Source organism: Tachysurus fulvidraco, chromosome 11 (genome assembly GCF_022655615.1).
Source record: "Tachysurus fulvidraco isolate hzauxx_2018 chromosome 11, HZAU_PFXX_2.0, whole genome shotgun sequence".
Lineage (NCBI taxonomy): Eukaryota > Metazoa > Chordata > Actinopteri > Siluriformes > Bagridae > Tachysurus > Tachysurus fulvidraco.
Window position 1 is genome coordinate 7,236,234 of NC_062528.1, and position 576,716 is coordinate 7,812,949.

General features: G+C 38.3%; 13 protein-coding genes across 36 annotated transcripts in view; 9 read left to right on the forward strand and 4 right to left on the reverse strand.

Annotated features, from left to right (window-relative positions):
• Positions 1–81,167, reverse strand: part of cadm1b (cell adhesion molecule 1b) — a 198,031-nt gene extending 116,864 nt beyond the window's left edge. Inside the window, exon 1 of one of the 3 annotated variants that reach the window (XM_027174068.2) lies at positions 80,720–81,167. In XM_027174068.2, the coding sequence (XP_027029869.2) occupies positions 80,720–80,795 (76 nt within the window). In that variant the 5' untranslated portion in view covers positions 80,796–81,167. The remainder of the gene's footprint in view (positions 1–80,719) is intronic. The other 2 variants (XM_047820925.1, XM_027174069.2) reach the window with 2 other exon arrangements.
• A 44,144-nt stretch (positions 81,168–125,311) lies between these two features.
• On the forward strand, positions 125,312–219,502 carry ncam1b (neural cell adhesion molecule 1b). 16 transcript variants are annotated; one of them, XM_027173979.2, is made up of 23 exons: positions 125,314–125,629; positions 168,277–168,351; positions 169,110–169,319; positions 169,882–170,025; positions 170,262–170,399; positions 172,449–172,566; positions 173,140–173,309; positions 173,390–173,532; positions 173,682–173,705; positions 180,927–180,956; positions 181,256–181,318; positions 185,910–186,060; positions 192,262–192,449; positions 192,666–192,762; positions 192,982–193,152; positions 196,768–196,893; positions 198,222–198,224; positions 205,502–205,626; positions 206,448–206,628; positions 212,989–213,184; positions 216,699–216,803; positions 217,338–217,871; positions 217,995–219,502. In XM_027173979.2, the coding sequence occupies exons 1-23, from the start codon at positions 125,572–125,574 to the stop codon at positions 218,113–218,115; spliced, it is 3,171 nt and encodes a 1,056-aa protein (XP_027029780.2). In that variant the 5' UTR covers positions 125,314–125,571; the 3' UTR covers positions 218,116–219,502. The 16 variants fall into 16 exon arrangements, with proteins under 16 accessions (XP_027029790.1, XP_047676750.1, XP_027029791.1 ...); XM_027173980.2 differs by lacking the exon at positions 198,222–198,224; XM_027173981.2 differs by lacking the exon at positions 173,682–173,705.
• Positions 219,503–221,583: 2,081 nt separating this feature from the next.
• zbtb16b (zinc finger and BTB domain containing 16b) lies at positions 221,584–262,798 on the forward strand. The gene is made up of 7 exons (XM_027174030.2): positions 221,584–221,720; positions 222,800–224,063; positions 234,665–234,762; positions 241,451–241,537; positions 255,387–255,557; positions 257,531–257,698; positions 258,550–262,798. Exons 2-7 carry the CDS (start codon positions 222,853–222,855, stop codon positions 258,777–258,779), a joined length of 1,965 nt encoding a protein of 654 aa, XP_027029831.1. The 5' UTR covers positions 221,584–221,720; positions 222,800–222,852; the 3' UTR covers positions 258,780–262,798.
• A 9,902-nt stretch (positions 262,799–272,700) lies between these two features.
• LOC113660500 (odorant receptor 131-2-like) lies at positions 272,701–274,277 on the forward strand. The gene has a single exon (XM_027174049.2). It carries the CDS (start codon positions 272,762–272,764, stop codon positions 273,734–273,736), a length of 975 nt encoding a protein of 324 aa, XP_027029850.2. The 5' UTR covers positions 272,701–272,761; the 3' UTR covers positions 273,737–274,277.
• Positions 274,278–277,184: 2,907 nt separating this feature from the next.
• tmprss5 (transmembrane serine protease 5) lies at positions 277,185–283,575 on the forward strand. Its single transcript, XM_047820299.1, has 12 exons — positions 277,185–277,294; positions 277,819–277,980; positions 279,292–279,363; positions 279,476–279,586; positions 280,019–280,154; positions 281,408–281,521; positions 281,614–281,657; positions 281,748–281,910; positions 282,030–282,208; positions 282,829–282,927; positions 283,111–283,253; positions 283,344–283,575. The coding sequence occupies exons 2-12, from the start codon at positions 277,833–277,835 to the stop codon at positions 283,512–283,514; spliced, it is 1,380 nt and encodes a 459-aa protein (XP_047676255.1). The 5' UTR covers positions 277,185–277,294; positions 277,819–277,832; the 3' UTR covers positions 283,515–283,575.
• Positions 283,576–286,350: 2,775 nt separating this feature from the next.
• Positions 286,351–290,237, forward strand: pih1d2 (PIH1 domain containing 2). The gene is made up of 6 exons (XM_027174041.2): positions 286,351–286,467; positions 286,684–286,850; positions 288,015–288,135; positions 289,061–289,327; positions 289,483–289,754; positions 289,941–290,237. Exons 1-6 carry the CDS (start codon positions 286,416–286,418, stop codon positions 290,073–290,075), a joined length of 1,014 nt encoding a protein of 337 aa, XP_027029842.2. The 5' UTR covers positions 286,351–286,415; the 3' UTR covers positions 290,076–290,237.
• Positions 290,238–290,278: 41 nt separating this feature from the next.
• dixdc1a (DIX domain containing 1a) lies at positions 290,279–298,039 on the reverse strand. Of its 2 annotated transcripts, none has more exons than XM_047820959.1 (15): positions 297,430–298,039; positions 295,925–296,037; positions 295,684–295,838; positions 294,324–294,410; positions 294,164–294,217; positions 294,010–294,060; positions 293,198–293,302; positions 293,027–293,080; positions 292,866–292,925; positions 292,598–292,669; positions 292,325–292,489; positions 292,165–292,231; positions 291,661–291,769; positions 291,470–291,578; positions 290,279–291,377 (listed from the first exon to the last, which is right to left on the reverse strand). In XM_047820959.1, exons 1-15 carry the CDS (start codon positions 297,474–297,476, stop codon positions 291,282–291,284), a joined length of 1,344 nt encoding a protein of 447 aa, XP_047676915.1. In that variant the 5' UTR covers positions 297,477–298,039; the 3' UTR covers positions 290,279–291,281. The 2 variants fall into 2 exon arrangements, with proteins under 2 accessions (XP_047676915.1, XP_027029841.1); XM_027174040.2 differs by having other exon boundaries at positions 292,833–292,925; positions 297,430–298,037.
• Positions 298,040–302,714: 4,675 nt separating this feature from the next.
• On the forward strand, positions 302,715–309,153 carry arcn1b (archain 1b). The gene is made up of 10 exons (XM_027174010.2): positions 302,715–302,905; positions 304,398–304,661; positions 304,777–304,956; positions 305,545–305,744; positions 305,854–306,018; positions 306,105–306,270; positions 307,660–307,807; positions 307,925–308,033; positions 308,589–308,793; positions 308,878–309,153. The coding sequence occupies exons 1-10, from the start codon at positions 302,903–302,905 to the stop codon at positions 308,965–308,967; spliced, it is 1,530 nt and encodes a 509-aa protein (XP_027029811.1). The 5' UTR covers positions 302,715–302,902; the 3' UTR covers positions 308,968–309,153.
• A 3,067-nt stretch (positions 309,154–312,220) lies between these two features.
• On the forward strand, positions 312,221–323,855 carry LOC113660480 (glucuronokinase with putative uridyl pyrophosphorylase). Its single transcript, XM_027174013.2, has 23 exons — positions 312,221–312,373; positions 313,825–313,931; positions 314,012–314,056; positions 314,163–314,316; positions 314,420–314,491; positions 314,717–314,805; positions 315,088–315,244; positions 315,412–315,489; positions 315,653–315,744; positions 315,908–316,013; positions 316,100–316,179; positions 316,294–316,362; positions 318,880–318,940; positions 319,051–319,067; positions 319,248–319,305; positions 319,816–319,908; positions 319,988–320,048; positions 320,755–320,868; positions 320,952–321,009; positions 322,265–322,333; positions 322,435–322,498; positions 323,372–323,443; positions 323,680–323,855. The coding sequence occupies exons 1-23, from the start codon at positions 312,317–312,319 to the stop codon at positions 323,749–323,751; spliced, it is 1,845 nt and encodes a 614-aa protein (XP_027029814.1). The 5' UTR covers positions 312,221–312,316; the 3' UTR covers positions 323,752–323,855.
• A 1,468-nt stretch (positions 323,856–325,323) lies between these two features.
• Positions 325,324–351,170, forward strand: ubash3bb (ubiquitin associated and SH3 domain containing Bb). Of its 2 annotated transcripts, none has more exons than XM_027174043.2 (14): positions 325,324–325,755; positions 338,501–338,554; positions 339,299–339,485; positions 344,653–344,851; positions 345,375–345,544; positions 345,641–345,849; positions 346,420–346,564; positions 347,520–347,640; positions 347,723–347,842; positions 347,929–348,021; positions 349,189–349,333; positions 349,451–349,557; positions 349,654–349,760; positions 350,543–351,170. In XM_027174043.2, exons 1-14 carry the CDS (start codon positions 325,601–325,603, stop codon positions 350,675–350,677), a joined length of 1,947 nt encoding a protein of 648 aa, XP_027029844.2. In that variant the 5' UTR covers positions 325,324–325,600; the 3' UTR covers positions 350,678–351,170. The 2 variants fall into 2 exon arrangements, with proteins under 2 accessions (XP_027029844.2, XP_047676601.1); XM_047820645.1 differs by lacking the exon at positions 325,324–325,755 and adding an exon at positions 337,592–337,614.
• A 128,537-nt stretch (positions 351,171–479,707) lies between these two features.
• Positions 479,708–555,579, reverse strand: sorl1 (sortilin-related receptor, L(DLR class) A repeats containing). 2 transcript variants are annotated; one of them, XM_047820460.1, is made up of 48 exons: positions 555,268–555,579; positions 540,752–540,868; positions 535,541–535,669; positions 531,476–531,637; positions 531,021–531,088; positions 524,395–524,575; positions 517,472–517,573; positions 517,165–517,334; positions 514,996–515,188; positions 512,797–512,914; positions 510,665–510,738; positions 510,489–510,577; positions 509,015–509,193; positions 507,044–507,230; positions 504,701–504,829; positions 504,451–504,536; positions 503,686–503,858; positions 503,423–503,554; positions 503,246–503,337; positions 502,670–502,916; positions 502,088–502,226; positions 501,814–501,990; positions 500,958–501,071; positions 500,688–500,810; positions 500,307–500,426; positions 500,060–500,185; positions 499,174–499,284; positions 498,952–499,083; positions 498,660–498,791; positions 498,406–498,543; positions 498,105–498,257; positions 497,814–497,990; positions 496,525–496,653; positions 495,271–495,397; positions 492,668–492,837; positions 492,432–492,544; positions 491,647–491,751; positions 490,557–490,623; positions 490,281–490,357; positions 490,090–490,177; positions 488,549–488,733; positions 486,756–486,875; positions 486,491–486,655; positions 486,204–486,378; positions 484,360–484,466; positions 484,045–484,246; positions 482,080–482,292; positions 479,708–481,990 (listed from the first exon to the last, which is right to left on the reverse strand). In XM_047820460.1, the coding sequence occupies exons 1-48, from the start codon at positions 555,532–555,534 to the stop codon at positions 481,923–481,925; spliced, it is 6,648 nt and encodes a 2,215-aa protein (XP_047676416.1). In that variant the 5' UTR covers positions 555,535–555,579; the 3' UTR covers positions 479,708–481,922. The 2 variants fall into 2 exon arrangements, with proteins under 2 accessions (XP_047676416.1, XP_027029871.2); XM_027174070.2 differs by having other exon boundaries at positions 498,406–498,540; positions 555,268–555,578.
• Positions 555,580–571,103: 15,524 nt separating this feature from the next.
• On the forward strand, positions 571,104–575,666 carry LOC113660454 (testis-expressed protein 12). 4 transcript variants are annotated; one of them, XM_027173962.2, is made up of 5 exons: positions 571,104–571,259; positions 571,680–571,755; positions 574,223–574,343; positions 574,500–574,551; positions 575,187–575,666. In XM_027173962.2, the coding sequence occupies exons 2-5, from the start codon at positions 571,684–571,686 to the stop codon at positions 575,329–575,331; spliced, it is 390 nt and encodes a 129-aa protein (XP_027029763.1). In that variant the 5' UTR covers positions 571,104–571,259; positions 571,680–571,683; the 3' UTR covers positions 575,332–575,666. The 4 variants fall into 4 exon arrangements, with proteins under 4 accessions (XP_027029763.1, XP_027029766.1, XP_027029764.1 ...); XM_027173965.2 differs by having other exon boundaries at positions 571,106–571,259; positions 574,223–574,334; XM_027173963.2 differs by having other exon boundaries at positions 571,111–571,259; positions 571,662–571,755.
• A 514-nt stretch (positions 575,667–576,180) lies between these two features.
• Positions 576,181–576,716, reverse strand: part of sdhdb (succinate dehydrogenase complex, subunit D, integral membrane protein b) — a 4,380-nt gene continuing 3,844 nt past the window's right edge. Inside the window, exon 5 of the mRNA XM_027173961.2 lies at positions 576,181–576,716. This exon is cut by the window's right edge and continues 556 nt beyond it. The gene's annotated coding sequence lies outside the window, so the exon portion shown is untranslated.

Sequence of the window (576,716 nt, forward strand, 5' to 3'; positions counted from 1 at the left end):
TATGATAATGCCATAATGCAGAAGCTTTGATTATTCATTTAGCGCCTTTCCAAAAATTCCTCACACTCCGGTGCTACAAAGCAATGTTGTCGTGATCGCACGGGAAGAAACTGAGCGCTGACGGAAGCCATCCGAATCAACAAAGACTCAATAATCTCATAAACACAATCCTGTGTGATCCTCAGCAAATACTGCTGTTGATTTAGTCTTTTATATAGATTCCAAGTGGAAGGATATCAACACGGTGTCGACGTGCTACTGTTTTCCTTGTTTCACGCTGCGTCGATGTTGTTTACCCTAATTATAATCCGCTGGCCCAAACTTGGCCTATAATAGAAGAATTCCATGAAATCACAGAAAATGAATGATTTTGTGCTACGAAGCTCCAAAACTACCCCACTGAGCTCCATGTGTTATGCCGCCTGGCATGGCAGCCCTTCATTAGACAGCTCCTGCGACATAGCCGACGATCAGCACGATAGATTGCGCTTCCTCTTTCTGCTCCAGCCTTTTGAAATGGCTATGCAACAGCTGCGAGATAAGCCTGTTTGTCGCATGCCATTATTTCGAGCTACCTTTGAGACTGCATTGTGAACTGTAATTGCTTAAACGAGGAATGATCGCTGTGTAATTGGCTGGGCGGACAAGTGTTCGGATCGGATGTCTGGAATATATGGAAAGAAAAGAACGAGTGCTTTCCGCATCACCCGGGACATTGTCCTGTTTTACATATCTAACAGACTGTACAGAGTATACACGGGTCATTTATCTGAAAGATGAATGCAAATGTATGGTGATGACATGGAGAGCAATTTAAAAATTGGAAAATGAAACTCTTCACAGGTGGCGACGTTTACCTGCTGCGGTAGCCTGACGGCTCACACCACCAGGGTCTGCCATTCGATCCTGGGCTCGGGTTCTTGTGGAAAAAGGATAAAGTGCTGTCTGAAGATGAATAAATTTAGGTCTTCACAGTGGATTTGAACTATTTGCCTAAATAAATATTCACTGCTTTTTTTTTCAAGCTAAATAAATAAAATACATCATGGCCTCAGTACCTAAATGTCAAAATCCCTTGTCACATTTTAAAGGAAAAACAGTACAGTGAATAGGATCATTTTATAAACAACAATATAATAGCACGGCCTTTTCCGGTTAATCGATACTGAACTTTTTCCAAAAATGTAAATATATCGATGCAGATCTATAGTAACTGTCTAATTAAATACACTTGAACCATCTAGGTTTATAAAGTTGTCTGAAACAAAATATTTACTTCACTATACTTTAGGTCGCTTTCTTATAGATGTCTTTTAATCAATAAAGCGTTTTTTTTTTTTGTTTTGTTTTGTTTTTTTAATGTACAGCATTTTCTGTAATTTAATTAAAAATTTTGTAAAGGACTACCTGATTAAAATTGCAGGTCATGAAGAGAGATTTTGCTTAAAATATATTTAAAATATTTACGATAAAATAATTTTAAAATGTACAATGTGATTCCATGTGTATCTACTGTAGTTAGTATGGTTTATATTAATGACTCATAAACAACTATATGGAGCAGGAAACTAGCAGAGTGGGCGTGGCTTAAACCTCCATTAAACATGCTGTTTCAGATGATTCAGTGCTTGTCGGTGTAATTTAAAAATAAATAAACAAACAAAAATAAAAAAAAATAATAAATAAAATGATGTATTCTGTTATTTTTATGGTTACAAATTGACACTTTATAGACTCGGTTCATGTAAAAATCTGGAAAATGATTGACGTTTCCAAAACAACCTGTCGTGTCTTGCCTTAATCAGGTAACAGCTACAAACAGGGCCAGAGACAGCAGGCACCGTTAGTTTATTGAAACAGACTTCTGACAAAAAGCATTCATATTTCATCAGAGATTCACTGAATTCTAGTCGAGGCATAGAAATCAGAGAACGTGCTTTCTCTCGAAACAAAACAAAAGGTTCCACAGTCATCAGAGCGAGCATCTACAGCCGTGTCCATCATTCGTGATTAGTCGAAGCTTCTATAAAAAGCCGCCACGGAGTATCATTTATCTCATGTGACCCTTGTTTGCTGACCTCACCGTGATGGATGCCCACTACACACATTTCTTGGTACGATTTTGCCAGAAGAGAAAGCTCCTAATTAACGTCTCAATTTTGTTATCTCTCATTTATTTCAATAGCACAGAGGTGACTCTCGCTGCGAACGGAGAACAATAGACATCGGTGTAGACTCGCTTTTGGCAGAGGTGTGCGTTTGGAGAAATGCTGAATAACAATGCCGTAATCCATCATGGCACGCTGAGAGGCAGAGGACGATTTTCAGCCAACGGATGACGTCCTGGGAGGAACCAGTCCAGTCCTGAAAACTTAACTTTCTGAAGAACTTGGGGCAAGAAACAGAATAGCTCACTATGACCTTTAAACATGGCAAACCTTTTTGTCTTATGTAGTCTTCATCTGGGTCCCACTGGATTTAGTTATACATAATCTAGACATTAACTATCTACAACGAGCGTCTCCACCGTTACACACGTTTGTCTCTCTCACTTGTAAAACGAGCCGGACGGTTATTATTTCTTTTTTATGACTTACCGGTTTTCCGACACTTTCTGACTGTGACTGAATACACGGGAACTTCTAGCATATTCTCTACACTTCTATGAACGGGTTCTTTCATATCAAAATAAGACAAATACCATCTTAATTTGAATCACATTGAATAAATGTTAGACTTTAAAATATCAACATATGCTTGTGTACTTACATAACCCTTCTTTTGCAGTTATACATCATAGTTATGTAAGAATATTATATATTACAGTTATGTAAGGTGCATTATGGATGCTATAAACAGGCTGGTCTTGACCAGCCTCTTTGTTTTGCTCTCTCTTGAAGCAAAAAAAAAAAAACCTGTCCTGAACACGTTCGCTTGGTGACATTTCCAAAGTGCTAACACACACGAAGCTCCACCCACAGATGTTAAACAAACATCGTTGTATAGAAAGCTTCACCGTACAAATGATAAATTTGAATTTTTTTATTAAGCTTGTATTGTGTGTTGGATCTGCTGTACAATTCCGAGCGAATTAGGTGTTTGTGACAAACTCGGTATGGTCAAGTGTCGGCTGTGGATGGGGAAAGAAGGAGCAGGTAATGAGTGGCTGTTCTCACTCGTGTGCTTTTACCAGCCTTCTTTATATGGAAGTTTTTACTTGCAGCTGTGAATTAGAGAGAGCTGGAGCTAGTGGAGCTGAGACTAACACACACGTGCACACACACACACACACACACACACACACACACACACACACACACACACACACACACACACACACACACACACACACACACACACACACACACACAGAGAGAGAGAGAGAAACTTGAACTTGAATTTGGGTTTGAATTTAAATGTGAGACAAGCATTGAACTGTTTGGTCTGTTGGTTTTTAGACATTAGATAAAAAAAAAGGAAGAAAAATAAATCAAACACATAGCTCAGTTAAAATTGCCTTAGGAGTTCTCCTTCACACACACACACACACACACACACACACACACACACACACACACACACACACACACACACACACACACACACACACACACACACACACACACACAGGGGGTTCTACTATAGAAATGATAATGCATTAGAAGGGGCACATTAATATTAACCTATCATTTGAATTACAGCTGGAGCTACTGTCAGACGCATGCAGGCAGAAAATTAATCTACACATTCCAACCAATCAGATGTGAGTATTCAACAGCCTTGTATAAATTATAGCTAGACTGCAGGTGAACTTAAAGAGAGACCAAACCAGACCATTCAGGTTTTCTGTAATATCTGGTAATGTTATTCCTATATGAGTTGACATCATACAGTAGAGAGTCTTTGTCCGGGTCTGTGGCTGGCACTATGCATATGCTCTAATGGGAATCAGAAGGAGTCTAGTGGTTCGATGGAAATGAAATGTACAGTACAGTATCTAATGGATCTTCTGTTTCTTTTTGTATCAAGCAGTATTCCTACCTGTAATGTTAAATATCGAGCAAGATAATATAGAAAATGTAAAACCTTAGATAGATAGATAGATAGATAGATAGATAGATAGATAGATAGATAGATAGATAGATAGATAGATAGATAGAACGATCGATCGATCGATAGACAGACAGACAGACAGACAGACAGACAGACAGACAGACAGACAGATAGATAGATAGACAGATAGATAGATCAGTAGATAGAAATGAAATGTATAGATAGATAGATAGATAGATAGATAGATAGATAGATAGATAGATAGATAGATAGATAGATAGATAGATAGATAGATAGATAGATAGATAGATAGATAGATTTTGTTTACATGCTGCAAGATTCCACAAAGGAAAAATCATTTCATTCAAGAAAAAGTGGTCACTCAAACACTGTAGCACAGGAAAATGAATATAATTTATGAAAATTGCCTTATTTTTCATTTTTCTGCTTGTTTGATTGTCTTCCCACGTTTCATACAGCACGAAGAAAAAAATCTTCTGTCTTATTCATAGTCACTCTGAATTTGTTATTCATTCATGCTTCTTATGAGATCTGTATTAGAGCGTTCCATTGTGTGGGTCCCTCAAAGAAGTGCATAAATCCTGCCAGGGCACTCAGAAACTAGCATTACCCTGGTCTCAGGTTGTAGTTCAACATACAAAAAAAAAGCTTGTTTACTCTAGAGTTCACACTATACAGGTGTCTATTTTGATTAATAATAAAGTCCAGCTAGCCGGGTACGATATAATTATGCAGAGGAAACAGTGGTTGGGAAAGTGATAGCTAAACGTAGTTATGAGCTGAGGTGTAGTACAACAGCGAATCTGCCAGAAATGATCAGCCCTGGTGGTGTGGGGTGCTGAGATAGAGATCAATGAGAATCTTAAATTACAAGGGTGCTGCAATCATTTCTAACATCTTAACATACTTCAGAACCAAAAAAAGATGGGGGAATTGTGTGTATAGTGCTACTCGTCCCTCAAAGTGCAAACCTCTTTGAGTTATGCGATAATATTGTTTGAATGCCCAGATCCATTTATTCTGTACTCGATAGATACAGAACTTGATAATAAAGCATGACAGAACGTGCCGATATACTATGATTATAATCGATGACGATTGGCGAAAAACCTGCTGTTACAAAGTTCTGAAACTTTAGTCTCGATCCATAAACAGCTCGCTGACTATTCATTTGTGTTTCTTCCAAATATTCATCTGCTACAGTATTAGTCTTAGATTACCGACAGAATCCAACAGACTAATAGAATATAAAGCTTTGTTTATTATCCGATCTACAGTCGATGCCACTATGGTCTAAGCTACTGTTATATAAAATGAATCCACACCTTGTTATCAGTCAGATTTGAGAATTCAACATCTTTGTTGTATCGTATATAATATTTCATGTTTATAATATTTACATTTACATCTACAGCATTTGGCAGATGCCCTTATCCAGAGTGACTTACATTATCTCTATCTTTTATTTTTTTAATACAGCTGAGCAATTGAGTTTTAAGGGCCTTACTCAGGGGCCCAACAGTGGCAGCTTGGTGGACCTGGGATCGAACACACAGCCTTCCGATTGGTAGCCCAACACCTTAAACACTAGGCTACCATGTGCCCACGTACATAATATGTAGTTCATGAGTAAAGTGGCTGTCTCAATAACTGAATATTATGGCAAGGTGGCTTTGAATAGCAGTCATCACATATATGAGCATTTGACAACATCAAAGTATTTGGAATTCTTAAGGTCCAGCCCTATTAATGCAGTTCCAACCATGATCAAGCGCTGTAAACTCAATCAGTATAATGATGCTGGTCCCTGGCATTATTCTACTTTTTTTTTGGCAGTATGAAGCAAACTCTAGCCCCAATTCATCAGCAGATTGATTGAGCAATACCATAAAGATGAAAGCCTTCGGTTTGCGCTGCGACAATCAGGGAGATTATTACACTGCAGGGTTGGCTCCTCCTGTTGGTTTAACCTTTCTCCAGCATTCATTAACTCCCAGGCCCATCTGAGTGCCGGCTTGTCACAAGAAAGTGAAATTAACAAGATGAACGTTGCAGAGACTCGTTGCCTTGAGCGAGGATCATGCTGGGACTGCGTTGCCTTCTCCAGTATGCTTAGCATAATTACTTCAGAGAGGGGGAGAAACTAAGGGTCAGTTAGAGTATATATTTTCTATTAGCCTTGTGAATTTCTAGTGTTTGTTCGAAACAATGCAAACCACAAGCATTTACTCAGCCCCCCACCCCCCCACCCCCCAAAAAACTGTAGGTTTGTTTAGTTTCTTAAAATATATCCATGATGCAATGTCTACATCTTCATGGCCAAGCTGCCACTGTTGGGCCCCTGAGAAATACCCTTTCTGCTCCAGGGGTGCTCAATCATGGCTGACCCTGCATTCTGACCTCAACCTCTGAAGCTAGGATATGCGAAGAAAGAATTTCACTGTGCTGTACTGTATATGTGACAAAAATAATGGCTTCTTCCACTTATATAATAATGAAGAATCAAATTTATCACAGATATCACTTCCACTGTCAGTATTTGATGTACAATTTATGTCAACCGAGATGCCTATTTCAAAATCTAGCTAGCTAGTTATAAGACTAGCTGACCAGACATGTCAGACAGGATGTGGCAGCATGTCTTCTCCTTTTAAAAAATTTATTAGAAACTGGGTCTGGGTGCAGAGTGGACTAATATATATGCAGTATCATTGATTTCCCTATTGATAAAAGTTGTTGAATAGAGCTACAGTAGATACCATGTTGTGTGTAATTTTAAATAATTCATTATATAAATCATTATATGTATAATGTGCTAGCTATTTTAGTTTTGAAAAATGTTTTATAGTTTAAGTAGAATTGTGATGATTGTGATGGTGTTAGGAAGCATGGGAATGGAGTGAGGATGGTTTTAGGGAGCTCTGGAATAGGGTAGGGATGATGTTAGGTTACATGGAAACGAGTGAGGTCAGGATTAGGGAGCATTAGTGGAAATGGTGTTAGGGAGCACTAGTGGAGTTACATGGAAATGATTGTGATCAGTGTGAGGAATAACTACTAGGGATAGTGAAAGGTTACATGGAAATGATTGTGATCAGTGTGAGGGAACACTAGTAGGGATAGTGTTAGGTTTCATGGAAAAGGTTCAATGATGGGGTTGAGGAGCAATGGGAAAGGGTGAGGATGGTGATGGGGAACACTGAATAGGGTGGGGATGGTGTTCAGTTACAAAGGAATGGAGCAAAGACAGTGTTGGGAAACACTGGAAATAGGGTGGAGATGATGTTGGATTAGTAGAAATGATGTGAGGATTGTGTTTGGGAACACTGGAATAGGGCGGAGATGGTACATTACATGTAAATAGAGTTAGGCCAGTGTTGTGATACACTGGAGTAGGGTGGAGTTGGTGTTGGGTTAAATGTAAATGAGGCGATGATTTAGCTAGGGCAGGGTGGGGAATTTTGTTAGGTCAGTGTTGGAGAAGACTGGAATTGAGTACAGATCTTGTTAGTAATTCCTGGAAGGTCAGGAATGGAGACCTCGAATAAAAAAAAAACTGTCCTATTATAACTGTTTTGTGTTATATTAGAATTGATGAATACGTCCGTGACTGAGATAAGTAAATGTACTAATTATATATTACGTCTAAGCCTTTAGTGATATATTAGCCCCCATTAGTAAGTACATTAATTAAACCATTCGAAAAACAAAAACAATTGGAAAGGTCAGCAGGAATGCTCAGCTCCAATCAAGTTTTCCTTTGCATCCAACACACTGGATCCAGCTCATGAAGCGCTGCTCAGCTCATTATCAAGATGTTGTAGAGTGCTGGGATCAGAATAAGCTTGCAACTGTGCAGAGCTGTAGGGCTCTAGCACTGGATGTGAAGCGCTTGGTGTAAGAAGTCATTTAACAAGAAGTTAAGGAAGCTGTTGTAAAGTTTTAAAATGCATACCGAAAAAAAAAGAGAGCAGCTGTTGGTTTCAGAGCTATGTACAAAGCTACAGTTTCCTAGCATCTCTGGAGGATTGTGTTTTGTTTTGCTGAACGCATTTAGTTTTTGCTCAGTGGTTTCTAGTTTTTTGAAAGTGTCATGCTAAGGAGAAAAGCTGGCACTGATTTGTGGCGGTGACCTGTGTGGATTTTTTTTTGGACTGAATAATGGTTTAGAATTAAAAAAAATTCACTCAGCTTTCACTCAGCAATTTTTTTTTAAATCCAGTGATGACACCTTACACATAAAAAAGCTTACTATGTTACAGTATTCACATTTTCCATGTACGTATGGAAAACCAGCCAATCAGAAAAAAAACTAAGTGTGTTCCTGATACTATTCATTTGCATGTAGTGACGTTCCTAAAACACCATTAGATGTGCAGGGACAGCTGGGAGAAATAAATAACCTGAGCCTGAAAAACAGTAGTGGAAGTTATTTTGACTATTATTTTAATTTCAAGATCTATGCCAATACGGATATGTAATAATATCTGACATTATTGTTAATAATAATAATAAGAAGAAGAAGAATAAGAATAATAAGAATAATAAGAATAAGAATAATAATAAGCTAAATGCTAAATCTTTTGTCAGAGGAAACATTTGTTTAGGGGCAGACCAACTCCATTTATACAGAGGCATTACTTGTCATAAATTAATTTTCATTTTGTTTTGCCCACTTTATTTTTGTCACGTTCTTAATTAATAATACAAAATGACTAGTAAGATTTATTGACAAGCATGAGTACAGATTTTTGATAAAGACTACAAAGCACTTCTTTAAATCACTTGGGATAAGGCCTAATGCTAAAGGATGTACTGTAATTGTAGAGAAATAAGCAATTTAACTCCTTTTTTTTACCAAAAGTAAATGCAGACATAAAATAAACACATGAGCCAATAAAATAATAAAATAATACCAGAGACTAAAAATTGAATTTGCACCTGATTTGGTTGTTTTTGGTGTTTTCTTTGGTGTCCATGTGCACCAAGTGATTGTTCATAAATCTAAAACTTTAACACGATTTCTTGACTAAAGAAGAATCTAGAATTTTGTTCACTAAAATTCTGTGTAAGGTTTCACCAATATAGGGGAAAAAATCTCACACTGAAAACTATCAGAGTCCTGACTCATTTTATATCAGACTTTGTGGTGATAAAATAATTGATTTGTTAATACTGATTCACCAAAACAAACACCCCTAACCCAAATGGGTCCCACCCCTGTATTGATAGCTCTGCCCACACATACGTAACCCAGGCAACTAACGCCATTACGCACATACTATACAATATTTCAGTCATTTGCTGTTTTTTGCACAACTCTATATATTATCCAAAGGACCTGCTGCTAAGAAACTGTGTTCATTCTAATGTTACTGCACGAAATATTGTTTGAACATTCAGTATTTACACTGGTCGGTCGGCGCGGTTTCTGTTACTGTTTATTGTACTTTTTGTATTGTCTTGTAACTTTATGTCTGCACTGTTTTTTGTCCTGCACTGTCTTTTGTCCTGCACTGTTTGCACCAGGTTGCACAGTTGCACTTTATGTGGCTAAGACAACTTACATGTCCTTAGCCCTGTCTTTGTTTTATGTAGCACCTTGATCCTGGAGAAACGTTGTCTCATTTCACTGTGTACTGCAACAGCTATATATGGTTGAAATGATAACAAAAGCTTCTTGACTTGACTTGAACAGAAAGAAATGTGTCTTTATCATAGCTGAAGGGAAGAACAATACAATTGCAGATAAACAAACAAGGACAGCATATATTAGTTCTGTGAAACAAAGCAAAACCAACGTTACTATCGAGAAGGGAAAAAGCGCCTCGGTGTCTTAAGTAAAGTCGGCCACATATTCACAGATTGGAGTTTCCCGAGTCAATAACTCCTGAGCTAAACGCTGTTACTACACAAAACGTGGTTGTAGCTGCCTCTCTACATTACTACTATAGAAAAGAGGTGTTATTTGTGTAGTAACAGCGTTTAGCTCAGGAGTTATTGACTCGGGAAACACGAATCTGTGAATATGCGGCCAACTTTACTTCCTGCTCCTTCAGTTCTCTCCAGCGCTGGAAAGCTGATCCTACATTAACACGTCCTACTTCTTGCCTTATCGTAAGCCTTTCTTCGCTTTCTTTCTTTGTTTTTATCCTCCATGTCAATGTTAAAACCACTTTCTGCTAATGTCACACATGCGCACTGAACACTCTCTCTGCTGCATATTGACAAGACCCGCCCCTTTCTGCTCATTGGCTACACGTTTGCTTTGATTTTTGTTTAGTTTGTCGGCCCAACCCAGTTTTCTGAAACATTTGTCAAATATCGGAGACCCCACCTTTAAATTCAAACACTATATTCCAATAAAAGTGCATTTGACTGAGTGAAGTCAAACAATGTAGTGAAAATTTACATTAATTAGTTTTGTGCAAATTAAGACACTCGGGGGAAAGAGTAGGATGCGAACGTTTTTTTTCCTGAATTGTCAGGATTTTAATAAATACCATATCTCTTGTCTAAACACTCCGACTAATAATTTCTGAATAAATCCATCTTAATCAATGAGACCCGTTGTTAGCACTGGCAACCTGTTCTGATATGAAAGGAACAGAGCACTTTGAATAATATCAGCTTCACTTCATGTCTGTCCTCAGTCTCCATGTCATTTATATTCAGCGCACCTCTTTGTCTTTTATCCCTGGCGTAATGAATTAAGATGAGACGGACTCTGCACGAGAGAGTAGACGACTGATTCCCACCATACACCGGAAGAAGTCCGGAGAACTTTATATCATATCTGTGGGATCCTAATATCAAAGAAAATAATTCACAACTTGGTACGATCCATGATCGTCTCTTCATAGCGAGTCTGATCAAAGTCAGGTGAATGTGACAGTATGTGGAGGGAAGAGTTTGAATGGAAATTCTTAGCGCTCAGAGGGAACCTGCTTCTCTCTTCGCTTAATGCAATCTCATTACGGGCAGAAGTAATGTGCAGTGAACAGTAATGAATCGTTACACAGCTGTCACAGTGCTATGAATGCTGTTTTAGGAGAGGATGGCACTGCCAGGGAATTACCTAGCGTTCTTAAAGGAGTGAATTTTGGACACAGTGGGCGGGAAAGAGACGGATTAATTAGCTGGTAGAGTCAGTGGGTCAAATCTGTTGGCAAGCACGTTCCAAGTTCTGTTGAAGACTATTAATTAAATCGCTTTAAGCTTTGTGAGTTTCCAGTATAAATCAAGTCGAATTTCACTAAAACAACAATATACATCGTCAGTAGACATCAACATACATCAATCAACTGCTTTTCACTGCTAATAATCCAAAGTGCTGCGTTTCTATCCATATAAATGGCTCCAATGGAATAAATCTATTGTATTGAACTCTTTTTCAATTCAAACAACTGCACAAGGGAACGTCGTGATCCATAACAAAGACGTGTCCAATATCTGAGATTGTCAGACAGGTTTCAGAAAGAAAAAAAAGATTGCGTATCAAGGGTCCTACCTATGAAAAATTGTCACTCTCAAGATCCTCACCACAATCAGAAACCTACTTCTATCAAAAAAGCAAAAAAGATTTGTAGGCTATGTGCTGGGCTCATGTTTGAATGGGATCCCTGATCAAACTGCTGTCTCCTTTACATTGAAAATGACAAGGTATGTAGACATCCATATGCCATCTGCTCCTAAAACACATGGCATGTAATGTCAGGGTTTCTCCCTCATTTCAACCCATCCTATTACCCCTTCGCTTGTTTGTTTTAACACCATGTAAAGGTCACGACTGCCATTTGGAAATCAGCAAAGGTCCGGAACATTCACGTGCCCTTTCTCTGACACGCAACAGGGTTCTCCTTCTCACTCAGCCTGAGCAGACTCTCAATACATTTTGTTAGCAGCTGCCTGCGTTTTTTTTTTTTCGTCACACGACAACATCCTTGAGGGTATTTCGCACGCTGTCTTTCAAGCGTGCCGTTTATGATTGACGTGATTTTTTTTTAAAAAAACTTCTTCCTTTTGCCTGTGCCTTTTAACGAAGGACAAATACGGAAGACTTGTAGTTACAAAACACTCTTCATTAAAAGCATCGCAGATGGAAGAAAAACTATTGACTGTTGACTGACAGGTGCTTTAACTTAATTGATGCAGCTTCGAGCTTCTCAGTCTGACAAGCTTAAGGAACATCCATTTATATCAGATACTCTGATCTGATGTTCCATGCTTGTTTTGTAAGTTTAGAGAGGTTAAAAAATAGGAAAAATGGCATGCTGGGAGCTTTATCGTACAGTTCCAATGCCTAAGAATGAAAGGCCCATTACATCACACGGTAGTGTAATGTACACGTCTCCTTTTGGAGTTCTTTATTTAAAGTTTACATCTTAGAAAAGCTCTAACAGAAAATGGCAGTGTCCGAAATCGCTATAAAGTCAGAGAACATCGAATAGTTAAAGCTTGACCCGTATTTTAACAGTAGTTACTGCTGCATTACACTGAGGAACCACTGTCTTCTTTTATGACTGTTTTACCGCTGCGTTCATTTGGAGCCGAGAGGGCTCGAGGGTACAGTACGATCACGCTCATCGGGTATTACACATTTTATTGCTCCTTAAACATGTTAGAAGTTTTCTACAGTCCACAATGTTGTTTATCGTAGGGGATTGTTGTAAGACCATGCAGCCTGTATACGTACTCTATGCAATTCACTCAAATGCTGCGTTTTACTTTCAACACGTTCATGGTTGTTACTTCAAATACTTGACCTGTATACAAAGCAGAGGTTGGAGTGGGGCTGAAGTAAGGAATAAAACACAGCGGGACACGTTGTTATTGGAAATCGATAAAGGGCTGGTGCGACTGAAGCAAATATACTGTTACCAGCTCTCATGCTACTCTTGAATATTTTTTTCAGCAAAGACATTGTGATTTCGACACATTAGTAATTACATTTACTCTTGAGCTGTGCTGCTTTTGAGACACCTTCTAAGTGATAGTTTTAGCAAGTTGGATCTATGTATTTCCCACATGAAATCTTTGGACATTCAAATAAAAAAATGCCTCATTAATGTGTCATAAACCTTATAATAAACTGCTTTAACTGCACTTTAAACGTATAGGCCTGAGTGAATACTTCTTCTGTTCTACTATTGTGAACTTCAAACTTCAATAGCAAACAGCTTAGCAACAAGGTAGCCAATTAAAATTTGGTATAAAAATTGGTATAAAAATGGTAACTTTTAAGGTGATTAAGGTGGTTGTAGGTGATGAAGTTATTTGGTTGTGGGTGGGAAAGTTACCTGGTTGTGAGAGGAGAATTTACCTGGTTGTAGGTGGGGAAGTTACTTGGTTGTGTGTGGGGAATTTACCTGGTTGTAGGCTGGGAAGTTACTTGGTTGTGGGTGGGGAATTTACCTGGTTGTAGGCTGGGAAGTTACTTGGATGTGGGTGGATAATTTACCTGGTTGTAGGCTGGGAAGTTACTTGGATGTGGGTGGGGAATTTACCTGGTTGTAGGCTGGGAAGTTACTTGGTTGTGGGTGGATAATTTACCTGGTTGTAGGCTGGGTAGTTACTTGGATGTGGGTGGATAATTTACCTGGTTGTAGGCGGGGAAGTTACCTGGTTGTGGGTGAAGAATTTACTTTCTCGTTGGTTGGGAGGTTACTTGGTTGTGAGCAGAGAATTTACCTGGTTGTGGGCAGGGTATTTACCTGGTCGTGGGCAGGGTATTTACAGTATTTTCCACACCATAAGGCACAGTCTCAATTACTGGGTCTATTTCTGTATTTAACCCATATATAAGGCGCACCGTATTATAAGGTGCATGCTAAAACATACGGTCTACAAAAAAAGGTAATGGAAGCCAAACAGTGAGTTTAGTTGAACTTTATTCTACTATTTAACAATACACACACATTATTTTTTAATCAATCTTCTCCCACAAATCCATCAAAGTCCTCACCTACTGTGTCTTCTTAACTTGGCGCAGTACATTTTCTTGCTTCCTCCACTTCCGAACCATAGCTACATTGATGTTGAATACTTTCAGCTGCTCTATTCCCATTTACAACCGCATAACTGTAGCCTGTAGTTTGTATTGTGCCTCGTAAGCATCTGATTTTTATTGGTGGATGGCAAACCAACTTAAGGTGCATTTACCGCCACCTACTGGACTGGAGTGTGGAGCGCATAATTGTTAGGAAGTAACAAATGTTGTTTTGTAACAAACCGGTAGTATACCTACCGGAGGCGTGGTGGAGGTAATTTACCTGGTTGTGCGTGGGGAATTTAGTTGGTTGTCGACGGAGAATTTACTTGTTTGTAGCAGGAAATTTACCTGGGTTTGGGGCAAAAATTACACATTGTAACTTCTCTATGAACACAGCATTAGATACTTTTTAAAATAGTTCCTCTTATCTCTTGATTTGTAACCGTTTTTCTTCTCTTAGACAAAAAATCCAGAAATCCTAGCTGTTGACATACTGATTGTATTACTAACGTCCTTCATTCTTAAATATTAGTATATTTTTATCTGTTCATTGTTAAGCTTATGTCATGTGCCAAGTCCCTGTCATTTATTGATAAGGAAAACATTAAAATGAGTATATTAATATAAACGTGAGTGAAATTACAGCTAACACTGCCATCAAAGGCTGTTCTAGAAAATTTATCAACACCACCTAACCTATTAGAACAACCATTCTGCTGCGCGGTGGTATGAAAAGAGACAAACCCGAGGAAAACCCAACAGATGCTAACAGAAATGATCGGGACGTGTGATTGATGTGACGGTGGCAATGAGATACGGAAGAGATTCCCGTTCTAACCTAAAGCCTGTTCTGCTCCACTGTATCATTCACCCAGATGAAGCTTGCGCTGTCCTACATAATTCATGCACCTTTTTCTCCCCTCCAATTATAGTCCACTTCATCTTCCAGAAAATCCATAAAGGGAAAATAACTATGCATTAATGAGAAAGGAGCATGTTCAACGTCTAAATGGACATCATCTGTTCGTTCATTTTAACCATGAGAGACTTTTCACTGTTGTAAATCCACTTGAATTTAATACATGTCTAATTCCTGTGTATTGTTCTGCGGTCGTTACCTCTTTGAAACAGAATGTTTGCTCGCTGTGCTTGTGGCTCATGTGAATTGGTAACATGGAACATTACAAGACCTTCTATAAGACAGTGTTACTGTTTCATATTCGACAAGAAACCGATCGATACCACTTACGTACTTTTTTGATACTCTCTGTTGATTTATTTATTTTTTTTTAATTAAATAAATTAAAGAACAATTCATAAACATTCGATTTTACCTGGGATATTGTTAATCTTCATCACTGAAGGTTATTTGTTGAAGAAATATTAACTGTGGGTTATACTATTGTTCTACTAGCATGTTTTATAAAATAATAAAGGCATTTCAATTTCTAAGGGTTACAGCCTGTCAAAAATTGCTAGGAATTGGTAGGCTTGTTTTGATTGACTTCAGCACACTTGTGGCTGCAGGACATCGCAAGTTTTTTGTCCACGCTTCTTCCAGTCTCTTCCACGGTTCGGGGACTGTAGTGGGTTTCTTAGCAATAACTTTATTGCCAAGGATTTTCCAGAGATTTTCCATTGGGTTAGATCAAGACTCTGGGCTGGCTCTTTTTTATGTTCTAAGCTTTACCTGTTTTGAGAAAGGAAGTGCATGTTGCTGAAGGAGGTTCTGATAAACTTTTGCATTCACCCTGTCATGTAGCTGTATAAGAGCCCCAACTCCTGCTGCAAAAAACACCCTCCAAACCATGACCCTACCTCCTCTACTGACTTCTTTATGCACTTTTAAATTGGTGCATAAAAGCCTTTATTATCACCACATATACATTAAAAGACAGTGGAAATCTATTCTTTGCAACATCACAACCAAGGAGGTTGGGGTCAGAGCGCAGGGGCAGCCATGATACAGAGCCCCTGGAGCAGGGCATGTCAACCTTGCCTAACAGTGGCAGCTTCTCAGTGATGGGATTTGAACCCTAACCTTCCAAGCAACAACCCAGAGCCTTAACCCATTGCACTTACGCTGCCCCACTTTGGTTCAGTCTAGCCCCAGTTTGACGATGAATATATATCTGAAACAGGTTTTGAACATAAACATGTTTCCCAACAGACCAATAACTCCATATTCAAATAAAACTGAACTGAACTGAGGTTGTGAATTATTTGCATTAATATAGGAGCTGCAGCCAGACACAAAGGCGATGAAAACCACTTAATAAAAGAAGTTCATTGCATAAACAAAATACACATATATCCTTTGTCTAACTGTAAAACCACACACACACACACGCACACACACACACACACACATAAAAGATGCGTAGAATTGAAACAAAGAATTAAAAACAAATTAAGAAAGAAATAGGTTTTCTTTCACTGACAAATATTTAAAACAGGAAATGCAGAAGTGTGGAAAATGTTTTGCGAGTCACAATGGAAATGTGCAAGTTGTGCAGAAAGCGAACTTCTTGTTTGTTTTCAAAAAAAAAAAGTGGCTCCCAGACAACTGCACCTCCTGCATCCTGTGCCATCTGTTTGCGCAGCAACTCTGGACAAGTTACAAAACGGATAATGATGTGGATATCACGCGGCAGCATGCAGCAGAAAAATTGTACTGCTAGGACATAAACACAGATGGGAATTAAAAACGAGGTGGGATTCATTTCAACTGTGTCATATCTCTACTACTCGCCTGATAACAAATCGAAGCTAAGATGTGAGCATTTGTTTGTTTTTTCTTCACAGTTCCTGCCATTTGCTAAGGTTTTCCTGTGCTTTCTAATTCGTTTTCCTTGTTCTTGTGCTGCAAAAGTCAGTTTGGACAAAAGTAGCATCACATTTCTCGCCTCGTCACGGAAAACTCTGCCAGTGAAAAGCCGCAATGCTGAAGGACAATAGTCGGTTTTTGTGATAAGGAAGCGCTCGTCTAAAAAGGAAAGACGTAGCTTTCAGAAGTGAAGCGCGATGCGATTGTGGTCAGCTCTTCATGACTAGCTCATAAATAAAAGCTTCCAAGTCAGCAGTCCTGGTAGGTGTACACATCTATCCTATCCGCATTAAGCCTTCAGCGCTGCTATACGTCACCTTAATCAGACTTGCCTACCTTCATTGGCACCGGTCGAGATCAGAATCTACTACCCGCTGTTAGTGAAAAGTGCTTACCTAGAAGAAAAGAGAGAGAGAGAAAGTAGCGTTAAGATGGGGCAATATTCTTTGGCTCGCAGCTGCGGTTTATTCAACCACTGTTCTGCTCGAGTGGATCCTTTTCATGACTTCAAATAAGTAGGGTTGATTAGTCACTGCGCTTTGTAGTGGAATTGAGATCCGCAGGCATCAGAAGCAGAGGTTTGCTCATTCCCTTAATGCAATCATTTCGTGAGCTCGGTTGTTCCACTTTAGAAAAGCCACAGGAAATGGGTATGATTTCACAAACACATACAATCGCAGCGAGAAAGCTAGAAAAGAGCTTCTCACCTGTTCTGGGAGCATTTGTGAAATTTGCTCTTAGTGCATTAAGAGTACAATTAAGCTCTGATATCTAAACAGACCCTGGGGATTTATTATTATGTCTGTCTGCATGTCTCAGAAATCGTAAATGAAATAAAGTCAAGGAAAAAAAAAACACAAGTATTTTAAAATAAGTTAATAAATACCCATACCTGTCAGTGTGTTTTCGATATTTTTTTAAGTATGGCATTAAGACATAACTGCATTAGTGAAGCAAATCCCAGTAAAGAAAGCATCGAACATGATGTCAACGGTCCTAGCTTCGACAGAAAATTACAACCCGCTGTTTTACTGAGCATCATAAAGAGGCTTAGCACCAGATAAACCCTGTTATACCAGCCAATAAAGTCTTAGCCCTGGGAAACACATCGCTTATTTGGATGAACAACCTCTCTTGTTGTCCAGACGTAAAAAAAAATGCAGAAAAAAATCTCAATAAAATTTGCATTTCATTATTGTTAGTGAAAAAAAACCAAAATGCCATTCTATAACACCTGAAGGGTTTTGGTCTAGGTCTACAGCCTGGTAGTCATCCTGTTAATTAAAAAAAGTAAAGAATGAGACAAGACACAATTCTTCAGCAGCATTTGTCATTCGAAGTAAAACACTAAACACAACAATGCGAACACTATCATGATTGCTTTTATTGATCTGAGGCCATGATAACGTTGTCCTCCGATGCATGTGCCGTTATTAGATACGAAGCCATGTCCAATCAGGCAGATTTATTAAACTGCCTGGCTCTTTACAAATCAAGTTCATTATGCATATTGATATATCTCACAGATCTCCCATGAGAAAAAAAAAGCCCTGAGAGAACTTCTAGCACCTGATTACTTTTTGTATAGAACATTCGCTGGATCTGTCTCGAAGGCCATGAAAGCAGAACAGGTTTAACAAAGCACAGGACTGAATATGTAGTGAGGAGTTAATCCAGAAATGATTAAAAGTATTCACATACACTATACAGTAAAAAGTGTGTTGCACACATGATAGTATGTTGCTACATGCTAAGGCTAACTTTTTTCTGTGTTAACGATAAAATAACGTTATGTACTTTCTCGATTACAACCTCCGTTTATACAGATCACAAGGAGCTGCACGAACACGTTGGATTCGCCGCGTTTGGATGCCAATGTAGGTTCGCAAAGCCATGAGCATTAACAGTAAAGCAACATCCGCCATTGTTGTTGTGTTTGCCGCTGCTGTGCTAACGTTGCTGTGTAACGTGACACGTATACAAGGACATCAGACTCGGCCCTATGATGGCTCTCTAGCTGATGGAAAGGCAAACTGGTTCTATGAAGGTTCGCCAGTGGAACCAACTTTGAACCATCCCCAGCATTGGTCTGAACCAGCACCCGGTTCTTTCTGGTGGAAAAGAGGTATAAGAGGTTTAAATATGTTCCAGTATGACAGTGCCCCTGTGCACAAAACACAGCTCCAGGAAGACATGATTTGCCAAGATTGAAGTGGAAGTGGCCTGACCTCAACCCCATTAAAACCATTTGTAATGAACTGGAACACTGACTGCACCCTGGACCTCTATCAGATCTTATTAATAGTCTCTACAATAACCAGTGGAAAGCCTTTTCAGAATAGAGAATCAAGTGTCCACATACTTTTGGCCAGACTGCTGCATGTGCCTTACACAAATTGTCTAAAAAAAATAATAAAAGCATTACACACGATTCTGACCTCAAATTTGGTTGATTATTCATGTTCAACATTGACCCGAGAGGGTTGCAGTATTATGTCCAGTCCCACTATCTGACAGTTATTTAGTTGATTATTAAAAACACCATAATAATTTCCATAATTTGCGGCATTTTAAATACACTCATCAAATCATGGAACGTCATTTATTACACACTGATTGCGAGCGAGTGATTCAAGTGATCTCTGCTCGCCCGATCTGTGCCTTGTTGAGTTATTTTGCTCCGTCATGTGGGGTGCAGGAAATGTGACAGTCACATATGTAATGTGTGCAAAAAAACAAATAATTTTCTTCTCATAACATTTCAGTGATACTGTAATATTTCAGTAGTGAAATAAGGTTTATTGGATTAACTGAAAATGCGCAATATGCATCACAACCAAATTAGACAGGTGCATAAATTTGGGCGCCTTTGCCATTTTGTTGATTTGAATACCTGTAACTATTATAACAATTGGTTTGGTGAGCTCATTAAGCCTTGAACTTCATAGACAGGTGCATTCAATCATGAGAAAAGGTATTTAAGGTGTACGATTGCAAGTTGTTGTTCTCTTTTACCACTTCACGGGTGGTTCAGAGCTAGTGCTGGTGCTGGTTCAACGTTGGTTACACTGGCGAAGCTTCTAAGAACCGGTTTGCCTTTCCATCGGTTAGAGAGCCATCACCGAGCCGAGTTTGACGTCACTGTATATGTGTCACGTTTCCCAGCAACTTTAGCGCAGCAGCGGCAAACTCAAACACATCAACAATGGTGGATGTTGCTTTACTGTTAATGCTCATGGCTTTGCGAACCTACATTGGCATCCAAACGCGGCGAATCCAACGTGTACGTGCAGCTCCAGGTAATCTGTATAAATGGAGGTTGTAATCGAGAAAGTACATAACATTATTTTATCATTAACACAGAAAAAAATTAGCCTTAGCATGTAGCTACCTACTATCATGCGTGCTGATAATTGATCATATTGCGGTAAAGTAAAAGTGTAATAAACATTAGTATACTTAAGATACATTATCAAATGCGCTAACAGTAGCTCCGCCCCCAGCTCCTGACACAAGCGGTTCTTAAGTCTAGACCATCAACGTTTTGTGCTACTTAAGAACCACTTTTCGAAAAAGAAAGAACTGGTTCTAAATTAGGCTTTGGCTCCGAACCAGCACACAAACTGCCTTGGTGGAAGAGGGGCATTTGACTCTTCTCTGAAGAGTGGCAACATGGAGGCCTCAAAACAACTCTTAAATAACCTGAAAACAAAGATTGTTCAACATTATGGTTTAGGGGAAGGCTACAAAACGTTGTCGCAGAGATATAAGCTGTCAGTGTCCACTGTGAGGAACATAGTGAGGAAATAGAAGACCACAGGCAGTTCTTGTTAAGGCCAGAAGTGGCAGGCCACGTAAAATATTGGAGAGGCGAAAGCGAAAGATGGTGAGAACGGTCAAAAACAGCCCACGGACCACCTCCAAAGACCTACAACATCAACTTGCTGCAGATGGTGTCACTGTGAATCGTTCAACAATTCAGCGCACTTTGCACAAGGTGAAGCGAACGAAGGTTTTTCTGCACACACACCACAAACGGAGTCGCTTGAGGTATGCAAACGCACATTTGGACAAGCCAGCTTCATTTGGGAATAAGGCGCTGGGCAGTGATGAAACAAAGATTGAATTATTTGGTCATAACAAGGAGCTTTATTCATGGCGGCAAAAGAACACAGCATTCCAAGAAAAACACTTGCTACCCACAGTAAAATTTGGTGGAGGTTCCATTGTGCTGTGGGGCTGTGTGGCCAGTGCCGGTACTGGGAATCTGGCTAAAGTTGAGGGTCGCATGGATTCCACACAAAATCAGCAGATTCTTAAGAATAATATCGAGGAATCAGTCCCAAAGACAATTTCAACAAGACAACGACCCAAAACATTGCTCAAAATCTACTCAGGCATTTATGCAGAGGAACAAGTACAATGTTCTGGAATGGCCATCCCAGTCCCCAGACCTGAATATCATTGAACATCTGTGGGGTGATTTGAAGCGGGCTGTTTACGCTTGGCAACCAAACTATCAAACCTAACTGAATGTGAGATGTTTTGTAAGGAGGAATGGTCCAAAATACATTCATCCAGAATCCAGACACTCATTACAGGCTATAGGAAGCGTGTAGAGGCTGTTATTTATGCTAAGGGTGTCATTTCTGCTGGGGAGCCCAAATTTATGCACCTGTCCAATTTTTTTTTTTTTTTTTTTTTTTAACAAATCTTACCTAATGCACCTTATTATTCTCCAGCTCTAAATGATCTCTGAACATCTTTAACTATCGAAAAGAAACAACAGCCCATAATAATCCCAACAAATGAACTGACTGCGATCTTTGAATTGGGATGTTATGTGTATAATTGTGATTTACAGTAAGATTATACTTTAAAAGTGGCGAATTACAATATGGGCAAAAGTCTCTTTGGTTCTCCGACGTCAAACACCCACAAGGCCATGCTGAGGCTAATGAACGAAGGCAAGAAAATGAGGTGGCTTTGGTGTGGTGGAGAAGGAGGAGGAGAAGAGAAAAAGAGCCCAGCCACGCCGCCCTCCATTCACATTGACACTCTGCCGCTACCACGAGCCATTTAATTAAAAGCAGCTGAGCTGTGACAGACAGGAGAGAGGCGAAATCTCCCCCCCTACGCCATCGATCCGTAGCGCCGCGCCGCTCGGCTCCTCCGCTGTAAGCGTATCAATCTCAGCCCACTCTCTGCATCAGCCACCGACCAATTCAGGGTGGAAAAAAAAAAAGAAAGAAGAAGAAGAAGGAGCAAAACATTTCACTTGCAGCTCCTTGGGGATCTCGCTAGCCTGGAAAACAGATGGTTTTAAATATGCTTGCGTCGTACCCACTAATTTTCGGGCCTATTATTTGATGCATGTCTTGTCTAAATCGCTGCTGATTACATGGTGAAGGGAAATACGTCGAGGAAACAAGGTTAGGGATCTGGATAGCAGAGCTGTGTGGGAGTTTCGGAGACCGCTAAAGAAGTTAAGGGAGGATCATGTATTGATATCCAAAGTGTATTATCTGTACACTACGTCTAAATCTGGCATGAAAAATGAAAAACATAAGACATGGGTTGCAATGAATTGTTTCGCGGTGTGTGTGGTAAACAGTCGTCCGATAGCTGTTGCTGTTTGGTAAACTCCATTAACTCCCGTGTGTAGGGGAAAGCCGGCTCGATTGAAACAAAGTGCAAATGTCACACGCTTGTTTTCTTTAAACATATGCATGCAAGCGTGACTTCATTACATGCGCATACAAGTTCATCACTTCTCCTTCTACAGTATATGTGTGTGTGTGTGTGTGTGTGTGTGTGTGTGTGTGTGTGTGTGTGTGTGTGTGTGTGTGTGTGTGTGTGTGTGTGTGTGTGTGTTTGAAATGCACAGTGGGATTTGTCCAGTCTTGCTTGAGATATTTCTAGAAAAACCCATTTAGTGGTCATTTTTTTTCTTATTTACTCCTCAGTTTTCCTCTATCATGCAAGACCTGCACCTTATTGTTGAACTGCTGTTCATGCTGTGTAACACACTCAGTCAAGGTGTAATCCAACCTCTTCCTCTTACAGGAGTTCACAGACACACATGGTTTGCGAGCGTCATTTTGATCGACAGGGAAAGAGTGATGAACGCAAACCAGGGAGCTTCCAATCATGGATGTATGTTACATCACTGGACTTCTGGAATGTTCTATGTTTCTTTTTTAATTCAAATTCAATTTTTATGTCGGGGGGGTGGTGGTTAGCATGTTTGCCTCACACCTCCAGGGTTGCGGGTTCGATTCCCACCTCCGCCTTGTGTGTGTGGAGTTTGCATGTTCTCCCCGTGCCTCGGGGGTTTCCTCCGGGTACTCCGGTTTCCTCCCCGGTCCAAAGACATGCATGGTAGGTTGATTGGCATCTCTGGAAAATTGTCCATTGTGTGTGATTGCGTGAGTGAATGAGAGTGTGTGTGTGTGTGCCCTGCGATGGGTTGGCACGCCGTCCAGGGTGTATCCTGCTTTGATGCCCGATGACGCCTGAGATGGGCACAGCCTCCTCGTGACCCGAGGTAGTTCGGATAAGCGGTAAAAAATGAACGACTGAATAAATTTTTATGTCACACAGTCATACAAAGTATGTAGTGAAATGCTTTTTCACTGTCTGTCAGAAAAGTAGAGTTATGTATCTAAGGGGAAAAAGAAATCTGTATAAAATATAAAAATCTATGCTAGTTACGCTTATTGCTACACTATTTAGAAAAACAAAGACAAAAAAAATAATAATAATAATTTCTGCCTGTATATTAATGAATCTATGAAATTAATGAAACACAGAGTTATGGTTTAATGATAATAACCATATGCTCAAAAGTTTGCATACCTTGGGGAAAACATGAGTGAGAAGGTAAAACAAATTTATTTGATTTCTTATCGGACTCAAGTTAATATGTAATTCATAACAGAATGGCACAATCATTAAACATAACAAAAAAGAAATAAGAAAATAATCCCTGTTCAAAAGTTTGCATAACTTTCCTTCTTCATATGGTGTATGACCCCCTTTAGCATCAATGAATACATGCAGTCTTTTGTAATATTTGTGCATGAGGTGCTTAATTCTCTCAGGTGGTATAACTGTCCATTCTTCTTGTCAAAATGCCTTCAGTTCCTGTACGTTTGTTGGTTGTCTTGCACAAACTGCACGTTTGAGATCTCCCCAAAGTGGCTCAATGATATTGAGGTCAGGAGACTAAGATGGTCACTATAGAACCTTCACCTTTTTCTGCTGTAGCCATTGGAGGGTCAAATTTGCCTTGTGCTTTGGATCATTGTCATGTTTGAACATCCGCGAGCATCCCATGCTCAGCTTTCGTGCTGTAGAATGCAAATTGTCTGCAAGTGTTTTCTTATAACATGCCGCATTCATCTTGCAATCAATTTTTACTAACTTCCTGTGCCACTGGAGCTCACACAGCCCCAAAACATAAGAGATCCACCACCATGCTTTACAGTGGGGATGGTGTACGTTTCACCATGGACCTAGTTGACTCCTCTCCAAACATACTGTTTATGGTTGTAACTATAAGGTTCAATTTTGGTCTTATCACTCCACATGACTGCTCCAGAAGCTGTGAGGCTTGTCTAGGTGTCTGGCGTACTGAAGGCAGACCTTTTTGTGGCACGGGTGCAGTAACGGCTTTCTCCAGGCAACTCGACCATGCAAGTTTGTGTTCAAGTACCTTCTTATTGTGCTCCTTGAAACAACACCACCACTTTTTTCATGACCAGCCTGGATTTCTCTCAAAGTTTTCTTTGCGTACCCAACAATTCTTCTTGCAGTATTGGGTGAAATCTTACTTGGTCTACCTGACTGTGGCTTAGTATCAACAAAACCTCTTATTTTTCACTTCTTTATCATAGTTTGTACTGACTGGTGTTTTCAAGTGTTGAGATATCTTTTTTATACCTTTTTCCTGCTTTATAAAGTTTAACTACCTTATCACGCAGGTCCATTGGCAGTTCTTTTATCTTCCCCATGGTGCCATATCCAGCCAAGTCAGTGCATCACCTCATGAGCTGATAAACCGGCTATTTATGCACAGACACTTAATTACAAGTACAATGAGTCACAGGTGTAAAAACTTGTCTTTAATAGTCATTTAAACCTGAGTGATTATAATGTGGCATTCAAGCACATTCAAGGATATGTACACTTTTGATCAGGGTTGTTGAGGTGATTTCAATTATAATACGGTTTTAAAAATTAGTCTGTGTGATAATTAATGACTTTATGTGACCACTATCCTTAAATAATAAAAGAATATTTTGCATTATTAGTCACATTTGAGCACAACTGTACCATACTGTACCTTACATATCATAGTTCCTACTGTATGTATAACTAACGGTAAATACACAAGTTTTAATGAGCTCTGCAGCATCAATTGATTACAAAATATCTTTAAATATGGATGATGTGAGTACAGACATTTGATATTGTTGTCCTTTGTTTGCTCCCAGTTCGAGGTCGCCACAGAGGATCATCCGATCCGAATATTTGATCCGAAAGTTTTTTACCGGATGCCCCTCTGATGTAATCATCCCTTCTTTATTCTGGCTTGGGACCGGGACTGAGAGTTATTCCGTCAGTGGCTGTTCTCTGGCTGGGAATCGAACCCGGGCCACAGCAGGGAGTGGTGCTGGACCACAATGAACTGCTGTATTTATTTTACCAGCTACTCTCTGGGTTGATTCCCATCCTGCATGTGTGGATTTTGCATGTTCTACCCCATGCTTCCCCATGGGAATCAGTTCAATCTAATTCAATCTGATTCTGTCACAAATGGGAAAATTTTAAATTTTTCCAAACTGGAAATGTTTTTCTCCGGTCCCCCCCCCCCCCCACCCCCCCCCGGTCCAAAGACATGCATGGTAGGTTGATTGGCATCTCTGGAAAATTGTCCGAAGTGTGTGAGTGAATGAGAGTGTGTGTGCCCTGCGATGGGTTGGCACTCCGTCCAGGGTGTATCCTGCCTTGATGCCTGATGACGCCTGAGATAGGCACAGGATCCCCGTGACCCGAGAAGTTCAGATAAGTTGTAGAAAATGAATGAATGAATGGAAATAATTTAACTTTTAGCACCTCCAGTTGGGTGTGTGTGTATGTTCTTCCCAGGGGAAATAGAGGGTTTGAGGGTTCTAGGTTTTCTCCTGTTTCCTCCCCCAATCCTTTCTCTAACTTGTCTGTAGTATGTGAATGGGTGTGTGTATATGTGTGTATGAGTGGTATTTGCCTTGTGCCCCAGGATCATGAAATATTAAAAAAAAAAAAATCTAGATCTAGAGCGTCTGTGGCAACGCTGGCGTAATAATCCAAATGTTTATAATTCTATGGTTGTGACTCTGAAGTAAATAAATGCAGGCATTAACACCACAGAATCACAGCTCTCCCCTGTGCTTAATGTCTGGAGCTGGTCTGCCTCGTCTGATGGAGCAAGAAGAGACAAGACGTATTTGTAAAGGATATTGCCGACAGGCCTATTACGCAGTGCGCTATTCTATCAATCCATCTATCACATGCATAAAAAGAGCAGTGACAGGCTTTTTACAATGGTAAATGGATGAAACGTTATACAGTAGCTTCGTATCAGAATGTAATGAATGGAGACCTGAGGCAACTAAAAAGAAATTAAAATGTGACAGAAGAATAGTCAAGAGGCCGGGGCTTTCATGGTCTCAGTGTGAGCTTGACACTAATTATTCAAGTCCAGACGTGTGAACTAGGACGCTGCCAAATATTGCGTCGCATGTCCAGTCGGTTCAGGACCAAGGCTCGTAATGTATGAACACAAAACACACACTAGCAGATGGCCTGTGAAGTCAGGGATAGTCAGATTGGCAGCAATCTTCAACAGCTAGGAGAAAGCAGCATGTCTGATGCCAAGCACAAGATCTCTGACACGTCGCTTCAAGAAAGCAAGGCAAAAAAAAATAAAAATAAAAACATGTTAGAAGTAGAAACGGAGCGTGGAGATGAGGTAGGATATCCATGTGCAGTATCGTAGAGAGTTCATTTAAAATTTAATTATGTCTAGGTGAGGCAGTTGTACTGACTAATTATACCTCATTATAACACATATAACACGTTGGCAAATGTGGAAATGCAAACGTACCAGATGAAGCAGTTTGTGAGGGAAAAAACAAGGGCCAGATGTCTGGATGTGAGCTAAACGTGACTTATGATGATAAGGCTTGGTTAAAAAGGTGTTATACTATACCCTGAGGACAAAAAAAAGGAGCCAGAGTAAAAGTTTTTGGATACTAAATGCAAGTTTTATAGAAAAATTAAAGACTGCTTATAAAGTAAACAAAAACAAGTTGTGTGTTTTCTCAGGTTTGGATATTTCTCGATCTCGCTCGTAGACACCTTTCAGCATTAGCAACACAACCGATCAACTCACCGGCTATTTAACGAAACTAAACAAGCTTGAAATGTGTGTTAAACCGAAAACACTCAAGTTTGGTGTCAAGTGAGGGTTTAAATATGCAAAGAAATAAATAATAAACAACGGCACGGAGGTGTGAAGCGATGCTCGAACGTGCTGCAGTGTTACATTCCATTTACACCAGAGCAGATTACAACACTAATGATATTCAGAAGTAATCGTGATTTTTCAATAGTTACATTTTAATGTTGTGGAAGGTACAGTGCAGTAGTATTATTATATTAACTATTATGCTGGAGCGGCCCTAATTTTTCAGTCCCTTCAGCTCCCGAGCAAACTCAGAGATATTCGGAGGAGTTTGCGTTTTTTCTAAATGTTCCACAGCACATTGTGTCAGGTCATAACATTATTTGATCTCAGAGCAGCACGTTAACAGAGAAGCTAATTATATCCTAATTACTGATATATTTCTATATTCTAAATAGAGGTTTCATTCTGTCAAATGATCAATGAGATGCAAAGCTGAATGTGTGCATCAACACAATTTCAAGATAAGATGAGATAAGATGAGATAAGATAAGATAAGATAAGATAAGATTTGTTAGTCCCAAAGGGAATTCTTTTGCCAGAGACTGCTTCAGATTACAAGAGAAATAAATATAATGAAATATAAATGAAAAATTGTATATATACAAAATGTATACAAAAGTACAAAAAAGTACTAAAAGGTGCTAGGGAACTAAGACCATACTGCACATACTAAAATACTGCACATGATGTAATATTTCACGTAATATTATGTTATAAACTATATATACTGAGATTATATTATTATAACGTACTTATTGAAATTGGGGCACGGTGGCTTAGTGGTTAGCACGTTCGCCTCACACCTCCAGGGTTGGGGGTTCGATTCCCGCCTCCACCTTGTGTGTGTGGAGTTTGCATGTTCTCCCCGTGCCTCGGGGGTTTCCTCCGGGTACTCCGGTTTCCTCCCCCGGTCCAAAGACATGCATGGTAGGTTGATTGGCATCTCTGGAAAATTGTCCGAAGTGTGTGAGTGTGTTAGTGAATGAGAGTGTGTGTGTGTGTGTGTGTGTGTGCCCTGCGATGGGTTGGCACTCCGTCCAGGGTGTATCCTGCCTCGATGCCCGATGACGCCTGAGATAGGCACAGGCTCCTCGTGACCCGAGGTAGTTCGGATAAGCGGTAGAAAATGAATGAATGAATGAATGAATGAATATTGAAATTATTGGGAAATGACAATATTGTATAGATACAATTTTGTGTGTGTGTGTGTGTGTGTGTGTGTGTGTGTGTGTGTGTGTGTGTGTGTGTGTGTGTGTGTGTTACAACATTTCAAAACATGCCAAAACCCTGTTCCATTCACGTGTGTCGAACATGAAGGCAGCAGGATTAAATATGTGTGGTAAAAGTTTAAAAGAAACTTACTGTGCTGGAAATTTCACCAACTTAGTTAAAAAAACAAATAAATAAGTAAAACCACAAAAAAACCTCAAGTATGCATTTTTTTCAGCATGAAGCTAAAAAAAAGCTTGGTGAAATTCCAAAGCAAAAAAAAAAAAAAAAATGCAGCTTGTCATTTTAGTAAAGAACAAATTCAACGTATAAATGCTTTGGTGTCTGAAAAAATGGAACGCCAGAGAATCTGTCCATAAATGTTGAATAAACGACTTCTCACAAAAAACAACAACAACAACAACAACAACAACAAAACTATATAAAATCTGTCTTAATTGTTCCAAAAGCTCCTAAAGGGTGAAAGTGGTTACTATGGAAACGATAATGCATTAGAGGGAGGGTTTTAATGTAAACCAGTGATTTGTCTTGTAGCCGGATTTGTCAGTGTAGAGCCTCTGAGCCAATCAGGTTTAAGAATTCAATAGTGCTTTTGGTATAAATTGATTGAATAAATCGTATAATACGTATGCAAAATCTTAAACTCCGGTTTGCCGATAAAAAAAAAAATCAAAGTTCTTCTGGAAAACTGAGTTTCATCAATATTTGAGATTATGTCTATGATTCCCTGACGCGAGTTGGGAAAGGCTAATCGATCTAAGAGAAAACCTCGTGGGTCGTATCTCCTCCTCTTAATTTGATATCGTTTACCTTTTTCCTCCATCTTCTTTCATCAGCACGGGTTTGTGTGTCTCCATGTACGCAGCACACGAACTGTGCATGGTCAGGCGGAACAATCAAAATCAGCTCGAGATGGAAGCAGAAAAGGCTTCGTACATCTGGTCATCAGACTGTATTAGACATTTTGATTGAGTGTGTCTAGACAGCTCAAAAGGGTTTGAAGTTCGTTCCTGGAATATTTCTAGTCGGTACAGCACGGATAGTGTGGTATCGGTAATGGCCTGATAGCGAGAAACAACAACAGCGACACCTTTTTCATTGCAGCCATTCTGTTTTCATACCACCATATACTGTTTTTCAGTAGTACCTGTGTGCTATATATATATATATATATATATATATATATATATATATATATATATATATATATATATATATATATATATATTCCCCCAAAACAGTTAATGCCACTTTATTACATTTGCTTCTCATTTGTTATCACAGCTATTCTCACTTTATCTTATATTATCTCATCTTTTCTTATTCAATTTCATTTCATTTCAGTGTATTGGATTCTATTTTAATTTTTCTAAAATCAACCATTTGCCCTTATTCTATTTCAACTATGTTTTTTTTTAGAACATGGACGTTTAAAAAAAAAAAAAAAAAAAAAAAAAAAAGGCCAATTTACTGCATACTTGTGTAATTCAAATGAGATTTGAATTTTAAATTGAATTTTAAATTTGAATTTGAAATTTGAATTTCAGAAATCAGTCTGGTTGTATTTGTTGCTACAGCCTTCAAAAAGCACTTCTGTAACTCTCCGGTTCAGATAATCTGCCTAATGGCATGATTAGAAATGGAAATGAATCTGATATCTGAGAAAATAATTTGGATGTAACGGATTCTGTAACAAATGAAAAGACTGAAATTGGATTTGGAAGATTGGACTGATTTTAGTATAATGATACTAAAATTGTTGTTATATTTATACTTTTTAATTGATTTAATTGCTTTAATGGGAATGTAGTAGCCTACCGGTTAAGGTGAGTTAGAATCCCAGGTCCACCAAGTTGCCACTGCTGGGCACATGAGCAAGGCCCTTAATACTTAACTGCTCATTTATATAAAATGAGATAATATGTAAGTCGGTGTGGATAACAGCATCTGCCAAATGCTGTAAATGTAATGAAGGTTTAATTGTGAAGAAAACCATCTTCTGTAGCAGTAATCCAGCGGTCCCATGAAGCCTGGAGTCTGTCCCATGATGCAGGGGGCACAATGCTTGGATGGGGTACCAAACCATCAGAAGACACACTCACACAACCTTGCCTACAATGCATGTGTTTAGACTGAAGAAACCCCTGAAGCATGGTGAGAACATGCAAACTCCAGAGGCTGGAATCAAACCCTCACCCCCCCCAGAGGTCCAAGGCAACCGTGCTAACCACTAAGCCAACACCACCACCACCACGACCCCTCCCACCACAAAACATACAGCATTTTGAAAGTCAAGACATATGAAATCACCCGAGTATCTGTATCAGCTCATACTTGAGATTTCTGCACCAACGGTGTCATCGTTTTCATGTCTAATTTCTAGAAACTGTCTAATAGTTAACATCATAGCTGACTTAATCATCTCCTAAGCCCTGAATCTGGATGAGGAGTAACACCGAACTGTATGGAGCAAGTAATTAACTTTAAATCTTCCTGCTTTAGCTGGATTACAGGATGCATCTCATTACATGGCGGACTTAGCTTAGTTTAGGACTGCTTCCAGCGAATAGACTGAATCACAGACATCTGAGAAATGTGATAGGAACCTAGCTGTGTCCCTTAGGGCATCGACTCACGCTATTCCAGCTCTACTTTAAAACAAGCAAAAAAGAAAAAGAAAGTGGTGTAACCTGGATGACTGACTTGATTTATTTCTAACATTTAACGCATGTGTGCTTAACCTGCTAAAAGAAAGTTTGAAAAAACAAAACAAATTCACCTCACGGATGCAGGTTAAAAATGGAACGTGTCATGAATATTTGTCCCACCCTAACCCTGAACATCAGGTTTCATTTTACGCTAAGTCCAAGACCCAGGAAGTAAATGAAAATGACTACAAATACTATCTCTTACCTGTAGTCATAAACCGTCTGCGACAACAATTACTAAAACAGACGATAAACGCTACTTTGCTAATCACTTCTCCAGTAAACTCCTCTCCGCTGACGTGACGAGCGTCTTTCACCGAGTCTCTCTGTCGAAATGATTCATCCACGGCTCTGATAATCACCGAAACAGATTTGGCACAGCGTTTGTGCAGTTATACCCAGGCTAATTTGGGCCACAGCAGAGAATTCTTAAGATTTAATTGAAGCCCATTATGATGATGTTTAGCCAAGGCGAGTAATCCATCTTCCTTAACTATCCTGATCATCACAAAGACTCTGGACCTTGGGTAGTGTCTTTGATGGATAAAACCTTCTTTTCTGTCTCGTTCTGCACCGCCCGTGGGAGAAAGCCATTAGAAGAGAGAAAAATCCCAAGTAAAGAGGACTTTTGTAGACACACATAGAAATGCCTGGTTTTGCTTAACCTTGATAGTTTAAGAGAGAGAGAGTGTGTGTGTGTGTGTGTGTGTGTGTGTGTGTGTGTGTGTGTGTGTGTGTGTGTGTGTGTGTGTGTGTGTGTGTGTTTAATATAACTTAATGGGGTATGGAACTAAAGAGATGAAACAATATATAATTACAGAAAAAACTGACAATATGAATAACTTTTTTGTTTTTAATTCAAAGATTCTTAGAAATCAATACATGAGACCATTTTTTTAGGTCTTACTCCTTTCAGATTGCATATTTCCTTCCATCAATCCATCTATTTACCCATTCACCCTTTCATCCATCTATCCATCCATCCATCCATGAATCCATTCATCCATCTATCCATTTATACACCCATTCATCCATCCATTGACCTTTAATTCATTCATCCATCCATCCATCCATCCATCCATCCACTTATCCATTCACCATCAGTTCAGTCATGCATTCATTCATCCATCCATGCATTCATCTATTCATTTAGCTATCCTACCACCCATCCATCCATTCACCATCCATCCATCCATCCATCCATTCATTCATCCATCCATCCATCCATCCATCCATCCATCCATCCATCCATTCATACATCCATTTTCTATAATGCTTACCCTACACAGGATCATGTGGAACCAGGTAAAACCAGGGCACAATCACACACACACACACACACACACACACACACACACACACACACACACACACACACACACACACACACACACACACACATTCGTACAGTACAGACAATTCAGAGATGCCAATCAGCCTTCAACGAATGCCAGAAAACCAGAGAATGCTGAGGAAAGCCCTAAAGCAAAGGGTCAAGCATGCAAACCTTCAACCACTTGTCATTAACCACTTGTTGAGTTACTGCAATAACATACATATATAAACACACGTGCATATAGACTGATGGCTAAAACCTTAGAGAAAAAAGGGGCCTTGAGTTTCTCAACATAATTATATAAACAGCATCTCTGTGTGCCAAACAGAAAGGAAGCTATTGACTAAAAATTATACAGCTATTTTGGCCTTGCTGTGACCTTAAATCTGCTTGGATTAGTTCCATATGTATTCTAATCACTTCACATGCTGGTTACTCTGATAAATCTAAAGAGATCTTCCATTCAACCAGTCGTTTCTGCGCTAAAGTGAGTCTTTGTGGATAAGCAGTAAACATAATTAATTAAAAAAAAAAAACATAGCACAAAAAAAGAAGGCAAAAAAAAATCTCAAGCTAGAATATGTTATCTTTTATCTTTTTAACAACTTAACAGCTTTGTGCTTTACCCAAATCAAACAGAAATGCTTCTGGCAAAGAGAAACCACTTCAATACATTGTTCCTTTTTCTAAACCCATTAAAACATCACTGTTTCACACTTCTAAACCGACAGCCATGCAGCCTGTATTAAGATCATCACGCTCTCCGTATCAAACAAACATGGACGATAAAACTTTGGCAGGAAAAAAAAAGAAATAGTCAAAAATTAAAAAGCAGGATTTGTGCTACTATGAAAATAAACCCTAGCTCGTACATCCTCACATTCAAGCACTGTAACCATAGCAACACTACTTTCTTACTAGTTTTAACTAGTATTAACTAACAATCCTAGATTGGAAGCTTTGATTTTACTGTAGTAGAAATTAGAATCGGTAATAAGGATCGAAGGTTTAGCTTTGGTAAAGAATAGGTCTAGAGACATAGAGTAACTTGTGCGAGTTGACCGTACAGGTGAGTATCCAGAAATTAGAAACTGTTGGTTTTGGTTATGTTGCATTTGTGTAGAATTTTGATTCATTGTCATAAATATCCTTTTATCTCTCACTAACAAAACTCATTGGCACTTGTTTGTTTTTGTTTTTCTCACCTTATGCAGAATTTGTCACCTGATTGCTCAGGGAGGAACTTGACATAAGAAGAGAAGAGAGAGACAGAGTGTGTGTGTGTGTGTGTGTGTGTGTGTGTGTGTGTGTGTGTGTGTGTGTGTGTGTGTGTGTGTGTGTGTGTGTGTGTGTGTGTGTGTGAAAAGAAGAGCTTGGCATAACTTAGTTTTTTTTTTTTTTCACCAAAACGAATGACGGCAGCAGCACCTTTTGATACGGTCTGCCTTGCATCTGCTTACCTTAGGTTTACATGTAAAACACGTGTGAGAAAACAATAAAAGGCGTTACGTGAATCCAGCCTTACGTTTGTAGCAAACGTCAGCGCACGCATTGCGCCAGACAGGCAGCAGGACAGACTCATTTTTCTCTGTAAATTTACATGGCAGTTTGTTGACAGAAACAAACGTTCCATGCTGGCTAGCTAGTCCAATGTCTCTCTTTTTTTTTCCAGAAAAAAATACATCTCCCTGGCTCAAAGAACTTATGATATGAAAACAGCAGCCTTGTTCTGTTCGGGAATAACCACAGAAAGGGGGTTTAACCCTTTACAAAGATAAACATTTTGAAATGTATTGATGAAGAAGCCACACGATATGAGTGCTAAGTCCAAAATATACTAATCATTTAAATGTAGCTTAACATAAAATGAATGTTCTGTGAATGTGTCAACAAGATGTTTCTTTTAAAATAGACACGACCCTCCCTCGTGCTGCATGTCACACGTCTCCATGGATATGAAGAGTTCGCCCACTGACACATCATCAGCATGACATAATCGTTGCATCACCTCAAAGCTTCCTCAGGGGAACGGAGTACGAACGGAGACATATTTACATGCCCATGAGCAAATACACCTCATATAGAGCCTTCTTGCTCCTGGAATTCCTCAGCTCTGCTCCGGTGACTCATGCCATCCAGCCATGTTGTTTTCTTTATGCAAATATTTTGTTCCAGGCTGAGATGCAATAAAACATTTCAGCACAAAAAGAAAAAAAACACACAAAATGTCTGCATTCTGCCCGCAATACCATCCAATCCAATCAAATCCAATGCAAAGTTAATGTCCCAACTGACCAGTCTTATGTTTTCCTCGGTTACGCTTTAGTCTTTGGTTGTTTCGTGGCTGACAGCATGAAGTAATTAACTACCCAGTAGAGGTAGACTTTCAACTCCTTTTGTTTAAACTTCTGGTGAACACAAACAACTTTAAATTATATTATATTTATAATTATTAAAATCTTAGTCTTATAAATAAACAATGAAAAGTCAATGAAAACAATGAAAAGTCAGCACTCTTTACACACACACACACACACACACACACACACACACACACACACACACACACACACACACACACATATATATATAACATATAGAAGTATTATTTATTCTTAGTCCAATTACTTTATTCCTGTTATTAGATCAGCATTATGGTCAGCTTGTGTTTGTCTTCGTTGCACTGCACTATAGACACATGGACTGTAACCGAATAAGAAACCATACAATCAGCCGGATCAATCATGCTAATGGATGCCTGGCCAAAGGTCTTCAACAGGTCACATTCTTTCCCGCCGGGGGTTTATGTGTGGTGGTGAAGGGGGCCGGGGCTCTGGTTACAGGGGTGGGTGGGTTAATGCTTTATAAAAACGATGCCTTTGAGACATCATTTTGTTTACTGTATATATTATGTCTGTTTTTCCAGGATGATTATTTTAAGCTTCTTACATCCCCAGTTTTAATTAATAATTGATTTTTTTTGACAAAACATTATGTCATATATATATATATATATATATATATATATATATATATATATATATATATATATATATATAAGGCCGTGGAGTGGTTAAGGGAGTGGTTAAAGACCTGAAGCATCTGGCAGTGTCCCTAATCACACACACGCACACACACACACACTCACGCACACACACTCATGTACTCACACTCTCTTTCTCTCTCTCTCTCTCTCTCTCTCTCTCTCTCTCTCTCTCTCTCTCTCTCTCTCTGTCCCGCTCTCTCTCTCTTTTGAACATGCATCTGTCATCCCATTGCTACAGTCGGCTAAGCAAACACTGAGTAGAATCCACTGGCTCACTAGCACGAGTATAATGGAGTTGCTGCTGCTAAGCTAAGTCATGAGTGAACATGTTATTAGAAATGGACTGTAATTAATTTGCCCTGTTTTACCACATATTTAATCAGAAAGCTTGACTAAAACGTTTTCAGGTTTCGTCAAAAAGCTAGCACTCAGGGTAATAAACTTTGCACTTTGCAAGCAATAACTAACTGATTCTACTAATGTTACTTTGCTAAATGTTTTCAAGGAAAGTGTAAATGATGTTGGGTTCAAGACAATCCGTCTGTATGCTAGCATATTAACTTCATCATGTTTTAAGAACATGTCAATCAGGAATTTTAAGGTGCAAATAAACCATAGGTTCTGTAGAGAACAAGCAATGGAATCATTTATAGCAATAGCAAATAAACAATTAATTAATTAATTAAACAAACAAACAAATAAATAAAAAAATAACTGAAAATAAGAGTAGAAAAGCACTTACTGAGTTACTAATCTCAGTTGAACAACATAGCACACTCCACACTGTGAGAATAGTGGAATTAGCACAGTGCTAACAACAGCTACTGTATCTCATATAGCTAATTGGAAATACTTAAATGGGTATAAATGACAATATATTTAAAAGGGCGGTAGCTGTTACTGTGCTAAAGTTCATCGTGTTTTTAGAAACATTTTACTCAAGAATTTTAAAGTTGTAAACTGATTTGTATTTACTGTATGTAGCACTCTGTGTTATAAAATTTGAACGTTGTTAATAATACCTTGCTCATTTGGCTAAGGATAGCTACTGTAGCTAATTGTGTTCAAGAAGATATTATTTATATAAAAAATATATATTCATATTTTTAGAACCAGATCATTCAAGAACTTAAGGCAAACAGTACAAACACTTTAGGACAAATGTTCAGAGACAGTTACCGCACTGTTCAGAATACGTAGCTACATAGCTGATTTAGCTAATTGAAATTAGCTCAATGCATGCAAATGTTTAACCATGTTTAAGTATTTAAGAGTATCTATCTCTGTGCTAACATGTTGACATTTCTTCATATGTTAAGAGCATTACACTCACAATTTAAACCGACGTTGTGATAAATGTTCAGTGTAACAATGTATCTCTCTGATATTTATGTAGCTCTCCAGATGCTAACAACAACTAGCAGATTTAGCTAATGCATATCTGTGCAAGTACATCTGAGACTAAATAATGCTCTGCTAAAAACGTTAACAAAGTAGCAGTAACAATAAAAATAGCTAATTGGTTACTGATAGTAAAATGAAAAAAAAAAATGTCAGTGAATAGTTTTGTGAGATGAAAAAAGCCAATGTTTCTGGGTAACACTGCTAACACAGTTCACATTTAAGTTCACAGGTGCGAAATCGCTTAATATATACTCAATAGCTGAATATTTTATGCAGAAAAAGTGTTGATAGGTGATATGCTGTTAGATCTGACTGGCAACAAAAGCACATATGCAGAGTTCTCCCAAGGTACCAATTAACTTGCATTTCCTGGTTAGAGAAAAAAAACACTGTTTGCTCATATATTAGCACTGCTCAGCTGCAGCGTGAGCCACTAAAAAATGACACAATAGCTGTTTTTCAAAAAATAAACAAATGAAGAAAGCAATTAGCACAGGCTGTAAACGCACAATGAAGCCACTCGCATGGGCAGAGCTGGATAAAGAACAACACAGATGAGTTCCACTGGAGAAAAGCCCTCTTTATCGTACAGATTAAACTCACTGCAAATCTGCTTTAGATGCAACAATATTACTGTCAGGAGGCTTTAATGCACAACTTTCTGAAGAGAAAACAATGCGAGCTCCCGCTGCAAAGCCATTGTTTTTCAAGAGCATGTGCTATTACCCTCTTCATGGAAGTTATACAGTCATTCATTTCGTGTCCAAGAATCTCACAGGCAGATGTAGCAGAAAACCTCTCACTGGACAACAGAACGGGATGCACAATGAAGCGGATGCAAATGGTGCCGTTCCTTTTGTGTTTGACTGTCTCATTTAAGGAATCACAACACGGAACTGCGTGTGCCGTGCACAATGGAGCAAGACAAAAGGACCAAAGCTGGAGGTAGAGATTCAGTTTCCTCGCCGACTCTATGAAAGAGGGAAAAAAGGGCCATCTGTCTTCCCCACTCAAGTATAACTTTTCAGAACAAAATGACTTTGGTGTCCAATTTAACAGCTGCACAAATTTAGTATACGCTACAACAGGTGGACGTAAGAAGACGGACCTTAATCTTGCTAATTAGGTGGAATTTGTTGGTGGAAATGTAATAGCTGCATTAAAAGTACTGGCAAAGTTTTAATGATGTAAAACACACTATATGAATCTATTTGGACAGTTGACCATCTCACCATATGCGGTTCTTTCCCAAATGGATACCACAAACTTGTAAGCACACAATTGAATAGAATGTCATTGTGTGGTCTATCCTTGATATTTTGCCTATCTGGATCTAAAGTACTCCAGCATGACAATATGCCTGTGCACGGTGAAATCCATTAAAGACATGAGCTGCATCCCTAATGACGCATTACACCCTAATGTAAGTCTAGTGTATGACTTTTTGAAGAGTAGTATTGTCTCAAATGTAACACTAACTTTTTTTTTAACAATTGTACTTTAAGTACATGTCCCGGTGCATGAAATGCCCATAATTCCACACTTTATTTTTATTTTATTTATTCGGTTAAATAAATGACTTATCCAATCATCACACAAAGTGTATTTCTTTTTGTTGTAATTTCCATTGTGAGCAAACTACTTACACTATTCATACTAGTGTAGAACAGTGCTTAAGTATGCTATTTTGGACATGCCTATGGTCTGTCAAGGTCGTTGTCTACGAACTCCTGCAAAGAGCCCTGACCTCAACTCCACTGATCACCTTCAGGATGAAGTGAAGCTCCCTGAACCTTTTCATGTGACATCAGCACCTGATCACACTAATGCACTTGTGGATGAATGAGCAAATCCCCAGATCTGCACTCAGGATAGTCTTCCTAGAAGTGTGGAGGTTATTAAACCTGAAAAAAGGGTGTTAAAGCCCATGGTTTTGAAATAGACACATATAGCTGTGAAAGTAAGATGTCCACATACTTATGTGTAACTCCATCATTGGCTGGGTGATTGTCATCTCCTACACAGTATATAGACCTGCTACACCGATGTTCTAAAAACCTCTAGGAGCTTAAACAGCATGAAGTTAAACAGCAGACCCATGAACTGTTTGTGCCACAGACCAGGTTTATTGTGCGGAAAGTCCATCTGGTAGTGCCCTATAAAAATGCCCGTTTAGCTGGTTGCGTAACAACGGTTTGAACTCGGATCAGCATTTTGTCAGTGTGTAGGAGTGCCGCACACCGACAAGTTTCCATGCGCTTGTTTTGAATAGACACAAAAACTTGGTGGTGGACACTTTTCAGTTTTGTACATATACACAATTCTAAGTTTAATTAAAGTGAGCAGTAAGGTAACAAATACATGTAAGTTGTGCTCTCTCCAGACTTCATCGTGTATCTTTGTCGCACCATTTTGCTGAGTCATCGTAATGCATCATAAGCATTTCATGTGCATACTCAGTGATGTGTATTTTACATTTCATTGTCTAACTGATATGTGTTTGGGTTACAACTGCATGATGAACAGCATGTAAATGCTTTCAAGGGAGGTCTAAGTTCACCTAGTACTCTTGTAACTTTAGTATTAACATGTTTAACTTTATTGACATTGACTTCATTTGATTTCCTTCATTTGGCAGATTACCAAATATCGTGAATCAATCACCTATTAATCATTTTGTGATGCAATTCAATTTTATCTTTATAACACACTCAAGAAAACAAAAAACAGTAGAGCTGCTGCTCGCTGGATGTGTTTCTGTGCCCAAAGCATTGTAGCACTTCTTTTCTCCCATTTTGCTGTTTGATGCTACCATAAACCGAAGCTCTCAACCAGCCACATGAATGAATGACTGAATAATTAAATAAATTAATGAATTAGCACGAGTACAGCCATTACAATAAGGTGATACCAACAGGATAAATGCACCAGGGCTCATTTCAAATCTATATAAAAAGCTCCATAGGTGTCCATGTAACAGCTAAGCTGAAGCTCAGCACTCACAGAGCCAGCATGGGCTGGGTGACTCTCCAAATCCAGAGGCAATACAATATAAGTTAAAACCAATTCATAATCATTTCCTGGCTTATCTTAAAATATCCCCTGCACCTGTGCCTTCCACAAAACATTAATCCTCGGCACACTGTGGTATATTTTATTCACACCTTGGAAAACACGTTTACACAATATTGAGAAAATAGCAAATTCTATTGCAATTTTTTATGAATAGCTAAACCCCAATGAGGAAATTGGACATATTCGTTTCAAAATAAGTTCCATTTAAAAACATCTAAGCGTTGGATTTGAACCCCCTAAAAGCGTGTTTGAACACAAACTTAAACCTATATCAACCATGATGCGTATGAGGTCCTATATCTGACAGACGCACACAAACAAACAACCATTCCACACACACACGCCGGCAAACAACAAAGGCCTTTTCTGTTCCCTCCGAATGAGACCAATCATGCTTGAGTGGGGGCAGCAGATGTATCTCCCTTTGTACCCCTGCGTTTTAGACAGCTCTCCAGAGGAGCGCGGGACAAAAGAAGTCAAATGTATTTTCTGCTTGCAGAGGTGAGACAGGCCTGCCATCAGACAGCCATCTCCCTTCCAATGACGGAAAGAGCTGCAATCATCCACAGCAGGCTGATGGATGGCGTTTGAGGCCCCGAGCCACGCACTCTGACTGCTGTGCTCATTCACCGCATGCTGCTCAGAGACAAAATGGAGCACAGCTCAATTATAAACAGATTGACAGCCACGTTGTACCATTATCAACCGCCTGGTCACCCTGGGCGAGGATGGATAGCAAAGCAGATCGGCTGCACTTTTTGACACTAAATAACTTCACCAATGCTCCTGTAACATACATGAATGCAGCTGCAGCTGAATAAATATCTTATCTTATCTTATCTCATCTTATCTTATCTTATTATTTGTTATCTATACCTGGATAATATTATGATAACAGTGTGCACCTTTACCTCTTCGGATATGATAAACCTAGTATAAAAATACAATGACTGTTATAAAACCATGATATTAATCACCGCTTTATTAACGATGTTTATTAACAAAAAAAATTCTCTTTGTATATTTAACAGGAACCAAAAAAGCACCAAAATGATCAAATCCCCTAACTCTCTTTCTTTTGGGATATTTGGTTTTACATGGTTTCTTTATTTTACCATTCTGTATTTTTTTTTCCACAGGAAAGAGCACTTCTAGAAACCGAAGGAAAAGCCTGAAAGCTCATTTTTCCCACAGCATACGACAGAATCTTTACCAAAAATACATTTTTGAGAGCGACATTTCCGTCTCTTACATCAGCGGTATTTATCAGTCAGTCATTATAAGATGAAATAGAGAGTGGCTGTGAGGAAAAGCGGCGGCGCCGAGCCAAAAAAAAAGGGAGGAAATCTATTTTTATCGATATTTTGAAAAGTCAACCATCCAGTCATACACTGTGACTAACTGTGAAACCGTGACACCATAACAACCCTAGTGATAATGTTTTTAGAATTGTAGTGAGGGGAATAGGCAGACCCATGAGCTACTGGTGCAATGGACCAGTCTGAGTGCTTATTGGTACTAAGTGGTATTGGATAGTGGAAAATCTCTGTAAGTTGCGCAGCAATATTTCGATTTTGAATTTGTCCTCTTACATTAAATTCCTTTCTTAGCAGAGTCTGAATCAGTAAGTAAGTGAAAAAAGGAATATGCCATAGACTCTAGTAAAGATACCTACATGTTTGTCCATTGTAAAATCCCCTCTCCCTTTCCAGGTTTAATGTTTCTAGCCATGCAGCTAATCTCTGGTCTGATAAGCTGCTTTCAGGTAAATAAAGTCAGTAAAATATGAGCCATTTATAAATACCTATCTTCTAGTTATTTTCTCTTTTTCAAGTGCTACTTGCTTCTCTCTTCTGTAATACTTAGCCGAGTCAAAAGAGTATCTGGACACCGTTCTTCCAGTTGCCGAAGCCTGGTCTAGATCTTACTTTCAAAAGTAATCCCACATGGATCACAGCCAGCGTCACTAAACACCTATGATAAAACTTTTTTGTATTACATGTTAATATGTAATTTAACTTAACATTGTTTGCAGTTGCATGGACCCTCTCAAGGGGTGGGGTTTATTAGGATTTAACAGCCAGTTCTCAGCATTGGTTTTTTTTTGGTAGCATTAATAATGGGTAAGTTTGAGGATCTGAGCTACTTTGATAAGGGCGAAATTGTGATATCTTGTGTAGTGTTCATGGTGTGCAGTTGCTGGTATCTACCAAAAGTGGTCCATGGAAGGACAACCTGTGAACAAGGGTTATCATAAATGACTGTTGATAAGCTCGTCCGACTCGGGCCAAAAACACAAGCTATGATGGCAAGCATTTCACCATGTTCATGATATTTTGTCATAGCCACTTTAGCTTCCAATGGTATAGTATCATGCTTAGGAGCACTGGCACTAGCACCAGGAACTTTCTTTGTAGCCATGCGAACAAATATTAAAGTGACAAATTCAATATTCATTGAACATCAAGTTTGAATAAACTTTGACACCAAATTTCAAGTAAAAACGCAGTGTTTTAAATCCTTTTTTGCTGACTGAAGGTCAACTTTTAAGAGAAGTTGAATTTTATTTTACTCTATTATTATCAACAAAAACCGCCGTGACGTCGAAAATGACGAAAAGTCCAAACAAAACGGAAACGGAAGTATATCTGTACTTTAGACAAACCTGGCATTTTGAGCTTTGAGCTTTTCTAAATAACTAATCAGCATTTTTATTACTACATACACTGTCTTTTTCAACAGCTTGTATCCCTGAAGTCTTGTGATGGCATTGCACTTCATCAAACTCATCCAGTACTTCTTCCACAGCTGGGTGGATGTGAGTCTGTGGGGATGTCCTGAATTAACATCCAGCCTCCCACAATCTTTGTCCAATGTCTTTCTAAAGTGCTACTGGTGCATATTGATGTGATTGGAATATAATGGAGGAAAGGCTGTCCTTTTCTCCCAGTCTGCACTAGAATCTGATTCTCCACCAATCTGAATCAAGTCCAAAAATCAGACGCATCTTCTACTAGAAATGATGAGCAGCTGGTGTGCATACACTGTGCCTCAATCAATAAGACCGTGGGATGCTGGATGTTAATTTAAAGAATACGCTGGGCCTCATTTTCTCCCAGTTGATGAAAAAGGCCTGGGCGAACGTGGCTGATGAGAACCAAGCTGTCGAGGCAGGAACTAATAATAAATAATGAAAATATGTGATTTATTCATGATTAGTTCATTATGAGTTAAAGAAAGACCTTTCATGGCTAGTTAATAATGAAGAAAGAATGTCATGGATACCTGATACGCTATCACTATATAATTATCAGTCATAACATTAAAATCACAGGTGAACTGAACATTGATCACGTCTTTACAATGGCATCTGCCAAGCGATGGGATATATTAGGAAGCAAGTGAACCGTTCTCAAAGTCTATGTGTTAGAAGCAAGAAAAATGGGCAAGTGTAAGAATCTGAGTAACTCTGACAAGAGCCAGAATATGATGGCTAGAAGATTGGGTCAGACCATCTCCAAAACAGCAGGCCTTCTGGTGTGTTCCCTGTATGCAATGGTTAGTAGCTACAAAAAGTTATCTACTGTAAGAAAGAACAACCAGTGAACCAGTGACAGGCACATGGGCATAAAAGACTCATCGGTCCATATAGGAAGTGAAGGGTAGCTTTTCTGTTCTGATCCCTGAGTAGAGCTTCTGTAGCACAAACTGCTGAAAATGTTTAATGGTGGATATGATAGAAAGGTTTCAGAACACTCAGTGGATCACAGCTTATGGCAACAGTATACGCAAATGACAGTGTCCTCTTTCAGAGGTATAATGTGCCCTGCTAAACTGCAAAAATACTTCAGGAATGGTTTGAGGAACATGATGAAGAGTTCAGGGTGTTCACCTCCAAATTGTCCTGACCTCAATCTAAGTGAGCATCTGTGGGACATGAAGTCCAATCGTGAAGGCCCCACTTCCCGGCTTAACGAACTTAAAGGATCTGCCGCTGATGTGTTGCTGCCAGATACAGTACCACAGCACAAATTCTCAGGTCTTGAGCAGCTGGTTTTACTGCTGTGGCTGATCGGTGTACTCTATATAGCATTTTACTATATAATGAAAGATGAGGTCCAGGACTAATGAGGTGCACTGGGTAGCATTGCCGCCTCCCAGCTCCGGGGTCCCCGGTTTGATCCTGAACTCAGATTAGTGTCTGTCTGGAGTTGGTGTGGGTGTCCTTTGGGTCTTCCTATACTCCTGCCTTCACTAAAACATGCCAGAAGGTGGATTGGCTATTCTAAATTTCTCCTAGGTGTGCCCTTGCTGCCCTGTGCTGTAAAAAACGGTTACTGAAGATGAATGAATGAATGAATGAATGAATGAATGAATGAATGAATGAATGAATGAATGAATGAATGAATGCATAATTACACATCACCTTGTAAATTGTGACAATCAATTTGAATAATCAGATCGCTCAATCAGACCTCTAAGCCTTGACGATTAGTTGTTGTCATCGAGTAAAGAGTGCATGTTTACTGGCTTTATTAAACCAATGCTCAGAAATGATACACAGAAATGTAAGGTCAGAGTTTGGAAAGACAAAATCAGGAAACCTGAAGAAGGCTACAGCCAAAACACTATTCAATTATAAATGGCATTATTCTTTAATCCTTAGTCAGTCTTCGCTGTTAAGTTTAGTGGAAAATGGTACAGCATCCGGCCAGAAGGATGTGAAAACCTGACACATAGTTCTTCCCCAAATTGCAGCCCCAAAGTTGGAAGCACATAATTGTACAGTAAGTCTTTATATGCTGTAGCGTTTTAATTTCCCTAGGAAGAACTAAGAGGAACAAGCGTGTTCCAGCATGACAAAGCCGCTCTGGATAAAGCGAGCTCCATGAAGAAATAGTTTTCCAAGTTTGCCGTGGAAGAACTTGAGTGACCCTCACATTGCCCCGACCTCATCCCCATTGGGATGAATGGTAACGCTGACTGCACCCCGGGCCTTCTCACCCGACATCAGTGCCTGATCTCACTAATAATCTTATGGCTGAATGAGCAAAAATCCCCACAGCTACGCTCTGGAATCTAAAGAAAAGCCTTCCCAGAAGAATGGCAGTTAATAAAACCAGCAAAGGGAGTCTAAATCTAGAAGGGGATATTCAACAAGCACAAGAACTTCTTCTAAAATGTTTGACATCTTCAAAGATCAAAACTAATGTGCCTTTAATAAGCTGCACTTAGATAATATTATTAGTGATTAGCAATAATATATACAGTGCATATGTTTATAAGCACAAATGTGTGCTTTCAGGTACAGTAGTAGACGGACATTCTAGAGAAGCTTGCAGGATAATCTCCGAGGCTGAGCCATCTGAAAACCTGCAACATGAACTGGAATGAAATTGCCATTGTTTTCCAGAAAAATCCAGACGCTTGATAAGCACCGAATCTCATGCGCTGAATGAAATGGAGATCATGTAGAAAAAATGATTAGAAACAAATCAAACTCTTGCTTCATATTTACAGAAATGACTAATAAATTGAAAATAGTATTTTATTCTAAAGTAACTGACTCATTCACTGTAAGCAAAAAAAACATCTTTTTTTATTTAGACTATTGATTAAAGGAACATTGGAGTAAATACTTATTAACTAGATCTTTCAAAGATTATCTGTAATATTCAAAGCCTGTAATATTCTTCTGGTGCTGAAGGCACCGAGGATGACGGGTTTCATGGCTCCCCGGTGACCGGAGCTGAGGAATGAACTCAGTCTCTGTTTACTCTATGTTCTCCTTACTAAAGCTCCATCAATGTGGAATAAAGCAGTGAGGACGGCACCTAAAGCACAACCCGGCGTGCTCTAATACACTCACTGAGAGATTACTGAGTTCTTCTTAGCTGCCTTCTAGCTTATCTACTGAGCTCATACAACCATCACGAAGAAAACAACTTAAACATCTTTCTGGGAGCAAAGGCACAAAGGGGCAATAATATTGTCCCCATACTGTATTCCTTTGCCTGATCTAAAATTTGTTATGCAAACTGCCGAGTGCATTTTCCAGCTGATATGCTTTAATGATGATAATCGTTCTCAGGGGGACATGACGGTAGACGTTTTATGATCAGCCGGTAAATGTCTTATTTATAACCTGAAGCCAGTAATGGACAAATCTGAGGGCCTGAATGAAGATATGCTTGTATAAAAAATGGCACAGGGGATTATCACCATCATCATCATCAGTAGCAGCAGCAGCAGCAGCAGCAGCATCAAAACGTCAGTTTATCTTGCTCTCAGATGAGAATTACAGTAAAGCTCAGACCATTCCACAACTCTATCAACCTTCCCAACGTATTTCAACAAACGGCTTCATTCTGGTTTGTGCAAAAATAAATAATATCTAGAAGCTGAAATGATAGATGAAACTATAAACAAAACCATCATAATAAAGGATCACAGACATTTCTTTGATACACCATATAGGTTTGCTAAGACATTTTCTGAAAAACTGCAGTTTTTATTTAAAAACTATGTGATCTTAACGATACATTTTTCTAATATCTACCAAGCAGTTTGTTTTCATTCAGTATGGCCAAAAGAACGTGAACACCTGATTAACACTTGTAGCATATGGCATATACCCTCATACAGAGCAACTTACCTTTACCTCATTTATACAGCTGAGCAATTGAGGATTAATGGCTTTGATCGTGGCCCATGATTGGCATCTTGGTGGCCCTGGGATTCAAACTCACAACCTTCTAATCAGTAATCCAACACCATATGTGTCTATCGATCATCCCATTCCAGATTTAGTCTCTCCTTTGCTGATATATAAACCTCCACTCTTTTAGGAAGACTTTCTACTATATGTTGCAATGTGGCTGTGAGGATTTGGGGTACAGTCGATATTCCAGGTCTATTTCCAAACTATGTTTTCATGGGTTTGGGTTTCACTGTGTTTTATGTCTGTTTGTTCCAGTGATGGGAATTTATAATGCTACCGCACACAAATATGTCAAATACAATTCTGTTCTTTCACAATTGTATAAAGGACCACGTACAGGTGTGATGGATGGGGTGCACAAACTTTTGCCCATAGAGAGTCTTAAGAATTGTATTATAAGGATGTTTTGATCCTACAGCGAGTATCAATATCAGGACAAATAGTTTCAGCTACCAGATCGATGCCAAATCAGCAAACATGTTTATTAAACGATTAGCATGGTCTCCGATGGCTATTCCTAGACTTATAGCTATAGCTTAATTTAGCATTTTTCTACCAGTGGTACATCTTAAGATGCCATAAAAGTAAAGCACACACCGCTGCGGGATCAGCTCCCTGATTTATTTCACTACAGATTATAGTGTGGCCATAAACCAGTTGTACAATGACCAGAGTTTTACTATCCCTGTGTGTAGAGCCCTAGCTTGATTAAGAGACTTCCTGGCTTACTGTTGCTTACCAGCAGCCTCATGCATTTGGTTTTATCATGTTAGTTGACTAATATTATTCTTTAACTCCTATCCTATCGCAGGTAAGCATGTCACATTAGCTGCCAAAAGAGAAAATAATGAATTTCTGGCATTCATTTCTATTAACCCTTGTATCGTGGCACTGCTTGATTTTGATTGGGCAGAAGGTGTCGATTCACCAAACTCCAGGTTTATATTATATTGGTTTCACAAAATAGTCACAGCATTTCCTTTATCTATTATTATTATTTTATTCTACCAGATGTCTGGAAGACATGTGTGTCACGTTTTTAACGGTCCACCTGGAAACAAAGCCTTCGTGATGCTCTACTTCCTCCATAGAAGAAGGAAGCAGCTGTGTTTACAACTGTGACAATGAGCGCTTATGAGCATCAGCTAAAGACTGGATTTTCCTAATTACTCCATGTGAAGTTCACGGTACGGATTCATTCATTTGCACGACTTTCTTAAAGCTAATCATAACATCTTAGCTTCATGTCTTTATGTAACACCAGGGTCCTGGAGAAACTGTGTACTGAACCAGCTATAAATGCTTGAAATGACAATAAAAAAACATGACTTGTCTAAATCTATATTGAGCTATCTATGATCTATTTTTGTAGCGACTTTACATTTTTATGCCCTTAAACATGATGTCGAACAAAAACTGTGACTGGTTGCTTTATATGTCAGTCAGATGCCCTATTGGGTGGTCCTTTAAAATAAAGGCTGCTATAGAGACCAGACCTTTTGCTGGCAGTCTGAAGCTCTGGCTAGAAGAAAAAGAAGCTATTATTATTGCTACACATACATTAGAGCACAGTAGAATTCTTCTCTTCCCATATCCTAGCTTTAAATGTTAGGGTCAGAGTGCTGGGGCAGCTATGATAGAAGAAGAAGAAGAAGAAGAAGAAGAAGAAGAAGAAGAAGAAGAAGAAGAAGAAGAAGAAGCCTTGATTTGATCACATATACATTACAGCACAGTGAAATTCTTTCTTCGCATATCCCAGTTTTGGAGGTTGGGGTCAGATCGCAGTGATGCAGCACCCCTGGAGCAGAGAAGATTAAGAGCCTTGCTCACGGACCCAACAGTGGCAGCTTGGTGGTGCTGATGCTTGAACGTCGACCGCGTGATTAACAACCCAGAGCCTTAAAGGCAGGGTCTCCAATTTTTGAGAAATGCTTCAGAATGGGGCCGATAATAAACAAAAATCAAAACAAATGTGTAGCCAATGAGCAGAAAGGGTCGGGGCTTGTCAATATGCGGCGGAGAGAGTGTTCAGTGCGCATGTGTGACATTAGCAGAAAGCGGTTTTAACATTGACATGGAGGATAAAAACAAAGAAAGAAAGCGAAGAAAGGCTTACGATAAGACAAGAAGTAGGACGTGTTAATATAGGATCAGCTTTCCAGTGCTGGAGAGCCTGGGTTGAGTATGTATGTGTGGGTGGAGCTATCAATACAAGGGTGGGACCCATTTTGGTTAGGGATGTGTTTGTTTTGGTGATTTCAAATGTCAGCATTGGCTTTCAAAAATCGGAGACCCTGCCTTTAACTGCTTGAGCCACCACTACACAAGACTGCAGCAACTTCGGACAATTCCCCGCCAGACCACCAGAGGGCAAGCCTCCACATATGCATGAATACTTAATCTGTTGTGTTTCCTATTTCCCGTTAGTTGTGCTGACCTGTTTCATACTCATTTGTTTCTGCATGCCTTGGTGTAGCTTCTGTTGTTATCACTTGCTGTTTGTTCGAGTATAACGTTTAAGCTTTGTGATTTTGCCATAGTCTTGTTTGCTAATGTTTCGCTGCTGCAGTTTCACGTTGTAAACAAACTCTGCACTTGCATCCAGTGTCGCTTTCCTAAGTGTGTGCTTTGTAGACAACATTAAATGTAACTATATGTAATTAAGTACATAGTATGTGTCGTTTTGTTGATGAGTAATAAATGTAACTGCTGGTTAATTGCTGTGATATAAGAGGAATAAAACCCTTCTCGACAATTGAAGTCAAGCCACTTCACTCAAATCCGATATTGATTGTTCCTCTATAACAGCATGTGCTTTCCTGCTTTAGTCCTTAAACAAAGGAAGTAAAAATAATACTTTTAATAATAATATAGTGTTGACTAAGCCATATGAGCAGTGGAGGCTCAGCAGTTAATGCTCTGGGTCACTGATCTGAATAACCCTTTCTGACCCCATCTTCCTAACAAGCTGAGGCGTGAAGAAGAAAAAAATCAATGTGCTCTAATGTATACGTGACAAATAAAGGCTTCATCGTTATTCGGTGACAGAGATGTTTATCCAGGCTGGCTCACTTCCTGCAGTCATTTTTTTTGCTTAAGTGGAATTACAAATGCAAACTAAATCTCGGCAAACCCGAGTAAAAGAGAGACAAAAGCTTTAACTTACATCAATACAATAGGATGTGTTAAAAATGCAAGGACAATACACACACACACACACACACACACACACGCTACAGGCTAATTGGTAGTCTACACATTACCTGATTGATGTTTTACTCAACACAGGAAATGTAATAAGGCTGGCTGGATCATGTCCTGCGCATTTTCCTAGCAGTTTTCTTTTTCACTTTGACCTACTTCACAGCAACCCATTTGGTAGTGAGGTGTTAGACCATCGAGAACAGAGTTACGGGCAAGAGAAATCGTGTCGCCGTCCAGACTTGGAAATATATTGCAGGTGGCGGAGACAGTGGGGGTCTTTCCAATCTCTACATTCCACTTGGTGCCATGGACTGTGGGAGACACTGAAGGGCTTGATGCAATATGGTGTGTTTTTTCCCCTGGCCTAACAGTTTGACCTCATTGTATGAGTCAAGTACCAAGAGAGCTTGAAAATAATTAAGGATCAAAGTGAGTCACATGTGTTGACATCTTTATAACGGGTTCCTTGTTAGAGACATATTTTGCCCATCCAGAACTTGCCCAATGCTTTTCATCAGAATATCTCTCAAAAGCATGCTGACAAAAAGCTGCTCGAAATCTGAAAGGACACTAAGGTTTTATTTCACTTCTCTAACTCGACTCTTCGGTTTCTGCAACTGAACGACAGGAAACCTACGTAATAAAGCACAATGAGGCATGCTCTTATAGGAAAAAAATCAACCACACGATGGTGTGATGCTTTTCTGATGGCTTACTTTCCTGTAACATTGAGTCTGTGTTTAATTCCTCTCATGTAGCAGCAGTACATTTTTCTATTTATTATTCTACTACTTTTTTCATATCAGCTGATAAAATATATAATGTATTATATATATATAATATATGTAATATATTTATATATTTATTTAACAAGCTCTGAGATTGAAAATGATTTTTTATTTTTTGGTGTATGAAAACTACGTAAATGCATAACTAAGGAAAAACTGCAAGTTTTCCACAAAACCTTTTACATTGCAAATAAAATGAATGTAATTGTGTGTAAAGTAGAAATATAATAAAAATTTTGCCTTGCGAAAGAGTCATTTCCAGTTTGGGAATAATTAAATAAACACAAACAAACAAACAAACAAACAAACAAACAAACAAATAAATAGATTAATAGTTTCTAAATATGAATCATATATACTATCATATATATAAATATATTTTATATATTTATATTTTATATTTATATTTTATTGCATTATATTGTTATACTCTTTTACTATTTAATGTTACTATAAATATAATATATAATAAGAACTGCTTTACTTAGAAACAGATCCTATACAGGGATTTGTAATCATGTCTTTTTTTTTCTTTCCTGAAGACAATGACCTTTTTATGTTGACTAGAATCCCGAGAGCACAAAGTCCAAAGACTTCTTCCAGATGTTTCATAAGCCTCAGCATATCTACTACCACTGCACGACTACTACACGTTTGTCCTTGCTAATTAAGTAACTGTTTATCTTTATCTTAAATTAATTAAAGCGTCCTCTGCACAGGTCCACGTGGGTGAACAGTTACTATTTGCGTACTAGTTACCGTATTTCTTATTCTTATTCATTCTTATTCAAGTTTATTTGTATAGCGCTTTTTACAATGGACATTGTCTCAAAGCAGCTTTACAGAACATAAACATAGAACAGAAGGTAAACATAAGGAGAAATATAGAGAATTAATAGAATAGAAATTCAAGATATATATAGTTCACAGTGTGTATGTATGTATGTATGTATGTATGTATGTATGTATGTATGTATGTATGTACAGTATGTATGTATGTATGTATGTATGTATGTATGTATGTATGTATGTATGTATGTATGTATGTGTATTTATCCCCAATGAGCAAGTCTGAGGTGACTCAGGCAGCAGCAGCAAGGAAAAAACCTTGAGGTAAGGAAGAAACCTTGCGCTAAGGAAGAAACCTTGAGAGGAACCAGACTCAAAGGGGAACCCATCCTCATATGGGTGACACTAGAGGGTGTGATTACAAATATACAGTCAAACAAATGTTGAATTGGTGTAAAGATCACATGGAGTTCACATCTCCTCTTAGTAACCCCTTATATTTGAAACGAGCACGATCCTAGAAATCGTTCTTTGTAACCGGGACTTGAGTAAAAGTTTTAAAATAATATAAAAACAATCAAATGAATGAATTAACACCTTCTGACCAAATGAAAGTATACGATACCCTGTGGCACTGCTCTAAATAAACCGGGCTTTGATGAAGTTTTACACTTCAGACATTCAGCTAGAGTTAGGTGCAGCGATTTAGAAGACAGGGTCTGTGTATGTAAAGTCTGTTATTGTAGGAGATAAGCTCCTGAACCATGACTAATACGAGTTCTCCAGCTCACTTTTTCTCCTCCGGTCATTCTCCAGACAGGAGCCAGGAGCGTGGAGGTGCTCCATCTGCTGACCCTTCTCGTCATCCCTATAGAAGAGTGCTCCACCTTCGCACATGGTTTCCTCCTCCCTTCCACCTGGACATGAAGCGCTCGAGAACCGCAAGGTGCTTCTTAAACAGCCTTTCTCCAAAAAATAAAATAGAAAATCACACAGAATCGGTGCTAAATAAATCTTTTTGAATTCCTTCACTCTTTCTTTTCCGCTTTCGGTCACAGACAAAGCATCAGTCATTGACCGTGTGAAAAAGATCAAATCATGAGTCGAGCTCGACACTTAATGATTTCCCAGTGATTTCAAAAATCAAATATTAAACAGGATTCTGCTGGAAGTTGGACGTGACCACCGCTCAGCGTTATATTTTTGTGCATATTTTAACAAAGAGCGAGTTACAACAATGAAAGCGGGAACATTTGGCTGAGTGACGTGAACGGCAAAGTTCAAAGGGATGCTGAATTACAGCGAGTTGCATCATTTCAGGCACTGGGGAATCAGTTGCTGAGGAAAATGAGTTTTCAGATTTGAATAGAGCTCAGAGAGAGAGAGAGAGAGAGAGAGAGAGAGAGAGAGAGAGAGAGAGAGAGAGAGAGAGAGAGAGAGAGAGAGTGCTCGAAATTACATCTTGATCACAGCCTTTTTAATATATTCTGAGTTGAGATGACAAGGCTGCATTTTTATCGGAGAAAAAAAGAAACAAAATAAAGACAAAAAAAGGGATAAATAAATAGGTTTTTCATAAACCGCATCATCTCAAATTGTATCATTTTTTTCCATTGTTATTTATCATTTTTGTCTTTCTGTCAAAGCTACACTTCGGTACAATTCATGATAACACTATTGGACTCGTGTACTATTTAAACGACGCGTGTCTGAGAAGTCGACGTAGCAGAAGTCTTTACTAGGTTTTCCATGATGTTCTAATTGGAGCATGACTTCAGACCACAAAGCCACATGCGAACACACCCTCTGATCACCACACGACCTCCACACTGGGCTAAACACAGGGTGTTTCCCTTCAGCGGGGACATAATAACACCCTTCTATTTCGGTGTAAGCAGATGGGAGCTCGCTGTATGTTACGCCCCAGTTTTCGATCCATTATTTCCAAGCCAACTGTCAGATACGATTTTTTGCATTGCAGCTCAGCTCAGGTGTCATCACAAGGTCTTTAAAAATGAACCATGTAGGAAGCCGGTAATAAGCGTGCAGAAGAAGACGAAGACGTAGACGACGAAGAAGAAGACGAAGCATGAAGCGTGGCAAAGCGCCAGACGACAATTCACATTAGAAGCTAAAAAAAAAAAGAATCATTTGTTGACCTGATCCTGTCAAAATCCTGAGAAATTCTTAAGAGAATGAAATTAATCCAGTCGCTGCCTTAAACGTTGAGCCGGTTATACATTGTTTTTTGAGTTTGGCTGGCTTTTAGGATTACAGCTTGTCAAAATCGAATCTTGGCTCGATATCTCGTAACACGTTGTGTGGTAGCGTGCACGGATTAAACGATAAAGTATGAAGTTTCTTGTCATGCCAATAAAGAGTGCTTAAATGTCTATAGACAATTCTTCTGCTGTGCTCTTACTTAGAAACCATCCAAAAAAAAAAAAAAAACGATACTGGACATATTCAGTAGCATAAATTATTGACATGTAAATACAGTAAAAGGATTTTCCGAGTGTGATATCAGCACAGAGGAAGTGATGCGATAAAATTGATGATAATGATAACGACAGACTCATGAGTAAAGAAGTTCAGAAAATTCTAAGCAATGTTATTGTTACACCAAGTGAAAAGACGTTTGTAGTAATAAATGTGAAGGAATATGACGTGAATTTGTTGTTGTTGTTGTTGTTGTTGTTGTTTTCCAGCTACTTCCTGTTCAGGGTCATTACAGCAGATCGTTAGACCCAGATATTTAATTCAGTGCAGGCTTTACCCCAGGATTATGATCAGCACTGAGATTTAACCCCTTATTGGCTGGGTGGGTTCCCTGCCTGTGAATCCAACCTGGGCTATGATGATGAGAGCAGCAAAATTATATACTATAAGCATTCAGCCCACAGTGCCTTGATCATGTCGGTGGCTTTTAGTCAAGAGTTGTAGCAGCGATGACAGTCTGAGATTGTGGTCAATAAGATGAATGTCTAGTCACCGTGGCACTACACTGGCACAAAAAAAAAAATCTTTTAGAATATGAGATTTATGACTGCACCAGTCATCATCTTATCCAGTGGAAAGCCAGATTGTCCTATACATGGTTGCTGAGTGCCTGGAGTCTATCCCAGGGGACCTGCGGAACACAAGGTGGGGGACAAACTCAAAAAATAGACTATTAAGAGATGCCAATCAGCCTTCGGGACTTGGCTTTGGATTGGGGAAGGAAATGGTAGATACTGGCGGAAACCCCCAAAGCGCAAGGAGAACATCTAAAGTCATTCCTTCTAACATCCACACATTCAGGGACACCTGAATGCTAACGTGAGACAGGGAGCCTCCTAATATCTACATCTTTTATGCAGAAAGTATCGTTATATAGGCATCACTGCCCAAAAAAAAAAAAAACACCAAAAAAAAAAAACATTGGTGATTCATAAAAACCTAAGGGCTATCTATTAAAACAGCAAAAATGAGCAAATTTGCAGTATACTGTACTCAACGTGGAGAATTTCACAGCCAAACCTGTTCACACTTAATTAATTCTCTTCAACAGCTCAGAGTCACCAGTGTGTTGAGACTCAAGACAAGCTTCTCTTCTAATTTATTCCAGGAAGATGGAGTGCTACGTCTAAAAGTGACCTTACTCAGAGATCTGTCATGAGAAATTGATTAGATTTTCGGTCGGGGTGGAAAAAAAAATTGCTAGCTTTCCTGATGTTCATTCCTCACATTGTAGAGGAGACGTTTTGGAAAAGAGCTACAGAAACCAAAACTGGATAGCTGAAAAAACAACAACAACAACAACAACAACAACAACAACAACAAAAATCTAGCAGCACTATAAAGGTAAGAAGCATGATTAAAGACATATTGGTCAGGTTTGATTGGGAAGATTGTGACTAATGTTATGCCTCGGATTGAAAATTTAGTGCCTTTTCTTAATATCGTTGCGAATCGAGGAAGCAGGAGATGAGAACAATCGATATTCCTCAATATTCAGCTACACAGAATTTCCACGCTCGACTCTTTAGCGCTGTTCCAGTGCTAGGAAGGAAAAGTGCTTCTGGTGAGAAGCTAATAAATGTCTTTCTAAATGAGAATCAGATATCAGCTGGGCCCACAGGCATACCAGTTAGGACAGAAAAAGAAGTACACTGATGAAGACAACCGCATGCTGTTCATCTGTTTTAGCCCTTTGATTGAGTTTGTTTGACAAGCTGGGAAAGCATTCCTAAGCGAAACCTAATAAAGTTTAAAAGCTTATTTCTACCGCATACTTTTGCCAGCAGAATTTACCAGGTAGATTGTAATAATAATAAAACACTCTCCTAAAAGGATTTCCAGCCAAAATGAATGTCTGATATACTGTAGCGGTGCACATCTACTGACAAGATAAAGCTGTCTGAAGTTAGAAAAGAAGACCTAAAAGCATGCTCTAGACAGACCAAATAACGTTGTAGCAGGAAATGTAACATATCCTAAATGTAATATTTATCAGTATACAAAAAAATGTATAAGGTATCAAACATGAAGTCATAACTAAAGTATGGAGCATGCTGTTTGAGGAAAATGATCTATAACCCGATGTATGTATTGACAGGACATAAAGTATTGTCAGTGATTATTATGCTTTTCAGGTTTTGAGTTTGGCATCTTGACAGGAAGTAGTTTGGCAATATAGTTTGGCAACCTTTAGGAATTATCACTGAAAGGAACTTTAAAAGGATGTACATTCAGAAGTAGGTCAGACTTGATGTCAGGTTGGGGTATCTTTTTAATAAAACACATCAATTTGTGGGGCAAGTCGTGGCCTAATGGTTAGAGAGTCTGACTCCTCACCCTAAGGTTGTGGGTTCAAGTCAGCCACGACTGAGGTGCCCTTGAGCAAGGCACCGAACCCCCCCAACTGCTCCCTGGGCGCCGCAGCATAAATGGCTGCCCACTGCTCCAGGTGTGTGTTCACAGTGTGTGTGTGTGTGTGTGTGTGTGTGTGTTCACTGCTGTGTGTGCAGAGAACAAATTCTGAGTATAGGTCACCATACTTAGCCGTACATCACCTCACTTACAGTAATTATTTCCTTTTTAATATTTCCCGCCCTGATTTAGCCATGGCCGATTTCCACCTGACAGGAAGCTTCTACCCTAATGACACCCATGACACCTATGATTGGTGAGATATAAAATATGCCATCTCTACATTTCACATACTGTACCTCATGATTTACTGTACGTGCGGTTATACAGTATATGGATGTAGCCACGGGTGTAGCTAAGCACTGTATCTGCAAGTTTCTTTCATGCAACAGGTCTATAAACAAGAACTTAATAGCAAATAACATTTGGGACACAGTTTGGCTGAATATTTGGTTTAGGTTTCCTCTGCTACAGGAAAGATCTCAAAGAACCTACGCTCACTTTTGGCATGTCGACTTGCTACTCTCATCACTGTTAAGAGTGATTTATAGAAAATCGTGTCCGTTCTTGGCACGATTGCTTAGAGGTTGACACGTTCGCCTCGCACCTCCAGGGTTGGGGGTTCGATTTCCCCCTCCGCCTTGTGTGTGTGGAGTTTGCATGTCCTCCCCGTGCGTCGGGGGTTTCCTCCGAGTACTCCGGTTTTCTCCCCCGGTCCAAAGACATGCATGGTAGGTTGATTGGCATCTCTGGAAAATTGTCCGTAGTGTGTGATTGCGTGAGTGAATGAGAGTGTGTGTGTGCCCTGTGATGGGTTGGCACTCCGTCCAGGGTGTATCCTGCCTTGATACACCCTGTATCCTTGCCCGATGACGCCTGAGATAGGCACAGGCTCCCCGAGGTAGTTTGGATAAGCGATATAAAATGAATGAATGAATGAATGTCCCTTCTTCCATCATCATTATCTGACAAAAACTATTATTATGATGTCTGGTGTCACTTACTCTACTGTAGGAACCTTTACAAACCAGGAAGTGGAACTTTCAGCCAATACAGGCACCCTTGGAATGCAGTTCAACCAATCAGATGAAAGAACTATAAGTCACTATTGTATAATTGTCATTATTGATTTTTCAGCTTTTCCCTATTAAGGGATCACAGCAGATTATCTCGTTCACATATTAGATTTGGCGCAGGTTTTATGCCGCATGCCCTTCCTGACACAACCCTCCCATTTTATTCAGGCTTGGGACTGGCACTGAGAGTTAACTCCTCGTTGGTTGTGTTGGATCCCTGCCAAGGAATCAAACCCAGGCTGCAGCAATGAGAGCGTGAGATCTTGCCACCGGACCACTGGGGGGGGGCCATTATTGTATAATTATGTTTGTAAAATATCCGTGGAACACGTTTTAGAAATGGACATCCCACCAATTGTCGAGAAAAGTTTAACTTTATATGTAAACTTGATACAGCGACTACTCAGACTGCTTCTCCTTCATCGTGTATGATATGATGCAAATAAACATAGCTGAGTTATATACACAAACACCAAATGTCTCTCCTGGAGGTTTCATTTTAGTGGCAACATAATTTGGAATTAGGCTGGGAAATGAAAATAGTTTCAACACCCGATGCTAAACGTTATTACTATGGCAACCAGTAGTAGGAACGCTTCCTGGTCATTTTATGTTCTGTATATGGATACTTGGAATTCTGTATAATAATGATGTCTGTCAAAAAGCTTGACGCAGGACTGTTACAAAGCGCTGACGCTGGAGACTCCTTCCAAAAAATGTGAACTAAATCTCTGCTTATTAATCTCTGCTTATCTCTGCTTAACTATTGAAACTTGTTAATATAAATCTGTAAATCTGTTTGTGAAAAATTGAGTTAACACTTTCTGACCAATCAGATTTGAGACTTCAACAGCTCCATCAAAGAATGCAGTCCCATTTGTACAAACTGTTTTTTATGAGTGAACTCACCTTTAGCAGATGTCTGGCTGTTCGTTTTAGCCACAAAAACACAATTTAAAAAAAGAGAGAGAGAGAGAGAGATTGAGACAGAAGCAAATTCCAATGGCATGACATGCTATTTGTGCTAATTAAAAATAAAGCATGGTGCTGTAGAGTCAGATACGTCTGCTGCAACTTTTAGCTCTGTTTATACCTGTCTATAGCCCTACTTATGTGTCTCGCCCTATCTAAGCCTCGGCTCATTCTCCAGACTCGGCTGTTAGTCTGATCCTGAAGCCTCTGGATTAATGTGCAACTCTAATGTGTAATAAGGAGGAATCTACAGAGAAATGTCTTCTTTAGAATTAGATGCCTCTAAATAACACTAACACAGCAAATGTCTTTTGCATATGAGCGTGCCACCAGGTCAGGGTTGTTCATGGTACATGCAACAAGTACTGAATACTAGGCAAAAAACAAATAATTGTGTAATAATGATATAAGCAACAGACTTTTAATGGCTTGTGCAACTTTGGCCAATAAAGAGAGAGAGAGAGAGAGAGAGAGAGAGAGAGAGAGAGAGAGAGAGAGAGAGAGAGAGAGAGAGAGAGAGAGAGAGAGAAGCATGCAGACGAGGATAATAAAAACAAGCCCATAATCCCAAAATTATATACCTATAACACTATAAACATAGACTAGATAACAGAAACCACAGGGTTGGGCTGATTAAAAGGGGGGTTGGGCAAGATTGAAAAAAATATATATTTAGAGTAGTAAACTTTATTAAAGTCTTAGGAAAAATGTCACAACACAAGAGCTACCCAGAGGACTAAGACTTAACACAAGAGCTACATGGAAGACTAAGACTTAACACAAGAGCAGCATGGAGGACTAAGACTTAACACAAGAGCTACATGGAAGACTAAGACTTAACACAAAAGCTACATTGAGGACTAAGACTTAACACAAGAGCTGCATGGAGGACTAGGACTTAACACAAAAGCTAAAGAGAGGACTAGGACTTAACACAAGAGCTACAGAGAGGACTAAGACTTAACACAAGAGCAGCATGGAGGACTAAGACTTAATACAAGAGCTACATGGAGGACTAAGACTTAACACAAGAGCTACAGAGAGGACTAGGACTTAACACAAGAGCTAAAGAGAGGACTAGGACTTAACACAAGAGCTACAGAGAGGACTAAGACTTAACACAAGAGCAGCATGGAGGACTAAGACTTAATACAAGAGCTACATGGAGGACTAAGACTTAACACAAGAGCTACAGAGAGGACTAAGACTTAACACAAGAGCTACAGAGAGGACTAAGACTTAACACAAGAGCTACAGAGAGGACTAGGACTTAACACAAGAGCTACAGAGAGGACTAAGGCTTAACACAAGAGCTACAGAGAGGACTAAGGCTTAACACAAGAGCTACAGAGAGGACTAGAACTTAACATAAGAGCTAGAGAGAGGACTAAGGCTTAACACAAAAGCTACAGAGAGGACTAGGACTTAACACAAAAGCTAAAGAGAGGACTAGGACTTAACACAAAAGCTAAAGAGAGGACTAGGACTTAACACAAAAGCTAAAGAGAGGACTAGGACTTAACACAAAAGCTAAAGAGAGGACTAAGACTTAACACAAGAGCTACAGAGAGGACTAAGGCTTAACACAAAAGCTACCGAGAGGACTAGGACTTAACACAAAAGCTAAAGAGAGGACTAGGACTTAACACAAGAGCTACAGAGAGGACTAAGACTTAACAAAAGTGCTATATAAAGGACTAAGACTTAGCTCTAGTGTTAAGTCTTAGTCCTTTATATAGCACTGTTGTTAAGTGACTAGACTAAGACTTAACATATAGAAATGACTTTTTAGAAGTATTACATTAATATTAAGACATTCTTCATGTTACAGCCACAATGTCATACAAAAACTCTACTGTACCTTCTGATTCGAGCCATAACCCATGCTACGGTATAAAAATGTCTATCCATTATCATTGTTATGTTAGGACTGGAGCTGTAATACAAAATGAATGCCCGTTTTCTGACCAATCAGGTTTGTGAACTGATCTGCGCTGTGGTTTAAATGAGTCCACTGCCCAACCTTTGTGTCTTAACACACAATACAGTGCAAGAAGCAGAGATTCCTATTGCTTCCACTGTGATTACTAAAGAGTCTGTTTTAAGATGAATCACTGAATAATAAGATGGGGTTTTCAGATATCTATCTATTTAATTAAAATTATGTAGGATGTGTCTCAAATCACCTCTCTTGCTACCTAGGTAGTGAATCATGTACACGGGTTTGGGACAATGGTAAAGGCTCTTGTAAAGATGAGACACTAATTTCCGGTGACGTTCTAATTTCCTCCAATATAACAGAAAATATGACACTATTTCCAGTAAGAGAACATAGCGAGCATTGATGCTCCCCGGTTTTGTGGTCCGTTATGAACGTTCCGTTGCCACGGAGACAGCCTTTAAAATGGCCGACTCCCTGATCAGCGCCCTGTTTAGTGAACTGTGTTTGAAATCCTCGCGTGCTAATTAATCTGACTAGCAACATTTGCCTGATTTGTCCAGACATAATATATGGATAATTGAAAAAAGAAATAGTCAGTCTCATAAGATTTCTGGCTTTTCAGACACAATGTGACAGTGTGATAGAAACAATTACAGTACAGTGTGTCAGACTAAACAAGAACAGAACATCGGTGGGTCATAAATCTCTCCCCAAAACCAAGCAATAACTAAATAAATCAATCAGTAAATAAATAGTACATGACGTTTCATTGAGTGCATCACAACTCTAAGCCAGAAGCGGTGATATTTCTCCGAGAGCACTGTGCTTCATCACCACGGTCTTCCTCCTTCACTCATAATGAATTACTTCCTCTCTTTCCATATCACTTTAAACTCATTCCCAAGTCTTCTACTCAAAGCTCAATCTATGGCAATCAGAACAGTATTTTTAACAGAGAGAAGTAACCGAGTGCAAGTGTGAGTGCAGAGCAGGATCAGGGTGTGCAGTTATTCAAATTTGGGCAAGTGTGCACTTTAATTAAAGTCAAAAAAGGCATGGCCTAAAAACCGTCCCTCCAAGGATTTGCCGCAAAACTCCAGAACAGTCGATGGAGTTTGCAAATTTTTTAAAGTGGCTGCAGATTTTCACCAGATTTGTCACACACACACACACACACACACACACACACACACACACACACACACACACACACACACACACAAACACTCACACACACACACACACACACACACACACACACACACACACATACACACACACACGCACACACACACACACATACACACACACACATGCACACACACACACACACACACACACACACACACCCACACACACACACATACACACACAGATACACATACACATACACACACAGACACACAAGTCATGTCTTGTGACATCATCGCCTCGTGCATTCAGCTAATAACGGGTGGAACGTAAGTGCAGCTATCATAGCAAGTGATTACATGTGTCTTCAACTGGTAGCAGTGGAAAAAAAAAATCCTGTGCTTACAATTTTGGCAATTCAAGTAAGTAAATAAATAAATAAATAAATAAATAAATAAGAAATTTTAAAAATACTGATGCAAGCTGTATTGCAAATTTTGGAAAAAGAAGCTGCAGAAAAATCAAGCATTTGGCAAACAGGAGGGCAAATAACAGATGATTTATCACCAACCCCTTACACTGAACATGTCTTCCTCCTTCACTCCTAACGAACTACTTCCTTTCTTGCCAGATCAAATGAAACTCACCTTCAAGTCTTTAGCTAACTTTTTCTTTTCTTTTTTTTAATCTTTTGTTTGCATTTAAAAAAAAAAGAAAAGAAAATCCTGGGACTGTAAAAAGAAAGATAAGAAAAAGTGTTCTGATTTGTAAATATGCATTTAACTTAACAAAAAAATAATACAAGAATAATTTACAATGCATGTTTCTGTGAGGCTTCACTCTCGCTAAAAATCTTAGCTGCAAATATCCAAATGGCTTCTTCGTCACTGTGTTATTATTCTGTTTTCCTATTTAAGCTTAGTCAAAAATTTATCAAGAGTAACTCCTCCTAGGGCTTTTGAGCCACATGCACCAAATTCGGATATGTTGTAGACCCTGGTCTGAGGTTTGTTACTATTACTTTTCTAAGCGATCAGAGTACTGGTGCTTCCGGTACCGGGTCTCAAAATGGCCTTTTTTCCCATAGACTCCCATTATAAACTTTGGAGGTTTATACTGTAACTCGGAAGCTTTTGAACTATCTACACCAAACTTGGCCAGCTCCGTTAGGGTGATACAAAGTTTTAAATTGGTGTACCGACTGGCCTTTCGGTTGTCCCGCAGCCCCGCCCCCAAAATATGCAAAATCAAAAAACTTTTGACAACATTGACATGTCATATATCAAAACACTCAGAACAATGAGGGGAAATTCCTCATGGGTATTTTGATGACGTCACATGCTCGTCTCCACTTACCTCCAAATGATTTGGCACCCTAGCTTTCTGTCTACTTGCTTCCAAAAGTAACACTGACCCTTATGTCCACTCGCCTCAAAAAAGCACCGGCCTTTGCGAATACTTGCATCGTCAAAGCCAACGTCAAAGTCTGTCGCGACGAACTTTACAAATCTAGTTGAGTTGTTGAAATCTAGAAGCATCTGCTTGTAACTGAACTACTTCCATGTAGTATAATTTTTAAAGATGCGTCCTTGGAAAGAATACTAGAGATATACAGTAACTACATTTTAAACTTAAAACTTTCAAAATTTTATTCTGTTTCTATACTTATGTAAAGCTGCTTGGAGACAATGTGAATTGTTGAAAGTGCTATAAATATAAATTCAATTGAATTGAATTGAATCCTAAAAGAGTAATATATCCTCAAGAACGTGAGGCTGAAAGCATCGGTATGGCTCTCCAGCTCTCTTTTACAGTGGAACCGTCGAAAACACACTGTCTACTGGACCAAAACAGATTGCTGCAGTTAACCACAAATGCTGACAGATGGCTTCTGAACCTTTTCACTGGCAGCCTTTGTGGTTACAAACGGAGCTCGGCAAGAAAACCACCCATTTGGAAGTATTTTTGGGGAGGTTTTTTTTTCTGGTTTGTGAGGACACAGAGCTTGAAATATCTCTTAAAGTTTCTGCAGACCAAAAGCAAAAAACTTATAAAAAAAAAAAAAAAAAGGTTTTAATAATATAAGTAATCCAGAGTCATTAGATGACTGTAATATTTACTGGAAGCCGCAGGCGTCCAAACAGAGCACAGCTGTCATCTACGAATGATTTCACTTTCTGCTGCTTAAGTATTCCATTAGAATTAAACATGCGGTATTTTTCATCTGTGAAATTTCTGAAGGGCAAAATAATCTTAGCACTACTAAGTAAAATTTAAGGGTTTGACTGAAGCATGTTCGTGGTGGAACACAAGCCTAATGAAACACGCATAATGTAAGTGAAACTACAAAGTGTCACATCTAGGATGCAAAACTTCACCCATCTAATTAGCACAGGCAGGCAATTACTGTAAGGAAACTGCTCGGAAAGAGGATGGAAGTGTGTCTTCGAGACATCTCGCTCACCTTGAGGTTGCAAACAGCGTTCAGTGTTAGGTAAATGAAACACTCAAGCAGACATAAGTCTCATTAAAGCCTATGAAGGGCACCCCTAATAAACTCCTCAACCTGACATTTAGAAGATCTGTGCTGATGGCTGACAAATTGGTGGTGCTTAAGTTGGGAGAAAGAATTTAGATCCTGTGGAAGATATTTATCCCAAAGGTTCCTGGCTTGTAGACAGGACGAATCTGCTTCACTTACAAAGATGCAGGCCATCATTTCAGCCCTCCCTTTTCTCACCACCATGACAGCAAGGCCAGGGAACAGGCTATTTTTCCAAACTATGGACCATGAAGGCAAACAATCCTCCTATGACAACTTAGTGGTGGAGCCAGACAGGAAATAAGATGTCTGGGAAATGCCAAGCGTGCTTCTTGTGACTTTAAACAATATCATGCCACTTCCATTAGAGTCTCTCAAACGGTATTTAATAGGACTGCTCGAACACAACATCATTTAATGATAACACATCAAAGTAAAGCGAGCAAGGAAAAAATCGCTTTCAAACCGGAAAAAAAAAAGGTTTACGACAGTAGATGAGCAATGCGTTTTAGAAAAGGTCAACATGAAATGTAAAGTATGCAAGAGTTTAGCCACTTAAGGATCATTAAGTTGTCTCGAAACTGATGCTGTCCACTGTGAAAAACAAAGCAGTGCATCGCAACAATAACAAGAAAAGCTCGCTGACGTGCTTTTTTTTTTTTGCTTCAGCGGAAAATGCAGCACCTTGATGGATTTAAAATTCATATTATTTGTATAGTAACTGCTGTATATCGAGACATATCATTACAGCGGTGCTTTAGTGGGATATATAAAAGATAAGTGTGAACCTGTGAGCCATGGACTTTATTTACTCTAAAGGAAAACTTTACTTTCAAACAAATCTAAAATACACTGCAACATCATTTTACCTCACTGGCAAAAGTGTAATGTAATGTGTAACTAGTGTAATTATAGTGTAATTTAACAACATAAGTGGCCTGTAACAGCACTAGTGTACTGTAGTGTATTGTAACAACACTAGTGTACTATAGGGTAATATAACAACCCTAATGTTCTGTAGTGTACTATGACAAGTGTGATATTGTGTAACTTAACAACACTAGTGAACTGCACTGTACTGTCACAACAGAAGTGTAAAAAGTGGTCTTTAACTCAACTAGTTTACTGTAATGTGCTTTAACAACACTAGTGTACTGTAGTGTAAAAACACTAAAATTCTTTATTGTTCTGTAGTTTACTGTAAGACCACTAGTGCACCGCAGTGTACTGTAACAACACTAGTGTACTGTAGTGTATTGTAACAACACTAATATCCATTAGTGTACTGTAACAACTTATATTCTGCCGTGTTTTGTAGTTTACTGTAATAACACAGGTGTACTGTGGTGTACTGTAACAAGTCTGAAATTCACTAATGTTCTGTAGTTTACTGTAACAACACTAGTGTACTCTAGTGTACTGCAACACTAGTGTACTGTGGTGTACTGTAACACTAACATTTTCTAGTATTCTGTAGTTTACTATAACTGTACTGAAACAACAACTGTACAAACAATACTGTACTGTAACTTTAGTGAACTGTAGTGTACTGTATCAGCACTAGTGTACTGTAGTGTACTGTAACATTAGTGTACTGTAGTGTACTGTAACATTAGTGTACTGTAGTGTACTGTAACATTAGTGTACTGTAGTGTACTGTAACAACAGTAGGGTACTGTAGTGTACTGTAACATTAGTGTACTGTAGTGTACTGTAACAACAGTAGGGTACTGTAGTGTACTGTAACATTAGTGTACTGTAGTGTACTGTAACATTAGTGTACTGTAGTGTACTGTAACATTAGTGTACTGTAGTGTACTGTAACAGCACTAGTGTACTGTAGTGTACTGTAACATTAGTGTACTGTAGTGTACCATGACAACACTAGTGTACTTTAGTGTACTGTAACAGCACTAGTGTACTGTAGTGTACTGTAGTGTACTGTAACATTAGTGTACTGTAGTGTACTGTAACATTAGTGTACTGTAGTGTACTGTAACAGCACTAGTGTACTGTAGTGTACTGTAACAACACTAGTGTACTGTAGTGTACTGTAACATTAGTGTACTGTAGTGTACCATGACAACACTAGTGTACTTTAGTGTACTGTAACAGCACTAGTGTACTGTAGTGTACTGTAACAACACTAGTGTACTGTAGTGTACCATGACAACACTAGTGTACTGTAGTGTACTGTAACAACACTAGTGTACTGTAGTGTACCATGACAACACTAGTGTACTTTAACAACAGTAGTGTACTGTTACAACAGTAGGGTACTGTAGTGTACTGTAACAACAGTAATGTGCTGTAGTGTACCGTGATAACACTAGTGTACTGTAACAACAGTAGTGTACTGTAACAACAGTAGGGTACTGTAGTGTACTGTAACAACACTAGGGTACTGTAGTGTACTGTAACAACACTAGGGTACTGTAGTGTACTGTAACAACACTAGTGTACTGTAGTGTACCATGACAACACTAGTGTACTTTAACAACAGTAGTGTACTGTACAGTAACAGCAATAGTGTACTGTGGTGAACTGTAACAACAGTAGGGTACTGTAGTGTACTGTAACAACACTAGGGTACTGTAGTGTACTGTAACAACACTAGGGTACTGTAGTGTACTGTAACAACACTAGTGTACTGTAGTGTACCATGACAACACTAGTGTACTTTAACAACAGTAGTGTACTGTACAGTAACAGCAATAGTGTACTGTGGTGAACTGTAACAACACTAGTGTACTGTAGTGTACTGTAACAACACTAGTGTACTGTAGTGTACCGTGAGAGCACTAGTGTACTTTAACAGCAGTAGTGTACTGTAACAACACTAGTGTACTGTAGTGTACCATGACAACACTAGTGTACTTTAACAACAGTAGTGTACTGTATAGTAACAACACTAGTGTACTGTAGTGTACCATGACAACACTAGTGTACTTTAACAACAGTAGTGTACTGTACAGTAACAACACTAGTGTACTGTAGTGTACCATGACAACACAAGTGTACTTTAACAACAGTAGTGTACTGTACAGTAACAACACTAGTGTACTGTAGTGTACTGTAACAACACTAGTGTACTGTAGTGTACCATGATAACACTAGTGTACTGTAACAACAGCAGTGTACTGTAACAACACTAGTCTATTGTAGGGTACTGTAACAACATTAGTGTACTATAGCGTACTGTTATAATATTAGTGAACTGTAGTGTACTGTAACAATTCCCCTCACTAGTCATCTCTCCCCATGATACCACAGCTACCAACCAGTATGAAATAACACATGCTTTCTTTCTGAGACATTTGAAGCCAACCAACCACATCTATGCCAAAGCCAGTGCTCAATCTGCATAACACACTCAGAGGAAAACTCTGCCTGGCTGTTCTCCTGCGTACATGAGCTCACAGATGCACATGATTGGCTATTGTCACTGTGATTGACAAGGGAGAGATAGCTAGGATTCCAGCTTGTCTATAACACCTGAATAGTGGTTTGGTCTGGAGATTCATTCGATGTCTGAAGACCGATGTGTGCAATTTCTTTAATAAATCCTTACTGACTGTGATTAGTAAAGACTTCCAATGAGGATGTGGTAGCCTAGTGGTTAAGGTATTGGGCTACCAATCAAAAGGTTGTGGGTTTGATTCCTACTTCCATCAAGCTGCCACTGTTGGGCCCCTGAGCAAGGCCCTTAACCCTCAATTGTTGTATAAAAATGTATATTGCTCTGAATAAGGGTGTCTGCTAAATGATTCTGATAAGGCATCCAATTTCTCCAAATGAATTGAATTTTCCCAAATTCTTTTACAAGTCATGATAACACTGCCCTCTGAAAGGGTTCTGACAGCTTGTCTGCAGTGTCAGGTTTTCAACAGGACGTCAGCATGACAGAACAATACGTCCTGATGTCACCTCTAAACAGGCTGTGCTTGACTGAAAGCCTGATTGTTCCCATAAATTCTGCTTCTAATTACACCAGCAAAACACATGCCCTCTCGGCAAGCCTTTCAGATGAAAGATTCTGTTGAAAGAAACAATATGCATGGCTGTCATAGCACTTTGTATATTGTGATCTCCTGTGTCACTCTGATGACTTAATATGCCGTAATTACGCCATTGTACGTGTCTGTTAGCGGGACAAAAGTTATGCGTTGAGCCATCAGAAATGGGAGAGATGTTTTACCTACAAACATTGTATTCTTACTAGTGGAAAAGGGAGACGATGAAAAAAGTAACTTGCTGAAAAGAACAGCTAATGGTTGTGAACCAAAATAGGCATGCGATATGTAGTGACTGTAGTCCTGAACGACTGGAATCATTATGAATAATTATGAACTGGCCAGGGAATACCTTTTACGCAAGCAAGAGAAGAAAAGAAAAAAAAATTCTGTTTCTCATTACCAGGCAATTAAAACTCATTTATGGCTGTAAACACACAGGAGGAAAAATCCATCATTTAAATTCATATTTTGTTAAAAACAAACTACATCATAAAAGAGCATTTGCTTGAAAAATGAAATAAGCAGACCATCTAACGGTACCATCAACACTGCGTTCAATTCCCGCAACCAAAGATTCAACCGTTTAACAGCTCGTTTTCGCTAATCTGTTTGAAAAGCACACATTTTAAGTATTCTCCTTTGTTTTATGATGACATAAACTTTTAAAGACCTACTGTGAAAATCAAGCACTTATCCTTCAAAAAAACAAACAAACAAACAAACAAACTCAAACTTCAGCAACTAGCCATTTAGTAAAGAGTACTAAAAATACCACTTAACTACAAACTGCTCTTGAAAGTAGTAATCACATTTTCCTTTAAAAATAATCAAAGTGAATCAGGTGGAACAAAAAAAAAAAACAACACATTTAACCTCGAATACAATCTCTTCATGCCTTCAGATTCTTTAAATTGGTATGCCAGCCTTCCTCTTCTTAGCAATAGCGTTTTTGCCTTGTCCTGAGTCACTGATAAAATGTGAGGGGCCAAATGAGGTTTCACAAATAGTCTAACTTCCACGACAGCAACCCAATTACCATAGCTAAGATAACCTCTTCCCTGTCAGAGAGGATTAGCTACTGGTCCGGGCAACGCCGTTCTCAGGGTCGCTCGAGAGCTGCCACTATGCTCGCTATGCAAAAACTGCTTGTTTACTGAGCAGCTTATTTACATTTGTGTCTTGAAACCCATAAATTGACAGATGTCATCCCTATCCTCTGTGGGCAAACCTCATGCGGTGATCAAATAGTGAAGCGTTCTGCTTTGTCCTTTCATTTTGAACGCCCTGTTTATTCGTCTCGCACAGCTATCTTCCATATCTTCTACAACGCACGCCGGCTACAATCGTGCGTCATCTGAAGCCTACGGCAAGAATCCTCGGATCATGCGGTATATTGGGTTTAGTTATTAACTCAGTCGGTGGTATATCAAGAAATATCCTAAAGAGCACAGCAATGGAAATTGTTGTATTTTGTTCCTGCTGAACCGGGAGCGGAACACAACGCTGCTCTTCCACCTTTGTGGCGTTAATCAGCTGGCAAAAATATTTGATTCAATTCAATTTTATTTGTATAGCGCTTTTAACGTCGGACATTGTCTCAAAGCAGCTTTACAAAACATAAGAAATATAGTACAAAAAGTTTATTATACAAAGATTAATATTAGACAAAAGATCAAGATTAATATTAGACTTATATTTGAATGTGATTGTATTTATATATGGGGGGGCACGGTGGGTTGGGGGTTCGATTCCCGCGTCCGCCTTGTGTGTGCGGAGTTTGAATGTTCTCCCCGTGCCTTGGGGGTTTCCTCCGGGTACTCCGGTTTCCTCCCCTGGTCTAAAGACATGCATGGTAGGTTAATTGGCATCTCTGGAAAATTGTTCGTAGTGTGTGAGTGTGTGAGTGAATGAGAGTGTGTGTGCCCTGCGATGGGTTGGCACTCCGTCCAGGGTGGTTCCTGCCTTGATGCCCGATGACGCCTGAGATAGGCACAGGCTTCCCGTGACCCGAGAAGTTCGGAGAACGGTAGAAAATGAATGAATGAATGAACGAATGAATGAATTGTATTTATCTCCAATAAGGAGGTCTGAGGTGAATGTGGCAAGGAACAACTCCCTTAGATGAAAGAGGAAAAAATCTTGAGAGGAACCAGTCTCAAAATAGAATCTCATCCTCATTTGGGTGGCACTGGAAAAATATATAGACGATAAAGAAAAAATAATCGATCGATACACATTTTTCTCTCATCCTATTACTATACCTTCTTCCTGCTAGTTAGGTCTAGTTAGGTTTAAGAGTAGCATGCTACTCATCTTCTTTTTAAAATTTCAAGAAATCTCATCAGTATTCAACCTAGCAACATATTTAAATGATGTCAGCACAGTCAGATCCTCGTGTTTGTTGACACGGTCCTGATGTAACCCAATTAGGATGCTGGCAATTGGTCCTTTCATATGTCTTAAGTATCAGGGAAAAAACGAGATAGAGATTACAGACGTACAGTATCGATGTACGTGAAACAAGAAACGCTCTAAAGCTTCTCTCTTCAAGCCACAACCCAAACCTCTAACAAGACATGATGTAAACGCCCCTTGAACAAAGTAACTACAGTAAAAAAAACAGCTGATTGAATTGATTCCCTCAGAACTGATCAACATTCAGACGGATTCGCTCGACATCGTCAATATAATACATGTCATCCTTAAGAAACATATTTAAATTAAGTGAACTATACGTAATAATTTCCTTAAATCCAACTGACCACATGTTCATTTTTTTTAGAGAGAGAAAAATACTGAAACTTTTTTTGAGGCATCAACCATCAACTGGGAGACATATACACTCAGCATTCGAGGAAGTCCGTCGCACATGAGTGTCTTTAACCGAGTGTTCCATAAAACGGTTTGACTTTACATCAGCTCTGGAAGTGTATGCCGTCATTTCCTGCCGCAGTCCTCGATTTTACGTTGAAGTGATTCATAAACGCAGGATGCACCGCTTCAGTGCTCTTAAAGGAAGACGGCTACGTAGAGTTCCCCTAATGACGGTGCATTTACTCATTAGTTAAATATTAGAGAAGACGTCTTCCTCGTACCACCGAGGAAATAATGATGTTATTGCAGCACAGCCAGTTGTGACTGTGCAAACAGATGCTGCTGTCACATCGCCTCCTCTTGCGTTAGGTAATGAGATTAACCGCTGAGAGTATTCAATGTCCTGACAATCTTAAGTATTTAGCAGCTCTCCTGAAAAGCGCCTCCCCCCCCGAGCCACCATCTGTATATCCTATTGATTGGTCATTCGCTCTTGCTTAGACAGCTGGAGTCCACTTTCTGTCTCCGCTGATCAATAATTCTCCGACCCGAGGTCCAGACTGCATTCAACTTCACGCCCTGACCTGCGATCTGCGAGCCAGACGTTTACAGGTTCAACTTTTTTTTACTTCACATTTTATGCCAAGACACTGCTTCAATATCCGGTGACATTTACTCCCATTCTATATTTTATCAACAGTTAACCTTTGTCTTTTTTTTTTTTTTTTGTACGAGTGCCACAAATTAACACCAAAAATCCGTACTGTGAGTTATCGCTCGATAATACGTCAAACTATGTAATTTTTTCATTGGCCTATAAATCAGGAAATGGCATATTAATCTGGAATGATCTGCGCCAGGGTTTTAAGCTCTCTGATATTTATAACAGAAGCCAAAAAAATAAAATTTGCGCCTGCTTTGTGGGGCTCATGTTCAATGTCGCGTCGCACTCCACTCTGGTGGTTAATATCAACCTATGAAAGTAGAAACTTAGGGTTTTAAAGAATTTGAAGTTTTTTATACGCATTTCTGTTTTTATCTGACTTAGCTTAGTAGCAATATCTTCTTAGAAAAGGCCCAAAATAACAAAATGAATTTCTTTCACACAAATGTTTCAATCTTTGAAGTAAATGTTGATATGAAACTCGTTTCTGCTCCCTGAGATGCAATAAGTGCTTTTTAAGAAAATGGGAAGGTGTTATATTTATCCACTAAAATTCTGTGTAAGGTTACACAAGCAGAGGGAAAAACATATCACACTGAAAGCCAACAAATGAGTCCTGGCTCATTTTATATCAGATTTGCGGCAGTAAAATAATTCATTTGTTTAGACTGATGCCCTGCGATGGGTTGGCACTCCATCCAGGGTGTATCCTGCCTTGATGCCCGATGACGCCTGAGGCTCCCCGTGACCCGAGAAGTTCGGATAAGCGGTAGAAAATGAATGAATGAATGAATGAATGAATGAATGAATGAATGAATGAATGTTTAGACTGATTGAAAATGTCTGAAGTTGATTTCGGCACAAAGGAACACTGTGTACTGGTAAAAAAAAGGGTTAAAAGAACCCTTAGTTAGTTTCCTAGAAGCCCTGCCACCTCACCCCAGCTCTCATGCTCATAGCTCACATGCCCTCGCTTTGTCAATGTTTTGAGTTCATTAATGTGAAACTGTCAGGAGGACCATTTTCACCCTAGAAGATTAAATAGTCCTGAAACAAAGTGTCAAATCCAACATTTCACAAATAATGTTAATGGTGATGTTCATTAAAAAGTAATTAAGTTCACAGGGTTGTTTTGTTATTATTATTATTATTATTATTATTATTATTATTATGACCAGCATTCCCCTGCTCTCTACTCTACTGCAAGCCCACTGCACATATAGAAACGAACCGAGAAAAAAAAAAAAGTAAAAATTGTAGAGCTGAAAATGTTCTCAATAAAAAAACAATTTGATTCATTGGTCAGAAAAAGTAAACAAATCCTGCCTCTGCCACTGAATGAGTCGTAAGACAAAACCTGTATGCAGAACAGAAGCCTTTAATTTGTCACATATACATTACAGCACAGTAAAATTATTTCGTCAGAGAGCAGGGTGAGCCATAATACAGGCCACTGGAGCAGAGAGGGTTAGGGGCCTTGCTCAAGGGCCCAACATATAAAAAAAATGTTGATGTAGTTTTGATGCAGCCTTTGAGTTGAGATTTTTTCTGTTAATAATTTCTGGATTCATTTATTTGTCATGTATACATCACAGCCTTTAGCATAGTTTGTGAGGAGATTAAAGACAGAGCACAGGGTCAGCTATGATACAGCACCCTATAGCATAGAGGGTCAAGGGCCATGCTCAAGAGCCCCAAAGTGGCATCACTGGGCCTTGAAACACGGTCCTCCAACCTTAACTGCTTGAGCAACCACTGTAATTTCTGGAACACGTGGTGTTATAGCACCTCAGCTTAAGTTACAAAAAACTATGCGCAGAATGCATGGCATGTTTGGTTAGCTTCATGCGCTTGGGTCGATTCTGGGTCGACCTGCTCTCTCTCTGTAAATCAACCGTGTTTGTCTTTGCTCGATGCTCTAAGTAGTCTCCCTCAGTCGGTCGGTCTCGGACCACTCGTTTGGAGTGAAAGTGCCGTATTCTCACCTGTGCAAACGAACCTCAACAGGCGGGGGGATTGGGGGGGAGGGGTTTCAGCAGGGTTCAGTGCAAGCGAAACACAATCTGTGTACTTATGTAGATCATTTCTCATGTAAACTTTAAGACAGAAATTAAACAGAGATGTTTCAGGAAGGGAGTGTGTTAATACAAACCACATTAAAGATTCGAAGAAGACTGACGCAATGCTGGGACAAGACCTCGTACTATTCCTGGAGGGCTCATGTGTGACCAAAAGCCAATGGATTTCTTTTTTTTTTTTTTTTTTTTTAATACTGTATGTGCTCATCCGTTTTGAGACAGCTGACTTAAAACAGCAGTGAAGTGGCAACAGGAGGAAATATTTTATTTCCACTAGGAAGAACAGGAGGAATGTCTGGAAATGAAGTGGTTCCAAAACCTACAGAGCTCAGAGCTGCCCGTATGTGCCCAGGTCCAAATAACAAATCAAACACTGTAGAGATGTATTTAATTCTACACAGTTAGGTGTTCACTGGGTGCTGTTTGATTTGATGTTTGAGTGCTTGTAGTGGAACGGTGGTAGATCTCCAGCTGGATCTCGCTACGGTTATTAAAGTGACATGTTGCAAAAATCACAGCTCTTTTTTAGCCCGTGGGCATAGGAGCAGCGCAAAAAAAAGTCATCAACGTGGATTTTTAGAAACGCATTCAAAGTTAGAGTCGGATACGACGCTTAGGAGACACGACTTTGTTTTCACAGGGCAAAGGACTTTGTGTTCAGACCTGTCTCACACGCATATAAATCCATTTGGACTATTGAAATTACTGTGGAGTGAAGTTCACTCGTCTGAGGTTGCCAGGTTTACAAAAAACCCTCAAAGACAAAACTTTAAACACCTTTCTTTACACTAGAATAAATTAGAACAAAAGCCAACGGATTATTACAGCACAACAGCTGGGAAGTTGAAGCTCAGTGGTTAAGATGTCAGATTATTGATTGGAAGTTTGTGAGTTCAAACCCCAAGGCCAATCCTGGGCCCCTGAGCAAGACCCTTAACCCTCAATTGCTCGGCTGTATAAATGAGATAAACGTCGGTCTTGATAAAGATGTCTGCCGAATGATGTAAATGTAAAGTGACTAAATAACAATTTAGGTTAACGTGATAAAAAAATAAGTAGGAAGCAAATATTTTCAATATTTTTTCAATTGTTCAATATGTTGCAGTATGGCTGATTGTGAGAATAGCACTTGATGCAACACAACACAAGATTTAGAAACAGTCTTGTTTTGTAGCAACGACAGCACAGTGAGTAAAGCTTGAACACGGATAAAAACGTGGGACTGATGATGAGACTGAACCAACGATTCAATCTGAGTGAGGTCATAAAATTGTAATTGTGGTATTGATGATATGAACAATACTGCTATTTAGTGTAAGTCGACAATGAATTTCAATGTCTTTAAAAAAAATTGAGCAAGTATTGAGCAACAAAATTAAGTCTGAGTTCAGAATTGCACGAAACTGTCAAACCTCTGTTTTTGGCCAATTGTCTTATCACACTGGAGTAAAATGTGAGGCTTGGACACTGAAAGCACAAATGCAGTAACTCCTCAGCAGCAAGTCAATAGCTTCAGTTAACGTTCACATCAGACATCAGAAGACGTTTTGTGTATTTTGGTTTAAGTGCTAGAAAGACACACAGCACAGAATGGTGCTAGCAAAAGACAGTGACCAATTTTGATGAAAGAGGTCACAGGAGAAAAGTCTGATCTGAGCTGACAGGAAGTCCAAAGTAACCTAAATAAGAACCCTTTACAGCCGTGCTAAGCAGAAAAGCATCAACCACGAGATGGATGAGCTACAACAGCAGAAGACCACACTGAGATCCTTTCCTGTCAGCCAGAAACTAGAAAATGAGACTTTACAGGCTGACAGACAGCAGACAGCTGAAGATTGAAACCCATCACCTGATCTTTTCCCCAATCTTGAACTGTCTAGTTTCAGTGAATTTATTCCCACTGTGGCCTCAGATTCCAGTTCCTCTGTTCCTCATTGAAGTCAACGTTAAGTGAACCTCTCGAGCTGTCCTGATAAGCGTGCGAATTGATCTGTTGTGCTGCTGCTCCGTGATTGGCTGATTGGATAATTGCCTGAATGAGCAGAGGCACAGTGGTTCCTATAAACAGGGTGTGTACATTTCTCTGTAAACTCATATTGAAACAAAAATAATAAATATGCATTTAAACGTTTGTGCGAGTGATCTGAGGCGTCTTTTAAAAAACGGTTGGTTTATGCAGAAATTGAAGAAATTCATGAAAGAAATGCTTTCCGAATTTTTCAAATTTCAGATATCCGTGTATTTATTTTTGAAATAAACATCTTTTTTTTTTTTTAAATTGAGCTGTAGAATGATCGAGACAACAAATCGTCTAGCAAACAGACAAACAAACAAACAGACAGACAAACAAACAAACAAACAAAACTAATAAATTAATAAAAATGCACAAGGTAGGCTCGTAGATTTTTAGAAAATAAAACCGTTAGTACATCCACAGCATCGGTGCTTTAGACTTTTTCTACTGAGTTGTTCCAAACAAAACCTCCTCAGATATTGTTCTGGCCATCATAGAGAAAAGAAGAGCTTGTGCATTTTCCCACAGGCTTAAAAGTGTTTTCTTTTGAACTGATGTGCAAAAAAAAAAAAAAAAAAAACAATCCAGGGAAACAAGAAGAGTACAAAAGCAGGCTTTTTAAAGAGGACTACTGAGGTTGTGTCACCAGTTACTAAGTGGGTCACATCACGCTGAGCTTCCCGCAGTTCATGCCGTCCTTCAGAGCGTTTAATGATGTGTGCTGATATGAGATAGAGATAAAGTGCATGTGAATCTCGATTAAAAAGAAAAATGGTGAAACAAAGTGTTAAAGCCAGTGCACTGAACATGAAAGTCAGTCAACGCGCATTAAAAATAAAACATCTGATTTCATTAATGTATTCCTTTTTGAATGCCATCTACAGGCAACAAGCTGGTAAGAAACTTGAAAGTAAACAAGACGTGAACATTTCTTGCACATGAAGGTTACGTCGGTGGCACGGCTGTTAGTGCGACACTACATCGGTGCTATTTGTTTTCTGTGGTTAGATGAAATAACCTATTATCCACTGGATGCCCTGAAAAACAACATAATTTGATCTCTGTTTTTTTTTTTTTTTCCTTTCTTGGTCGCTGCCAAAATTTAATCAGTGACTAACGAGAACAGACAATGGGCTCTTTCCGTGAAAGACGGGGCTGAGAGAAACAATGACATATTTATCGTTAGCAGACATGAACTCTTGTCCTCTCATCATATTCGCCTCTCGTTATCCGAGCGCTGTCGTGAATGAAGCATTCTCTGTCCCTTCAGCCCGCATCTCATCTGCTGCCTCTCATCTAATTCACTCGGCTCTGTCCTGATGACCGGGACGAGAACGGCCGGGTCGCTGACGCCGATCCTTCTGAAGAATCGATCCTCGAGATGCTCTTGTGCTCGTAGGAAGTGCTGAGAAGTGAGCTTACTCTCTAAAACTAGAAGAACGTGGATTTTTTTTTTTTTCTATTTAAAAAAGGTCTTTGTGTGTGCTTGAGCGAGACGGAAAAATTTTATTCGACAACATTTATTCGACAGCATTCCTTTCATACTTAACCATTTTAACGGATACCTTCATGTGAGGCTTGTGTTAAAATTCTTGATTTGAAATGAAACATAGTCCACTTGACAGAATCTAATATTCCCTTAATATTTCTACATGATGGAGTCTGACACGCTGCTCAATTTCGCCACTACACAAGGTTATATACAGTATGTTCAACAACTCTTTCAATAACCCATTATATTCTGAAAACTGAACGCCGAATGCACGAATCTGATTAGATAGTTTTTTGTTTATTTGATTTGAACAGAACACAAAAAAATAATGTGTTTAAAATAACACAAATTGTGTATATGTGGAGTCCGTGTGCGTTATTTCTGCACAACGTTTTCACGATAGGTTTCATTCCTTACGTAATTTACGATACGAAACTGAATATTGCACGTCTGCAAAATAATTCGAAGAAATTTCAAGCAAATCTTAATTCTTCTGTAACATACTGCGCGTGTCGTGTAATCACCAGAGACTTCGGAGTTAACTCATTTTTCCAGTGAGTTAACAGTGAAAACCCCTCACCTCAGCCGCATTAGCGTCTGCTTTGACCGCAATTTAGTACACTTAATGTCCATTATTTAGCGATTACGGAGTGTGTTATATGTCAGCGGATAATGAAAACCTAATGAGCTCAAAATCGTGCCGCCTTTAATAGAAAAATACTTCTTCTAATGATGTTCGTCTAAAGAGCAGGTAAACGATTTTGTCACAAATAAAACGCGGGTGTAATATCTAACAGTTTTTGTAACCTAGCATAAAAACTGGACTTTCTTCGGTTTCTTTAATGCAGTGTGCTAATGGAGTCTTTTTTTATTTTATTTTCACTTCTGTCCTAATGCTGTTAATAAAACCGAGGCCCGATGCAGGGTGATGGAAGACCTTCACAGTTACAAGTCTCATTCAGCGCTGCTCAGACGTATGACCTGGAACTAATAAAAATGAATGTTTGCCTGGTTTACAACTAATGATAGAGATCACACATTAATGTTTAATGTGAAGCCGTGCGCTATATTTGATTACACTGATTTGTGCTGGATGATGAACAAAAGGAATTACCAGGTTAGAAAGTGTCAGCTATAAACACTGCAGGTCTGTTTAAAACATTTCTAAGTCAGAGAATAGAATATTATTATTCAGCCTGTCGGAATCCATGTACATTTTAGAGCATGTTTGCTCTGTTGGCTCCCTTCAGAAACAAATAATACAGTAATAACAGTTTAGAATGAAACCAACAGCGCAGTGGAGTTGAAGCTGTCATTTCATCAGTGTAGGTTTCTCGAACACGAGCCAGCTGGAATTTCGCCAATGGAAATAGCATATGGAATCTTTTAGGTTTTCCATATTCCCAGCTTTAATGGGTTGAACATGAGATTTTTATTTGTTTAAGGAAGCAAAGAAAATTGAAAGCACGTTCAGGAAAAGCATATTTTCTGGTGTCAGCTTTCTAATTTCAAGAACTCAAATTTAATGTGTTTTCTTACCGGCGGCACTTTGTGAAACAGATAAAAAGTTTACACACCCCCTTCATTTTCCATTGAGCATGTTGAACTTTATGCAAATAAGGAGCGACTTGATGGAGCGACTTCCAACGGGTGTGAAGACGGTAGATGCGCGTGAGCACACACTGATATACACTGGTGAATATTATACGCAAACTATCCTTTTACAAAACAAAAGTCTGTGTGAATGCACATTGGAAGGCCACCCAATGATAAATGTTGTTACTATGGCAGCCAGTATTAGAAACACCTGCTGACGACTTCGCGGTACAGTGACAGGCGACTTGAGGCAGTAAAATATCTGCATGTGTGAACGTAGCTTATACTATAGAACAATTCATTTTGATTTTAGAGCCATTTTTCACAGGCTAATTAGTCTAATTGGGTAAGAGTGTGATATTTGTTATGATTATAGGATATGATATGATTATATAATAATAGGATGATTTCGAGTTCAATTTACAAATTCAAATTACTATTAGTAATTATTAGGTGACATTTCGAGCACAACATGACCAAATGTTCGGTTTGTTTTTGCTCTGCTAGAGAAAATAGACCCTCAGGAAGCTACACTCACTTTATAAGACACTGGCTAGCTCACTGCTTTTTTTAATCACTGATATTTTTGCTTCAGCTACAACTGGCTCCCTGTCTTCGTTTTTATCTTCATCTGACAGTCTCAAGTCAAAAGTTATATGCCATATCTGCTGATGATGTCAAGAACGATATTGTAGTAACAGTTTTGAACTAGGTAAGTGAATTTTATGTGGTAAATACAGACAAGCAGAGTAACACACACACACACACACACACACACACACACACACACACACACACATTGAACAGTCCCAGTGCGGTTATAGGAAATATAGGACCACAGCTCGGCCAATCAGATTAGAGAATTAATGCATAAACATCTAACTGTGGTATAATGTTCTTTATTCTATTTTATACATATATTTCCTCAGGGTCACTGTAAGTAATATTTTACACTGTTATTACAACTGGGATGTTGTCCAGTCCAAGACGCACAGACAGAGGTAAAGCTGCTAGTGCTTAGTGAATCAGGTTTCCTCCTCACTCTGCTCTCAGCTGAAGTCTCACACTAAACCTGTTGATGGATTACATGCCAAACAGGAGCAATCCCACAAGTCCACTTATACTGATGCTGTGTGTGAATCGTGCACTACAATAAAGAAAGAAGGGGTGTTCTGGTGTCTGTCGGATCCACAAGGGTCAGAAAACACATTCGTGAAAGCCACGTATCATTTTACACACGCGCAGGCGTTTGCGGGTTTGATCCGCACACGCTGAAGTAGAGGGAAGCAAAATAACGCACAGATGCGTGAATAATGATGGAAAACAAGACAGCAAACGCTTTCGTGACTGTGGATGTGGATGTGACTGAATCTTTCTGCTAACAAGAACAGAAAGAAACAAAAGAAATCGGTCCGTAATGTTACATTGTCAGTATAAAAGAAGATTATTTTACGCACGACTTTAGCACCAGTGCACCTTCATAGCGCACGACTTTGCGTTACTCTTATTCTCTTCCCAGCTTTACCCTAAAAACACTGCTCATTCTATGACTATAAAGCACTAAGGCTTGAGAGTCACTAAAGCGAAAAACAAACCAAAGCAAACATTTAACACAGAGAAATACTTTACACGAGTAAAGACCGCAATTAAACATCCGTGCGCAGCTTCTTTAATTCTGCGCCGGAACATCGCTTTATTAGCGCTTTGTTATTCACTGTTGCACATAAACCCTTTAGGGCAAGTGGTGTAAACTTTCAAGTCTTACCTTCACGCAGAAAAGCTGTTAAAACGAGACAGGTGAAGAGTGTGAGAGAGAGAGATCCGCTCGCCAAGCTCGCCATGTTGAACACCTGCTCCAGACTGGCGGCGCTAAATCACCTAGAGACGCTCTGGAGGATAATGAGATGCGGAGAAGGAGGAGGAGGAGGAGGAGGAGGATGAGAAACAGGGAAACCATACACCACACCGTACACCAACTAAAGTGGATTTCCGAACTGTGTCACATTTATGTGTTCAATTGCAGAAAAAAAAGACAGATACTGTGTAAAAGGATTGCGTCCAAATGATTCCCATTCGTTGGCTTTTTCTTTGCGTCCACCACGCAGAGTGAAAATAGCAGCAAATGGCTTTTATTTTCAGGCGCAACAATATGTATATTTTACCTGCGTTTTACTTGACATCTCTCTTTATTTGCCCGCGCATTAACATATTGAGATCACGAATTGATATGATTAAGCAAAATGTGACGTTTTATGTGGTCATGAATGAATATATTAAGTTCAAGAGTCAAGTGTCGAAAGATATATATTTGTAACAGGGAAGCAGGGCAGACGCGTGGGGTTACTGAGGGTGCTGTATCACACCTAACAACAACAACAACAACAACAACAACAACAACAACAACAATAATAATAATAATAATAATAATAAAAATAAGTATTATTATTATTATTATTATTACACACACACACACACACACACACACACACATATATATATATATATATATATATATATATATATATATAGAGAGAGAGAGAGAGAGAGAGAGAGAGAGAGATTTGTTGTTGTTGTTTGTTTGTTTGTTTGTTTTTCCCCCACGGCATGTTTGAATGCTTGAATCTGATTGGTCGGAAGGTCAGAAAGTAGTTCTGTCTGTAATATTTATGAAAGCTTATTAATGGCTTGTACTAATAAGTTGTTATTTCTATAGTACCAGCGCAGGAGCCTGTACGGTGAACACATCACATAATTTAGGACTAATAATAAACAGATTTTAAAATTGTCTTCTTCAACAACAATGTGTTCTTTGTTGTTGTTGTTGTTGTTAGAAGACATTATTTAACATTTAATGGAAAGAGTCTCAGTTGGAAGTGACAAAGCATTGTGAAATCTTGCAGCATAGTAATGTCTTCAGGACAGAAGAGAGAGAGAGAGAGAGAGAGAGAGAGAGAGAGAGAGAGAGAGAGAGAGAGAGAGAGAGAGAGAGAGAGAGAGAGAGAGAGAGAGAGAGAGAGAGAGAAATACAAGGCTGGTGAGGGAATAAAATAGTTATTGTGCAATCTTAAAATAACACATTGTGCAAATAGAACATAAGTCTAAATAACACAAGAACTAGCTCACTTGTTTCCACAACATTAAATTTATGTATAAACTGTACAACAATAAATGTAATGACAAACATTGTTATGATTGCTTGCTAATCACTGTAGTATAAGCAGAATAATGTACATGCAAGTATGCTGAATAAAATTCCAGCATCCCAATTTAAAATGCCTTCTCGGGCCCCTAGAAATAAAACGTTCTAAAGTTTAACAGGGTTTTACCTGGAGTAGAAGAGAAAATGAAGTGTCTTTTATTATTTTAGATGCAGTACTGAAAGATATCCACCTGGTTCAAGTTTTAATAAGAAATCATGTCTATCTGTCTTGAAGTATGTGTGTGCGTGTGTGCGTGTGTGTGCGTGTGTGTGTGTGTGTGTGTGTGTGTGTGTGTGTGTGTGTGTGTGTGTGTGTGTGTGTGTGTGTGTGTGTGTGTGTGTGTGTGTGTGTGTGTGTGTGTGTGTGTGTGTGCTTTTTCCTCAATTATCTAACCAAGACTGCTTTCATGTCTTATACCCTTGACACATAACTGTATAATCTGAGTATGTATGCTTAGTGAGACATAAATATTATTTTACTGCACGAATCACATTCTTCATAGTTTCCTGTGTGCATTGCAACATGAGCCGTTAATAATAACCAGCTATTATACTTTGCTTAAACATGTCATATATATATATATATATATATATATATATATATATATATATATATATATATATATATATATATATATATATCTGCATATTATAACTGTGGTTACAGGATAAATACAGTATACACAGTATACTGATATATACTGTCATTTATTTATTTTATTTTTTAAGTATGAACTTTTGAAAGTGCATGATGCCTTTTTATAAGCCAACATGACAAGACTTTTTGGTATTACTGTCTCTAAGATGAAGTTTGTAATCAAAGTCAATAACGAGATGGGATGCTGCCTGCGTCACGCGTTAGTTTTCTGGTAGTGATCTTTATTCAGTCTACCATCTGTCACCTAACCCTTCTTTTATATGGGATGTGGCAGCTCAGTGGTTAAGGTGTTGGGCTACTGATCGAAAGGTCATGGTTCCAACCCCAGGTCCACCAAGCTGCCACTGCTGGGCCCCTGAGCAAGGCCCTTATCTTAACCCTCAGTTGCTCAGTTGTAAGTCACTCTGGTTAAGGGTGTTAATGCTAAATGCTGTAAATGTTATAAAACTCAGAAACAAATATTCCTGATAATAAAGATGCCATGTACAGGGTTATTATAACGTAATTAGAAACATGATTAATTAGTTACTTCATATTGGTAGATAGTTAGATAGTTAGACAGAATTGCAGAAGTTTAATTATTTTGTTTCACTCAACTGGACTTTTTGTACAGCACAATTTGTAAAACTGTACACATATGCACTTTATTCATAAACTATTTTCAAATCCCCATACTAACATTCATATCATTACTCATTATTGTACCTTTTTATGATTGGCATTTTTTTTAGATTTTGTTTATTTACTTTTTTCCTCTGTCCTATACATCTAATTCCATATTTTTTTTATTTTAAGATAGCTTTTATTTAAATTTAAAATGTTATATTTATTACATTTTCTTTACATTTGGGTATGTACCTAATGAAATTTAAATTTGAATAGAAAAAAGCCTATTTTTAGTTAAATGTCAGAAAAATAGTCATTTCCTTCATCACTCCCATGATGTCATGAGGTCAAGATTAAAATTTTCATGAATTAAACTTACATGTTTTAAAATAATTTTAATGTTTTTTTTTTTAGCATTTATAGAACCATTACTGTAGTTACAGTAATGAGTAATAATGGATTAATAAATGGAGACGGTAGCAGGTTAAAATCTAATCATAAAAGATTTAATAAATAAATATTAATAAATATTTTGATCCTGATGTTCTACCTCACAAGCAGCTTCACTGCAGCCTAAATATTGTATACCGCCTGTCTCAGCTAACAAAAAGGTATAGGCCATATTGGATTTAGCTTTGTGTGATATCCATCCTTATTATATATAGCTGTGAAAACATCACCATTGCTTATAGGGCTGCACACAGAGAGGCACATTGTAAGCGAGTGGCACTTATTTCTGATGGTTCTGAGCAGGCAGAATCCCATCTAATTGCACAATTTATTTGCTGCTCTATTCAGGGTGTTCACGTCAATCCTCATTCAGCAATGTACACAGATAGCATTTAGAAGCTCGTTTCAATCTCCCACACAGGTTTTCTTTCCACAGGATTTAATTTCACACATCAAGTTCACTTCTGATATCATTATCCATGGCAGCTTGCCTGCTCTAACTTAGTTAGAGATGGTGAACGCTACACGGTGATATTGTACAGCAGTGATATCAGTCTGTGTGTGTTAGCTCTCCATACATATGCGTTTGCTTTTATTTGCTATCAAAAGTGATTTATATTTAAGGTTGGGAGACCCGATCCAGCCATGGCTCTTTTACATGAATGCAAATGGATTAAACAACAAGCTGTGCAGTAGACAATAAAACAACAAATGCTACGGTGTAAGTTTGTGATATACACTTTATTGCCAAGAGTTTTGTGACCCCTGCCTTTACGTGCACATGAATTTATTGACATAAAATTCTTAATCCATAGAGTTTAATATGGAGTTGGCCCACCCTTTGCAGCTATATCAGCTTCAACTGTTCTGGAAAGGTTTTCCACAAGGTTAAGGAGTGTGATTATGGAAATTTTTGACCATTCCTCCAGAAGTGCCTTTGTGAGGTCGGGCACTGATGTTGGACGAGAAGGCCTGGCTCACACTTTAAATCATCCCAGAGGTGTTCTATCAGGTTGAGGTCAGGACTCCATACCAAACTTGGTCATCCATATCTTTAAGGACCTCTTTTTGCACTGTTGAGCAGTCATGTTAGAACAGGAAGGTTCCATCCTCAAACTGATCCAACAGAGTTGGGAGCATGAAATTATTAAAAATATCTTGGAATGCTGAAGTGGGGGGCACGGTGGCTTAGTGGTTAGCACGTTTCCCTCACACCTCTAGAGTTGGGGGTTCGATTCCTGCCTCCGCCTTGTTTATGTGTGTGGAGTTTGCATGTTCTGCCCGTGCCTCTGGGGTTTCCTCCGTGTACTCTGGTTTCCTCCCCCGGTCCAACGACATGCATGGTAGGTTGATTGGCATCTCTGGAAAATTGTCTGTAGTGTGTGTGTGCATGAGTGAATGAGAGTGTGTGTGTGCCCTGCGATGGGTTGGCACTCTGTCCAGGGTGTATCCTGCCTTGATGCCCGATGATGCCTGAGATAGGCACAGGCTCCCCGTGACCCGAGAGTTCGGATCAGCGGTAGAAAATGAGTGAGTGAGTGAGTGAATGGTATGCTGAAGCATCAAGGGTTCCTTTCACTGGACCTAAGGGGCCAATCCCAAATCCTGAAAAACCACCAATTCCTTAAAAAAATGGTTTTAAAGACAGACTGCATGCATAGGTGCTTGATTTTATACACCCGTGGCCATGGAAGTGAATGGAACACCTCAATCCAAATGATTTGGAGAAGTGTCCCAAAACTTTTGTCCCAAAACTTTTATACAAGTTTACTGACACATAACAGTGATCGTAGTGATTACAATTTGCGTATCGTCTAAACAACAGATCGTACGTAGTGTATGCATTTAATGTTATTGAATGTTGAAACAAATTCATTTCTGTTATTATGTCTGTTGTGAAAGCTATACGCAGTTCTCTCTGACCGTCTTTTTCTTCACTCTCTTGAAGCTTATAATTAGAAGTAAATGAAGCTTTGAATCATAAACTGATTTACGAATTTGATTGAAATGGCATAAAGAAGGGTGAATATCCAAATGTACAATAATAATAATACTATTTTAAAAAAAAGTAATAAATCTAATTCCATGAACAGACAGAAATGAAAAGATAAGAGCATGCAAAAAGAGAGCACAAGTAGATAGACATAAATAATAAAACTGCTTAAGTACTCTCAGGAGAGATGAGTCTTCTTGTTGTACCATTTGAGCACAAGGACAAATTGAGCTTTGGGGTATGATGTACGTTTCTGACCATTTATCATCTGCAAACTACAGTAATAGATCTACCATATCCAGTATTTGGAGAGTGAGATTTATTTAATTATTTATTTTTTGTAATTTTGCCTCTGGACACCATCACAATGGATTTAATGTGATTGAAATGTAGACATTCAGCTTTAATTCAAGGGTTTTAAAAATATTGCATTAACTGTTTGGGAATTACAGTTATTTTTTTTTACACAGTTTCTCCATTTTCACAGGCAAAAAAAAAGTAATTGGACAAACCTATTTTGAATATTTTAGTGTGCTTAATGCAAGTCTTTTCAGACTCAGACTCAAATCCTAGATTCGGTCAACGAGTCATCATTTACTACATCCTATAGTAGTCGCTGATTGTTTGTAGGTTTTCCTGCCTTCATGTGTCGTCAGTTTTGTCCTCAACTGAAAAGCATGTGGGGGGCATGGTGGCTTAGTGGCTTAGTGGTCAGCACGTTCACCTCACACCTCCAGGGTCGGGGTTTGATTCCCGTCTCCGCCTTGTGTGTGTGCGGAGTTTGCATGTTCCCCCCATGCATCGGGGGTTTCCTGTGGGTACTCCGGTTTCCTTCCCCGGTCCAAAAACATGCATGGTAGGTTGATTGCCATCTCTGTCTGTAGTGTGTGAATGAGAGTGTGTGTGCCCTGCGATGGGTTGGCACTCCATCCAGGGTGTATCCTGCCTTGATGCCCGATGACGCCTGAGATAGGCACAGGCTCCCCGTGACCCGAGTAGTTTGGATAAGCGATAGAAAATGAGTGAGTGAGAGAGTGAGTGAAAAGCACGTTGATTTTAGGTGATTGACTCAGCCATTTAAGGACATTCCATGACTTTGACTTAAAAAGTTCTTGGGTTGTTCTTGTGGTTTTATAGCAGCTCTCTCCACTCTAGAATTCACCATGCTTCTTCTATCAGCAGTCACATCATCAATAAACACCAGTGACCCAGTTCCAGTGGCAGCTATACATACACATGCCATAACGCCGCCTCCACCGTGTTTGACAGACGACGTTGTATGATTTAGATCATGAGACCTTCCTTTCCTTATCCCTACTATTCTCTTCTCGTCATTCTGGTACAGGTTAATTTTGGTTTCTTCTGTTGAAACGATCTTCGTCCAGAACTGAGCTGACTTTTTTTTTTTTTTTGGATGTTTTCTAGCAAAGGCTAATCTGGTCTTGTTTATTTGAGTGCTAGCAGTGGTTAGCATCTTGCGATAAACCCTATGTAATTACATTCATGAAGGTGTTTCTTGATTGTAGACTTTGACAATGATACTGTCTACGTCCTCAAGAGTGTTCCTGACTTGATTAGATGTTGTGAAGGGTTTTTTTCTTCCTGGGGAATGATTGCTGAGATCACCCAGTTTAGTTGTCTTCTTAGTCTTCCAGGTCTTTTGGTTCTGCTTTATTTTAAAAATGTGCCAAACAGTTGATGTAGCCATTCTTAGAATAAGTCTATTTAGTTTTTTCAGCCTAGTGATAAAAAAAAAAAAAAACCTGTATCAACACATCATCGCATATTGTGAGTTTGGAAAATTTGGACATTTCGAATCACCTCCAGATCTTTTATCCCTTTATTATAAAATAATACTATACTAGCCACACCTGGTCATGAAGCAGCTTATCAGTCAATTGTATAATTATTTATAAGCCTGTGAAAATGGAAGGTCTATGTAAAAATGGTTGTAATTCCTAAACCGTTAATGCAATGCTTTATTTAAATTGTTAAACCTCTTGAATTAAAGCTGAGAGGCTACACTTCACATATTGATTGCTTTATTTTAAATCCATTGTGAGGGTGTGTAAAAGCAAACCTACTGTATGAAAACTGTGGAACTGTATGGTGGTTATGCTGGCTAAGTTGTTAGCATGATTGCCTTGCACCTCCTGGATTGGAGGTTTGGCTTGCATCACCTGCCCTGTTTGCCTAGTGTTTGCTTGTTGTTCTGTGTTTCAGGGGTTTCCTTTGGGCACTTTGGTCTCCTCCATCAGTGCATTGACAGGAACTGTAGGCTGACTGGCATCTCTAAATTGTATGGGTTGGCACTCCATCCAGCTTGTCTCATGTCTTGTGTCCTGAGACTCTGGGAATAGGCTCCCCATGACCCTGTGTAGGACAAGCGACACAGACAATGGATGGATGGGTGGGTGGTGTCGTGCAAATACTTCATTCTTCATGCCAAATCATTCCGTTTAGTCTTTGCTGACGACTGTATGCATTTTACATTCTTTTGACATACTTATTACATCATTTATGTAAAAAAAAAAAAGAAAGAAAACTATATGGCAGATTTATGCCGTTGTTCAACTGAGTTGCTTTCTAAATGATGCACAATAATTGGCCATTGTGCTCCCTGCCCCATTCAGCTACAGTACATAAGGTTATTGTTACAGCTAGTGGTCAAAAATGTGAATGCAGCAGACATTAATAGATGTCCACTGGGGCAGTAATCACTCTGCCCCATTCTTCCTCTTTGTACATTTTAGTGGAGGAGGAGAAGTGGACAGGGCAGTTAATGATTGGGTTGTCAGGGTCATAGATTTTTATTCCAAATTGGGCTTGTTTAAAAATATTCCACAGCTGCCAAGATTTTGTTCCATAGGAAAAAAAAAGTTTAAATCTATTTCCACAAAAGAGACAAAGTCTAAGTACGGACACTGTGTCTATAATTTTAGGTATATTGCAAAGACAAGGAGGGATTATGGACTGAATAATGTCCCCCAATCAGAAATGCGTGTGCACTATGGTGACCTTATTTCCCAGGCTGAGAATAAACAGAAAAAATATGCCTGGATTGTGTGGAGTATTTTATGTGCTTTTTGAGATTGAGCCGAGCTGGAGATTTAGCATAAACCTGGAAAACACACTTGTTGTATCTGTCATGATTCCCCGCCTCGCACTCCGGTGTGGAGCGCTCAACAAACAGTGTGAACTCAAGTCCACTTATATTTTCCGATTTATGTTATACTGTGCTTTCTATGCATTTACTGTGCCATGTGCGCTTGCTTTGATTCATGACCTGTCCCTTCCCAACGTCTTGTTATTGGTGGCTCCCAAATCGTGTCCTGATTGTTCTCACCTGGTTATAGTTTTGTCGTTACTTAGACTATTTGTATCCTCATGTGCCTCATGTGCCATGGGGTCATGAATCTGAGTTGTAACTTTAAAACCCTTCATTCATTAAAACCCTTCTACACCTCCACCTGCATCCGCTTCCATGCTTCACGCCGTTACGTGACCTCAACACGTATGACGTGTCACAGTATTGAACACACAGGACCCTGCTCAAAAAAACGAGCTGCTACATATGGATGGATATGTCAGCTGCCTATTGTTGGGTTTCTTTAAAAAAAAAAAAAATCACTGGATTATTCCCAAATGCCTAAGTTTTATTTGTTAGCTAGTTGAGCGTGTGATTATTAATGTCATCCTTCCCCACCAAAATCTATGTACTGTACATGTCCTGCTTCGACTCACAGAGCCAGTTTCTACAGCTGTGATAATTATGTTATTCCATTTCTGACTTCATGACTCTCCAGGATGTCTTAAATAACCGCAAATAAATCTCATTTACAGTACAGTACATTGGGTGAGTGTTCTTCACTATTCACTCTGTTATCTAGACAGCCCACAACTCATCCTGATCCAAGTACTGCTTCAAAGCGGTGAACTGCAAGCCTTCATCTCTCTCTCACTGTGTGTGTGTTTGTGTGTGTGTGTGTGTGTGTGTGTGTGTGTGTGTGTGTGTGTGTGTGTGTGTGTGTGTGTGTGTGTGTGTGTGTGCAGGTGACCGCTGTGCCATTGACCCCTCAGGGAACCATAAGAAGGACAGAGAGCCAAGACACTCTCTTTGTTTTGCCTGCAGGCTATGCCAGTAATGAATGCTGACAAAACTCATAAATTCCTAATAGTCAGGCACGGCCAGTTCCCTTTTTCCATAGATCAGCACAGTGTCCGTGCCAAATGCAAAGGGTGTTAACCAGTTTTTGGGCTACAACTGAGAGATGCACAAACATGCCTCAGCAATACAAAGAGCAGAACGGTTTTAAATCATTGTTTCATCCTCAAGGACAAAACCTGGAAGGAAAAAGAAAACTCGGTTAAGAATTTATGCAACAGGTTCATAGAATTTTCAGATTTACGCAAGATTCTAAAATATAATGCTATCTTCCAGATAGGTAATTATAGTATACTGTATGTATGGCTTCAGGTTGTTCTAAGAACTTTACCAAAGGTATTTGCAGTTAAACCATAAATCAAAAAAATGAACATTATAATCAGCAGTTGTTTGTGACCTTCGGGCAGGATGACAGTAACGTGATATACAGTAGATGAAATGAAGTGGTACTGTACGATAGTGAAACTCATGCTATAGGCTATTAATATAATATAATAGGCACCTAAGCATCAACAACACACAATCATCCAGCCAAACAAATCGCTCAAAAGCCCTGAAACTTGTACGAAAAATGTTGTCTCAGGCAACAGGTATTTCTGCTGATGTACAGTACAGTTTTACAAAATATTTTAGAATAGAAATAAACCTGAACATTATAGATATGCCTCTTTTGAAATATTTTAAACAAGGCCAATTTGGCAACCTTGTCCTACTCCTTGTCAAATTCCTTGCCCTGTGGACTTATAGTGACAAAGTGGCCGGAGCAATGAGAGCATCTTGGGGGGTCTTAGTGGTTAGCACGTTTGCCTCACACCTCGGGGTTCGATTCCCGCCTCTGCCTTGTGTGTGTGTGGAGTTTGCATGTTCTCCCCGTGCCACGGGGGTTTCCTCCGGGTACTCCGGTTACCTCCCCCGGTCCAAAGACCTGCATGGTAGGTTGATTGGCATCTCTGGAAAATTGTCCGTAGTGTGTGAGTGTGTGAGTGAATGAGAGTGTGTGTGTGTCCTGCGATGGGTTGGCACTCTGTCCAGGGTGTATCCTGCCTTGATGCCCAATGACGCCTGAGATAGGCACAGGCTCCCCGTGACCCGAGAAGTTTGGATAAGCGGTAGAAAATGAGTGAGTGTGAGAGCGACTTCCAGTGACATGAGTGACAGCGTTTGTTGATGATTAGATGTAGTGAGATGTCCAGTGACGTAAAAAATTTGAGAAAGCAGCGACAACCAAATGAAGACAGTATAGCTCACGTAATCTGTGTTGCATCATCTTCATCTCGTATGATATGATGCATATATACGCTGCTGAATTTACTGTATATACAAACACAAATCTCCCTCAGATATCTTTCATTTTAGCAGATGTTATTACTATGTCAATCAGTAGCAAGAATTGGATTGGAAATTGTATGTGTGAACATAGCATAATAGTTTAGCTTATTGCAATTCCCATTTTTGACCACTAAGCCCAATAACAACTGGAACATGAACACATTGTTAGGAACGACAAACGAAAACGTTCTTCTAACACCAAACGGTTAACTGCGATGGTACTTTAAGATCTCAATTAATATGTCTGACAATAAGCAAGATTTGTAGTTAGTGCATTTTTTGTAATGTTAAATTCTTTCGTCATGAAAAATCTCTCATTAAACTGTCAACTCTGGATTATGAAAGTCTGCCATAAACGTTTATATTCATTTATTACCACTGTGCTGTTGGTTTCTCAAATCTGATCCATCGGTATTACTTACACTGATTACTTTGCTATAATTCCTTTTATGATAAAGAATTTTTTTTCTAATGTTTCTATTAATACTGGGACTAATGTGGTTAAGTTTCATGTTAGGAGGAATAAGAAGAATAAAACACTAGCTGTTACAGGAAAATAATCTGATTCAGGGTGGTACGGTAGTGATGTGTTTCTGGCCACATCGCAACACCACACAGTTGAATGTTTTCCACTAACAGCATGACGGTCGTGTTTTACTGCCTACATTAAAGCCTGTTTAAATGCTCAAAAATATTATGATGTTGTACTCATGTTTCCTAACATGTACTGTGGTTTCCCACAAGAATCCAAGCCTCTTGCTCCACCATACCTACGCTTCCGCTAACTGGTATAATTAAGAAATAAAAATGTTTTATCTTTTCATCCAGACACAGATGGCATATGCTTTTCCTGTGTGACGCTCAAACCGCTTGAGTGCTTAGATGACGGTGTGGGTGTGTCATCGTTTTCCTGCAGTTAATCCAAAGTATGACAGACGTCCTTATTATAGGAAATGAAGGACAAAGGAAAGGCTTATGGTGTTATTTTTGACTCCTTGCCTCTAAAAGCCAAAAACTGCATCAAGAAAATAGAAATAATTTATGAGTGCAACCTTAGCTTCATAACTCACATTAGTTAGAACTACTAGAAACCTTGTAATATCTCTAAATTCTGATAACGTTCTCTTATACAGCTTCAACATATTTTGGTCATCTAGACCGCTTGCCGTCTTATCTGGTCAGCTACTGTAATTTATGAGTTCAGAACACTGCAGCCAGAATGCAGATGCGAATGAGGATAATAAAAAAAAGTGTCTTGTTCTTAGCCTCTTAACACTCTCATTCACTCATACACTCACACACTATGGACAATTTTCCAGAGATGCCAATCAACCTACCATGCATGTCTTTGGACCGGAGGAGGAAACCGGAGTACCCGGAGGAAACCCCAGAGGCACGGGGAGAATATGCAAACTCCACACACACACAAGGCGGAGGCGGGAACTGAACCCCCAACCCTGGAGGTGTGAGGCAAACGTGCTAACCTCTAAGCCACCGTGCCCACCTATTATATATTTATTATGAAAAAATTTAACAAAATTAGTCTGACTGTCTTAATGTTAGGGCTCAAATATCAACATTCTGATAACTTATTTGCCATAAAATATTTGCCATAATTGATATTATGGTATTAAATATATTTACATTTCTTTTGTTGTTTGCTAACTGACTGGAAGCAGCCAAACTGATAATTAAAATAAAATAATTCATTTTCATTTAAATCTAAATTTTAATTTTAAAACTAAATTTTGTACAACATTTTTAGATTAAATGATATTATTTTATTGGCTTTGTTTTGTTTTTTATTAAAAATTTAGTGAATCATTGTACAGGTTTTCTGTTGTAACACTACTGGCAGTTGAGCAATATCCCAAAATATTGTCTGTATTGTAGAAATGCTTTCGAGAAAAACCTTCAATGCTTTATTAATGCTTTACTATATTAATGCTTCGAATTTTAGTTATTAAATTAGCCACCTACTTAAATTTCAGTTTTGTTCTGGTATCCAATTTTTTAAAACTTTTATCCACTTTTTTGAAATAATCAAAAGTTTTCGAACTCCGTTTAAAAGAAAGTTAAGTGCATGGCCTAATGGGTAGAGAGTCTGACTCCTAACCCTAAGGTTGTGGGTTCGAGTCTTGGGTCGGCCACGACTGAGGTGCCCTTGAGCAAGACCCCGAACCCCCCAACTGCTCCCTGTGCGCCGCAGCATAAATGGCTGCCCACTGCTCCGTGTGTGTGTTCACTGCTGTGTGTGTGTTCACTGCTGTGTGTGTGCACTTTGGATGGGTTAAATGCAGAGAACAAATTCTGAGTATGGGTCACCGTACTTAGCCGTATGTCACGTCACTTAGTCACTCACTTATAACTCAGAATCAGAACAAATTCTGACTGCACACTAAAATGTTAACTGTAGCAAATAAAATCATTTACAAACTGTTTACAGATCAGCAGTATTTCCAGTATGGAAATATTGTGTACTTTAACTGCCTGGCTTAACTTTTTGGAATAATTTTCTTTTTCTTTTTGTGTAACTGAGTTCGAATTACATGACACTTCCAGTATTTCTTCATTGTCGTACAAAAACAAAGTGATAAGAACGTAAGAACATACCAACCTACTGGTTTGCAAATGTTTAGGATGTGGGTGGTGGCTTAGCGTCGTTAAAATGTGTTCCATCATTATTGGTCAGAAATCCATCAAAAGGAAATGATCCATGTCATTGTAAACCATCTACAGAACAGGAGAGTAATTCTGCAGTGCTGTTAATGTGCACCAGAACTGAAGTTACTTGTGCTTCCAAATTGATTTGAGTTTCATTTGTGCAGAACTAATAGGAAAATGCAGCCAGACAATACTATTGACTAGAGCAGGCTGGTCTCTGCCATTCAACTAATCAAATATCAAATACTTGTTTGTATGGGTCTAATTGGTGACCTGAGCCCATGTGAACGGCAATCAATCAGTGCTGAGTACTCTAATGGAAATGTAGATTCCTATGCTACTACTACTACTACTACTACTACTACTACTACTATTACTACTATTACTATTACTACTAGTACTACTACTACTACTATTACTATTACTACTACTACTACTACTACTATTACTACTACTATTACTACTATTACTATTACTACTAGTACTAGTACTACTACTACTACTACTACTACTACTACTACTACTACTACTACTACTACTACTACTACTATTACTATTACTACTAGTACTACTACTACTACTACTATTAATACTACTACTATTACTACTACTACTACTACTACTACTACTACTACTACTAATAATAATAATAATAATAATAATAATAATAATAATAATAATAATAATAATAATAATGATGAGACTTGCTCATAGGGGGATAAATAAATACATTATATATATCTAATAATAATCTTGATTTTTTATTGTAATTCTTTTTCTTTTATTATTTGTTATTTCTTGTATTATTCCTTATGTTTACCTTCTGCTCTATGTTTATGTTCTGTAAAGCTGCTTTGAGACAATGTCTATTGTAAAAAGCGCTATACAAATAAATTTGAATTGAATTGAATTGAATTGAATTGAATTGAATTGAATTGATGATGATGATGATGATGATGATGATGATGATGATGATGATGATGATGCAGGACAGTTTCAGTAAAATGTCTGCATTCAGTCAAAGCAGTTCAGTGCTCAATTTGTTACTGGCCACCCAGCAAGTTACAGTAAGTAAAGCCCATAAAGTAAAGTAAAGTAGCAGATATCCAAACAAACACGTCCCGGTTCTGTAGATTGTATGTGTGGGTGCATGTGGTGTTCAACAAGAAGGCTACTTGAGTAACAGCTCCCCCTTGTGAGTGAGCGTATATAAAATATAAACCCTTGCAATGTCTGCCACTTGTGAGCATTAGCCACATGTTACTGTGCTCAGGGGGGATGTGCATGAGATTAGTTGAGATTAGTAAGATTAGTTGGATGGTTTAATTAGTTCATTTATGTTCTTTCGTTCCACCTAAGTGGAAACTAAGAAGAACGAAATGCTGCTCAGTGCCAGGATAACAATGATGAAAGACACTGTAAGACCCCATGTGATGTGAATAATCAATATTTAATAGCAGTTTTAGGATTGTCTCTGAGTGTGTGTGTGTGTGTGTGTGTGTGTGTGTGTGTGTGTGTGTGTGTGTGTGTGTGTGTGTGTGTGTGTGTGTGTGTGTGTGTGTGTGTGTGTGTGTACTTTTTAGGCACGCCTGGTGCACCCAACTCCAGGTGATTATTTGTGACAGTCAAAAATTTAGAGTCCTAAATATCACCAGTGAATTTTTTTTTAAGTCAAGAAACCTTTATTGTCATTTCGACCATATATAGCAGATGCAGTACATAGTGAAATGAAACAACGTTCCTCCAGGACCCTAAAGACCATGATGTAAAAACTAACCTGTCGCATAAACTTATTCAATTCAATCCAATTCTATTCAATTTATCTGTATAGCACATTTAACAATTCACATTGCCTCAACAAAGCTTTACAGAAGTGTAGAAACAGAAAAAATAAGAATAACAATAAATACACACAGTACATTTAAAGTTTCAAATTAAATTACTATACACAGTATCTCTAACATCTATCCCTAATGATCAAGCAGAATTTGCGAAGCAAGCCGAAGCGACGGTGGCAAGGAAACTCTCCCTGAGATGATATGAGGAAGAAACCTTGAGAGGAACCAGACTCAGAAAGGAAACCCATTCTCATTTGGGTGACACTGAACAGGAAATAATGTAAATGTAGATAATGTCCTTTCTACAACAGTTTATAATTGTGTAACCAAGAGGTTCACCACAGACAGAACACTAATTCCTTCCTGCCAATATCTTCAAATGATCGCTGATGAAGACCAGGCCATACAGCTAACTGAGGCAACGGTTCAAAGAAGGCATGACAGTCTCCGGGCAGCCCCATCCACAGCAATCCCATGAGTCACTGGCTGATCATGTAGATCAATCCTTGGCCAGGTGACCACCGGGTGACGAGACTCCAACCACTGGGAGAACGTTAGGATATACAAAGTAGGTCCGTAAGAAAAGACGAAGCAAACAGAGACTTATGCAAACAGTGAAAGAAAGAGATAGTTGAAACAGAAAGTTTAAAGTCTGTGTGGTTTTTACTGCAAATAATGATGCTGTGCATAGCTTTTTTTTTACTTTCCCTCCTGGTTTTATAAAAGTTTAGCTATTTTTGACACCAAAACAACAAAGGATCACACCAATAAACCCAATGGTGAAATAATTTCTTGATATGCCGTAGCCTACATTATGTAGAATACTTTACATACAGTATTTTTAGTATCTACTATGATACCACTTTACTATGACATCCACCATGCTACATTAATCAATCATAATCATCATCATAATCATTCTATAAGTGTTGAACTGAATATAGCCCTGTATTAAATCGGGTGTTAAAGCCACATGCCACCTACTAGCGTAATATGGTGACATATTTTTCAGCATGTGGTTTGGAATGCAGCCACAGAATTTGTTGTTGTGGCAAAACACTTCTAGCTTTAACAGTCTTCAATATGTGCCAGAGATAGCCTTCTACAGTATGTTAACACACTAATAAAAATACAGCATGTTATGATGCCGATGACCGTATTATTATTACACGTTATGTGTCCAGATTTCAAGGATATGATTTATCTTGCAGCAAGATGTCAAGAGAGCTTCAATATCATCAGGATCACTGTGATAAACAAAAAGGTGTCAGGCAATGTGACATTACAGTACATGAGTCATAGACACAGGTGTAACACACACACACACACACAGGCTGTTGTGTTCAACTCCCTCATGAACCTCACACATGCTGTGTCACATGACAAACCCATATGTTTGTGACATTTGGAGTCTGGAGAATTTCTTCAACTTCTGCACTGATATTAAGACAAGAAGCTACATGTGTACATACACAAATGCATATAAATACTCACAGACCTCCGGACTCAGAGCTTTGAGTAGGCCAACAAGAACAAAGAAATGTCAAGTGCACCATTTAAGTCTATTACTTTTTATTGTAAAATCACAATACGTTTTCTTTGACACGGCTAAATAATTGCTAAATGCTTCTATTATTTTATTTCATTCATTCATTCATTCGTTTTCTACCGCTTGTCTGAACTTCTCGGGTCACGGGGAGCCTGTGCCTATCTCAGGCGTCATCGGGCATCGAGGCATGATACACCCTGGACGGAGTGCCAACCCATCGCAGGGCACACACACTCTCATTCTCTCACACACTACGGACAATTTTCCAGAGATGCCAATCAACCTACCATGCATGTCTTTGGACCGGGGGAGGAAACCCCGGAGGAACCCCCCGAGGCATGAGGAGAACATGTAAACTCCACACACACAATGCGGAGGCGGGAATCGAACCCCCAACCCTGGAGGTGTGAGGCGAACGTGCTAACCACTAAGCCACCGTGCTCCCCACTATTTTATTTCTAGCATACTAAATATCTAATAATTTTATGTTGATAGTTGTGTGGATAGTGATGATGATAGTTATGGTGAATTGACACTTTATAGACTTCATGTCAGTATTTTGAACCAATATGAAAATTTCAATGGTGCATTTCATAGTTTCATTCCATGGGTTGTAGAGAGCCTGGATTTTGGGCCATCTCTGGCCAGAGTGCCAACCCATCACAGGGCACAATCACACACCCACACACTCTGAGGACAATATAGAGATGCCAATCAGCCTACAACGCATGTATTTGGACAAAGAGGAAACCAGAATACCCAGAGGAAACCCCATAACACAGGAAGAACGTACACAGATACAGGGTGTTAGGAATCAAACCCCCAAACATGAAGGTGCAATTCAAACATGCTAACCACTTAACCAATGTGCCTCCCTCAAAAGATTTATTTTATGATTCAATCCTAAGTTGAGTCATTTGGTTTCATCTTATACATTCTGGTTTATTTTTACGAAATTTCTCTATATAACCCCCAATTTGACTACCTGCTGGTAATAGCACCAGTGAGAATTCAGCGCTACCTACAGAGAGCAATGCAAGAGCGCTTCAGTCCATTAGTCCGTCCAGCTGTTACTCCATTCTCAGCTGTACTCTCTGCTCAAACAGAACAGGTTCCAAAGCTTCAACATTCCAGCTGATACCGTCGTCAGCGGCATCACACTATCGTCTCATCTCAGAGACGGCTCACTGGCCAAGCCGAATATCTGCCGCAACTCAGATCGGCTTTACGTCACACACATTACCTCTAAATTCGGATTTCTCATTGAAATGTTGCTGAAAAATGGTGAGCGAGAAAAGAAGCATTTTTGCTTCTAGGTGCTGTCCTTGTTTACTTCAATTTGAGATGCTAACTTTTTTTCCCTCTTAAACAGCATTGTACTGTAACTGCACTAACTATGTCCTTATGTGACATCAGAGTGACAGATAAACACTAACCTCTTATTTTAATAGCGGAAATTTAGCACCAGCCAACAAATTACCAAACATTTCCGTATAAATATACAGTATGTGATGTATTTCAGCGTGGGTTTTTTTTTAACCCTCGGCCACCTGACTGTATGTTATTATTATCCTGTACTATACTTGCAAGTTAGAAGCATCTCCAAAATGGTGGTGGTGGTGGTGGTGGTGGTGGTGGGGGGGGTGTTGTTGAGAGAATACTATGGAATGTAATGATTGCACTTTACATGACTCTTGTTCTGAGTTTCTTGCTTCCTGTCCAACTGTCCAACCCACTAACAGAACTCTAAGAATAGATGAGGAATGTGTCTTCTTTCTCAGTTTAGCGTTGGATGTATTGTTTATACAGTAGCTCACCCACACGTACAATAACTAACAGTTTCTCAGCATAGAATATATTGACAAATACATTTTAGTAGCCAATGATTTGGGATGTAAGCCAGCGACCGATTTAGAGATCTTCAGTATATAGATTTTGCTGAAAGGAATGTGAAGAAAGTGAAGGAAGGAATTTCAGCAATGTCCAATTTTGCAGTATAAAAGCATCAATCATTTTGATGAAATGTTTATCTTGAGTACAATAGCTCTACTAGAAGGTCTTGCAAAAGGTATTGACATAAATGATGTCCAAGGAAAGCAAGTAAAGCTGCACACGTAGGCTATATGCCACTTCTTACGGCTCGAGGCAACATTATAATGAGACATGACTGCCAAGTAAATTAACAGCCCTGCTTTTAACTACTCAAGGTGATGGCTCTGGAATATCCATTTGTGCATTCGATTTCACTTCTTCCTGATACCTTCTCTTCCATTTAAAATGTCTTTATTATCTAAGAATGATGAAATAATGACATTGAAATAATAAAAAAAAAGGATATAGCAATAGGCTGCATGTTTTTTTAATTGGAATCATTTGCATTTGAAAATTAATTCTTTGTATCTTCATCCATTATAATCCATAATTGGTCTTTTTTCCCCACCCTGTGCAATATTTCTGTGCAAAATTATTTGCATAATATTAATTAGCAAAATATTCTGTCATAAAAGCTGAGTTCAAGTGAACATCTGTGCTCTTTTTTTCATTTGAAAAGTACAATAATTGCCTGGGGGTCAACCTCATGTCTGTGACTACAGAGATGGCTAAACTTTCAAGAGATGTTTGCTTTAGGTCTCTTTTTTTATCTTAATTAACCTGCAAATACATAACTTTGCTTTCACTGCATTTAAATCACAGAAGTTTAACAATGTACTATAGGTCAGTAACTTCTTTACTTAGCATGATAAGTAAGAGTTTGGTTTCTTTCTCTGTTTGGAGAGCTAAGCTATAGGACATCCAGCTGTAGGCTCTGGTTTTGGATCCAGGGAGAGTTGCCAAAAGGGACACAAAACCCTCTTAAAGCGTCTCAGAATTATGAGCATATACTGTATACACAACATTGCTCGCCAGGGGTTGTCCAGTTGTGGAAGGAATAACTCCTCTCACTCTCACTCATTTTCTACCGCTTATCTGAACTACCTCGGGTCACGGGGAGCTTGTGTCTATCTCATGCGTCATGCGCCAGGATACACCCTGGACGGATTGCCAACCCATCGCAGGGCACACACACAATCTCATTCACTCACGCAATCACACACTACGGACAATTTTCCAGAGATGCCAATCAACCTACCATGCATGTCTTTGGATCTGGGGAGGAAACCGTTGTACCCGGAGGAAACCCCCGTCGAACGGGGAGAACATGCAAATTCCACACACACAAGCCAGAGGCAGAGGCGGGAATCGAACCCCGGATGAGCAAGAGCATGTGGCTAACACGTAGTTGCATAAAATACCCTGCATAAAATACCATGCATAAAATACCCCATCCTTAAGGAATAAAACAGCCATGACAGCCAAAAGTTGATTATTATCCAATAACTATATGCCTTTAAATGTTTTTTCATTTTTAACAAAGCAATTCACCAATTCAAACAATTTTGTATTATTAATTAAAGCACACCTTATACTTCTATCGATTTTTACATAAAATGTTGTGGAACATTGTTGCAAGAAATGACTTGTTATCACTAATGATATAGAGTGCTGCAGGAATGAGTTCCAGAAATGAGTCAGCATTTTTGCACTTCTTGCTCTGTCATTGTAAATTCAGTGGCTTTTCTAAATGGGTTTTTAGTTAAATGTCTGAAATAAAGTCTGTGGGAAATACAAGCACAAGAGAATTACATGTTTTATTCTGCGATATAAAATACACCAGTAATACTCCGCTAGTGATTTTTTAAAGCTTGTACGTCTTGAAAAAGGCAGTTACTTACAAGTGACTAAACGGAACTATGAAGGTTGTCTGGGATGTTAAACGTCATCACGCTAATAAGGAAAACTCATCTACTACAGACTTGTGTTTATACTGCTAATAACCCACTGTTGTTAGAAACTTAGTGGTGATATTGAAGTCATGTGACTTCAGGTGTAGTTCATGTAGCTTTTTTTTGTCTTCTGGTGGTTGATTTAAGGCTTAAAAATGTATAATAATCGTGTTCCATTTGTGAAAACGTGTAAGAATGATAAACCTTTGTTGGACGAAGAGCTTATTTTCTGCAAAAATCCAAAAGCCAGTGGAAAAAATGACCCAAGGTGATGCTGACTTCCAGGTTGGCCTACAAAAACACATTGTCTGTCATCTCTGCAGACCTCTATCACAGTTATAGACAGTCATCCCCAAGCAAGTTTCTCATAAAGTTAATAAAACAACAAAATGCAACTTTTACAGAGGAACAGCAAAGCCATTCCATTCTGAAGACTTTATGCTGGAAAATTTACAGCTTATACTCAGATTATGACAAAGTGCTGCCAAAGGAAACTCCTTCCATAAATGTTAAATAAAGTCTTCATCATAAAATTTCACATATTTTAAAAATACTTTAGGGCATGTGACTTACAATTCCATGTTTTAACTGTTACTGTATAAATTATATAGCAAGCCTTACTGCCGGCGCTACTTACTGTCAAGACACATAAATAAAACCTGGACAAATGCTCAGTTCATCCAAAACAAGAGTTTTTAAAAATAAAAAAATTTAAAAATTCAGATACGGTTTCTGAAATGCATACAACATAGCTATTAGTTTGTTAAACTGCATTGCTGTTTTTTTTTTTAGAAAGAAAACATAAATCTTTATTTTTTTTTCCTGATGTACCTTCATTGGCCTTAATAAGCATTAAATGACTGGTTTAGGTTTCATATTTTTTTGAAATAAAAAACTTTCTGTCCAAACCTGCACGATGATGAAAGATTTATGAAACTGCTTGTGTTGTCATGTGAAAGAATGAAGACAGAAGTAGCCTCGTTTCATTATTATTTTATCTTTACTAATTAATAATTTATTGAGAAATCTTCTATATGGTATCCATACATCATCCACTCCTTTAAATAACAGTGATTATAAGAAGCAGACTTATTGATTGTTTAAGACACAAACTATGTTTAGTCTTACCATATTAATAACGCTGCAAGAAAATACCAAGATTACTATTTTATATTCCTTTTATATTTTATATACGTGTGGTTAAAGTAATAATCTAGTTATAGGGGACGATCCTTCCTTTCCCCTAAATGCTCAGTTCTTCAGACACAGTCTTCTTGAGCAACCTTATTGCTGCAGTCTGGCTTTTAAACATTAATTCATTCATTTTCTACCGCTTATCCGAACTACTATACCTCTGGTCACGGGGAGCCTGTGCCTATCTCAGGCATCTTTGGGCATCAAGGCAGGATACACCCTGGACGGAGTGCCAACCCATCACAGGGCACACACACACTCTCATTCTCTCACACACTACGGACAATTTTCCAAAGATGCCAATCAACCTACCATGCATGTCTTTGGACCGGGGGAGGAAACCGGAGTACCCGGAGGAAACCCTCGAGGCATGAGGAGAACATGCAAACTCCACACACACAAGGCGGAGGCGGGAATCGAACCCCCAACCCTGGAGGTGTGAGGTGAACGTGCTAACCACTAAGCCTCCATGTCCCTCTGGCTTTTAAACAGAAACAGGAAAATGCATAATGCTGAATATTTATTCCTGTTAAACAACAGCCAATAAAAATGTGAACTTTTTTATTACCATCATTAAAGCACTATTACTTTGCAAAACATTATTTTACATTTCATTTATTAAGAAATCCAGCATCTTTACAAACAAACTAAGCATAACCGGTAATCCATATATATAAATAAGAATTGTTCAAGGGTTTATAAGTTCTTTATCATCCTATACCATAAACATATTTGATAGAAGATACTGTATGTGCAGTATATAATCTTTAACACAGAGGTTTTGTTATAAACTCACTAGCAATGTTTTAGAAAGGATCTGTGTAGTTCTTTAGCTTTAGATTTCCTCCAAATGTCTAATATTAAACAGTTACTTTATTCAAACGGTATGTATATATGATTATATTTTTATATTCGTATACATAGCAGTCTCTTCAGGATTCTGCAGTTTTTTAGTGATTTTTGTAGCCAACAAAATGCTTGATTTGTGGAGTTTTCTTTGCTTTTTCTTCAGAAAATTGCTTGAATTAGTAAAATTGCAATCACAGGATTCTTCTTTTAAAATCCTACTAGTGAAAACACATATGTAATTACTTTCTGTGATAGCTGTACTCATATCTGATGCATGTGAATGGGAGAGGGGTTTGGCTGAATGTGTGTTGTGGTGTGTGAGTGTGTGTGTGTGTGTGTGTGTGTGTGTGTGTGTGTGTGTGTGTGTGTGTGTGTGTGTGTGTGTGTGTGTGTGTGTGTGTCACACAATGTATCTTGGCTCAGATCTACAGAAAATCCGCTGTAATTCTTAAAAAATCGCAAGCTCCTCTAAATATCACAGAGTTTGCTTGATTTTGTATTCATTTCAGTGATCATAAAATTTTGGAGAAACGGGCATACAATTATTCTAAGTGGACCTTGAAAGCATTTCACTCTTAAATCATATCCACTAATAATATCCTGTCTGAAATGCTTTACTGTTGTGTGGTTTATTGTCACACTGTGTTCACTGTGTATGAGGCAGAGATAAACATTAGCTTCATGGCTCACAAAGTGGAGCCGCATTCCTCTGTCAATTTGGAGGTAACAAGTTCTTCCTCATTTCCCCTTGAGACCATTTTCTCTTTTTTTTCCCCCTTCACTAAGCTGCCAGTCATATACTGCAAGGTTTAGTGGAGAAAGGGTCAGTATTAATCTATTTGTGGGAAAATATTGCCAATAAACCTGCTTAAATTGTCATGGATTAACCCACCTCTGCTCATTATATCGAGGTCTTCTCATGGGAGCGGAAAATCTGACCTAAGACAGGGATAATTTGAGGTGCTGAAGGAGTCCAAGTGAGTTATATTCTTATCTAATTGGCACTGGGCAGCCTACACCATCCCTCAAGGTTCAGCTTGGAGGCACTGCAGCAACTTCAGAGAACTGCATGAATCTTGAACAAAATAACAGCATGCAGAGCATGTGATACTGGTACTGCATTTATCTCCATCTTATTCTTATGGTAGTGGATTTAAAAGAAAAAAATAACTTTTACAGGGTTACAAATTGGATACACGGGACACTAGGCTTTTTTGTATCAGCTCTTCGTGTCTATCATACACAGTATTTCTTTCACTCCCTGTCCTCTGTATTAATTAACTGAGCTGAGCTTATCTTACGTGATTCTTAAAGGCCCTGAGATCATATTTTCCCATATTTTGAAGTTTCTGAACATTTATTGAAGCGTGTGTGTGTGTGTGTGTGTGTGTGTGTGTGTGTGTGTGTGTGTGTGTGTGTGTGTGTGTGTGTGTGTGTGTGTGTGTGTGTGTGTGTGTGGCTTGTTAGAAATCCAGAGAAAGGAAGATGTTCAAGAATGGTCATTATAGTGCATGCAGGTGATCCCCAATGTCAGGAGTTGAGTTGGTGATGGTGTCTCAGTGGGTGATGTCTCATCTAATGGACCGGAGACTGTGGGTTTCTCAGAGAAAGAGAGACATTGAAACAAGTTGATAGGTGATTCTGACAGGGTAATTGCAGCACCTCATTTATGTGATGAAACATTCTGAAAGAGATACTGAATGTTAGACTGGCTTAGAATGCTCAAGACGAATGATTTTAATACAGCTTTTAACAGTGATAAGATCGATATGAGTGATTTTACATAAATCCCATCAGGATTTATTTGTCAGTTCTTTCCTTAACCACTAGTATAATTGCAGTCGTGGCTCTGGGTTACTGAAGGTTGGGGGTTCGACCTTCAGCGCTGCTAATGCTGATCCCTTGAACAATGCCTTTAACCTTCTCTGCTCCAAGGCTACCGTATCATGACTGACCCTGCGCTCTGACCGCAACTTCCTAATAAGCAGGAATATGCAAATAAAGAATTTCATTGTGTTGTAATATTGTTTTTTCTGTCTACTCCCTAATCAGGTCAACACAACAGATAATCTGATATGCACATTTTTGATTTTGGCACAGGTTTTATGCCAGATGTCCTTCATGATGAAAATCTCCCATTTTATCTGGGTTTGAGACCAGCGCTGAAAGTTAACCCCTGGAACTGTGCTGTAGTGTATAACTGACAAATAAATGCTGCTTCTAAGTGTGTAGTGTAAGCTACAAAACTTCCATAATCCTTTTTAAGGATGAGAAAGCCAACAATATGTCCTGGTCCACTAGACTAGTTTGGAAGGCCACACCATGTCAATCAATTTCCTTTTAATCCTGTAAAGTGCTTGCAATTTGAAAATTAAAACAGGAACTAGAAAACAGATCATAGAAAAAAGAGAAAACCCGATGTCTACAACCGGTAGTAACTGACTTTGTAATGATATTTTGAATCTAATGCTAATATTCCCTTGTTAACTGTTGTTTTTATTTATTTTACTAAGGAGGTATAAAAATGTATGCTTCTTTTGCAGGATTCTGACTCGGGGATCAAGAAGGCATTCATTCTGGCTGGGACATACAATCATTTCTTTTAACAGCTGAAAAATGTGGAATGGAAGTCCTATAGAGCAGGTGAATGCGTACTTACCATGCAGTGTGTCAAGATGGAAAATCTGTTCTGGATGCTTCAAAGTATTTCACATGCAGTTAAATATCAGTGATGTGACGAAATGTTTTTAAGGTTAGTTAGTTAGGATGGTGATAACCTAATTATATATATTTTCTCTAATGGTTGAATTGAACCTAGCAATTATACTGTAAGAGAACGAATGTCTTCATGAATAAAAAGTCCCAAATGCAAAAGGGCTAAATAAAAATAGTTTTATTAAACATAATAAACAAAACACAACCAAAACCGGGAAACACCGGGGGGAAAAGAAAACCGACACTCAGAAAAACAAGACAGACCACGGAGACGTTACAGACACAAAACAAAGACGAGGATTCCGAATAAATACGGAAGACAATAAGACACATAAGGGACAGGTTTTCTGCGGCAGGATGGAATAGACAAGGGCAGGGCAGACACGTGAACACAAAACGTAAACCAAAGGCACATGGCAAAAGACCCTGCTAGATCTTGACAGCAAGGTTTGCTCCCACAGTCCAAAGGCATGTGTTATAAGGTGTTTTGCATTTCTGCAAATTGTCTGTAGTGTGTGCGGATGTCGGTGCTATCCCTGTGGTCCATGCACATGAATTTCAAAACTGGCAATGTAGAAAATGAAGAAAATATCTGCAACATTTTAGCATACTGATTTCAAGATACGTACAGTAGATAACTTGAAATGCTGACTTCAATAACCCATTGCATGTATTCTTATTAAACCATGGGATGTCACTGCCAGCTAATCTGACAGCACAAACCCCAGTCCCTAAGATCCTTACCAAGCTAAAAAAAAAAAAAACCCTACACCTTGTATCCCTGTTCACGGTCTAGTGATTACTAATACACACCTGTTCCCAATTACAGTACACTAATCCCTTCAAATAATCCAAGCATTCTCCTGGTCTTTGCAGTGCTTCTCTCCTGATTTCTGACCGGATAACATTGTAATTTTGACTCAGTTATAGTTGTATAATTTGAGATTGCCCCAGACTAGTGTACTCTGTCTGTAGCTCGCCTGACCCTGCCTGCTTTCAGTTGCTCTCAGTTTGCATCACCCTTTGATTGTCTGCTTTGATCTTTTTAATAAACCAGCATCTGCATTCAAACCCTGGGAGATCTCTTGACAGTGCTGAATCTGTGGCAATATGTTGGTTTTTTTTTTGGTATACAATCCGCAAACTAAACGCAAAAATTTCTTACAGCAGAAAAATACACCAAAAGAACCATAAAATTAAAACCACCTGCCTAATATATATCGTAGGTCTCTATGTGCTGCCAAAACAGCTCTGAGTCATTAAGGCATGGACTCTACAAAGACATCTGAAGGTGTGCTGTGGCATCTGGTACCAAGACCCATGCAAGAGATTTTTTTAAGCTCTGTAAGTTGTGAGTTGGAGCTTTTATGGAACAGACTTAAATCTGGAGGCAAGTCAACACCTTGAACCCTTTGTCATGCTCCTCAAACCGTTCCTGAACACGTTTTGCAGTGTGGCAGTAAGCATTACCCTGGAAAGAAAGACCAATAGCATTAGGGAATACTGTTGACATAATGGGGTATACTTGCTCTGCAACAATGGTTAGTTAGGTGGTATATGTCAAAGTTGCATTTACCCAAGATTTCCCAGCAGAACATTACAGAGAACATCACACTGCATCTGTTGACTTGTCTGTTTCCCATAGTGCATCTGGGTGCCATTCCCCTGTCACTGGTTCCCTGGTTATCCTTCCTTGGACCACATTTGGCAAGTACTAACCATTGCATACTGAACTTCCCATAAATCCTGTTTTGAAGATTCTCTGGTGCATCATCTGAACATCAAAATTTGGGTTTTGTCAATTCCTCTCAAATCCTTATGCTTGAATTTTTTTTTTCTGCTTTCAACACCTCAACTTTGAGAACCAGCTGTTCATTTGGCCATACAGTGATTCATTTCATATTATGGCTGATCAGAGTAGCTCTAAAATGTAACACTTAGATTGGGAGACAGGCAGAAGGTTGAAAAATGAAATAGCAAATTAGTCATGATGCATATGAAATCCATTTTGAAATCCAACAATCAATGGTGGCAAGAGTATATAATGGTACGATCCTGAGCTCAGGTCCATGTCTGTGTGTCTGTCTGTCTAAACTGGCTACACCAACTTGCCCCGAACAACACCTTGTTTTCAGGATAAACTCTGGATTCATAGCGGATCCATCCTGATTGAACGGTTACTGTAGATGAACGGATAAAGCTCCTTAAATGTACATAGTTAAGATGAAATTTGGGTAATAATACGCTTTCAGAATGTCTGCACACATTGTACATTAGAATATTTTCAGTTTTTCCAAAAGGTAAACTGAAAGCACTAAAAAGCTCATGAGCTTGCGAATTGCGAATTTAGAGGATGGCCACCTTTTCATCCAGATGAAAGCCACTTGAGTACCTTCAAATAGGAGCTGAGGTAAATAATTCCCTTTGATATCCATGTCTCAGTGGCTCTTTGTTATGGATTTTACCTCATAGCATTTTGGATGTTGTCCACAGTTTTAAAATGTCCTTGTTCAAATACACAGGTTCAGTATTAAAGCAAAACATGACCCTGAGGAACAGGAGCTCTTTGGGATTCTGGTAGTATAATTGGATTCGGTTTTGAACACTGTTGTAATGCTACAGTACAGTAGCTTGCTTCACATCCATGAACATTAAAAAATACAGTTTTGAAACCCTTGATTTGCAAATGAAAGGGCAAACATCACAATCCAACATTAGGTAATATTGAAAAAAAAATATTTTGCTTAGATGACACACTTTATAGTGGTGACACAGAAGAAAACATTTTCTCTTCTCTATGAAGTGATAAACACAGTGAAACAACTTATTGAGGTTTTATTCTATAAGCACTCTTGGTGCATTACTTGGTCAATCAGGTTAAAGGGCTGGAAGTAGCTTGTGTTAAATTGTCGACATGTCTCAAAATATAAGTAAAGCGTATTGTAATCATTCATAATGTAATCATTCTATAACTTTATTTACACGGATACACATCTTTGGATTGTCATATATTTATTTCTTTTTCATTGCTGGTTCTTTTCTGTAATGTATTCTTTAAATAAGTGAATTTTAAATATTAAGTTCATTTACTGATTTTGTCAGAGCAATCCTTATCTATACACAATACACAATATTACACACCCTATATATGGATATATACAGTATATACTATATACTCTATATACACACCCATATCCCTATGAACCAATAAAACTAAAAAGGATCAGTACTGACATTGGAATATTTATCCAAGTCACCCTACAAATGAGGCAAAATTCAAACCAGTCTTCGAGTATGCATGAGGAGTTGACATGTTGAGGGTTTATGGGACATGAATAAATGCCCTTTCTGGTGTAAACTAGTCACAACATGTTTAATCCATTAAAATTTATATAAGAATTCACATCACGTAATCAACAATATAAAGGTGTCAGCGACGCAGGGATAAAAACAGACCCAAATGCAGGATACCTTAAAAAATAAACTGAATTTATTGACTAAAACACATGAAGCAGGGACAAGGACTCATGACATAGGACGGCAGATGACAAGGATTCAGTGCTGCCATAGGCAACGTGGCACGGTTAAATACACAAAACAATTAACACATGAAGAACAGGTGTGCAGAGGCAGGGCGGAAGAGACGGGGTGGAAGGGGGTTGAGGTACACGGCGAGGCAGGTGGGTAGAGCAAGGCACACGGCGAGGCAGGTGGGGGGAGCTAGGCACACGGCGAGGCAGCCAAGAGGAGCAAGGCGCACAGCGAGGCAGTAGAGGGGACGAGCAGAAGGGCAGAGCGACGTCCACAGTCGAGCTCAAGGGCCGAGCGACGTCCACAGCCGAGCTAAAATGCCGAGCGACGTCCACAGCCGAGCTAAAGGGCCGAGCACAACCCCCGACACACCGCGGCCAGACCCAAGTCCAGAAAACCAGAAAGGGGGGGAGGGTGGGAAAAGTCCACCACAGGCAAAAAATATCCCTAGGGCCAAAACATACAGGCTTGCAACACCGAGGTCACAGGATTCCGAGAAAAACAAAACAAACTGGGCTGTGACATCGCCCGCAAGCAGGAAGTGAGGTAGCGTCCCACATGGGAAACTGGAAGTGGAGCGGTATCCCTCACCGGAACAAGCGCAAACCGATGTCACACACAAGAAAAAAAAATAATAAAAATGCTCCCACAGAGCCGGTCCAGGCTAATGCTATCATTCTGGGTCTTGGTCTGGCGGAATCCGTTTGTCAGCGACGCGGGATTAAAAACAGACCCAAATGCAGGATAGTGTAAAAAAAAAACTAAATGTATTGACAAAAAAACACGGGGCACGGTTGAATACGCAAGTCAATTAACACATGAGAAACAGATGTGCAGAGGCGGAGAGGAAGAGACAAGGGCAGGGCAGACACGTGACACAGAACATAAACAGAAGCATGTGGCCAAAGGTTTCAATTCTTAGGTTGATACAAGGTGCGAAGAGCAATAGTGGGATTCAGGACACAAGTTTGTGTGCTCTGCATTGCACATATTCAAGGTGATCCACGAACTGTCATCAGAATATATAGCTGCTTCCAAAATACAGGCAGACAGCAACAAACTAAGATATTCTATTCAAAGATTGAGAAATGTGAACACCAAGAACTACAGAGAAAACAGAAATTGGAAAATAAGGCTTTACAATCAGAAAAAAGGAGAAGGGTGTAAACATTTAAACTAATTAGTGGCTAAACACAGAACAGGTGCACACGTTTGGGAAACAATCCAATGACAGAGCTGGGCTAGAGACAAGACTAGAACCAAAACAAAGGCACATGGCAAGACAAACAAAACCAGATGGATGACAAAGAACAAGCACAGACAGCACTTGCCAGGTTGGGAACCCAGAAGGGGAAGTTTGTGACACCAGGAACATGTTTTGGCTCGAATCTTACTGTATGTTATCCAGAAAAAAATGTTCACTCACTATGACTGCTGGTTGAATTCTAACCTCAGTCACATAACCATGATTGTTACTTCTTTCTTTAATGCCAGGTTTTAATTCCTACACAATGAGTTAGCAACTTATCAAAAGATTTTTGTTATAAAAGAGTGTAGCTATCGTTCATGATGTGATTGAGGAAAGGATGCGTAAGCACATGGTGGGCAACTGCTGTTCCTGTTTCCCTCAGCAGAGGATGTCAACCCTTAAATGAGATTCTGCATTTCTAGCTGACCTTGGTATCTTTTCTTTTTCCAGTAAATACCAGCTGGCATAGTGCACATGCTGCACTGCATCCATCTGTTATACACTTCTTCTACTGTAAAGGTTTGATTATGAAGGAAGATCAAAAGTTTATAAACGTACCAATCCGTCCATGTGTCAATTAGCTACGCATGGATAGTTTCATTGCATTCAGGTGTGAAGGTAAATGGTCTTATTAATCATTTAAATTATTCATAGAAATGGTCTAACAGTTTGGTTTTTGTTCCTAAATCATTCCTTTAGTCACCCATTATCCTGGGAAAGAAATGAAGAACACAATAGAGACAGATGGTTGTGTACCCAAATGGATATTAAAAAAAAGTATAAAGTATAAAGCATGAGTAAGTAAAGTTTCGTCAGGAATTGGACCCATGAGCATGTTCACCCACATCATGAGGAAGATGATGTAGGAGAAATAAAAGTCTCAAAGATCACAGATTTAGAATTGCACAGATTAATTACTTATAGAGATTGTTGAGTTTTGAACTGAACCATCACATTTCACCAATTTTTTTTTAACAAGCTGTTTGGAAACATCGCAAGAAAGACCTTTAGCCTTCTACTAAAATTTTACAAGCCCTTAAAACTACATCATCATTTGCATCTGTTGTGGTCAGATGAGCCCGAATTGAAATTTTGTGCCCTGCACAAAGTCAGCAAGAAGACAACAAAGAAGAAAAAGCACCCAATTCCCAATGTGTGTTATGAGTGTGGATCATTGATGCTTTGGGGATGTTTTATGTCCGGTGATTCAGGGGCTTTTATGAAGATTGATGGCATCATGAATTCCGCTAAGCACCATGATATTGCAACTCAAAACCTGATTGAATTTCGACCTTGGTCATAGCTAGAGCTTTTAACAGATGATGAACAAAGCATACTTCTAAATCAACATAGAAATGAATAGAGAAAAAAAATATCTATGTTTTGAAATGATAAAATCAGTCTCTGGATTTGAACTCTACAGAGCATTTGGTCTGAATTAAAGAAGTACGTCAATCTTGACAAACCTACCAATATAAAGGAGCTTAAAAATATTCTGCATAATGAATTAAAGCAGAATCCCTCTACATGTGTCTCTAAGCTGGTTAGGCTTTACTGGAAGAACTGTTTCACTTGGATGAGAAATTCATGCGTGTGTATGTGTGTGTAAGTTTCGTATGAGTATGTGCAAGAAAAGGCTGAAATAAGGACCCTCATAAAAGATATTTTGTCTTCTTCGGGATCATTAAATTACTGGATTCTGATGTAATAAAATAGCTTTAGTTTTAACCCAGTACAATAGCATTCCATCAGCTAGAAAATTAATCAGGACACTGTTGGCTCTCAGTGTGAGATATTTTTTGTCTATTGATGTCACCTTGGACAACATTTTAGTGGCCGAAGAACACCTTCAAGTTTAAGATGCTTATAAACAAGTACTTGAGACATCTCAGAGTAAAAATGGGTTTGCTGTCTACATTTACTTTGAAGATAAATCTGTGAACATTTGTGTGAACTATTTATTTATTTATCTTTAAACTTATCCATGTATGATATTTGCTTATACTATGTATTTGTACAAAAAAATTGCACATGACGATCCAGAAACATTGTGTACAGATATAACCTACATGTTGCAAATTTAATTGACTAATTAATCTGCTCACATACATGCTTTGTGGTTGTCCACTATATACTGTACATAACCTGCACAAGGACCTTAATTCAGCCTCAACAGTGTGTGTTATGTAAGTTCTGAGATTTTATTTATTTAATTTTGATTTTACATATTATTGCCTTAATTGCATAGGACCCCATGCTTTGATTCATGATCTTGCTGTCTTTTGCTTTGACTACGATGATATTTTGACCATTGTTTACTGATATTTGGTTTATTGTTAATAAAACTTCTGCACATGGATCCTCATGCTGCATCAGAGTCTCTTTGTTTCAGAAGAATCAAGTCTACCATTAAATCTTGTTGATATTTGGGATATTTGTACCACATTAGCTTCCTAGGGCCAGTTACTAGGAGCCCATCCTATTCACTATAGAGGTATAGATCCGAATCTGCCCGGGCAGCATCATTTCCATACTGAGTGCAGAGTAATAACCTGGAAGCATGCTCACACAATCCTTGCTTAGCCCTACTGGAAAGCTTCTGGGTAAATGCAATTTTTTTTTTTTTTTTTGTAAACTGCTCCCTAACTTTTCAAGATCTCCATATCCTTATCCTTGTGACATCAATAAAATCATGTTAATACTCTTTCTGCTGACCAGAAAAATGAGAGGCAATTTGAACTGCACATTTGAACTGAATATTAAATATTATCCATCACTTTCCATCACCGTAGCAGCAGAAAATTTTCCTGATAACAAACAAGCTGAATCTTAAATGATGTAGATGGCGTATCCCCATTGGGGATTGTTAAGATCCACACCACTACTATCCCTCTCATACTGTTACATCATACTGACTTATCCATCTGTAATCGCTCACTTGCTTAGTAACAAGATCTCAAATGCTTAATATGATTGGGTATCTCTGGCTATCCACCCTTACCTTAACTAATGGGGAATTAATATCCGGGTGTGTTCAGTGTCACAAAGTGCCATGAAAGAATATGTCCATAGGCCTTAACACTGCTGTGTATTTGTTCTTCCTCTTCTTCTGCAGCTAGTGAGTTTTTCTTTTGGGAAAAAAACGTGAACATTGTGTCAATGTCTAGGGCCGTCGGCTTTAGCTCAGGTCCAAAAGCAAACATTAGACTTTACTTAGACAGTGTATACAGTATAATCTCACCAGGATAGATATGAAAAGCAGAAGAGTGGAAGATCTCCTTCATTATTACTTCTGCATACATACAGTACAAATAATTAGTAGTTGTCTAGCTAATGCCCGTTCTGACTTTTAGGCCTTCATTAATAAGGTACTGCATGAGATACTGAAAAGATATTTAATAGTATGCATTGGCAACATTCTTGTTCTTCTGAATCCGAGCATGCAAATCACATGCACCATGCAACAAATCTGGCAAGTTCTATGCAAACACCTACTTACTATCCCCTCTTCTTTCACTTTTTGCCTTGTCTACTGCAAGTATTTTAACCATAGACCATATTGGGATTGTGGACTGGTTGTGGTTATGCATGTGTATTGCCATTAAAGCGTACGCATATACTGTAGATTCTTTACACTGCCTCTGAGTTTCCAATCTTACATTAGCCAAAGGGTATTACTGTACATTCAAGGAGTCGTCCATGTTGAAATATGAATGTTTACACTTGCTCCTAAAGTAAGCTATCAGCATGCACAATGTTTGTGTGTGAAAAGAAGCCAAGCAGAGAATTGAAAATGGACGCAAAGCTAATGACAATAGAAAACATGCATGATAAAAGGCTAGTGAATACAAATGAACCGTTTTTTACTAAAACTCTTTTCCAGTGGAATCAGTAATCACATTGTGAAATGGATGTGAATGTCTTTTAGCAACAGGTACCGAACGGTTCTGTATTCAATGTTCCCAAATATCTGCATTTGGTCAATAGGCACAGCAGGAGAAAATGTGGCCATCATAAGCAAAATCAAAAACATAACAAGAATTTCAAGGACACAGATTGTAAAGCAAAATCAATCTAAGCATAATAATCTGCCTTTGCAATGGATTGCTAATGGATTGCTATAGAAATGACTATAGTTATAGGACGGTTCAGTGCCAGAACTAGAAGAGAAACTGAGATAATGGAAGTAAACAGGAGGGTTCTTTGTCATTGTGCAGTAATGGGTGATTGTTTTCATTCTACTGAGTGAGGTAGATTGATTTGTATGTGATATTATAGTGGGGCTCAGTCAGGATGGATTGAAAGTCAACTACTCCATCTCTCTTTGATTTCTTTGGTTCCTTCTGCTGATCATAGATTATAAAGAGAACGAAACAGAAAACATCCACTGCACGCCTGTCCAGGATAAATTAGTTGCTGAAGAGAACTGAATCTATGAATTAATTAACTTTTAGTTCTAACGAGTACTGTGCATGCCTAATTTTATAGATAACCATACCTTATTTTAATCATATTGAGCACACCTTAATTGAAAAGGCATAAGCTCTTCTTCAAAATTAATCACCAGCTCCATAACCATGAGGAATACAGACATGAAATGAATTTGCTATAGACCCTAGAGACATTTGTTCAATTAGGTTAATGACTTTTGAGTGATTGCTAGTATTACATGCCACTTTATAAAAGGTTGACCGATTGTTTTTCTTCACAATTATAAAATGCTGCATTTACAGCAACATGCATTTGGAAACCTGCCAAGCTAAACATCAATATAATTGTGTTATTACCTCGGAGCTATACGGTAGACTGCACACCAACCTAAATTTATGACTGGTTCTTTTAGTCATAAAAGCAATTAGAATATTTCATGCCTGTTCTAATAAAAATGCACCCACGTAACTTATAGAGGTAAAAAAAAATCAATTCTATGATAAAGACATGCCAACTAATATAATGTTTGGTTAGTGAATATTTATTTATTTGTTTGTTTGCTTGTTTACGTATGTATCTATTTGCTTGTTTGTTTATTTGTTTATTAACTAATTTGTTTGTTTGTTTGTTTACCTGGACTGATACATGCCTGGGGCACAAAACATTATAATACTAAATAAATAATGTGTGAACAAACATCAGGATAAGTGTGATCAGTGACTGTTCATATAAACCTATGATAAGCTAATAAGCTAATAGAAATTGCAGTCTTCAATGCTTATGCTAACAAAATGCACTTACATGAGCTAAGGAGTTTAATAATAGGGTAGATAATACTTTATTAATCCCCAAGCAGAAATTTGGTCACACACCATCCCCAACAACACAAGACCCACTTAGGACTAATACTTAACACAAGATAACAACAAATGTACAGTGGTCATAATAAAAGTTATAGATCCATGTCTGTGATAAACTAGATTATCCGTTCATTACTGCACACACTTTAGGACCACAATTAAACATATCACATATTTCCACTCATGTATTAAAAGCTAATAGAAATTGATCTAGGAAAAACAGAGAGAGAGAGCGAGAGAGAGAGAGAGAGAGAGAGAGAGAGAAAGAAATGTTTACTAGCACAGCAAATGACCATCAATTTTGTTAAATGCAGCAATTGTGTAAAGTACAATAAGTGGACCATTTTATACTTGTAAAGAGAACAAACATTTTCTGTGGGTACTAATAGAAGTGGTTCTTCCTTTGCATGTCAAGTAGATTTTCTACCATTATAATACGTATTGAATTAAAACAGTTACCTATGAATTGATAAACTGACCATTTTTAATTTCGGGCAATAGTAATGTCACAGTTAGACAAAGGCGAGTGAGGATCCAAATGCAGTTTGAACATATTTAATCAAAAATCAAGAAAGAGGCAGGCAACACAAGGCAGAACACGAAGCAAAACAAGGACCAGGACCAGAGACATAAACATACAACGTACTGTACCACAACGACTAACACCAGGGAAGTGGACAGACAGAGTAGATATAGCAAACAAGAACCATTCACAAAGCGGAGACAATCAGTGACAAAGACAACACACCTGAAGGAAAGCCTGAGTTGAATTAGTGTACATAGTAACAAATGAGTGGGCGGAGCAAACAATTAACAGCAGGGGCAACAACAGTGAAAAGACACTAGGTTCTATTGCTATCAACCACGAAAAAGACCAGGCGATGTAGAACATTTTTTCTAAAATCTTATGCTTTTTTTTTTTTTTTTTTGCTCATGTAGTCTTAGATTCCTGTTCTTGCCTGACAGAAATAAAACCCCATGTGTTCTGGTTATGGAGAGAGAGAGAGAGAGAGAGAGAGAGAGAGAGAGAGAGAGAGAGAGAGAGAGAGAGAATTAAGTGACAATAATATAAGTGATGGTCACTTCTTGTAATTTCGTACATTATTTAATGTGTCTAAACACACATTCGTCATAGATCCATTGATGCAGGACAATTTGAGACAACGCAACAATTTATACTTGTCAGAGGAAACAAAAGGTTTTGGTTTGATTGAGGAAGACTGAGGAACAATTCTTGGGTTCTCATAGACGTGATTTTTACCTCTTCAGGTTAGATGTTTGCTGTTAATTATAATCACTCACAGTTCGAAACTGATGTCTGTAGTGGTTGTGGAGACTAAATAAAAAAACAAATCATGCGACTGATTGTAATTGTTAGTTATCAGGTAGTGCCACTTTGCCAATTAAAGAGGTTAGCAATATTTCTAATAGCTCATGGGCAGAGGCACATTTAATCTAATGTCTCTACACATAATGGATATGGAAATATTTACTGATTTCTTTGCCAGACCTATTGCAATAATTGCAACATTTCATACCTGCGGGGAAAAAGTCAGAATATTTTAAGACTGTAGGATGTGCACTGAAGGACGTTTTTTTATGGGCTCTCAGAGAGGTAATTTTACATTTAAAGGATAGGCATGTGCACAGTTATTAGTCTTACCTACCATTTAATATGGTATCATTTCTAAAAATGTATTTAGTATGCAATACTCCACATACCGTAGCTCAAAGTAAATAAAAAGCTCATATAATGTTTCTACACCCAGTGCTTACAGAGATTTATTTTTTCCAATACATATTTCCAGGTTTGGACAATGCTTGAATAGCTGTGAATTTATAGTATATTTAATTATCATATACTTTTATAGTATAAAAATGTATTACATTTTAATTCTAGTAGGCGTAATTAATTACGTACATTTACATTACAACAGATTTACAAGAAAAAAAAGTATTACCTAAAAAAATATTACCTTCACCGTTTTTTAGAGAGGATAGTCTCTCATCCAGCCAGCGAATTTGATCAATTACATCGATAGAATTGTGACATTTTAGTTTAATATCCGAACAAGCTCATCAGAACCAGTTTCACCTGCAGTGACCTTCTGATGCTACATAGTGGAGTTAGCATGATAAATATCCATATGCTTTTGATTATGGATAAGACTGCAGTGTGAAACTTAAGCCCTAACTGGGAAAAAAAATGTTCCAGTATGTTTCATTTAGCAAAGATTTAAAATGAGCCATCTCCTTTCTCTATCTAAATTGAGAAAGCAGGTCGATGTAAAGTCCTGTGTATCCTGATTTCTTTGCTAATTCCAGGTTAGATTAGCATCAGTTTAGGTAGACAATATAAACCGGCTAAGCTGCAAGTCGTTAATAATTTAATAGTTTTAGAATTTAACAATAGCATTTTTACCTTTAAATACTCGAATAATCGAAATTATTTTTTAACTGAGTTAGACCGGAACTCAGTTTTCTGTGAACTGTATCAGCTTTTACTCCGTTCAGCACAAAATATCCCATAATCTGGTGACTCAGCCTCATACATTAAATATACTTGGTTGTTTTCCACTCATGTGGCTAAATTTAAAGTATAACCAATTACATTAGTTTTCCTGTGCACCATAACTTCAGCTTACAGTTCCTGGAAAAAAAAATTGAAAAGAAACAAAAGATGCTGAAAGCTGCAGGATATAAAAAGTTAAGTGGCATCACAGGATGATAAATTTTCTGAAAAGAGAGCACCTAGCAATCTTCGAGATTCTTTCACGCAGTTCTTCAACACAGCCTACAGTATATAAGGCATTATGACCGGCATTGCTCTTCAAGTGCTCAATTTTGTTTGAAGATTTTCATTTATAAATCTGTTTATTGACACTGTGATCACTGTATGATGAATAATTATTATAGAGATGCTTTGAAACTAGCACGGTGTCTTAACTGCTGACTTTCCTCCAAACTATGACAAATGAGTCTAATGCCGTTTTGACTAAAATTGCATAACTTGCAAGACTACACAAATTTTTGCACTCAGCAAGTTCAAACTTTGAACAAGCAAAACTCTTAAAGCATTAATACTGAGAATATCAGAATATTTCCCTACATGATGTCTCACTAGTGATAAGCACTATTATTAACACTTTGTATACTATTGTTGACCTGGATGTGAAGCTAGTGAGCAGGTGTAGCAGTGTGTTTGGGAGCAAAATCAGTGTTTTCTATAACTGTTTCCATTACTGCTCATTTATAATACACCTATGAGTGAAATTGCTTATTCCTTATGTGCCCTGTATGATGACATTGGATATTGAATAAAACAAATAGCTGTTGATTGGAAGGTCGGTGGTTCGAGGCCTAGCACTGCCAAGCTGCCAGGAGTGCTGTATCATTCCTGACCGTGTGCTCTGACCCCAACTTCCTAACAAGCTGGGATACTAAACATATAATAAAGCATTTCACTGTGCAATGATAACAACGTAACAAATAAAGGCTTCGTTATTTCTAAGTCTGAAATGAACCGGATCATTTTTCTGCTCACTTTCTTCTGATGTCTTATTGATTTGACACGACCTTTGTGCTGATAGACAGAACTTGCTTTAACATCTTATGAAATAAGAAAAAAAAAGAGGGAAAAACAAAAACATGACTTTTCTGCCCCCTACAGAAAGGAAGACCAAATTTCAGAAACCACAAGTACATGCATCCAACTCACACATTATAGTTATCCATATACAGTACATGCATACAGTACTTACTCTACATCACTGTGAATTAATTAAATGGTCATTCAGAACTAATTATTGGGTAATTAAAATTGTATTTTTCTTGTAAAATTGTGTATCATTCATGTAGCATTCATGTTTGGTCAAGCTGTGCTGTACTTATTCATGATTTCAGTACATTTATTGCAGCACCTTATTATTCATTTTAGTTATTGATCATACAGGTCTTAAACTAATAAACTAATAAAAACTGCAACAAAAATATTTGTAGAAATCTGAATATATTCTATTTATAATACTGTAATTTAAATATAGAATATTGACCTGCATGAATAAATATTGCACCGGTGTTCAATACTGGTGATAGACAGTAGAACTTATTTACTGTATGTTTTCCATAATTATTGCTTGGACATGGAGCAAGGTATCTATAAAGCATAAGTGGTTTAAAAAAAATAAAAAGAAAGAAAGAAATCTGAATCCTTTTTTTACAGAGCATGGTTTGTCAGTGTTGGTGTTTGTGTGGCCCTGCACTACAAAATTTTCCCAGCTCCTGAACAGATGACTGAGGAAAAAGCTGACTGGAACAGATTGCATTAATCATAGAACACAGCTTGTCTTAACCCTGATGCTATTGTGCTTCTGATATTACACATAAACATGGCTGTTAAAGTCAATAGCACCTATATATAGTATTGTGTTGAAAAATGGAAAAGATCCCCCACTAACACCAGACACTGGGTTGAAATGATGAAATCTCACCACTAGGTGGCAGCAAACACTTGCAAGTAAAACAATGAACAGAGGACATCTATTTATTTATTTATTTATTTATTTATTTTTATAAAATCTTTTTTGTTGCTTTTCCCAGATGCAGGGTAATATATTCAAAATATAATCATGTAAATGTGATTAATGTAACAAAATTACCCATCTGCCTCAACCAAGCATTTGGGTAAAACCTTATACATATTCTATAAAATGTTTTAAAATGATGTTAAATAATCGAATTCATTAATAGCCATTTTTGGTTTATTTTGTAAGGTTTATACTCTGGTCCATTTTTATGGAAAAAGATTTGTGCCACAGAGAAAAGCAATCTGAGCAGTGATAGAACATGACTGAAAGTGGTTACACCATATGTTGTCACCGGCTCAAAAGCAAAACCTTCCGTCATTGAAAAAAAGCAAGAAAATGATTATAAATCTTTGTTTATTCGTTTCAGTGACATCAGTGTGCTGCAATTGTGGCATACTGAAATGCAATCCATCTATTCACTAGATACTAAGGTGCATGGGTGTAATCAGAGAAGAGCCTTAAAGTATTATTCTCCATGTTAAAGAATATGCTTTATAGTTTAGTTTTTTTTTTGCCAACAGCAATCACTCTTGAAACCATCCCAACCCAAATATAATAAATATATATAAATATACAAAAAAGTGTTAATATGACTGTACTAGTTAATTTCAGGATGTAGTATGTACAGTATTTTCATCAGCTTTCTCAGACTCACTATGAAAGCTGGCAGCTTCCCCAAAGAATAATGTTGTATTTGGGAGAAGCAAGGAAGAGCTCAGTTTAATAAACAGTTTTGGGCAAGTCGTGGCCTAATGGTGAGAGAGTCTGACTCGTAATCCTAAGGTTGTGGGTTCGAGTCTCTGGCCGGCCACGACTGAGGTGCCCTTGAGCAAGGCACCGAACCCCCAACTGCTCCCCAGGTGCCGCAGCATTAATGGCTGCCCACTGCTCCGGGTGTGTGTTCACGGTGTGTGTGTTCACTGCTGTGTGTGTGTGTGTGTGTGTGTGTGTGCACTTCGGATGGGTCAAATGCAGAGAACGAATTCTGAGTATGGTTCACCATACTTAGCCGTATGTCACGTCACTTTCACTTAAACATGTCCTGTGTTGCATTCTCTCAGGAAATATGAGAAGATGAGAGTGTGCAAACCTTCAAAAGAAACACAGACAATAATTAAAATATTAAAGAATTTAAAGAAAAATTAAATAAAATATTAAAGAATTTTCACTTTATTTGATTACTTTACATTATCATATGGTTTCTTTACAAAATAATAGTGTCCGTGTCCACATTATTAAGTTACTAATGAACTGCATTAATAATAATGTCAGTGGACAGCGGTTCTGTATAGAGGCCAGCAAATGGATGCCTCGTACGCGTGTGTGTGTTACGCTGCTGAGTGTAATGCTTGGCTATAAAACAAGATAAAACATACAGCTCAAAACATACAGTGCATCCAAATCACCGAAATGGGAACAGTTGTGTGAACAGAAAATCACTATTTTGCACTAGACATCTCAGTGTTTGGATATGAACTTTACTGAAAACCAGTTGTCTGAATTATAGAGAGCAGTCTGTGCAAGAGCTCAGAGCTAAGAATATAAAGCAGCACTTCAACCAGGGGATGCTTGAGCACAATATCCAACTGCATAAATGTTGATCATGAAGCCCCAAGTGCTTTTTGACCTTGGTAAGCTTTGGTACAAGAAGACAAGATGACATAAACCAGATCTAATATTTGTGATCGTTCCAAATTCAGCTTTTTAGTTGCATGTGACAACGTGGAGTAAATGGAGTAGCTGGATTGGTTTGTCTGGAGTAGTTGGATTGGTTTGTGTTTCTGCTTCAGCAAATGCTTACAACAAAACAAAATAGAGCTGTGGCTTACATTTTATACCTATGTACTATTCAAGACATTAAGGCTGGTTATGTTACAGTATATATATATATATGTTTTTTTTTTAGAAACCTGTAGGCTTCAAACACGCCCGCCCCGTTTTCTATCTAACGCCGACTAATCAACCATCTCTTCCCTATCATACAACAGCTACCAAACAGGAAGGGTGAAGGCCAATAAACGCTTTCTCAAATACTTGTGAAGCCAGGAAAAATGCACTTTTCAAACTGCTACACGTTTTGTCACAAGAGCAAATAATACACTCTGGAGAAAGCACTACAGTATCTACAGTACCCTCTTTCACCTAGATCATGCTAACAGATGTGCATGATTGAATAGTGTCACTGTGATTGACAGAGGACAGAGTGTGATTTTGCTTCCTGTAGTAAAGATTCAAAATCATTCCCTAAAAGTCTGTACAGTATTTGTAGACCTCCTGCTTTCGCAGCCAAGAGTAAAATAATGATTTGTTCAATCGATTAGCTTATTTCTGTCAAGCTCCTCACATCACACACAGTTTTGCTGGATTGTCTAAGATGTTTGTCATTGAAATTCTGGAGCTGTGAGGCAGGATCACAACACGATGTGCCACTGTTATGCTGCAGGTATCCTTGCTGACCTGTAAAATGTATAGTGATTTCATATGTGCTGTTCTGAAGCACATATTTTGTCTGTTTACAGCAACCTGGACTTGCTGATCACACAAATAAGCTTTTGCTTAGGATTCTTTAAAACTTCTTGTCATCGGATGAATCTCTAGTCTAGATGATTCAGAATATGAGTACACAAAACTTATAAGCTAAGAATCAGGGAATCTTTCAAGACTTGGCAGAGGATTTTGGCAGTTTCATAGTGAACCCGTTGTAACTTCCGATCACATCATTATTACATCTGTTTTAATGCCTTGCTCATGAAAGAAGGAAGTGGCTAGTACATGTTTGCTTCCTTTACAAGAGACACTTCTAAATGTGTGACATAATCCTGTTTATGTTCAACAGGCCACTGCAGTAGTGAACAAGCTATTTTGTGATGGAAACAAGTTTAACGAGAGCTTTTGAATAACAAATGTACATGGATTACTGGATCGTATTGAAGATGATTTGACATAATCCTGTATTTGTCTGGCCTTTTTGAAGCTGTCAAACTTGTTAGGCTACTTATTTACCAGAAATTAGATTATACAGTAGTGCACATTTAAAAACATTATACTGTATATGCATTTTTTTTTGTCTTAAACAAAATTGTCCATTATTTGAGAAGTCAGTCTACAAATTAGGTGGAATTCTATAGATACACTATTATAATAATTAAAGTTTTATCATTGGGAAATGAGACATAAACTATTTCGGTATTATATAACCATATTATGAACAGCATCTTGCATCAGGAGGTAGTGTTTCAGCCTTGCATCTTCATATGGGTTCCAGGTTCTCCGGTTTCCTATGTTGTTTGGTGACTCTATATTGTGCTTTTGTGTTCGAGCATGACTCCCTGTGATGGATTGTTGTCTCATTCAAGGGTGTATTCCCAACTCCCACCCAGGGTTCCTCGGATAGGTTCGTGACCCCGACCTGGATAAATCCTAAAGCTAAAGGACCCATGTATCTGTTAAATCATTCATTTGTTCATTCATTCATTTTCTACCGCTTACCCGAACTACTCGGGTCACGGGGAGCCTGTGCCTATCTCAGGTGTCATCGGGCATCAAGGCAGGAAAAGCAATCACACACTAAGGACAGTTTTCTAGAGATGCCAATCAACCTACTGTACCATGCATGTCTTTGGACCGGGGGAGGAAACCGGAGTACCCGGAGGAAACCCCCGAGGCACGGGGAGAACATGCAAACTCCACACACACAAGGCGGAGGTGGGAATCGAACTCCCAACCCTGGCAAACGTGCTAACCACTAAGCCACCGTGCAGCCCCCGTTAAACCAAAGAACTCAAATGTGTACAAATAAAATAGCCATAACCTAGCACAGCAGTACAACTGGATACACATTTCTGATCTGAGATGAAGGCTGATACATTTTGAAAGATTTATAAAAAACTCATAAGAAACAGGTTGTGGTGCTTGGCCTATTTTGAGACTCTTGCTCTGAGGGCAGCATTGTTCTTTACTGGTCAGGCCACATGGAGGTTTTCTAAGGCCAGGGCCTTCTCAGGCTTCAGCTGAAGACAAAAGAGAGTATCAGGTCATTCATCCGTGAGTGACATCATTATTTAGAGACTGAGAGATGAGATGAAAAAAATCCTTCAGCACAACCATTTGACTTTCTAGTTCTTTGTCTAATGTACCCCTGATAAAGTAACAGTTTAGTCCAGCAGGAATTCGACTCAGGTTCACACTGGGAAGTGCTGATTTAACTAATCAGCCAACATGGCGCTCCTGGTTGACTAGCAGAACCTTCCTGGTGAAGCTCTTGGTGTTTTCACAAGCAGGTTACTTGAATATGCGTCGTTTAGATTTACGGTGAAGATAAAAAACAAACCGATAAGCTGATATTAAACTCTTAAAGTCACACTAGCCTTTTAAACCGTGTAGTAGCCTATTGAACTCAAAACACAAAGCACGAACATCCATCTTCTTCTCTAAACCGAGTCACACGCAGCCTGTTTGGGATGGATAGTCTTCTCCAAGCTTCCCTCAAATCCAACAACATGTGAATGGACATGTAGTGCACTATGCAGTGTGCAGCAGCCATTATTTCTTACTCTGTGTAGTGTAGTAGTGTAGGGAACATGGGCTTGTTTGGGAAAGGAGCCCTTCTGAAGGGGGGGGCTCGCGCACAGTTTCCCAAGCTTCCCAACGGATGAATGATTGGGCGGATGGATCCTGTGTGTGTGTGTGCTTGCGTGTGTGTGTGTGTGTGCGTGTGTGCGCGCGCTACGAAAGCAGCCTGTATGCACGCGCGCTTACTTCTCCATCGTTGACACACGGGCGTGTTATTTTAAACCGCAACACTGCCATAAAGAAAAGAAAAAACCTCGCTATTTAGCATCCATTTCATCCAGCAATTAAAAACTCAGAGTCCACGTTGAATTCATACGGATTACTTAGTTATAGGTGCATAAGGGAAAACCGAGTGATGGCAATGTTTCTAACCAAGGAGATCATCTTCGTGTTTCTTTTCCTTGGCAGCGCAGGTAAGATTTTTAAAAGCAATGCGCATTTTTCACTTCTTCACTTCGTGCAAAGAAAATATGGTGCGCAGCGTCGTTCTGCGTTTGATTAAAGAAAAAGAAAAAAAGATGTAACCTTGCATGATGGATGGAGAGTCGAGTGCAAGGTGCACGAGCGGACCTGTTTGAACGGTGCGTTTATTTGTCACACACACACACACACACACACACACACACACACACACACACACACACACACACACACACACACACACACACACACACACACACACACACACAGGCTGCATTCATATCCCACTGGCTAAGTCCATAGAGCTAAGCTAGGTCGCTTAAATTCATACTGGGGTGTTGAAGTGATTTATGAAAGTCTATGAAAGAAAAAAAACAACAACAATAAAACAAATTCCACGTCGAGTTTATTTTTAACGGTGTTTATATTTATATGTTCAACATAAAAAAACACGTTTTCTCTGTAGTTTTTAGAGCGTTTTCGGTCCATTTCTCGGAATAATCCCTTTAAATTGACATTTTAAAAACTAGACCACAGCTTTATTTATTTATCTAATGTTTTTTTTTCTTTTTAAATAAATGGAAGTATAATACTTAAGTTCAGCTTGTTAGAACCAAAGAGCGTCTGTAGTTCTATTAAAAAGGCGTTCCTGACAGGTTATTTAACATGTGTGTGTGTGTGTGTGTGTGTGTGTGTGTGTGTGTGTGTGTGTGTGTGTGTGTGTGTTTGTTTACGTTTAAATAGCTACCAGGCTAATGCTTCTCTGATGTCGCGTGCACACGATGATTTAGGTGACAGTTGAGCTTGGTGTCAACTCGCTGCACGCGCGGTCAGCAGCCAATCACAGTCCAGGGAATTTGGGCGGGAACAGTCCGTTGCTAATCACGTAGCTACGTGGGGTTTCTAACACGACTCTATGTTGCAGCTGTTAATAATAGAAATGTAGTCGTGACCATGTGGAGGATTTCCAGTCCTGCTGAATAATAAAACCCTGTTTAAGTTTGTAATTGAGGACATTAAAAATGAATTATTGTTGTCCTGATCTGACAGGATGCTGAATGCTGATGCTATATGATAGCTTTTGGATAGGTGATTCATTAAATGGTAGCTTAATGTTAGCTTAATTGAAAAATCCACCTTTAGTGACTTGCATATTAATCAATGACTAGTTAAACTATTAACATGCAAGCTTTAATAACTGTTAACACTCTGATACTTTCTTTCTTATCTCCAAGATCACTGACTTGCTGAACAGAGTCTCTGTCATAGATCAATGTAACTGTGCTGTATTGCCAGGGGTGTAGTTTCCAGAAGGATGTGGGGTGGATGGTAACGTCTCAGATAATCAAAACTAGGAATTACAACTCCTTAATATTTTAAGCATACACTAAACCATCTGTTGGTGTATTTTCTTTTCTAACATTACATGATTCATTGTTCAAATTGACTGTGAGTTTTCCATAATACATGAAATAAAAATAAAACCCCCTTTCATTGGATGAGTTGGTAACGCCCGACTATTGCCTCGCAACACAATGCTTGGTTACTGCTGTTTGACTGGAGAACGCAGGTAGCTTTGAAGATGAAGCGAAATGCTGCACAGCAGATTATTTTGCATCGCTGTGAGTCTGAAAGGGAGAGTAAAAAAAATAAAATAAAATAAATAAAACATGCTCAGAAGGAGGTAGAATAATATAGTGTAATCTAAACGACACTCCAGCTAGCCAGCTAATTCATTGCAATTTAGCCATCAATCAGTTTAACAAGTTGGGAAAAAAATTGCCTTGTGTTACTGTATGTAAGAAGGGGAAAAACTGAGTATATGTTTCTCTTGTAAAAAAAACAACAAAAAGTTTTCTGATGTTCTCTCTCTTTATGACCTGCACTAAATTGTCATGTTAAAATCTGACAATAAATAATAATATAAACAGTAATAAACAACAATAATAATAATAATAATAACAGTTACCGCGTGCATTCATCACGCATTATGTCGTTGTCTTAACGAAACATCATAAGATCGTAAAAAGCTTGTATGTGATATATAGATCAGAATGGAGGGATGGTTGGGAAGACAGACAGAAAGCTAGATAAGCAGACAGAAATTATGTAATGGCACAGCAGATATCATGAAGCTGATTTTTCCCCAATTTAATTAAATAATATAGCTTCATTTCATTCTGTAACTTCGAGTCCAGTGTTTGTTTTCTCCACTACACCTTTCTCTCGCTCTCTCTTTCTTTCTCCTATCAAAGCCATCGTATTTGTGCTTGCAAACTATCATCAAACTATTATCAGATTTGTCATTAGGATTATAAAAGCAGTTAGCTTTACAGTGCACAAATATTTGCAGTGAATTTGCTCATGATTATTTTTAACCAGCATCAGATAATTTAATTTAATAGCATGGGAGGTGCTAAGTATTTATGTGCTCTCTTGCCCCAGAGCTTTAGGGATGAGTCAGCTTGGTGATGTAATTCTCTAAGTTCCATTAAGCTCCTTGTTGGGCTTTTAATTAGCTCTGATAAAAGTGCCTCTGCCTGACCATGGGCTTTTCCAGATGCGAAACACCAACCATCATCTAGATCCTTCATCTCTGAAATGGAAACTAACAAGGCTGAGTCAAAAATATGGTACAGTGAGCATTATATTGAACTCTGTCTCTTCCTGTGAAGATGAATTTATCTTTACGGCACATTTGGGATGGAGCAGATGGACAGATGTGCTCTGTTTTGTTAGATTGCACAGACTCTCTGGTGTCTCAGACTCCACAGCCAGAAAGGGACACAAGTTACACCCAGACTGACGTCCGAACAGACCTGGATCTTAATAACGAAATTGTTTAACGACTGTAATTTACAGTAAGTGTGAACGACGAATCAGCTTCAGCTTTGTGGACGCAAACTTCAACCCACCATTGGGAATTTATGTCGTACACATACCAGATGCTGTATAGTATCTAATTTAAATGAATCACGCCCCAATTTAATCAGCCTCTGTGTTAGTGAGCCAATAAACTACAGTTATTTAAGGTCTGACAAATAAATTAAATGAAGAGGAGGAAAATGTGTTACAGTGAAGCTTGTGTGAACAGTTGGCAAAAAAAAACTTTTTGGTAAAAAATAACATAGATGTCAAGCACAACATGAAAAATTTATAATAATAGCAAGGATGCTGCAGTGTTTTTTCTTCACTCCTTTAGTTTTACAGAAATGGGTTTGCATAGTTCTGGCAGTGTATTCTTTGTTAAACACTTAACATCTTAATCATGACACAAATCGATTAAATAAATTTTGGAAAAATGGCGTTTGGGGGGCACGGTGGCTTAGTGGTTAGCACGTTTGCCTCGCACCTCCAGGGTTGGGGGTACTCCGGTTTCCTCCTGGGTCCAAAGACATGCATGGTAGGTTGATTGGCATTTCAGGAAAATTGTCCGTAGTGTGTGATTGCGTGAGTGAATGAGAGAGTGTGTGTTCCCTGCGATGGGTTGGGACTCCGTCCAGGGTGGTTCCTGCCTTGATGCCCAATGACGCCTGAGATAGGCACAGGCTCTCCGAGAAGTTTGGATAAGCGGTAGAAAATGAATGAATGAATGAATGAATGAATGAAAATGGCGTCTCATTGTTGTAGTTCCAGAGATGTTTACATCCAGTGACACAGTGCATTGAAGTCATTTGGTGGCTTGTGTTGGCTCAACATCTTAATTAGTTACTTAGTGTTGATTTTTATTTCTTTCTGTATAATGCACTGGGTGGGGAAATAAGTAGCTTCTTCAACGTCTCCACATTGTTTGACAACGTTCCAAAGCTGATGACATTGAGCTAGTCAACTATTCTTAGCTATCTAGCTAAACACTGTAGAGAAAACTTTCATAGGGATTTGGTAGGCTAAATACACTTGATTCTTTTAAAAATGAACCATTCTTGTGTAGATTATATACATTTTCCTGCTACAGAATCCAAACACATCTCTGTTGTTCCTTTCAGGCTAGAACAAATATTCACATTTACTATTATAAGGCATTTATGACCACTAAATTGTATACATTGTTGTTAAAATAGCATTAAATACATGCAGTTTTGGTTTAAAACACTTAAAGAAGTGTTTTAATCACTTGTTAGTGATTTATTGGCATGGTTTCCACTGAAATTAATTTAGTGGAACCTTTATATCATCTCAATAACCACTGATCTGTAATATAGGCGAGGGTTTCGAAAAACCTGTCAAATTAGACTGTGGCTGAATTCTGGACAGATACAGTATGACAGAAAAAGGGAAAAGTCTTATTCTGACAGCTTAATTTAAGAACAAATATATTTCACCAAAATGTTTTTTTATATGACTGTGTAAATATGGTAGTAAAAACAGTCAGTCTGTCTAAAGATGTCAAAAACATAGCTACAGTAGATACATAAGATTTCCTCACACAGCGAATGAACAAGTCTCATTTGTTACGAGAGAAAAATGAGTTTGAATTTTTATTTCACTTTATCTTTTAGAAGCAACAAGAGGGAGGTGTAGACGACAGGGTTTTTTTTTTTATCTACAACAATTCAGGAATCATCACCACTGTTACAGAGATCAAGTAGGCAAGGTCATCTATATCTGTAGAGAAAAAAGGCATATCTGTAATCAAAAGACTCGTCGTGAAAGACTCCGTGCCACTGATAAGGATGTACTGTATACGTTGTTCAACGAACAAGAGAGATGAAAATATTTTGGGGAAGTAATTTCCCTTTTCCCAAAGTCAGCGAGTCTTTCTGTGAAGTAAAACACACTGTGCCTGTCTTAGACATTACATCAATCGTGGAGTTTAAGAATTCACCCAGCTAGGATTAATGTATCTCATTATTATCCTTATCACATGCAATTTACACACCGAACACATCTCCAGTGCGTCGATAAAATCAGTTAAATAAATAAAGTCACTGGAGTTGACAAGAAGAAGAGAGCAGCGGTTTAAACTCACAATTTTGTCTCCCTGTCATTGATCCCTACGTGTAGGTGACATCATAAGCGTAAGATTAGCAGCAGGACTCATTTGCATACGGTAGATATCTATAGATTTAATTCTCAAACAGACTGCACTTCAGTTTTCTTTGAGCTACAATAATCCCTCTCGCTGATATACACTCCGAGCGCCGTGGACTGCAGGTAATCTCACTCTGAGGAACTACACGAGCAGTACAGAGAGAAGGCTTCCTCGTTCAAGTAAGCACTTGTGTTTAGCAAGCAGACTAGCATTTGATTGCTAACTCGGTACAAGCGTGTATTCTGATCTTGCACACTGAAAACAATCGAGTGGGTGATTTTTGCATGTTAATCTCTGATTTATTGTGTCACACATTATCACTGGGTTTTTCCTGGGTCAAAATTGGTCTTCGGTGGTGTCTGACCGACATGGTCATCCACACACAGCGTAATTTTAGTGTAATTTTAAAAATAATAGTGTAATTTTTTTACCATATCAAATTTAATAAAATTAGCAGCTAGCTAGCAACAACTTGCTTTGTGCTTTGATCTAGTTTCATCTCACTCCAGTCTAACTTTAAACTAAATGGTTTTATAGGTAATTTACTACACATTGTCATAGGCCTATACATACTGTGGATTATTAAGGCTAAATTTTACTAAACACTCTTGCTAAATGGGGTAAGCACACTTACTTTCTCATTTCAGATGTGTATTCTCTTCTAAGAAGTAATGATTTGTCATACACCGATTCAGACACTGACGGGCAGACCGATTGCTTTAACCATTCATTATAATGAATCGGCTCAAAGGAGTCATTAGGTCACGAATCAGACTTTAGCGGACGTGTTGTGGGGGAATCCTGGCTGTTAAGACATCGCGAAAGCTGTGCTTGTTCTCTCCGTCACTCCGTCACTAGCCTGCTTCACTCACAAAACCCAATTACAGATCAAATAAGGCTTTGGCGGGACAAAAAATTGTTTTGGCGGCCGCCAAATAATTGTCAATGTAGGAAAAACCCTGTATCAGCACATCATCCTACAAGTGTATCGTGGATCACATTCAGATTGCAACGAATAAAACGAGACACACCTACCATAAGGAGGAAAAAAGCAGCATGATATTAATATATTAATATAACATATGAATGATTGCTACTGTCTGCTGGAACATAGCCAAACCATAATGCACTTTAAACACTCCGAGTACATTAATAATTAGTTCATGGGTAGATTGTTTTTGTACTTACAGGTGAATCACATGCATCTTCTATATTTTTTTAATAACAGCTTCGACATTAGTTTCAAACCTGAAAATATCTGTGCATTAACAACTGAAAATCTGCAACAGCAATAATGGGTTACTAAGTACTGCCTATAAACTACAATTGCTAACTGGTTTAGTGAAAGTGAAGGAAAGTGTGAGTGGATTTTAATGGATATGGATGCACTTTACAGTGTTCTTGGACACAAGGGGAAAAAGAGACAGCACATAAAAGGGTGTGTAAGAAGCTTTCTCACCTTCTTAGCTACAGTATATGTACCGGACTGGGAAACAGGCTTAAAAACAGGCTTGTGTCGTCCACAAGTTCTAGCATTTTTGAAAAATCTGGTTAGCCCAAATACGAGAAGGGAGGAAATTGTATTTCAATATTCGATTCCAAGTGTGGCGCAGGAGGACCAGATTCAATATCAGATAACAAACTATATCGATTATGCTAACGTCCATTTCACTACGGAATAAAGTTAATAGCTCTGTTAGGGAGAAGATATTGCGACTCTTGTTTTATAGCTGGGGTTAAAAGAGGTGAAACATGACACGACACTATTGGTTATATTTATTTTTAGTCTTGTCCACGAGTCAAAAATCAAAAGACGTTTAGAGGTTGCACGTTGGGTTATAACGTATACGTTTAATTGTCTTTTTTATGTTAGTACACGATCGATATTAATTATGAACAAGGATTTTAAACAAAGGTTTAAAAGGTCAGATTTGATTTTTTTTTTAGTCTTTAAGAATGCACTGAACATGCTCAGGACAGAGCTGGAACAACTGCAGGATGATCTTGCCCAGTGTAGGGACACATTAATCAAGGTTAGTAGACAGCTATGGCAGCCACGGCTGACTCCCTGCAGGTTGCCAGCAAGCTTCCCAGCACCAGGCTGCTCCATAGCTGCTTGTTCCAGAAAATATTACTAATGTCTTCATGGATGCAGGTGGTATCTCCTACACTGCTTATTGTAGCTCATCCTCCTGGGAGAAACCTTGCAGAAGAAATCCAAACGTAGGTATAAAGTAAACAAGAGAGTTACATCTATGCTCAGGTCAAATAGAAATGAAATAAAGGCCACAGGTTTTACAGCCTTTCATATGGCTGTGGTTGATAAAGTAGATAAACAGAAATCAAGGTCTCCGTAGTGGCTGATGTTCCAAGTGGTGGCAATGATTGGGTTGAGTTTAGTTTCTTGGAGTTAGTTTCAGGAAACTTTTAAGTTCTCTTGTCAGAATAGCTGAGTGAGGGAGTGTTGGAGTGGAAAATAGGCAAAACCAAAAGGAATGAGCTTCATTATCAAATCCAATTGTGAAACAAGTCACATATCCAGAGCAGTAAATTACAAACAATCCAGATGAAAATTGCAAAAAAACCTTCTAAAGATGAGAGGGGACTACTTGGTTTGAATATATAGGAAGTCGGGGGTGGAAAGGTTCCAGATTTGGTGGAAACATCTGAATGGCTTCTGAATAATGTCTGATGAACCAGTCTCAGCGATGGTTCTTGTTATATCTCGGACAACATCGAAAGTGCTACGGAAATTTCTGGCATGCCACACATCTGTAGTCTCAACTTTGCTTCGGTTTAAGGTTTTAGGTTTAAGGAGGTCACTTTGACAAAAATGGAGCCTTGTATTTAGCCGGCATCTCCCTGTTAGTGTTATTGAAACGAATGCAATTTTTCAACAATATTTCACCTTTCTAGTTAGTTATCTTTTGTTTTCTTATCACATAGTAGTCTTGCTGTGAGTAGCCCATTTGCAAGTTGTTGTCTGAGGTAGGTTGAGCGTGAACCCACAGAGTGCGTAGGAATTTTCCTGGCTTGACTGACTGTCCAGTCCGGCCCAGCCAAGCCTTGGCTGAAACTGTAATGATGCTGCGAATTCTATTTTTTCATCTAAGTACTGACTACTGACAGGTTTGTTGGAGGACCTACGTGCCATAGAGAGACTGCTTTTGCCTTTGAGTAGGCAAAATATGTATGTGCTGACAGTAAGAGTGAAAGTGCAGGATAGTCATTGTTGTACTGTCCTTACCTAAATCAGTAGCCTAAATTTATAACTGTCAGTAAGACTACATGCTGTCATTGAGGAGCATACACGTGTACAGAAGAACAAAATGTTATTTAGTGAAGCTCTGCAGAATAACAGATAGAAATATTATTAATATTAAGACTGCAGGATGACCGGTGATGAGTTGGTTGGATGGGTGGGGACTTCAAGGTACTCTTGGCATTTTTTTGACATATTTATTTGCAAATGGCCTTCATGGTTTGAAGGCTGGCGTCAGTGATGTTGCAAACAGTTTGTACTACCCATTGATGAGCTTGTGTTTGTGACGTCGCAGCTGTTGTAGCCCAGCGTGTTGCGGCATGTCACGATGATCTCCACTGCGCATCTGATGGAGGAGGAGTGGATTACTGCACTCTCTAAATAAAGTACATAAACACAGTGATGATGACACTGTCCAGAATTCTCATGTCGAATCATCATAGCTACATGATGTAAAAAGCAGATACTGGGGAAAAAAGTTTTGGATTTGGATATGCAAGGTTTTTTTTTTCAGAAGCCTTTGCGATATGAATAGTGGGGGTTAAATGGGATTAAATCCAAGACTGTCTGATTTTTGGTATGTTCCAAGATGTTTTTCGTGAATTTCCAACACCTTTATAGGCAGGGTCTCCGATTTTTGAAAGCCAATGTTGACATATAAAATCACCAAAACAAACACGCCCCTAACCCAAATGGATCCCACCCCTGCATTGATAGCTCCGCCGACACATACATACGTAACCCATGCAACTAACGGAAAGAAATTTGTCTATATCATAGCTGAAGGGAAAAACAATACAATTGCAGATAAACAAACAAGCAAAAATGACACACAAGCATAATCATGCAAAGGACGGCATATATTAGTTCTGTGAAACAAAGCAAAACCAACGTTACTCACCTATCAAGAAGGAAAAAAAGCGCCTCGGCGTCTTAAGTAAAGTTGGCCACATATTCACAGATTGGAGTTTCTTGAGTCAATAACTCCTGAGCTAAACGCTGTTACTAGCAAAACACAATTGTAGCTGCTTCTCTACATTACTATGATAGAAAAGAGGTGTTATTTGTGTAGTAACAGCGTTTAGCTCAGGAGTTATTGACTTGGGAAACTCCAATCTGTGAATATGCGGCCAACTTCCTGCTCCTTCAATTCTCTCCAGCACTGGAAAGCTGATCCTATATTAACACGTCCTACTTCTTGCCTTATCGTAAGCCTTTCTTCGCTTTCTTTCTTTGTTTTTATCCTCCATGTCAATGTTAAAACCGCTTTCTGCTAATGTCACACATGCGCACTGAACACTCTCTTCGCACATATTGACAAGCCCCGCCCCTTTCTGCTCATTGGCTACACGTTTGTTTTGATTTTTGTTTATTATTCGGCCCGACTCAGTTTTCTGAAGCATTTCTCAAAAATCGGAGACCCTACCTTTAAGGTCTATAATGTATGATGCAGCGTCTCTACAATCTAAATTCAGGTTCATTATTTAAAAATAATTAACATTTGGACATATAGGTCTAATAAAGTAGTTTCAATAGCACATGTTTTTCTAAACATTATCCTAAGCAGTCCTGGGGAGCCTGTTTGATTTTTCTTGGTTTGGCATTGCTGTGCAACTATCTTTGAGACCATTATTCAGATCAATGAAAGTGTCTTTAGATGCTACAGACCTGCAGTGGATGAAGAGCTCTATCATTAATTTAACCAAAGGATGCAACCATATACAAATACATAATCTGGGTTGAACAGATAATGTGACCCTAAATGAATATGAATATAGATAGGGATAATAGCTGGAGGTTTCAGTGGTTGTTGTTTTGTTTTGTGGGTAACACTTCTGATTTGATGACAACATCAAATACTAAGACAAACGAAACTTTGCAAATGCGTTAAAAGTAAAGTAGTGTATAAGATACGAATGTTTTGAGTACGTAACAGATACAGATAATGGCTTTTCATTACACCTGTGATACATTTTTATATTCACTGGAAATATATTAGCATATGTATTACTGTAAGGGTTATCATTATTTTCATGTTTCAAACAACATTCTATGTCCTGCACATCTTCTGCAAACTTATACCTCGGTGAATTTGTCCTGTTGTTGATCTGTGAATCCTCATCCGTCCTCAGAACTATAGATAGATTAGATATAACCTAACTATCACAGTAGCTGTCAAGTCAGATGATTGAACTGTCTTTCGGATGACGTATCGTCTGAAGCTTTAAGGTAGACAAAAAGAAAGTGTGGCATTTCGTAAAATGCGTTACCTTCTCACCTGTTTAGTATCCTAAATAACCTGCCACAACTTAATAACTCGCTGTCTGACTGCAGAGCCAAACAACAAAACATAATTGTCTGACTTAACTTCGCTTGCCTGTACTGCCGACAAAGATAAAGCAATTATTGTCTTTACACTCAAAATATGAACAGGGTTTAAATTAAGAACAATGAAGAGCGTGGTTTTGAAAAATTAGTATCTCCTCTGCAGTTCACCACAGATATTTTCTAATGAACTTAATTGCCACTAATAACTCAAGTATAATTAAGTTTGTATAGTCGTTACATTTTGGTATATATAACCGCAGCGTTCCTGACCTTATTAACAGTTAACTAAGCCAATAAAAAAAAAAATCTGAAAAAGTCTTTTACATTAGCTCGCCTTTAAATGATACTGACTGAAAAGTCATGAACTCCAAGCATTACTCATTTTCATGCTAGTGAGCATGTGTCGCAATGGCCACGTTCACATTGGAAGTCTTAATGCTCAATTCGAATATTTTGCTCAGATCTGATTATTTTGTTTGGCTGTTCACAATACCTTTTATAATGTGGCCTATATCAGATACCAGTGTGAACTGTTTGCTGTTTCGAACTGACCCGCATGCGCAAACGAACAGTAACAATGACGTCACACGGAGCATGCCGTTGCGCTAAAAAGTTGGCAAGGTTATGGAGGAAGTATTGTATCATCTGGTGCAAGCAAACACATCATGTAATGCTATAATGTGATGTATTCAATGCAAACATTATGAGCTAGTTCACGTAACCACTTTATATAACACTCTTAACACACACAAGTTACCAGACCTGCATAATTGTGACGAACGTCGATGTAGATCGATGTAAAAGTCACATCAAATCCGCCTTGGTTGTTCACACTGCGGCCACATTGGAAAAAATCAGATTTAGGTCTGATACAGGACCACATATGGAATTGGCCCAGATCTGACTTGAAAAAAATCAGATCTGGGCCAAAATTGAGTGTTCACACTGCTCCTGAAGAAGTCTGACCTGGTCACTTGACCCATAGAAAAATCAGATTTGGGCCACTTTTACCTGCAGTGTGAACGTGGCCAATGTCTAATTAACCTTCATCTTTAGCTATGTTCTATTCCCAATAAAGTTTGCAGTCATTTTGTCTGTCCCATCGACAGAAACGGAAACTGCAAACGATCATGCAGACCAAAGCCATACATATATTGATTTTCCTTCCTCGTAAAATGTAGCCCTAATGTTACTCAATGACAAGTTCAATTAGTAAAGACTCTACATTTCTATCTATTTTTTTTCTTCCTCATTGGCTTTAATGTTATTAATGAACTTCCATTATTTTCTAGCCTGTAACACAACAACTAATAACAACTTGCGGTCTGAATTATAAAACAAGAAGGACGACCAGGGAAACTTTTTGCCAAGCACTTGATAAATTATAGAAAATGCCAGAGTTAACTTGGATTACAATAACGCATATAATAAGAATGGAATAAACGATCTATTTAGAGAGCATAGACAATTTTTGAGATACGCCTTTTTTACCGGAGCTCGTCTGTAATAATTATGATCGATGTACGTACACAGGATAAGTTATCGCCGCATAAATCAAGTTCTGTATTATATTAACACGAGCCTTTATTATAACAAGATAGAACATTAACACAAGTGTATTATTATCAGCTTGACCATAACATGTATGTTAGCTATATCTGTGTTTTATTGCAATAACGTACTGTACCTAAAACCCCCAGGAAGTGTTCTCACAAGTGTTCTGTGTGTTTTCACAGAGTATCATCTATTTTATTGTTCTGTCTCCCTTCCAGTTAATGGTTTTGTTTTGTTTTTTGGCAGAAGGCAATAGAAGACGATAATGAGTGCTTCATGGAGTGCCTCCATGCTGAAAAAAAAAAGTCCCAGAGTAAACCTTCCATTATAGTGGGTTAAAACAGAATATTTACCAACATGGCACTTCAGACAGGATTTATATTACCTAGGCTATTTATACAGGTCCATTTACACCAACCAGCCATAACATTAACTCTCTGACAGGTGACGTGAATAACATTAAGAATCTCTTTAGTTCTCAATGTTGATGTGTTGGAAGCAAGAAAGTGAAAGTGGAAACATAAGGACCAGAGCCAATTTGACAAAGGCCACATTGTGATGGCTTGATGACTGGGTCAGAGCATCTCCAAAACAGCAGGTCTCATGGCGTGTTCCTTGTATGCAGTGGTTAGTACCTAAAATACGTGAAGGACATCCAGTGAACCAGAGACCCAGTCATGTGCACAGACGGTTTAATGATACGCACGGGGATACTGTAGCACAGATTGCTTCAAGACGTAATGCTGGCTATGATACACAGCTTGGTGTGTATGGTGCTGTGTAGCTTCAGAGCAGTCATAGTGCCGTAGCTGACCCCTGTACCCCATCAAATTGCATACAGTGGGCATGTGAGAATCAGAACTGGACCATGGTGCTATAGAAGAACGTTACCTGGTTTGATGAATCGTGTTTTTTTTTTTTAAATCGTGTGGACAGCCGGGTAAATGCGCATCAACTACTTGGAGACAGCACCAGGATGCATTGTGGAAGAATTGGGTCCTGGCATTCATGTGGATGTTAATTTGACACGTACCACCTACCTTACAGACCAAGTACACACCTTCCTGACAACAATATTTCCTAATCGCAGTGATTGCTTTCAGCAGAATAATGCTCTCTGACACACTGCAAAAATTGGTAATGTTTTGAGGAATATGACAAATGAGAGTTCAGGGTGTTGACTTGGCCTCCAATTTCCCCAGATCTCAATTCAATCTATGGGATGAGCCGCACAAACAAGTCTGATCCTTTGGGGCCCACTTCACAACTGTCAGAAGATAAAGGAACTGCTGGTAAGGTCTTAGCGCCAGACCCACAGCACATCATCAGAGGTCTTGTGGAGTCCATGCCTCAAAGGTTCATCATGTTTTGGCAGCACAAGGATTTATATATTAGGCAGGTAGTTTTAGTGTTATGGCTGATCAGTGGGCATATTCATTTCAGACATGGGTAGGAAGAGTCTATAAATAATGACTGACATGAAACATTAGGATGGGACAAAGAATCCCAGAGATTCCTAGATAATACTTATATTACCTCAGCACATGATGGAAAAATAATCCATCCAGAACAGGGGTTTAGCTGTTTTTTATTTTTTCAGACACTGCAGTAAAGTGAAGGCGAATTATAGGTTTCAAAATTTGTTATACTAATGCTATAAATATAGTTTTATATACTTTGACACAGAGCTTGCTGTCTTGTGTCCAAGTGTTGCGGAACACACAAAACGCTTCAGAGTAATGTAAAATTGTGATAAAATTGTCTACTTCCATCTGAACTAATGAATAGGGCCTTGACTATAAACAATCACCTAGCAGCAAATATCATATTATTCCTTTAGCGATGCAATTTTTAGCACTAATGCATTGGCACGCTTGACATTTTGTCATCCAAAAGTGTTTAATTAGACAATAATACAGTTTGTTCTCTTTTTTAGAGTATTAGAGGGAGAGCATAGTTATCTCAGTCGTAGTGCCACCACAATTCTCAGTCCTTTCATGTAGAAGTCATTATCACACAAACGACTATGCTAAAAGGATATATATTAAATGATAAAAATGCTGTTAAGCGCACTTTCACTTACAGTCAGGCGAAAGGCTGAGCGAGCAGGAAAGAAGTCACGTTATTTCTTGTGGTTGGGGTAAAGGGGGAGCTGACTTGAGCAGATGGTTAATTCTGATTAGTATTGGCTCTAAAAAAAAAAAAAAAGAAATTCCGAAATCTCCCAAATGAATAAAAACAACGTAGTTTTTCCTTCTTTTACAATCGATGCCAAATTAACCACAGTAGGCACAGCGAACGTTGCTGCAATCGCCTTGTTACTCCCAGCTCTCCAATCCACTCTGATTGTTCAGAGCTAATAATCTCTAGGGCTTTGGGTTAGAGAGCGCAGTCAAGTCCGCATTGATGTGGGGTTCTCCATTAATGCATATAGAGGGCACTTATGAGAACCCTTCATGTAAATGAGGACGGCAAGGCTGTAAGCACATCACGTAGGCTGGTGAATTAACTCCATACATTGCATGGCGGTTTTGCTGTGCTGATACATTTTCGTACTCTCCAAGTTACAATAGTTTTGATTTACGAATAACAATCGGACAAAATTAAACGTTTTTTTTTTTTAGATCTCTTGCCTCAGTCTCTCTAGCGGTCGACCGAATTCAGTTGTCTCAACGTTAGAGTGTACCATTTTTCAGTTTTTCCAACAAAAAATCACTATCCTTATCTTCCAACAACTAAGATAATGTAGCCATCAACAATCTAACATTGTTCAAGTATGCATACATCAGACAGAATCTTGGTGAGTACAATACGATACAATACTTCAGTGTACGTTTGATACGTAGCTTTAGCAAAGTTTTTATAAGCAGGTAGGATTTTTTACTAAACAAACTTTCTGTTAGACAGCATTAGCCAAATGTACGTAAATGATTAACAAATTACAGTATACTAACCCCTTACTGGTTATTCTTTAAGACTCCTGGGTCGGCTAGGTCATGGCTCAACTTGCAGTATTTTCTACATACGATCAGGTCATCAGAAAACGTCTCCTTTGTAACTCAGGTACTAGCTATATATTTATTATTAAGAGTATTTATGTTTTTTTCTTACATTTACTTTAAACAAAATTGACTTTAATTCCGGGTTAGATTTCTTTCGTATTTTCAGAGTGAAATGCAAATAATTAATTCCAGCTTCAAATGAATGTGGAGTTAAATATACAGAAGTTTGTTTATTAATGATAAGAATAAATTGTTATAAATTATTCGTTTTTGTACCGATTTAATGTCACTTGGTCTGCCCATATATCATTACAATGAAAATGGATAATGTCCAGCTCGATCCTCTTTTCCTCTTCTCATCGGGTGCAAAGTCCAATATGACTCAGTGACCTCCAGTGTCTGAAAGGCGTCACGCTTGCTTGGCCAACAGAAGCCCGGATGTGTCACGAACCCCACTGTGTTATCTTTGTACTTGCTCGGATGTTACATACGGAGAACGAGGCAGACGGCTTCAGACAGCCAGGCCATTTCAGACATTTTAGATGATGTGTTCATTAGACAACCGGTCGTTAACTTTTTCAACACAAAAAAGGCGAAGAAGTATTGATGGGATTTTTTTCGGAACAACATACATTTAAGAAAGACACATCACCCTTTTAGCTAAATTGGTGGTTAGAGATGACAGCATGACATAAATGTTTAATTGCTGTGATTCACTGAACCACATAGGATCATTAAACCTTACAGACAGGGTAAGCTGTGAAGGCGCAGTAAAACTTCAGTAGCAGGGTTTGTTCTGTTCAAAATAGTAACAGTTAAATCTAAACTAAGACTCGATGAGGAACATTTATTTATACGGTACGAGTGTCTGATTATCCGTTAGTTTTGGTTTAAAAAGAAGGGATTGTTCGACAGCCAGAAAAAACAACAACAACAACCCAGAACTCATTCTGGTTCTGAAAACATGGAAACACTAAGCACAATAAAACTCAGCGTCATATAAATAATATAACAAATTCAGTATTTGGAGAGAAAATAATTACGCTAGCCAGTTTTGATTGATATTTTCTGTGTGAGCTGAAGAAAAAAAACACCACAGATCATAAACAAACTGTCAATGTCTTGCTGAATCCATCCCCACCCTCACCCCCCTCCAGTTTTCCTCAGATTGCCAGTTCTGCCAGTTCCCACCCACCAGTCAGCTTTCTCCTATCACATGACAGTCGACAACCCTGCTAACACATGCTTTCTCTGAAACACATGAAGTCGGTTTACCTCATCTTTTTAGCTGCTAATGCTCTGTCACGGTGGAGTGTATCATACTCTGAGAAAAGCGCTATCTGCCCTTTTCCTCATACATGAGCTCACAGACTCCCACGATTGTTTACTGTCACTAGCTCTCCAGCTTTTTTGTTTAGTCACTTAAGGCTTTTTTTTCTAATTCTACCAAAATGTGGGACTGTTCTTAACTTGCTTAAAATGATCTGTCTCAGCCAGCATGCAAAAAGGTTGCTCACTTCCTTAACTCTTGTTTTATGTTCATCTTTTGGACCCTTTTGTACTGTACATTGGTAAATGTTATCTATATTGTTGGTTCCCAAACAATATAGATAACATTTCTGATTCATTCGAACACATTTAACAATGAAAGTGTAATTGTTTTTGTGACAAAGTTATAATTTGTGTAGCAAATGTATACTATAATAAAGATCTTGGTTGCACAAATCTAGCAAAATAAAATGGAATGAAGCAATATATTTTAATTTCATGTTTAGTATGTTCAAACTGTTTTATCAAATAGAATTGATGAACAAAAAGCACAAGAAATAAAAGATTAACGTAGTCACTGGTGATGAAATACAGATACAAAAAAGTAGTTTTTTTTCTCCATAGTAAAGTGTTGAAAGTACTTTACATCATGTACTGTACTGAAACACTTCTTGATAGTATACACTTTAGCCATGACTGATTTCTCATTTCTTCTTCTACTTTCGGCTTTTCCTGTTAAGGGTCGTCACAGCGAATCCTATCCATGGCATTTTCTATTTAACACATCCATATATCTCCTCTTTGGCCTTCCTCTTGACCTCTTACCTGGCCGCTCCATCTACAACATCCTTCTACCAAGACGACTCGCATGTTTAAATTTGGCACTTTTTACCCCGGATTCCCTTCCTGACGCAACCCTCTCTATTTTATCTGGGCTTGGGACCGGCACAGAAATCACCAGCTTGCAAACCCTGTGGCTAGATTATGACTGATTTCTCATTTGCTTTCTGAAAAGACTAGATATTGCACAGGATTAGTCTATTTGTGAATAAGAAAAAAATTCAGCTTCAACTTGATTTAAAATCCATTGCATTGTTTCAAGCCTGAAGACGAAACTGAATCATTTGGAGCGAGTGAGTAATTTGAAGTTCCCTCATAATGAGCTCCATCAGGGTCCTGTCATAACAAAAATCTCTCTTTCCAACACACCATTCAGCGAGTACAGTGTTGCAAAGGGATATTGTAGGCTTATTATATTTCCTTGAAGGAATCTAATCTGAAACACCATTTATGAATAAGGCGAAAGTGAATACCTTCATTATGATTATATTAACCAGCCACTGAAATATCACTGGCAAATTTGCTATTTAATTTCTATGTTTAATGGGTGAACCCGTTGTAATCATTGTGGTTTTTTTTTGTTGTTTTGTTGTTGTTTTAATTGTGAACCAGTACTGTATTAGTCTACATTCTGTCAGGAAAGTTGCTACGTCATTCTGTAGTAAGTGCAAAGAGCACAGCTTGCGTTTCTCTATATGCTCGACTGCCCTCAGGCTGCCGCTCTGTAAATACTCGGTGACGGAACAGGGTCACTTTGTTACTTTTTTCATCCTCCGCGACATGATTGCGTGTGGCTACGAAGCCCATCCACTGCTTTGCTCATATTAATAGAGGGAAGGGAAAAGTTATTCTGTATTACTCTGACTAAAATTGTGTGTTTTGAGGAGCTTAACACATTTCACTGTGGAATAGAAACTGATTTATCAGACATTTTCATTCAGTATAATTGAGTACAAATTAAATATATATTTTTTTTTTAGCAGAAATAGGTTTGTTATCATCATTTACTTTAAGGATATAAACATCTGTGTGGGGGAAAAAAAGGAATTGTTTTAGGTTTTTGGGAACTTTTCTTTGAATTAATTGCCCTATTAGTCTAGGTAAAAATATAAATATTTAAAAGAAACTACAGAATCACTGAGTGTCTACTTTCATATGAGCCATTAATTACCTAGACCTAGAAAATCAACGCTGAACCTAGACATTACAAAACAAGTACAAATTCCATTTTTTTTGGCCTCTGGTTATTAAAAAAAAAAAAATTGGTAAATACGAGCAAGAGCCTTAGTGCAGACTTGGATTTTATGACCTCTATCATTTTATTAAAATACCTGCATGAGTGTGCATTCAAGTAGTATAAAGGGACTTACTATAACTGATGAGTAATTCCAAACTCCCAAAACCCCAAGTATTGTTTTCTGTGAAATATCTGTACAAACATTTGAGCAGGGGTGTTTTTGTGTTTTTTTTTTTTTTTTAATTCTGCCTCAAGAATAAAAACGATGTCTGTAGAAGGTAGTACCGCTGCCTTACGGTTGGATTCTGAATTCAGGTCACTGTGTGAAGTTTCTGTGCATGTTCTCCCCATGTCCGTGTGGGTTTCCTGCACATTCTCCACTTTCCTCCCACCTCTTCCAAACACTTTGGTACTGTAGGTGGATTGGATCAGAGAAATTGCCCCTAGGTGTGTATAAAGTGGTTACTGAAAGTGAGTGAGCGACTGAGCGAGTCTTGTTGTAGCCCGTGTATTTGGTCCTCTGTTATGTGCAAGTGGACTGCAAGCCAGTAGTTGTTGACATTAGTAGTGCCATCCCAGTGCCAAGTATAGAAAGAGATTCATTTATTATTTAGCCATTTTTACCACATTTGACCAGGGTTCCCTTCTTTGCAAACCACTCAAATACTTAATCTTTTAAATTCATAGAGTTGTATACAATATATTCCATGATATATTTAAGTTTAACAAAACAATGAACAAATGAGGGTTGTAATCCAGTCTCAAGACGTTTTCCTTATTGCCTTGGACAGGGCTTAGAATTACTGACTTCTATATTTACCTGACCCTTTATTAATGATTTTAAACTATATTTCTCTGTTTTGCATCATTCTCAAAATATCATATTCATTGTATGAGGAAATTACACTAAAACCAGACGCATTTAGTGAGCTTAATTAACTAAATATGATTTTGCCAGCATGTTTTGTCCTGCAAGAAGTTAAATGTTTAGCCAACATGATATTTGTAGAAAGCCAAGTCAAGATTAAAGTTTTGTATATACTGTCAACTATATTATGTCTCTATTCTTTTTATATATTTGCATTTTTTTATTCTTTGCTGCTGAAACAGAGAAATTTCCCCATTGTGGGACGAATAAAGGTATCTCTTAACTTATCTTATCTTATCTTGTCTTATCTTAAATACATTTAACGATGGTTTCGTTAAGTTCATGTTGGCCAAAAACTGATATATTTCCTTTTTTATTGGCTGTGAAAATTCAACCACTGCAACATGACAGACTTTTTCAGATTGACAGATTTTTCCAGATCTAGAAGCTAAGTTATAAATTTATACTTGATTTATAAAGTTGATTTTAAGACTTTAAATGATTTTTTTTTTAAATGTAAAATGTTTAATTTTTCCATTAAGTAGGCTCAGTAACATGACAGAACAAACCTGAACAGAACAGAATTTGAGTGAATCCACAATGGCAAATAAATTATTTCTATGGGCTAACTATTTTGCATTTATATTTTCCATTGGGATATTTGTTAGACGCCCTTATCCAGAGCGACGTACGGTACCGTTTGTACAATAGTGTACTCGTTGAAAGGCTCTATCGTTGAATACATCGATACTGGTTGCTATGTTACAGACTAAGTATGAGTCTAAGACAATGTTGAGAGGAAATATACAAACAAACAAGAATAAAAATAGTGCTAAGTGACTATATTAGGAAGGACTAGGTCTGCACCCGTTGTTATAAGACAGACAGTGACTCAGCAAATCTGACATCAATTGGACATTCATGCTGTCACTGCGGTGCCAAAACAGAGAAGAATGTTCATGCATACATACCTAGTATTATTATCAGGTATCTGTATTTTCATATCACTACCCGAATGGATAGCATTTTTGCAGATGGCAGGTGCCTGCCCCATGCAGCACATGATTACTTGCTCGCCTGGTTAGTAGTTCAGGTTAAATTGGCTGGAAAGTGAAAAGCTGTAGTTACAGCATGAACCACACACGTATAAAGGAACAACCTCCAATCTATAATATGATAGGCTAAATAGATGCCATTTATATTTTAACACCTGAAATTTACCCACTAACATCTGAGGTAATTTTAAGATATCTACTCAGCTAACAATTTTCATTGCCTTCGATACCACTTAAAGCACCATCTGAAATTTTGATTATAACTATTTCTATTATAATGGAAAATGTCCAACATTGAAAGTGCTAAAAAAAATATACTGTACAAATCCAATTGGTGAGTTTATCCAAATTGTTTTATTCAGATTGATTTATGTTTTTCTGAAATTAGCTCAGCTAGATAATCACCTCAAAATAATTTGGCTGTTCTGTGAAGAACCTCGTACCTCTTGCATTTTCTCACGGATCCACATGACAGCGGTTTATGATATCAGCAAAAGTGGAAAGGCATCGACGGTGCCAACATGAACAATTCTGCCAACACTTGTTTCCAAGCATCATGGTGGTGCATTAAGTCTTGACTGCCACCTAATAATAATAAAAATGCTAGCTGTTATTTACAGACACATTGATGAAACTTGAAACGTACGCTTCATTGCCAACATTCAGAGAAAAAGCGTGCAGCACAAATCAAACATTTTTATGCATTGTAAGAGGCTTTATCAATATTGGGACTACAGCTGGCTTTTTGTCAGTGAACTGAATCCTAATATGTGCACATTGGACGTTTAGACTGCTAATCATATAGATGAGGTTGGTGTATAGGCAGCTCAGCAGTTATTCCACAGATGTAATGGGTATGGTATTCTTTCAGTTATAAAGGGCTCTGATTATATATGAAAGATTGGGATGGCTTTCCTCACAGCACCTTTTGAATGAGCAGCCAAAATTTGGCAGGACTATTAATAATTAGCTGCCTGTAGCTGGCGTACTGAGGAGAAGCGTCTCTCCACCATCTGTTGTCCTGTCAGATATGACACAAGCCTCTCTTGGAAGCTTTTCCCTGAACAGTCAATATTTTGCCAGCTTTGCTGCATTCTGCTATATGCTGGTGTTCAAGACTACATTTTCTGACTGGAAGTATTTCAGGAAACAAGTCGAGCTATCATTTCTGACCATGTGTATTTAAACAGTATACAGTACCTTGCTGCAAGGCCTGATCGTACGGTTCTTTTAGAGTAGGTTGGTAACTGCCGTGAATAGGTTCAGGTTCATGATAATCTATGCAGAGATGAAGCCCACTTTGCATCTTCTCCAGATATGGGAGAGGTTTGATGTACTGTAGCATTTCTGTAGTGTCAGATATGGCCATAACCAGTTTCTAGTTCTTCCATGGCTTTGTTTTAGGGTGAGAAGGTGGCTGTGAGTAGGTCGATGCTCTGTGTCAAGGTTAAAGTACAGTGATTTACAAAAGACCTTTTTGAACTCAGCATACAGGGATCATATTTTCTAGCACATTGGGTTATTAGGTATCGCTGTAGTAGCTAACCTTGGCTCTTGGAAGGCTCTGTATCATACTTGTCAGGTTGGATGATGTGAAGCCGGTTATGTGACGGGGGTTGTGATGTGACAGTACTAGAATTGTATTTGCTGTAGCTTCCTATATTCCAATTCTGCTTGAATTGCTGTTCAATTTTTAGTAGAGATGGCTTGAAACCTGCTACAGTACGTAACATTTTCTCCCTAATTTGATCTTCCCATCCGGCCATTTTATCCCTTATCATATGACTTCCTAGCAAAGAGGCGGAAAAAAGACAAAAAATAAAAACAAATGTTATTCTGGTGGTTATGGCTGTGACTGTGATGTCATGATTGTTGTATGGATTTGATCGCTATCTAACTATAATTGGAATTATTCAATAAAGAGGACCAAGAAAATCCAGTAAAACACCATCTAGGATACTCTTCCAACAAAGCAACCCCACACCACCCCAGTGCTTCTGTTAAAGTGTGCCTACGTGCCAGTATTAAGCACACCATGCAGCCATATATATATTGTCTTGACAGCATGATTCAGACTTTCTTTTCCATGAAGATAAACATGTCTCACCGAGTCTTTATTTTCTTTCCTTCTTTATTACTAAGATATCTTTCCGCTGATCTTGGTGCTCCACCCTTAGGTTCTGTGTTTCTCAGCGTTTTATGAGTTTGATCGCAGGTGTCTGTAGACTGTCCAGTATTTCACAGTGTGGGTGGAGATGCAGGTCTTACTCATCATGTTAGGGAAACATCGAAATGCTGTCCACCTTCGGATAAGGAGATATAATGCAGCTTTATGAAAATAGGAAATACTGATGGAGCTGCCAGATTGGATTTCTTTTCTAGAGGTCCGACGTCAATCCTTATGACCTTTATCATGCTGCTTAGTATATGATTTAAAAGAAATCCCTTTCTTTGATGTCCTACAAATAAAGGATCTTGGTGGATCCAAAGTTTATATCAGGAGTATTAAAGGGGAAGTGGAAATACACCCTGGATGGGATGCCAGTCCATCGCAGAGCATTAAGCGTACAGATGTTCACACTCTCATTCACAACTAGGGTCAATGTAGCAGTGGCAATCTGCCATGAAAAGGCATGAGAGAGAGCTGAACATAGAGACAATGAAATAAGAACTTTGGGAGAACATCACATTGTCAGTAACCCAAACATTACCCACTGCACCACGGTGACCGCATAGTAACTCATTCATTCATTCATTCATTTTCTACCACTTGTCCGAACTACCTCGGGTCACGGGGAGCCTGTGCCTATCCCAGGCGTCATCGGGCATCCCAACCCATCGCAGGGCACACACACACACTCTCATTCGCTCACGCAATCACACACTACGGACAATTTTCCAGAGATGCCAAATGCATGTCTTTGGACCAGGGGAGGAAACCCCCGAGGCACGGGGAGAACATGCAAACTCCACACACATAAGGCGAAGGCGGGAATCGAACCCCCAACCCTGAAGGTGTGAGGCAAATGTACTAACCACTAAGCCACCGTGCCCCCTGCATAGTAACTACTAAGCTAAATTATAAACTTATACTCTGCCTATAAATTCTTGGTCAAATCCTAACGTTCCTTTAAAAGCATACACGGTTAATCAGCATCTAATCAGTTATTCTGGTATAAATTACTTTAACATGCAACTAAGGAACATGCTCATCATTCAAATAGAGAACAATCAAACACTTCAGACACTGATTAGACATGGAGTCCTGAGGGGATGCTCCAGCACTTTCAGCAGTTCCAGATCATTTAGCTTCATTTCCTCAATCATCTGTAGAGACAAACACTTTTTACTGCTCTTATTACAATGCTCTTATTAGTGCTATTGGTTTAACTTTAGCAGTTTGTTTAAATCATATTAACATATTAAGACTATTCCTGTTTCAGCCACATGTATAGAAAAATTATACTGAATGTTTTATGACACTGTAGCTGAACACACACAGTGGAAAGTCTTTCATTGTGGGATGTGGTAGCATAGTGGTTAAGGTGTCGGACCCCCTAGTGGAAGGTTGTGAGCTTGAGTCCCAGGTCCACCAAGATGACATTGCTGGGCCCATGGCAATGCCTGTCACCCACTTGTTTATTAAAACAAAAACAAACAAGGACATATGCTGTAAATGTAATGTGCGTACTGCCTTCCTCCACACATATGAGTTAAGAAAGGTCAGAAATTGATTAGTGAATCATGGATGGCTTCAGCATCATCAACATTCATGTTTGAAATACACCAGTGATTAAAGGCAGGGTTTCGGATTTTTGAAAGCCAACGTCGACATTTGAAATCACCAAAACAATCATGCCCCTAACCCAAATGGGTCCCACCCCTGTATTGTATTGATAGCTCCGCCCACACATACATACGTAACCCAGGCAACTAATGGAAAGAAATGTGTCTTTATCATAGCTGAAGGGAAGAACAATACGATTGCAGATAAACAAACAAGCAAAAATGACACACAAGCATAATCATGCGAAGGACGGCATATATTAGTTCTGTGTAACAAAGCAAAACCAACGTTACTCACCTATCGAGAAGGAAAAAAGCGCCTCGGTGTCTTAAGTAAAGTTGAATTTCCCGAGTCAATAACTCCTGAGCTAAACGCTGTTACTACACAAAACGCGGTTGTAGCTGTTTTACTGCGATAGAAAAGAGGTGTTATTTGTGTAGTAACAGCGTTTAGCTCAGGAGTTATTGACTCGGGAAACTCCAATCTGTGAATATGCGCCAACTTCCTGCTCCTTCAGTTCTCTTCAGCGCCGGAAAGGTGATCCTATATTAACACGTCCTACTTCTTGCCTTATCGTAAGCCTTTCTTCGCTTTCTTTCTTTGTTTTTATCCTCCATGTCAATGTTAAAACCGCTTTCTGTTAATGTCACACATGCGCACTGAACACTATCTCTGCCAAATATTGATAAGCCACGCCCCCTTCTGCTCATTGGCTACACGTTTGTTTTGATTTTTGTTTATTATCGGCCCGACTCAGTTTTCTGAAGCATTTCTCAAAAAATCGGAGACCCTGCCTTTAACGATTAGTTTTCTGTTGCCCCGGGCAAATACAGATATTTTTGAGTTTTGACATTTTTATTACCATAATGAAATTTCTAAATACCAAGTCTGCACTGACCCTAACAATTAAACTGTATGGAACAAATTGGATAAAAGGAGGTATAAAGTCCTAGGCCTTTTGGGCCTTGTGGTTTTATTATGCCTATTGATTCCTAAGTAGCTGCTAAGTTAAACCTAATCCTCTCCCCGCCATGCATCTTTATGGATTTGGTTTGGTAGTTTATCTACAGTTGATCTTTTTGCCTTCTCATGTGTTTACTCCCTCTCTTTACACAGCTGAATGACTGCACTCACAAACTGCATTCATGTGTTAAAGCTTAATCGCCTAAAAGCTTGGACTTCACTGGTTTGTTATTACTATTTTCTTTTTTGTATATTTAAGCTTCATTATACACTTGTGTCTAGAAACTGTTTTTTTTTTGGGTTTTTTTCTTTTCTTCAATTGCTAGATTTTTTTTCCAATAACGACCCTCGGTGTTAATTTCAGCCGACACAGAATTTTCTATTTATTTGAACCATGTGCCTCATAACACAGAAATATTCAGAATTTTCAGAATGCAAATGCCGTGACATAAAAATTACATGGCCAAAGGTTAGCGCTTCAGTACAGAACAAAAAAAAATTAATTTGGCTCAGTGGTATAAGTAGGAAAGAAAGGAAGCGTGAACTGAGTTAGTTGACAGCGGTGGTAGCGATATGTGCAAATAATGAGGCGCTAATGGTCGTCTCTTTGACCACAGAGAGCGGGGAAGCTCCTGTAGTGCAAAAAAAATCTGATAAAAAAAAGCAGGTAGTTTATATAAGTAGGACATTCTTAATCTTGATTCATTAATTTAAGTCTTTGAAAAAAAAAGAAGACAAAAAGTTATGTGGTCTTTGCACTTTGCACATTCATTTTCTCACTTTATCTCTCGCTCTCACTCTCTCGCGTCCTCGATTGCTAACAGAACACCTACACACTCACACATGGCACAGACCATTATGAGTAAAAAACAACATCATGACTAGGCTGATATTAACCGAAGAAAAGTCGTATTAAATGGTGCTGTGAATAGATTTTTCGAATTTAAGTGTTTGTGGCCCAGCAGGTAGCATCGCCACATCACAGCTCCAAGATTTTTGTTTCAATCCTTAACTTGGTATAAAGTTCTGGAGTTTCTTTTTACCTCCTAAAAAAGATTTACGCTGAATTACTCCAAGGTCCGTGTGTGAAAGGTGTGTGTACTGTATGTGCGGTGCCCTATGATAGACTGGTGTCACATCCAGAGTATATTCCCTATTCCTATAGGAAACAGCATCTTTAATAACTGTCAGGTCAGGATTTAAATGCATATTTTTGGAAACTAAGTCAGTTACAAAATATCACAGGCAAGTACCAACAACAATTAAAATGAGTAATGCATTTTTTTTTAGACCAGTGAAGTCAACAGCCAGAGCCACAAACCATTTGGACAGGTCTGGCATTTATACCAGTGTTTTTTTTCCAGCATTTTCCAGCATTTATGAGGGCATGGTGGTTGAGATCCTGTATAATTAAAAACAAGGAAACGAATACATTCTGGTTTAAGCCAGACCGACTTTCGGTTTAAATGTGAATACAGATAGACATTTGAAAACTGAAAACAGTATTTAACCTAACCCTAACACTATATGGCCTACGGTTTGTGGACATCTGTCCATAATCTTCCTCTGCACTTTCTGCAATACAGTTATAATCGCCAGATAACCACCTTCTGGGAAGGTTTTCCAGTAGATTCTGGAGTGGGTCTATGAAGATTTGTGCCAATTCAAACACAAAAGCATCAGTGAGATCAGACACCGATGTCAGGTGAGGAGGTCTGGAGTGCAGCTGGTGGTCCATTTCATCTCAAAAGGGTTCAGTGGGGTTGAGGTCAGGGCTCTGTTCAGGACACTCTCAGGCATTCTTTTACTACAACCTATTTTCCTATTTTCATAGAACTCATTTTGAGCACAGAGAAATGGCTGAAACAGGGAAGGGAAGGAAATTGGAAATGCTATAGCATACACAGTCAGGGATATCTCCCATTTGTGTCATGATCAGTTGTTCATATATGTGTGGCCATGTAATGTACAAATATAAGATCACTGGATTAATTTCTTGATCACCATTATGTAGTAAAAGCTAAGGGAACATATTATTTTTATTAATAATAGTAGTGGTGGTATCTAGACATCTATCCATCCATTCATTTTCTGTAGGTTTTATTCTACACATAGTTGGGGATCCTGAAGTATCACCCAGGGGACACGGGGCACAAGGTGAGGAACACCCAATTTAGAGACGCCAGTTAGCTTAAAGACGTCTTTGTACTGGCAGAGGAAACCAGAATACCCAGAAGAAACCCCCAAAGCATGGAGTAAACATGCAAACTCCATTTCTTTGCCTCATAGGGGAAATGCAAACATAAGACAGCTAAGACAGCAGGCGATAGATGTAAGCAAATTTGAGATCTGATATAAGATACTTTCTGTTTTTTTTTATTGGTTTAGAGCACAGGTTTGATTGATACCTCTGTTCTCTGGAACATTTGAGAGAATAGTTTCCTCACTGAGGAGAATAGCATTATTATACCCAGGATGAGTCATAAAATGGCACAGATCTATTAGACAAAGAGGACCGCCATAAAAGACGTTAGAACAGAAAGAAGATATCCAGAAGATGGAATGCTTTCACTAATGCTTCCTGTGAGTTTCTTCAGCACTTCAAAGTTTCATTGTTCATGCACATCTTCTTTCCTAGAAGTGGTCTGATATTGTCAGTTATCAGCAGCAGTACCCAGTTCTTCAGTTCTTGGCAAAAAAGGGAAGTCTTTTCAGATTAGTTCTTATCGTTCTATTAATGATGGATTCAGTTTTTACATTTTTTGTTAGAGCACAGTCAAGGGGACATAATTAATGCCTTATTGCCTCCAGAGCGACTTTCATCTCAGTTGGAGATACCACAGAGCCAGACTTTTGTTCAGTTTAATTGAAGAAAATGTAATGTTTTGTAATGTTCGACTTCCACTTCTATAAAACAAATAGCGGATGCAGTTAGTTATATTTTGAAACACTGCACTTGCTTGGATGATGCATATGCATAATATATGTTGAAGTCTTTTCTGGGGACTGGAAGATCATTAAATCTTTCTATAATGTTTAACAATGTTGGAGACAGTAGTAGGTGGATCTTGGGAATGCTCCACGAGGAACATTTTAAGCTTATTCTGTTTGCACATGTAAATGGTCCAATCCAATTGAATTTGTGTGGAGTTTCTTGTATGATTTGGGTGCCAAGTTGTTTGCCAAGTCTTAACCTCCTGGCAGAGGCAAGCAGATTTTTTGGTATTTAGCAGAATTCATCAGAATTATCAGTATTCCAGAAGCTAAGCAGCTTTAAAGCCCCAATGATCCACCACCATATTTTACAAAGTGTACACATGGTTCTTCTTGTACGGTGGTGCGCATGGGCAAATATATTTAGTTTTGGTCTCATCTGGCATGAGTCCCTGAAGACTTAGATCATTTCAGAGTAATTAGATTTCTTTTTGAAGGACGATAATTTGTTTTAAATTGGTTTTTGGGGGCGTCATTGTAGCACAGTGGGTACTATTGCTTTCTCATAGCTCCAGGGGTCCCCAGTTTGGTCCTGAGCTCAGGTTTCTGTCTGCATACTTCCCATGTGTCCGTTTGGGTTTCATCCAGATTCTTCCACTACCTCCCACAAAAACATGCAGCTAAGCGTATCGTTTATGCTAAATTACCCCTGTTTGTTAATCTGTGTGTACATTGTGCCATGTGATGGACCGATGTCCCGTCCTTCCTGGCACACAGTGTTCATGGGATCGGCCCTGAATCTGCAGCAACGCTATAATCTTATGATTTTAGAATCTGAGCGCATACGTTAGATTGTTGTGTATGGTTTACTTTAGATAATGACTATTGTCTGTTTTTTTTATGGGTGCCAGTAATTCTGGTGTTAACTGTACATGCACTTATCAAACTGAAGATGATCTAAATTTTATTATATATAAAAACGCAACCCGAGCTCCATTAAACTAGTGCGCAGACATTTTTCTTGAGTGCAGATAAAGCGTAACTAGCGAAAAGTAGGATTGGGTTCACTTATTGAATCTCTCTAAGTGCTTTGTTCTATCTGCCTATGCTCTTCTCTGCTACCTGCTCCTTAAATAGTCCCATTAGAGTGAGGAAAGCGAATTACTTTCTGAAGACTTCAGCCCAGAGAGCGTTTTCTCAGCTATGTGTAATACAGGCAGATGTTGATGAGCTCTCTGTGTAAATTGCCTGTATATGGTCAGATGTGGCCGCTGTCAGAGCTCTGCAGCTTACTGAGGAGCCGAGCAGCGTGTTAGAGGAGCATATCTGCAGTCGTAGCTTCTCAGTGTGGTGTTATTTTGCACATCTGTGGAAAAACCAGTAGCTCGAGTATCCAGGATCGGAGCTATTTAAATTTTAACTTGTACTGTATTTGGGGGAAAAAAACAAAAACGTTTTGTCTAACGTTTCGTCTAGTGTGTTTTGTTTCGTGTCTCCCAAATGTTTTGTCTAATGTTTATATTTATGCTCAGTGCGCTTGACAATGACGTGAAGCACCTCAATGTCGAACAGCGTCCGAATCCCAAATCCTGTTTCATGCAGCGGAATCAAAATCTTCGAAAACACTGACAAAACCAAGCAAACTGAAGTGTAGCACAAACCTGTTATATAACTCTCTTGCCTATTACTTATGGTGGGGTCTTCATCAGCGATCATTTGAAGATTTCAGCAGGAAGGAATTAGTGTCGGGTCTGTGGTGAACTTGGAAATGACGCTGACCCATTAGCTCCTCAGGAGCTCTTAGTTGCTCAGTTCCACTCACCTACAAACTGTTGTACAAAGGACGTTATTTACAATTACATTATTTACTGTTCAGTGTCATGAGGATGAGGTTCCCTTTTGAGTCTGCTTCCTCATCTCAGGGAGGTTTGCTTTGTGACCGTCACCTCATGCTTGCTCATTAGGGAATATTGTTAGAGATGAAAGTGAAAAAGTGAAAGTGACGTGACATAGAGCTAAGTATGGTGACCCATACTCAAAATTCGTTCTCTGTATTAACCCATCCAAAGTACACACACACAGCAGTGAACACACACACACAACATGAACACACACTGGGAGCAGCGGGCAGCCATTTATGCTGCAGCGCCCGGGGAGCAGTTTGGGGGTTCGGTGCCTTGCTCAAGGGCACTTCAATCGTGGTATTGCCGGCCCGAGACTCGAACCCACAACCTTAGGGTTAGGAGTCAAACTCTAACCATTAGGCCATGACTTCCCCCTTTTTAGATATTTAGTAACTTCTGTCTATAGTATAAATATATATATACTATAATATATATGTATATATATATACTATAATATATATATATATATATATATATATATATATATATATATATATATATATATATATATATATATATATACTATATATATTATAGTATATATATATAGATCTGGCTATACAATATATATATATATATACTGTATAGCCAGATCTTTCCGGAGCTTTTACTTGCAGTCCGAGGACCAGGTTTGAGCGTAATTAATTGAATTTGCCATGCTTACTTGATTCACCCATAAAAAACGATTAACTATTTAATTATCCAGAACCAACTGCTTAATACATGATAAGAACCAATCAGGTTTTAGAGGCTATGGGAAGGTGTAACAGTAAGCTGTGGAGTCAGGAACTGCTTGCTGGTAGCGGCAGTGCAAAAACATAGTAAACAGTGTGTTTTTATATTACAAACACAACCTTAAATCCTAAACTGGTGGAAATTAGGTCTGTGTTGATCTATTGATTCTCTAGTCCAGGCCATGCAGATTTAGAGTCTTAGCTATTGAGCTTTTAGTTTAAAAACCCTATTGAGGTTTGCTAAACAGAATGTGTTGTTCGGTGTCTATATTAGTGCTTAACGTACTTCACGGTGATGTGATGCACTTCAATGATCTAACTACAGTTTTCCTTTAATCCTTTATTAATTCTAGTTTATTACTATCCCATGTATATAGCATTTGCCTAATGTTAGCTAAGATGAACGGAGATAGATTTGATTTTGATTTCATAGAACTTACTCGGTTTTATAATTACCATGGCGGAAAGCAAGGGCTTTCTCTGAGCCCCAAGAGCTTTAAAAGCACATTAGATGGGGAAATCGGACGAAGCTGCCAGTCGGTCGGTTAATATCTGAGAGTTCAAAACACCGCACAGATCATTCAAGACATTCATTTTACATTTATATTGGAGAGAAAAATATTATCGGGTAACTCAAGTCAAAATGTTCCTAGCATATAAAGGTTGGCAGGTAAAATAATTGGAGCAAATGTCTAAATAGCTTATATCATGTGGGACGACAAAATGGTTATTAATCGCTAGAGGAAATAGCGCATCTCATAGCTTAAATGTTCACCATCAAGTTGCTGGCTTTGTGCCGAAGTGGCAAAACATTAGAAACTATATCACGAGAGGATAAAGACTGTCGCAAGACCGTCATCTTCTTCCTAAGAAGTCATACGGCTTTGTTTTTTTTGTTTTTTTTTTTGGTTTTCCTACGGGTGTCACACTTAGACCCTTTGCCTACGCTCTCTGCTCTTGTCTACGGTGGGGTCTTCTAGCCTTATTTCCTATTCACACTCACTTTTACGAGCGGAGAGGGACCAAGGGAAAAGGGAGAGAGGTCTCCATGGCAACGGGCAGCAGGCCTCGTCACTGTGGTCTGCAGCACGTGATCTGCAAACAAATGCAAGCCCGAGTTAAGAACCGCTGGCAGATTAACCACACGCATCATTCTCACACGCAGCTGTCCTGCTCGGTTATATAACAACATGCTGTTCGCTTTTACTCGCTGTGAAAAAAACAGAGGATGAGAAGTCTTAAGTGTGACATTTTCATCTCATTCAAATCAGTTGAAAGGAGAGAAGCAGTTAAACATGAAGTTTGGGTTTAAGTGCTAGTACTGAAAAGTGCAACAAACTCTAGTCTCAAATCACGCACTACTACTACGCCAGTCATGATGAAAGATTTAAAGATTGAGTTTATACTATATGCATGTAAAGCTTCTGAAAAACAGCTTTGGTCAGCAAAAGCTCAGCGGAACTGGTTTTAATTATCTTTTTGAGAAGCAGACTACACTCTCCCCAGGCTTCTGTTAAGCTGCTCATTATATCCTTTATGCAGTGGCACCACTTCTGGAGCAGTGCAGCCTGTAAACACACAGAGAGAGAGAGAGAGAGAGATAGATTGAGAGAGAGAGAGAGATAATCAGCTTAGGCAAGCCCAGGAGCTAGCGTAATGTGACAGGTGTCTTACACGTTCAGCAACAACAACAAAAAACACCCAGGTTCGATAGCTGGTGCTGAAGGAAGACACACGATGTCAAAATTCATTCAAACGGAGTGCAGGGAAACCTCTATTAATCTCGTACATTAACTCTCTGAGCCTCAGAGACAACAGACCAAAATACAATGAGATGAGGAGCAACAATTGTGCTAGAAATGATCTCAAGAAGGAAGGATTCTGAATTAGTAGAACTGCCAGTGTACGTCGATTTGATTAAATCTCACGTACGTGAGTCCGGGTACAGTATGTTTTCCAAACAGATACAGTATGATTCCTGCTGAAATGCTATCTGTAGCTATAAGATGTAGATCTCAACTTTTCTTAAAGATGTAGCTACAGTAGTGGATGGCTTGGACAAATAATGATGAAATTCAATCAAAAAAAAAAAATACAGAGGATTTTATAGCTGACTTAGTTTGCTTAGAAATCAATCTAAGATTAAGAGTTCTGCTGTCTGAGCTCATCATAGTTTGAACAAAAGATTAGACCTTATTAGCATTGCAAAGTGAACATCAAACGACAGGGAGGAAGCGACATTGTCTGAGGGAAACATAATGAAATTACTAGGATGGTGCAGCCAAAACCATGTTGTCCTCTGTATGAACTATGAACCTTTTTTCATATTCCAGACGCAGGCTAAAATGAGTCAGCGTGTACCCTTTGCTCATGTAAAATATAATTGGAGCACATTTGCCCTGTTATTTTAGTAGGTTTTTAAAAAAAACACCACTATGCAATTGCTTGGAAACCGGAGGGGGGGGTGGGGGGCAACAGAGAAAGCTCTGTTTGGAAAATGTGCCCTCTATGAACAGCTTTGGAAGCTTCGTGACCTTTGACCCGTCACTGGGGGAGTGCTGGAAACGTCATCCAGAGCATTAACATACACTGCACACCATTGAGACCGCAACACTCGATTTCATGTTGCCAAGCAACAGGGCCGTCGTAGCGGGAATGTGGCGAATTGGGTTTTAAGGAAGCCTTTGCTTTCACAGAAAGGTAATGTACCTACATGAGCACGAGGAACATCTCGTTGTCAAGGAGGAAACGTGGCTAATTGGTCGACTTATCCTGTTTAACAACCTCACACGTTCTGGCCGTTCAGACGAACACGTCTCGTATTTATCTCCGTTCTACAAGGAATGTTATGAAGGTTTACATCTTAGGACACAATCCAGTAAAACACAAGAGTGTTGAGATCTCAGCATATTATTTACCTTTCAGCTGTTTTTCAGCTCAGAATCCTGGACTCTGGGTTTCCTATTGAACTCCCTTGACACACTTTAATCACCTCCATCTTTTCACTACCTTGTAATTGATTTCCTATTGACCTAAGACACTTTTTTTTTCTATTTCATTTAAAATACTGGTCAAAAAAACAGGTCAGAACGATCATTGTCAAACATTTCATCGGAGATATCGCGTCAGATATATATTTACTGGAACAATTTGTAGTCTTGCTCCACTTTTAACATATTTCACGGTAGCCTACATTTTCTGCTGCACAATGTGTCCTAAGCCATTTGCAGAATGAAAAGAAAAACACGTAACAAAAAATACTTGATATTTAAATGGGAATTAGCTTTGACATTTACGCAGGACTGAGGAAGGGATAAAAACATTGAATGTGTTTGAAAGTGAATGTTGTTATTGAAAAATAAGCACACATATGATTTATTCCGCTGGTCTAACAGCTATTTGGGAACAATTTGGGACTTTTACAGATTAGATGTTGGTGTGAGCAGATATCAACAAACATTTAGCAAATAATTATCAACTTGATGCAGGGACTACTGATTATATTGAAGACATACTGTATGATGCAGATAAACACTGCTGCATTTCATTTAAAATGGAATAGAAGCCTTTATTTTGGCACATATACATTACAGCAGAGGAGTTTGAGCACAGGGTCAGCCATGATACAGCACCCTTAAAGCAAGGACGGTTACAATGGCAGAGTGGCAGTGCTGGTGCTTGAACCCTGATCTTCCAGTCAACATCCCAGAGTCTTAACCACTTGATCTATCACTGCCCCAAACACCGCTAACAAATTACAAACTATAAAAACCAAATCTCCCTCAAGAACGTTTCATTTTAGCAGCAAAAAAAAACAACTGATTTGTCGTCAAGTGGAATTCTAGTTTTGCCACCCACTGAGAAACCGTTATTACCATGGCAACCAGTAGAAGGCAATAGTGACAACTTTATAAAGGTAAAATCACCGTTGAGCGTGATCCGTGCCAGCATACAATTAAAGCGCAAGTTGTTATTATAGAAATAACTTATAATCTGTGATCTGAATTATTTCCAGTGCTCTTGTCAGAGCTGTGCTGTTATAGCTAATGAACACCTTCTGACCAATCACCTTTAGGAGTTCCACCATTTAAACACAAACCATTCAATTTTTGGTTCAATTGTCTAGTGGTAACGTATAGCTAGCATTATATAGACCGATCGTCTCAGACAATCATATAACACGGCTTTTATCACATTAGACACGTTAATTGTATCAAATAAAGAGTAACTGAGCTAGCGCTAACATTTTCCTTTCTTTCTTTTTATCAGTTTTTTTAAAGAGATTTCTATAATATATACATTGTGCATCTTCCAAATGCACTTTTATGATCTATAAACTGATCTGTTATGTTTTCACATTACATTTCTGCCATTTAGCAGACATCCTTATCCAGAGTGACTTACATTTTTTATTTCAATTTATACAGCTGAAAAATTGAGGGTTAAGGGTCTTGCTCAGGGTCCCAGAGGTGGCAGCTTGGTGGACCTGGGTTTCAAACTCATGACCTTCTGATCAGTGGTCCAACACCTTAACCACTAAGCTACCACATCCCACATGTCTTTCTTCTTTCAGAACCAACGAGAACCATATTTTAATTCTTTAATACAAATAGATGATATTGTAATCTATGCATTATGTCTTTTATGTTTTTAATGGATTAGCTGAACTGTGACTGAAGACTTAAGGGCTTGGTATTTAATAGACACAAAATTTGCACTATACAGTATGTTTATTATAAAGCACTAATCATCGCGGAAATGCAGCGAGTAAGTGCTGATTAATTCTCTAAAGTCCTTCAGTCACCTGTGGCTAGACGGTCTGATGAGCCGATGCCGTGTTTTGTAATCTCTAAAGCCTTCTCGGATGAGCCCAGAATTGGAATGAATACTGTATACATAATTAATGTTTTTTAAGTATTCTGGGATTTTGACATGGTCTGGCAAACATTGTATGGATAATACGTGTTCATTCCGTTTCTTGTTTGAAAGGTTTGCACTAAAGGACGGTAAGAGACGTGAAATAAACTTTACTTAAATTTCATCCTAACTGCACAAATGAAACGGTCTTCGGTTTCCGTCCTGGTTTTAAACACACGAAGTTGAACATACTTTGTTAACTAATATAATAAATGTAACTCTTGGTACATGCTTGCAGCAGATGTTGAATAACAAGGACACAGTGCTGTTGATGCAAAGCACCACTCATCTCTAGGTCTGAGTTGCATACTGGGGAGGCTGAGTATGTCTGGATGATATAAATGAGGCCAGGTTTTGCTCAAATTTGCAACAAAAACCTTGTAATAAGAGCGAAGCAATTAAACTCCCTGAAACTGGTACATATTTCTGCTTCTCAAATCTGATTGGGCAGAAAGTTTCTATGGCAAAAAATGTCTATAGCAGCAGCTCAGGCAGTCTTTTTTAAAAAGATAATGTTGCTGGTGCTTTGTAATTTACAAATAAAGAGATTTCTTCCACAGACATTCCACAACATTGTAATTGTAAATTATAAATGGGTAAAAAGTGTCCCTTTTATTTCCGGGCAAAATCGTATGATTTTTGGAATATTACCGTGTTATAAGTGGAATAATATACACCAGTATGTGCTTTTAGAAAATAGTCATCTCCGGTGTGGTAATTCAAATCGATTAATATAATTGGCAGCTCGATTACCTGCTGCTTGATGTCCATACTCCTGGTTTGGTCTTGTGTTGTTAATGAGAGTCAATAACTGAAATAACTTACATCTGAAACTCTGTTATATATATATTTTTTTTGCAGAAGCAAAATTGAGTCAGCGAGTGGGGCAGCGTGTGAGTGGGTGAGCAAGTGAGTGACTCAGTGATTTATTAAGTGTGTGAGTTGGGTAGGTGAGTGGGTGAGTGAGGAAGTCACTGTGTGAGAGATTGAGTCAGTTACTGGGTGAGTCACTGATCCAGTGAGTGAGTGATTAGGTCAGTGAGTTGGTGAGTCATTGATACATTGAGTCAGTGAGTGGGTGAATCACTGATCCAGTGAGTGAGTGAAAGGTTCTGTTAGTGGGTGAGTCACTAATCCATTGAGTCAGCGAATGGGTGTGTCACTGATCCTTTAAGTCAGTGAATGGGTGTGTCACTGATACATTAAATCAGTGAGTGGATGAGTCACTGATCTATTGAATCAATGTGTGTATAAGTCAATGATCCAGTGAGTGAGTGACTGAGTCAGTCAGTGGTTGAGTCATCGATCCAGTGAGTGAGTGATTGAGTCAGTTACTGGGTGTCATTGATCCAGTGAGTGAGTGATAAAGTCAGTTGAGTCAACAGTTAGTTAGTGGGTAAGTGACTGATCCAGTGAGTGAGATCCGTCAGTGAGTGAGACATTTATCCTCTGAGTTAGTGAACGGGTGAGTCGCTGAACTGTTGAGTGAGTTGGCGAGTCATTGATCTAGTGAGTGAGTGAGCCAGTGATCATTGGGTGAATCAGTGAGTAGGTGAGTGAGATATTTGACACACAATATCAGTCTGTGAAACAGTTATGAATTGTTACATATGTGATTGAACCTGCTGAACCAACTCATAATAGACCTTCATTTTGTTGCAAATGAAAGCACTTGCATAACAATTCTTCCTACCATTTTTATTCACGTATATGCTTCGAAATTAAGTGCCTTTTTTTAAATATTCCTCAACAGTTGATATCATCATTTCACCATCACTGTCAGCTTTATTGACATATTTCTCCCTGTCATGTTGTGGCATTTACTGCAAAATTGAAAATAGATTTGTTTAGTTTATGAGGGTCTGACTTGGCAGTAACTTAGAGTCAGCGCTCCAGACCAGTTCTGTCATTTCCATATCCAGTATCCAATAAAATATCCAGCTTTAAATGAAGAAACCCACAAAAATAATTAATGACAATCTAAGATGACTGCGTCTTTTTTTTTTTTTTTTTCCCCCAATGCCTTCGTATTTTCGCTTAGTGCGAGCAGTACTATGTGTCTGACTAATAGCTGTGTCAAGGCACAATAAATAGCTTTTCCACAAAAACAACACATTAGAGGCAGTATTGACTGAATGTGCTGATTTAATTGTACTTGGCCCAACTTCCCTTTCACATTTTTATTATATTACTCTGAAAGTCTGAAAGCCACTGAGCACCCACCTGGGCACAGATCATGTTCTCCCACTGTTCCCCTTTACTTTTTATTTTAACAAATGTCTCTTTGGGTCAAACAAAGAAATGAAAAATGTAACGCTGTCTGCACAGGTTTAAGCTAAGCCAGACTGGATTTTATTTAGCTTTGATTGAAATATTGATCTGCATGGCTTTATGTTTCTCTGCAGTCTGTCTTTCACCGGATAACCTGCAGGCATTTACTAAAAGTCAGTGCATATCATTCATCATTTTCACACAAACGCTGCTTTTCTTCAGATTTATTTTGCCAATTTGGAGTTTGTAATGAAATAGTCATATATTTTGGACTTTTGTAAATGCAGCAGAGGGGCACAGCAGGCAGTCTCAAAGTTCCAAAATTCTTAGTTCAATCTTGATCTCAGCTTATTATTTGTGTTTCCATGTGTGTGGGTTTCATACGTGTTTCCTCCCGACTCCTGAAAGCACGCCTATGCTGAATTGCACCTATGTGCTATTGAGTGTCTGAATGTATGTGCGTGTGCGTGTGTGTGTGTGTGTGTGTGTGTGTGTGTGTGTGTGTGTGACGTGCCTTCAAATGGGCAATCTAGGGCGGGTCCCTTCCTCATGCAAAACGTTCCTAGAATAGACTCGACAGATCGACCTTGACCTGGATAAAGGGCCTACTGATGATAAACGAATGAGGTAATCTTCCATAAATGTATAAACGTTAAAAGATTTTTAATAGTGCTTCGAGAAACACTGACATTTTTTTCCTACTGGTTGGTATTCTACAATACCAAAAAATTGTGCCAGATTAGAGGATCAGTGTGAAGCGTACAGCTTAAACTTCAGTGAACATTACACTACAGGTGTTACACTACAAAACATAGTTACACTGCTTTCATTATTCAAAAATCTTGACTGGGAAAAGAGATTAAAAATGAATGACACACTGAGTTAATTATATCAACAAACACCTGTCATGGTTGCTGGTGTGTCGCGCATGACCGACTTCGTTCCTTTGACATGGACGCGAGGACTTCTAATTGAATCTAAGTGAAGATTTCACTCAGGTCTAATAAGCACAATTAGGCAATTGTGTGGTGGCCTGTGTAAAAAAAAATACAAATAAAAAAAAAAAACAGCGACACAGTGTCACTGCGTAAACTTCTCAAGTCTGGGAAACAAACAAACAATTTTTTTTAAGAAAATAAGCATTTTATCTATTCGAATTTCTAAAATTGTGCACCATTTATCAGTGGATTATTTTCTGTTTCTGGACAGTGGCGGATCAGTACGTTAAGGTTGCGGGTTACTGACCAGAAGGTCAAAAGTTCACTCACAGCCTATTTTGCTTCAAGGTGCTACGTTATGTCTGACCCTGTGCTCTGACCCAAGAATTTGTTTTGTCTATGAGACAAAAATGAAAGTATTTTGTTTAATTTATCAGGCTGTGTGTATATATTTGCATGAGCCGAACTGAACTGAACATTACCGATGTATGTTCGCTAATAGATACCATTCACCCAATAATATATGGACACAGCTGATTTGCATTTGGTGACTTACACACAACTTCATAAAAGGCAAAACTCACACAGCTGAAATGAGACCTACTGTAAATGGCATCACAGATGGATTACAGAAAAGGTGACTTGTGAATTAAGTGAGGTGAAAAGAAAATGAAATTCATAAAAACATGAAATTTAACGCATACAGTAAGGAGTATTGTGGACTCCATACACATCACACACAGGAGGAATTTGAACGCTAGCACACTAGGGAGGATATAAAACCTTCAGCTGGAGATATGCATGATTTATCACTAATCAGCCTGTTAGCACTGCCTCCTTTAAAAAAAGAAGATCCACGGATATATGTTTAATGGATATACTGTATGTTTTCTTTAGTTTACGGCTTGAAAGAGAAACAGCCGGGTTTCCGAAAAGTCTGTGTGTGATTGACGGACGTAAGCGATTTTGTAAGCGAATCCTTATATAAAGGTGCAGTAACTCGTTGTGTTTCATATGATTTGAAGCTGAATATTCAAGGTAAACTGACACACACTCAGGAGAATGAGTAGGAATACAATTAATCTGTTTGTATCCAGCTTGATTAAAGAGGCCCGGTGCCTTGGCTGTCTGCCTATAAAGGTTATATTTGCTTAAAAGCCGGTTTAAAGAATGCAGCCTGTCTGCTTAACGATGTCCATACCAGTGTTTTGTGTAGTTTTTGCCTTATCGAAATGGACTTGTTTTGTAACCAGTTCAATTTGTAATCAGATCCTGACTGTGAAAGTGTGTGTGATGCATCAGACCATCGTCCAAACAGAAAAATATCACCTAAACGTCCTGTAATAAAGACATTCATTCTAAGAAATGTATTGAGTTTAACACTGAATGGTTTTGATCAGGGGCGATTCTAGGGTCAGAGCTTTAGGGGTGCTGAGCTCCTTTTTAGGGGTGCTGAAGCTAAGGATATGATCAAAAGGCACACAGAGGCATGTCATTTTAAATGTCTTTATTATTATAATCATTGGGCTTTTAAATTTTATTAAATGACAAATTCCTTTCACAAGATCCTTATGGACTGTCCCTAGTCTCTCACCTGAATCTGTATTTTTTCTTTTAAAGAACTGTCGTATGTCACTGGCAGGCCACACACACACACACACACACAGAGAGAGAGAGAGAGAGAGAGAGAGAGAGAGAGAGAGAGAGAGAGAGAGTAATGCTACGAGTTCAGGAGTTAAGCCTGGTTCAGGCTAAATCCTCTGTGTGTGAGGAATGAATAAATACAGCAAAAGAAAAACATTAAACTTTATTTTATTGTCTAGTTTTATAGTCAGCCACAACTGAAAAATAACAGATCTAAATCTAGGAATGAATAACAATTCATTTAATGTATGTGTTTTCACACATACTGGTGGTATACAGTGATATGTCGTTTATTTTCACTCTGGTCCAAACGCCAGGGATTCATGTTTCCATGACGACTGACCAGAAAAGACGCACGTGACGTCATGTTTACACGACTTCCGATTGTTAAAATGAGTATCAAATTAACGATCAATTTTAACAACAGAGACACATGTACGCACTACACAGGTACGCAGATATTTGTCACGCTGCTGTTTTTGTTTCACGCTCTAGCAGTTAATAAACAGAACTGCATGCTTCTTACGGAAGAACATTGTAACCGGCGCTACTTCTCTTCGTTTATGACAGTGGTGGCGACCTGCTGAACTAAAATATTAATAAAAATTTTAGGGGTGCTGAGCTCCTTTTTGGGGTGCTGAAGCACCCCTAAAAAGGGGGTTGCCTCGCCCATGATTTTGATAACCTGTCAAATGTAAACTTATAGTTATTTTCAATTTAGCTTCTTTTCTCTACATACCGTATATTAGGCTTTAATGTAGAATCAGTTGGAATTGGGGTGAAATATTTAAAGGTGGGGTCTCCATTGTTTGAAAGCCAATGTTGACATTTGAAATCACCAAAACGAACACGCCCCTAACCCAAATGGGTCCCACCCCTGTATTGATAGCTCCGCCCCACACACACACCAGACAAGTATAACCCAAGTATAACCCAGACAAGTATTATGGAGGAACCTGTTGGGGCAGCTGACCGAGGGGATATTTTTATCAATAAATGAACTCGATGAGTAATACTATGGTAATACAAATGTGTTTTTGTAGTACTGTGTGTTGTAACATGAAAGGTTTAGCTCCGTTTCACGCGGAAGATGTTCAGTTCTCTCCAGCGCTGGAAAGCTGATTCTATATTAACACGGGTCCTGCTTCTTGTAACGCAAGCCTTTCTTCGCTTTCTTTCTTTGTTTTTATCCGCCATGTTAATGTTAAACCGCTTTTTGCTAATGTCACACACGTGCACTGAACTCTCTCTCCACCCATATTGATGAGACACGCCCCTTTCTGCTCATTGGCTACACTGTAGTTTTGTTTTTGTTTTGTTTGGTGGCCCAACGCAGTTTTCTGAAGCATTTCTCAAACAGCAGAGACCCCACCTTTAAAGGGCATTCTCTCTATTTTCTTTTTTGGAAGTAATTGCTAGAACTTTCTTGTAAACAGATTCCTGGATTATTTAATTTCATGGTTCAAGCCGCTCATGCTCATTACCCGGGTTAATCAGTTAATCCTGGTGATTTAAAATCTGACTTTTGTACACTCTTGAACCCTGGATATTTGCATCATCAATAGCCATGAGCGGTTAAATACTGTGTTAAGCACTTGAGCATGAATTGTTTTTATTTTTCATTGTTTTTATTTTACAGCTTGAGTTTGGTGTGTTGTTGACCAAATACTCACTTATTTCTGATCGTTGGAGTTTGGAGTTTGTGGTATAGTTTGGAGTTTGTGGTATAGGAGATTTCTTGTCATAAATGTTCAAATAAAACTATGATTCCTTAAACTCTCCTATTAGCTCCGTCACCATTTAACAAACACCAACACATTGGCTTCCTGTGATATGAGGCGTACGCTGTTCAATTTATGATTGAAATCGATTCAGTTCTGGTGTCTGTTTCTAACATCCTTTTATAACTCTACATGTTTGGCACCACAATACCAGGTTAACTGCAAAAGTTAACCCATGGTATAAAGCAGTTCTAACCTTGCTTTGTGAAATGTTCCTCTACTTGGGGTTAAAGGCCAAGTATAGTCTGATTTTCCCAGACCTCCAAACATTTAAGTAAAAATACCAACTTGCGCAAAATCTGCTCCTTTTCTTTTTTCAGCCTCTCTCCAAGTGAACATAATACCTGCACAAGGAGAAGCCAGTGTCGGAGAGTCCAAGTTCTTTTTGTGTCAAGGTATGTTGATTTATTTTTCTCCCATCAAGAGCTTCTTTACTTTGTTCCTCTTTTTGATACCTTGTGTGTTTGTAGGTTAAGTAGCTGATGTTGTCATGGATGTATCCAGTAGGTGTGAACAATTTGCTCATGATAAACGATAAATCAGTGTTTTCACGACGTACAGTACACATAGTCATGCTAAAAACTCCACACAAAGCTGTAGACTCACTATAAACTATGTCGCGCATGTTATTTCTGTGAGTTTATTATCAGGTCAGATGACCATAGCATATCTATAGATGTTATAAACTAGTGAATTCCTCCTAAAGGGTCTTTATAATGAAGATATGTCTATTTTAATTGGGATATACAATATATATTACCTGAGGTTATTGTTCCTGGTCAGTTTGTAGCTTGTTTAAAGTGGCTTTAAAATGACGGATTTGACTAGAAAGTTCAGAGTTGTTTTGAAATCCGTAGCAGCAGCAGCAGCAGCTCTGCTAATTGCTTGCCTTTACTGAACCATTATCAAAGCTTGTGTCTTCTGGTTCAGTGATTTGATGCTGTGCTAACAGCAGATTTCAAATCTTCTTGTACCATCAGGCTTGGTTTACTCCTATTTCATGCTTTTTGGACATATGGACATTCCGGCAGCATTTGTTTTAGAGCAATGATGTCTATCACAGTTCATTGAGTTAAATATTGGATGAATTAGTTCGCACATGTTGTGTTAATTGGCCTCGATTTTAACATGGTGCCTTTTTGCTCTGGTGTAGTTGTCGGCACAGTGAAAGGAATCGACTGGTTCTCACCAAGCGGAGAGAAGATTGAATCCAGCAGGCAGGACATTACAGTGACCCGCAACGACGAGATATCCTCTACGCTAACTATCTACAATGCTAACGCTGATAATGCCGGCACTTATAAGTGTGTAGCCACCAGCGGAGACCAGCAAGCTGAGGCTACAGTGAACGTGAAGATATTCCGTACGGCCAGATCCATTTTTTACTTCAGCTTTCATACATCCAAGATTTCCTCTTTTTTCTCTACCCACTATATTGTAAAACGTATTCAATCATCTCGTTAATAAATCATCCTCATTGACATTTATCTGTGACGTCAAACAATATTAACGGAAATAGACACAATCTGTGTACATTTGGACGTTCAAATCAGTGATAACTGGAAGGAAAACTTTTTATTTTTATATATATATTTTTTTTCTTTTACGCCTCTGCGTTTATACAGTAACCTTTTAATCATTATGTCTCTAATACAATAGCGGTTTTTAAAACAAAATGTTTTTAAAACAAAATGTTTTCTTTCTGAAAAATATATTTTAATATAATTGAATTTATTTCTATTTAAATTTCTAATTTGAACTATTTGAACTAGTCAAACCTACTGTGGGTTTTTTTTCCCCCATAGAGCACAAGATGTATTTAGAGAAGTGCAAACCTTTTTTTTGTTCTGAAATGATCTGAATTGAAATTTTTTATAGCATCAGAGCGTTTAGGGTTTTTTAAAAAGCATTTTTTCCTCCTGCAGAAAAAATTTCCTTCAAAAACGCCACATCACCACAGGAGTTTACAGAGGGCGACGACGCCGTCATCGCGTGTGACGTGATCAGCTCTCCGCCACCCACAATCACATGGAAACACAAAAGGGAAAAAATCCAGTACGAAAAAGACGGTAGGAACCCGTACGGATGCAATAATTACTTTTAATTGCTTTTTTCTCCATCCTGTTTGTTCTATTGTTTTCAAGTATTGAATAGACGCTGTTTTATTCGAAACCACTGAACCTAAAAAGATAACAAAGCAAGCAACGAATTATTGACTGGTATTCTCCTAAAATAAGTTGTCACTACAATTAATTTTAATGACCTGAAAACTGAATATCGTGACTCAGATTGGTCTCTTTCACAGTTCGATTTAAGACTTTGAACAACAACCACCTGCAGATCAGAGGGATAAGAAAGGCAGATGAAGGAGTGTACACCTGCGAGGCACGCATTATGGCTCGAGGCGAGATTGACTTCCGTGATATCAGAGTTGTAGTGAACGGTGAGCTTTCAGTGCTTTTATTTGCGCTTTAAAATGTTTGCTAGTTTTGGGCTAAATTGCTGTTTGTCACATTCGGGTGCTACGCTGTTCAAGCCAAACACCCATTATAACGATTTTGGTCTGAATGGAGTAATTTACTGCTGAGTCTTCTATAAAAAATCTACAATAAACATTGACCTGGCATGACAGAAGACCCAAACAAAGTAAAAGCTGTCTTTAAATGCTCTGTGCTCCATATATTAAATGTTTGCAGAGGCTTTTTGCTTCAGTTTGATCCTCTGTTTCATAAGAGTACAGAAGGAAAGCTTTTCATCTCTTATGTTTCTTTTCCCTCACATAATAGATCAACAGCGGAAGACTTTTTATCCTTACTCCCGTATCCATTCGAAGTGTTCAGTACAAAATATACACAATAATATTTATGGGCTGCATCACAACGAAAGCATTTTATATGCACAGCATTTTAAAGTGTTGTCACAAAACACACATCAGACAAAAAGACATTTACTGTATAGTGGAAGCTCATATCAGGACACACTATGCTCTGCAGATTTACATCGTAGCTCTGTCGCTGCGAATTGCTCTAGAAAATCTGATATAGTAAAATAAGCACGTTTTATTTTTTCTTAAACCTCCTATAAGCTTTTGCTTAAGCGGTTTTATTTATATATATTTTTTGAAAGCACTTACAAGCGTTACATGCTACAGTATTTTCCGAATGTGAGATGTGCAAAAGACACAAATGGAACAGAAACAATATAATGGTTAATCATTACAAAACACTTATAAGGACTTTTTTGTTTATTGTATTTACTCTATGGACCATATTCAGAGTTGGTGAGTTCATTCCAAAGGCTAGCAGCAACATTTACAAAGGGAAATATATTATATTCATTATTTATATCTTTCACAAGTTGATTTTTTTGTGTGCTTTTCTTAATAAAGCACATTTCCTGCAGGTTCTGGAGAAAAGCCTGGGTTTTTTCAATAAAGTATAGACCAATGCTAGTTGCCTTTAAGCCTGAAAAAAATGAGGGATAAAAAATATTCCTGGTGCATTGGTTGATATCGCCATGGTCCATGGAAGGACAACTGTTCCCCTTTTCCACCAAGGCAGTTTGAGTGCTGGTTCGGAGCCAGAGCCTAATTTAAAATCAGTTCTTTCTTTTTCGATAGCCAAAGCACCGGCTCTGAACCAGGAAAAGTGGTTCATAAGCAGCACCAACACATTGCTGGTCTAGACTTAAGAACCGCTTGTGTCCGGGGCTGTGGGCGGGGCTACTGTTAGCGCATTTGAAAACGTACCTTAAGTTTACTAATGTTTAATACACTTTTACTTTACCGCAATATGATCAGTTATCAGCACACACGATAGTAGGTAGCTACGAAAAGCAACATCCGCCATTGTTGATGTGTTTGTGTTTGCCGCTGCTGCACTAACGTTGCTGTAAAGTTGGATACAGTGACATAAGACGTGGCCCTGTGATGGCTCTCTAGCCCATGGAAAGGCAAACCGGTTCTTTGAAGGCTCGCCAGCGGAACCAGCTTTGAACCAGCACCAGCACTAGCTCTGAACCAGTACCCGGTTCTTTCTGGTAGAAAAGTGGCACTGGTGAACCAGTGGCAGGGTCATGGGCTTCTCAGGCTCAATGATGCGCGTGGGGAGTATGGGCTAACCTGTCTGGTCCGACTGATCCCACAGAAGCGCTACCTTAGCACAAATTGCTGAAAAAGTGAATGCTGGCTCTGATAGAAAGCTGTCAGAACACACATTTTTGATTGTTTTTGAATATTTGTACAGCCCAAAACATAGATTTGTATGTAGCATGTTGCAGTTACATCAAAACAAAATCCGTGATCAGAAGTCCCACCCTTTTTTAAAGTATGTAACTCGTATACAGCTTCCAATTTGTTTCGTTATGGCTGATGTCTGAACAGAGACATGAGCAAATTGGTATTTAATCCTTACTGTGCATGCACAGCTCAGACTCTGAAAGAACGCAGTAATAAGTACACTACATTTATTGTTTGTTTTTTTCTTTCCCTCAGTTGTTCCCACTATCAGAGTACGACAAGTCCAAGTAAATGCCACCGCCGACATAAGCCACTCTGCCATGCTGGCTTGCGATGCAGACGGCTTCCCCGAACCCACAATCACATGGACGCGGTAAGCTCGTCTTCACCATCTCTCAGAATCCCCCTGATGAAAGGGGGCTATTCATAAACTCCCCATCCAGCTTCCAGCCACTTCTCGCCACAGCGGCATGTGTTTTGATTAAGGGATCAAAGGCAAGCAGAGAAATCCTCTGAATAAATGTAAAGAACGTTTGTGCACAACACGGTAGAGGGCAAGCAGGAGCACATCATTAGTAGTTTTGAAGCATGCTTATTCTCTTGGCAGCTTTCGTCTCTTGAGTGGAGCTCCCCGGGTAGGTTGTAAGGGAAATGTAAAAAAAAAATGTGATCCACACTTTTCCGATGGAGGTTGTGTTGAGTTTATTGCTTATTTGATGATGGGTAACGGCTAGGTTTCTATTGCCAAAAGTGCTGCCCAATCCCAAAGCCCTCATTTTCTTCCTTTCCATTATCAAAAAAAGAATACTGTTATTTCAAGTGACTTGGAAGCAAATGTAATTTTTTTTTTTTATAAAAGCACATGCTGAAAATTCTCAGAGGATACTCTTAAGTCTTTTCAGCAGGTTTTGCTTTTGGCTGTGTATTGAGTTATTATATTCAATAGTTCTCCCAGGAGCGAGGTTCTTCTAGAGAGCGGGAACAAGTACAGCTTCAATGACGACGGCTCAGAGATCACAATAATGGATGTGAAGAAGTTGGATGAAGGAGATTACACCTGCATCGCCAGGAACAAAGCCGGGACGAGCGAAGAAGAAGTCAGCCTCCAAGTTTTCGGTAACTATTTGCGCTTCGTGACGAGAAACTTTATCTCCTTTTGGAAATTTCTGATCGAACCTTTAAATTGTGTTGTTTAGTGAAACCCAAAATCACATTCTTGGAAAACCAGACCACTACGGAAATGGAGGAGCAGATCAGGCTGACGTGCGAAGCCACAGGAGACCCGACACCCAGCATCACCTGGAGCTTCGGGGAGCACATCTTTCCCGAAGGAGAACAGGTATTCATCCTTTCTTCTCCTGATCTTTGATGAATTCTCAGTAAGACCCAGAGCTAGCATAGTCATCTTTCTATTTAAAATGCATGCTGTGTACTGAGGTTGGAGCTGCCTTTGGCTGTTTTACACATAAGATTTGTTTCTGTCTACAGGAGCATCTAAAGAGGATTTATCAGGTATGAGATCAAAGCAGCAGGTACAGTAACTCGAATCTCTAGAAAGCTTCCCCAAATCTTCCGAGCTGTTTCAATTAATCCCAGATTTTTGAACAGAACACTGATAACTATCAGTTAAGGCATCTGCTAAAGTTGCTGCCTGCTGCTGAACATTCATTTTCTTCCACTGTCCTAAAGCCACGATCTTATCAAGGATCATGGTATGAAAATGAAAATGATATATAAGTAAAGGTCTCGCCATCGCAACAGCTTCCACAACGGAACAGTGGCGAATAAAATCCTTACTAAACCCAGACTCAGATTTAAATACAAAGCGATTCAATTGCATAGCACTTGAAAGTCCTTTTGTGCTGCCATTATTACAGGGGCAGTATGACTTACTGAGTGCATTTCTTTTTTTTTTTTTTTTTTTTACAACTCTGTCCTCATTTCCCACCCTGTCATCATTCCCATCATGCAATCATGTGTTTTTAGGATGCACACGAGTGGCGTACAAAAAACTGTGCACCATTTTTATCAGCCTGTGTGGACATCCAGCGCATGTAGTGCTTGTAGTGAAGTGAAAAATAATTAGCATCTATCTATCTATCTATCTATCTATCTATCTATCTATCTATCTATCTATCTATCTATCTATCTATCTATCTATCTGTTTATTTATTCATTTATTCGGGCTTTTTGTTTCCTGCCTGTGTTCTTGCAATGAGCCTAGAATAATAATAATAATTAAAAAAAAAGTTAACTGCAAAAGGCAAGTGGCCATCTCGCCACTAATTATTTTGCTGAACGTGTCACTCCTCTGTGGTCTCTTAAGCTCGCCATCCAAACTACGAACAACACCTACACAGTTGGTTAAAGTGGTGCTGCTCGCTGAAGCACTCATCAGCCCTGGTTTGGTGGAAAATGAAGCATTATTCTCTCAGTGTGATTTCAGCGGTTCGGCTTATGTCAATCCCTGTGCACGGTAACACGGCTTCCTTTCCGAGCCTCTCCTAAGTAATATGACGTGCATATGAAATGGATTTTTATGGTGGTCTTTTCAAACTGCCTGAAAGCTCTGCATGATGCATACGATTGCCTGTTCACTCAGCTTTTTTTTATCTTTAAAAATTACACGCCTGTGTGCACAAAAATGACCTGTCAGATGTCTGCCTATTTTTTTTTTCTTCTTCTTCCCCAGCTTTTTAAAAAACAGATATTCTTCTCTCCCGCTAGGAGACCTCAAGCTCATATCTCATCAGCTGTATTTGTGCTATTTGGTGCAATAAATGAGATGGTTTATAACTGTGTCGTATTTCTTCAGCCCTAGCCTGGTTAACAAGGGTCCCTGACAAATGAGAGGGTTGTAAAGGCACTAGGCTTGAAGAATTCTGGGGTAATAAAGCCTTGAGTATATGCATCAAGAGCTAGAGAAAACGGGATTTCTGTGTGTGAACAAGAACTAATACATGAGCCACTTTCTTCTGAGTATTTTTTCCCTCCTCCTATCTCTGCCATGCTCATCTGAGTCAACTTTTCCATGACTCACCTGTAAAACAGATTAGCGCCCGAAGTCAGACACATGGCATTAAATATTAAATCTAGCCAGAGATGGGGATAGCTCTGAAATGAGAGAGACATGTTCAGATTCTGCCTTTGAAAAGAGCAAGACACATAGAAATGATATTTCAGTAGCTCCAAGGAACCGTATTTCCTGTTGGTTCATAGGGCGCTCATAGAGCAGCTCATGTTTGCAGCAGATACGATGAACGTACAGATTATTCCTGTCTGCCGTCGTAGATCTTTCGGTCTGTCCGCTCACACCAGCGATGTAACACTAAGAACAATCCAGAATGGAGAAGGAATCCTCTTACTCTTGCCTGTCTGATGAAATAAAGTTATTGATCCAGTTCTTTCTCTGCTTCTGACATCCAATCTGCAGTGTGCAATATTTCCTGCGTCTCAGAAGCAACCTCCACATCACTGGGAATGCATGAACGCATCTCTTCCCAGGGTGATTGATGACGGTATCCGCATCAGCATGCAAGTTTCCCGAACGTTCTCCTGAACATTTTCCTTCTCAGCTTGTTAATTCTCCCATAGATTGTCTTTTTCGCTGTGCGCTTGCACTGATTTCATATTTCATGCTTGTTTACAGATGTCTTTGTGATGCCCAGACGGTGCTGTCTGTTCCTTTAATTAATTCACTTTTTCTGTACATTATTGAACAGCCTCCAACCCATTTCCAAGCCGTTTGCCAAATACCCTCATATGGAGTGCATTAGGGTCATTTTACATGACAAAGGCCTTATGCAGATATTATGCGGATATTTATTCATTCAGCTTTAAGAGCTTTATCCTGGTCACGTTTAAACTGGTCAGATATAAAGGGAAAAATGAATCCTGGATGGGATCCCATACCCCTTCACACACTCAATCACACTAAGGGGCAATTTATCATACCCAATGCACCTTGTTGCATATTTTTAGGAGGTAAAGTAGAAGGAAACCAAAGTATCTACAGGAAACCCACTCAGACATGGAAGAAGTAGTGAAACTCCAAACAGACAGGCAACACTACCCTCTGCACCACTGTGCCATGATTAATTAAAAACTTAGAGAAATGTAGCATACTGATGCTGGCTTTAGGTGCCATCTGAATTAGCTTAAGTGCCAGTTTCCCACTATAAAGTTGCTTAGGACTGATCACTTAAGTCATAATTACAGCAGGGAAACTCTGAGTTAATTTCGATTTTGAGTTTCTGAGATGGGAGGAGTTCTAACCTGGTAGAGGAGAGTACATTTTCTGTACTGAATGATGGACTTTGTTCAATCGCAGCTACTTGTGAATTGCTTCTGATCAAGCGCTTGCTGCTTTTGTTCATTTATGTACTGTATATCTGTCACGGATTGACACAGGCGAATGCGGATCCATTTGCAGTTAATCCTTTTATTAAACAAAAAACAAGTAACAAATAAGCAGGCAAAACAGGTCAGAACACTAAACAGGACAGGAAACAGGACCAGACATAACCCAACAGCACGGCACATACCAACAACGACTCACAACAGGGAAATGAACAAACAGAGTAGATATAGGGAACAAGAACCAATCACAAGACGGAGGCAATCACAGACTGAGACAAGACACCTGGGGAAGAGAGTGAGTGCAGTTAATGTCCATGGTAACAAATAGGTGGGCGGGGTCAACAATTAACAGCAGGAAATGACATGAGACAGAAACAGGGGAAAACACAGACAGACTCGTTACAATATCAGCAACATGTCGTATACTTTGACCCTGTAAAAATTGGTCGACCAAAAATTCCACTATCGTCAGCAAGCTAGCTAAATGAGAAAAGTGTTAAAATAAAAGAAAACAAAAGAAGAAAAAAAACAACGTACCGTCCATAAGTTTCAATATGAATCCATCGGCGAAGTTTTATATGATTCTGACAACAAGCACGTGAACACAACAAACTCATAATTACCACTACAGGAGTGGGGAGTAGGATCATTCTGACAGCACATAAAGGGAGCATTAGTATATCGAGTAAATATTCTAGTGTAGTGAATGTACCACATGCTTAGGATGTACCACATTATATTGCACACTCTCCATCTGCACCATAATGCTTCGGACTAAAGTTGGGTTTATGCTGTGTGATTTCATCTTGTCATATTTGACGGGATAATGGCAATAGGAATTTTGTAACAAACTGTTTGATAACATATTCGACATGTCAGAATGTAGGAATTATCTTTCTTCTAGAATTATTCCATCATATTAGGTGTGCAGCGATGCAGCACAGGTTTGAAATACTGTATGTATCTTTTTTTCTTTGCCATAATTTTGGTCACAGCTGCACTAATTATGTGTGATTGTGATCTTGACAGCAAAATAGGCCCAAATAACATACAGCGTAAAGCCGGCCAAAATTGGGCTAGCAGTTATACTTGCATTATATTTATGGCATTTGGCAGACAAACTTATCCAGAGTGACGTAAAAAAGTGCTTTGAAGGCTCCATCAATGAATACAGTACATCAACACCGGTTCACTAGGTCGCAGACTTATTATAACCATCAGCCTAAAAACTCTGTTGGGAGGAATTATAGCACTTTTTTTTTTAATCCATGAAACAAACAGGAAAAAAAAAATAGTTTATGTGTTTCAGGAAGAGGTAGGTCTTCATCTGTTATTTTAAGATGGTGGGACCAAATTGGGCAGTGCTAGTAGATTAGAGGGAGTGTGGTGCAGTGTGAGGAGGTAAGAGGGAGCTGGCCCATTTTTTGCCTTTGTAGGCAGGCATCAGTGTTTATTGTCTGATGTGTGCAGCTACCGGAAGCCAACGGAGGGAGCGCAGTAGTGTGGTGGTGTGTGAGAACTTGAAAACAAGTAGGTTGAAAACAAGTTGTGCAAGTAGACCTGCCAGCAGAAAGCTGCAGTAGTCTAGTCTCTAAATGACATGAGACTGAAGAAGCACCTAAGCCAAATCCTTCTGATGTTGTAGAGAAGAAACAAACATGTGTGTCACATTAGCAACCTGTGAGAAAAAGGACAGCTCATTGTCCACGGTTACCTAAATGTTGCGATCTGTGAAAGTGAGATCTTAGAGTTGTGTAGGAATATCGCAACATCCTGGAGTGGGGATGAATCACCTGGAATTACCAGCAGTTCAGTTTTGCTGGTATTGAGTTTCAGCTGATGAGCCGTCATCATGATGACACACTGAGATCCGAGCAGAGGCTGTGGTATTGGAGGGAGTGGAGCATACCATAAGTTAAGTGTCATCAGCATAGAATTCGTGTGAGGATTTACAGTAAAGTCTTGTGAGACAAGAGTCTGCATGGAGCAGATGTTGGGATGACTGGTTTGGCCAGCGAGTTGATTACAAGAAAGAAAAGAGAGAAGTGATACCGGTCTGTAGTTGCTCATGTCTGGGGAACATGAGCAGGGTGGGAATAACCCGTGCTCGCTTGAAAGTAGTTGGTACATGAGAATTCTAGGGATCCATTGATGATTATGGTTATGAGGTGCAGGAGGTCTTGGAAGATGGTCTGGAACATAGTAAATAGGATTGGATCTAGCGGGCAAGGGGGTTGAGTAGTGAAGAGAAGATGTTGTGGAGCTTAAGAGGATCATGTGCAGAAGACATAAGCTTTTTTAACAGGGAGATTTAGTGCCTTGCTCAAGGGCCCCTCAGTTGTGGTATTGCCGTCCCGAGACTCAAACCCACAACCTTAGGGATAGGAGTCAAGCTCTCTAACCATTAGGCCACAACTTTCCCATATACAGTATATATAGCATTAGAAATTTTAACTGTCCACTTAGTGTGAAGTGAAAACATTTTACCCAGTTCCTAAACCCATGTCACGCTACATAAAATTGCATCACATACTGACCTAACTAAATCACATTCAACAACATATATCTGTTTCTAGGTGACTAATCAGAAAGTCTGCATAACATATTGTCTTTATTCATTTAACTAAGTATATGAAGCATTGGGAAACTAGGAAAAAGTAAAAGGGTAACGTATTCTCTAGCAAATGGAAGTATTTGCATTGAAACTAGTGGAAGAATCAGGTTAATGATTCGATGTAGCGATGTTGAATTCTCAAATCTGATTGGTCTGAGTTAGCACATTCGCCTCACACCTCCAGGGTTGGGGGTTCGATTCCTGCCTCCGCCTTGTGTGTATGTAGTTTGCATGTTCTCCCCGTGCCTCGGGGGTTTCCTCCGGGTACTCCGGTTTCCTCCCCCGGTCCAAAGACATGCATGGTAGGTTGATTGGCATCTCTGGAAAATTGTCCGTAGTGTGTGATTGCGTGAGTGAATGAGAGTGTGTGGGTGCCCTGCGATGGGTTGGCACTCCGTCCAGGGTGTATCCTGCCTTGATGCCCGATGACACCTGAGATAGGCACAGGCTCCCCGTGACACGAGAAGTTCGGATAAGCGGTAGAAAATGAATGAATGAATGATTGGTCTGTTTGGTGTTGATGACTTAATGAAAGAGAAAAAACTATTGCTGGGTGATTTCGTGTTAACCCTTAGAGGTCTGGTGCTTTTTAAGACCCCGGCGATGTTCGACATGCCATGAACATTGTTACCTATAGCATCTTAATTGCGAAACTCTCATTAGACCATATTCAACACCAGTTCTGCTACAGTAATATGTAAGCAACATGCATGTTGATGTTTGTATTTGTGAGAATGTCCTTTTACATTGTATATAAGGACACAAACAACGTTTTATTTATTTACTTTTTAATATAGAAGTTACCGTTGGCAAATTGCTGTAGTACGAGAGAAATTTGAGTGGTGACATATTGCATCATCCCTTCAAGTGTGTTGTTCCTTCTTTAATATAAGTGTAGCACAAATTCACCCACTATGCTGTTTTTACCCTTTGTTTCCATGTCTTTATACAGTATGATGAGAAATTTTTTTATTTTTTTTTTTGTCTGTAGGCTTCAGTATTTATCCTGTCTGCATTATGTTCAGACTTATTGGACTTTATTTTTTTTTTAATCTATTCCTCAAAGACTTATGTAGCAAACAGGTTAAAAGAGAGGATGTAAAAGTTTTACCTGTTATATAATAAAAGTGGCTCCTGGAACATGAAAGATCACCATTAACACCATGACAAGCTTGCTTATTTGCTGCACATGTCATTGTTTTTGCGAACGTGACTCAGATTGAGTAGATCTGCATCCTCACACATGAAACATGAACCATTTGCAATGGCCAGTAACCAGAATGCAGCTTTGCTTGGTTATTGATTTTCATCACACTTGCTTGTAACCTTTGCTGTTCATTACATTCATTTATTTTAACCCGTATTATAACATTATCATACATTATATATTACAATATTTTTTTTTCTTTTATATTTGTCTGAAGTGAAAAATGTGCCTTGACTTAAATGAGAAAAACATAGAATCCTTTTTCCTCACGGTTCATTAAACCCTTTCTACAGACTTAATTGTTTATGCTTTTTGTGCCAAATATAAAAAAAAAAGGCAAAGTAGACCTCAGAATGATCTAATTTGCCTTGCTTAATATTTTCTTTTTTCTTGCCCATTGGATTTTGAGCATATCTTTCTGGAGTAATGTAGTGAAATATTCTATTCCAGTGCACTTTTTTTTCCTGGACTGCATGCTGTAATGATGACTAAGGATCCATTTTAAAAGACTGCCTGTTTTTCTTGTCATTTTGTCTGTCTCTGTTCTCTGCAGGCATCTTGGACTCGACCTGAACAGCACAAGGTATAGATCCTATGCCCTGAACTCCAAAAAACATAAAAAAATAAAACAGGAAGAAATTTCCATTTGCTTTCTTTACATTGTAGATATTCGGAACAAATTGAGTTTTACTACTAATTTTTTCTACTGGCTTCGGTTTGTAAGGAAAAAAATTGTTTGTGACAGTGTTTGGTAGTGTTTTCCAACACAATGAATTGATATATATCTTCAGGAATTTGACGAGTGCCGTTTTATCTGAATGTTTTATGTGGGTTTTTTTTTGTGTGTGTGATTTCCCTTGCAAACTATATTCCATTTTCTAGAACATTTCTTCCAGTAAAGCAAGGCAATTGTGGAACAACCAACAGCATGTGCAACGGCTAATGGTCAGTCTGCATTATTAACAAGGCTTCTCGGCTAAAAACTATGGCCATGAAACATTAATATGCCACTGTTCTCACATTGCAAATGAATAACTAGTGCTTTATGTCTGAGAAGAATGGGAGATACAGTGCAGTGAATACAGAGAATGGCTTACCATGCTGTTTGTGTGGTCCAGCAACACAATAGACAAGTGGATTGAAGGTCAGAGGTTATGGTCCGGCCACTTCTGGAAACAACAGGAAGCAGACTGGGCAGTGCTCAGCTTTCCCATTAGGAGCTAGATTGAATTATGTTGCGCATAGCAGATGGGGAAGCTGCTGATCAGTGGCTAAAAAGAGACTGTGCATTATGTAAGTGTGACTGACTCTAGAGACAGCAGTGGCATAATGAAAGTCCCAGACACACCTCTTCGACTGGAATCGTTCACAAATAGAGCTGTCACTGTGGACTGCTGCAGCAAACAGCCCAGTAATAGAAGGAGAAAGCTGGCTTAGGTGCATATACACTCACTGTCCAATTTTATAGGATCACCTACTCACCTGCAGAGTTTATGTATTTGGGGTCAACCGTCCAGTGTGACGGGGAGTGTGGAACAGAAGTGAAGAGCCGGGTGCAGGCGGGTTGGTATTGGTGGAGAAAAGTGACAGGAGTGTTGTGTGACTGAAGAGAGTCAGCAAGAATCAAAGGAAAGGTGTACAAGACAGTAGTGAGATCAGCTATGGTTTATGGGTTAGAGACTGTAGCAGTGAGGAAAAGACATGAGGCAGAGATGGAGGTAGCAGAGACCAGAATTTTGAGGTTCTCTTTAGGAGTGACGAGGATGGACAGGATTAGGAACGAGCACATCAGAGGGACAGCTCAGGTTGGCTGTTTTGGGGACAAGGTCAGAGAGGCTAGATTAAGATGGCTTGGACATGTACAGAGGAGGGAGATGGTTATATTGGTAAAAGGATGTTGGAGATGGAGCTGCCAGGTAAGAGGTCATGAGGAAGGCAAAAGAGGAGATTATATGGATGTGTTGAAAGAGTGTGGCGACCCCTAACAGGAAAAAAACGAAACTAAAAGAAGACCTACTCACATCAGGACAGTTACAGTAACTCAAATAAACAATCTTACAACAGTGGTGAGCAGAAAAACATCTCAGAACACCATGAGGGGTTTGAGCTTCAACAGCAGAATACTGTATCAGGTTCCAGTCCATCAACCAAGAACAGGAATCTGATGTAAACCCTAGAGACTGTTGTGTGTGAAAATCCCAGGAGATCAGCAGCTCCTGAAATAGTCAAACCAGCCCATCTGGCATCGACTTTTATGCCACAGATAAAGTCACAGAGATCACATTTTCCTTAACACAGAACACGTCCTGAAGCTCTTCACCTCTATCTGCATGATTGCATGTATTGTTATGATTGAATGCTAAATGAACAGGAGCATAGCTTTTCTTATTACAGATCAATTAAGATTCAGCAAAATATCATTTTAGAGCTCCAATATATCTAAATTTTATTTTAGTGCAATAACTGCAGTATCACACGACAGCTGCTGTGACACACATGATGATTTTCTAAAATACAGTATGCTTCTTTTTTTAAATGACATTGACCATTTTAGCCCAGGACAAGAATCCATGAAATGGTTTTCTATATTTAGTGGTTAATGAGAGAAGTCAAATTGACGTAAACGGAGGTGTTTTTAGGCAAGATATTGGAGGCTCACTGGATAAGGCGTTGGATGGTTGTGAGTTCGAGTCCCAGGATCAAGCTGCCACTACTGGACCATTGAGCAAAGCCCTAAACACTTAACTGCTCAGTTGTATAAAATGATATAAATGTAAGTTGTCTTCTAAAATGCCCTAATTTTAAAATAGAAATGAATTACTTCACCTTGAATAAAGTACAGATTAAAATCCATTTTTGTGTATTATCATCTACCTGTTAATTTTTTTTTGCACAGTTAATCTTCAAACGCCGGTAATTCTATAACTGTCCAAAGATTTTTGCAGCCTTCTTGCTGGACTCCTAAATAATACTACACCAGCCTTTGTTTCTTGCTGCAGGGGATGTGGATTGCACTGAAATCCCTTTTTGCAGTGTAATCTGCTATCGTCGTAAACATATTACGTTATTGCATCTGCTGGTGCTCTTAGCTGTTGTGAACGATCAAGCTACAAACATGCTATCAAACACACAGAAGAGAAAGACAGTGCTGACTACAATAAAACAAAACAACTATCTATTTGTGCTACTGTACAGTATACTATTGTGCACTATTTTTACTTTGGTTCGTTTTGTCCGTAGAGCCACTCTCTGTTTTAGCTTATAATGTGATAATAAATACTTATAATATAAGAGATTATATGGAAAAGTTCTCATAAACTCTTTCTAAGAAGGAACTATTAGGGGAACTATGAACTGTTTTTTGTATTAGTTCTTTATACACAAGCTACAAAAAAGCCTTTGTACATAGGATTCATAATAATGTTTCCACCTTTAAATTTCATCCTCAGCTAGTGTGTTTTCAAAAGATTTAATAACACTGTGAAACTGTGGTATTTTTATGCTAGGTTATTAAGATTGCAAACTGTAATACCCCTAGTCTTAATGCCTGCATAGTTTTTGGAGGCCAGTTTACTTTCCAAGCGAGTCAGGAATTTAAACGCTGACTGCATCTCATTGAGATTCATAAAAAAAAAAATATATATATATATATATATATATATATATCCATGCTATAAGAAATCACAAGTGTGGGATGTTGGGTTGTGTGTGCACGCGTGTCGTGACACACCACAGCGAGCCCTGAGTGGAATGGGTCTGCTGAATTTGCACGACTCCAAGACGGTTCCCTAAGTCACACTTTGCATTATTAATGGGTCCTGCTTGCTACCTACTGTACCCATTTTATTTATATCTGCCTCTTGCACCCTGTCACTCCTTATGTCTTTTCACAGTGCCTTTACCCTAACACTTACTGTAGCAAGCAATAACTAAACAACTCAACAAACGTTTCTGTCATGTCACCTACTTTATAAAATTGTTCAAAAGAATTCTTGGGCAGAAAAACAGACGTTTGGTGTTTAGTTGCTGAGAAGCTACTGGGTACACTCACCGGACATATTAATAGGAACACCTGTATCAGTGACATTCAGATCTCACCACTGATACTCCTGCACCTTTGGGGAAAGCCCTTAAACCTCAACTGATCTGTGAGATAAATGTAAGTCACTCTGGATAAGAGCATCTGCCAAATTGCTGTAAATTCCTTGGTGGAACAATCTGTTGGGATAGATCTGCATGGACAGGCCGTGACACATGGGACTGCTCTGGACAGAAGCACTTGGAGACTGTCACACCATGTTTAAACTACTCTTGCATCGGTCAGCTTTGTATTCGGGTCTTCATTAGCATTTCGTCTGTAATACTCAGAAATTATGCCGATTTATTAGTTCTTCATGAACTCTTTGTTGCAAAATTCTATTTGACTGCCAACTATTGTAGGTTTAAAAATTTTTACTGTCCATTATCACCCAAATGAGAATGAGTTTCCCTTCTGAGTCTGGTTAGTCTCAAGGTTTCTTTCTTATATCGTTTCAGGGAGTTTTTCTTGCCACCGTCACCTCAGGTTTGCTCATTAGGGATAAATGTTAGAGATAAGTACTAATTGAATTTTAAAATTTACAATCTTTATTGTTTCCATGCTTCTGTGACAATGTCAATTGTTAAAAGCGCTATTCAAATAAATTTGAATTTAATTTAATTAAATGTAAATGTACCTGTATCTCTGCTCATTCATGTAATCAGCAAATATATGCAGATATAGGTCAAGAGATTCATAGGCTCATTTCACATCAACAATCAGAATCAGTGATTTTTACCATGGCATATGATTGTTGGTGTCACGGACACGGGATAAAACAGACCCAAATGCAGGATGGCAAAAATAAACGGGGTTTAATAACAAAAGAACACGAAACATGACACGGACTAGAGACAGGACAAGACAACAGTAGATTCCGCGCTGCACAAGGCAACATGGCACAGTTAAGTAAACAAGGTAATGACAATGGGAAACAGGTGTGTGGAGATGGGAGGAGCAGACAAAGGCGGGGCAGACACGTGACGAAGAACATAAGCAAATGCACGTGGCCAAAGCCGGGACTGAGTCCTGACAGTTGGTGTCATATGGGCTGTTATTTTTTAGCCAAAATCGCTGATGTCTTGGGACTTTCATGCAGTATCTAGAGGTTTGTGCAAAAAACAAAAACATCTGCAATTCTGAGGTTGGAAATATCTGGTTACATGAACTAATCAAAGGAGAATAGCAAGACTAGGAATTTCATGGTAACTAAAATAACCAACACAGGAAGTAAACATTAGAATCCGTTCCTCGCAGCCAAGAAAAGGAAGCTGAGATAAAAATTGGGTACATGTTGAATTTAACTAGACAGTTTGGAAAAGAAGATGGAAAAATGCATTTTGCTGATTGAACAATTGCATTAACAAGATGAAATCATTCAGTAAGTGTAGGGAATATGATTGCGTTCGTTTGTTCGTTTGTGCATTTCACCCTGTGCTTGTATGTGTGTCTCTGTAGAGTGAAGATGGAAGTGTGGTGGTGCGCAGTGACTTCCGTGTCTCCTCTCTGACACTTAAGTATGTCGAGTACACCGACGCTGGACAGTATCTCTGCACAGCCAGCAACCCAGTAGGCCAGAGCTCCCAGTCTACGTTCCTAGAAGTGAAATGTAAGATCTCATTTTATTTATATTTTCCTTTCTTCGCTGATAGGTTGCTTCAGCGATATCCCACAGTGCAGTCTAAGGTTTTTATAACAGCTCTCTTTTATTCTCATGCACCACCACCACCAGTGTACTTATACAAGCATTCTGTTGAGCTATTGGGCAATAACTTTAATAAATAAATTTTACTACTCATTACTTATCATGGAAATTCTGTAGACATGGACACACTGGTATAGTGCTAGTTATTATGCGCTGCACTTTTATGCTGTTTTCTATTTTTTTAGTAGTCCTTTTACTATAAAATACCCTGTCAGTGCTGATTTCTGTCCTGACAATAGTTTAAATATGTATAACAATATGTTGTCTATTTATTGTAACCAATCCTGAATTTTCCACAGACAAAACAAATAAGGCTCAATTTGACATTATTTATTGCCTGACTTGTTTTTGAGTTGTTGAGGTTTTGTATCAAAACCAATTAAGTAGCTGCCTAGTCAAATACACTAATAACTATATGACTTTTCTAATAAGCGTCACTTTAACAAGAGTGGGTTATGATCTATACAGCTGCAACTAAATTACACTATCATAGACACCCTGGCTATGCTTCACAGACCGCACTGTTCCTGATTTTTTCAGTGTATGTAAAGGATAGGGTAAAAAGAGACCAATTTTCCTTTGTTTCACTGTCTGACTGGATTTATTTTATTTTATTTCTGATTTTGTCTCTAATATGTTATGGCAGGCAATTCACTTTTTAATATTACTTAAAAAAAATTTTCCAGAAAATAATACTTTAATCAGGCACTTTAAATGCATTCATCATGCCGAGAAAGAAATCTACAGAGCTAGAAGAACTCCAGACACCTCATAAACCCCTTAGCAACCTCATAACGTTGCCAATACAACATTCAGTATTTTTACCGTTATAGTCAATCTATACATTTTAATTGATGCTAATGCGAAGAAAAAACAAAAACAAAAATGATGTTATGCTATTGAGGAAACCTTTTCACCTAGCATTTTATTATAGCCACCTTATTTTCCAATAGTATAGCATGATGCTTAGTAGCACCAGCACTAGCACTATCAGTAGAAGGAGGAACTTTCTGCATAACCATTGTTTGAATAAACAGCCCATAATTAATACTGGGACTATGGGTACAGAACATCATGAAAAGAACACATTTTTAAAATTTAGTATATTTTAACATGTATTTTTATGTGATTTTGCACGCATTTATTATTTTTTAGGTGATTTTTTTAATGGGTTTTTTGACCAACACAAATTTGCATAAACTGATGTAATTATTATTAATTAGTAAAAAAAAATGACAGAAGTCAAAACGGTTTAAGAGGTGGTATATCTGTATTTAGGCTAGGTCTCAAATTTAGTCTTGGTATAGAATATGTGAAAGCTTTTGGAGTATTTTTGAAGTATCTTTAAAAACTAATGCTCACTAAAAATTAACCGAAATAAAAAACAAGTCAAACGTCTGGGATTTTTTTCTGAGTTACCACACTGTACGAATTTCACAGTAAGTATTATTCTTTGGCTCTTCCTGAACACGTTACTATCACATTTGTTTTATGTGTATCTGCCAAGACATTTCCAAAAATATCTTCATTTCAACACTTACAGTTATAAAACACTAAGATGGTATTAACTAAAAAAAATGGTTCCAGTTCACAGAGATATCATTTATAATTCATCATCTATAATTTTCATCATACTCATAACAGACACACCTGTACACCTGCTCATTCAAGCATTTGTTATTATTTGTATAGAACTTTGAACGATAAACATAGTCACAAATATATACATGTAAGATATAATTCTACATTAAATGTCGAAATTGATCTCAAAACTAGTTTTTAAATGCCAGTATTTATGTAGCTAACTAACATTGACTCCTTAACAACCTTTCTCCATGTCTAAGGCAAATTTAGCTACTTAGTAACTAGACAGAAATTGGACACAACCGTAAGAATGTTTAAAGACAATTTGAAGCTAGCAAGCTAAGGCTATTAGGTAGCTAGTTAATGTTGAAATTTACTAAATAACTTAAAACGTTGTTAGTGACAAAATTACTTAAAGGCCATATAAACATTGTATTTATGAAGTTTGAATGCATTTCTAATATTTTTAATGTTTAACTTTCTCGTGTATGGTACAGCATATGCGCTGGCAGTGGTGGTGTACACCACGTCACTAAAAGTAACACTATGCATTTCACACCATCACTTTAAAGATTTTCACACCAGGATTTCAACAGATTTTCATTCGCTGTGTGGGTAGTCAATGGCTCCTTTGACCCAAATGTTTTGTAGTACATTTACCCAAACGGCAAAACACTCATCATCATAAACCCCTGTATTGTTTTTTATGTGGCTACATGATCTCTAACAGAGGTAAACAATTTGCATTTGTGAGCAAATATGAGTCGCATTGTGGTTTAGGAGCACAATGTGAGAGAACAGATTTTGACCCGTAGAGCCTACCACACTGAATTCATGTTAATTATTTGATAAACAAATGTCTCTTTTGTTAAAAAATCTTTTCACATGGCAGATGCCTTTCTACTATTCACAGATACAAGGTCTGAATTCCTGCTTTTCATACATCGGTAAATAAACTCTTAAGTACAGCTATGCCTTTGTACATATGTTAAAGATTCCTAACTATAAATGACTTCCACTATCTTTCAAATCATATGCATTATGGTCAGAAATATAATCATATCTGTGGAGTGAAGCAATATGGGCAGATTTATTATCCTTGTAATCCTGCATCTTGGACATCTTTGCTAGCTAGCAGACTTTCTTAAGAGCATGTTAGTTATCTACCTACTGTATGCTCAATTCTAAAGGTTTCTATTAATAACTATTTGTGAAAATTGCTCGTCTTCTCGCAGACGTTTTTTGCTGTGGAGCCAGATCCGATCATATTTCTGTGCATTTGTTGAACTGTATAAACAAAAGAGTGCCATGTGAAAATCCTTTAACTTTGGAGCATACTCCAAGTGGCACCTTTCAGCTGTCAGCTCTACTTAAACTATTTTGGGAAGCATACTACAGTATCAGCTTCTAGCCAAACAACCAAGCTAACAGCTAAGCTTAAAATGAAAATAACTTCTGCTGAGATGGAAACCTCATAGACTATATACTGTAAAGTTCTTCGAACATTTTAGTTGTAGACATTTGACATTAGTTTAATTCACTGACTATATTTCTTAACAGATTGATGCTTTTCCTATGTACAGTAAAATCCAGATTGGTACTTGCTAGTAATGGGAAATAATTTCAGGATTCCAACTAGTAATGCAATATTGTAGACAATAATGACATTAACACAACAATAAGTAATTCGTTCACATCGCAGGTAAAAGTGGCCCAAATGCAATTTTTTATGGGTCAAGTGACCAGGTCAGACTTCTTCAGGAGCAGTGTGAACACTCAAGTCTGGCCCAGATCTGATTTTTTCAAATCAGATCTGGGCCACTTCCATATGTGGTCCTGAATCAGACCCAAATCTGATTTTTTCCAATGTGGCCGCAGTGTGAACAGCCAAGGCAGATTTGATGCGACTTTTACGTCAATCTACAACGACATTCGTTTTTTTTTTTTTTTGCTTAACACACACGTTACCAGTCACGTTTGTGTCACGTGTGTGTTAAGAGTGTTATATAAAGTGGTTACGTGAACCAGCTCATAATGTTTGCATTGAATACATCACATTACTTCCTCCATAACCTCGCCAACTTTTGAGCGCAACGGTGTGCTGCGTGTGACGTCATTGTTATTGTTAGTTTGCGCATGCGGGTCAGTTCGAAACAGCAAAGAGTTCACACTGGTATCTGATATAGGCCACATTTTAAAAGGTAATGTGAACAGCCAAACAAAAAATTCAGATCTGAGCGAAATATCCGAATTGAGCATTAAGACTTGTAGTGTGAACGTGGCCTAAGTGATCCGTTCAGTAAAAAGAAGCTAGGAAATATCAGCTCACTAGCTTAACAAACCCACCTCTAATTTGGCAGCAGATCAAGCTTTCAAGGTTGAGCGTTGAAAAAAGTTTAGGCAAAAAAATAAATGCTGTTATTGTTTGATTTGTAGTTGTGAAAGCGTTCTTTCTGTCACTAATGATCAATCCTGTGCTCCTGCTTTCAGCTTACACATATTCGTATATCTTAAACACATATTTTGTTACGCTGTAAATAGACATGTTAACAGCAAAAGCTACCAACGGCTTACATATTGACAAATTCCATCCTTATCAACACGGGATATTGAGTCACATGCCAGGTTGAAGGCTTTGGATAAATAGATAAGCTGATCAAACGACAAATCAAAATACGGAGGTCTAGACGGGGATAAAAATGTGTTGCTCTTGTACAATGTGTGTAAAGAGATTTCACACATGAATGCTTAATGTAAACCTTATTCATATTTAAAATGAGATATAATCTTGTCTGAATTGTAATGAACTAAGCAGTAGGGTTCAGCTTGTTTGTCATGGTGTGTATAAACATAAACTGTTTTGATTCGAATCGTTAATTTAACAAGATTTTAGACCAAACAAAACAAGCAGCACCGTTGATACCCCTTAAAGAGTGTTGCAACAAATGTGCAAACACACGTCGATTCTCCCACTGAGCATATTGTTATCTTTGTGTTTTATGCTAATCGGTGTGCGTTCTGTACAAATAATTGACAGTGTAATTGTTTGCAGATTTTTCTTGACATCCCATTGTGCGTTAATGTAGTGCAGCTGAGATGATCGCAGGACTTCCGGATGCTGACACACACTGACATCTTTAAGGGACAGAGGGAGGAATGTTGTATTTGCCAATAACGTAGCTGCATTTGTTTGTATTCTCACCAGCCTCTACATGCTCCTCTTAAAAGGATGAGGAGGTGGAGGAGGAGGAGAGAGTGCAATCTTATCTTAAGTGCTATCCAAGTGTGATCTGCTTTTATGTATATGAATGACCAGATGTGTTCAGCCGCATGATCTCTAAGCTTTCCCGCCTACCACTGACATCAGTCTGCCTTGATAGTCATCTGCTGTTTATTTCATCGACGTTTCACTCACTGACCATCTCTTTTGCTGGATGGACCTTTTTTTCCAAAGGTCTTATATGTCCTATAGCAACTTTAACAAATTATATGTGTAACGGTCTGGGAAAATTGTTTGTGAGCGAATTCTGGCAAATTGTTTGTGAGCGAATTCTGTTTTGTTTTGTTTTGTTTGTCCAACATCTATCATCTCTTACTGATGATATGCTTGGCACCTTAAATTTAAGATGTCATAAATATGTTTGATGAAAATGACATGGAAATGTTTCAAAATGAGTGTTTTTATCTTGCTTTCTGCAAAGATCATGACTTGCAAAAACATTCCTTCTGCCAAAACACATCTAAAACTTCGCTAGATGGATAAATACCGAGGCAATTCTTTAAAAGCCATATTAACATTCACATGTATTTATAAAGTTTGAATATGCTTCTAACATTAGAGATGTATTTAGAGTTTACTCATATAGGTAATCTTCAGTAATGGCAGATTCTGATCAACGGCTACAGATATAAGTTTGATCAGTTCAGTTTGAGATCAGATACCAGCTGTCAGAATGTCGGAGTTGAAATGTAATTTTAAAATGTCATTTTCTGGGTTTTTTCTTTTCCTTCTACTTCTAAAGGTAACCAGTGTAGAACTTTACTTGTGGTTAAGATAAATAAAATGGAAACATTTCAGTTCAGGAAAAGGTTTTATAGTTTTCTATTAAATAAAAACAACAACTATATGTAATAGCATGTTCCCAGGCCACCAAAGACATCTAATAGATTGTATTATTACTTTCATCACTCAGAATCCCTTCACAAGTTTTCCTGATGGCAGGCATTTTCAGTTGTCATCCAAAAAAAGAATACGATATTTATTATATTTGTCCTATTTGCAAAACCTAGTCAACATACGATATTTAATCATTACTTCTTAGGTTCTTTGCTGCGTTCTCATTTTTGAAAACGGTTCATCTGAATATGATAAATAACAAGAACACGTGGGTTAAATTTTTAAACACTCACAAAGAATGAATATTTCAAAAGATTTGCTATGGTTCTCTTCCCATCAGTTTGATGTAAATGGATCTTTTCTCCAGCTTCGTTATTTTCACTGTCTTCTTCCTCTTCTGCCAGACGCGCCAAAAATCCTGGGCTCAGTGACAGTCTACACGTGGGAGGGGAATCCTGCCAACATCAGCTGCGAGATCCTGGCTCACCCCAGTGATGTGTCTATCATGTGGCTGCGAGATGGCCTCCAGCTGCCCAACGCTAACTCCACCAACGTCAAAATCTATACCACCCCCAATGCCAGCTACCTGCAGGTGAAAAAGCCCATCACTACTTCAGCTGACTGTTAGCTGACTCTGTGCATAAACATTTAATAAAGGCAATAACCAGTGGCTGTATTGTGTTATCTCTGAGATGCTTTGCAGATTAATTATTGAACAGAGAAATCACATAGTGAGCGGTAAATATAGGTAATGAATCGGCTGATTGAGATCCCTAAGGTTAATGCATGCGCTCTTAATCCACCGCAGGTTAACCCGGACTCCCAGAACGACTTTGGCAGCTACAACTGCACGGCTTCTAATGAGATCGGGACTGAATCCAAAGAGTTCATCCTGATTCAGGCTGGTCTGTCTGTTCTCTGTGACATGACCTTTACATACAATTTCTGTGTCATCCCTAAGGCTTACAAATTGTTCCATCAACTGTTTTTACTTCACCGATTGTTTGCAGTTTTGTTCGTGCATCTCTTGACAAGTTTTCTATCAGTTCGGTAATGAGTAATACACAGATCTCAATTAGGATGTGCTTGATTGTAGGCTGCTCTGTTTTGCTTTCGGCATGTAGAAGTTCCCTCGGCTCCGAGCCTCACTATGGTGAAACCCTACTCAAGCACGGCTGAGGTACTGTTCGATGTTCCTGAAGCTCTTGGAGGAGTTCCTGTGCTCAAGTACCGTGCCGAGTGGAGAGCAGCAGGGAAAAACAAATGGGTCCAGCGCGTCTATGAAGTCCGAGAAGGTACGGCGCACATTGAATTAACACTACTTTATACTTTCTGAATCATCATTAGTAAAAAAACATTAGGGCTCAAGTCAATTGTTCTGTGATGCATTCTTCAGCTGGGATTGTGTTACCGTATTACCACACGTATTACCACACAGTTGTTGAATTCCTTAATCTTTTATTTTCTATAACAAAAGCTCTGACAGTTTAAACAACAGGTTTCATTTTATTGAATGCACTGTTTTTAATGCATTATCATTAACAAGTTACGTTGGCGCTCCACACAACAACCGCAAATGGTTTGTTTTCGCTTTGGCTTATAGCATGACGTGTTGCTTGTTTTAGCAGTGGCGCTGGGCAATAAAACAATCTTGATTTTTGTATTGAGATAAAGTTTTCCTGTGGCAAGTTCAGTGTATTTGTCACGAATCTCTCCATCACGCCAAGCATTGCAGCACCAAGCACATAACTCAGTAGCACTGTGGTTTCTTTTATGATCCATTGGTTCTTTATTTATTTTGCCACATGTTTGTTTGACAAGACTTGTGATGTTTTCATGTTTTGTCTCCTCCCCTTGTTTTTTCCGTGATTGTGTCCTGATCAATCTCACCTGTTCTGTGTTTGATTTTTCCACGTATTTAAACCCTTCTGTGTCACGTCTTCGGGGAAAAGTATTACTGTTGTATCATTGTGCACTCAGTGTACTTAGTCTTTTCACGGTCCTTGTTAAGCCCTTGTCTCAATCCTTGACCGTAGATTCTATTTTCTGTTTCCGTGTTAGCAGATCACTAACTTTGCTTTGTGTTTTGGAATGTTTGCTATAGTGGTTTTTTTTTAACCTAAACCCATTGGACTAACATTTGAAGATGTGTAATCCTATGTTAAATGCTAAAGTAGCCAACAGCTGCACCCTGAGTATGCTATGCAGCAAACAGTGTTGGTGTAAATCATGTTTAAACAAAAACAGCAGCAATGTGTTCAGGCCAGAGCATGAACATATCAGTGAGGGTCTTTATGCCATTGTTTCCAAGAAAGGCCACACTACTTCCACCACATGGAAGTGGTTCAGATCTTTAAGGTCTGTCCAAATTCAGTTAAGGCCAACTGTGCTGCCGTCCAGTGCCGACAAAGTCTGTAAACACTGGCAGTTTGTCCAAGCATTTAAAAAAATACCACTCAGCTGAATACACACAGAGTCTGAAAGTACATTCAAGTGTTTTTAGCCAGCCATCAAGAATTGGAGCTTCTCTTAAGCAAGTCAGCTGAGTCGATTTTTGTGATCATGATATGATGCAACTAAGTACACTTTAGAAAGAAGGGTTCAAAAACCTCAGGAAAACTCTTACCTCAGGTATCAGATACCAGGCAGGAAATATACTGCTGCTTTAAATACTGCACTGCTGCTTTTTTATTAGGAATGATGAGCAAAGCTGGAAGCTATGTTCAATCATCTTTTGGTAATCCTGTTAGGTTTTGTGCTTCTTTTAAATGTTTTTAATGTTTATGCCATAAAAATGTTCATATGACACAGGACACGGGTCCATAACTGTTTTACAGACCAGTTTTCTAATCAAAATGTAGATCCACAGAGGTGCAGTGAAATCCTGCCTTCTTATAGATTTCTATAACATTTTGTATACTGTGTGAATGCAGGCTATAGTGTATATCTCAATATTATTAGCTTATTAAGTCTGAATTTAAAAAAGTTTGTGTTTTATGATTATTCATTTTGAGTTTATAGAAAAATCTTGAATTTGTTAGCTATCATATATAGATGAAACACATTAGATGTAATGAATACAAAACTTAATATTTATAAAAAAAAAAATATCAGTATATCTATGCTCTGACAAATTAGATCCATGTAAATGTTTTCATTTTTTGAATATTATTTAATATATTTTTATAGAATTGTTTTCATTTTTAAAACATTTATTATGAATTTTATAAAAATAGAGCTACTTTGGCCCACAAAATCAGATGAAAATCAAATTTAAGCTACCGTATATACAGTAGGTGCTACCGGTGAGTATTATTGGTCTCCAAACTAGAAAGCAGTTTATTACATTAGCATCGATTTATTGTTTGTCCAGACAGCCTCAGATGTTTTTAAATGAATCTTATATTAGTGATGTGACGTTGTGCTGTTATGGTAGAATAGCTGTTTTTCACTGTGTGCAGGCAACTACTTTCTTCTTTACTGCTGGCCTAATATTAGATTGAAACGTTCTTTTCTAAACCTTCTATCCTTTTCTCCTTTTTTTTTCAAAACATTGTGGACTTCCATATTCTTATAGAAAAAAAATCCTGTCAGGAGTTGCGGCTGGTGGTAATAAAGGGGAAGGGAAAGCACAGGTGTCTATCATTGAAATATTTACTGTATTGTTGTTTTGTCTGTTATTTTGTTTCGTCTGTTTCATATATATAAGCCTTCTTTTAAATCAGCTCAACAGAATTACTATTGTTTACCAGCAAAGATGCTAACTATCTAGTTCAGTTGCACTGAAGAAGGACATGACGTATGTAAAAATCTAAATCTATACATAAACAAATGTAAAAAAAAAAAAAAGACAAACAGATAATCAAACATAACTTTATATTAGAGCTGTCGTTATGTAAAATAAAATTAAAAAAAAAATTCTAGTTTTTAATCTTGTTGTTTATCGTCTTGTTATCGTCTGATCCAGCTGTGGGAGCCCTAAAAGTTTTGAATGATATGAAACTAGAAGATAACAGCAAGCGGTTTATCTGGCTTGAGTGGACAATAATGACACCCAATCATCTAAAAAGTAGCATGTGGAAGTATTTAAGAAGTATATACCATAGATGACAATGTTCCAGTCAAAAATAAGGCTGTTTGTTGAGTTTGTAAAAAAAAAAAAAGTATAAAAGGCGAACCTTCAAGCTCACCTATTGAATTACGACCGTAACGAGGCGGCAGAAAGTCAAACAGAGACACTGATTAGCGGAGCAGCACCAAGCCTACAACCTACTTATTTTGATATTGTATGTGGTAATAAAGTACTGAATCAAATGTTTGTGATGCAGTAGCTTTTTTTTGTTTGTTTGCTTAAGAGGGGGTATTTGAATATATGCAAGCAAATTATATGACATTTGAGATTTTCTAGAACTTCAATTTTTCAAAAAGTGACAGCCTTACTTCATTCTTAGAATTTATTTACAATGCAGTATGAACCAATGACAGTTCTAACTGAATAAGCTACAGTATACTAGTTGTGGATTCGGTTACTGACCGTCTGCTGCATCTACTCACATAAATATGTCTATGTTTGAGATGTTAGTTATGACTATTAGAGTTGAAATGATTGGCAATTGATTACGAGGTACAGCCTGTTTGAGAGGTCTCTCGGCCGTCATGTAAGAAAACCATCGAGAAACTCAGCAAATGATTTTCACGTCATGATAGATGGAAAAAGGTATGGGAAGCTGATTATTGATTGTTGAGGCTGTATTTGCATTCTAATATCTCTGTTTCAAGCAGGTGTAATAGTATGTGCTATAACCTCTTAAAGTTGATGGTTATACTCTAAAGCGACTCTTATCTGAACACTCAATTACTTCATCTGTGCTTGATGTTTTGTTAACTCAAAATCCAATTTGATCCTGCAGTGCTGAGTGCAATCACAATCACGGGCTTAAAACCAGACACGAAGTATGAAGTCAAGATGTCTGCTATCAACGGCAAGGGAGAAGGCGAGAGCAGCTCTATAGTCGCCTTCAAGACAGAGCCTGTTCGTGAGTAGTACTGCTTTCTATGCTATTTTCTGATTTCTATTACACTCAAGATTTTCCATCAACACTTTAAAATGCACCCTGGCAGTGTGAAGCAGCAACCAACGTTAAGGCTCAGTGGGACAGCTTTCAGTGCAGCAAGTTTCTCACACTAATTAGAATACTTGAGCATGAGATCTATATTACACCTTTCGTCTGTGCTTTAGAGGTAGAATCGCCCGACTTAATGATACGGACTAGTTCTTTATGGTTCACATGGGAAATTCGTCTTGCAGCATTGTTCAAAAGCAAACATATCAGATAATCGACATTGGGCCAAACACCAATCCCAGTTTAAATAACAATACAGAGTCTAAAATACTACATGTTCATTCATTCTTTTTAGTAATCTCAGAGCCTTGGGAGATCTGGAGTTTATAACCTGAATACACTAGACAATTTAAATTTAAAGCATCGCCATTTCATCCACTGCATTTCGGGAGGTTGGAGGAAACCAGAAAACCCACAGGAAATAAAACAAATAATCAAGTAAATAAACACAATCGAGCAAATAATCAAATAAAAAAACAAACAAACGTATAAGTTCTTTGTGTAAAAATAAGAGCATGTGCCTACTTAAGCAAGTTTATTGCTCTTATTACTGAATAGCATTTATATCTATTAGACCTGACTCTGGTGAATATCTCTATCTTAGGGAAGAAATGTTTTTTTAATAGATTTTTTCTTTGCCTTGTAATAGACTCTAGTTTCATACTCTAGTCTGACTTTTTGTTCACTAATAATGGGCCTCGTTTATGAATCTTTTAGTAAATTTGATTGTAAATGAACAACAAAAACAACCAAAAAAATTATTTGGAAAACTACACACCCACACAAATATAGGTGATATATATATATATATATATATATATATATATATATATATATATATATATATATATATATATATATATATATATTCCCCTTTATTCTAAGCATCTCAGTGACAGCCACCTAATGCACCCTCTCTGATGCCCTGTAGCTGTTATAGGACGCTGACAATAACATGCAGCACAACAGTCAAGTCAAGCCAAGCCCACTGATTTTTATTATCATTATATAACCTAGATATATTGCCATATACATTATATAACTGTATAATGCACTGGAGCAAACTCGTTTCTCCAAGAATGCGGTCCGCAGGATGTGTAGACAGGACCGCATAAAGTACAAATATTCAATGGTGTAAGATCCAGGCACATTATAAGACACAGTGCAGCTTAGGATATACAAGATCAATCACATCACTTTCTTATCGTTAGCTCTAGTGATGTGTAGTAAAGCATAAATAGAAGGTGCCATAGCAAATATCTGCATTTCTACTTAATTGAATAACACGACTGGGCTTTCTTTTTTTTTTCCTTTTTTTTTCCATATTTCTTTAGTTAAATATGTATAAAATTATTTATTTATTTATTTATTTATTTATTTATTTATTTATTTATTACAAAAGTTTCATTAAATAATCTGTGTAACTGCTGACTACATATTCTGTATGTATACAATAAGTGCAGTAAAAATGAGTATTTTTCGCATTGAAAATGAGGATGTGCAACTGATCAATCAAAGGTTATATAACTTCTAGGATTTTCATGAATATAAAATGACCCTGTATCCAGATTGATAAATGAGGCCCAATGTTTATATAAACTATGTTTCTTACCTTGCCTAGTTTATGTTTTTATACATTTTTATTAAGGTTCAAGGAGGAAGTCCCAGTTGGAAAGTTGTGAGTTTGAACCCTAGGACCAACAAACTGCCACTACTGGGAATCCTGTAAATTCATCTTAGGTGGTCAGGGTGGAGGTGGATCACTGGGTGTAAAGGGACACATCTCGTATGAGAAGACAGATCATAAATGCTTTTACAAACACTTCCACTCCTACGGACACATTAGAATACCCATTCCAGCAACAGGCACGTTTTTGGGGAGCAGGAAGAAACCGGAGAACCTGAAAGAAACTTGTGGAGACACGAGAGAACATGTAAAACTCTGCACAGACAGAAACCAGAGCTCAGGTTTGATCGAAAAATTCTCAGACCTGTGAGGCTTTAAAATTCACAGTACTATACCAAGCAGTAAGACCGCTGATTAAAGCAATTAACAGAAGATCAATAAAAAAGTGTTTTGCCAGATCTTTACTTTTAAAAACATTTACTTGACCTTGATGGAATCTTTTACAGTTCTGCATCTGTTTCGAAGTAACAAAACTTAAATCTATCAATTATTATTTCAAAATATTTCTACTTTTCAGAATAACGTAATAAATTCAAGCCACTTCAGCTCTATGTAGCTTTCGCTGTTTCCAGTGTGTCTGCAAAAAGTATAGCAGTCATGAATAATATTTTTCCAGCAAATCTAAATGTCTGCATTGGATATTAGGGCTAAATGAATTCACGGATGAATAATACATCAATGTTCATGCAAGTGCAAATGTGCAGCTGTTCTCCACATGAGTTTCTCACATTTTGTTGATGAACCCATCACAACAAAAGATCATGATGTCCCGTTTTTGACAAATAGGCACGTGATATGTTGTTGGTAATATCTGCCCTGAAGGTTATAGTATGCTTGTGCCCCCTGGTGGCTGTGTGAATGGTATGTGGTTTCATTACAAATAATTACAGCACGTCATTAAATGCAACGAGCTGTGCAAAGACGTTTCTGTTAATTCACACTATTCTTGATGGCCTGGTATTATATATATATATTATAAATATATTACAGAATATACTGGAGTAAACCCCTGCAGTTTGTATTTGTTTTTTTATGATAGATGGCTACAGCGTACTGTCCCAGTGTCTCAGTGTAGGCGGTACATGAAAGGTCCATGGTCAATAAAAGCATTTTATGTTTTTAAGCTTTTTAGTCCTTTCATCATCGTTTAATCATCCGTTTTATTTGTTCCTCGTCCACTTTCCATTCTCACTGGATCGTTCAGGTTACTCTTACACAAGTAAGTGACTCACAGCCCTGTGAATCTGAGCCTTCTTTTTTGATTAAACTGACTGCATTGATGTATTCAAATAAAATGTTTCATATCTTTCACTTAAACTTGCCATCCACTCCAGTAGGTTACTTTTATTTATTTATTTATTTTTGTTCTGCTTTGTTCTTGTGTTTATACCTTTTTTAAAAAACTTTTCAGAATCTTTTCAAGTGTTTCCACATTAACCAGATTTATGAAACGTGTCATGTTTATGCGCCCAGATGGTTTTAGTTTTTTTTTGTTGTTTTTTTTTACATATTTTTGCCCTGAAAAAACAGGTTTGTTTAATCATCATGTATTATATATACAAATCAAATCTGAATACATTATTTACTGGAAAATGAACAATCATCTATGGAATAAATAGTTTTAAAAATGAGAAGCGAAATAGCCTTAATTTATGAATTAATGCTGTGCTCTTATTATTTCTGCACTCAGGATACAGACAGCTGTTGTATATGTAACATGGCAGAGGAAAAAGTGTATTGTAGTGTATATGAATTATTCACAGTGTAGGTCTTTGGCAGTTCAGATCCCTTGTTGTGACAAGCTACTCGTATGTGCAGTAAACTCATGCATGTGTCTTCCCTGTGCTAAGTTTTATGCAAATACATGCTAAGTATAACATAAAGCTTCCTCTGTTCTTTGCATTAATCTTAGAAAACAGTGACTCAAATTATGCATGTATTTCTTGGTTGTTCTGTTTTTTCTGTTTGTTTGGGGTTTTTTTTAATGAAATTTATTTTTCAGGTATTCAATTCGGTCTGATGAAATACTTTGTATTTATAAATACTAAGTTTGTACCTAGGTTCCAGTGTTGTAATGTTACGAAGTAAAAATACTTCGTTACTGTACATAAGTAGAAATGTCACGCATCTGTACTTTACTTCGCTATTTAAATTTATGTCAACTTTCACTTTTACTCCACTACATTTCCTAGATATGAGCGTTCCTAGAAATGTATACTTTTACTCCGTTATATTTCCACTAAGCATCTTCGTTACTCGTTACTACAAAATAAAATCAGAAGAAATGTGTGTGACTGCAATAAGGGAGGTTTGGAGTGTCACTGCTCCTAGATTGTATTACGCAGCTCCGCACGCTCTACAGAGAAGCACAGGCACGCGCAGTCAGAGCTGGGGGCGTTTATCTATAACGTTAATCGGCGGAAAACCGCAAATACGGCAACCAAAAGCAGTGAAATGTCACTATTCTTATTACCAGAGTTGTAGCACAAACAAAATATTAATGCAAACAATCCATTCAATACTAAATAAAAATAACATTTATTGATTTGGTCTTTGTCTTGTGAATATTTGTTTATTAATGACTGCATTGATAGGACAAACTGTTTGTAGAGAATGCACAAATACATGAACTGATTTGATTCAAGACTGGCATTATTACATCATGCATAACATTTTGGTGTCCACTTTTGCCATTTAATAATACCACAACTTTTGGCTTACTATGTAGTCATATAATATATAATATAAAACTCTTCTTGTTTTAAATTCTCACTGAGGGCTAAAACCCCCTAAAGATGAAATCCTAGAACCGCCCCTGCTCTTATGCCTACCGAAAATCACTGAAATTTTACTTTTTACTTTTACTTCAAATACTTAGGTACATTTAATATCAGAAAATGACTTTTGATACTTAAGTACAGTAAATATCAGATACTTTAAGACTTTTACTTGAGTAATATTCTAAAAGGTGACTTTCACTTCTACCAAAGTCTTTTTCTAGTACGATACTTGTACTTTTACTCAAGTATTGCTTTCTTGTACTTGATACAACACTGCTAGGTTCAGACTTGCGTACGAAATTTTTTTACCCTGTAATATTGCATCTTGGTTCAATCAGAGGAAGCTCTGCTTGCTTTCAGTGTTTTGATTGATTTTCCCTTAGAATTCCTTTGTTCATGTGATTCATGTCTTTGTGTAATTGTGTTAACTGGCTTTAACACCCTTGACTGTATTTCTTGTCCATAATCACATCATCTGTTGTTTTTTTTTTTCATGTGACTTCTTCCAATTTCCTTTCAACCAATCATGTGCGTGCGTACGGTCTGCCTTTTGTCATGTGGCTTGCATGGTGCCACGGATGTCGTCCACTCTGATGAACAGAAGGTAAATGCTCTACTCTCGCTCTGCAGCTCTCACGAGTAGGATTAGTCAAGGCTGGATCGTTGAATTCTCCCCCAGTCGTTGCCTCACAGTCGAACTAAAACTCCTCAGTCAACTTCAGAAAATCCATCCATCCACCTTTTTTTTTTTTTTCGACACACTTCCCTTGAGCGAGCACTGTGTTCTGACTGCTTTGAATATTATCTGAAAAGAATATGGGAGCTGAGATAAAAAGATTTATCGTTTCCTTCCAACCATGAAAATCTACTTCAAAAGCTCTGGAGCTGAAAACAATTCCCCACAGGCAGTGCCGGGTAGATGACCCAGGAACATCCTCTCTCCTTTTGACTGCCGCTATAAACATTTTGGCAGCCCAGGGTTCGAGGGATGTTACATATTGGTATCTATTCATCCTGCTCTGCTTTGGCGACTTGCAGAATATATCACTTGTTAATCGTTATTTCATTTTGCTCTTTGATATCTCACAAGACTTCAACATGCAAATGAACCCTCTTGCAAATCAATAATATATTCTGTTGTCGTCGTCTGTATATAGGAAAAGACCAGTAGGTTTTAATATTTTGCAAGACATCTTATTTCAAACTCAGCTCAGGTATAAATAATTCGCAATTAACCCAAATATTCCAGTCTTGCTCCTTTACGTCTTGATTTATTAAAAGTTGACATCTGTGACTTAATAATTAAAAGCAGGTGCGAGCTCGATAACAAGTAATTAAAAAAATATATATGCTATTGTGTCTTTACCGTCAATAAAAAGTCACGTCTTATCTGTATATTCAGTCTATCTACCTAATGCTAAATAAGTGTTAAATACTTGTCACTGTAAATTTAAGTATTAAACCCACTGTATGATTCATCGCTACCGGTTTGATCTTTTTTTTTGTAAATAATATACATTATATTTACGGATTATATTTTTTTACTATTACAATGAATTAAAATAAAGTGTATTACAGCTTAAAACAAAAAAAAAGTTCTTTTTTTTTTAAAGCATTTTTTTTTTACCACAGTAAAGATGTTTTCATGTTAGATTTTCCTTTGCACCTTTGATACTATCAGAATTTAAACAGGTTTGAAAATGTTAACTTTATTAACATATTACATGCTACATCTCCTCACTTTAAGTTAGCACTATGCTTAAATTGTAGTATTGGTTTAAATTTTCAAAATTTTTGCAAAATTCATGCAAAATACCAAGGTTAATTCCAGCCCCTACTTTGGACGTGATGTCATTCGTTTAAATCTTCTTTGTAAATCTCATACAATACGTCTACCAACTGCATGATCCATTCGATCAGCTGCACGTTCATTAGTACTGAATTCTTCATAAATCAGGGCAAAGAAAAAAAAATCATTTCATTAAAGCGTAATTTAATCTTAAATGTTGGTTCATTTACCTCCCAGCTACAGAATTAACAGGGTCCATTTCATTATACTGTATTTTTCAACATAGGTTTTTTTTTATCTTTATACCTCTGATAAATGTGCGTTATGAACCTCAGAGCTATGTTTCTTCATTGGTTCTTAATTGGTTTTCTACTGTACCTTTATAGGTAGAGAAGAGATGCAAATGTGGCATAATTTGTGCTTTGATTGTTATATATTTAGTGTGCATCAACACAGAAAATGAGCTTTACTGAAGGACAGAACAGCTACTGTATATCTAGGTCACAAATGGATAGAATCTTATCTATCTATCTATCTATCTATCTATCTATCTATCTATCTATCTATCTATCTATCTATCTATCTATCTATCTATCTATCATCTCAACAATCATGCCTTTGCTTCATCCGTGTTACTTCAGCATAAACACCAAAGCCTCGAACAAACACACACTTCATGTTCAGACGTCTTTCATTTGCACCGAAAAATCCCAAGTGTTAATTTAACAGCCATGGCATTTAACTAACACGCACAGTGTTTATGTAATTCTGGCCAGAGTCATATAAATAGTGTAGGCGTTCATTCACACTGGGAGTGTTAATGCTGTAATAATTAATTCAGCACTGCAGGTATTTACTCAACACCAGGGATTATCTTGTAAACAGGAAACACTTCTAGAAGTGCACAAGTCATCAGAAAAGCTTCACCTTAAGCAGTTTGATTTAACTGCACTAAATGAGACGTTCTGTTCTTTTCTTTTCTTTTTTCTTTTTTTTTATCAAGCGTAGCTAATCATTGTACTAATGTGGCCTAAAGGCCTTCATTTTTCAACACTGTCTGTTCAAGCATAGTCTTTACACACGAAGCCCCTGCTAATGTTGTTGAATGTCATTCTGTAGTGTCCAAACCATGTAGGGAATCAAATTAGCATCCAGGGGTCATTAATCTCTAATGGGTTACGAATGATGGTCCATGAAGGAGAGGTTACGCTGCTTTTACAATATTACACACAATGCAACATGTCTCCTTGTGCTCTACACAAGTACAGCTGAAATAAGTGGTTAAGTGGAGGTGTATTTTATCCCGCAGAAGTGCTTTACTGTTAACTGGTCAATGTGTTCAGCTTCAGAAAATGACACATTTGTACTTGTGTGTTGTGTTTTTTTGTATTCAGTTCTCCTTTATAACAGAAATAATATGTGTGGCTGTTTGGGAAAACCTCTTGCATGGTGCAATTGCTAAATTATGGCACTCAAAATTGCTGAAGTTTTGCACTGTAAAAACAGTTCCTTTGTAAAAAATAAAATAAAATAAAATACATTTTCTAAATCTTGCTAGTTAAGTGGGATTGTGTTAATTGTGATGTTGCGATATCTAAGTGCCATAGTAAATCAGATAATTAACCTAATCAGTTCAGCTTGTAATCATTTCCTGTCTGTCAAAAATTATATGTGATTTTATTTTATTTTTTTTACTTTCCGGTGTAATCAGACTTTATGGTGGTTACATGCGAAAGAAAGCAAGTTTTACTTCAAGAAAGTTTTCATTTTTTCTTACCTGAGTGCAGTGCTGTCCAAAAGTCTGAGAATATATTGGAAATCTTTTTATTTATTTGTTTGTTTGTTTGTTTGTTTGTTTGTTCAATTGTTTGTTTATATAAAGGCCTTTTTTTTTTTTGGATGAGTCTTTCCCAGACTGCCACACATATAGACTACAGGTCTCTAGATGCTTGTAAACAGTAGTTCGTTCATTATTTCTATTTCTTACGCCATTGTGCTCAGCTAATGCGCTTAATAGCTTTGCTTCTATTGAGCACAATAAAAGTTTAGTATCCTGAAGTACACATCAGTGATTTAACAATAAAGATCATCTCCACATCATCGTAAGAAATAAATATGTAGAAATTAATAGCAGTGTCGATCATTTAGTTCACTACTTTGTGTGAAATAATAGATAATAATGTACATATAAATACAATTATAAAAATTGTGGTTATGTTCTTGGCAGTGCGTGTGCTCACTGCTATTATTGGTGTTTGTCTTCAGGGGAACCAAGTCCCCCAAAATTGGAAGGAACCCCACAGTCTAAAGGCAATGCACTCAAGGTGCAGTGGATCAAGCAGGATGACGGTGGCTCACCCATCACACACTACCTCATCCGGTACAAAGCTGTAAGTATTTAAAGGTAGTTAAGTGTGAAAGGCTGATCAGATCAGCTGAGATGAGTAGCTGATGAGAGACTGCATTTAGAATTGAATTTAAATAAGGAATAATTTAGGTGAATTTTAAATGTAGAGGTGTTAACAGACATTGACTTGTGATGAAGCTAAATGATGTCCCAAATGATTATTATCCAATAACATTTGTGTTGTTTTTTTACTCCTAAACCACAGAAATTTTTGTGATTGGATTGCATACTTAAAGTTGGGGTGCACGATGTTTGAAAGCCAATGTTGACATTTGAAATCACCTAAACAAACAAGCTCCTAACCCAAATGGGTGTCACCCCTGTTTTGATAGCTCCGCCCCACACACACATACATACGTAACCCACTATTATGGCGGAACCTGCTGGGGCAGCTGGCCGAGGGGATATTTTTATCACTGAACACTCTTTCCGCTGCATATTGGTAAGACACTCCCATTTCTGCTCATTGGCTACACATCTATTTTGTTTTTGCGCTCGACTCAGTTATCTGAAGCATTTCTCAAACAACGTGCACCCCACCCTTTAATATTTATTGAAAGTGTAAATTTATTGGTTCCTTTGGCAAGAGTTGCACTTAAGACTTCTTCCAAAAATTTTGAAGATTAATTAATGATACTATATAAACCTTACAGCTGGTGAAAGTTGCTGATAGCTTAGCTAATACAGAAATTCTAATATCAGGAATTCAAGTTATCAAATTTCTTGTGGTTCAAGCAAATGTTAGTAAATTATCCCAAAGACTTTTGAGCCTGTAAGTTCTCCCATTGATTGTGATTAACGTAGAAAGGGGATTTGGAATGGAAAGATGAGCTCCGTGTCTCAAGCTCAAGTGGACACGTGCTCCTCAGCGGCCTGGACTGGAACACAGAGTATGACGTGACGGTGGTGGCCGAGAACCAGCAGGGCAAGTCGAAGCCTGGCTCACTGAACTTCCGCACATCCTCTGAGCCCTCCGCCACACCAGGTGAGTTCCTTCTCCGCTTGCACTTCCATTCCTCCCCCATCCGTCCATCCATCCCTCGCACCGACGCATACTGACGCACAACATTAACGGCTGACTCAGAGCTGTTATAGCACCAAGTACATGAATGCAGTGAGAAGTCGCCTTTTTTCTCACTCATTCTTTGGCCACTTGCATTATGATGCATACTGAGTCATGGCAAGCAACTGTTCATCTGTTAGTTTGGTATTTGGACATATACTTTTAAGTGAACGTCTGCAGAGAAAGAAATTTTTCTTTCTGTTATGAGAGTTCATCAAACTCAAGAGGGACATCAAGCCATTTTTATAGTTTCACAGTGGTTTTCCTCCATTACTGACCCTACTCATGATGTCCAGTAGCTCTGGCACTATTATGGCTGTCTGAGTCACGGTCTCTGTTCATTTTTCACCAGCCACCTTACTAAAGTAGATCAGTGAATCTCTGCTCTGCTTTGAGACCAGGTCATTGCAAAAATGTCATTTTTGGGTCAAATCGGAGCTTCAAAGCACCATAAAGTGAGCCGTGATCAGCGGGTTCAGTCTGGTCTGATGAGCGAAGGTCACAGTTGGACTCGCTTGACTCATTTCAACCTAATGAGCATCTGGTGCAGCACAGTCCTGAGAGCTTTTCTTATTAACACTCTGGGATAGCTCTGTAGATAGAGGAAACTTGGATGCACACATTCTGTGGCCCAGCAGGAAGAAAGTGGATGGGATCCAAAGCCTGTTTGTTTCGCTCTTATACCCCTAATTCTTTTTGCTACTGCTTCTTGAGCAGCATGCCAATAAGAAACTCTTACAGCACACATATCTGTAAGGTGCTTTCACAGGAGTGTCTAAACAAATGAGATTTCCGAGGCTTAACTGAAACTGTTGTCTGGTCCAATTGGTAATGTATTTCTTTAAGATGAAGTATAAGGTTTTTCGCTACGAGGTGTTTTGAGTAAGGTTTATAGTACTTGTCTAATGTACTAATGTACTAAGACATTTTCATTTAACACCAGATCACACTATGTTCTGCTATCCTCCTGCACTATTGTACAGGATATGTGTGTGTGGCAGCCTGGGAAAACCCTTCACAAAATAAAATATTGACTTTTTTATCTATATATGTAAAGTTTTAAATGCTATGGATTTTCCTGGACAGATGTCTTTCTTTCTAGCATTTCTTTCTCTCTGTTCTTAAAAAAAAATTACGCGAAAAGGAAGAAAAGAACGTTTCAGACTAGAGTAAATAAAAGATTGTATTTCTTTTAGTTTTCTTTGCCGCTGTCACCTCTGACATGCTCAAACGAGATCTAAAGCTACATGCTTTATTTCTTTGACGCTGTTATGTCTGTTCAAAACGCTACACAAATGCAACCGAATGAAGTTTAGAAATAAATCGATTTCATTTGCATTTCATTTACCATGTAATAAATAAAATATTATAGGAAGAAATACGACCATGGAAACAATGTTTTTGTTTCTTTTTGCCTTTATTCACAGCCTACAGCTATTTATTTCACATTTGTATTTGTTTAATTAGCTTCTTATTTACTTAATGCATTCTTAGCAAAAAAGGCCAAAAGTTTGTGGACACTTGACCATCACATCTCTATATGTGGTTCTTCGCCAAACTGTTTGTCACACAATTGTGTAGGATGTCTTTATGTTGTAGCATTTCCCTTTACTGGAGGTAAGGATCCCTAAAATGTTCCAATATCACTATGCCTTTGTGCACAAAGTGAGGTATATAAAGCCATGGTTTGCCAAGGTTGAAGTGGGCCTTAACCCCACTGAACGTCTGGGATGAACTGGAACACCGACTGCACCCCAGGCCTCCTTACCTGATATCTGTGTCTGTCCTCTTGTGGCTGAATGAACACAAATCCCCACAGTGATGCTCCAAAATCTAGCGGATATCCTTCTAAAAACAGTGGAGGTTATTTTAACACTAAATCTGGAATGAGAATCTGGAAAATTTTCCATTACAGATGTTTCTAATGCATGTATGAATGTTATGGTCAGGTCCACAAATGTTTGGCTGTGGAGCTTATGATGGTTTCTTAAAGTTTAGAAGAAAAACGTTAGGTTCCATTGTAATCATATTCCATGATCTCGACGCCCCAATGGTATTGACAGCTATAATTGGCCGCTAGCAGATATGAGGGGTGAAGTAGAACCCAATTAGTTTTGTGAATTATAGCTGATTTTAGTCAGAATTTAGCCCAACTACCTCCAGTGGGATTTTCCAGTCCACCACACTTACAGTACATGCTTAACAGAAAGGCTTTGCAAGCACATTAACACAAACCTCTAGCCATTTCATATATTTCCATTACTTCCTAAAGTTAGCTTATTTCAACTGCTATAGCAATAAAGGTCTATAAAAACTGGTCACAGCATACCTGCAAAAACCCTGAGTACCTTATTATAATGTTTATACATTACTACTTATGTATACTGTACATATCACACATAATTCATCCAGTGTCCAAAAAAGGGTAAATAAATAGCTGCGTCTTCATTTCTGCCTGTAGTCTAAACCCTATTTTACACAGGAAGTAGAGAACAATCCCACATTGGATTAACTCAAACCAAATTTAACATATCACTTTGGATTTAACACAAACGGGTTTTAAATGTCGACGTGTTATGAATTTTGTATCGACATAAATTGGATAAAGCAGCAGCTCTGTTAAATTTATTTTATATTTTAGAGGATTATTAAAGTGAATAAAGAGACTTCGAAAATACAAGATGAAAATGTAATTTAGAAATGCAATTGGCTTCAAACTATCACAGAATAACTGTATTGAGCAAATATTACCATTATGGAGTGATGAGTAAGCGATGGGTTTGCTCTGGGTGAAAAATGTACTAAAATGCTTTACAAAACAAGATTAACCCAGAATTTTACTGTTTCAAATCACAAACGAGGTGATTTTAGGTACATTTAATCTTAAATCCATTGAGTTATTCTGAGTTTTATGAGCAGCACTTCATTTAGGGTCCAGGTGCCGCAGTCATCTGTCATGTCCAGCCCTTTGCTTCCTCTATGGAGCTCTGTTCCACACTCACAGGCCTGGATGAGTTCAGCACTGCTGACTTCACTGTTTTTTCCTTTTCTAACCCAGATTTAGCTTTCTTGATTCTCGTGTTTGGTGTCTTTGCGATTTGCCTTTTTCCCTTTTCTGTGTTATGTCTAGTCTTGCATCAGTATAAGTATATTAGGATATTTATTTATTTATTTGTTTTTACATAATTTTCATAAATTTCACATATTTTTTTTTTTCAGTTTCAGGTTGAATTCAATTAATAACAGACCAGTATTTATGAAAATTCTTAGTATGTAGAGTTGCTCCTAGTGATTTTTGTATACAAAAATGTATTGTATACAATATTTAATAATGATAATGAGCAAATAAGGTGCTACAGATTAGATTATGTTGGAATATATATATATATATATATATATATATATATATATATATATATATATATATATATATATATATATGTAATCGGTCACAAATTTAATCCCTACATGATATAGCCTTAAATATCTTAACATAGAGAAAAAGTAAAGGCTTATAATAGACCAGATTTAAATGCGCTCCTATTTATCCATTGTTTTTATTGGACAACCAATCACAGTCTTCAAAAGCATGCGTCATACCTAGTAACGGGTTAAGCCCCGCCTCCTCTCTAAGATAAAATATTTTCCTTGCTCAGAGTTACAGAGATTGGTCCTGAATAACTCTTAATATTCCTAGTTAGAAATTCTTAAGCTAAATTCGAAGTGCTCTGAGATCATTCATAGACTCTTTATGAACACAAGTGTCCCATATTCTTATTATTAGTTTTGTTTTGTTAATGTTTGACTTTTTCTCATCATCCCACTTTTTGTTTCCTCGTTTTTCACCAGACTTTTAGGTTCTCTTTCAGATATAATTAGCTTTAGTAATGATTTTGCCTGTACTTTAGATGATGATTTGAAAAACTTAAATATCCTTTAATATCCAGGTCTGTATGTGATGAACATTGCTCCAAATGCAGCCTAATATCAGAGCCGCTTTATTCACCACCCTCACATGCATCAGCTTTGAACACGGATGCTTTTTTTTTTTTCATTCTGCTTTCCACTGTGACATCAGTTCACTTTTTGGTTAATTTCCAAACTTTATTTCTGTGGTTTTGACTGTTATTTCTCTTTTTTCTTCTCTCTTTTCCCTCCCATTTCCCTCTTCCTTTCTCTGTTTGTCGTGTGTCATTGTGCCTGGTCTTGGATATGGATGGATCATCACATTCCCACACATGCAATATATTTTTCTACAATATCCTCCTACCTTTGCTGTTTTTTTTTCCTTTCATGAAATTTCAATATATATGCATTTCTGTATCTCTGACTTGTTTTGTGTGTGTGTGTGTGTGTGTGTGTGTGTGTGTGTGTGTGTGTGTGTGTGTGTGTGTGTGTGTGTGTGTGTGTGCGCGTGTGTTTATCAGTCACACTCGGCAGCTCTTCAGTGATGTGCACCTTGTTGCCGATGGTGCTCTCGCTGTTCCTGCTGTCATTGCTTTGATAGTTTTATGAACGAGAGCTGTTTTTATGTTCAGGGCATCCTGACTGAAATTTCTGCTAATTATTTGATCTTTTTGCTGATACAACTGAGCCCGAAGTGTGGATTAACATAATTAACAAAAGAGACGGTCTCAGTTTCCGTTGGTCATATCTATATTATAGAGCACATTTGTTTCTTTTTGGCCGAATGCACTGTACAGGGACGACGGAAAGCACTAAACTAGGTTTATATGTGACAAATCTGGTTCTGCTTATCTGTACATATTTAACTAATTTTCTAACTGCTGAAATACTGTATAAAACTGTACATTATATGATCTTCAAGGAAAGACTTTGTAACGTCATCGAAATATTTTCTGAGATCTTGCAACTCTGTTTTTCTGTAAATCTACAGGAGTAACGGCTAAAACCATCGGCATGTACTCTCTAGGCATGTGCATATCAGGATTTATTAAATACCTTTTTTTTTATATATAAACTGGTTGCCTGCATTATCATTTCCTAATGTTTTAATATGGTCTGGATCATCTCAGTGCAACAGCTTGTTCATTTTGACAGACTTTTTATTGCTGTTGTTTTTATTGAAACCTGCAAATGTATTTATGACAGCTGAAATCATCGTCATATTAGTTGTTGCTGATATTTGCTGGTGAGTATACTGTTTTGTGCTACTAAACTTATATGTGCAATATATGTGACATTTTTGTTTTTATTTTGTATCATCAAAAGGTCTTTTTGCTGCTTCTCTCTTTCAGAATCCTTTTTTTTTGTTGTTGTTGTTGTTTTTGGTACCTTGATTGCAAATGGGTTTGTACAGAAAGGGGTCTAAGCATTAGTCCAAATGAACTTTTCTATATTCTGTTTTACAGAGAGTCATATTACTTGAAAATCAAAATTAGAGATAAAGAACAGATGAACCTACACTGACATTTGTTTTTATGTGGGAAGTAAACTAACATAGCCATCTGCCTCAGGGCAAAATTAAACTCAGCTTTGATGAGTGTTCAAATTTAGCAAAGATGAGTCTATGAGTCAGGAGACTAGATTGATCTTCAGATACGGGTTTGATTTGTGCGATTGAAGAATTTTCAGAACCGCTTGTTCAACAAACAGAGGTATCATTTCAGAAAGGTTATACCAGCTCAAACTTTGTAAGTATAAGGGCCAGCTGAGTCTCTCAGCAGACTCTCACCTCTGACCTTGGCACGTTCTCTCAGCAACACACTGTACCAAAACGTAATGAACAAGAAATATCATCATCAAACATCATCAGAGGCAACCTAGACATAAAACTGCATCGAATACTATGAAATCTAACAAAAAATGGAAAAATGGAGCAAACGGTTACAGAAGCAGATTTTTAATATTTGTCATGAGTCACACCTCAAGTGTCATTTTGTGTATTGATTATTAGACAAGTTAAATAAATCTGTTATGATATAAATGTTTTAATTCACTATGGAGTGTAGATTTTGTGTGTATATATATATATATATATATATATATATATATATATATATATATATATATATATATATATAGATAGATAGATAGATAGATAGATAGATAGATAGATAGATAGATAGATAGTCATTAGTCATTCCTAATAATTGCTTTCTTTTGCTTATAGAAGATAAAAGTTAACCTTGAGCCAGTTTTCTTAGTCCACACTTTCTCTCTCTCTCTCTCTCTCTCTCTCTCTCTCTCTCTCTCTCTCTCTCTCTCTCTCTATTTTTCTCTTTCTCTATCTCTCTCTCTCTGGCGCTCTGTTTCCCCCAGACTACATTGAAGACAGTTCAGGCCTGAGTACAGGGCTGATTGTTGGGATCCTCATCCTGGCGTGTGTGGTCCTGTTGTTAGCCATCGACGCCACCTGCTGCTTTGTCAACAAGTGCGGCTTGCTAATGTGTCTCTGTGGCAAACCTGGGACCAGTCCAAAGAGTAAAGACGTAGAGACAGGAAAGGCTGCATTTGTGTAAGTAGACCGAGTGTTCGTTAATTTCTTTGATTCGCTCGAGACTGTTTATCTGTAACAGAAAATGATATAATACAAACATCAGAGTTGACTAACTAAACGATCTGGTAAAAAATTCTGACGTAAATTTGTAAGCATTTAAGCATTTTATTAGGAACACCTTGTTTGTTTGCTTGTATTTTTGTTTGTTTGTTTCATAATCCATGATTTGGTGCAGCGTAATGTATAAAATGCAGATACAAGTCAAGAGCTTCAGTTAATGATATCGTTAAACATCACAATGAGGAATAATGTGTTCTCTGTGAGTTTGATCATAGTGTGTGTTGGTAACACGGGTAACACTAAAGTATTTAAGGAAACCGTTGATCTCCTCCAGAGATGTTAGAGAATCTAGAGTGGACACACAATGCTGTGAAAAAGTAAAAACACCCGGTTTATGAGAGTGGCCAGAAGACAGTGGGTGTATTGGTTCAAGTTGACAGGAAGGCTAAAGTACTTCAAATAATAACTATTTCCAGCTGAGCAGCGAAAGACCTTCCAATCCACAACAGGCTGAACATTTAAAAGAAACTGGCAAAAGATTTCTCAGTAACCATTACAGCGAATAAATACTTTAGAAACTTAAAAATAATTACATATCTTATGATGAGTCATGGAGTTAAAAAGCAGAGCTAATTATTATTAAAAATGTGATATGCTCAGTGAGAGCTGTCATGATTTCAAGCAGCTTTACAACGAACACATAAAAGGACAGCAGTCGATATCCTGTAGCAAATGAAATGCTAGCTCACGAACGCTAAGTACTCTTTTGGGTAAGTGGTTAATAACAGAGGAAGAAAAGGCTGATAAAGAGACAGATTTTAACATTTGAAAATGTTTCTTTTCTGAGGAAAAAAATATATAATTTGCAATATTTACATGGAAAGGTTTTTTTGTTGCAGATGGGCTGTTTGGGCATTGGGGCCATTTTGTGTTTTTGTTTTTTATTTCCTTCTGTCTCACAGGCACTTATGTTCTCTCTCTCTCTCTCTCTCTCTCTCTCTCTCTCTCTCTCTCTCTCTCTCTCTCTCTCACACACACACACACACACACAAAATCACACACACAAAAACATGTAGCATGCTAACATTAGAATTGTGTTTCTGTTTTGTTTTTTTATCTTTTGAAAATTTTTAATTAAAATTTTTAGAATATCGTAGTGAAGCTGTATTAAATTTTATACCACCTCATTCCAATATCTTTGGCACCCATATCACAGATAACTCACAGACACTGTATATTATTACCCCAAACACAAACTTCTATATTTGTATTTATTTATTTATTTATTTATTTATTTATTTATTTATTTATTTATTTATTTATGAATGGCAGCCCCAGTGGTACCTATGCAATCTGACTAAGCTCTTGCATTAATACCGTTTACCTACAGGAAATGACCTATCAGTCAAGCCAGCACTTTATTAAAGAACTTATTATGTATATTGTCTTTTAAATATAATTAAAGCACTGTTTATGCGTACAAATTCCTATTTGGGTAAAAATGAAATAGGCATGTCAGTGATAAATTGTATAGCAGATTCAGAGCAGAGAAAAAAGACACAAGTTGGATACAGAGTGTGACATAAAGACAGCTGAGGGAAAAAGAGGAGCGAGGAGATATGAGACATTGACAGGCTGTGAAGAGAAGACAGAGCGTGCATTCAATTTCAAATATTTTCCGCCCACAGTCTAAAGAGCTTGACATGTTTTTTTTTTTCTATTACCAATAAATTATTTTCATCTTCAAAAACCATTTTGTTGTTTACGTTTTTATTTTTCATATGTGGTTTTATATATTGGCCCTAATGTAGCCCTGTTCTGTAATATTAGTAGATGCACTTTCATTTAAGCTACAGTATTTCAGGCAAATCCATTGGCCACTATACAACAAATTTACAGGCTGATGCATTTCTGCTGCTGACCACCTTGGCTAAATTACAGTACAGATCAGCTTGGGTTTTTATTAATCATATTATTATAATTACATATTAGTATTTACTACATAAAGTCAATTAGCATCACATTATTCTAACTCTAACTTAAAATTCAGCATTAAGTTAACGTTAATTAATTAGATAGTTGGCTACAGCATTGGTGCCATGACTGATATTGAAATTCTCCTCAATGTCATGCTAGTTTTTTGTTTTTTTTTGTTGTTTTTGTGGTACAAAATGAAGCTATTGAAATTCTCTGCTACTTTGCTACAGGAAAGATGGAAATATCTCTCTATTGTGAGTCATGTTCATGTAACAGTAATAGCCCTGTCTGACCACTCACTGTCTGACGGCCGTGATCCTGGCCACATCAGGTTGTCTGCCTCAACATCTTTCAATTAGATCCCTTTATTCCACTATAGCACTGTTGGTTTCTTGATTCCGGTTGGTCCGATGGCTTTGAATAATTTAGCGGCAACAGTAGGTTCGAGTCTCGGGCCGGCCATGACTGAGGTGCCCTTGAGCAAGGCCCCGAACTCCCCAACTGCTCCCCTGGTACCGCAGCATAAATGGCTGATCACTGCTCCGGGTGTGTGTTCATGGTGTGTGTGTGTGTGTGTGTGTGTGTGTGTGTGTGTGTGTGTGTGTGTGTGTGTGTGTGTGTGTGTGTGTGTGTGTGTGTGTGTGTGTGTGTGTGTGTGTGTGTGTGCACTTTGGATGGGTTAAATGCAGAGAACAAATTCTGAGTATGGTCACTGTACTTAGCTGTATGTCACTTCACTTTTTCACTTTTTTTTTTGTGTATTTCTTTGAATATGTTATTTCTATTACTTCTTACTCCAGTGTTAGTGTACTGTATGTACAAACAAATGAGGAACTCACATAATCACTATCTGCAACACCGCATCCCTAAAATTCATTAAGTTTTCTTTAGCTGTTGACTGCATTAAAGGGCATTTATATTAATCTTGGGTTTAGTTTGTTTATATAAAAGGCTGTTCCAGTTACACCTTAATGAAATACTATACTATATGTATTGGCATGGGAAACTTTTTCACATGTCGGATTTAGTCTTTGTTTAATTTTTTTTTTTTTTTTTTTTGTCTATGAGCGACAATCAAAACTACTACATTTATCAGCCAGTCACTGCTGAAATTTAGTCATCAATCATGCTGTCACCCATAGCAGACAGGTCGACTCTAAGAGGTTCTTCCTCTCACAGATTTCTCTCACGTTCCGTTAATTGAGTTTTAGAACTTTTAGTGTGCGGTTAATTGAAACACCGTTTTTGTTTGAACATGCGTGTCTAAGGGTTAGAAGATTCATCTCTCCATATTCCAGCTAATTAATACACATTCACAATGTAGTGTAGACCTTCATCTAGGAGCCACTAAAGAGATGGAATATGTGACACAAAAGAAAAAGAATTTAAAGAATAAATACTGCACCAACAAAAATTCCTGTTACTTCCTAATTGTGTTGATTAGGTTGTAAAATGATCTGCTGCTGTAAATGATCCCAAGTCTCTCTCCTTTCAGGAAGGAGGACACCAAAGAGACTAGGACTGAGGATGGGCTCACAGCCAATCATGATGTAGGGGGACACGCTGAGCCAAATGAGACGACACCCCTAACTGAGCCAGAGTAAGTTTGTCCTGTGTGGTGTGATGCACTCCACAGGGATGTGGGGGTTATAACTTGTCCTAAGCAAATATAAATACAGATACTAAAAATAAGTAGTGTATTTTTATCTATTTACTTGTTTATCTATTTAAGATTGCTAAAGCTTTTTGGGATGGGTTGCCAGGTTTCATCTAAATTCTCACTCCTATTACAAGTCTTTTTGTGGGAAACAAGTAGATTGCTGTGCATTTGTATATTTGTTTATTTATGCAATTCATCATACACATCATTATACACTGAACCTGGCAACCCCAATCTTATGGTTCTTCAACAGCCTCTATAATCTTTGTTTTTGCTTTTTTGTCTTTAGTTTATTCTTCATCCTGCTTCACATACTTTCTTTTAGTTGGGTTTGGCATGGGTTTATTACAATTACTTCATCATGCTTGAAGTAACTAGTGTCCCTCCTTTCTCTCTCTCTCTCTCTCTCTCTCTCTCTCTCTCTCTCTCTCTCTCTCTCTCTCTCTCTCTCTCCTTCTCTCCGTGCTCTATTAGGCGACAGCCAGAAGTCACATCTACCGTGGTGGACCTCCCCCTGTCCTTGGCCACCAACTCAGACACAATCACTGACACGTTTGACTTGAGTCAGTGCAGCCCTGTTAGTGAGAGCACCACTCTCACCTCCAGCCTCACAGCTCCTCCCTCTGATCCCAAATCTGCCCCTAAAACCTGCTCCCAGCCCTTAGACACTTCACTGATCTCATCTGATCCTCCTTTAGTCGATCTGGCTGATTCCCAGACCATTAATCAATCAGCTGGTCAGATTAAATCTACAGAACTTGACACCCAGGCTTCACCTTCTCTTGCTCTTAGCACAGAGAAAGAAGCCAGAGATCTGGAGGCAGAGCCAATGCTTTTAGAAAGTCCATGTGAGCCCAGAATGCCTGTCACTAATACACAGACCAACGGTGCTCCTCCTTCCTCAGAGGACCTTGTGCTCCAAATAGATGGAGATGCACCACTGGCACATTTCCCACAGGATGGCTTACACTCTCTGGCTACAGCTGATCCGTCGGCTCCGCAAAATGAGTATGGCTCTATCTAAATATTCACTAGATCTCTATCTCTGTTGGTCTGTGTTTTATTTGTCATTTTCTATAACCACAATGCTTGTTCTTATGCGCTTTTGTAACGAGTTATTCTCTACAACAGAAAAATCCTAGAGGATGGAGAGATTAAAGCTGAGGAAGATGAGCTGAAGAAGGTCCAGCCAGAAGCACTGGCAGAACCAAATGCGATATCGCAAACAAACGCCTCTGAGACTAAGGCATGATCCGGCAAGCCCAAAGACGAAAGCGACAACGTCACAACGAACACGCAAATGTTCTTTCTACAGTGCCCTTAATGATCTTTTTTCTTTCTTTCTGAAGCAACAAAGTATATCAGAAGCTTGTACATTTTTAAGACTGAAATCTGGTGTACATAATATATGTATGCCTTTTTCCATTTTGTGTTCGTTTCTGTTTAATGAAGCAAAACCTCAACGCGTTTCTGTTGCTCTTTTTCTTGAGTTTGCTGCAAATTACAAGTTCAGTAGATTTAAAGAGGCTGTTTATTAAAACCAGTCATCCTGCATTCAGGTGAATCACGGCATATATCCGACGACGGTCTAGATTTTATTTTATTTTATTTACATATTTGTTGCAATGGAAATGATTACTCCTATTTTATATCGAAGTCTTCTGAGGGCTACTCTTGTTTGATTGCAAATTTTGTTTACAGTCTGTTTTTCTCTTGTTTGTTAACCAGTGTGTTTGTAAATGTAATGTAAAAGCCACTATATTACATAATGCAGTAAAACACAGCGAATGAGTGGTCTTCTAATCGCCATTAAAGATTCATTTATATTCTTTTATTTCACATTTACATGTATTATTGTTGTTATTCTTAATGCTTCGCTGAAGCTGGGAGTTTAATTTATTTCGTTTTTTGTTTTTTTTTCCCCCCAAACATGCTAGTGCAACTTCTGACTTCTGATATATCCTACCGTTTTTATACCATGTACCTCCAGGTGAAACGTTTGTATTACACAGCTGACTGCAAGCTTGTGCACTGTGTTTGTGTATTCTGTACGTTTTTTTGAGAATATCTGCCTAACTTAATGGTAAAAGGTAGCTGAATTTACTTTGATATTACATTATGTAAATGGATAGCTGACATATGTCTGTGTAAACGAGGATCAGTACCAAACTCCTTTCATTCAAAGTGTTCTTTATTCTCCACCGTCAATTGCATGAGTGTTCTTTGCCCATCACTGATGTTCCAGGAAAAAGTGTAGGGCACAGATGGCAGATTTGATCTACTGTATATGTGCATGCCCAGAGCTGTGTGTAGGTTGATTTTTGGTGTTCAGCGTGCTATATATATTTCCATCTAACAGCAAATTTCCAGCCTCTGGGGTACAAATAAGAACAGTGTAACTATCTGTGCTCAAGGTATCATTAATCATTATTATTTTTATTATTATTTTTCCCACTTTCAATATATTCAAAAGGCAGTCTAACCAAACAGTGTACCTTGTATTTTTGAGATGGATTCTTTTGAAGAAGTAATGTAAGACAGTGAGTAAAACTGTGCTTTTACCTGTTAAGCATCAAAAACATGTTATAACTTGTGTTGTTCTAACACATTTTGATTAAACTAATCAAAACGCAAGTCTACTTTCTTTGACTTGTCTGTATATTTTATTTATTTATTTCATCATTATTTGTTTTGTTTCTTATATTTTGTGATGCAAAAGCTTCAGATGTCTAGTGCTGGAAGGAAAGCTTGTCTGTAAATCTGTTCAGTTTGTAGTCTTGACCCTGATTCTTCAATTTCATGGAAATTTCTCAGTCAAGCTGCAGGGGACAGTTTGGGAACTGTTCCAGTGATGACCAGCAGATGTCGCTGGTGTGCTTTGTGAAACAAAAATTGGAAAGTCTTGTAGGACTTTTGGATAAACTACACATGATGTGTAAGCAAGGGTTCTCACATTTTTTTTCACCACATTAACTAAAAAAAAAAAGAAAGAAAGAAAGAAAGAAAGAAAGTTACAGGCTTCCAGTCAGTACAGATTTATTTTGGCACAGTCTTATATTTAACTATTCAAATATTAGGTATATTAATACATATGGGTGTGATCCATAAACCATGTAAACATTTTATTTTTAGTAAAGACTTGGAGCTTTTAAATCCTTAATCATTTACTTACAGAACGCGTTAACTCCATGACATTATTTTATAGGTCTACTTGTTTTTGCTTTATAGAGCTTTTGATTCAAACTCATGTTATTCAACTAACCAGGCAGTTAATTGGAACACCATACACAGATCCCAATCCAGTGGTGTTAAGAAACAATTAACACTACCAGAACTCTACATGCCAAATGAATTTACACAATTCTTTAATTCTACTCTAAACCGTGACTGGCAAACTGATCTTCTGTAGCCAATACAAAAAAAAAGGACTTTTGAGGTTAGAATATTCACTCTTTATGCATGTCATAGATCTTCTAACATAGTCTATTTCTCATGAGCTATGTAGCATGATGTGCTGTTTGAGATCAGTGAACTGAGGCGTAGGATTATCTTCTCCAAAATGAACAAAAAGAAAATAGGTCTGCTGGGTGTTTTCTTCTGCATCAGAGATTTTGGTCTGAGAGGGTTGAAGAGGCCATTGCTATATGCCGATTAGGGTACACATACACTCACACACACACATACACACGGGCTCTCACACAAACTCTACTGCTTCTCTGACCTTAAAGAACCACCAAATACACTGCAGCATGTAAGATATTTCCAAAAGCTAGAAAGCATTTTATCAAGTTTCATCAACTATGCAGTCATGCAACCAACAGAAAGGCATTAATCTCTTTGCTCTTGTAAGCAGATCTTAAAGTAACACTTACTGTATTAGAGAGAGTCTGAAAATATATGTCAAGCTATATGTGTACTCGTGGTGCCAGAACCTGGACCTGACACACATCTACTCCTGTGACTTGTCTACTTCTTCTGTTTGAAGCTTCTGTACAAGTGACTCAGTGTCTGCTTCTGTAGATGCTCCTACATGGATGCTCTAAAAATTGCCCTTTCCAAACACAGTTTATGCCCAAGACCCAATCTCAGCCTTTATTTATTGGATATTTTCACCTGGATACCACAGACTTGTACATATTAACCAATACACATACAAAACATATATTGTCACCTGTTCCTATCCTGTAGCTGGGTTCACTATTGAATCTGATTCATCACAAGTTTTCTTCTGAAGTCATTTTTTCACCACCGGTTTGCTCATTAGGAATCTAAATGTAATGTCTAATTGCTACTTTGGGACATTTTTTTTAAGTTCCATACAAATAAAAAAACATTAATAAAAGGTTTTAAGGAATAATGAGCAAGCCACCGATGCACACACTTATGAAGTTATATACTTTTAAATCCAACTTTTAAAATACAAGATATTATAAAATGATGATATGCATGCATTATAAAAAAATATATATAATTTGTATTGTATAATTAATTATAAAACAATACTATTTGTATTGCTGCTTCATCCCAAGGTGTTGTGAGTGACCACAAACTTCTATAACTAAAAATAAAGATCATGCATTAGAAATGTATAATGAATGCATATCCTATTTTATTCAGTATGGGTATACAAATATGTCCAAATGTCAATGTTAATGACCCATGAGTCCCCTTAAACATCTCAGACCCACGTTTTTAAACCCATAGTGACTCAATGTTGTGACGTCACACAGCGCCGCTGGTTGGCTGGCCGAGAACTGACTCTGTGCGCGTGAAGCGGGTTCTGTGAATCTAGCTCGCTCGCGCGCTGCGCTCATAACGCCTTAATAAACAGCTGTTGAATCACGCGCGGACAACGGGGTAAGCAAGAGTTATCTCTATTGTCTACTTTTATATATTTCTATGTTTGTTTACCACGACCAAGTGTTAGAGATTATGATAACATTGCATGATCAAATGAAAGTCATGAAACATTTGGAGACATTTCTGAACACATGCATCTAGTGGAATTAAATACTTTTACAAAATGCCTACTATAAACAAGCATTAAATGTAATCAGATAAAGTAGACCGTGTTTCAAAAAGCATGCCTTCGTTGATTTTTTTGCAACTTGTCAGGCAGGTGCCATCACTGGGCTCGCGCGTGCTCGCGCAGACAGGTGTTGATTCAGTGCTACTGCTGATATAATCTGGTGTCGTTTATCAGATTAAGACCTTCATTGTGATGTCTGATCTCTTGGTGTTCCGTGCTTGATAAATGAGGAATAAGACCCAATGCATTAGGAGGCAGCATGAATGGCACGTTTCTGCCTGTGGCATGGCATGCAAAGTGTTGCTTCTAAAAAAATCATATCTCTGGAAACAAGATGTTATTTCAGATCTGAGATCGGATACTTTTACAGTGTTCTGATCGACCCAGAGAGCTGGTTTTAAAATTTGTTTACGGTTCCAATTTGCACGTGCACTGCAAGATCAATTTGAGCCTTAAGCTATAATGGTTAATGTCTCGTGGACGTGTGTGCTTCTATTGTGAAAATCAATTATGAGACGTGCTTTAGGAAATTATAGCACTTTAGGTGCACATAATGAAGCCGGTCAGTGTGTCTGACATCTGTTGATTTATAGCTTTTAGAGTAACGCTTGAATGTTCTTTTTTATTTGCATCATAATATAATGACTCAACGGGCTGCAATCATATGCGTCCCTTTTAAGCTCGTGTATGTCCTTTGATTTAGTGTGTAATTGCTTAAAAACGTTGAAATTATTTGCCTTGAAAACAAGGGTGCTATTAAATACTTTACAAGGTGTCTTTGTGCCATTGATATGTTTACATTAGCACTACAGGTTGCTAAAATAAATTTCCAAAATATTTGTTTTGTCATTTTCACCTTGGGTGAGAACCTTTCGCTTGGTTAACACATCTATCCTTTTGCTCTCAGATTGAAGAAGAAGCGAGAGATCAAAATTGTGACATGGTTTGGTTAATGTTGCTATGATGGATTTGACTAAAATGGGTGTGATCCATCTCCAAAACCCTGGGCACCCCACAACTCTCCTGCAGAAGGCTAACCAGATGCGTTTGTCAGGGACGTTGTGCGATGTGGTGATTATGGTGGACAGCCAGGAGTTCCATGCCCATAGAACCGTGCTGGCCTGCGTCAGCAAGATGTTTGAGATCCTGTTCCATCGAAATAGCCAACATTACACTCTGGATTTCCTCTCACCAAAGACCTTCCAGCAAATCCTGGAATATGCCTACACTGCCACACTCCAGGCTAAACTTGAAGATTTAGATGACTTGCTATATGCTGCAGAGATTCTGGAAATCGAATACTTAGAGGAGCAGTGTCTGAAGATCTTGGAGACCATTCAGTCTTCAGAAGAGAATGACATGGACATAAACATGAATGAGAATGGCACAGTGGATGATGATGAGGGTCGGATGAAGTATTTAAAGAGCACTTTGATCTCCAAAAAACATTCCATACAGGAGGGCAACTACAGTTCTGCTGGCCGCCATCGACTGGCCCTGGGCAACATGGTTGACAAGAAGCCTTTAGTGTCAGCGCCATTGGGCCTTAGTACCATTAGCCCCACAAGGGCTGCTGTAGAGAGTCTGATGAGCATTGGCCAGTCTCTCCTGGCAGGGACTGTGCAACAAGGCTTCACTTTTCCCCAAGAAAACTCTTCCCCATTGCTAGAAAAGATTAAGACTGAAATGATGCAAGTGGATGAGGAGAATACCCATGAGGGTAGCTCTTCCAGAAATGGAGATGGGGTCAGCGAGTCTAAGCAACATAGAGGCACTCCGGGAACCCCCACCAGAGGCACCGTCATCACTAGTGCTCGGGAACTCCATTCCACTGATGGTGTTCCTGAATCACATGGAGATGCCAGCCAAGTGGGACCAGCACACATTGCCAGTCTGGCTGAGAGACATCTTGCAGCATTGTACAACCAAAAGAATGAGAGTATGCTGCCCATATCTGTATCTATGGCTTCATCGTTGCACATGCCACCCACCCTTGCTATGTCTGCAGACTTTGGCACCTATGGTGGGCTTTTCCACCAGAGCTTCATTCAGCGGGAGTTCTTCAGTAAACTGAGCAATTGCACAACAGATTCAAAGCATGAGGGCCAGAGGGAACGCTGCAGTGTGTGTGATATGGAGCTGCTGGACAGTGAGACTGCAGAGCAACACAGGTGGGTCAAAAACTGTATCAGCTCTATTGATCTGTCTGTCTGTCTGTCTGTCTGTCTGTTGGATTCACCGCCACCAACCTCAGGAACATATTGCTTGCATAACTGATAAAAGGTATTTTCTGAAACATTTTTTTCACTGGAAACTTTATGTATTAGACCTAACAGTTACTACATCCAGTATCTATAGTCAAGTACCTATTTAATATATACCTATTCATATACCTATTCAACCGTCCACCTACGCATTTGTTGTTCCATCCATCAATCCATCCATCCATTTACCATATACACTGATGAATGACTTCCAGAACTGGTTGTTTTATACCAACATTATAAACTCACTGAGTACCCATAAAATCCATCATAATGTATTTATTTTATGAGAAGGCTGAGATCTTGACAGCTTTTGGGTCTAAAAAAAACTTTTTTAGACCCAAATATATAAATATTGCTCTCTTTAGGACTGGGTGAATGTGTTTATTCTTAGCTGAATTAATCCAAAGTGATGTCATTAAAAATATGTACGATAACATTATGTGACAAAGCTAAATTTGGTAACCTGACTCACAACCAGCAACAGCTCAATAAAATTTAAAAATGGCAGTTGAGCATGGCAAGGTGTTTACAGTAATAAATAACAGCACAGGAAGACAAAGAAGATTTTACTATTTAAGACGCAATAGCTTGACACATTATTTTTCATAATTTCTATTTATTTATTAAATGTTCTTTTGAAAGTGTCTACATAGCCATATGTGTGTGTGTGTGTGTGTGTGTGTGTGTGTGTGTGTGTGTGTGTGTGTGTGTGTGTGTGTGTGTGTGTGTGTGTGTGTGTGTGTGTGTGTGTGTGTGTGTGTGTGTGTGTGTGTGTTAAAAATGAGACTAGTTAAAGGGACCAGCTCTGTGTGTTAAACCTGTAATGTCTCTCATTAAATATTGTTTATTTTGGGTGATTATAAAAAATAAACTGCATTAATCACTTTAAGAAATTGTTTCACTTAGTTGTGCATCTAGTTGAGCCAAGCTTGACATACCTGTTGCATTTCTAATAACAATCAGAAGAAATGGATTAGCCCTAATGTTTATGGAACGCACTAGTTAATGACAATGTGGCCAAGGGCAGAAAATTACTTTGACACCACTGGTTAGAATAACACTGGTATAGCCGTTAAATCTTCATTTGAAAAACAAAACCTTAATTGAATTAAAATTTTAATCCAAAATGTCTTTAACAATTGTTAATATACTCTTAATAATACTTTTGGTATTTGTTAAACTACTTGCTTTGTTTCTTCTTTGGTACTCATTACACCAAAAAATGGATACTATTCAAAGGCATTTGTGCTACTTCTATTGTGTTCATCATTTTGGATTTGGGAGAAAGTCAATGCAATCTAGTCTCTATTCATCAGCAAGCCTGATAAGTCTAAATAGCTTTGTGATACAGATGTGTGTTGATTGTAGCACAACTGATACTCCCGTTTATTTATTATTACAGCCAAACTGAACCAAGTGACAGCTGGCTAAATTTCTGGACTCTCACACAAAGGCCAAAGATTATGTCAAAAATATAATTTTTATGTATTTACCATTTTGAAAATATTCATCCGGGACAAATTAAAAGTAGGAACTCTTATGGACCATCTGTAAAAGTTGTAACCCTTTTGTTTAAAACAAATAAAAACGATAAAAGGTTCAGGTGGCTTCCTTTTGTGAAGTCTAATTTGATTGTACAATATATGCTTAGTCTGTTTTCTTTCAGCTTTGCCAATGGGGCATTTTTTTAAATAAATAAAAAAAAAGATGGTGTAGTAAATGATCCACCTTATTTCTGTTTATTACACACATGACTGTATTTCAGATGCAACTTCTCAGTCACTGTCAATGACGTGGCAGTATGTGACTTTCAGTGATTTCACTGACTACAGGAATCAACAGTCTGGCCTAGAAAGAAATCAGCCTTCTTCATTATTAAAAGAAAATTGAAATATCACATGTACATAAGCATTCAGAACCTTCACCCAGTATAAACACCTTCGGCAGCAATTACAGCCTTGAGTCTTTGTGGGTATGACGCAACAAGCTTTGCACACCTGGACTGGGGGATTTAATGCCATTCTTCTTTGGAAATCCTGTCAAGCTCGTTCAGGTTGGATGGGGGCCATAGGTGGACAGCCATTTTCAGGTGTCTTCAGTTCAGTAGGGTTCAAGTCATGAAAGGGATGTGGTGGCTCAATGGTTAAGGTGTTGGACTACTGACCAGAAGGTTGTGAGCTCAAATCCCAGGGCCACCAAGCTACCACTGCCAGGCCGCTTTAACCCCCGATTGCTCAGCTATAAGATAAGGGTGTCAGCCAAGTGCTATAAATGTGAAAGTCATGACTCTAGGACAGTGGTCCCCAACCCCTGGGCTGTGGACCAAATGGTACCGGGCTGCCGAAGGAACATTAAATTATTTCCATTTTATTTACTGTGGTGTATTTCTCTCGGGTTTGTGCAACTTTCCATGGACGAGAGGTTAACCGGGAGCTGAGAGACGTCACCTAAAGCAGCACCAATACCGTGCAATGCGCAAAATATCATGATATTGGGCCGGGTTTCGGTGACCTCTGGAGCTGAGCGGCTGCAAGCGGCAGTGGTGTTATAGCTTTGGTGGAGAGAAGGTGTGTATCGCTCTTCTTCTCTGTTCACCGGTACTTTATCATGTTTAACAGTGCTTGGTGTACGTGTATATTGTGTTTGCTCAAATTTAACCCACAAATTAGCAAAAATGAGTACGAAACAGATGTCGTTAGAAAATTAGAAACTCTGCCGGTGTTCTGGATTAAAGTCATGGTGGAATACCCTGAGATTGTCACCACAGCACTTAAATCCCTATTGCCATTTCCGACATGCTATATGTGTGAAGCGGGGTTTTCTGCAACCAAAACAAAACAACGGAATAAACTGGACATAAGCAACACACTTCGGGTGTCATTGTTTCCTATTACCCCATCTTGTTGCAAAGAAACAAGCTCAGGGTTCTCATTGATTTTGTAGTGAATTAAAAGGGCATGTTTAAATACAATTAATTTTAATTTAATTGTATAGCCGCCACCCCCAGCGGGCCGCGGTAAAATTATTAAACATTGACCGGTCCAGGGCGAAAAAAAGGTTGGGGACCACTGCTCTAGGACATTTACAGAGTTGTCCCGAAGCCACTCCTACTGTATGTTGTCTTGGCTGTTTGCTTAGGGTCGTTGTCATGTTGGAAGGTGAAGCTTTGGCCCAGTCTGAGGTCTTGCGTACTGTGAAGCAGATTTTTATTACGGATATCTCTGTACTTTTCAGCTTTCCCTCCACCCTGCACTGTATATATCAAGCAGTCTCAGCGTTCTCTCTATTCACTCCTTCATTCTTTCATTGTATCTGATGAAGAAAAAGGCTTTGCAGACAGCATACTGTATGGTGCATAAGACACAAATTGGTTATAGCCATTTACACAAAGATTTTATGAAGAAAGTAAATTTTTCTTTCAAGTCCAGTATTCAGAATCATTATGATGTCAGTGTTTAAAAAGTCTTAAACAATAATCCTAGTGAAAAGCATAATGCTGTAGTTAGTGCTTTTATTCTAGATGTATAAGTCATTTGAGTCTTGTAGTAGATCTTCCATTTGCACTGAGTGTGTTCAATGTGGTTGAGATGTGTACTCACAATACACTCCAGGCAGCAAAACAGATGAGTAAAATGTGTGTAGAGAATTCAGGGACCACAACTCAAGAGCTGTGGAATCTCTTTTGTCTTGCAGATGACTGGTGATTGGCAGAAAGAGAGAGCAGCGAATGATTAGTGCACATATTTACTATAGTCATTTGCGTATTTACAGTAGACCGGATTTCAGCGAAGATTGGCCAGTTTTGTTAATCAGCAATCATGTAAAGTACATAACCAAAGTGCTTTTTTGTTCTCGTTCCTGGTTTTTGTTAATGCTGGGAAACCTACTGGTGTTCTCGAACCCCCTCAGGGCTTCAGAGATGCTCTATTGTCCTCTTAACTGCGGCTTTTCTTTTCATTCTTTTGTTTACTCGAGTTATCCATCTGTGCTCCAGAATAACAACTCTAAACCCAAGACATGGAGACTATTTTAAATCTGTAGATAGAAGAATAGAAAATAGTTTTAATTTTTGCACAGTGTAGAAAAGAGGATGCACCGAGGATGCGTTGAGGATACACTGCCTGACTCACTCAGAACATACAGTAATTACTCAGGTATGAATATAAGTAGACAGTCTTAATGCACATAGAGAGCTCGACAATAGCCTTTAAGTCATTAGTGGATGGTCTTTCAAACCTGTAAGAGATGTACCTAAAAAAAACAAACCTGTACTGGGGGAGGGCTAGCTTTGTCATGCTTCATTAGTATCCCAACCCCTGCCTGTCCAGAGACTATGGCCATTGAATGATCTTTAAATCTCTGTCATCTATAAGAACCTCCGGAATCCTGTTGTTCAAGACTTTAAGTCCTCCTGTATCGCATTGTCCCCTCGGAGCATATTATCAGTCACACACAGGATGCTTTCAGGCTTATCTCAACTGAAAAGCATTACAGGTCAACTCCTTTGGGGTCAGGTCAAACCACTGACCTCTGGCCCTCCTATGGTGGTTTTTATCCCTTTTCTAGAATTGTTTCTTGTATGCAACCTTCTTTTGTGTGACTCTGTGTGTGTGTGTGTGATGTGATGTGTGTGCATGTGTGTATGTGTGTGTCGGATACAGATTTTTATTTTTCGGACAAAACGATCATTTAAAATATGTTCATTCTTGTCAGGGATTGCTTTCCAGAAGATCATAAATAAAAGCAAACATTTTAATTCGTCCATTTAATTTAAAAGGCATTTTTTTATAGGAACAAATATCGGTGTATGCAGTTAGAAGGCAATTGTTTTAAATACTTAATAGTCAAAATAAAAGAAAGGTTGCAATAATGCAGGAAAAAAAAAACCAGGAAAGCAATTTCTATTAGTCTTAGATGAAAATAAAACTGTTACTATAGAAACATATACTTGGAGTATTGTAAGAGCTGCTGTTATTGAAAATTAGTCCACATTTTCTGAGCAGTTCAAAGAATTCATCAGTGTTATTAAAATTCTATAAAGGAAGCTATCAAACATATGCACCTTATATAATAAAACCGATAGTGTATTAAATGGTGATCAAACATCAAAGATTTCATGGTGATTTGGTGGCAGTGTTAAAGTTTGTAACTGGTTCGTTCAGATATTTTATTTGCTATTTGTTTGTTTCTAGTACTCCATCTTTCTAACTGAGCTTCATTGCAGCTGCTGTATGTCTATTGTGTTTCAGTGCATTTACTGTTTGTTAATGACTTTTCTCTGTATCTTACTTCTTACAGCCTGGAAAAATTATGAAATTGCTAGTTTTATACAGACCTATGCTAAACGTCGTATCATGCAGCAGAACATAAAAATGCCATCATGACACAGGCACTGAGATTTTTTCTCAATCAATCAGTGATTGTTGGGTCTGTTTTTTGATTCAACACCTCTCTCAAAGGACCTTGTATTTGTGGGGCTTAATATCTACTTTGATGAACTGGGGGCACGGAAGCCTTTATTATCACCACATACACATTTCAGCACAGTGGAATTCTTTCCTTCGCATATCCCAAGTGAGGATCCCAATGGCCATTGTGATGTGTGGCCATCGTGGCATATGTTAGCCTAGTGGTTAAAGTGTTTGTCTGCCGATCGGAAGGTTGTGAGTTTGATCCCAGGTCCATCAAGCTGCCATCGCTGGGCCACTGTGCAAAGCTCTTAACCCCCAATTGCTCAGTTGTATAAAAATGAGATAATGCATGCAAGTCGCTCTGGATATGGGCATATGCCAAATGCTGGAAATTAGTGTGCAGTTATCTTATTTTTATAACTTAGTGCAGAAAGTTTCTTTGTTCAGTTTGGTCAGTGTTTCTACATACCTACATGTAAAAACACTGGTGGAAAAAACACAAACTTACATGTACTTAAAATACTTGTCTGACAGGCATCTAAGAATAAAAACTAATAGCCTGCACATGTAGTGTTTTTTCCTGGGGTGACTGGGTTAGTGGTTTGTCCACCCCTGAACAGTATTTCCACATGTAGGCTATACATGAATTTTGTAAACATCTTATAACCTTCCTTAGTATTTCTCACCAAGACCAATAGCTTTATATGACTCACAACACATTACAGTCACCAGTTCTTTCATCCAAACCACCTGTTGTTCCATCTTAACCTAGTATTTGTGGTTCTGTTTTTGGATCGATTTTTAAAAGGTCTATGGATAACACAAAGCCACTGTTTTGGAGCATTTAAAAAACATGCATTCACCAACATACTGATGGTGAGGGAAAAATAAAAGAATTATACACACTTGTGAGACACGAACATGGCATTTAAGGCCTCGGGAAGGTTCTCAGAAATCACAAATAAACTCTTAGAATCGAACATGAAAACTACTCTGAGGCTTTGTATTCCCATTCCTCTATGGGGAAGTTATTCTGAAACTTTTACACTCACAATACCTTCAGATCACTGTGCTTCTAGAAAAAAAACCTAAACTGCAGTTCAGTTGTATTGGTTATCAGGTCTCTCTCACTGAAGAAATCCATTTGTAAATGTCCTAATGTATGCACAGGGCAAAGGAGTTTAACCAGACAACGTTATCAGTCAATGTATTATACAATAAGACCCTAACTATACAAAATATTAGGCAGGTAGATTTAACGTGATGGCTGATTGGTGTATTGGAATTTATTTGCACTGCAGGCACAGTGACATTTAATGTCATTATTTGTTATTTTGAGCAATGAATTGATACCATGGTTTTCCACAAGTGGGCAAAAACATGTCAAAATCTAACCACGTGAAAGGTTATTTTTCTAGGCCACCCCATATGGACAATAGTCCAGTGTGGGGGAAGTGTTGATTTTATATCTGCTTTAGGCAAATGGCATGAGTGGTCAGTGGTAGCTTTATTTTGAGTTTTCTGAGGTACTTTTTGGAAATGCCTCTCTTACACCTCTCTCATTGGTAATTCAGCAGAGCTGTAGTATCCCTCAGCAGACATCACTTCTGGAATTGCTCTCTCAGTGGGAAAGGTGCTCCAGCAGGGCCCGGCCTGCCATTAATCAAAGCCACTTCTGGTGGCCCACTTCAGAAGCACAAGCTCTCGGCCCTGTCTCGAACAGACACTTCAACGATTTGTCTCCTTAGAGAAAGTAGACATTTTAATGTCTGAATTTTAATGGGAATGTGTAACAACGGCCTGTAGAGACTAATGGACCATTATCTTTTCACATTTGTTTTTCTCAGTCCAGCTGGAATTGTTTTTCCACCGAGTGATTGAACAAACAGTCAGCGCCATGTGTATTCATAAGCTTTGTCCTCTCCCGTTTACATTTATCCTTGAATTGTTTTTATCTAAATAATATTTTAGCAATGTTTGTGGCTCTCCATTCCAAGTAACCTAACCTTCATTGTAGTTTTTTTTTTTCAATGGCCAGTGCTGGATAAGAAAAAATATATAGAAATAATATTGGTTGCTGCTCAGGATGTTGTTGATGATTTTGAGCATTGATTTTCTGGCATTAGATGCCTTTTGCTTAAACGGACCCTTGCAGAGTTTTTTTTAAAGCTTTTAAACTGCTGTGCTCTCTGTGGCTGAATAAAAAAAAACATTTATAAGTGCAAGTGACAGACACTTTTATTTTCTGGCACAATCAGTACCAGTCAGATTTTGATGAACATACACTGTATTCGAGTATTTTTAATAAATGAGCTCAATTTTTATCAAATCATAAATGGCCAAATAGTCAAGTAGTAGATGCTTCTTATTCACACCACATAGCCACATTTTACAGTTAATATGAGTCTTTTATTTTTATGCTTAATGGGTTTGACCTCAGAGTAGGTTTTCCTTTAGTGAGTCCCATTAGGATCTGAGATTAAAAAAAAATGAAAGGATTAAAAAAAAAAAAACATTTTATAATTTTGCTTGGTCTATGGCAATAACAGTGGTTAAAGTATAGTAAAAAAACACACACACAAACACAAACACACAAACAGGTATACAGTACAAAACTCTGACTAGCAGTGTACATATGCAACATGATTATTACAGACCAAGTAATAATGGCGACATTTCAAAACTAAATATTACTTTTGAGTGCCCCTGCACTCTGACCCCAACCTCCTCAGTTGGGGTATGTAAAGAAAAGAATTCCATTGTGCTGTAATGTATATGTGGCGATAATAAAGGCTTCTGACACCACCCCCCACCCCCCTTAATACTGTAGATGCGATTGTTATTTACAAATTGCTGTACGTGACTGTCTGCCTGAGGTACAGCCCATAAGTTTTTTTTTTGTATTTTTTTTTCAGACATAGAGGAATTTCTGTCACATTATTGCATGCTGTGCATGTCTGTCAGTAGTCTGAGGATACTGATTATATGGTGCTAATAATCTAGCAAGAATAAAGGTTACGGCCACAGACTGCTGCTCGGATATGTGGCGCACGCGCCTGCAGTGTGTCTGGGTGTGTGGCTGGAATTCATATGAAAGGGCTGCAGTAGGGGGGTGGCAAGTCATTGATATGTATAGCATGACTCAGATAAACAGACCATTCTACCAAGGATTTCAGCAGCATTAAACACATTCAATTTTAAACAAATATTAGTAAGAAATGAGCCAGATTCGACATGGATAGCGACCTGATGTTGTTTTTTTAACAAGCTTTCCAGACCTGTAGCCACTCTATTAAAATGGACCGTCCGTATTTGTCTAGGCTCACTCTAAACCGTGTGTTTAATTTTTGATAAATCTTGCCATTTCTTTCAAACCATCAAGTCACTCTGTTTGGATGGTTAATACTTTATTAGGCAGCTACAAAGATATTCTGGAAGGACTCTATGTCTGCATGGGTTCTGTTGCAGCTCCATCAAGTCACATTTTAAATTCTGTTTTTAAATGAAATAGTCATAATTCATAGGAACGCTATACATCATTTATAGGCTTTTGGTAATGTTTCATGTTAGTGAATTAGTGAATTATTGTCCTTGCTATGTGTTTTATCATTTAGCTGTTGATATTTGTATTCTGATTGGGCAGAAGGTGTTGATTAATTTCGTATAACAGCAAATCTTATGACTGAGCTGGCCGCAAGGTAAATCGCATATGTTTATTTATTATTAGATATTAATATTAATATACATATGTGCAATCACATTAAAATATGCTCATATTATTGTGCTTGTTGAAATATGTTAGCGTTTCTATGGTAACATCTAATCCACAGGGACTTCCACAGATGCTCCACATAATCTAATCGTAATAATAAACTATTTCAAAATGAATCGTTTTTATTATATTTTTTTTCCACTTTTTTTAATTTGGTCATTTTCCAATTCCCATCCACCAGTCATCTCTCTCCCATCACATGACATTTAACAAGCAGGTAAAAAAAAATAACACAAACTTCTTTCGAGAAATATAAAGGCATCCAAACACATCTTTTCCAAACCTACAGGGCACAGGGTAACATGACACACCCAAATGAACACACTAACTGCCCTCTTCTGCATAAATGAGCTCACAGATGCCCACGATTGGCTAGTGTTGCTGTTATAGACAGGGAAGAAAGTTACCCCGTTACACCCATCTGACATCTCGAAATCTATAGTCAAACAGTTCTAATAGCGAAAAATGGATGTTAATGTATGAGAAATTATTTATTAATTAACAAATTATAATTTAATAATGCACAACATTTTTGATGGTATCCTAAGCCTGTGACCTACAGTAGTGAACCAGTGCTGATGTATTAATAAAGACTTCAAAGCACTTTTACACGTCGCTCTGGATAAGGGCGTCTGCCAAATGCCGTAAATGTAAATGTAAATTCAGACATGTAGTTACAGCCATACTTTACAAATGAATGTTGTATTTAGTTTCTCATATTTTGAAGGTGCTTTGTATTCGCTAGCTAATACGTGTGATCATTGTATATTACAGTACATGGAATATACACAATTTCTTATAATATAACAACGTTATGTAAATCTATGTAATTATGTTGTTAAGCATAACTGTCTATGGCAGGGCTACTGTCTTAGAACATTCTTAATTTGCCTACCAGGCTTTTTTTCTCCCTTGAGACATATATTTGGTCTGCAGCTCTCCATCTGTAAGAAGACAATTACCAAAAGAACTACTGTAAACATGCTAAATTGCTTGGACATTTCAGACTCAATTTGCTGTTCCACTGATTATGGCGAACCTTGACGCTCCATTTCCTACAGTTTAAAAAGCTCTAGCATCATTCTGAATGTGCTTCACAGACAAGTCATTTGTAAGTGATGACTTTTCGAATACAATGACTGGCTGTAATGAACTTCTTACTTGTTACATTTCTTTTACCGAGTCTCAGTGTGTTCATGTACATACAAGTAAATGGTATCCTTCTGAGCAGGATCGGTACTAAAGGTTTTAATAAACCAGCCAACACTCCCAGTAATATACGACACTGTAATACAGTATGTCTTGTTTTGTTCTCTCCTCAGGAAACTGCATAGTGATATGAAAACCTTTGGCTGTGAGTTCTGTGGAAAACACTTTTTGGATAGCTTACGGCTGAGGATGCACATGCTGTCACACTCAGGTACCTTGCACTATCACGCACCACCGCTCTACAGATGATTGGGACTCCTGTCAGTATAATAGATGTGCAGTAAATCATTATGAGACTGATAAGACTAAATCAACTGAATTCTTCAGTATAAGATAAACAGTTTTGGACTGCTTTCAGGTTTCTGTGGTACTCGGTACTGTAAAGTATTTACACAAGTTAGAACATTGCACTTTGTGTAAGTTGGTTGCATGAACCACCTTCATTTCTGGTAAACAGCCACTGGGTTGTACATTAGGAAATTGGCAGAAATCCAGGTATGGCAATGGAGATGCTTCTACAGTATATACAGTGTACATAGTGAAAGTGTTATGTCATGAGAGAGTTGCACAAATCCTAACAAATAAGGATGACATGTTGGAGTTTAAAAAATAATAATTAGAATTTATTAAGAAAATAAAAACTTCAAACAAAATGAAAAATACTTGTAAGCAATCTTTGCAAGCATGAATCCATATTCGTTTGGCAGTGAAATCCATTAACATGGAACTTAATGGAGGTTTTCATGTTAATCGGTTCATTTGTGCTTTCAAATGCAGCTTCATTATGCAGAAGTCAGTCAGGTGAGAGATGAATGAGGACACTAGTAATACTGTAATACAGAGTTCCAAAGGGGCAACAGAAGATATTGCCACAGCACTAAAGAGAAGCCTTATGATTTTTTTAACAATGCTATGCTGTGTGTAATATGAATTCTGTCAGTAGGTCAGATTCTTTCTGTCCTATTCTCATCCCAATGATGTATTATTCAAGCCCTGGCCATGTATTCGTATCCAACTAAAATAATGATATACATCATATTTTTCTCCAGAACAAGCTAAATTCATAATTCATATAAATTCATAGTTAAAACTGAAGCACTTCTAACACTGTGTAAAATGCTTATTCTTATCTGAGACGTTTTTCAAAGAAAGGATAGAAAAATAGATCACCAAGGCGTTTATTGAAGTTGAAGGAATGAATGCAGGATGTGTAGTACATCCATGTAAAGTGTTTTCCTCTTATACCTGTCCATGTACACCATGAGTGCATAAGAAAGAAGAATCAGAAATATGTGAAGAATTTGTTGTCAAAATTCCAGATTAAGCTCTCTCTGTGAGTTTTCACATTCCACCCTTTCTCTCTCTCTCTCTCTCTCTCTCTCTCTCTCTCTCTCTCTCTCTCTCTCTCTCTCTCTCTCTCTCGCTATCTGTCTGGCTGTCTGAGAGAGCACTGTTGCTTTGAGATCGTTGGCGGTGTGCCAGATCTTCCCTCGCTCTGATGACATCATCAGCTGCCTGCGGGTCTGGATGTTCTGCCAGCATTCCGCCGCGTTTATGATTGCTCGCAGATGTGTGTCCAGGAACATACTGTACCCAAATCCCTAAATTAATCAAACTTGAGTGCTCTCCAAGCCACTGCTCTATGAAACGGCATAAGCACTGAAGCGGGAGGAAGGTGGAAGAGGGTGGACAAGGGTGGAGGAGGAGGCCTAAGTACACAAAAACAAAACAGGGAGGGAAAACAGAAAGACAGAAAAGGGGACAGCAGGCCTTCTGAGAATTGGTTCACTAGATAACAGTGGGATGGGTTGAGTGCTGTTACAGCATGATGCAATTTATCAGTGCATGTGATGCGTCTAGAATATTAAATGGATATGTTAGAAGATGCGTCACCGTGTGTTCCCATGCCAGGCTCCATCTGTGTAAAGTTTTAATTAATTGACCATCGGTGCTTTGTCACAAAACTAGTACCACAATGATAAAATCCTATAAATGATAGATATGGATCTGTGATATTTTTACAATATTTTTACAATGAGTCTATAAAGGTCACTAAGGAGCAAAAAAAACCTCAGACGCAGAAGGTGAAATAAAACGCTCAGCAACAGAGCAATAGTTAGTTGACTCTCAAACATAACTGATTGCTTATAAATATATATTTATATTATGAAATACAATCCTGGCTCAATATACAGGTTTACGTATACAAAAGGTTATGTTAGTGATTAGATTTATTTTAAGTAAGAAATTTTCAAACCTGTTCATTTTCCATTGCAGCTGCAGGCCTCAGGCTACTCACAAGTTCTTTATTAAATTACTTGCTCCTGATTACGTTATTAGGTGGGCTGCTAATCTTTTCCTCATCAAAACAATATTGCTTGAGAGAAAACAGGAGTGTTCTGTCATTTAAAATAACTCTGTAAATGAATAGTGTTGCCTAAAGACAGAGGGTTGTGTTGAGGTTACTGTGATTCTCTTAATGTTCAAACTGTAACTTACTTGACTCACTCATTTGCAACCTGGTAACTCATTGCTGTGTGTGTGTGTGTGTGTGTGTGTGTGTGTGTGTGTGTGTGTGTGTGTGTGTGTGTGTGTGTGTGTGTGAAAATAAAAACAGGATACAAGTTTGTGGATAATGAGGCGTTGTGGTGAACACATGAGTATTTCGGAGCCATCAGTTATTCGTGCTATTTTAGCAAAATGCAATCATTAACCACTAAAGTATTCTGCAGCAATACAAATATAGAATGCATACAAAAGAAACATATTTAAATGATATATAATCCTTTTTATCTGTACAAATGTTCATTATGCTTCAGTGTGCTTCGGTGATTAGGAGCGTACCTCATCTTGTTATGGTTTCTTTCTAACTTAAGTCAATATTTGTAAATCTTATAAATCCCCCAAATTATTTTGCTCTCGATCCACTCTTCAGATTTGCCATCTATAAATCATGACGAATTTAAAAGTAGCAGAAACAGCTTCATTCCGTGGCCCGGTTTGGTATTCAACACGTCAGGCTGCTATTTTTTTCACACCAGACAAAGTGTTTTGATGGAAGGTGATTGCAACCAAGTCTGGAGGCTGCTGTGGGACATTTTTGTGTTTTTTATGGACAGTATAGTGCACTGTGTGTTGTTTACAGAAGGCCATTTCATTTTGAAATTGCTTCATTACTTCAGGGAACAAGGAGGGGTTAGCATGAACAAGCATGTGAGAACGTGTACGAGTCCAACAGACTTATCGCGCGACACATGCTTGCAGATACGTGCGTCCTTATGTTGTCGATCTTACACAGCTGCATTTGCACTGAGGCCATTTAAGTTATTAACAAGATGGTGAAAAAGGAACGTGCCGAGAATGTTACGTTGTTCGAGTCGTAACGAGTTGAAAAGCACACATGCAGCTGTGTGTTTTGAGTTTTTAGAGGCGGCAGTACAAGAATGAAATGTAAAAGGGAATGTGAAGGAGAGGCTAAATTTAGGCTCTCGCTGGATGGCTTCCTCGAGTTTGTGGGCGTTTTAATGACTCATAATAAAGCTATTTAGAAGCAGCTCACTGAAATTAGATACTTGACAAGCTTTGGGTCATTATAGATTTAGATTTCATTGACTTTTTTTTTTGCTGAAAGTTAGTGATCCTGGGTGGGACCGTAGATGGTGAAAGTCTCCGTTTGAATTCCTGTGTTCTGTGAATCGCCGAAGAAGGCATACAGTAGGCGTGTTTATCCAAGTACCGAATAGAGAAAATGTTTTCTAAACCCTGAAGATTTCACATTAAGCTATGATAATCAGAAGTAATTAGTATCGATTAACAAGCTAAAGCAGAAGCAAATCCCCTTCTGCGATTTACAGTTTTATGTTGTTGGTTTTTTTTTTTTTGGAATACTAGAATTAAAATGGTTTTGTTTTTTCTCTTTTTTTTTTTCTTTTTGTGGTTCGCCATGTGAGTCTTGCCAAGTTCTGACACTGTCACCAAAACCCTGGTTGAATAAGCATTCATTTGGGAGACAAAAAAAGGTAATATGGTCTTTTTGTGCTTAAATAGATTTTATACGGAACCACACATCTGATAAAGAACACTTTTTATAAGAGTGCGGTGTGCTGGATTCAGTGGAACACACCACATTTTCAAAATTAGGGATATTTCATGGCCTACTTCACCGTTTTTGTGTGGTAGACTAGGCCAACCCTACAGGTGTCTGGGACATCTTTTAATAGACCCCTTTACAGCACACGCAGGTTTGAGGGAATGAGACACATCATTATTAGATTGCACCAGATTTCTTCCACCTCATATAAATCCAATCCTCACATGGCTTTGACTCAAATGAGTTGCAGACTACGTGGCACTAGTATGTGGAACGGCGCATTATATTAAGTGCATACAGTAGTGACTATATGTTATGATTTGATGCATCAGCTGTGAAAGCTTTTACAGATGCCCTTATACATGATGCGGTCGACAGAAAGCCCCTGAAGACGCTCGAATGGAATTCTGGAAAACAATAGAAAGAAATCAGTAATTACTCAATATGCTATTATACATCAGGGATTTATGAAATCCTGAATATATTTGGCAAAAATGATGTGGAAATGATTTTATTTAGTCAGATTTATTTCTATCCTTGTCTTTTTGGCTTCCTGCAAACTCAGTGGTGCTCAAAGTCCCAACTTGGTGGTCCTGTGATGGATGGATGGATGGATAGATAGATAGACAGACAGACAGACAGACAGATACAGTAGATAGATAGATAGATAGATAGATAGATAGATAGATAGATAGATAGATAGATAGATAGATAGATAGATAGATAGATAGATAGATAGATAGATAGATAGATAGATAGATAGAAACTCCAGCAGTATCCACAAACTAGATCTGAGTGTTAAGATGCATTGGTGTAGTCCAATGAGCTATCACATCCCAATGAATGCCTTCAGTAATGCTAGTAAAATCGTATTTTTTTAATTTATTTTTTTGGGATGCTAATACGACACTACAATATGAATCAATTTAACATAGAATCAGATGTTGGTTTTCAAAATGACCAGTGGACCCGCTCCATCATATCATCATCATCATCATCATCATCATCATCATCATCATCATCATCAGAACAGAGAAAAACACTCAGTGGCAAGTTGAAAGTGTTTAGATAACCTAATAAAAAGACAGTAATAACAATACGTGTGTAGTCAAACAAAACACTGAATAAAATAATCAACTATTATTTCCTCACTGATGTGAAACATTATGGCGAGACAAAACAAGGAGACAGGGACGGATGATAACGCTAATCAAATGCTAATCAGCATTCCCTATTCTAAATGTACCATTCTTAACATTCTTTCATTAGGTTAGGTTATAGAGCTAGACGTAAGCATGACATCTTTCACTTTTGTGCGTTCATTTCAGGAAAACTTTACAGAACTTTTTAAAGCACAAGCGTGACTCAGGCTGCCACAGAGCAGAAGTGCTTTGTAGTCTCCTGCCAACACACATTCGCATGCTAAGACAAATAGACACACCATGTTAGAGAGGAGTTAGTACAATGACTTAATAGAAATAGAAGGGTTTTTTTGGTGAATTGTGGAAATTCTTGTATAGGAAATCCTTCTTATCCAAAGATTCACTGCAGATCAGTTGTGACTTTTTTTTTTTTTAGAAACCTTTGCACAGAAATGGTTTAAAGATGAGAACTTGCGGCTGTTATAAATCAGAGCAGAGATACAAGCAGATGTAGCTTCATACTCCTGAGGACGTACATCTGTCTGATCATCTTCAGCTAGTTTTAGCTGTTTGTTGGCTTTAATCTTATGTAAAGTAAAAGACAGATGACAACTTCTCTGCTTCCCTCAAGAGGCTTTGTATTATTTCTGTTTCGTGTGAGTGTGTGGCTAAGAAAAGACATCGCAAACGATTTCCTCTGTAATAAATGAACATAAAATGTTAAAAATAAAATTCTGACATCTTGGTGAATCTCATTTTTCAATTGTTTGATGTGCAGTAAACAAAAGCAGCCCGATTTATAGTAAGCTGTTGTTTTAGGTGGCTGAGAAAATGTAAATCTTCCTTACAGGTAATAGAGCGTTAGAAGTTTATGGAGCGTATATGTACATACATTCATTCATCTTTAGTAGGTGCCTTTTTCTGGTTCGAGTCACAGTTGGTCTGGAACCCTAGTTAACGCCAACAATGAGAGTGAGGCAGGACCACGACATTGATGGGGTTTCTACAAAAACACCATGAAATGTCTAGTGAATATACTGTATCCACATCTTAATCCTGTAGATTGAACCGAAGTCTACACTATTGTCAAAGATTTCACCTAGGAAATAAACAGTACCTAATGGATTGTACAGTTTAGCTTTGATTTCTATCAAATGAAATCTTTTGACAATTTTACTCATTCATTCATTTTCTACCGCTTATCTGAACTACCTCGGGTCTCAGGGAGCCTGTGCTTATCTCAGGCATCATCGAGCACCAAGGCAGGATACACCCTGGATGGAGTGCCAACCCATCGCAGGGCACACACACTCTCATTCACTCACACACTACGGACAATTTTCCAGAGATGCCAATCAACCTACCATGCATGTCTTTGGACTTGGGGAGGAAACCGGAGTACCTGGAGGAAACCCCCGAGGCATGGGGAGAACATGCAAACTCCACACACACAAGGCGGAGGCGGGAATCGAACCCCCAACCCTGGAGGTGTGAGGCGAACGTGCTAACCACTAAGCCACCGTGCCCCCCCTTGCTAATAATTGTATTTATAAATAGATATTAAAGTGTACATACATATAAAATGGTCACACAATGAAAGAAGTCCACAGCTATATCCAAGCATTTCTAAATCTTACTAATGTCCTTGTCCTGTGCCTGTGTTATAGATGGACCAAAAGCACTGGTGTGTGATCAGTGTGGAGCTCAATTCTCTAAAGAGGATGACTTGGAGTCCCATCGGCACAGACACACAGGTAATAATTTTCCTTCTGGTCCCACACCCAAACGTTTACCATTCTGCCTATGCATGTTAAATATTGTCCGAACTAAGGCAGGGGCAATACATCAGGGCTTTAGAAGGCTGTATTTCATCACTCTATCAGGGGACTAAACAGGAACAAAATAGTAGCATGGTCCATATTGCAGAAATGTGACCCACTTCTTATTTATTATAACACTATGTCCACTACTGATTTCTAATCTTTGTTATGTTATACTTAGATTCTTCTACAAACTGCTCTGACTCAAAGCAGGCTGTTTAATTTAAGTGAATTTAGTGAACTTGGTGTGTATTAGCTAATATTATTATAACTAGCAAGTCGATTTGGTTAGCAACATCCTGTGTAGTGAGCAGTCGACCTTACGCACCTTTATATCGTCTGTTCGCAATTAAACGAAAACAATTGTATCGTAGTAATGTCAGTTAGTGATAGTCTTTAACGTGGACATCGCTCAATACTTTACAAGACGTTTAGTGTGTTTAAAGGTTTAAACAAAACATGTTCAAAACAAAAAGCACAAGAATCATTGAAACACAGGAACCTCAGTGGGTTGTCTATGAGGATGAAACAAGACACAGGTGAGTGATAATGTGACGTGTGGGTGATGAGGGATGATGGGTAGTGCAGTCAGGTTTTTTTTTTTATTATAATGGATTACATTATAAAATGATCAGGATAGCAGTTTGCATATTGAATCTGACAAATGAATATGTTAAGTGGAAGTTTTTTTTTTTTTAAACTTCCAAAACTATTGAGGTCTGGACCTTTGTGCCATTATAGTTGGTTATGGCCATGCGCTCTATCACTTCTCACCATCGTTATCTTCACTAATCACAGCAGACGGCAACATGCTCCTGTTTGAATGTGAATAAATCTTTCTTTTTCTTTTTTTTTTTTTTGCACATTCAGATTCTGTTTGTGCTCGGTTGTTGTGTTTTAAGTGAATAGATCCCACGTCATTTTAGGTCATGCTTGTGTGAGGAGCAGTGACATGCTGTTCTTCTTATGTAAATAGGTTATCAGCTTTGTCAGCTTTGTGAACACACACATCAGAATACACACACACACACACACACACACACACACACACACACACACGACACACACACGACACACACACACACAAGAGACATGCACAATGCACTACAACAGTCCTTGAACCTAAAGGTCTGACCTCTAGTTATCTGTGTTATATGAGAAGCATCACTCACTCACTCACTATGCTGCGACTGAGAGACAGACAGTAGAGTCTGTGAAGTTACAGGTGCTCCAGACTGCACTAATTAATATGCTCTCTGGGCATAAAAGTGCTCAATCGGGATAATGATCCACAAGTTGAGGCTATATAAAGGGTGAGTCCTAATTAAAGCAAGCTGCCATCATTTTTATGAGCATGAAGTTTGAAGAGCTAATCATCGTTACGATTCACTTATTAGAGCGGGTTCGTTTGTAATAAGCTCACTTTTAAGTTGGAAATGTTTGCCCAAACACGATTTATCCTTCCCTGTGCGTGTGTACAGTGAGATCGGGGTGCAATATCTATCACCTGTGCTCCAAGGGGAGAAACACGATAACCCTTTTAAAAACTTTGGCGTGTAACTGTAACTCTTGTGACACAAACTGTATCAATAGTTAATGCCTGTGGGCATAGGGAGGTGCCCAGACGTTTCTACAGTACCTGCTGTCCCAAACATGGAAACCTCAAGCACGCTGCTTCACCTTGGCTTTAGATTCACTAAAATTTACAACAGGCCAAAATAAATTTCGCTTTAGTGTTGGCTAAACAAACATGTCTATATTACCGGATGGGGTTTTGGCTTCTGCATATGTTCAATGATATTTTTATTTCTGCTTCAAAATGTTGCTAAAATGTGGCATTGAACTTGGAGACAAGCCACGGATCCACTTTTTTTTATTATATTCTTTCTTTCTTTCTTTCTTTATTTCCTTCTTTTTTCTGAAGAGCCTGCAGAGCTCTCTAAATAAAACACTTGTCTATCCACCTCCATCAGGAATGATGCAAGAAAGCTGGAGGTGAACATCGCACTAAAGCTTTGAAAATATTGTCTCTAAATCCGAGAGCAAGGGAGTGGAAAATAATGGCAGGAGAGCTGATTTTGGTAGCACAGACAGAGAGAAATAACATCATGTGCCGGTGTTTACACTCTGCCAGAGCACTGTCACAAACTCAGAGCTGACCTACTTACAGGCTGTCTTAAAATAAAACAACAGCTAACGTCTCAGGACCGGGCACTCTTGAAAGCAGGCCAGGACATCACTGTCTCTCATTTTACTTTATCGAACACACCGTGTTCTGTATCACATCACCCACAGAGAACAACATTCGGGGCAGCATGACTTGACTTCATTGAATTGGGCCACCGAATAAACAGTGTTTAAACATGAGCAATGTATCTTGTTGTGTTAATTATTAAACAAGCTGTTCCTCACTCGGGTAGATTAGCCCAACAGCTTCTCTCATTCACAGAGATGAGGGGTCAAATGAGGTATCTGTCAGTGCCAATATCAAAGCATAGAGTCTTACTAGATGCCATGCAAATAACAAAGTCTGAACATGTACAAAGGTTTAAAGAATCTCTGAATATTTATCTAACACTTCAGTGATTTTAGAATATTGAGCTATATCTGTGTCATACTGTATATATTCATCCTGAAGCTACTTTGTAGTATCTTTAATTATAATGTTGTCAACTTTATTTATAGTCTTTTAAGCTTTTTCTTTCTTTCTTTCTTTCTTTCTTTCTTTCTTTCTTTCTTTCTTTCTTTCTTTCTTTCTTTCTTTCTTTCTTTCTTTCTTTCTTCCTTTCTTCCTTTACTCCTTCTGTCATTCTTTCCTTTTAGTAACCATGCTCTTCTTGTCAGTATTATGTCTAGCCCAGGAACACTGAGCAATGCATCCTGGATGAGACATCAGTCCATTTCTCCACACACACACACACACACACACACATACACACACACACACACACACACACACACACACACACACACACACACACACACACACACACACACACACACTCAGACACACACACACACACACACACGCGCAAACACACACACACACACACACACACACACACACACGCAGACACACACACACACACACGCACACAAACACACACACACACTCTCACACACACACAAACACGCACACACACACAGACACACACACACACACACACACACACGCATACACACACACACACACACACACACACACACACACACCCATGCACATTAATACACGAGGACCAATTAATTGTAGTCTATCCACCTGTGTGTTTGGGTGTGGGTGTGGGTGTGAGTCTACAGTACGTGTAAAGAACACAAAGAAACAAATAGGCAAAATAGGTCACTCATTCCACACCTAGGTGTTTCTGTACTCCTGTGTTTCTAGCAAGCACATTTCTAACGTAAATCAATCATCCATAAGATTAAAAGCACGTTCTGAAAGACGCTGTTGACACGATTAGATGTTCTTGGTCTTGGGTGGTACAGTACAGTATGTGTCAAAGTAACAACCACCTGAATGCCAGCACTCTGCTTGTGCTAGCATTTGGGTGTGGATAGGTTTTGGGATGGTTTTCACCCCCAGAGTTTTCCTTCATCCTATGCTGAATCGTTTATCTCCTGAGAAGAGGATGACTCCCCGCTCATTCAGAGGGCGCTATGGCTACTAAATGATTGGATAAGGATTCAAAAGAACCTTTGTAGCCTTTACTAAGATGAACAGTGATGTGACAGACACTGCCGTCCACCAGCATTGTCAAACACCGGCTGAGTAGATTAGTGTTCATGAGTACAGTACAGTTCTAACAAATCTATCTGAGAAGCATTGATGCTGTTAGTCTACATTTTGGTATTTCTTCTAATTTGACAATCTTGAGCGATTTATGCAAAAACTATACATCCGGACATATTCTGCTCATCAAATCCTACTTTTCGCACCACTTTGATATCCATGACACTCGGGATCTGTCCCTCCTTCTGTAGCTAAGCAAAGCAGTGTGTAATTAAATTCCGGAGTTGTTGAAAAACAGCCTGTTATAAGGTCTTTATCGAATAAATATTGATGGCCTTTGTTTATTTCACAATGTAAATACGGCACAAATTGGCAGGATGGGAATAATTCTGTTTATACTGGGAAATAGACAAGACTAACTTGCTGGTGAATACACAGATTAATTATCACACTTAAACTGCAAACAGAGACATGAATACACCCAGCTGCTTATCTGAACAGCGTGATCATTTTGGAGAAACATTTTTGAAGGAAAAAAAGTGTCAGGATATTTTTGGTGCTGTTGCTTTTATTGTTCTTCTGGGAAGATGTTAAAGCTTTTTTTCCCTTAACCTGTAATATTTAACCTTAATCCAGTCTATTAGGCTATAATAAGGAGGAGTTTTGAATTTCACAATTTTGTCCTGTGTATTGGAGTTTACTTTCTGCACGTGTGTAACACCTATAATGCCCCAGCTGAAACAGCCATGAGCAGGCGAGGCACCTCCAGCTACTGTGTGTCTCGGCTGTGTGTCTGTTGACATTCAGTAGAGTGTCTTCATGCAAACTTTATATCTGCTTTGGCCAATTTATTCATTCATTCATTCATTTTCTACCACTTATCCGAACTTCTCGGGTCACGGGGAGCCTGTGCTTATCTCAGGCGTCATCGGGCATCAAGGCAGGATACACCCTGGACGGAGTACCAACCCATCACAGGGCACACACACTCTCATTCACTCACGCAATCACACACTACAGACAATTTTCCAGAGATGCCAGTCAACCTACCATGCATGTCTTTGGACCGAGGGAGGAAACCGGAGCACCCGGAGGAAACCCCTGAGGCACGGGGAGAACATGCAAACTCCACACACACAAGGCAGAGGCGGGAATCGAACCCCCAACCCTGGAGGTGTGAGGCAAACGTGCTAACTAAGCCACCGTGCTCGGCCAATTTATTGATTGATTTATTTATTTTTTGTTAAACATCAGCACGTCAAACTTTTTTTGCTTCTTCGATCCAGCATGCCCGATGGACCAATAGATTACTTTCTGCCATATTTACACATTTATATGGCGGACGTTCCGGTACTGTAGACTCCCATTCAAAAAGGATAGCACCTGATTTTAGATATAATATAATATTTTACAATTTATCTCAAGTTTTTATACATTTATCCCTTAGTCTAGCAAACGTGTGGGAACAGGATTAGGTCTGTAACTTCTGCACAGTCCAGGCCTTTTGTGTCCCTGCTCTCCAGGGGTCATGGGTCATCTGACCGGTGTGAAAAGCAAATTCTATCCCTTTTGTACAGCAAGACAGGGAGTGAGAATGTCTTGCTACAGCTGCTTTATCAGCTTAGAAAATAGAAAAAAGGAGTTTGGTTAAGAATTACCTTCAGTTCCTTGGCATTTTTCCCACTTTAAATAAAGCCTGATCAAATCGAAGCAAGTAACAAACTAACATCTAAATGATGCCCCTTTGTGTATTTGAATAAAACCACTTAATAGGATTGATGTTTTGGCATTTGATGGATTTTTATTAGAATGCCTCTAGCATGTGTAAGGATAGATTAAACTTAGATCAGTTTTGGTCTGTCCCACTGCTTATGCTGTCCTTTAGATTACATAAACTTAATTCAATCGAATTCAGTTCAATTCAGTTTTATTTGTATGGTGCTTTTAACAGTATTTATGTTCACAGAGCAGCTTTTAAGCTGATTAGACCCTTAATGATGAAGTGAAAGGCGGTGAGAAATGAAGAAAAACTGCCTGAGACGCCGAAATATCTGTGTCCGTTTTATAAGGCTGTAGGATGGTAAGATCGGTGTGTGCTGGCATTATGAGTGTTTACAATGTATTAAAAAAGAAAACCATTAATATTCATAATAAATACAAACTCAGACTGGATTTAATACATAGTTATTTTTATTCCTTTATTTTATATATAATACATATTTCAGATATTGTGCTGAAACAAACATGGCACAGAAATAATCTCATGGTTACTTTAAATAATCACAGAATGACTCAGTATGTTTGTACTGTGTGTGTGTGTGTGTGTGTGTGTGTGTGTGTGTGTGTGTGTGTGTGTGTGTGTGTGTGTGTGTGTGTGTGTGTGTGAGATAGAGAGAGGTATTTGTTACTGATGCTGTGTGATAGGGTCATGTGAGGTCTGCCTGTGATTTCACACAACACACAACACTCCCCCTGCTGGCCTACATGAAATATTTCTTTGTTTTCTAGAACCAGTTCATGACCAAAATAGTATACAAATATTTATTAATAATTCATATTAGCATACATGCCTTGAGTACTCACTGAATTTAGCACATGTGGCATTTAAGTGTCAGTGGCGAAGTATTTCAGGTCTTTTTCCGATTGACTCTTTTTGTGCAGTGAAAAAGCGTTTTGTTCGATTTTTGCACTCAGGCTTTGATTCCAAGAAATAATTATTCACACAGAATATAATGAATACATAAAAGGCGAAGGCTCTCTCTGACGTGCTTGTGTGTTTTTGATAATCTACCAAGCACCTGTTTCCTGTGACCTGGGGCTCATTACGAGCTGTGAAAGGCAGCTTGTTATGCTGGAATACTGATGTCCTGCAGAGAAACTCTCTCTCTCTCTCTCTCTCTCTCTCTCTCTCTCTCTCTCTCTCTCTCTCTCTCTCTCTCTCTCTCATTTTCTCTCTGCCTCTCTCCTTTTATTTATGTCTCGTTTCTTCCCTTCTTCTGCTTTCTCTCTATGTTTTCCCTGTTCTTTATCTCTTCAGCGGTATTCCATGTGCCTATAACAAGGCATCAGGTGGTTCAGGTTGTAAAATCGACATTTTCCATTTCTATTGCATTGATTATCTATTTTAATTAATTAATGATGATATTTTACTAATTCTGTCTCCTGCATTGTTTTTTTTTCTTAAATCCCTCACTGACATTCTCCACATTTTTTCTGAGTATCTGCAATTGTCTACAGTTGTGCAAGTTCCAGTGACTGTCTTAAAGACAACAAAATGCCCCGTGACAAATGTCTCATTGTCTTGTCTGATGAGATGCTGCTGAGACTTCTTTTGTGGGACAGAAAAGCCTTCGCGGCAGATCCGTGTTAAAAAAAAAGGACCCTGAGACTGTGAAAGAGTTGGACCTATGACTCGGGGAATAATAGAGAGGGTCATTCGGACATTGAGGCTGATGGTTCCCCCACTGTCCAGATGGCCTCTCGAATAAATCATAGCCAGAAGTACAATGCATTCTTGCAAGAGGGCTTTAGCCGTGACCATTTGAGCTTAGGAATGACTCTTAACTCTTTGAATTATTAATAGGGTAAAGTGGTCAACATTTGGTCTATTATGAACGGGGTCTAATGAGGTTGTGAGAGCATGCAGGAAATCTAGTTGTGCGTGTGTCTAAAGCTCCCATGGCCAGTAAAGAAACCTTAAAATGACCTATGCTGAAATATTCAGTGGTTCTGTTTTGATCGAACTATTTTTAAAATGCAGTGTTCATACACCGTAGCTCCTTTTTTTAGCACATATTGTTTTTGAACTGTAAAGGGAATAAATCAGTCAGGTTAGATAAGGCACCACGGTGATTGCATGGCGTGCGGTGAAGATAAGCAGCTAGCTAGCTGTGTGTTTACTCTCGATGTATCCATCCTGGTTACGTTAATAGAATTCCAGAACATCTCTCTGACAGCTCTCGCTCTCCATATGAATCATCTGTATCTCATTCTCCACACTAATTCCAATTTAATTGCCTATTGCCCACAGGCACTTCAATGGCAGTAACAAATGGTTTGATTTTGGAGTCCTCATCAGACAGCATTTTAAATGCAACATGCTAACCCCACTTGAATGTCAATGAAGCTGTGGCACAGGCTTCTGTATACTAATCACTCCCTCTCTTATACTCAGCCTCACTCCTTTTCTCATATCTGATTAAAATGGATTTGTAGAGAACTGGGAAGGAGCAGGCAGGCTGTCTCCACTGTTGTAACTAATCATCAACCAAAGGCGAGGAGCAGTTTGTTCTTATTTTTCGTATTTGATCTCTCTCTCTCTCTCTCTCTCTCTCTCTCTCTCTCTCTCTCTCTCTCTCTCTCTCTCTCTCTCACTCTCTTTTAAAATGAATATAATAATTTGATGCTGATACTGCATTTTACCACCACCGAAGAAGAAGCTTAGTATAAGAATTACTAGGCATCACTGAAAGACTAAATGAGAAGAAGAATTAAACTATGAAGAAGGATCGGAGCAATACTATATATAATATGATATAGCGCAATAGCGCAAGGTTCTGAATTGTCTTCTGTGCCATTGCCTGTCTAATCAGATGCTAGCTCATGAAATTTTGCTTTGCTTTGTCCAGTGGTAGCCTGTAGCAGGGCTCCAGTGTGTGCCCTTCAATTCAGTCTCAATCCACTCCTTATTGTCCACGCTCAGCAGGGGCAACTAGGTCCCCCACATAGACATTCCTCTTGATTCCCCTGACCTCTCACCCCAGTGTAGCTCATGGTCTAAAATCTCCAATCTTCCAGCAGCAGTACTTATTTCCATCCAGTCTTTTTCCCTTCCAAACTGGTTATGATATTATGCGTATCGAACATTCTTTTTTAAATGACGTGACGTGACATACGGCTAAGTACAGTGACCCATACTCAGAATTTGTTCTCTGCATTTGACCCATCCAAAGTGCACACACACAGCAGTGAACACACACATACCGTGAACACACACCCGGAGCAGTGGGCAGCCATTTATGCTGTGCCGCCCGGGAGCAGTTGGGGGGGTTCGGTGCCTTCATCAAGGGCACCTCAGTCGTGGCCGGCCCGAGACTCGAACCCACAACCTTAAGGTTAGGAGTCAAACTTTCTAACCATAATCCACAACTTCCCTTTTTCCTTTTTTTTTTTAAAATTGATTTATTTATTTTATTTGTTTCTTTGCATTATTATAACCTGTAGAACCGGTTACAGAAAATACCTATTGTGCAGGTCAGACAGTTAGCAGAATGTTAAGCAGTCACAACATTTATTCCTTCAGATAAGTAAGGAACAGTGTGGATGTAAGGATTACACATGCTTTATAGGTCTTTCCAGTGATTTTTCTTTTTTCTCTCTCTCTCTCTCTCTCTCTCTCTTTTTATCTCTTGCTCATACATAAAAGCTTTCTTTATGTAAACAAATAGAGTTTTGTCAATGTCTATATGTTTCTTCATTAACGCTACACTACATTTCCTAATGCAGGTTCTGTTCTGATAATCTCCACTTCTTGGATACTTCTCATGGCTAAGCATGCAAGTTTCAATTACAGCCTTGTTACAGACGTGTAAAATAACCTTATTGTTCACATAAATGTGATTGTCACAGTTACTGAGTATCAGGTAGAACAGCAAAAATGTTCAAACAAAGCTTGTCTTTTAGTTTCGATCACTTTGTTAGTCCTTACTGTGACAACCTTATCAAACAGCAGTGCAATTGCCAAAGCTGTGGTTTTACTTTGCTTAGCCAGTTAAATAAAAGATCTTGTTCAAAAGTGGGAAAAAGATTTCCCTCACGATCTATTTATTTCCTGAACTGTTATATGTAGCAAGTCTGCTAACAACAGCTAGCAAACCAAACTATAATGTCTGATCGTTTTATTTACAGTATTTATTTTTATACCTGAAATGTGTTCCCTGTATATTTTTATCAGAAAGTTTCATCATGACCACAGTTATATTAACATGTACATCCATGAGCTTCTTTTCCAATTAGACTAGATTTGACCTTTTATTGTATAATATTGAACTCTCACTTTTTCACTCCCAAAAAAGATTTTTTTTTGGACAAAAAGTTTTATCTAAAGTGTTGATGTGGAGTCATATTCTATAAACTCATACTATAGACATTTTAAAGCAACAATGATCTTTTGTTGTTGTTGTTGTTGAATAACAATTTTTTTTTTAGATAAATTATTAAATTATTGATAGAATTATACATGCATCCGAAGTCTCTTTGCGTTATTATGTGAATAATGAGTGATTTTTTCAGTCAGACAGTACAATGACATTTGGGAGTGTCTGGCTATTGGTAGGAACTATTTTTAAACAGTATATTAATTAGCTGGAACAGATGCTAGACATGCATTTCCACAATGAGGAATATGAAAAAAGGTAAAAAAACAGTGACAACTGAGAAGAATACAGTAAAGTGTGTGACAAAAATGATTATATAACTAACCCAAGTACAACAAGCAGTCACGTCATATTTAAATGCTTCATTGAGTGAAAATGCAAATGCTTTATGTTCAGTTTGTAGCTGAAATGTTAGCCAAAGATTCATTACCCGAGAGAGAGAAAGAAAGGATAAGGACTTTAACTACACAAAGATGCCACTCTCATGGATTCTAGTGCTTACTAATTGTCCAGTCGGTATAAATACACTCACATAAATACATTAAGTTATGTTTAACATGCCTATAGGCTAAATAATACATGTATTAATCGTCCACCATAGTATTTTAGACCAACATAGATTAAAAAACTAAAATAATAACAAGAATGAAGTGTATGCTGTGCATATGTATACATGTATATTGCCAAAGGAAGCTGTTTGATAGAGAACAAAATGTTTAAAGTGTATGTATATAAAAAAAAGGAAGCTCTGTAATGCAGAAGGTAGAGATCTACTGTATCTTCTGCTACTGTGGAAGGCTGACACTTATCTTGTGAGTGTGGCCAGCTCCATTAAAAGGCCCATTCACCTCAGCTTAAGCAACTCTGTCAGCTACTTCAGAACCATTAAACCTCTGCTGGGAGTGTGCTGAGTGGAAACAGAGATATATAAAGAGTACGAGAAGCACATTGTGCTCTCTCAGGAGCCAGATAGATGGTATAAATAGATAGAGTTGTAGAGGTAAATTATTCCTAAAGACACAAGCAAGTAGGCATAGCTTTGTACTTGTCTTCCTTTTTTCCTCTTCTGCACAAGTAGCATGTGATGTATCATTGTTCTGTTTGCTCTGTAAAACTTAGACTTTTCCTTGCCCCTGGCTTGCTCATTAGGATTAAATTTAAATTCAAAATGTATTATCTATATATTTCTCTAAAAGCTGCTTTGTGATGATGCCCTTTGTTAAAAGTGTCATGCAATTAAATTTGAATTGAATTTTAAATGTGTCTCTATAGCATTAAAATAACTCCCTGATGCAATATTATTGGACCACATCCGCATCTGGGTTATATTATATATTTCATAATGTGATTATAGAATTATTTCCCTTCCTAACCTTTGTAATCTATTTCCATAAAGTGCCATTGCATAACAAAAAGATTCATTCTAGTTATAACGTGGAGTCTATTTAACGTGTAGTTATTAACTGTTCACTGATGGAGACTTAAGTGAAAAACTGTTCACAGTATAAAGTGATAGATTGGAATCTAAGTGATACTATCCACATCCTACATACTATCCTAGTGAGTAAGTAGTGAGGAGCCTCCAAGAGATGAGATCTCCAACCAGGAATAGGGCATCGGGATGGATCAGGCAGGTCTGGAGAAAATAAGTGGTCAAGGAGCTCAGGAGTAACATGTGTATGCTTGTAATCATGCAATGCTTAAAAACAACCCAGAGGGTGACCTACATACTTTACCATTACCAAAACTGAGTGAGCGTATGAGAATGGGGGGACACAACATACAGACATACCAGTACACCAAAACACGAAGCTCTGCCCATGAGCCCTCCAGATCTGCTCCTTAACCTTGACCTTGTCTTGACTAAACAAATATATTTTCATCCTAGACATAAACGCTGAGACTCTGTCTGAATCCCACACTTTAATTGGAAGGTTTTGCAAAAGAAAGGTCTGCCCCCTGCTGTAGCCTTGGCTATTAGAAATGATGTGGTAAGCTGTCATATATAATGAAACCATAAATCTTAGTCATAGTATTTCTAGTAAGATAATAAGCAAGGTGAATAATAGTTATAGAATAGCACTTGTGCAAGAATGAACGATTCTTTCTATAAGTCTTTATTTACGTGCTTTTTTGTTATTCAAAATTAGCTGCCTCTGTTCTCTTGTTCTGCTGTCTGATAAGCCACAAATGAGGGAATAATAGAAATACAGGAGAAAATGCATAGGGTAGGAAGAGTACTTTTCAGCCAGCATTTGCACAAAATTCCCATTACGAGCAAGCAATCGGTGATAGAGAACAGAGGCTGATTTTTATGTGTCTCAGGTGCTATTGTGGCTTTTTCTCCTCTTGTTTCCCTGAGCTATGAGGAAAATGCTGATTGATTGACTGGGAAGTCAATCCTGGCCTACTGTTTATAAGCCCACCTCTGGGAATTCACATAGATTTTAAATTAGAGGCAGCTTTAGTTTAAGCAAGAGCTGCCAGACTGCACAGTTTACAAGAAGGAAAGAGAGACACATAGAGCTTTTCCACTGGCGAGTACCATACATGATGCTGATGCCTAAGGTGGAGCCAGTCCGCAAAAAAGCTAGTTGTTGGTTCTGATATCAGAAGGTTTTATGAGGTCACACGAAAGGAAGAGGAAACAACTGGTTTACTAATTATTATCTATTTTCAATTATTATAAAAAATAATTAAGATCTACTACCTAATGACTGGGGGGCACGTTGGCTTAGTGGTTAGCACGTTCGCCTCACACCTCCAGGGTTGGGGGTTCGATTCCCGCCTCCGCCTTGTGTGTGTGGAGTTTGCATGTTCTCCCTGTGCCTCGGGGGTTTCCTGAGACATGCATGGTAGGTTGATTGGCATCTCTGGAAAATTGTCCGTAGTGTGTGATTGCGTGAGTGAATGAGTGTGTGTGTCCTCCGATGGGTTGGCACTCCATCCAGGGTGCCCGATGACGCCTGATGCCCGATGACGCCTGAGATAGGCACAGGCTCCCTGTGACCCGAGAAGTTCAGATAAAGGGTAGAAAATGAATGAATACCTAATGCCTTGGCTAATACCATGAAAAAAAATATTATATATAGTGTAGTTCATAGCAGCTGCTGGGCAAGCACAAACACACAATACAATTGGTGCTAGGTTTTCATTTACAGTGTAGGTGAAAAGATTGAAACACTTAGAGTGAAACACATAGATTAGTGAAGTAGTGGAGTGGTTCAGGAGCAGTGGTGGAGATACGGTGCGTGGTCCTATGACGGCCCTTTTTGGAGGCAAGGCTGGTCCTAGGGGGAAATAGTGCAGTCAGGGAAGAGACAGCCGTGTGATAGTGCAGGCTTTGGTGGCTTACCATATCCCTGGGGGAAAAAGTCCCTGATTTCATCTATATATTGGGTCACTGTTAAGTTTCTCTGAATGTTATTTATTTGTGTGTGGGCTTCCACAGGGTTCTTTGGTTTCTTTCCATTTCACAAATACATATATGGTAGTCCATTACTAGACTGGTATCTCATCCATGGTTAGTCCCTCTTCACACTCAGTATTTCCAAGATCCAGATTCACCACGATCCTGAACGGGATAAAGCAGTGTACATGAATAAATAAAGGGTAAAACTAAACCTGGTTCTCAATCAGACCTGAAACTTGTAAAGCCCTTAATAGCTGTTACTACATCTTAAATGTGATTATTAAATGTATGTAGGTGCAATTAATACTGTCTCCAACATCAGCAAGAGCCTGAATCTTTTCTTGTAGAATTATTATATAGCCATTGCATTGTACTAATTATTTGCTTGAAATGAGTTATTAATTATGTAATAAGTGATCATTAAAAGTCTCTCTCTTTCCCCCCCCCCCCCCCTCTCTCTCTCTCACACACACACACACACTGATCTAGGCTCAGACATGGCTGTCTTTTGTCTGCTGTGTGGGAAACGCTTCCAAACTCAGAAGGCACTGCAGGGTCACATGGAGGTCCATGCTGGTGTGCGCAGTTACATCTGCAGCGAGTGCGATCGAACTTTCCCCAGCCACACGGCTCTCAAACGCCACCTTCGCTCCCACACAGGTACGCTTTTATTTACCTCGTTATGGTAGCCTGCGACAACTGGATTTAATTGCTTATTTTAGTCGTTCTGTTTTGCCCAAACTACAAATTGGCAAAGGTCATCTTATTTCCACTCTCGCATTTATTTCATGACTCTGGACTTTTTAGACCAGATATCAGGGTTAAATCATCTTTAAATCATCTCTGAATGTTGGTACCCCAGGATAATAATAATAATAATAATAATAATAATAATAATAATAATAATAATAATAATAATAATAAAATGGATAAAGTTAGTACCAACCATTTTGCAAACCTGGTTGCAAAAATCAACGAATGGAACTGCACAATTAAGCAACAAGTCAGAAGAAATTCTTGTACCCAAGATGATGAGCCCCACCCCACGCAATCCCAGAATTGGTCCTGACTTCAATATTTAGTCAACGTGTGTATGTATGTGTACATGGTATCCAGTACACACTTAAGGGTGTATTCCTGCCCTGTGCCCTGTGTTCCTGGGATAGTCTCTGGATCGACCACAACCCTGACCGGGATTAAGCGTCACTGAGGAATAACGAATACATATGAAAAAATCAAACAGCTTGTTGGTTTAAACACAATCACAAAACCCTGTGTTAGATTATATCATTTTAGAATGTAGGGAATTTGCTGGTTTTGGTATTGTACTTGTGTTTAATACCTAAGGGTCAAAGTGCACATTTGGTCATATCATTTTGCTAAGACATGTGTGTTTGTCTGATTCTGAAGCCTCTCTCCTCTCTACATTCTGCACATGTAGTGTCTTCTCATTAATATGCCATTCCTGTTCCCTCTCCGTTTCACTGGCAGGCCATTTGCAGACAGTGGCGGCTGTCTAATGTTCACAGCTGTGCTTGATAGGGCAGACAGAGACAAGCGAGCTGGATTGTTTATTGCACAGAAAGCTCTCTGAAGCTCCTTTTAGATCGTCTTTCGTGCAGTTTAATGCCATTTTGTCAGACATCTGGAGTTTTTTAAATAATGAAGGTTTATTTTACTTTGCATTTTGCAAACTGTTCCGTCGTTAAGTATTCGACTTAAACAAAGACGTGGATGTCTTCGCAGTATGCGATACAGCAGCATTCGGAGTGGCTACCTACCCAAAAAAAAAGATCAATACAGTAGATGTAAAATCTAATACGCTAGAAAAGAGTTCTTTGTATGTGCTGGGTAATTGACATTACTAGTGTGTGTCGAATCTTCCCAGGGCTGAACGTTAGCACATTAGCATGCCTGCGGCGATGCGAGTCTGGCCGACTGGCTGCTCGCCTCAGCTCCATTAACTTTAATGACAGACAGGCTGCAGGGCTTTTTGCAAGGTGCATCTGATCAGTTGATGCAGGTACCTAAAGAGGGCTGCTCTATATATCATCATATATCTAGTCTCGCAGGGCTTTAACCTGCCCTTCCTCTCCACTCCGATAAAAACCTCATTCATTTCAGACTGCCACTATTACTAAGAATGGAATTGAATGTGAATAGTATGCCATGATGTGCTTTGGGATTTTTTTTTATGCTTTGTCTCTTAAGATGGGGGTTTACACCGAAGCATGACAGTACATAACAAGAAATGCAATTTATTTCGAGGCACGGCTGCCACTCGGACAGGGAGATAATGAAAAGCATGGGTCACTGCTGATGGCTTAAAGTGTGGCCGGCTGTGCTGAGATGCATTAAATATTGGGAGCTTTATACGCTCGACCGCATCCCATGCTGCTGCCTGAGAAAATGATATAAGAAGCTGTTAGTGAGCGCATAAAAGCAATTAACACCCAGCCAGAGCCAGTCAACACACACTATACTCAACTATCACAGATTATTGGCATTTTAAAAGCTACTGCTCAACAAGAAGCCTATTGAGATTGCAGTTCATAGGGATGTTTTGGATAAATGAAACCATCTTAACTGCTTTATTGTATAATGTGAGAGCGTATGACGTTTCTGTGGAACAGGTGACCACCCGTACGAGTGCGAGTTCTGCGGTAGCTGCTTTCGGGATGAGAGCACGCTGAAGGGCCACAAGCGCATCCACACCGGAGAAAAACCCTACGAATGCAACAGCTGTGGCAAAAAGTTCAGTCTCAAACATCAGCTGGAGACACACTACCGCGTACACACAGGTCAGAGCTCCGAATCCTCACACAACAATGTGCACCGTTAAACACTTCAGTTCCCAGTAAATGTTTTTTTAATTCAGCAGATGTCTAGGGAACTATATGGAATTGGTTTTGAGAACCAAGAAAGTTACAGAAAAATTCTAGATAAAGCTGATAAAACAAACTGTGCTCGAGGTGGAATTACAGGCTAATTGCTGCTCCTCTTCACTCCTAAATAAGGCAGTTGCTAAGCTTTCCTATCAGGTAGCCTGTCAAATAATTGACTTTTTTTTTCGTCGAACAAGGCCACAGCTCTGGACTAGGTGCATTTAGATAATGAGAGCAAAGAGGCGCTCGCAGCCAAAGGCCAGTAGTGCAGTAGACAGCCAACAATGGAATCAGTGACATTTAAACCCACTGTCAATGACAGATCAATAATCAGTTCGCTGCTGACAATGACAGGCTGTTAGCTTACCTTGTTACCCATTTGTGATTTTCATTGCACAGCTACCCTGAGGTTTCTTTCCCCCAGGTAGTCGCTTGTTTGTCAATTACATACACCAAAATGTAAAACTCGCTGAAAAGTACTTGCTATACTAATATATTCACTGCGTTTTACACATCGTTTTGTTCTTTTTATCGAATAAAACGTATTTAATCGAAGCTGTCAAATTGAAGTATTGAGTATTTACCCACCCGGATCATACAAACCCTTGTACGGTACATGTTTATCACAATCCAATTCACAAAGCAAATCGTTGTGAATGATTATTCGTCATTTAAAAACACACACACATCACTGCAGTGTTGATAACAGTGTAAATCTGTTATTACCGTGACCCCAAAATGTTATTAAATGTCCATATTATCTTCAGGTGAGAAGCCCTTTGAGTGTAAGCTGTGCCACCAGCGCTCACGAGACTACTCAGCCATGATCAAACACCTACGCACTCACAACGGAGCTTCGCCCTACCAGTGTACCATCTGCCAGGAGTATTGCCCCAGCCTCTCGGCCATGCAGAAACACATGAAAAACCACAAGCCTGAGGATGTTCCCCCAGACTGGAGGATTGAGAAGACCTATCTGTACCTATGCTATGTGTAAGACAGCTGAAGAAAGGAACGAAGAAAGAAGAAACCGGTGGCTCATTCATTCATTTTGCTCGAAGCTGGGCCAAAGATAGAGAAGGAAAGTGATCAAATCTGTTGTGTAATTTTTATTTTTATTTTATTTTTTTTTAAATGCCATTTCATATGCACATGTCCAAATTCATCTCTAGGGACATTACACTGTTCTTGTTTTAGTAAAAGGAACATATTGTTAAAGTGACTTTAAAAAAAACAAAACATTTAATTAATATGATATGTTATATAAGAATATTCTAGCACTAGCACACGTCTCACTAACAAGATCCGAGCTCGTCCACATGTAACACAGATAAGTGATAACATACCTTTTTATTCATGTTAAATATTTTTAAAGACCAAGGATAAAAATGAACAGAAAATGTTTGCCGAGGCCACGTGTACAGAAAAGCAGATGATTGTGTGACAAGCCTCAAAATGACCTAAAATAAATAAATAAATAAATAAAATTGAATATTAAAAAAAAAGATCTGCAGTGCAAGAACATCACAGCTTATTTTGAGTGGCAAAAGCACTTATTGGCCATTTGATAACAGGTAAACTCAAATAATGCTACTTTATGATCACAGATTATAAAGGATGTTTCAGGGATGTGTTCATAGAATAACTACACTGTGCACTTTCATAACTGAGTTTGATGTCATGACTACGATGTTCAGTATAATCATGAAAACACACGGGGGATTTAGTTCGCTTGTCATTCGCTTTCCCACATTCTCCTACCATTAAAATGAGTGTTAGGCTAATCATAACTTTCTTAAATGCATATTTTTGTGATATGGAAATCATCAAGTGATGCATAATTAGTGGACTTTCATTGAGGGCTGCACACATTAATAAAAAAATTATATATATATATATATATATATATATATATATATATACACATAATTATGCCGTGTATATATAGCTATATGCTGGACATTGCGATAGGGTGTTATGTTCAGGCATTTTAAGATGAATTATCCAGAAGGATAAATAAAAAGGAGAACTTTCAAATAAATAATAAAATATAATGATCAAAGTAAACAAACTAGAAGAGATTAAAGAAGAAAATGCAGTATTCAGCTCTACAGATGTTACCTTTTCATGGCTTATTTTTTCCTTTTTTTTTTTTTTTTAAATGTTACTTGAATTACTTGATTGTCTTGTGCTTGTGTGCTTGATTCGTTCTTATATCACAGCACTGGTGCATACACTGATGATGGATCAGAAAGTGTCGATTAGTTTTCTATAACAGCAACTCCGATTGTTGTTGCATTATCGTTTCTATAGTAACACATTTAAAGCGAATTGTATGGCAGATGCTGCAAATAAACTGAGAAGGAAAAAAAAATGGTCGTCGAAATGGTGAGGTTTTCTGTGAGGAGAAAATCTGGAAGGAGTCTCCAGTGTCAGTGCTTCGTAACGGGCAGAGCTAAACCTGTAACCGTAAGCTTTCCGACTTTCTGCGTTTCTTTCTCGTTAACGTCGAGACAGAGAGAAACGTAAGGGAGTGACTTTCATAGCTGCTATAATTTAAGTGACAACAAGAACAAACCTGTCTCATGGATGTTCTACAGCATTACTGTAAGTATATTTGGGTGACATAAAAACTTTAATAAAAAAAATAAAAAATTTAAATCACTGACAAATTTCTGTATTATAAGAGTAAAAAAACAACACAGCAGGACATGCTGTAACAGCACAATCCCTTTGCGTGTGTGATGAATCTTGTGGTTTATTCGGCTGCAGTTAGGACATTGGATTATACATGGATTATAATCCTGTACAAAGATTCAGTTAGCCATAGAATAATCATCATAACCCGCACTCGGTAAGTGCACAAAGATCCTCTTTGCATTATTATCAGGTTTATCATTGCTCAGCCCTCTGTGTGCTACCTCTTCATGGCTCTTTGTTTTGCACTAAAGCAAAAGCACATACGATTATAATTTGCGACAGTTATTTTTAAATCATATCTTCTGCTTAATTCTCAGAGATGGTGATTTATTTGACATCACATTTACACTCCATATCCGGTTTACCATTTTAGAACGAAACCGACCGTATCCTGATGTATCCATTCGTTTTATATACTGTTTATGAGCTACGGTATAAGGGTGAAGCTTAAGAATAGAAGTGTTGTCTTTTTATGTGGAAATGATTGTAAAGTGGAATTGTCAAGTCACATGCGGTTCTGCTAAGTACATAAATTGTGTGTAATGTTACTAATGGGGGGGGGGGATGCAAAAGCAACAACAACAAAAAAAAAATAATAAAATAAAATAAATAAAAAAACCCAAACAGGAGCCAAATGTGGCAATTTGATAAGAAAAAAGAAATGGTGTATTTTTGTATTCTGTAACGTGCAAAATCTGTCCACCTGTTTATAGTTGAGTGAGTACTTTTACAGTAATTTTTGCATTGTGTTTGTTTTTTTTTTGGTGATACTTTTTGTGCCTCTTTTACAATGTCGACGATGTTCGGTAGTAGATGTTTGTAAAGCTTGTATTGTGGTCACAGCTGCTGGGTGTCTGTTTCTCATTACTTATTATATGCCAAGATCCACAGGCCTACTAGGATCACGAAGCACAAAATACCTAACAGAAAAGGCAGAAATGTTTTTGTTTTTCTGTTTGCTTGCGTTGTGGTCACAGCGTATTCACTGTGAGATCCAAAACACATTATATGCAGTTATATGCAGGTTTGTGTGTGTGTGTGTATGTGTGTGTGTGCAGTGTGAGTCAAAGAATTCTTGTGGTCAAACTGTTTCAGTGTGTAAACGCATTACTTATGAGAAAAGAAAATAATCTTCCACAATGAATCCACAAAATATTTGATTTGAATATTTTTCTAAAAGCATTTTACCGTACATTCATTTTGTTGCTTCACTTTTAGACATCACGTGTCCAGAAATACCGAAGGAAATTGTCCACTGAAAAGGATTGTGACAAACAGGGATGTAAGGATTTATTTCTTTACTGCACAACCAGATCACAAGGATAAAATGAATTCTGGGAAAGTAATCAATAAGTATTGTTGTTAAAACATTGCTTTAATTTAGTTATATTTGTCTATAATGAATTACTTTAAGCAAGGGGTTTAAAAAAAAAAGGTACACTGTGAAAACATTTGTCAGATAAAGCCTTTACAGAAAAATCACTTTAATTTCGTATGTTTTTCACATGTGACGATATGCGAACAACTGTGTAGGTACATTCTAACCTGTTGTGAGCTCAAGGATGTGTGACACGTAAAAAACAACACATGGAAATAAATGAATCAAATACGTATTTAAAATAAAGACATGCACTACATGTAAACAATACATATGCGTATAAAAACAGTTTGTATGGCTTTTCTGTAAAGGAGGATCTTTGTTATTGGGTTTGCAATAAAACCATATGCACAGCACAGAATTGAGAAAGTGGCATCCCTGTGTCACTGTGTTTTATTTTTGCCTCAACCTAGAAGCAGCCATTTCCCTCAGTGCTCCTTTATATGTGCCATTCACATCAAACTTCAATAAGTAATCATAAACTTTATTTAAAGCACTGAGAATCCATGTTGGACCAAATGAAATCTGTTTTTCAATTCTAGATTATTTTCTTGCATTGACATTTTACTTTTACGTTCGAATGATTTACATTAATTGTCTTTCAGTTCATTGTCTACCTCAGCACCAATTCTTTATAAAACCCTAAAAGGTGCCCAATTACAGCTGTTTATTTTCTCAATTGTGCATAATTTTTTTTTTTTAATTATTTTATTTTATTTTTAGGATTTGGAGGTTATTTCTATTTTGGATTGTTGTATTTTTTTTTTCTCTGTATTTTCAGCATCAAGTTAATACGCTGTCTTTTTGAACTGTGTGATGGCATTGATGCGGATTGAGGTGTTTTGTTTCTCTCCTCTCTGTGTGTGGGCTCAAACACAGCTCTGTGTTACTGTTAATGTTGTCTGGGGTGTGGAAAAATAATAAAGATATAAAAGAGACTTGATGAGGAGTTTTGCATTTTATTATACTGATATTATTGTTGACTAAAATCAGGTAGAAAAGTTTTGCTTTCTCTAGTGGTACAGATATCAAAAACAGGTAATAGTTGTAATTATTTATGGTAACCGTATGGTGTCGAAAAAATGACTACATTTAATTACTGTAGATTGTAAGATTAAATCTAATTTGCAACGGTTGTAATAATGTTATAGGCTAGTGTTATGCCTAATTTTTATATTTATTAATATACATATTTGATATTTTTATAATGAAATCAGTGTAAAAAGAAAATAAGATTTTTTAAAGCTAAGGTATTTATGTATATTTGTGCATTTTACCAACCTTTTAATCCTCTATTTTTTTAAACACAATATTTTAAAGACAGCAATGTTATTAATAAATTGAAAACTTTTGCTACACATTGGAAATATCTCAAATATCAGCGTCTCGTATTTGTGTTTCAGTAAACTGTAACCTAAACAGTGATCTTATTTATAATATTTATCCGTCATAGATTTAGTAGAATGTGCTTGGTCACACATATGAATGTTTTTGTGTAGAATTACATCTCATTCTCATTTTTTTTTTTTTTACATTAAGTAAACTGGCTTTTATAAATGATTTTATACCGCCATCTAGCGTTTACACTGGTTTACTGCAGTTTTAAATACATGATGCTGATTCTATACCTGCAGTCGACTTTTCGTATTTTTATTGGGTTTATTTTTCGTTTAATTTTTAAAACTTGATATTTAGTTAAAATACAATTTCAAACTCAGGTGTGTTACCGTATGTTTATGCATACACAAAAGTACATATAAAATACTTTTTTGCTGTACAACATCTATCTATCTATCTATCTATCTATCTATCTATCTATCTATCTATCTATCTATCTATCTATCTATCTATCTATCTATCTATCTATCTATCTCCACCGCTTAGCTAAGGGGCCAGCCCCTCATCCAGGGACTCAACATCCACTCGAGTGTTGATGAAAACTACCAGCTTGTGACTTTGCTTGCTCATTCTGATGCGAGCCTTTAACAATGGCTTTTGGGAGATAAAAAAAAAAGCTGGATCATCACTAAGTCTCTCTTTAGTGATTAACAAGGTGGGGCCTCCATGGATCAGACTTATTTGTTCAGCACATCCTGCAGATGCTCAAATTGACTGAGATCTGTGGACTTTGGAGGCCAAATTAACACCACAAACTTCTTGTTGTGCTCCTTAAATCATTCCTGAACCATTTTTGCTTTGTGGCAGGGCACATTATCCAGCTGAAAAAGGCCACAGCTATCAGGGAATACCGTTTCCATAAAAGGGTGTACATGGTCTGCAACAATGCTTAGGTAGTTGGTGTCAAAGTAACATCCAGATGGATGGCAGGACCAAAGGATTTCCAGCAGAACATTGGCCAAAGCCTCCACCAGCTTGCCTTCTTGCCATAGTGCATCCTGGTACCATGTGTTCCCCAGGTGAGTGATGCACACACTTGGCCATTCACGTGATGTAAAAGAAAATGTGGTTCATCAGACCAGGCCACCTTCTTCCATTGCTCCGTGGTCTGGTTCTGATGCTCACATGCCCATTGTTGGTGCTTTCAGTGGTGGACAGGGGTCAGCATGGGTACCCTGAATGTTCTGTGGCTATGCAGCCTCATACGCAACAAACTGCGATGCACTGTTTATTTTGACACCTTTCCATCAAAACCAGCATAAACGTCTTCAGCAATTTGAGCTACATGTAGCTTGTCTGTTGAATCGGACACAAGGACACTTTTGACAGATACTGACCACTGAACAAGAAACACTCAACAAGAGCTGTAGCTTTGGAGGTGCTCTTACCCAGTCATCTAGCCATCATAATTCTCTTGTCAAACACTCAAATTATATCCTTATGCTTGACTATCTTTCCTGCTTTTAACACATCAACTTTGAGGAAAAAATGTTCACTTGCTGCCTAATATATGCCACCCACTAACAGGTACTGTGATGAAGAGATGATCTGTGTTATTCACTTCACCTGTCAGTGGTCATAATGTTAAGCCTTATTGGTGTATCTCAGATTAGTAGGAATTATTCACCTGGCATCTCACAAACCAAGATTTGTTCATCAGAGTGCCAAATAGTGAAATGTGATTCATCACTCCAGAGAACATCGTTCTGGTATCATCATGCTGGAACAGGTTTTAGTTCTAGTAACAGGTCCCTTAGTTCCAGAAAAGATGAATTGTTAATGCTACACGATACAGACAAATTTCTGACAATCGCATGCTTTAAATATTGTAGCAGTAGTTTGGGGAAGGTCCAGATATGAGTGTAATGGTCAGATTATCACCAAACAAATGCCTGTGCATGTATTGGTTTACAAACCTATACAGTATAACAAAACAAGGGTGCCTGCTTTGCTAATAAACATTTCCTGCCCCTTAAATTCCTTAAAGGTGGAAGAGAACAACAAAAAATGGCTACCTACTGTAACACTTTGCTTAACTGAGTAATGGTGACACCGGGAGGTGAGGATAATGACTGAACAATCATTCTTGGAGGAGATGGTGGTGGTGGCTATTACAGTAGGGACAGAAGAAACAGGAGGTTGTATTGAGAGCTCTATTTGTATACAGTATGTGTTGAGCATATATTTTAGACTCAACACAAATATAAAAAATGTGTGCTGAAAGAAATTTTTTAGAAAATTTTAGCAAATAAATAAATAAATAAATAAATATTGTCATCTCAGGTTTTCAAAACATAATTTTGTCAGAATTGGTTTATGTAATGTTTAAGCAATGCTCATAATTATGCTACATGCCTGATGTATGTAGCCTTCAACTAAAGCAGGACAGAAGGTTTTATTATGTTGGCTTTGTAGAAGCCAACATTCTGTTTTCCTACTGTATTTAAGCTTAGACAAAAATTTATCAAGAGTAACTCCTCCTAGGGCTTTTGAGCCACATGCACCAAATCCGAATATGTTGTAGACCCTGGTCTGAAGTTTGTCACTTTTCTAAGCGATCCGAGTTCCGGTACTTCCGGTACCGGTCTCAAAATGACCTTTTTTTCCATAGACTCCCATTATAAACTTTGGAGGTTTATAACTCAGCAAGCTTTCGAACTTTCAACACCAAACTCGGCCAACTCCTTTAGGGTGATACTCTGAACAAAGTTTTATATTGATGTATCGACTGGCCTTTCGGTTGTGCCGCAGCCCCGCCCCCAAAATATGCAAAATCAAAAAACCTTCTACAACATTGACACGTGATATTTCAAAATACTCAGAACAATGAGGGGAACTTACTCACAGGTATTATGATGATGTCACATGACGTCACGTAATGTCATGTGAAAATCAAAAATTAGCACAACATGGCCATGTGACATATCAAGACACAGCCCAATGTGGGGAACTTCCTCAAGAGTATTTGGATGACGTCACATGCTCATCTCCACTTTCCTCCAAATGTTTTGCCACCCTAGCTTTCTGTCCACTTGCCTTCAAACATAACACTGATCCTTATGTCCACTCGCCACCAAAAAGCACCGGCCTTTGCGAATACTTGCTTTGTCAAAGCCAACATCAAAGTTTGTTGGGACAAACTTTACAAATCTAGATACATTCTGTTTTCCTATTTAAGCTTAAACAAAAATATATCAAGAGTAACTCCTCCTAGGGCTTTCGAGCCACATGTACCAAATATGTACCAAATATGTTGTACCAGATATGTTGTAGACCCTGGTCTGAAGTTTGTTGCTGTTAATTTTCTAAGCGATCAGAGTTCCGGTACTTCCGGTACCGGGTCTCAAAGTGGCCTTTTTTCCCATAGAAAAAAGGCCCACTCTCAGGACAAACTTTACAAATCTAGTTATTATTATTTTCTTTCGTTCCTTAATAGTAAATATAATATATTTTAATAATTAATTGGAAGACAAGGCCAAGACAAAAGTGACTGAAATTTTGTTGTCAATGCTGGTCAATTAAAATGTCATTAAAATACTGCACTTTGTTCTAAAGTATTACTATTTGTATTTTATCCAATTATACAGTAAGCAGTCAAATATCAAACAGCTTGTTTTCCATACAAGCTAAATTATCACTAATTAGGATCCAAACATACAGACCAAATTAGTAATTAATGATCATGTTAATATTTTCATAAACCATAATTGGCCACAGAGGTTTACTTGAACAATAATCACATGGGGTAGATATAATCTCTAAAGAGAACCCACACCGCTTTTATGAATTCAAAGCTTAATGTAAAGAAGAAATAGCACCATCTCAAATGAGTTAAGTATTAAAAATGGATGTTTAACAAAACCCCAACCCACCCCAATCCCTTCATAGCCTGATAGTAAGTACCCTTGTGAATAGTCTCATATCAACCGACTTGTTTTCCTAAAATGCGTAGCTAATCTTAATTAAGATTCAAGCACCTGGTTTAATTGAATAATTAATGATAATGATATTTTTCTTAAGACATAATTAGCCACAATGCTTTATGCTAACGCTATGTTACACAATACACACAGCACATTTCAGGCATCTATCTGTGCATGTAGCAGTATAAACAATCATCTTTTGGAGATGAAAATTAGTTCAGTTAAACCCAAATATGAAGTTTCTCCTTGTGACATTTAAAGTACATAGATTACAGCAATTTCAGGCAGGTATTAGAGGTAAATCAACTGGATATCAATGATGTCACTTGTTTTTCTGCAATTCACTGCCAGCCTATTCTCAATAGTGATTAAGTTTGGCTCCATGAGACTACCATAGTGTAGTAAACATCTCTGGCTAATTATGTTTTAGGAAAATTTTAACATGATCATTAATTATTAACTTGAACCACTAATTTGGATCTAATTTACGGTAACTCATCTTGTTTGGAAAACAAGCTCTTCAAACGAGACATTTCACAGAATTATAGTGTACGGTATGGATGATGATGTTTGCTTGATTGAAGTCGATTGAAATTTTACATCCAGCTGTAAATTGTGCCAGTACGGCTGCTGGACCACTCAATCATATTTCCCTCTAAACATCATGATGCATGTCTCATACCCCATACTACTGCACTGATTAGTTGGTATACCTAAGTAGTCTGTACTACCTATACTGACACAACATGTTTTGGCATACAGGGGTGTGAAAAAGTGATGGCCCTGTTCCTGATTTTTTTTTTTTTTTTCCATGTTTGTCACACTTTAATGTTTCAGACCATCAAACTAATTTAAATATTAGTCAAAGATAACACAAGTAAACACAACATGCAGTTTTTAAATGAAGGTTTTTATTATTAAGGGAAAATCCAAACCCATATGTGTGACCTGTGTGAAAAAGTGCTTGGCTCCTAAACCTAATAACTGGTTAGGCCACCCGTAGCAGCAAGAACTGCAATCAAGCATTTGCGATAACTTGCAATGAGTCTATTAAGTGCTGTGGGGGAATTTTGTTCCACTCATTTTTGCAGAATTGTTGTAATTCAGATACATTGGAGGGTTTTCGAGCATGAACCACCTTTTTAAGGTCATGCCACATCATCTCAATAAGATTCAGGTCAGGACTTTTAATAGGCCACTCCAGTCTTCATTTTGTTTTTCTTCAGCCATACACAGGTGGACTTTTTGGTGTGTTGTGGATCATTGCCTTGCTACAGAACTCAAGTTTGCTTCAGCTTGAGGTCACAAACAGATGGCCACACATTGTCCTTCAGGATTTTCTGGTAGACAGCAGAATTCATGGTTCCATTTATCACAGCAAGTCTTCCAGGCCCTGAAGCAGCAAAACAGCCCCAGACCATCACACTACCACCACCATATTGTACTGATGGTATGATGTTCTTTTTTTGAAATGCAGTGTTACTTTTATGCCAGATGTATTGGGACACACACCTCGGGGGTTCATACCGGGCCATGTGGGTTTGGATTTTGTTTTCCCTTAATAATAAAAACATTAATTGAAAAACTGCATGTTGTATTTACTTGTATTGTCTTTGACTAATATTTAAATTTGTTTGATGATCTGACGAACGTGCAAAAAAAATCCTTCACACTCTTTTCTTACTCACTTTATAAACTTTGCTGAGAACATAAATTATATCGTCAAAGGTATGTACAGTAAAAAAAACCATCACTAAAAAAACAAGCCCCTTTTCTGATATAAGACCCTCCACTTTTCTGGGTAGGTGAGTGAGTGAGGTTGGAGAAAGTGAGGATGGAGCTTGGATGTTGAGCAAGTAAGCCTATTTCAATTGATCACAAAGGATAAATTGAAATTTATGGACTTCTCTTTGTGTACAGGGCTTAAACAAGTATGAGCTTGGATTCTTTAGTTACAGTGAAGCTCGTTTTAAAGCTTGCAAAGGTATTTTAGACAACTGTATCCTTTAAAACTTTGTTGCAGAAGCGTGGAAAGGGTTCACAATAAAATGTGATAGTCAGGTTTCCACATTTTGGCCTTACAATATAGTTTATGATCTTAGACCAGTGTTTAAAAGGAGATGCAAGTACAATTCAATTGTTATGGTTGTGAACCATCACTTGAACTGTAGGTTGTTTAATATTTACTTCTTGTCTTAGTGTAAGTGGCAGGCCACATAGTTCACAGTTAGTATAGTAACTACAGTACAATCAGTGTGAAACAACATGGAGGCAAATTTGACAGTAGAAAACTAAGTAACAGTAAACTTTCTTGGAACATTGGATAACAGACCATTCCATGTTGTCAATATTGTCAAATGTATTAGTGAGACACCGTTGTTGCTTCTTGTATCATAGAGTCCTATTGCAAGGATCAGTGTTAGTAAGTGCTCTGCCTTCTACCGTTTACTCTCTGTGGTTGGATTTCAGCACAGTCAATCTGAAAAAACCTGCCTCACTTAGGTTTGTTGACATAAACAAACAAGAGCAATTGCAGAATCATCATTTACTAATATGAGAGCACTGAGCAAGCTCTTCCATTTCAACAGCAAGGTCTTTAACTATACGACTGTAGGGGTCATGAAACTATGAGGGCCAACGCTTTTTCAGTCAAACACCTCTACTCTTACTCTACTCTCGCACCCATAGGCGTAATTCCCGGGGGGACGGAGGGGACATGTCCCCCCCTCTTCCGAGGATTGTCCCCCCAAAAAAAATTATTTAAAAAATATCACACTCTCTATTGTGACAAAAATATACGTATGTATACCTAAATAATTGTGTAAGTAGAAAAAACACCCGCAAAAAATGCATTTAGAAACAGTTGAGTTCCCCCTCCGCTTCCTCACAGTGGTTTGACCCACTGCCTGCTTTCCCAGTTCATCTCACCTACTCTGCACACACGAGTCAGGTGTGTGGCTGCGGCTCAGTTTATGTTCAACTCCATTAAGTAGGGGATTTTACTCACTTTAAATAAAGCGATTCTCTTTAATTTAGTTGATGCAGACTCATTCATAAATTTGTTGCTGCAAAAATGCTGATTACCGATGTAATTTTCCATGAATCTGCTATATTAGCGATTCTGACTTATCTAGTTAACGTTAGCTTGTTTACAATAGCTTGTTGCATAGTGCACTGAAACTAAAAAAACATGGGGACATACAGTGTCTTTATATGTACAATTTGTATCATTTGTGTCCCCCTTCAAAAATTGCTCATGAGAAATTTTATGTTTATTGTCCCCCCCTACTGTTAAATGAAATTTACGCCCATGCTCGCACCAATTACCTTCATATCCTCATTTTACACATCCATATATCTCCTTTTTGGCCTTTCTCTTTACCTCTTACCTGGCAGCTCCATCTCCAACCATTATAACCATCTCCCTCCTATGTACATGTCCAAACCACCTCAATCTATCCTCTCTGAACTTGTCCCCAAAACAGCCAACCTGTCCTGTCCCACTGATGTGACTTTTCATTTGATTCTTGCATCTCTTCCTTGCATAGATGTATTGATAGATATGACAGCTGCGCTATAGCCACAAGGACTCTTGAACTTCAATCTTAATTTGGAAGTTCAGACTTAGCATCATATAAAACTAAGTTGCACATAAGTCATCAAAGCAATGTAGTACTTTACCTAAACAAATTCAGCTCACATCCAAGTGAAAGTAATTTCTAATGCTCAGAACATACTGTATATCCTGACAAAATAGTGAAAACTGGCATGTCTTCAAACGATGTGATTTGAAACAATATATTTGCACCGCCTGCTTTAAAATGAATACTTTGGCATTCTATTTGATCTTTCTATATTGCTCAGTCCTGACACTTAGGGAGTCATAGCCAAATCAGTATGGCCAGAAAGGCCTTAAATTGCTCAAGAAATAATTCTGCACTGCCATGAACTACTTGATACTTTAACATTGTATTGCTTGATTCGTTACCAATACCACAGTTAAAGATTTACCTCCCACAGCCATGAAACCACTATTTAGATAAGTGTTTAAGGATTATCATGTACCCAAAGACAATGCATCTGACAATTTTACCTCGTACAGTATGTATGGAAGATCTTGTGGGAACAGCTCAACTTTAAGGTTGACCAGACCAGAAAATAGGAAGATACCTCAGGTCTCACTGCCCCTCCAATTATTTAAGGATGTACTGAAATGAACCTTTCATGAATGAAATCTAAAATGAAAAATGTTAATAGTGGATTTGTTTGGTGACAATGAATTAAGCTCTGATTACCTTGTAGTTTTTTCACCTCGTCATTTGTTTTAAATGGTTACTGTTTGTAAACTGAGTGATTACCCCCTATACTGTATGTTGATAATGAGAAGAAAAACATGCATTAAACCAGGGCTGTCAAGTGTCAGGCATTGAGAGTGACAGTCACACATTTGGGTCTTTTCTCTTTTTGACTATTTATGTTATATTTAATAAGCCACAGCGCCCAAAATGTACCGCTGTCTCTATGGAACCGGGCAGGAATCAAGCACGTCTCAGTTCTTAGTCGAGCCTGCACTTACAGTATCAGCCAATCAAAAAAGAGACTACACAATAGCCAATCAGAAAATAGCACTGTCGGTAAATTTTAACGCAACAATGGAAAAAACATTCTGTAGAGAGGGTATTTTCCATGGTCGGTTTGAACAAAACCTCAACACGAAACAGCTTGTCTTTGGACGGGACATTGTCCTCAGTCATGACCCTAAAATGGCTGGGCTTGAGCCGAACTGTTTTAAATGGAAGTAACATTACAAATGATAAAGGGGCTAAAAAAGGCAACAAACACTTACAATAAACAACACCAGTCATAATCTCTCTCTCACTCTCTCTCTCTCTCTCTCTCTCTCTCTCTCTCTCTCTCTCTCTCTCTCTCTCTCTTCAATTGCGGGCAGTGATCCTTACCAAACACAACAACTCCCCCATTATTATTATTATTATTATTATTATTATTATTATTATTATTATTATTATTATTATTATTATTATTATTATTATTATTATTATTAATTTGTTGATTTATTGATTGATTTTTTTTTGGGGGGGGGGGGAGATGTCATGCTTGCCTGTCTTCAAAACTTGAGAGCCCTGACAAAACATTTAAAATAAGTTCAGCAAAAAAAAAAAAAAAACATCATTAAATATTAATACTAACAGCATCAACATTGGTAGGTCTCTAATTATGGTTACATCTAATACATCCATTGTTTTGCACTCATCACTAGAATAGTATAAATACCTGAAAGACATTACCATGGACATGTTGCTTTGCACACACTGTGATACTTTATGTCCTTGAGTAGACTGTTTACTCCCTCCACACACACACACACACACACACACACACACACACACACACACACACACACACACACACACACACACACACACAGAGTGTATTTTTGCTATTGTATGGTGCAGCTTTACCTCACTTTTTTTTGTTTTTGTTTTTTTGATTTTTTTTTTTGTTTAGTTTGTATTTTATTACTGTATTGCTGTATTTATTATTTTAAATTATTTTACAGACATGCAGAGCACAGGAGCATACAGTAACTCAAGTGATAATTTATTTAATTTTTCAAAGACTTTGATTGAAAAAGTTCTCTTGTTGCAGGTCCTGGTTGGGATTTTTCTCTGTATAAACTGCTTGATGATTTTCACATTTCTGAAAAAGGATGTTTTTAGGGAAGAAACTCGGTACATTTTGTTTGCACAAACCTTATTTGTGGACTCTGCTCTTATGCTGTTCACTGACTTGCTAGTGGTTGGATCTTCCTATCAGTATGCCATGCACATAATTCCTTGTAGTATTGTTTGTACATTTTTGACTTTTCTTTCCTCCTGTACCCCGTTCACTTTGGGCGCTATGTGTCTGGAACGCTATGTCGCTATATGCATGCCTTTGAGACATGCTGACATCTCCACAGGCAGGACTAGATTATATGGGATTCTTATCATATGGGGTATCAGTTCTATAATTCCATTGTTTACCTTTATTGGATATTGGGCATTTGTCCCAAGTACAGCACAGTACTCTTATGCAGTGTGTGTTGTGGAGCTAATGTTAGGGGATGCATGGCAGGCACATGGGCGTTCTGTTCTTTTTGTCATCCTTTTCCTTTTTTTGATCATTATCATTGTCTTCACCTACATCAAGATAATGATTGCAGCCCGAGCTGCTTCCTCTGAAAAGAAGAAATCAACCAATAAGAGTCTCAAAACTGTGCTGCTTCATGCATTTCAGTTGCTTCTGTGCATAATGCAGTTTTTAAACCCATACATAGAAATGGCATACTGGAAGGCTGAAGATCAGATGCTTCGGAATATAAAATATTCCTTGTTTATTGTTTTTAACATTGTACCACGTTGTCTTAGTCCATTGATATATGGTCTCAGAGATGAAAAGTTTTTTTATGTTTTAAAACATTATGCCATGTGTGGCACAGACAGCCTCTTCTCACGATTGCTTGAAATCAAACAAAAGAAAATAAGATCTATTTAAAAACAAGACTGGACATAATTATTTATTTAAGTGATTATTGTGGTGCCTTACTAATGATTCTGATAAAATAACAATTCCTATTTGCATTATATAGAATAAATTGGGATATACTTGTCTAAATATATATTTTTCATTGTGTTTTAGGCTTATGGTGGAAATGTGTTATGGCTTGAATGCTGAATTGCTTCTGAATGTCATTTCACTGTTACTGTATAGGGAAAAAATAGTTTGTCAGTGTGTGTAAATCAGATGTTTTATAATTTGATGTTTTTTAAAATTGGGTGTCATTACTTTTTATTATCAGTTTACCAATCTGTGGGTTGTGTGTCCTTGAATGTTGTTACTTTTGAGTAAAATTAATACACGGTATTATCATTGAATGCTGATGGCACAGAGTTAATAAATGACTCTTAACTGTTAGAATAAATAAAAAGTGTAAATGTTTGCTTGAGCAAAGATAGATGACAGGCAACAGCTTAATAATGTGGAGGCAAGTGTAAAATCAAACTTTAATTCTGACAAGACAGAAGTACTTGTAATAGGTCCACATGCACCTAGAAGTAAGCTTTCTGATTACATAACATTTTTGTGTAGCCTTTCTGTTTCATGTGCACCTTATTACTCCATCTATTAAATATTACTAGGATAGCCTTGTTTCATATTGTTAAGATAAGAAAAATAATGTCATGTGATGGAGAAAAACAAGTTTGTGAGGTTCTTACCTCTAAATTAGTTTATTATTATGCTTTACTGTCTATATGTTCAGTCGGTACATAAACAAGCTCCAGTTAGTCATTAATTACTAGAACCAGAAGATATGACCACATCACCCCTATCCACAATTTATTGGCTCTGTGAAAGTTCGCATTGATTATTAAAAACCATTACCTATAATGCACTGAACTTTTGGTCTTTTATGATCGGCCAGACTTCGATCAGAAGGTGCAGGCTACGTCTTATATAGCGAAGGCTAAAATAAGAGTTCAATTATTCATGTGTAGGCTGAAAACCTTTTAAAAATGTTTGCCTTTTAATTTTGCCTGAATAATATTTTTGTATTTGTATTATAATTTCATATGGAGTAGATCTGAAGGGATTGTGGAATTGAGTGTTTTAATGAATGTTCACTCAGGTTGTTGACAATGGAGTGGCTGGATGCATTATATCCCAGTCATCGGATAATGGGAAAGTGACTGGGATAAATTTGTAAACAGTATTACATCCAGTGGCTAGTGGTTAATCTCCATGAATTCTGCTAACTATTTTCACTTTACTTACATCTTAAATCACTTATCTCTGCTTAGCGTACTGTCTATTTTGCAGACGACCTGCAGCACAGATGACTTCAAGTGAAGATGTTTACTCACTGCTAAACCCTACAAACTTCTGACACCATGTTATGTTTCAGTCTTCAAATCAACATTGTCTTAATATGACACATGAACTGCTCCTCATTCCCAACCCTGCCATTTGGAAGTCATACAAGGAACACTATTTAATGTGGTGTGAAAATATACACCACATTAAATTTTGTAATAAAGGATCAAAGAAGTGTCTGGGGAGAGGGAAGTCTGGGAGTCCCTGCTTAGACTGCTGCCCTGCGACCCGGCCCCGGAAAAGCGGTAGAAGATGGATGGATGGATGGATGGATGGATGGATGGATGGATGGATGGAGGTTGTCCAATTTAGAATCAACAAGAAGTGTATCTGAATGCTATAGAAAAATTAGTGGCATATTAAATAATGTGGCCCTCACAAACAAACAGATATGATGTTTCTTTGTTTGTACACATCGAAAAACTGTTATGTAGTTTTACCTATAGGCTCCTGTGATCAGACCACACATGTGTATTTAACAGTTTACCTAGAAACCCAATGTGGCTCATTCATTTATGGACAGTAATTAATATGGTCATTAATTATTTCATCATAAGATATATTTGGTGACTAATAAGCCATTACATTGTTTAAACAAAATTATTCATTCAATGTTTATTTGTTAATTGGTTGAATTAACAAAATATGAGAAACACTTTTAATTACCTACATGGTTTGAACAAGACTAGATTTTTAACATGTAATAACTTTTGCACCTAAGGCCTGAAAAGTTTACCTGTCAGATTTATTTATCCCCATGACACAAATTAAATGCATATGAATGAAAGGCTTTTCAGAGATTGACCCTAAGATAACATGAATTATATATAGAGAACATTATGATCGGAATTAGAAATTAGTCAGTTGTATTATATACAGAGCTAATGCTGTATAAATTATACATAAATTATATAATTCTTATTCTATATAATAATCATTTATCATTTTTAACATTATAGCAGCTTTAAACAATCATTCCCCTAACAGCAACTTTTTTCCCTCTCCGATTCTCTCTCAAAGTTATTAAGACATTAAATGCTACTTGTTGTGTTTTTAAGAAATTGTATAATAGTTTAAATAATTTTACCATGAATTTTACCATTAAAAAATTTACACCATGCTTTTCTCATATCCAAGGTTGCTTTGCAATTTTGGAAAAGGAAACACACAAAGACTTTTAATATGCTTTCTATTCTGCAAATAGAGCAGTTCACTGGTGCTGAACTTTCAGTGTCCATGAATGCACCATGGCTTACATCATCAATAAACATCATAACGTCTTAACATCTCTATGTATTTTTTCTTTTAAACTTCAAGCCACTGATATTCATGACATATAATTCACTTTCAACAAACTCTACAAAATCTAATAATATTTTACAATAAATAATTAAGCACTCCAAGGCACTGTGTTTAAGGTGGTAAATACTAATGCACACTTAATTTATCTTTGTATATAAATATACATACTGTATCAATATATTAAGGCGCATGTCAAATTTATAACAAAAGGATTTAGGGGTTGCACTGTGTTTGCATAAACCTATGACAAATACTGGATTTTGTGGTTTTTCTTTCATTTAATTGAATTCAATTTGTTACCAGTGGACATTTATGATTCAAATAATATTTTATTATAAATGTCTTCCTTTAACAATCATTGCCTAATAAATGTTCATAGTGTTCTCAGTTGCAAAAGCAGGTGTGCACTGCCGAATGGTGAAGGGTCTACTGTGCGTATGTGTTGAAATTGAAAGACTACACTCAGCTTTTCAACATTTTCTAATTAAAGCTTTTCACTAAGGCTGTGAATCATCAGATAATCAGCGCTACTTTAAAGTGAACACTGTTGGCACAAATACTAGGCAGTGTTACTAACCAAACTCTGTCATGTCAGTGACAAGAAAATATCTTTGGAGATGTTTTGCAGTACAGAGAAGTTATTCATCCATTCAGCCTAGGGCCATATGACCCCTACATTAAACAACAGGCTCATTCTTTGCTCCATTGCTGACCTCATTATTTCTTTTTAAAACCAAAATCCCGAGTTGCATTCTCCTAAATGGCCATGCACCGGGCAGCAGGAGAATGTGGCAGTGATGTAAATGCAAAGGTGAAGAAGAGCAGGAGCTGCTAGAACCACGCTTGGTACTTTTCCCACAAATCCAGGGAAAAGACATGGTGAGATTTCATGCTTATCCTTTTAAAATGATTCTGATGTTTACTTGTAGTTATATGTAGTATGTACATAAAAGGAAATGTATTTTCTTATATATTTTCTAATTGCCTGCAGTTATTATTTAACTTTATTCAAATGTAATTTTAATATCATTTTAGTTCTTAAAATTATTGTTTTATAATTACTATAGATATGCACTTGTTCATAAGTTCCTTTCAATAACTATTGTTCAAGCGAACATCTCGACATATTTATACAAGGTCATACAGAGTATTTGTATAGTGCCAGAAGCATGTATAACATTAGTAAACCTTCATAACACTAATGATGTAAAAAAAAAAAAAAAAAAAAAATCCTGATAACTTTGCCTAGTAAGTAGAGAATTAGAGGTTGGGGATTGGACAGAGCAAAACGGTGGTACGTAACCTGGTAGTAGAAATGGCAGCAGAAATATTTACATATTCAATTATTTTACATTGACAATAATTACAATAATATATATTAATTAAAAACATTACATTATGAGGTCGTGTTGTGATTATGACTGACCAGAAGAGTCTTGGAGGAAAAGCTTTGGAGGTAATTGGGAACCCTGTAGTGGTCACGCATCCTTTCCAGGCTGAGAGAATGAGCAGAAATGAAGACCAGTACAGTTCCTGGTTCAGGGGGCTACAGTCTTCACACCCAGGTGACTGCATTGCACATAACTAACATACATATGCTGATGTAAACATATCACATAATTAAGGTTATTTTATTGTTACACCTTCAAATGGTGTGTTAAGTGTACTAGACACTACTAACAGGTTTTATATATACAGCACTGAATTGTGCTGTGCACAAGATTTAGACAGGTGTGAAAAAATGTTTTAAAGTAAGAATGCTTTCAAAAATAGATGTAATAGTTTATTTATCACTTAACAAAATGGAAAGTAAATGAACAGAAGGGAAATCAGATCTAAAAGGTACACTTGAGAGGAACTCGTCAGGTAGGGTGTTCCAAACATCTTGGAGATCTAACCACAGATCTTCTGTGGATGTACGATGCCTCAAAATCTTCTGTCTCTTCATGTGATCCCATACAGACTCTGTGATTTTGTTATCAAGGATCTGTGGTGCTATATCATTACTTCCAGGACTCCTTGTTCTTCTGTATGTTGAAGGTAGTTTTTAATGACATTTGCTATATTTTTGGGGTTGTTCTTCTTCTGCCGAATAAATGTGGGGCCAATCAGAACCCTCCATGATGGTTTTATATGTTGATTAAATATCTGCCTGTATTTCTCAGCATTGAGAACACCATTAATCCTGAACAATTCTTCAACGCTATTTGCTATAGGCAGCCGCAAACCTGCAAGGAACCTTCACCATGCTTCACTCATTACTGTACCGCTGTCTAGCCCTTCAGGGAACTTCCTGCCTCCTGCTAAAGCCAAATATCAGCTGCCACCTTTTCTGCACCCCAGTTCCTAATGTTCTGTGCAAAGTTGAGTCAATTAGTTTTGTTTCCAAGTCAGAGGTATGGCTTATTGGCTGCAATCCTTCCATGAAGACCACTTCTGTTCAGACTTCTCCAGACATTACATAGATGTTCCTGTGATCAACTGGTTTCTGACCATTTTATTGCTGTTGGCACTGCTGGACATTTTCTGATGTCACAGGTGATGTGTCTATGCCTTAGGTTTCCTTTCACAACCATTGTGTCTATGCTCTGTGCACACTCCCCTTTCTTTCTGCTTCTTCAAGATTGATGCTGCTTTAAAGCCAAAGGCTTGTCACGCCAAATATTGATTCGATGTACATTTTTGGTAAATTGATTAAAAAAAAACATTTAAAATATAGATTTTTTTAAAGCATTTACAGCATTTCTTCACACTTGTCTAAACCTTTTGCACAGTATATTATATAACACATGTGCATAAATAGTCCAGTTATGTTATGAACATTTCTGTGTTCCTATTTTTATATTTGGTTTTTACTAAAGTTTCTATTCAAAAAGCGATTCGAGTTTTGGCAGCTCTTTGTGCTCTGGGACTACTTGGAGGTATTACCATAAGTGTGTGGTTCATAGGTAAGACTTTATTTACTCTCTTGCGTTTACCATAGACAGGTACCTTATTATATGATTATATGATTCAAACATGGACATTTACGGTATTATATTTGTCTGTATTTCTGTATAGTCAAATTGCTCTTAAAGCCTATCTCAAATAGTCCTACAGTGTTAGAGGACACCAAGGAGACTTCATTCTGTAATATATCAGATGACAGCCCTGTGACTGACCCCAGGAAAGGTATGTTTAACTAACTTGTCTCTTGGGTGTTCCACAATATAACACTAACTATAAAAGTTTAAATGCAAAATGTTTAAATGTTTTATTTATTAATAAATTAAATATTTTAATCACAATGGTATAAACTAAAGAAAACATGCCAGACTGTTATCGTGCGGTAGCCACAAATCAGCCTTCAAGCATTATTATTTAGAGTTATTACTATACCAAAAAATATATATTTCTATTCTAAGTAACTGTATGTATATGGTGTTACATTGTTGTTCATATAACGATTAATGTTTAGCATTTTTCACAGACGTTTCTCTTATCCTAGTTCCAATCATTTTTTGTACCGAACTGACACCAGTGAACATCTTGCGGGCAAATTTGTGTATAATCTTCACCAGTGAAGGCCAGTGCTTAGAAAGGTTTTGACTGAAAAGGGCTCAGTGTTTTACAGAATCAGTGCTGACAACTCTTTGCTAGAGATCCAGCTGGAGAAACAGCAAACATGGCTACCTGTGTGCTACGAACGCTGGAACTCTTCATTAGGCACTCTTATCTGCCGACAGCTGGGTCATCTGAGGTGAGGGGATGTTGACAGCTCCATCACACACACACACACACACACACACACACACACACACACACACACACACACACACACACACACACACACACACACACACACACACTCTAGCTATCAGCAACTTTCATGTATCAATCAGCTGTGCCTGCATTTTATGGGCTTTTACAGCTCTATTTATTAAATACATCCACCTAAGCTAATTGAGGAATACACTTTAACCTTAAAAAGGCAGTGACAACAGTTGAGGAACAACATTCTGATGAGACAAGATGAAAGTGCAGCATGAGATATTACAGTATTATAGTCTGCTGTGACATTGAGACTTACACAAGAGTAGAAACAACAGGGTATAAATAACCAAAGCAGTACATATGATGCAATGGTGGTGGCTCATGGGAAATGAAGTCCTAGGTGACTATATTTTTTAAACAATGATAAACCCCAGGTAGCAAACCGGTGCACGGAAACCGGTGTAGAAATGACAGTAAGACTGCAGCATTGGCACATGAGGGTTTGGCCATTGTTTTTGGTACTTTTGTGATCTCTGGTGTAATGTTGCAAAGGGTAAGTAAAACATGTGGAAACCTTGCATGTCTAAAAGCCCACTGAACACTGAAATTACTTTCCAACAAAATTTCCCTAAATATTTCTAAACACAGGGGGCACGGTGGCTTAGTGGTTAGCACGTTCGCCTCACACCTCCAGGGTTGGGAGTTTGATTCCCGCCTCCGCCTTGTGTGTGTGGAGTTTGCATGTTCTCCCCGTGCCTCGGGGGTTTCCTCCGGGTACTCCGGTTTCCTCTCCCATTCCAAAGACATGCATGGTAGGTTGATTGGCATCTCTGGAAAATTGTCCGTAGTGTGTGATTGCGTGAGTGAATGAGAGTGTGTGTGTGTTGGCAGTGTGTATCCTGCCTCGATGCCCGATGACGCCTGAGATAGGCACAGGCTCCACGTGACCCGAGAAATTCGGATAAGCGGTAGAAAATGAATGAATGAATTTCTAAACACAGTAGAACAAAAGGAAGAGAATGAAACTAAATACTTTGCCTACAAACATTCAAACAAGAATCTTAAATAAAACAGTCTCAAACAACAGGAACAGTGACATTATCAGATTGGGCTTTTACCTGTTACAAAGCTACTAAAACCAAATAAATTTGATTTTAATAAATTGAAGTTGAAACTCAAAAACTTGACTTTTATAAAAACTGTAAAATTGTTTTTGACCAAAATGATCGGTGTTTGTAGATTAACCAAACATAAAGGTGTGAATTTGACGGACATCGTGCAAAGCTACACAGATGGTTTTGTTCAAATTACCTCAGAACATCGAAGCAAATTGGAACATTTATGGCAATACAGGTACCTATTTTTGCCTACAAACTATGACACATCATTAGACATTGTGAAACACTTAAAATCTAAAAAGATAACCCTTTTTTTTTCGCTTTTAGGGGAAGCTGCAGCACAGGGAAAATTATAGCTTTGAAATGTTTTGGTAATACCTCATTTAAAATGATCTACAGCCAGAAAAGCATTATGAGATATTCTGATGAAGCAACACAAATGTTTTATTTACTCCAAATAGATTGTGGCACCAGGGCAAAAGTGCCCAGGATAATTGGTGGTATAGATGCCACACTAGGCAGATGGCCATGGCAAGTGAGTCTCTACTTCAGCAATCGTCATACCTGCGGAGGATCCATAATAACAAGCCAGTGGATTATTACAGCTGCTCACTGTGTGTCCACGTAAGATCCCTCAATAAAAACTACGTTTGCAATTTAATCAAATCAAATCTTGCCTTAATTTGCTAATATGCATCTGCTGCATTCTTTCTGATTATTATTATTCTCATTTTAAGCTACAGGCTGCATCAGGTTTCCAGTTGGGTGGTTTACGCTGGGATTGTCACTCGTAACGCAGCTAAGTTGGCTCAGTATATGGGCTACACTGTGGAAAAAATTATCTACAATAAGAATTACAATCACAGGAGTCATGACAGTGATATTGCATTGGTGAAGTTGAGGAATCCTTTGAATTTTTCAGGTGAGCCCACATGAGCAGTTTTTATATATCACTTTTTATATGAATCTCATTTGTTCGCTAGGGCTGCAACAATTTATAATAGAAAGGTTTCATTATTTATTAGTTGGATTGTGGTATAAAGAATGTGACCAATCTGCCTCAATCATCTTTTCTGTCCTGTGAGGAAACATCGAGGAATTTATATGTTAACTAAGTGTGTTGAAAATGAAATGGTCTTAAATGATTTTTATCTCATTCTCATTTTGAATTTGTCTAATTTAGAATTTTATATATTATAAAAATAATTAAAATAAATAAAATAAATAAATAAAATAAATCGATCAACAAAAGATATATAGATTAATCACTATCAAAATTCTTGTTAGTCGCATCCCTAATAATAGCACACAGAAGACATGTAATAGACAATATCCATTCAAACTCAGAAGTATTGGCACCCTATTAAAAAAAAGATGATATTTGTATGTATCTAATTGTATTTGTATGTATCTATGATATTTATTATGTATTTAGTTGTATAAAGGGTACCAATATTAAGGAATGCACTGTAAATGTAGTTGTTTCATCCTTCATCTAAAAAAATTGTAATGGACTATTGTGCATATTTGATTTAAACACAGACACCATAAGGCCAGTATGCCTACCACAGTATAACCATGAACTACCAGGAGGAACACTGTGTTGGATTTCTGGTTGGGGATACACACAGCCTGATGAGGGTAAGAGTATACGTACACTATACAGTATATAAACTCTATGTATTAATGAAATATATGGAAATATATTTAATAGAACATTTAATGCAAAAATGCTAACAATCTTAGATAGATAGGAGCAAGTCTACATGGAGACAGGTTGATTGAAGCAGATAAACAAATATCAGTTTATTTTGCTCTGTACAGTTCATATTCCTGATACACTGAAAGAAGCTCAAGTGCCCTTGATTAGCACAAAGAAATGCAATAGCTCTTGTATGTATAACGGAGAGATCACTCCACGGATGCTCTGTGCTGGACACACAGAGGGTAATATTGATGCATGTCAGGTAAAGTTTTGATCTGATCAGACTTCAACAATCTGCTCAAAACACTTCTTTCCAAAAGGAAGATGGTAACAATTTTCTTATTTCCCACAGGGAGACAGCGGAGGTCCACTGGTTTGCCAGGATGATAACGTTTGGAGGTTGGTTGGAGTTGTTAGTTGGGGAACAGGCTGTGCAGAGCCTAATCACCCTGGTGTATACACAAAGGTGGCTGAGTTTTTAGGCTGGATTTATGAGACAATAGAGGTATGTGGCAGTAATTAACAAAGAATTTAGTTTCTGGTCAACTTTGTAAAATGCAAGTCTTGATTTATTTGCTTTTTTCCCCCCTCTATGCAGACTTCCTAAGAAACTGACTGAAAATCTACTGTAAAAGAACATAATCTGAGTTGCATGTTCAAGATATTTTTGACAATTGTATTATTATTATTATTATTATTATTATTATTATTATTATTATTATTATTATTATTATTATTTTGCAATATGTTCACCACTACAATGTTATAACCATCAGGACGTTCGCCTCACACCTCCAGGGTTGGGGGTTCGATTCCCGCCTCCGCCTTGTGTGTGTGGAGTTTGCATGTTCTCCCTGTGCCTCGGGGGGTTTCCTCCGGGTACTCCAGTTTCCTCCCCCGGTCCAAAGACATGCATGGTAGGTTGATTGGCATTGGTGTGTAAGTGTGTGAGTGAATGAGAGTGTGTGTGTGCCCTGCGATGGGATCTGTCCAGGGTGTATCCTGCCTTGATGCCTGATGACGCCTGACATAGGCACAGGCTCCCCGTGACACGAGTAGTTTGGATAAGCGGTAGAAAATGAATGAATGAATGAATAAATTTTCACTCCTAGAGTTTGTTAGGCACTTTGGTCTAGCTGGGTTTGTTAGGTTTTTTGTGGTGTTGCACTTTTGATATGTTGGCCTGTTCCTAATGAGTATCTAGTGCTCCTGCATTGGCTCTTGCTGTCTCTTTGGCACAAATTATGGCTCCAAATTTCATCTGCTGTGCAAACAATCAACGTGACTACAAAATTGACCAAACCTCTGGTTATATTACAAAATTAATAATTTTGTCCTGCCTTTTTTTGCCTTCCCAAACAGAATATGTGCAATTGCGCCGGTTTTTATTTACTCTTTAACACAGTGTAATGGCAAACTATTTTGAATTTCTGTCTAAATATAGTATTCCAGCTTCTCCTAAAGACTATGCTGTGGTTATGGATGCTTCTTAAAAATACCTGCCCTCAGCATCCTGCTGATACTGAAAATGGTCAAAATATTTCTCCCATTTCCCAATAAAACACAATAGTGTTCTGTTTTAAAGGGATATCATCTCCAGCCCTACTATTATTTCAGATTGGAATGGTTTTATTGATGACTTGTTGTGGAGTAAAATTTAGAAAACCTCCTCATAAATACTTAATCACTAACAAAATCAAAGAAATTGTATTTGGCTTTTTTCTCCTTTGACAACTGTTGTCATAAGGAATAGTTCTTAATTAACTTGCTATTTCATTTAACTTAATGTTAAGCAATTAAGTTAAAGCAATTAAGTTTCAGCAATTCCGAAATCAAAGCTGAAAAATAGGGGTGATTGTGCCTTTTCGGTAGCTGCTCCCAGACTGCATTGCCTGTTAGCATTAGATTTTCTCCTTCCATATCAGTTTTTAAAGTTAGGTTAAAAACATACCTTTCTGAATCAGCATATGGCCCAGGATGAAATTTTATTTTACTATTTTACTTTTATTTACAATTTTCTTGAACTGTATGGTGTGCTTATGTTCTTTTATGTTTTTTATCTATTATTGATATGTTATTGTTTTTTTTTTTGCATTGATGTGAAGCACACTGGTCAATTGGTGTTGTGTGTAGTTGTGTTATAGAAATAAAATTGACATTAATGTAGTATTCATAAACGTAAATTGGTGAAAGCCCTTGTTCTTGTTTTTAAAAGCAGAAATTAAACATAGCGATGTTTAAATACATCGCTATGTTTAAGTAATAAAAAAGCTGTGAAATGTGAAAATGGAACAAAAAAGTGAATGAAATCTATTTCAATCTGTAAGCATTTACACATTTTTGTCGAGTTTAATTAATGATGTAATATTATGCCCTTTTTAAATTTATATATTCTTGTTTCTGTATTTCATTTTTGTTTATTCAGTACAACTCTGACTGATGTTATGATCCTTTATAATGTATTTAAATAAAAAAATAAATAAACAAACAAATAAATAAATAACAGTGCAATGGTAAAGTCAATGTCCAAGCTGCTTCTATTTGCCTGTGAATGACGTCACCTCCAGATACAAAAACACGCCCCATAATTTACCCCCGCCCCCTACAAATGATTGACAGGTTCACGTGCAGGCATTTAACGCCATCTATTGGACGTCGATAGAAATTGGATTAATCTCAAATTGCTTACGTAGTGCACTATAATAAAATAGTGCACTACGGAGCATGGGCGTAAATTTTATTTTTGAAGGGGGACACAAATGATAGTCAAATTGTACATATAAAGACACTGTATGTCCCCACAGTGAAAAACAAAGTTTTTTAGTTGCAGTGCACTATGCAACAAGCTATTGTAAACAAGCAAACGTTAACTAGAGAAGTAATATTTTAATCGCTGATATAGCAGATTCATGGGAAATTACATCAGTAATCAGCATTTTTACTGCAACAAATTTATGAATGAGTCTGCATCAACTACATTAAAGAGAATCGCTTTATTTAAAGTGAGTAAAATCCCCTACTTAATGGAGTTGAACATTAACTGAGCCGCAGCCACACACCTGACTCGTGTGTGCAGAGTAGGTGAGATGAACTGGGAAAGCAGGCAGTGGGTCAAACCACTGTGAGGAAGCGGAGGGGGAACTCAACTGTTTCTAAATGCATTTTTTGCGGGTTTTTTCTATTTACACAATTATTTAGGTATACATACATATAATTTTCTCACAATAGAGAGTGCGATATTTTTTTAAATTATTTTTTTTGGCGGGAACAATCCTCGGAAGAGGGGGATACATCCCCCACCCCACCCCGGATTTACGCCCATGCTACGAAGGGCGTAACGAGAATATTCCCAACGTACAAAGTGCACCAGTATAGTAAGTAGGGTTCTATTTGGGATCTAGCCGTTAGTTTAAGGCTCGTTTCTATGGAAACGGATGATTCTAACTCGAGCTTGTTTGGTGCTGTTGGTCGGTCCGGTAAATTTATATATATATGATTTAGCTTCGTTGCAAAAGTTAATTAATATGAAATTGCAACCGAAGTGAGTTGTAACCATCCAACTTTTTATAAATAACTTATAAGTTAGCAGTACTAGCGAGCAAAGAGAGTAGACTAGAGAGTATTTAGTTAACACCAAATTAGCTAGTTAACTAAATTAGTTATAACGTGTTAAAACATGGACATTTCTTCAGGACAGAACGCAGCTCTTAACTATGTGAACCAGTTTTGGTCCATGCTGGATGATATGGCTGAAAGTAATCCTAATGAATACAAGTCTTTTATCGAGCGCCAGATGAGAAACGCTACAGAATATTTTTCATCTCCTGAGCCGAAAAGCTGCCTCCGTGCATCTGTACAGGTAAACAACTGCAGGGCTCTCGTGTTTTGAAGACAGGCAAGCGTGACATCTCAAGAGAGAGAGAGAGATTATGACTGGTGTTTATTGTAAGTGTTTGTTGCCCTTTTGGACTACTTTATCATTTGTAATGTTGCTCCCATCGAAAACAGTTCGGCTCAAGACCAGCCATTTTTAGGGTCATGATTGAGGACATTGTCCCGTCCAAAGACAAGCACCCTCTCTAATTAATGTTTTTTTTTGATGATGATCATATGAGGATGAGGTTCCGCTTTGAGTCTGCTTCCTCTCAAGGTTTCTTCATTTTCCAATTAAGGGAGTTTTTCCTCCTCACCACATTCACCTCAGACTTGCTCACTGGGGATAAAAACAAACACATTTAAATATATCTAATATCAATCTTGAATTGTTTGTATTATATTACTCTTTATACTAACCTTTTGTTTTATGTCTATGTTCTTTGGTGGAAATTTCTAATCTGAAGATGTTTATAAGGCCTTGTCCTTCTATGCTTTTACCTTGTATCTATAGTTACTAGAGACTGACATTGTCATCGGTTGTTTTCTTAAGATTATGACCGGGGCAGTAGGGACTGGAGACGAGTTGTTGGGAATTAGGCATAAACAACTTCCAGTAAATCTTCTAGTAGGCCTTCTAGCAGACCTTGGCCCGTGGCCTAATGGTTAGAGAGTCTGACTCCTAACCCTAAGGTTGTGGGTTCAAGTCTCGGGCCGGCCACAACTGAGGTGCCCTTGAGCAAGCCACTGAAACAGCCCCCCCCACCCCCACCCCCACTGATCCCTGGGTGCCACAGCATAAATGGTTGCCCACTGCCCCTGGTGTGTGTTCACTGCTGTGTGTGTGCACTTTGGATGGGTTAAACGCAGAGAACAAATTCTGAGTATGGGTCACCATACTTAGCCGTATGTCACGTCACTTTCACTTTTTTTTTTAAACCTTGATGTAATCAATGATGGTGGCCTTTCATCTCTCATGCTATATACGGAGTGTTGTGCCTGCTGCGCAGCTGCGCACGACAGTTCTGTAAAGCTGCATTTATACAATGTCGGTTGTAAAATGCGCAATACAAATGAATTTGAATTGAATTGAATTGAATCTACAGCGGATAACGTCTACATCTAAAGTTTGTATGATGCTTTCCCTAAGCCACATGATGGAATACTGTATGTGATCGTGTGTGGATGGAAGAGAGTACCAGCGCCGACCTCTAGCTCTGACCCTGTTCCTGTTTGGAGCGGAAAACTGGAGACCTTTTCTGAAAGCCAAGGTACACACACCTGTTCTTAATGTAGTATTCATAAACGTAAATCGGTTTTTATTAATGATGTTTAAAATAGTAAAATAAAATCAAAAGTCCCACCAGTTCCATGCATATTTATACATACAGACATATTGTGCTGACACATTGTGCTGTTTTTCACAACACAGTGGCATTCGACTTATCGGACAATTTAATAAGTATAAACAAATTAATTATTCTATTGCTGTGAGTTCATTAAAAAATGAGTGCGGTCACTGTTGGGTTTCTGTGTGAGGAGTTTCATATGTGATGGGAGAGCGGAGGGATGTGATCTCAATTTACACCTCCAAAATAATATTTATTTTAATATTAATAGCATTAAATAGATAACTATCTAAAGTAATTATATACCTGTCATAAATTCTACTCTATTTTGCATAGCAGCCATGCATTCTAACATACGAGTACGCTAACGAGTTATCATTCATCAATATGCAAAAACAAAAAAAACAAAAACACAGTCTTATTTTACTCAGACTAAAAACGTCGGTCAGTAAATGAATCTGGAATGATTACAGTCCTGCCCACTTCTCCCCACCTCATGTTAATGTACTGTAGCATGTCCTTTTAGCAGACGCTCGTGTCTCAATTACAAGATATTACAGTTTTAAAAAATTTCACAGCAACATATGATGGACTTGGCTGATATCAGATAAAAGTTAACATGAATTAGCTGTTTGTTAAGGACAAATAAAAGAGTAGAAAAAAACATTTGCAGAAAAAAATCTCACCAACTAAACAAAGTGTCAAATCAAGTACAGTACATCTCACACACACACACACACACACACACACACACACACACACACACACACACACACACACACACACACACACACACACACACACAGGCCCTGGCAATATGGAATAACTCATTCTGTTTGTTTAACAGAGAATTACCATATAGTGGAGGTGGTCTTCAACCCAGAGGTTCTTAACAGAGCAGAGAAAAGCCCAGACGAAATGAAGCAGATACATCTCCTGGCTCTAAGCTTTATCCAGAAGCAGCATAAACTGAGCTTGTCGGATCTCTTCACTGTCATGCAGGTTAAACTAATGGGCACTGTACAGGATATGAAACACCAGCTAATGTCATTAAATCAGACCAAATCTAGGACACTAAACCAGGATAATGCTGAAAGTAAACCAGATAAACCAGGTAAAGATTTCACAGTTGAAGACAAATAGGTTAAAAAAAATGTTTTGAGATATATAAAGATGTCTTTATATTTCTTTCTTCTTTGATTGCTGATTTTTTTTTTTTAGTCAATAAGAAATTTTTTTTAAGCCTGTGACTAAAATTTCTTTCCACAGCCCAGTCACTGCTTCAGCAAATCTGCTCACTACAAACAGGAGAAGCGAAAGAGGAGTCCAACATTCAGCTGAATCTGGGGCAGGAGAACAAAGACAAGGTCAGACCAGGTCTGATTGAAGTAATCTCCAGCACTGAATTTGTGCAGCTTCAGCAGCCGAAACATCAGATGACGGTTTGCCCGACGACCAGTGACTCAGTCAGGAAGATAAAACTGCGTGTAGAACTACCAGGAATAATCTCTGTCTCCCAGTGCCAGCTCATCATCAGCCAGGTGAGTCACACTACATTTACTTTTACTGTGCTATTTGTGCAGTTGATAAAGCAACTGGGTGGCTTTATCTACAGCAACTCCAATTGCTTAAATGATCTTATGACTAGAACTGTAAAAATAAATTGTACAAATTCAATTACTTTGCGGAAAATATGTTTACATTAAAAACAATAAACTTATATTTAGGATGACATACGGCTGGAAGTGGAGAAGATGTATTTTCTTCATCTGCGGTTCCCTGAGAAAGTGAAAGAGGAAACGTGCCATGCAACATTCAACAAGAAGAAACACATACTGACTGTGAGGGCAGCTGTGCTGTAAATTCAGCACTTTGCTACGCAACAAACCACCGTCTACTGCAAACACTTCTTTTCAGCTCCATGATTTTAATAATCTATGTATTTACTTTGTTGTGTCCTGTTACTCTCATTTTCTAAGTGATATTTTTGACATGTTCATTAAAGAGTACATTTTGCATCTTGAGATACTTTCGCAGAACAAAAGAAACAAAACAGAAAGGTGAATTCAAGGTGTACAGGAAGTGCATCTTTATTAACACAGAGGACAAATATCGGTTCGATTTAACACCTAACAGACTCACACAGTATAGAGAAAATGATTTTTAAAAACATATTTTGTATTCAAATTATTCAAATTCTTTTACAAATGAAGTGGTCCCATCTTTCCTACTTTTAGATTCACATGTCAGAAGCACCAAATAGAATAACTGCAATAATATAAAAACTAAAAATCATAATAATTTAAACCAAAAAGCAGGAATTAGTCGTTTGAAGTAACGGCTTCAGAAAGGTACTCCAGCATGCGAATTGGAAGCTGTGACTTATATGAAACACATATGATGGATCAGTAGCTTGATAAAGTATTCACCCCCTTAACATTTTCCACAACGGAAATCAAAAGGACTAAAATGGGATTGTTATGCGTCTACGTCTACATATAACATTGATGAAGAGAGGGGAAGAACTGTGATTTCGAACGGCAATTGGTAGAACTCATTTAATTTCACACCAGTGGGGGATCCTTATGTGATCACAGCGTTTTACATTTTGGATTTGTAAATAATTTTGAAATCTATTGATTTTCTAATCACCATTATATAATTAGCTATTCTGTGTTCCTGTTGTGCAACGTTTAGCTGCTCCCATTAAAACCCTTTCATTTTATCTGGGCTTGGAACTGGCACTGAGAGTACATTTGGTTGTGAAACGTCAATGGAGGGGGTAAATACTTAGGCTTAGTACTTAGCATGTTCATTTGGCAAATAGGTTGTCAGCTAAAGTACAGTCATTTCTGCATACTGTATCTTTTAAAACAGTGTTTCTTCTAAACACTATATAAAGCCTTCCAAAAATATCAGCCATAATACTAATACTATGAAAGCAAGGTCACAAATGATTTTGTAAACAGTTTTTACAATCAGTTGTCACACAAAAATGGACTGGGATGACAATGTGCAGATTTGTGTAGAGGTATACACATGTATACAATGAACTCATTGGGCAGATTCTAGTTCCCAGGTCTTCTGTCTTCACTATGGTCTTCTTCCACCCATGCAACGATTTTCCCTTCCCATCCAGGTATTATAGCATCATCCTGGAACACCTGATTAACACAATGCAAGTAGACAGGGCTTCATTATACTCTACATCAATGCAATAAATAGCATTGTTATAAACACTGAATTATATACTTGCCTCCTCCTTCACTGTTCCAAATTCAGGATCCAGAGACTTAAAGTGATATCTGAAATTGCTGTGTCTTCCAACAGCAGCCTTGAAATCCTGAAGTGTGACCTCCCCAAGTCTGAAAATAATCAATTTGTTCAAAATATTGCACAAAATCTGAGAAATGAGAATGTTGAATAACATATGAATGACTTTGGTACCTTTTAGGAATGTTTACTAAAAAGGGTGTAAGAGAGCGATCTGTGAAATAGAGTACTTTGGTTGAGGTTGAGGCGCTGAGCACAGGACTACTATGAGAGTGGGGTATTTCTGGAAGAAGAAGAAGATTTCATAGTCAACGATCACGTTCGTTCTTGAATGCTCGATTCTGATTGGGCAGAAGGTTCATTTGACTTTAGTTAATCTGATTATTCTGAATTTTATACAATATATATTGCAAGGTTTATATTGAAGTGCAGGTTTCTATTAACATTTTCACGTCATTGAATATATTTATGAACAAATATAAAACACGATGTTTCATTTATGAATAAATTAGAAAAAAATAATTGAATAAACGTTTCGGAGTCTGTTGTCATCTTTGCATTTAGCCACTTTACGCTAACATCTCACTTGACTTTGGATTATTTTCCTAGAACAGCATACTCAATAAAGTATTTATTTATTTTACATAAATTGTAATTTTTGTGTCAACAGTGTCTTACTTGAACTAGGTGGCCATGACTCTCGATCGGTATGATTGGCTCTTCTCCCTGGTGATTTGTTCAAACCCTGTTTTTAGGGACAACACAATTTTAATATATATACTAGAAATAAACACACTTGAAAAAAATGCAGATTTAAGAAAAGGAACTAGATGCTTGCCTTCCTGTCCTGCCTCTTCTTTGTGTCGGTTGAATAGAGACGGTCTATCAGGCTGGACACCCCCTGCTCCAGAGTGTCCAGTGTGTGATGCTGAGGATCATGACCACTGAAACTGTTCCTCAAACAGCGCAGAGCATCCCGTACCAGGTGCAGCTCATCGCCCTGCTACATATACATACAAATACCATGGGCAAATATTGTACCCTGTTCTAAGGGCAAAAATTCAACATTTACTTACAGTTATGGTTAAAATCTCTTTATATCCTGACTTACTTCTCCATGCTGAAATGGTGAAGATAACGATTCCGTCGTATGGCTGTAACCGTTGTTCTCACAACTAGACATCTTATCAATAGAACAATGAATTAGTCACTGGGGAAAAAAGACTTCATGTTTAAGCATACTGAACTACATTGTACTGCGATCCAAGAGACTTCAGTCTAGTCGGGTTGCAAAATGATGCAATAAAATGATCAGCTTTGTATTTTATATTAGCTTTGTACTTTACCCTGTGATGGTTAGTCTCATTGAGCGTACACACCGACTCTTCCAGTTTAGGCTGATTCTGCTGAAGTTGTCTGTCTTTCTGTGCAATTTCTTTCTGCAAGAGAAAAGCATCTTAATCAACCTCAAAGAAGCTTCTTCTAATCAAATCATGACGTAAGCTATAAAATTGTTTTAGCCACGAGGAACTTCACCTACTTTGTATTCACTCAACAACCTGTCTCGATCACTCAGCTTCCTTTGCAGTTCCATCTGGAAGCACAGTTCATCATACTACACATCTATATGCCCATATTTGCATGACACCATACTTAGCTTTAAGCATTTTGCCACAGCAATTGGTACTTTAGAGGTTAGATATTCTCTCACATTCTGCCCTGCTAGGTCCTCCTTGTCCATGCTGGATCGGAGTAGTTCCTGTTTAAGCTGTAGTACTGAGTCTTCCTGTATTGACATGCGGTACTGCAAGGCATCCTGGAGTGGCAGATGAATTACATACGCAGTTCAAAATTGCTGAAGAACTTTTCAGTCCACTAACTGTCTGTATAACTCAGTAGAGCAATATTGAAATTAAAATTTTAATATTTTTGAGCATGTATGTAATTACCACAGACAAGAATTCCTAGGAAAAGTCAACAAACCTGGAAAGATTTATTATTTGGACAGAGAACAAATGTTTTTACACCACGATGCTATTTAATGATTCAATTCAGTGATTTAAATATTCTATAACAGGCAAAACAAATTCCAAGCTTATATTAATGTGTTCATCCTTTTATAGTTTCTTTAGTAAGAACTCATTTACAAAGGCTTTCGCTTTTCGTGTCAATGCCTCATGCTCTATTACATAATAAACAATTCAGAATAGTAACAAACAACATTTGAAAATATGTATCTATTTAACATACAGCATAACTATTATCATTAATATGGTGCAACCGCATTTATCAAATGAGCTGCTAGTGTTTTCTGAAGTTTTAGTAGCTTTAGTTTAAGTTTATTTTACAAGGTTACTCTTTTCTCTGACATGGGAAACTCTGACGTGTTGAAATTCTTCTCTGTGGTAATCACATATACCATACAGGTGCGTTCAATAGGAAAAAGATTTTAAAAACGTGATGGACGTTTAAACATTCATAGATAATTGATCTAAAATTGTCATTTTAATTGTTTTGGTTTACCTTAACTGCCTGAAGATTGCGCGCTTCCTGCTTGTACCTCAGCAACTCCCTCTGCAAAACACATCATTAAACACCTTAATATTGAATATTTAACACATTTGCAAGTCTTCTTTGAATATACAGCACAGGTATTTATTTACTAGTGAATACTCACCTTCAGATCCAGGGACTCTTCCATGCTCTGATCGAGACGACTGCGTATTAATATCTGTAAAACATTCAGATGTAATTATAATCTGTCTACAGTGCAAGTATTTCTCTATCTCAGAACAATCAAGTAATTAAAAACTGCATTTTACATGCGAGCAAATTACCAGCTGCTGCTCTGAATTGATAGCACTGTCTCCAAATAGAGAAATTGTTTGCTCATCTTCAGGAAGCGACCCGTGAAGTAGCAAAGCCTGGATGAAGTAATACATGCAAAGGTTATACAAAGACCCAAACCAGACCAACAAGACTTCCCAAAAAATGATATACAACCTGGTGGTTTTGAAGTAACCACAATGATAAACATCTTGTGGAGAGTCTTGTGGTCTCTTCATGTTCAGTCATTAAGCTTATACTATAAAGAGCGCCTTTCTAAGTGAACTCATTAAGGCTAAATTCTACATCGATAAAGCAAAGTCATTGCTGTCTGATGCTAGGGAATGTTATCTCTTGTAGCCTGCACCTGACTTTTCTTGTACAGGTGCCCGAAGAAAGCAGGTTGAAGGCTGTATGTATTAAGTTTCACTATTAAGCCATCTACAGTATATTTCATAGGTCGATTGTCCGCCTGTATCTCTTTTCTGAAGATGACAAAGAGAGAAAAATCTTAAGATAAACAGGATACAACTGTGAATGCTTTTTCAACAGGAAACTGAAACTCACAAGGGTATTCAACAGTCTTCATTTCCCAATGTGGAACATTTTAAAGCTCTTAGGTTAAGATAAAGTACATAAGCAATAATGCAAAATTGATCAAAATAAAAGTGTCAATAATAATAATAATTTTAAGTAAGGGATTACGAACAACATGGGATAGATACACAATACATTTAAATATATTATGTAATTTTAGTAATTATTAGAATTCTTTTTAGTAATGCTTGTAAAGCCACTAACAGCGTGTGATTTTTGCTAATCACCAGAGCAGTTCATTCGACACTGGACATTTATTGTATATTAAGAAATGTAATAGCGCTATGTCAAGTAATAGCTCGAATGAACTAAGTAATATCTACAGTAAATACCTTTCATCATATGTCATCTATTTCTAGTAGATGTAATAATGTTGAAATTCGGATGCTCTCCGGCAAAACAGACCATCTAATCCACATATTCTGATTTGGCACAGATTTTACACCGAATGACCTCCCTGACGCAATCAGAGATTTAATCCCTCAGTGACTGGGTAGGTTCCTTGCCAGGGAATTGAAACCAGGCCGTTTTGGTGAGCACGTAAGATCCTGCTGCTGGACCACCAGGGATGCATCTAGTAAATGTGATACCTTTATTTATTTTTTATCTTCAACTGGGTTAAATCATTCCTTTATAAACCAAACTTTGTGCACAGAGGCATCATCATGATTGAACATGTTTCAGAAAGGCTCACATACAGGAGTAATAGCAAGGTGCTTGCATATTTTTAGTCATGTAGCATATTTTATATGTATAAGTGCAAAACAAACTGACCTGAAGCCTTGTAACCATTTTCCTAGTCTCCTGCATCTCCTTTTCCAGCTGTTCCTGCTGGATATAAAGCTGCTCCTCCCAGGAGTTCCCATCTCCTGTTCCAGTGTTCTCTGGTCCTGGAGTTGGCTCATCGAATGACAACTTCACTGCATCTGCTATAATGAGAGCAAAAGGAATGCTGGATGATGCAGAAGCAGAAGAATAAAAGGTGGTTTTTGATCTGTACAGATCATCATCTTACTATTCAGGCTCTGTGGTTGCTCTGTGTGGTTTCCCAAAATCTCGCCCTGTTCTTCAGTCTGGCCAATGATGTACTCCTCTTTAGGTGTGTGTGTAGGGCTGGATGAGCTGAGACTGTAGTGGTAAAGCAAGAAGCAAAGGGAATTTCTAAGTTATTTATTTGAAGAACATAAAGTTAAAGCATCTTAAGCCATTGAAGCAGAATAACTCAAAAGATAACTTGTTTCAGGATGCTGTTTGGAGGTGAGCAGAATAGTATATGATCCTTCACAACAATCCTCTTTCTGAAACTTAAATTAAATTCCCATTGTAGGGATTTGCATACTAATCACTGGCATAGGATGCTGAAATATTTCACGGGAATGTGTATTTATAAAATTTCAATAGAAGTGAAATGGGAAACCTGATTAAAACTCCTACACATTATTCATTTGTATCATATTACTGAATCTCCAGTCAGTTATGTATACATGTAAATAAAGGAAAGCAATATTAATTGTATGCTACCACAGGTCTAAAAGTTTTAGTTTAAACAAGTTGTTTGGGGTTGCACGGTGGCTTAGTGGTTAGCACGTTTGCCTCACACCTCCAGAGTTGGGGGTTCGATTCCCACCTCCGCCTTGTGTGTGTGGAGTTTGAATGTTCTCCCTGTGCCTCGGGGGTTTCCTCCGGGAACTCCGGTTTCCTCCCCCAGTCCAAAGACATGCATGGTAGGTTGATTGGCATCTCTGGAAAATTGTCCATAGTGTGTGTGATTGCGTGAGTGAATGAGAGTGTGTGTGTGTGTGCCCTGTGATGGGGTGGCACTCCGTCCAGGGTGTATCCTGCCTTGATGCCCGATGACGCCTGAGATAGGCACAGGCTCCCCGTGACCCGAGTAGTTCGGATAAGCGGTAGAAAATGAATGAATGAATGAATGAAAGTTGTTTAGGGTGACGTCATCCCATTACTATCTTGAACCGATTTTTTGGTCTTGGCATAATAATCCGATTAATCATCACATGGCAATAAGAGTTTACAGTCAAAATGCACAAGATTAAAATTCTATTCATATTTTTATTAATAGTAACTATTAATATTCATTCTGTATTTAAATTACATGAATCTATAAATTAATTATGCAACAATACCTGAAACATTCATTCTGATCCTTGTCAAAATTCAATGCATGACTCAGATAGATGAACATGACTGACTATTTAAGATACAATGGTTTACAGTTGCCAGGCAGTTTTATTTCAGCACCAACACCCACAGCTCAAAATCCAATTCAAATAATTTTATTTGTCAAAGAACCTAATCAAATTTATTGTTTTCACTCACATACTATATATGAACCAGCGTCAATGGCAGCGTATTTTCTATCGGCAAAAATACTGGCTTACAGATCGTTGGCACCACTAATTAGTCAGTTTTTAATACTATTTGAACGGTTCTTTGGTGTGTAAGTGCAAGAAAAAGAAAGTAGAGCAGCCAAGAACTTAATGTGTATAATTTCTTTCATACCATTTCATCGGTTTGCCTCCCATGCTTGAAGCTGTTCTCCTAACCATCCATGCCTTTTCTTTCCAAGGTGTGGTATATAAGAGACTGAGACAAGACCATAACGAAATGAAGGATCCCCAGTCAAAAGGGTGGGTACATCAGTAACAAAACAAAAGCAGCCTCCACTGAGCAGTCTGGTCCAGTGATGGAGGCAGCCCTCAGACACGAGGACAATCCAGATCTCTGCTTGTTTTGGCAAATCCTTCAGAAAAGGACGCCTCAGTCCAAAGGGCTTAAAATCCTTAAATCCTCTTTAGTATGAAATAAATTGACCAACATACGTTCAAGTCTCTGGAATATGAAGCATGAAGTATTCTCGTTTTCAGTTCAGAGCCATAACAAGAAAGAAAAGAGGAACAGGATCGCATGCCATATCCCCTGGCTGTTGAATTTTGCATGTTTCTTCAAGCACGTTCCTCAAATTGCGAATCCCCTCTGCTGTTCATTGCAGGCTTGTTTTTTTGTTCTTTGCAATTAGAAAGAAGGTTTAGATTTACGTTTTGGTGTCTCATGCTCTTGTTCCTGTTTCTGTTCAGATGGCTCAGTCTGGTGTGTTTACCCTCCCCCTTCAGCATCATCTCCTCCTTCTCCTACCCTCCTACCCTCCCTCACATACCATACAGCCCCAACCAAGAGGCTGGCCACTGGGTCTGTGGTCACAAAATCCTCCTCTAGGCAGAAAATAACAGTATTGAGAGCTAGTTGACAAACGTTAATATTACCTAACTGTAAAGTGCAATTGTCCTAAAGTCATAAATGTCAAGAATATTGGTCAAATTTGTTCAATAAATGTTACATTATTAACATTTTCTATTATTTATCTATGATCATCAACATTCAGTATTTCTTTTTTAACTCCTCCACATAAATAATCCGTTTCTTTTAATATGAAGTACAATCTGCATATGTTATCTTATCTTATCCACCCTGTATGGGACATTAGACACACACAGACACACTCACACTTTCACACCTACTGGATGTTTAGCCAGTTAACCTAACAGCATATTTCTGGATTATGGAAAGTAACAGGATAACTCACACAGACATGCCAAGAAATCTGAGCTCAGTGTGGAACCTAGGGCTCTTAAAGGTGGGGTCTCCGATATTTGAGAAATGCTTCAGAAAACTGAGTCAGGAGACATGCCAAACAAAAATCAAAACAAACGTGTAGCCAATGAGCAGAAAGGGGCGGGGCTTGTCAATATGCGGCGGAGAGAGTGTTCAGTGCGCAGTGTGACATTAGCAGAAAGCGGTTTTAACAGTGAAGGCAAGAATAAGGCAAGAAGAAGGACGTGTTAATATAGGATCAGCTTTCCAGCGCTGGAGAGAACTGAAGGAGCGGAAAGTTGGCGCATATTCACAGATTCGAGTTTCCCGAGTCAATAACTCCTGAGCTAAACGCTGTTACTACACAAATAACACCTCTTTTCTATAGTAGTAATGTAGAGAGGCAGCTACAACCGCGTTTTGTGTAGTAACAGCGTTTAGCTCAGGAGTTATTAACTCGGGAAACTCCAATCTGTGAATATGCGCACATGCGCAATGTACACTCTCTCCGACCATATTGACAAGCCCCGCCCCTTTCTGCTCATTGGCTACACGTTTGTTTGATCACCCAACGCAGCTTTCAGAAGCATTTCTCAAATATCGGAGACCCTACCTTTAAAGCTGTGAGGCCTCAATAGTGTAGAGATTGCAGAATTATTCAAAAACAACATTAATAATAATAATAATAATAATAATAATAATAATAATAATAATAATAATAATAATAATAATAATAATATATGTAAGCTCCAGAGTCCCCAGTTTTAGATTTAGTCATTAGCACCTAACACAAACTATATTTGCTACCATACTTTATCCCTAGATGTAAATGTGTGTACATGGTTCTCTGCCATGGACTGGTGTCCCATCAAGCATTCCAAGAATAAACTCTAGATCCAGCATTATCCTGACTGGGATAAAGCACTGAAGACAAATGAATGAATGAATGAATGAATGAATGAATGAATGAATGAATGAATGAATGAATTAATTAATTAATTAATTAATGTTTATCAAAAGTTTTATATATAGCATGTTAGTATGTGCTCCAGAATATCAGAACCTTGTGGCTCTTACTGATCAGCAAGACTTTACAATGATTGTTGTAACTAGCTTTAAAGGGAATAGCATCCCACAGATTAGAAATATAATAATAAGAAGAAGAAGACGAAGAAGAAGATGAAGATGAAGATGAAAAAAGGTAGTAGAAGAAGAAGAACAACAAGAGGAAGAACAAGAAGACCGTAGAATAAGAAGAAGCATATCATTTTAAATGTAAGAGTAAAAACAAGCAAAAAAAAATCCCCAAAATCTCACAAACATTGAACTCAAATCTTCAGAGTCCGAAAGTTCAAACCTCAGCCCAGGTTACTGTTTGTGTGGTGCTTTAGTGTGTTCTTGTACCTGTATAGACTTTCTGTGGGTTCTCCAGATTCCCAGCTCTACTGTGTGGATTTGCTATTTTCTAAACTGCTTAGTTAGCCATATCTATGTGTGTACTAACTAAGGAGGGTTCCCAAGATAAAACTCTTACTGAAGATGATATATGTAAATGATTTGACACATTTTTTTAAATGCTATTATTTTTTTAATGCAATTTTAAATGTTTTAGGATCAGTATCTGAATTAGTCCTGAATCAGATTCCTCAGTTGACGTTCCTTATCCAAAAACAAATGATCTGTTCCCTATAGAGTGCATTAGCTTCTTTCGTAGTTTATTTTATTCAAACCACATTACACATTCTAAGGACTGTTTCCATGGAAACCAGGAGGACTAGTAAAGTGTTGAAAATATGTATGCATTGCAATATCTCTATTTCCAGCCTTTTCATACCTGATATGACAAGGAACGATGCCTTTCGCACACTGAGGTTAAAAGTGCTGCCAGACTCAAAGGATGTATATTTATCTTGGCTGATTCAAATAGATCATAGTTTGTTGTGTGTCCTTAAATAAGTGTGGACTGATATTCCATGTCAGCAATATTCAAATTCTCTTCAAATACTTGAGTATAAAGGCCAGTGTGTGGGTGTGTAGCTGACATGTTCTTGAAAATCATTGCATACATTTGGGAATTGGGATGTAGTGAGGGACAAAAGATGTCTATCAATAGGCATAATAGTCAACCTAAACCACTTAGATAAGATGACAGACATTCTAATTCAGAGCCTATGGGTTCACCAGTCTCTTTTCCCGGCATTCTTGCTATTGTGAATTTTTGACCAGCACTTTTGGGATCAGTGGGACAATTAATTTTTTTTGCACCGTTCCAAGCTTTACTTTACCATCAAATGGATAGAGGTGTTAATGATTAGAGTGACAGCACGTCACATATCTTTCATTTCAAGAGGGATCAAAAATGAAACTTATTATAATTTAAATTTCCAATTTCATTATTTCGGATAAGCGGTAGAAAATGGGATGAGATGAGATGAGATTACATTACATTACACGCAGGTAAGAATGGAGAAACATAGCTTTGTAATTAACTTTTGTGAAGCCCGACCTTTCAAGCTGTCAAATACAAGAAAATGCATTTCCTTACAGGACAAGCACGGATATGTGGCAAGGGAGTTTTCAGGAAGTTTAGTGTGAATTACTATAACGTGAAAGGTAGAGAGAGTAAAGGCTTTGTTTAGGTACTACATTTAATTGTTACTATCTCTATCCTAGTACATCCATGTGTTCTGTAACAGAAATGACAGAAAGATTCTGATTCTGATAAAGAAAATAGAAAGGGTGGGGTGGGAAGGAATGAGACAAAAAAGGCACCTAATATTATTTTATCTTTTGGTTTACAGGTTTTTTTCTTTAGAGAAAGATCAGAAAAGTTCACAGTAGTGCTGCTAGTAAAAATAATGTCTTTCAAACAGTATTTCATAATAATGATATTATTCATATTGTAGACCATTCAATAAAGAATAGTGCACAACAAACGTACTAATGTGTACATATTTAAATGTAATTCAATTATTAATTAAATAATATGAATACAAATATTAATATTAATTAATCATATAAAATTCTATTTTTTTATTTGTTTATTTTTTATATATAATTTCTGACAGAAAGGCCATCATAAACACGCAGTGTTATCTGTTTAACCTGATTAATAGATTATTTGTTTACATCCACAGTAAATATTATATAAAATGTACAAACCAAACGCAATTAATTAAAAAAATAAAATAAAATTCTGAAATATTTTAAGCTAATTGGGGGCACGGTGGCTTAGTGGTTAGCACTTTTGCCTCACACCTCCAGATTTGGGGTTCGATTCTCGCCTCCACCTTGTGTATGTGGAGTTTGTATGTTCTCCCCGTGCCTCGGGGGTTTCCTCCGGGTACTCCGGTTTCCTCCCCCGGTCCAAAGACATGCATGGTAGGTTGATTGGTATCTCTGGAAAATTGTCCGTAGTGTGTGTGATTGCGTGAGTGAATGAGAGTGTGTGTGTGCCCTGCGATGGGTTGGCACTCCGTCGGGGGTGTATCCTGCCTTGATGCCTGATGAGATAGGCACAGGCTCCCTGTGACCCGAGAAGTTCGGATAAGCGGTAGAAAATGAATGAATGAATATAAAATGTTATTTATGTATTTGTTTGTCTATCTATCTATCTATCTATCTATCTATCTATCTATCTATCTATCTATCTATCTATCTATCTATCTATTTATTTATTTATTATTATTTATATATAATTTCTGACAGAAAGTCCATCATAAACTTGCAGTGTTATCTGTTTAACTTGATTAATAGATTAATATTTGTTTACATCCACAGTAAATATTATATAAAATGTACAAACCAAATGCAATTCATTTTTTTTCAATTTTTTTTTTTTCTGAAATATTTTAAGCTTATTTCCATATTTAAAAGCTTTCCAAAAAAATAGCATAAGTAGCAAAGTAGCATACAGATTAGCATATTATCTGTATAATATTTTTATCCTTATTTTTACAGTATTGTTTTGTGAATTTTGTTATGCAAATAGTTGCCTTTATTGATTCAAATATATCAAATTGAGTCACATGATATATAAAATACATCATATATAAACTGAGAGGTTATTTGCTACCAGATCAGCTTCAGAGCTCAGATTCCCTAGCGTTCCTAATTCGCTGTATGAATTGTGTCGCCTGTCCACACGGAGGCGCTGTTTTGTTTGCAGCTTCAGCTCCTCTTAGAAACCTGTTTTAGAATGGAACTTTTTCCGGTTGGAGACGTGGCTCTGCTTTTTTGTACCGCTGCAAGTCTGACTGCTCGAACCGCACAAGAAATAAACAAAGACCTTTTATTTACGTTTTATTAACCAGGCGTTTATTGTTTTTACTGAAGCTATTGGGTACCTTGACTGCTGAATTAAGCGCCTTAAGACGGATCCAAAATGGTAAGTTAGTAGTTTTATCTCTCTGTATAAAGCGGAACAGAGTTAGTCAGTTAGCTTGATGCTAACACAGAGCCAGTTAACTCCTGACAGCAGACTGCGCAACCGACACAACTGTTCAGTCTTACACTATATACACTTTTATTTTAGTAAACAATTTCCTCCAGCACGTCACGTAAAGAAATAATAAACAAAATAAAGGAGTTAGCCGGATGTCATAGCGAGCTAGTCACACGTCAATATCGGGTAACGTTAGCTAGCTGCTCGTAGCTCGGTTGCTAATGTAGTTAGCTTAGCTAAGAAAGTGCAATATTTATCATTTTAAGCGTAAATAGTTATCGTTTTTTTAACCGCTTACGTATATAAAGCAGTATATCGTTGTATGTTCTTGTAAAATATATGACTTTCTGTGTTTTGAAGAGTGACAAATGATTTAAGAAGCTCTGGTGATTTAGCCGGCTGTAGCTAAAAGTCATGTAAATGACACTGATACATATTCAGTACCTAGATATTTATATTCAGAGCAAGTTTAGTGACACAGAATGCTCAGGTACACACACAAACACACACCATCACACTGTAAAAAAGCAGTTTACAAGATTTTGTTTTATAAGACATTCTTAAAACTGAATCTTAACCTGTTGACATACATGAAGGATTTATTTATTTATTTTATTTATTTATTTAACAATATATTAATAAATTCCAGGCTGGAGATCATGAACGTTTACTAAATTGACCGTCTCGTTTACTTAATATAATTAATGGAATTTTTTTTCTCAGATTGATTGTTTTATTATTATCATTATTATTATTAGCCATTATTGTTGGTTGTTTATTTATTTTTATTAATGTTTAGACATTATTTGTGTGTTTATTTTTTAGCAGGGTGTTTTTGAATACTCAAATCTGATTGGTTAGAAGGCGTTGATGAATTATCTATATAGGGTGTTGATGAATTGTATATTTTAATGAAATAAAAAAATCAGAAACTTGATGAGAGGGAAAAAAAGAAACACTGTCTGTGTTAATGTTAATAACCTAATTAGCTAACTAATTAGGTTATTAATAACTAATAATAGCTAATAGATAAATAGCTAACTAATAATGCAGAAACTAATTTTTTAAAACTTTTTAATTTGTGCTAAAAAAAAATTTAATTGTTGACAACTTGTGGTATAAAGCGATGCCATAAAACGCCGAAAATGATCATTAAGCATCATTAAGACTTCGGCTAGAACGTTTTATGTTATAAGTTTTTCAGTTTATTATTTTTTATTTTATATGACGTGTAATAAAATTGCCTGTTGTTGACATTAGAAATGTAAAGTGTCTGAGGTAGTTAGCTATTTATTTGTTTATTTATTTTTATCATTAAAAAAAGTTATACACGAGTCAGATCAGAAGATTAGGATTAGATTAGGACTTCAATAGATCTTTTCTAGTAGTGTATTTATTCATGCGTGTGTAATTTATTTTTCTTTCCTTTTTTAAGGTGCTCTTGGCAGCTGCAGTATGCACCAAGTCAGGAAAAGCCATAGTGTCACGGCAGTTTGTGGAGATGACACGCACTCGCATCGAGGGTCTCCTGGCTGCCTTTCCTAAACTGATGACAACGGGAAAGCAGCACACCTTTGTAGAGACAGACAGCGTGCGCTACGTCTACCAACCATTAGAGAAGCTTTACATGGTTCTCGTCACCACAAAGAACAGCAACATCCTGGAGGACTTGGAGACGCTGCGGCTCTTCTCTCGTGTGGTACGAAATGATTTTCTGCTTTTATTTTTCTCTCTCTCGCTCTCTCTTGCCCTTTATTGTATTCCATTCAGTATGGGATTGCAGTGATTATAGACATGTCTGTGATTGTTTTCAGATCCCTGAGTACTGCCGTGTGCTGGAGGAGAGTGAGATCTCTGAACACTGCTTCGATCTTATATTTGCTTTTGATGAAATTGTTGCTTTGGGCTACAGGGAAAACGTTAACCTGGCCCAGATCCGAACCTTCACTGAAATGGACTCACACGAGGAGAAGGTCTTCCGTGCAGTCAGAGAGGTGAGGTGGCTTTGTTTGCTTATTAAGACAAGAATAATTGTGTGTTGTCTCTAACAACGGTTCTACGCAGTCCCAAGCTTTTTTTGGTCCCAAGTGAACCTAATTCACTTGGCTAGAATAAATAGCATTAGTAGTTAGCTAATTAGGTTATTAACATTAACACAGAGTGTTTCTTTTTTTCCCTCTCAGTAAATTTAGTGACCAGATGATGATTATACATGTTGTGCTAACAATTATGTGGCTATTTTGCTCAGCTTCTTCTTTATTCGCACATACTTGTTTCTTCTGTCCTTCAGCCAACTCTTATCATAGTCGGTGTATGTGGCGAGGTTCAGAATGTAGTCAATGTAGTTCCCGCATTGAGACCACTGTTAAGCACAATGAATTGAATTTTACCAGAAGTAAACTTTTATTTCAGAAATGTCATTTGGTATTCATGTTTTCCCTCAGGATATTCGAATCGATCGGCAACTTGGAACACAATTTAATAAATAGAAACAGCTCCGACATGAAATCTGTTTATTCCCTCCGGAAAAGGGCTACTGATTTAACTGTATCTGATATGTATCATTGTTCTCCTCACACCAGACCCAAGAACGAGAAGCGAACGCAGAGATGAGGCGGAAGGCTAAAGAGCTGCAGCAGGCAAGACGGGATGCAGAGCGTGCTGGCAAAAAGGCACCAGGTTTTGGGGGCTTTGGAAGTTCAGCAATGAGCAGCTCGGCTACCATCATCACAGACTCGGTGATGGAACCAGAGAAGCCTAAATCAGTTCCTGTATCAGTTAGGTATGTGTACTGATGTTTACAGGCAAAAGGCCTGTGTACATAACAGCACATTTCTTTCTTGCTCATACTTACTTTTTTGATCAGAATTAATGTGAGCTTGTGTCTCCAGAACAAGTGGTCCTAGTAAAGCACTGAAGCTGGGTGCCAAAGGAAAGGAGATTGACAATTTTGTAGACAAACTCAAGTCGGAGGGAGAAAATATTATCATGCCAAGTGCTGGAAAGAAAGCTTCAGATGTATCTAAAGTTCTCCAGCCTCCAGTGAACACAGAATGGTATAGTTCATACTCCTAACCATCATTCTGCATGATCATTAAGCTTATTTTAGATTTGTGGCTCATTTAGTACTCAAACATTTCAGCGTTCATCTGAAGATAGAAGAGAAGATATCTCTGACCTGTGGACGGGACGGTGGGCTGCAGAACATGGAGATCTTGGGAATAATCACGCTGAGAGTCTCGGATGACAAATACAGCCGCATCCGCTTGCAAATTAACAACAATGACAAGAAAGGCGTGCAACTGCAGGTAATTTCGTATTTTGGTGTTTCAAAATAGTATGACGTTTATTTTGCCATTAAAGGCACCTCTGGATGCAAAATGCTTGAGAATTCTTGGTCAAGAGTACGGATGCACCGATCCGATATTTTGGATCGGTATCAACGCCAATCCAAGCATTTTGAGTGGATCGGGTATCGTGGTGCGTGACCGATCCAAATCCGCTACCCGTGGTCATGGGTGTCTCTATTCAGCGCATATGTCTTTTTTTATTTATTTATTTTTTTAAAATTACTTTTCAGAGCACCGCCAGTCAAATCCATTCTGCTTGAGGAATGCTCTAATAAATTAAACTCCATTCCACGTTTTACCTACAGCATTGACCACACTGCGGCTTCCTGAAATCCATGGGCGTTAGAACCATTATATGTGGGTGGGACAGGATACGCCCACTTTTAAAGACCAATAATCTTGGACCCACCCACTTTTACCGTCTCTATTTAGCGCATATGTCTTTTTTTATATTACTTTTCGCCAGTCGAATCCATTCTGCTTGAGGAATTCCCTAATAGATTATACTCCATTCCGTGTTTTACCTACAGCATTGACCATGCTGCTGCTTCCTGAAATCCATGGGCGTTAGAACCATTATATGTGGGTGGGACAGGACACGCCCACTTTTTATCTGCTTTCCACGCCCATTGCCCCTGGTGGTTGATTAATGAACAGCAAACATCATAGACTATTGCTTGAACTTACAAGAAAAATGCACTTATTTTTTAAATTACATTAATGAAAATAAATATAATAAATTTTATGGGAAATATGTTGCACAACCGCCTGCGACAGACAGGCAAGTTTAGCAGGCGCTCTTTCCATTTACCTCAACGCATTAAACATGTCGCTCATTTGGGTGCAAGGTTTAATGTTTACATTATGCATTGTGTTTCAAGAGTTCTAATATAAGATTCACTTTAAAATATTGCCTTTTCTTTAGAAAATAATTTAATTTAATAATTGTATTATTAACAGTATATATATATGGTTTAGATTGTTATACAACTAACTGTTAAGTTCTTTCTTTTTGTTACTGCATTAATACTTTTTTAAGGTTTCTTGTGTTTTCATGCCAGAAACACATAAATCTTAACTAAGCGACTTGTATACATCCTTTAGTTTTAAAGGTAGAAAAGAACATGGATATCGGATCGGTATCGGCCGGCATCCCTAGTCAAGAGTGTCTGCACAGTTATTTCTGTAGTGAGCAGGGGTTTGGAGAGAAAAACTAAATTTGCCAACATATTGCTTTGTCTTGGAGGTTTTTTGTATTTTTTGGCTTGAGTACAATGCCTATAGAATCTAAAACATTTATGTATGTATATATACATAAGAATGTTTTTGTGTGTGTGTGTTTTCTAGACCCATCCTAATGTAGATAAGAAGCTGTTCACTGCTGACTCTGTGATTGGACTGAAAAACCCAGAGAAGTCTTTTCCCCTCAACAACGATGTGGGTGTCCTGAAGTGGAGGCTACAGACCACAGATGAGTCCCTCATTCCTTTAACCAGTATGTTCCTTTTGAATTATTACACTCTTAAGTTAGAACTAGTACTTTATCTATAAATGAGCCCCAAAAAGTATGTTCACGATTTGCCTATTAATGCTGTTAATATTTTGTGTGTAGTAAACTGTTGGCCTTCAGAAAGTGGCAGCAGCTGCGATGTCAACATTGAGTATGAGCTCCAGGAGGAGGGCCTCGAACTCAACGATTTAGTCATCACCATCCCAGTGCCGTAAGTTTCTATTAAAGCACATCTAAAGCTTTTGCTTTGTCGTACGCTTTCTCTAGCCAATCGTGGGTATCTGTGAGCTCATGTATGAGAGAGAGGGCAGAGAGCACATGTTAAACTGCCTTATGAAGTAGCATGAGAAATGGGGTTGGCTTCAGGTGTCCTGTCCTTTGATAGGAGACAAAATGCTGGTTGACAGTCACAAAGTGAACTGGGGAGAAAAGAACGCAGATACAAAAGGATCGGTTTTCATTTGTCAGAAGGTTGTTGAAACACTAAACAGATACAGAATTAAACAGTTGATATGGTGAGATGTTCTCATTAATTCTAAAGTAAAACGGAGATGTACTTTATAAAATACTTTAAAAATGTCAGTGCTCCCAAATTGCAGTAATATAAGATGTACAGATGTAAGGAAAACCTTAGATGATAACAAGCTATGCTTTGTATCAGGCCACAATTGAACTATTATGAATTCTTCAACTACAATAGTGTTGTAGTTGAAGAATTCCAAATGCCCCCCCCAAATTCCTTACACCATTCATCTCAAATCTGCAGGGCAGGAGTTGGTGCCCCTGTTGTTGGAGATCTCGATGGTGAGTATCGCCATGACAGCAGGAAAAACATCCTTGAATGGTCTCTGCCTGTCATTGATGAAAACAACAAGACCGGAAGTATGGAGTTCAGCATAGCCGGGAGACCAAACGACTTCTTCCCATTGAACGTCTCATTTGTGTCTAAACGCAACTATTCCAACATTCTGGTGAGTCGTAGTGTTTGTTGTTTTTTTGATACCTATTACTTTTAATAAATCACGAAAAAACAAATCTATTCCCTGTTATTATAGGTGGCCAAAGTGACCCATGTAGACGGGGACAGCCCGGTGAAATTCTCCACCGAGACTTCCTTTGTTGTCGACAAGTATGAGATACTCTAAAGACTTTTAAAGCGAAATGTTTCTAGCCTGCCTGCCTACCTGTGTAACAGTTCGGACACAGTACAACCAGAATGTCCAAGTCTCTCCCAGTGGCGTGCAGCATTTGTGTATTTGTTTGTATGGCAAAGGAAGTTATATATGTTTATATAAAATGAATCTAAGAGGTAAACGAACCACATCGTAACACACACAAAAAACCCCCAATGAACGGACCTCGAGCTTTGTGACTTGAAGTCGAGGACACCGTTATCCTCACATCATGAATCTGGATCATTGAGTCTTCACGACCCCTCAAATAAATTATAGGAGCAGCTTGAGAGTTGCCCTAGTATAATATATTTTCTATATTGTGACCTCACAGAGCCACACATTTCTTAAATATTGTTCTTAAGTAATGACTTTTCCCACCCAAAACAAATGAAAGAATTTTTTTGATTCTAGGCTCATTCATAATGAACTGATGTTGGCTCTGTGTTGAAATATAAATAGCTTTTCACTGTGTTCTATAATTAAGATGGCAGTTATATTTTCCCCCTTTTTTCCCCTTTCCTTTCCTTTTTTTTTTTGACAAACTTCTTACCATTTTATTTATCAGTGCATTGAACACCCATCTAGGACAAAATCTTGTTTTCTGTTTGCTTTTTAAACAAATTCTCTCCCTGCATCACATTTCCACCTTTATTCTTTGTTTTCACAGTAATTTATCAGTCACATAAATCTGTAGTGATTAACATAAAGGCAGAAACTGCATCCGATCGAAATGTTTTCTTCTGTGCTGATAGCTGCTACCTTTTCTGAAGAGTATTTTAAATGTCTTTGACACTCTGGACAAAAACACTGACATGGTCCTTCTTGTAACCTGTCATTTTCAATCTCAAATCTGTTCTTCACTTGCACTGGGAAAAATATGTTCACTCTTTGCTCTAAATTTGAAAGTCAAATTCAGAATTTAAGTGAAATCTGACGATTTGCAAGATTTTAAGAAATTTAAATCTAAGCACTTAAATCCATCAATATTATCCAACAATACTAACATACGTCAATATTAGGAATTCCCAATGTATCATATGTTTTCTTCAGCCTGATTTAATACCAAAACAGTAGAAGTCCTCTGATATGTATTGATTTTTCTTGAGTGGAAAATATTTTCTCATCAATATCATTTTTGTATCTTCCCAAAAAAAAACAACAACAAAAAACTTGTCAGATGACACTTTTTGAGGGGGTTATTTTAATATCCAATGGAAAGATGCAAATGATAACATTCCAGCTTAAAATTTCTTGTTTTGATATTAAAGCATATTGCTTGAGTATGAAGTGAGGTGTGTTTCATTAGTTGTCCTTTAGGTACAGCACAATTTTCATTTCTTTTGTTTGTTTATTTAGTTATTTATTTTTGTTTGATATTAACCCTGTCAAGGATAAAGTGCTTACTTGATGAATGAACCGTTATGTACAATTGCTTTTTTTTAAATGCAAACTATAACATTTGAGCATTTTCTAGGAAATTGTAATGTATCTGATTTATCAGGACGTCATTTAAATACTTGGGGAAGTTATCCGTTTCTGAAGCTCACAATTACTAGTCATTTTATTATACACTACTTTTTTTTTTTAACCTCTCTTTTTCACTTCTCTAACTAATATTTGCAACGTGTCCTGTTTGGTGGAAGGATCATCTTCAAAGTTTGGAGACCTTTTATTTAAATATTTAAATGTTTTTGTATTTATCCCCAATGAACAAGCCTGAGGTGACTGTGGTGACGAGGAAAAACTCCTTTACATGGAAGAGGAAGAAACCTTGAGAGGAACGACTCCAAAGTGAACCTCATCCTCATTTGGGTGACAGTGAATGGTGTGATTATAAATTTACAGACTGGAGGTTGTTGTCCTCAAAGACCACATGTAGGTTGGCATCTCCTAGCACTTTTATATAGAAGTGAACAGTATTAAAAATAATAGAAAAAAATTTAGTATTATGGATACTGACATCTAACTTACTAAGTTAAATATAATGAACTCACGGTTAACTCACAAGTCTGCTTCACAATTACCGTAGCATGTGGTTAAAGTTAAATTAATCTCAAATTAATAAAGAAAAATTACAATTTCATGCACTGTATCATCACAAGGTATTGGTTTATTTTTCACTTTTTTGTCTAGGGGTTTTAGGAAATATGCAAACCAAGAATTCCTTCATGTGAAATTATATTTACATAAATAATATTTAAATAATAAATTATTTAATATTTATAATAAATTCTCTACACAATATTTAATCGTTAAAATTTTTTCCAAATATTGAAACACATATTTGACATGGAACAAATAATTCATATTTAAGTCATTCAACTGAATCAATTCAGAAACTATAGCAGATGCATGAAAGTGAATAATCTCTGAATATTTTGAATCTATTAATACTGTCACTTTATAATAATTTAATAAAGACAAGGCATGGGTTATCAGAAATAGACCCATATTATTTGAGACTATAAAAAAAAGGACATTAGATTATTATTTATTAATACCTTAATAATCTGATGATCTTTGATCGTATTGGATTTATTGCGTTGGCTTGTAGAAGAGTCAACATTCTGTTTTGCTTAGTCTTCTTAGACAAATATGTATCAAGAGGAACTCTTTGCCACATGCACCAAAATTGGATAGGTCGTAGACCCTGGTCTGTATTTGTTGCTATTAAGTGATCAAAGTACCGGTACTTATGGTACTGGGTCTCAAATTGGCATTTTTTTTTGCAATAGACACCCATTATAAACTTTAGAGGTTTATAACTCAGCAAGCTTTCGAGCTATCTAAGCCAAACTCGGCCAGCTTCTTTAGGGTGATACTCTGGACAAAGGTTTAAATCGATTGTATCGATTGGCCAAGCCCCGCCCCCAAAATATGCAAAATCAAAAAACTTTCCACAATGTTGACATGTGACTTATCAAAACACTCAGCGGAACACAGGGAATTGCGTCATGGGTATTCTGGTGACGTCACATGCTCGTGTCCGCTCGTCTCCAAAAGTATTGGCACCCTAGTCTTTGGGAATACCGACAAGCCAAAACTTTACAAGTCTAGTTTTACATGCATTAATACATGACCTGGGACCATGTTTATATCCACAGCAGATAACTATAAGGAATATAATAACTAATTAGTTTAGTTAAAACAGCTGCTTGATAATCACCGTGGTTGTCATAAGGGAACTATTTTGGGAGACGCTGTAGCTTTAAGACACGTAAAGACACGCCCACTTCCGGGTTGTAAAACTGATCTATGTACTCTTTCTGCACATCTTGCAGTTAAACTCTGTTGTAAACAGAAAAGAACAGGCTTTAGAATGATTTGCATTTTACTTGTTGCAGGTCATGGTACTCTTTTAGAGACGCAGATTAAGGTACAGAGCTACAGTCTTTATCATATGAATGTTTAGCATTTTGTGGCATGTTTTTCTTTACATCCATATAAACCTACTGAACACCTCATTTACTTCCCTGCATGTCCCATAGGAGGACTTTTACTTTAAAGGGGAACTTTGGACTAGATCTGTCCTTGGACAAAGTGTTACTGATACACACACACACACACACACACACACACACACACACACACACACACACACACACACACACACACACACACACACACAATAGCATTGGACCCAAACAAGCATTTTTAGCTTGACCTACACTTCTAGAAAGTTCCTAGAAGCCTCACTCTTTCTAATTCTTGAAGATTTGGACACTTTGCTTTGTTTCACATGACTTTATTATGTGTTATACAGAGATATATAAAGAGTACGAGAAGCACATTGTGCTCTCTCAGGAGCCAGATAGATGGTATAAATAGATAGAGTTGTAGAGGTAAATTATTCCTAAAGACACAAGCAAGTAGGCATAGCTTTGTACTTGTCTTGATTTTTCCTCTTCTGCACAAGTAGCATGTGATGTATCATTGTTCTGTTTGCTCTGTAAAACTTAGACTTTTCCTTGCCCCTGGCTTGCTCGTTAGGAATAAATTTAAATTCAAAATTGATTATCTATATATTTCTCTTAAAGCTGCTTTGTGATGATGCCCATCGTTAAAAGTGCCATGCAATTCATTTTGAATTGAATTTTAAATGTGTGTCTATAGCATTAAAATAACTCCCTGATGCAATATTAAAGGACCACATCCTCATCTGGGTTATTCCAATGTGCTCTGGATAACCACTTTTATCCTGGTCATGCTCATAGTGTATCTGGAATCTATCCTGGAAAAAACTGCACCCAAGGTGGGAATGTACCTGTCTATCACTGGGCATTTAACACATGGACAATATGTAAAACTCTTTCCAGACAGTCATCCAAGCTCAAGAATCAAACCAAGAATATTGGAACCGTGAGCTGGCAATGATACTGTTTAGCTTCGGCATCACTGTAGGTTGGAAAAGAGTTTTATGGTCATCCAATCTGACCTTAGCTTCCTCATTTGAATCAGTCTCTGATTAAGTCACTGATTTGAATCGTGCAATTGGAACAAATGATACAGAATACAGAAATCTGGGAATCGAGAGGATCAGGAAACATTCATCATCCGCAAAATCTGGGGTAGTTATCTTACTAGCATAATTAGATGTGAATTGGACGTGCTTCATCAGTGTGTTATTCAAAAAGCAAAAAATGAAAACACCTCAGATGACCCTGCAAAAAGTTCTGCTAATTAGGTGTACGATTATGTTGACTTGATCCATCTGCCGAACAAACATTCATCTAAGAAACCTTACTTGAGCTGATAATGTGCTGGGGTGATCATGGGTCATGAGGCAGGTTTTTTTTTTTTTTTTAACTTTTTTTCTCTTTTTTGCAGAATGATGTCACAGGCTTGTACACACATCTATCTGGAGTCCCAAAAGCATTGCTACCTGGTGTTGGGGGGAAGAAAATCCTAGATTTCTGGTGGGAAAAAGTCAACATGTACGTTTCTTTAAATTTAATTGTTATTATTTTTGAAAAGGCGTTTCTGTCTGCTATTTAATCTGTCTCGTGTTTTATAGGCGACAACTATTTAGTGAAGTCTATTTAGTCACAAATGCAGACAAGTAAGTACATTTTTATCATTTGTCCTGGTATTAAATCATTTTTTTCAGTTTAAGTTGCTTGTTATATTGAAGTAGTTTTTATAAAATACTCTTTAAAACATTGAAGGTACAAACATTATGAGCGTTGGGCAACTGCCAATGACTTCCCAGTGGAGAATGTGGTGAATGATGGTAGCACCACTTTGGAGGACCGGCTCGGGGCCGTCGCTGACATGGAGCTGGCCATCCGAAGCCGTCATCTTCAAGACGACATCATGGTGGTATGACATGGACTCAGTTTACGTTTACAATTACAGCATTGAGTATTTACCTTTATTTTCCAAAGCGTGTTGTGCTTTTAACGGTGTGGTTTTGTGGTTCTAGATTGCAGGAGACATGCTTTGTTCTGATCAAAACTTTGACATCGCTCAAGTTATTCGTTTTTTCCGGTCTAAGGTAAGAACAACTGCTTCTTAGGCAGAGTATGTGCAATAACAATGTAGTAACATGACAAGCTGTTAATATAATATAGTGACCATTTTCAAAACCAATATTTTATCAAATTAATGTTAATGTTGTTAACTTATTCTTTTTTGCTGCAGTTTCACCTGCAGTTACTTTTTAGAGAGTATTTCACAACTGAATGGCTCAGTTAATCACACTTGTGATTCATTTTTTCAGTCTGGAGAGTTGGCTATATATTATGAGCTTGAAGAAGGGGAGAAATGTTACACCAGAGGCATTGTAGAAGTATGTCCAGATACTCATAGGTAAGGGTTGCTCTATAACTGTTTACAGGAAGTTTGCAACCATACGATTGTAAAGAAAATATAGTATCACTTGACACTTTGGTTAATAACATTCATCAGGTATCTGTTCTTGTAGTGAAATATACTTTTTATTATTATATTATAGGCAAACTTTTGCAGATTTAGGAGTAAAACTCTCATTATATATTCATATGCTTTAAGTAATTCCAGTGTAGGAGTTTAGTTAGGATATGCAGATGGCACATCTTTTACTACATTGAGACTGGATCATATATTTTTTAGGATCCAGCGTTTCCTTGAGAAGCCACAAGAGGGTATCACAGCATCTCGTCTGGCCAGCGTGGTCTTCTACTGCCTCCGAAAAGAGACACTATCTTACCTCTCAGACTTCCTTCTCAAGCAGCCGGATGTGGAATACAGGACTTTCGGCAGGTTGTGGGTCAGTGCATAGCGTCGATTTGAAGCAAAAAAAACAAAAAACTGCATCAACTGCACAACTTCGAAGTGCTGGAGAAACACAACATTTAATCACCATGACATTTAAGTTTACCTTATTGGATTATTTGTGGCTGACACTGATTGTTCTATTCATGTACTGGTTCTTAGGAATGGCTTATAAATGAAGAACAATTACCTGTGTATGGAATGAAGCTACCGACAGGGTTCCAGTTAATCGGACAAGTCGTGAGTTTGTGATTAAAATGTATAGCCTTGACATCTGTTTTTTAGTTAATTAGGTGCATTTAAAAAACAAACAAACAAACAAAAAAACTGTTTGTATTAGTGCTAATAGTTGCCATAATAATCAGATTAATCCAAAGATAATTATATTTCTCTTACATTACAGGGTCTTTCTGACTACACAAAATGGCTTGCACACTACACAACTAAACAGCAAGAGCTTCCAGCCAAACCTATAATATTCCGCTCTTATGCCAGGTTGGTGATACACACACACACACACACACACACACACACACACACACACACACACACACACACACACACACACACACACAGCATCTTTACGAATATGGTCTAGCTGGAATCTTTTGAGTCCTCCTTTTTTTTTTTTTTTTTATCACCGTTTGCCCCTCCACAGGGTAGGGCTGATGGGAAATCCCTCTGATGGCTTCCATGGCAAAACCATCGCCATGACCATCTCTAATTTCTGGGCCGAAGTGACACTAATAGAAAGCCAATCTCTGGTAAATGATATAATATAAACCTTATAAATCCTAAGAAGACATAGCCTTATTTCTTTTGAACCCCTATAACCTGTTTGTTTTTTTAGGTCCTCCTTCCTCATCCTCTGAACGATCCCACTGAGTTCGGCAGCCTACAGGATCTGTTTCGCATCAGCCACAAAGAGGGGTTTGTTCTTTTATTTCCAGTAGTACTTCCCGTCTCTGTTCGCTATGTGTGCAGGCAATATATCCTGTATGAAATGGTTGTGGTTCAACATTGACTCATGTTCTCTTTGGCCAGGTATTTGGGAGGTCTAAGACTGTTACAGGCCACCTGTAAGAAGTTTTATCAGTTCTGCTCAAATCAAGGGTAAGACACTTCATGTCACACATCTCAAAATGGTAGTGTGGTGAAATCATTAAAACCTGCCATTACTTACTGACACAAGAGATTTAAGTGTTTAATAGACTTTTCCAGAAGGGCTGAAGCCTTTTTTTTTTTTACCCGTTTGTTAAAATTGTATTAATTGTATTAAACATAATGCATTTAGGTTGTAACTTACAAAACAGTCCTTTGCTTTGCAAAATCGACATTGACAATTGTGGGTATGCAATCGATCGGAATCTCTAACAGATTTGCAGAGAATTTCTTCTAGTTGTCGGTGAGTAAAAAGGCAATTTCATACACGCGGGAACATAATACACATTATCTAAGACCATTATCTAAGGCTGCTAGTTTTTTTTTATGGCAAATCATAGATTGAACAGGCAGCTGGTTTGTTGCTGTTTGTATAGTATACAATCTTCTGCAAGTTTGCATACAGAATGAAACTCTTACATAAATGAACACAATCTCACTGACACCATTATACTGTAAGGAAAAGAGCACCAGACCAGGCTTAATGATCCATGTATCGAATGTTCTGGGAACTTATTGTTATGTGGCGTTCCTCCTTGTTTCATGGGTGTTCCTATTGTTATGTGGCATTCCTCATTGATTTCTTTCTGCTGTTTTGCTTTCTGTTGTTGTTTTTTTCCCTGCTTTTAATGATCCTTTTGGCCTTTCTGAGTGTGCCTGTACTCGAACAGAGTAATGTGAGACCTTTTCACTGAATTTACGTCACTTCCATGACATTTTTGTAGCAAACATTAAACTACATCTTCTTCCATGTCTTCGTTTTATGCTGCATGGGTGTTGCATCATATCAGTAATATGTCTGAAGCCAGACTACCTACTTTAGCTGACGCTGTGTGTTCAGCTTCTACAGCATTAGTGCCTGTTATCAAATCCAGAACTAAACAATCTATACATCCATGAATAGCTTTCTCCTGTGTTACAAGCAGTCAGCCCATTTCTTCAGTACAGTTTAGTTCAGTATGGTTGGGGATCTAAACCATAACCAAGTTTGCATCATAGATGTTTGTTCATACAGAAAATAACCATTTCGTCAGCTGATAGTTGCACCACTGTGAAGGTTTTCATGTGAAAATTTCATTTTTTTTTCTTCTTTTTTTATCAGTAAAAAAATATGCCCTTCTATGTCATGCTCATCACCTGGCCATTCACTTGGATGTCAATTTTCCTTGCTAAAACTTTTGCAATTGTTTCTGCTATTTTATTTTCTACATGTAAAGGAACCCAATTTATTGGTGGAGTATATTTCAATTTAGTGATTCTACATGTGTATTAAATTACCCCCTTCAACAACAACACTGGCTCCATCTTAAACACCGTATAGAGTCTTCTCTTCACCTTTAAAGCCCTTCATAACATTGCTCCACCAAACCTTTTAGATCTTATACAGTTCTACGTTCCCTCTCTCCTGTTCTCTTCGCTCTTCCTCATCAAGGCCCCTCATTACACCCCCTGCTTGTTTAAACACCATGGGCGCTAGAGCATTTAGTCGCACTGCTCCTCGTTTCTGTAATTCTTTTTTGGAAAACACTTTAACACAGACTCTCTCAGCTCATTCAAAACATGACTCAAGACCTATTTATTCAGAAGTGCTTTTTCCACTTGATCCTAGGCTCTACTTAAAGGTGGGGTCTCCGTTGTTTGAGAAATGCTTCAGAAAACAACATTCGGCCACCATACAAAACAAAAACAAAACTAACGTGTAGCCAATGAGCAGAAAGGGGTGTGTCTTGTCATTATGTGGCAGAGAGAGTGTTCAGTGCACATGAGTGACATTAGCAGTCATAATTTAACATTGACATGGAGGATAAAAACAAAGAAAGAAAGCGAAGAAAGGCTTACGATAAGGCAAGAAGTAGGACCGTGCTAATATAGGATCAGCTTTCCAGCTTTCTCCATAATACTTGTCTTGGTTATACTTGGGTTATACTTGTTTGGTGTATGTGTGGGGGGGAGCTATCAAAACAGGGGTGGGACCCATTTGGGTTAGGGGCGTGTTTGTTTTGGTGATTTCAAATGTCGACATTGTCTTTCAAACAACGGAGACCCCACCTTTAAATCACCTTAAATGATTGTCTTACTGTTTTTTTTTTTAATTGTTCTTTTCTGTTCTTTTATTATTTATTACCTGTTTGAATTTGAGTGATTTGAAAGGTGACTATAAATAAAATGTATTATTATTATTATTATTATTATTATTATTATTATTATTATTATTATTATTATAGTCGTTCCAAACAGAAATGCTAATGCATTGGAATTGTGTATTGGCCCAAGTGTACAAATACAAATATTGTTCTCATTTAAAGGGCGTGGCTTATGGTTTATTTATAAAATGACCTTAAGATCTAGAATTTCTAGGTTTCTTGTTGTTCTTTGATGTAACCCAAAGAACATCTTAAAGAAATTCTTAATAAATAAATTTTAAAACAGAATATAACTGATATCTTAATCTCCTTATTGTCCGGACAGCATCGCTCTTACCAAGCAGAATTTCACTCTAAAGTATGATACCAACATTCCACGGCAGGTGGTGAGTTCAAATAATTCTGCATTGTTCTCTACAGATCTTTCAGTGTATTGTTTTCTACGTTGCTTCAAAACTGAATTTCATATGTAATGCATGTTTCTGGTCACTTCCAGGGCCTAGCTGGCAGTAGGTAGGTATTCTTCACCAAAGAGTTTTTAGATATTTCACAATAAATTCATTACAATAAAGTCATTAATCCTCAGTTTGTATTTGTACATCGAAAAATAAGACCAGGTACGCTGCTTGTACATTAGTACATTTACGGTCTGTAATTTTAACAGATTTCTTACTTGTTGTGTTTTATCTGAAGTGCAATTGTGTCTGCTACCTTGAAGTGCCTGATGAAATTTTACAACCTCACTGAAGATGTAAGTACCCCATTTTTCCGAGTACAAATCTTTAATCTTAACATCTTGCAATTTTAACTGAAATAATAATAATAATAATAATAATAATAATAATAATAATAATAATAATAATACTTCTTCTACTACTACTACTACTACTACTACTAATAATAATAATAATAGGGTTGCACGGTGGCTTAGTGGTTAGCACGTTTTCCTCACACCTGCAGGGTTGGGGGTTCAATTCCCGCCTCTGCCTTGTGTGTGTGGAGTTTGCATGTTCTCCCTGTGCCTCGGGGGTTTCCTCTGGGTACTCCGGTTTCCTTTTCCTGTCCAAAGACATGCATGGTAGGTTGATTGGTATCTCTGGAAAATTGTCCGTAGTGTGTGTGTGTGTGAGTGAATGAGAGTGTGTGTGCCATGCGAAGGGTTGGCACTTCGTCCAGGGTGTATCCGAATAAGCGGTAGAAAATGAATGAATGAATGAATGAATAATAATAATAATAATAATATCTGAGTCTCTGTTGTTAGGATCTTCCCAAACCAATCCGAGCCGACTTTATCCTGAATGTAGAGACGGACGAGCTCTTTATCACAGCCGGGTTGCAGGACAGAGTGGTACAGGTTAGTCTTGCATCACTCAGTAAATTCTTTAGTGTTAACTCTTTTTCTTACTTTTTATTGTATCGTGATGCTCTTGCAGGTGTATGAGGGTTTGGTGTACATGGACTTTAACAAGCAGATAATGGACAAGCAAGGTTATGGTACTGATTCTGAAAACGTATTTCTTTGTACTGCTTATTACTGAATATATTTTAATGATCACAGATTAGATATCTCTTTGGAGAGTGGCATAGTTTGGCAATATATAGTTCAGAAATGTGGTTTTATTCAGTACAAGATACAGTAGTTGAATTGGCTATGCTCATGTTCTCTCAGGTGTGAATGTATATACACATGACACTACACTAGTCACTGGTCCTGTCCAGGATTTGTTCTCACCTTTCCCTATTTGACCCTGAGATACACTCACTCTCCACTATGGAAACTACTAAAGATGAATAAATTAATGTTTTTAGCGTTGTTTACTACATACACTGCAAACCTAAATATTTTATACCTGACCAGAATTTACAAAAAAAGGTCTGTAATCTTCATCATGAATTTTGTGATTGCCAAAGTCCCAAAGATTGAATTTTCATTTCAGTTTTCTTTTTTTAATTATTATTATGTATTTACTCATTACACAATTAGAACAATGTATAATGAAATCTTCAATGATTATAACCAAGTATAAAAGTTAAATAAGTGAGGAAAAACATGCTTATATTTATGTGTACAAACTTGAGACCTTCAGTGTGCAAAAGAAAGCTTCATATATTTTCCTAATCACGTAATGAAATGTTTGTGTGCATTAAACCCAGTCTAAGACTCCACACATCTGGAGCTTGATCGTATCTGTATATTTAGGGGAGTACATCTCTATGGATATGAGCAGTCTTCCCACATTTTGGTTAGCTTACTTGAGGGATCCAAGTGACTCAGGCCGCATTCACAGCAATGTTCGAGAGCGCTGGCTGAAGGGTAAGTACACTGAGCAAACATGAACTCTTGTCATATTGACATAGCTCTCTTGATCATCTCTTTATGTCCCTGTCTTTGACTAGGTGAACCTGAAGTATTAGATGCCATGAAACGCTTTGCCAAACTCACAGACCAGGCCCGGTTTGTTCAAATTCTTTTCTACATTTAGACCATTAGTTTAGATATTGTTAATCATCCCACTCATAGATCATGCTGCCATGTCACAAACCATTTAAGTGTGTTTTCTTGCTTCCTCCCACCTCCCAAAGATGTAGATGCACTGATCCTAGGTGTGAATGAATGTGTATGATTAAGTGTGGGGTGTGGGAATAACAAATAATCTATAGAACGAAACATAACCTGCATGTAAATAGCAGCATGGCACAACTGCACTTCTCAGCCTGCTGTTCTGGCAAAAATCTGACAAGCAGCATCACACTATAAAGCTGTACTGTAGCTGTGCTTCATTTTAATACAAATAGGAAAGATTTTGAAATACACTGGTATGGGCATAGATATGTAGCTTAAGTGGCTAGAATTAAGGACACAAAAATTACAAATGGTTCCCCATTTAATAGTGTTTCGATTTACGCTGTAAAAAACAAAGGCCATACAAATAAACAGATAAAGGTGTGTATATAGCTAGTTTATAACTTCTAGTGTATCTAGAGTTATATATATATATTATATGGTCAAAAATGTGTGGACATCTGACCAAAGGTTAAAGCATTAATGAGGTCAGTTACTGATTTTGGGCTAGGAGAGAGTCCTGGGGTTCTGCATGTGTTCCAGTTCATCCCAAAGGAGTTCAGTGGAGCTGAGGTCAGTGCTCCTCGCGTTCTTCCACTCCAACCTTGTCTTAATGGATTCAGCATGTCTTAATGGATCTTGTCTGTGCACAGGTGAATTGTCATGCTGGGAAAAGTTTGGGTTTCTTAGTTTTAGTAAAGGGAAATTCTAATGCTACAGCATCATTATATGCAATCGTGGGCTTCAAACTTGGTGGCCAATGTTTGGGGAAGAACCGCATGTGGGTTTGATGGTCAAGTGTCCACAAACCTTTGGTCATATAGTCTTATCTAAAATCATTCTTTTATTTTCATTAACTATGATTAAAACAGAATTCTCTTCTAACTATATCTCTCCACAATCATCATAGTCTCCCCCTGGCTGCTTGTAAAATAAACACGCTTTTGTTTTTGTCTTCTGCTTTATATACTTTAAAAAGTCATTAGAGATATGCATTTATCTTCCAAAAATCTATCTTAATATACATTTCACATCCACTGATCATAGCAATAATTTTAGCTGACGCGTGGGCAATGACAGCCCTAAATAATGTCTTATTAATAAAGGAACAAACTGCTTTGTTACAAGATGATTTTTTTTAATGCAGGGAAGCTTTTGAATGCAAGGACTGGCCAAGACTTGCCCAGCTTATGGATGAAAACTTTGAACTTAGACGGTAAGATCGTTCACACGTACATCTAACCGGTTCCACTCATGATATAGCGTGAGGTGCATTTTGAACTGCAAATTAAAACATTCAATTTTTTTCCCCTGCAGGTCTATTTACACTGACGCCTGTTTGGGAACAGGAAATCTTCAAATGGTACAAATGGCAAGACAGGTAAAGCATGACGAGGATGTAGATTTTCCTAGATTTTGTGAACCCATTATGATTTTTTTTTAATGTGAGCTAAGACTACTTTAATTACTGTAAATTCTAGCTAAATGCTACAAAACTCCATCTCTGTGTGGGCGTGTCAGATTACATAACGAATGGCAATGGCATCTCTCCAGCAGAGTAAACAACATAGAACCCAATAATGAAAATAAAAAGCTTGGAATGACAAAGTAGAATGTAGAACGTGTCTACGGTGCTTTTGTTGTTCTTGGGTTGAAAACATGAAGAAATGGCAGGAATGTCATTTCTTGAACCATGCAACAAGCTTAAAAACTGCATGGTTAATGCTTTTGGTTTAAAATTAGCCTTGATGTTTTCCATTTGTACTAAACTGCTGTGAACGAAACCACAGGCATCACCATGCCTTGCCTCTTCTAATACTAGTCAAGGAAGTAAATCGGTGCAGATAATTGTTCTACCCTCTTTGGAAACCTGAATGGTCATCAAGTCAAGAAGCTTTTATTGTCATTTCAACCATATACTGTATAATGGTACTGTAGTTGCACTATAGTTGAGTCTTTAGGCTATCCGTTGGCTATTGGTTCGTCATGCTACCAACCAGCAAATGATAACCCTTATCTGCTCTGTTGTATCCTGTCAGTTTGGGTAAAATCTTGGGCCACATAAATGAATGTATAAGCATAGATATTCTTGTGCAAAGAAACTAAATTAACAGGGAAGATGTCATGTCTATATACCTGTATTTGGGGTAAAAACCAAACCTAAGTAACCAAACCTAAGTAAAAAATATTTGACATATTTATTGAAGAAAAATCCTGCTTTGAAAGTCTACTTTTCTTTTGTATTTACATACAGTTTGGCTCTGCTGTGAAATTACCTGGTAGTGGTGGTGCTGTGGTGGGATTGTGTATGGATTCTGAACGTTTGGTAAACTTTCTTTCTTACTTTCTATACAATATTTCATATATATATGACTATGTTCTTTTTTTGAGAAATAAAATGTGTCATAAACACTATAATTAAAATATTTATAAAGCCTATACGATTCCTTAAAGCAGTGCTAATATATGTGTAGTAAATAAACAATAAATGTGTTGAAAAAATCTAGTGCGTGAAATATTTTATACACACCAATTATGATTGTTTGCTTGTCGCACCATTAGGTGGAGATGAAGAGAGCATTCCAGGAGGCTGGCTATGTTTTCTGCCTGGTCGTGCCCCATAGTCCATTGTAATGTGTTGTGTAGAAGGAACATATTACAAATTAGATTGCATTTCTGTGCCAAACACTCAGACGTTATCCAGGTTTAACAGAGAATAAATCTGTAAGAGGTTATCATTACAGACTACGGTGTTGTCTGTGGCATGTGGACAGTGTAACCCTGGCCACATATAAGAGTCATTGTGCTCCTGTTGCTGTGTTTTTCACGCAGCACAAACAATTGTCTATTTAAAGTGCTATCAATGCCAGCATTGTACACCCTTCCTGTCCCTGTGTCTCAGTACAATAATGGCCTCAAACTCAAAAGTGTAATGCATTTTGTATGTAAATAGGATTTAAAAAAAAAAAAAAAAAAAAATATATATATATATATATATATATATATATATATATATATATATATATATATATATATATATATATATATTACAAATCACAGTGTAGTTGAATCACATATGGTTGTAAGTGCAGATTTTATGTGAAAACCATGTGAAGCTTGAACCAGTCCCATAATTTAATGAAAATGTTATTACAGCATGGAATGACAGAGGATACAATAATAATTATAATGATGATGTAATTCAGTTTTTATTTAAAATGCTTTCAAGTCAAGGTAGTTATTTGCTTTTGATCATGTGTTTATTCTGATAGTTTAATGTACTGTGTATTTTTTTGCCGGATCAAATAACATGATGGTAATATTTAGGAAACATATAAACATACGAAAAGGTAGATAAGAGATTATAAATTAGGTAACAGAGCTTCAAGATCTTCAGGGAATCGAAGTGATGCACCTATTTGTTGAACATCTGGCTTGTAGGATATTTCACATATTTGATAGGAATTAATGCATAAATACATGATGCTAGGAAAATGCTTGATAAATGCTTGGTAACTCGTGAAAAAAGGCTGAGAGAGCAGAACGAAGTCTCTTCACTGTCTGTGGTTACATTAAAGCAGGTGGCAAGAATATAAGTATATTGGTTATTTTTTTATACACATGAATTTAGCTCAAATCAGTTACTTCCAATTTATTTCTTCTCACCTATATGCAAAAAAAACTTAAGGGATTTTAATAATAATAATAATAATAATAATAATAATAATAATAATAATAATAATAGACTGGGTCAGGCAAAATACTGCTCTATAAGTGTAGACGTCTAAATATTTCTAAATCAGCGTGACACTAATGACTTTTTATTATGAAAATCAGTCATATAAACTGAAACTTACAGTTCAGTGTCATCCTACACTTTTTTTTAATAATGTATAAGGATGTGATATAAGTGGTCCAGGGTTTCAGGGTACGTCAAAATTACATTACGTGCATTAGATCTGTGGACTCGAATACTGTATGTAATTGTGATGCAAAAATCCAACGTTTTGAATCTTACACATTTTTAGGTTGATGGTTAAGGCGTTGGATTGCTGATCAGAAGGTCATGAATTCGAATCCCAGCTCCACCAAGCTGCCACTGCTGGGCACCTGAGAAAGGCCCTTAAACATCAATTGCGCAGTTGTGTAAATTGAAATAAAAATGCAAGTCACTCTGGATAAGTGTGTCTGCTAAATGTGATGTGATGTATTTTACAGCTAATAAAATATCCAAGCTGCCTCGGTGCTTGGCATACTGCATACTACTGTACTAAACAGTACACCGAGCTAGTACGCCACCGTGTGGTGTTAGTTCCGTAGTAGGTGGTGTTGGGCTTGTTGAAGCTGTATAACGGTGTGTTTTACAGTAAAAACGCCAGGACGCGCTCCGCCTCACAGTAACGGGGGAGGAGGGAGACCAACATGGTCAGACCTAATCTGCAATGATCTCTGTAGCTCTACCTACTGCCTTTCATTTCCCCGAATGTTAACTGAACTGTCATTTGAAAGCATGGCATCGAAAGAAGACATTTATTCCAAAATTATTCCACGCAGACTTCGGCCAAACCGACACTACGCTGTTAAACACGGATCACATTTGGACGTGCTGTTATCGATGGGCTTCCCTCACAACAGAGCGTAAGTGTGTGACTGAACTCCGGTCCGGTCTGTAAAACGCTTATATATTCTACCTGTTTTATGGCTTCTCATATCTATATCAGTGTTTTTAGCTTTATATATTTTATAAAAAAACTTTTCATGGCTGCTAAACAATGATTTTGGAGATAAACGACCATAAATCTTCCACTTCAGTGCACTTATTCTTACAAATAACGTAATTATATTTTATTTTATTTCTTTATTTATTATTTTCTTTACATTTATTTACAACAATAAGACTTAGTCTAATAATAAAGTTGCATTCTTAATTATGCTCTGTTTAAAATTACAATATTTATTTCATTGTGAATACTCCAGGAAGAAGTAAAGGACTTTTCTGGAAAGGTTTATTGGAATATTTTTGGAATATATTATTTCTGATCAGAAAAATTCTATGCACTGTTATTAAAAATATTTTGTGGCATTTCCCAGTATAAGATACAAATATAATCCAACATTTATTCCAACCAACAAAAATCCTGTTATAAATGAACTTGTAAAATGTGATGAATGCAGGTGAGCTAGAAATTTTGGGAAAAAGTGATATAATATTTCATTTAGCATGCATATAAGGTTTATATAACATATATACTTACATACAATCACTGCTAACTTTATGAGGAACACGTGTGCACGTGCACTTTCTTCCAATTCAATCACGTGGCAGCGTTAAAATGCATATACAGATGTAGACAGAATTAACGATTAACCTGTATTTACCTGTATTTATTTCAGGTAATGTTTGCAGTTGTAGGTTAGATTCGATGGTCTTTTAACTCCTATCATTAAATGAAATTTGGTGACCCCATGCACATTGTAGCATCAAATAGCTGTTCTTGGTTGAGAAGAGTAGGACACAACGTGGTCTTCGGCTCTTGTAGCCCATCCCTAAAAGTTTCTTTTGTTGTGAGATACTTTTCTGTTCACTACCATTGTAAAGAGTGATTATTTGAGTTACTGTTGTGTTCCTGTTAGCTCGATTCTCCTCTGTTCTCTCTCATCAACAAGGCATTTCTATTTACAGAACTGGTCCCCAATGTACTGTATGTTTTTGTTTGTTTCATTTTGCACCATTCTGTATAAACTCTAGAGTATATTGCGCATGAGATCAGCAGTTTTTGAAAATCTCAAACCAGCCAGTCTGCCACCAACAATAATGACATGTTCAAAATCACCGAGTTTATGTTTTTCCCAATTCTGATGTTTGATGTGAACATTAACTGAAGTTCTTCAGCTGTATCTGCATTTTGCATTGTGCTGCTACCACTTGTTTGGCTGACTGTATAACTGCATGAATGTATAAAGTTGTTCCTAATGAAGTGGACGCTAAACAAAAGCTCTTAAAACCTAATATAAAGTGGAGTGTAATAAGATACACTCCACTTTGTGGATGTATAAGATTGAAGTAAAACCAAATCTAAAACTAGTAACAAACCTATTTCTATACATTTCTGCAAATTTCAAGCTTTAAAGTTTTTTGTTGTATTGGGAGATATTTTAGCATCTTACTAAAAATAAATGCTAAAATTAGTATTATCTGCCAGAAGAACAAGACTATATCATACCTTAAAATTATAGATCTTGGAAATAGTATATAATAGAACAATGATATTCGGATAAGCGGTAGATAATGAGTGAGAGTGAGTGAGAACAATGATATATTTTATAATAATAAATATCAGCAGTATTTCTAGTGGTGTTTAGCTGTAATACCTGAGGTATTTCCAGTCAGTAAGATGTAATCTTCTTCTCCACACTTGAAAAAAAATATTTTGGTTGTTGTTATGGAAAAGCAAAAGTGCAGTGGGTGGTTGACTTAAATCCAAGTCCCATTTCTTGTTTTATTGGCATACACTGTAGAAAATCTAAAACGCCACTGTATAGATTAGCACACAATGTTTGTGGATGTTATTTGTTGTGTTATGAAAAAGTAATTCGCGGTGAGTAGTTGACGGTAACCCAACTACCATTTCTTCTTTTCTTGATTTCTTGGCACTGTAGGGGATCAGAAACTCCCTCTATTCCAGTTTTACCCAGCAAGTCATCTGCTTTTGACCTTAGAAAATGTCCATGACTGTGAGATACGGCAGAACTACAGTCAGTTTTCATAACGGAGAATGTATTATGTACATAAGAAATAAAGGGACATGCTATAATAGGAAAATAATTAATCATCGATGGGTTAGTGTGATGCGTTTCCACTTCATAGTTGACTTTTTCCTCCTATAAGAGCTTCCTCCTATTGTACAGCAGTTTTCAAATTATTATATAAAGAATGACAAATCGTGCTGTTTACCTGTTTGTAGTCACATTTTAATGTTGTGAAACTTCAATGAAGTGAGTTTGTTCCTCTTATCACTTACGTTACAACAGCTGTAAACAGTAATAGAGAATTATAATATAGAAATTAGTTTCACCATATCAAATATTAGCTATTTTCCTTTGTTGAATAGCGTGTTTTATTAGGTAGAGTGTCAATCCAAAAAAAAAAAAGTATTACGATCACATATAAACCATTTATAGAAATCAATATAGAAATCATTTTGTTGTGGTCTGTTTTTTGTTTATTTTATTTTATTTTGTTTAATTTTATTTCTTTATTTCTTTATCTATTTATTTCTAACAACTGCATGTTAAAATATGTACAATTATACTTCCAGATTGCTACATTTCTACTCTTTCTAGCATTAACAATGCATTATCAGAGCGGGTCTTTTCAAGACTGATTTGCTAGTAGTTTGTTTCATGGTCAGAATCTTCCTGAATTAAGTGGGCAGTAGTGAAAATGTTTTTTTTTTCAACGAGTAAACTATTTTAGTGTTTAAGTTGCACGTTAAGCATTGTACTTCTGGTATGATTCATAAGCCGACCAGATTGCTGTAGGAAAAAAGTAAACGGAGGAAATAGAAGCGGTTTGGTCTGAGAATAATGGAAAGACACCATGAGTGGCTCTCACACCTCAGGTCTGACTCCACCCGCTTTACTAGTGTCTTGCTGTGTTCATTTCAGTAGTTAGTTTAGACATAACGTGGCCCTTCCTTTTTTCTCTGTTGTTTTTACCCCCCCGAGTCAACTCGTGCTTTTGGGACATGTCAGAAAATTCCTCTTGAATTCTGACTCACTTTACTGTTAATTCTTGCATCGAAGAGAGATTTATAGTAAGCATTACCTCAGAGTTTTAAAAATTGTGCCTACCATAAAGTTACTCCGATCCCTAAAATATGAGGAAACAGATAAGCAAAGATAAAATTGACTTTTTGCTGAAGATAATGTGTTCTGATTGGTCTAGGAATAAATCCATTGTGTTTGCAGCCTGTAGATTAAAGAAAACGCCACCCCATGCCACGCTAATCTTCCATTTCATACATCAATCCATTCTCTACACCATTTAAGCTTGAGGCAACTGCAGGGTGCAACCTGGACAGGATGCCAGTCTATCATAGGGCACAACTGCACACACAAACAAACACACACACTCACATACAGACAATTTATAGATTCCAGTAAGACTACAACGCATGTCTTGGAACTGGGGAAGGACATCCCAGAGGCAGGGAGAGAACATGCAAACTGTTCATCACACCCACAGTTTAGGCAAGAATTGAACCCTCAACTCTGTTTGAGGAAAAATGTGCAAACTCCTAACACACCATGGCCCCTGCATTAATCTTATTATATGCTAAAATAACATTGGCTTGCTTAATTTAAACTTTTTTTATTTGAAATTCCGTAACGAATATGCATCTATAACTACTTGAAAATGCTGAAAATGGCACCAGTGGATTTTAATCTTTCATTTTCTAAAGAACGAAGCCTTTTTGCACATACAATACAGCACAGTGAAATGCTTTTCTTCACCTACCCCAGCTTAGGAAACAGGTCAGAGTGCAAAGCCAACCAGAAAGGGCCTTGTTCAAGTGCCCAGTAGCAGCAGCTGCTTGGTAGTGCTGGGGCTTAAATCATGACCTTCCAATCAACAACACAGTGCCTTAACTCTTTGAACCACCACAGCAGAAGTACCTTATCCTCGCTGTTTTAGCTTCTCATTTGTATACTTCGCTTAAGCAAATAAGCTTCCAGAACATCTAACATCTAATATATCCATCAAAGCCATTATGCTTTGACGTCATCTTGTATATCACACACTAGCTGAGGCAAATCTCTGCTTTAACTCTGCAACTCTGTGTGCTTACTACTGTATTGGATTTCTCATTAATATGACATTTAACAGTGCTGGAATATGGTGAGGAGACTTTATTTGTGAAACCTGACCATTATGTTTGAGATTGTTATTTATTTATTTTTTTCTTCAACATGAAAATGTCCACCAATGAGATCAGCATGGTAATCTCTAAATCAGGTGTTAGTGTAATCTCTAAATCAGGTGTTAGTGTCAGTATAAATCAGGTGTTGTGACACGAAGGGTTCTCAGACTATGTGTTGTGACCCCCCTATGGAGTAGGTCTGAGAACCCCTCGTGTCACAAATATATCAACGTAAACATGTTAAATGTTTCAGGATGGAGATTTCCTTTGAGCTTTAACACAGACACTTATTAATACTCCTTTTCATTATCTCAATTTTAAAGTATTGGCCCATTTTATTGTTTTCCCAAATGAAAAGGCAATGTCCCATATTTGTTTAAAAGAACTTTCAGAACTCTTACTGATTCAAATAAGACACAACCTAAATGTCTGATAAGAGATTTACAGAGGTATTACTGTATGCTTAATATCTAAATGTAGGATGGAAACATAAGAGCAGATAGCATCTGTGCTCATAACCCCATGACACGTTTAAGCCACAAGATGCTGTCTTTCAGTCTTCATTTGACACAAGAGTATTTTTCCTTAAGAGAGAGTCTAAAGACTTGCAGCTGGTTTTAAAGGCAGTTATAATCTCTTAATTTTATGAACGGGTCCTATCTCTGAGCCTTCGCTTTAAACGAGGAAACCCCTTCGGTTGATTAACTTTCATTTGTACATTTGTTGTACAATCCTTCAGGGGTTCAATATATGGTTAAGGGTTCTTAGCTTCCTAAAAAGGTTCAAGTTGGAATCCTTTAGAAAGGTAAAATCTCAGTTCTATGGTTCTGCATAAAACAGTTAAGAGTTTAAGTGGTTCTCCAAGAACCTGACTATGACTTCAATCATTTTTGTAACTGAAATGACCAAATATTTCGGCAGTAGAATCTATCAAAATACTAAATGAAAGAGTTACATCAAAACATATTCCTTCTGCTTTCTCCTTCTTTAGGAGAAGTTCCCTCAACATTTTCCTTACTGTAAATATCATTAGCTTTTAGTTAACGACTTAGATAGTTCATTTTTTACTTAGATTTATGAGGTATCTAAGCAAATATTCTGTCTGTTTCAATATCTTGGGCCTCGAGGGCTAACATATATATATTTTTCTACAAGCAGTGACATTGAGGTCATGCTTTGTCATTATGGTTTAGTTGGTTGGCTGCTGTTGGTTTGCAACATGAACCATGATACACATACCACTGCAACTGGCTCACTTTACTTCACTATTATTTCATTAAGTAAGCATATCATTGATGTGTGTCTCCAAGTCTGGCTATTTTAGTGTCTGTTTTTTTTTTTTTAACCAAATGGTGTAGACTTTGGCCTATTGAAGACTTCTTGGTTGAGACCAGCTGTAGGCTGGGCAGCATTCACAGTTGTGTTGCAGGTGTTGTGGTTCATGTTTTTGGATGGACAGCTGTGCGCCTCTTGTCCCCTCACTCAATCTCTGATACGATCTCATGTTTGGCAGACATAGCAGCTGTTGTTTCATGGGCTGTAGTTGAGCCAATGGAAATGTGCTTGCATAAGCCCCATTGCTGCTGTTCCATGACATACAAACTCAACGTTCCTAGAATAACAGAATCTGATGCAGCTGTACACTCTGACACCAATAGCAACTCAGACAATTTTAGCAATGGTAAAAAAAACAACAACACTGAAATACTCTGGCAAGCTTTGGTAAAGGTTGCCTTCCCCCCCAGTTTGCTTCACCACCATCACTGTAAAGAATGTATTCGCCAGAGTTTGTGTGTGTGGGTATCCTCTCAGTAGTGAGTCCACCATCTGTGTCTGCTGTGCCCTTGCCAAATAAAGAGAGTGTGTCCAAAAGTGAGTGTCCTTCCAACCTGCTGCTGCATTGCCTCACTCTCAATCTCTGGCTGATGAAAAATATATCAGAATATATCATATATTATATTTGTGTTTGTACTCCTGGGCTTTTAAATGATGCTACAATCAAGAACATGGTCATTTTTAAATGGAAAGACTAGCAGTATTATCTTTCAGCTTGGAGTACAGCTCATCATATTACTATCATAAACAGAGAATCTGAACAGAGCAAGACATCTTATTTTTATTTTTAATTTTAGACCTTTTGCCATGTTCCTTGGCAGATTCCATACACTATTATAAGAAATATGTCTGTAAGCAGATCCGAATTTAGTCAATCTGCCAAACTAAAGGAATCAGTATACATACAGTTCTCATGCTGATTTTAGAAAAGCTACATAACATACTTTAATTAAATAATAATTTTGTCATAATACACTGTGTATTGTTTCGAGTTTATTTTTTATATAGTAATATGGATGAAACCGCCTGCCCTTCTCTACAGTTTTAGTGCGGTTGTTGATTGAATCAAATATGCACCTTAAATGACATTTTATTTTATTTTAATAATCTGCTATACTTAACCTATAGTAAGCTCTTATCACAGTCATGAAGGAAAAGCCTTTTGGCACAGTTTGGCTTTTGTTTGCTTTTGATGGAGCTATACTGCCATAGTATCTCCAGCATAACACAGTCTTAGTCCAGAAATGGAAGAAAGGAAGCTTGCTATTTGTTTTTAAAAACATAGCTGGTGCTGATGGCCAAGTATAATTGGTGTAGAGGGCAGATTTATTCACACATTTATTGCAACTGCAAAGTGTCTTTCAGATGGACGGTATCCCAGAGTAGTTAGTATCTGTGGATTTCTGAATGCTGAGAAGATCATAGCGATGGACTTTAATTTCATAGATCTGTTAGGAGACAGAAGATTATAATACTTTTTGTATTTTATCTCTCTTTGTGAACATCAAATATATTTAAGTACATTTATATGAAGAAGGAATACTGTATATGATTCTAGCCTAGTTGTGTATGTGGGGTGGTTATGAATAGAACTGCTCTTTCATTTATTACAATGCATCAATTTAAACAGGAAGCACAAGGATGCCGGGCCTGATGCCGAGAGATTTCCCTTCTGAAGAGCAGCAGGGAGAAGGTGTGGTAGCGTCTACATGGACAGCTGTGTGGGGGTGGAAAGTCATTAAACGTAAAAACGTAGGGTGAAGGTCAGCAAGCTCTTACTGCACACCAGAATATATATATAAAGATTTTCCAATAAACAGTCGGTTAGGCATAGTTCAGGCAGATGATGCAATATTAGATAAATATGAGTCAAATGTCACTGTAACAAATCTAAAATGCTAACACTGTCACTACAGATGTAGAGTGCAATTGGAGTCATTTAATCATGTGCATTATGGTTCAGAGGAGGCTTGCATATGGATCGAAATTGTCTTGATGTTCTCCATCTGTAGAGCACAGTATTCATGAGGCTTGCATATGGAGACAACTTATGTGAAGGTCTCCAACCATCTGTTCAGCCTGGTTCTGATGATGATAAGCACTCTTTTCGATGTCATTATGTTGGTAACAAAATGCAGCAAGATAGTTGATTAAGCTAAAGCTAATATTTGTATATGCAGTTTAACTCATTTAAAGCTAAGAAGATTTACTTGTTTATTTCTGATGCTGTGAGCAAACGTGGTGATCTGATGGCACTCCATAAACAGAGAAGAAACTCGGGTTTGAGAAGAATAATCCAAAAATGACTTCTTAGGTGTCTTTTACTCTGTCAAGAAAGAAGTTACGCAAAAAGAGCAACCTAAAAATATCATTTATATTCAAACCATTGTTTGCACTTTTTTGCTAAAGATGGTGCAGTTACTATTTTTGCACACTTTGCACTACATTTTCCAACTACCATTATAATAATAATTAGAAGAAGAAGAAGAATTACAAGAAGAAGAATTATTCATTAAGTTGAAAAATGAGATTTAGCAGTAAATAGGACAGTAAATAATTACATTTGTACAACATTCAATGTAATCCAATACAAAATGCTTCAATACAGCACCCTGTATTTTTGTGTGTTTTTTGTGTAAAACATTTGACCAAAGGCAGTAATATGCCTTACATAGTTCCTTCTAATTTCTTAAGTATATGTTGTAGCTTCAGTAATATACGGAAACAAAGTGATGTAAAAGACATATCTAAGCCCTGCTAGCTACCATTTGACACCTAGTATCCTGATCATTTAAAGGCAGGGTCTCCGATTTTTGAGAAATGCTTCAGAAAACTGAGTCGGGCCGAATAATAAACAAAAATAAAAACCATCGTGTAGCCAATGAGCAGAAAGGGGCGGGACTTGTCAATATGCGCAGGAGAGAGTGTTCAGTGCGCATGTGTGACATTAGCAGAAAGCGGTTTTAAAATTGACATGGAGGATAAAAACAAAGAAAGAAAGTCAAGAAAGACTTACGATAAGGCAAGAAGTAGGACGTGTTAATATAGGATCAGCTTTCCAGCGATGGAGAGAACTGAAGGAGCGGGAAGTTTACCACATATTCACAGATTGGAGTTTCCCGAGTCAATAACTCCTGAGCTAAATGCTGTTGCTACACCAATAACACCTCTTTTCTATCGTAGTAATGTAGAGAGGCAGCTACAACCGCGTTTTGCTAGTAACAGCGTTTAGTAAATTCAACTTTACTTAAGATGCCGAGGCGCTTTTTTCCTTCTCGATAGGTGAGTAACGTTGGTTTTGCTTTTTTACACAGAACTAATATATGCCGTCCTTTGCATGATTATGCTTGTGTGTAATTTTTGCTTGTTTGTTTATCTGCAATTGTATTGTTCTTCCCTTCAGCTATGATAAAGACACATTTCTTTCCATTATTTGCCTGGGTTGCATATGTATGTGTGGGCGGAGCTATCAATACAGGGGTGGGAAACATTTGGGTTAGGGGCGTGTTTGTTTTGGTGATTTCAAATATCGACGTTGGCTTTCAAAAATCGGAGACCCTGCTTTTAAATAAATAATCTATAATTCTGATAGTATTTACTTTAAAAAAAAAACATTTATAATCATTTCTGTGAGGAGAGAGCTTTTGACTGCTTTTCCCTACTTTTGTCCCTTCTTAAAAATTTGATTACAAATAAATAAAGTATTAGCAGTCTTTATTTTTGGAAGATTTGGCTGTCTGCTTAACCCAAACTCTGTGGTTAAATTTATTCTCTGCCAAATGCTTCAAAATTCTGAAACCATATTTGCTAAAATAATGTGTTTGTCCACACCACAAACCTTGACATTTTTGTAGTGGTTGAGCCAATATTCCTTTACTAGATTTATTTTTTTTTTTTCGGTTCAGTTAAGTTTTATTTGTATAGCACTTTTACCAATGGTCTAATTAATTGGACAAATGTCTCATTATAAAAAGTTTCACATATGCCACTATGCTATCCGTCACGCAGTCTTAATGTGTTAAAAAAAATGTGAGTATGGTGGGTATGGCATCGTTACATTTTCAAATTTAATGTTTGTTCCTTCTTGTTTAGACAAGTAACTCACAGGTACAAAAGTCATGTTTTATTCTATATTAATAGACAGAAACGGATGTTTTCATGATGGCTTTTGCTGAACACAGCCCTTTCTGCTTTATTATAAGAACGGAACATTATAATACGTACCAAACCACCCCACATTTGTGGTTACTTTGTTTTTTCATGAGTGGAAACTGTTTCAAGAAACAGGACTCATTTGACTGCTGTATCACTACAGAAGACCCCTTTCATATCCTTTTTAGACTATTTTACACTTTTTATATGCTGATTGACTTTTGCCTAAGATTAATTCTCCATTATATTTCAGAAATTGTGTGCAAATTTAGTCTTGAGTCGGTAGAGCTTCAATGCTCCTATGAACAGTTGGGTAGGTTGCTCATATGAGCATTGTATTTGAGTATAACTAAACCATATTACTTTTCCTTTCACTCTTTTAACATTTCCTTAAATAATTTGCTACACTTTGTTTTGATTATTTCTGATTGAAAATATCATTTACCCTTGGAAGACTCTATAAAACTTATTCCTCTACTTTTCATTTACTTTTAAATAATTAGTGTCACAAACTAAATTTGTAAAAGTTGTTTTCAGTGCAAAGTCTACACAGCTAAATGGTTAGCAATCAGTAGCAATGTCTGATACAATGGATACAGATAAGCACCTCTAGCCCAGTATATGTGAGCTAAACCCGCAGAAACAAGTTCAGGTAACTCATTAGCTAGCTGAGTGAGCTAGACTGCTAGTCAGATGATGATGCTAATGCAGTATGAAAGCTCTGTATAAAACTTAAGATGTCATTGTGCTAAATGCATATTAAAGCTTCTACTTTTTTTGCAATACAATATTGGCCCAAATATGTAGCTAGAAACATGTATGAAGTAAAATATACTAGCTAGCTTTAGCTAGCTTAGGAATTTAGGAGCAAGCTAATAAAACCCCAACAGCATTTGGCTAGCTTAAGTTAGCTAGCCAGCTAATATTATCTTTCTTGGTTAGTTAAATGATAGAATGATTAATTTCACTTTTACTCATGTGGAACATTATAATATTTTTTTTACACCACTGGTTAGAAGAAGAGCATGACTCTTTAATCAGTGTTTGCTGAAGTTTCATGTGCTTTATATCTGATTTCATGTTTCTGTGTTTAGCATGAATAAGGCAAATGAGTTCTCAGAGTAATCAGGAAGTGTGGCCTTTCTGTCAGTGTGTTATTGTTAGCTTACCACTATGGTGTACACATAGCTGAGAAATTACTGACATTACTGTGTTGTATGGTGAATCCTTGTGTTTAAATTAAACTTCAGGTATTTGTGTATTTTACTGCTTATGTTTAATGCTTAATGCTTTTAATGTCTAATTTCCACCTTTTTACATATTTCACAATTTGCTTGCCACATATCCATCTACAGTATATGTCATTTAGGGAACAGGTGATTCACAGATGTTTTGCTTGCATTTCTTAATTTAGCTACATGAAAATAGCAAACCACTGTTTTGATCATTCACATGATACCACTAGCTTTCAGTGTATCTTGTACACTGTCTTTAAACACTGTACGAGGTTAAAAGTGGACCAGGCATATAAAAGGCACTGAGAGATTAACCTTTAAGGGAAGCCATAGCAAACTGTGAAGTTTCACTTCAATAGTCAATAAACCCACTGTGAAAGAGCTCTGGATGCATGAAATCTTAATGCACTCACGCAATATGTAACTAACATACTAATTTTATATAGTCTGGAAGGGAAGTAACAACCACATTTAGAATTGTTTCACTACCACCACCATTATTACATTTTTTTTTTCATGTAAACAGGTGTTTAAATAATGTCAGTTATAGGAAACTTATTGTAAAGCAGTACCATTTGCACAAATGCATTCTGCAAAAGAAGTAAAAAAAAAAAAAGTCCAGCTATTAATATGCTGTAAAGCTCATTCCCTTGTTATTTTACTAGGGCGTTGGATATGACACACTTTCTCATAATTCAAATCATTCTTTGCTAATTATCTCATTAGGGAGCATGCATCAGGTCAGACAGCATTAATTATCCTAGATATACAACATCCACTATGAAACAAGTCCCCGTTGGAACCAGATGTCATAGAGGAAAGAGAAGAACATGCGTTAAAACTATGTCCTGGTATGAATATAGGGTTTTTTCTGGCAGGGCTAAAGAATAAGGCTTTCACTTCCACACTGTCAGTTCAACTTCAGTTGACTACTTTTTTTCCGTGTGGTAGGGAACAGCATCTTACTTTGCAGCCCATCGATCTCAGTGTTATAACATTAGATAAATTCCTTCTAAAATGTATTGTGTTATGTTTGTTTCAATTTTTCCTCAAATTTCAAATTAGAATTTCAGATTTTTTCTCTGTAAAAATTTGTTTTGTTGTCATATCAGATGCTAATAACAAACAAACCAAAAAAAAAAAAAAAAACATACTGTGCAAGGGAACAGTATCTGCTCTCCCACATATATCGACTGTTTCGACACACAGAAAATCAGAGAGGTGTTTTATTCATCCTACATCTCTTTCTTCTCAATTTTGTCACCAGCCATGTTAAATTAAACACTTTATACAAGCCCTAGTATGCCATGTCTTTGTGATTGTGAGTCACATCATGGAACATAGAGTATCACTTCTTGGCTCTGTAGATTCATGTCCGCCTACACAGTTTTAGTCAGCTCAAGCACGAACCCCTCCCATGATAAGCCATGTGAAACAAGAAAAAGAGAGAGTGTTACAATATGCCAAAGAAACATCTATGTTACTAATGTTTTGCCTTATGTTTGTTATGTTTATGCTGCTCATTTTTCTGTGGGGGTTAGAATTAATGTGATGTGACAGATAACGGATGTGGAAAATCAATATGGCGACCACAGTGGTAAAAAAAATCAAACAAATAAACAAAAAAATCAGGTTATTTCACACAAGAAAATTTCCATTCTCTTAGAATGAAAGACGACGAATTATGTTTTTTCTGTCCGTTTATTGTGTGCTGCTGTCTGTCCATGCTGATTACAGGTTGAAGGCACTGATTTCTACGGGAGGCAGGAATGTACAACTTGCATGCGACTGGTAAGACCCCTTTTCATTTCCTTACTGCTGTAAGCAATTATACAAAACATACTGCCCGAAAAATTGGATTCTTCCTGCTGTGTTCTGCTGCCTCCCAATGGCAATACCGTGTGCTACGTCACACAGCTCCTGTACGATCACAGCACAAACATAGTCTTTCTTGTCTGTGTGAAACATTTTGAAATGTGCATTTTAAAAGCAGGAAATGGGTAAAATAACTATGCATAAACTGCTGAAACATACTGTTCTGTCATGTACAAATTACAGAAGATTACTGACCATTATGAAGGATCATTAATATGTCAAAGGCCTTGAATGACACCTTGATTTTGCATTCTTATGCCTTCCAGTGCTCTGCAGCCTATTAAAAACAGCTGTGCCACTTAGTCCCAGTTTTATTCAATCTCAATTATGGAAGGAAATGATTTAGAGCTGAAGTCTTCCGGTATTGCAGTTTATAGCGAATTTATGTAAAGAAATTGACCAAAATGTTATTTGCTCTTGAGCAGCATGGTGGCAATTCTCCCCATGTCTGTGTAAATTTTCTTTAGGTTCTCTGAATTATCGCACAAAATTCCACAAGGTCAATTGGTAAATCTAAATCTAAATTGACACCAGAAGTGAATGAGTGTGTGAATGTATAGTGAATATAAGTGAATTAAATTTGTTTGTGCTACTTATAGTAACATAACCTTCATTTTCTTGATATATCGTAATGATATTATTGTCATCTCCTCTCTGTAGGCTTTTCTCCCATGTAGATGACCCTTTTCTGGATGACCCCTTACCCAGAGAGTATGTACTGTACCTACGGCCTAGTGGCCCACTTCAGAACCAGCTGTCTCACTTCTGGCAGCAGTCACGCCTCACCTGTGGCAAGAACAAAGCCCACAACATATTTCCTCACATCACACTCTGTCAGTTCTTCATGGTGAGCTTTTTCCAGTTTTTTTTTTTTAGATAATATTTGATCTATGCTGTATGTATATAGGTTGGCATGGCAGTCAAGTGTGTAACGCTCCAGGATTTCCAGTTTAATCCACAGCTTAGGTTATTAGTCTGCAGTATGTGTATTGTGTCTGCCTTGTGTCTGTGTGGTTCCCCTCTAAGTTTCATCCCTCCTTCCAAAAGTGTTCGGGTGACTTACTATAATTTTAGTGTAACTAAATAAACTGACTTCAGTAAGGCTACTGTAAGTGATTCCCAATGTTGAAATGTGTATTTACTTTACTGTTCTTAGTGGCATTTCTACTACTGTATGTACCGTATATACAGCATACCTGTACACTGATCAGTCATAACATTAAAACCACTAACATGTGAATTGTATAACATTGATTATCTCATTACAATAGCACCTGTCAAGAGTTAATGTGTTGGAAACACAAAGAGAGCAAGACGTTTTCTTGGCCTCCAGCTTCTCCCGATTTCAAACTAATCAAGTATTTCTGGGAGAAACAAATATAATCCATGGAGGCCTCACAACTTACAGGACTTAAAGGATCTTTTGATAAGCTCTTGGTGCCTGATACCACAGCACATCTTCAGAGGTCTTGTGGAGCTCAGGTCTCGACTGGTTAGTGCTGTTTTGGCAGCACAAGGGGGATCTAAACAATATTCTTCTGTTCCTATGTTTAAAGCATTTGCAGGATGGATGTCCAATTTCTGTTCTGAAAACAGTGTTGGCTACGTAGATAAGTGGACCACGTTCGTGGGCAAGGCTGGTCTGTTAGGACAGGAAAGTGTCCACACCACTCCAGAAGGTTCTGCTCTCATTTTTTGCAGCATATCACATAGTTTTAGAACAGGCCCAGTCAGTGACAATCCAGAACTAAGGCCAGGGAGCTGACAAGCTAGCTAATCTGACCGTTTGCTCGCTGTGAAGTGTCGTCACCCAGGGTTCACAATATAGAGACTGCGTCTGTTTCCCGAGCAAAACAAAAATCTATAAACACTCAGAAAATTAGTTTTAGTAACTTTATTAGTATAAAATTTGATCATAGTGAATGTAGATCTGAAGCTAACACTGTTATATATAAGATCTCTTGCATCTAAAGCGTTTATGCTTATGATCAGAGGTTTAAGGTTCTGTGCTTTACAGAATTATGGCTTTAACCAAAACGAGTTTGTCACATTACTTGAAGCTTGTCTGCCCGGTTGTAGTTATACAGTGCCTTGCAAAAGTATTCATACCCACTGAACTTTTCCACATTTTGACATGTTACAACCACAAAGAAAAATGCATTTTATTCGGATTTTATGAAATAGACTGAAAGAAAGTGGCACATAATTGTGAAGTGGAATGAAAATTATAAATGGTGACCAAATTTTTTTTTTTTTTTTTTTTTTTTTTTTTTACAAATAAATATCTGAAAAGTGTGGTGTGCATTTGTATTCAGCCCCCTTTTACTCTGATACCCCTAACTAAAATCCAGTGAAACCAATTGCCTTTAGAAGTTACCTAATTAGTAAATAGTGTACCTGTGTGTAATTTAATCTCAGTATAAATACAACTGTTCTGTGAAGCCCTCAGAAGTGTGTTAGAGAACATTAGTGAACAAACAGCATCATGAAGACCAAAGAACACAGTTTAAGTTTAAAGCAGGGTTCGGTTATAAATTAATATCCCAAGCCTTGAACATCTCACGGAGCACTGTACAATCCATCATCTGGAAATGGAAAGAGTATGGCACAACTGCAAGCCTACCAAGACATGGCCGTCCACCTAAACTGACAGGCCGTGCAAGGACAGCAATCAGAGAAGCAGCCAAGAGGCCCATGGTAACTCTGGAGGAGCTGCAGAGATCCACAACTCAGGTGGGAGAAACTGTCCATAGGACAACTATTAGTCGTGCACTCCACAAATCTGGTCTTTATGGAAGAGTGGCAAGAAGAAAGCCGTTGTTGAAAGAAAGCCATAAGAAATCCTGTTTGCAGTTTGCGACAAGCCATGTGGGGAACAAAGCAATCATGTGGAAGAAGGTGCTCTGGTCAGATGAGACCAAAATTGAACTTTTTGGCCAAAATTCAAAATGTTATGTGTGGCGAAAACCTAACACTGCACATCACCCTGAACACACCATCCTCACCGTGAAACATGGTGGTGGCAGCATCATGTTGAGGGAATGCTTTTCTTCAGCAGGGACAGGGAAGCTGGTCAGAGTTGATGGGAAGATGGATGGAGCCAAATACAGGGCAATCTTAAATGAAAACCTGTTAGAGTCTGCAAAAGACTTGAGACTGGTGTGGAGGTTCACCATTCAGCAAGACAATGACCCTAAACATACAGCCAGAGCTACAATGGAGTGGTTTAGATCAAAGCATATTCATGTGTTAGAATGGCCCAGTCAAAGTCTAGACCTAAATCCAATTGAGAATCTGTGGCGAGACCTGAAAATCGCTGTTCACAGACGCTCACCATCCAATCTGACCGAGCTTGAGCTATTTTGCAAAGAAGAATGGGCAAAAATTTCACTCCCTAGATGTGCAAAGCTGGTAGAGACATACCCCAAAAGTCTTGCAGCTGTAATTGCATTGAAAGGTGGTTCTACAAAGTATTGACTCAGTGGGGCTGAATACAAATGCACGCCACACTTTTCAGATATTTATTTGTAAAAAAAAATTGGACACCATTTATCATTTTCACATTAATGTGCCTATTTGTGTTGGTCTATCACATAAAATCCTAATAAAATACATTTTTGTTTGTGATTGTAACGTGTTAAAATGTGAAAAAGTTCAATGGGTATGAATACTTTTGCAAGGCACTGTATACATCAGCCAAACTTAACAGGCATGGGCGGGGGTGTAATAAATATAAAGTTTATAGTCATACTTCTACAATCGGCAGTTATCTCAGACCTTTATCTTGTTTCATATAAAATGGGTCTTAGATGCAATATATGCAATTTACCACATCACCATGTTAAACGTACATTTACGTCTGCTACTGCAAAGAGATTTACCAATAGTCTTCCAGAATTTTCATCCATGATTGCATCCCAAATTTGGATAGCAAAAATTAGTTTTTATTTAATACTGTAGCAAAATTAAATAGGAGTAAAACCACTGTAAAGTGCATACCATCAATATGTAGCAGCAATGACTTCATGGAATAGTTCAATGGAAATATTCCAATACAACAATTTCATAGATAAGCCTCCTTGCTTGTGTTACTTGATCTTAGTTCAACTTTTAACATCATTGACCATGCTATTCTTCTCAATAAGCCAAAAAATGTTGTTGTTATGGAGACAGCCCTCTTCCGGCTCAGGTCATATTTGACTGATCGTTATCATTTTGTAGATCTACAGTAAATGGGGACTTCTCTAAACATACTAAGGTTATGTTCGGTGTTACACAAAGCCCACTGCTTTTCTCTTTATATATGCTACCCTGTTGTGTGTGCTGTTATTCCTAAAAATGGTATTAGCTTCCACTGTTATGCTGATGACACACAGCTATATATTTCCTCTAAGTCAGATGAGAGACATCAGCTTATTAAGATTATGAAGAATGTTTAAAGGATATCAGACAGTGGATACTTTCTCACTACTTCCTCCCGCTTAACTCTGACAATACTGAAGTGCTTGTACTAAGACCACATGTAGCCAGATTTTTGATTACAGAGTAACTCTGGATGGTCTTTCTGTTTCCACATGTGCAGCAGTAAAATACCTTCTTGTGATTATTGACTCTGGTCTCTCACTTGAAGCTCATGTATATGAGATCACTAGGGTAGCTTTCTTTCATCTTAGAAATTTGGCTAAGATAAGAAATATGCAAAAATACTAGTTCATGCTAGGTCGGTTTATTGTAACGATTTCTTGTCTGGGTGTTTAATAGGAGCATGAAAGAAGAATTCATGCCAACTTCGATCTACGGTGCAGGCTATTTGGTAGTACCTCAAGTAGTAAAGGCTACAGCTGGCGGCAGAGCTTTCTCTTACAAAGCCCGACAGTTATGGAACAACCTTCTATTTAGTGTTCAGGACCCAGATACAGTCCGGTGTATAAGTCGAGGCTGAAAACAGATTTGCTTAGCAAAATTTTTATGAACCATTTTTAATAGGTAAAGGAGCAGGACTAGAGGGTACAAGGCCATACAGTAGAGTGTTTGGTGATCTGGGATGTTTGGATGCTGTTGAATTGCCTCTTTCACGCTCTAGCTTGCTGACTGTGAAGTGGGTGGACGCTTTATGTTCCAGGAAGCTCTCACGTCTGTGTCACCTTCTGACTCCTTCTCCCCACCTTCTGAGACTTTACCTGCACTTTGAACTTTGTCTTTAACCATCACATGATTACAAGCATACCTAATATTTCTCTCTCTCTCTCTCTCTCTCTCTCTCTCTCTCTCTCTCTCTCTCTCTCTCTCTCTCTCTCTCTCTCTCTCTCTCTCTCTCTCTCTAGTGTATGTATAGACCAGCTTGGTAACTATCACACTGTTGCATCCGTCAGCTATGTGCTCAGGTCTTCATCACTGAACATTTGAAGACATTGACAGGAATAAATTAGTGTTAAGTATATAATAAACTCAGAACGTTCACCGACCTTAACTGTAAACTGTTGTAGAAAGGACATTATTTACATTTACCTATATCTATTTACATTCTGGTAAATAGTCTGGTCTAGTTCCTCTCAAGGTTTATTCCTCATATCATCTCAGGGGAATTTTCTTTGCCACCATCATTTCATTTTAAAATTTATATTTTTTTATTCTATGTTTCTATACTTCTATAAGGATGTCCTTTGTTAAAAATGCTATACTGTACAGATAAATTGAATTGAACTGAATTGAAATTAGGCAGGTGGATTTAATGTTACGGCTTTTCAGTGTATAACAGAATATGAAGTGAAATTAGGTAAATGCTATTTACTGAACTTTGCAAATATATATTTTATATCTTTGATGTGGGAAAGTCATTGTACCAAAACTATTGTACCAAAAAGAACCATTCCTATTAACCTGTTTTTGTAGTATTTTGGTTCTACTTTGCTGATGTTAATTTGAGTAGTTGACAATTACCATGGGTTGTATTCTCATAACGTTCTATGTTAATATGCTAATAATTATATTTCTCACATTTCTCTCTTCCCCAGTGTGCAGACAATAAGGTGGAAGCTCTGTGTGGGGCTTTGCAGTCCACGGTTAATCAGTGGAGAGGCCGCTTCCCTAGCCCTTTGCCCTTAGAGCTCTACACCTCTTCTAATTTTATAGGCCTCTTCGTTGAAGAACAGGTGGCTGAGACCCTGAAGAAATTTGCTTTTGACTTTGCTGCAGAAGCTGCTGCTAAAGCAGGTACAACATGGGATTTAAAGAGACATTGATTAGATTTCATCATTGGAGTTAATACATAGTATATAGGCAATTAATGAGAGCTACACCAATTCAGTACAACTTGTATTAGGCTTAATACATACATACATAATTTAGTATTTAGCAACCTCTTTCAAAACTTCTATTTTTTTTTCAGAGACAGAAAAAGTGATTTTTTTTGTACAGTACATTTCTGTTTCTCTCTCTCTCTCACTCTCTCTCTCTCTGTCTCTCTCTCTCTCTCTCTCTCTCTCTCTCTCTCTCTGTCTCTCTCTCTCTCTCTCTCTCTCTCTCTCTCTCTCTCTCTCTCTCTCTCTCTCCTTCCATGGTTCTCTCCGAATCAAATTACTAACTGAAAACTGCCACCTTGATGAATCACATATGAACTGTACCACAATAATGGATTGTTCACTGATTTAAATGATTACTGTGCAACTTCACTACATTTGAAAGGAAATGCGCTTGAAAGGATGTGAGCTAATGGAAACTTTTCATCATCTCACAGAAGTACAAGTGGAGCCACATAAGAAGCAGCTGCATGTGACTTTAGCCTACAACTTTCCAAGCAGCCATTTGGCTTCATTGGAGAAATTGGCAAGGGGAATTGAAGTCAAGCTCAGTTGTGATTGGCTTGCTGTTTTATTCTCTCGGGACATCAGATTTGCAAATCATGAGGTAGGTTTTAAAGAGTAATAGTCAAATTTGAAAGACATATATAAAATATATAAAAAATATTTTATTGTCTAAATATTCTCCTCTTTTTGTTTCCAGACTCTGAAAGTGATGTACCCATATGTTCCTCAGAATGAGGATGAGCTGGAACTGATACCAGGGGATTTTATTTTCACCTCTGCAGTAGAGCATATGAGCACCAGTGAGGGATGGGTGTATGGCACCTCTCTGAGCACTGGGCTTTCTGGGCTGCTTCCTGAAAATTACATTAACCGTGCTGACGAGTGCGACACCTGGGTTTTCCACGGGTGAGCATGGTTAACCCTCGCAGTCTGCCTTTTGACTTAGTAACGGGTAATACGATTGCACTTAGAGAAGTTCATTCATTCGTTCATTTTCTGTATGCAGTCGAACTGGATTTTATTCTGGAAACCGGGCAAGACGTTAGAGACATTCACATACTAATTGCACACATTCACATACTAATTGCACACATTCAATCCACACACACACACACACACACACACACACACACACACACACACACACACACACACACACACACACACACACACACACACACACACACACACACACATTCTATATGATGCCTGAACAGATAAATTTATTTCTATTTTTTTCTATTTCAACTATTATTATTACCATTATTATTGTTAACATTGTTATATTTTATACTACCTTTTATGTCACAGACAGTTAAAATCCATGTCATAATGTGTATGGTTATGTATGTGACAAATAACATTTGAATTTGACACTCATTCACGCATACATTTACCCTGTGACCCTGAATGTTTTGTATCATATCATTATCTGTTTGCTGTATCAAGGTCAGGTTACTCTTTTTCTATACACAGGTCGCATTCATTCTTCAGTGCCTTGCCTTCAGAAAAAAGCAACAAAGAGAGCAAAACACTGGATGGGCTGCTCAGCATTCAGTGCCTAGATAACTCAAAAGCTGGAGACTCATCTATTATAAATGTGGTCTGCCAGCCTATGCAGGTGCCATTTTTATAATGAATATATCTTGCTATTAAATAACATAATAATGATGTTAAATGCATTGTATGCTATACACACATATACATTGAATTTAAAAAAATGTCTACACACCCCTGTTAAAATGGCAGGTCTTTGTGATGTAATAATAATGAAACCAAGATAAATCATGTCAGAACCTGTTCCACACTCAATGAAAATCAGAAACTTTATATTGGAAAAAATTCAAAATTTATACCTTACTGTAACCTAGTTATATAAGTAGGCAAACCCTCAAATTAATTTATTTTATTATACCACTCTTGAGTAGACGTATACTGTATCAGTATGGCGCATCCTTGGTAAAAAAAACTTTTTAGATCCATCAAATTAAAATCTTCCGTGCACAACCACTTAAGATCCCCACAGATCTTAGTTGGATTCGGGTCTGGACTTTGACCAGGACATTCACAAACATTGATCTTCTTTTGGTTACGAGATTCTAAATTAGCAAAGGAATCTCTCAACCAAAAGAAGATCAATGTTCCTGTGAATGAAACATTCTTTCAGTGAAAATTCTGTTTCGTCTTCAGCTTACTGTCGAGCTGACAATTACTTTGAGCATGACTGGATGTGATTGGTTTATTCTGAACACAGCCACACACACACACACACACACACACACACACACACATTATAAAAAAATGCACACTTATGCAAGCAGGTTATTTTATATAACTTGTAGTATTCTTTCTAAATTCTAGTTTTTAGCTAAAATGTTTTTAATTGTTTTGGAAACATTTTAGCTCAGGGTAGAAAAATGTTGACATGAATCACTTACATGATTTATCTTGTTTTGTTTTTTTTGTTTGTTTTTTTTACACATATCTGCCATTTAACCTTCCATGCTCACAGAGGAGTCTTGCACAATCAGGTAAAGCTGTGCAGTCTGACTGTAGAATACTTTGTGTTGGTACAGGTACTCAGAGTTAACAGTCACACTCATTCCCCTAAAAGAACCCTGCTTGTTTGTCGTCACGGAGAGAGGATGGATGTAGTGTTTGGGAAACACTGGCTCTCACAGTGTTCAGATGCAAAAGGTAGTTGAACCTAAACCACTCACACAAACTGTCTCTCTCTCATACATACACGTGACTTCAGTCTAATTTGGTCTTTCTGCAGGCAAATATGTGCGGAGTAACCTGAACATGCCTCCGTTTCTGCCTGCTTGGGGTGGAAACCGAGATTATGACATGGATGCTCCTATTACAGTATTTGGAGCAATACAAGCCAGGACTGTGGGTGTGTGATAACTTTTTGATTTTTATTTGTATTTCCTTAAAATAAAGAGTTCAGAGAAGATTCAAGTGTCTGAATATGTGTTACAGGTGAGGCATTACTGGAGAATAATACTACTATTGATTTTGTGTACTGCTCGCCCAGTCTCCGCTGTGTTCAAACAGCTCACGAGATTCTTAAAGGTAATCACTTAATTAAACATTACTCTCTACTACTATATCATACAGTGATAAAAAAAAAATACAGTCTATTTTGATCCAGTAAATTTGTATGTATTTGCAATTTTTGAGACAAGTTGAAAAGTTTTTCTAGAAAAATGCTAAATAAATTGTAAATTGTAAAATATATAAATTGTTCAGTAGTGTTTTGAAGGTCAGGAACACTGTCATTATTTGACTGAATTTCATGGATGGATGGATGGATGGAAGAGCTGTTCCTCTTGGCTTCCAAACACACATAATATTCTATTTGGCAGCAAAGAGGAAACATCAGTCCAAATAATCCCTAAAAACCACAGACAATAATAAAAATGTTGGTGTTAGATTTGACCAAATCTATTGTCTTAAAACACAGCTAGTTTTAATCATATACGATCCCAACAAGACTTGCACCCATGCTTTTATTACCAGCAGTATTAACTTCTGTAACCGTGACTCTTAACCGAAATATCCCCAAAATTAGCCTGTATCTTATTCAAAATGCTATTGAAAGATTTCTGACCAGTTTCAAAAGAGCATAGAACATTATGCCAGTCACATGGATCTGGAGCCTATCCAGGGATACTGGGCAGGAAGCCAATCCATTGAAGCACACTACACATACAGTACTGTACATATATTTACATACACATATTCACACCTAGAGCCATTTAGAGTACTTAACCCACCTACTGTAATGTTACCTCATGCTGTAATATCATAAATGTGTAATTACATGGACTTGCCAAGAAATAAAATGGAAGAAAAAAAATATTACAGTGAAAAATCATAGTCAGTGAATGCAACGAACACACCATTGACCTAGGATCTAATCAGTGCACCTAGAAAATAAACCCATAATATTGTTCCTCAAGGTGGCACTATAGGTATTAAATTGTTGACTTAGGATGGCCAATGTGAGAGCGTGTCATGATCAAATTAACATACAGTATACCTTATTTTATGTTTTTTTGTTGTTGTTGTTAAAAATACACGAATGCGTTTAAACTGTACTTGATGTAAATGATGGTTCATTTTGATTGTGTGTAATAAATACCTAAGTTTAAGGGTTGAGTATACACAGAAAGCATGTTTACCCTGTTTTCAAAGCACAATGTTGTTTTTGCCATCTTTCTGATTTTCCATGTACAGGTATGAAGCAGGAAGGGAAATTGAGGATGCGAGTGGAGCCAGGGTTATTTGAATGGACAAAATGGGTCTCTGGAAATTCATTGCCTGCATGGATATCTCCTGTAGGCCTTTCTGCAGCCAATCTCAGCGTTGACACAACATACAAGTACAGACAAATCAGCTGAATATTATTTTATAGCATAGTATTTTATATCTACTACCATGCAAATACTATCCAAATATCGAATATAAACCATCAAAAGAAGTATTTCTATATTCACAGACCTCATATACCCATTACTAAACTAAATGTGTCTGAGTCCTATGACACCTACATGAGCCGCAGCTACAGAGTGACCAAAGACATCATGGCATCTTGCAAAAATAAGGGTGAGTGCCAAATAAGTGTGCTTCCTTAATCATTTTATGGTTGTGACACATGGAAGTGCTCAGTAATCTTGTTTTTTTTGTTGTTGTTGTTGACAGGAAATATTCTTATCGTGGCCCACGCTTCATCTCTAGAGGCCTGCACACGCCAGCTCCAAGGCCTCACCCCACACAACGCCAAAGAGTTTGTCCAAGTCGTCAGGAAGGTGTGGTTTGTTCTTTCTTTCTTTCTTTCTTTCTTTCTTTCTTTCTTTCTTTCTTTCTTTCTTTCTTTCTTTCTTTCTTTCTTTCTTTCTTTCTTTCTTTCTTTCTTTCTTTCAAAAATGATTATCTTTATTCTGTAAATAATGACACATGGTCCTGTTTCCCTGTTTGTAGTCACATTTAATGTTGGGACAACAGATTTGTTCCTCTTATCACTTACCTTATAGCAGATGTAAACAGTTGTGCCTATTGGAACAGCTTCACCTCTGGAAGACAGGAAAGCCCTAACAATGGAGACTCCATCAAAATAGTTTCACCATATCAAATATTAGCTATTTTCCTTTGTTGAATAATGTTTTATTTGGTAAAGTGTCTGCCATACAACTCAGCAAAGTGACAAAAAAATCTTTCTTTCTTTCTTTCTTTCTTTCTTTCTTTCTTTCTTTCTTTCTTTCTTTCTTTCTTTCTCTCTTTCTTTCTTCCTTCCTTACAGAATATTATAATATTACCCTATCTTTTGATATTTTAACTCTAGCCTCTCTGTGTACATACAGTACTTCATTTTAGAAAATAGCCCATGGTGCACGATGCATCAAACATGCTCACACATTTCCATAGGAAACACTTGGTTTAACCCTTACGGCATTCAATACCTGTTTGCCAGTTTGGTATTAGACAAACTATTTGATCACTTTTAATAGAAATCTTTTTCTAGTTTGCTGTGTTCTATCCCATTTTCCTACCAAAATGATGCTAATACTAAAGTGTTAATTTCTCCAACCAGATCCCTTATCTTGGTCTATGTGCATGTGAAGAACAAGACACTGGTGTGTGGCAGCTGGTAGATCCACCTATCCCTCCCCTCACACATGGACCCAATCACTGCTTCAGCTGGAGAGAGACTCTGCAGCAGGAATGACATTCCCGGACCTGTCTGCTAACAACTCTGGAGGGCTGTGCATTCTGTCTTAGGTGCACTGGAACTCTTATCAACATCTGTGTGCTCATGTGATTAACCCCTGGGACAGGTTCTACGTTTACACACAAAATAGGGACAATAAACTGATGGATATATTTATTTAAATATGTGATATGGATATTTTGAATGCATGGGATTCTCAGGGCATTGGTAATCACTCTTAATAGGTGAGGCACAAGATCAGTGGCACAAATGGCATAATTCACCCAGACTTTCTACATGAATGAGTTTGGGGACAGAAGCATAAAACTGCTTGAGTCTTGTGTAAACTTGTCTCAGAAATTATGATTGGCAGAATAATATCTGCAAATCTTTTAGCACTTTTGATAATAATGCTATGCATATTAACTCGATCAAATTCTAACATTGTATTAAGGCACTGCTTTGTGATTTACTTAAGTTCTGTAAGTCAATAAAGACACTTCACTTACAAGCAACCTAGCAATCATTTTAATCTATGAATATTCTCAGGTCCTGCTACCTAAATGTTGGTTAATTACAAGGAGAAAAGCAGCTGGTGTCCTAACTTAATGGAGACTAAATGTATTGACGTGTGACGTGTGATTAATGTCTTTAATTCAAAGGATTTGTTCGGTCTGCATGCAAAAGCCAGATGACTGCTAAGTGTCCTATATCAAGTATGGAGGCTATTATTTTGACGCCTTAATGAATATACAGTTAAATGCCACAGTTTACTTTGGTTTCTTTCTGTTTTTTATTTCCCCATCAATATATATTATGAAGTATTTGGAAATGCTAAGAGGAAATGTGATCTTTATGGACAACTGTATATTAAATGAGGGTTTCCCTTTGAGTCTGGTTCCTCTCAAGGTTTCTTCCTTTACCATCTAAGGGAGATTTTCCTTTGCCTCAGTCACCTCAGACTTGCTCATTGGGGATAAATACAAACACATTTACATATATCTATTTTTGTAATATATTAATCTTTATATTAACCTTTCGTTTTATGTTTATGTTCTGTAAATCTGCTTCGAGACAATGTCGATTGTTAAAAGCGCTATACAAATAAATATACAAATAATATACAAATACTTTCTGATAATGAAAGGTCATTTGTAAAACATGTCTCACATTAAATGTCTATATACATTATTATAAGTCTATTATAAGTCTATTTTACAGTAGGTAAAATGGTTGGGTTACTTATTGTGATATTCTTGCAGTGATTATATGAGTTACTATAACCGCAATCTGGCCAATTTCATTGGACCGCTCTTATCAACAAGGTGCTTAAACCGACAAAACTGTTCTTTGCTCAGTTTACACTATTCTGTGGAAATATGCATTTTAATGTAAGTTTATTTATTAGACTTTGTCTTAAAGCAACAGTACAGAACAGAACATTTTTGTCATTTTATTTTCTTTAACCCTATTTATCCCTAATGTGTAAAACTCCCTCAGATTGTATGAGGAAAAAACCCTGAGAGAAACCAGAGTCAAAAGGGAACCCATCCTGGGTGACACCAGAGAGTGTGATTATAAATAATGTCCTTTCTACAGTCACATACTGTATAGTCAGTATGGAGTCGTGTAACCAGGAGCTACTGAGCAACTCATAAATTAGCTCGTCGTTAACTCCTCTGTACCAAAGCCTTCAAATTCTCAATGTTGGAGATACAGCATATGTAGATTGTCATCATGGGGTTGGCAACTTCTCTTCGAATATCTGAAATCTTCATGAAGCGGAATCCAACTACGACACTGGGTGTTCTCTTTTTAAATACTCAACTTATTTAAACACTTAAATACTTATTTAAACACTTAACACAAAAATAATATTCACAAGAGCGGTGGATGAGAAAAGCAAAAATAGTGTTTATTGCAAAAAACGGAGATCATTCATCAAGACGTTCCAGAATGATCTGATCTAATCCCCCAAAATCCCCTCAATTTATAGTATACCATTGATATAAATTCACTATTCAAACATTTTCCCATTTACCAATTTTAACTTTTGCATTTAACATTGTTTTCAGTCTTCTCCTTTTTAAATTCCCTTTAGCTCCAGTTTTAGGCCTGTAGCTTTGCTATTATTTTAAGACACCGATCTGTACAGATCCTTCCTGGGACTTTTTTTTTAGACAATTTTTGGTTACTTTTATATCTGGATATATTGTGTTAAATTTTACCTACTTAGCTGTGTGTGCAGTGCCCATGAATTACGTACCGTTGTTGTATTTCTAAAGCATATAACTCGTGTGTATGTGTGTATTGAAAGCCTTGTGCTCAGATGAACAGTACAGTACTTTACACAACAATTTTATACTTTATATATTGTATATCTGCTTTCTACAGCTGCTGCCTCCACAGGATCTCCCTTCTCTCGTACGCGTGGTCATCCTGACCCTGCACAAAGGTCTGTGACTGTGGCTCACGCTTCTACACAAACTGAGATGGCCTACTCCGATCTTTCTCCTTCAGCCTAATCTAACAATCCTATTGCTTTGAGTTCCAGTGAAAAGTGAATATGATGCCTATGATCCCATTTCTAGTCCCACTGACTACATTCCTACCATTTATACTATTTAGGCTAAAGAAAGAAAAAAAAAAGCAGAAACATGGAATGTGTCAAACTATAGCATTTACACACTGACATTGTACTGTATATGGCAAAAAGATCTTTAAAAAGCATTGGCCCCAACTCAGAATGGCTATTCATGCTGAAAAAAGGTACCATAGCATTCGAGCCCTCATAACCAGACAATAGTGCAATAGATTCTTCCCACAAACCAAACAGAACTGAACTATGCCGAGCACGCATACACACACATACGTGCACAGACACACACAAACACACACACCCCCAACCGTGTGAACTGCACTAGACTGTACAATCACTCACTCAGTTGCAATTTTGCACACCACATTTCAATACCTCAAAACTGCTGCTATTACATTAGTATGTATACTATAATTTTACTTGAACCATCTCTGTTTACTATTTTTCTAGTATTGCTCAGTGTATTGTATAATATACAGTATAATAAACACTGGTAGGCACTATTTTGTGTATCCAATGCGCAGTGTTTTGTATTGTCTGTTTGCAGTAAGGTTGCACACGTTGCACTTTGTGTGGCTAGGACAACCTACTTTCAAGTCCTTAGCTCTTGTGTTGATTTATGTAGCTTCATGTCGGGTTTTGTAGCACTATGATCCTGGACAAACGTTTCATTTCACTGTGTACTGCTTCATCTATATACAGTTTGGTTGAAATGACAATAAAAGTTTCTTGAATGATTGACTCCTTACACATAACTCTTCAAACGTACAAATGAATAATAGTCCATTGCACGTGAGACCACTGATCAGGGAAAGCTTTAATCACAATCGTAATTTTAAATCACAGAAATAATTGGATTGGATGAGATAAGTGTCAGCATTTTGCCACAACGTTAGATTGTGTACAGTATGTCTTTGCAACCAAACACAGTCCTTTTTAAGATTTCCTACAAATATTATGACACATAGTAGTCTGAATCTGTTTCATATGCAAAGAAAAAAAAACAATTATTGAGAAATATGAAATATTCTGAGCATTTATTTTTAAGGGTTGACCTAATTAGAAACATGGTACAGACGTCTAAATCACTATTGGTCATATATTAAATTTGTGAGGGAGCTTCTGCAGAATATTTTGGCTTGGACAGGAAATCATTATTCTGCATTCATGTAGCTGTTTGAAATGATGGAAATGAAACTAATTGGAAACACATAGAGGGATTTAAACACCACAAGGGCATTTAGAGTCACCGAAGTGTTTAACTCTGTTGTTCAGGTGCACTACTTAACGCTCATCATTAAAAAATAAAAAGCAATGAGATTTAGACTGAACATAGCTGTAAAAGATAAAAAAAGGAATTAAATCACAGGAATTATGTTTTGTCTGTGAATATACAATAGATCTCAGTAGTAGTTTGCTAACTTAAGGAAAACGAAATGGTTAGAGACTATTTGTACTGTATGAAATCAAGTCAAGTGGGATTTCATTGTCATTCCTCTAAATAGCTTTATACATTGGAAAGAAATGTTTTATCCAGGACCACAGTGCAACACACAACAGTATGTAAGACTGCGTAAAGTGTTAATACACAACAGCGTGAGACAAGTGTAAGACGGTAAATACACAGAATGCTAAAAATACTGAACACGGGCCATAATTATTGACTAGAATTGAATCAGGTATAGGTTTATATGTAGAGTAATGTATTTAGCCATACTGTGGTATATCAGCAACCAACCTAGCCACTGAGGGGTCGACAATTACCTGGCATAAAACCTGGGTCCAATCGATCGGATGTATAGGGCATCCAATGTATTGGATGTATAGGGCATAAGTATTGGGTCATACCGGGTTAGGTGTTTGGCTATCCCATTGGTTATCCACCTACTCAGACATTAATGCACAAACACCCAAATCCCCCTTTGTTGTGTTAATTGTTGTGTTAATATATACACACACACTCAGACAGCCATAATGTACCTACCTTACCTTCCTACCTCATACTGCGAGCCTTCACTGGAACACTAATTTACAATGAATGTACAGATAATGTTTCCATCTGCACTGAATGTAGCATTTAATGTTTGCATTGGTTCACTGGTTTTATACAATATAATACTGCGCTATTACAGTTATATTTGTTCTTGCTTAAAATTCTAAGATTTCTAAAATTCTTTGTTTATCCTATGCACCAATGCACTAAGAGAAAACCTTTGATAAGTAAAACCACAGTAATTGGCAATAATTCTGATGTGAGCGCTGGGAGGCAGCAGGGTGTGTAAAGTGGTGGTGACGGTGCAGAGGATTCTTTACCTTCTGGCAGACCACATGAAGGTAAAGAAGACATAAAAGGGTTGCGATGGGCCATCTGTATTGCTGGGGGCTTTGCGGATGCAGCGGTTGTTGGTGAAGTGACCATGGTGGGTAGAGAGACCCCGATGATCTTTTCAGCTGCTCTCACCACCCGCTGTTGGGACTTGTGTTCAGACACTGTGCACTTCCTGTACCTCAGAGTGAGACAGCTAATCAGGTTGATCTCTATTGTCCTTGTGTAGAAGGTGCTGAGGATGGGAGGGGCGAGTCTGGCTTTCTTCAGCCTCTGTAGAAAGTAGAGGCGCTGCTGGGCCTTCTCGGCGAGGCAATTATCTGAATGAATAAAAAGCTTAGAATTATTTTTAAATATTTATTTATCAAACTAGGTCCTGGTGTGACTCAATTGTACATTGCTGTAATTACATTAATGCATGTAGCTCAATTTAAATGCATCCCAGGTCCAGTATGGTGGATTTGGAATATGTTTCTGTTTTGTTTAATTAATAAATATGCAATAAATGCATCCAATTGTGACAAGTAAATGAAAACATGGTTTATTCAGTGCGCTGGTGCCACATGACTGACTGATGAGGTAATAAATAAATAAACACGGATATAGATGTTTATAGATATTTTCAGACAAGTGATGCATTTTAAACTTACCCTAAGGTTGTAAAGATTTGAAGCATCTTCAATCTCACTGTAATGAACCTTACGTACTTTAGTAAAAAATCTTTACAGGCTAATTACACGAGATGTAAGCAGGCCTTTTCTCCCTATAGTTCTCTTTTCTCCCTATAGTTCTCTTTTCTCCCTATAGTTCCCTATAGACTCCTGTAGTGTTTCAATGTATGAACAGTTGGATTTAGCCTGGATTTATGGCATTGATTGGTAAAATTCAATCCTCTAAAAATTCTAAGCATTATTTAAGAGCTCTGAATTCATCTAATAATGCTCTTAGTGTTCTTTTCAAGCTTTTAAACTTATTTGTGATTGATTGCTAATTATCAGTGATGGAACCTCTAGAGTCTCCACTTTCCCATTCCAAGCATGTGTTCCTATCTTTAAACTCTTTGAAAGGGACTATAACTTTCATCCCCTTGACTCAGCTGCCCCCTGGTAGAGAGTCGATACGCAGCCGAGAGACAGTTGAGTGATCATTGATGGCCTTTGCCAATACTGGAAATTGCTTCTCAACAGAAATAAACCACCTGACACATAAATGTCTAGCCCGGTTTTAATAGTACTGTAGTCACCACTCAACGTGGTTATTGCTGTTATTGAACCTCTTATTGGGTATTTGTTTAATACCTTCCACCCGATGCACTTTGCTTGACAGATCCATGGACCTTAATTGCGTGACCATTGATTTCAGCTCCAGTCAAAGAAAGGGAGAATGTAGAGGAGAAAATGCCTTCCTAAAGACTGGACATATATAAGTCTTTTCAGAGCAAGCGAGTGAAAAGACTCTGAAGCACTAGGTCACTGTGAAGGAGATATCCAGTGGCTAGAAATGTTCTTTACCAAATTGCATTTTTTTAAATCTGACTATTCAGTTCTTTAAAGGTTAGTTATGAAGCCTGTTTTCATGTTTTGTTTAACAGAGGTTAGGGCTGTCACAGCTATAATTGAACTCATTTGCTTTGCTCGCTCGAGTGGAACTTTGAGGAGAACTGAAGGCTGTCGTGGACGTGCACAACATTAATAGGTGAGTGATTCAAATGTGTTTTGAATCTTTTCTACTATATGAGCTCCTATGACTAGTAAATTAATTGAGAAATAAATGATTGATAACCTGTTCATGTAAATATTCTTTGTATACTTTACATTCTGCGTATTCATGTGTGGGAAAAAAAATTGTGATTAATTATCAATTCCCACAGCTTCCTAGTTACTCTTAACTCAAAATAAATACATCATGCGTTGTTTTAAATGACAATTTTTGAATGTTCACTGACTTATGTGCTATCAGCATACCCAGATTTTACTAGTAATCTACATAAAAGATCCAGCACTTTAAACGCTTGTTCCGTTCAGTGCCAGTAGGAGGCAGTAGAGATTTACATCAGCAGTCCTGGAAAAAAAAAAATATATATATATGTATTAGTGTGTTTCCTTGCAATTTACCGGCCTTCAGGTTAGTGATCTGATATTTAAAGCAATTTTTAAAAGAGTCTGATCACATATACATGGTTATATTACATTTAGAGATGTGACTAGAGATGTGGTTAACAAACTACGTTTTATTTTCCATTACAGTTTTTTTCCCCTCACTGCTCAATACTGCCATCTATCTGACACTGAGGGTAATTATTCAATTTTTAACCTACATGTATTTTGAGTCATTTAAGGGACAATTTCCTTCTATTTTGTATGTTTTTTAGGCCTTTTCGTGCGAATTTATGTAAAATAAATACAATAAATTCTTAAACTCTTTAATGTATTTAATCTGTGTACTGATTGGCTGACCAATTAAGGTATGAAATAATGACACTTTAAAGGTACCCATACAATTTGTAGTTTGTCTGACATGACATTTTATAATTCGAGAGTTTTAATTCAATGGAAATAATTGAAATTTGTAAGCAAATTAAAAATAATCTATACCTGGTCCATTAATAGTGTATAGTGAGTAAGCATGTATAGCATAATCATATAAACTCATTTTATTCCAGGTAAACTTTCTTCACAAGCATCACAGCAGTTCTGATTCAGATAAACTACATCCATTCAGTGTTATGACACATTTCACATTTCTGGCAGGATCGTTTTCTATTAGTCACAGACAGCAACTCGTCCTTCATGTCTCTGTAACTATTTTTCCTTTAAGGTTAAATATATAAAGTAGGATTTTTCTTTCCTTCATTTCATGAAGCATATCATTTGCTTGCTTCTCATCTGTTGAGTGTCACTGAAATTAATCTTGGAATCTCTTAAAGAATCCAGAAGAGCAGTGTCGCCCATTTACTCACATATATTACGTGGACATATAAAACTGGGAGTGCATCATGCCTTCTGCAATGCCAGATCTGGCAGTGGCGAGTAAAAGCTTCCTGAGAGGAACGAGACACAAAAGTGAACCCATGCTTATCTCAGTACATTTACATATATTTACATTTACGGCATTTGGCAGACGTTCTTATACAGAGCCATGCACAAAAGTGCTTTGAAGTCCCTATCGATGAATACATTAACACTGGTTCAGTAGGTTACAAACTGATAACCATTAACCTAAAACACTGTTCAGAGTTTTTTTTTTGTGTTTGTGTGTGTGTGTGTGTGTGTGTGTGTGTGTGTGTGTGTGTGTGTGTGTGTGTGTGTGTGTGTGTGTGTGTGTGTGTAAAATACACAAATTGAACAAACAGCGGAAAAAGCACTAGTTCAAGTATTTATGGAAGAGGTAGGTCGTCATCCGTCGTCTGAAGATAGCCAGTGGCTCAGCTTTTCGGACATCTTGAGGAAGTTCATTCCAACTACTTGGTGCCAGAACAGAATAGTGTCTTGCTGTATACTGTACCTACTGTACCTCTTACCCTTAGAGATGGTGGGACCAGTCGAGCAGATCTGAGGGAGTGAGGTGCAGTGCGAGGAGTGACAGGAGTCACACCTGTTGAGAGATAGTTAGTGAAAAATAACTAGTTAATCAAAAATAAAAGAAACTACAGTCCAGTTAGTCCAGTTAGTCCAGTTAGAAAAAAAAAAAAAACGAGTAGTAAACAATAACAGGTATCACTACAGCTATGGAGTGTGACAGGATAGGTTTCTAAATTTGTAGTCTTAAAATTTATTAGGTTTAACATGTCACTCTGTAGGTTAGATTGGCATCTCTGGAAAATTGTCCGTAGTGTGTGAGTGTGTGATTGAATGAGAGTGTGTGTGTGCTCTGTGATGGGTTGGCACTCGATGCCCGGTTGATGCCCGAGATAGGCACATTCTCCCTGTGACCCGAGAAGTTCGGATAAGCGGTAGAAAATGAATGAATGAATGAATGAATGGATGTCACTCTGTTATGATCAACAATACAATAATTAAGCCATGATGTAACTAAAGTAATACTGAAAACACAAGGTTTATCCACCTCTAAAACCATATGCATTGTCTATGAAAATGGTAAAGTTGCAGCTAGCCAGCTAACATATTTAAATCCTGTGATCTTCTCTTCATTAATTTCTCATTTAATAATTTGAATTCTTTCAAATTTGGCAGTATTTTTTTTTTACATAAGTAGATTATATTATAAATACTGAGGTGAATGTCTTGTATTTCATTGAAATAGTAATGAAATGTTTTTGTCTTTACAGTTTTAGAGGTAACTTGATTTTAAAACCAGTCAGAAGAAGAAAAAAATATTCTGTATAATTTACATAAAATATTATATCTCTCAGCAAAATTTTCTTTCATTGCTTATAATAAACCTACTGTAATCAAGTGTCTAATGATTTAACTGAATGATGCAGAGTGTGCATGAACAATTCACACTGAAAATCCTCTGGGATCAATAAAGTATCTAGGATAACTAACTAACTAACTAACTAACTAACTATCTATCTATCTATCTATCTATCTATCTATCTATCTATCTATCTATCTATCTATCTATCTATCTATCTATCTATCTATCTATCTATCTATCTATCTATCTATCTATCATTAAGCTTTACATTGAGAAAGCTTGCAAGGATGTTGGCACTGATGGGAAAAAAATGAAATTTAGGTCATTTAGGTAATTAAAATGTGTAGTGTAGAATTGTTGAATTAGAATTGTTCAGAGTTAATGTGGCTGTTGTATAACACAAGCATTGTGGGTGAGAACTCAGTTGATTTTATGCTGAAATCTAAAAAATACATGATCATGTTATTTTGGATATCAGAAAACAAATTGAGTTAATGTTACTTAATGTGAGTTAATACAATAACTTATTTTTCAGTGTATCTATACAGCACATAATGTCAGCATTTGATAATTTTAAAGGTTGTTTTTTTTTTGGCTTTCACAAAATTCAAGTTATTGTTAAGTTATTATTCCTATGCAGAATTTTCAAAGCCAGGAGTCTAACAAAGGTCTAACAAAGGTTCCACAGCATTCGATGAGCCAAGCATCTCATTAAAAACTGTATGTTTGGGATTAAAATAGAGTGTTCCATTTTTATCTCATTACAATTATCATCTGACTTTTTTCCAAATCATACAATTGTGAACGATATATTGTGAGAAATGTTTTTACATTAATAATTAGCAATGTAAGTTTATGCGATTGTTTAAGTTTAGTTTTGAAAGTGACCAATAACAGCAAGTCCATTTTAGCCCCGAACGTATATATATTTTAATGAGGTGTTCAGGTCATTGAATGTTGTGGAACCAACCCTTTGTAAAGCAGTAAATCTTCCAGCTTTGTTCTGCTTGTAGTTTTTGTAAAGAGTCTATCCAGCCTGTTTGACTGCTTAGAGTAGACATTAAAAGTAACTAATAGGGCTGAGGGCTTAGGGCACTGCTTGCTTACATGCTAGGGTCTCTTAAAACTTTTAATAGGCTTTATATTCAGGCTTTGAAGTGTCTTGAGCTTAGTGCTTTTATTTTGGTCACCTTGTTGACAAGCCTCCACCCCCTTCCTCACCTCTATAGACCGTATTGTTCTGGTGCAGTCTACGCACCACCTTCACTTCAGTGCAAGTGCTCTCATCTGCCTTTGGTGCCTGTGGCCTTTGACCTTTCTGACAGATCTGCAGGCAAAGCAAAGCCCTCCACTTTTTAATTCCCCATTCCTGCAGACAGAGGGAACAGACAGCAGCGGTGTCCAGCTTAACCCCCTCCATTCCTACATATACCTTCAAAAAAAAAATGTATATACTCTTTAACTGGTTTCATAAACAACCTGGAACTATACTGCTTAAGTATTAAATCAGGTTTGTGAAAGGATTGAACTCTCCAGGTTTACACACCTTCACGTGCACTTAGATCTTCATCTTCAATTTCTCTTGTGGTACATCGAATTCGACTTACTACTATGGGTGCCAAGTCTTTTAGTTATGTTTCCCCCGCCTATGGAATTCTCTTCCCCTCCATGTTCGCAATAGCGAGTGCTTGTTAACTTTTAAAACGCGTCTTAAGACATATCTTTTTATACAAGCTTTCTAATAACATGTTTTATTGAGACTTAAATGCACTTTATATGTATATGCTGTTTGTTTGTTGTGTGTTTGTCTCATGCGGTGACCTGTATATTGCTTGTAAGGTGACCTTGGGTGTTCTGAAAGGCGCCATGAAATAAAATGCATTATTAGACAAGAAGAAGAAGCTTGACAGAAATATATAAATTATAAATAAACATAAATTATACATTTATTTATGCATCCCTAATGAACAAGTCAGTGGTTAACATGACATGAAAAAAAGACATTAGGAAGAAGACATTATGAAGAAACCATATAGTGTGATAATAAAATAATTTCCCTTCCATACATTTGTATATTATTTGGTCAAAAAGTGCAATATTTTAACTAGAACATTTATTCTATATAACATTTTAATGTACAGTAAAGTCTAATTTAGAACTTCTATGCACTTCAAGCACTTAATCTTCAAGTGGTCCACCACAAAGAGAGAACCAGGTTGATTAACAAGAGCTGAATATTGTGTGTACGTCGGTCAACACTGATGTCGGTAATGAGCAGCTGTGGAGTGACAAGCTGAGGTCAGAGAGAGGGATAGAGGGAAGAAGTGATGAAATTGACAGGTTAAAAGAACACATGCTTCTAGAAAATGATGTGCTCATCAACTTGTTTTGATCTGACAATTAAAAATATATTAAATATCTGCAGGTATCTTTTGTGGAAGCACATAATGTGTTTACATCCTGTGAATTTAGTGTAAAGATTAGCAGTGTTTTATGCTATTACCGTAGAAATGCGATGGAAATTTCATCTCCAATAAGGCATGCTGATAAAACTGAAATATTTGCATTGTGTTAAAAAGCTGATTAGATATTTACTTATATTGTTTTGGCTTCAAGGTCTTATAATAAAAATAGGTAAAAAAAAGTGCAGCATTAATTGAAGGGTTTATAGCACAACAGATACTGTATATAGAGGTGTACACAACGTTTAGTCTGTAACTTAGATCCAAAGTTACACTAGATAGACAAAAGTTTGTGGACATATGATGTGCTGTATAAATGGCCTCCATTCTTCTGGAAAGGCTTTCCTCTGGACTGTGGAGCATGGCTGGTAGGATCAGTCATTCACCCACAAGAGCATTAGTAAGCAAAGGCTCACCCCAAGGCATTATAATGCTGGAAAATGTTCAGGCTCCTTGGCTCCACAGCTTCTTACTTTGTGGTGATGTTTTTTGTTTACTTGTACTAGACCCTTAAGATTATTGTTATATAATTACCCGCATGTCATTTTTACATTTAAGTTCGCCAGGTTTTTCTACACCGATGCTGTTAGGGAAGTAGTTTTAGACTCTTTTTAAAGCAACAATTTAAAGCCTTCATGCCCTCAACTGACAGAACATTCTTTATTTGCTGTAATTACAATGAAGTGTAAAATGAATGCAAGAGGCAGTTGTTATAATTTTTAGACCAGCAAATTGGTAGTTGCTGTCAGAATGGAATTTCACATGTTTTCCCTGTGCCCATGTGTTTTACCTCCTGATTCTACAACCCATCTCCGGTGTATACCTGCCTTATGTATGTACACCAGATCCACTATTATGCCCTGACTAATCTAAAGTGGATACTAAAGCTCAATGAGAGATTTGAACTTTAAATGAAGTTTTAGCTAAAAAGAAAGTACAGTATGTTTTTTATTAATCTGGACTAATCAACAATTGTATGTTCCTTATCAACTTCTATAAACAAACAACTTCAGGTGACAACAAAAAGGATAAACCAACATAAAGACCAAAGAACTGTTTGCTGGAGAATTGTAAGCCATTCTGAAGCCAAGAAAAGAAACCAGTCATAAAAATTGTACAAGCGTTTAATACAATAAAATGCAATGTCTCAAAAAAGGAATAAACCAATGGCGTACTAATAAACAAACATCTCACATCTTGGCCAAGGAGAACAATAGCAGTTGAGAGCTGTGGAAAAATCTAAAAGATTCCAAAAACAAAAGACAGTGACATCACCAACAACCTTCACAGGGCAAGGGGTGAAAATATCATAATCATCCTTTTGAAGAAGATGTTGAGAGCTGAAATATAAGGTACAAACTTCTCATCAGCAGTGAAAGAATGAAGAGGCTGGAATTAATACAGAGACAAGCCACAAAATCTCATTGTTGAAGCAGGGTGTAGGTAGTGTCATGGCTTGGGCTTGCATGGATGCTTCTGGAACTGATTCACTAATCTTTATCCATGATGTAACATGATAGCAGCAGCAGGATGAGTTCAGAAGTCTACAGAAACAATGTCTGCCAATTTACAGAAAAATGCTTCCACAGTCTTAGCCTAAAACACATTGCCAACACAACAAAGAAAAAAGTGGAAGAGATTGTCAATTATCCTTATCCTTAACCTTATTGAGCAGCATTTTACATCCTATAGAGGGGGAAACTTCCCAAAATAACCAAACAACTAAAAGGGAGCTGCAGTACATCATGGAAAAGCAACACAAATAAAGAATGCAACAGTTTGGTGATGTCCCTTGGTCCCTGGCTTGATGTGAGTTTTACAAGCAAGGTTTTTCCTTTTAAGACTGTTCCTGCATTTATCATTTTGATTGTGTTATAATATACCAAATTTATTAACATCTTTATTAACATAATTTATTAACACCATACTGAGTCAGTACAAAACAGTTTATAGTTCCACATATTATTTATTGGATGTTACCTTAATTTTACATCTCTTTTTTTCCAGCCTCCTGGTTTTTACATGCAAAAAAAGCAAGTCTTACAAATAATAGGGAATTAAATGCATTGTACTTTAGTAATACTACTAGAAGTAGTATATAATGTTCTTTATAGTACACAAAGATTCCAGTGAAATAAAATTTTACAGTCAAAGGTCCTTTGTCAGCTGTGGAGGGAGAATTCATTTGAGGCTGTGTTAAAACCAGAGTTTGTTTAAATCCCTCACCAGACCACATGAATTGACTAAACATATATTTAATGAATGACTAATCAGTGTATCATTTTTATCCATCCATAGTTCAGGCTGCATTTTACACCGAGCTGTACGGCTGAGTCTTATTAAGCCTGTGAAGCCTGTTTAAAGGGAGAGAGGGGTATAAGAGAGATGCAGGGAGGGACAGAGTCAGAGAGGAGGTGGGACCCAGAGGCTAAAAAATAGGAAGTCCTATGTGTATAAAAGTGCGTCTTTTACTTCAGAAAATGCTTGCTGAGGCTTGCTTGGCTCCCCTGAAACCCAGCCACAAAATAGAGAGGTGAAGTTCTCCTGTAGATATTTTTTCTTTTGTAGCACTCCACCGTCTCAGTGTGTGCCTCATCTTTTTTGACATCCTGCTGAGTGGGAGGAGGGATGGACAGTGGATTCATCTAAAAAGGGAGAAACAAATGAAAAAAGGGAATACAAAACAAGTGTCTGAAGAGGTTTCCCACCCTTATACTTCCTCTACCACTGAGACTTGGAAGAGACCAGAAGGTATGAAATTTGAGGAGGAAGGCGAGGGAACAAATCTGTAGTGTTCATTTTTGCTCAGTGTTTTGGTTAAGGGGTGTTAAAGGGAAAGAATGCCTGATGTTTTAATATTTGACCTGACACATGATCTTTGTAGAGGTATTATACTTTTGTGTATATGTTGGCAAAAGTGGGTTAAGACAGTGATTGGAATTGCAGTAAAGTGGGTGTACCTATGAACATGCTAGGAATATTTACACTAGAAAATGATCCAGTGCTTCAAATCTTGACTATATGGTGATACTGCATATGTTCATATATGTTTCTGTGTGAGGAGAGAAGAGTTGTGATCTGTGATATAATAATAGATATTTCAATTGACTGTGGCTGTGTGGGTGTGACACATGGTACTGCTATGCTTAATGTTTTGTATTTTAAAGTGTAATATTTCAACGCAATTATTTCATTTCAGTGCGATGTATTAATATTATTATTATTTGTAAAATAGCTATGGTTACTTGCAGAACTGTTTAACTGACAAAATGATTTTTCCTATTTATTGTCACAGCATCAGTGTTACAGTGTTTTTTTATCTTTTAAATCATTTTAAAGATTTTGCACACAACCACTTTAGACTTTATGACAAATCCTTGTTCTTTACCTTATGGCTCTTTGCCTAAGATGGCCCATAGAACAATATGGTGGTGGCTTTTTATGCATAGTAGCTGAATAAGAATTCTGTCTGTGGACTTTTTAAGATGCATACTAGTGTAGTATGAAGTATAGTTTGAATTACTTGAGTAACTCATGTTTCAGTTGCCTAACAGAATCAATTGCTTTCAGTCTGAGAAGCGTGGAGAATTTCATTAAAATGGGCTTTCATAGACAGCAGGGTCCATAAGTATATGGACATTGAGACAATTTTTTTGTAATTTGGCATCTGAACACCACCATGATGGATTTATAATTAAGTAATCAAGATATGTTTGAAAAATAAACTTTTGTGTCCAGCTTTTATGTCAATGGGTTTAACAGAAAATATTGATATTAATATTGCATGAATTATAACCATTTTTTACAGCAAAAGTAATTGGAAAATTCATTGATAAGCAGTTTTATGGCCAGATATAACATGTCATTATTTCACACATATTAAGAATATAAAAGGTCTGGAGTGGATTACAAGTGTTAAATTTGAATTTGTTCATTGGAACTCTTAATATGTCAAGTCAAGAGTCAAGTCAAGAAGCTTTTATTGTCATTTCATCATTCACCATATATAGCTGTTGCAGTACACAGTGAAATGAGACAACGTTTCTCCAGGATCATTGTGCTACATAAAACCAAGACAGGGCTATAAGGACTTGTAAGTTGTCTTAGCCACATAAAGTGCAACTGTGCAACCTGGTGCAAACAGTGCAGGACAAGACAAACAAGACAGACAAGACAGTGCAGGACAAAAGACATTGCAGGACAAAAGACAGTGACCGTATTGAATCCGGAGAGGCCTTAAAATGTGGTTTAAAGAGGTATCCATGCAAGTATCCATGCAAGTAAAGGATGCTATCATTAGGCTAAAGAAAAATAAACAGACGTATCAGAAAGGTAGCAGAAAGCTTAGGCGTGGTGAATTCAACTATATGGTACATTTTTAAAAAAGAAGGAATGTGCTGTCAGGCTCAGCAACACCAAAAGACCTGAAAGACCACGGTAGACTAAAATAAATGATTGCAGAATTCTTTCCTTGGTGAACAAACCCCCCTTCACGACATCTAATCAAGTCAGGAACACTCTTAAGGAGGTAGATGTATTGTTGTCAAAGTCAATCAAGAGATGCCTTTATAAATGTAAATACAGTGGGTTTACTGCAAGACGCAAACCACTGGGAGCACTCAAGTAAAGAAAGATCAAGTTAGACTTTGCTAGAAAGAAGCCAGCAAGACTCTACGAACAGATGAAACCGAGATTAAACCTGCAGCAGAATGATGGGAAGAGATGAGAAGGGTTCATGGACCAAAATGACCTAATCATCTGTCAAACATGGAGGCAGAGTTATGGCTTGTGAATGTATAGCTGCCAATTTAACTGGGACACTGGTGTTTACTGGTGATGTGATTGCTTATAGAAGTAGCAGGATAAAGTGTATATAGCTGTAGATTCTGCCCAGATGGAGTCATATGCTACGAAACTGATATGACAATGCTTCACAGTACAGATGGGTATAAAGACCCAAAACATGGAACGTCCAAGTAGGTCACCGGACCCCAACCTAAAATCAGCATGATACTGAAGACAGACACCATGCAGTCATTATGCAGTCGTTACAAGAACACACAACTATAAAATACAGTTACACGGTGAAATACACAGAATCTATTTAGGTGAAACAGGTACAAGGAATCAGTGAAGCATGTGACTTTAACATGTGATGTGCTAAGGTTGCTGGAAAGTAGTGTTCTGTGCTGTATTTGGCACTGGCTTGACAGAACCTACCTCTTAACATGTAACTATCCCAAAACGTGATATGCAAACCAAGTAAAAATGGAGAGGGGATGATGGTCCCAGCCTGGTTGGAAGCCTTGTCATCTAAAGACTTTCTCAGGGGGCACATGTCTTTGAGCCATTTCAGCGTGTTACTGACCCATTATTAATTTCCCTGTAGGTCCCACATCATTCTCTTTTATTCTACGAAATCCTCTTGATCATTAGTGGAATTGGAAGACGCAGATTGGTGTCTATTAGAGCATTGTGTCTATAACACAACACACAAATACAAAGGTTATGTATATGAAGTGATACAAACAAGAACTAGATAAGCATTACAAGAACATGAAAACAACATAGGGGGTTTTTACATCTGGTCACTTCATGCGTTTTCTGTGATCCGATAGCTATCCGATCGTAAAAAGACCAGGTGTAAATGCCCTCCGAAACGGTTTCGAGACGGATATAAATCCGATCGCTCAAACCACTTCAGGAGGTGGTCTGGGATGCATTTCAGATGAAACTGGACAGGTGTAAATGCATGTGGTTGTTCAAGCCACATACGTCAGTGCTATACTCCTCCCAAACGGATGTAAGTCACTCGCAGGTGACTCACGAGCCGTGCATCGCGCCAGAAACAAATATGTTTTCCCACCAGTGCTGGCTCTGATCTTTCACCCAGGTGTCTCGTTGGGTCTTAAAATGCACTGCTGCCACCAGCGAAAAAGCAGCAAACAGTAAATGCTGTTTTTTGTAGCAACCGCATACACCAAAGCGTGTTCCATTTCAATTACCCCGGGAATGAGGTAAAATATATTCGCATTTTGGGCGGGAGTAGAAAGATCAGATTGATATCCGATTTGCCAAGACGCATTTATGTGGCCTAATGTAAATGGAACAGTTTTAACAAATCAGATAGCTATCGGATCAGAGAAAACACATGAAGTGACCAGGTGTAAAAAGGCCCATAGACTAAATGACATACAACACCTCTCTATGCGTCATTAGTTTGCTTAATTCAGGTGTGTCATTCTAATGTTAGGAAAAATTATACATTACATTCAGTCTAACATCAATAAAATTTGTTCATTAGGCCAAAAACACAACAACTCCTCCTGTATTATTTTATCATAATTTATGTAAAAGGTAAATTCAGAATTCATCAACTATCTGAACAAGGATCACCTAAAAACATTGTCAGACCTCAAAAAAAAAGTGCAGTGCAGTAAAGAAGAAAAGTGCAGTAAAATCACACATACATGTACATTAATACAGGGCTGTCAAGTGTCACGCATTGAGAGTGACAGTCACGCATTTGGGTCTTTTCTCACGCTCTCCCGCCACACATCCTTTTCTCACGCAGAAAAACTTTTTGACTATTTATCATAATATTTAATAAGCCGCCGCAGCGCCCAAAATGTATCAGTCCGCACCGCTGTCTCTATGGAACCGGGCAGGAATCAAGCGCGTCTCAGTTCATAGTCGAGCCTGACACTTATCAGCCAATCAAAAAAAAAAGGTTACACAAAAGCCAATCAGAAAATAGCACTGTCTGGGTAATGTTTAACGCAACAACCAATGAAAAAAAAACATTCATTAGCGAGGGTATTTTCGATGGTCGGTTTAAGAAACAGCTTGTCTCTCAATCATGACCCTAAAAATGGCTGGGCTTGAGCCGAACTGTTTTAAATGGGAGCAACATTACAAATGATAAAGGAGTCCAAAAGGGCAACAAACGCTTACAATAAACAACACCAGTCATAATCTCTCTCTCTCTCTCTCTCTCTCTCTCTCTCTCTCTCTCTCTCTCACACACTCACACACACACACACACACACACACACACACACACACACACACACACACACACACACACACACACACACAAATTAATAAATGGAAATAAAGAAATACCTTGTATTTGGTTAAACTGCGGTCAGTGATCCTTACCAAACACAACTCCTCCCCCCATTTTGGGGCTGAAAGGGGCGGGGCTGGTCATTATGGGCGGAGAGCGTGTTCATTGCGCATGTGCGCATATTCACAGATTGGAGTTTCCCCAGTCAATAACTCCTGAGCTAAACGCTGTTACACAAAACACCGTTGTAGCTGCCTCTCTACATTACTACGATAGAAAAGAGGTGTTATTTGTGTACTAACAGTGTTTAACTCAGGAGTTATTCACTCGGGAAACTCCAATCTGTGAATATGCGCCAACTTCCCGCTCCTTCAGTTCTCCCCAGCGCTGGAAAGCTGATCCTATATTAACACGTCCTACTTCTTGCCTTATCGTAAGCCTTTATTCGCTTTATTTCTTTGTTTTTATCCTCCATGTCGATGTTAAAACCGCTTTCTGCTAATGTCACACATGCGCACTGAACACTCTCTCCGGCACATATTGACAAGCCCCGCCCCTTTCTGCTCATTGGCTACACATTAGTTTTAATTTTTGTTTAGCCTTCAGCCCGACTCAGTTTTCTGAAGCATTTCTCAAATACCGGAGACCCTGCTTTTAAGAGTATTTTAAAAATGTAATGTAATTTATAATTGAATTAAATATGTTTGTTAAAAATCTCCAATTCATGTGTTTTAAATCAGAGTTTACATTTTAGTCACATCTTGATTGCTTAATTTCAGATCCATTGTGGTGGTGTACAGAGACAAAATTACGAAAACTGTGACTCTATCTAAAACTTTATATATACCCAACTGTATGTGGGCTTCTCCCAAACTGTTGCCAGATGCTGGCAAGTTGGTAGGACATAATTGTCTAAAATACCATTGATTGCATCATGCATGAGTGAATCCAAGAAACCTCTAGAGGTGGCTAATGTTTTGTTTTGTAACTTCACCAACTTTGTCATCCATGTTAACTTCTTTACTAATAATGACCCCATGACAGACATTTTGGGCAATTGAAATTTACACTTTGCAACTTTAATGAGCAATTTGGCTTGCTGAATATGACCTATGTTATCTTTCATGTAGGCTATGACAAACTTGCCCCAGAGGAAATAATTAACAAATGCCTGGGGTATTAAGGCAGTGTTCAATATGCCATATGGCATTTCCAAATATTCTCAGTGCCCAGAAGCTTATCCCACTGCTCCTGATCAAATAGAAACATTAAACAGGTCATCTTTAGTGAAGATATTAGCTTTTGGCTTGTGTGACCTGACAATATTGTTGTCTTTCCAATGTTATTTTATATTACCAGACTCACTGTTAAGCATGCATGCATGTATGTATGTATGTATGTATGTATGTATGTATGTATGTATGTATGTATGTATATTATGGGTGTCACCAAAAAAGTAAGAATGATCAAAATATCTTGCATGATACAGTACAGTAGTTGGCCAACATAAGGAAGCCTAAGTACCTTCGAGAAATCTACATTAAGAACCTAGCTAGCTAGCCAAGCCTAAAGGATCTTCCAGACACTATTTTCCAGTAACGATTTTGTATACTTAGAAACACCTTTTTTTTTTTTTTTTTTTGCGCCGGCGAAAACGTGACACAAACGTGACTGGTAACGTGTATGTGTTAAGAGTGTTATATAAAGTAGTTACGTGAACCAGCTCATAATGTTTGCATTGAATACATCACAAAACTTCCTCCATAACCTCGCCAACTTTTTAGCGCAACGGCTTGCTGCGTGTGACGTCATTGTTATTGTTCGTTTGTGCATGTGGGTCAGTTCGAAACCGCAAACAGTTCACACTGGTATCTGATATAGGCCACATTTTAAAAGGTAATGTGAACAGCCAAACAAAATAATCAGATCTGAGCAAAATATCCGAATTGAGCATTAAGACTTGCAGTGTGAACGTGGCCTTAGTTTGATGAAAAACACAAGACATTTATTGGTCTCTATTACTGGTACATTTATATATTCACAATATAAATGGGTTTATTGTTATTAATCCTAAAATAATGCACAATTTTAGTTGTATCTGCTTTAATTCTTGTAAAACTGCTGTCTTGGTGTTGTATCCTGTATGGCCAGAAGGATGCAGTCTGGTAGGTGTGAGAACACTAGAAATGATCTCAAGCTTTGGTGAATGATCTACCAATTGAAAAGATCAGCAGCGAATTAACATGTCTGTCTATTAGATGTCAGAAAGCAACAGTTACAGCTGCATGGGTTATTTTGGAATTATTGTAATGTATAGAAGCACTGTGGTAACGCTCTGGCAAATCTTGAATAGATAATAGACACTGTGGATTTGTGGATGTCAGTTCCTTTTGGTTTTACACCACACTCTCTGCCCTGTTGGTGGAGAATACATCACACTATATGTGGCCTTATTTTCCACAAACATTTCAGATGTCTTGTGCTCCCCTCTTACAGTGTCAAAGACAAGCACAATTTTTGCATTGCCTCCTGGGGCAAAGAGCAGAGGTATTAATCTCATAGTTTATTTTGTCCTGCAACCCTGTTTATGATCAGGGACCACTTGAAGCTCACTATGATTGTTTACAACAGGGTACATATTTATTTGTTCTTTTTATTTGAACACTTATATGCAGTGGTTGATGTGTACAGAGCACTTGTCTGACGTATGTCTTACGTTTTCACTGTTTGCACTTTATCTAGCCTTGTGTCTAGAGTTCTTGCTTTGTTTTGTATGGTGCACCCTGATCTATCAGGAACAGCAGCTTGTCCACCTGTCAAAATATATGTGACAAGATCACAGGGAATTCTGAGAATTAAGCAACAATTATGCGTTTGGACTTGACGTCATGGTACATGTAGGACTAACATAACAGAGTATTAAACTGCATATACAGTATATTACAGAAGTGAATACACCCCACACATTTTTGTAAATAATTTATTATATCTTTTCATATGACACTTTTCTACAATGTAAAGTAGTGTGTAAAGTTTGTATAACAGTGTAAATTTTCTGTCCTCTCAAAATAACTCAACACACAGCCATTAATGTCTCAACCGCTGGCCACAAAAGTGAGTACACCGCTATGTGAAAATGTCCAAATTGGGACCAAAGTGTGGCCACCATTATTTTTCAGCACTGCCTTAACCCACTTGGGCATTAAGTTCACCAGAGCATCACAGGTTGCCACTGGAGTCATGAAGCTGGTGGATGTTAAAGATCTTGCAATCCTCCACCTTCCTTTGAGGATACCCCACAAATGCTCAATAGGGTTTAAGTCTAGAGACATGCTTGGCCAGTCCATCACCTTTACCCTCAGCTTCTTTAGCAAGGCAGTAGTCATCTTGGTGGTGTGTTTGGGGTCGTTATCATGTTGGAATACTGCCCTGCGTCCCAGTCTCAGAAGGGAGGGATCGCGCTCTGCTTCAGTATGTCACAGCACATGTTGGCATTCATGGTTCCCCCAAGAGGCTTTCTACGGGGACGAGAGCCATGCAGACCAATTCAATGCCATGTGTGGCGTATGGTCTGAGCATTGACTGGCTGATCCCCTACCAGTTCAACCTCTGCAGCAATGCTGGCAGCATTCATCGTCTATTTCCCAAACACAACCTCTGGATATGACACTGGCCACATGCACTCGACTTCTTTGGTCGACCGTGGCGATGCCTGTTTCGAGTGGAACCTGTCCTGTTAAACTGCTGTATGGTCTTGGCCACCATGCTGCAGCTCAGTTTCATGGTTTTGGCAATCTTCTCATAGCCTACAACATCTTTATGTAGAGAAACGAAAAAAAAAATTCAGATCCTCAGAGAGTTCTTTGCCATGAGGTGCCATGTTGAACTTCCAGTGACCAGTATGAGAGTGAGAGCGATAACACCAAATTTAACACACCTGTTCCCCATTCACACCTGAGACCTTGTAACACTAACGAGTCACATGACACCAAAGAGTGAAAATGGCTAATTGGGCCCAATTTGGACATTTTCATTTGGGGTGTACTCACTTTTGTGGCCAGCGGTTTAGACATTAATGGCTGTGTGTTGAGTTAAATGAAAAAGATATAATAAAATATTTACAAAAATGTGAGGGGTGTATTCACTTCTGTGAGATACTGTAGTTTGTAATGTTATTTCAGACTAGCACCATGTATAGTTGTGCTAGTCTGAAATTCTTCATGTTTTTCATGTTTACTTTATTACCATAAGTTTTGTAAAACAGCATAAGATTATAATTTTCCCAGTAGACACTGTACAGAGTTGAAAGATCACCAGCATCAGAGTTTACACCATTATCTCACTGTGTTTCGAACATGGATTGATGTAGTTAAGTTGTTACCCTAAAAGCATACAATGTAAGGGCACAGAGCCCTGTAGGAAGGCAGGCCTTTCCTATTTGACTGATATTAGGCCTGGTAAGGAGCTTCCTTTCTCACACTCATAAAATGATGTAATCTTGCTAAAAAGCAATATTCGTTTTGGCCTCTTTGTTCCTTCACTGCTTCCGTATGTCGCAATGATGGATTTAAAAGATAAGTAATAAAACGGTTAATAAAAATGAACGTAAGCGGAAACACTGCTATTGTTCTGCTTATAAGCAACCACAGGGTCCATATGAAGTTGAGAAGGAACTCATAGATGGATAGATTTTGTAACCTAATATGACGCTTAATTTATTTTTAATTATTGATTGTTATCAGTTTTTATTTTCAAAGTTAATTATCACTCTTGTTTGCCATTAACTAATTCTGTTTTAAAATTTCCTTCATCATCTATGAGAAAAGCAGAGAAATTGGAGTATAAAGTAAAGGCTTAGTTGAAGTCAAATTTCATTGCACAGAGCATCTGGAGGCTGTATCCATTAGCTCACTTAAACTTTGACATGTCTCCTGTTTAAAATAGCATCTTGGAAAACATCTAATTAAGTTTCACCTTGCTGCCATGTTGAACAGACTGTTCTCAGTGGGCATTTAGTTGCCTTTCAATTATATCTTGATGAATAGTTAAATTTGATGGGCGCTGCAGTAATCATTCCCACCAGGTTTCAGTCGAGACAAATGGTTGACATTGCTAATAGTCTATATAAGAGTGCCGTTAACTACCATTTCTTTCTCTCTGTGGGGTGGAACGAACAGCTGATATTCACCCGTTGCCTCTTTATGGAATAGCACTGCTGGAATAGATTTATAGGGATGATAAAAGCTGTGCAGGGCAATAATGACAAAGGAGGATGCTCTGGGCCATAATAATGCACAGCCGAGAAAGAAAAGAGAGAGAGAGAGATAAAGGGATGCAGACAGAAAGGAGGACCCTTAAATCCGTTTAATGATGCTCTATATATAGCTTTCCTGGGACTAGTAGTTCATCAGTATGCTGCTGTTACAGATTTTCTTTTAACTGTGCTTAAAACAGACACACACAATCACATAGGCTTGTTTTGGACCTTTACAGTGATGCTCTCTGCCTATAGGATTCATTCTCTTTTCTCAGTCTGAGATAACATCAGCCATTCATCACTGTAGTATAAGGGAGTGAAACCTGCTGTAATTCTGGGCTGACAAGCTGGAGTAAAAACAGGAGAGGGTAATAGCAGGAGAGGACAATAATGGCCTGTCAGGCTACAGATTGATGCCGCTTTTCCCCCTATGTCCTAAAAGACTAACAATGAAAAAATATCACACTGTATATCTGTAGTTCCTTTTTTGTTGTTGTTGTTGTCATATAAACACTCAGACAGGCTTTAGCTGTTTACGGCATTCTACGACCTTCCTTATTTTTTATATATAAATATAAACTATTCTTGAATATGACCTAGAAAAATAATAAATAAAATAAAAATAAATTTATAAGAAAAATGTTCAAGATGCCAGGACATTATGGAAGAGTAAAACACAACAGTGTGTTTAAAGAAATCAATTGCAGGTTGCTGTAATACAACCTTCATAAAGCCGATTCATGTTACAATCCCATTGATTATTTTCCTATAATAGCACATCCTAAAGTGTTCTAGTCACCTTATACTATAGCAGTTTGCTAGATCATGATGTCATTCATTAGCGAACACTGATCCATCTATTGTCGGTACCAGGGTTGTGTGGAATTTCGTAGGATTTGGGACACAAGACAGTGAGGCATCCTGGACAGGGTGGCAACACATTGCTGGAATCAATCGCACACACACTCCTCACACACCCATTCACATGCTATGGAGGAGTTAGAGATGCTATTCAGCCTACCACTTATGTCTTTGGACTGGGGAGGAAACCAGAGTACCCAGATGAATCATAGAGGCATTGGGAAAACATTGGGGAAGCACAAGGCATACCTATTAAACACTAAGCCCTGGTTATGTGCCCTCTTCTAAATACATGAAATTAAAGTTTTACAAGTCTTGCATACACTTTTCTGTTTTAAAAAATTAAACAAAAATCTCATTAAAAAGTCTTCACTGTATCAACGATCACATGGCCAGACGTGACCTATGGAACATCTTACACATTGCTGTTAGTCAAGAAAAAGGGCAGAAAAAATGCCAGAATGAGAATTTGTGAGTGAGATATAAAATATATAAACTGTCAATCCTGATAATACAATCTTGCCTTAATGACAGGTGTAACTTATGTTGTAGGTGTGTTTTTTTCAAATCTACAGTTTTACACTCACTACAGACCGAAAATGTACTTTACTTTTACGTCTTAGCGTGTGACAGAAACGGATCCAAATGTTTTCAGCTGAAAACCTAAACATTATATTTTGCATTGTTTATTACAGATGTGTTAAAAAATGCATCATTTAATTGCATTAATGTCATACTTTAAGTTTTCGTATCTAGTAATGTATAATATTTAAGAGTTAATTAAAGGATTTAAAGGATTTAAATCTCTATGATAAAATCATATCTCTATGATTGATTATTCCCTCGTATGGAAATGATTTCAGCGTGCATCTCTCATTCTGTGATTATTTATGTATGCATTTAAACCTTCACACATTGTGGCCATAGTTTCTTGTCATGCAAACATGTTTGTCTTTCTTTTTGTCCCCGGCACTTTTAACAACAAAGAAATACATGTCCGATGTACAAATGCTATTTAAAAATGTTGTGATTAAATAATTTGATTTGTATGCAGAACTCATGTAATGACCTTTATAGACCTTATAGATGTATATGTTTATATTACGTATTGTATACAATCACTGTCCACCTTTACACTTGCTCATTAATGAAGGTCTCCAATCAACCAATCATGTAGCAGCAATTCAGTGGATAAAATCTTGCAGGTTAAGATATCCGAATGGTGGAAAATGTTTTCAATGCCACAGTGACTGTTTTATATCAGCATTAACCAAAGCATTGGTTGGTATTTGAAACATTTTATATGTAAGTGAACATATGTAAATAAATGTATGATAATTTTAACGTTAGAACAACTGCATTAATGACACTATTGTCGGAGCTGCTGTTATAGAAAATTAATCACCACCATCCGACCAATCCGACCCGACACAAATTCACGCACAACTACGACGCAACATAATCTTTATCTTTGTATATTCATTGCGTCATTCCAGTGTTAATTTGTTACATATGCTATATGTTACCTTTGTTCTGCCTTAACGACAGGCATTGTATTATCTGTGTGCACAGCTGGAGCCGAGCAACACAATCGGGGGCCCATTTGTAACTGCACAAAGAGAAACAAGTCAGGTCAGTTCAAGTGTTTTTCATTACTTTTCCTCTCTGTCTCAAGCCCCAGCAACAGACCAGAAGCCCTGCATATGGACCCCTGATGAATGGGGTCAATCTGAGGGCTACCCACAGATTAGCTGCTGGAGCAATAAATGATCTAATGTAAGTCAAGCTTTTGGCCAAGTAACAGGCTGAATCTCATTTAGAGAACAGTGTCCTTCAGGATGGAATAGAGCCAAGATCTAAATGACTGTTTTGTTCTCAAAATGATTTGTAGCTCATATAGCACAACAGAGCAAAAAAAGTTCAAGTGTCTTATAATTCACTTTTAATGCTTTGTTTTTGAAAGAAACTTTTTTTTATTTGTTTAAAAGAATTTAATAACCCACAAATATCAATATCTGTTGCTTGGTCATTGACAAATAGACCAATTACAGTTGTGAGCTGTCAGATATAATGCATTGAAATCTTGAACGCAACTAAATTTTATACACAGTTATGAATAATTCCATAATTCATTTCTTCTTTAGAAAAGTCCGAACAAACTTCAATAAGAATTGGGAAATCCTGTCTGTGATAGAAAACGGCAGGCACGCTTTGGTCCGTGTTCTATCATTCTCTCATTTGCACCCACCTTTCCTTCAGCATTATCATTTCTTTATGGTTATTCATATGTAGATGGGGGTCAGGAGATGAGATGGTTCTCACGTTCAACTTGAAACCCTGGCCTTTGTGTGGCTTGAGCCCAGTCTGTAGCACTGAAGCCAGAAGTGAAATTAAGATCTGCTGAATGCCCCAGCAGGGAGGGGATGAGAGGGGAGAGGAGTGGGATATTCAGGAGCAGTGCAGGGAGGACATGCAGCTGCTGATGCTGGATAAATGTGAGATGCCCACTGTGGCATTCCCTACCCTCCTGAGGGAGCAGCCAAATGAGGCATTGCTTAGTCCGCCTTTCATCTTAATACATTCCCGTTCCTCCCTCAACAGTCAATGCAACTCAGGGCATCTTTTAAATGCCCTCTTATAATAAACAGTCTCACCCAATTTTCAGTGCTTTAATTGCTTCACCTTGAAACATTTTCTTGTACTCCTTATAGGGAGATCTGCAGATTATGGGGGAAAAACAAATTGCCAGTTTTTGTGTCAGTGCACCTCACAACCTTGTGTGTGTGTGTGTGTGTGTGTGTGTGTGTGTGTGTGAGAGAGAGAGAGAGAGAGAGAGAGAGAGAGAGAGAGAGAGAGAGAGAGAGAGAGAGAGAGAGAGAGAGAGCATGGCACAGTTCCAGGTTTTTGTTGAATGGAAATACTGTAATAATATAAGATTATTAGATATCTTACTGTAATAATATAAGCATTAATAGATAATAGCTACACACTCAGGGAAAAGAAAGTCTACAGTATGTGAATTCTCTGTTTAAGCCATATTCAATATTCTCTTCTCACAAAGTTCTGAATTTGCATTTTTTTTAAAAATGTCAGCAAGTTATTTGGTCTACATTTTGGTTATGAGCTGTGGTGTTCTCTCAACGCATGTAAAAGATATGATTTCATTCTAGATTGAGTTTTTATTTTATCTCCGTTGTGTCTCGGCGAGGATACTGAGCATGGCTCTACTGGGAAAGTTGTAATAACAGTTTTACTTAAATTTACTTTGCCTAGTTTGGTCACTGGTTCAAAATACCAGTTTTTTTTTTTCACACAGGCTAAATAACTCTGCCAATAACAAATCAGAGTGCTTATTAAGTTCAAACATTCATACCAAATATTTACTGTTAGCTTGTGAAAGTCAGTATTAAGCATGTTTTTTTCTTTCTCTGCATGTTTAACCAAAGCTTAATTTGCAAAGCAAATTTTCCAAACAAATCTGGATTTCTATATCAATGTCTCAGTCGATAAGCTTATACAGTTTTTTATATAAATTATTTTTCAGGTGTTAATCAATTGGCATCTGTACATTAAATGTTTACTGTATGTTTGCAGGTAAAATATATGTCAATAATTTTAGCTGTCTTTCATTGTTTCAACTGTAAATGCCGTAGTGTTTTTAGATCTCTACCAATACAGACTATTATGGATCATTTTGAGGAAATGTATCATAATTGCACAGCATGTGTACGTTTATTATTCCTTTCTCCTGTGATTGCAGTATATAAATTACAAGTAAAGGTTAACAGTGGAGTTTAGATTTTGGTCACTTGAGCTTCATGATGAAAGGAGTGGATATACTTAAGAATGCTGGTACATAATCTATTTTCTGTCTGCCTTGAACCTTTGCAGATTGTCCCTGTAATTTTGTGTGTATAAAGCTTATTTTACTTATTCCCTCTTGGTGGTTGCCTCAAAAGATCAATTTAATCTTTAACACGGCCAGTTGATGATAATTGTATAAAGGTTTTAAAAAAAGAAGTCATTTAAGAAAAACTTTCCAAACCCAGACTGAACTGTTGGCCTATGAAACGGAAGAGAGAACGCTGTTTATGTCTTCTTAATCATCACCTCCAGAACCCTGGAATGCTGTGGGAAGTCCCTCCTAAGATATCAGCTTCCAGTTTTAAGACCTGGCATTAAGCCATGAACGTTAGCCGTGTTAGCATAACACAGAAAGCCTGGAAGCCTAAAACTGCAGGTGTGTGATGTTCGTTCCAGTGTTTTCTTAATTGAAGTGGAATGGGTTCAGGAAGGATGGAAAAAGTACACAAAAAAGTTTAAATGTTGTTTCTTGAAAAGACCAGCGATTCAGATTTGCATTTGTGTATACTTTGTATATACAGTACATGCCTTTTACCTCTTTACTTGATATATGAGTGAGCGAGAGAGGGGGGGGGGATCTATATGTAGTAATATGACTATAAAATTCAAATGTAAGACAAAGAGGTAAATATCCTAAAAATACAATTCGACCTTCTAAATTCCTATGACTCATTACTGACTTTCCTTCCTTATTCTGCACTCCTTATCTATTCAACTTTAATGAGTTTCACTGTAGCTACTGAATAATTTATAGTAAGACTTAAAGTGGTTCAGTTGAAGTCAAAACAATGAAAATTCCACTCTACTGTGTGAACAGCATGTTTAACTCATATTTCATTAAATGTGGAGAGGAAATCTTCACATTGTCAAACACTGACATTTCCTACTATACTGTATATACCCTATGTGGCCGAAGGTTTGTGGACACCGAGCCATCACACTCATATGTGGGACTTCTCCAAACTTTGCACAAAGCAAGAAGCACATAATTGTATAGAATTTATTTGTACACAGCAGCATTACAGTTTTCCTTCACTAGAACCCATTATGCACAATACAAGTTCCACAAAGACATGGTTTGAAGTTGGAGAGGAACTCGAATGACCTGCGAAGTTTCCTGAACTTCTTTGTGGTTGAACTAGAACTCTGACTGTACCCCTCTGTGGCCTCCTCGGTCAACATCGGTGCATGATCTCATTAATGCTCCTGTGGCTGAATAGACAAATCCTCTGAGACACATTCCAAAAACCGGTGAAATGTCTTCCTAGAAACGTGGAGGCTATTAAAACAGAAAAGGTGGACTAAATCTGGAATAGAATATTCAATATGCACATATGGATGTGATGGTCAGGTGTCCACAAACCTTGGGCTCTGTAGGAAAGTGGAAGCTCAGGGGTTAAAATGTTGAACTACTAAGTGATGGTTGTGAGTTCAAATCCTTGGACCACCAAGCTGCAACAGCTGGGCCCATGAAGAAGGGCCTTAACCCTAATCAGGTCAGTTGTGTAAATGAGAAAAGGGTAAGTTACTTTGCATAAGGACGTCTGCTAAATGTCATCAATGTAGTTAGTTAACATTCATAAGGCTGATTTTTGCCCTAAAGGAAAAAGTTGTTTTTTTACATAAAGTTTTTTTTCAGACATTTTGAGATTTTATAGCAAATTAAACTGATTACAGTAATTTTGCAACAGCAGGAAGTTGAACACCAACTTAATCAATGTATGACATTCATTGCGGAAGTAAATTATATTTAGCTATCAAGGTTATAGATATCATTAGCCAGACTGATTGTTTTTACCAGTATTATTAAACTGATTCCTTATCCAACAAAATGTTTGCAGGAAATTTAAACAGCAAAATGTATAAAAGGTTTCTTTAGTAACTCAATAAAGTATTAGAATGATTTTAAGATGCTGAAGTTGAATTCAACATCATTACAGCAGCATCTGACAGGTTTCTCAGACTGTGACACAAACATCTGACACAAGATATTAAGCTTCATTGCGAGCTTGTGTACAAACTCTGAGTGTTGAGAAGCATTTGTTAAACTTGCAATAACAAAACAGTATAATAACCGCAATTTATTGCCGGGTTATCTTACAAAGTACAGAAAGAAGATTCATTTGCCTAGCTTTTCTCAATGGCTCTATTTATAGCCTTTCAGCACTTCTGCTGCAAATTGTAAACTACTGCAGCTGTAAAACCATCATTTTCAAGTATGACTAAGATGATTCCCTACTGAATTATCACCCACTTGCACTCCACAGATTCATAGACAGATGTGACACACTTGACAAGTCTTTAATAGGCAAGACAAGTCTTCTCTGCCTGGACAGAGCTTGGATGGCAAACTGAAGTGACTAGCTGACACCCATGGGATAAATATCATAGTCTTTATATAGGAGCACATACTGTGTCTTTGGTCAAAAGGGCAAATATAGCATGCTTCAGCAGAAAATACACATGGCAGGATGGGTTAAAGGGCCACCATGTTCCCATTGAGACAGTAATTTAATTTGTTTGCACACTGTATGGAACAAACAAGGGTTTGGGTGACGGCAGTGTGGGTATATGGCTCTCAGAACACTAATAGCTTCTGGGCAGGATGCTTGTCTCTACTGGAGGACCATTTATTTATCCTTTTTCTCCGACTAGCCCCAGAAAGTTGGCTATGCTCCAGTCATTACAGATCTTGTTTGCTTTGTCATGAGGTGTGATGGCTGAATGTGTCTCGGAGGGAGCTGAGGAATGACTGTAGCCCTCCTCAAGGCTGGGCCCCTCCACAGCTGCTCTCAACACCATGCCACACCACGCCTCAGCTGCACGTGGATACTCTCCTCATCTTGGCCCTGGCCTACCATATTGTTACATCATATATGTGGCATATGTAAGCAACTAACATATATTTATTTTCTAGTATATATTCCTCATTGGACTCAAGGGTCCCTGATTTCATCCTAACCTTGAATTACTCTCTGCTTCACATGTTCATATGTACTGTGGGTTTCCTCTGGATTTTCTGGTTTCTTCCCAAAAACATGCAAGAAGTAGGTACTCTACAGTACATTGTTATTGATGTGTTTTTGTGCATGGTGCCTTGCTATGGACTAGTGTCCCATCCAGGGTGTATTTCTGCTTTCAGGAATAGGCTGCAGATCAACTGTAACCCTTACCAGGATAAATCAATTACTTACGATGAATGCGTGAGTCAGTAAATAAATGATTATGTTGGAGGGTAGTTGTCTGTCTCATGGGGTTTGGTGTTACTGTTATTTCTTATTTCTTGTCCTAGTATTTGCTATTACATTAGAAAGGATGTGTGAGGGAAGCGTGTTGGAAAAAGGCTGTTATTTATTTTTCCGGGAAGTTATATTTAACTGTTAAAAACCAGCTGCTCCACATACGTTTTCTTTTATGACAGGTAATTATTTTAGTCTATATGATGATATTCTTTTCTTTTGCCAACCTGTTCATTCCACTTGTCTACTCTTCCCAGATTTGTCTCACTCTTTTTTATCTCTATACAGGTAGTTGTGTTTACATTCTGCTTTTTTGATCAATACAATCGATGGACATATGAGCCAGTGCTTTAAGTTTCGGGTTATTGGCATGCCTCTCTTTCTTCTCCTCCTCCTCAACCCACGTTCCTCCACTGCCTTATTAGAGCGTTGCAAGAACTTGTGTGTTTTATGACATGTTCTGTTCAGCTAAGTTACTTTGTGACAGTGAGGAGGATCAGGGTAATCACTCCATAGGTTTCTCACACTCCACCTTTCTGTCGGTCTGCTTTAGACTTTTCCTCAGTCATTGTTTACGCATCTGTAGCCATGGTTATTATTTTAAAGTTTAGACATCTAATGAACAATCCAGAATTATAAAATGCAATCAAACATTGCTGTGATCTGCTGGGACATGTGTAATAAACAACATCTCATTGCCAAAATTCAATAATAAAAACACCAATCAATAAAATTAATTATGAATTAATTGGACTGTGGATGCTAGTCCAGTCAGACTGAAAATGTGATGGAAATGTCAGCAAAACCTTGTCTAAAGTATGGAAACTCTCAACTCTTATTCAATATGCTGTTGGCCTTATGACATAACCTGTTGTCATGGAAATAATATTTCTATTTCTATTTATTTATTTGCGGGAATATGAGAAACAGTATAAGTGGATACTTATTAAATGTCATGTATACTTGTCCTGTTTTCTGTCTGTATTGCACATTCATGGCTAATTTTATAAATCGGTCCACTATATGGTCCAAAGTTTCTAGACACCTTAAAAGCATACCTATACAGTATGTGCTTTTAAAACATCCCATTCCCCATTTGCTGCTATAATAACCACTGATATTCTGGAAAGGTTTTCCACTGGATTTAATTTGTACTATATTTGTGCCTATTCAGCCATTAGTGTATTAGTGCGGGTCAGGTAAGGAGACCTGGGGTGGAGTCCAGGTGTTTAGTGGGTGTTTAATTCTTCCACTTCAACCTTGGCTAACTCATGTAATCTTGGACCATATTTATGTCGAGTTATCAAGACTCCATTTGATTTTGGTATGTTTCACTGATTCCAAAGATGCAATACTGAGCATAAAATCTAAGCATAATGCCAGATCAATATAAGGTGACCCATCCCCAGACAGAAATGATTAATTTTGTGTTCAAGCGAGCAAAATGAATTTAATATTAAAAAAAATCTTTTCATTTAGTGAGACAGTTGTTGTATATTGATTTCATCTTTACCTGAAATTGTACAAATGTGGATGAGAAATAAAGTCATAGTCTGAAAATTGGGTCTGGAACTAGTGAAAAAAAAAATGTATGGAATGCGTATACCATTTATCTTTCATATTGGTGCTGTGTTAATAGATGTGCATAGAGGGTGGGATGAGCTCCACACCCCATGCTGCTTTGTCTTGCCCAGAGTGATGAACTCCGAAAGCTGAATCAACAGCATGATATTTACCAAAGACTGGGCTCCTCCTGTTTTCTGGATCAGGTGTCTTTGTGCATCACAGACCTCTGTGCTTATGTGGGGGCATGTGCATGCAGATGTTCTCTGATTGTCAAGGACACAGGTATCAGCTCCTCTGAAGTTAAAGCATGTCTGTTTGTTGTCTACAGTCATTGCTTCCTCCCTCTTGTGTGTACTATCTGGCACTGCTTCAGATTAAGGTTCATCAGGAAACGCTTGGCAAATTGTCCAAGGATGAAAAAGAGCTGCACTAGCAGAGGAGACTGTAGCAACGCTCTCCCAGGCACTAGGGAGAGCTTACATGGGGCTGTTTTACTGCAATCATCTGTCATCTAGAGATTAGCACCGGAAACCAGGTGTAAAATGAGTCCTGTCTGGTGCTAGGATACAGTGGAACATTCCCAGATGTCGCCCGAGCAGTGAAAGTGAAGCTTCAACTAAAAGTCTACTCTGGCCTTGTCACTTCCTGTTCAAAAAAGACTAACTAAAGTGGATATTGGCAGTCCGAGCTAGACATTAGTCTTTTGCTGTTGTTTTGCTTGTGTGAATCCAGGTTAATTATTTATATGATTTATGGATTTGTTCAGGATGGAAAATTGGCACATTCATATTTAGTTAACTTTTGAGAACGATTTCTGATCTATTTGAGTTCTGAAATGAATTAAAACCTAGTTATAAATAGACATAGTCAGAGGGTTGAAAAATTCCAACATAAATGTGTTTTATTTAATCGCAAATTTCCTTTTGTGGTCATCTTTTATTTCATTTTTTAAAGGCACCATCATCTTTACTTTCATAAATCTTGGATACACACACCTCTAACTCAGCTTCACTGAAACATTTCTACTCCTTATTGTTTCCTCTCCTTTTCACATTTTCCTATGATCTTGTACTGTAGTCTGCTGAACATTTTTCTTTAATTGGCCCACTGCTCTAACACTTACTTAAAGTAGGGAATGGTTCTTGATAATTGGTTTGTATATGATGATAGGTGGTACGTAACAAAGTTATATCCATATGAATACCAGGGCCCAAAGTTTTCCAGCAGGACATCTAGTTGCCATCTTTTCCCCAAGTAAGCAACACACACGCACCCATCTGTCCACATGATGTAAAAGAAAACGCGATTCACCCGACCCGGTCACCTGTTTCCATTGATTTATGGTCCAATTCTGATACACACATGCCCATTGGAGATGTTTTCCACAGTGGAAAGTGGTCAGCATGAGCACTCTGACCGGTCTGTGGCTAGACAGCCCAGCACACTGTGTGTGCCAATACCACTCTATTATAGACAGTATGAACTTTTACAGCAATTTGTGCTACACTAGCTGTTCTGTGGGATTGAACCAGCCAAGCTAGCCTTCACTTTCCACACATATCAGTTAGCCTTGTGTGCTCAGGAACCTCTTGCTGGTTCACCAGTTGTCCTGCCTTGGACCACTTTTGCTATACTAACCGCTACATATTGTACAAGACCTGCTGTTTTGAAGACGATCTGAACCAGTTGTCTAGCCATTACTATTTGGCCCTTGTCAATGTCATTCAGATCCACATGCTTGTCCATTTTTCCTACCTCCAACACATCAACTTCGAGAATTGACTGTTCATTTACTGCCTAACATATTTCAAAGCTTGACATGTGCCACTATAACAAGATAATCAGTGTTATTCACTTCACCTGTCAGTGACTTTAATATTATGGCTGATTGGTTTATAAACAGCAGTTCACCTTCCATTTATGAAGCTTGTCATGGTAGGGAAAACAAAAAACACTAAGCCTTCTTTACTAAAGATTATTGGCAGGTACAAAGCACTGACATGCCAATTTATGCAAGTCTCCTTCCTCAGAAAAATATCTTGTTATTGAAGGCATCGTTTCAATTCGTTGACATGTTTCAAACTTATGTGGTGCATGTTTTTATCCATTTATTATTAGCATTTGAATATGTAGATCGTCTGCCGTAAATGAGTTGTTACGATAGAAATGATTAGAATCTAGTATAAATAGCTCTACTTAAGGAACCAAACAAAATTATAAGTATAGCATAGTGCATTAATATAATACTTCTATTTGAATTACATTCAGAGAAGATGCAGCCAAAGACATTCACATCGTGACTGCTGAACAGAAACAAAACTTCAATGTTGCTGTAGTTTACCTCACATATTTGCTCTGTGGCCAGTTTGAATGTGTTTTTGGTATTGAAACAGTGTGAACATTTTTAAAATGGCACCTTAACAGATATTCTTTCTTTTACAAGGAAAGAAGGAGCTGACTTTACTTGGCCATTGTAAATAGCAATTGTTTACTTTGCATATGCCTACATCCCTTCCCAGACACGAAAGGAAGTTCAGGGTCAGGGCACAAGGTCAGTTGCCTGTGTGCCCTTGGAGCATTTTGGGGTTAAGTCAAGAGCCCAGCTGCTACTCTGAAGCTCTAACTGTGTCTAACTGAAATTCTCTCCACTGCTGCCCTACTTTTTTAGTAGTTTATTAATTGAGTCACTTGACTGACCTACATAACCATTGTGATTCTTATTTACCAGGAGCTACACCAGAATAGTGTTTGTGTGTGTATTTATGTAATTAAATACAACAACAACAAAATAAAGGGTTTTATAAGAAAGGTAATAAGGATAAGTATATATCTAGATACATAACTTAGGTGTTAATTATCGTCTTCCTCTGAATAGACTCCTGTTGTTGTAGAGCGAGTTGTACACTATATACTGCTTATCTATTATCAGGTATTACAGTTTTTTTCCAGGTAAGGTGATGAGTAAGAATACAGACTATTATCATGCAGCAATTAATAAAAATCATAGACAATTTATAGATGATTAACATTTTGCAATGTTAACCTAATGGGATGTATATTTACATTAAAGTAGGCAAGTGGGCTGTGGGCTTGTGGTGGCACGATTATACTTTTGCTTCGTTATTTGAAAGTGGGGTGACAGATGCCTAAATAACCGTATGGGATTTGTGTGTGTGTGTGTGTGTGCACAGAGTAGAGGCCCTAGTGTGTGATTGATGCTTGCACACACCATGTAGCAGACAGCCTGCCACAGTTTCAGACATTCTTATTACTCATTCTCCCCACTGCCGGAGAAAAGCATCAGACCGTAAATGTAATCCTGCCCCAGCACTGCTGCAAACTCCGCTTCACACATTACACATGGACAGCAGTCAGAGAAGCCTTAGTAATTGCTTCTTCTGGATAAAGAATGTAATGTTCAAGCTGCTTTGGTCACCTCGCACTGGCGGGCTATTGTTGCCATGCTAATCACTGCAGGTACTTTAACACCAATCGTCAAGGACAGCAGAGAGACATGGTCAAAAAAACAAAACAAAAAACAAACAAACAAACAAACAAACAAACAAACACAGGCATTCACTTGCATCTAACTAGCCAGTATTTTGTTTTAATTTTCTGTTATATGCCCGCCAATATATCATATATTATACACACACACATATGCAGTATACTGTATATACATATATAAATGTAGGTGTTATCGAAATGGCGGCCATATAAGGATGTTTTATTTCTTCACATGAATATTATCTCATTAGTAATTAGAGGATGCAATGTACTGTACAGGTCATTACAAAGTAAAAATTAACCTAAGGACAACATCAACCTTGAAACAGATGATCTACAACAGCAGGAAACCATATAAGGTTCCACTCGGGTCAGCCAAGAACATGGACCTTTGGCTACAGTGGGTACGGCTTCGCCAAAACTGGGCGGCTCAAGATTTGAAAAATTAGGGGAAACAGTTGAGGACTTTCCAATGTTCTTTGAGCCTCTGATTCCAGTTCTTATTAGGACTGGAAACTAAGGTGGTCTCCTGTTCTAGCTTTTCTCCCTTAAGGTTTGACGTGCATTCTGAGATGCCTTTCCTGCTCACCCAAGGATTTCACAAGTGGTTATTTGAACCTGTTTTATTCTTTTGTTATTTTTTGCACCATTCTGTGTGAAATCTACAGTCTTTTTTTTTAAATTATTTTTGTGAAAATCTGAGATCAGCGATTTTTAAAGCGCACAAGACAACCCATTTTTCACCAACATTTGACTGGTGGCATGTATCAATTTTTGCATTCCACATATCATATATATCTATAATATAGCTAATGGGTGGAAATAAGCAAATAATCAATTCAGGAAAAATGTCATTTTAAATTTTGGTCATTTGCATTTGACCTTAATGGTTTTGTGGTTTTGGCTGCAGGTAATTATGTAAATGTTAATCTAATAATATAATAACGTAAGTGAATTAGTGTTTGATACAATATTATGTAGTGGAGTTTTGAGTAAATGGTGCTACTCGGTGTTAACGTAGAAGTTGTTATGTGGAGGTGGAAACCTTCATTGACTGTTTAGTTGCTGAAGGGAAGTGTTCCAGACACATTTTTTTTTCTTTCTCTGGCCAACAGCATTTAGAAATGTACTTACAAATATTTCTGATTTATTTATTTATTTATTTATTTATTTATTTATTTATTTATTTAAGTTCACTCATATTACAAAATCCATGCCCAATTTGTCTGGCTGATAAAATACAAAAGAAAAATAAAATAACACATTTTCTGTTGATGCTGCTAAGTCAGCACAATTCTTTTTATAGAAACTAGTAATCATTCTTAAACCCAAATAATTAGCACAACAATCATTGGGTAATGATATGTTTTTAGGAAAATTGCAGAGTATTTTGGTACTCATGTAGTTCACCGGCTTGAAATAAGCGGTTTTGCCAACAAACAAGCTCTTGGTGCACAATGATTCTTTTACTTATTGTGCTTTTCTGACATTTCTGTGCTGACGTATGTTATGCAAGTGTGTTTCCTCTCGGCTTCCTGTCTCACCTCAGCCGTTATAAACCCGGCAGCTTTCCATTCTTCCTCTATCTTTTGGCACACTAGATGTGTGTGTGTGTGTCACTGACAAACTAATGCACTGTGACCGAATTTGAGAAAAGATAAGAGAAATAAGTTCCATTTGCTTCTTCTTCTTCTTTCTCTCGTTCTTGATGCTATTCTGAACGAATTGGTGTGAGAATTCTTAATGAGCTAAAATGTCTGTACGACATCTTTTCCTTTTTAATTGGTGTAGTAGAGATGTTGTTACCACACACATGGTCTGAAGGAAGTGTTTAAATACGAGGAAACAAATTAGGAGTATGCACACACTTATTAATGGACTCAAAAGAATGAAGTACATGCCTGAATGACACACACACACACACACACACACACACACACACACACACACACACACACACACACACACACACACACACACACACACACACACACACACACACAGAGTCGTTGCCACTTCTTATACTTACTTTTCCACTTGCAGGTGCTGATGAGGATGAGGGTGGGGGGAGTTAGAAAGTCATTGTGCTGCAACTGTGTACAGAAGCAAGAGGGATTCATAAAGCCCAGTAGAGACAACAACCGAAAACCCCCAGCAGCTGCCTCTGCACCAACCTGCTTCTTTCTGACAGCACAGCGAGTCCGGACCTGACCAAGCTGCAGCACGGCAGGAAACTTAGAAAGAGAAGAACCCAGAGAAAGAGCGGTAAACAAGCAATGTAGGTTTCTCCCAGTTTGGGGATGCTGTCTAGCTTTAGCTATTTTTTTGTCTTTTAAGAACGCTCATTTTCTCTCTCGTGCGCTCTCTCTCTCTCTCTCTTTCTCTCTCTCTCCCTCTCTCTCTCTCTCTCTCTCTCTCTGTCTCTCTCTTGCTCTTTCGGTAAAACTTCATGGATTACTACAAAAGAGAGAAGAGAAAAAAATGTTAAAATGAGACAAAAAGAAAAATTGAGAGACGGGACAAAAGGTGAGCGTGGTCGGTCGATCTTGCCCCCATTTTCCATTCTTCTTCTTTTTTCGCCATCACTTGCCCCCTTTTCTTCTTTTCTCGCGCTCTCCCTCAACACTTGCCTTTGTCCGCGTTTACTCCGTCTGCTTGGCTGAATGCGGGTGTCATGGTGAGGGAACCGAGGTTCCAGGCGTTGGGCTCGGAGCAGGGGTGCAGAGGGAGGAGGACTTCAGTTTTCAAAGCCATGACTAGCTATTGTGTTAAAGCAGTCTGTCAATATGCAGGGAAAAGCCTGCCAGCCCAGGCCTCCGAGGAACCGCTGAGCACAGCACAGCACAGAGGTGGACAAGGCGGAGAAAGAGCCGCTGTCCTGCTGAGGTGTCTCTCCTCCAGAGCTCCCTCCGTACTCCTCTTTTTGTCCTTCGTTATCCCATCCATCAGTTACATCTCTTTCTGCACTCCATTCAATGAGTTCATTCAGCTTCTGGGCTTCAGGCGTGTTAGTGCTGGGTTTTAACACATCTCATTTGTAAGTGCTTTTTTTTTTTTTTTTTTTAAGCAATTTCCCCTAACATCGCTACACCACTTTAATCTGAAAAGCATGACACGGTTTTCTCATCTGCATTAAAAAAGAGCAAAAAATATTAGCATATCTTATACTTAAAACGAAGCTGATTAAGTCAGATGTATTTACTGTGAAGGGAATTCCATTGAATTTGTGAAAACATCTATAGTTTGCATTATAGTGCCATTAAATTGCTACTATAATATTACAAAGAGGGTTCTGGTGAAAAATCACTCTAATATGAGCTATACGTGAAAGTAGCAGATAATAATAAAACGTTTCATCTGACTAGTAAACTGATTTACTGAGTGTGAATGATTTAATGAGATTTTAGCGGATTAAAAACTTCCTCAATGAATCCTAGCCAGCAATGCTAATTATTCCGCCCCTTAAATCTATTAAATCTAGATATCGATGTAGCGAGCCTTCAAATTAAGCATTGCTTGCGCTCACTAAAAATCCACACTTAATCACACCTATAATATCAAACATCAGGAATTTTATCTTTGGTGTTTGTTTTTTTTTACCTCAGTAGGTGTTATGTGTAACTTTACATTGTTGAGAAGTGACATGCAACTAGTCCAACACTTGCCAGACTATGCTATCTAACACTGGTAAAGTGCCAGAAAATGCTAGGGCGGGTATGGGGCTGGGGGTGGTGATGGTGGTGGTGTTAGACACAGATTGTAAGAGAAATCCTGTACAACATTTATAGGCTGAAAGAACTTCCTTTCCTCCCCCTCCCCCCCCCCCCCCCTCATTTCCTGTCCATGTCTGGACTTCTGAGCATGACACTCGAGCACCTTCAGGGATGTAGAGTGACACACAACTCCAGGTTAATGCAGCTGAGTTGAACTCAGTGACTTCTTAAGAAAATAAATAAAAAATAATTAATTAAAAAGCTGTCTGGAATGTGTGTGAAACGTGTTAATTGGATTAACACTTCGTAGACTTCGATTATTTTAGATTATTTCTCTCCTTCTCCCTCTCTGATTATTTTTTTTATTTTTTTTATGGTGCTCTTAATGAACAACATCACTCAGGGATAAGTAGTGTGATTTACCTGTAGTGTTAATTTGATTTACAGCAACTATAGAATCCAAAATCTCTTCATCTCTTCTGCTTTCCTGAGTAGACGGCTAGACGAGAATAACAGTATACAGCTAGACAGCTAGAATATGAATAATATGATTATTAATTAATGCGAATAATGATTACTGTCACTGTGTGAGATTTGTTTTGTTTGTTTTGTTTTTGTTAAATAGATAAATGACCAAAAAAATACAGTGTCTAGATATTAAACTGGATTAAAATCAGATGCTTCCAAATTTGCATTAGATAAAGGCTTCTGAATAACAGTGCTAATAGTGTTTATTGGACAGTATTTGTATATCTTATGCAGTGTTATTGCGGTTTAGTTTAATACTACTTTTACGCTACCTACAGTATGTCTTCTCTTTTGTACTGTAGATATTGTGTAGTTCTGCTTTTCTAACAGAAGGGGGAGGAAACCGTACGTCTTTGCTCGGACGTTCGATCCGTCGACTCCTGCGTTGTACCTCTGCGCCTCTGGATTGTGTATAATACATTTGTTACACGTTTATGCAGTGAATACGCTGCTGTGTATAATTGTAAAATCAACAGATATTTTAAAGCATCGAGGCTTTCAAAATAATTTCCAGAGCAGCATTTCTGTTACGCTTACCTGTATTGTTGACCATATCAGTTGTAATCATTTGAATTTTTTATAGAAATGATTCTAAATATTTCTATAGTATTCGTTTTCTGTCTGTATTTTAAAGACTATACAGTGCACACTCGAGGAGCAAATAAGTCATACATGTATAGATACTCAATGGACATATAACAATATATACAATGTAAAGACCAGTGTTTGCCTTCCTTTACATTTTTAAAATAAATACAAGAGACATTTTTATTATGACACCGATATCATATTAGTCGTAAAAAAAAAAAGGTTTAGACTGTTTACGGAATTTAATAGACATAAAATACAGTTCTGTATTATTACTTTTTAATTTTAAGCACAGAAATCTTTTTATTTATTTACTTATTTTACTAGTTATTGAAGATTTGTGTAACTAATCCTGCTGATTTTTATATTTGGTTATTACATTTTTTACATTTAATATTTCATTAACTTAAATCCCTGAAGTTATCGCTCGTTTAGAGTCTGTCTTAAAATATTGATTGGAATCTGTACAAAAGAAAGGATGAGTAATTGTTCTTTCCTGCGAAACACGCACAAGTGAGTCAGAGCACCTTTTAATCTTTTAATATAAACTGAACTTCCAGTTTTCCTCAGGGAAATAAAGCGAACATCAGATTACGTGATCTGTACTACTCATGCTCCCTTCTGTGGAGCTGTTAACGAATTTATAACACTAATATAAATTAAATGCTAGCCCAATCCTGAAAGAGGAGCGTAGGATTGTTGACCATTTGTCTGGTATATTCTGTATCTGCTTTCCTAACCAGGTTTTCATATGTGATCAGGCATTGAAGGAATAAGTGCTGAGGTCTAGCTGCACCGTAGCAGGCCTCCGGACCGCACATGGTTTGTGTAGTGCGGCTTGGAGCTGATTTGTTTCCCATTCCTGTAAGTCCGTCGTGCACCCCCTTGTGACTCCCCGTTTCTCCGAGCAGTGTAAACACCAGAGGAATGTTGGACTCTCTGACCTCACGGCAAGCACTCGGCTGTAGTTCACTCGGTTCAGCTTGGCCGCTCTGTGCTCGGGAAGAGAGAGCGTGCATCCAGCTCCGCTCTGGCACATTTCTTCCTGATCCTGCTGCTGCCACCGCCGCTATTGTGCTCCTCTTAGGCTATGTCTGTCTGTCTGCCTCTTCGACCTCTCTCTCTCTCTCTCTCTCTCTCTCTCTCTCTCTCTCTCTCTCTCTCTCTCTCTCTCTCTCTTGTTCTCGCTCTGTCTACTCATTCACCACCAGGCCCGTCCTCTTCTGACACCGTCGCATAGTCTTTAACAAGAATACTATAAATGCATTACATCTGTGTTTCCCACAATGCTGTGAAATTAGTCAGTTGTGCTGAATGTAGTTCATTTTTCTCCCAGTCTCCCAGGCTGATTGCGTACTGTATATGCACACACTTAGGGCCCTAGAACAACCAGAATCTCTAAGTAGCTTTCCGGACAGTGGCCCACAGATAGGTGTAGATCAGCTAAAGATAGATCAAAGCAGACAGCATCTGTCAGTGTGTGTAAAGGCAGTGTAAAATGAATGTTTGCCCTCCTCCCTCCCGTGCCAGTCTGAGCTCTGCCATTTTTAGCATTCACAGAACGAGAGTCACACTAATACACCCTGCTCTCTAGTCTCTCGATCCTACTGTTTTTAGAGGACAGGAGCTGCTGTTAGTGTCTTTAGGGATGGCACGACTACGACTTTAATCTCACATACACCTGAACTCAGCGATGGCCAAATTTTCCACCAGACATCATCAGGTGTAGTACTTTCAGATTCCTGCTTTTGCGATCAGTGCCAAAAGTATAACCAACATGGAAGCATATTTTAGTGCTAGTTCAGTGATACATTCCTGAACCCATTATACTGCAAGTGAGTGAGTGAGTGCAAAAGGCTGTGGATATACCATGGTTTGGACTGGATCTCTTATTGTCTTGCTGTTCCAGTTGCTTCAGTGTGGGAATAAGTCAAGGTTGAGATGGAGGGGTGGTGGGAGTGGGGGTGGTTTGATGCCCGCTCCAGGAGCCCTAATTAAAGCAAAGGCAGCCACAGACTTTGGAGGGGGTGCAGATAGTACAGAGGAATTTCACCTGAACAAAGACGCTGCTTGTGCTGGCCCTCCACCAAGAGCTTGATCTGTGCAAGCTGTAATTTTGGGAGAAAGGGGACACTGTTTGACCAAAGGCCAGAACCCTGAACAGTATCATCATTTTGAACATTTAGGAGCCTTTCCAATGAGCACCAAACACTGACTGTACACTTTAATATAATGTTTATTTGTTTGATCTGATCCTCTATATTGTATAATTATAGCTTTCTGGACAAAATTACGATGTGAAATATTATTTCCAAACTGGTGTAATCAAATAGTTGGCCAGTTTTGAGTGTTTTCATTAAATGCTGTTAAATAAAACCACAAGATTATGGCCCAAACACTGGGCTTTGTGTCTCCCTCTATTGGACCCCGGCCGCTAGTGCAAAGTGTTAACTAGTTAATGCGTACAAGTCATATGAAATGCCAATTTCACACCTCTTTACCATACAATAGATATGTCACAGCATTCCATTCCCATTAATGTCAGCTGAAATGTTGCTTTTGTTTTATACTTATTACAGATAGCAGTTGTAAGCTGAAACAGCCAAGCTCACAGTGATGCAAGTACACATAAAAGCGTTCCGATATGTATAACCAACAGGGATAATGCACAGATTAATGAAATATATGCTAATTAAGAGTAAATACCAAGTAAATACCCTTGGTGAATTACAGGTGTGAAATGATTCATGAATGATTAATGCATTCTACATGATGAGCACCTCAGAGACATAGGCGATCTGTGTGGTAATGGAGCCAGTCCTGGTCAGTGGTGTGAGTACCCACCTAACCATAACCCCCCTCAACCGAGACGCCCACCCCTCACCCTTCCGTTTGCGGCACTTCTTGTTTGGTGACACAGCACAGAGTAACAGAACACTGCGAGTAAGACTGATGGTGAGGAAAAGAGAAACAGATGGCTGCAAATATCAACTGCTAAATTATTCACCAGTGCTCCTGCTTTGGGATAGATAGCAGAGAGAGAGAGAGAGAGAGAGAGAGAGAGAGAGAGAGAGAGAGAGAGAGAGAGAGAGAGAGAGAGAGAGAGAGAGAGAGAGAGAGAGAGAGAGAGAGAGTCTGCTTCTTTATAGCACAATTGCAAGAGTGTGTACTGGTCAGAATGTAAAATATTATCAGACGTATTCTGAATTAAAGACATCCCATTATATTTCTGGCTTGGTATAGAGGATATATCTTTGAGAGATCATTACTTTATTAAACCCTACCTGCTGACTTCACTTTAAAGCGATTTGTAATTTAACATAACTGACATGTGATGTACACACTTGACTTGTTGTCTCCGTCTTCGCTCGCTCAACGCTGTCACACACAGACACACACTCTCCCCCATGGAAAGCTCTGGGGAAATAGAACAGAGGAAACTACGTGCCTTCACCAAGCAAGGGCTGTCTGGTGTCATGGCAACCAGTGCAGATTGACCCCACCCTCTTCCATCAGCCTGTGAGGGGGATAAGAGGCGGAAGAGGGAAAGTAAAAGAGGGATGAAAGTGGCAGAGAGTGAAGGGAGACAGAGAAAAGGAGCAATTCAGGCATGGACAGAGATGATTCGAAGGTGTATGTGAACAAATTCCTGCTAATATTTAAGGGGGTCATGAACGAGGCAATGCGGTAAAAGTAAACACCCCATACACTACAGTAGAAATACGTCCGAGTTCTCGAGAAGAGAACAAAGCAAGCGAATCAGAACATTGTATAGTAATTGAGATGGTTTTTTTTGTACATTTCAGATAAAATATTTAAGCAGCTCACATACATGCACACGTTTTGGTTTGATGTGAAGGAAGCAGATGTCCCAAGCTGTAACAAGCACCCAGTCGAAACTGTACATGAAAAAAATAGAACATCTGAATTTTTAAAAGCGTGAACAAACTAGCGACATCAATTCATTTCATTATAAATCCCTGAACACACAGTCAGTTTCTTAGCAACATGAAACTCCAGTGAGATAGATAGATAGATAGATAGATAGATAGATAGATAGATAGATAGATAGATAGATAGATAGATAGATAGATAGATAGATAGATAGATAGATAGATAGATAGATAGATAGATAGATTATTTAATAGAATTGCACTTAAAATCCAATGCAAATGTCTGTGCATTCTGGTTTGTGAGATCTTTCCATTAGGTATACTCATCTAGGACAGCCAGTGAAGCAATGCCTCAAAGACCCACTTAAAATAAAATTATTATAATGTCAAGTGTTTATTCTCATCTGTATGGTTATATTAACTGGTGTGACCAGAATGTAACTTGCAGCATTTATTCCAATACAGCGTTGTTGAATTGAATTGAGAACGAGAGAAAGCAGAGGTGCTTGTAAGAAAATGGATTTTTAGAGAGCGAGAGAGCGAGAGAGAGAGAGAGAGAGAGAGAGAGAGAGAGAGAGAGAGAGAGAGAGAGAGAGAGAGAGAGAGAGAGAGGCAAATTGGATACTAGTTCATCTAAGGACACAGGAAAAAAGATGGCTTTTGCTGCCATCTCTAATGGCTGCCTGATTACTGCACAGAGGAAGCAGAGACAGTGAATGAACACTGCAGTGGCCATTCCTGGTACATCGTGGCCCCACTACACAAGACGTCTCCCAGAGAACGCTATGCTCTCTCACTCTCTCGCTCTAAAACAAACCACCTCCCTCGTTTTTTTTGTTTGTTTGTTTGTTTTAAACATATATTGTGTAAGAAATAGCACTTGGCTGACACTGTATCTCATGAAAGAAAAAAAAATCCTGTGTAAAAATCACATTACCCTAATGAAGTAGTAGTAATAAAACAAAGAAAAGGAACTGATGCTGGAAGCAGACACATATCCCTTGAAAGGGGTTCGTATTTCCACAGAGCTTTCAGAATTTTGGTATTCCAGTCTTACTGTACTGTAATACCAGATTGCTTAGAAAGGAATGTAACTGCCTTCTCCCTGGGCTGTTTGTGGTGTTTTGAGGCAAATCACTATTATAACGAGGTACAGGCCTATTATTTTAGAGCCTTGCCCTAAAACAAACCTCATTATTTAATATTGAGATATGAATTAAGGCCACAAACATCATGAATGAATTTAATTTTAAATGGTTATGTAAATAAGCAAAGGATTTTGTACTATTGTCTATTGTACTATTGAGTTGTTTCTGTCCCCTGGCTATTTTTCTACAGAGATGCGCACATGGAATGTTGTCTTTCCTCATCTGTTATATTATATTTGCACATCACACACACACACACACACACACACACACACACACACACACACACACACACACACACACACACACCTAGACAAATAGTCCAGCCCTGTGAATTAGATAGTCATTTATGATGGTAATTTCTAGCATGTCATTTTCTATTTATGTCTTAATTCCCCACTTAATTTCCCAGAGCAGCCATTAATTGCTCCTTTTTATGTGCTTTAATCTATGGGAAGTGTGCATTTCTGCAAGTTTTCTTTATAGTGTTTAAACCGAAACAGCACTCTACGACTTGATTTCCATTCCTGCTGTGAGCATGTAAGAGAAGGGAACTCTGGCTGTAATAGCCCTCTTCTTACCGTGCTGTCGGTCACAACACATTCTTGCAATTATACCTATTAAGTGATAAAAGTCACTGGGTTTAGTAGAGAATTGGGATGTAATAAAAGAAACCCTGAAACATTGCAACAACTAATCTTAGCAAGAATATCTTGAATAGAGTTGAATGTACTGTATCTAATTTTGAGAAGAGGCTATTTCTAGACACTTTACTAATGTCAGTTTTTTGTGCCAGATATTTGACAGATCATTTTGTTTTTGTGGACAGGTTCAAAATTAGATCGTCATTAATAGGAGTGTTAGTTTATCAATCTTCAGTTGTCCGGTTTCCAGTGAACTGTTGCCCACTTTAGCCTTAGATTCTTGTTGTTCATTTACATAAATGTTCTCTTTTGCAGTAAATCTGCATGAACACATGACATATTATTAGATGTTGTGAGGTGCTTTTCTGCTTTTAAGCTGTTGTTTGAGTTATCGTAGTTTCTTCTTACTTTGAACCAGTCTGATCATTCTCCTTTGACCTCAACGAGGTATTTTTGTATGCTGTAAGTTTTTTTGCGTGTAAAATCAGTGCTGTTCTTTGGGAAAATCCCAAAAGAGATGTCTCTGGTCACAATGATGAGGCTTAATGATGTCTCGGGTCCATTCCCTCTGAATACTTCTGTTCCGATCCCACTGTGCAGCCCTTCAGACATCACAGCAAGCTGTGATTAAACTATATTTGTATATATAAAATACACAGATTAGTCCTAACATTGAAACTACCTACCTATTATTGTGTAGGCTCCCCTGTGCCACCGAAACAGCTCTGACCTGAGCCATGGACTTCACAAGGCCACCAAGCTCTGAAGCACTATGTGTTCTGACACCTAGACATTATTAATTTTGTCAGAAATTTGTGGGACTGACAGGCTAGCCTTCACTTCACAAACATATCACTCTTGGGCATCCGTGATCCTGATGCTGGTCCTCTGGTTGTCTTTCTTTGGATCACTAAGGTACTTTCTTAGTTACTAAACACTGCACACCTTGAAAACTCCACAAGACCTGTTGTTTTGGAGATGCTCTGACCCAGACATCTATCCATCACATTTTTGCCCTTATCAAAGTCACCGTGATCCTTACACAGTTCACTTCTCCTGCTTCCAATACACAACATTGAGAACTGTCTGTTCACTGGCTGCCTAATATATCCCACCCCATGACAGGTGAGACTGTAATGAGATATTCAATGTTATTCACATCAGGGGCGGTTCTAGGATTTCATCTTTAGGGAGTTTTAATCCTCAGTGAGAATTTAAAACAAGAAGAGTTTTATATTATATATTATATGACTACATAGTAAGCCAAAAGCTATGGTATTATTTAAAATGGCAAAAGTGGACCCCAAAATTTTATGCATGATGTAATGATGCCAGTCTTGAATCAAATCACTTCATGTATGTGTGCATTCTCTACAAACTGTGTGTCCAATGAATGCAGTCATTAATGGAAAAAAAAATATTCACAAAACAAAGACCAAATCAATAAATGTTATTTTTACTTAGTATTGTATGGATTGTTAGCATTAATATTTTGTTTGTGCTACAACTCTGCTAATAATAATAGTGACATTTCACTGCTTTTGGTTGCCGTCTTTGCGGTTTTCCGCAGATTAACGTTATAGATAAACGCCTCCAGCTCTGACTGCGCGTGCACGCTGCGCGTACCTGTGCTTCTCCGTTCAAATAAAGCAGAAAGCTGAAGACGCACTTTTGAAAGACTACAACAGACGGTTGTAAAAGCAAAGTAAAAAAAATCGCTCTTGGATAAAACTAATAAATAATTTTCTTTCCCATCGACGACATGTCCTGCATTTTAACGTAATTTGTATTGTTTATTTATGAAAGTAAAAATTATAGTTTTAGGGTGGATGAGATCACAGACAGGGGGGGGCTGAAGCCAAACTAAAAAAGGCCTAGAACCTTGATTAACATTGTCATTCACCTGTCAATGGTTATGGAAACACACATTCTTTAATGGAACTTGAGGTAATAAAGGTCACCGCCGTGCCTTTGGTTACAGTGTTATCAATTCAGTTGCTGGTGAGAACGTCACATTGTGTTCCTGAGATTTCAACTCAAGACCAATGAATTGTTTAATGATGTCTGTGACAGCAAAATTGGGCTGAGGCTCATGTGCTGTAAATTCAGCTTAAAAATTATAAACCCAGATATTTTTTGTATAAAAACTACATTCCTCATTGTGTTTTTGTTCCTTTAGCATTCTATCCTTTTTACTAAATAGTTCTGGTCGCTCTTTTGAATCTTCTTGCTTAGATGTGGTGATTTTCAGAGGAAAACGGGGTCCCGTCTTTGTTTACAGTGTAATACTGTAACATATGACAATGACTAAGCTTTTTTTTTTTCAGGTCTGCAGCCAAAACCTCTTCTGAACAATGAGAAAAAAAAGTATCTCATTTTATTGTATGGGCTTAGACAGGAAATGAGAAGAGTATGATAATATGGGTTGATGAAAAATCACTGAGACATTGAAAAAAACAGGAGGAAAATGCCAAAAGTATCAGTGAGACAGAGGGAGAGAAGGGGTGAATGGCAGAGGTTATTGAGTTCATCCCAGATGGAGCTACTTTACCAAATGTTCCACAGGATGCATGCTGTAACAGCACACTAAACAGACATGTCTATCGATTTGGCATGAAAACCTCATGCCTTACAGTATTTATTCCAGCAAATCTAAGAATAGCTAATTTAAAACGCAGGAACATGTCAACTCAACGTAGAAGTAAGAAATACCTGCTTTGTGAATAGGGGTGGTTTTGGAAATGGGGCAATTATTTCCAGTGACTTTAATGAGTCCCTTAAGTTTCACCAACCAGCAAGTTAAATCACTGTCTGGCAGCTAATAACTACTAAGCTTGCACACAAACTCTCTCACAGAAAGTTTTGGCAGTATTGGTGAATGATCCTAATTGTGTGACCAGCTCCATAAAGCAGAACTCCGCTGCTAGGTCAAAGAAATGCTTTTCATAACTGAACAGCTGATAGAGCTAAGCAACACTGAGTGAGCTGTGGTACAGCCTTCGTGCCACAGGCATTAGTGTGTGCCAGTAGAGATCCTAAAGAAATTTTTACCACATCAGTTCTACCAAATATATCACTTATTTTGACACAATTCTCTTATCTGAGAAAATTGTAATTAAAAAAAGTAATGAAAAAAGTAATTAATAATTCTTAATCAGTTATTAGGGCAGGCAAAAAAAAGGCATATGCAAGGTAAGGTAACTGATGACATCTAGCAAATTATCTAGCAAAGAATTTATATAAATATCTTTAGAGTCAGACTGTTTTTACTATTGTTAATAAGTTCAATAGGTTCTTTACAAAATAGAACTAGCCAAAGCAAGATTAAAAAAAAAATGATATAATCGATTTTTCCAAATAATTTTTAGTGAAATGGATTTCTGACTTCTTAAATTTGAGGTGTCAAAGTACACTAGTTTTCCAGCACATTAGTTTCACCGTTTGCCAGAATCCAGCCATGATGACATCAGACGGGTTTTTCCAGACCATCACACATAAGGAATAGGGTAAGGAATAAGAGATGGAAAAGAAGCAAACAAAAGAGAGAATGAAGGAAAAAAGGAAAGAATATTGTAACAGGCCTGTGCTGACCTCATCTGACATTCGGTCTAACTAATAATAAACAAGATTATTATAAACTGAGAAAGGACACCCTGAGCTGATGAGACCACATTACATTAATAGCGTTGGTGAAATGGCCATGTGTGTATGTGTGTATATGTCAGTGGGGTCAATAGGTCCAGAGTGGAAGGGAAGGAGTGCTAGATAAGGGTCAGTTGCTCTTGGGAATCTGATAATCTGTCATAGCCCACTAATGTAAAAATAGGAAGAGAAAGTTTGGTATCCATTGCCGGCTACAACAGGTGTTTCTTTGTAGTCCGGTCTGTATGTTGTATGTATGTGTGTCAAATGAACTCATAGACACGATGCATCGTTGTTATAAGCATTCACAAACATACGTTAGCTTTATGAACCAATACAAAAGTTGAACGGAATCTACTTGGTGTTCAGTGTTCCGAATTTTATCTTGTTCTCTAGTTATTTAACGTGGGCACTAAAATGAATCTTTCCATTACTCTGTCTCTCACTACTCTCTTTCTCTCAAACTCTCCGGTTTAGAAAATTCTCTCTTTGATTTTATCAATTCAATTAGTCCTTGGCTAACCCTCTATGTCTCCATGGAGCCCAGCAAAGCAACATAAGCTCTAAATCTCCTGGAACCTCTCAGGATGTGAGCTGCACTTCTTTTCAAGGATTTTCCATTAGATCTTGAGTTCCACGAATGATACACTTTTGTATCCTTATGCATGTGTATGTATGTTCTCATGCTGTGTTCATGTCCTTTTGTCCTAAATTATTCGTCAGTGTCCTTGCTCATGCGTGTACAAGGCACAGAAATTTAAGCTAGACAGTGCAAGTGCGTCTGTGTGAAACATAAGAATTCTGGCAGCGTCATAGCGTCAGAACTCAGTTCCGTGAATACCGCAAAGCCCAGTGGTAAAAGTTTGATGAACCTCAGCTCAGACAATATCAGGTGGGTGGGTGGTATGTGGGAAGGGGTAGGAATGAAAGTGGTCAGGGAGCTGTGGTGCTTAGTAAGTTAAAGCAGGTCTGGGCAGGTCCAGGACAGTCTGAACTCTAGCTGAGGTCCATAGCAGTGAAACACAATGGCTGTCTTTGTGGGCTGGCTACTCTGGCACTGAAACAAAGCAAGTTGAAAGATGTCTTCTTCACATGAAGTTGATCATTGTTTTAGCATCTCTTTCACGCTTATTTCTCCGTTAACACTTGTTCTCTGTGTTGTCTTTCTCCTCTAAGTCCTCATTTTGCTTGTTTTTAATTGTGATTTATCTGATTCTTCCTAAATTTGTTTATCATCTTTTTTTATTTAGTATTCAGTGTCTTGGCATGGCTTCTTTGACGGCATGTTGCTATAACAGTCTTTGTCCAGTCTGTCAGCTTTGCATGTCTTACACAATAAGTGCTGTTATTCCATATATACAAACACCACTAAAGGAAAAACTGTTCATTGTTTATGCGATGCTAGAATGTAGCTTAATCGATTCAAATGTAGGATTTGGTGAAGCCTCTCTTAGGAAAAATAACAGCACTGAATCTTTTTAATGTCTAATAAGGCAGGAGACACGTGATAATAGGCTCGTGTAGAACACTTCAAGAGAATATGAGATACATATGCAAATAACTGTTTTTGATTTGCCTCAACTATGAAATGCATATGCTGCATTTATGGCTTGCTTTCAAGAAGGGTTTCTTTTATGCAACATGTTCATGTAACAGCTTGTCCTTATGGATGTCTAATAGACTAATTATTCATTCTGAAACTTGACAACCTCAAGAATTAGTTAAACTGTGCAACTATGAAACTGTGATAACTTTTTATGCCTGAGTGTGTTAATGGTATAGTAACAGACCATTACTATACAGTATTTAGAGAATAACCTGACTTATGACTTAGGGTTTCATTTGAAAGCTCTAGGGTTTCCGCATGGTGATTGCCAACAAAGGTACGGTTTATTACATGCATTTGAGGGAGGCTAGCAAAGATATCAGTAGTCACCTACTTTGTGTGAAGTATATTTTATTTTTATTGCATTGTATTACTTAATTATAACAGGCTTTTTTTATTAGAGTTTATTCGTATTTGTATCAATACATTTTCCAGATATATATAAAAGCTATATATGCATGTATCCTCGGTTCCAATCATTATACACCTTTATTTCTTAATTTGACTCGACCTGACCCACAGCTGAGGCCACCTAGGTCTTTACATACACTAGGCTAATGACATTCTTACTTTCAACTCATGTTGCCATACATTTCTTGTCATTTAGGGGATCTGCTTTATTTCCATAAGAGGTCATATTAAAATAACAGCTTAGATTAAGAACTATTTTAGCTTTTATTTACTTAATTAGTATAATACAGATTTTCAGTCTCTCCAAACTCTTGGTTTAGCTAACCACAAGCAACCCCTTAGATGTTGCCGTAATCTTTGCTCATTGCTCCTCACAGAACTGCTATAATTCTGTCAGGTATGTGGGCCTCCCTGCTTGGAAACGTCTTTTCAGTTCAGTGCACAGATTTTGTAATGGCCACTTCCACTTTTGTTGTTTAAGTCATCTTTGGAGGTATGCTTAGTATAATAGTTTTGCTAGAACACATTGTCATGACCAAGTTTTATCTTTCTGTCTGATGTCTTGAGGTGTTGCTTTATTATTTCTAGGTAAGCTTCCTTCTATGTGTTGCTGTCTATTTTCTGTGGTGCAACATTTCCTTTCCCACAACTCCAATAACCCCTGCCACCCCCATGCTTCAAAGTTGGAAGTGTTTCTCTGGATTAAAAGCCTCACACATTTTCATGCATACAGTACATAGAGATGATCATTATGGCTAAACAGTTCAAGTTTGTTTAACCTGACCAGAGAACGCTCTTCCAAAAGGTTGATGGTTGCCTGGAAACTTCAGACTGGTCTGTTTTAGAGTAGGGTCTTCTTCCCTGCATAAGAGGCTTTTAGGCAATGGTGATGTTGGAGTCTCTTAAATGGTAGCTGTAAATACTTTGGTATCTGATGCCTCCAGCTCATTCACTTGAAGTCTTGGGGTTTAGTTGAACCTATAATGCAAAGTTTTGCTCATTTATTTTGAGCCTTTTTCCTGAACGGTGTAGTGTCTGGGTGATCTCAAGATTTTTCTACAGATGCTTTAAATCCTTCAGTACTTCGGGTTGTTTAAAAATTGGGCTTGTGTAGGTCCAGGCTTGTAGTAGCTCGGCTCTTCCAATAGTATAAAGAAAAAAAGACACTTGCTCTAAAGGGATGTCATTTTATGGCCATAAGGGCCTCCAATTAACTCTTAATTATGACAATTTGCTGAACAAAAAGCTTTTTTAAGTCATTAAATTAATTTCTGGAATGTTCCAGGCTGTTTAATGAGACTGTCAACTTGACGTAAACTTTTGACCCAATGGAATTTTGAGCTAATGAATTAAAAAATGATGACTATAATTTAAAATTACATCTGATATGAACAAAGTGGTGCCCTAATTGATTTGCTAAAAGAAATATATGCTAACATGAAATGTTTTAAGTTGGGAAAAACTTAGAGTGAATATCATTAACCTTTTAGCCTGTTTGCTCAGTCTGTCCCCTTTTTTTACATACTGTATATAGAAGACTGAAACTACAATTTTGAAAGAACAGTTTTTTAATGATGAGCAGACTCCATGTATCCACAGCTAGCATACGCCAACACAGTAAAACAGCACACCTACTGTCTCTTTCTGGAACATTTGCAGACATCTTATGACATGGAATTTTGCATTATACAACAAATAATTCTTGGTAAACACCTGAGAAGCTCAAGTCCTTAAGTATTTCAACTCAGTGCTCCCTGTGTACACCAGATTAACTGCAGGTCCTATTTATAAAAAAGGTTTAATGTAACACAGCTTAAACAGATGCCACTTTGAGGCTGATTTATACTTCAAGTGTATGAGCTAGTGTTTAGATTGAGACAAGGCCCAAATCACAATAAGCACAAAAGTAACATTTTTTGACATTTTAAGCATCAGACTCACTGGCCACTTTAATAGGAACACCCATGCTTTTGTTCATTAATGCAATTATCCCGTCAGCCAATCAGTAGTGCAATATATTAAATCATGCATGTTCATCTTCTGGTCTTTTTACAATCTTTATATGTCCTATTTTGTGAGCCTGTGCAACATGTGTAGCCCAGTACAGATTCCTGACATTAGATTCCTGTACTTGGCTGAAAGCAGGCTTCTACTGTTGTAGCCCGACTATTTGCATAAATGTACCGTACAGGTATACATACCTAATAAAGTGGACAATTAACATATTGAGTCAAATGAAACCTTTTTTTATTTTGCATTATTTATTACAAATAAACATGGATTGAAAAAGAATGTACCGGTATTACTTTTTTGCACAAATGTAATACAGTCTTTCTTTATATCACATTTATATCAATTTATGTCACACATTGAAGGTTTTTATTCAACTCATCTTTAAAATGCTACTGTGAGTGGCTTTTAAAAGCCTATAGGAGATGCTCCCACAGCCTCTAGGGAGCCTTGTAGCATATGCTGCCAATAATCTTTGCAACAGCATGATTATGTATTATGTGGCTCATCATGCCTAAGGTTCGAGCCTTTTTAAAACCAGCGGCATAATGTTCATTCATCCATTATGATCATTAATTGATCTCTATTTAAAGCCTTAGGAGAAATAATTTGTTCTATATGTTTATTGTTGGCATTGAAAATAACAAAAAGCAACATTAGGAATCATCAAAAAGAGATTAAGCCCAACCCATATTGTTTAATTATTAGAATGCAACCACCTAGCAAAACATCATTTGGAAATAGCCAGGGGGTGCTATAGGATGATTCACTGTTTCGCGTGACAATGCTATAGCTCACAAAGTCTCCTTAGCCATGTTCCCACGTTTGTTTGTTTGAGCTCTGTTCATTTTGAATGCCATATGTTAAGCGGCGAGAAGGAGCACCAGGCTTTGCAGCAAGCCTGCTGTTTCCCAAGCCATGGCTCAGTCACTCAAAACAATAACAAATCCGACTTTGCTCCACTCCTTTTCCTTCCATTTTCTCTGTCATTCCATGAGCGGAAGAAAGTTTAAAACTTTCCTCTCTACATGTTTCTGTGAGCTGTCTTATCACACCTGACAGACAATGAATGCGAGTGCTTGCACTGGGTCACATTTGTGCTCTCTGATATCAGGTTCACAGCATGTATCATCAGTTATGCAGTGACTACATGTCCCACTGGTGGATCCATATCATTATTCACGTTGTTTGGAGTCTTTATTAGGGGGTTCACGGAGACAGCCACCAGTGTGCTACAGTCTCAAACGCTTTTCAAAGCCTGGCTGCTTGCCCCATCCACCTATTACCTTCCCTGCCGCTTTTATCTGTGCTCAGAAATAATAATACAATGCCATATGGTGGAATATTACTTACAGTGTGGAGATGCATAGAAATCTGTGTAACAGGCCAATCTATTTAGGTCAAGTTTCACTCTGTCCTCACTTGTCCGAGTCATTTTTGGTCATGTATGCACCCTTTATATAAAATGTCACAGTCCTTGTATGATATTTGTACAATGCACCACACTTTACTGTGTTTCTATTTTTTAGACTATCCTGTCTATTTTTGTGATTCTATTAAGTGACATATTTCTGAAAGAAGAGCTTGTTCAGTCTGTCTGCTAAGGTCTTTAAAAGCAAGCTTAAGAAAGCCATCACGCACTTTACTCTCACTGCAAAGAGACAACAGATAAAAATAGACAGCACCAGCAGTGGTTAATGCCCGTCGCCCTAGACACACACATTTGCATATCTTTTATGTTCTTTCCTCTCTGTCTCCTTTTTTCCCCTTTTCTTCAGGTTCTCTTACTCTTTCCCGTGCAAAGGGTCTCCTCCTAAGGCTCGAAGGGTTTCTTTTTTCTTTCCCTTCAGAAGGCAGGCCTGTTCAGAAAGAAGCATTGAAAAGCAGCAGCAGACAGTCGGGTAATTAAAGATTTGGGAAGGCAAGGCTTTTCTTCCTGTATTTTCTTTCAGACCCTTTTGGAGAGAGTAACGGTCTGCTTGCTCTATCAGAGGGAAGGTATTGAGTGCAGGGCTACAGGACAGCCATCTGGCCCTGGATCACTACTTCAGTCCTGTGAAAATAAGGAGAGTTACAAAAAAAAAAAAAAATGTCTCTTTGACTTTTCAGCTTTCCCATATCAAGGCATTGTCTCTGTGGTGGACTGTTCAGTGTCATACCCATAGTGATTATGCCTAACATCATGTGCAGTGTGATCAGTTTTCTTTTCAGCTTCATGTTTTGCAGATAATTTTTGAATCTTTTGCGGCACATCCATTCTAAAATAAATACATCATAAGTTGAATTGGAATTTGCACAACATTTTTTCCCTGCCATTAGGATCACTTTATTGCTGGAAGTTAGATACTTGTATTAAATGTATTAGTGTTATCTAAGACACTCTGTCCATTTTATTACTTTGAAACCTGAGAATAAAAAGTCATAGTATTCAGCACTGGTAAATTGATTTCCTTGTGATTAACATTTTAAGTCGGAGATCGTGTTAGAAGAACAAGGTTAGCACAATGCTCACAATCTAAGGACCTCAAATGAAAAAATAAAGAGTAAGGAATAAATAACAGAAAAATGGTGTAAAGTGGTGGTGAAGGTTCCACACATAATATAATACTCAATGCAGAACTGCTGAAATGGATATTAAGGGTTACATATATGAACCACGAGATGTATTCATGGCATGAAAGTGCCATGTATATTAAATTAAAATGTATCCTTTAACCAGTTTAGAAGGTAAAAGACAAGGCAATGAAAGCTTCTTTCTAAAATCTCCTGAAGGTTGGACAGTGTATAGTAGGATTTTGATTTAAATCAATTTCTATTCAATCTCTCTTGAGCAAGCGTCAGGAGATTGTGGCAAGGAAAAACTCCTTACGAAGATATGAGGAAGAAACCTTGAGAGAAACCGGAGTCAAAAGGGTGACAAATCCTCATCTGGGAGACACCAGAGAGTGTGATTAAATAATTTGGGATTTGTCTCTGAACCACTGTGTAGTCGGGTGTTAAAACCGAGCTACATCCATACGTGTACAGTTTGCATACTTTTATAAGGCACAAAATGTGTAATGGTGTATCATTCAATGTTCCTTCTATATATGTACTTGTTTATGTTTTTTTGTTTATCTCTAACAGGCAGAATGTAGCAGGGATATCAGTACTTTCTGGGGATGTGGTAGCTTAGTGGTTAAGGTAGTGATCAGAAGGCTATGAGTTTGAATCCCAGGTCTGCTGTTAATGTACTGACTTCCTCTGTTTAATATAGGTGATGTGACATACACGTTTTGCTTAACGGATAGAACAGAACAGAAAAGACATTTTAGATTTTTAAACGTTACTAGTTCCGTAAATGTTACAGAAACAGGTTTCTATGTCAGGATGGTAGCATATTCTTTAATAGATCACTTTTCAGTCTAATTTATCTGCAAAAACAGGAGCATGTGTGACAGACACATTCTCCAGAAGAACAGTAGCTGCTTTTACAAGATGCTGCTCACAAACACACAGGGTTGTCAAGCCAAATTTTGACTTTGTTTAGTTTATTACTGTTTACCGTGTAGATGGTTGGGTGGAAATATATGTCTATTGTTTTATTAAGGTATCTTTGCTCTACCGTTTTTTTATTACATGTTCCTAAGGTGTTCCTTTTCACAGTACTGTACTGTATGTCATTAGGGCAAACTGAATTATTGTGTATTATTTTCCTTAAAGAAATGAATATTAGCTCTAAGTGAGTAAAATCAGATAAGTGGCTAGTGTTCCAAACAGTCTCCACCTTCTATATGGGACTTTTTCTATCACTCAATTATATACAGTTATATTACATTTATAATAAAAATTCCATTTCCCTCCAGAATTAAAAGTCCATGTGAAGTAGCTTGCAACACATAGCATAATTCCATGTGTTGACATAATTTCCATTGAAGCAGGAAGCTAGGGTGGAACATATCGAGTGGCTCCTCCCCCTTTTAAATAACCAATAGACATTTTCTTACCTTACAACACGTGACAAGTCGAACTGACATCCAGTGTCTCTAGTCGATGGCTAACGGGAATTTTAAAAAATCAACGTTGTGTTGGAAAAATAAATTATTTTGATTATATTTCATTTAATAATTGTCACATCAAATGCTTACTCATGCCAGAGGCAATGCTTTTATAGTCGTTTGAATTGATCTCACAAACTTCATGGTGAACATCCTAATTTGGTGAAGGAATCATCAGAAAAATGCATATCACTAGTTGAGAATGAAAAGAAATGTAACATAAAGATAATATATATTAAAAACTTTCATAAAAGTAACCAGTAGACGCTCCTGCATATGGTATGGTATTAAATTGCTAGTAATGCAATATTTTTTACTCCAGCCTCCCTCAGTTTCTTAAAGCTTGATTTTGGATATTTACTACATACAGCTGACACCTATTTTATTCAGAACAAATGAAAACAAACAACTCAGCTGTAGCTACTTGACTCCAATTCACGCTGAAGGATTTATGAATAGTGTTTTAGTAACAAGTGTCATTCAGTAGATGAGCTTCTGTTTTAAGCAGCATTTAAATACACATCTTCTCTATAATCCGAATCCTTTGTATTGTTTTGGGGGTCTTAATATTATCATCAACTGCATCATCATTCACTTCACTCTAGATCAGATTATTTCTTCATTTCTTTCCTGCTGACTGTTTTTGTTATATACTATAGGTTTCCTATTGAAAGTTGATCTTATTATTAAGATTAATTCAACTATACTTAGCAAAATGTACAAACTGTTATTTCTGCTACTGGATCTGATATAAAACAGATATTTTTTTTAGCAGTATTCTGTGCTAGGCATGATTCTAGTTCAATTAGCTATAAATAATAATTATACATTATAATTAATATGCAGTATTGTAGAGATTTGTGAGCGCTTAGTTCCACTGATAAAGACTATTTGTATGTCTTTAAGAAAGAAAAAAAGTCTTTATTCTGTATTAAAAAATATATTGTACACCTTTTTCATTTACAAAAGCACTATACCACTGTGTTCGTATAGCTGTTGTATGACCTTGTTGTATGGGGAAACTCATGCACAGTAATCGCCATAGAGGGTTATTCTGTCGACGGATAGAATGTTGTAAGATATTTTTTATTGTCAGTTTCCTTTTTAGTGTGTTCATTGAATTATACTATTCACTTTTAAGGGCCTGCACCAAAAGAACAGCCTTTAGAAAGAAACCATGGACTCAATGTTATATTATTCATTTATTCTGAATATAGCTAAGCTAGTATCTCTTTCTATAAAACACTTCCTCTCAAAACTAAAGGTATTCTTGTATTTCATTTGGAAAAGGCCCTTGGATTGTCAAATAATTTAGACTGAATACGCAGTCAGAAGGCTTTAGAATGTAAAAAAAATTACTTTTTCCTTAGAAAATAGTTTAGAGCAAAAATAACTCAAAGACCTTCTTTGCTTTATAAAACTGAGGCAATTCTAGACACATTTTATGTGCTGTTACTGAACTGAGAACTCTTTTCTTTGGAACCTTATTTGTAGATCATAAAAATCATGCATTTAAGTGTATTTATCTGAAAAGTATATTTATAATATTTTAAAAAAATTGAGCCATTCTGTTTGTTGTCTTTATTGTAGAAGACAGTAAAATAGATATAACTGCAGTTTGCCCAACTATTATTCATTCTATCATTTTGTTTTTTTCTATAACAGTGGTTTTATGTTTATTACTGAATAAATAATAAAGTATGTTTTTTCACTCAAATGTGTTGGATTTTCAGGATATTCCAAGGACACAGAGGTTTCAGATTTACCAGCCCAGAATATCGTAGACAAGATAAAGTCAAGGTGAGTCAGTTTTTACCTGAAGTGCATTTCTTAAACTGACAGCAGTGTAGCAAAGTGACTGGAAGTCAGTTTTCGGTGTGAGCTGATGTACTACATAATCAGGAAGTGGAGCATCCCCTCAACAACACGAAGTCACAAGAGCAACATGAACGGTTTCTAGCTTTGTGCAAATTAGATCCAATGTGAGGACTGGTAATGGAAGTAAGGGACAGTGGTAAATCTTCTGAAAGGATAATATATACAGTAGTGTTTCATATAATTGCTCCAACTTACAGTTTCTGAGCAAGTTGGTGATACTTGTACTGTACTGCTTTGGCTCAGTGTGTTAAATTAAATAGTGGGAAAAAAAAACCAACATCAACATTTTACATATTTCTGCTGACTAAACACATCAAAACACTTTAAACCCATTAAATATTTGGCCGTGCACTGCGTTTATGTAATTACTTTTCCAATGGGTGGAAATATAGATATTGTTAGATATTGTTGCTTGGGTGGATATTGCATTAGCTATGATTAGTGTAACCATGGCAACCTACACAGGACAGTGTAGGGCAATATGTGGTCTGTACAGCAGGTATAGTTGCAGGTGTGAAGGCAGATTTAGATAAAGATTTAGATAAAGCCTTTTATTCTATGATGCTTAGAAACGTAGGCATTTGGAAATGTTGCCATGAGCAGTCAAGGCCGCGTAACCTTGAGTGAGTAAAAGTATCAATATTTCTTATTGAATGTATTCAATAAAAAAAGTTGCGTTCAAACCTTTTTTTGTGTGATTTGTATATTCTTGGGAGGTACTGTAGAGTTGTGAAAGCATGCAGGTGTTTGCACAATGCCTTTTCTCCTACTTCTTTCTCTTGTCATGGTGTAACAAAGTACCTGAGTTTTTGACCATATTTTGTTTTTTTTTCTAATAGTTAACGTTACATTCTCCCCGATGTAATCTGCCTATGTATGCGGTCTGGCTTTCACACACTGTTCACCATACATTAAGGCAGCGCGTCAGTCATGGGAGATTATTACATTTGCTTATTTGTGAGTGTGCGAGAGATCAAGTCTACAATAGATCCACTAGGTCTTACCCATTGTGTGCTTCTGGGTGTGTGTGTGTATTAGTGTGTGAATACTGGTTTGAGAGGTACAAAGGCTCCTTACCTCACAGCATTGGCATTCGCTGAGAGAATGAGTAGGGTACAGAGCAAAGGAGAGAGGGGAGCACAGTGGGGGCATTCATAGGCCTTGTCCCCACGGGAAGGAACCATGGTCGAGTATTAGCCCCTATTAATAAACAAAGCCAGCCCAGCAGGGGCCTGACGCACTACACTGAGAGTGCGCAGAGAAAGAAAGAGCAGTTTGGGGGGGCTTGAGGGAGAGACAGAGAGCAAGAGAGAACAGGGCATTTGAGTTCATGCCTATATGTCATTGTTCCTTGAAACTGTCTCACCAGAATTGCACTTTGTAGCAGAGTGAAGCGTTTTATTAATGCAGCCCTCCAGATGTTGCTTACCTGTTCACAGTGTCTGGGTTTAACGGTACTACGATAGGGTTTCAGAAAAGAAAAGTCAGTTAATCTTTTTGTCCCTTAGCAATTCTTTGTTTCCTGTTCAGTATAATCTACAGTTTGTTGCACCATATTGTTTTTATCTCATCAAATCCATTAGTCACACTGAAGGAGATTATTTGTATAAACTGAAAGAGAGAGAGACAGAGAGAGAGACAGAGAGAGACAGAGAGAGAGAGAGAGAGAGAGAGAGAGAGAGAGAGACTCTTTTTTTTAGTCTTTTTAGATTAATTCCAAACGGTATTACCATTCCCTCCAGGCCCTGAGCGATAAATGGGAAACATGTGCTTATATGTAAGCTTAGCCAACATCTTCCCTGCAGCTCAGCTCACCATGGCAACAGTAATTACCATGCATGTCTGTAATGATGCAGGGAAAACAGTGGCAAATCCAGGGTAGTATGACTTACACCAAGCTGCTAGTTTATTAGCTATACCTATCTGTGCTATATGAATGTGCCTGGCCATGTATTCTGCTGTATATAAGCTGTACACTAAGTTATCCCATGCAGAACGGATTGGTTTTCTTAGTCATTGAAAAAATATGAGTTTTCCATGAAACTGTTTTACTTGACAGATGATTTTGATTAGCATCGATGTTCACACACACTGTCATTCAGGATTTCTACAATGGGTGTCAGTGGTAATGATCAAGGTGGTATGCACTGGGACCGAGATCCTGTAGAACTCAACAAAAAAGTTGCAGGAGCAGGTGGTTTTTATCCTCATGTGGGTGGGAGCAGGACAAAGAAAGGCTATGTTCATTAACATGAATGTGTGTAGGGCACGGAGTGGTGCTCATGGGGTACTGCCGAAGTGTTTACAACACCTGGTGTAAACTGGACCTTAAAGTCCTGTTATCTTTAGTAAATCTGTTTCCTAGTTGGTTTAAAAAACCAAGTACGTTGTATAACATTAAAAAATACTGGGGTCAGTGGCGTACCTAAAGTAGCAGAATATCTTCCTATTCTGAATAGTTAATTGTGGCTAATTAACTTAACACACATACAGAGTGCAAGTCATTATGTAAATGCTTATTGAACATCATAATAGCACGAAACAGCACAAAAACAGTGTGATTCAATGGCGAAACGTTTTATGCAGCAGTCGCATGCACTGTAGTGATGTTCATAGAAGGTCAATAGAGCCTTCATATTTACAATTCCATACTTAACCACTCCTAATCTCAGATGAACAAATGAACGCACCCTGTGGTTTGTGGAATCGCATTTTATTGGCTATCAGCTGGTGAGAAACAAGATTAACCAAACAGAACCGAGCGTTAGTCCCATTCCAGTTTTAGAGCCAACTCGCTGCAAACTGAGTTCAGGTTCATCGAGTGACAGCGGATGATGAAGTACTACCGGTTTATCACAGGAGGAGAAAATAAACCATAGATCATAGAAGTTTTATAAGATAAAATGTATTTTTCCCTCTTACTAGCATCTTATTTGAATCATTTGCAGTAAAAAGTCATGAAGGTATTTTAATTAATATGTCAAGATTGGTTGATTGTAACTTAAATGGTTAGAATAACAAATATGTCTTCTCAGCATTCCTACCGCTATCTAAAAAACCGATGCTGCATTAGCACAATAGACATGTGCTTTGTTCTTCTTCATCGGTTTGCTTTGCTGACTTTACTGACAAACAGCATTCACAAAGTCTAATAAGTGACGCTTTCCGATCTGTGATTCTGTAAATTAATTTTGAGAGGAATTTAACCATGTTTCATTGATTTGTTCTTAAAGCTATAGCGGAACTCAAAAGTTGTTGTTTAAACATAAGAAATTTGTGACTCATACTTTACCAGTGAATGTCTTGTACCTTTCCTCATTCAGTTCACTTCTCAGTTGTGTATACGTTCATGTTGCATAAAATATGTTGCATATTTTATTTATTCTCCTTTGAGCTGCAGTCTCTCAATTCCTACTGCAGTACACAAAGCACATGCTGAAGGCTGACTGTACTCATTATACAGAATATTTGTGATACCCTCAGTTAATGTAGTCAATGTAATGACTTACTGTTGTGATTTAATCATGTCCGGTAAGTAGTGTAATGGCCATTAAGGCATGTGGCATAATAAATAATGTGTGGACCTTAGAGATTCAGCCTTTCAGAGTCCATCAGAAATGCTGCTGGAGCTGTGATTTGTACAGCATTAGAGACAAACTGTTGTAGAAATGACATTATTTACATTGACATTATTTACTGTCCAGTGTCTCCCAAATGAGGATGAGGTTCCCTACTGAGCCTGGTTCCTTTCAAGGTTTCTTCTTCATATCATCTCAGGAAGTTTTTCCTCGCCACCTTCGCCTCAGGCTTGCTCATTAGGGATAAATGTTAGAAATACTTCATTTCATTTTTATTTCTTCCATACTTCTGTAAAGCTACTTTGAGACAATGAAAATGCTCTATTCAAATAAATTGAATCCAATTGAATTGTTAGGGAGTGCTAAGTTTATCTCCAGACCTCTCCTATTCAGGTAGGCAACTCTTCTCACATCTGTCCTTTAGTATTCAGGCTGATCCAAGCACTCTGTCAACTCTTGAGATTCCTTGCATGCTTCCTAGTCAGGATACTTTAGTATTTCTTGTGTTAAGTATCGAGTGATAAATTATCATGTCCTCAAGCAAACCATGTACCTTTCGACATGTGCTGCTGTTTAGGGGCCCCAATGTTGGCAGGGACATTAACACACACTGCCAACAGCCTTTTATCAGCTGGTAGTAGTTTCAGATCGTTTATATTTACATGCAGTGGCAGAATTATTGGCACCTTCGGTAAGATAAGTAGTGGGTAATGTATTTATAGTTAATTGGTCAGTTTATGCGTATTGATTGATCTATCTATCTATCTATCTATCTATCTATCTATCTATCTATCTATCTATCTATCTATCTATCTATCTATCTATCTATCTTAATAGTGAAATGAAATGAGACAAAAGTCTGTAAATAAAAATAGAGTAAATGCCTATAAATCATATCTGCTGTCAGGACAATAATTTAGACGTTTAAAAACAACTGAAACTGTCTGAAAGAAGACACACCTGTATTTTGCTGCCACACACAGTGAAGAGAGTGTTTAGAGAGACAAATATTTATCACAGTTGGAGATTTGTAGAAAATAGTAGTGTTTTTGGGTCACCAAGTCTCTAAATCTACAATTAGATGCCACCTACATGCCAACAAACTATTTGGAAGGCATGCCAGAAGAAAGCGTTTTCTTTCATCTAACCACAAATGTAAGCACCTGGACCTTTCGAGATGCTACTGACACTTTGACTGGAACCAGATGAAGTTTCAGGATATTTTAATGAAAAATTGTACTGCCTCACGGTTGTGGTTGGACTTTCGTTGGACAGCGATTTAAAGACAACTCCACAGAATCGTGATTATGATATGGCTATCCCAGACTGAGGACTTGAAGATTCAGCTTAAGAGAAGAGTCCACAAGAGAGGACACAGGACTCTGTAATGAGAAGATTAATCAGGAGACTCATTGAGCTATATATATCTCACAATAGTACAAAATGCAGGGGTGCCAATAATTGTGACGTGGTTTAGTTTGCATATATATATATATATATATATATATATATATATATATATATATATATATATATATATATATATATACATATATATATATTAGAGTTTTGAGTTTTTTATATTAATAGTTATTTAAATTAAATGTTAAGATTTCTGTTAAATCCTAACACAACATGTAAACATTTCCACACATTTCTTTTCACAGTTCAATTCCAGCTGTAATTTGTTATAGAATTTGATTTTCAATATTTTTCTGATTATACATATATACAAATTGAGAGAGAGAGAGAGAGAGAGAGAGAGAGAGAGAGAGAGAGAGATATGGATCTAGTTGCACCTGATTTGCCCAACCAATTTTAATTATTAATTAATAATTGCCCACTCAAATTTAAATAATTTAATAATTGTCTTGCATAATCTAAAGAAAAACATTTCAGAGCACAAATTGTTTGCCTATTTTTGCACTTCTTTATTTTCTTTTTGCAAAGCCGACAGTTTCTGTTTATTTTGAGCAAGAGATTGCACATAACAAGAGCAACGGGTTGCAGGTTCTATGTGCTTTGTAATTCTCCTGCTCTATAGACAGGCCTGGGGATGTCAGGTGCATGATGGGAAGTGGGCTGGCAGGGGACAGCAGCGTGGCGGTAGGCCAGAATCAATTGGCAGTGTAATGAGATGGCTGGGTGCCAGGTTACCATGGAGTTCCCTCTACCCCGCCTTCACTGAGGTCCTGCTAAATTAAAGGGAGCGCAGGAGCATGGGAGGGAGAAAGACGATGAGAGAGAGAGAAAGAGAGAAAAAGGAGAGAGTGGGTGGTAGCTGGATAGCAAAGGCCACTACCAAAGGAGAAGGTATGGAGGGTGCTAGACAGATGCAGTGATTTGGATGAAAGAAAAGAAGAGAAGACGAGAGAAGAGAGAGCGAGGGTTGAAATGCCACAGCTCCAGAGGAAAACACAGTTCAGTTCATACGCTGTGGCTCTATAATATGTTCTGAAGGCTTTTCCAACACAAGGCATTCGGCATAAACGCTTTTGTCTTTAATTGTGTGCCTGTGGAAATGAGCACCATCTCTGTTTCCACCACTGTGCCAGCAATTAGCTCTCCTTTTCATTTGTCAAGATCACAATCAGATATCCTAGTGATGGGCTACTCTCCTTTTAGTCCACTTTGATTCATCTTCAAAGTGAATGCCACTATTGTGCGAGCTTTGCTGAATTATTATGCAGTGTAGTTCATTTCAAGCATTGTCTGCTATCTCGCCTTTCAAAAGAAAGACCTATGCTCAGGAGGGATTTTTGAGCAAATTAAATTATAGGTATAAAAGCTACGGTGATCAACAAGTAACAGTCTGTAGCTATAATGAATCAAAGTGTTAGTATTTTTCAGAATTGTTTTAAAAACGATTTAGCAGCATAATGCTAGGTTACTCTGTTTTGATTTCATACCACTTAAGGCAAGTCAACTTTCATCACTCTGTAGCTTTATCTTTGATAGATAGATAGATAGATAGATAGATAGATAGATAGATAGATAGATAGATAGATAGATAGATAGATAGATAGATAGATAGATAGATAGATAGATAGATAGATAATCAAACCTAGGACAGAGTTACTGTTACCTCAATTCATTAAAATTGTATTTGTCACCTACACAGTAGCAGATGTAGTGAAATGCTTTTTATAGAATGAAGGAGATTTAAAAATATAAGAATAAAAAAAAGAAAATAAAACTTAATAAAAATAAAAATTGTAATAGAGTTGTTTATATAAGCAAAGCTGTTGTACCACAACAGTTACAACAGCAATGTTTACATTGTTTAATATATTATGGAATGACACATTTAATGAGTTGTTGTTACATCAAATATTGTGGCATGACCCAAAGACAGGCTAGTTTCTGTTGTTCTTGCTCGTTTCTTACATATTATTACATTGTATTGAGAACATATTTTTTAATCCATTAACTGCTGTTATAAAACAAATGGCATATTTGAACAAGGGCTTTGATATGAGTCTAGTTATAAAGACCTTCTGACCAATCAGAATCAAACATTGAAATAAGTAGAAATGGCACCGTGATATAAGTTAATAAGGAACTCTGACATTGTTCTGTTACTGGCAAATATTTTACCACCACGAATTGCCAGCTAGTTTTATTGGACAACACATCATACTTCAACTTAACTGTTATTATTAGTTACATTAAATGTTGTAGAACCTCTCAGAATCTAGCATTATAAGCCTTAATAAAATAACTATATTGAGGTTTATGAGTGAAATGTCAAAGAGTAAAGACAAAGACATTGCAGTGGTGATAAATCCCAATATCACAATATTTGATCATATTAATATTTTGGAAACAGTGATTTTAAAATCAGTTTTAAGAATAAGGCTGAAGGCTCGCATCTCGCTGGCTGACCTTGGCTCAGATTTTAACATCTTGTTACACTTTGCAGCTGATGTATTTAGAAATGTGGAAGGTCATTTTAAACATGCACATAAGACCTACCCAAACGAACAACACTGTTGTATTGGTAATACCGGAATTTGGGTGTGGCTGCAACTGCTCTATGTGGCTTCGGGTTCAGTTCAGCAGCTGTGCTCGATGATATCACAGGCATTTACCTTATACACTTTCTTTTCAAATCGAGCCTGTAATACCGTATGGTGCTGTGTTTCTGTGTCAGTATACAGTAGATGGAGAGTCTTGAGGCTACACTGTGTCTGTCAAACATGTTCTGCTAGGAAATGAGGAACGAAGGGAATTACCAAAAATATTTCCATATTTCAGGAGAATTCGGTCTGTTCGCAGTTAAGCTGCTTGATAGCTGATTACTTTGACAGTAAGATTATTTTATAACAATGACTTCGCTGATTTCTTTTTGACTGTGTCTGGGATGTGTATGTCAGGGGGGGGTGTTGTCAGAAGCGGCAGCAGGGCATGGCTGTGTGTGTGTGTGTGTGTGTGTGTGTGTGTGTGTGTGTGTGTGTGTGTGTGTGTGTGTGTGTGTGTGAGAGAGAGAGAGAGAGAGAGACAGAGAGAGAGAGCAAGCGAGCAAGAGAGAGGCAGGTCAGCTGAGGACACAAGCAGCTATGACCCCATGACAATGTGGGAAAAATCACAGCAAACAGACCTACAGTATAATGCCCACCCCTTTAGACACTCAGAACCAATCACATTGCTCTTGTGGCACGCAGGGCGCAGTGACAGCCACAGCAGATTCGAAACATACTGGACAGTGTGAGCTGCCATGATTTATGGGTAGCAGCAGAAACAAAGAGGCTCTTCATTCTCTCCTCTCCTACGAAGCGCTCTGTGGTCCGTTCGCCATATCGTCTTCCCCCAGAAAACTATAAGCAGAGATGCAACCACTCAGAACTCAGATTTTTATCTCAGCTCCTACACAAATGATGTACTAATTGGTCCACCAGTGTTCTTTTTCCCTGCGGCATCATCATAATGAAAATACAGGAGTCTCTAAGGAGCACTTCATTTCCCCCAAGATGGACTGTAATTAAGAATTAGCTCTACTGGGCAGAAGGTGTCACCTCACCTATGATAATTTAGTTGCTTTTTTTAAATCAAGGCACAGATATTTCCAGTAGAGTTTTAACAGTATATCAGTCTAAATTTAACCTTTTCGATGTTTGATATTTGAGACGGATTCCTGCATGAATATATATTTCGGTCACTTGAACAAGGTGCAAAGTGTTAAAGAAGCTTTTCTTTAGAGAGCATAATGTAATTTTATTATTCTTTGTAAAAAGAAAGGCTCGAGGGCAGCTGTGGGCAGCGCTGTCTCTGTGTCTGCATGAATAAAATGCTGTTTCGAATGCAGCGTGAGGCTGCTGCTAAGTCCGTCTGGCAGGTTGGTAGAAAGGGAGAGTGCGTGTGTTAGGGGAGACTGGTGGCCCATCTGGCTGAGGTGGGGGTTAAAGCGAGAGATTGGTGGAGGGCTGCCGCAGTTGTGCGTGAGTGGAATGTCGGAGAGAGTGAGAGAGAGAAAGAGAGAGAGAGTGCAAAGAGCTGGAGAGAGGAGAGGCATGGAATTTATAGGGGTGAGACACAGTGCCATCTTAATGTACTGTAAGATGAATGCGTATGTTGATTGCCAACACAGCTGTACAGTGAAGAAAGACATCACAGCACTCAGGAGTCATTCCCCCAACCCCCCTACACACACTTATACACACACACGCACACACACACACACACACACACACACACACACACACACACACACCTTCCCCTCTGTCTGTAAGTACTATAGGAATGCTATGTGCTTTGTTTATAGGCAAGGCATGTTGCCTGGTTGCTGGGTATCCCCTGGGAAACCATTGCCATTGGCCGGAGGGCGTTTAGGATTATTTGGGTGTCAGGGTGTCAGTCTCACTTTGCTGAGTAGAACAGGCAGCTTAGGAATTAAATAGAGAGAATCAGATGTGTCTGGCTTGTGAAACTGACCTACAATCAAATCCAGTAGCTCTCCTCTCTCATCTATCTCAGCCACCAGCACTGACAGCACGCACCAGACAGCCGGCGTTAGCTTAGGTCACCGCTGTTTTTATTCACGTGCGCGTATTTAGAGTGCTGCCTCTGTTTTATGGGTGTCTGCATTGCCACGTGCTAAACCTGATTGCTGGTGATGCTTTAAAGGGCTTCAGGCACATGTCGGGATCTGCTCTTTCACTTTGTGCTCAGAAATCAGTGCAAACTGTCAAACTGTTTTGTTCTTTTTGCTCCAGTGACCTTATTGTTAGTGCTTGGCAAAGCTTTGTAAAATAAATAAGTCAGCAAATAAGTAATTAAATTCCAAAAATGTGTTTTGTTGGTTTATTTGTTTATAGAGGTGTGTGTGTGTGTGTGTGTGTGTGTGTGTGTGTGTGTGTGTGTGTGTGTGTGTGTGTGTGTGTGTGTGTGTGTGTGTGTGTGTGTGTGTGTATGTGTGTGTGTGTGTATTTGTGTGTGCACATATGTGTCAGCAAAAGGTGGCAAAAGGCCAGAGGGTGCATTTTAAGAGGCAAATAGAGCTGCAGATTAGTATTTATTTTTGGTATAGGGAAGTCTTCCAAAAAGTGTGTGTGTGTGTGTGTGTGTGTGTGTGTGTGTGTGTGTGTGTGTGTGTGTGTGTGTGTGTGTGTGTGTGTGTGTGTGTGTGTGTGTGTGTGTGTGTGTGTGAGGGTGGGGGCTTGGTCGGGCAGAGGATCTGGGAGAGGCTTGCAGAAGGATGGTAGAGAAGTTTTACCTGGACTGCCTCTCGCTGCAGCAGCTGGAAGAGGGGAGCAGACAGAAGGGACGAGGTTAAGGGGTGACAGCACTATTGCACAACTATTTCCTCCCTAGCCAGATTTCCAGTCTCTTTCTTTTCTCCTTCGTTTTATTCAGCACTGAGAGTGAAAGCGAATGAGAGTGGGAGAGAGCGAGAGAGAGAGAGCGAGAGAGAGAGAGAGACAGAAAGAGAGAGAGAAAGAGAACCAAGCCAATTTTTTTTTAAGACTCGATCTTGGCTTTCTTACAAACAGATGTTGCCTGTCATTTGGTCGTTAAGCAGGCACCCATTTCGTGGATTCAGAGGTTTTACAGGCATTAAAACCTCTAGGTGTATTTATGCTTTTCCTATCAGGGAAATCCATCTTTTATAAATACCGAAAACTTTTTTTTTTAAATAAATATTTCTTTATTGTTTTTTTTCCATGGGTTCTGAATCATTTTCCACATTGTTTACTTTAGTCTTTCACTGCTTTTTGCGATTCGTTATCAGGGTTTTTTTTTTCTTTTTTTTCTTTTAAAGTTGCATGTTTTGAGTTGCTTGTGGGCCACAGTGGACTGGACTCTTCAAACATCCTGCCAAATGCTGCAGGCACAGTGAGTATAAAGAGACGATTTGGAAACAATAAAACAGAGCCTTGGTAAGTCACTATTAACATGCTTCGGAGCTAGACTGTATTTTTACCGTCTGCCTTCTGCACTTGTCTTTTGTGTCTACTCCACGTTTAACGCTTTGTATGAGGTGAAAGGCCTAGCGCGTAACCCTATAGTTCCTCATAACCGTCGATCTGCTATTTTTATTGCAATAAATAAATGAGTTTGAGGTTTGGTCTGTTGTTCGGCTGGGTTTGAGTTGTGCATGCATACTGTGCAGTGTGTGTGTGTGTGTGTGTGTGTGTGTGTTTGTGTAAGAGAGAGACAGCAGTTTTTTCGGGGTACCTCTCCCCCACAGTGCTGGACGCTTTACTTCTGTACTCCTAAAGCCAGGACAATCATGTATTTTTTAATCCCCCCTCTTTCTGCCCTCTTACTGAAGGGTCGTTTTAACTTCTTGGCATTACATCACTAACATACTTAAAGAAACCTGGCACCAGCATCAAAGTCAAAATCCGGTCATTGAAATTCAAGTGCTGGGGAGCACCAAAAGTAAAAGATCCATCGGTCCTTTACGTGGAAGTACAGGATCGAAAATTTCCACACAGAGCCACTTGTTATTAACAGCAGCATATTCCTCCACATTGCAGGCCAGATTCACTTCACACGTCTCTATTAGTCTCTTTTATCTTTTCTTTGCCTATTCGAAGCTCATTCATTTTAAGCTGCGTGATAAGAAAAAAAACGTATTAATTAACAGCGTTCGTTTCTTACTTGCTCGGCATGCTTCTGGAGCAAAATGAACATTGAGACGTCACTGAAATTTTGTTGACAGGTTTTACAAATAAGTAGTTTACTAGTAGCTATATACTGTAGCCTAGTGGCAAATTCATAACACTAAAAGTAAATACATAGTATTGATTAAAAACTACTGACAAATATTTGAAAAGGTGACATTTTTTTTGTTTCGCTCTGTGAAACTAAATATTTGAGGGGTAAAAACACTCAAGTGGTAAGTAGCGGTAGATTCTGTACATTTTCTTTCGAATATATATAGAAATTCAATTCAGATTTATGTTACAGTGCATTAAATAATAGATGTTGTCACAAAGCAGCTTTAATGGAGCCTGTACAGAAATGACAGGATGTCGTCGCTACCACCTTGTAGGCCCACAGTGTACCTGACTGAACAGGTTCAGTGGAAAGCGAGAAATCAAGCATTTCTTTGCTTGATATTTTTATTTGCTCTTTTGTAATACTACTTCCTCTTTTTAAACAACATTCATAATCTTATTCGACGTTTTCATCCTTTAACATCACTGCTTTCAAAGTAGAGCTGTTTGGAAATATTTGTGCTGCAAAATGTCCATTTTTGTATCGCAGAATGTTTGTATTTTTATTTTTGTTTGCTTTATTTATAGCACATATTTATACAAATTATGGATTAATGTTAATTCTTGTATAATTATTTTTCTATGGAAATTGATTTCTTTTATTTAAAATGAAAAATTTGAAATTTGTGGGAGGGGAATATGTAAGGATTTCAAAAGAAATTCAGATTAATTTAGCATTAATTTAACTGGCATTTTCTTTCCTAATAGATTTCTATAATTATTAGAGCTGCACAGTGGTGCAGTATTTTATCATTAGTCTCTGTTATTATATTTGTGTTCGGAATAATCTTTTATACTCAGTGAAATAGCTGACATCTGTCTATTTGTCTATTTGTCTGTCTATTTAGGGTTTTTTTTATATGCGAGTCACTATAATTTTAGTTTGTAAGATTATTTTAAGTAATGCTGAGTAAAGCACAATGATGATCTTTTAACTTTTCACACCCAATATATTCTAACTTATAAATCATTATTTTGTACTAACATTTCTTGCATTAAATCTTTCTTTCTTTTTACTATATTTCTGTCTGGTGTTGTGTTGCTGTGTTTGTAAATCCTTGGGAGTCCGTTGTGCGATTAAATAGTGCAAGGGAAATTCCAAACACTTGCCAGCCTTAACCAGGCCTGACCTTTTGCTTTTCTCGTGATACACAAAATTCCAAACTGCTTTCACCTTCTGTTTTAATTTCTGTTTCTTAAAATATTATTTTATTCTATTCTTCTGATGATTTCTAGATTTCTGCTCTAGAATTTTTTTGTTCTCTTTTTCTGACAGCTTTCCTTCTTAAAGTCTTTTTAGCATAACTTACTTTTTTTTAACCAATCCTATTTTGCTTTGTTTTGTCATTGGAAATATTTTATATCAGACATTTTATGAAAATTATGTTCTTAAAGAAAGTCTTGAAAATAGGGTGTGGTCAAAATGTTATTAAGGTCGAAACAGTAAGCAAATGTCTGAATACATTGCTATGCTTGGATGAGCATCTATAATAATATTTATTTTATAGATTTCTGTAATTTCACCAAATATATCTAAAAAACAGTTATGCGTTATTTCACACAACCACGTGTAAGTGGCCTTCAAGCCACATTCAGAGTAATATATATACAGTAGACCCGCTCGTACTTAAGAGTTGTGCGTGTTTGTGTTCGTAAAATACAAAATAAACGAGTTGATATATTTGCAAGAATTTCTCATCTTTCCCATTGAAGCATTTCTGTAGAAGAAGTTGCCAAATGAGCAGCCCAGTTGAATGTAAAAAATTAAAAACATGAATAAGTGTATATTTACAGATTCCCCAAAAACATGAAAATACATGAGTGGTTATTAAGTCAAAAATGCAAAGAGCTGTATAAAGCTTTTAAATAACAAAACAAAATAGAAACTAAAAGAAAAAAATCACAAGTTAAAAATATCCTCTTTAAAAAAAAAAAAAAGCTAAATTCCCCAAAACACAAAGTCTCCAAAATTAAAGACAAAACAAATGCAAAAATGCTTTTGTTAAAAAGCAATCTGAATAAAATGCGATTACAAATGTACTTTGCAATGTAAATGTGCTAAGGGGTGCACAATAGGAAATTGGACACAGGTTTTGCAGCAGGATTTGTTTTTTCCCCCCAACTTGAACCTATTAAACATCCAGTTGAAAACATACCCAATAGGTCACCCATAAACAAGGGGGCTGAGGCTCTGTGATTGCAAACTTATAAAACAAGTGGTGTTCCATATTGTTAAATCAGGTGGTTTGGTCCTCGGAGGATGGAGATTAACTTAGACAGCTGCAGCTGGACTTGTAATACATCTATAGTCTGCTTGCCACATGGAGTGAGCAAAGTAAAGAAGAAGTTAAATGATGTGCTGTATGTGTTTAAAAAATAAATAAATAAAAAGTTTGGATAGCATTGACTATACTATACTGTTTATACAGTATTGTGCAAAATTTATAGGTGTTTAAGTTTTTTTTTTTAATAAATATTTGATGTTTAATATTTTCTGCATTATTGCATTAGTAAAAATATTTAAATTTTACAAACATAAATTTTACAAAAAAAAGCAAATTTTACAAATCTTACTAGCCAGTGTTCCTATAAAGCTGCATGGTGTGTACCTGAGTCTGGTGTTCCTATGTTCTTATAAAGCTGCATGGTGTGTACCTGAGTGGTGTTCCTATGTTCTTATAAAGCTTCATGGTGTGTACCTGAGTCTGGTGTTCCTACTGTATGTTCTTACAAAGCTGCATGGTGTGTACCTGAGTCTGGTGTTCCTACTGTATGTTCTTACAAAGCTGCATGGTGTGTACCTGAGTCTGGTGTTCCTACTGTATGTTCTTGTAAAGCTGCATGGTGTGTACCTGAGTCTGGTGTTCCTACTGTATGTTCTTGTAAAGCTGCATGGTGTGTACCTGAGTCTGGTGTTCCTACTGTATGTTCTTGTAAAGCTGCATGGTGTGTACCTGAGTCTGGTGTTCCTACTGTATGTTCTTGTAAAGCTGCATGGTGTGTACCTGAGTCTGGTGTTCCTACTGTATGTTCCTTTAAAGCTGCATGGTGTGTACCTGAGTCTGGTGTTCCTACTGTATGTTCTTATAAAGCTGCATGGTGTGTACTTAACTGCTGCATTTTTAAAGGCAAATCTCGTCACGACAAATATTCATTTTGCGTCTCAATTTACTTAGATATATCTTTTTATGTAGAAAATGTTTGAAGGCAGATTTTGGACAGTACTGTATAGTCACTAAAACTATGGGATTTCCAGTCCTGTAATTGGTATCTTTTGCACGTATCTCAATCAAAAGCAAAGTTCTACCAATTTAAATTCTGGTAGAAGTGAAAAGAAGTAAATTACATGTATTTTGTAAGGGATTTGTAGAAGCAGGTGGTGTAGAATCTATGAACGAGGTTTATTAAAAAAACAGAGCACACAATATAAATTGAACACAGTCGGAAAATCCAAGCAAAATTTTAAATTCTGCAATGACAGTCAGCGACAGTACAAAATCACAAAACCAAACAGCGACAAAAAGATTAACAAAGCATGGGGCAAGACACAGGACGGTAATTTACAATAGCTAAACAATACTTTGTGTTGAGCTGTTAGAAATGGCAGCTTTTAAGTCCATAAAGGTGGGAGATGACCCAAAAGTAATCAGTATTCTGGTGAGGGTTCCCTCTGGTGGTCAGGAAGTGGTCAGCCGGTCGAGTTGTTAGAGAACCCCCCTCCTAGAAACACCTCCAGGTGTTCTCTTGGGAGGCCAACCCCTGGGTCTTGGCTCTGGACAATCTGGGTGGGCTCTATGAAAGTCAGTAATGAGCGATCGGTCTAGGATGCCGTGGGTGACATCTTTTCTCAGGACCATAACCCTCTCAATCCACAAGGTACTGGGGTCAGCCTTGTCTCCAGCAGGGGTCCAGGAGGGTGTGGACCAAGGAGGCCAGGAGCCCTTCTATTCCTAGTCTTGTCAGTGGATCTCAACTAGAGCTTTCAGCATTGTGGACCGTGTGGGTGGGTTTCAAGAGTGACACCTGGAAAGATGGGGAGATGCTGTAACTGGGGGGAACTTGTAGACAATACGTTATTCAGTAAATCTGATGTAAGACTTTGAAGGGTCATATGAACCCAGGGCTGAGCTTGTAAATGAGCAGTTTAAGTTTTAGATTCTCCATTGAGAGCCATACCAGCTAGCCAGTGTGATAGGGTGGATTGTGTCGTCTATGGCAATTGGCTTGCAGGCATTGGTGCCGAATGGCCCTCTGTAGGCACACATGGAGACACTGTCTGTCTCAGACGAAACCAATCATCTATGGCTGGAACATCAGGTGGTTCTCCAGACCAGGGGAACAAGGGGGGTAGATAACCCACCACACATTGGAAAGGCGTGAGGCTTCAATGAGTGCTGTTCCTGACTAAATTACATTCACAGGTAATGGCCCAGTTCTTGTTCAGACATTCTGTGTGACCATTAGACTGTAGATGATACCCAGATATGAGGCTGATGTTAACTCCCAACTGTTCACAAAAGGCCTCCATATGCGTGAAGTAAACTGGGCCCCTGGTCAATGTCATGAGTTTAATAGAATGAGAATGTCATGGTTCAATAGAATGAGTTTACCAAGATCTCCATGGAGCTGTGATAGCTTGGCTCCAATACCACAGTTGGAGGCATCCACCTCTACTATGAATGGAATATTGGGGCCAGGATGGTGGAGGGTGGGTGCTGTAGTGAAGCAACATTTAGGATGTTTGAATCAGACCAGCTAGGCCTCTTAGGCTTCCCATGCAATAGTGAGGTAAGGGGGGAAGCCACACTTCTTTGGATCTGAATAGAACAATGGTAAAAATTGGCAAACCCCAGGAATGTCTTGGGAAACATGTGAGAACGAGCTGCGCACATTTACGTCTCTGTCGCAGACTGCTGAGGCCCAGTCTAATCCCTGCCTCATGAGTAGAGTCATCACAAAAGCACATTTGGGAGACTCCTCTTGGTATGCCTCTGGTAGACCTTGCATTGATGGAGGAAGCCTCTGCAATGGTCTGCTGAGTTGTCAAATTTATTGGGGATAGCCTTCTTGGTGGGTCTCCCGCTCAATGCAGGCATGTTTCTCAGGCTTGGACTAGGTGAGTGTTGGTAGCCTGTAACGCAGTGAGCTGCTCTTGGTAGGCTGCCAACGTGTCCCCTTGTTGGGGCACAATTACGGGAGATAACCCAGAAGTAATCAGTATTTCAGCAAGGGTTCCCTCTGGTGTTCGGGAGGAGGGCAGCCGGTTGAGTTGTTACAATTTTCAAGCATTTACAGATTTTATTCCAGTTCCAATGAGGGACATACTGATTATCTAAAAGCAACTACTGTTTATTGATTGAACCTGCATTTAATTTAATATGTGAGAAAATGTGATATACAAATGAGATATAAGACTATGAAAACTATATCAGTTTTTATAACAGTGTGTTTTGTTTTTTTAGAAAACTGGCTGGCTGCCTTACTCCCACTCACCTGACAGTTATATTATGTTTATTAATAATGGCCTTTACTTTATAATAAAAGCCATTATAGGTTATTAGAAATTGTTATTTTAACACCAATTATTCCTTGAAAACTATGTTTTCTTCTCTGTTATCTTGCTTGCATATATTTTAGTTTGACTTAATATTACTGTATCCTGCTATAGAAAGCAAACACTTTAGCTATCTGTACATTTGTGACATGAACTTAAAAAACATCATCATCATCATCATCTTGATCACTGGTTGTTTTTAAAAACGATTTTCTGTTAATTCAATTAAATTTATTTCTGTCTTTTTATTAGGCCATTACATATACACATATAACTAGAACACTGGATGCTAAATAATAACATTTCTATGATGCTTTGGTGAAATACATTTTATGCTTAAAGTAGTGACCAAAAAAAAAATTTGGGTCAAAAAAGGATCATCTTTGACTATTATACAGACTTCAACCACACTGATCCGCATGTAGTCAGTTTTTGTAGTGAACCATATATTTTTCTTACATGCCATTTGTAATATAGATTAGAAATGGAATTGGTGTATGGGAATAATAGAGATTAGATTTATTTTTAAAAATGTAATGATACTATTGATTATATCTGTGTGTCAGCTTTTGTGGAATTGTTTCTGTGGTTACATTATTAACTTTTGGTATTCTGAAACGCTAAAACCTTGGAGAATGCTACTGCTGACAAAAAGCCACTTAGGGGGCACGGTAGCTTGGTGGTTTGCACGTTTGCCTCACACCTCCAGGGTTGGGGGTTCAATTCCTGCCTCCGCCTTGTGTGTGTGTGGAGTTTGCATGTTCTCCCTGTGCCTCGGGGGTTTCCTCCGGGTACTCCGGTTTCCTCCCCAAGTCCAAAGACATGCATGGTAGGTTGATTGGCATCTCTGGAAAATTGTCAGTAGTGTGTGAGTGAATGAGAGTGTGTGTGTGCCCTGCGATGGGTTGGCACTCCATCCAGGGTGTATCCTGCTTGATGCCCGATGACGCCTGAGATAGGCACAGGCTCCCCGTGACCCGAGAAGTTCGGATAAGCGGTACAAATTAAATGAATGAATGAGTTTATCTGTATATTTGTGTGAATAATCTCATTAAAATGACTTTCATAAGAATTATAAGCTCTGGCCTTTGGATTATATTTCAGACCGTAATCATGCCTATATCACCATTTAATTAGTGATGGCAATGTAGTGATATATTTTGTCTTTCTTTCTTGTTTTATTCTGGGAGAGACATGTCTGCAGACACAAACCCGTAGATCCGAACTTGTGGTGACTTTCCACACAAGCTTGTATCTATAGGTATCTGTCTGTCGGGCCTTTACATCTGCCTCACTTGCCAATTCAGTCTTACCTTTTCTAAGGATTTTGGTCATAACCTTTTATTGCAGACAGAAACACAGATGTAGCGTCACAATCAAAGTTTGGTGAACATCAGGTTTGGTATTATTCAAAACGGATGCTGGTGGTATGAATTTTGTGAGCAGTTGCAGTTATGGCTATACCAGCTTTTATTCTGTCATTATACCTTGGCAGTTAAATCTTTTGTTGGACCCAAGAACCTTTACTTAAATCCACCTCTCAGAGTTTCTTCCATGCTCCCCAGGCTGAGGTAGTAGGTTGTATAGTTTAGAGTTATACAATAGGAGATAACTGTACAACCTCCTAGCTTTCCCTGAGATATGCATGCTCCAACCACTTAATACACAATACGACAGAATACGTAGTATTAGTGTGCATGATGGGGTAGAACTGCCAGCCAAATAAGGACTCACGGTTGGCAAATTAAAATGATCTCAATATTTACATTGGGAAGGTAAAGTGTGTATTCAGAGATTATGATTAGGTTATGGACATACTGAAGTTGATTTTCTGAGTCAGCCATGGGATGATGCAAAGCATTTCTGTGAGTATTTCACACCTACAAGGTTGTAATTTATTTTCAACCTTGGGGATGTTTTCAATAGAGTGTCGATCATGCCTTAAAAAACAAGCAGAAGCCAGAAAACATGTGGGACAGACACTGCAGATTAACGAGTCAGAAGACACGTTTTTTTTTTCTTTGTGGACGCATGTTAATACAATGTAAGGAATATTAGGAGACGGTTGAAATGAAAAATAAAGCAATTATATGACCGTGAAGATGGAAAGCACTGAAATACAAAAAATATATCGGTGCATGAACAGTTCTAGTTGTAATGTTCACATTATAACTGGAAATTTGTTTTAATTTACAATGTACACTAGATTCCACCCCCCTTATAAAAATGCTCATAAAATGGAACTGGAATGGAAATTTTTACTGAAATCAGCACATATTATTTTATTCATTGTGTGCCAACAGTCAGTTGTGTGCAAAGCATAATGTATCCATGAGATATCAAGTCAAGGTCATGAAGTTTATTTTAATAGGTTTTTCTTAGCTAGTTTGAGTTTTGGTTTTAAGCAAATAATGCCAGTACTTTTGTTACTTCCACCTATTTAGAAAAAAATGCCCATGGTTTGAAGGATAAGCTGACTAAGCACTCTGCTAAATGTTAGAAACTCAATGGTTCAAATTTTAAATTCAGTCCTTCATGAGCAATATTTTAGGTTGAGACGCTGACTCCATAGTCCTCCATGTGAAGAAAAAAACCCAACCGTAATTAAGGATAAAAATTATCAAGCCGGTAATTACCAGTGACATTTTTATGTATTCTCTATGTAACCCAGAATGACCCAAAGTGACTAAATCTACCATGTTTTTAAAAAAATTATAGAATTTAGTATAAATGCCAATAAGTAGTATGTACAAACATTTAAACAAGACAAAAACAAAGCTGCTGCATTGTTAAAGCATTGTTGAAATTGTGTACAATAACACTTTCTAATGTTTGATCATTGTCTACTTTGTTCATTTCTTTCCTTTTAACGTTCCTAACAATCTCAAAAGAATGGTTGACTTTTAACATTACTCATTTCTGAAATGCTTGTAGATTGTGCCCATTCCCTGAGGACCATAAATAGCTCTGCTGTTATTTCACATGACATCCTTCTGTTTTCATAACAGTAAAATCCTATTAAAGATTCTGTCAAAGAAACTAATTGGACATAATGTTTAAGTTTTATACTGAATCAAATATAGATAAAGGATATGCAGTAACAATAACTGTACATAAACACTATGAGCATCACCTTCTTGCATAATAACTGTGGTCTTCTTTCTCCTGTTAAGCAACACATGCTGTAGGTAATCCATCACCATTTAGCCCTATGACGCTATCACCAAATCATGAAACTGGTCTCACAAGAGGGAGCTACTGTACTTGGCTAGACTAGCAGAAAGATGCTGTGTTCTTGGCACAGGTGTGCCATGTGAGACTTACTGTTTAGGGTTTTACATTTTCCCAGAAGTTGGCTATCTTCTTATTAATGGAATTTCTTCTGCTCTCGCATTAAGCACAAGGCATTCTGTCTGCTTTATACGCAGCAGTTTTGTTTGTAAAGTGGCCGGTGAGCCAGGTGAAGGGATGTCCTTATATCTTACAAAAATGGGCTGTCAGGTCATTTTACTGGCTCATCTATACTTTGAAAAACTTAAAGGTTGCATAATTTTACATAGATTTTACATAGGTTTAAAGGTTGCATATATACACTGTGAAATTATATATTATTATTATTATTATTATTATTATTATTATTATTATTATTATTATTATTATTATTATATATCTGGCAGTTCACAGTGCTTTCTTTAACAATAAAAATAATAGAACCCATTAAAAGTTTTTAGATTAAAAGCTTCCATAGCCTCCATTTTTACCTGGCTGATATGTTCCTAAGATCTATGTGATCGCATAACACAAATAAATTGGACTTCTTATTTGTTTACAAGTAAATAAATAAATGTTAATGTGATCATTTTGTTTTTTAAACACCAGTGAAAAATATTCATGCACTCACAATTGATTAGATTAAGTAAATAATGAAACAATCTTTAACAGCAGTGAAGAGGAGGAACAAGTTTGAGAAAGTTTCCTGCTTTTTCCCCCCCCAAATCTGGTTACTTTCAGCTAGTTCAGAATGATTTGAACTACATGCTCTTGTCATGATTACTACCAGGTGAGAATACCAGATGCCGGACATTTTCTGCACAAATCTAGTGGGTGTTGGAGAAAAGGTTCCAAACTACTGTCTTGGAACAGTGAGACCACAACCTTGGCTTTCCTACAAATCCCATTATCCATACACACAATTTTGAAATTTGTGCTCTTTTTTGACTAGTAAGCACACTTATAATTAATATTTCTTATGTTAGATATGATAAATGTTATGTAAATACTAATATCCATGTCATTTATCTGTGTTTTCAACAGAGTATTAAAAACAAAGCATGTAGAACTTCGTGATTTGAACTTACTGATCTTGCTGTGTTTACTGATATCTTGCTGGGTGTACTGTATGTGATATACAGCTTTCATTCTTCCTTCGTTTCTGATCATAGTCCTGGCTGCAAGGCATATCACAGGTTTAAATAAAAACTTTTGTTCTAATACATTATCGGTTCTGTAGTATCAACACATTGACAGGGACCCGTATGGTGGATGCTCATATAATTAATATTTAACAAGGACATAGAGGAATAAAAGTGGTGTTATCAAAAAGACTTCAGTCAGCATCAAAGCTCTGATCATTTGGATATTCCACATGTTTTCATAATGGGAAAGTCTTCTGGAATGAGACTTGTGATAGCTTAGTATTTAGTACATGGTGAGGGAACATCTGAACATGTTTTTTTTTTTTTGGGATATTTTACATTAAATCTAACTGCAACATATCATTCTTTTTTTTATGTGTTATCAAATGATTTAATTTGTATGAATGAGTGAAAACTTATGTTAAGCACAAAAAAACACCCATCCTCTGCTATCCAGTGCCCACCCTGTAACCCCACCCACTCCAGACCCACAGCAATAAATCTTAATAAAATCTTGTTTACAATAGACATACACCGTATGCTGCTTTACAACCTTTATTGTTAAACGTCCATTGTTGTCATTGATGTCTTCATCAGCAATCATGGTTTATGGTGAACTCAGAGTTTGTGTTGTCCCATTAGTTCCTCAGGAGCTCTCGGTTAGCACTATAATAAACTGTTGTAGAAATGACATCATCTACATTTACATTATTTACTGTCCATCATTACGCAAATGAGGATGAGGTTCCCTTCTGAGTCTGTTTCCTCTCAAGGTTTCTTCCTCATATCATCTCAAGGAATTTTTCCTTGCCACCGTCGACTGCGGCTTGCTCATTAGAGATAGATGTTAGAGATATATAGTATTTTTTATATAATATTTTTTAATTAATTGAAAACTTTTAATGTATGTACTCATTTTTTTTTTTTATGATTTTTTTCTTCGGTTTCTATACTTATGTAAAGCTGCTTTGAGACAATCCGAATTGTTAAAAGCGCTATACAAATAAATTGAATTCAATTAAAAGCATTCTACAAATAAAATCGAATTGTATAGTTGCGTAAAAATGACAAAACACGTGGACTCAATACGACCCTGACAAAAGCATGCTTATTGTAGTGAACTTATATTAATACATAGAAATGGTGATAGACTAAAACCTTAGATAGGACAAGCAAAAAAGAACTAAATCGAAGCTTAACAATGCGCAGTGTACTGAAAATGTGTGGAGGAAACCAAACACTATTAATTGATGATACAACCTGAATCTGTAATAAAAAAAAAAATTTAAAAAAAGAAATAAATTAAACATTTTAGAGTAGTTAGAATAACTCTAGTAATATCCCACCACCTGGTCAATTTTTTATTTTTTTTTATTTTTTTTTATACAATGCCCTGTCTTGTTATATTTCATACATATACAAATATGTACTATGAGTGTGTCATATACTGTATATGTACGAATTTTCACAAAGGTCACTTGAGATATTTTCCTGGCAGATTCAAATGAATGAATTTTACATTTTAAATGAATTAAATTTAACATAAAGGCAGAGATAAATGGTGCAGTCTTCAATGTAAGATTTTATTGACTATCTTTCTTGTGATGCCAAAATATTTAGCAGCTTTAGTATTTCAGTTGTTAATCTACTGGCCATGAAAATAGCAACTTGCAGAAATTAAACAAGAAACTACTTTACAGCCCATGAAATTAGCAATACTGCAACATTATAGCACTAAGTTACACTTGCACCTGCAAGGAAACCGAGCGCCAAGACAATGTCCACTTGTCAGTCTATTATGAGAACTGTGGGAAAAGTCTGTTCCTGAAACATCTCTACTGGGGCTTAAACTGTCTCTATTGGGACTTAATTAGCTTAAAACATAACAATACCCTTCTTTTTTTTTAAACCGAACACCAGCCGAGTCCTCTCCTATAAAGATTGATGTGATTGGAGACTACAGAGCAAGCAACCTGAGACGACTCCCCGGTGTTGTTTCAGTACAAAGAGTTTAGATGGCATGGTATATTTATCTAAAGTAAATAGCTGGAAAGCATTACGCATCGATAAATATCGTTTATATCAGTCGTATATTGTGTTATCAGTCCATTTACAATTCATGGTTAAAATATCGGGTTCAGAATAAGCTGGGGTTTGTTTTCTTTAAATAACAGCTTCATATAAATCCTTATTAGACTGTCGCTGGTACCTTCTGGTCTCTGGTGGTCCTGGTCTCAGTTCAGTCATCTGTGAAGACTGAAGAGGTAAAGATAGAGTTAATTTGTCAGTGTGGGAGAAATCGTATTCATAGAAGGGGATAAGAATTCCCCTGGATCACGTTTGTAATGACTGTAAATAGGGTGTGTTAAGCTTAAAAAGATGCATAAGCTGAGGCATGGAAGCTTGTGGTTGATTGCTAATATTGTATAAACACGTGTTTGATTACAGAACCTCAGAGTCTAGAACAAAGGAATAGCACGTGATGGTCAAATACTTTGTGAAAGTCTAAATGTTGCCCAGGCTCATTTATGACTCACTCTCCAAACTTCAACAGAGAAAATCTGCTTTAAAAATTCCATCTTTAACCAGATCAAATTTGTATTAATGTATATGCTAACATTCATTTTTGCAAATATATATATATTTTTGCACTAAATGACATACCCTTTAATGCCAGAAAAGTTTTTCGGTTACTCACTAAAATGTTTCTCTTCTAAAATTTCTTTGGTTCAAGTCATTTGACCTTTTTTAGTTACAGATACAGATATGAATACACCAATTGTTAGTATTGGAAAGATTAAGATTAAAATAAAGCCAGCCAAGCACCAGCTGTAACTGCTTCTACTTTAAGAGCAACATAATTCACATTTAGCACATATATATATATATATATATATATATATATATATATATATATATATATATATATATATAATGCAAAATTTTTGAATTTCTGTTTTGTAATCATTTAAATGTTCGATCGAAATGTTTTGAACAAATTTTCACTGGGTCATGGCATGTTTATTCATGACGTGATTAAATGAAGTTTCAGTAAGAAAATTTGAAAAAAAAAAACTGTATATGTAAATGAACTTCTTACAGCAATAACTACATGAGCTGGGTTTAGAAAACCTTCAATATTATCTTCTAATACAGTATCGTGAGCAGTCTTTTTCAAAATCCAATCTCAATTACACAGTAGAAAACACAACTAAATAATGTTTGACTTTATGGGGATTCCTTTTTGTAAGACTGTCATAATTAACCTGAATCGTGCTGTGCTCTCATAAATGACTAACTGCTATGGAATGACAAAAATATGTACAAGTTTATATTTAATAATTAAATAAAATTTTATTTGCAAATAAATAAATAAACAAATAAATAAATAAATAAATATTATTATTATTATTTATTTATTTATTTATTTATATTTCTTTTCTTCTCTTTTCTTTTTTTTTACATTAACTGTTAAAAAAAGTAGCCATTTTCAACACCTCGTTATTTTTTAGTTCAACTTCCTGTTTGATCCTGACCACACCCCCTTATGTGATGTTACCCGAACAAAGTCATGTTATTTCTATTATTTGCTATTTCTTTTCTTTCTTTTTTTTACTTCAAGATACAAAAACAAAAGCCGCTAAGCCGTACTGTGCCAATTTCCTGAAATATCCTTTTTTTTAATAGTAAAATTTAGTTAGTAATTATAGACTGGAAACGATTGTCAGTTCCATCTTTCTTGCTTGAGGATAAATGTGCTTCTGACTCAGGTAGAGAGCAATAGACTGCCCTCCAGTGGTGTACCGTTACAACCTCCCACTCGTACCCATGCGTTCTGAACCAGCAGCGATGGGCGGACTCTGTGACGATTTGTCTTGGTTCCATAATAATGTTAAATTATTTTCTTTTCCTCTATGAACAGGTTACATTGTTACATCATCAGTGTGTGTCTGTGTGTAATTGTTTATTCTTGAGTGTATGTATTTCATTTAGGTGCCTATAAAGGTATTGCTTGGTGTGCTGACTAGCATCAACCACAATCACACCCAGACCGTACTGCTTGCTTTCTTTCTTTCTTTCTTTCTTTCTTTCTTTCTTTCTTTCTTTCTTTTTTTCTTTCTTTCTTTCTTTCTGCCAGTGTCTACTGGTTCCACTGGCACTTTTTTTTTCAGATGCAATGATCTTACTGTCATGTCATGTCATGCCACGTTAATGTAAGTCGTATGTCTTTGCAGATGATAATTATGAGATTTGAGATGATGCCATGCTGTAAAAAATTGTCTATAGGGCAAATGATGCTGACAAAATGATTACCAGTCTCTCAGAAGTTACTGAATATCTCTTGACATCACTGATTGAAATCTGCTCATTTTTATTTAATCTGTGTCATTACCATGAGTAATACTATAATTGATACTATGTAATAGTGCTGTAATTACTCAGACTAAGCGCTCTCTAAGGATGAACGTTGAAGTCAAGTGAAGACATAATGTTCTTTCTTATACATGAACACTTTAATAGGCACTTTGTACAACTGAACATTTTTATAGTGATGTCATCGTTTCCTGAAACGTACAGGTGAAATCGAAAGAGTTAAGGAGTCATGCATATGTTTAAGTATTTAAAGGATGAAGAGTGTTTTTGTTTTCTCTCGTATTCCTTCCATGAACAACGGGCAGCAACTCAGACCTCATGTCTTCACACACCAGCTGTTGTCTCTCATTCGTGGATGTTTGACATGAAAGCTGTCTCTCACATCACTTCCTGACACACACGCTCGGTGTCTACCCCACTTGTAAAAACGAGCTCCACCAACACACACAATCACACACACGCACACGCTGATGTGTGCACTAAATCAAGCCCATGCGTGCTTCTTCGATGGCTATCACTTTTGTTTCAGTACACAGTGTTTAGACAGGATGCAGCATCCTTGCTTCATTTTTTTTTTTTTTAAGTTGCAACGGTATGCACATGTGTGTGCTGTGCATGTGTCTGCTTCATAGAGGCGTGCAATGGCTGCCGGCCCTGTCAAAGGCGGTCTAATATTAGCGTCTGCCTGATGGCTGGCTCTATCTGGACGAGGAGAGGGTGATAAATGAGGATAGCAGTGGCGAGAAAGGGGGGCTGAGCTTGCAGCAAAGGGAGAAATTTTAAAAGGGAAATCGTCCGAGTCGTAAAGGTGAAGAGCGAGTGGGGATGTACTGTACGAGTCGTTCTCTGACACAAAACGCAGGGCGTCGTAGTAACCGAGCATTTGAAACAGGATAAGGAAGATGAGACAGTGCAAAAAAAAAGACAAAAAGGAAGAAGGAAGTGTGCTGTAGGAATTTCTTCCCCCTTTTTTCCCCTCAGATACAGTGTCACTGATTTGCGCCTGTGTGCTGCTGTATGTCGGCATTCCCCCTTATATTGGTCCCTTTTCCCCATCATCCCTGGCAGCTTTCTCCCCCGCCTCTCTCACCCCAAGCCTGGGGGAACCAGTGGAGATTAAATGTAGCCTCTATAAGCCAAGCACATCATGTAGCTATGTTTATAGGACCAGCTCTTTCTTTCTTTCTCTGTCTCTTTTTTCTCTTTCTCGTTTTCATTTATTCTCATTTTAAACCTGCTTGACTGCATATGCATGAGATGTAGAACAGGAATCTACACTCTGACTAATACCCAAGATATAGGTTGAAATTAAAGAGAGTGGCTGTATTAATAAAAAAATGAAAAAAGAAAAAAAAGAAGTCCAAAACGGAAGACTTTTTCAAACCCCTACTTTTCTTTTCCTCTCTGTCTTTCGAACTCTATCTGGCTCTGGGGTTGATATGGCATAGAGGTGGGCCTCTGACTTTAACTAATTGCAGCTGTGAGAGCAAATATATGGATGATACTAGTTTTCTCCGTCTCTATTTCCCTAATTTTTTTTCCGTCCTGCCACTCAACATGGATTTATAAATGCAGGACTGGGGGGATGTCATGCTTTTCCTCCTGCACCCCCACCCCTTCAATTTTGCTCGGAGAGAGATGGAATGAGAGGAAAAGTGTGCACACGGCGGGAGAGGGAGAGAGTGTGTGTGTGTGTAAGAGGAGAGAGAGAGAGAGAGAGAGGGAGAAAGGGAGGGAGAAATGTAAGACAGATACAGAGAATGAAAGAGAAGAAGGGGGTGTGGAGAGTGGAGCAGAAGCAGCACAGTGCACTGATGCCTGTGCCTCTTTTCAGTCGCCTCGTCCGCAGCTTTTCTCGTCAGGGAGATTTGCGCTTTCCTTTTTATTTATTTTTTTCACTGGCTCTGAAACCAGGGATATACGCCTACATGGAGCTGCTGTAGCTAATCAACTCTGGACCAGTGAGGTAAAGTGACCAAGTGAAAGTGTGTGTGTGTGTGTGTGTGTGTGTGTGTGTGTGTGTGTGTGTGTGTGTGTGTGTGTGTGTGTGTGTGTGTGTGTGGCTGGCTGCATGCGCTTTCACCCCCCTAACCCCCCCACCCCTCCTGAGATCCAGTAGACTGGTATGATTTGCTGGTGTTGTGGCCCTGGCCGTTGGCTGGCAGTCACAGTTCCTCTCAAGCTCACCTCCTCCCTGCACGCTTTTTCCAGTCTGCATGCTTCCGACAGTGCCGTGATCGTCATCGACCCACCTGGCTTTTCTCGTTGCTTTGGAGTGTGGGATGGGAGCTGGGCTTCAATCGCATCGCCAACCTGTTATCTCGTTTGTTCGGCTGCACTATGGCGCTCGTTCCACGCTTCCTTTTATCGCCCTTCCCATCAAGCATGTATATTCATCAGCGCTCTTGCTCTGAAGAAATTTGAAATCTAAGATGTCTATTTCTCTTTCTGTTTCTCCTCCTGTCTCACGCTCGTTTTCCCGCTTCCTCTCACTCCGTCTTTCTTTTGTCCAGCAGGCTACGGGAGAAAGCGGTCAGCTATATCGTTATCCTTCACCAAACCTGGGTAAGTTCCTCAAAATATTTAATTGTCCTTCCTTCCTTTCTTCCTTCCTTCCTTCCTTCCTTCCATCCTTCCTTTATTCCTTCCTTCCTACCTTCTCTCTTCAATATCTGATAGTGCCGTAATTACGTTAATTAAAAAAACGGCTTGTGGTGGCTTCGTTCATTTTCATCTGTAGCCAGGTAGCGTATGTGCTCAGAAACTCGATGTATGTTTGATGTAATTAACCTCCTTTGTTTCAAAACTGTGAGCTACTTTAATATGTGTGTCTAATGCTTTAGCCTGTCGCTCAGAGTAATTAATGCAAGAGCGGAGTATAAGAGGCAGGAGTATGACTTGGCGCCAGAGTTTCAGGGTTATTATGCCTGTAAGTGTGTGAGTGCCTTTAAGAGGAGCTTATTGATGGGGCGACTAAGTTTACCTGTGAGGACATTTTTTCAAAGTGGTATAGAATGGCATCGGGGCCGGGGGCAAAAGAGAGCGAGAGAGAGAGAGAGAGAGAGAGAGAGACAGAGAGTTGGGGGAGGGGGGAGGTGTCAGTGTTGTGTCTGGCTGAAGGTTGCACTTGTTGTGTGTCACAGGAGGGGGTGGGGGGATGGGGTGAATGCTATAATGCTATAAAAAGGGCAATTTTATATTTTTTTAGATGATTATTAATGCTGCTGTCATTATTATTTTAAATTAGGGATTTTAACGAAAAAAAAAGGGGGGGCTTCATTTTCTTCAGTGTTCATGTCGGCCAGCTCGACCCCCTTTCTGTACGCTTTAAGGATGATGCTTTTGTTTTGATGTCGTTACAGGTTTGCTGCGTTCCCAGAGCAGACACAGATATTGCCTGTGTGCCTCTCACAATCCCTGAGACCCTAACTTGTGACGTTTTGCTCTTCTGTGCACGGGTTAGGCTCTTGGGAGCTGGGAGGGGTACTCCATCATCCTAGCACTGTGGGAGACAAAGCCATTTTAAAGCCAAATCAACAGTGACATGAATCCACAGTGAAGGGGAAAAAAGGATATAAGCTAGCCAGGGGTATGAAGAAAAGATGGCTTTTTTTGGAAGGGGGAGGGATAATGGAATGCTGGCATCAGGGGTCATGTGACACATTTGTGGTTCGAATCAGCTGAGGCTTCATTGTGAGAGGAGTTATGAGAGGAGGATTCCTTTCCGATGCACAACCGCGAGGACCAAATGAGCAGTCATGTATGGTTTCTCTTTAGTGAGGCCATACTGTATGAGTGTCTTTGTCTTCTCTAAGCTGGCTTGTCTTTGCCTAATGATTTGAGAGCAGCACAAAGTACTGATGAGAGCGTGACGCTTACGGCTCGGTACACTTGTGTTTGACCTCAGCGAGAATCCTCAACCTTGTGCTCTGAAGACCTGAACTCACTCTCTCTACAGCCTTCTGATTGTGTGTGTCTGTGTGTGTGTCTGTGTGTGTGTGTGTGTGTGTGTGTGTGTGTGTGTGTCTGTGTGTGTGTGTGTGTGTGTGTGTGTGTGTGTGTGTGTGTGTGTGTGTGTGTGTGTGTGTGTGTGTGTGTGTGTGTGTGTGTGTCTGCTCCATTGCTGCATGGCATAGCTTTAGTATGTAGCATTGCTGTGCAGTTTACTGTAAGATCTTTTTTTTTGCTTTGTGAAAAATCTGACACTCTCCTCAGACGGATTAGGACGGCTTTGGCTTCTCCTAAGCGGGAACACAAAATGATACCACTCCAGAGAATATAACATAGTAGCAGCATAGCACTGATAGAGCACTCCTAGTATAGCTTACATACTGTATCGATAAACAATCAGCAAAGGAGTCTTAGTGATAGTGGATTTCTTTGTACTGATCCATGTTACCCAGACTCTGAATGTCCTCTTGTGTAGGTCATAGCTGACTGAGTGCTCTTTAAAATGGCACCTCACACCTAATGGAATAGAGTGACAAGTAAAAAAAAAAAAAAAGAATATAAAATAAAAAGCTGGGTGTATGTGTGTAGGGTTTCATGGGCAAAGGCGCATTGCGGTGTGGGCAGCAGTTACATCCTAATGTATGACGAGCACAGTGCCATCACATTCACCTGCCAGCCTCCCTCCTTTAACCAGCACAGAACCAAAAGATATGGTATATGATAACGCAGCCACTTCGTGCTGCCATTTTACAGGGATGATGCAGTCCATCAGCGGTGAGGAACCTTGTCTGGACGCTTGTCCAGGTAGCTGCAATTGTAAGAGGATTTGTCTGGTACACTCTGCTTAGATTGCTTTCTGGATTTTCTAATGAAAATGACCAAGTCTCTGTTCCCTTGGATTTTAGTTTCTTTTGTGTGTGTGTGTGTGTGTGTGTGTGTGTGTGTGTGTGTGTGTGTGTGTGTGTGTGTGTGTGTGTGTGTGTGTGTGTGTGTGTGTGTGTGTGTGTGTCTCAGTATGGGCTTTGCCCCTGTCTCTGCAGTGCTTTGGTATCTGAGCTGCAGTTCTATTGTTTGCTCCTCACGCTGCACTCCTTTGGCACAGGGGCAGCCTCAGAGAGGCCCTGCTAGTTTTAAGGTGGACCAGACATAGGGACAGGATCCGGCCCAAGCATTTAAGGTGGAACAACGAAGTCAGGCACGGCCAGGTGCTTAGAACAAAGGCTGCTGCAGTAAGGGATGCTGTGCAGGTGGAGTGAATGAGACAGATCCACAGTGGGTAACGCCCATGGCTGGGAAGCTCCAAGCTGCCTCTTATATACAAACATACACACAAGTTTACCTGTGCACATATACACACATACACACACACACACACACACACATTTTCCTATAGAGAGAGAGTTGATTTAGACACAGATCTGGTCTCACCTTCCTGCCAATCTTTAATAGAGATCGCACTGCCAGTTTTATCTGCCTCAAAAAAAACAACACATATGACCGAATATACTGCTTCTCAGCACCCATGTAGGTCTTATAAGAAGTTACGGCATTAGTTTATTAGGATCGTTTTTCATTCTGAGCGATATGAGAGATTGATCCTGTTCTGATGCAAACAGTCATCTGGAGCTTTCTCTGAATTCCTGTGCAGGGAGAAATGTAGTAGAAATGAGACAAGATGGCGCTGAAGTACGTGTGGTTGCTCTGAACCCAAATCCTGCAGCGTTTCTTTCAATCTTGCAGCGGAGGCAGTAGATAAGGGTTTTGGGGATATTATGATGTGATATCTATTGTTACTCACAACACTGAGACTGTTGATGCTATAATCGGTCCTGTCTCATTTCTATAATCCTTTCTTTTTGCTGATTGACACTAAATAATAGGACAGATACCATGAAATTGTCTGCAGCTCTCTTGATATGATCACGTTTTCCTGATCACCTTCCCCACTATCAGATTTCAGCCTTTGTAAATTAGCCTGAATAATATGGCGGTAGGATTGACAATATTTTTCTCAGCTTGGCGTTCTGGTACAAATAAACATAGAATGATCTTGACCCTTATATTCTCCTTCTGTTGAACTGGGAAAGGAGACAGGTAATTAGTTTTTGCTTCAAACATAATTAGACATGACTTCTACTGTAAGACCTATTTTAAGATCGGGTACGTTTAGGCACATATCTAATCCAAATATGTCAAAATAAAGTGGAGAGATACATTTTTTGCCATTCATCAAGGTTAGACCTGCAAAACTGATTACTTGGGCAGTAAATGATGTTGCTAATGTTCTTTTAGTGAGTGTAAGGTTGTATCTCTGCTATAACAACTGTACTATAGATTTATGTAATTGGAGGAATCGTGCTTATCTGTGTTCAATAAATGAATCATGTGTGAATGAAAGAACTGAAACTCTCTCTCTCTCTCACACACACACACACACACACACACACACACACACACACACACACACACACACACACACACACACACACACACACACACACACACACACTGACCCAGCTGCCCTCTCGCTAAACAAGGCCCCTAAGATCTAAGGCTGGGTTTGAGGAGCTTAAACATGACTCCTACACACCAAACCCGATTAACCAGCGTGGGTCTAAACTAATTAGTCGAGGAGGGAAATGTCATCGGCGTATATCCAGTGCTTCTCTCTCAGCCATGAGTCCTGCCCAGCACTGGAATGCACACATCGGTCAGCTCTGTCATCCTCTCCCCTCGTTTAGGCCTCCTCACGCAGCACAGTATACTTCTTTCAGAGCCGTGATGCTTTATGGGAAGACAGTGGAAGTCTTCTACGAGAATGTGGGTGAGCGCCATGCGGCTCTTTGGCTCGGCTCACTGGCGCTGCTCGCCGAATTGTACATTGCTTCCACACGCGTTGTCACTGCTTGCCTGAGCCACGCGTGCTGTTTGCTAACATTACATTAGCAAGCCGTTAATTAAATACCTTCTGGTTTGAGAGTGTACATGATGGTAGAGAGTGCTTATATCTGAAGGTGTTGTAGTTTATGAATTAACAGCACATGTAGATAAAGGAGTAATGGATGTTGTATATGAGAGAAACAGCTGGTGTGAGCTTTATTGATTTATCTTTTTTAATGGTTACAGTGCTGTAAATCATAAGTGTATATTATCAAATTTTATATTGATTATTAGGTTGATAGTTAGTGTTTGTTTGACTTGAATTGAATGGATTTAATCCAAACTTCAATAACTTAAAAACAAGTACAAATAATATTAACTTGGACCTTCTTTATTCTGGCTCTCTAAATTTCCTGAATAAAAAATTTAATGGCTCTAATAAATAGCTAAAATATTATCGTACCTCATTTCATGAGTAATAACATTTAAATAGTATGGGATGATAATGAAAGGGTCTTTTTTTTTTTTTACGGTAAAAGTTCAGGAACCTGGTCGTTTTTTTGTAGCACGTATGCATTTTTATTTACAGCAGACTCCGGAATTTTATATTTAGTTTTGCGTTGTGATAGAAATGTGAAGTTCAGTAAATTACATTTAAAAAAAAATAAAAAAAAATCTGTAATGACACAAAAAGGCAAAGTCTGGTTTTCAGTCTGTTCCTCGTTTCACATCTAGCCTCCCCAGATTTGTTTTAGCCTGATTAATTTGTCATTAATATGCAGACTGTCAGTGTTCTCTCTGAAGACAGTCAGTCTGTAACTATAGTGATGCTGCTGTCACTGCAGGCTGGAAGATTTGCATGACAGTGGCTGACAATCGCCTCTCAGCCGCTCAGCCAGGAGCAGTTAGTGGAGCCAGGTCTGTAGATGGTGAGAAAAGGGTGTTGGCAGCTCTGTCTCTCACTCCATGTCTGTGTGTGAGTCCATCTGTGTTTGTGTGTATGGCACAAAGCAACACTGAAATTCTGATGCTTGCACTTATTTAAGCACCTCGACGGCCCGTAACGCCTTTCAGACTGGTAGTTTGCTAGACGGCAGCCTCTTGCTTGTTTCTGAAACTTATTTACATCTTATTGTTTGGTCGTGGTGCAGTAAATCATTTTAATTATTTCACATTATACAGTACAATAATCTCTGCAGATTTCTATCTGCCTGTCTTCTCCTAATATATCACAACATTGTGTTATTTCCAAATTTCGGAATAATTTCACAGCTTTTTGACATTTGGCAGCACTCGATTTTTTTGTCCAAGCTGTCAAAACATTTGAAATATGCAACATGTTGATCATAGTCATTTAGGTCTTTCTATTGTAGGATGTGATTTTATGGTTCAATTCTCTGCTCCCTCAGATGGACATGATTTTAGATATACAACCTTCGGATGCTTATATATTAAACCCAGGATTAAAGTACCACTGGAGATCATGGAGGCAATTCCATGGTGTTGGTTAAGGCTCAGCTGTTTGTTTCACCTGTGTAAGGTTCATATCTTACGATCTTCAGTCTTAAGATGAAGGAGGACAGGAAGAAATGGCTTGGCATCACAGAACATAATAGTCTTAATAGTCTTTTGAGTGTAATCATTTTGTTTAACACATGAGATCATTTTGTCTAACACATCATGAGGTCTGCATGAGGCCTTAACCCTTAACACTGGATCGTGAAAAGTCTACACTGTAGATACCATGCATGCCTATAATATATAACCCAACTGCATGTAATGCGCTAAAGGTTTGCTGGCATCAGCTTTTAGTCATGTTTTCTCTAAGATAGAAATGTCAATCGCTCAGAAGCCCTTTAAAAGAAGATTGAAACATTCTTCATTCATGCAACTTTCATATTTCTGGTTCCAATTTTCTTTTCTTTTTTTTCTTTTTTTTTAGAATTGATTAAAAGTAACATTAACAGAAAATATAGAGAAACCGGACATTTCTATATCGTCATACATTACTGAAGGCTGAAAAAAAAAATTTTCTTTGGGGATATAAACAAAAGTTATATAGTTATCTAATGCAGTGTTTTAATCCCATTAGCAATACTATGTCATTGATTCTGGAAAATTCTAAAAAGGTTCTGGAAAATCTGAATTTGTCAACTTGATATAGAATTAAACAGTTTCCTATCATAATATGTTCGTATTGTTCTATCATTAATATCCCAAACTCTCTTGTATAATTAAAGTCATTCTTAATTCATATTCTTCTTGCAAATAAAGTTGTTTTTAATTAAGCTTTTTCTGGATCCTTGTCCTGCTGGCACTTCTGTCTGCTGTGTGGGATCGTGTTCTCTATTTCAGGTATGCTGCGAGGTTGTGTAAGTGTTCGAAAGATGGCTCAGTGACTTAGCCTGGTCTTAGCCTGCCATCTTACCGAGGAGAGCTTCTACAGATTACCCTCTAGCTGACAGCACAGAAAATAGCATCAGGCCCATTTTCTTTCCTTTTTTTTATTATTTTGTATCAGTAGTCGTCCTTCCTACTGTCTCGCGTTTGCTCCCACACAGTTGGTGTATGTCTGTCTCGTTATCTTTCTTTCTTTTTTTTTTTTTTTTATATTTTGTTCATTTTGTGCTCTATCCAAATTCTGTCCTTACATTACTTTTGGCCTACTTACTGTAGTGCTGAGCTCTGCTGTATATGTGTGAGTGTGAGTGTGTGTGTGTGTGTGTGTGAGTGTGTGTGTTGTGTGAGACTGTCTGCCTCACATTTTGTCTGAATTTTTTTGTCGAGAGATGGGCTGCAAAACTCTAAATCCACTCATGCCTTGGCATCTCTTGCTGAGCTTTAGACAAACGTTTGTGCCGCCTAATGTTTTTAAGAGCAGCCAGAAAATTTTACACACAAGAATACACGAAATTTAACCATGTTTTTGCTGGCAACATGGCATCATGCTTGGTTTTAGTGAATATTTATTGACAATCCTGCATATGAAAACGAACTAAATAGCTGTAAATCATGAAGCTGCAGTATAATAGAAAATACCATAAGAGGTTCATTTTCTAAAGATTGCTAAATGCTAAAGAAATAAAGACTGAGCTATACACACGTATTATATATATCAGTAATTGCTCTATAGTTAAATACCGTTCTGTTAATGCCTTTGAGTCATTGTGATCTTTTTTTTTTAACATAATGCACATAATTTTTCTTTGATCTTAATGTACGTTGATGGGCATTGATGCCGTAAAACATTTTAATGTTATATATAATAGGCATGTAAATCTTCAGAATAGCTCTTACACATTTAAGGTGTGTTTAAAAATTCCTGAAGGGTGATGTTGAACAGCGAGCGGCCGGGTGGCAGTCTGAATGTTGAGGTAAAGCCTGGATGTTCTGTAGCAGATGGGTGTTAGATTTTCAGGCCTGCTACAGTAATAACTCCATAAGGCCACTTTATGTTTAAACCCAGTGACCCTGTGCAGGCATGGCATGCCTGTCTGCCTGTAATGAGCCCCTTCTAGGGGCTGGATATAGGGGCTCCACTTAAACTCTCTCTCTCTCTCTCTCTCTCTCTCTCTCTCTCTCGCTCTCTCTCGATTTTTTCTTTTTCCTCTCTCTTTTTGTTACTTTCCTTTCTTTTGTTCTTGTTTTCTTACTCTTTCTCGGAACACTTCCAGCTGCCGGCTCCCCTCCCTGCGCTCTCTGGATGTGAGACCAGTGTCAGATCGCTCCACTTTTTCTTTAACCACTAACACACCAGCAAAGACAGATGGACAAAAGAAGGAAGAAATCTTTTGTTCTCTGTCTGTTTCTTTCTCTTTTGCCCCACTGCAGATGAGTAAATGAGAAGGCAGTGAGGTTCAGGTCAGGTTGGTTGTTCTGCGTGGCAGTGGTGGAGGAGGGGCTTTTTCCACCCCCTGCACGCGGAAAGGTAATGCTATCCATTTGAAATTGAAACGGCCACTTCCTGCTCTATAATCATTTCCACCTTGGATGGTATTTAGAGGGCTTTTCGTTGCACAGTGCATCTTCTGACCCATCTTTTGAGGAAAAACAGATTTTGTTTAGAACTTTAGGAAAAGGCCACTACACTAAATACCGTTTGGGGAACACGTACACATTCCTGCCTAGATGTTAGTATCTGTAAATATTTTGAAATGTTTAACATTTAATATATTTCACATTCTGTATATACATATATATATATATATATATATATATATATATGTATATATATATATATATATATATATATATATATATATATATATATATATATATATATATATATATATTTTTTTTTTTTTAGTTAAAACAAATGTAACATGAACATTAAAGCTAAGGTTGCTTTGTTGTTGTCGTTTTTTTGGTTCTTTTTGGGTGAAAGACTTTGGTTTTCTCTTCACTTCAGTTCAATTCTTGGAATGTGTCACCACTTAGAATGCCTTAGTTAAATTCGAAACACTTGTACAAACATACTTTGTTTCCCTTCATGTATGATTGCGTATAGTCTCACTTACACCTTCCTACTTCCTACATATCATGTAATGCAGCTAATGCATACAGCCGGTGATTTTTATTCAGCTTACTACAGCATCTTTGACAAGTTTAACAGTGTTTTTATAGACCTTACTGTGTGAAACATCTCCATGGACTTCTGCAGAGTTACAGTAAAATGATTTATTTTATAAAACATAAATCAGTTCAAATGACCATCACATGTACCATCATACTTGTTTAGTGGAACCATTACAGCTTTTAATTCGGGTACTTTTTTATTTAAAAAAAAAAAAAAAAACCCATCCAGTGTTAAAATGTAACCTTAAAACCTTTAATATTAACTGCACTTTTTCTATTATTATTATTTTATTTCTAACAATGCTTACAATTAACTTTGCCTTAATTATACCTGTGTTTAAATGCAGACTGAACTCATTGAATTCAACTGACTAATCAATTAGGCATATTAATATAATAATGAAATGACTATAATTACTTTTTACAGCTTTGATGGAGGTTCATTGTGATCCTTTTCTTATTTTTTCATTAGTTATCAGCAATTTTCTGTATAATTAATAGGGTTGTCATAGAAACTCAGCGTTCGCTACGTTTTTTGTCATTTTTTTTGTCGATCCTACAATAAGGTCTGTCTGATAATATATATTGTTATTATAGTGTGTGTGTGTGTGTGTGTGTGTGTGTGTGTGTGTGTGTGTGTGTGTGTGTGTAGTATATATCCTATTCTCTCTATTTTTTTTTTTTTGTCTTTTTTTTTTCTTCTCCCACTTTCTCTTCTACCATCACTTACTTTTCTATACACAGTTATAATTTTACCTTACATTTTTTTAGGGAAACCCACTTTTTTTCTTTTTCTCATTTAAAACATAACCATGATCAAAGCCAGGATTAAAAATTCATGGAGGCTTTGACTGTCAGAAGATTTAAGCTTATTGGGTTTAAAACCGAAATAGGAGTTTCAAGTGACTTCAGATTTGAATTTCTTTTTTAATCTGTTAGTATACATGCTCTTATATGAGTGCAGTGTGCCTTTCTCACCTCCTCTTCCAGCTGAAAGCAGACAACTGATCCTCACAGTTAATCACGTCTCATGCAGCCGCACCTCCTTCTTGGGTTTTTTTTTTTTTTTCAAATCTTCCAGTTAACATTTAGTTCATAAATATGCACTGTGTCATCATGTCTGTGTTAGAACATTATTAATTTTGTACGATTGCTGTAATTTATAGAATTCGATGTAGCGCTGAAAGATCCTTTTCCAGCAACATGATAAAACCCTTCTGACAAATGTGCTAGAAATGCTTTAATAATTACACAACTGTTTTAAAATCTTTTTATAACACTGATATGTGTTGTTGTTGTTGTTGTGTTGTTGTTGTGTTATTTTTTCTGAGAAACCATAAAAAAATGACTAACACAACTGCAGACTGTTTTAGACACAATTTTTCAGACACAATGTATTATTCAAACATATTACATGCGTCTATAAATTAGAAAGGAATTCCTCCAGAAATTATTTATGAATCATTAACTGGTTGAATCGTGTTCATTATAATTTGTAAACAAGTTTTTTGTTGTTTTTTTTTTGTCTTATTGTCTGTTTGTTTTGTGTCTGTTAATTTGGGGTTTTTTTTCTTTTGTTTTCTTTTGTTTTCTTTTTTTCTTTTGTTTTGTTTTCTTTTATTTTCTAGTTTTCTTTTTTTGTTTTTGTTTTTTTAATACAGTTGATAAATACTGCAATCCTGTAAGTAATTTTTTTCCATAGTAATACTTAGACAAATAGCAATAAGGGGAATTTTACACAGGAAATATTATGTGGAGTAAATGTGCAGTGTGATCTTGTGTAAAAGGACTGTGTGCGATTGTAATAGTGTACAGTTGAAGTCACGCTTTTAGGGTTATGTGCAGAATGTTTTGTGCAGTGTGGTTGGAGACGTTGTTGTCACACTGCCGAATGAAGTGAAGTGTAGCAACGTGATTTCATGCGTCTGCGAGGAATCTGAATGTGTTTTCTGCGTGTGGCTATAAATAGTGGAAAACAGCTCTTTTCCAAGCCAGAAATAGGTTGTGAATTGGGCTCAAAGCCTTGAGCACTTTCCACTTAGCAGCAAAAGCCTCACCCTTTTTTTGCACTAACCTGAAATCTGATCATTTCTATGAAAAAAGTTTCAAGGAACATGAAGCAATAAATAAGACACTGTTTTATGATCTCATATAGAAATGCTCTGAACTGTTGTGTATATATATTTTATATATATGTTTCAGGCAAAAACAAATAAACAATGTTCTTTTTAATCATTGAATAAATAATTAGAGCAACATAAATCAACTGTAATTTAATTCATCTCTCTTCACTGCATATTTATTATATTCTCATTATAATAGAGAAGCAAACATTAGATTATTTACAGATCTTTATAAGTAAATATTTCGTATTTAAAAAAAATACTGTTTAATAAATATTTCTTACTTAAAAAAAATACTGTTTAATAAGATTCAATTCAGCTTTATAGTCAATAAAACTTTAAGTTTGACTGTTCTCATACCGAATTCATAGCTCAATAACAACAGATAAAATGACAATGTTGATGTTAAGAACAAAAAAAACCTAAAAAAAAAAATTCATTAAATCTTTGTTTATGGAAAATCTTTAAAAAAAGAAACGCAGAGACTTAAACATCTTATTATATTTTATATTTAAATTGAAAATCATTCCACATGATTCTAAATAAGTATAAGTGAGATTAATTACTAGATTTAGATCTAAATGATTATACTGAGTGAAAGTAAGCTAAGCATTTTGACTATTTCAATTTACGTACATAAGTCATTTTCTAGTTAATTAATCATTTGCAGTAGTAAACTATATATTCACTGTCCACTTTATTAGGAACACTTGCACATTCAAACAGTCATCTAATCAGCCAATAATGTGGAAGCAGAGCAATGCACTGATCCGTGCAGATACAGGTCAAGAGCTTCAGGTATTGTTCATGCCACACATCAGTATAAAGAAAAATGTGAGCTGTGTGACTTGGATCATGATATGGTCGGTGGTACCAAATAGGCTGCATTGAGTATTTCAGAATCTGCTCATCTCCTGTGTTCTTTCACACATAACAATAACATGATAAATGGAAAGGTCTTGTCGATACAAAAGCTTAGAGGAATATGACCAGATGGGTTTGAGCTGCAGAGAAGGATGCAGTAACTCATATAATCACTTTTTATAACTGTGATGAACAGAAAAGCATCTCAGCATGCACAGAAGTATCAGAAGACCACATTGGCTTATACTGTCAGCCAACAAGAGGAATCGTTAGGAAAAAAACTCACCTGGTCTAATTTCAGTTTTTGTCTACAGTATCTAGTTTGGTTAAGTCTGTGTTCATGATAGCCTCAAATTCCTGTTCTTGGCTTACAGGAGTGGATGGTAATGAAGTCTGCTGCTGTAGCTCATCCACCTCAAGGTTTGATGTGTTGTGTCTTATGAGATGCTTTTCTGCTCACCATGGTTGTAAAGTGTAATTATTTGAGTTACTATTTGCTTCCTGTCAGCTCAGACCAGCCTGACCATTCTCCTCTGATCTCGCTCATCAACAGGCTTTTGTTTTTTTTGCATCATTCTGTGTAAAATGTTGAAATCCCAAGAGATCTGCAGCTTCTGAAACAGAGATCACACTTTTTTCACATTCTGATGTTTGATGTGAAAGAATTCTACTAAAGTGTGTAAATAGATTATTATCATTAGATATCACAAAATAGTTTAAGTTGCATTAATAGTTCATTTTAATTAACTGTTGTTAACTATGCACTCACCGTCCACTTTATTAGGAACACCTGTGCACTTTGAGATTTTCAGATTCTAATGTTTAGCTTATGTTCATCTGAATGATTGTTTCAGCTCTTTGCCCTTCTCACCTACATACATACAAACGAAACGAGAGAAAGAAAAGAGAGAGAGAAAGAAAGGAGGGAGAGGAGAGAGAGCGAGAAAGAGAGGAGAGGAGAGAGAGAGAAGAAAAGAAAGGAGAGAAGAGAGAAGAGGAGAGAGAAGAGAAAAGAAAGGGAAAGAGAAAGAAGAAAGAGAGGAGAGAGAGGAGAAGAAGAAAAAAAAAGAGAGAGAGAGAGAGAGAGGAGAAGGAGAGAGAGAGAGAGAGAAGAAAAAAGAGAGAGAGAGAGAGAGAAGAGAGAGAGAGAGAGAAAAACGTGAGAAGAGAGAGAAGAGAGCTAGAGAGAGAAAGAAAGGGCAAGAAAGCGATAGACGATAGACGAATAGAGAGAGTAGAGAGAGATCTTCTCTCTTTCTTCGCTATCCCTCTCACCTGCTACCTCTCTCTCTCTCTCTCTCTCTCTCTCTCTCTCTCTCTCTCTCTCTCTCTCTCCGCAGTATTTTTTAAATATACAAATTTACCTTGTGGGGACCAGCCAAATTTCTCCACAAGGTCAAACCTGTCAGATAATTTTCTTCACGTGGGGACATGAGGTCCCAACCATGATATTAAAACACACACACCCGCACTCACACACACACGCAGGAGTGGGAGTGCAGTGTGTGGTAGTGACTGAGCCTCTTTGATCTGTCCATTTCCCTTGTCCTTTGTCAGGAGCAGTCCAAGAAGTGGACGTTTTGTGTGTGTGTGTGTGTGTGTGTGTGTGTGTGTGTGTGTGTGTGTTTGGGGGTTCTATAGCGGTATTTAGACAGTTCACCTCTTCCTCTTTTCTTTTTTTATTTCTCCACCACACACATTACAGTCTTTATTACATGGGCGGCGAATAGGGACGTGAGAGACAAGAGTTGAGAGACGGTTCTCCTGGTTATTAATAAAGGAAGCAGGTCCACACACACACACACACTATAAGCCATATGGTACAGCGGGGAAACCACCTTCTGCTGTAAGCCAACATCTGGAAGGAATAAGAAGTTGCTAACAGGAGCCTATCATGTCATAAGAAGTGAATATGGCTTTTACTTTAAAACTCTAACCTTTATTACAAGACATTTCTGGAGCACACAGAACCTGTATTTAATTCAGAGTTCCATAGACAAAGTAAGTGGTTCCGCAAAGTGAGTGTGGTGACACCAGGGGCTGCAGAACATGGGGTTTCAGAGGAAATAGCAGATGGTATAAGCCAAGTTCATGTGCACTTTCTCCCCTCCCCCTTGTCCTTTCTCTTCACTTCCTGCCATTCTTTCAGCCCCCGGGCCACTGCACAAACGGCTATCGGCTAGGTATGCGACCATTCATTGTGCGCCATAGGGGGTCCCTCGCTTCCAACCCGGCCTCTCTAAAAGGAGGTTGTGAAGTCCCATGGAGTCCCCTGAGTCATGAGCCAAGCAGACAGGCATGACCCGATCGGGGCACACATCAAAAGCACTGCACTCACATCCCTCCACCCGGCCAACACCATGCCTGCCTTTCCAGATATCGCCTGCATTATGGTGGCGCATTAGGGGTCAGCATGCACTTTTACTGTTGGTAAAATGCGGATGTTGAACATTCGCTTGTTTGTGCACGAAGCAGTCACACAAGAAGGAATTAGAACACTCTAATATACTATCAGGTGAATTGGAGAGAGAGAGAGAGAGAGAGAGAGAGAGAGAGAGAGAGAGAGAGAGAGAGAGAGAGAGAGAGAGAGAGAGAGAGAGAGAGAGAGAGAGAGAGAGAGAGAGAGAGAGAGAGAGAGAGAGAGAGAGAAGCACTCTCATTTAGCCCTCTCGTCTGGTTTGTACGGCTTCTCAAGTGGTCCATGAAAGCCCATTACCTACTTGTGCAAGGGCTTAATTGAGACTGGCCCTGCAGGTGGACAATGGCAAGCAGAAACCTGAGTCAATAGTTGCATGACTGAAGCACTTCACTGTGGCATTAATGGTGGCATAAATGACAATAAAGAACTACTGTCATACAAGGACATAATACAACGACATTGGCATATATGACCGATTTAGAGGAGCCACACAGCCTGAAGACTAATGTTCATATCATTAGCCTGTTCACTGTTGCTGTGCAGTATGTAACAATCGCCCCTATCTCTCTGCTCCTGGTTAAAAAAAAGGCATGAAATACACCAGGCCAGAGTTCCCAAAACCAGTCCATTCAGCTTCAAATGGGTATTTTTTGCATCAGTTCATAACAGTTACTGCATGAGGACAAAATGAGAATATTCAATTCGATTTTATTTTTATATTATTACACTGTTAACAATAACCATCCCAAAGCACCAAGCAGCTTTAAAGAAAGTCATATGTAGATTTCATCCTAAATGAGAAATGCAAAGAAGGCAAAAAATATTCACAATATACCGCAGGACATATTAAGTTGTTTCAGCTAGAAACAGAAAATATGTGAGGAATACAAAGGGGATAATATTATTAACTAGAGTTGCCAGGTGCACACTACAAATTACACACAATATCTGCAACTAGCCTAAAAAATGTGACTGCTGGAAATGGAGATTTTATTTATTTATTTGTTTGTTTGTTTGTTTTAATTCTTTTCATATTTGTTCTTATTTTTCTCTTCTTTTATGTGGGATACAAGGTCACTGCAAGTCACACATTTCTGCTATACATATCAGTAATAACACTTTCCCTCCCTTAATACAGTATTTGCATTATACCTTGTATTATACTGTCTACACTTAAATGGAAATGTATTCAATTAAATTCTGAATGTTTGATATGAAACATGTCACTTTTTGACATACAAGTTTTACATTGTTTAAAGAATATTATTTTTTTTACTTGCTTAGAATACATGAATGATTTATTGTACTGCATCGGCAATGTGTCTCCTACTGTGTCACTTTTTATTTTAAAGTTAGTTACTTGCACATTAGTGTGTAAGTAAATAAGCTTACACAGTAATTTTCTCTGTGTCCAATGTATACAGGTGAAAAAAATCAGTGGAACATCACATACAGTATGTCTGTTGTTGTTCTTTTGGCTGCTCCCTGTTCGGGGTCACCACAGCGGATCACATGGCCAGAATATTTGAATTGGCACAGGTTTTATGCCGGATGCCCTTCCTGATGCAACCCTCCCATTTTATCCGGGCTTGGAACTGGCACAGATTTAGCTCTTCATTTGCAGGGTTAGCTCCCTAATCAAACCCGGGCCACTGCAATGAGAGTGAGGGATCCAGCCGCCGCTGGACCACTAGGAGGCTAAGAACACATAGCTGTCAAGGTTAAAATGTGTGTGTGTGTGTGTGTGTGTGTGTGTGTGTGTGTGTGTGTGTGTGTGTGTGTGTGTGTGTGTGTGTGTGTGTGTGTGTGTGTGTGTGTGTGTGTGTATTCTACGCAGCCATTCTATTCTCTTCTATTCTATTCTATTGCATGATGCTGCCACCACCATGCTTCACTATTGGTAAGATGTTCTTTGGTTAAAAAGCTGTATTTTTTTTATGAACCATGTGAATAATATGAGTTTGTTGTCACACATGACCAGTATGGCGAGTACTTAACAGATATTCCTGTAGCTCCTTCAGAGTTGCTGTATGTCTCTTGGAAGCATCCCTGATATGTTTTCTTTTTGTCATCAATGCCCCACATTCTCCACATGTCCCATGGTACATTTAACGTCAACAGTATGATCCTGTACATGTTTGAAAGCCTTGATGCAGACTATGAATTAATTGGAAGGTGAACAAATCATCTTATATCTCTCAAATTGAGACAACTTTTTTTTATTATTATTGTTGAGGTAATCATTACATTCATACCGGGTGACAACAGGTAATTAGTACTTCATTGGAATTTAAAATGTATGAAGTTTATGAAGAATAGCACATACACTTACAGAGAGAGAGAGAGAGAGAGAGAGAGAGGATATCGATCTGCCCCATCTTCCCCTATTTGAAATGTTTCTGCTATCTACATAACTACTATGGAATAAATGACCTGCAAATATTTATGGTAGTCATTTAAAAGCTACATGCACATAACTGTGCATTAACCTGATAGCATACATGACTTCTAATTTGTGACGATTCATGGTGGTTGTAACCAGAGGGTCCTCGTATTTTCCCCTTTATTTGAATGTTTCTAATTCAATGCAGAAAGATGATTTAAACAAAAGTGTTACATCAACCATAAATGTGTGTGTATGTGTGATTGCCGCAGCATGATAACATAATTTTATATGCCACAAGCCAGAGCAATTATGTGAATGCCACTGGAGGAACTCATATTACAGGTTATTTAGATCAAATTGGATAGAACAGCATAAACAGTCACTTCGCCTACAGGGAATGAAGTCATTATCCGAGTCATACACAATTCTGTCTATCATTTCTCTGCATCCCTGTTGGAGATAAGTACAAGTACAGCGGTCGTATCGGCCAGGCCTGTGCCCACACACCGCAGGCATGAAAACAGTGGAACCACAAGCACTGTGCGTAAATACAGGCTGCTATAGAGGCATTCACACTACAGTACACACACCCTGAATCCCCATGGGAAAGCTCATTGAGCTCGGACACAGCGATGGAAAATAGCCAGAAAATAATGTGTCAGCCAGTGTATATTAGAGCAGTGTATTTGTGTTGAGCAATACTTTTTTTTTTCTGCGATGCCACATTGGTCATAAAAAAAGTCCACTTAATGAGATCGAGGACAGCTGGGAGAATTGGAGATGTGCTGAATTGCCACTTGTGCTTTACCTTAAATAAACTGCGAAACCAAATTTCTCGAGTTCAGTTTAAATGATTAACTGAAACAACATCCCAGAGGCACACGAGTCCCAAAGGGACATGGCTGAATTAAAGATGACTTAAATGAGTCAAGGCAGTTATTTACAGAGGCCCATTAGTGAAAACTAATCAACGTACAGTTTTCACTGTACAGTTTTCTTCCTTCAGCTGCTTTTTTCTCTTGTGTCCATGCGAAGTCCCCTCCTCATATCCCATCCCCCTGCTCCTACTTCTCTCCTTTGACTGGCCCCCACTTTAATGTCTCGCCCCTCTTCCTCGCCCCTGCTCTCATCTTAACTTCCTCCTCTCCGAGCTCGCCTCCCCTCTTTTAAACTCAAGCTGCCTTTTTTTCTTGGAAGTGCCTTTTTTTCTAAACCAGAACATGTCTTACATTCCGTATATCCATTACTTCATGCTGAGACTATATAGTCTGGAATTTGAAAATCTCCCAACAGCAAATCTAACCTTACATAATAGCACATGTTATGGCTCCTCCTAATTCTTCAATGATATAAAAAAATACTATTGTGTTTATACAGTGAATATAAAAAGTCTACACACCCCTGTTAAGTATAAAAAATATAAAAAATAAACAAATAAATGAATTCTTAAATAAAACTAATTTATATGATACAGCAGCCAAACAAAATCGAAAAATACTGAAATATTTTATGGAACAAAACTTACATTAGTCATTTCACAGAGTGCACACCCTTTAACTAATACTAACAATTTCATTTCATTCTTCCTTGCAATATGCTGCAAATCTATAAAATAGCCAAGGTATATCCTGGGCTAACATGGGCTTTTCTAACATACCCATTCCAAAGTGTTAATCATCTTCTGCTAAAGCCAGTCCATTAATTGATTTGGATTTGTGTTTTGTGTCGTTATCATGCCGGAAGGTGAATTTTCTTCTTCAGCTATCTAACAGAGGCCTGCAAGTCTTGTCCCAGCTGCAGATAAGCAGCAACATAGCATGATGCTGCCACCATCATGCTTCACTGTTGGTGAGTTTGGTTTTTTGTTTTTTTGTTTTTTGAAGGATTGGAAAGCTCTATTGTTTTTTTCCGTTTGTTTCTGAAGAATTTGCATTTAAGAGTTTGTTGTCACACACAAGGTATATTATATTGGTGTAGGCCTCTTGTACGCAGCCTTACTTATATGTTTTCTGTTGTTGTTCCCTATATATTGGGTTCAACTTGTTCCTGGTAATATCACCGATGCCTGACTTACTTCACTTGTTGACGATGGCCTTCCCAGTGTTCCATGGTACATCCGATGTTTTGGATATTCTTTTGTGACTTAACTTTCGAGAGTTTTTGGGGTTAATCAAAATCACTTTGGGGTTGAGTGTGATTGGTTTATTGAGTTGCATCTTGTGCATTATTAGTGGTTATTCAAAGTTTCTTTTTTCTCCCCACATTTGTTTATTTGTTTTTTATTTGAATATTGATGCTTGCTAAATCGAATAATCTAAGCAAGCAACAAAATTCAAGTAAGCTATTATTAATTATTTGGATTTAGATAATAGTTTGATTAATGAATTAACAAAAGGTTCAATTAGAACATTTTAACAAACGTAACAAATTGAACAAAACAGACATATTATCAGATCATATCAGTACTGTTTACACTTTATGAATAATTTTTAAACGTTCTTTCTTTCTTGGTGTTGAAAATAACCAGAGATATTTGACACCTGAAGTTTCTACTTCATTATTTGTGTTTAGTCACATTTCTTAATTGATTTAAACAATCTACAAAGACCTCCCGTTCAACTGCAAATCAAACGCTTGATCTTAATCACTGAGGTGTTGTCGATTTTTATGCGATCTGATTGGGCATGATTTCTCGGAAAACCAAGTTCTCAGAAGAGGAAGTATTCAGTAATTATCAGAGCAACAGAACCGCCTGATCTTAACCAAACACTATCTGTGCCACGAAAGGTTGAACGTTTGCCGTCAGAGAGTGTCTCATGGGGGATGTGTGACACTGCTGTGCGCAGCGAGCCGATGCCATCCGAAGGCAATTAGCATGGAGAGAGTAGATTCCGGAACTATCCGGGCTACGCAAAAAAAAAACAAAAAAAAAACGCTGTGTCCTCTAATGAGGCGTGACCAGACTCATGAGTTACCATAGAAACACTCACCAAGCTCCTGCAATGCCATCAAATCCCTGTAACATCATTTCCATGTCATATCTACTCTGAGGCAAAGCACATAATTCACAAGGGGTTTTTTATTCTACATCCAAATGACTATAGATCTATGATTCTAATATATGGATCATATGTATAAATGCAATATTGTATATTTAGAATTGTTTAATTGTATTAGCAAATTATTCAGGTTGCAAAAAACACTGAAATATTGCACTGGTCTCCAATTTCTTATATATACAGTACATATATTTTTTAATTGTATATTTTTAAGAAACCTTAGCTAATAGGACTTATAAGCTTAGAAATGTAAAAGCTTATAAATTATTATGATTTTTGTTTGTGTAATTAGTTCATATTTTGCCTAATCATTTAATTACATCATACCGTCTACAGAAACTGTACAGAAACTTCATATACTCTTAAGTCAATATAATTACTGACTAATTATTATTCATCTATATGTGTGTACAGTCAACTCCATAATTATTGGCACCCTTCAAAAGAATGGGCTAATTATTTTATAAACCATTACACACAATGATTTCTGATGTGTCAGAATTATTCATAAAAGCTGTTTTTTTTAATAAATGTTTTTTTATCAATGACATGGCAGTTATCGTTGCCTCTTTTACAGTATTGCTTTGGATCAGAAGATGTAAAATATAAAAGAGACTGCGGCGTTGTCTGAATAGATAGTAAAGTAGCATTGAAAATATAAGTAAGCACAATCAGTGAAATAATCAATTCTGGAGCATGGTCGTGGCTTTGTCGCTTGTGCTCTATAGGTTATTATCTATATGTGTTATTATAGGTGCTCCACATTTGAGCTCTGCATAAATCCTGTGGTCTGGAAGGTTAAGAGTATAATACAACAAATTGAAGGTAGCTGGAAATGTTCAGTGTTGTGAAGAAGTTCAAGTTTCCTCGGTTGTTCTTCAACCTTGTAATAGAGGAAGAGACTCTGTGCTGTTGTTGGTTCTAAACAAGGCTTTAACATTATTATTGATCATTTTAAAAGCACCAGGGAAATGCACTACATACAAAAACCAATATTATGATTGATATGTTGGGATAAATAATGCTATACAGTTTCCATATATTGCTATGTAACATATAATAGAGCTCAGAGCATTATTTACACTCACTGGCCACTTTAATAGGAATGCCCATACACCTGCACATTCATTCAATTTTCCAATCAAACAAACTATCAATCATTTAGCAGCAATGCAATAAAACTATGTAGATACAGGCCACAACACGTTCACACCAAAGAGCGGAATGGGGAAAAATCTGCTCTTTGGTGTGGCATGGTTTTTGATGACAGTTAAGAAGATTTTGATGATTTTCACACATAATACAGTCCACAGATTCAATTTACACAGAATGGTTTAAAATAAAAAAATAAAAAAATCTTTTTTATAAGAGAGATCAGAAAATGATTTCCAGACTGGTTTGAGCTGACAGGAAGACTCTGGAAAATCAAGCAGCCAATCTTAACATCCGTGGTGAGCAGAAAAGCATCTCAGAAAGCCGATCCATGTGGTGGATATCAGGTTGAACAGCAGATGACCAAATCAGGTTCTACTCCTGTTACCCAGGCTATAGAGAAACAGCAAAAGGGGACAGATTGAACAAACATCGCCTGGTCTTTACATAATCTTCTTCACACTGTTGCATAAATGAGCAGATGTACTGAGTGTACAGATGTTCTTTTTAGAGGCCGGTAAGTGTACGTGTGCATAAGGTCAAGGTAACATGTCAGAGAGTCTTTCACCTCACAGGTTCAATATTCTGGTCATTATTTAAAGGTGACATTCACATAATTTGAAGTTGAAAACCAAACAGAGATCTACAGGTTGCAGCTCCTAGACAGTGTACTCTGTCCGATCACTGCACAGTCCCCGAATTGTTTTGTCCCTTGGTGGCACATTCCTTCCTTTCGGTCAGTCTTGTGTTTATTTCCAAGGAGAAGTCTTTTTCCCAGGTCTCTCTTGGCCTCGGTGAGAAGGCTTTTGGCTGAGATTCACGCAGCACAAAAGGCCCGGGCATTCCGGCTGTCTGCTACTAATCCCCTGTGTCAGCTCTCGTTAATGTTGCAGTGTGAAATCTGAAGGCACGTAACAGGATGAAATATTTAAAAAAAAAAAAAAAAGTAATCAGAATTCATGTGGAAAGTCAATCTGTGTGTTGGTGGCACTACAGAGGCCATCTTATATGTGAGTATGCCCAGTCATGGTACCATGATGCTACAAACAGGAAGTGGATGAAAAACTTATAAATAAAAAATAATAACAATAATAAAAGATTCAACTCGAATTTCTATTTCTGTTCTTGTCTGAATCAGGTAGGATTATAGACAATGTTTGAATGATCCCCTTAGATTGGTGGCTGATTTACCACATCCCCTGCATTTCTCTGCCTTCCTTGACACTTTTTCAGGCACACACAACTTGGTTCCTTCCTATGACCTGACTATCCAAGACATTTGCAAATGAGAAACCCAGGAAGCATCTGCTGCCATTTCTTGTGTTCGATCTCTCACTGCATGACTCTTAGATACATATGTGAAGACCAGCTTGTTGTGCTGCTGACTTGACATTTCGGGACATTGTTTGCAGTGCTTTAATATTGAGCCCATGTAGGTGACTGGATGAAGGCAGAATCTGCTGGAAGGGCAGTGTGTGAGGGGGAAGGTTGAAGAGAACACCACTGAGGCCCAGGGCCACTAATGAGACGTAGTCAGAATGCACAACTCCCAGTACTGAGCTCCATGAGAGCTGCACCACCGCTGCCTGCTTCCTGTTGGCGTGTCAGTTGGGCAAAGGCAAGCTGTTTGTCTAGGCCACTGGGCTGGGCCTCATTATCACATCAGTGTCATCTTTCGCCATTTTCATGCAGCAGGCAGTTCACACCCCTGTGAGAATCAAACCACCCGCACATAACCGCACACACACACACACGTGCACATACACACACACGCACACAGAGGCCGGGTCGAAAAGGACAGGGTGGGTGTGACTGTGTGCCTTGGTGTGGCTTCATTCGTTTCCTCTGTGGATGGCGCAGATTTAAACATATAGTAAAATCGCCGTTTCACTCGGACCCACTGACATGTTCTGAAACATGGTTTTCAAAAGCACTTTTGTCAAGCAAAACCGATTCCTAAACCAAAAATTGTACACAGAGTTTTCATGAGTTGTGAAACATGCAGCAAATCGTTAACAAATGCAAGCTCGGCTTTTTAAGTAGATGCAAGAGCTTTGATATGCATCCACAGCAGGTAAGTGTACACAGACAAATGATATCTGTTGGAGTAAGAATTCCCAAGCTCTGCAGGGAGGGAGGATGGGAAGGAGGGGCATTGATGGTTGGTCTGCTCCATGAGCGGGATGGTGCATAGCTTTATCATGTTTCCCACTGGCTCTGTGTCTTTGTGTGGATTGTTAAAAGGTAGTCTAGAATGCCAAACCATGTTCTTAACAGTCAGCTATCTAGCTTTCTCATCTGTACCGTAGATGCAAGTGCTATTGCTACCTGTTCTGAAACAAAAAAAAGTGGGGGGAGGTGGGTGCATAGGGACAAAGCTGGGAGCGGAGCAGCAGAACACAGTGTCTGTTGTGTATGAGTGCAGGCTTGGCACAAACACTGGCTTTTCTGTAAAACTATCCGACTGCTCCCAGCCCACTGCCTGGGCCCTCAATACTGCCTTTGTCCTTTCACATCACCAACGACATTGAGAAGCCAAATCAAGCAACACCTGGCCCCTTGCTGCCTTCCCCCCCATTACATGCAGTGCAACGAGCAGCACCACTGAGCTGCGAGTTCATTCTGGAGCACAAGTGTGAAGACACCCTCAGTCTGTGCAGCAAACATACTCTGTATCTGTATTTTTATTTGAGGTTTCAGCTATACAAAGAACTCCATTGAGTTTGTATTAATTGAGGAAATGGTCTTACAGCAAACAGAGCTTCCTACAAAGAGTCTTGTCATTCATTGGCACTGCACTACAGATAATAAGCGGATCAGCCTCTGATGCAGGACAGGCTGTTTTATTCATAACCATTGTGAATGACTCATACTGTGTTTGCTGAAGATAGAGTACAAATCTGGAGTAAACAATAAAATAAAAACAACAACTAGTGGGAAAAAGCATGTTGAATAAAGTCATTGTTGCCAATATTCATTCTTATATATATATTAGACCTTTCTTGTTTCATGTAGTCATGAAGAAAAGACAGTATGTAATCCTGCCTACTGCTCAGTACTCACGGGATAGACTCTTACTGTTACTCAACATAAATGAATGAATGAATGAACTAACAAGCAAACAAAACATATCCTTGCGCTCAATTCTTTGTCGGGAACATATTCCTAATCCTTCACATTTTATTGTGTTTCACTCAGAAGGGCTGATTGGTTAAATCAGGTGTGTTGGGAGCAGGACAGAGGGCACTCCAGCACCACTATTGGAAACCTGTGCTGTAGAGAATTTCTTTATACATCAGATATCTTACCACGATAACAAATGAGTAATAGCCAAATGCAGGACCACACATGCCACTTCATGTGGCTACTTCATTCCTTATATTCATTATATAGCCATTTTAACAATGAATTCATCAGGCAGAGTCATCCCTAATGACTAAGCCAGAGCAGACAAGTGGCAAGGAAAAACTCCCTGAAACTACAACAAGAAGAAACCTTGAGGGGAACCAATTTGTGCGTTCTCCCTCCACAATGTTATATAGTCAAACAGAACTGAGCATGTTGAAAGGTTCTTCAGTGTGAGCCTTTTAATTTCATTAGAGACTTTAGCTCTAAATCGATATTTTCCAAGTGAAGTTACCCACTGAATAATGAATTAGACTTGGTAGTATTGACTGTTTTCAATCTTAAGGCTATCCAAGTGAAAGTATCTACAGATATCTTTAGGCTATCCCTGTGCTAGCATACACAACATCATGGCGATCTTTAGGCTGTCTATGTGGAGCTATTCTCTATAGTACCAAATGATTCTCAGGTGGAAGAAGCTCCAAAGAATATTAGAGCACTAGGATGGATCAGGTAGGTCTAACAGATCAAGTTCAGCTGCCAAAAAGTAGTCAAAGTAGTACAAATTCAAATTAGTGTGAATATAAGTTTATGTCTAAGACAATTTTGGCCAAAATGAAGTACAAGGATTTATTGGCCAATCGTGGTCCAGATCTTGATGCCAGTCGGTCCTGATGTGACTAGTCACCCCTTATACAATACACACTCCATTGGCAGAACCTCTTACCATACCATATTTGGCATTTCCTCTGTTGCTATTTTGGGTTTAAGAAAAAAAACACAAACATTTGTCTATTCAGTTGCCTTTAAATTCAGATCCACCATCCCAGAAAATGCTGGTTTTACTGTAGATCAGCAGCAACAAAGATTTTTCAATCAAGATATTTATTATTTATTATATTTATTATCATATGCACTCTAACCAGACAGTACATTGAAAATGTATGATTAGCTTAAACGCTATGATTAGATGCTGCCACCTTCCATGCGACAAAGATATTACCCTAATAATAAGTCCATAGAAAAGATTGCCCAGTTTTCTAAACAATTTCCCAAAAAAAAAAGCATGATAAGCAATGGAAATAATTTAGTCTCATCCAAAGTATTGTAGTAGTATCTTTGCTTTGCTTAAGCTACTATCATAAATTGTTCTTCTCCAGACACTTTATAAACCATCAGGCTAAAGATTGCTTTCCATGAACTAATGATAAGTAAGGACAAAGGAAAGGGGAGGAGATTCAAGTGGCTTTGTTCACTTTGCAAGTTAATCCATTAAACACACAAGGGTAGAAAGATAAAAGGACACAGAAGCTTTGTAGGAGTCTGTCTACAAAAAGAGCCTGCTACAGAAGGTGAGCCTTTATCAGGTGCACAGCCAGAGACTGAGCCAAGAGGGAGGTTAGGGAAGAGGGAGGGCAAAATCAGCCAGGACATGGCCAAGAGTCTCTCTGTTAAAAATCCAGTATGTATAGAGCTTTTCCACCTAGACTAATTAGATGTCCTGCACATACTACTGCAAAATGTTCTTCAAGGACTTAAACTGATTATCATTCCATGGATCGGAGACACCTTACAATCTATGAACGCTTGCTATAATTTCCAGTCTGTCCTTTCAATTAGAAAACAAGAACAGTTCATGGGATATACAGTATATGGGACATTTTATTTTTTTATGTGCAAGATTTTCTGATTGTTTTTGCATCCATGTTTCATGACAACAAACGACCGTGGAAAAGAACTGGAACCTGCTCTCATGTAAAACATTTTACCTGTAATGTTTTTTTCTAGTCAAAGAAGAGTTTGCCACAGTCATGTTTTAGCATTGCATAGTTCCACTTTTATTTTATTGACCAGAATGTCATTTTCCAATGTTAAAAGGTTTAACATCTAAAAGCATTCACAACATTGACTTGCAGAGTAATAGCTAGAATGTTTTAGTTCTAATATATATTCATCCATGTGGTTTGCGGTCTATCAATTTAAATGGGTAAAAAAAAAAAAAAAAACTTTGGTCAAGTCTGACCGTATTCAGAATCTAATCTCACGTAATACTTGAGAACTTCTGCTGTAATCATACAGACAATAATGTTCATACGGAACATCCCTTTCAACGTACACTACTTTGCCTTTACACTATGCTGTTGGAGAGATTTAATTATTTAGAATCCTAATGCCCACTGTCACTCACAGGGTGCTTTTATATTTTATCCAGTTTCTCTCAAGGTTTCTTCTCCATGTCGTTTCAAGGAGGTTGTCCCTTACGCAGTAACCTCTGGCTCGTTTAAATAAATCTAAAACTGGATTTCAGTGAAGCTTCTTTGAATCAATGCATATTGTTAGAAATGCTAGCCAAATAAAAGTGAATTGAAATTGCATTAAATGGAATGAAAGCACTAAGAGAGCCACATTCCAAATATTGTTCTGTCCTCTCACGGGCTACAAAGCTTACAAATCTGAGCAGAGTCCTTATTTTATTCCGCTGATGCCATTTTAAACAGGTGTGCATTTCTGTAAAGATGATTTCAGACCCAACCTGGGTTCTTTCTTTAATTCTCGCATTGCCTTGCAAAAGATGGTAGCAAGAAAGCTAGAGAGAACAGCGTCATGGATGAGCTGCCAATCCATATGCAAGCGATTGTGTTACTATATACGTTTTGTTAGAATCTGCTGAGGCTATACAAGCTCAGACAAATCTGATCGTCATGGGTGGCTTTGTATCCGCAAGGCTCGTCCGTATCAGAGCTATGACCTTCTGCAGAGCTGAAAGCTGGTTAGGTGAAGTCCGAGTTTAACCCTTGAGTTGTCTGCAATGGCGAGAGACAAACCCAGCCCCCCTCTGCAAAACATGATCCTTATCAATCACGCCGCTGCTGCACACTGCTGCCATTGTCATGCTCTCAGAGTTGCACGACGGCAAGATCGAGTGCGCTTTCTCCTCCTCCTTTCTCCGCGCCTGCTCTGTGCCCGTCTCTATGCTCTGTGCAATAGCCATCTCTTTGTGTGGCAGTTCTGATGGAATTTGAAAATAAGCAGATTTGTGATGGATATTAACAGTAGCTACAGAACAATGGCAGTTCGTGCCGCAAGGGTCAAAACAAATGTGGCTTTTATGTGAAGAGGGTGCTATGTGCTGAAACAGGCGGGGTGACCAGGGGGGTGAGATTCATTCAGAGAGGAAACGACAATATCTGCACTGTCCCTGTCAGCAGCAGCAGATCTGAGCCAGGCGCCACCACGACTCTGCATTGACAGACAGTGCTGAGGCTCAGAGGAAACAACCGTCCACAGGGGTTGCAGGTACCCTGGAGAAATATTGGCTGATTAAACATACAAGAAACCTTTAAGAGCATTTTAATGTGACCTTTCATGTTGCACTAGAGATCGACCAAATCGACTGTGTTTACTTTGTGTGTCAGAAGGACTAAACCAATTACTGCCATAGTGTTAACAGTGATTTTATATAGAAATATATAAGATTTTCATTGTTTGAGTTGTTATAATGTTGATTTATGTACATTTTTAACAAAATCTATACTGTATGTAAGTATCAAAATAATTTTTTAACCTATAGTATATTTAAATAAAAAAATTATATTATTAAGAACACATACTATGGTATCTTCATACTCCATGAATCAATTAGCCTTGCATAAAATATTGCAGATACAAGTCAAGAGCTTACGTTAAACATCAGAAAGTGGGAAAATGGCATGGTTCTGGTGTCAGACCTGCTGTTTGAGTATTTCAGAAACTGCAGATCTCTTGAGATTTACACACTCAACAGTCACATGAGGTTCACAAAATGGTGTAAAAAAAATAAATAAATAAAAGTAAAAACAAACAAACAAACAAATAAATAAATAAATAAATAAAAACATCCAGTGAAGATTGTTTGTTGTAGTGCATCCTGCTCAAGGTTGGACATGAGATGCTTTAATGCTCACCAAATTTGTAGAGTTATCAACAAAAATCTATAAAATCTTTCCACCTGCAGAACTGCTGCTTGCTGGATGTTTTTTTTAATTTTTTTTTTATTCCATTTGTGTAAACTCGAGAGACTGTTGTGTGTGAAAGAAATCAGCAGTTTGTGAAACATTCAACCCATCTGACAGCAAGATCCCTCCCATTGCCAAAATGGCACGGAGCAGTAAATGAGGACGACTGAGGACATCTGAATGAATGAATAAATGAGTGAAGGAACGAATGAATGAATGAATGAATTTTATTTTAAAAAAATAAACATGATCTGTATTAATTCTGTACAGTGCATTTTAAATAGACAAAAATAAAAGTAGAAAGTAAATAAAATATATATTCCATATTGGAAGTAGTTTCAGTTTCCAGTGCTCTTAATGCCATGGTCTAGTTTGGATCCCTGGCAAAGAACCAGCCCAGCTCTTGGGTTGCACTGACTGGCTAGAGTCACAGTGCTGGTCCCAAGCCTGCATAAAAATTGGAGGGTTGCATCAGAAAGGACATCAACATTATAAAACCTGTGCCAAATTGAATATGCGGATCAACGATCTGCTGTAGCGACCCCTAACAGGGGCAGTTTAAAAAAGTAAAAAATTCAGAATGGGATAATATAAATGAAAATGAGTTTGGTGGGGAAAAAAAGAGCAAAAAAAAAAAAGAATGTATCAAGAGGGATAAATTGTCCTTTCGTATATATCTCCGGTGTGATGAAGTGTCTCAAATATGGGAAGTGAGAATCTGAGAGTATGTGGGCCGTGTGGTATTTTGGCTCTGTGCTGCATCTTATCCTAGTGTGTAAAAAAGGTGCAAACTATACCCATGTCTGCCAACACTACTCTGTAAATATTTACAATTAATAAAAAAATGTTTAACCTAAATCCACATGCAGAAAGAGGCAGATGAAGAAGCTTTGACAGAATCTTGAAAAGCAAAGGAACTGCATTTGTCTGGCTGGTTTGTTGAGGACATGTACCCCTTTAAAATGAGGGGAACGAACAAGCTTACAATCCTCTTCCTTTGTTTAGCTGTTTGAGGCCTGAGATTGTGAAAAGCCAGTTTGTCTTTCTCACACATAATACTACACTGGCACAGTGTTTGCCTTGCTCAGCAGATTGAACCAAGAACCAGACACAATTGTTGAGCTCTTTCATCTCAAAATCACCCTAAATCCCATTTGTGAACATGTATGTACACTGTGTGCTCCTGGCAAGGAAGCAGTTTAGTGACAGCTGGACATGTTGACTTGTCTCGAGTTTACATTATATGAATCTTTGCTCTTCCACGGGTGTGGAATCTGATTATACCTGATTTAAACTGAAACCCTGGCAAAATCGTGAGCCGTCTCGATACGCCAGTAATCCATCTGTTGCTTTTGGGTCTCAGTAATGAAGTTATTATTTATTTATTTTTTTTACAGAAGGCACTGAGAGCTTGCTGAAGCTGTGTTCTTACAGGCCTGATGAGGACCATCCCTAGAGGATCGGGATATCTCCGCTACATCTCAGCATCGCTCTTGTATTTGCTCCAAGTATTGGGTGAGGGGTTGGTAAACCAGCTCAACTGTGCCTAGTGTTTATGTGTTTGTGTGTGGCCATTTGGCTGGTGCTGATGGAGACACAGTGACACCTCTCTAAAGCTAAACATAGCAACCTGAGCAGGGCCATGTGTAACAAGAGACAGAGAGGCTTTGTGCTTGCTGGCAAAGCATGCCATATGTTTAAGAGGCCCGAAAAAGCCATTTCAATGAAAACTTGCTTTAAAAGATGCAAACCAATACGTCTTAACTTCTCCAATAAACACTATATAAATGACTGCTGAAATGCTGCCTCAGTTGCATGTCGAAGATTCAAAAAATATTTTAAATACAAAGTGTCAGTAGAAATATGATCAGCCAGCCATACTGACGACAGTGTTTTCTAGGCTGGCGAGCTGTCTCCGACATGTAGTCTCCAAAATCAATGAGAGTTATCAGGACTCAAAAGAAGAGTGCAAGAGATGGATCAGGGGCTAATGTGCCATCTCCCTTCTGGGGAACTGTTAATTTCCCTTTATTCATGACGTAACATTCGGGGTATCAGCTCTCCGTATTGCAATTGCTAAAGGGTCTTGTTGCTAGGAGAGGAACAGCACCATTCTCTTCCACTGGCTACAAGGACATGCATGTTTGGCCAATAAAAATGAGCGTGGCCTCAGGAAAGTGCTTTCAATCCAGATAACAGAATTTTGCAGAATTTAGAGACTAAGTTTCATGGGAAATTGAAAAGCACAAAATCGAGCTGCTTGTGGTGATAATGGAAAAATCTGTAGTTTAATTGAAAAGTACAGTATGTATAATTTTTTAAGCAAGACTAAAACTATGTTTACTAAAGATCAATTTGGACAGGATACACATTTACCATGCACTTTACACAGAACACCTATACATTCATGCAATCGGTTAATCATCACATAAACCATCAGAATAAGGAAAATTCCTTGTCAATCTCTGTGGCAAGGTTGACTGGTGTCTGGTGAGTAGTTTAAGAAGCTGTTCTCGGAAATCTCTTGAGACGAATCTCTAGAGTTTTTACACAGATGGTACAAAAAAAAAAATAAAACATGCAGGTGAAAATACCTCACTGTGCGTGAGGTCAGGCGAGAATGGCCAGACTGAATGAATGAATGAATTGACAGAAAGGCTACAGTAATTCAGATAACTACTCTTTACAACCATGGTGAATACAAATACAACAAAATAGTGTGTCAAATAAATATACAAAGAGAACACCGTGAGATTTAAAAATTGCACATGAATGTATTGACGTGATTATTGTACTGTATACTGAGGTATAAAGGGCTTTTGATAAATGTTTTTAAAGCATGTTATAAATAAAGTATTATGTTGAGGATGATTATTATTCATTCGTTCATTCATTTTCTACCGCTTATCCGAACTACCTCGGGTCACGGGAAGCCTGTGCCTATCTCAGGCGTCATTGGGCATCAAGGCAGGATACACCCTAGACGGAGTGCCAACCCATCGCAGGGCACACACACACACTCTTATTCACTCACACACTACGGACAATTTTCCAGAGATGCCAATCAAGCTACCATGCATGTCTTTGTACCGGGGGAGGAAACCGGAGTACCCGGAGGAAACCCCCGAGGCACGGGGAGAACATGCAAACTCCACACATAATAGGCGGAGTCGGGAATCGAACCCCCAACCCTGGAGGTGTGAGGTGAATGTGCTAACCACTAAGCCACCGTGCTCCCATTATTATTATTATAAATATTATTGTTATTATTATTATAAAAATTATTGCACATAAGTCATAATGCACATTGTATTAATATTAATTGTTGAACTGTAGAGTGAACTGTAGTGTATACAAATTGCACTGTAGTGTGTATTTCTTACAGCAGCAAAGGGTAAGCCTACTTTAAATAGTCTTTAGTCCTTAATAGATGCAAGGAATCTCAGAACAGAATAAACAAAATGTGAACCGGAAACTAAGGCTAGAACAGGACCGGATTCTCAGAAACCAGACAGCTAAAATCACAGACTTTTCCCTTCAAAGTCGCTTCATTTTAGACGTAGCATGTATACAAACTGTCACCTTCTATGAAAACACAAAGTCGTCTATGTCGTCTGGTTTCAAATTCACCGCCATCCTTGGCTTAAAGCTTCACTCTTGGGCTGACAAACTTGCCCTTGATTTCATGCGGTCTCTAGCTAGTTGAACTCTGGCTCTGCAGTGATCAGAAAGGGTCAGGAAGCTCTTCATGTGGCTGAGTAATGTAGGCTGACCCTGCTGTTCTGCTGTCTGATTACACAACCACACACCCATATCCATGCCACACTTTCCACAGTGCGTATGTTTGTGTGGGTGGGTGAGGACTGGCTATGACATTGGAGCTAAATGAATGGAACGATATTTCTCATGTGCACTCTCTCATTGAGATGAGACATTCTGCCTGATGTCCTATACATGTACAGTTCAAACAGTGTCTGCAAAGACAAACAGAAAAGTTATTTTTACCCCCCAGTGAAAAGCAAATGTAATGGTCATGAACACTGCAGCTTGTCATTTGTGCAGTAGAAAGCAGGAAAGGTGATAGAAGAACTGACGCTCCCTCTAATATATTAATACCAGGGCTGGAAAATACTTTATGCTATACTTAAGTATTAGTTTGAGGGATTTATCCTTTACCATGAATATTACTCAAATACATTTCCAAGAAAAACAAAGCTCACATTTCATTCCTTGCATTTTTATTTACATCCTTAAAATACTCATTACAAATCATCAGTCTCTTCTACTATCGTCCAGGAGTTTAGAAATCAGTCGACTAGCTTCAGTTTAGCATCACGTTATTTAAGTTAAGCTTCCAATTATTTGCATTTAGTAAATATCAGGTTAATCAACATGAAGAATCATGTCAATTTATCATGTGGTGACCTACTCATGCTTTATAATGTAGCTATATATAACTAGCTGGCCATGTGTGTTGGAAGATAAATAAGCTATAGATTGCACAGTCCTGCCTCTCACTAGAAGCCATGAACTCCATCTGATGTAAGTTTTAACAAATTACTAACATTGACTGTTTATTTAACTAGTTTTCTTTGATAATGCCGAGTCATACTAGCATTAATTCCAGTAGCTAGGCAGCAAGTCAAACTATTTCTAATCATAAATATAGTTTATTTACATGATGTTTTCCTTCTGAATAACCCATTAGAAACTATTTATTATTTACGTCACAAGATTTAACAATATTTTCATGCAGAACTTTATAGATGCTGGAAAAATCATAGAACAATATTAGATCAGATTTTAGAAAGGTTTTCACACGAAAATAGGAAGAACCTTGGAAGAAAAAAAAAACATCCAAAAGACAATTTATATTTTTTTTGTGCCAATTTGCACACAGATGTGTTGCTGTAGCTAAGCTTTTAGATGAGCCGAAAACATAGCTAGATCCTGAATAACTACCTTCTATACTGTGCAGCTCAGTAAAGGCATGCAGACAGGTTTTAGTCAGGATCTGCTTGGTTTTGAGTAAAGAGCCTAGTAAAGAGCCACAGGGCACATTAGTCTAGGTGGATTATTAACCGGATTTAGACACTGGAGAGCATGAGGTTGCTGATCAGACACACAACGGTACTAATCACATGTCAAACCTTTAGGCAATCAGTTTTTTCATATACAAGTTTGCATACTGTTAACAATGTTTATTGTGTAAAGCTAGAATTTTTGAGGAATAACTAAAAAAGATAAAAACATCCGTTTTCATTTGACATTAAAATATTTATACATGTGGTTTCTTTTCACTTTTTTGTTATTTTTGGCATTGTGTGTATCATGATTTATTTTTCTTATGTGCAAATTAAAAGCTCTCTTTGAAATGAGCTTAGTCTGGGATCTACAGTATGTCTGGGACTGATTATGGAGAGATGCTCCCTCTACTGGTATATCTGTAACACGTTAACACTAGTACACAATAACAAGTTACCTGTATTAATTATTTAAATAGAGATAACCAGTGATCCACACATTTTAAAACGTGTCCTTTAAGCCAAGTATTGGTCTAGGTCTTGATGTGCTCCTTGATGAGTTTTCTCTCCAACTCCAATGTCTTGTTATAAATATTTTATGGTGTCTTTACTATGATAATAAATATCTCACATTTTAAAATTCTTATATGATCGATAGCAAGAAAAATAAAGCATAATCACATCATAGAAATATAAGTTTGAATATAGTTTAATGGAGTCTTTGTTGGAAGCTTGGATGCTTTTCGTGATCATGCATTATCTCTAATTACAGTGTGCTTAAGTGATGCTTTGGAGCTATAAATTCTAAGTGACCTTACCTGCACTGACTGCCCAGCTATTTATATCACTGGACATATGTAACATTGTACACTAAAGGTTTAAAAGCCTTAACAACGACTGGACAAATTGTTTTTTTTTTTCAGACTGGCTCTTACAATTGTCATGATGAAATGGAAGCTTCTTAATCGTGGCAGCGGGTTCCTCGGAATCCACCCAGCTGTCGGTTGCTTGTGTCAATCTGTCCATTTTAATCTGGATGATATCCTGATGTTAAAGTCACCATCGTTCCCAGTTTTTGCACAAAAACCCACAAAATTCAAAAGGTGAATGGTGTTACATAATCTACACTTATAGCTTATGAAATTCCATAATAATATAATACCATCAAGTTGGTTAAAATTTCATTGGAGCACCGTTTCTTAGTTCGGGTGCTGGAAAGGTTAACATTTAAATTTTATGGGATTTAGCAGATGCCCTTATCCAGAGTGACTTACAGAAGTGCTTTGAAGTCTCTGTCAAAAATATATCCTCATGCTAGCTCACTGGGACAGGCAGTAAGTGCACCATCAGTTTAAAAAGCCTGTTGGAGAAGTAATTAAAGTATGACTATTCACAAGAGAATGATTTTTTTTTTTAACAAGTTCTAATTTAAGTACTTGGTGAAGAGGTAGGGCTTTAGTCATTATTTGAAGACAGCCAGCAATTCAGCTTTTTAAACAGCCAGGAGAGTTTTGTTCCACAGCATGGAAGGGAATGTTCAGCAGTTCGGGTTTGCTGGTATTAGGTTTCAGCTGATGATATCCATGGGAAATCCATGATGAAATGTCTGTCAGACATGCTGAGATACATGCAGAAACATGCATGTCTGAGGGTGGAAAAGGAAAGAAGAGGATGAATTGAGTGTCATTGGCATAGCAGGAGTATTAAAACCCACGTGAGGATCTGTCATTACCAACAGATTTGATATAGATGGAGAACTAAAGAGGACCTAGAACTAAGCCTTGTGGGACACCAGCAGATGTGGATCTCTATGCCACTTGATACGATCGTCCCCCCAGTTAGGAAATAAACTATTGCCATGCTGTCAGAAATACCAAGACTCAAGACTTCCAAGCCTAAGCTAGCTTGCTTTGAACACCACCACAATGTGTAGGTGGTTTTCCATTCATTTAAACCAGGATTTAGAAACACTGCATTAGAGAGTGGAACATCTGTATCTGCTCTTGTGCCCAGTGGCAGTAAAACATTTGATTTTTCCCTCTGAACATCTGCCTGACAAAAATCCTTGATAAAGTTCTATATAATGCAAAACTCAGAGAGTATGGGGTCAGTCTTTTGTTTATAAGGTTCTCTCTGCACCACAGACCATGTGCCTTCATGGTATTTGATACTGCTCTATAACATATGGCCAAATTAATTCAAGAGAAAAGTGCCCACCTGCCTAGTTGTGAGTTAAGCCACTACAATGTGCATGCAGTGGTTGTTTAAGACCACAAAAGGGTGTACAGCAAGTATATAGTTAAGTGGTAGTGTTGTAACCAGGACAGTCCAGGAGCTACTGATGATGGACTATTGATGAAAATGAATGGGGGCTTTTTGTGATGTATGGCCCATACCACTAAAATAAAGGGAACCTTTGAACCAAATGATAGAGCCCTCTCCAATGGGTCAGCCACCTAAAACATGTAACCAGACGGGTGATTGTCTGCAGCCATGAAAAAGACTGAAAAGTATAGTGAATGATCATGAAATCGATCGCTATCAGTATGAGAATTTGTTGTGAAGAAATAAAAAATAAAGGAAGGATTTACACAGTCTGCTGGGCTTCCGGGACAACAGATATCAAAACCACTTAGATATCTGGAGATACAATTCTTCCTTCTCTCTTCCAATAATTGCCAAAGCATCCTTTGCATCCTTATGTTTGGAAAACCTCTTAAAGGGATACAAGTAAAAATGCTTTTATACACTTCTCCCTAACCTGATGTTTAGTTTGACAGGGATTTTGATAAGCTCTTCCTTTGTGAGGGGTACATACTTGTACATCCTCTCAGTTCGTAAAGAAAAGGGTATACAAAGCCACTTCATTCTATCAACAGAACACTGCAATAGCATGGAAGCATAAGGCATAATCAGTGGCTAAATTGGTACCTTGTGCTAGGCATAGGTGGCTCTCGCTTTCCTGCTGTCCATCTAGATATGGCTTAAGGAACAGCATTGAACAAGGAGATAAAAAGATTTCTATCGGTCTTCTGAACACAGGCATTTCAAGACAACAGGTGCCAATTCAAGGACTCTCAATAATAACCAATGCTTTCTGACATTGCAAAAATAGCTTTTGCGATATTGCTTCAGTACTGTAGGTGAAGTAAGAAGAGCATTTCAGTAAAAAAAAGTCCTTGACGCTTGGAAAAATCGGCATGGTAACATTTGAAGAGGCAGAGGGCAGATGCTGCGGATCCCGTGACGGAACCAAACTGAAACAAATAGGTGACTGTTTTGCGGAGTTCAAATTCTTTTTTTGTGTTCCAGATCTGAATAAGCAGTTGGATACAAGAGCAAGATGTTTTCTGAAATAATTTAAAATGTCAGAAAGACATTGATCAATAGTCAAGCGGGCAGGGCAATGCCAACAATCCAAAACAGTCATAAACAAAGAAATACAAAAAACCCTAAAAAAATGACAGATAATTTAATGATAGTGTGCATGAGTGTGTGTGTGTGTGTGTGTATCTGTAATAGAAACACTGAATCCAATGAGTGGAAAACGGGAAACAGGTTTGTAAATGAGTAAGGGGAGCATGGTAAAAGAAACCTGGAATGATACTGTATCTGATTCTGGAGCAGAGGTGGATTTCGACGGGACAAATTCAAGATATATTTAGAAGTAGAACATTTTACTCAGCATCATAAGGGTTTCGGCTATATGTTAATACACTGATGACAATCAACATTAAAATGACCTGCCTAATATTGTATAGGTCCTCCTCGTGCCACCAAAACAGCTCCGACCAATGAAGGCATTGCACTCCACAAGACATCTGCTGTTGTATCTGGCACCAAGATGTTAGCAGCAGATCCTTTAGGTTCTGTACATTGCAAAGTACCTCCATGGGCTGAAATTGTTTCCCACAGATGCTCAATCAAATATAGATCTGGGTAATTTCGAGGCCAAGTCAACACCTTGAACTCTGTTATGTTATTCAAACCATTCTGTAACAACGTTTGCTGTGTCACAGAAAGCATTATCCTGTCTCTGTCCATAGGAATTACCATAGTCATAACGGGGTCTACTTGGTCACAACAGTGTTTAGGTAAATGGTACATGCCAGGTTTCAAGACAGAATATTGCCCAGAGCACACGTCCTCCACTGGCTTCCCTTCATACCTTAGTGCATCCTGGCACTAACCCTTACACATGTAATCGATGTACACACGTGAGCCTTCCATATGATGTTTAAAAAAAAAAAAGAGTGATTTATTAAACTAAGCCACCTTTTTCCATTGCTATGGATTCAGTTTTCTTCTTTTTCAGCAACCACTTGTAGCACTGAGCCTTGGTAGATAGATACTAACCATTGCATACTGAGAAACAACCCACAAGACCGAATATTTTGGAGATGCTCTTAAAGCAGTCGTCTAACCACCACAAATCGGCCCTTGTCAAAATTGCTCAGATCCTTACACTTACCTTAGACATCAACTTCAAAAACTAGCATTTTCATTTGCTACCTAATATATTCCAAACCCTAACTCTAACCCAACCCACTAAAACAAGATGATTCTATGGCTGATTCTGGAAAATGCTTATGTTTTTTTCCAGTATAACATAAATTTGAAAAAGCAACCATTTTCTTTGCTTATACAATCATACAATCATAATAACACTGTTAGAGCTCTGGCTTGGATTTATGACACTCTAAAATTGGAATCCAGCCATGTCAATTTGAAGAGCTATAATTTGTAACTTGTGGTTACGGTTACAGAAAAGTGTTGTGTCTTGAGGTTTTTTTGTATCAATTCAATTTGTGTGCGAACATGTTTTCATAAAAAATATATTACATAAATACATAAGTGAAAGATTTTTTTTGCTGTTTCTGAGCTGCTTTTCCCACCTACAGTGAAGCTGCAGCCAGGAACGGTGAACATGTAAGCACAGCCAGACTCATCAGAGACCTCTGCTGGTTCCTTTAGCTTAGGAGTATTTCACCAGACATGGCCCACTTCCATCTGAAGGGGACATGCATAATTACTGTAGCCTCCAAAATCTCCAAAGCCTCCAGCCTGTTACTGTTATGTCTCCTGTTATGTTATACCTGTTATACCTGTTATGTCTCCTGCTGAAGAAAGTTCAAAAGCTTATAGGTTTATTAGAACGAGGTCACACCGGCCAGACTTCAGTAAAGTGACTAGAATTTTGTCCATCCCTCTTATAAGGAGTATACAACACAGTCTACAGGCAAGAACTGCTCTGTTGATTGACATGTCTCCATCAGTTATGGCCAAATGACAACCATCAAGCATCCTACTCTCTACAATCTTACTGACATACTGCCACCATGTCTGGGCTGCATGTGGGAGTGTGACATGTGAGAATAAATAAAGGCAGGCAAGTTTAAACAAATAGAGCTGGGAACAGGCTGTAGTGGAGGAGGAGGCTGGCCCTCTGTAAACACGTCCAACTGCAGCCCAAAAGCAGCACCACCTCATGAATAAACACAAGGAACATGAACTGAAACAAATAACAGCTGTATTTCCTTTTATTTATTCTTATCTCGCACCACTTGGAGGATTTTTCTAAATTTGCCAATCACCGTGCATGACAATACCCTCCCCAATCCCCCGATTAACACCCGTGAAAAAAAAAAATCTTCGATGGACTCATTTAGTGTAAATTTTGAGGCTACAACTCGACCTGCAGACTACTGTATAAAACTAACTAGTATGTCAAAATATCATACCACTGCAAGAGCATTCTGACCTATCTTTCGAATAGAGAATGGTAGTATCATGAGCAATTTTTTGAGCTTTTACCATCTTAAACATATACAGAAGCTTTGCAGAAACTAGGGGACAAAAAGGAATAAATTAAGGATGAGGAGCAAGAGGAGCCTTTTTAACATGGACAGTTTCAACATGTTTATTTGAGCATAAGTGGTACTTAAAACACCTCTGAAGGTACCTCTTAACAAGATTCATGTCCGCAAAAACCCTCCACAGGCAAGCAGAATCAAATGATAAAAGGGCTGTTTCGGATGTCATTGCTGTGCAGAAATTAACATCCTATTTCACATTAAAAAAAAAAAAACAAAAAAAAAACTGAGTTTCAACATTGCAAATTTCTTTCACACAGAGCCACAAAGAGTTACTGAGTGATGATGACAAATATTGATCGGTGTTTTTTTTTGTTTTTTTTTGGGGGGGGGGGGGGGGGTCCTGTGGTCATCTTTGTATAGTTAGGGCTTTGCTTTAAAGTTTTTATCAACTGGGTATGATCACACAACTCAAATTGAACATAATAAGGCAAATGTGACAGCCTATGGAACTGAAAAATCTAAAACTGCTTCATTGGCTATGATACAACTCTGCAAATGTATCTGAGGTCATTGTCTACAGCTGAAAGAAGAAACAGAACTTACACGTATTGTAGAAGTTAGTACACATGGTAGGAGTTTAAGAAGTGAAATCACAGCTGAGTTATTGTAACTACAGGAGGCAGACATGACGCGAATGGATAAATCAGCCCACTCGTACCGTCTGTACTGGACTCCAACTGGAAATTGACCAAATCAAGAAGGTAGAAAACCAACAACGACATAAAAACCAGAGGTGGGCTGTGTAATCAGTGTGATTGTTTTCAACATGTAAAAAAAAAAACATAACAAAAATACATTCATGAATAATCCTTGCGAGCTGTACCCGATGAGAAGAGTCAACGTTTCTGATTCCAAAGTACCTCTTCAAAGCATAGACAGGCTAAGTGTAGATCCTATTCTCTCTGCTTTCTTCTACATTTGGCACCAGATATGACAAAGAGTCTTGACTGATGTGTAAAGACAAGTTGCTGCACTGCATGACTGCTTCAGAGAGAGAGAAAGAGGGAAAGAAAGAAAACACACACAACCTAACCACTTACACAGGCTGATAACACTAGTACCATGCCCTAACACACACACACACACACACACACACACACACACACACACACACACACACACACACACACACACACTTCCCTGAGAACGTCAAAAGACTGTTAAAATGACAGCTAATAGGAACAATGGAATAGTTTCCACAATTAACAATGAAAATTCAAAGCAAAATTAAAAAACAATAACAACAACAACAATGAGGAATCAGTGCCATTCTGAAAACAAATTTTGGAATAACTTTAAGCTCGGGGGAAACTTGTGTCAGCTTTGGGAACCTAAACTCTCCAGATATTCTGGGAACAACTGAGAAGAGATCGCTAATAAAACCACTCTTCAATACCATACAGTGATTCGGCAATTTAGCCAGAAAGATATGAAGGGGAAAAAAAATAAAAGAAAGCAGTAAAAGAGTAAAACACAAGGTGAGTTCACATTTTCCACAAGCAGAAAAAATACATCTACTGTATACAAGCTCCTCAGAAGCGATATGTAGACATGTTTTAAAAAAGAGAAGCAGATCTGAACATCAAAATGTTAACAATGTACTGTGGGCAAATATACAAGTCTACTGTGACACAATAAAAGAATATAGAACAATCAATTTCTGTGCAATTCACTGTCAACAGCCTAAGTTACACTTTCCCCCCACCCCCTTTTTTTAATTGCCATTCGTAGGTCCTTTTTATTTTTCATTGGTATGTTAACGTTTTTTTTTCTCTGACGTTTATGTTCTTGCGGATAGTTGATGGGTGATTATTTAGGCTTTTTAAGTGAATGCGACACTCCAGTGTGTTTGTGATTTGGTGGGACTGTAGAGGGGACTGTCCGTTGAGTCTATCCCAGCTGTCAAACCTCTTCACAGCTTTGCTTCTGTTCCCACAAAGTCCATCACCCACAAACGATATATTATATATAAAAAAATAAGCTATTGCGCATCCGAAAAAAGTGCATCATAGATTCTTTTTTTTTCTTTTCTTTTTTTAAATATCTTTTGTTTTCTTCTTTCTTTCTTTGAATCCTGAAATCCCAGATGAGAGGGTAGGGATTGGAGGGGGGGGGGGGGGTGGTGTCAGCTGACTGGGGCAGAGGTATTCTGCAGGGTTACAACGTGGAAAAGGAGAACAGACAAACAGGAGACGAAGGGATGGTGAGTTGGTTGAAAAGGGTGTGATTGCTTGATTAGGTGACTATGCTATAACCATGGGAACGTCATCTGCAAAGCCACCAATCATGGGGTCGTCCTCGTCGTCATCGCCTTTTGGAGGAAGGACAAAGAAGACATTGTTGACTTGACGGAAATTTTAAAGCCGTTGTATGTGCAAGCAGACTGGGTATTGCTCTTACCAAGCTCATCTCCCGAGGAGAAGATGGCAGAGCCGAGGCGCGAGTTGTAGTGGCTGTTTGCGAAGGCGGTGAAGCTGTGCTGCAGGCGGCGGTGGCGCATGTACAGAGCCACGAGTCCTCCGCATACACACAGCAGCAGCACGAAAAGCACCGGCACCACAACTGCTGCTGTGTCGCCTGAATGGCCTGAATGAGCAGCTGAGTCCCTGGGGCCTGCACCAAACACACACACAAACACACATACAGATTAGTTAGCATTGCCTCTAAGCTGTTCATCAGTGCTAGTGTCAACAGTACATATACACACAGCATACACACATTAATACTTACAAACACAAGTAAACACATAAAACAATAAGTAAACAGAGAATAAAATGAACTACATGTAACAAAGAGAGGACTAAATCTCACTCGTTAGATCTCTCCTGAGACGATCTGTAGAAATTCTGACACTTAAAAATGTTCCTTCCAGTTTAGCATTCTAGAGCGTTTAAAACAGATCTCAAATCCCCAAAATCAAGTCTAACTGTAAGTGGATGAGCCAATTAATTTCTCTCTCGCTCGTATTTTTCTCTCTTTCTTTTGTTTATTTGAACACAGCACAATTTCTGTGTGCTTGCCGGGTAGTTAGTGGTGTTGAATGTACGTCACTGATTGTTATAGAAATAAATACATAAATAGATAGATAGATAGATAGATAGATAGATAGATAGATAGATAGATAGATAGATAGATAGATAGATAGATAAGTAAGTAAGTGTGTGTGTGTGTGTGTGGGGGGGGGTGTTTACAGACCGATGTTAACCTTTCTGTATCTATATTTCTATATTCGGTTGTCTTACTAAAGCAATTTGCAAGAATAACTGCAAGAAACCGGACAGTAACCATAGTAATATCACAACCTTTAACGTTTATGAAGAAATTAATTTATTACAGTTCAGAATGAAACTCAAAGGTTTGCTGTACATTTTCAAGAACACCTAATTCAAAAGTTATAAAACTACAAAAAAAAAAAAAAAAAGACAATTTTTGCTTTTTAATGTTACATAACCAAGTGGGAGGAGCTTTATTTACAAATATTAACACAGACATTTACCAGAAAATGAGGATTGTAGAACAATAATAGGAGATAAAATATATGGCTAGATTTATTTTTAGGAAAGCAGCAGTCTGGAAATCGAGTGTTAATTTGTGATTTCTGAGTGATTTTATGGTCAAACAAGCAAGTTTTAAGACGAGTGTTTTTGTGGATTAAGCAAGTGAGGATGAGTAAGTGTTTGGATGGAAAGAGTCATGCTGGACTTTATGAATAATAAAGACTATTTGAACAGTTTTGGGAAAAAGTGGGCTTAAGTATTGACTGTAATGTGACACGATGCCCACAGTATGTGTAACCCTGTGATAATTCCTTTAAAAAAAACAACACCGGTTTTAATGTAACAGAAATTCTGAAAAAAAATAAAAAAAATAATTGTGTGTCAAAAGGTTTGCTGAATTCCCAAATCTGGAAATGAGTCCCTCGATGTTCTCTATTATGACTTGCACAGTTTGTGAGATGTTTCAAACCTGACATGCAACAAGACTGAGAAGCGAGTAGAGACGTCTAATTACTCTAACTGGTAGGATGTTTATGCGCCACGTTATTTGATTTGCTCCTGTTTACACAGCCGGGAAAGGAAAAGAGATCGGAGCTGATATTTTATTCAAGCTGCCGAAATGCGAGAACTCAATCGATTCATATGAAACAAATTTCATTAGTTTCATACGCATGGAACCTTTTCAAAGTAAGCTTCGTCGAGCTGTTCAAACACAACATAAAGATAATCTGCTGAAAAAAAATTCAAACAGGAGAAAAACACCAAAATGTTGTGTCTCCTGCCTGTCTATATCTTACTAATTTCACTTTCACAAAAAAGTTGAGCGATGTACTATGGTGTGTTTGTGTGTGCGCGCACGAGTGTGTACCTGCTCGGGCACTCCCCAGCTCGTCGTACAGCAACACCGCGGCTTCGCCACAGAGTTGGCCGTTCACCAAGCAGCTAGCGCGCACTGAGAACGTGTAGTTGTGGCCCACCAGCAGATTACTGATCCTGAAAAAGGTCTCTGTGGTATTTCCCAGCGATGTGGTGGAGTTACTGACACTGTCATACATGGACAACTCATAACCCTGCAGATCACAGACACAGACAGTGAGCATTTTCAGGATTGAGAAATCTGTATGGAGGTAGTGAGGAGGAAGGGGCGGGGGGTGTGAGTGGGGGTTAGGGTGTGGGTTCGTACACGACTCTCGTTGAAACTCCGCTCCTTGACAGACAAGCTCTTCCAAAACAGGAACACGTGGTCTTGCTCAGTAAGGATCTTGAGAGCATCTGGTGCAGGTAGAGGAACTGTAGGAGCAACAGAGAGCAGATGAAACATCAGATAAAAGAACTTACATTGTTTTTATTCTTGTCAAATACGTTTTCAATAACTCATTTGGCTTAAACTATATGATTAAGCTACCATGCATCCAAAAAGACCTCCATGATTGATAAAACTGGTTGAACTGCATCACCAAGGTGTGATACATGTATATATGTCAATATCAATGCAAATAATGAACTTATTCCCCTTTTCCACCGAGGCAGTTGAAGTGCTGGTTCAGAGCCAGAGCCTAATTAAAATCAGTTCTTTCTTTTACGACACCCAACGCACCGGCTCTGAACAGGGAAAAGTGGTTCTTATGCAGCACCAAAACATTGCTGGTCTAGACTTAAGATTGTGTCAGGGGCTGTGGGCGGGGCTACTGTGACCAACAAGACAAGAGAGAACGTCGTTAGCACCATTTTTAAATCATTTTAAATCAGGATTTGCCGCGTATGGATGCCAACGTAAGTTTGCAAAGCCATGAGCATTAACAGTAAAGCAAAATCCGCCATTGTTGTTGTTTGCTGCTGCTACACCAACGTTGCTGTATAACTGTATAACTCTATGATGGCTCTCTAACCCATAGAAAGGCAAACCGGTTCTTAGAAGGTTCGCCAGTGGAACCAACTTCGAACCAGTACCAGCAATAGCTCTGAACCAGCACTCGGTTCTTTCCGGTGGAAAGGTGGCATTAGTGAACGAACACATCACATTCTGGTGCTTTCTGTGAAAACAGACCCATTTCATCTACATTATGGTTTTATTTGTGGGATGTGATAGATCAGTGGTTAAGGTGATGTTTGACTACTGATCGGAAGGTCATTGGTTCAAATCCCAGGTCCACTAAGTTGCCACTGCAGGGCCCCTGAGCAAGGCCCTTAACCCTCAATTGCTCAGGTGAATATATAAACTGAAAAAAAAAAAAAAAGTAAGTCACTCTGGATAAGAGTGTCTGCTAAATGCTGTAAATGTAAATGTATTTCTTATAGAGTTTAAAACCAATGTTGGACTGTGTTAATAATTAGACTCTACAGTATGTTGGGATTATATTGGAAATGAAATGGCTTAGAGGGTTGTGTTGGGTATAAGAATCATGTTGTCCTATAATGGTTCTGCTGGGTTTTAATGTGCATTTAAGAGCTGCATTGGAATATAATTGGCACGGAGAGCCGTCTTTGGCTATTAAAAATCATCCTGGGTTCCAACAGGGAGTAAAAGTTGAGTTGGGTTATAATGAGCACACTGGGCTCTATCAGTGACCGAGTGGTGTGTTGGGCTCTGTCTGGGGACGAAGACCAGTTGGGTAGATCTATACATTCTGGTCTTATATTGAGAGGCATGTTGGGCTCTAATGGACTTTGACAGGCATGCTGGGTTCCTCTCAATGCCACTTAGAGGGTTTTACTGTTCCGTGAGAAGCATGTCATCAGGCATTAAGAGCCACACTGGGCTCTAATGGGCACTGAGAGATATCTGGATCTGTAAAAAGTTGTTTGGCCCTTAAGGGCACTGAGAGGTATGTTCAGCTCTTAAGGGCATTTAAATGGCATACTGGACTCTTACAGGCATTAAGTGGCATGTGGCGCAACAACAAGCACTGAGACTTGTTATGGCTTTTGCGACCACACTGGGTTCTGTTGTGGTTGAGAGCTATGCTGAGTCCTAACTGTCTGAATGAGAGCAGCTTTGGGTTTGGAGGGTCATTGTGTGTTGGGTACCTGTGTTAAGAGTATAGCTGGCCTCTTTGGTCATGTTGCGGAGGCGGACTGTGATGCTGTAGCGACCGCCGGGCTCCAGTCCTTTAAGGCTGTACTCCACCGTGTTGTTCTGAGTGGCGACTTTATAATCACGCTCCGTCTTCCTCACCGTGTCTCTCAAATGCACAACATAAGTCTGCATACAGCCACAACACACCCAGCTATGATGCTACCTCAAATCAACCAGCAATAGAATTCATTTAATTCCCTTCAACAGACTAAAGGATAAAGGTATGTTAAATACTTACTAAAGGAGAGCTGGGGGAGTCATACGGTGGCTGCCATTTCAGTATGGCCTGTGTTTTATCCACTTGGACTTTATGCAGGTTGCGTGGAGGAAGCCTTTCATTAGGGATCATCTTCACCACAACCGATTCTGATGGAGGGCCCAGATACGGCACTATAACCCGCACCTGCAAAACAGAGCCAAACGCTACTTAGCACCTCTGTGCATGTGGCATGTAATTTCAAGTTTGCTTATAATCCAAAGTGAGGATAATGACACTCTCTTACAATGAAGAGATACTGCTCGTCGCTCTCCACGGTGACGGTGATGCTGGTGCTGGTGCTGTTCACACTGCGTGGCTGGCGGTAAAGATCCAGGAAGGACGTGGCGAAGAACACGCCATACATCTACGCACACGTATACGCAATCGTTACTACACGCAGCCGATTTGGATACAATGAAAAACGATCACATGATGAATCATTTATGCTTTGATTTTAATCCCGTTTCATAACCTGAAATATGACATGTTGTAGTTATGTAAATTCGAGGAGCGTGTTGGACAAAACCTGATATTTCCTATACTGAATCTTTGGCACGTTTTCCGATGCCACCACACAGTTACACCACGCAACATTCAACTGCACCTTACTGTAGTAACTACCTCAAAATATCTTCTCAAACATAAAATGCAATGGCCACAACAGAAAAAGATGTACTTGCTTTTGAAGGCGAGCTCTTTATAAAATAATACAAATTAAAAAAAAATCTCCTGTCCTTTAAAAAGGCCCAACCTAGTATAGAGATATCTTTATATATATTGGTTGTTATACTACTGTAAGTGGTGTTTATACTGTTAAAGGATCTAATAAGGGTCCTAGCGACCAGACATAACATTAAAAACCACCTGCCTAATAATATGTAGGTCCCCCATGTGCCATCAAAAGAACTCTGACCAATCAAAGTATGGACTTCCCAAAACCTGCTGTGGTATCTAGAGCCAGAGCTTCTGGCAAGTCCTCAAAATTCTGAGGCAACTTGTACTACAGTAGCTATTCAGTGGGTTTGGGTAAGACATGGTAGCCTTCGCTCCCCATGTACATTTCTGAGGCTCGGGTGTCCGTGGCCTTGTCACCAGTTCACCCGATGGTCTTGCTTGGAAGACTTTTTCTCTGAGCCAGTTCTCTAGGCCCTTGTCAAAGTCGTTCATCTCCTTACATTTGCCCATTTTTCCTGCTTTCAAAGCACACACGTGAGAACTGACTGTTCACTTGTGGCCTAAATATATCCCACCCCATGACAGATGCCAGTGTAATGAGTTAATGTTATTCACTTCACTAGTAAACAGGGATATGCTGTTTCCATGTTTAAATCTATTTTAAATATTTTTAGTTAATAGTTATAGTTATTAATAGTTTTTTTATGTTTAAATGTAACGACATGTAAAAACTACATATAAGCAAAAAAAAAAAAATCAGTTTATTTAGCTTAACCTTCTGAAATCACTGTTTCTATAGCTTCGCTGCTTTTCCTTTCTGTTTTATTAGGCATGAAGAAGTCTGCCTGCCAAGATATGCTTGTAAAGACACACACACAAAAAAAACCTGTGAACTCTGGACAACCCTGCAGCTCCTCGGTTTTGTGCTGCTCCTGCTGCTGAGCTTAGCGCGATGAAAAACGGCATCTCATAAAAGAGAATGTTTTGAAACTGAGGATTACACGAAAGCTGCTTTATGTGAATTACATCATACCCCAGAATTTTCTTTTCCCGATATATAGAAAGCTCAAAAATAACCTCTATAAGCTCCATGTGACAGAGAGAATCTGTGTTGCTTATATTCTCTTTCTTTTTAAAATATTTAGCAACACCAACAAGCTTTACTTCTGCGTGTGAGAATTTATTTATTTAATTTTTTTAGATTTTGGCCAAATGTCCCCATAAGGATAGAAATATCTGATCGTTTTGGTTTTTGGTTACTGATGTTGAGGTTAGACTTAGACGTAGCCCAGAATTAATAATTATATAAGTCCAAACATGAATAGTGTGTGTTTGTGTGTGTGTGTGTGTGTGTGTGTGTACCTGTGCCTGGGGTCCAGTCCAGCTGCAGTCCACAGCGGTTTGATTTAGTGCCCGTGCTTTGAGCAGTGGTTGTGCTGGCTGTGTTCCTACTGTCTCCAGGCGTTTCAGAGTAGTAGGACTGTCTCCATCAGCGGTGTGTGCCCATACTTCCACCTCATACACCATCCCCGCGGTCAGATTAGTGGCTGTTCGACATGGAGGAACACATTAATAAATGGAATTTATCCAAAATAAAAATGTGGTGGGAGTCAAGATGAAAAAATGTAATGTAAGATATAAAAACAAATCCGAAGAGAAATCAAAGTCGTGGACATCTCTAGTGGTTTAGAGTGTGGTGAAAACACCAAGGTTGCATGTTCAAGGTTTAGCTGACCCTGTCCTCTGACCACAATTTCCTATCCAGCTTTGCACAATATCTGCTGCATTTATTCTTTTTTTTTTTTTTTTTTTAATGTTTAGTGGTTAGGGCTGTAGCAGATCCCATCCTGGAGCAGATCTCAAAAACACCAAGGATGAGGAGGGAACTCCTTCTGTTTCTCAGAGGGCACCATACACACACATTCATACAGTACATACACAGCTAGGGGCAATTTCTTTTAGTGCACTTAGCCATCCAAAGGTATTGTTGAAAAATGGATGGAAACCCGTACAAACAGGGAGAATGTGAAAATCTGCATAGACAGAAGAGACAGATAGAAACCCTTTGCGCCAGCATGATACCTTCATTTGCTTTCTTTATTCAAATGTGATGCTATATATCAAATCAGTGCTTATCTTTTGTCACCTCTTAACGACTAAGACCTGATATAGACATGCATAGCAGGCACCTTTATGCGCTGGCAGCCCCCTATTGCAGTTTTCCCCACGCTAAACACATTTGAATATGCCTATGTAAGGCTTGATTGTTTGCAGGACGGCTGAAGCAGAAGTCTAAAGACGAGTCACAGAATTCTTATGTTAGTGAAGATTTATGAGGATATATAAATTCGTTTGTGCGTCTTCAGTAATCACTTCATCCTGCTCAGGGTAAACCCGCACGATAAACCCGCAGCCTTTTCCAGAACGGCTGGACGTTACGCAGGCATGTTTGTGCACAAATAATTACATGTTCATTCACACTGAAGGGAAATTTAAAGTCACCAGTACAACCACTGACACGTTTTTTGGAAGGGGTGGGGGGGTGGGGGGGCAACCGAAAAGCAATCCTTTTACAACACAGAAGTGGAGGCAGAAGAGGGGCTCAAGCTGGATGAGGACAAAATGTTAGAAATGGCCGACGATGTTCTTCTTACACGTCTTACAAATATCTTTAAAACTAGAACATGTGGTGTGATTTGTTTTCCAACAAATGTGAAATTCACCGGATTCTAAGCCTCATGACGTGCCTTTGGCGTCAGTTAGCGTCGTCTGGGAAACGGATTATACCTCTGGTTAGTATAAAACCTTTAGCGTTCCGTTTGAGACGATACTTCCTACGCTAGAAGCGTAGCGTACGTGTTTAGTGTGCAGTGCATCGTTAGGGACACGGCTATCGATTGTACCTGTAAAAGTATCCGAGACCGTGTAGTTCCTGTATTCTTTCACATGCTTGTCAAAAACCCAAGACAGGACCACCACATAATGTTTAACCTGTAAAACAACAGAGTTGGGTTGTGAGGTTGGTATGAGGTATAGATCTGAGTAAGGTAGTGTGTGTGCTTAATAATCCTGCAAATTCACACATGCTGCTCACCTTGTAGTCGGAGCTGATCGATAGCTTCACCGTGTCTTCCGTGATCTTTATAACTTTTATAACCGGAGGAGCTAAAGCTAAAATTAAAAGGGGAAACAAAACAAAACTAGAATGTATTCACATTCATGCTATAAGCAGTTGGCATATGTGTTTAGTTCAACTACTTTAAAAGAAATGCTAACCAAAGCGTTATCAAATGAATTCAAGCTGAAAGCAAAGTAAGAGAATAAATGGAGTAGTTTAATCTTTTACTAGTTTAATAGTATTATAGATAACCTTTCTGAGGGATTATAGATTTGATCTCTGTCCAATTGCCCACCCCTCTGCTGGTGACTGCAGCAACCTGAGAGAGAGAGAGAGAGAGAGAGAGAGAGAGAGAGAGAGAGAGAGAGAGAGAGAGAGAGAGAGAGAGAGAGAGAGATTCATTCATTTATTTTCTACCGCTTATCCGAACTTCTCGGGTCATGGGGAGCCTGTGCCTATCTCAGGCGTCATCGGGCATCTAGGCAGGATACACCCTGGAAGGAGTGCCAACCCATCGCAGGGCACACACACACACACTATGGACAATTTTCCAGAGATGCCAATCAACCTACCATGCATTTCTTTGGACCTTGGGAGGAAACCGGAGTACCCGGAAGAAAACCCCCGAGGCACGGGGAGAACATGCAAACTCCACACACACAAGGTGGAGGCGGGAATCGAACCCCAAACCCTGGAGGTGTGAGGCTAACCTGCTAACCACTAAGCCACCGTGCCCCCAGAGAGAGAGATGCTGTAGCTAAATCTAATATATAGTAATGTTTTATTGCTGCATGTGGTGTGCAGTGCCAGATAACTAGCGATGCTACATTCACGTATAAACCGAGCAGGATTGTGTTACTGAAGCTGGCTGCTTCCTGTGACAAGAGTGTCACTAACTGTCGGAGACTAAGAAGTGTGCGGCACTGCGGCAAAGTTGAGGAAAGTTGAACTTGACGCAAATAAGAAGTGACTTGGTGCAGCGACTACTAATGTTCGTGAAGACAGAAGAGTGCATGTGATCTGTAGCTAAGAGCACACACTGCTTCTCCTTCATCTTGTATGACATGATGCAGATAAACACTGGTGAATTTTATACACAAACACCAAATGTTTCTCCAGATGTTTTCATTTTAGTGGCAAGGAATCTGATTTGGAAAGCCGATCGCACGACCCACTGATGAACGTTATGACTATGGCAACCAGTTTTAGGAACGGGTACTGGTGACGTCGTAGTGATGTCATGGTGAAGCCACACCAGGTGACTAGAGCGAAAGCGGTATTGTTTTTGAGCTGGTATAACGTCATGCGATGTTTTGGACTTTTGCACTGAGTTGAGTCTCACCCGGAACCTGTAGAGGGAGCTCGGCTGCAAGCTCTTCACCTCCGTACTGGTGCTGGTACTTCTCTGGGAAAACCACTCTGAACTGCCCTTCTCGCTGTATTCCACCTGATCAACACACACACACACACACACACACACACACACACACACACACACACACACACACACACACACGCAAAATATATGAGCCAGTGTTAACCCACAAATTAGCATTTTCATTCTGTTCATCTGGTTTAAAGGATTTAAACGGTATACTGTATACCCAAGTGAAAAGATAAATAACTCAAATTGCACAGCACATTTTTGTTCACCTCCTAATAAGTAAATAAATTCTCCAGTGAAAGGTGTTTGTAAATTGAGGTCTAAAACTAGAAACGAGGAAAAAACTCACAACACAGCTGTTGTATGTGTGGTGAGGAATAAGTGATATTAAAACTAAGTCGAAAAACATTTCCCCTAGTTTTTGGTACAAGGCGTTCATGAAATCCACCACAAATGACTGTTACAAGAGCAACGATTACAAATAATACAACTAGTTAAAGCCATTTTGCATAGAGACCACTGATCTTGTAGATAACAAACGTTGTTGAAAATTTCCTTTATGAGTGATTGTCGAGTCACACGTGTGCAGTCATAAAGTGGTACAGTGGGAGAGAATATATTTAATATATTCGATACTATAGATTAGTTACATAATATGGAAAATACAACTGGCTTATTATATGATGTATTATTCTCAGAGTATTAAGGCAGTATTTCAGATGTGGACATGGAAGGAATCTCACAATGTACTCTCTTATAAAGCCATGAGCATTAGCCGGAGGAGTCCAGGAGCACAGCACTGTGCCATCTTCTGCGTTATCACAGCTTAACTGCAAAGCCTGAGGAGGATCTGGCACTGAAACACACACACACACACACACACACACACACACACACGACAGTCAGAAGTCTAACTTCATTTGGCTTTCACGTAGGTGGTGTATGTGACAGCCAGGCGTGTTTAGCGAGTGTCACTCACAGCCCTCGGGCGTCCTCAGCGTGAGCACCTCGTTGGTCTTGTGCTGCTTACTGAGGCACTGTGTCACCACTTTCACCTGGTAGGTGGTGTCTGGCCTCAGCACACTCAGCATGTAGATGCTTTTGTTGCTATGTGTTTCCATGGTGGTCCACTGCTGAGCCCCTACCAGCCTGGGGCAGAAAAAATAAACAGCACATGTGAGTGAGACAGGGCTTGATTGATCACACGCACAATGAAGAACGGCTAAAGAGGAACGCCCCAATGATGGCCACAATACACACAGGCTGAATACAACTGTGATGCAAAATGACAAATTAGTCACCATAATCTTCTGAATATTTATTCTGCAACTTGGGGCAACGATCAGGAAATAAAGCATCCTGTGCATGATGACATCATCATAATGAAGTAGCACGAGTGGCAGGGGTGTGTTGTGGGATACGGAAGGGGCGAGTAGCCTCACTGAGGTTAACTGCATCACACGGTGCGTCGATATGGTTGTGATCTCCCTGCATGTTTATAACGATGTAAGATGAACTAAAATGCACCAGAGTGAACCTGGGATCAAATGAATCTGAAATCAGACCAATGGACAAGGAACAAACTGATTCGGCAACATATTACACTTTTTTAAAAGAAGGCTTTTAACCAAATCCTTGGAGTATATTATGGGATGAATACATCTAGGTCTGGGATGATGCAGATTAATCACACTTCATGATGTCAGTGTTTTGAAATGTAACAGATATACCAGGTGCAGCCAGCAGATGTCGCCAAAATATTCATCATTGATTAATAGGGTTTCTCATAATGTCATCCAGAGACCTAATGCGCTGTCACTGAAATGTTCCTGTACAAAATAGCCAAATCTATTAAATTATAATTGTACACATTTAACAACTCATATGTGTATAGTCAGACTGTGTTAATAAATCTTTACTAAGTGATTCTGAATTGTATAAATTATTATTGTATTTACATTGTTTTAGCAGGTTATTTACCCAAAGCGACTTAGAAATGTGAAAACATTAGCAAAGTGATATCAAGCAGAAAACAATACAAAGAAAGGTTAGTATAAATTTTTTTTAAACGAGTACTTAGAGAAGTGAGTGCGGATATTTTTCGAGTGATTAAAGTAGACAGAGACAGATTCTTGGGTTTGTTAAGTGTTCATGAAAGAGGTCAGTGCTGTTGTCTTTTTTTTTTTAAAAAAAGATAGTGACAGATTCTGCTGTCCGGATTGAGTTTGGAAGGTCGTTCTACCACTGAGGGACAACCGGTTTGAAAGTCCTCGAAAGGGAACCTGCAGGTCAAGAGAGTGCACGTAAACCTCAAAAAGTCCCGAGGTAAGGGGATGCTATTAACCCGTTCTGGACACCTCTAACACACTACCCTTACGTGTACATCTATGGATGAAAACGTCTACTTAATTAATGTTATATAAAATTATATCAGATGTTTTTTGTTTTTTTTACATAAACCTGTTGATCAACCTCTGTTCTAATCAAAGATATATATTCACTAAATATATATATTTTTAAATTACTTTTTACACTATATATATATATATATATATATATATATATATATATATATATATATATATATATATATATATATATATATAATATGACTTATTTTTAATATTTAAAAAACAACTGGATTTTTTTTTTTACCTTTTATCCCAGTCTTAGATGTGTCTATGATGACTAACTGCATTGGCTTTTATGCATTGTTAGTTTTTATGCAGCATCAGATTTAAAATTTTCTCCCTCATTCATTTACTTTTTGCGGCCTCATTAATTGCCATTATAACCACATTTTTCATTGCATGGCCATGATATGAAAAAAACACGTATTCTTTCTTGTTAATGGTTCCGTCAGCTGGAAAGAGGTAAGATTTTTCATTTTTACTGTTGACCAAATGGTGATGCCATTACCCCTTTACACAGGCCTGCGGAAGATCAACTTTATTTTCAGGATTTTTTTTTTTACATTGAGTTCTATGGAGGATATCAGCATACTACAGTGTGTGCGTGTGATTAAATATTTAGTAGTTTTGATTAGAACTAAGATTTATACTAAAAAAAAAAAGAAAAAAAATTAATCTGATATATTTTTATATCACTTTAAATTAGTGGCTGTTTTCATGGTGAAAAAAATTAACACAGAAAATTATAGAACGGGTTAAAATTTTTTAATCCTCTTTCCAAAGTATGTTACATAAATGTTTATCCCAAAAAAAATCATTCCTCTAGCTTAAATGCACAGAAAAATTTGGCCAAAAAATTGGGAACTAAGCCCCCTAGTTGACGAGAATGTCCCAAGGTGTCCAAAAGGATTAATCTTATTAAGTATGCAAATATTAGGGGTTTTTTTTGTTTTTTGGTTTTAAAGGTGTACAAAAATTCTCTGGATATTTAGCCAAAGAGCTTTTAATTCATGAACATTAGTGTGACAGAGCACAATAGGTCCCTAGACTAATTGAGAACCACTAGATTAATTCCTACATCTTTCTACAGGACCTTCTACAAGAAAGACATAATACATTGTAGATTTTACATTTGTGTTTACAAGTGTAAGATAAAATAAATGAAGCGTACCTGTAAAGAATGAGGAAGTTGCAGGAGGAGAGAGGCATGTTTTTGGGCCGGGACCAGGTGAGTGTGACCGTGCCGGAGAAGTCTGCGTGCCACTGCAGGTTCTGGACTTTATACACCAGCTGGTCAGCTGAAGAGCAGAAACATGACACAGGATTTAACCCTTTTTAAAAGAACACTGACATTCAATTAAAAATTAAAATCAACTCAGACTTTTTCAATCAATATAAACAAAAGAATTGACTGAGCTAAATTTTGAGTCCGGACACAGTTAGCTTTCAGTGTGAGATTTTAGTGAATTTTAGTGGTTGGAGATAATGCCTTCAAAATGTAGATGCTTATGAACAAGAACTTGGGCATCTCATGTACAGAAACGAGTTGGATATCATTATAACTTTAAAAGATATAAATAACCTCTAGTAGGCAAAGTAAAAGTTAAAAACTTAATGAAAATAGAGAAATTCTAAAACCCCTCGTTCAGAGCTAGCACGAGTGCTGGTTCAAAGTTGATTCCACTGGCAAACCGTCTAAGAACCAGTTTGCCTTTCCACCGGCTAGAGAGCCATCACAGAGCCGAGTTTGACGTCACTGTATACGCGTCACGTTACACAGCAACTTTAGCGCAGCAGCGGCAAACACAAACACATCAACAATGGCGGATGTTGCTTTACTGTTAATGCTCATGGCTTTGTGAACCTACATTGGCATCCAAACGCGGCGAATCCAACGTGTACATGCAGCTCCATGTAATTTGTATAAACGGAGGTTGTAATCGAGAAAGTACATAACGTTATTTTATCATTAACACAGAAAAAAGTTAGCCTTAGCATGTAGCTACCTACTATCATGTGTGCTGATAATGTATCATATCGCGGTAAAGTAAAAGTGTATTAAACATTAGTAAACTTAAGGTACATTATCAAATGCGCTAACAGTAGCTCCGCCCCCAGCTCCTGACACAAGCGGTTCTTAAGTCTAGACCAGCAACGTTTTGGTGCTATTTAAGAACCACTTTTCCTGGTTCAGAGCCGGTGCTTTGGCTGTCGTAAAAGAAAGAACTGTTTTTAAATTAGGCTCTAGCTCCGAACCAGCACTCAAACTGCCTCGGTGGAAAAGGGGAACATGTCTACTTTCAAAACGAGCCATTAAGCACCACTGTGGAGTGTGACATGACAAATTCATTCAAAGCTGAACATTTTCAAAATTTCAAAACAGGAGCAAAATTGTTAGACAAATGTGATGCCGAGTGTCTCTCACCGGTGCAGTTGTCTTCGTCACTGTGGTCTGTGCAGTCCAAGAAGCCATCGCACCTTTCGCTCTCCAGTACGCATGCTTCCTGGTCAGCACACAGCATCCCGTTCTCACACACCAGAGGCTCCCGCGTGGCTACACAGAGAGCACAGGGAATGAAAGGTTTTCAGGTTTCTGAGTGGCACAACAGAGAAACATTATTCAGAGATAACATCCAAACGATGACAAGACATCTGCGACCAGGAAGTCCGAGAAGCAGAATAGTCGAGCTCTCATGCATGAAGATATGGGCAGGTAATGTTATCCTGCTTACAGTGACACTGCATGAGCAGCAGCTTGAATAAAAAGTCTGTCTTTATGCATGCCTAGTTGATAGCTGTCATGTGATAGGACAAAGATGAATGACAGGTAGGAATTAACTGTGATGAAATTCGGGAGAAAAGCTCTATAAAAAAAAAAATCTATGAAAATTTAACTGAAAAACAAAAATGAACCTTGATTTTACAATTTATATAGAAAAAAAAAAGTCTGAAAAAAAATTACATTTTATTTAATAAAAGTAGATATATAGAGCTAGAGATATACAGTAGCTGTACATGGCTGTACAGTATATACAATATTATGCTATACATTTTATTTGAATGCATTTTTGTTTCATTTAGCTTTGTTACATTTGTATTAAAATTGTAAAGAATATTTTAAGGTTGAATAAAAAATAAAAAACACGTTTCATGAGCTGATTTAAATGTCATTACTTGTGTTTTGCTTTATTTTGTCCAAAGCAGATGCAAACTATCGCAAACATATTGTATTAGTTCTTAATAAATGTACAACATTTACAACATACAACACTTTATAAGCGTCATTTTTCTTTTCTTTTTTTATTTATTAAAAATTGTTGGTAAAGGTGTTCTATTCCTCTTCCACCACAGCAAACCGCCAACACTAGCATTTTTAAATAAAGAGCTCCTTTTTTATACAATACACATTTGTACATTTACAAAACTGTGTTATCCTGATGTTATTTGTGTAATAGCAGCTATAAACGGTCATTAACTCGGTAGTCGTGATGCTTTTTAAAAAAATCCGGTGTCTTGTTACTGAATAACTGAAAATTCCTTCTAAGCGTGCTAAAGAAATGTCTTATTACAGAGCGTCACCATACACCTTATTCCTAACTCCACCAACAGTGAGACTTGCTTTTATAACCAATTTTATGTAGAGTATACAACACAAGTCCCTGTGTTAGTTGTTACTATAGAAACCACAATGTGTCTGAGGAGTTGGACACTTACGACAGTCGTATTCGTCCGAGTTGTCTTGGCAGTTACGGTGGCCATCGCAGCGCTGCCATTCTGGGATGCATGTGGGCGGCTTACGGCACAGGAACTGCCCTCTGGAACAACGGGCAGTCGTGTCAGGGGTATGAGTGGGAAGGGGCTTCTGAGTCACCGAGCTGTTGGAGGCTAAGGCTAACACACAGACACACACACAGACACTGAGTAAGACACACTGAGAGTTGATGATAAGGTACCAGTGGAAGAGAGTGAGTGTGTTGTCAGTGCTGTGCAAATTTACAGCTCTACCTGTGGGGCAGCCTACTTCATCACTACCATCAGGACAATCAGCATAGCCATCACACACCCAGTTATTCACTATACACTCTCCAGAACCGCAGTGGAAACGGTTAGGGGGGCATGTAACAAAGCCTGGGGCAGGAGTATGAGGAGAGACTCCATCTAGAAGCACAGATTAACACTGTTGACTCTAACCCTGCTTCAGGGCACTTTTTCATAATCCCGGGTAAAAAGTTGTGCTAACTCTGTGAAGCATTTCTCTACCTTGGGTCATAGAGACCTACAGACATGACGTAATCTTTGTACGTACCTGTGCATTGTGCCTCATCAGACCAGTCTCCACAGTCATTCTCACCATCGCACTTCCACCATGTGGGCACACAGCGGCCGTTCTTACACTCGTACTGGAAATAACGCGAGCAGCCCGGCTCCTCGGTGGGAGAACCTGCTGAGGCAGATTACAAAATCAGCACAAAAATATAATAAATAAATAAATAAAAATCGACATACACACAGACACAGGTATGAGTAGCGATGAAGGCTAATTAACAACAAGGCACTTACCACAGTTTGCCTCATCTGAGTAGTCACCACAGTCATCCATGCCGTCACACTTCCAGTCCAGACTCACACACATGCCGTTGGCGCACTGGAAATTGTAGGCATCGCACTTCTTCTCAAATTCAGGATGCGTGGCTGGTGGAAGGACATGAACAGAAAGTTCTACACTTAACTCTTAATTAATTCTATAGTGTTTTCCTCATTTGTTTAATGAATGCAAAAGTGACTGCATTGAATACAAGACACGATGAGAGAATCAACTGTAAAAATGGACATAACAAACATGTAGACTCACAGCAGCCCGCGTACGCTGCGTCCTCGTCCGAGCCGTCGGAGCAATGCTTCGTGCCATCACATACCATAGACTGGAAGAGACACTGAGCTCTGTTCCTACACACAAACTCCATGTAGCGCGTGCACAGCGGATCTGCGAAGTCACACAGACGTCGCGTTTCAGATTTACACCCAGTGGTACTGTAAATGCCCCTGCTGCTCATGCTCATACTTAAATACTCACCGCAGTGCTGCTCGTCGGCGCCCCCTGGGCACTCCTCCACGCCGTTACAGTGGGAGCTGGCAGGCAAGCACGTGCCGTTGGAACACAGGAAGCCGTTACAGCGATCTCCCTCTGGGACGTTAAAAAAAAAAAAAAAACACAAGATAATGCCATGCTGATTTGCTACAGATTTGCCCCGCACCAGCACCACTATTCGTAGCTGCTTTGGTACGCATACTATGTCGCACGAGTACACAGTATACACAGGAACAGGTACACAGTACCAACTAAGGGGGAAAAAAAAAAAATTATAGTCAGTAAATTGACTACGATTTTTTTCCTTAGCTTGTAATCTTTAATTCACCATAATTTTGTCAGCTATTGTTTGAAATATTTGTAATTCTTGTCCCTTGATCATCACTGGCCATTTGATTAACCAGCTCATTTGATTAAGGATTTAATAAATGTCTTCAATTAGCCTTTACGTCTGTCTTTTTTCAAGGCAGAGCTAATAATACGAGGCTTTTTAAATCACAAGCCAGACGGAAAAAGGAACGACGTTAATCAAAAAGCTACATTCCTGCTGGACATGACACAGGTGTCATGGCAGGGTGTAATAATAACAAAGCACTTGTTTTGACTGCCGTCTTTTTTCCAGGTGTGTCTAATATTGGTGGAAAATTAACCTAAACCACAAAGCATACCCTTGTCTTTGATGTGCAGTTAAAAAATATTGGTATATTCTATATTATACAGCACACTACAGGGAAACTGGCACTGGGTTTAAGCCAATTGTGGCACATTTTGTAGAGATTAAAGATAAAGAAAGTGTCTTATCACTTTCTGCACCTGATACGACACGCGTGTGTGTGTGTGTGTGTGTGTGTGTGTGTGTGTGATCACTGACCACAGTGACTGGGCTCCTCGTCAGAGCCATCCTGACAGTCGTCATCACCGTCACAAACCCAGCGCTGAGGAATGCAGTGACCTGTGTGACACTGGAAACTGCTGCTCTCGCATGTGTGGTGGCCCACTGAGTAAGTTTGCGTGTGTGTGAAGAGAGACAAAGAGAGAAGCAGAGACCAGTTGTCATTAAAGATATGATCATTTCTATAATGTCATCTTATCCAGTACTAGCTTGTGTGTCCCCTCACCAGTGCAGTTTGCCTCGTCAGACCAGTCCCGGCAGTCATTATCACCATCGCAGCGCCAGACATCACGGATACACACTCCTCTTGCACACGTGAACTCTGCAGGCCCACATTGATGAGAGTCTGCAAAACAACATGTGGCGTAACTATCGAGTTTACCATCACGGTATGACACCACACCCATTCGAGGACACACACACACAAACATACACAACTACACACTTATGCTAAAGTTGAACTTGATGTAAATTTTTTAGAAACTTGTTGCTGTGATTAAACTATGGGAGTGAATACAGAACTGAATTATTTCAATTCTATCACTGTGGTACACATACGCACAAAATTTGACCTCGAACACACGCGCTCACACATTCACAAGCTCACCACAGTGCTCCTCGTCACTGTTGTCACCACAGTCATCCTCGTGATCACACTTGAAAGCCAAAGGGATGCATGAGCCTGAAGCTACACAGCGGAACTGCACAGACAGATCGCAAGAGGTAGTGGCTGCGGAGAGAGAGAGAGAGAGAGCGAGAGAGAGAGAGAGAGAGAGAGAGATTACTTTAAACCTAAGGTAACAGAGTGAGAAACAAACAGCTCTATATGAACACTAGGTGGCCAGAGCCAGGGTCCCGCAGGGCTGCTGTCACTCACGGCACTCCTGCTCATCGCTCATATCTCCGCAGTCGTTGTCGCTGTCACACTTCCAGATGCTGCTGATGCACTTGCCGTTCGAGCAGCGGTACTGGTTCGGCAGACAAGAGTGTTCTATCAAGCGAAGACATAACAGAAATGATAAACATCATCATTATGTCCTACACGGGTAAGGAAGCGTTTTTTTTAATAAATAACATTTATGATTATATGCAGGTTTTTAAAAGTGATATCAGTTAAATATTAAACTAATAAAAAGAACAACGAAACACAAAAACAGTACAACTTCCCCCGAAGGCCATCGGACACAAATCGGTACACACGAGGTTTGCAGATTTCTCACCAGAGCAGACACCTACAGCTACACAAGCTCTCCATCACACCTGCTCAGCAAAGCATCTTTATTTCACACGGCTGCAGCTCTCGCGTGGAGAATTCATTTCCGTCTCCATTCACTGCTTCAGTAACAGAAATGTACTTTTTTTCCCCCTTCCTTAAACTGCAACACACTGCTGCTGCTATGGAATGGAGTTCATTAATCCAATGAGGTTCTCACTAGAACTTTTCCAGCCTGACATTCAGTGCATTTTATACATTTCTGTTCACTTCCTCTGTTCAAGTCTTAACAAGTGCCGTGTCACAGAGGTATAACATGTCATAAGACCTTTTCATTCTCATTAACCCTTATAGATATCTGTATAATAAAATAAGGCAGAATGCATCTTCATTATCGTATTATTTATTTATTTGTTTGTTTGTTTGTTTGTTTGTTTGTTTGTTTATTTATTTTGGGGGGGGGGAGCTTTTATTTTAGGAATGTATCCCTGTGGGAATGAGAGTTATGTACGTTTCTCACCTGTCTTCACACACGTGTTGTTCTGGAGCTGATATCCGCTGGGACACTGACACTGGAGCTCTCCTGAGGGCAGCCTGGTGGTGGCAACACCGTCTGGACATACACAGCTATGCCTGTGGCCCGGCTGGGGCAAACACAGGAGCGTACATGGCTGATCCGCACAGGCGTTATGACCTCCTATTAAAAAATTAATTAATTAATTAATAAAAAAAGAAATAAAAACAACACACGAGTTGGACAAGCAAACTGAAGTGTTGCTGATCTAATAGCTGACCTTTATCCTTGCCCTTATAGAAGATTTTAAGGTCCATGACGCCGGACAGCCTTCCAACGAGGAGCTCGCTATTGGGTGAGCCTGATTTAGGTGCTTTAAAGATACCCATTCTTGACCAGTCATCCCAGTAGAGGTCATTCTGAAGAGGCAAACAGCAAAGTAATTCAGTAGTGCTACAGGACTGAGCCGGGCTCGTGTTATTTACTCGTTTACAGTTTTCATACTGAAAAATTGTGTGTGTTAACTAGTAGTTGTTATGATGTATACTGTCGCTTATCGAGTTTTTCACTTGGACGCAGTATAATTTTCTGTAGGTTAATTCTGTGTGCTAACTTATTTACCATTTAATTTAATAAAGTTGAATAAATCAATTAAAATGTAAAATTAGCCCTCGTGTTTTCGCCCGCTCTGTGTACTGTATCTTAAATTCTATTTTAGCTGTTTGGGGTTTTTTTTGTAGGAATATTTTTAAATTGAACAAATTAAAGTAAAATGATTTTTTTTCATTTCAAAAAGTATACAAAGAGATAAATGAATTATAACAAAACATGAAAAAGACAAGAGGTGGTGGGTTTTTTTTACCTTAAATACAGCTATAGCGTAGGGATGTGGGAGCCCCTCCATAAGCACTGTGCGTTGTCCACCTGTGAAGTCAGATCTCTCGATTCGGTCTCCATACGCTTCGGTCCAATAGAGCCAGTGATCGTCAGCTGTGATGCCGTTGGGCCACCGAACGCCATCCGACACGATACGGGTCACGTCGGAGCCGTCCATCCAGCTGCGGTACACGCCAGCTGCTCGGTCTCCCCAGTCGGTCCAGAACATCAGGCTAACAAACATGGCATCATGAGTTTTAGTTCAAAACGGAGTACAGTTCATATGAAAAATCGGTAATGTGAAAGTTGTCATGCGGTAATGTCAAAGCACTATAATCAATAGAATCAAGTGAATCTGAATCCCAGATGAACTCTGCTTTGGAACTGGACCACAGCAAACATGCGCAGTTAAACACCAGTCTATGAAGGATCACGGTCCAATTATTAGTGTCAGCACTTAGTACAATCTCTATGGCCTGACCATTAGCGAGCTAAATGGAATAGCTGTTGTAGCCATGATTACCCCATCAAAATGTTTCAAAAAGTCCAGAAATTTTCCTACCTCTCTGCAGGCATAAGGGCCAGGGCTCGAGGATGCTCCAAAATGGAAGAGTTGACCAAAATACGCCGGAGATCCCCATCAGGGTTTGAGACCTGAGCCAGAAAAAGTCATTTCATGTTAAACAACTGCACCCAATGTACCGAAAACACAAGGTTAAAAAAAATTCTTCATATTTACCTCAATCTTCTGAAAGCCAGCATCCACCCAGTAGAGCAGTCTGCTGACAGGGTCAAAGGTCAGAGCCTCGACATTCTGCAGACCTTTCCTAACAATCACCTCCTGACCAGAGCTGCCGTTCAAACACAGCCTCTACAGACACGCAGAGAGATGAAGTGGTCAGTTTACATGCGCATGAACACGAGATCATGTGTCCAGGAAGAAATTCAAATGTTCCCGAGGACATTTGTTCACAATCACAGTACAGATGAAAATGCTCATACCTGTATGGTGTCGAGTGAAATGTCAGCCCAGTAGAGGCAGTTCCTCTCATAGTCAAAGTCCAGAGCCACCGCCTCACGGAGGCCCGAAAGAGGCAGAGGCTGGTCTACACCTGTAGCCAGGTCATAGCGGTGGATCGAGTTCCTCACGGCATACAGGATGAATTCGTTACTCTCTATACACAAAGAATATTTTGTCAGCCTCAGGAGTTGCCATTAGGCACAAAACACACATCTGAGCAGCTCAGAACCAGGCGGATTCATTCGTTTGCGAGGATGACACGATATTTTCAGAATCAGGAACACAGGTTTGTGAAAGAGTAAAAGCAGTCAAAAAAAACCCGTTTGAAACAAAGCTGTTGTTCAGCAAAACGTGTAGTCAGCAGTGGGAAATGGACGAGGCTCCCGAAACGTATGTGCGACATGGTGAACGAGTGCCGCAGTTTACTGAGGAACAGCTAGCCGAGTAACTATATTTAAAACTATAATAATTTATAATAATTATAATAATATTTTTTAAACAATTGTCCAAAAGTGACCTTAAACAGAATATTTTAAATGTATTCCTAATAAGCCGGTCGGAGGTGAGAAATGCAGAGAAACCAGATTCACGGATCAGTTTTTTTTTAAGATCTCCATCTAATAAACAGTCTACTGTCGTCTCCTGTTCCTGGCTGACACGATTTGAGATATTGGGTGAGGTGCCGAAATGCTTTTATGCTGAAATAACTAGCTAGAAAAAGGAGAGTGCAAAAAAACAACCCTAACCTCCGATCGGACATGGAAGCATCTCTCCGTCCAGCCGCGCCTCGACGTCTCCACCGGTACAGCTATCACCAGGCACTTTTCTATACCTGGACCAAAACGATCAAGACACGTTTTTAGGTAAAGAAAACAAAAAAGCTTTGTTTATATTTTATACATTTAACTGCTTCAGAAATATTTGAACACTAGATGGTGCAACTGCTGCAAGCCCATGAATTCACAGCCTTGCATTCTCATAACAGCCTTATCTTACCCTTTGCTGCGGCGGTACGTTGTGCCCACGGGGCAGGGCACAGGAGGGGCATACAAATTGCCCGAAAACTCAGGGTCAGGAATGCACACTTGAAGGGAGAGGTCCTCACTCAGCTTGAAGCCATAATCACTGAGAGACAAGGAGTAAGAGCATGAGCACTATTTAGAGACGCACTGCTCTCATTTATCACCACTGTTAATCATGGAGATCATTTAGGAAGAATTTATCTGGCGTTCCTCAGACACTCTGAAACTGCACAGGCTGGAATTTAGTGAGCATGTGACAGGGTGATTTAGAGAAAGAGAAATGAAGGCCAAAAGGAGGTGTGTATGCCAAACCTATAAACCGAGCCGGTCGCTCACTCTGGAGTGTTCAAGGTGAAAAATGACTCTCTACATTCTGCATTTGCACTGAAGCGGTCCATGCAGTTCCACGTTCATGTAAAGGAAGTCCGGATGTTTGAGCTTTGTCTGATTCCATTTCTGCTCATTTGTCCCACTTGTTTCAGATCTTAAAACTAAATTTTCTAGAAAACAACAACCTGAGCCAGCACAATTTTTTTAAATAATCATTTCCTTTATATGATGGCAAAAAATGATCAGCAAGTGGGAAAGCAATTAATGGGGGTCCGATTCCCACCTTTGCCCTGTGTGCGTGGAGCTTGCATGAGTGAATGGATGGATACACCCAAGGGGGATTACTGCCAGACCAGTTAAATCTAAACATCAATTAAACAAAACCATTTCAGCAAAGTCAAGCAGGTCAACAACACAGCAGCACATAACACCACGATTTCTGGCCTCTTCCCTTTTAAAGACACTGGGCCTTCATCCACGGGAGTATTTACAACTAAACCTTGAAGTCACGAAAGATCATGCTTGCTGTGTATTTCTGAATTTGAAATTGATGACTGAATGAATCACACATGGGATTGGGTTGAAATAACACATGGGATTGCATTGAATCACACATGGGATTAGGTTGAATCACACATGGGTTTGGGTTGAATCACACATGGGACTGGGTTGAATCACACATGGGATTGGGTTGAATTACACATGGGTTTGGGTTGAATCACACATGGGATTGGGTTGAATTACACATGGGTTTGGGTTAAATCTCACATGGGATTGGGATGACTCACACATGGGTTTGGGTTGAATAACACATGGGTTTGGGTTAAATCTCACATGGGATTAGGATGACTCACACATGGGTTTGGCTTGAATAACACATGGGTTTGGGTTGAATCACACATGGGATTGGGTTGAATCACACATGGGACTGGGTTGAATCACACATGGGACTGGGTTGAATCACACATGGGATTGGGTTGAATCACACATGGGATTGGGTTAAATCTCACATGGGATTGGGATGACTCACACATGGGTTTGGGTTGAATAACACATGGGTTTGGGTTAAATCTCACATGGGTTTGGGATGACTCACACATGGGCTTGGGTTGAATAACACATGGGTTTGGGTTGAATCACACATGGGATTGGGTTGAATGTGTTCATGATTTAACCATTAGAAAGAGACCAGACAAAACTGGTATCCATGGGGGAGATGCAAGGCAAAAAATAAAAATTAATAAAAGACGGAGCCAATAGGTTTTTCTTATAGCTTTCCATAAGAATAAGAACATCATATAAACAGTCATACATGGTGGTGGTAGCATGATAGCAGGGGGGTAATTTGCTGCTTCAGGACCTCTGCAACTTGCTATAATTACCTCGCTGTAACAGAACGATATATGAGAAAATGGGAAAGAAATATTTCCAGTCATCAGTGAGTTTCCTAAGGCTTAAGAGCTACTGGATTATAAAGCAAGACAACGATCCGCTGCAGATGTGCATCCACTGAACGGCTTAAAAGAAACAAAGTAAGGTTTCCGAATGACTCGATCCCCATTGCGATGTGTGGCAAGACCTTAAATGGGCAGTTCAGGCTTGAAAGCCGTCCAATTTGCCTGAATAAAATCAATTCTGCAAAGAAGAGAAGAAGAGTGCTACACAGGAAATCCTCCGAAGCAATGTGCAAGACTGAGCTCCAGTTATTAGTCTAATTGTATTGCAATTGTAGCTGTTGATGTTTAAACAAGTCTGGGTGCAGTTTCTTTTGCACAAAGGTCATATAAACGTTATATAACCATTTTCCTCCAGCAAATGAAATTTAAAAAACAATCATTTAAAAACAATGTTTTGTGTTTGTTTGTCCTGTATTACATTTTGTATTTGGATCAGAAACTATTTACAATAATAAATACACAATAATAAAGAAAATCAAGAGGTGGTGAATACTGTACGGTACGGTAACAATGTTCAGAAAACAAATTACCATTCGTAGTCCTGGCGCGTACAGGAGCAGTTGGACAAGCTGACAGGTCGGTCAAAGTCCTCGCCGTTGAAGCAGGTTGCGTGAGGGGAGCGACGCTTGAAGAGCAGCTCACGACCCAGAACGCATCCGTTTCCTCGCTCGTCAGACGGGGACCAGGGCTTATAGTCTCCCTCGGAGCAAGGCACACCTGTATATATATATTTATACATACATATATTACACACATAGACACACACACACACACTATATGTATATATATGTGTGTGTGTGTGTGTGTGTGTGTGTGTGTGTGTGTGTGTGTGTGTGTGTGTGTGTGTGTGTGTGTACACTAGAGGTCTTCACGGGTCCACTTAGATCCGAAAACCAGAGGTCCGACAAGAGACCCGAGCGGGTTCGGGTCTTAAAGTTTCACGTGTGCCTCGGACACGGGTCGGGTATAACAATAGCGGCATCGAGTCTCGGGTAATTTAAAAAGAATGTGTTTTTTATCGAACGGACCTGAGAAGACCTGAAATACTGTATATCGCGTGTGTGCATCGACTCGAGTCCTTTTCCAAACTCTCCTCTGTTTGCCAAGACCGCTTGCGACATGCGGCTGGTGACGTGTGGCTGGCGGTAAGCTAATTTTCGTTGAAACAGACCTGTCAATCAATTTTAAATCCACTCTGTAGCGGTTACTTTAGTGTAGAGTTATGCAACGTTCGCGTCCAGTCGGGTTAAAAAAAAATTGCCAACGGGTCGGGTCGGACTCGGGTCTATTTTTAAAAAAAAATAAAAATTCTGCATGTTGGGTTCGGGTAAAAAGTGCTTCGGGTCGGGTACATTTTTTTTGATATATATACACACACATATACACTATAAATATATATATGTGTGTGTGTGTGTGTGTGTGTGTGTGTGTGTGTGTGTGTGTGTGTGTGTGTGTGTATCACACACTAATATATATACAGTCATGGCCAAAAGTGTTGGCACCCCTGAATATTTCTCACAGAAAAGTATTGCAATTACACGTTCTGCTACACACATGTTTATTTCCTTTGTGTGTAGTGAAACAAACCAAAAAAAATAGAGGCAAATTTGACAATTTCTCACAAAACTCCAAAAAATGGGCTGGACAAAATTATTGGCACCCTTAACTTACCTTAATATTTGGTTGCGCACCCTTTGGAAAAAATAATTGAAAACAATCGTCCCCTTCCTGATATTCTACTCATGTTTCTCACACTTTAATGTTTCAGTTCATCAAACAAATTTAAATATTAGTCAAATATAACACAAGTAAACATAACATGCAGTTTTTAAATGCAGGAACTAACTTGAATGTTTTTTATTATTAATGGCCCTGTGTGCAAAATTGTTTGGTCCAAAATTCCTCCAGTGCAAGTTATCGGAAATGCTTGACTGCAGTTCTTGCTGATAATGGTGTCCTGACCTGTTATTAGGTTTAGGGGACAAGCATTTTTTAACACAGGGCCATGTAGGTTTGGATTTTGTTTTGCCTTAATAATAAAAACCTTCATTTAAAAACTGCATGTTGTGTTTACTTGTGTTATCTTTGATGAATATTTAAATTTCTTTGATGATTCGAAACATGCAAAAAAATTCAAAAAATGAAGAAGGGGCCAACACTTTTTCACACCCCTGTGTGTGTGTGTGTGTGTGTGTGTGTGTGTGTGTGTGTGTGTGTGTGTGTGTGTGTGTGTGTGTGTGTGTGTGTGTGTGTGTGTGCATATATATTATTTTTATATTTTTATTTGTTTTCCTCCCATATGTGGACAATCGTACACTGTTGGAAATGAACATGCAAATACCCTGAGCTACTGCATCCGTCATGCCCATGCCTCAGAAAACTAAAACAGACTAGACTAAAATTTGTCATGTGACGTGACACAAACAATATGAGGCAATTTAATTTCTGATCCGAAACCTAAAAAAAATAGATCCACGGCTGATGCATCTTTTCATCCTCACCGAGTACGTCGCTGACGTTGACCTGCAGGATGAGCCAGCTGTGTGCCTGCTCAGCGTAGGAGCCAAAGATAGTAAAGATTGTGCTCTTCTCGCCCGGCTCGGTCAGCAGCTGGTACACGTAGACGTCCTGCTGGGAGAACTGGAAATCGCTCCATGTTTCACCCTCGTTGGTGCTGAACCTGTACCAGGAACACACCTCAGATAAGCCTCAGAAAAAGGAAAAGTGTGTGTGTGTGTGTGTGTGTGTGTGTGTGTGTGTGTGTGTGTGTGTGTGTGTGTGTGTGTGTGTGTGTTTCCTGCTGTATCATGCGAGTCATCTTTCAAAAGATTTGATTGGATAGTTAGCAGAGACACAGCTCAGGATTGTTGTGCTACATTGTGTATGCATCAACTATATATAAATACATTTAATCATTTTTAGGCATACATTTTTCTTTATACATAAATTTAGGTTAAATGAAACCAGTTATGCATTTTGTTTTTTGATGGATGCACCAAAATGACCACTTTGAAATAAAAGGAAAAAAACTTTCTGTGCCTGTGTGTGTGTGTGTATCTTTTCCATGTTCCTGATTGACATGTCTCAGTTATAAGCAGAAAACACATTAACTCACATTAACGTCCTTAACTCGGGCCAGCAGATGAAAGTCCTGCACTACAGTGAACATTTGATCGTTCAGAGAGATAAACTCCATTATTCCCTGAGTAATGTCTAGATGTTTTGTGACATCCAAAAATTGAATGTTCCTGTGTTGTCGAAAGTGTATGCGGTTTCTAAACCGAGAAACGTTTGCCTTTGGTTGGTTTAAGCTTCCGCTTTAGCTTTAACTAACGGCGTGTACTTTGCCAAATCGAGTTTTAAGGTGAAAAATCAGGATTAGTTAAGTCTACAGTTTTAGTAGCAGTTCCAGAAGTTTATAAAACTTGTTTTGTTTTTTTTATCAAAAGTAATTCCACACAGAAGGCTGTTGTGTTGCTTTGCCCCCTTTTGATTGACAGGATATAATCGGTCCTGATCATTGGCTGGTTTTAATGATTCGACTGAAGCTATAATCCATAACGCTGATTATTGCTCTGATACATCAGTGCATTTTTTCCTTTGTGCGTATCAAACATTAAATACGAACTAAATGTACTTATGTACAGTTATGTTATAACAGGTATGTTATAAATTTTGTGAATGAACTAACTGTTGAAACATCGAGCGACCTGTCCAACCAATCATTTGAGCCAATTAATTGGATTTGCTGCTTTACTGCCAAGAATTGACAAAAATCGCCATTCAATTCTCGTTCTGTCGCTTTGCCACTTGCTTGTGTCGCTGAAATCACAGCTGTGTGTCATGTACAGTACTTAAAAAAAAATGAACGATTGCTTCTTTCGTGCACAAATAGATGTTTATTAATGTGAGTGCAGGGACACAGTAACATAAAGGTTGTTATAATTATTATAAAAACTGTAAGCAATGACTCACTTAAGTGTTTTGGTGGAACCGCCTTGGGAAATAGCCATCAGGATGCCACCGTGGTCCCCCCAGGTGTAGAAGTGAGGACCAGCCAGAGCCTGAAGCCGTTAATGTTAGACTCAGTTAGAGGTGTAATGTTAGGAAGGTATAACGAGTAAACTTAGCAATACTAAGTTATACTGTACCTCTCTCCACCTGGCTCCGGCACTGCTCGAAACATACACGTTGGGTTTGTTAGCCAGATTCTTTCCCACAGATCCTGATAGAGCGAAGTGAGCATGAAAGGGGAAAAGGGAAGCAAGGAGTCAATACTAATAACATGCGGCTAACATGTTTAGGCACACAAGCATAACAGTGGGAAATAAATATATATATAAATATCCTAAAACTATGTACACACTGGTCAGTTTCTGCAGCAGCCTAACAAATATATAATGTGTGAACTGTTCAAGAGCCTGAAGAATGAGCAGAATATAAAAATACAAATGTTCTTCTTAAAAATTGTTATTCTTGTTGATAGTTTAAATAAATGGAATATATTTTGTTTTATTATCAGTTTAATTCAATTTTTTTTCTTATTATTCTTATTGATAGAAATTCATTTTTATTAAAGAAGGCAAAACATTTTTATTTTATTCTAGTTTAAAAGTACTAAGAAAATGATTTCTGTAAAAAAAAAAAGACAGAATAAAATGTAATATAGAATTACATGAAAACAGAATCCCAAAAAAAAGAAACATTTATTTTAATATATTTAAATTAGAAACAATATTGAAAAAACATAAAACTAGAAATATATAACGTATATCACATCATAAGTTTTAGCGTATTTTATATTATTTAATGGTGCTGCAGAATTCTTGAATTTGACTGGCCAGAAGATGTTTTTGTATTATTTCCCTATAACAGCAAAATTCTCGAATCTGATTGGTCAGAAGATGTTTCTGTATTAAGTTTTCTGTATTCATTTCCAATAGCATCAGCTTAAAAGTACAGCACCTGCAAACTTTGGATTTTAATTTAGTATAAATGAATACAGGGTGTATCCTGCCTTGATGCCCGATGACGCCTGTTAAATTTAGCATCCTGACTCATTACGGAAAGAACTTGGGTTAAGAAAATGGGTTAATGTGCAACAGTTTCCGTTATCAACAGCAAAGAAAGAAGATAAATCAGAAATATACAAACAAATGGGAACGCTTCACAATAAAGTAGTGATGTGTGTTGGATGTGTGTTTGCTGGTCTGGATTTTAAACTGTGGTACAAACAAATTACCAAAAAGCATTACCAATGCATAAATAAATTTCTCGCAATCTTCTCAATTGTCAATATGAGTTTGCTCGAGAATACAAATAAACTTCACTTCCACTGCCACATGCTGTAAGAATCCAGCCCACAAACCCGCACAGGAAATAGAGACAGGAAGTAAAAAGCTTTATCAGATCCATGACATGTTCGCCCTAAACACTCACTACTAGATGCCTGGCTGTGATCTTCAGGCAAGAGTTAGGCTGTTGCCTACCTACACATCTACACGTCTTAACTTCAAATGGCCCAACCAGAGCCTTGGAGGCGAAATCGATCTGACGTTTCACAGACAACACCTCCAGCGCTCGCTGACTCAAGACACAAACAAGAGGTTTTACACAATATCCTGTTTACGCTACCTGAATTTTATATTACAGCTGCGTTAAGCATTTTTTTTCCTTCCTGTATATCATAAACACATAAGCACAGAGGAAGCTGCTTCAAACTTCAAGCTGAAGTTCTCTGGATACTGGATGATGTCCAGGGGTATGTGTGAACCCCAAAATGCCATGTGTATGTGGGTATGTGTGTGTTAATTAGTCTGTGGCAAAAACAGCAATAATTAGCGCATCTGTGTTTGAGCGATAGCACCCAAAGTGGGCCGACATCTTCGCAAAGCCTACTCCTTTGCTCTCTGATAATGAGAATGCTGCTCATTATATAATAATCATTTAATTAAAGAGCCGGCTGCTGCTGGCAAATGCAGAAAGACAAAAAGAAGAGAGAGAAGGGGGGGGAGAAAGTGTGTGCCCTTGAGACAAGCAGAGAGGAAAGTCGATGTCTTCCAGCAGGCGTGAACATGAGGAAGCATGCTCCAGAGCAAATGCACACTCATCCCCTATCATTACACTGAGCATGGAGTGTTTATTAAGCTTTGGTAGAAGCACGTGTTTGCTAACAGAAACACATGCGCACATGCACACACATGCACGGCTTGGAGTTCAGGTATCGAAATGTCAAGAGAAATCTTTGCAGGATGTGAGGGCGGTTGCTGGTCACATGACCCACCTGTTGCCATGATGAGGCCAGGTGCAGACTCTTTGCTCAGAATGGGCATCCTGCGAAGCTGAATATTCAACAACTGACTCCAGCGCTGAGCCAAGTGCAAGGAACAACCTTTAGAAATCTGCAGATGAGAGAGAGAGAAAACAGGAGGTAAAACACAGCAGGTAACAAGCAGCCTCGTTCTGATTTCTTTACTTCATGTGTGCCTCAAACGGTTCCATTGTCTTCTATACGGTGCTTTGCAAAAGTATTTATACCAACTGGACTTTTCCACATTTTGTCACGTTACAACCACAAACAGTTTGTGGCTATTTTGCAAAGAAAAATGGGCAAAACAGTTCACTCCCTAGGATGAATATAAATGCACGCTACACTTTTCAGAAACCTTAGCAGCAAATCTTTATGTCCAGTAGGTTGTAAAGTAACCACATCAACTTTGAGAACTGACTGTTAACTCGCCTAAAACATCCCACTGAAGAATCGATGTTCTTCACTTCACCTGTCAGTGGCTTTAATGTTAGAGCTATGAAAATAACAGACTATAATTCAATTCAATTCAATTTATTTGTATAGCGCTTTTAACAATTCCATTTGTCTCAGCAGCTTTACAGAAGTATGGAAACAGAAGAGAGAGAAAAAGAAATAAACATCTAAGAAGAAAAAGAAGAAAAAAATAATTATACAAATAAATGAATGAACATATACAATTAAAGTTGAAAATTGATTTAAAAAAGATTCACTTAAACTTAAAATACTATATCTCTATCCCTAGCCGGGGGTGACGGTGGCAAGGAAAAACTCCCTGAGAGTTGAGGAAGAAACTTTTAGAGGAACCAGGCTCAAAAGGGAACCCAACCTCATTTGGGTGACACACTACAGTAAATAGTGTAAATGTAGTGTAAAAGTTTATAATAGTGCGACCGAGAGCTCCTGAGGAACTAATGGGTCATCATAAACTCTGTGTTCAGCACAGACCTGACTGCTGATAAAAACCAGACCATACAGCTAACTGACAATAGGTTAAACCTAAAAGTGAAAATGGAGTAATTAACATTAAAGACACCCCAACTACTCTACTCTGGTCTGGTCTTTATCAGCAATCATTTGCAGACTCTGGCAGGAAGGAATTAGTGTTGGGTCTGTGCTGAACTCAGAGTTTGTGCTGAGCCATTAGTTCCTCAGGAGCTCTCGGTTACACAATTATAAAGTGTTGTACAAAGGACATTATTTACTGTATTTACATTATTTCCTGTTCAGTTTCACCTAAAAGAGGATGAGGTTCCCTTCTGAGTCTGGATCCTCTCAAGGTTTCTTCCTCATATCATCTCAGGGAGTTTTTCCTTGCCACCATTGGCTGTGGCTTTATCATTAGCGATAGATGTTAGAGATATATAGTATTTTAAATGTTAAATTAATCCTTTCAAATGAATTTAAATGTATGCATTTATATATTTATTTATTTATTTGTTCTGTTTCTACACTTCTGTAAAGTTGTTTGAGACGATGTGAATTGTTAAAAGCGCTATACGACTAAATTGAATTGAACTACTCGACATTTAAGATCTACTCAAGGAAAAACAACTTTACTACCGTATTGCAAAAATGGGAAAGATTCTCATGAGAAATGGTTCATGACCTGAGGTAAAAGTCAACATTTAAAACACTGAACTTAAAATATGGTAAGCTCTGCCCTCTGTCATTATCAAAGTCTCCAGCACACGATGTCTGCACCACACGTGTAAGCTCTCGTCTATGTTTTGATGATGCTGAGATTTAGATCATTACTAACTAAACTTGTTGCTCATGTTGTTTTGGGGAACTATATAGAGTATGTATGGCTTTTAGGCAAAAACAATCCAATATTTCTATTTTTAATTAATTAATTTTTCTTTTCTTTTTTTTTTTTGTAGGTTTATAATTCAGCCAGGTTTTCCCCAGTTTCATTTATTTCCATTGTCCTTTATCTCTCTACATCAGCAGAATGGATCAGATGGAAGCCATTTTAATGTAAACAGAATTTCAGTTTTTTTTTTTTACACTAAAAGAGTCCGTGCTAAAACTTTGTTGGTTTGCTTTGTGCATCAGCTAATAAGCAAAGCATCCTCACCACTTCATCGTACAATTCTAACACCCACACTCACACTAAGAAGCCACATTTTGACACAACAGCAACTGTAGATGCTTCTGTGCTGTTTGTGCTACCTGGCAATCGATGGAGCCCCCGAGGCTGTCGTAATTTGGCGGCTGCAGCAGCTCCCAGGTGCCGCCTTTGTCGAAGGTGATCACTGATCGCATGTTGTCTTCGCTGAGTGAGCCGTTGATAAGCGTGGCCACGAACACGCCGCGCAGCCCTTCCACACGGTGCAAGTCTGCAAATGGCTCGTTGGCAAAGTACCTACACACAAACACACGTTCTGCTGAACAAGGTGACGTTTGAAAAGGGCAACACCGTGAGCGTAGCAGCTCATTTACATATATATTGTCAGCTGCATCGCTTCAAATCTGTCCTTTGGTGAAGGAGAAGGAGTGCTGGAGTCTGGATGGTGATGCAGGATACCTTCCTGACCTACCTCTGAGCTGCATGGTAGAGCCATGCATCTGAATCCTGCTGGCAGTAGAGGACATTGACGTAATGTTCAAGGACAAATAGAAATAGCGCATACACAGCACCAGGCCTAGTACTAATTAGAGTGTCTATTTGATAAACTGAGGGCAGAATATTTTTATTGGCTTTTAATAAACAGCAAGGCCACCAATAATAAATAACAGCAAAAACTCGGTGTTTTGTAAGACTTGGGGTTTTGTAACAAGAAGTCAAGAACATAGCAAGTCAAAAAGCTTGAATGTAAAATTGCCTGTTGTTAATGATGAAATGTTCAATATCAGTGATCAAAGTACAGTGCATCGGATTGGTACAGGGTCACATGGTAACCCCCATCCACATGGTGGCCTCAGTGAGGACATAATGTTCTCACATCAGAAAAGGGAAAAGATTAACACAAAATTAACACAAAGCAGTAAATGCGCTCTCTCTCTTTCTGTCTCTGTGTCACAGTCTCTCAGTCTCACTGTCTGCCTCTCTCCCCGTCTCTCTCCCCGTCTCGCTGTCTCTCTCCTTTTTTATGTCTCCCTCTCCCCCTCTCTCCTTTTTTCTGTCTCCCTCTCCCCTTCTCTCTCCTTTTTTTTATGTCTCCCTCTCCCCCTCTCTCCTTGCTCTTTCCCTCTCTCTCTCTCTTCATCTCACTGTATCTCTCTCACTGTCTGGCTCCCTCTCCCCTCTCTCTCTCTCTCGCTCTCTCTCTTCCATTCTGTCTCTTTCTTGTTGTCATCCCCCACACACAGATGATTAAATTAAAATAGTTTGAAGTGCAGTATGAGTCATCAAATTATTTGTCCACTTTCTGAGAAATGATAAAAAGGAAAATTAAAACAGGACACATAGCCAGGTTCGCTAACAAGCTACTGGTCGATCTAAATTTTCTTATTTGGGGAAAAAATGTCATCCAAAGCTATATTTTTTCTGGTTAATACAGGAATCTGGGTGACAGAACTTTACGGGATGTGATTTACTTTCACCATTCTGCTAGTAAAAAAAGTAAACTTTTAGGTATTTTTCTTTAATCTAGATTCATTATCTGTGATCCATGTTGCTTCTGAAGAAATAACTTATAAGAAAATAGAAATAATTATAGGGTGTGTCTCAGTCAGCTCCCTAGGTGTTGAAGCAATATATTGTGTACGTCAGCGGTGACCAATCTTATCCACGAAGGGCCAACCAAGCAGAAGCCACACCTGATTCCACCTGTTTAACCAGTTGTTCTTGGCTTTTAGTAAACTCTGGTGTGGCTTCTGCTTGGTTGTTATGGAAACCTGCACCCAGGTAAGATTTCCGGGTAAGATTGGACACCGCTGGTGTATATGATCTGGGGCATTGGTAAGTTATTTTTAAAAGTTTAAACAGCTATCATCTACAGTTATCCCCACTTCCTCCATTTTATTTGCATTCTTCCTGGATGAAGCAGCCATATTATAGTCTGGTTTAGAATCTGTTCACAAATTCGCTCAGTGACCTAGATAAGCTTAAAAAAAAAAAATTAAATAAAAAAAACTGCTCCCAAAAGCAAATTCCTTTGTCACCTTTACGCTCCTTTTGGCTGCATTTTTTTTTTTTTGCATTCCAAAAAAATTAATAAATAAGTTGAGGCTGAGAGCTATGCTGTAGGTTTGAACTGAACTGAAATAATCTTGTTCTTCTGAGCAATGTTACTCATTGCTGAGAAATCCAGCATAAAGAACAATTAGATGTCTAATTTTAGAATAGGGGTGTGTGTGTGTGTGTGTGTGTGTGTTTCTGATGGAACGCAGCATTACCTAATGAGGGTGTTGCTTCCTGAACCCTCAGGGCTGTAATACAGCACATTCTCCAAAGAGAGGGAAAAGGCGAGTCCCTGCGTGTCTGAGATGTACAGGTGTGTTACGTTGTTGTTGTGGTTCACACACACAAACACCTGATCCTCTGAGGCATCGGCTATGTAATATTCCTGTAAGGCACGCAGAGAGAAGGTCATGTGACGTGACGTGTCAATCAGACAAACGTCTATTACCTAAGCTGTTTATTCTTGACATTGGTCCTGAATTATTCCAGGGGTTTCAGAAGACACGGGGCAGGGGTACTCACAGTGATAGGGTGGCGAGTGTTAAACTGAGCCGCTCTCATGGGCTGGCGGTTGTAGGAGACCCACAGCTGTACCGATTGTGGCTCGTGGCTCCCGAGCAGCGTCTGTATGAACAAAAACACACAATCACACAATCTGCAAACTGGCATAATAAAATAAATACAGAAAATAATGCAGGTGTACTGTTACTGTCAGGAAAAACCACCAAGATACAATTTTGGAAACAGCTCCATGTTCTTCAGACACTCAATCTCCTCCCTAACTTCCCTGGTTACGCAATATTAAGATGAATTGCGCAATTACTAGTGAACTAAAACCCTTTTTGTATCTCTCACTGGCTCAGAGGGTTCTGCCGTTCAAAATATGAGAACTGTTAATGTTGCCAAGTTCAAGTTCACCAGTCCAGCCTGAAGACTAAAGTTACTGAAGATACCACCCAAAAAATATTGTCCACCTATAACATAGACAAAAATATTTCAGAATTCCTCTTATATACTGCAACAATTTGCCAAATTACAATATGTGTAATGCTGAACATCCATGAAACAAATTCCTGTCACCATTAAGGTTAAGGATCTGGGTTACTGATCAGTATGTTGGCGATTCAACACCCACCACTACAAAGCTGCCACAACTGGGCCCCTTGAGTAAGGCCCTTAGACCTCCCTGCCTCAGGGGCTCTGTATCATGGCTGATCCGGCACTCTGACCCCAACTTCCTAACAACTGGAATAAGTGAAAGCAATCAAAAAGAATTTCATTGTGCTGTAATGCACATGTGACAAAATAAAGCCTGTACCTTTTCTATATTCATATTCCCATACTGATATAATAAGTACATCAGCTGCTAGTTGTCAAGACTACACAGGGTTTATAGCATCATCCCGGATTAGCAGCTCAAGCTTAAAACCCCCACAAGATGGTAGTGGAAGCCTGAGCCAAAAACACACACACATACATATGAGAGAGAGAGAGAGAGAGAGAGAGAGAGAGAGAGAGAGAGAGAGAGAGAGAGAGAGAGAGAGAGAGAGAGAGAGAGACTTATTTCTCCAAAGTGCAGGGTATTGAGAAAGCCATGAGCCTGACAGGCTGCAAACTATCTGGCCAGCATTAATGAATTTCCCCCCGATGAAGCAGAAAAGCACTTCTTGTTCTCTGGTGGAAGACAGAGCATGCAGTGTCGCAGCTCTCTCGGACCCTCTCGTCACGGTCCTAGCATCCATCGCCCTGATTTATCTGGCTGTTAATAGCCATCTCCGGGAACAGACTGCAGTGGTGTCGCAGGCAGCCAAAACACAATCTGGCTTTAGAGAGCAAGGAAGGACGGCAAAAAAGAGCAGGGGGTTTTTTTTTTGTTTTTTTGTAAAGGGCCTTGGTTGCTGAGAGAGCAGGAAGAGAAAGAGCTGGGAGCATGGTAACGACAGCTTAATCTGACAAAGAGGACAAGCTGGGTTTGAATATGCAAAACTGACACAGCTATGAGGAGCCAAGAGACTGGTGCAAAGGAGAGACTGTGTGTTCCTCTAGCTGTCTGATCCTTATTCAGTCCAACTGACCAGACCAGACAGGGCCAAGTCCAGATCATTTTCTAATGGTGGTGCGTATACGCTTCCAAATACGCAAGGGTCCGTGCTGGACGAGTTCCAATACCACACACCTGACACCTACGCTCTTTCTGAAGTGCTTTGTTCTTCTAAACCAGCTCACACAGAACTGTATTAACTCGAATACCTCTACAAAAGCATGTAACACACACACACGGGTGTGGTCCAAGTCTGAGAATTGATCTCACTTGCCAATGAGAATTTGTGTTTGAATTCCGACCCGTCTGCCAGCTCATGAATAGAGCTGATTCTTGCAGACTTGCTGAATATTTGGCTCCTAGAGGCACTTTTCCTTCATTGTGGGACAGGCTTTTATGTCGGAAAACAAGAGCCTTACTGTGCTGGCAAGCTCTGCGGACCAGAGAGACCTGACTCACGGGTAGGAGCTCGAGCTTGTAGATATCTGCAGCTTTATGAGGCTGTGTGAAAGTTTAAGTGTGTGTGTGTGTGTGTGTGTGTGTGTGTGTGTGTGTGTGTGTGTGTGTGTGTGTGTGTGTGTGTGTGTGTGTGTGTGATGTGACCTGCAAGCTCAATTAGCAAGCCTGTGTCCCAATGTAGCTGCCCTGGTAACAATCGACAATAATAGCATAGTACATACAGTACATTTGGAAGTGGAAGTACAATAATGAATACTTCAGTTGGTGTTTTTTTTTTACTTGGAATTAAACAAAAGTGGGGCACTGAGAAGCAGAGAATGAGATGCTCATATTACACTCCAGAAACATTAACAATATTTTTAAAGGATCATATATAAAAAGGGGACAACCATTGGACTACTGATAAGAAGGTTGCGAGTTCAAATCCCATGTCCACTAAGCTTCCACTGCTGGGCCCCTGAACAAGGCCCTTAACCTTCAATTGCTGAATAATATGAGATAAAAATGTAAGTTGATCTGGATAAGGCTGTCTGCCAAATGTCTTGAATGTGAGTATTCTTCTTTTTTCTTTTTTTTAATTTCTAGGGAATTAATTAATCTTTTATGCTTCTTGGTGCCTAAAGGTCCCTGTAATATTCCTATTCATTATGGTAATCCTATTAGGAGGCCCAGGACATATGAAAAAGTGAGGCAGAGCAATATAGAAAGGGAAACACAAAAAGACAGACGATTCCTCGAATCCTGTTAATACACCCTGACTGGCTAGTGACTCCAGTCGTGGCTGAATAATGATGCTCCTGTCTCCAAAAGACATAGAGCCAGAGCCAGAGCCAGAAAAAAAAAAAAAACATCTCTGCTTGGGACAAGCCAACTGGGTCATATGAGCCTGAAGCCAGTCCCAAAACGTGCCCAAAAAGTCTGTCATTGTTGAATTGATCATGGAAACATCTCCAGCCAATATCTCTATTCTGGCGGAGTGTTCTGAGCAGCTTGATCTCGTCTAGACGTCCTTGTAACTTCCCCGTATTCTCTTATTTAAATATCAACTGCAATTATTGTAAATCCATCAGGTCACAGAGAAAAGCTATAAAGAGTTGAAATTCATAGCCATATGTCGTATGAAACAAAGTGGTACGTTTAGCACTTAAACGGGACGAGGTACTGTATATCTGTCGGGCCTTCTGTGTTATTCAAAGAGCCTTCTCCCTTCCTCCTTGGCAGGGATGTCGGATCCTGAAATCCTACAATCAGTGTCTACAAATAGATCCGTGGCTTTGAAACATTGCACAAGCTATAGTAGTTATGAAACCTCACATTTGTGTATGTGTGCACACTTCTTGGCATGAGCGCTAAGAAGCGTAGCGCTGACAACATGACCATATGGTCACACGGGTTAGTGGAACGCTGGTAAGTGGTGCATGAGTAGTTGAAGATGCCCTGGGGAGAGCAAACCACACGTTTGATGAAAGCCCATAGATCTGTTACCTCACAGAAGCAACAACAGTCATCTACTCTTTTCAACAGCTCGCACATAACACGCTATTCGTTAAGGTGTTTGGGAAACTGCTTGTAATGTCAGAGACGGCAGTATCCCACGCAGGAGAGATCTCAGCCTGATCTGACCCACCGATGCTGGATTGGGTTCGACAGACGAGCGTTCTGAGGTTTATTTTAACAGTCCAAATGTTTACCGCAGGGCCACACTTGGGTAAGAGCCAGTGTATACACAGGCATGAGTAACCACAAAAAATTTGGGGATAAACAAACCCTCGGAGGCAGGAATCCACTAAGGATAACAAACCAACTCGGGGTTTTAAAAGTTATAAACATAATGCACAATTGTTTTATTCCCAAGTGCTCTGCAGTGATTTTTTGGTTAGATGTCAGTTTCGTTTTACAAGAGCTGCGATGTAAAGAGGCAGCCAAGAGAATATTCAAAAAGCCTTGGATGGGTAAAGTGTTTTTTTCACAGAATCTGGCATTCTCAGAAGGAACCCTAAACACAAAACGCTCCATTTAGCTGCATACAACCGCTGAATCTAACCGTAGTGTCACTGCCGAAGTGCAAAAGCTCAGTGGTTATCACTGCTGTAGTCAATGCTGAGAACTTCAGATTTCCAGACCTCTCCAAAAGTATTGGAAAAGCAGCGCTTATTTTTATTCTTATTCCCGCTCCGCAGTGAAGACATTTGAGTTTGAAATCAAAAGGAACATGAGATCAGAATTTCAGCTTTCATTTCCTGAGTTGTAGATTTAGATGTCTTTAATAACTATAAGAGCGTGGCACCTTCATAGCTTTTTTAATTCTTCTGTTTTGTACAGTGTTGTATGTCGGTCACGCCACACTCCACAGTGGTGCTTAATGACTCGTATGAAAGTAGACACTTTTACAGAATCTATATTGTATTTCTTTTTACCTAACCAACTAGGGGGAATAAAATTGAAGTAAAAATATATATACATATATAAAAATATATATATATATATATATATATATTCCGGACGATAAAAGAGGTCAGTTGTTTAAGCTACTAGAAAACGTGTGATAAGTGGACGTAGCAGAATGCTAGCAGAACGCTAGTGCTCTGGTTTAAAAGAAAGAAGAAGAAAAAGTCAGAAGCATTGCACAAGCATTGGGAATAGCTAATACAATTATGGATGTCCTGGTGTACTAACAAGCAGACATCGAACAGGTCACCAAAAAAAAAACAGCAGCTGTTGATGACGGAAACAGTGTGAGAGCTGTGAAAAAAAAAAAAGATTTCATAAAGCATTTTTCTTTCATTTCCATCACCATGCATTAAATGTAGTAGGCAGCTGCTTCCACTGACAGTGTATTTATACAACATTTACATATTTTACTATAAAGCCTGCTTGAAGAGTACTGAGACAGACAGAACTGCATGTTTTCATCTAATCTTCTACAGTATGCAACTAATAACTTTATTCAATGTCTTATTTGTAGCAGAAACCATCACAACTATCTACAACTACAATCACTACAACTATCTCTTCTGGACAATTTATGAGCACAAAACATATGATTGCAGTTTTTGTGAGGATTGTGATCTGTTTCTGCTGCAAATCAACCACCACAGAGACAGCCGAGATCTCCTGCCTGCTCGGTGTGTACATCATGGAGGACATCGCATGTGCCCTTAACGTTGACTTTCAGCTAAAAAACACAGAACCGGCCCCTTGTTCTATCCTGAATAAATCCTTAATTCATTCTAGAGGATCAGATTGAGAACACTGAGCAGCTGTGAGCTTAAAAATCACTTGGGTTTACTCCATCGCCTCCAGAAACCCTGCATTTGCAAAGCCCTGGCCTCCAGGACAAGCAGTTTTTTTGCAAGTCTAACTGGCTACTCCATGTAAAATAAATAAATAAACAAACAAACAAACAAACAAACAAATAAATAAATAAAACGAACTCTTTGGGGGGGGGCACCCACTAAACAAATAAATAAATAATTACTTGCTAAAAAAAGAATTTTGCTTCATATAAAAATAAAAAAAATAATAAACTTATTGTAAAACAAACAAACAAACAAACAAACAAATGTAAAAATAAGGTATTGTAAAAAATATCCAACTAAAATAATTAAATTAATAAATAATTGCTTCTTTTATAAAAAAAAAACAACCCTTAATTCATATAAAATAAACAAACAAATAAATAAATAACATTATTTAATAATATAAAGCAAATAAATAAATAAATAAATAAATAAATAAATAAATAAATAAATAAATACTTCTTGATACAAAGTTTGATTCATTGAAAATGTGATTTAAGGGTTTAAGTCATTTTTATTTAACTGGCCAGCTTGTGTAATTTGCATGCACAGAAGATGTACAATCGATGTGCTTATGTATGTATGTGTGTTTTGTGTTAATATTATGCACTCAGTACGTTTTGAGAGAGTTCTTCATGAGTCTCTTGTTTTGTCCTGAGCAGTTTGACTACAAACTTCAGAAAAAACCTCCAGCTCCTACACATTTTTCGTGTTCCAGCATCTTTCAATCTGTATATTTCCATCAACAGTTTTATCGCATCCATCTCTACACATTGAGGACGTCTGAGGGACTCGTCCAATATAAACTACAGCAAAAGTTATAACATTAACATTCACTGATGCTCTTGAAGGCAACACGATGCATTCAGAGCCAGGGGGTGTAAACATTTGAACAGGATGATTGGTGTAAATTGTCACTATTTGTCATTTAGATAAATTATTATCAAGATTTTTTTTCCATTCCTTCCCTCAGAAGCTACATAAGATGTTTACATCAATCATATTGTCCAAAAGTTTACACACACACACACACACACACACCCCCCCCTTGATCCTCCAGGACTAACAAGAGACTCACAAAAAACTGAGTTACTCCTCCAACAGTTAATCCTCCAGGTAACAACACATGAGCATGTATAGACTTGTTTTTTGTGTGTGTAAATTCATTTATTAAGACTATATATAACCATCTGTTATTAGAACCTTATTCATGGGAGAAATAAAAAAAAATGCTATTTTTATTATCTCTCTTTTTTGTTCAGCATATACTGCATTGTTCAGGTTTGTCTGGAATCAATTTCTAGCTAATCATTTGTTCTTCCCCAAAACGGTCAGCCATGCATGTGATGTGAGTGTTACATATTAGACAGACTCGCACATTGTAGTGCACTTTATAACACAACATTATCTTCTTAACTGCATGTATGTTTAAAATGCTGCTACTCTGACAGCCTACAGTGAGTAAACATGCAGAAGTGCTTACTAGGCAAAAATATCTATGTTTAGCTCATCTCTTGCACAGAATGCCACCCATGCTATCCTAATGAGGTTCCTATATAGTATTTGTAGTGTTCACTCCAGTAAATTTACTATATTCTATTTAATTTAACAGCATGAGTGGCTGCGCTCTGCCGAGCAGATCTTACCCTGGTTGTTGTAGCGAACATGTACTTGTCTCGGAGCTGAAAGCTGTCCACTCTTTCCAGAATGATGTGTCGGTTTTCTTCGCTCTGGAAGAAGTCTGTGCTGCTGAGAATACTGGAGACACCCTGGGGTTCGTGCCTCTGGACCAGCACTGTGGTCGGGCTGTCGTACGGCTCGACTCCCCTAAGAGAACACACACGGTTTTGGCAAATTACAACAGATGTTCAAAGACGATCGACAACAACAACAAAGGAGGAAACAACATGAAGGATAAAAATGCGCAGATTCTTCCCGCATGTCGAAGCTCCAGCTGTGAGAAACCGTTATGAGTCTTTTAGCACTTAACTCGATTTCCGCATGAACGTCTCCTAAAAGGTGCCTTGTTTAGCAAACACGACATGCATCACTTAACATCAGCTTATCTTTATTGGACAAATAGAAAGAACAATAAACATCACGGATGGAAGAAGTATGTGAAAACCTGGAGGACAACCACCTCGAAATATGGAGTCGAGTGCTGCAACGAGCTCAGCTGTAGTTTCACCAAAGTGTGGGGGAAAAAATCCGATTTTTTTTTTTCTGCTACATTTTCTAGCGCAATACTGAAATCTAACATCCTCTAACCACAACTTAAGCCCAGTTTGTGAAGAATCATGCAACTTTTCCGGATGAGTTATTACTGTCTGAGCTTTAATCATGACCATTTTCCTTTATTTTGTTCAGAATTACCAGAAATCCTAACTTAAAGGTGTTCAAGAAAAAAGTTCTATTCATGTTAAATAGGTTTGCCTCTAATTCTAGACCAGGGGTGTCAAACTCAAATTCACAGTGGGCCAAAATATAAGACTGAGATAAAGTCTGGGGCCAAACTGAATATTTATTGAAAAATTAACTGCAACTGATATGTAATGTTCAACCTTTTTCATACGGAAACAAACTTAAGTTTTGCTTAAACACAGGATTTGGAACAACCACAGCTTTATATTACAAACACACAAGAAATTAAATTCGAAATAAAAGACACATCATTGGTGTTCATTCCGCAAACTTTCACCATACACTTTATGACAAACTCTCCCTCATTAAAGGGCCGGGCAGATTTTGCTGTCTCTGCTGCCACAATAAAGCTTTACAGCCTTTACAGCAGCTTCACTTTTAGATTTTGCTTTCATGAACATAGTCTGTCGGGAAACCAGACTTTTTTTCATCTCCTCCACCTTCTGGAGCTTCTGCTTTACGTCCAGGTCCTTATACTTCTCATAATGTTTCGTTTCATAGTGTCTTCTTATGTTATATTCTTTAGTTACAGACACGTTGGCTCCGTTAGCACACAAGACAAACACTGTCCTTTATATTCGTGAACAGATAATCTGCCTCCCTCCTGTCTTGAAAGCTCCTATTGTCTTTCGTTTGGCCATTTTTGTGGAGGGTGCAATTAACTTGCCCGATGTGACTGTAACATGATTGTTAAGGACTGTCAACAGAGAATGAGAAGCGCTTGCTGTTCGTGACTACGCGTCAACACAGTGGCAATGCATTCTGGGATTTGTAGTATTAGTGGAGCATGCGGCTAACCAGCTGTAATGCACATTTGATATGATCTCGCGGGCCAAATATAATTACACCTCTGTTCTAGAGAATTGGGAAGACATATTAGGATTGATATTAGAAGATTAGTGATCATGCAGCCTGCCATCATATGTGCAACAATTTTACAGTAAATTATCTGCACTGATAAAGGATCAAAACAGTTTAAGCAACTCAGAGAGAGAAAGAGAGAGAGAGAGAGAAAAAAAAGATCGAAAATATTTTCTTTTATTGTTTCTATGAATTTTACTATTTCTTTTTATCTTAAACTTTTTTTTAATCATGATTATTAAGGTATAGGGTTTTCTTTGCTATTACTCCCCTTACTTGTGCTGCTGTGGCAACTTCCCTTTGAATTTCCCTTATGAAAGAATCATAAAAGTACATCTCACGAATTATATGGGTTCACATACCTATTTTTCTAGCAATTACCTTTTTATCAGGAAGGAAAGAGAACTGTATAATTCTACATGCTGTAAGAAACTCTTAAAACTGGATTTACTTCCCCCTTATGTTTTTTTTTTTTTTTTTTTAATACATTTCTCCACACACCACACAGACCCGAGCTAAGGGCCATGAAGCTCCCTGTGTAAATGATTCAGCACAGTAAGCTTAAGGTTTGAGTCATGGCTTCAGAGACCCTGGAGCCCTGAGATTAACTCTCTTGCTCCCTAGCACAAGGATCCTGCTTCCCTCCTATTGTAAACACACCGGCTTGTTTGTTGTGTCTGGTTCTGACAGGTCCTAACAAATATAAAATGTTTAGACTGAAGAGACAAGAACACAGACTACAGCTCCACCCGGGCTCCACCTGTTTCAGATTTAAACCTGCACAAAGCTGGGTGTGTTGAGCAGACATGAATCGGCACTTTTTAGCGCCGTTTAGTTAATTAGCCTGTGGTGGAGCTCTGGGCTAAAGCAAAGCTTCTCAAGGGATCAGTATTAAATCCAGAGAGTGCTAGAGTGCAATCGCTTAGTTATGAAATAAAACATCATGATGCAGGTTGTATATAAGAAAGTAAGGAGATGGTGTGAATTAATTCTTTTCCTATTATAGTGCATCCTGAAATGATTTATTCCCCTTATACCACAGCAATTTGCCAATATTTAAATTTCCGCTCTTAAAGTCTGGGCCATTTTCAACCATCCATTCAGCTCTCACCATCATACAGCTACCAATAACCATGGAGGATGACAACTATAACATGCTTCATCTGATACATGTGTGAAGTTCTGCCAACTCTCTGCCTCCTTTTAGCATATCACGACTGGCACTTGTGACTGACAGACGAGAGACTATGCAACAACCCTATCACAGGGAAAGCATGACCACTTTTGTTCTGTCCTTATGTGGTAGCCTAGTGCAGTGGTCCCCAACCCCCAAGCCGCGGACCGGTACCGGTCCGTGGACCAAATGGTACCGGGCCCCCAAGGAACATTAAATTATTTCCATTTTATTAACTGTGGTGTATGTCTCTCGGGTTTGTGCGACTTTCCATGGACGAGAGGTTAACCGGGAGCTGAGAGACGTCACCTAAAGCTGCACCAATACCGCGCATGCGCAAAATATCATGATATCTACCTGCCTGATGGTTTAGGTGACGTCTTGAGCTGAGCGGCTGCAAGCGGCAGTGGCGTTGTAGCTTTGGTGGAGTGAAGGTGTGTATCGCTCTTCTCTCTGTTCACCGGTAATTTCTCATGTTTAACAGTGCTTGGTGTACGTGTATATTGTGTTTGCTCAAATTTAACCCACAAATTAGCAAAAATGAGTACGAAACAGACGTCGTTAGAAAGATAGAAACTCTGCTGGTGTTCTGGATTAAAGTTCTGGATAATTAATTCTGGACATAAGCAACACACTTCGGGTGTCATTGTCTCCTATTACCCCAGATGGAACCGTCTCGTTGCAAAGAAACAAGCTCAGGGTTCTCATTGATTTAGCATTGTAGTGAGTTAAAAAGGCATGTTTAAATACAATTAAATTGAAATTATTAATTTTAGTTTAATTATATAGCCCCCAACCCCACCCCCAGCAAGCAGCGGAAAAATTATCAAACATTGACTGGTCCACGGAGAAAAAAAGGTTGGGGACCACTGGCCTAGTGGATTAGGTGTTGGACTACCAATCGGAAGGTTGTGAGTATGATTCCTACGTCCACTAAGCTGCCACTGCTGGGCCCCTAAAAAAGGCCCTTAACCCTCAATTGCTCAGTATGAAAATGAGATAAAAATGTAAGTCGCTCTGGATAAGTGCATCATTGGGATACAAATTCTACTTTCCAGTCAACCCAGTGAACGCGTTTCTGCTGTTTTTGTGGAATGTCTGTGAAACCTGTTTGTCCTTGCTATTACTTATGCGATATCAGCATATTTTTTTAAGTTAATAAGTCAAACATACAGCTTGTCATGTTACTATTAAACCATAAAATCCACAAAAAAAACTCGATCTTCAAAACGCTGAAGACTCCTTCCCTCAATATTAAACAAAAAAGGCTTCACCATGTCAATATCAATCAGATTTCTTTTCTTTTTTTTTTCAATCAGGCTTAAACTAGATGAACACAAACAGTACACGTCCCCGTGAGTTGTAGTAAACGAGTTGTTAATGACACAGCTACAAACTACAAACTACAAAAAAAAGTTATTTTTCCTGTAGTCAGATCAGATTTATGCGTATCTGCTTTCAAGCATTATGAATAGTTCTATATAAGAGCTCTAAGCGTGTCTTCCGAGCAAGACGAAGGCTTAATCAGTGTACAGAGAGGACACTCATTAGCCACACTTCATTTTCTTAGGGTGCCCACTGACTGGATGCTACACTAGAGGACAAAATGGACCGAGTTCAGCCAAGCCTGAAGGCCATTAATCAGCCATTAATCAAAGATGCCTACTACTAACAAACTGAGTCACCATCAGCTTGCCTGAAACGCCGCACACAATCATCGACTTCCTCTCTGGCTCTTACTGCAGATCATTTTCACTCCCTGGTGAACAGTCTGGATACGAATAACACTGGTGTTCACAAAACAGTGTTTGCTACCCAATCATTTGCTGTGCTAAATAGTAAACAATGTAGTTTAGCAAACTCTAAATAGCAAGTACTGACAAATAAATGAAGGAAAATAAATCTTTCTCCATGTTTAGCCCATTCTTTACAGAGGTTTACACAATACAGATGTTTTCTGTGCAAATGTATGCTGATGATACTGTAGTCTAGGTTCATGGTAGTAATATTTCTCAGGTAGCTGCGAAAATGACTAACTCTATGGTTAATATTACAGATTGGTTGAAACATTCTTGCCTGCAGTTAAATACATCAAAAACAGTAGCAATGTTCTTCACCAAGTCCAACAATAAGTTCAATGTTGAGCAAGATGTTTTTGCGTCAGGGGAAAGGCTACAGATTGTGTCAGAGTACAGATATTTGGGGATTTTAATTGATTCAAAGTTGTCTTTTAAATCGCATGTAAAAAAGGCCTGTAATATAATCAAATTCAACCTCAGTAACTTCAGACACATTCGCCATCAAATGTCTACACAGGCAGCAAAAACGTACATGCACTCACATGTCTCTTACCGTTTGCCCGTCTCGTCACAGGCTAGTGTTACAAATCTGAAACCACTTCAATCACTTTACAAACAAACTGTAAAAATTCTGGATAAGAAATCAAACATTTCTCATTATTGTCCAATATTACAAAAATATAGATTACTCAGCTGGGAAAACATGGTAAAATTCTCAAATCTATGTCTTGTTTATAAAATTATTCATGGTTTATCATCCCCTCCCCTCCATCAGTTTGTCAACATCCGAACAGCTGATCATCGTAGAACCAGAGGTGCAGTGAGGGGAGATTGTATAATTTTCTGTTCGAGCTGCTACTCGGTGGAACCTTACCCCATATAAACATCAGAAACCTGAACACGTATAGTACATTTAAGATCCAGTTAAAGAAGTGGTTCGTTATTAACCAGAGCTGTCAACATTAGCTTAGTTTTTGACCTGCTCTTGTTGCCCCCTGATGGTTTTTTGTTCATTGTGTGTGTATGTGTTCATGTATTTGTCTGATGTTTGTTTGATTGCTGGCGTCTTGTGTTTCTAATGTACATTATAGCTTTTACATTTAATAACTTTTAATAACTTATTAACTTTTATTAAATGTATTGTAGCTTTATTGTTATTTCAATATGTACTTTTATTTACTTTTATCTTTTTTAGGGTGACTATTACCATCTGTCTAGGGACTACAGGTGAAAAATACTGTAGCCATCTGGCTAACGCTGGCATATTGACAGAAATGTTTATTAATATGCATTGTCCCTGCAATAAATAAATAAATAGATAGATAGATAGATAGATAGATAGATAGATAGATAGATAGATAGATAGATAGATAGATAGATAGATAGATAGATAGATAGATAGATAGATAGATAGATAGATAAATATGCAAGTAAGTAAGTAAGTAAGTAAGTAAGTAAGTAAGTAAGTAAATAAATACACAATAGGCATCACACTATACCAGTTTGTGACTCAGCTGACAGCTAAATAAGAAAGATCTACTTTCTATTTTCTAATGAGCTATAAACAACCTGCTTTTATTTTTTCTCTATCTTGATATTAAAGGACAAAACAGAAGAGCCACTCGTGTGTCCTGTGTGTCTCAGCTTTAAAGAATGCCATTTACAAAAGCAGAACCCATCGGCATCATTCTTCATTAGGAAGCTGTATCTTTCACAGGAATCGGAGCGATCGCGTCACACACACTCCACTTCTAAACTTATGAACAAATTCGAAATGCTTCGAAGTGTTACGAAAAGTGGAATCTATGAACATCTCGAACAGAATACATGATCCATCACCGGCCGTTTCACCTCAACGTAATTCTCAAAACTATGCACGATAAGCACAGCAGTTCATTTAGTTTCATTTGCACCTCTGATACCCACAGTGCCTGATGGACAAACTCTTTGAGAATATCCGAGAGAGAGAGTGTCTTATGGCAAACACCAGCACTACTTAATCAGTCATTGACCTTACCAGAAGTAGGACTTGACATGTTCTTGAATCAGCACCCATGTTTCTCCAAAGTCATCTGACTTCCACAGCTTTCACAAGAAAAAAAAAAAAAAGGAGAAGCAGTTAAAAAAAAAAAAAATTTTATGAGATTTCAAGCCTAGCTGATGACTCATTATACAGCATATTCAGACTGAAACTTTTCTCTAAAGGCTTTAATCTGATGAATCACCACACATATTGGACAAGTGCCACTGGCCCAAGATTTGCAATATAATGTTTTAATGCAAAGTTTATTCCCTACTGAGTCAGAACACTAAAAATAACTAACCAGCACTGTAAGAAAAAAAGCAGCTATTTCACATTAAAGAAAGAATCCATACTTTCATAATCAACAAAGCAAAACAAACCATAAAAACCAGTGGCATTTCACTGAAGCATGTCTAAATCTAAAAAATTGTTTTGTTTTTTTAACAAACCTGCTTATTAGGGTGGGAACCATCATAACCCAGGACCAGGTTTGGCTTCTTGCTGTGTAGGAGCAGGTCTGTGGGTTTGAAGGGGATGGAGAATCCTTGGACGCTCTTGCAGAAGTCAAAGGTGTTCCAAAGATAACTGTTTTTGGTGTCTGCGAAAAGGTACTGAGGATGACATGGATGAGCAGAACAGAAATAGAAAAGCCAGTTAGCATTTCATATAATTTATTTCATTCATTCATCTTCAGTAACTGCTTTATCCTGGTCAGGGTACTTGTGGGTCCACCATCAAGTATCCATTAGTGAAGAGTAGCTCAAACACCATGTTAAATGCAGAATAAATTTTCTTATAAAACAACTGCACTTTTTGACAATATAGTATACAGTAATAGTAGAAGCGGAAGTATTTAAAACCACATTAGACACCCAAATGAGGATGGGCTTAATTTTGTGTCTGGTTCGTCTCAAGGTTTCTTCCTCATATCATCTCACCACTGATCATCTCTGGCTTGCTCTTCAGTGATAAAATGAACAATGGCCACCGTTAAAAATAAAATATTATAAATCGAATCCAGGAAACACAGGGCAACATGCACATTCACTTTCAAGGGGAAAAATACTTTACTCTCACAGCACATGTGTGCATGTGCACAGCTGCTACATGAGCGCCACTGTTTGCATCCTCGCTTGGAGGATTAAACGCGACTTCCTCTAAACGGCACGTTGGAGCCTAAACATCCCTGCCCATCTGGTTTCCAAGTCGAGTTGTACTGAAATGATTAGTGATTTCACACACAGCAACATTAAACAAACTGGTGAGAACTTTTTGCTGTTGGTGTGACTGTTCTTCATATTTTAAAGTTTATCAAATAAATTTTCAATAAATCTAGTATCAGAAGACATGTCCGACAGCCATGTCCGACATTTCAGCCGTTTTTGCACATACTATACAATATCTCAGTCATTTGCTGTTTTTTTTTTTTTTGCACAATTCTATATATTATCCCAAGGACCTGCTGCTAAAAAACTGTGTTCATTCAAAATATTGTTTGAACATTCAGTATTCACATACGGTATTTACACTGGTCAGTCGTTGCTGTTTCTGTTTACTGTTTATTGTCTTTTGTGTATTGTATTCTTTGTAGTTTTTGTATTGTCTTGTAACATTTTGTCTACACTGTCTTTTGTCCTGCACTGTCTTGTTTGTCTTGTCCTGCACCAGGTTGCACAGTTGCACTTTATGTGGCTAAGACTACTTACAAGTCCCTTGAGAAGGTTTTTGATAGCAATTAGAGCATTGTATAATTATGCTATTTGAGACAGGAGGACATGCTGCTTACTGCCTCCACTGTTTACACCATGTTTGTACCATGCAGCCATTTGCATCCATGTACACATACGTGCAGTTAACAGCAAGTACAAATCAGCTTCTATACATTTACACCTAGGGGGAATTCGGTGTAGCTAAGCCACCTGCTGTCATACTTTTGGGATGTCAGAGGAAATCAGAGGACCCAGAGGAAACCAGAGGACCCAGAGGAGACCAGAGGACCCAGAGGATACCAGAAGACCCAGAGGAAACCAAAGGACCCAGAGGGACCCAGAGGACCCAGAGGAAACCAGAGGACCCAGAGGAAACCAGAGGACCCAGAGGAAACCAGAGGACCCTCCTACAGGACACTTGTCATACTTAAAGGATAAAGCTTAAACTTTTACAGCTGCTAATGATGGCCCTGCAAGAACAGCACAGAAATACATATGAATTCTGAGGATGGCTCCACAGTACAGTTTGATTTAAGACTGCAATTGCCATGAATATTTTTACACTCAAGTTTAAATCAGTGAACACAGATCGAGTAGAATGAATTTCCTGGTTAAAAAAATTGCACTTCTATTACTTTTTAATACACAGTTATTACAGAGAATTATTTCTAATTATAATGAGCTTGCTGGCTTGCCATCATCACCTCTGGCTTGTTCATCATGGCTAAATTTAAAAGGTATAATTTATATCCTGAGTGTATGTATTTCTGTAAAGCTTCTGGGGGACAACATCTATTGTTAAAGGTGCTAGACAAATTGAACTGAATTGAATTAAATGCCTAATACCAGTCAGGGTATCTCATTCTCTAATGCGGATCTCAAAGTGTTTGAAGCCAGAGAGCAACTTAAGAGGAAGACAATTCTGCACGTTCCCTCTAGAAACCAACTATTTAAATATCATTTAAATGTGTACAATAATATTATGGAGACTTGATATAGCCGCCGAGCTTGATATTAATGAAATTAGGGAGACATAAGATAATTTTACTAAAATTGTCATTAGATGTAAACTGACACAAATTATGTACAGAGTTACAAGCTTTTGGAATTAAATATAATTCAGGTTGTTACCGAGAAATGTTCGATACAGCTAGTCCCCGAGTTACAACGGAGATATGTTCCAAAGACCATGACTAAGCCAAGCCAGGAGTCTTCAAGAATCTTGACCAGAATGGGGTAGTATACTGTAATTTGCTATCTGGCTAATTCTATCCAATAGAAAGTTTGTTTAGTAAATAATCTGCTATAAAAATGTAACAACGGTTGTAACCCTAAAATAAAACCGCTAAAGCTACGTATCATACATACATTGAAACATCGTATCGTATTGTACCAAGATTCTGTCCGATGTCTGCATAATTGAAAAACGTTAGGTTGTTGATGGCTTCATTAACTTAATTGAAGGAGAGACATCTCAAAAGGCAGCAAGGCAGGAACCCAGCGTGTCGTATCACATACGCTGCGAAATTTAAATTATTGTCCATAACCCGTAAGGAGTGTCTGTATAATATTTCAATTTTATATTAAAGGTATAACTAATATATTCATAGCACCCAGTACTATAGTCATTTAATATAATCATTTATATCACCATATCAGTCATTGTTTTGTATCCATATGCTATATTTTTCTTTTTTTTGTTGTTTTTATTTATTTTTCCTTATATAGCTAATTCCTGGTTCTTATTCCATCTTATTTTATATTACATTGAAATCTAACTTTTGTCTTTTCTTTATAACACAGACAGTTGTAAAAAGGAATTTCAGTGCATGTCATGCGGTGTATGTTTGCGTAAAGAACATGAACTTGAACAGAACATATAACATGTAACGTCAAAAGCTCAGTCTATAAAGATCAATCTTGATATAAATACGAGAGATAATGGTCCTTTAGAAGTAATTATTATTCTCCCTCTGGCTCATTCTGGTATCTGTGACCCTGGATCATGTGAGTAGCAGAACAACTTTCGCTCCAGTACAAGAGCTTTGGAGGATGAACCGAGTCAGAAAAACAAAGAACAACAAGATCCAGGATGAGAAAAAAAGTAAAACACATTACTCACTGATGACCATGTGTGATTTAAAACACAAACTTCCAGAGGGAGGTAAAATTGAGCTGCTATAAAAAGATGTATCCATGAACAGTCATGTCTTTGGGGATTTTTTTTTATCTTAGAATTGAATGAGCCGATTTTTTTTTTTTTTTTTTTTTTTTTTAAATAAATAAATAACACCACTGCAAGCTTAGGTTACTCATTTGGTTCAATAGTCATGTGTTATTCTGATTATCTAGGGAAATTTGTCAAGACAAAAGTGGACAGCTGTCCTAATGCTGTAGCGCTAGTACTGCACACCATCATTAGTTATCCTCCTGCCTTGACTTAAAGTCTGTTCCCGGGCTGGTTTGGGACTCTGTGGCCTGTGGAGCTGCACTGCAGAAACATTGAGCAGAGCAGCACTTCAATTCCCAGGTGTCTGCAACAGTCACCTCCTCCCTGAAGCTGGCAATTATGTTGGGTGCCAAGGGCGACGGCTACGGGCAAGGCAAGGCCTATTAGTCACGCTGTCGCACTGAGTCTCATGAGAACTACCCCCATGCCCAAAACCAGCTTCTCCACACACGCACTAAACAAAAGATAGGCCACAGCAGCACATCCGCACATCAAAACAACCTTAACTGACCTCACTCTTTAGTGCTTTAAAGCCCATGCATGAGATTTGAGGGAACGCAGTAGTAGATACTCACACGTCTGTTATCAGCAGGGCTGTGGTAGAACTGCGAGATCACCTGCTGGCCGGTCTCCTTCCCTTTAGGCAGGACAAACTTATCTGATATATGGATGAAGGTGGTTCCGTAATCATACGACAAATAAACCTGTGAGAAAGGTGTAAAAACAGCAATGAATTATAGCAAAAAACGTTAGATGTATTAACACAAAAATCCTCCATTGCCCCTTTTCCACCGAGGCAGTTTGAGTGCTGGTTCAGAGCCAGAGCTTAATTTAAAATCAGTTCTTTCTTTTTCGACACCCAATGCACCAAAAGTGGTTCTCGAGTAGCACCAAGACGTTGCTGGTCTAGACTTAAGAACCGCTTGTGTCAGGAGCTGGGGGCGGGGCTACTGTTAGCGCATTTGATAATGTACCTTAAGTATACTAATGTTTATTACACTTTTACTTTACCGCAATATGATACATTATCAGCACACATGATAGTATGTTGCTACATGCTAAGGCTAACTTTTTTCTGTTACACTGATAAAATAATTTTATGTACTTTCTCGATTACAACCTCTGTTTATACAGATTACATGGAGCTGCATGTACACGTTGGATTCGCCGCGTTTGGATGCCAATGTAGGTTCACAAAGCCATGAGCATTAACAGTAAAGCAACATCCGCCATTGTTGTTGTGTTTGTGTTTGCCGCTGCTGCGCTAACGTTGCTGGGTAACGTGACACGTATACAGTGACGTCAGACTCGGCTCTGTGATGGCTCTCTAGCCGGTGGAAAGGCAAACTGGTTCTTAGACGGTTTGCCAGTGGAACCAACTTTGAACCAGCACTTGTGCTAGCTCTGAACCAGCACTCGGTTCTGTTTGGTGGAAAAGGGGTACAAGACTCCATCAATCAACATGACTACTAATAAGACGTAAAAACTTACAAACTTAAAACAACTAAAAATTCTGTGTAAAAATGTGCACAAAAGAAATGTTTCTTCCTGTACATAATAATGAATATTTTATTGTACAGCAATATGTGATGTGGTATTTCTAATGTCATGAAAGCTAAACACGAGGATTTCTCCGCTTTCATTACAGCAAGCTTTATATTCCTGCTGCATTTTGTTCCCATTTCCCGTCTCCTTCTTTTGTGTGAAGACAATTACCAAGTCAAGCCACGTTTCTCAAATTTCTCTTCCTGCCTCCGCATTAGTTTTAATTCAGAGAATATATTATTCTGCTAATACAAATACAAACCTTAATCAAGAACTCAACAGAAATATTCTGGTAAACTGAACCTACTGGCAACTTTCCCAAACTCTTGCTCAGGCTTACAAACAAGTCCTGGTCAAAATGTTCACTCTTTTAAACTCCAGGCTTTTCTGAAAAGTGATTTTGCTCAAATGACACCAATGACTTACCGGGAAAAACATCACCTCAGCCTCAGGGCCTTGATTCAACTTGAACCAATTCGGGCTAACCGTAAACGCTGGAGCTGGTACAGAGTTCTGGTTTCACGGTTAGTTTGGCAGTAACCTCAACTTAGACTGCTTTTTTCTCTCTCTTTCATGTGATCAATCCTGGGAATTTAGACTAATAATATTCCTTGGAAGTTGTAGTCAAACTAGAATAGTTTTAGTAATGTAATTACTGTCAATAATGTAATAAACTTGTTATTAAATAACGATGCATCACCAGGAATTTAGTCGAATTCATATAGGTCATGTCCTAAAGTTTTATAAAGTATCTATGAGAATTACTCTGTGATGAAATGACCAGATGACTACTGTAAATAGCTCCAGGTTCTACGGGTACCAGTAACTGCAGAAAATGAGGCTTTGCACTTTTTCTTCAGTATAAAGATACTCCGGGAAACCCGTCTTCTTTTCCTTCTTATCTAGGCTTAAAAAGTATGTAGATGAAATTTAAATGGAATTTACAAAAGTTCCCAGCATGTGTATAATCTACTTTATAGATGTGTTATGGTCATATGACCTACTAATGATTCATTTATCCATCCATCCATCCCTCTTATCTTGCTGAGGGTCACAGGGGACCTTGAGTATATTCCGGGGAATGAGTGTATTCCAACCCATCACATGGCACAATCTCTCTCTCACACACAAACACACACTACTGACAATTTAGAGATGCTAATCAGCCTAAAGTGCATGTCTTTGGACTTGGGGGATGAAACTAAAATACCCAAAGGAAATGTGAAACTTCACACACAACAGGGCAGAGACAGGAATCGAAACCCCACCATGGAGCGCAAAGTATAAGTGCTAACCACGTGCCACCGTGCCTCCCCTTACTAATGATCATAAGTGACAAATGCAACATTAAAAATGAGTAAATAATAGTATATAGTGATCATTTATCCAGTGTGAACCGATATGTAAAATAAGCAGGTAATGTTTACTTACTATACATAAAAAAAGATCAGCAGACCTGATATCTTTGTTCTTGGTATATTTACAATGTTGTGCACAAAGACACTGATCGAAAGATAAATCCTTCCACTCATTTTCACTACCACCAGATGGTAGATTATTGCCATGGTGATATGAAACCGTGATAACATTGCGATATATCTATGTCACAGGCTATGTAAACCTCTAGCCTTTAACCAGAACATAACACTTCAGGTAGTAAGCATGGAAAAAAAACGACCGCACGGGACGTGGTAGTCTTGAGGTGCAAACTTTCTGCTGATTGTTCAGACAGACTTCACTGAAGGCAGAATATGTTTTCATGAGGAGAATATGCAACTCAGCAGCACTGTGTGATTTCCTGTCACACAAAAATAATGTAGAGTGTCTGCAGACAAACAGGTGAAGAAGAACAGTCTGGGAATTCATGAGAAAAGGACATTATGGCACTTGAAATGAGCTTCTCCAGCATAGTAAGGAACCCGGCCTGCTAAACAAGCCTCATTTATCAAGCTGGATACAAAAGAATTTATTAGTAAATCATTTTAGGGAAAACATTCGTTTCCTACGAAAGCACAGTAGTTTGAGTAAATTTATGTAAAAGGACACTCACAAAACTTTAAGCCATGAGTCAACTTTAGCACGAGTTACTTCTGTTTATCGTATACAATTGTATACATAGTCAAATTACACCTTTTTTTTAACCAGAATTCTGGCTTTCGGTTAACCAACTGAATAGAATTTGACTTAGACATTTTCATCAGCATAAACAAATGAGTTATTTTATCGCCGCAAGTCTGATAAAACATTAGTCAGAACACTGTTGGCTTTCAGTGAGATGTTTTTTACCTCTGTTTGTCTAACACAGAATTTGAATGGTTATTTAGAAGAGGTTTTTTTTTTTCTAAAACCTTTCTATGAATACTGTATACTGCCCATAGTAGGCCTGGTAAAAACGTTTGAAAAACTTCTCCTTAATCGCTGAGTGTGTAATTTTTATATGAGCCATTAACCACCACTGTAGAGTGTAACATGAGAAAGACATTCGTTTATTTCTCCTCTGGTAAAGCGAGTTACACAGCTTACTGACCACATCTGAATGGAATATGTATAAATCTAACTCAAAACAAATAAGACTAACCTTTCATTTACATGAACAGAACTGACGGTGCAGCGGCTCAGCTGCATTATTGATGGATTTATGACACACGGCACTCAGATGCTCTCTTACCGTTCTGATGTCATCTCTCTTGCCTTTTATGAAGCATTGTGGGTGTCACCACGTGTAAATGCACTTTATATTTACGGGTAACTGGTAATCATTAATGTCCACACGAGAACAAAAAAAATTTGTGATACTAAAATTTCTGCAAATCTGCCTTCGTTCTTCTTTTCGTTCACTCGGCCTATGAAAAACATTTGCACACAATCTGACTTAACCCTCTCAGGTCTAAGGGTATTTTTTAGGGCCTGGAGAAGTTTTAGTCATACCCTGACATTTGTGCTTTTTTCAGTTGCTTATAAAGATATAAATGGCTAAAGTCTAATATCACTGTAATCAGACCATAATCTGAATAAGACCATAAAACATCCAGAACGTTGGTTCACAGGACTTTTAAGAACTGGATCTTGTAGCCTAGAGTTTTTGCTTCAAAATGATGTGGATCAGGGCACAATCAGGGCAAAACTGTGCAACAAAAAAAAAAGTGGCAACAGGAAGAGTGCAAGATAAAAAGGGTGTAAGGTTTGTAGAAGCCCACTAACCTACTCTGTCACATAGTACCCAGAATTGAACAGTTATACATCTTTGTGCCACTCTAGGAAACAGTTCCTATTCAGCTGAACACACAAGTGAACATCACATGCCTGGCATTTCCAAGGCATTTCCAAGCACACAGGTCCGGATTTCATGTACTGTGTCATTCCTTGTGTCTCTGGGGCGTGTACTTGATTACCTGAATCACGTCAGTTCATTTGCATATGAACAGCGCGGTCAGAGGGAGGCGGGAGCACATTAGCTATAATTAGGCGAAACAGGAGAAACCGGACCACTCCTTACTTTCTTACAGATTACATACAAATAGATCCTTTGTTTTTGACTTGAATTTGTTTATTTAAAATTACACATTTCAAGCTTTCTATGCATATATTTATCTTGTATTTGAGGCAAGTATTTGCTGAGATTCGGGTTGTTTTATTTATGTGTCTGTGAAGCGTGGTGACCGAGATGGCAGAGAACACACTCTGTATATTTTCTTTATTCTACAAAAGCACAGCGTTTTGTTGTTGTTGTTTTTAATGTGTGTATACAAATAAAAGCAGACCCTTTACAGATTCGATTAATGTATTGCTCTTATCTGTACGATCGGTGTTCATGCCAATGTGCAAATTCTGTGTGCCTTCTCCTTTAAAACTGTAAATAACTGGCAGCGTTGCATTTTTAAGTAATGAATAAACTGTTAAACAGCAGCATCTGTCACAATAGCTCCTGCTGGTTTTAAAATGGCTTCCAAGCCATGCCAGACAACCTGGCTTTTTATCAACTTCAGGGAAAAAAATGCCAAGTAGTGTAGACAATGTGTGGTTTCTACAAGACAGGGACTGACCTGAGAGACCTCTACAATCTGATATGAATAACTGCAACCCAAGTTCTCTCACCACTCCACTGTATTGCCGTTATTGACGTATATAAGTCATAACCTGGGTAGTAGAAGTGCAGGACTGAGGGAGTCACTCCACTAAGAAGTGCTCACAGGAAATGTCAGGACACTTGATGCCAGTTTTAAACACATTCCCACACTCACCGAGCTGCTCTTGGGGTCGGTGGCTCCAACACTGTCTCTTGCCAACGCGACGATGACGTTACTCTTCTCTCCGGCCCAGTGCACAACCATCTGGTTATGAGAATCATTCAGGTTGGCCTGTAAATAGAAAAACAACCATCACTGGGTAAATGAAAAATCAAGTCAAACACGTCATAGACATTAAACTGTGTATATAGAGAACATTTCATTAGCTACACTATTTTCTTAATCAGCTGTGATCAGTAATGGATCTTTAGCCACTTAATATATGTCTAGTGATCTGAGAAAACCCAGTGGATGATGCGATGTCTGAGAAAAAAATACATAAAAATTTGTTTATTTCCCTAAGATTTTCAGTCCATTTAATAAATATGCATTGATCTGCCTATAATACAAGATTGCACCATGTGAATGGTTTTTCCACAAAGGAACTGACAGCATAATTTCAACAGACATGGATATTAAAAGATACACAGGTCAGTTCTGTCTGCTATTACTAAAAAAATTGAGGAACATAATACACTGTTGCAGAAACAACACTATTAATGCCTGTGTCTCACACGTTCAATTAAAAAGAGCCTAAAAAGAAGAGGTATATAATCATTGATGAACTGATTCATGTACATACAGTCCTCAGTCATGTTATACACATACTCAATTTGTCTGTTTAGAAATATACAATAAAACATTTCTGGAAAAAAAAAAAAGAGCATAACTTAAGCCATTAACTGACTAACTACATTTACCTGATTACTACCTGATAGTGTTCGGGGCTCAGACACACTTTCCCAGTTCAAAAGTAGATTAAAAACTCACCTCTTTAGTCAGGCGTACACACACACACATAATACATCCCATAAAATTATGAACCAATACTTTAGACTTGCACCTTTTTTATGAACAGCAAATATGTTAATCCCTCTACACTGCTTTTCTCTTTCTACCCATCCCGAGGTATCCAGACATTGTACCAGCTCCTTCTGTGCAATGAAGATTTTGGACCTCCACTGAGATGAGGCTGACTCCATGAAAATCCTGAGACATCTACAGATCTACCAGCTCCAGTTGGACTCTATGAAACCAAGAGGAGATCTGAACTCCATGTGATCTTTACACCAATTCAACACTTGTTTGACTGTATATTTGTAATCACACCCCCAGTGTCACCCATATGAGGATGGGTTCCCCTTTGAGTCTGGTTCCTCTCAAGGTTTCTTCCTTACCAATTTAAGGGAGTTTTTCCTTGCCACTGCTGCCTGAGTCACCTCAGACTTGCTCATTGGGGATAAATAAATACATACATACATACATACATACATTCATACATACTTTCACACTGTGAACTATATATATATATATATATATCTTAATTTTTTTCTACATTAATTCTTTTTTCTCCTTATGTTTAACTTCTGTTCTATGTTTATGTTCTGTAAAGCTGCTTTGAGACGAAGCCCATTGTAAAAACTACAAGCTTACAAATCTACAAAGGATTTGATTCATTCAGTGCAGCACGTTAACGTTTTGTAGCTAGCCGATCAATTAGCAAAGTGATGGATAGTGTTTCTCAAAATTGTACCCAGTGGTCCGAAAACTGGTGCTAGGCCCCTGATAAAGCATTACAGAACCAGAATTAAGAAAATGAGTAAAACTGGGAGTCGATTTTTTCCAAGATGGGAAAAATTCTTGTGAAGAAGATGAAGCTGAACAGCAAATAAGCAAATATTTCTCATTATGATATTACAATAAATTAGGATGAATTTTAGTGATATATTGTGTTATATTATTTATTATGTGATAATGTAATGGTTATCTTCAGCTTCAGTCCTGGAGTGTGATATCTTTTTGAGGCTTTTCTGGCAATTAGCGTAAGAATCTAAAAAGCTGAAAATTGACTAGCTCTCTGCAATTCAGTCAATTCAGTCTACAAAAGGAAAAGCAAACAAACATACAGGATGTATAAAGGTCTGAGGTTGGTCGCCCAACATGTCTGTCAAAATGCCTTTATCTGTGAATGTGGGAAACTTTCAGTCATGTTTACTGATGAAACAGTCGAGTCACCACAGAGCAGGATGCTTTAAGTCTGATGCTTTAACTCTGCTTAACTCAGTTGGATCTAGATTCTTGTGTTACTCAGTACTACGGACTCTGTAGGGTAGCTTTGGATGTGACTATTGGTCTATGCTAAGTAGTTCTCACAGGTGGCTAAGCAGGCTAATTAAGTCCCCCTTAACTTTAATTTAAAAAAAAAAATCATCTAACTGATCAATGGTAGCTCAACAAATCATAATGTTGTGTACCCTCTCAGCATTGTGTGTGTTTGTAGGCATCTCTGCTAAAAATAGGAACAGAGATTTCAAGCTAGTCAACCAGATTTGCTAATTAAGCATTATCTGTTAGCAAGAAATAAGCTATAATGTTCCAAACACATATGTTTCATCTATCAACAAATTATCACTAAGATATTTACGTGTCTGTGGTAATTTTTTTTTGTCAAACCTGGCTAAAAACAACGAAATGAATATAGCTGCAAGCAGCGATGGCGGGCCCTCGCACGTTTTTTTTATCGCTATAAGATGCCTCCCAGAAAACAATGCGCGGTGGGCAAGTGCATGAAGTGGGTAAATATCAGTGGACTATTTTATGTTGTTACTGACCCATTTGGGGACTGTAGGTAAATGAAACCCCACATTTTAGACAAACAGGGGCGCTATTGAGCCACTTAAGAGACACACCTTTGTCTGACCTTTTTGTCCACACTTAACAGCAGACAAATGTGATGTATGTGTCAAATTTCAAGTTAATCTAAACAATTTCGCATTAGATTCAATCGCCTGAATCCTCTAGGAGGAGTATTTGAAAGTTCATTGCATGCAACTGTGAAAAAAATCCACCTTTGTGACTGACACACTTCCTGGCGCCTGTTGGTGTTGCTATACCCAGGACTCACAATAGGCACATCGATGCGATCGGAATCCTTGGCCGAACATACACACCGCGTGTCATCACAATAAGACATTTTTTTGCTTTAGATATTAGACATTTCCTGTTTCTCTGAATTCGCCATAACTTAGTCGCCTTGCCATGGCAGCACCGTTCGAGATATCAATAACCCCTTAGGAATTTAGCAAGTGCAATGTCTCGGCATCATGTTCACCACGTTTGATGTCAATCGCATGAATTCCCTAGGAGGACTACTTAAAAGTTCACCGCATGCAATTATGAAATAATCCAAAATGGCCGACTTCCTGTTGGGCGGTGCTCATAGCTTAGAGCGTGAAAGTTGTTCGGGTCGATGAGATCTATATGCGTACCAACTCTCGTACATGTGCGTACATAATTGCCCGATCTGTGCACAAAATGTTTGTTTTTTTCATTTCAGGGGGCGCTACAGAGCCCCCCTGCCCCTGTTTTCGAGCATGTTAAGGGACCCCAATTGGCCAATGTGTGCTTAAAAAAAATAAATAAAAATTAATAATAAACCCGAGCAAAAACAATAATGCTTCGCACCATCGGTGCTCGGGCCCTAATAAAGTTAAATTTAGCTACAATATGAACTAGCCACTGTAGATTCCAGGAAGCAGGTAAACAAATCACTCCATTGTTTGTCTTTGTTTCGTTTTCTACAAAACTCCTACAGCTAAAAACTCCTACAGCTCATTGGGGATATATATACTACATACACATTGTGAACTAAATCCAGCTAATATTAATCTTGAATTTTGCATTCTATTAATTCTTATATTATTCTTTATATTAACCTTTTGTTCCATGTTTATGTTCTGTAAAGCTGCTTTGAGACAACGTCAATTGTAAAAAGCGCTATACAAATAAACTTGAATTGAACTAAAATCAACTCTCTTTTTCATCTGGCCCTCCTCACCTGTTCGGTGTAAGTAAACGTAACCTAAGCGCACTATTATAAATGGTAAATGGGAAAAATAGCCTCTCCCAGCTGTTCTCCTCAACACCTGCTGCGACTGCTCCTGTTGCTGCAATGCAGGTGTGTATCTGATATATTAGACCCAATTCCCTCCTCTCAGCCAACCAACTTTACACGTGAAGATTTCACACAGCACAAACAAGCCTCAGCCTAGACAAAATAGACACAAGCAGGCACAACAAAACCCAAGTGGCTGGGAGCGTGTGTGAGAGAGAGAGAGAGAGAGAGAGAGAGAGAGAGAGAGAGAGAGAGAGAGAGAGAGAGAGAGAGAAAGAGAGAGAAATGTGTCAGCATTTAAATTTTGAATTCTGAGCTGCGAAGCCTTTCTCATCTTTAATTCAGGACCCTGACGGGGTGTGGGCTTTTCAGATGATAGCTCTTCTGATGCTCCATTAAAGTGAAATATTACAAAATCAGCTGCATTTCCCCTTGTGGAGCAAAAGCTTATTTCCCAGTATTCTATTTCAAATGCAAATTCTTCAGAAAACATACTAGGTTTTAATATCAAAGCCAAAAATTGTCATCTGGTTTTCATTCAAATATTGTATAAAAACTGGGGTTTTAATTGGGTTTAAGTCCAAATCTGAGGTCAAAGAGTCACATGAGCCTATAATAAATCCCCACAGCTTTAAATGCAATGCCTAAAAAGCTTTACATTTGGAATTGTAAACTTACTGAGAAAGAACAGTTGTGAAGCCTGGTATACAGAAATGAAATTTTTAATTGTAGACTCGAGCTGTTTTAATGAATTTTTTTAGATGTATTATAGTGCCCGAACTCGTATGACTTTGAACGGTGACCGCGAACATTTTGTTATTACCATCATTACCAAGCATGAACTGTTGACTCTGACAGTGAATGAGAGTATGAGACGAAGCGAACGCACAGGCCATAGTGCGACATCCGTTAACCAATAGTGTAAACATAGATGACGTTGCGGGTTTTTATTTAAAAGAAAGAACGTAGCCCTCGTTTGTATGTAGGCCTAGGCAATTTATATATTTACAATACTTACTAAAATCTAAGTAATATTATTTTATTGCTTTTGTATTAGTTGTTTGAAGAGTAAAAAAAAAATTGGTCGGTCTTTTTTACAACCGGCAAGTCGGTCGGACTTAAAGCAATAAAAAATAAAAAATTTGAGTCTGTCCTAAATTGACAGGGTCGGTCGGGTTACGGCAAACAAGAATATTTTTAAGGATGGCCTTATTAGGATTTTATGTGATAGACCAACACAAAGTGGCACATAATTGTGAAGTGGAAGGAAAATGATAAATGGTGTCCAAATTTTTTTACAAATAAATATCTAGAAAGTGCATTTGTATTCAGCCCCACTGAGTCAATACTTTGTAGAACCACCTTCTGCAATTATAGCTGCAAGTATTTTTGGGTATGTCTCTACCAGCTTTGCACATCTAGAGAGTGAAATTTTGCCCATTCTTCTTTGCAAAATAGCTCAAGCTCGGTCAGATTGGAATGCGAGCGTCTGTGAACAGCGATTTTCAGGTCTCGCCACAGATTTTCAATTGGATTTAGGTCTGGACTTTGACTGGGCCATTCTAACACATGAATATGCTTTGATCTAAACCACTACATTGTCGCTCTGGCTGTATGTTTAGGGTCATTGTCTTGCTGGAAGGTGAACCTCCACACCAGTCTTAAATATTTTGCAGACTTGAACAGGTTTTCATCCAAGATTGCCCTGTATTTGGCTCCATCCATCTTCCCATCAACTCTGACCAGCTTCCCTGTCCCTGCTGAAGAAAAGCATTCCCTCAACATGATGCTGCTACCACCATGTTTCACGGTGAGGATGGTGTGTTCAGGGTGATGTGCAGTGTTAGGTTTTCGCCACACATAACGTTTTGAATTTTGGCCAAAAAGTTCAATTTTGGTCTCATCTGACCAGAGCACCTTCTTCCACATGATTGCTTTGTTCCCCACATGGCTTGTCGCAAACTGCAAACAGGATTTCTTATGGCTTTCTTTCAACAACGGCTTTCTTCTTGCCACTCTTCCATAAATACCAGATTTGTGGAGTGCACGACTAATAGTTGTCCTATGGACAGTTTCTCCCACCTGAGTTGTGGATCTCTGCAGCTCCTCCAGAGTTACCATGGGCCTCTTGGCTGCTTCTCTGATTGCTGTCCTTGCACGGCCTGTCAGTTTAGGTGGACGGCCATGTCTTGGTAGGCTTGCAGTGCCATACTCTTTCCATTTCCAGATGATGGATTGTACAGTGCTCCATGAGATGTTCAATTTATTTTTTAATTTATAACCGAACCCTGCTTTAAACTTCTCCACAACTTTATCCCTGACCTGTCTGGTGTGTTCTTTGGTCTTCATGATGCTGTTTGTTCACTAATGTTCTCTAACACACTTCTGAGAGCTTCACAGAACAGCTGTATTTATACTGAGATTAAATTACACACAGGTGCACTCTATTTACTAATTAGGTAACTTCTGAAGGCAGTTGTTTTCACTGTATTTTATTTAGGGGTATCAGAGTAAAGGGGGCTGAATACAAATGCACACCACACTTTTCAGATATTCACACCATTTATAATCTTCATTCCACTCCACAATTATGTGCCACTTTCTTTCGGTCTATTTCATAAAATGCCAATAAAATATATTTTTCTTTGTGGTTGTAACATGTCAAAATGTGGAAAAGTTTAGTGGGTATGAATACTTTTTCGAGGCACTGTATACACATCTATCATTGCATACATATATATATACTGCTTTAGGGCCTCTAGCACATCTCGACTTGACTCACCATCCATCAAGATACAAGGAAGTCATGCATCCAGACGTTTCTCTGAACAGGCACTAAGATTTCCCCGACTGTATGAACAGCTCAATCGCTGGCTGTCTGCAGACTAAAACCCAAAACCTCTTCACCAAACACATTCAAGCTTATTAATCTGTTTATCAAGTTTTAAACAAAGGGAAATAAAATTCATACTTTTGGATTATTTGCTACTAATTTGTATTCCCATTATACATTAAACTAACCAAACTACAGCAAAAACATTCTCATAATACTTCATTCGCTGGTCAGAAATATCATGCTGGAAAAAAGTAAACAATCCTTTGCTAAGGGATTGTAATGAAATGTTACAGGGTTTTAACGAGTCACTCTGGTCAGGATTCGAATTCGATTTGATTCGATTCGAATTCACAATAGCCGCTACATGATTTAATTAATTTAATTCAACAAATATTTTGAACAAAAATTTCATTCAGTTTTTAAATTTCATGACTGAAGAGAGTCTTTTATTAATTTCTGTCATTTTTGTCTGTATAAAACTAAAAAACAAAAAATTACAAAACACAGGTTTAAAATAAAATAAAACAATTACTGCAACTTTACCTAACTTTATCTTTATGATAGCAAAATACATTTCGATTATTTTTTCTACAATTTTATTAGAAACCTTTAAGTCTCTAACCCGAGGAAAATGATTGAATGAGAGAGGAAGAGTATATCCGATAATGCTCTTCACTTCAACCGGTTACAACGGTTTACCTCTGTTTATTTTTTGTATGGCAATGTCTCAATACACTGTCATATAATCATACTAAGAAAATGCTGCATATTGTACATGAAAGCAAGCTTATAGGAGCACTCAACATATTTTGGTTGCTGTACTTACAAGCTGTACAAACTCCTGCTAACAGTGCTTTAGCTTTAGATACTATTCTTTTGTACTAGTGTGAGAATTTTTGTTTTCCTTTATTTTATTTTGAATAGAGACTACAAAGAACTCTAGATACGGATTTTTAACCAAACGTTGTAACTGTAAATGCATCCATGTAACTCGAGAGAGAAATAAAACAAACCTCCGTTATTGCTTTATGAAATACCGTCTATCAAAGAGTATTTTAATAATTTATTAGGAACTCCTTCTCTCTGAGCAAATGAAAAGCTTTTCCAAAGCTCACCACTACTCAGCTATTCACACCATTCATACCAGGGCTTTAATTACCATAATTGAACACCAGTTGGCTTTCACTACCGCCTTGTCCCGCCATCCTGAAGCTGGAACATTCTTTCTGCTGAATAAGGGTACTTGTGCTCTAAGATGCGTAAATCACCGCTTTCTTCCTTGGCCATGGCCCACTGACATTCAGGAGTAAAAAGCTGCTTGTTGGCTTCAGCCAATGCACTCTAAGGCTCGACGTTATAGCGCGCAAGACAAATATAATAAAAGTTTGCAGTGTTGCAATCATTTCCTTATGACAATATAATCCTGGGATATGACAGAAAGGGGCTATTATTCTTGTGGACAGTCTGCTGAGGTCTTTTTTTTTACGCAAATATGGTACTATGCAAGTAAGGGTGAAAAAACAGCTATGTGACCTTTGCAACATCTGATATTACAACTGCCGAAAGAAAAAAAAAAGGAAAAGTATGCGGATGTTTACAATCTTTCATGCAGTTATATATTACGGACAGAATGTGCGTGTGTGTGTCGGGGGGACAAAATGAGTACTGCTACAGCCACTGCTGCAAGCATTAAGCCAATGGAATGACATCATCTCTGCAGCACTGATACCGTGGCCAGCAGTTCGATTTGCATGCAATCAACCAAGCAATGCAAAAATAAATAAATAAAAAAAACTAATAATAAGAAGAAATAAGAAATGCAGATTTAATAGGTTTTACCAGAAGTACTGGTGAATATTCAACTAGGACACAGGGGAGTCGTTTAATTTTATTTTATTATTATTATTACATCAAGCAGTGTCTTTTCTCGGTGCTCTCATAGCCAGGTATGAACGTCCTGTGCTACAGACCTGTGAGACTGAAGGCGATTTTGCTCGAGTGATGACTCACAGCTTTCTTTCTTGTGACACGCTTGAAGGGAAAGCCAGTAGGTCTGATGTAAAGCCAGCATTACTGTTCAGACGGGTTTCTCTCACACACATCGAGTTTGCACTAGCAATTCAATAAAGTCTCTACACCTCCCGCCCACTTTAGATTATCATGCTTTCATCATGGGCTTTCATCCACATGCGCTCATCCTTCCAGGCAAAAACATTAAGGTAAGCACAAAACCGTAAACTCGTCTAGAGTTCCCGTCTAGATCATATATAAAGAGGCAAACACATCTCCTACTTGCGGTTAAGATCCTTATCCCTCCATGTATTTCTCAAGCACTTAAGTATACAAACAGCATTGAAGGGAAAGTCGTATGAATGATAAAACACAACGATTCTTCATTGTCGACTGGTTCGCGTCCCAAGCCTCTCGTTTTGTTGTTTAAAAAAAAAACCCGTCTCATTAGTATTCATGACACTAGCTGTGAATCTATCCTTCAGCCAAAATCAATACCAAATCTAAAAGGAGACGCATGGAAATTATAAGCTAAGCTTCTTCTAGAGGAATCTTCATATATGTGAAGGACTTCCAGGGCTAAAAGGCTCAAAGGAAACAAATGAGGAAAAACAGACATGCAATTACATTAATTGTATTGGGAGATTTATGAAACCGGTCTAGCATATGTGAATTAAAAAGGTTCCTTTTTTTTCTTATTTAGCCTAACATAAAGGGATGTGAATCGCTCGCTCCTAGCTGCTGTTTATTCTTCTCAAAACCAAAAGCATTGAAGAAATGAAACCACAAGATGGTGCAGAATGTTACTGGTACTGAATAGCACAGAGGTCATGCAGAGGGTTGAACATAAATTTGTTTGTTAAATCAGATGCGCATCACGTCTGTCAGGATAAATTCTATTAGACTGATTTAAAATAGCTGCGTATATGTTCTGTATGTACATGGGATGGTAGAGACACAATTTTCACAATCTGTACGTTATGGTGTCCAAGACACGTCAGATCGAAGAAATCAAATAATTCAATAAACTAGAAATAGATATGAAAAACATCCTGAAGATCTTTTATAATAACAACTAATAAGAGCTCCACTCAGACCTCTGAGCACTTTATAAAGGCTTTCCTGTGTAAGGCTGTCAGCTGGTTTGTGTATTTGTTTGCTGTTGTTAAAGCTGTTCTTCCTGTTCTACTAAATACTGGAAGACACACGTGAGTTGCTTGTTGTTAACTTCAGTCCTCTCACACACTCTCACACTCTCTCTCTTTATTTCTCTCTCTCTATTTCTATTTCTATCTCTCACTTTCTGTTTCTTTCTCTCTATATATTTATTCCTATTTCTCTCTCTCTATTTATTCCTATCACTCTCTCTCTCCTCTCCCTATTTCTCTATCTCTCTTCCTATTTCTCTCTCTCTTTCACTCTCTCTATTTATTCTTATTTCTCCCTCCCTCCCTCCTTAATACATTTGGCTATGCTAATTAGTCCAATTAGCAAACATACATACACATTTACAATATACATAGTACTCTTCTACCAACCCCCACACTAACCACACTGATCTCTCCCACAAGTTTTAAAAACAGCATTATCAAAAGTACCTCCTCCAGTCAGGCGCTTGTTAAAGGAAAAATCCGGCCTGAAACATATTAAACGTGTTTACACTGATATATTTGTGACGCATAGCGATGTTTAAACATGTTTAGCGATTTCTGTGGTAATCTGTTGGTTGGTGCTGTATTTTCACTTTTCCTGAGAGACGTTCGCATTTGTGTTTTGCACTGACTATGTTTTGCTGTTATAGCACCGAAGGTCAAAAGAGTAGCAGCTTCTTCTTCCTTTTTTGTTCTTGCTCAATTCAGTGTCCTATTTATGAGAAATAGAATATAGAAGTAGTACACACGGCAAATGACACACTCAACGCTCCAGAATACAATGCTGATCTGTTAGAGCAGAGTTTACATATCTGGGCCCATGTTCATGAAAATTCTTGGTACATGGAGTTGCGAAATTATATGAAAAATTCTAAAATGAAGACATTATATAATTTGTCTCTATGACATTTCTGCGCTGTGTCGCAGATGTTTACATTACATTTATTACATGTGTAACATACAGATGTTAGCGCAACTCTAATATGAACGCTCACAAACATAATCCCTACATGATTTAGTCTCAAATATCTCAAAGTGAAGGCTTATAATAGAGCATATTTTTTTAAAGTGCTCCTTTTTTTTATTTTATTGCAAAACCAATCACAGGCTTCAAAAGAATATGTTATACCTTGTAACGTGTTAAGCACCGCCTTCTCTCTAAGATAAAAATTGCTGTATTTTCCTTGCTCAGAGTTGCTGGGAGATTGGTCTTAAATCATCTTTAAGCTAAAATCCCTAGCTCTCTGAGATCATTCCTCGATTCTTTATGAACACAGGCCCAGGAGGTGAGACAGCTGAAAAGCCTAATGGACTAAAGCACTGCTGTATTGTTGTCTTTTTCCTTATTGGCACCACGATGTTAACCAAAGTGAAAATATACTTAATGAAAGAAATCCAAACCAGAAATGTTGAGTTTATTCATAAACTGAAATCTGCACAGTGGGAAGTTCAAGTCATTCAGAGTGGATTTCTGCTTTATATTTATACAGGACTGGTACCAGCTAAAATTGTTCCATTGCAGTCCACTATTTTGAGAGTCTTTCACCCACCACATCTATTTATTCCCTTTGTTATTTTTTAAGGGTGGATGTTTTTTTTATGGGCTATGCAGTCTCGGTCTCGTGATCATCGAAGCAGAAGACAATACTGAAAGAATTTTAAGATCCAGAATTATAGTCTAACTGGTTTGACTAGTTTCGTCATTCGACATTCATTCAAGTCATTATCAAGTTAAATATTTTAAGAGGTACATCATCCTTCTCAGCTGACCTAGATTCAATAGGGCTGTTCTGTATGGCACAGTCATTATGCTAGAAGGCGCCGGTTATGTTCTTTAAAACAGCTATATGCTTTAAATTATATATGTACACACATACACTCACTCAGCACTTTATTAGGAACACCTAAACTTTCATGCAAATATTTATTCAGCTAATCATGTGGCAGCAGCATGATGTGTACAATGATGCAAATACAGATTAAGAACTTCAGATCATGTGAATTTAATCAGCATGGCTGGTGGTGCCATGGCTGGTTTGAGTGTTTCAGAAACTGTTGATATCCAAGGATTGGGATACACAACATTCTTTAACGCTTACTTAGAATGGTGCAAAAAAAGAAAAAAAGAGAGAGAGAAATAAATAAAAAAATATCATGTGAGTGAAAAAAGCTTGTTGATGAGAACCGCCAAAGATTCATAGGTTCACAACAACATAAGAATACAGTTTGATTATATCACCTTATATACTGTACAACTGCGGTAAGCGGAAAAGCGTCTCAAAACACACAAAACATCAATCCTGGAAGTGGATGAGCCACAACAGCAGAAGAGCACATCGGGTTCCACTCCTGTGAGCCAAGAACAAGATTCTGAGGCTGCACTGGGCACAGACTCACCCACAGTGGATGGCTGAAGACTGGGGAAAAAAGACCAGGAATTTTCTTTCTAATCTTCAACTGTCCAGTTTTAATAGGTCTATGCAAATAATTCTTGTTCTTAGTTGACAGGAGTGAAACTTGACACACTCTTCGTTTGTTGTGGTTCAACCACATCATGCTCTGATGTTTTGTAATATGAGATGCTTTTCTGCTTACTACAGTTGTAAAGAGTAATTATATAAATTACTATATCCTTCCTGTTGGCATGAACCAATCTAGACATCATTCCTCTAATCATTCAATCCAGAATTATTTCCTCTAACATCAGTCATTTCATGTTTTTTGTTTGTTTTACAAACCATTCTGAGGAAAACACTAAGGATTTTCACACAGAAAAGTCTCAGGAGATCAGCAAGTTCTGAAATACTGAAACCAGCCTGTCTCGTACCAACGATCATGCTTTGCGTGAATATTAGTTGTTCTGTTGATATGTATTTGAATAATTTTATGCACTGAAATGTTGCCACATGATTAGCTGATTAAATAATTATTATAACCTAATTATTAGGTTTACAATAACAAGCTGTTCCTTATAAAGTGCTAGTTAAGTTATATTTTTTTTAACAAGAGTGAAATAAAGGCTTTCATTTTACTGAAATTTTTCAAGCTTTCCACATCATACCGTAGGTCTGTTTCCTAAGATCACCAATACCAATTACTGTGTAATGTCTGTAAGTGTATTTAATGGCTGCTTGGTTGTGACTTGTGGGCTGCGGGAGCTTTTATGGTCAATCATGCGGCATGCGAGGTGTAAAATTCTGGGGAGCCTCTTCGCTACAACAGCATTCCCCGTGTGATTTAGTCCGACTTTCCTATATGGCTTGGACGATGTGTTCTAAAAGCAAATGACTGTGCATTCTCAGCCAAACCAATCTTCCACTAACCCCTTCAACTCCTTATGAGGTGGTAGGTCCAGACTTGCATTCCTCAATGTTACACTCCATACATTTCTATTCGAGTCACTACAGCTACTGAATTATTTTAAAGTAGTTACTGTATGTTTTTTAAATAAATAAATAAATAATAATAATAATAATAATAATAATAACAACAACAGAAATAAAAAGAAGTCCTCTCTTGCAGTGAGGCTTCTCTTATGCTGCAAATTTACAGTACCTTCCATAAGTATTGACCCCCTTAAACAAAAACACCTTTTTAATTACTTTTTTTTTTTTTTTAACATTGATGACTTTAGTGCCTTTTTTGTACAGGTTCACGAGTATAATCTAATGGACTCAATTTCAATTCCAGGTTCTAACACTATAAACCTTCAACAAGGGTGAAAACACAGCAACAGCTAGCTTTGAACCTGAACGCTCATATCTGCTCTCTCATTGTGGTAAAAAATTAAAAAAAAAGTCAAATTATGAGCTCATCTCATTTATACCAAGTAAATCATTTATACCAAGTTAATAATTCCTTGACTGGTTTTCACTTCAGACTCGATATCGATGCTTAAAAAATACACAGATGAGCAATAAAAACATCATAAAACCATACGGCTCACTTTCCTACACAGAATACCAACAAGTTAATAATAAAGAATGAGAGAACACACACACACACACACACACACACACACACACACACACACACACACACCATCCTTTTAATAAGATACCGGAACACCACTGAGTGCAAAACAACTCCACTGGTGCAATAGCTCTGTCTGACCTTAACTTCACACTATGTGCATCCAGTTCATAACACTTAGGGAAAAAAATAGTTTTCATGTTTATTTCATTTGTAATTATTCTTGCTTCCTTCATAAGCTACATGCTTTTTATTTTTATTTTTTTCATTTATCTAAAAATGCAGGTGAGAACTGTGTTGTTTTTTTACCTTAAATAATCAGCATTAGATTATTTAAATCTGATTCTCAGAATAAATGCTTATCATATATGATATGATATGATATGATATATGATATCTGAGAAGTCTATGACAGAAAGCCAGAGAAGGAACACAAACAAACAGGTCCCAGTAGACTGTAGGCTGTTATTCTGGAGAAAGGTGAACTCATACTGGACATGTTAAGAGATTTCAGGAGCACAGATTGATCCCTGATGGAGGAGGTTGAAATATTCGTTCTTCCCTTTTGATCGTACACGGAATTAAAAGGCAATCTCTAAAGTCTTACCCGTCCGTAAACCTTTGGCACGTCTGTATCAGTGCTGCTCCTCCGAGCGCGGTGTCGATGCTGACTGTCGCTGTGTTGCTCCGCGCTTCTATCCGAGAGCTCCTCAAACGCATTAACCAGGGAAAAGCCTCTGTCCTGCGGCAGCATAAACGTGTGATCCCGGTGAAGCCGGAGTGTGGAGCAAAGTGACCCGGGAACGAGCCATAACAGCACATACACAGCGCAACGACCCACAGCGAGCATCTTACCCGTCTGCCTGGCCGCCATGTTTGTTTGTGTGTGTGTGCGCGCTTGAGCGAGTGTGTGCGTATGCGCGTGTGTGTATGTGGTTTTGGTGTGTGTGTGTGTGTGTGTGTAAGTGTAAGTGTAAGTGTGTAAGTGTGTGTGTGTAAGAGCGCCTCGAGCGGCAGGACCGCTCTGATAACACTCAACACCTTTGTATTGTGAATTTTGTCTACATCATAAATACAGACAGACAGATAGACAGACAGGTTGCAGGAGAAACACAGACACTACTTGTGTATACCGTTCACTGACATAATTAGCCATTTAGCTAATTAATGTACACCTTTTTCCTTAGATAGGGTCATGAGGAACCTGGAGACTCTCCAAGGGATACGAAGCATATGGCAAAGGACACAGAGCCATGGATGATGTGTGCCAACCCATCACAGGGCAAATACACAAACACACACACCCACCCTACAGCCAATCTAGAGATGGCAATCGGGTTAGCTCACATTTGCACTTTGAAAGTAGAGCACACAGAGAAATCCCACAAAGAAAGAAAGAGCACACAAAGAAAGAACATGCAAACTCAGGTGCAAAACAAACATGCTAATCGCTGTGACCATGCACTCTGGATATTTAACGTTACACCTAAATCTAATCCAAACATTAACTGAAGTAAATAAAAGTTCTTTTTTTAATAAACCACCCAAAATGTACACACCTTAACTAACACTTTCCCTCACATCACCTCCATACACCAAGGTTCACATTTTTTTATTCCTACTCAACAGAGGACACACCAAAGTCTATTGAAAGTCTGTTCCAGCATGACAATGTCCCAGTGCATAAAGCAAGATCCATGAAGACACGGTGTAATGAGTTTGAGTGGAAGTACTCAAGTGTCCTGCACAGAGCACTGATCTCAAAACTACTGAACCCGTCTGGGATGAACTGGAACACCGACTGTACCCCAGGACTCCTCACCTACTATCAGTGTCTGATGTAAATTTGGAATGGGACATATGGGTGTGACATTCAGCTGTCGACAAATTTGATTTCTAATAATAATTTAAACATAAACCCTAAGAAACAAGTCATCTTATTCATAAATGTAGATTCAATTCAACAAAAAATACATATTAAGTTAAAACATTTCAGCTAATTTAAATATACTTGATTTAAGAAGTAGCAGCACTCCATAACATTAAGTAGTCCACCATAACATTAAAACCTGCCTAATATTGTCTATAGGACAATATATACTGTCTAATATTGTAGTATTGCACCATAAAAACAGCTCTGATCCATTGATTAAAAGGGCTCCATAAGGCCTTTGAAGGTGTGCTGTGGTATCTGGCACAAGATGTTAGAAGCAGATCCTTTATGTCCTATTATGCCCCCTTTTCCACCAGAAAGAACCGGGTGCTGGTTCAAAGTTGGTTCCACTGGCGAGCCTTCTAAGAACCAGTTTGCCTTTCCATGGGCTAGAGTGCCATCACAGAGCCAAGTCTTACACACGTGGACCCTTCGGTCAGTGAAAGAAAAACTCACAATGGTCACAGAAAAAACTTTAATCTGACAAAAGTAATAAATAAAATTCTATGAAATGTTGACCAAACCAATGAAAGTCAGACATTGCTTTTCAACCATGCTTCAACGGAATTATTTAAAAAAAATAAACTCACAGGCCTAAACAAAAATTATGGTACCCCAACTTAATATTTTCTTGCACAACCTTTGAGGTAATCACTGCAATCAGATGATTCCTGTAACTGTCAATGAGACATCTGCACCTCTCAGCAGGTATTTTGGCCCACTCCTCATGAGCAAAATGCTCCAATGCCCCTTTTCCACCGAGGTAGTTCGAGTGCTGGTTCGGAGCCAGAGCCTAATTTAGAACCAGTTCTTTCTGTTTCGACCGCCAAAGCACCGGCTCCGAACCTGGAAAAGTGGTTCTTAAGTAGCACCAAATGTACATGTTTTATTCGCCGCGTTTGGATGCCAATGTAGGTTCGCAAAGCCATGAGCATTAACAGTAAAGCAACATCCGCCATTATTGTTGTGGGACATGTGACACGTATAGAGTGACGTCACACTCGGCGCTGTGATGGCTCTCTAGCCGGTGGAAAGGCAAACCGGTTCTTAGAAGGTTCGCCAGTGGAACCAACTTTGAACCAGAACTAGCGCTAGCTCTGAACCAGCACCCGGTTCTTTCTGGTGGAAAAGAGGCACAAGTGTTCCGGTTTAAAGGGTGTTTTTTCCAGACGGCATGTTTCAGCTTCTTCCATAGATGCTCAATAGGATTGAGGTCAGGGCTCATAGAAGGCCACTTTAGAATAGTCCAATGTTTTCCTCTTAGCCATTCTTTGGTGTTTTTAGCTGTGTTTTGGGTCATTGTCCTGTTGCAACACCCATGACCTACAACTGAGACCAAGCTTTCTGACACTAGCCAGCACATTTCTCTCTAGAATCCCTCGATAGTCTTCAGATTTCATTGTACCCTGCACAGATTCAAGACACCCTGAGCCAGATGCAGCAAAGCAGCCCCAGAACATAACATAGCCTCCTCCGTGTTTCACAGTAGGGACAGTGTTCTTTTCTTGATATGTTTCATTTTTCCGTCTGTGAACATAGAACTGATGTGCCTTGGCAAAAAGTTCCATTTTTGTCTCATCTATACATAGGACATTCTCCCAGAAGCTTTGTGGCTTGTCAACTACATGGGAGACGACTAAGGAGGACACCATTGTTGAAAACAAAGGTTAGTCGTCTCCCATGTAGTCCACATTGGCTCAAACAACGACGGATGGTGCGATCTGACACTGATGTTCCTTGAGCATGAAGTTCACCTTGGATCTCTTTAGAAGTCTTTCTGATCTCTTTTTTTACCATTCAGATTATCCGTCTCTTTGATTTGTCATCAATTTTCCTCCTGCAGCCACGTCCAGGGAGGTTGGCTACAGTCCCATGGATCTTAAATTTCTGAATAATATGTGCAACTGTAGTCACAGAACCATCTAGCTGCTTGGAGATGATCGTATAGCCTTTACCTTTATCATGCTTGTCAATAATTTTTTTTCTAATCTCCTGAGACAACTCTTTCCTTCAATTCCTCTGGTCCATGTTGAGTGAGGTGCACGCCATGTCACCAGGCAACACAGTGACTACCTGGAGCCCTATACAGTATATAGGCCCACTGACTGATTGCAAGATTGTAGACACCTGTGATGCTAATTAGTGGACACACCTTGAATTAACATGTCCCTTTGGTTACATTATTTTCAGTCTTTTCTAGGGGTAGCATCATTTTTGTCTAGGCCTGTTCCACGAGTTTATTTTTTTAAATAATTCCATTGAAGCATGGTTGAAAAGCAATGTCTGAGTTTCTTTGTTTAAGATTCATAGAATTTTTATTTATTATTACTTTTGTCAGATTGAAGTTTTTTCTCTGACCATTGTGAGTTTTTCTTTCATCGAAGGGTACCAACAATTTTGTCCACGTTTGTACGTTACTGTATACGTCTCATCTTTCCCAGCAACGTTAGCGCAGCAGCAGCAAACACAAACACAACATCAGCAATGGCAGATGTTGCTTTACTGTTAATGCTCATGGCTTTGCGAACCTACATTGGCATCCAAACACGGCAAATCCAACGTGTACGTGCAGCTCCATGTGAAGTGGAGCCTCCGTGGATCAGACTTGTTCGTCAAGCACATGCCACATATGCCCTGGAGGCCAAGTATATACCGTGAAGTCTTTTTCATGTTCCTCAAACCATTTCTGAACAGTTTTTAGGTGTGGCAGGGTTCATTATACTGCTGAAAGAGGCCACAGCTATTAATTACTAATTGCCATGAAGGAGTGTACTTTGTCTGCAACAGTGCTTAGATTAGATTAGATTAGATTCTAATTGACTTTATTGTCATTACACATGTACAAGTACAAGGCAACGAAATGCAGCTTAGGTCTAACCAGAGTGCAATAGTAGCAAGTGCAGGATATACAGTTTGTACAAGATTTAAATACGTTAAGTGGTAATATGGAGTAATTTACAGTTGTGTGCATACTATGAACAATATACAGATTTACAGAAGGATATGTGCTGTAATAAAATATATGGCTATTACTATAAACAGTAGTTTACAGGTATGTATGTTCTATGAATATAATATACAAATGAGTATATATGTACTATGAATATAATACACAGATGAATATATATGTGCTATGAACATAATATACAGATGTCCATTACTATAAACTAAAATTTACAGAGGGTATGTGCTATAAACAAAATATATTAATACGATAAACCGAAATATACAGGAGGATATGTACTATGGTCATAATATAATATATTGCTGTTATATGAACAGAAATTAGGTGTGTATATACAATGGTAAGGCAATGGTGAGCAGCAATGCAAAAAAAGGAAAGCAAGTGTGCAAATGAGCATGATTTTATGTAACAGTCCATTAGTGCAATAACGTGAAGGACAGTAGGGTCAGCGAGTGGCAGAGTTCAATAAAGAGTCAGCTCTAGAAAAAAAGCTGTTTTTTAATCGGCTAGTCCTCGTCCGGAGCACCTGAAATGCCTACTGGAGGGCAGAAGTGAAAACAGTCTATGGGCAGGATGAGAGGAGTCCCTAAGAATGCTGCAAGCTCAATGCAGACAGCGTTTCTTGTGGATGTCCTCCATGGCTGGAAGTGAAGTTCCTGTGATGCGCTGGGCGGTTTTCACCACCTGCTGCAATGCCCTGCGCTCTGCAACAGAGCAGCTTCCATACCAGACTGTGACACAGCTGGTCAGGATGCTTTTTATTGCACAGCGGTAGAAGTTCACCAGGAAATCCGAGGAAAGCTGATTTTTCTTTAGTGTCCTCAGGAAAAAGAGGCGCTGGTGAACCTTCTTGACCAGGCTGGAGGTGTTGGTAGTCCAGGACAGGTCCGCCGAGATGTGGGTTCCCAAGAACTTGAAACTGGAGACACGCTCAACAGCCATCCCATTGATGTAGATGTTGTCATGCATGCCTCTTGTCTCTTTCCTGAAGTCCACAACGAGCTCCTTTGTTTTGGAGGTGTTAAGGAGCAAGTTATTTTTGTTGCACCATGTGGCTAGGTGTTGGATCTCCTCCCTGTAGGCAGACTCATCATTGTTAGTGATGAGACCGATCACTGTAGTGTCATCTGCAAACTTGATGATGGAGTTAGATCCATTCACAGGCCTGCAGTCGGAGGTGAAGAGCGAGTACAGGAAGGGGCTCAGCACACAGCCCTGTGGTACACCAGTGTTGAGTGTGATAGTGTTGGAGCAGATGGAGCCCGATTGAACCTGCTGGGGTCTGTTGGTCAGGAAGTCCATGATCCAGTTGGAAGTTGTGGTGTTAATGCCCAGATCTACTAGTTTGGCTGTCAACTTGGATGGAATGATGGTGTTAAATGCTGAGCTGAAGTCAACAAACAGCATACGTGCATAAGTATTCTTATTGTCCAAGTGTGTGAGCAGAGAGTGCAGTGCCATGGAAACTGCATCTTCTGTGCTCCTATTGCTGCAGTTGGCAAACTGGTGAGAGTCCAATGTGGATGGCAGAGAGTCCTTTGGGTGTGCTAGGACCAGCCACTCAAAGCACTTCATGACAATGGGTGTCAGTGCTACAGGGCGGTAGTTGTTTGGGCATGTTGGGCTAGAGTGTTTTGGCACTGGCACAATGGAGGTGCATTTAAAGCAACAGCTGCTTGGGCAAGAGACAGGTTGAAGATGTCCGTGAAGACCCCAACAAGCTGCTCAGCACATGCCCTGAGTACACGTCCAGGGATGTTGTCTGGTCCAGCGGCTTTGTATGCGCTGATCCGGCTCAGTGCGTTGCAGACATCTGTGGAGGAGAGTATGAATGGAGGGTGGTCAGCCAAGGGTTTGGTGGCAGTTTCTCTGTTGTCTCTCTCAAAGCGAGCATAAAAGTCGTTAAGCTCATTCAAGAAAAGGACATCAGTGGCAGCGGGGGTGGAGTGGGGGGATTTGTAATCACTGATGGCCTGGATGCCTTGCCACATGCGTCAAGGGTCAGATTTGGAAAAATGCTCCTCAACCGCTTGTAGCAGTGCTGGGCCTCTTTGATGCCCCTCCTCAGGTTAGCCCTGGATGTGCTGTATGCCTGTGCATTGCCTGATCTGAAGGCAGTATTGCGTGCCTTCAACAGGAGGTGCACCTTCTTGTTCATCCATGGCTTCTGATTTGGGTATGTGATGATCTGTTTCTGAGTCGTAACACTGTCTATGGTAGTATTGATGTAATCCAGTACAGAGGAGGTATAACAACCAGTGTGAGTGTCGCTGGTGGCCTGAGATGCAAATGTACTCCAGTCTGTGTGTTGAAACCTTTCCTGGAGTGTGAAATCTGCTTCTGCGGGCCAGACCTTGATGTTTCTTGCTGATGGCTTCACTCGATTGATGAGGGGTGCATATTTGGGGGTGAGGAACAAAGAAAGGTGATCTGACTGTCCTAGGTGGGGGAGGGGGTCATAACGTAAGCCCCAGCCATGTTTGTGTATACATGGTCTAAGGTTTTGTTCCCTCTGGAACACTTAGGTGGTACGTGTTAAAATAGCATTCACATGAAGGCCAAAACACAATATTTCCCAGTAGAACATTGCCCGGTGCATCACACTCCCTCTGTTGGCACACCTTCTTCCTACTGTATAGTGCATTCTGGTGCCATCTCTTCCCCAGGTAAGTACGTACTTGCGCCCAGCCAAACACATGATGAAAAAGAAAACGTGATTCATCAGACCAGGTCACCATCTATCCATTGCTTTATGGTCCAGTTCCAAAACTCATGTATTCATGTACCTGTTGTAGGCACTTTTGATGGTGGACAGGGAATCACAGGGCATTATGCACAAACACATATCCACCTATCCACCTATTGGTATGTTTTTGGGAGCTGGGAAGAAAATGGAGAACCCTGAGTAAACCCCTGCAGACATTCAGAGAAACTTACACAAAGGCTATAACCTAACCTCAGGATTGTTATTTCCTTAATCTAATTTTGTTTTTAAAGGATCCAAATTATTTATATGATATTTTACAATGGAATCATTGCATGACCTTCCTCAACCAATGCCATGCTGGATTTTTGGTGTATTGTCTTTAGTCTCAGTTTCAATCTGCCACTGTTAACATTGCTGAACTAACCAATGTAAATGTTCAGTTCCACCCCCTGCTAAGGTGACCAATGAGCAAAGGTCATTAGCATACAAAATTACCTCCCATACTAAAGATTAATTAAGGGTGAATTTTATTGCCCTCTTCACAGATGTCTTTTAAAGGGCACGTGGAACTGTGTTAAATTATGCAAGATAATGTCTCCTTTGAAAACTATTTCAGTATAAGGCAGTCAAAGCATTACAGCAGACTCGCTACTCATTTTTTTGCTGTTTATTAGCACACCTTTACACCATGCTTAAGCATAAAGCAAATTCTACAATATCAGTCCACTATATGTTGCAAACAATTGTTACAGTAAAGAAATTTAAATGAAATTTCTAAATGCACTACATAAGCCAAGACACACAAGCTTCAAGGAAAACTGGTGGCTGTGTTATGCTTTGTGAGGCATTTCATTGGGATTGTTTGTGACCATTCCCATCAGAATAGAAATGTTTCACATTGTAGGATAAAGGTTAAAGCAAAATTAAATTAGTGTAACTTTGTATTGATTTGCAGTGAGCCTTTCTCTCTAAGGGGACAAGTGGACACAAATCATGCACAACAAAATGTCTCCTACAGCATAACAAACAACAGATCTAAATTACTGGCTCAAGGATAGAATTCCTATCCTGCTACTCGGCACTCTTTCTCCCATGCAACTGCTTATGCCACTTATAGCAAGAAATGGGCATGCTGCTACCTCAGCTGTCACAAATTATGTTCCCACATGCATTTAGGCTCCATCCAGTGGGTAGGGTGACATCACAGCTTCATGGTCCAAGATTCAATCGTGAGATTTCTGCTCGTGCAGACTTGCGTATCTTGTCTTTTCACCGGATTCTTTTGGTTTTATTATATTATAAAATGAGAATGAGTATGTGAATGTGTGTGTGTGAGTGTGTGAGCATAGTGTCTTGTGATTGACTCTATGCCTCTCATTCACCAGCTTTCCCAAGATCGACTATAGATCCACAACAACAATGACCAGGATAAAAAAAAAGTGTTTAATGAATATTTTATAAATTGTCCAAAATAATGCTATGCCATTAATCTAGATTTGTAATACAGATTATACCATTAACCGTATTTTTACACTGACAATCATAAACGTATCCTGATGATGTACCATACTGAATACTTTATACAAATTTTAATGTTACTATGTGAGCCTTATGTATTACTGAGTAATTTGATTCTTATATAATTTCTGTATCTATTCTGCACTCATAGGGCTGAAACTCTGTTAGCATAAAATGGACTGGTTGTTAAAATATTGACAGGAATAAAATGCAAAAAATAGCAACCATTCAACCTTTTCAGTAGTGAACTGAATTTGTCTTCAAACCAAATTCAATTCAATTCAATTCTAGTTTATTTGTATAGCACTTTTTACAATTGTCATTGTCTCAAAGCAGCTTTACAGAACATAAACATAGAACAAAGGTTAATATAAAGAATAATATAAAGATTAATAGAATACAAAATTCAAGATTAATATTAGATATATTTAAATGTGTATGTATTTATCCCCAATGAGCAAGTCTGAGGTGACTCAGGCAGCAGTGGCAAGGAAAAACTCCCTTGAATGTAGGAAGAAACCTTGAGAGGAACCAGACTCAAAGGGGAACCCATCCTCATATGGGTGACACTGGAGGGTGTGATTATAAATATACACTCTGAAAAATGTTGTATTGATGTAAAAGACCACATGGAGCTGGTAGATCTCTAGATACCTCAGGATTCTCACAGAGTCGTCCTCATCTCAGTCTCCGTCGCACGGAAAACAATCGGAGCTGGAACAATTTCTGGATGCCTCAGGATGGGTAGAAAGAGAGAAGCAGTGGAGAGGAATTAACATAGCTGCTGTTCATAACATTTGCAAGTCTGATGTAATAGTGCACACTTTTATGGGACGTATTATGTGTACGCCTGACTAAAGAGATGAGTTTTTAATCTACATTTAAATTGGGAAAATGTGTCAGCCTCAAACACTATCAGGGAGACTATTCCAAAGTTGGGGAGCTAAACACGAAAATGTTCTACCGCCTTTAGTAGACTTAGATATTCTAGGATCTACCAGGAGTCCTGAATTTTTTTTTTTATCTCGGGGATTGTGAAGGATTGTAACTAGTTAAATACATGGGAGCTAAACCATTAAGAGTAAGTAGCAGCGTAAGTAGCAGCAGTTTGTAATCAATTCTAAACTTAACAGGTAGCCAGTGTAGAGATGATAAAACTGGGGTTATATGATCATATTTTCCTGTCCTAGTGAGAACTCTGGCAGCTGCATTGTGGACTAACTTGTAGCCTATTTATTAAAGATGCAGGACAACCACCTAGTAATGCATTATAATAATCCAGTCTAGACTTCATGGATGCATGAACTAGCTTCTCAGCATCAGACACAGATAGGATGTTTCTCAGCTTGGCAATATTTCTAAGGTGGAAGAAGGCTGTTTTTGTAGTATGGGCGAGATGATTTTCAAAAGACAAGTTGCTGTCTAATATAACACCCTGGTCTCATGGCAGGTTTTTCCAGAGTTTAACAACAGAAAATTACAGCTCATCCAATCTTTTATCTCTCTAACACACTCAGTTAATTTGGACAATTTAGCTAGCTATTTCATCTGGTTTTGATGAGATATACGGAGATATAACCGTGTATCGTCAGAATAACAGTGGAAACTAATCCCATGTCTTCTAATGATGTTCCCTAATGGAAGCCTGTATATCGTGAAAAGCAGAGGTCCTAGAACTGATCCTTGAGGGACCCCATAATTAACTGGCAACAAACTGGAGGATTCACCATTTAATTCTACAAAATGGTGTCAATCAGACAGGTAGGATCTAAACCAGCTTAAAGTCTGTCCCTGAATACCTGCGTAATTTTGAAAGCGATTTAGGAGAATGTTGTGATCTATAGTGTCGAATGCAGCACTAAGGTCAAGTAGAACTAATAGGGACTTGCAGTCTTGGTCCGAAGCTAGGAACAAGTCATTTGTAACTTTCACAAGTGCAGTTTCTGTGCTATAATGGGGCCTGAAACCTTACTAAAACTCTTCAAAGATATTGTTCTCCTGTAAGACGGAGCTCAGTCGAACAGACACAACCTTTTCTAGTATTATAGACATAAACAGAAGATGTGAAATAGGTCTGTAATTTGATAGTTCGTTGGGATCTAAATTCTGTTTCTTAATGATCGGCCTAATAACTGCCAACTTGAAAGATATAGGGACGTAAAGACAGCGAGGAGTTAATAATATTAAGAAGAGCTCACCAGCTTTATGTAACACTTCTTTCAATAATTTAGTTGAAATGGGGTCTAGAGAACAAGTTGTTGATTTAGCTGTAGTAATAAGTTTATCTAACTCTTCCTGACATGTACTTGTAAAGCACTGTAGTTGTGAGTGTATAGCTTTAGGTGAGACTGGGTCACAAGGTTCTCTCCTATGGTGAACATCAACTATTTTGTTCCTGATGCTTTCAATTTTATCAGTGAAGAATCTCATAAAGTCCTCACTACTGAACTGTGATAGAATAGTGTGTTCGGATTTCTTTTTTGTTGTTAATCTAGCCACTGAAACCAGCTAGATTATTCATGAAATGCTTCTTTTTGGATCTTGAGTACTACCTTATATCCATCCATCCATCCATCCATCTCCATCCATCTTCTACCGCTTATCCGGGGCCAGGTCACGGGGCAGCAGTCTAAGCAGGGATGCCCAGACTTCCCTCTCCCCAGACACTTCCTCCAGCTCTTCCGGGGGAATACCGAGGCGTTCCCAGGCCAGCTGAGAGACATAGTCCCTCCAGCATGTCCTAGGTCTTCCCCGGGGCCTCCTCCCGGTTGGACATGCCCGGAACACCTCCCAAGGGAGGCGTCCAGGAGGCATCCGAAACAGATGCCTGAGCCACCTCAGCTGACTCCTCTCGATGTGGAGGAGCAGCGGCTCTACTCTGAGCTCCTCCCGATTGACCGAGCTCCTCACCCTATCTCTAAGGGAGCGCCCAGCCACCCTGCGGAGGAAACTCATTTCGGCCACCTGTATCCGGGATCTCGTCCTTTCGGTCATGACCCAAAGCTCATGACCATAGGTGAGGGTAGGAATGTAGATCGACCGGTAAATAGAGAGCTTCCCCTTGTGGCTCAGCTCTTTCTTCACCACAACAGATCAGTATATCGACCGCATCACTGCAGAAGATACACCAATCCGCTTGTCGATCTCCCGCTCCATCCTTCCCTCACTCGTAAACGAGACCCCAAGATACTTAAACTCCTCCACTTGAGGCAGGAGCTCTCCACCAACCTGAATGGGGCAAGCCACCCTTTTCTGACTGAGAACCATGGCCTCGGACTTGGAGGTGCTGATTCTCATCCCTGCCGCCTCACACTCGGCTGCAAACCGTCCCAGTGCACGCTGAAGGTCCTGGTTTGAGGAAGCCAGCAGGACAACATCATCTGCAAAAAGCAGAGACGAAATCCTGTGGTCCCCAAACCGGACTCCCTCCGGCCCCATACTGCGCCTAGAAATCCTGTCCATATAAGTAATGAACAGGACCGGTGACAAAGGGCAGCCCTGCCAGAGTCCAACATGCACCGGGAACAAGTCTGACTTACTGCCGGCAATGCGAACCAAACTCCTGCTCCGGTCATATAGGGACCGGACAGCCCTTAACAGAGGGCCCCGGACCCCATACTCCCAGAGCACCCCCCACAGGTCACCATGAGGGACACAGTCGAAAGCCTTCTCCAGATCCACAAAACACATGTGAACTGGTTGGGCAAACTCCCATGAACCCTCCAGCAACCTGGCGAGGGTATAGAGATGGTCCAGTGTTCCACGACTGGGACAAAACCCGCATTGTTCCTCCTGAATCCGAGGTTCGACTATCGGCCGAATTCTCCTCTTCAGTACCCTGGCATAGACTTTTCCGGGGAGGCTGAGCAGTGTGATCCCCCTATAGTTGGAACACACCCTCCGGTGGTCCCTCTGTTTAAGAGGTGTGTTCCAACTATAGGGAACAGAGTCCAGTCCAGAGGCACTGTCCCCAACCTCCAGGCGATGTTGCAGAGGCGTGTCAACCAAGACAGCCCCACAACATCCAGAGACTTGAGGTACTTAGGGCGGATCACATCCACCCCCGGTGCCTTGCCATTGAGGAGCTTCTCAACTACCTCAGTGACCTCAGCTTGGGGAATCGACGAGTCCACAACTGAGCCCCCGCCCTCTGCTTCCTCAGTGGAAGATATGAAGCTGGGGTTGAGGAGAGCCTCCTCCACCGTCCGAGGATGTCCCCAGTCGAAGTCAGCAGATTCCCACTCCCACTGTAAACAGTGTGAGCAGGGCACTGCTTCCCCCTTCTGAGGCGCCGGACGGTTTGCCAGAATTTCTTCGAGGCCAACCGATAGTCCTTCTCCATGGCCTCACCGAACTCCTCCCAGACCCGAGTTTTTGCCTCCGTAACCACCCGGGCTGAAGCTCGCTTAGCCCTTCGGTACCTATCAGCTGCCTCCGAAGTCCACCGAGATAACCAGGCTCGATAGGACTCCTTCTTCAGCTTGACGGCATCCCTTACTTCCTTACGGCCACAGCTCCGAGAGCCGCATCGACAATGGAGGTGGAGAACATGGTCCACTCGGACTCAATGTCTCCAACCTCCCTCGGGATCTGGTTGAAGCTCTGCCGGAGGTGGGAGTTGAAGATCTCTCTGACCGGAGACTCTGTCAAATGTTCCCAGCAGACCCTCACAGTACGTTTGGGTCTACCAAGTCTGTCCAACTTCCTCCCCCACCATCGGATCCAACTCACCACCAGGTGGTGATCAGTTGACAGCTCCGCCCCTCTCTTTACCCAAGTGTCCAAGACATATGGCCGGAGGTCAGATGAAACAACCACAAAGTCGATCATCGACTTCCGACCTAGGGTGTCCTGGTGCCATGTGTACTGATGGACACCCTTATGCTTGAACATGGTGTTCGTTATGGACAAACTGTGACTAGCACAGAAGTCAAATATCAGAACACCACTCGGGTTCAGGTGGGGGGGGGGCGTTCCTCCCAATCACGCCCCTCCAGGTGTCACTGTCACTGCCCACGTGAGCGTTAAAGTCCCCCAGTAGAACGACGGAGTCCCCGGTCGGAGCACTTTCCAGCACCCCTTCCAGACACGCCAAGAAGGTCGGGTACTCTACACTGCCATTTGGCCCATAAGCACAAATAACCATGAGAGACCAATCCCCGACCCGAAGGCGCAGGGAAACGACCCTCTCGTTCACCGGGGTGAACTCCAACACATGGTTGCTGAGCTGGGGGGCTATGAGCAAGCCCACACCAGCCCGCCGCCTCTCACCATGGGCAACTCCAGAGTAGTAGAGAGTCCAGCCTCTCTCAAGGAGTTGGATTTCAGAGCCCAAGCTGTGTGTGGAGGTGAGCCCAACTATATCTAGTCGGTATCTCTCAACCTCCCGCACCAGCTCAGGCTCCTTCCCCCCCAGTGAGGTGACATTCCATGTCCCTAGTGCCAGATTCCATGTCTGGGGATTGGGTCGCCGAGGCCCCCGCCTTCGACTGCGGTATCTCCTGCAGGTGGTGGGCCCACAGGAGATCGGCCCCATTTTGCTCTTTCGGGCTGAGCCCGGCCGGGCCACGTGGGGCAAGACCCGGCCACCAGGCGCTCGCATGCGAGCCCCAACCCCGGGCCTGGCTCCAGGACGGGGCCCCGGTTGCGCCTTACCAGGCGACGTCATGGACCTTGATTTGACTTTACTCATAAGGGTTTTTTGAAACTACCTAATAACCTGGTCTTTTTTATGTTGATTTTTTTCTAAAAATGAAATTCTGATTTTAATTGTAGAAAGGACATTATTTACATTTACACTATTTACTGTAGAATGTCACTCAAATGAGGATGAGGTTCCCTTCTGAGTCTGAGTTCCTCTCAAGGTTTCTTTGTTTGTTTTTTTATTTTTATCCTCATTCCTTCATATATATATGTGTGTGTATATACACGTATATATACATATATACGTATGTATATATACGTGTATATACACACACACACACATATATATATATATATATATATATATATATATATACATATATATATATGTATATATATATATATATGTATATATATATATGTATATTTATATCTATATGTATGTATATATATATATATATATATATATATATATATATATATATACATATATATATTCTGTTTCCATACTTCTGTAAAGCTGCTTCGAGACAATGGGAATTGTTAAAAGCACTATACAAAGAAAATGAATTCAATTCAATTGAAGTTTATATGGTATACATGTATAATGACCATAAAGCTCTTATCTTATCCCTTATATTATCTTATCTTACATGTTACAGTGTTATACACATTATTGTGTTTTTCCTTGTTTGCATTTACATCTACAAATTTGTGTTTATTTCAGATAAACATATGGGTCATAAATAGACATTGCATGATGGTAAATATTATTATTATTATGTTACAAAGGATGACAGGATCAACCACTGCAATAATAAACTGCTCATATAGAGAACACGATGAAATATGGCAACTAGTTAAAAAGTGACCTTAAGAGTCGTAAATTAAATTTGTAAGGAAGAAACATACAGTCGTTGCAGTCGTGTGGTTAACAGCGCCCCCTCACGGCTATATGCAGTAGGGCAGTGTGGAAACGACTAACCAAATCGAGCGCTCGTGCGATTCGTTTCAGTTTATATATCTATATTTACATAGTATTTGCAACATTTGCCAGTGAGGAGTTGAGTCAATAATCATTAGATCTCACTTGATATTAAACAAAGGAGAAACAGGCAATTGATAAACATGTGGCATTTATTTATTTGTTTGTTTGTTTATTGATTGATTGATTGATTGCATAGTTTTCATCAATTAAAAAGACATGTTTGAGTAAAGAACAGCGTATTAACATTACAGACAAGGTAAATAAAACAGCCATGTTTACGTTAAACTAGGATTTAAAATAGGGGGTTCGCGAAGGAGTCGGCTCTTTGTGCCGGTTCTTTTATTTGAGCATTCATTATGTTTTGAAGACGCAGGCCTTGTAGTTAGTATTGTATAATGTGATCACTTTTCAACATTTGAGCTATTTCTTAAAGTTAATAATGAACGGATAAATCAAAATAAATCCTAAAAAAAGGCATAGACACTAAAATAAGACTAAAATGAATACAGGAATGCTAATTGTGTTTGTCAACGCACTCATTTAAACCCTTGCTAATTTAATGATTATTTTTAAATACGTATTCAGAAAATACAATGCAAATAAATGTAAACCTATATGGCAAAGGATATTGAATAGGTTTCCAGGTTAATATTAAATGGTACTGATTTGTATGGGAGCCGTAAGAGTCGGTTCTTATCGGTGAGTTGAATCAAATGATCCGACACACCTAAAAGGGCAGGTGTTAACCAGTAGTTTAACCAGTTACAGCTAAATACCTAACTCTGAGTATATTCTATATTAGTCAGTAGTTCTCACGTTTTACGTTGAATATTTACATTTTTGAGGTAATTTCCATGTCGAGTTTTCTACATTTTGAGACAAATTACCTTAACAAACACGAACGTTAGCTGTTAGCATGAAAATTTGCCTATTAGCTAATTAGCTAGCTGAAGTTTTATTTAATTAATCTATAAACATAAGCCATTCTTCTATTAAAAAATATATTAAATTCAAGATTGTTAATTGAATACCTTGCCCTGTTTTTCTGTATCTAATTCATATAAACAAAGATACAAGTGCAAGAAAGATTAGACAGTAAATCAGTATCCAATAATGGGTCCATTTTTTTTAGGTGTAAAAAAGACATTCTGTATTACATGCAAATCTATTTCAGTAGAATAGAATGGCAACTGATGAATGCCTTTTATTTTATTTATTTTTTTATAAATGCTTTTTATTTTATTTAGTGTTCTTCTCCCAAACAGGACAATGACTGGTAAAGGATCACTGATGACATTGAGAGGGACAGTTGTTAATGGAACAAAGCTGAAAGTGCCAGAGGTAAATCATTATCATAATCAGACTAGACATTCGGACAGAATTCGGACATCACATGCAAACTGTATTAGTTTTTTACAAAATTGAACTGGAATTTGACTCATTTTTGGCACGCGTGCCTCGTGCCTCAGGGTCGGGGATCGATTCACACCTACTCAATGTAGACTTTGCATTTTCTTCCTATGCTTAAGGGGTTTCCATCAGGTTTTCCTCTTAAAGTCTAAAGGCACATGCTGTACATTTACAGAATTTAGCAGACGTCCTTATCCAGAGCGACTTACATTTTCTCTCATTTTTATACAACCGAGCAATTGAGGGTTAAGGGCCTTGCTCAGGGGCAGAGCAGTGGCCGCTTGGTGGACGTAGGAATCAAACTCACAACCTTCCGATTGGTAGTCCAACACCTTAACCACTAGGCTACCACATCCTGCTGTAGGCTAAGTGTCCTGCTTAGTGTCTCCAAATTGTCTATAACATGAGTGCGTGTAGAGTAATGTGCCCTATGATGGGTTGGCACCCTGTCTAGTGTGCCTCCTGCTTCATCCTCATCCTCGGGAAGGACTCCGGGCTGTCTGTGACCCTGTGTATTAGAGGTGGTTTAATATCAAGAGTCTGCCATTTTTCTTCTTTTCCACATGAAGAAAGACAACAAGAGCCACTAATAACAATTAAGATTGTCTTAATGACCTCTGCTGTATAAATACTGTAATTTAATTGGGCGGTCACTTAACATCCAGCTAAACAGGCTGAAATGCCACCTAACGCAAAATAAATGATCATTTAATCGAAAAATTAATTCCAATTTATTAACACAGCCCCTAAAATCACAGAACATACAGTAAAGGTTCACTTTTTGTCATAAATCACTCCTTGTGCATCACCAAAGGAGGTATTGTGTCTCCTGCAAGAGATTTAATCGAGATTTAATGGTTACACTAGCGAGTTACTTCAGCTTCAGTAGACAGAATGAGATCGATGTTAGGTTCCCTAGTTGTTCCTGTGGCAACATTAAAGAGAAGATCCATTTATAATCAAGCGTTTACACACTGTCATGTACAAGAAGTGCTGTATATGTGTAAAACGTATCAAAATATGAATACTAAGACATCTCTTACACTCCCAATTAACTCAGACAAGTATTTAACATAACTATAATATGCATTTCAGTTACAAGTAATACGTCAAACACCTCTTACTCTGTTCAACAGTCTGAGGAGTAATTTTAGGTAGTTTTCCTCAGCAGTGCTTTGCTCTGTGTTAATTATGCATACGTGAAAAATAGATAGATAGATAGATAGATAGATAGATAGATAGATAGATAGATAGATAGATAGATAGATAGAACTTTATTGTCATTGCATTGTACAGGTAGACAGCAACGAAATGCAGTTTGGCATCTAGCAGAAGTGCAAACTATAGCAGTCGTGCAAATGTTGCTTAGTTGCATCACGATGTTTTTTTTTTTTTTTTACTTTATTACATTTTTATTTATTTTTTCGGGATAGAGTAAATGAATGACTTAGGATTTGTCCAAAATAATAATAGTTTTCTAGAAAAAACATTTTTTTTTGTTTTGTTTTTTTTACTTTTACTCGCATTTTATCAGATACAAAAAAGCAAATAATTAGTCTTTTTTAATGCCAAATATACAAATTAAGTGTACTTTTCTTGTCATAAAATATGCTATATGGCCAAAAGATTGCGGTTTATCTTCACTGGAACTAAGGAGCTCAGACATGTTCCTGCATGACAGTGATCCTGAGCCCCATGAAGCCATGAAGCCAAACGGTTTGTCTAGACTCAAGTGGCTCGATCCCTGACCTCAACCCCTACTGAACTCCTTTGGGATGAACTAAAACTCTGACATAAGTGCCTGGTTAAATATGAAAATCATATTCCCTTCAGCAACACACAAATCTAGTGGAACGCAGGTGTCCACATACATAGGCTATAAAGTGGTCACATTGTCACCTCACAACTCCAAGGTCCTTGGTACAGACCCAAGATCCAGTCACTGTCTGTGAGTTTTGCATGTTCCCTCCATGGTCTTGTGGATTTCTTCCCACCAACAAAAAACCATGCCAGTAGGTAGAATGGCTGTGCAGAATTTTGAATCTGGGAATGTGTGTGTCTTTGTGATCCTCTGAGATTATACAGAAAAAGTCTGTATTCCTGCCTGATGCACATTGTTCCAGTGAAAGCCGTTACTACAGATGACTGAAGGAATTAATAAAATGTTAGTATCGGCAGGTGTATACATTAACATAGAGATTGTTACACATAAGTACGATACACAACTTGGGTGAAGTAGGATTTGCTTCAGCCAAGATTCAGAATCGCTCTTAATAAATAGAAAATATAATAAAATGTGGTCTCGGTATCATAACTGCACTAAAGTTGATTTTAAATCAATAGCCATTTAAATCACATTACTTTTGTGTTTTGAGCTGAATGTGCTGTTTACTTATAGGCTGAAGATGCAGCTGGGTTTGGTAATGATTCTCCAGCAAAGAAGATGAAGGCGTCTCGTACTAAATCACTCCTTGCGGATGGAGCCGATGAGTTTGAAACAGCATGGTCAGGTACAGACGGTATAAGCGTTTCTGTTATATTTAATAAGAAGCATTTCTCTCTTTTTTATCTCATGCTTTGAGATGTGTGTAGATTCCTGAACACTTGCTTAAATAAATAACACAATGACCAATGAGCTACTCGGTCTTTTAAAATGCCTGTTTATTCATATTCAGATGCTGTCAGAGACATCAATCTCCTGTTCTCAAAATACTCAGAGGTGCTGAGGTAGGTGACATCTATCAGACCAGATACTCCGTAAATGGTCCGCTCTATTAAAATCATTTTAATTCAAACTAAATGAAATCTAGAGGCTTTTACAAATGACGTACAGATATAAGTAGACACGTGATGAATAATCCAGTTCTGCTATACCTCAGTGATTTGGCAGCAGTTTTACTGTATAATTTATTACTATTTAGTAATATACTATAATTACTTTGTTAAACAACTAGGCATAACTGAGCTGTTACTATCTAAACAACAATAAGAATAATTGTTCATCTACAGCTGGAATTGTGCACACAAATAATGCACACCATCTGACCAATCAGATTCAAGCATTCAACCACACCGTGAAATATACGAGTAGCCTCAGATTAGTAAACCTGTAAAAGGCATTTGAGACATTCCTCCATAATTTGTGTCACTGTGGTGCACACACGTCTGTACAGACGCTCCATTATTCCCCCTTTTCCTCTCGCCAGTCGTTTTAGCACGTCTTGCATTAGTAATGATTCTGTACCTCATAGACACGTACACAATAATCTTCAGTATCTCCTTTATGGCAACAACTTTGTACAGTCACTCGTTTGCTCGTCACTGACCCGATGGCTTCTGCCTGTATTTGAACGTATCTGCAGAGAGAGAGCTGCCGTGGATGCATCACAGATCCAGGAGCTGACGGATATTCTGACCGAGGCCATGAACCTGGAATCACAGCTTAAGGAAAAGAAGGAACACCTGAGACAGGCTTTGGCTATTATTTCAGACAAACTACAGGGCTAGTCATCAGACAGATAATTCATTCATTTAGAGTATTGGAGCCTTGTTTAGTTTCAGGTTTGATCTCTGAACATTGTGGAAGTTCCTGTTTTTCATGGCAAGTTTTTCTGTAATTCTTTAATAATATTTGTTATGTTCAGGTGTTAAACCTACTTTGATATTATTAATCTGTTTGGAGGCCTTGTTAAAAGGATGACTTTATTCAGTGGATTGTAGTAGCAGCACTTTGAGTGATATTTATTCAGAATTCATTTTTAGTTTGGAGTTGATTGTTCTAAGAGATTTGTGGATTGCTTGATGCAAATGTGCTGTCAATAATAAACATGACATTCTCTTTCTTTGCTCAACATTTTTATTTCTCACCACTTCAAAGAACCTTTTTTAGCCTTTGTGGGTAAAAGAACTTTAGTGACGGTTACGACGTCCTCCGCATTTAGAATTTAACGGACCAGAGACGCTCATAAAACTCCTGAAGTTTAAATGAATTTTCGAGAAACAGCTCACTGCCTATTATTGTATAATTCAAGGTTATTAATTTTATACGAGTAGGTCATAGCATGAAGGTGTACTGTATCTTAGGATCTAAGCTCTATAGTGATACAGCAGAACAATGTAAATGCACTTTATCCAAGTTCCTCATTATTGCATAACAGTGTACATTCACTCGCTAAATTAGGAGAATAAAACTGCATTATCCTTCATCATATAGGCAGACTATCACACCTTACATGAACATTATTATAATTAGACTATATCCTGCTCCCCTTTTTGCATTTGCAAGAAAATATAAATAAGAAAACTTGTCTTAGATGATTATAATGAGGAAAAGTCACACTTAATAGTTATCTCCAGTTGGGGTTTTGCACAAGTTTGTTTATTTAAGAATTTAAGGTTATTTCCACTCGGTCTTTAAAACTCACTACTTCAGCGAGTCCAAAGACAAACAACTTTATCCGAAGATAACTAACGCATTCGAATACGATGGAGCCGATTAATAACACTGAGCGACAGACTGACATCATTCACGTTCATGTCTTAGCTTGCGCGCGCGCACACACAGAGCTCTGGTGTTTTACAGTATTGACCATAGATGCAGAAAAATGACAAGATATTAAAATATAAAATCAACAGCAACAGAATTAAGGCCATGTACAATTTATACATGAAAGCTGACTTTCAACAAAAATAAGGCTTAAAAAAAAAATCCAGATTTTGTAGTAGATTTTAAAGTCAGTACATTGAATATCCATGGTTGTCACTGACTGACTGATAGATCATCAAAAACCAAAAAAAAATAACAACTACGACTTTTGATCTTATCGTTGTATCCAGAAAATCTGCAATCAGAAAGGATTCCTTCAGGACAACCGGATGTGAAACAGAACCTG

What these genes read in the sequence shown, in the direction of transcription:
- ncam1b (XM_027173979.2), top strand. Translation starts at nt 125,572, where the DNA reads ATGGCAATGTTTCTAACCAAGGAGATCATCTTCGTGTTTCTTTTCCTT. An exon ending in AGTGAACGTGAAGATATTCC is followed by an intron (nt 169,320 to 169,881) that starts GTACGGCCAGAT and finishes TTCCTCCTGCAG; the next exon opens with AAAAAATTTCCTTCAAAAAC. An exon ending in ACACCCCTAACTGAGCCAGA is followed by an intron (nt 216,804 to 217,337) that starts GTAAGTTTGTCC and finishes GTGCTCTATTAG; the next exon opens with GCGACAGCCAGAAGTCACAT.
- zbtb16b (XM_027174030.2), top strand. Translation starts at nt 222,853, where the DNA reads ATGATGGATTTGACTAAAATGGGTGTGATCCATCTCCAAAACCCTGGG. An exon ending in CCACCTTCGCTCCCACACAG is followed by an intron (nt 255,558 to 257,530) that starts GTACGCTTTTAT and finishes TCTGTGGAACAG; the next exon opens with GTGACCACCCGTACGAGTGC. An exon ending in ACACTACCGCGTACACACAG is followed by an intron (nt 257,699 to 258,549) that starts GTCAGAGCTCCG and finishes TATTATCTTCAG; the next exon opens with GTGAGAAGCCCTTTGAGTGT.
- LOC113660500 (XM_027174049.2), top strand. Translation starts at nt 272,762, where the DNA reads ATGCAGAGCACAGGAGCATACAGTAACTCAAGTGATAATTTATTTAAT.
- tmprss5 (XM_047820299.1), top strand. Translation starts at nt 277,833, where the DNA reads ATGACTGACCAGAAGAGTCTTGGAGGAAAAGCTTTGGAGGTAATTGGG. An exon ending in GCTACAGTCTTCACACCCAG is followed by an intron (nt 277,981 to 279,291) that starts GTGACTGCATTG and finishes CTATTCAAAAAG; the next exon opens with CGATTCGAGTTTTGGCAGCT. An exon ending in CATAAGTGTGTGGTTCATAG is followed by an intron (nt 279,364 to 279,475) that starts GTAAGACTTTAT and finishes ATTTCTGTATAG; the next exon opens with TCAAATTGCTCTTAAAGCCT.
- pih1d2 (XM_027174041.2), top strand. Translation starts at nt 286,416, where the DNA reads ATGGAAACGGATGATTCTAACTCGAGCTTGTTTGGTGCTGTTGGTCGG. An exon ending in GACCTTTTCTGAAAGCCAAG is followed by an intron (nt 288,136 to 289,060) that starts GTACACACACCT and finishes TTTGTTTAACAG; the next exon opens with AGAATTACCATATAGTGGAG. An exon ending in AAGTAAACCAGATAAACCAG is followed by an intron (nt 289,328 to 289,482) that starts GTAAAGATTTCA and finishes TTCTTTCCACAG; the next exon opens with CCCAGTCACTGCTTCAGCAA.
- dixdc1a (XM_027174040.2), bottom strand. Translation starts at nt 297,476, where the DNA reads ATGGTTAGGAGAACAGCTTCAAGCATGGGAGGCAAACCGATGAAATG. An exon ending in GGAGGCAAACCGATGAAATG is followed by an intron (nt 296,038 to 297,429) that starts GTATGAAAGAAA and finishes TTACCACTACAG; the next exon opens with TCTCAGCTCATCCAGCCCTA. An exon ending in CACCATTTCAGCATGGAGAA is followed by an intron (nt 292,490 to 292,597) that starts GTAAGTCAGGAT and finishes ATGTATATGTAG; the next exon opens with CAGGGCGATGAGCTGCACCT.
- arcn1b (XM_027174010.2), top strand. An exon ending in TCTTCCGTGCAGTCAGAGAG is followed by an intron (nt 304,957 to 305,544) that starts GTGAGGTGGCTT and finishes TCCTCACACCAG; the next exon opens with ACCCAAGAACGAGAAGCGAA. An exon ending in GTCCCTCATTCCTTTAACCA is followed by an intron (nt 307,808 to 307,924) that starts GTATGTTCCTTT and finishes TTTTGTGTGTAG; the next exon opens with TAAACTGTTGGCCTTCAGAA.
- LOC113660480 (XM_027174013.2), top strand. Translation starts at nt 312,317, where the DNA reads ATGATTTGCATTTTACTTGTTGCAGGTCATGGTACTCTTTTAGAGACG. An exon ending in TCCAGTTAATCGGACAAGTC is followed by an intron (nt 315,490 to 315,652) that starts GTGAGTTTGTGA and finishes CTTACATTACAG; the next exon opens with GGTCTTTCTGACTACACAAA. An exon ending in CGCATCAGCCACAAAGAGGG is followed by an intron (nt 316,180 to 316,293) that starts GTTTGTTCTTTT and finishes CTCTTTGGCCAG; the next exon opens with GTATTTGGGAGGTCTAAGAC.
- ubash3bb (XM_027174043.2), top strand. Translation starts at nt 325,601, where the DNA reads ATGTTAACTGAACTGTCATTTGAAAGCATGGCATCGAAAGAAGACATT. An exon ending in AATACAAGCCAGGACTGTGG is followed by an intron (nt 347,843 to 347,928) that starts GTGTGTGATAAC and finishes TATGTGTTACAG; the next exon opens with GTGAGGCATTACTGGAGAAT. An exon ending in GGCATCTTGCAAAAATAAGG is followed by an intron (nt 349,558 to 349,653) that starts GTGAGTGCCAAA and finishes TGTTGTTGACAG; the next exon opens with GAAATATTCTTATCGTGGCC.
- sorl1 (XM_047820460.1), bottom strand. Translation starts at nt 555,534, where the DNA reads ATGGCGGCCAGGCAGACGGGTAAGATGCTCGCTGTGGGTCGTTGCGCT. An exon ending in CAACGTCAGCGACGTACTCG is followed by an intron (nt 507,231 to 509,014) that starts GTGAGGATGAAA and finishes ATATATATACAG; the next exon opens with GTGTGCCTTGCTCCGAGGGA. An exon ending in CGCCGACGAGCAGCACTGCG is followed by an intron (nt 499,084 to 499,173) that starts GTGAGTATTTAA and finishes GTGACTTCGCAG; the next exon opens with ATCCGCTGTGCACGCGCTAC.
- LOC113660454 (XM_027173962.2), top strand. Translation starts at nt 571,684, where the DNA reads ATGACTGGTAAAGGATCACTGATGACATTGAGAGGGACAGTTGTTAAT. An exon ending in AGCATGGTCAGGTACAGACG is followed by an intron (nt 574,344 to 574,499) that starts GTATAAGCGTTT and finishes ATTCATATTCAG; the next exon opens with ATGCTGTCAGAGACATCAAT. An exon ending in AAATACTCAGAGGTGCTGAG is followed by an intron (nt 574,552 to 575,186) that starts GTAGGTGACATC and finishes ACGTATCTGCAG; the next exon opens with AGAGAGAGCTGCCGTGGATG.